At 48.4% G+C, this 484,432-nt stretch overlaps 171 protein-coding genes and 4 non-coding genes across 175 annotated transcripts; 92 read left to right on the top strand and 83 right to left on the bottom strand.

Moving 5' to 3' along the window:
* Window positions 1-11: 11 nt before the first annotated feature.
* On the top strand, window positions 12-3,811 carry BDW43DRAFT_280148 (DDHD domain-containing protein). Its single transcript, XM_032042394.1, has 4 exons — window positions 12-1,097; window positions 1,190-1,943; window positions 2,093-3,304; window positions 3,377-3,811. The coding sequence occupies exons 1-4, from the start codon at window positions 461-463 to the stop codon at window positions 3,492-3,494; spliced, it is 2,721 nt and encodes a 906-aa protein (XP_031899195.1). The 5' UTR covers window positions 12-460; the 3' UTR covers window positions 3,495-3,811.
* Window positions 3,812-4,027: 216 nt separating this feature from the next.
* On the top strand, window positions 4,028-4,925 carry BDW43DRAFT_280146 (PaaI family thioesterase). The gene has a single exon (XM_032042393.1). It carries the CDS (start codon window positions 4,104-4,106, stop codon window positions 4,539-4,541), a length of 438 nt encoding a protein of 145 aa, XP_031899194.1. The 5' UTR covers window positions 4,028-4,103; the 3' UTR covers window positions 4,542-4,925.
* A 100-nt stretch (window positions 4,926-5,025) lies between these two features.
* Window positions 5,026-8,391, top strand: BDW43DRAFT_280144 (PX domain protein). Its single transcript, XM_032042392.1, has 2 exons — window positions 5,026-5,800; window positions 5,848-8,391. Exons 1-2 carry the CDS (start codon window positions 5,235-5,237, stop codon window positions 8,351-8,353), a joined length of 3,072 nt encoding a protein of 1,023 aa, XP_031899193.1. The 5' UTR covers window positions 5,026-5,234; the 3' UTR covers window positions 8,354-8,391.
* Window positions 8,392-8,497: 106 nt separating this feature from the next.
* BDW43DRAFT_280142 (transcriptional coactivator p15/PC4 family protein) lies at window positions 8,498-9,290 on the top strand. The gene is made up of 2 exons (XM_032042391.1): window positions 8,498-8,894; window positions 8,955-9,290. Exons 1-2 carry the CDS (start codon window positions 8,607-8,609, stop codon window positions 9,183-9,185), a joined length of 519 nt encoding a protein of 172 aa, XP_031899192.1. The 5' UTR covers window positions 8,498-8,606; the 3' UTR covers window positions 9,186-9,290.
* Window positions 9,291-14,402: 5,112 nt separating this feature from the next.
* Window positions 14,403-18,158, top strand: BDW43DRAFT_301190 (uncharacterized protein; the record flags this gene model as incomplete). Its single annotated transcript, XM_032045004.1, has 3 exons — window positions 14,403-15,314; window positions 15,371-17,906; window positions 17,971-18,158. The coding sequence occupies 3 exons, from the start codon at window positions 14,403-14,405 to the stop codon at window positions 18,156-18,158; spliced, it is 3,636 nt and encodes a 1,211-aa protein (XP_031899191.1).
* BDW43DRAFT_113759 (putative C6 finger domain protein) lies at window positions 17,968-20,876 on the bottom strand. The gene is made up of 3 exons (XM_032037968.1): window positions 20,736-20,876; window positions 20,452-20,679; window positions 17,968-20,312 (listed from the first exon to the last, which is right to left on the bottom strand). The coding sequence occupies exons 2-3, from the start codon at window positions 20,590-20,592 to the stop codon at window positions 18,543-18,545; spliced, it is 1,911 nt and encodes a 636-aa protein (XP_031899190.1). The 5' UTR covers window positions 20,593-20,679; window positions 20,736-20,876; the 3' UTR covers window positions 17,968-18,542.
* A 69-nt stretch (window positions 20,877-20,945) lies between these two features.
* Window positions 20,946-23,203, top strand: BDW43DRAFT_113736 (uncharacterized protein). Its single transcript, XM_032037967.1, has 2 exons — window positions 20,946-22,990; window position 23,203. The coding sequence occupies exon 1, from the start codon at window positions 21,200-21,202 to the stop codon at window positions 22,670-22,672; it is 1,473 nt and encodes a 490-aa protein (XP_031899189.1). The 5' UTR covers window positions 20,946-21,199; the 3' UTR covers window positions 22,673-22,990; window position 23,203.
* BDW43DRAFT_113707 (aminopeptidase P family protein) lies at window positions 22,818-24,730 on the top strand. The gene is made up of 3 exons (XM_032037965.1): window positions 22,818-23,132; window positions 23,203-24,235; window positions 24,307-24,730. Exons 1-3 carry the CDS (start codon window positions 22,963-22,965, stop codon window positions 24,505-24,507), a joined length of 1,404 nt encoding a protein of 467 aa, XP_031899188.1. The 5' UTR covers window positions 22,818-22,962; the 3' UTR covers window positions 24,508-24,730.
* On the bottom strand, window positions 24,538-25,894 carry BDW43DRAFT_113717 (uncharacterized protein). Its single transcript, XM_032037966.1, has 3 exons — window positions 25,599-25,894; window positions 25,383-25,518; window positions 24,538-25,328 (listed from the first exon to the last, which is right to left on the bottom strand). The coding sequence occupies exons 1-3, from the start codon at window positions 25,826-25,828 to the stop codon at window positions 24,804-24,806; spliced, it is 891 nt and encodes a 296-aa protein (XP_031899187.1). The 5' UTR covers window positions 25,829-25,894; the 3' UTR covers window positions 24,538-24,803.
* A 727-nt stretch (window positions 25,895-26,621) lies between these two features.
* Window positions 26,622-29,016, top strand: BDW43DRAFT_312343 (bifunctional aminopeptidase/epoxide hydrolase; the record flags this gene model as incomplete). Its single annotated transcript, XM_032047349.1, has 10 exons — window positions 26,622-26,945; window positions 27,007-27,091; window positions 27,168-27,390; window positions 27,447-27,564; window positions 27,617-27,736; window positions 27,798-27,923; window positions 28,003-28,016; window positions 28,069-28,297; window positions 28,351-28,838; window positions 28,893-29,016. The coding sequence occupies 10 exons, from the start codon at window positions 26,622-26,624 to the stop codon at window positions 29,014-29,016; spliced, it is 1,851 nt and encodes a 616-aa protein (XP_031899186.1).
* Window positions 29,017-29,131: 115 nt separating this feature from the next.
* On the bottom strand, window positions 29,132-30,482 carry BDW43DRAFT_113698 (uncharacterized protein). Its single transcript, XM_032037964.1, has 2 exons — window positions 29,909-30,482; window positions 29,132-29,846 (listed from the first exon to the last, which is right to left on the bottom strand). The coding sequence occupies exons 1-2, from the start codon at window positions 30,087-30,089 to the stop codon at window positions 29,329-29,331; spliced, it is 699 nt and encodes a 232-aa protein (XP_031899185.1). The 5' UTR covers window positions 30,090-30,482; the 3' UTR covers window positions 29,132-29,328.
* A 33-nt stretch (window positions 30,483-30,515) lies between these two features.
* On the bottom strand, window positions 30,516-32,088 carry BDW43DRAFT_280118 (TIP41 family protein). The gene is made up of 3 exons (XM_032042390.1): window positions 31,687-32,088; window positions 31,238-31,628; window positions 30,516-31,179 (listed from the first exon to the last, which is right to left on the bottom strand). The coding sequence occupies exons 1-3, from the start codon at window positions 32,019-32,021 to the stop codon at window positions 31,066-31,068; spliced, it is 840 nt and encodes a 279-aa protein (XP_031899184.1). The 5' UTR covers window positions 32,022-32,088; the 3' UTR covers window positions 30,516-31,065.
* A 122-nt stretch (window positions 32,089-32,210) lies between these two features.
* On the top strand, window positions 32,211-33,788 carry BDW43DRAFT_113536 (aurora family serine/threonine-protein kinase). Its single transcript, XM_032037962.1, has 3 exons — window positions 32,211-32,487; window positions 32,550-33,500; window positions 33,559-33,788. The coding sequence occupies exons 1-3, from the start codon at window positions 32,392-32,394 to the stop codon at window positions 33,691-33,693; spliced, it is 1,182 nt and encodes a 393-aa protein (XP_031899183.1). The 5' UTR covers window positions 32,211-32,391; the 3' UTR covers window positions 33,694-33,788.
* An 86-nt stretch (window positions 33,789-33,874) lies between these two features.
* Window positions 33,875-34,822, bottom strand: BDW43DRAFT_280114 (mitochondrial inner membrane protease ATP23). Its single transcript, XM_032042389.1, has 3 exons — window positions 34,600-34,822; window positions 34,271-34,530; window positions 33,875-34,218 (listed from the first exon to the last, which is right to left on the bottom strand). Exons 1-3 carry the CDS (start codon window positions 34,715-34,717, stop codon window positions 33,991-33,993), a joined length of 606 nt encoding a protein of 201 aa, XP_031899182.1. The 5' UTR covers window positions 34,718-34,822; the 3' UTR covers window positions 33,875-33,990.
* Window positions 34,823-34,999: 177 nt separating this feature from the next.
* On the top strand, window positions 35,000-36,663 carry BDW43DRAFT_113485 (glutamate 5-kinase). Its single transcript, XM_032037960.1, has 5 exons — window positions 35,000-35,167; window positions 35,235-35,422; window positions 35,480-35,590; window positions 35,646-35,741; window positions 35,803-36,663. Exons 1-5 carry the CDS (start codon window positions 35,131-35,133, stop codon window positions 36,610-36,612), a joined length of 1,242 nt encoding a protein of 413 aa, XP_031899181.1. The 5' UTR covers window positions 35,000-35,130; the 3' UTR covers window positions 36,613-36,663.
* A 110-nt stretch (window positions 36,664-36,773) lies between these two features.
* On the bottom strand, window positions 36,774-38,179 carry BDW43DRAFT_113493 (putative beta-1,6-glucan biosynthesis protein (Knh1)). The gene is made up of 4 exons (XM_032037961.1): window positions 37,783-38,179; window positions 37,619-37,719; window positions 37,170-37,551; window positions 36,774-37,100 (listed from the first exon to the last, which is right to left on the bottom strand). Exons 1-4 carry the CDS (start codon window positions 37,984-37,986, stop codon window positions 37,035-37,037), a joined length of 753 nt encoding a protein of 250 aa, XP_031899180.1. The 5' UTR covers window positions 37,987-38,179; the 3' UTR covers window positions 36,774-37,034.
* A 276-nt stretch (window positions 38,180-38,455) lies between these two features.
* Window positions 38,456-39,889, top strand: BDW43DRAFT_113478 (signal recognition particle receptor subunit beta). Its single transcript, XM_032037959.1, has 2 exons — window positions 38,456-38,852; window positions 38,945-39,889. Exons 1-2 carry the CDS (start codon window positions 38,640-38,642, stop codon window positions 39,692-39,694), a joined length of 963 nt encoding a protein of 320 aa, XP_031899179.1. The 5' UTR covers window positions 38,456-38,639; the 3' UTR covers window positions 39,695-39,889.
* BDW43DRAFT_312335 (putative short chain dehydrogenase/reductase) lies at window positions 39,882-40,957 on the bottom strand (the record flags this gene model as incomplete). The annotated part of the gene is made up of 3 exons (XM_032047348.1): window positions 39,882-40,007; window positions 40,057-40,207; window positions 40,266-40,957. 3 exons carry the CDS (start codon window positions 40,955-40,957, stop codon window positions 39,882-39,884), a joined length of 969 nt encoding a protein of 322 aa, XP_031899178.1.
* Window positions 40,958-41,392: 435 nt separating this feature from the next.
* On the bottom strand, window positions 41,393-43,717 carry BDW43DRAFT_280109 (cystathionine beta-synthase CYS4). The gene is made up of 2 exons (XM_032042388.1): window positions 42,429-43,717; window positions 41,393-42,372 (listed from the first exon to the last, which is right to left on the bottom strand). Exons 1-2 carry the CDS (start codon window positions 43,071-43,073, stop codon window positions 41,755-41,757), a joined length of 1,263 nt encoding a protein of 420 aa, XP_031899177.1. The 5' UTR covers window positions 43,074-43,717; the 3' UTR covers window positions 41,393-41,754.
* A 1,012-nt stretch (window positions 43,718-44,729) lies between these two features.
* On the top strand, window positions 44,730-46,813 carry BDW43DRAFT_280103 (hydrogen/calcium exchanger domain-containing protein). The gene is made up of 3 exons (XM_032042387.1): window positions 44,730-45,966; window positions 46,025-46,321; window positions 46,384-46,813. The coding sequence occupies exons 1-3, from the start codon at window positions 45,167-45,169 to the stop codon at window positions 46,688-46,690; spliced, it is 1,404 nt and encodes a 467-aa protein (XP_031899176.1). The 5' UTR covers window positions 44,730-45,166; the 3' UTR covers window positions 46,691-46,813.
* A 133-nt stretch (window positions 46,814-46,946) lies between these two features.
* Window positions 46,947-49,161, top strand: BDW43DRAFT_280097 (uncharacterized protein). Its single transcript, XM_032042386.1, has 4 exons — window positions 46,947-47,171; window positions 47,248-47,527; window positions 47,585-48,067; window positions 48,116-49,161. The coding sequence occupies exons 1-4, from the start codon at window positions 46,990-46,992 to the stop codon at window positions 48,731-48,733; spliced, it is 1,563 nt and encodes a 520-aa protein (XP_031899175.1). The 5' UTR covers window positions 46,947-46,989; the 3' UTR covers window positions 48,734-49,161.
* A 966-nt stretch (window positions 49,162-50,127) lies between these two features.
* On the top strand, window positions 50,128-51,527 carry BDW43DRAFT_113422 (putative RNA binding protein). The gene has a single exon (XM_032037958.1). It carries the CDS (start codon window positions 50,252-50,254, stop codon window positions 51,368-51,370), a length of 1,119 nt encoding a protein of 372 aa, XP_031899174.1. The 5' UTR covers window positions 50,128-50,251; the 3' UTR covers window positions 51,371-51,527.
* Window positions 51,528-51,671: 144 nt separating this feature from the next.
* Window positions 51,672-52,974, top strand: BDW43DRAFT_280093 (putative cyclin-dependent protein kinase complex component). The gene is made up of 2 exons (XM_032042385.1): window positions 51,672-51,706; window positions 51,775-52,974. The coding sequence occupies exon 2, from the start codon at window positions 52,084-52,086 to the stop codon at window positions 52,852-52,854; it is 771 nt and encodes a 256-aa protein (XP_031899173.1). The 5' UTR covers window positions 51,672-51,706; window positions 51,775-52,083; the 3' UTR covers window positions 52,855-52,974.
* A 183-nt stretch (window positions 52,975-53,157) lies between these two features.
* BDW43DRAFT_280092 (ankyrin repeat domain-containing DHHC palmitoyltransferase family protein) lies at window positions 53,158-56,469 on the top strand. The gene is made up of 6 exons (XM_032042384.1): window positions 53,158-53,923; window positions 54,017-54,820; window positions 54,874-54,946; window positions 55,020-55,284; window positions 55,338-55,450; window positions 55,508-56,469. The coding sequence occupies exons 1-6, from the start codon at window positions 53,627-53,629 to the stop codon at window positions 56,158-56,160; spliced, it is 2,205 nt and encodes a 734-aa protein (XP_031899172.1). The 5' UTR covers window positions 53,158-53,626; the 3' UTR covers window positions 56,161-56,469.
* Window positions 56,470-57,851: 1,382 nt separating this feature from the next.
* On the bottom strand, window positions 57,852-58,526 carry BDW43DRAFT_280090 (uncharacterized protein). Its single transcript, XM_032042383.1, has one exon. It carries the CDS (start codon window positions 58,146-58,148, stop codon window positions 57,900-57,902), a length of 249 nt encoding a protein of 82 aa, XP_031899171.1. The 5' UTR covers window positions 58,149-58,526; the 3' UTR covers window positions 57,852-57,899.
* A 598-nt stretch (window positions 58,527-59,124) lies between these two features.
* BDW43DRAFT_280089 (L-ornithine N(5)-monooxygenase) lies at window positions 59,125-61,632 on the bottom strand. The gene is made up of 2 exons (XM_032042382.1): window positions 60,265-61,632; window positions 59,125-60,206 (listed from the first exon to the last, which is right to left on the bottom strand). The coding sequence occupies exons 1-2, from the start codon at window positions 61,137-61,139 to the stop codon at window positions 59,570-59,572; spliced, it is 1,512 nt and encodes a 503-aa protein (XP_031899170.1). The 5' UTR covers window positions 61,140-61,632; the 3' UTR covers window positions 59,125-59,569.
* Window positions 61,633-62,016: 384 nt separating this feature from the next.
* On the bottom strand, window positions 62,017-64,271 carry BDW43DRAFT_320237 (glycerol kinase; the record flags this gene model as incomplete). The annotated part of the gene is made up of 4 exons (XM_032049047.1): window positions 62,017-62,646; window positions 62,701-62,867; window positions 62,932-63,926; window positions 63,997-64,271. 4 exons carry the CDS (start codon window positions 64,269-64,271, stop codon window positions 62,383-62,385), a joined length of 1,701 nt encoding a protein of 566 aa, XP_031899169.1. The 3' UTR covers window positions 62,017-62,382.
* Window positions 64,272-67,414: 3,143 nt separating this feature from the next.
* BDW43DRAFT_280078 (DUF3429 domain-containing protein) lies at window positions 67,415-69,753 on the bottom strand. The gene is made up of 5 exons (XM_032042381.1): window positions 69,398-69,753; window positions 69,092-69,322; window positions 68,974-69,030; window positions 68,648-68,872; window positions 67,415-68,586 (listed from the first exon to the last, which is right to left on the bottom strand). Exons 2-5 carry the CDS (start codon window positions 69,305-69,307, stop codon window positions 68,161-68,163), a joined length of 924 nt encoding a protein of 307 aa, XP_031899168.1. The 5' UTR covers window positions 69,308-69,322; window positions 69,398-69,753; the 3' UTR covers window positions 67,415-68,160.
* Window positions 69,754-69,774: 21 nt separating this feature from the next.
* Window positions 69,775-79,774, top strand: BDW43DRAFT_280073 (membrane morphogenesis protein VPS13). Its single transcript, XM_032042380.1, has 2 exons — window positions 69,775-77,762; window positions 77,820-79,774. Exons 1-2 carry the CDS (start codon window positions 70,335-70,337, stop codon window positions 79,461-79,463), a joined length of 9,072 nt encoding a protein of 3,023 aa, XP_031899167.1. The 5' UTR covers window positions 69,775-70,334; the 3' UTR covers window positions 79,464-79,774.
* A 622-nt stretch (window positions 79,775-80,396) lies between these two features.
* On the bottom strand, window positions 80,397-80,468 carry BDW43DRAFT_t149. Its single transcript has one exon. It is a non-coding gene; the product is annotated as a tRNA-Glu (tRNA).
* A 323-nt stretch (window positions 80,469-80,791) lies between these two features.
* Window positions 80,792-83,364, bottom strand: BDW43DRAFT_280068 (putative G-patch domain protein (TFIP11)). Its single transcript, XM_032042379.1, has one exon. The coding sequence runs from the start codon at window positions 83,239-83,241 to the stop codon at window positions 80,935-80,937; it is 2,307 nt and encodes a 768-aa protein (XP_031899166.1). The 5' UTR covers window positions 83,242-83,364; the 3' UTR covers window positions 80,792-80,934.
* A 221-nt stretch (window positions 83,365-83,585) lies between these two features.
* Window positions 83,586-86,362, top strand: BDW43DRAFT_301176 (uncharacterized protein; the record flags this gene model as incomplete). Its single annotated transcript, XM_032045003.1, has 5 exons — window positions 83,586-83,715; window positions 83,897-84,307; window positions 84,356-84,395; window positions 84,489-84,559; window positions 84,903-86,362. The coding sequence occupies 5 exons, from the start codon at window positions 83,586-83,588 to the stop codon at window positions 86,360-86,362; spliced, it is 2,112 nt and encodes a 703-aa protein (XP_031899165.1).
* A 392-nt stretch (window positions 86,363-86,754) lies between these two features.
* On the bottom strand, window positions 86,755-90,488 carry BDW43DRAFT_113146 (uncharacterized protein). The gene is made up of 5 exons (XM_032037956.1): window positions 90,239-90,488; window positions 90,065-90,148; window positions 89,941-90,012; window positions 89,552-89,841; window positions 86,755-89,487 (listed from the first exon to the last, which is right to left on the bottom strand). Exons 1-5 carry the CDS (start codon window positions 90,378-90,380, stop codon window positions 87,148-87,150), a joined length of 2,928 nt encoding a protein of 975 aa, XP_031899164.1. The 5' UTR covers window positions 90,381-90,488; the 3' UTR covers window positions 86,755-87,147.
* A 1,365-nt stretch (window positions 90,489-91,853) lies between these two features.
* On the bottom strand, window positions 91,854-93,041 carry psf3 (DNA replication protein PSF3). The gene is made up of 6 exons (XM_032042378.1): window positions 92,856-93,041; window positions 92,727-92,795; window positions 92,611-92,669; window positions 92,368-92,557; window positions 92,208-92,316; window positions 91,854-92,139 (listed from the first exon to the last, which is right to left on the bottom strand). The coding sequence occupies exons 1-6, from the start codon at window positions 92,895-92,897 to the stop codon at window positions 92,072-92,074; spliced, it is 537 nt and encodes a 178-aa protein (XP_031899163.1). The 5' UTR covers window positions 92,898-93,041; the 3' UTR covers window positions 91,854-92,071.
* A 3,684-nt stretch (window positions 93,042-96,725) lies between these two features.
* BDW43DRAFT_112919 (uncharacterized protein) lies at window positions 96,726-99,940 on the top strand. The gene has a single exon (XM_032037951.1). It carries the CDS (start codon window positions 96,813-96,815, stop codon window positions 99,474-99,476), a length of 2,664 nt encoding a protein of 887 aa, XP_031899162.1. The 5' UTR covers window positions 96,726-96,812; the 3' UTR covers window positions 99,477-99,940.
* On the top strand, window positions 99,941-104,159 carry BDW43DRAFT_112976 (uncharacterized protein). The gene has a single exon (XM_032037954.1). The coding sequence runs from the start codon at window positions 100,404-100,406 to the stop codon at window positions 103,509-103,511; it is 3,108 nt and encodes a 1,035-aa protein (XP_031899161.1). The 5' UTR covers window positions 99,941-100,403; the 3' UTR covers window positions 103,512-104,159.
* kgd1 (alpha-ketoglutarate dehydrogenase KGD1) lies at window positions 103,770-108,095 on the top strand. Its single transcript, XM_032037953.1, has 4 exons — window positions 103,770-104,665; window positions 104,757-106,801; window positions 106,858-107,231; window positions 107,295-108,095. The coding sequence occupies exons 1-4, from the start codon at window positions 104,438-104,440 to the stop codon at window positions 107,831-107,833; spliced, it is 3,186 nt and encodes a 1,061-aa protein (XP_031899160.1). The 5' UTR covers window positions 103,770-104,437; the 3' UTR covers window positions 107,834-108,095.
* Window position 108,096: 1 nt separating this feature from the next.
* On the top strand, window positions 108,097-110,677 carry BDW43DRAFT_112938 (putative PHD finger domain protein (Ing1)). Its single transcript, XM_032037952.1, has 5 exons — window positions 108,097-108,792; window positions 108,869-109,554; window positions 109,623-109,831; window positions 109,909-110,466; window positions 110,522-110,677. Exons 1-5 carry the CDS (start codon window positions 108,412-108,414, stop codon window positions 110,578-110,580), a joined length of 1,893 nt encoding a protein of 630 aa, XP_031899159.1. The 5' UTR covers window positions 108,097-108,411; the 3' UTR covers window positions 110,581-110,677.
* On the bottom strand, window positions 110,647-112,068 carry dscB. The gene is made up of 2 exons (XM_032037955.1): window positions 111,500-112,068; window positions 110,647-111,343 (listed from the first exon to the last, which is right to left on the bottom strand). The coding sequence occupies exons 1-2, from the start codon at window positions 111,764-111,766 to the stop codon at window positions 110,774-110,776; spliced, it is 837 nt and encodes a 278-aa protein (XP_031899158.1). The 5' UTR covers window positions 111,767-112,068; the 3' UTR covers window positions 110,647-110,773.
* A 189-nt stretch (window positions 112,069-112,257) lies between these two features.
* Window positions 112,258-114,240, bottom strand: BDW43DRAFT_312315 (TFIIH subunit TFB1 family protein; the record flags this gene model as incomplete). Its single annotated transcript, XM_032047347.1, has 2 exons — window positions 112,258-114,002; window positions 114,099-114,240. The coding sequence occupies 2 exons, from the start codon at window positions 114,238-114,240 to the stop codon at window positions 112,258-112,260; spliced, it is 1,887 nt and encodes a 628-aa protein (XP_031899157.1).
* Window positions 114,241-114,603: 363 nt separating this feature from the next.
* Window positions 114,604-117,743, bottom strand: BDW43DRAFT_280030 (Leucine Rich Repeat domain protein). Its single transcript, XM_032042377.1, has 4 exons — window positions 117,694-117,743; window positions 116,903-117,642; window positions 116,501-116,830; window positions 114,604-116,442 (listed from the first exon to the last, which is right to left on the bottom strand). The coding sequence occupies exons 2-4, from the start codon at window positions 117,105-117,107 to the stop codon at window positions 115,025-115,027; spliced, it is 1,953 nt and encodes a 650-aa protein (XP_031899156.1). The 5' UTR covers window positions 117,108-117,642; window positions 117,694-117,743; the 3' UTR covers window positions 114,604-115,024.
* Window positions 117,744-123,638: 5,895 nt separating this feature from the next.
* Window positions 123,639-125,527, bottom strand: BDW43DRAFT_112838 (phosphatidyl synthase). The gene has a single exon (XM_032037950.1). It carries the CDS (start codon window positions 125,215-125,217, stop codon window positions 123,757-123,759), a length of 1,461 nt encoding a protein of 486 aa, XP_031899155.1. The 5' UTR covers window positions 125,218-125,527; the 3' UTR covers window positions 123,639-123,756.
* Window positions 125,528-126,584: 1,057 nt separating this feature from the next.
* gldB (putative glycerol dehydrogenase (GldB)) lies at window positions 126,585-128,116 on the top strand. Its single transcript, XM_032042376.1, has 2 exons — window positions 126,585-127,187; window positions 127,256-128,116. The coding sequence occupies exons 1-2, from the start codon at window positions 126,780-126,782 to the stop codon at window positions 127,823-127,825; spliced, it is 978 nt and encodes a 325-aa protein (XP_031899154.1). The 5' UTR covers window positions 126,585-126,779; the 3' UTR covers window positions 127,826-128,116.
* A 2,177-nt stretch (window positions 128,117-130,293) lies between these two features.
* BDW43DRAFT_280018 (uncharacterized protein) lies at window positions 130,294-133,389 on the bottom strand. The gene is made up of 3 exons (XM_032042375.1): window positions 133,174-133,389; window positions 132,566-132,954; window positions 130,294-132,495 (listed from the first exon to the last, which is right to left on the bottom strand). Exons 1-3 carry the CDS (start codon window positions 133,224-133,226, stop codon window positions 130,859-130,861), a joined length of 2,079 nt encoding a protein of 692 aa, XP_031899153.1. The 5' UTR covers window positions 133,227-133,389; the 3' UTR covers window positions 130,294-130,858.
* A 130-nt stretch (window positions 133,390-133,519) lies between these two features.
* Window positions 133,520-134,663, bottom strand: BDW43DRAFT_280016 (uncharacterized protein). Its single transcript, XM_032042374.1, has 2 exons — window positions 134,080-134,663; window positions 133,520-133,984 (listed from the first exon to the last, which is right to left on the bottom strand). The coding sequence occupies exons 1-2, from the start codon at window positions 134,399-134,401 to the stop codon at window positions 133,932-133,934; spliced, it is 375 nt and encodes a 124-aa protein (XP_031899152.1). The 5' UTR covers window positions 134,402-134,663; the 3' UTR covers window positions 133,520-133,931.
* An 86-nt stretch (window positions 134,664-134,749) lies between these two features.
* BDW43DRAFT_112772 (uncharacterized protein) lies at window positions 134,750-136,004 on the top strand. Its single transcript, XM_032037949.1, has 3 exons — window positions 134,750-134,993; window positions 135,097-135,212; window positions 135,294-136,004. The coding sequence occupies exons 1-3, from the start codon at window positions 134,928-134,930 to the stop codon at window positions 135,922-135,924; spliced, it is 813 nt and encodes a 270-aa protein (XP_031899151.1). The 5' UTR covers window positions 134,750-134,927; the 3' UTR covers window positions 135,925-136,004.
* A 79-nt stretch (window positions 136,005-136,083) lies between these two features.
* On the bottom strand, window positions 136,084-138,624 carry BDW43DRAFT_301163 (glutathione S-transferase family protein; the record flags this gene model as incomplete). The annotated part of the gene is made up of 8 exons (XM_032045002.1): window positions 136,084-136,145; window positions 136,198-136,543; window positions 136,596-136,679; window positions 136,819-136,918; window positions 136,983-137,113; window positions 137,379-137,955; window positions 138,080-138,267; window positions 138,355-138,624. 8 exons carry the CDS (start codon window positions 138,622-138,624, stop codon window positions 136,084-136,086), a joined length of 1,758 nt encoding a protein of 585 aa, XP_031899150.1.
* Window positions 138,625-139,152: 528 nt separating this feature from the next.
* BDW43DRAFT_320234 (subtilisin-like protein) lies at window positions 139,153-143,932 on the bottom strand (the record flags this gene model as incomplete). Its single annotated transcript, XM_032049046.1, has 10 exons — window positions 139,153-139,801; window positions 139,988-140,056; window positions 140,111-140,440; window positions 140,512-140,585; window positions 140,635-140,656; window positions 140,723-140,958; window positions 142,594-142,890; window positions 142,947-143,035; window positions 143,109-143,553; window positions 143,609-143,932. The coding sequence occupies 10 exons, from the start codon at window positions 143,930-143,932 to the stop codon at window positions 139,153-139,155; spliced, it is 2,535 nt and encodes an 844-aa protein (XP_031899149.1).
* Window positions 143,933-145,763: 1,831 nt separating this feature from the next.
* BDW43DRAFT_112735 (uncharacterized protein) lies at window positions 145,764-146,964 on the bottom strand. Its single transcript, XM_032037948.1, has 3 exons — window positions 146,896-146,964; window positions 146,710-146,827; window positions 145,764-146,625 (listed from the first exon to the last, which is right to left on the bottom strand). Exons 1-3 carry the CDS (start codon window positions 146,899-146,901, stop codon window positions 146,213-146,215), a joined length of 537 nt encoding a protein of 178 aa, XP_031899148.1. The 5' UTR covers window positions 146,902-146,964; the 3' UTR covers window positions 145,764-146,212.
* Window positions 146,965-147,006: 42 nt separating this feature from the next.
* On the bottom strand, window positions 147,007-148,708 carry BDW43DRAFT_279987 (putative ATP binding protein). Its single transcript, XM_032042373.1, has 2 exons — window positions 148,535-148,708; window positions 147,007-148,459 (listed from the first exon to the last, which is right to left on the bottom strand). The coding sequence occupies exons 1-2, from the start codon at window positions 148,575-148,577 to the stop codon at window positions 147,279-147,281; spliced, it is 1,224 nt and encodes a 407-aa protein (XP_031899147.1). The 5' UTR covers window positions 148,578-148,708; the 3' UTR covers window positions 147,007-147,278.
* Window positions 148,709-148,874: 166 nt separating this feature from the next.
* On the top strand, window positions 148,875-151,657 carry BDW43DRAFT_279980 (putative cell cycle control protein (Cwf19)). The gene is made up of 3 exons (XM_032042372.1): window positions 148,875-150,211; window positions 150,269-151,238; window positions 151,303-151,657. The coding sequence occupies exons 1-2, from the start codon at window positions 148,936-148,938 to the stop codon at window positions 151,090-151,092; spliced, it is 2,100 nt and encodes a 699-aa protein (XP_031899146.1). The 5' UTR covers window positions 148,875-148,935; the 3' UTR covers window positions 151,093-151,238; window positions 151,303-151,657.
* An 86-nt stretch (window positions 151,658-151,743) lies between these two features.
* BDW43DRAFT_279977 (D-mandelate dehydrogenase-like dehydrogenase) lies at window positions 151,744-153,409 on the top strand. Its single transcript, XM_032042371.1, has 6 exons — window positions 151,744-151,907; window positions 151,987-152,052; window positions 152,143-152,357; window positions 152,424-152,833; window positions 152,927-153,166; window positions 153,227-153,409. The coding sequence occupies exons 2-6, from the start codon at window positions 152,000-152,002 to the stop codon at window positions 153,323-153,325; spliced, it is 1,017 nt and encodes a 338-aa protein (XP_031899145.1). The 5' UTR covers window positions 151,744-151,907; window positions 151,987-151,999; the 3' UTR covers window positions 153,326-153,409.
* BDW43DRAFT_279976 (putative C6 finger domain protein) lies at window positions 153,386-155,330 on the bottom strand. Its single transcript, XM_032042370.1, has 2 exons — window positions 154,763-155,330; window positions 153,386-154,707 (listed from the first exon to the last, which is right to left on the bottom strand). Exons 1-2 carry the CDS (start codon window positions 154,854-154,856, stop codon window positions 153,842-153,844), a joined length of 960 nt encoding a protein of 319 aa, XP_031899144.1. The 5' UTR covers window positions 154,857-155,330; the 3' UTR covers window positions 153,386-153,841.
* A 2,492-nt stretch (window positions 155,331-157,822) lies between these two features.
* Window positions 157,823-159,277, bottom strand: BDW43DRAFT_279969 (putative formin binding protein). Its single transcript, XM_032042369.1, has 2 exons — window positions 159,248-159,277; window positions 157,823-159,155 (listed from the first exon to the last, which is right to left on the bottom strand). The coding sequence occupies exons 1-2, from the start codon at window positions 159,269-159,271 to the stop codon at window positions 158,316-158,318; spliced, it is 864 nt and encodes a 287-aa protein (XP_031899143.1). The 5' UTR covers window positions 159,272-159,277; the 3' UTR covers window positions 157,823-158,315.
* Window positions 159,278-159,494: 217 nt separating this feature from the next.
* Window positions 159,495-161,822, bottom strand: BDW43DRAFT_112567 (putative tubulin-specific chaperone). The gene is made up of 4 exons (XM_032037945.1): window positions 161,498-161,822; window positions 160,962-161,412; window positions 160,821-160,911; window positions 159,495-160,768 (listed from the first exon to the last, which is right to left on the bottom strand). Exons 1-4 carry the CDS (start codon window positions 161,667-161,669, stop codon window positions 159,626-159,628), a joined length of 1,857 nt encoding a protein of 618 aa, XP_031899142.1. The 5' UTR covers window positions 161,670-161,822; the 3' UTR covers window positions 159,495-159,625.
* Window positions 161,763-163,255, top strand: BDW43DRAFT_112603 (spliceosome assembly protein PRP11). The gene is made up of 2 exons (XM_032037947.1): window positions 161,763-161,926; window positions 161,995-163,255. The coding sequence occupies exons 1-2, from the start codon at window positions 161,915-161,917 to the stop codon at window positions 162,697-162,699; spliced, it is 717 nt and encodes a 238-aa protein (XP_031899141.1). The 5' UTR covers window positions 161,763-161,914; the 3' UTR covers window positions 162,700-163,255.
* BDW43DRAFT_112582 (serine/threonine protein kinase CBK1) lies at window positions 162,837-165,749 on the bottom strand. Its single transcript, XM_032037946.1, has 4 exons — window positions 165,003-165,749; window positions 164,413-164,916; window positions 163,830-164,306; window positions 162,837-163,770 (listed from the first exon to the last, which is right to left on the bottom strand). Exons 1-4 carry the CDS (start codon window positions 165,614-165,616, stop codon window positions 163,458-163,460), a joined length of 1,908 nt encoding a protein of 635 aa, XP_031899140.1. The 5' UTR covers window positions 165,617-165,749; the 3' UTR covers window positions 162,837-163,457.
* Window positions 165,750-166,338: 589 nt separating this feature from the next.
* On the bottom strand, window positions 166,339-166,766 carry BDW43DRAFT_279957 (uncharacterized protein). The gene has a single exon (XM_032042368.1). The coding sequence runs from the start codon at window positions 166,648-166,650 to the stop codon at window positions 166,480-166,482; it is 171 nt and encodes a 56-aa protein (XP_031899139.1). The 5' UTR covers window positions 166,651-166,766; the 3' UTR covers window positions 166,339-166,479.
* BDW43DRAFT_112530 (Tim22-complex subunit TIM54) lies at window positions 166,743-168,741 on the top strand. Its single transcript, XM_032037944.1, has 2 exons — window positions 166,743-166,967; window positions 167,027-168,741. The coding sequence occupies exons 1-2, from the start codon at window positions 166,874-166,876 to the stop codon at window positions 168,364-168,366; spliced, it is 1,434 nt and encodes a 477-aa protein (XP_031899138.1). The 5' UTR covers window positions 166,743-166,873; the 3' UTR covers window positions 168,367-168,741.
* Window positions 168,742-168,815: 74 nt separating this feature from the next.
* BDW43DRAFT_112524 (peptide alpha-N-acetyltransferase complex A subunit NAT1) lies at window positions 168,816-171,909 on the bottom strand. The gene is made up of 3 exons (XM_032037943.1): window positions 171,630-171,909; window positions 169,597-171,555; window positions 168,816-169,537 (listed from the first exon to the last, which is right to left on the bottom strand). Exons 1-3 carry the CDS (start codon window positions 171,709-171,711, stop codon window positions 169,074-169,076), a joined length of 2,505 nt encoding a protein of 834 aa, XP_031899137.1. The 5' UTR covers window positions 171,712-171,909; the 3' UTR covers window positions 168,816-169,073.
* Window positions 171,910-172,142: 233 nt separating this feature from the next.
* On the bottom strand, window positions 172,143-173,273 carry BDW43DRAFT_279952 (MIX23 family protein). Its single transcript, XM_032042367.1, has 2 exons — window positions 172,953-173,273; window positions 172,143-172,876 (listed from the first exon to the last, which is right to left on the bottom strand). Exons 1-2 carry the CDS (start codon window positions 173,023-173,025, stop codon window positions 172,365-172,367), a joined length of 585 nt encoding a protein of 194 aa, XP_031899136.1. The 5' UTR covers window positions 173,026-173,273; the 3' UTR covers window positions 172,143-172,364.
* Window positions 173,274-173,463: 190 nt separating this feature from the next.
* On the top strand, window positions 173,464-174,832 carry BDW43DRAFT_112511 (putative formamidopyrimidine-DNA glycosylase). The gene is made up of 2 exons (XM_032037941.1): window positions 173,464-174,172; window positions 174,230-174,832. The coding sequence occupies exons 1-2, from the start codon at window positions 173,580-173,582 to the stop codon at window positions 174,756-174,758; spliced, it is 1,122 nt and encodes a 373-aa protein (XP_031899135.1). The 5' UTR covers window positions 173,464-173,579; the 3' UTR covers window positions 174,759-174,832.
* Window positions 174,598-175,957, bottom strand: BDW43DRAFT_112515 (uncharacterized protein). The gene has a single exon (XM_032037942.1). It carries the CDS (start codon window positions 175,783-175,785, stop codon window positions 174,907-174,909), a length of 879 nt encoding a protein of 292 aa, XP_031899134.1. The 5' UTR covers window positions 175,786-175,957; the 3' UTR covers window positions 174,598-174,906.
* A 164-nt stretch (window positions 175,958-176,121) lies between these two features.
* nar1 (iron-sulfur cluster assembly protein NAR1) lies at window positions 176,122-178,391 on the top strand. The gene is made up of 2 exons (XM_032037940.1): window positions 176,122-176,440; window positions 176,514-178,391. Exons 1-2 carry the CDS (start codon window positions 176,333-176,335, stop codon window positions 178,224-178,226), a joined length of 1,821 nt encoding a protein of 606 aa, XP_031899133.1. The 5' UTR covers window positions 176,122-176,332; the 3' UTR covers window positions 178,227-178,391.
* Window positions 178,392-179,414, bottom strand: BDW43DRAFT_112503 (nucleotide triphosphate diphosphatase NUDT15). Its single transcript, XM_032037939.1, has 3 exons — window positions 179,099-179,414; window positions 178,821-179,026; window positions 178,392-178,727 (listed from the first exon to the last, which is right to left on the bottom strand). Exons 1-3 carry the CDS (start codon window positions 179,193-179,195, stop codon window positions 178,557-178,559), a joined length of 474 nt encoding a protein of 157 aa, XP_031899132.1. The 5' UTR covers window positions 179,196-179,414; the 3' UTR covers window positions 178,392-178,556.
* A 14-nt stretch (window positions 179,415-179,428) lies between these two features.
* BDW43DRAFT_320232 (uncharacterized protein) lies at window positions 179,429-180,801 on the bottom strand (the record flags this gene model as incomplete). The annotated part of the gene is made up of 5 exons (XM_032049045.1): window positions 179,429-179,663; window positions 179,708-179,991; window positions 180,052-180,190; window positions 180,220-180,305; window positions 180,358-180,801. The coding sequence occupies 5 exons, from the start codon at window positions 180,799-180,801 to the stop codon at window positions 179,555-179,557; spliced, it is 1,062 nt and encodes a 353-aa protein (XP_031899131.1). The 3' UTR covers window positions 179,429-179,554.
* Window positions 180,802-181,538: 737 nt separating this feature from the next.
* BDW43DRAFT_t148 lies at window positions 181,539-181,628 on the bottom strand. The gene has a single exon. It is a non-coding gene; the product is annotated as a tRNA-Asp (tRNA).
* Window positions 181,629-182,157: 529 nt separating this feature from the next.
* On the top strand, window positions 182,158-182,247 carry BDW43DRAFT_t150. Its single transcript has one exon. It is a non-coding gene; the product is annotated as a tRNA-Asp (tRNA).
* A 2,857-nt stretch (window positions 182,248-185,104) lies between these two features.
* On the bottom strand, window positions 185,105-185,948 carry BDW43DRAFT_312289 (uncharacterized protein; the record flags this gene model as incomplete). Its single annotated transcript, XM_032047346.1, has 4 exons — window positions 185,105-185,305; window positions 185,611-185,639; window positions 185,690-185,818; window positions 185,876-185,948. 4 exons carry the CDS (start codon window positions 185,946-185,948, stop codon window positions 185,105-185,107), a joined length of 432 nt encoding a protein of 143 aa, XP_031899130.1.
* A 1,078-nt stretch (window positions 185,949-187,026) lies between these two features.
* On the bottom strand, window positions 187,027-187,116 carry BDW43DRAFT_t147. Its single transcript has one exon. It is a non-coding gene; the product is annotated as a tRNA-Asp (tRNA).
* Window positions 187,117-188,734: 1,618 nt separating this feature from the next.
* BDW43DRAFT_112494 (sialidase family protein) lies at window positions 188,735-190,131 on the top strand. Its single transcript, XM_032037938.1, has 4 exons — window positions 188,735-189,318; window positions 189,378-189,494; window positions 189,563-189,602; window positions 189,667-190,131. Exons 1-4 carry the CDS (start codon window positions 188,786-188,788, stop codon window positions 190,096-190,098), a joined length of 1,122 nt encoding a protein of 373 aa, XP_031899129.1. The 5' UTR covers window positions 188,735-188,785; the 3' UTR covers window positions 190,099-190,131.
* Window positions 190,132-194,317: 4,186 nt separating this feature from the next.
* On the top strand, window positions 194,318-195,206 carry BDW43DRAFT_312287 (uncharacterized protein; the record flags this gene model as incomplete). Its single annotated transcript, XM_032047345.1, has 2 exons — window positions 194,318-194,684; window positions 194,755-195,206. The coding sequence occupies 2 exons, from the start codon at window positions 194,318-194,320 to the stop codon at window positions 195,204-195,206; spliced, it is 819 nt and encodes a 272-aa protein (XP_031899128.1).
* Window positions 195,207-195,527: 321 nt separating this feature from the next.
* On the bottom strand, window positions 195,528-195,934 carry BDW43DRAFT_279943 (uncharacterized protein). Its single transcript, XM_032042366.1, has one exon. The coding sequence runs from the start codon at window positions 195,800-195,802 to the stop codon at window positions 195,647-195,649; it is 156 nt and encodes a 51-aa protein (XP_031899127.1). The 5' UTR covers window positions 195,803-195,934; the 3' UTR covers window positions 195,528-195,646.
* Window positions 195,935-196,343: 409 nt separating this feature from the next.
* Window positions 196,344-196,908, bottom strand: BDW43DRAFT_312286 (uncharacterized protein; the record flags this gene model as incomplete). Its single annotated transcript, XM_032047344.1, has 3 exons — window positions 196,344-196,645; window positions 196,701-196,799; window positions 196,860-196,908. 3 exons carry the CDS (start codon window positions 196,906-196,908, stop codon window positions 196,344-196,346), a joined length of 450 nt encoding a protein of 149 aa, XP_031899126.1.
* A 550-nt stretch (window positions 196,909-197,458) lies between these two features.
* On the bottom strand, window positions 197,459-198,562 carry BDW43DRAFT_312285 (putative glycosyl transferase family 8 family; the record flags this gene model as incomplete). The annotated part of the gene is made up of 1 exon (XM_032047343.1): window positions 197,459-198,562. One exon carries the CDS (start codon window positions 198,560-198,562, stop codon window positions 197,459-197,461), a length of 1,104 nt encoding a protein of 367 aa, XP_031899125.1.
* A 2,220-nt stretch (window positions 198,563-200,782) lies between these two features.
* On the top strand, window positions 200,783-201,394 carry BDW43DRAFT_312284 (uncharacterized protein; the record flags this gene model as incomplete). Its single annotated transcript, XM_032047342.1, has 2 exons — window positions 200,783-200,921; window positions 200,997-201,394. The coding sequence occupies 2 exons, from the start codon at window positions 200,783-200,785 to the stop codon at window positions 201,392-201,394; spliced, it is 537 nt and encodes a 178-aa protein (XP_031899124.1).
* Window positions 201,395-202,549: 1,155 nt separating this feature from the next.
* On the top strand, window positions 202,550-204,058 carry BDW43DRAFT_279938 (CDP-alcohol phosphatidyltransferase family protein). The gene is made up of 4 exons (XM_032042365.1): window positions 202,550-202,671; window positions 202,724-203,100; window positions 203,150-203,322; window positions 203,377-204,058. The coding sequence occupies exons 1-4, from the start codon at window positions 202,593-202,595 to the stop codon at window positions 203,552-203,554; spliced, it is 807 nt and encodes a 268-aa protein (XP_031899123.1). The 5' UTR covers window positions 202,550-202,592; the 3' UTR covers window positions 203,555-204,058.
* Window positions 203,997-204,789, top strand: BDW43DRAFT_112459 (Rpo12/RPC10 RNA polymerase subunit family protein). The gene has a single exon (XM_032037937.1). The coding sequence runs from the start codon at window positions 204,140-204,142 to the stop codon at window positions 204,659-204,661; it is 522 nt and encodes a 173-aa protein (XP_031899122.1). The 5' UTR covers window positions 203,997-204,139; the 3' UTR covers window positions 204,662-204,789.
* On the bottom strand, window positions 204,790-206,444 carry BDW43DRAFT_112443 (anthranilate phosphoribosyltransferase). The gene is made up of 2 exons (XM_032037936.1): window positions 205,952-206,444; window positions 204,790-205,887 (listed from the first exon to the last, which is right to left on the bottom strand). The coding sequence occupies exons 1-2, from the start codon at window positions 206,276-206,278 to the stop codon at window positions 204,919-204,921; spliced, it is 1,296 nt and encodes a 431-aa protein (XP_031899121.1). The 5' UTR covers window positions 206,279-206,444; the 3' UTR covers window positions 204,790-204,918.
* A 59-nt stretch (window positions 206,445-206,503) lies between these two features.
* Window positions 206,504-207,925, top strand: BDW43DRAFT_112423 (mitochondrial 54S ribosomal protein uL10m). Its single transcript, XM_032037935.1, has one exon. The coding sequence runs from the start codon at window positions 206,634-206,636 to the stop codon at window positions 207,696-207,698; it is 1,065 nt and encodes a 354-aa protein (XP_031899120.1). The 5' UTR covers window positions 206,504-206,633; the 3' UTR covers window positions 207,699-207,925.
* Window positions 207,926-208,152: 227 nt separating this feature from the next.
* BDW43DRAFT_312280 (phosphatidylinositol-specific phospholipase C) lies at window positions 208,153-209,589 on the bottom strand (the record flags this gene model as incomplete). Its single annotated transcript, XM_032047341.1, has 1 exon — window positions 208,153-209,589. One exon carries the CDS (start codon window positions 209,587-209,589, stop codon window positions 208,153-208,155), a length of 1,437 nt encoding a protein of 478 aa, XP_031899119.1.
* A 421-nt stretch (window positions 209,590-210,010) lies between these two features.
* On the top strand, window positions 210,011-212,448 carry BDW43DRAFT_279933 (putative 2-oxo acid dehydrogenases acyltransferase). The gene is made up of 4 exons (XM_032042364.1): window positions 210,011-210,917; window positions 210,990-211,093; window positions 211,145-211,216; window positions 211,287-212,448. The coding sequence occupies exons 1-4, from the start codon at window positions 210,743-210,745 to the stop codon at window positions 212,346-212,348; spliced, it is 1,413 nt and encodes a 470-aa protein (XP_031899118.1). The 5' UTR covers window positions 210,011-210,742; the 3' UTR covers window positions 212,349-212,448.
* Window positions 212,449-212,670: 222 nt separating this feature from the next.
* Window positions 212,671-214,464, bottom strand: BDW43DRAFT_279931 (lactate 2-monooxygenase). The gene has a single exon (XM_032042363.1). It carries the CDS (start codon window positions 214,145-214,147, stop codon window positions 212,933-212,935), a length of 1,215 nt encoding a protein of 404 aa, XP_031899117.1. The 5' UTR covers window positions 214,148-214,464; the 3' UTR covers window positions 212,671-212,932.
* BDW43DRAFT_279926 (FAD-binding oxidoreductase) lies at window positions 214,453-217,139 on the top strand. The gene is made up of 5 exons (XM_032042362.1): window positions 214,453-215,014; window positions 215,068-215,145; window positions 215,229-216,503; window positions 216,561-216,736; window positions 216,799-217,139. The coding sequence occupies exons 1-5, from the start codon at window positions 214,864-214,866 to the stop codon at window positions 216,889-216,891; spliced, it is 1,773 nt and encodes a 590-aa protein (XP_031899116.1). The 5' UTR covers window positions 214,453-214,863; the 3' UTR covers window positions 216,892-217,139.
* Window positions 217,140-217,711: 572 nt separating this feature from the next.
* On the bottom strand, window positions 217,712-219,388 carry BDW43DRAFT_279924 (gluconokinase). Its single transcript, XM_032042361.1, has 2 exons — window positions 218,717-219,388; window positions 217,712-218,656 (listed from the first exon to the last, which is right to left on the bottom strand). Exons 1-2 carry the CDS (start codon window positions 218,951-218,953, stop codon window positions 218,204-218,206), a joined length of 690 nt encoding a protein of 229 aa, XP_031899115.1. The 5' UTR covers window positions 218,954-219,388; the 3' UTR covers window positions 217,712-218,203.
* Window positions 219,389-220,560: 1,172 nt separating this feature from the next.
* Window positions 220,561-223,165, top strand: BDW43DRAFT_279923 (vacuolar protein sorting-associated protein 26). The gene is made up of 5 exons (XM_032042360.1): window positions 220,561-221,319; window positions 221,438-221,910; window positions 221,988-222,012; window positions 222,131-222,247; window positions 222,704-223,165. Exons 1-5 carry the CDS (start codon window positions 221,100-221,102, stop codon window positions 222,916-222,918), a joined length of 1,050 nt encoding a protein of 349 aa, XP_031899114.1. The 5' UTR covers window positions 220,561-221,099; the 3' UTR covers window positions 222,919-223,165.
* Window positions 223,166-223,188: 23 nt separating this feature from the next.
* BDW43DRAFT_279921 (putative endosomal peripheral membrane protein (Mon2)) lies at window positions 223,189-228,922 on the bottom strand. Its single transcript, XM_032042359.1, has 6 exons — window positions 228,626-228,922; window positions 228,507-228,573; window positions 228,275-228,448; window positions 228,022-228,228; window positions 227,869-227,957; window positions 223,189-227,817 (listed from the first exon to the last, which is right to left on the bottom strand). Exons 1-6 carry the CDS (start codon window positions 228,701-228,703, stop codon window positions 223,306-223,308), a joined length of 5,127 nt encoding a protein of 1,708 aa, XP_031899113.1. The 5' UTR covers window positions 228,704-228,922; the 3' UTR covers window positions 223,189-223,305.
* A 190-nt stretch (window positions 228,923-229,112) lies between these two features.
* Window positions 229,113-230,433, top strand: BDW43DRAFT_279914 (E2 ubiquitin-conjugating protein MMS2). The gene is made up of 5 exons (XM_032042358.1): window positions 229,113-229,318; window positions 229,386-229,465; window positions 229,536-229,661; window positions 229,721-229,800; window positions 229,854-230,433. The coding sequence occupies exons 1-5, from the start codon at window positions 229,246-229,248 to the stop codon at window positions 229,912-229,914; spliced, it is 420 nt and encodes a 139-aa protein (XP_031899112.1). The 5' UTR covers window positions 229,113-229,245; the 3' UTR covers window positions 229,915-230,433.
* On the top strand, window positions 230,186-231,883 carry BDW43DRAFT_112172 (uncharacterized protein). The gene is made up of 3 exons (XM_032037932.1): window positions 230,186-230,569; window positions 230,636-230,796; window positions 230,863-231,883. Exons 1-3 carry the CDS (start codon window positions 230,521-230,523, stop codon window positions 231,499-231,501), a joined length of 849 nt encoding a protein of 282 aa, XP_031899111.1. The 5' UTR covers window positions 230,186-230,520; the 3' UTR covers window positions 231,502-231,883.
* Window positions 231,884-231,990: 107 nt separating this feature from the next.
* BDW43DRAFT_312271 (RWD domain-containing protein) lies at window positions 231,991-232,758 on the bottom strand (the record flags this gene model as incomplete). Its single annotated transcript, XM_032047340.1, has 2 exons — window positions 231,991-232,625; window positions 232,692-232,758. 2 exons carry the CDS (start codon window positions 232,756-232,758, stop codon window positions 231,991-231,993), a joined length of 702 nt encoding a protein of 233 aa, XP_031899110.1.
* Window positions 232,759-233,202: 444 nt separating this feature from the next.
* BDW43DRAFT_301141 (uncharacterized protein) lies at window positions 233,203-239,213 on the top strand (the record flags this gene model as incomplete). The annotated part of the gene is made up of 12 exons (XM_032045001.1): window positions 233,203-233,620; window positions 233,824-234,433; window positions 234,707-234,763; window positions 234,819-235,066; window positions 235,171-235,481; window positions 235,538-236,092; window positions 236,155-236,334; window positions 237,137-237,295; window positions 237,488-238,377; window positions 238,446-238,651; window positions 238,714-238,838; window positions 239,121-239,213. 12 exons carry the CDS (start codon window positions 233,203-233,205, stop codon window positions 239,211-239,213), a joined length of 3,852 nt encoding a protein of 1,283 aa, XP_031899109.1.
* A 9-nt stretch (window positions 239,214-239,222) lies between these two features.
* BDW43DRAFT_112155 (uncharacterized protein) lies at window positions 239,223-239,975 on the bottom strand. Its single transcript, XM_032037931.1, has 2 exons — window positions 239,549-239,975; window positions 239,223-239,445 (listed from the first exon to the last, which is right to left on the bottom strand). The coding sequence occupies exons 1-2, from the start codon at window positions 239,867-239,869 to the stop codon at window positions 239,305-239,307; spliced, it is 462 nt and encodes a 153-aa protein (XP_031899108.1). The 5' UTR covers window positions 239,870-239,975; the 3' UTR covers window positions 239,223-239,304.
* Window positions 239,976-240,764: 789 nt separating this feature from the next.
* Window positions 240,765-242,469, bottom strand: BDW43DRAFT_301140 (B-type cyclin nimE; the record flags this gene model as incomplete). The annotated part of the gene is made up of 4 exons (XM_032045000.1): window positions 240,765-240,862; window positions 240,916-241,054; window positions 241,106-242,353; window positions 242,461-242,469. 4 exons carry the CDS (start codon window positions 242,467-242,469, stop codon window positions 240,765-240,767), a joined length of 1,494 nt encoding a protein of 497 aa, XP_031899107.1.
* Window positions 242,470-243,819: 1,350 nt separating this feature from the next.
* On the top strand, window positions 243,820-245,732 carry BDW43DRAFT_279887 (mitochondrial 54S ribosomal protein uL2m). Its single transcript, XM_032042357.1, has 2 exons — window positions 243,820-245,188; window positions 245,245-245,732. Exons 1-2 carry the CDS (start codon window positions 244,073-244,075, stop codon window positions 245,344-245,346), a joined length of 1,218 nt encoding a protein of 405 aa, XP_031899106.1. The 5' UTR covers window positions 243,820-244,072; the 3' UTR covers window positions 245,347-245,732.
* A 632-nt stretch (window positions 245,733-246,364) lies between these two features.
* Window positions 246,365-249,308, top strand: BDW43DRAFT_312264 (putative C6 transcription factor Prf; the record flags this gene model as incomplete). Its single annotated transcript, XM_032047339.1, has 6 exons — window positions 246,365-246,674; window positions 246,739-247,030; window positions 247,096-247,615; window positions 247,683-248,174; window positions 248,235-248,489; window positions 248,547-249,308. The coding sequence occupies 6 exons, from the start codon at window positions 246,365-246,367 to the stop codon at window positions 249,306-249,308; spliced, it is 2,631 nt and encodes an 876-aa protein (XP_031899105.1).
* A 146-nt stretch (window positions 249,309-249,454) lies between these two features.
* exg1 (glucan 1,3-beta-glucosidase) lies at window positions 249,455-251,202 on the bottom strand. The gene is made up of 3 exons (XM_032037930.1): window positions 250,884-251,202; window positions 250,431-250,825; window positions 249,455-250,367 (listed from the first exon to the last, which is right to left on the bottom strand). Exons 1-3 carry the CDS (start codon window positions 250,955-250,957, stop codon window positions 249,592-249,594), a joined length of 1,245 nt encoding a protein of 414 aa, XP_031899104.1. The 5' UTR covers window positions 250,958-251,202; the 3' UTR covers window positions 249,455-249,591.
* An 870-nt stretch (window positions 251,203-252,072) lies between these two features.
* BDW43DRAFT_320221 (SGNH hydrolase-type esterase domain-containing protein) lies at window positions 252,073-254,194 on the bottom strand (the record flags this gene model as incomplete). Its single annotated transcript, XM_032049044.1, has 2 exons — window positions 252,073-253,690; window positions 253,754-254,194. The coding sequence occupies 2 exons, from the start codon at window positions 254,192-254,194 to the stop codon at window positions 252,152-252,154; spliced, it is 1,980 nt and encodes a 659-aa protein (XP_031899103.1). The 3' UTR covers window positions 252,073-252,151.
* Window positions 254,195-254,798: 604 nt separating this feature from the next.
* Window positions 254,799-256,063, bottom strand: BDW43DRAFT_312261 (glycoside hydrolase family 18 protein; the record flags this gene model as incomplete). Its single annotated transcript, XM_032047338.1, has 3 exons — window positions 254,799-255,391; window positions 255,451-255,538; window positions 255,605-256,063. The coding sequence occupies 3 exons, from the start codon at window positions 256,061-256,063 to the stop codon at window positions 254,799-254,801; spliced, it is 1,140 nt and encodes a 379-aa protein (XP_031899102.1).
* A 1,043-nt stretch (window positions 256,064-257,106) lies between these two features.
* On the top strand, window positions 257,107-258,135 carry BDW43DRAFT_312260 (uncharacterized protein; the record flags this gene model as incomplete). Its single annotated transcript, XM_032047337.1, has 1 exon — window positions 257,107-258,135. The coding sequence occupies one exon, from the start codon at window positions 257,107-257,109 to the stop codon at window positions 258,133-258,135; it is 1,029 nt and encodes a 342-aa protein (XP_031899101.1).
* A 359-nt stretch (window positions 258,136-258,494) lies between these two features.
* BDW43DRAFT_312259 (uncharacterized protein) lies at window positions 258,495-260,882 on the top strand (the record flags this gene model as incomplete). The annotated part of the gene is made up of 6 exons (XM_032047336.1): window positions 258,495-259,099; window positions 259,157-259,412; window positions 259,477-259,806; window positions 259,870-260,003; window positions 260,061-260,580; window positions 260,643-260,882. The coding sequence occupies 6 exons, from the start codon at window positions 258,495-258,497 to the stop codon at window positions 260,880-260,882; spliced, it is 2,085 nt and encodes a 694-aa protein (XP_031899100.1).
* Window positions 260,883-264,867: 3,985 nt separating this feature from the next.
* Window positions 264,868-265,950, top strand: BDW43DRAFT_312258 (protoglobin family protein; the record flags this gene model as incomplete). The annotated part of the gene is made up of 3 exons (XM_032047335.1): window positions 264,868-264,985; window positions 265,106-265,376; window positions 265,482-265,950. The coding sequence occupies 3 exons, from the start codon at window positions 264,868-264,870 to the stop codon at window positions 265,948-265,950; spliced, it is 858 nt and encodes a 285-aa protein (XP_031899099.1).
* Window positions 265,951-267,652: 1,702 nt separating this feature from the next.
* BDW43DRAFT_112004 (aldehyde dehydrogenase) lies at window positions 267,653-269,645 on the top strand. The gene is made up of 4 exons (XM_032037929.1): window positions 267,653-268,442; window positions 268,522-268,915; window positions 268,969-269,411; window positions 269,465-269,645. Exons 1-4 carry the CDS (start codon window positions 267,976-267,978, stop codon window positions 269,607-269,609), a joined length of 1,449 nt encoding a protein of 482 aa, XP_031899098.1. The 5' UTR covers window positions 267,653-267,975; the 3' UTR covers window positions 269,610-269,645.
* Window positions 269,646-272,289: 2,644 nt separating this feature from the next.
* BDW43DRAFT_312256 (GPI anchored serine-threonine rich protein) lies at window positions 272,290-273,054 on the top strand (the record flags this gene model as incomplete). The annotated part of the gene is made up of 1 exon (XM_032047334.1): window positions 272,290-273,054. The coding sequence occupies one exon, from the start codon at window positions 272,290-272,292 to the stop codon at window positions 273,052-273,054; it is 765 nt and encodes a 254-aa protein (XP_031899097.1).
* A 1,706-nt stretch (window positions 273,055-274,760) lies between these two features.
* Window positions 274,761-277,457, bottom strand: BDW43DRAFT_312255 (uncharacterized protein; the record flags this gene model as incomplete). Its single annotated transcript, XM_032047333.1, has 5 exons — window positions 274,761-275,363; window positions 275,429-275,754; window positions 275,813-275,921; window positions 275,974-277,138; window positions 277,207-277,457. 5 exons carry the CDS (start codon window positions 277,455-277,457, stop codon window positions 274,761-274,763), a joined length of 2,454 nt encoding a protein of 817 aa, XP_031899096.1.
* A 2,224-nt stretch (window positions 277,458-279,681) lies between these two features.
* Window positions 279,682-281,461, top strand: BDW43DRAFT_111837 (5'/3'-nucleotidase SurE). Its single transcript, XM_032037928.1, has 4 exons — window positions 279,682-279,746; window positions 279,822-279,997; window positions 280,208-281,058; window positions 281,190-281,461. The coding sequence occupies exons 2-4, from the start codon at window positions 279,986-279,988 to the stop codon at window positions 281,257-281,259; spliced, it is 933 nt and encodes a 310-aa protein (XP_031899095.1). The 5' UTR covers window positions 279,682-279,746; window positions 279,822-279,985; the 3' UTR covers window positions 281,260-281,461.
* BDW43DRAFT_279825 (DUF5427 domain-containing protein MTC1) lies at window positions 281,098-282,637 on the bottom strand. Its single transcript, XM_032042356.1, has one exon. The coding sequence runs from the start codon at window positions 282,617-282,619 to the stop codon at window positions 281,663-281,665; it is 957 nt and encodes a 318-aa protein (XP_031899094.1). The 5' UTR covers window positions 282,620-282,637; the 3' UTR covers window positions 281,098-281,662.
* Window positions 282,638-284,650: 2,013 nt separating this feature from the next.
* BDW43DRAFT_279805 (carboxymuconolactone decarboxylase family protein) lies at window positions 284,651-285,461 on the top strand. Its single transcript, XM_032042355.1, has 2 exons — window positions 284,651-284,707; window positions 284,759-285,461. The coding sequence occupies exon 2, from the start codon at window positions 284,841-284,843 to the stop codon at window positions 285,396-285,398; it is 558 nt and encodes a 185-aa protein (XP_031899093.1). The 5' UTR covers window positions 284,651-284,707; window positions 284,759-284,840; the 3' UTR covers window positions 285,399-285,461.
* A 1,781-nt stretch (window positions 285,462-287,242) lies between these two features.
* Window positions 287,243-290,538, top strand: BDW43DRAFT_320208 (uncharacterized protein). The gene has a single exon (XM_032049043.1). It carries the CDS (start codon window positions 287,819-287,821, stop codon window positions 290,057-290,059), a length of 2,241 nt encoding a protein of 746 aa, XP_031899092.1. The 5' UTR covers window positions 287,243-287,818; the 3' UTR covers window positions 290,060-290,538.
* A 1,436-nt stretch (window positions 290,539-291,974) lies between these two features.
* Window positions 291,975-294,589, top strand: BDW43DRAFT_111450 (Zn(II)2Cys6 transcription factor). Its single transcript, XM_032037927.1, has 3 exons — window positions 291,975-293,118; window positions 293,168-293,445; window positions 293,525-294,589. Exons 1-3 carry the CDS (start codon window positions 292,064-292,066, stop codon window positions 294,451-294,453), a joined length of 2,262 nt encoding a protein of 753 aa, XP_031899091.1. The 5' UTR covers window positions 291,975-292,063; the 3' UTR covers window positions 294,454-294,589.
* Window positions 294,590-296,658: 2,069 nt separating this feature from the next.
* BDW43DRAFT_111425 (TMCO4 family protein) lies at window positions 296,659-300,907 on the top strand. The gene is made up of 2 exons (XM_032037926.1): window positions 296,659-298,995; window positions 299,060-300,907. Exons 1-2 carry the CDS (start codon window positions 296,794-296,796, stop codon window positions 300,386-300,388), a joined length of 3,531 nt encoding a protein of 1,176 aa, XP_031899090.1. The 5' UTR covers window positions 296,659-296,793; the 3' UTR covers window positions 300,389-300,907.
* Window positions 300,908-301,215: 308 nt separating this feature from the next.
* BDW43DRAFT_312248 (RTC4 family protein) lies at window positions 301,216-302,790 on the top strand (the record flags this gene model as incomplete). Its single annotated transcript, XM_032047332.1, has 2 exons — window positions 301,216-302,456; window positions 302,520-302,790. 2 exons carry the CDS (start codon window positions 301,216-301,218, stop codon window positions 302,788-302,790), a joined length of 1,512 nt encoding a protein of 503 aa, XP_031899089.1.
* A 535-nt stretch (window positions 302,791-303,325) lies between these two features.
* Window positions 303,326-306,309, top strand: BDW43DRAFT_111280 (M28 family metallopeptidase). The gene is made up of 3 exons (XM_032037923.1): window positions 303,326-304,365; window positions 304,436-305,808; window positions 305,881-306,309. Exons 1-3 carry the CDS (start codon window positions 303,459-303,461, stop codon window positions 305,935-305,937), a joined length of 2,337 nt encoding a protein of 778 aa, XP_031899088.1. The 5' UTR covers window positions 303,326-303,458; the 3' UTR covers window positions 305,938-306,309.
* Window position 306,310: 1 nt separating this feature from the next.
* On the top strand, window positions 306,311-308,867 carry BDW43DRAFT_111297 (MFS transporter). Its single transcript, XM_032037924.1, has 5 exons — window positions 306,311-306,570; window positions 306,637-306,660; window positions 306,931-307,449; window positions 307,500-307,857; window positions 307,922-308,867. The coding sequence occupies exons 3-5, from the start codon at window positions 306,937-306,939 to the stop codon at window positions 308,497-308,499; spliced, it is 1,449 nt and encodes a 482-aa protein (XP_031899087.1). The 5' UTR covers window positions 306,311-306,570; window positions 306,637-306,660; window positions 306,931-306,936; the 3' UTR covers window positions 308,500-308,867.
* Window positions 308,868-309,842: 975 nt separating this feature from the next.
* BDW43DRAFT_111345 (putative C2H2 finger domain protein) lies at window positions 309,843-311,719 on the bottom strand. The gene is made up of 3 exons (XM_032037925.1): window positions 311,395-311,719; window positions 310,970-311,334; window positions 309,843-310,892 (listed from the first exon to the last, which is right to left on the bottom strand). The coding sequence occupies exons 1-3, from the start codon at window positions 311,555-311,557 to the stop codon at window positions 310,122-310,124; spliced, it is 1,299 nt and encodes a 432-aa protein (XP_031899086.1). The 5' UTR covers window positions 311,558-311,719; the 3' UTR covers window positions 309,843-310,121.
* A 2,380-nt stretch (window positions 311,720-314,099) lies between these two features.
* On the top strand, window positions 314,100-316,240 carry BDW43DRAFT_279767 (putative mannosylphosphorylation protein (Mnn4)). The gene is made up of 8 exons (XM_032042354.1): window positions 314,100-314,611; window positions 314,665-314,674; window positions 314,741-314,764; window positions 314,818-314,962; window positions 315,017-315,328; window positions 315,382-315,509; window positions 315,579-315,620; window positions 315,675-316,240. The coding sequence occupies exons 1-8, from the start codon at window positions 314,443-314,445 to the stop codon at window positions 315,748-315,750; spliced, it is 906 nt and encodes a 301-aa protein (XP_031899085.1). The 5' UTR covers window positions 314,100-314,442; the 3' UTR covers window positions 315,751-316,240.
* Window positions 316,241-317,050: 810 nt separating this feature from the next.
* BDW43DRAFT_279765 (putative C6 transcription factor) lies at window positions 317,051-320,214 on the top strand. The gene is made up of 2 exons (XM_032042353.1): window positions 317,051-317,753; window positions 317,827-320,214. Exons 1-2 carry the CDS (start codon window positions 317,214-317,216, stop codon window positions 319,675-319,677), a joined length of 2,391 nt encoding a protein of 796 aa, XP_031899084.1. The 5' UTR covers window positions 317,051-317,213; the 3' UTR covers window positions 319,678-320,214.
* Window positions 319,950-321,158, top strand: BDW43DRAFT_111232 (putative oligosaccharyl transferase subunit Dad1). The gene is made up of 3 exons (XM_032037921.1): window positions 319,950-320,617; window positions 320,755-320,921; window positions 320,994-321,158. Exons 1-3 carry the CDS (start codon window positions 320,381-320,383, stop codon window positions 321,058-321,060), a joined length of 471 nt encoding a protein of 156 aa, XP_031899083.1. The 5' UTR covers window positions 319,950-320,380; the 3' UTR covers window positions 321,061-321,158.
* Window positions 321,159-321,653, top strand: BDW43DRAFT_111233 (uncharacterized protein). Its single transcript, XM_032037922.1, has one exon. It carries the CDS (start codon window positions 321,283-321,285, stop codon window positions 321,601-321,603), a length of 321 nt encoding a protein of 106 aa, XP_031899082.1. The 5' UTR covers window positions 321,159-321,282; the 3' UTR covers window positions 321,604-321,653.
* Window positions 321,654-324,414: 2,761 nt separating this feature from the next.
* Window positions 324,415-325,691, top strand: BDW43DRAFT_279761 (putative prefoldin subunit 2). The gene is made up of 4 exons (XM_032042352.1): window positions 324,415-324,644; window positions 324,716-324,806; window positions 324,911-325,103; window positions 325,193-325,691. The coding sequence occupies exons 1-4, from the start codon at window positions 324,605-324,607 to the stop codon at window positions 325,223-325,225; spliced, it is 357 nt and encodes a 118-aa protein (XP_031899081.1). The 5' UTR covers window positions 324,415-324,604; the 3' UTR covers window positions 325,226-325,691.
* A 1,414-nt stretch (window positions 325,692-327,105) lies between these two features.
* Window positions 327,106-327,865, top strand: BDW43DRAFT_279759 (uncharacterized protein; the record flags this gene model as incomplete). The annotated part of the gene is made up of 1 exon (XM_032042351.1): window positions 327,106-327,865. A coding segment is annotated over one exon (307 nt), but the record flags the coding sequence as incomplete, so codon positions are not given.
* On the top strand, window positions 327,848-329,683 carry BDW43DRAFT_279754 (nuclear transcription factor Y subunit beta). Its single transcript, XM_032042350.1, has 4 exons — window positions 327,848-328,361; window positions 328,737-328,847; window positions 328,917-329,044; window positions 329,138-329,683. The coding sequence occupies exons 1-4, from the start codon at window positions 328,205-328,207 to the stop codon at window positions 329,393-329,395; spliced, it is 654 nt and encodes a 217-aa protein (XP_031899079.1). The 5' UTR covers window positions 327,848-328,204; the 3' UTR covers window positions 329,396-329,683.
* BDW43DRAFT_279751 (transcription factor domain-containing protein) lies at window positions 329,675-333,107 on the bottom strand. The gene is made up of 3 exons (XM_032042349.1): window positions 332,600-333,107; window positions 331,364-332,537; window positions 329,675-331,294 (listed from the first exon to the last, which is right to left on the bottom strand). Exons 1-3 carry the CDS (start codon window positions 332,661-332,663, stop codon window positions 330,205-330,207), a joined length of 2,328 nt encoding a protein of 775 aa, XP_031899078.1. The 5' UTR covers window positions 332,664-333,107; the 3' UTR covers window positions 329,675-330,204.
* A 152-nt stretch (window positions 333,108-333,259) lies between these two features.
* BDW43DRAFT_279748 (TatD family hydrolase) lies at window positions 333,260-334,910 on the bottom strand. Its single transcript, XM_032042348.1, has one exon. The coding sequence runs from the start codon at window positions 334,890-334,892 to the stop codon at window positions 333,600-333,602; it is 1,293 nt and encodes a 430-aa protein (XP_031899077.1). The 5' UTR covers window positions 334,893-334,910; the 3' UTR covers window positions 333,260-333,599.
* A 43-nt stretch (window positions 334,911-334,953) lies between these two features.
* Window positions 334,954-336,600, top strand: BDW43DRAFT_279747 (uncharacterized protein). The gene has a single exon (XM_032042347.1). The coding sequence runs from the start codon at window positions 335,034-335,036 to the stop codon at window positions 336,330-336,332; it is 1,299 nt and encodes a 432-aa protein (XP_031899076.1). The 5' UTR covers window positions 334,954-335,033; the 3' UTR covers window positions 336,333-336,600.
* Window positions 336,601-336,679: 79 nt separating this feature from the next.
* BDW43DRAFT_279746 (putative alpha/beta hydrolase) lies at window positions 336,680-339,111 on the top strand. The gene is made up of 2 exons (XM_032042346.1): window positions 336,680-337,304; window positions 337,363-339,111. The coding sequence occupies exons 1-2, from the start codon at window positions 337,134-337,136 to the stop codon at window positions 338,857-338,859; spliced, it is 1,668 nt and encodes a 555-aa protein (XP_031899075.1). The 5' UTR covers window positions 336,680-337,133; the 3' UTR covers window positions 338,860-339,111.
* On the top strand, window positions 339,095-341,029 carry BDW43DRAFT_279744 (Spo7-like protein). Its single transcript, XM_032042345.1, has one exon. It carries the CDS (start codon window positions 339,374-339,376, stop codon window positions 340,763-340,765), a length of 1,392 nt encoding a protein of 463 aa, XP_031899074.1. The 5' UTR covers window positions 339,095-339,373; the 3' UTR covers window positions 340,766-341,029.
* A 161-nt stretch (window positions 341,030-341,190) lies between these two features.
* On the bottom strand, window positions 341,191-344,606 carry BDW43DRAFT_111088 (MCM DNA helicase complex subunit MCM3). Its single transcript, XM_032037920.1, has 8 exons — window positions 344,333-344,606; window positions 344,244-344,262; window positions 344,118-344,169; window positions 344,001-344,047; window positions 343,844-343,949; window positions 343,528-343,791; window positions 341,407-343,469; window positions 341,191-341,341 (listed from the first exon to the last, which is right to left on the bottom strand). The coding sequence occupies exons 1-8, from the start codon at window positions 344,403-344,405 to the stop codon at window positions 341,305-341,307; spliced, it is 2,661 nt and encodes an 886-aa protein (XP_031899073.1). The 5' UTR covers window positions 344,406-344,606; the 3' UTR covers window positions 341,191-341,304.
* A 136-nt stretch (window positions 344,607-344,742) lies between these two features.
* BDW43DRAFT_279741 (putative translation regulator (Cya5)) lies at window positions 344,743-348,994 on the bottom strand. The gene has a single exon (XM_032042344.1). The coding sequence runs from the start codon at window positions 348,689-348,691 to the stop codon at window positions 344,831-344,833; it is 3,861 nt and encodes a 1,286-aa protein (XP_031899072.1). The 5' UTR covers window positions 348,692-348,994; the 3' UTR covers window positions 344,743-344,830.
* A 138-nt stretch (window positions 348,995-349,132) lies between these two features.
* On the top strand, window positions 349,133-351,351 carry BDW43DRAFT_279739 (signal recognition particle subunit SRP68). The gene is made up of 3 exons (XM_032042343.1): window positions 349,133-349,348; window positions 349,426-350,565; window positions 350,618-351,351. Exons 1-3 carry the CDS (start codon window positions 349,158-349,160, stop codon window positions 351,120-351,122), a joined length of 1,836 nt encoding a protein of 611 aa, XP_031899071.1. The 5' UTR covers window positions 349,133-349,157; the 3' UTR covers window positions 351,123-351,351.
* A 1,656-nt stretch (window positions 351,352-353,007) lies between these two features.
* erg5 (C-22 sterol desaturase erg5) lies at window positions 353,008-355,367 on the top strand. Its single transcript, XM_032042342.1, has 4 exons — window positions 353,008-353,332; window positions 353,435-353,585; window positions 353,649-354,888; window positions 354,945-355,367. The coding sequence occupies exons 1-4, from the start codon at window positions 353,173-353,175 to the stop codon at window positions 354,978-354,980; spliced, it is 1,587 nt and encodes a 528-aa protein (XP_031899070.1). The 5' UTR covers window positions 353,008-353,172; the 3' UTR covers window positions 354,981-355,367.
* Window positions 355,368-355,579: 212 nt separating this feature from the next.
* BDW43DRAFT_312231 (rhodanese-like domain-containing protein) lies at window positions 355,580-356,271 on the top strand (the record flags this gene model as incomplete). The annotated part of the gene is made up of 2 exons (XM_032047331.1): window positions 355,580-355,843; window positions 355,906-356,271. The coding sequence occupies 2 exons, from the start codon at window positions 355,580-355,582 to the stop codon at window positions 356,269-356,271; spliced, it is 630 nt and encodes a 209-aa protein (XP_031899069.1).
* Window positions 356,272-356,833: 562 nt separating this feature from the next.
* On the bottom strand, window positions 356,834-360,361 carry BDW43DRAFT_111050 (putative mitochondrial translation initiation factor IF-2). Its single transcript, XM_032037919.1, has 3 exons — window positions 359,810-360,361; window positions 357,220-359,738; window positions 356,834-357,161 (listed from the first exon to the last, which is right to left on the bottom strand). Exons 1-3 carry the CDS (start codon window positions 360,263-360,265, stop codon window positions 356,918-356,920), a joined length of 3,219 nt encoding a protein of 1,072 aa, XP_031899068.1. The 5' UTR covers window positions 360,266-360,361; the 3' UTR covers window positions 356,834-356,917.
* Window positions 360,362-360,817: 456 nt separating this feature from the next.
* On the bottom strand, window positions 360,818-364,328 carry thtA. Its single transcript, XM_032042341.1, has 3 exons — window positions 362,580-364,328; window positions 362,351-362,523; window positions 360,818-362,298 (listed from the first exon to the last, which is right to left on the bottom strand). The coding sequence occupies exons 1-3, from the start codon at window positions 364,114-364,116 to the stop codon at window positions 360,853-360,855; spliced, it is 3,156 nt and encodes a 1,051-aa protein (XP_031899067.1). The 5' UTR covers window positions 364,117-364,328; the 3' UTR covers window positions 360,818-360,852.
* Window positions 364,329-365,896: 1,568 nt separating this feature from the next.
* BDW43DRAFT_111012 (TBC domain-containing protein) lies at window positions 365,897-367,667 on the top strand. The gene is made up of 3 exons (XM_032037918.1): window positions 365,897-366,438; window positions 366,486-366,608; window positions 366,661-367,667. Exons 1-3 carry the CDS (start codon window positions 366,183-366,185, stop codon window positions 367,542-367,544), a joined length of 1,263 nt encoding a protein of 420 aa, XP_031899066.1. The 5' UTR covers window positions 365,897-366,182; the 3' UTR covers window positions 367,545-367,667.
* Window positions 367,668-367,840: 173 nt separating this feature from the next.
* Window positions 367,841-369,209, top strand: BDW43DRAFT_110987 (Yip1 family protein). Its single transcript, XM_032037917.1, has 4 exons — window positions 367,841-367,928; window positions 367,985-368,036; window positions 368,111-368,816; window positions 368,881-369,209. The coding sequence occupies exons 1-4, from the start codon at window positions 367,884-367,886 to the stop codon at window positions 368,969-368,971; spliced, it is 894 nt and encodes a 297-aa protein (XP_031899065.1). The 5' UTR covers window positions 367,841-367,883; the 3' UTR covers window positions 368,972-369,209.
* A 134-nt stretch (window positions 369,210-369,343) lies between these two features.
* On the bottom strand, window positions 369,344-370,136 carry BDW43DRAFT_301110 (ubiquitin-60S ribosomal protein L40; the record flags this gene model as incomplete). The annotated part of the gene is made up of 3 exons (XM_032044999.1): window positions 369,344-369,541; window positions 369,756-369,936; window positions 370,129-370,136. 3 exons carry the CDS (start codon window positions 370,134-370,136, stop codon window positions 369,344-369,346), a joined length of 387 nt encoding a protein of 128 aa, XP_031899064.1.
* Window positions 370,137-370,362: 226 nt separating this feature from the next.
* BDW43DRAFT_279716 (uncharacterized protein) lies at window positions 370,363-371,608 on the bottom strand. The gene has a single exon (XM_032042340.1). It carries the CDS (start codon window positions 371,068-371,070, stop codon window positions 370,771-370,773), a length of 300 nt encoding a protein of 99 aa, XP_031899063.1. The 5' UTR covers window positions 371,071-371,608; the 3' UTR covers window positions 370,363-370,770.
* A 61-nt stretch (window positions 371,609-371,669) lies between these two features.
* On the top strand, window positions 371,670-372,702 carry BDW43DRAFT_279715 (SDR family oxidoreductase). Its single transcript, XM_032042339.1, has one exon. The coding sequence runs from the start codon at window positions 371,857-371,859 to the stop codon at window positions 372,613-372,615; it is 759 nt and encodes a 252-aa protein (XP_031899062.1). The 5' UTR covers window positions 371,670-371,856; the 3' UTR covers window positions 372,616-372,702.
* Window positions 372,703-373,801: 1,099 nt separating this feature from the next.
* On the bottom strand, window positions 373,802-374,176 carry BDW43DRAFT_312224 (cytochrome P450; the record flags this gene model as incomplete). The annotated part of the gene is made up of 1 exon (XM_032047330.1): window positions 373,802-374,176. The coding sequence occupies one exon, from the start codon at window positions 374,174-374,176 to the stop codon at window positions 373,802-373,804; it is 375 nt and encodes a 124-aa protein (XP_031899061.1).
* Window positions 374,177-374,490: 314 nt separating this feature from the next.
* BDW43DRAFT_312223 (uncharacterized protein) lies at window positions 374,491-375,680 on the bottom strand (the record flags this gene model as incomplete). Its single annotated transcript, XM_032047329.1, has 4 exons — window positions 374,491-374,828; window positions 375,389-375,490; window positions 375,544-375,563; window positions 375,625-375,680. The coding sequence occupies 4 exons, from the start codon at window positions 375,678-375,680 to the stop codon at window positions 374,491-374,493; spliced, it is 516 nt and encodes a 171-aa protein (XP_031899060.1).
* Window positions 375,681-378,300: 2,620 nt separating this feature from the next.
* On the bottom strand, window positions 378,301-381,330 carry BDW43DRAFT_312222 (non-ribosomal peptide synthetase; the record flags this gene model as incomplete). Its single annotated transcript, XM_032047328.1, has 1 exon — window positions 378,301-381,330. The coding sequence occupies one exon, from the start codon at window positions 381,328-381,330 to the stop codon at window positions 378,301-378,303; it is 3,030 nt and encodes a 1,009-aa protein (XP_031899059.1).
* A 1,243-nt stretch (window positions 381,331-382,573) lies between these two features.
* Window positions 382,574-384,753, bottom strand: BDW43DRAFT_110923 (3-oxoacid CoA-transferase). The gene is made up of 5 exons (XM_032037916.1): window positions 384,151-384,753; window positions 383,897-384,091; window positions 383,459-383,845; window positions 383,045-383,389; window positions 382,574-382,988 (listed from the first exon to the last, which is right to left on the bottom strand). Exons 1-5 carry the CDS (start codon window positions 384,410-384,412, stop codon window positions 382,663-382,665), a joined length of 1,515 nt encoding a protein of 504 aa, XP_031899058.1. The 5' UTR covers window positions 384,413-384,753; the 3' UTR covers window positions 382,574-382,662.
* Window positions 384,754-385,212: 459 nt separating this feature from the next.
* Window positions 385,213-386,696, bottom strand: BDW43DRAFT_312220 (class I SAM-dependent methyltransferase; the record flags this gene model as incomplete). Its single annotated transcript, XM_032047327.1, has 9 exons — window positions 385,213-385,443; window positions 385,498-385,852; window positions 385,914-385,970; window positions 386,029-386,186; window positions 386,242-386,286; window positions 386,341-386,347; window positions 386,419-386,475; window positions 386,534-386,574; window positions 386,634-386,696. The coding sequence occupies 9 exons, from the start codon at window positions 386,694-386,696 to the stop codon at window positions 385,213-385,215; spliced, it is 1,014 nt and encodes a 337-aa protein (XP_031899057.1).
* A 1,422-nt stretch (window positions 386,697-388,118) lies between these two features.
* BDW43DRAFT_110762 (FTFMHR domain-containing protein) lies at window positions 388,119-391,376 on the top strand. The gene is made up of 8 exons (XM_032037915.1): window positions 388,119-388,368; window positions 388,440-388,494; window positions 388,580-388,647; window positions 388,717-389,648; window positions 389,709-389,831; window positions 389,890-389,940; window positions 389,987-390,111; window positions 390,263-391,376. Exons 1-8 carry the CDS (start codon window positions 388,293-388,295, stop codon window positions 391,200-391,202), a joined length of 2,370 nt encoding a protein of 789 aa, XP_031899056.1. The 5' UTR covers window positions 388,119-388,292; the 3' UTR covers window positions 391,203-391,376.
* Window positions 391,377-392,281, bottom strand: BDW43DRAFT_110733 (uncharacterized protein). The gene has a single exon (XM_032037914.1). It carries the CDS (start codon window positions 392,165-392,167, stop codon window positions 391,550-391,552), a length of 618 nt encoding a protein of 205 aa, XP_031899055.1. The 5' UTR covers window positions 392,168-392,281; the 3' UTR covers window positions 391,377-391,549.
* Window positions 392,282-392,694: 413 nt separating this feature from the next.
* Window positions 392,695-396,626, bottom strand: BDW43DRAFT_301103 (putative GARP complex subunit (Sac2); the record flags this gene model as incomplete). The annotated part of the gene is made up of 6 exons (XM_032044998.1): window positions 392,695-393,687; window positions 393,773-393,898; window positions 393,964-394,065; window positions 394,529-394,564; window positions 394,618-395,402; window positions 395,453-396,626. The coding sequence occupies 6 exons, from the start codon at window positions 396,624-396,626 to the stop codon at window positions 392,695-392,697; spliced, it is 3,216 nt and encodes a 1,071-aa protein (XP_031899054.1).
* Window positions 396,627-397,004: 378 nt separating this feature from the next.
* BDW43DRAFT_279671 (Eukaryotic translation initiation factor eIF-5A) lies at window positions 397,005-398,416 on the top strand. The gene is made up of 4 exons (XM_032042338.1): window positions 397,005-397,195; window positions 397,371-397,640; window positions 397,715-397,847; window positions 397,903-398,416. Exons 1-4 carry the CDS (start codon window positions 397,187-397,189, stop codon window positions 397,971-397,973), a joined length of 483 nt encoding a protein of 160 aa, XP_031899053.1. The 5' UTR covers window positions 397,005-397,186; the 3' UTR covers window positions 397,974-398,416.
* A 92-nt stretch (window positions 398,417-398,508) lies between these two features.
* Window positions 398,509-400,943, top strand: BDW43DRAFT_279668 (TFIIB-type zinc finger domain-containing protein). The gene is made up of 8 exons (XM_032042337.1): window positions 398,509-398,697; window positions 398,771-398,861; window positions 398,918-399,027; window positions 399,088-399,332; window positions 399,390-399,495; window positions 399,547-399,685; window positions 399,740-400,126; window positions 400,182-400,943. The coding sequence occupies exons 1-8, from the start codon at window positions 398,593-398,595 to the stop codon at window positions 400,619-400,621; spliced, it is 1,623 nt and encodes a 540-aa protein (XP_031899052.1). The 5' UTR covers window positions 398,509-398,592; the 3' UTR covers window positions 400,622-400,943.
* Window positions 400,944-401,333: 390 nt separating this feature from the next.
* BDW43DRAFT_110640 (FG-GAP repeat domain-containing protein) lies at window positions 401,334-402,619 on the top strand. The gene has a single exon (XM_032037913.1). The coding sequence runs from the start codon at window positions 401,536-401,538 to the stop codon at window positions 402,460-402,462; it is 927 nt and encodes a 308-aa protein (XP_031899051.1). The 5' UTR covers window positions 401,334-401,535; the 3' UTR covers window positions 402,463-402,619.
* On the bottom strand, window positions 402,620-403,903 carry BDW43DRAFT_110639 (Zn(II)2Cys6 transcription factor domain-containing protein). The gene is made up of 4 exons (XM_032037912.1): window positions 403,732-403,903; window positions 403,658-403,671; window positions 403,533-403,595; window positions 402,620-403,477 (listed from the first exon to the last, which is right to left on the bottom strand). The coding sequence occupies exons 1-4, from the start codon at window positions 403,807-403,809 to the stop codon at window positions 402,778-402,780; spliced, it is 855 nt and encodes a 284-aa protein (XP_031899050.1). The 5' UTR covers window positions 403,810-403,903; the 3' UTR covers window positions 402,620-402,777.
* BDW43DRAFT_320187 (uncharacterized protein) lies at window positions 403,593-408,358 on the bottom strand (the record flags this gene model as incomplete). Its single annotated transcript, XM_032049042.1, has 11 exons — window positions 403,593-403,926; window positions 404,611-404,684; window positions 404,715-405,131; window positions 405,168-405,202; window positions 405,233-405,308; window positions 405,344-405,748; window positions 405,788-405,859; window positions 405,974-406,002; window positions 406,036-406,586; window positions 407,602-407,925; window positions 407,961-408,358. 11 exons carry the CDS (start codon window positions 408,356-408,358, stop codon window positions 403,839-403,841), a joined length of 2,469 nt encoding a protein of 822 aa, XP_031899049.1. The 3' UTR covers window positions 403,593-403,838.
* Window positions 408,359-409,246: 888 nt separating this feature from the next.
* Window positions 409,247-410,925, bottom strand: BDW43DRAFT_279656 (amidohydrolase family protein). The gene has a single exon (XM_032042336.1). It carries the CDS (start codon window positions 410,873-410,875, stop codon window positions 409,502-409,504), a length of 1,374 nt encoding a protein of 457 aa, XP_031899048.1. The 5' UTR covers window positions 410,876-410,925; the 3' UTR covers window positions 409,247-409,501.
* Window positions 410,926-411,341: 416 nt separating this feature from the next.
* BDW43DRAFT_320185 (putative aspartate aminotransferase) lies at window positions 411,342-413,822 on the bottom strand (the record flags this gene model as incomplete). The annotated part of the gene is made up of 6 exons (XM_032049041.1): window positions 411,342-411,466; window positions 411,521-411,610; window positions 411,658-411,710; window positions 411,997-412,448; window positions 412,516-412,787; window positions 413,711-413,822. The coding sequence occupies 6 exons, from the start codon at window positions 413,820-413,822 to the stop codon at window positions 411,342-411,344; spliced, it is 1,104 nt and encodes a 367-aa protein (XP_031899047.1).
* A 1,366-nt stretch (window positions 413,823-415,188) lies between these two features.
* On the top strand, window positions 415,189-419,076 carry BDW43DRAFT_301098 (transcription factor; the record flags this gene model as incomplete). The annotated part of the gene is made up of 4 exons (XM_032044997.1): window positions 415,189-415,438; window positions 415,504-416,327; window positions 416,843-418,461; window positions 418,533-419,076. 4 exons carry the CDS (start codon window positions 415,189-415,191, stop codon window positions 419,074-419,076), a joined length of 3,237 nt encoding a protein of 1,078 aa, XP_031899046.1.
* A 291-nt stretch (window positions 419,077-419,367) lies between these two features.
* BDW43DRAFT_312204 (pyridoxal phosphate-dependent transferase) lies at window positions 419,368-420,330 on the top strand (the record flags this gene model as incomplete). The annotated part of the gene is made up of 3 exons (XM_032047326.1): window positions 419,368-419,631; window positions 419,709-420,229; window positions 420,282-420,330. The coding sequence occupies 3 exons, from the start codon at window positions 419,368-419,370 to the stop codon at window positions 420,328-420,330; spliced, it is 834 nt and encodes a 277-aa protein (XP_031899045.1).
* A 1,172-nt stretch (window positions 420,331-421,502) lies between these two features.
* pab1 (polyadenylate-binding protein) lies at window positions 421,503-423,944 on the bottom strand (the record flags this gene model as incomplete). The annotated part of the gene is made up of 3 exons (XM_032044996.1): window positions 421,503-421,662; window positions 421,730-422,367; window positions 422,430-423,944. 3 exons carry the CDS (start codon window positions 423,942-423,944, stop codon window positions 421,503-421,505), a joined length of 2,313 nt encoding a protein of 770 aa, XP_031899044.1.
* Window positions 423,945-424,691: 747 nt separating this feature from the next.
* BDW43DRAFT_110519 (HECT-type E3 ubiquitin-protein ligase) lies at window positions 424,692-429,385 on the bottom strand. Its single transcript, XM_032037910.1, has 2 exons — window positions 426,093-429,385; window positions 424,692-426,034 (listed from the first exon to the last, which is right to left on the bottom strand). The coding sequence occupies exons 1-2, from the start codon at window positions 429,096-429,098 to the stop codon at window positions 425,363-425,365; spliced, it is 3,678 nt and encodes a 1,225-aa protein (XP_031899043.1). The 5' UTR covers window positions 429,099-429,385; the 3' UTR covers window positions 424,692-425,362.
* Window positions 429,386-429,474: 89 nt separating this feature from the next.
* On the bottom strand, window positions 429,475-430,508 carry BDW43DRAFT_279642 (mitochondrial 54S ribosomal protein mL41). The gene is made up of 2 exons (XM_032042335.1): window positions 430,271-430,508; window positions 429,475-430,207 (listed from the first exon to the last, which is right to left on the bottom strand). Exons 1-2 carry the CDS (start codon window positions 430,451-430,453, stop codon window positions 430,001-430,003), a joined length of 390 nt encoding a protein of 129 aa, XP_031899042.1. The 5' UTR covers window positions 430,454-430,508; the 3' UTR covers window positions 429,475-430,000.
* A 119-nt stretch (window positions 430,509-430,627) lies between these two features.
* On the top strand, window positions 430,628-433,982 carry BDW43DRAFT_279639 (UTP14 family protein; the record flags this gene model as incomplete). The annotated part of the gene is made up of 2 exons (XM_032042334.1): window positions 430,628-433,488; window positions 433,553-433,982. Coding segments are annotated over exons 1-2 (2,911 nt in total), but the record flags the coding sequence as incomplete, so codon positions are not given.
* Window positions 433,983-435,539: 1,557 nt separating this feature from the next.
* Window positions 435,540-438,509, top strand: BDW43DRAFT_279632 (glucan endo-1,3-beta-D-glucosidase). The gene is made up of 4 exons (XM_032042333.1): window positions 435,540-436,053; window positions 436,103-436,221; window positions 436,271-438,112; window positions 438,176-438,509. The coding sequence occupies exons 2-3, from the start codon at window positions 436,123-436,125 to the stop codon at window positions 438,026-438,028; spliced, it is 1,857 nt and encodes a 618-aa protein (XP_031899040.1). The 5' UTR covers window positions 435,540-436,053; window positions 436,103-436,122; the 3' UTR covers window positions 438,029-438,112; window positions 438,176-438,509.
* Window positions 438,510-441,036: 2,527 nt separating this feature from the next.
* Window positions 441,037-443,092, top strand: BDW43DRAFT_279606 (Sodium/calcium exchanger protein-domain-containing protein). Its single transcript, XM_032042332.1, has 2 exons — window positions 441,037-442,365; window positions 442,416-443,092. The coding sequence occupies exons 1-2, from the start codon at window positions 441,584-441,586 to the stop codon at window positions 442,486-442,488; spliced, it is 855 nt and encodes a 284-aa protein (XP_031899039.1). The 5' UTR covers window positions 441,037-441,583; the 3' UTR covers window positions 442,489-443,092.
* Window positions 443,093-443,099: 7 nt separating this feature from the next.
* On the top strand, window positions 443,100-444,802 carry BDW43DRAFT_279605 (mitochondrial 37S ribosomal protein uS7m). Its single transcript, XM_032042331.1, has 3 exons — window positions 443,100-443,507; window positions 443,584-443,922; window positions 444,017-444,802. The coding sequence occupies exons 1-3, from the start codon at window positions 443,169-443,171 to the stop codon at window positions 444,437-444,439; spliced, it is 1,101 nt and encodes a 366-aa protein (XP_031899038.1). The 5' UTR covers window positions 443,100-443,168; the 3' UTR covers window positions 444,440-444,802.
* Window positions 444,803-445,158: 356 nt separating this feature from the next.
* BDW43DRAFT_279602 (putative plasma membrane phosphate transporter Pho87) lies at window positions 445,159-449,113 on the top strand. Its single transcript, XM_032042330.1, has 5 exons — window positions 445,159-445,907; window positions 446,143-447,370; window positions 447,428-447,772; window positions 447,824-448,601; window positions 448,656-449,113. The coding sequence occupies exons 1-5, from the start codon at window positions 445,825-445,827 to the stop codon at window positions 448,799-448,801; spliced, it is 2,580 nt and encodes an 859-aa protein (XP_031899037.1). The 5' UTR covers window positions 445,159-445,824; the 3' UTR covers window positions 448,802-449,113.
* Window positions 449,114-449,554: 441 nt separating this feature from the next.
* BDW43DRAFT_312196 (uncharacterized protein) lies at window positions 449,555-450,229 on the bottom strand (the record flags this gene model as incomplete). The annotated part of the gene is made up of 1 exon (XM_032047325.1): window positions 449,555-450,229. The coding sequence occupies one exon, from the start codon at window positions 450,227-450,229 to the stop codon at window positions 449,555-449,557; it is 675 nt and encodes a 224-aa protein (XP_031899036.1).
* Window positions 450,230-451,212: 983 nt separating this feature from the next.
* Window positions 451,213-452,164, top strand: BDW43DRAFT_110338 (uncharacterized protein). Its single transcript, XM_032037909.1, has 2 exons — window positions 451,213-451,858; window positions 451,938-452,164. Exons 1-2 carry the CDS (start codon window positions 451,392-451,394, stop codon window positions 451,942-451,944), a joined length of 474 nt encoding a protein of 157 aa, XP_031899035.1. The 5' UTR covers window positions 451,213-451,391; the 3' UTR covers window positions 451,945-452,164.
* Window positions 452,165-453,078: 914 nt separating this feature from the next.
* BDW43DRAFT_279595 (DUF2470 domain-containing protein) lies at window positions 453,079-454,199 on the top strand. Its single transcript, XM_032042329.1, has one exon. It carries the CDS (start codon window positions 453,319-453,321, stop codon window positions 453,991-453,993), a length of 675 nt encoding a protein of 224 aa, XP_031899034.1. The 5' UTR covers window positions 453,079-453,318; the 3' UTR covers window positions 453,994-454,199.
* Window positions 454,200-454,881: 682 nt separating this feature from the next.
* Window positions 454,882-457,070, top strand: BDW43DRAFT_301091 (40S ribosomal eS8 domain-containing protein; the record flags this gene model as incomplete). The annotated part of the gene is made up of 3 exons (XM_032044995.1): window positions 454,882-454,955; window positions 455,037-455,561; window positions 456,083-457,070. The coding sequence occupies 3 exons, from the start codon at window positions 454,882-454,884 to the stop codon at window positions 457,068-457,070; spliced, it is 1,587 nt and encodes a 528-aa protein (XP_031899033.1).
* Window positions 457,071-457,231: 161 nt separating this feature from the next.
* On the bottom strand, window positions 457,232-464,669 carry BDW43DRAFT_110294 (guanine nucleotide exchange factor DCK1). The gene has a single exon (XM_032037908.1). The coding sequence runs from the start codon at window positions 464,309-464,311 to the stop codon at window positions 457,934-457,936; it is 6,378 nt and encodes a 2,125-aa protein (XP_031899032.1). The 5' UTR covers window positions 464,312-464,669; the 3' UTR covers window positions 457,232-457,933.
* Window positions 464,670-466,896: 2,227 nt separating this feature from the next.
* BDW43DRAFT_301089 (GTP-Rho binding exocyst subunit SEC3) lies at window positions 466,897-471,591 on the bottom strand (the record flags this gene model as incomplete). Its single annotated transcript, XM_032044994.1, has 4 exons — window positions 466,897-467,824; window positions 467,875-468,992; window positions 469,071-471,283; window positions 471,510-471,591. The coding sequence occupies 4 exons, from the start codon at window positions 471,589-471,591 to the stop codon at window positions 466,897-466,899; spliced, it is 4,341 nt and encodes a 1,446-aa protein (XP_031899031.1).
* Window positions 471,592-472,370: 779 nt separating this feature from the next.
* Window positions 472,371-474,053, top strand: BDW43DRAFT_110271 (nucleolar and coiled-body phosphoprotein 1 family protein). The gene is made up of 2 exons (XM_032037907.1): window positions 472,371-472,531; window positions 472,602-474,053. Exons 1-2 carry the CDS (start codon window positions 472,475-472,477, stop codon window positions 473,793-473,795), a joined length of 1,251 nt encoding a protein of 416 aa, XP_031899030.1. The 5' UTR covers window positions 472,371-472,474; the 3' UTR covers window positions 473,796-474,053.
* On the bottom strand, window positions 474,050-476,184 carry BDW43DRAFT_320159 (F-box protein; the record flags this gene model as incomplete). Its single annotated transcript, XM_032049040.1, has 2 exons — window positions 474,050-475,042; window positions 475,094-476,184. The coding sequence occupies 2 exons, from the start codon at window positions 476,182-476,184 to the stop codon at window positions 474,304-474,306; spliced, it is 1,830 nt and encodes a 609-aa protein (XP_031899029.1). The 3' UTR covers window positions 474,050-474,303.
* Window positions 476,185-476,671: 487 nt separating this feature from the next.
* On the top strand, window positions 476,672-478,772 carry BDW43DRAFT_279576 (cytochrome P450). The gene is made up of 3 exons (XM_032042328.1): window positions 476,672-477,366; window positions 477,431-478,524; window positions 478,577-478,772. The coding sequence occupies exons 1-3, from the start codon at window positions 477,035-477,037 to the stop codon at window positions 478,711-478,713; spliced, it is 1,563 nt and encodes a 520-aa protein (XP_031899028.1). The 5' UTR covers window positions 476,672-477,034; the 3' UTR covers window positions 478,714-478,772.
* On the bottom strand, window positions 478,773-479,774 carry BDW43DRAFT_279574 (mitochondrial 37S ribosomal protein mS37). Its single transcript, XM_032042327.1, has 3 exons — window positions 479,482-479,774; window positions 479,251-479,330; window positions 478,773-479,149 (listed from the first exon to the last, which is right to left on the bottom strand). Exons 1-3 carry the CDS (start codon window positions 479,606-479,608, stop codon window positions 479,051-479,053), a joined length of 306 nt encoding a protein of 101 aa, XP_031899027.1. The 5' UTR covers window positions 479,609-479,774; the 3' UTR covers window positions 478,773-479,050.
* Window positions 479,775-479,872: 98 nt separating this feature from the next.
* Window positions 479,873-481,593, top strand: BDW43DRAFT_279572 (DnaJ family domain-containing protein). Its single transcript, XM_032042326.1, has 2 exons — window positions 479,873-480,287; window positions 480,337-481,593. The coding sequence occupies exons 1-2, from the start codon at window positions 479,931-479,933 to the stop codon at window positions 481,516-481,518; spliced, it is 1,539 nt and encodes a 512-aa protein (XP_031899026.1). The 5' UTR covers window positions 479,873-479,930; the 3' UTR covers window positions 481,519-481,593.
* A 495-nt stretch (window positions 481,594-482,088) lies between these two features.
* BDW43DRAFT_279570 (uncharacterized protein) lies at window positions 482,089-484,303 on the top strand. Its single transcript, XM_032042325.1, has one exon. The coding sequence runs from the start codon at window positions 482,643-482,645 to the stop codon at window positions 483,927-483,929; it is 1,287 nt and encodes a 428-aa protein (XP_031899025.1). The 5' UTR covers window positions 482,089-482,642; the 3' UTR covers window positions 483,930-484,303.
* The last annotated feature ends 129 nt before the right edge of the window (window positions 484,304-484,432 follow it).

The following is a 484,432-nucleotide window of genomic DNA, read 5'->3' as shown; positions in this document are numbered from 1 at the left end:
TTTTTTTTTTTTTTGGCGGGAGTACTCTGTAGACGTTAAACTGGGTTATATTGCCTCAGCTAAAAGTCAATATGGTCAATTTTGGTTCGGTCATTTTGTACTTTCGTTACCCTATCAAATCAATGCTCCACAACCTTTTCCTTTTCTAGTCAACGATTGGTGATATGACATCCACGTATTCTCAAAAAGTTTTTTTTTTAGAAGAGAAGCAAGAGCAAACCCTCTTGGTAGGACATGGAGGATCCTGGCCTTGCCAATCTCGATACCTTTAACACCTCACCTAGCCAGTATCTCGTGTTTGTTGACATCGTTCTAGGATCATTGATCATAACTTATTTGCAACTTCCGAGTTCTCGCTCACCGGCTAACCAGCCCCTTTTGATCTCGTCCATATTTGGTATCGGTCAGTAGTCTCGTCGAATTGGCTTTCACCCCCACTTTTCGGGCTCTTCAGAGCTCTATGTCAAAGGAAAGTCAGAAAGGGACATTCCTAGGGGCAATCTCTCCCTGGAATGTCTCTAGAAGTACAACGCCTCAGCCGGCCAGTGGCTCTAATGACAGGCCAGATTTCTTACAACGCTCTCAAGGCCAAGATCATACTGTCACCCACAGACATCGTCTAAGTTCACATCGCTATCCAAAAGACTGCCCTCTCCTACGAGTGAGGTGGTTCTATGCCGTGGACTCCCCGAAATGGAAACCGGAACTTTTGCAGCAAAAAAGGGACGCATCCAAAGCTTTCCCCCCCCCAAAAAAGTTCATACCGTTTTCACCCAAGGATTCACTGGCCATAGAGACCGCATTCCAACACATATCTGATGTTGAAGATGGAAAAGGAGGGAATCAACCCAACGAAACCATTGGCGATACTCCGGAGGTCACAAAGATACCCGTCAACGAAGATTATCTTTTCGATGTAGATGTGGAGTCAAGGGAGCTTAGCCCGGCATATTGGATAGGTCCTGTATATGAAGTTCGCCGGGGGACATGGTTTGTCCAAGACGGCTCGGCGATCAAGCCATGTGAAGAGAATCTCGCGACCCAACTGGAAGAGGGCTATCTGAAAGTTAGGCCGTGGCGTTTCGAAGAAGTTCAAGGTTCGTCAACCCGACCATAAGTGTTATTCTAAACCTTGTCCAATTATCACTTCTTCACACAGCACAGAAGCAAAAGCTCACGAGGCCTATAGAGCCTAGCACTTCGCGCAGCCGTCCTGAAAATTCAGGGCAAATGGCTTATGTACCTGCCAATGGAGCTCACAGTTATCGCCTGTTCGGCGCCTACATGAATAGCTTAGTAACATACCAGGATTCCTCAACAGCATTACTGGTAAATGATGATTTCATGTCCCGCGTGAGTACTACAGTGTATCAGAAGCTGGGTGGCGTTCCAGGTACAAGATTAGTACGTGGTTTTGCTGAAATCAATCGACAAAGGGAAGCGTCAGATGTGAAAAATCCTAATCGGAAATCAACCCAAGGCCCAGTTTCTACTCTTGAAACGCACCCTCCAGGCTCCCAAAGTCACCGTGCATCAGAAAATATGGAACATAGAGTAACACATTCCCAAGATTCTCAAAGCAAGAGCACCTCTGGAGTAGACCAGAGATCAACATTCGAACGGCAGATGTCCTCTCTTACTGGCGAACCGCGGAATGCAGCTGAGATTGAAGAGCAAGCTCGTAGGCAGGAAGAAAAGGAGATGGAGGACTCTCGACAGACTGACGACGATAATAGAGAACGGGAGATTGATCACTTAGTTCTCGTTACACATGGGATTGGGCAGCGACTTGGGTTACGGTTAGAGAGTATCAACTTCATCCATGATGTGAATGTCCTGCGGAAGACCATGAAAAATGTGTACAAAGCCTCGCCTGACCTTCAAGCCCTCAACTCAGCATTTACTGATAAGCACGATAACTGCCGTGTCCAAGTACTCCCTGTGTAAGTAAACCAGGTAGATTCAATTGGCTGTGCCAATGCACTGATCCCCTAGCCCCTTCGCCAGCTCTATTCGAGCAAGCAGGGGTGCAAGAGAAGAAGAGCCGAAGAATGAATGCATAAGCAAGCCTTCGCTAATTTCTCTGTTCTAGATGCTGGAGGCATCTCCTTGATTTTCCATACCGAGGGATGAGGCATAACCGCAAGGAGCTTGATATTGCAGACGCAGACAATTTCGAAGATGACCTCTACCCCGGCTTAGCTGATATAACACTCGATAGCGTCCCTGCGGTTCGGAACTTGATATCTGATTTAGCAATGGATGTGCTTTTATACCAGAGTGCTTACTGTGAGCGCATATCGACTATAGTTAAGCAGGAATGCAACCGAATTCTCAAAACTTTCAAGAAAAGGAATCCCTCTTTCAAGGGATCAGTGAGTCTCTGTGGGCATTCCCTCGGTAGCGCCATTCTCTTCGATATTTTGTGTCGTGAGAGTTCCACAACTGATCTACAACGGCCATCGGACTCGATGGGACAGCGAGAAATGCCGCCTACCAGCCTGCAAGACGAGCAACTGGAGTTCGAGTGCAAGGAGCTATTTTGTTTGGGTTCTCCAATCGCACTCTTTCAAATGTTGAAAGGGAAAACTATTGCTGGACGATCCGTATCGGAAAGCAAGGCCCCTAGAACTATGGATGGAAAAGAGACTCTCGAAACACCGCCCACTGTCTCTTCGAGCAATGCTCCTCATATCAATGCAGGGTTTATATTTAATGATGACCGCTCTCATGTCTCCTCTCCAAAGTGCGAGCAACTTTATAATATATTCCATCCTTCCGATCCCGTCAGCTATCGCATAGAACCCCTTATATCCCCGGCAATGTCTTCGCTCCGACCACAATCATTACCGTCGGTCAAAAGAAGCCTCTGGGCAGCCTCTGGGCAAAGCCTTTCAATAATTGGAAGCCGCGTCGGCCAAAGCGTAGGGTCTCTGTGGAGCAATTTCACGTCAGGCGTTGCGAGCAGTTTACTCAATCGCAGTCTTGGCCTGAATTCCGAGGATATACCCCTTCAGAGCTCCTCGAATTCTGCCACTCAGCCACAACCCTCCTTAACCACGGATGTCGAGTCCATGCATATACTTGATAATCGGCATCCTACCTTGATAGATTCGGACTTAGAGACGCTTTATGAGGGTTTTCCAAAAGCTAAAGATGGCCGCACAAAGGATGTTTCAGTTACTGCAAGCGATGATACCGCTGAGTACCAAGAAAATGAGGCTCGCATGAAGCGATTAAGGATCGAGGATGCGAAAGTAAGGTGCTTGAATTCCAATGGGCGGGTTGACTATAGCATACAAGAGTAAAGTTCCTCTTATTTAACTTTCTGGTCTATTCATTTAAGTAAATGAGAATGCTGACCTGGTGATATTAGAGGAGCCTTCGATATATCTCTGATTGCCAGCATTGCTAGCCATCTAACATATTGGGCTGACGAGGATGTTAACCATTTCATGCTTTCACAGATGCTATCTAGGAGAACTCCATCATGAGAGACCTAGTAGAGCACCTTGCCTGGCACAATCCTCGCGCCTTAGTTTCTCGTATGTACAGTGTCCTGGCAAACATAAATGGTTTACAAACAACTACCAGACCGCACTGGATACAGTTATTTACATGAGGAAACAATAAAGCCGAAGTGTAGATGTTTGCTTGACGTAATTCTCATTTGTTTCATGGGTGAGAATTTCTGCCTTAATTGAGGGCTTGGGAGCAAATAATAAACCCGAGGTCAGACGGGCTCACTCTTCTATAGCTACCAGGAATATACAGGGGGTATGAATCTAGAAAATATATTTATTCCAGGCTATCTGCTACTTGCCTACTTAACGTATATTGACTTCCTCAGGCTGGGTTTTACGGGTAGCTACTATCTAACGCCTTATTGTCTGTATGCATTATATATATATGTACATAAATACATACACAAATACGAGGTAGCCCTAGGCACTATCCAGAACGGTGTACTCTGTATTGTCACGGCGTATTTTTGCTTTGGGCCCACATACGAAATAAATATTTGTCCTCCCCATTCTGCAATACTTCCCTTTTCCAATTCTTTCGCGAGCATAGAGGTGTCGAGCAACCAACAAAAATATATCATGGGTTCAGAGCTACGACGAGTTCAGCAAGCTTGGGAACGCATCCGTGCTAATAGCCCTATATATGCTTTTCTCCTCAATGACATCGACATCTACAATGCTGAGAGAGGGGTCTTTCTTGCCCAGATCCAAGTTGCTTCTCACCACCTTAACTCAAAAGGCACCTTACATGGTGTTTTCTCCGCCTGTGTCACTGACTGGGCAGGCGGGTTAGCAATCGCTTCCTGTGGCCTCGACTCTACGGGTGTGAGCACGGATATTCACGTTAATTATCTTTCCACAGCAGCCATTGGTGACTGGCTGGAGATCGAGGGTCGGGCCAATAAAGTGGGGAAATCGCTCGCTTTCACGACTATCACCATCTCTAAAAGGACGGAGTCTGGACAAACAGTCATTGTTGCGCAAGGAACTCATACAAAGTACATTAAAGTACGATGAATATGGCCTGTCTGTGTGGAAAATCACACAGCAGCATGCATATTGCAGCCTTAGAATCCCTCAAAAGCCAGAGCGAGCCTGGAGGGCAGCGAATGAATTAGAGGCTTCATATTGACTGAGCCACACCGCCATCTTCTTTACATCTGGCATGAAGCGCATATACTTTGAATGCCTAGATTCACTCGGATAGCGGAGAATAAATCCATTCTATTGCTTTAGATACTTTGCTCTTGAGCAGTGAAGCAAAGTAATAACGAATGGAACATTTCTTAAGGCCTTCCAAGTCTTGCGCTAGAGGCTTCCAAAGTAGGAGCAAGTCATCGTGATGTCACTGTACAGTATGTACTCTGTAAAGTTTTCATTAGTGTTAATCGCATTACTCGGTATGTCTAAAAATTAAATTTCAACTATAAAACTTCGACGGTACGTAGGAATCAAAATAAAGTTGTTGATCGCATGGGTACTTACATCTCCCGTCGGATTTAGCCTACCCAGGTAACCGGCGGTCCAGGTCAAGTGAACTCCGGAGTACTATTATTACCTTACCATTAAATTATCTAAAAACAGTGCCTGGAAACGAACACGTAACTACGCCTACACAACCTAACGACTATCGATGAATAAGTTAAGGTGATCAGTTCTTCAAGGCTTCGCTACTTGCTTACGACCATACCACGGCGAGAACCACATTTCATGGGGTCAATAGCTATGAATGCCCCCGGTGATGTCCCTTCCCAACCAAATGAAACCGAACACTCGGACCAAGCAAGTGTTGGAACTTACGCAGCAGAACAACAGAGCAGCATCGACAACCATGGAATTAATGCCACACAATCAAGGGAGCTTGTTGACCTCGCCATTAACTTCCTTTCTACATCCAGCAATGAAACTCTGTTCGGTGTTTTTGTTTTCCTGGTGGGCGCAACATATATTTTCCTAGGAAGATTCGGACTGCTCCTAATTGGAGTAGCTAGCGGCATTGTCCTACATGCATCATGGGAAGGGATGAGCACTCACCCTATCGGAAGCGAGCTAAACTGTCGATTTCCCAGTAGGAGAAGGGAGATTGCGTTGGATATAGCCCATAGGCTGCTTGATTGGCCCGAACGCAATCTCGCAAGAATCGAACTAAAGCACGATGACATTCAGAAGCTTTCCCAGGATGCTTCAGAAATAGAGCTGGATTACTCTTCTTTCCGCCCAGAGACAGCTGCCGCGCTGAGATCATTGACCGACGCGGTGATCAAGAACTACGTGAAGTAAGATTTCGCCTCCAAACATAAGATACGAGCTTACCAAAGAGAAGTTATTGGTATGAACCCATATTACCGTCTGAGACGACGTTTCCACTCTCCTGTCGGAGGATATTGACTAGCTTTATCACCTCTATCTCAACACACCTCTCTCGTAAACGGACAGCAGATACATTCCTGGAATTCCTCACGAACTCATCTTCCTTGGTAATTGTATTCTTGAATGAGTTGTCTACTGCTTTTGAGACCGCTGGGTCACCTATGGTGTCGGAACAGGCTATCCAGCGTTACCTAGACATGTTTCCGGAAAGCAGTTTGGCAAATGTCCTAGCGGGCCAGCAGCAGCGCAAGAAACTAAATTTGATAGCCGACGATATATTGTCAAGTTTCCTAGAACCGAAAGCATATGCGCTGCACCCTCTAAGGGATTTCCTCCGTGAAATTCTAGCTGGAGTTGTCCTCGAGTCCACTATCTCGAGTCTCTCACGTCCGGAGTTCATCAACGGCTGGATCATCCATCTATTTAACGAGGGCAAATCTGAAATCATGAGCGCAATTGATGCTGGTGTTGAAGGGGCTCGGAATCAAGGTGTAACCGCAGCCAAGGATTCCGAGATCTTGAACGCTTCTCTCTCGACGCCTGCCAATGGAAAGAAGTTGAGCTCGGAACACCCCTCTGGGCTTGTCCAAGGGGACTGTGTTGCTATCGATAAAGCAACTGAAGAAGCCATGGTGGAAGCCAAACGACTAAGCGCCATGATTGCAGCACAAGACCTGCAGCATCAAAATGCGGGGCAGTCAGGGGACGATAAATCATGCTCTTCTTCAAATGATGAAAATTCTACTTTGCGCTCTAGTCACGGGGACGAAAGGACTGACGATCATGCTACCATGCAACTAGGGTCAGAGACTGCAAATGCCAAGTCGGTTGAGAATATTCATCAGCCTATATCTAAAAAGGCCTTGGAACTAAAGACTGCAAAACGACCATCGTCGCCGTCCTCAGTGCTTTCTATGAGCTGCCCCTCATCGGAACAACCACCGGAGAACGACTTACATACTACCTTGACTCTCCATCGTGCATCCATATCGGTAGATGATGGCTCAGAGCCTGGAGACAAGGGACTATTACGCTCAAAACCTACAACGAGTTACTTACTCCAAATTGAGCCCGCGTCTTCGCGCTGCACTGGGTGGATGATTTTTAGAAAATATACGGATTTTGAGTCACTCCATGACACTTTGGGAACGATTTCGAGATTGAACAGGGTGCAGATGTTTACAGATGATCATCCTTTTCTGCCCGCTTGGAAAGGCCAAACAAAACAAGCATTAGCGAGGAATCTAGAGCGATACCTCCAGGATGCCCTTCAAATTGAATTACTCGCGGAGAGCGAAAGAATGAAGCGGTTCCTCGAGAAGGATGGACGTCTTGGCCCCGAATCGGCGGGTACATCTACAAAGACTGGGTTTTCCTTTCCCAGTCAGGTTTCTCTTGAAAACGTGGGGAAAGGAGTACTGGGCGTCTTAACAAATGCACCTAAGGGGGTTTCCGACGGCAGCAGGGCCGTCTTTGGTAGTGTGACTGGAGTATTTGGAGTGGCTTCTGTTAAGAAGACATCGTCAAACTTGATTTCAAATAGTCATCCTCAGAATGACAATACTAGTGTCCATCGGCAATCGAACGAGTCCTACCCTCGCAGGTCTGGGGACGCTGGATATGCGCGGCGGCATAGAGCGTCCCTGGAGCTAAATCACAGGTTAGATGATACGCAATTGCCTTCTAGGTATCAGAGGCATAGCTCACCACTGTTTGAAACTGCTTCTGGCGGGGTAGCTGAGAATGGAGCTGAGCCCTTTCAGGACGTACTTCTTGGCAGCCCGACAGGGAGCACAAGTCAAGCAAAAATGGAGCAATGTACCTCTTCTATCTTAGACTCTAGGGACTGTGACTTGTCAGAACAATCAGTCTCTTCAGAAGAACCCCGAGCGGCGGATACCCATACCAGACGAGAAGGGCAGGCGATCACTGTGGCTCGAAATAGCTCTGAAAGTCGAGGTCGTCCCATTACTCAAGAAGAAACCCGGATAGCTGTGGAACTTATTTTTGCCGTTATAAATGAACTATATACACTGTCATCCGCCTGGAACATCCGCCGAACTTTGTTAAATGCCGCCAAGTCATACATATTACGCCCTGGGAATCCAAATCTGGAAACAATTCGTGGCTTATTGCAAGAATCAATGATTGAGGCCAACACGTCCGACGAAGCGCTTGGCTTGTACATCACCAAACTCCGTGAGAATATTCTCCCGACAGAAGCGGAGTCGAGGTCTTGGCCGTCAGCACCGAACGATGCTGAAAAGGAGCGTCTAAGGGAGACTGCACGAAAAGCTCTCGTACAACGGGGGCTGCCGCAGGCCTTGACAGGTGTAATGGGAGCTGCTGCCAGTCGGGAGGCTCTCGAAAAAGTTTTCGATAGCCTTCAGGTTCCAATTATTGCGCGAGGGCTTGTGTTCTCCTTTCTTTTACAAGCATTGAGGTCTGTGATCCTCTAGCATAACCTTAATAACTGCCCTTCAGCGTGCTATATGAGTAACTAGGTTAACTTGTAGAATACGCACATCTAAATCACGTGATGGTAACAGTAAATGGGAGCTCTGTGTCCTGGCTCTATCATAGTAGCTCTGTAACAACGGTCGGCCTTGTTCACCAAAAAGAAAGAAAGACAGAAAACCAGGGCAACCTTACCCAACAGAAGCCTCTTCTTATTTCATAAATCTCAATTACTTTCGAAAATCAGCGCTGGCCATGGCTTCTAGTTCTAGGAAGCGCGCGTCAGGTGCTAATGAAAGTCCTACTGTAAACGATGAACATTCCCATTTGAAAAGAACAAAGATCACCCCAAGCAGAAGTGCCGCGTCTTCTAATTCCCACAAAGATTATACAAGTGCCATAAAAGGGATTGATACAAATGGAGATAGCTACTGGGAGATATCGAAGATGCGCCGGGTCACTATTTCCTCATTTCGAGGAAAAACATTAGTCAATATCCGGGAGTACTATGAGAAAGATGGCCAAGAGCTCCCCGGCAAAAAGGTTGGCCCACTTCGGTTGTCTTTTGATACCGTTATTGTGTCCTGCTGATGATTCTTCTAGGGCATCTCGCTGCCAATAGACCAGTTTGCCTCCCTGGTTAACTTGTTGCCTGATATTGAGCTTACACTCAAAGACCTGGGTGTGTCAGTTCCACGACCAGTCTATGCCAGCGGAAATAATATCACGGATAAAGAGAACGATGGAGTTTCAAGTGGTGGTGAGCTTGAAGGCTCACGCATGCCGAGAAAGAATATCGAGGCTACAAGTGAGGAGGATGAGAGTGAGGAGTAAATTTTCGAGCTAGAACAGGAGCCTAGACGCTTTCAAATCACTTAGTTACTGTAATCTAGGTGTGATTGTCTCATTAGAGAATGATAGGGCTTTGCTGTTAGGATGCCTTTGGGCCTTTATTCCGGTAATAGCATCATGCCTATAAACGAGGTAAAACTAAACCGTTTTCCACACTCTTGCCTCTTGTACCACAATTCGAGTCGTGACTGAACCGCTAAGCTAGCCATGGCGTGCTATTGAGCGCGGTGTCCTACTGCAACTTTGCTCCAACCACCAAACCCCAGGGTTTTGGCGACGGCAGCACTATTCGCCTTTCTAGCCATTCCCCGTTTGCCCTCTCGAGATTCATAACCCATAGGATGCCACCACTTCGCGCATACTCACCTCCTTCTAGGCAATATAATCCACATTCCAAAGGTCCTGAAACATTGTCGAGGGGTCCATAACCCAATCTCTTGACCCTATCTCTACGGTGATACTGTCCGTTGTGCCTAGGACCTGACCGTAGGTAAAGCTTCCCGGAGGATCGCAGGGTACCGTTGCTGGAAGACTTCTGCACAGGTGACACGTTTCTTGTCTCTCGTGTAGAAAGTTGGACGCCTGATGCCAGCGCCGGGGCATTAAACTTTGTCATGATCATATCAGTTATATACTGACTTATTATTATTGTTAATCAAGTTTATCGTCCATATCGAGCCATTGGCTACGACAGACACATGTGCCTAGGCAGTGGCCTAGGACACTACCTCTAGATAGTCTTTAGGGGCTCTACCGGCCCCCTTATCATTAGTGTGCTCATTCTAGTCCTTTTCCTCGCCCGAACCGCCTATCTGCGCCAGAGCCTTTGGGCTATGCCCTCCTCGGTGTTTATTACTTGTTGGGCGTCATCTAGGCGTGCCTAGATTGCCCTTTCTACTACCCTTCCCCTCTACTTTCTGCTTCTTCTACCAGCTCTAGGCCCCAAAAGTTATCCCTAGAGGCTCTATTTATCTTCCTAGCTGCTTCCCCTGGAAAGTATCCGATGTTTGTTGTTGCAAGGAAGATCATCAGGACCTTCATGGCCCTCTGATTCTTAAAGAGACGCATTCTGGGGCTGTTTCCCCCATCTGGATGGTGATACTCCTGCCTTGACTAGGGTCCTGTGGAGCCTGGCAGCTCTGACGTATAGGTAAGTCTTGGACCCCTATTTGACTCAGGTAGGTCGGTATTGCTGCGTGCCCAACCTTTATCTGATAGTGTCGACGAGCATTTTGGTGCTGCTCCTACTGCCAGATCTAGTTTCCATCCTTTCTGGGGTCGATAGCGCTGTTGAGCCCAGTAGGATCATTTCTCCAGGGCCTGTACAAGCCATAGTTGTCTCTGGGCCCGGTTTGTCTCAGTGCATGTTCTGCGTAGATACGCTAGACTGGGGTTCCTGTCTATATCTCTGGGGGCCTTTTCTGCAGCTATCTTAACAGCTTGATCCGCCTTCTCATTCCCTAGTATACCTCGATAGCCTGGGACCCATTAGATAGTGGTTTGGCATCCTTGATTCTCAAGCTTTCGGGCTGTATCTTGGGCCTGGATTGCCCAGCTTTGCCCTGGGCCAGCTCTATTGTCTTATAGCCGAGCTATAGCTGCCTGGGAGTCTAATAAAACCCTGATAGGGCCTTTATACCCCAACTGCTTTGTTATTTCAAGTGCCTTGTAAGCGCCTGCTAGCTCTGCATCAAAAACCTCTTCCCCCGCCCTAGCGGCACCCGCTTAGTCTTCCAGGTGTCTGAGGGCTCTAGCCATGCAATGCCTGCGCCGGTCCATCCATTCTCTAGGCGTAATCCATCTGACCACATTGTTAGGCCTTTATAGGGGGTCATTGCCTGCTTAAGGGCTTCTTCTCTGGCGTCTTTCTAGCAGGACTTCCGCTGGGTATAGAGCTGCTTCTTTGATAAGTGGCTCAATTGGGGTGGCTTTTAGCATCCCTGTGATTGAGCGTGCCTGTCGATTTATTATATACTGATTTCTAGTATAACGATTTGTGGAGACTCAGGGTTGATATTACATAGATTGGTAGTAAAGGCCCCAACCGATATCTAATCACAGTGAGAATATTTCCGCCTGCGAATGTGAAACGAGGCAACTCTGTGGGATTTCGACTCTAGTCGGGTTTCAATCTACCTGGTTTAAAAGAAAATCGGAGTAGAAGTCGGACACTGTAGACATGTGTGGGCAATAAGATACGAAACTACCATGGGGCCATTGGGTTGCCTAACACCTGGTATCAGTTCACCGAGACCCCAAAAGAGCGTTTATCCATACCATAGGTCTTCTATTTCGCCGAAAACTGGATCGCCCTTCTCGCTGTACATGAACATATTTAACTTTCATACGACAACCATTGTCTTGTGTATGTAGCGCTAGCATCCTGTGCTGTAGGAGGAGAGGTGTGGGGGATGGCATCTGTGGCAAGCTCACTAGATAGATAAAGTATATGGATACTCTGTGGTCGAGTCTTCTTTCACAATAGAATTCACAGTTGTTTTCCGCAATACATGTCTCATCTATCCTGCGACTGCTAGAAGCCTATGTACATTCGGCATGACACTGTCTATGCCACTTGCTCTAGGCTTGTCATTCTGGAAGGCGGATTCCCCAATACTTGCGTGTGCGTGTACTCTAGTAGGTAGTACTCCACTCTCGACCCGTCACCGGCCGCTGTGAATAGATATACCTGACATCTATCAAGGGGCCGCTAGTTTGCTCAAATTCGCAGCGCACTATTCTGTCGTCCTCTTCTTGATCTATTTCGACCCCAAACTACCCTCAGAGCCAGCCTGGAAGCCAGTTGTATATCTTCCCATGTCATGAGTTAATTACATATCGGCACACGTATGATTCTAGTCGTAGAATATCGGGTTTGATCATTACAAGAAACCCTCCCCCTCTCTCCTTGCCTTGCCATTCCAACTGAGTACTGTTTCAACAGACTCCGTTGGTATTGGTATATCCATAGTTCGAGGACTACCACAATTCATAAACCTGGAGATAATGCACCGGATATCTTCTAGGGCAGTTGGGGTTCCACTAGATGCCCCGCTTCCCCATACGGTCTCATGAAGGTGTCACCATGCTCAAGGAAGGTACAGTATATAGCATATCGGTCAGCAACCTGTCTTATACATACATACTTTGTATCATGTGGCATACTGGGGAGACCGCAGCCTTGAAACTAAATACACTCCAATTATGATGCTATTGTTGGTTCCTTTTTGAGAAACAAATTCTCCAAACTAATTTGCCCCTGCTGTGGGCAGTACTGGTGGGTCGAGAAATAGCTCCTGGAAGTAAAAGCTCCAAAAAAAAAATAACTCTCAGGTACCAACCACATGTGGGTGTTGAGCGATTCACTATGGTACAGTACTTCACATTAGAGGCGGAAAACCATGTGTGTGTCTATAACTATCTTCAACCATTAACTAGGATTTATATATATAGTATGGACTACGCAGTGATGTAGGTTGCATGAACTTGACAACCCGCCATATTGCCACCAAGGTATTGGCTATATAATATGTACGGGATATGTACAGTACAGTACTGTACTGTACAGCGCTCGCACGCACACATACACACATATATATTTGTACATAGACAAGTACTCGGAGTTGCTTTAGGTTATTTTATTGCATGTTAGAAAGAAAAGGATACAACTTGTGTATTAGACTACTATGAGGTAATATCCATTCGAGCTAGTACTTTGGCAAGGGCCATCTGTCTTCCAGATAGTGAGGATGTCTGGATTTTTGATTTTTGATGATTACACACCTATGTTGTAAGGTAGTTATCCTTGTTAACCGTTTACAGAGAGACTATTATACCGGAAGACCTACAATAGAAATATATACCAAACACACACAAACAATGTCTTGAATATTTAAATTTAATCATCGATTTATGCAATGGGAAGTGAGTATGTCTGAGACCCATACAAAATAGTACATACATACAATATGTATATGAGGCCGATCATCAAAAGCCTTCGGGAGGTTGAAGGTACAGTACATACACAGTAAGTATCTAACGCCCCCCTTTTCCCGCTGTCTCCAAAAGAAAATCTACCACGGGATCAGCCCCTTTTCTTTTTCCCTTTCAAGTGTCTCCTCCTATGCAGTCCTCAGGTATCCTCCATCTCTGCAACTCATTTCGATTGGCCATTTTTATCGCTTCTAAATTTGGTGGTTGAATCTACGGTTTTTATATACTCTCAACTGACTTTCTCCAGCATCTGCGGCGAAACGAATTCAAACCAACCCCACATTAGCTTCTCGTCCCCTGTTTAGCCACCAGTAAACATATTACCTCAGATCGGTACGTGTTGCCCTGTCCACGGACCATTCTGAACGTAAGGATGTCAATGAGATGTGTCGTTGGCGTCCTAACGCAATCACCATCTGCTTACTCGTATCCCTAGTATTTGAATTCTGACGTCCTTCCTAATTATACCTAATTATACCTTCTCCGCGCTTGTGGTACAGTCTTACTCATCTGTCTACGCCGGATAGCCACATTGACGAGAAATCGAAACGACGGCGATACTATCCTCGAGGCTTTGATAAAAGTTTAACAAATAGCCGATATTTTCTTTTCGAAGTGCTTGCATAGCGAAATTTTCAATTACAATGTATTGCGACTAATGACAATCATCTACTCTGCTCTGATCCGAGATAGTTATGCGCTTCTCCTAGGAAACCATTGTGTCAGAGTAAAACGGGTCATGCGTTGAAACAAGTGCTTGCCAATAGGGGAGCTAGAGGAGCCGGCTTACGAAATTTCATGCAAATCCTCCAGAGGCTACGGAGAAGTCCTCATACGACGAGCTCCTAGAGTGCGAAGAGGATGATCAGATCGCCAGTCACTAATATCTTCGAAGACTCATTTGCAACGCACCTCGAATCTTGTAAAGCCTGAGGTCTTAGATCTGCCTAGAACCACCTGCTTTGCTCTTGTCGTGCTTACCGACCTATTTATATTGGACTCGCTGTCATACACTGAAATCCAAGGCGACATTTACGAAGGTACACCGAAGGCACACTATCAAGCACGTCGTGTTCTTTTTTGGAGATAATTACTCGCATCATATCTCTCTCTATCCCCTCTGTCACGACGATTCTTTTCGTTGGGATCTGGTCATTTTCATTCTCGTCTTGTCAGCACGGCATTGATCATCAGGTTCTTACAAACATGATACATAACTCGACTTCGGAAGGATATGGACATCCGTCTAGGCCCATGTCACCAGAGTGTGCGTCCACGACACACTGTGCTACTTCACGTTTGTCCAGAGCCAACTCTCAGAATAAATCTAAAAAGACTGGCTCCGATACCGCAGAACTTACTTCTAGATTGGGAGCGGTAACACCGACGATGCAGGGGCCCGTCTCAGGGATGGCTACGGACTCTCCCTCAAACAGTCCAGGTGATAACAATATCCAAGAAGGACTTTGTAGTTTGAATCGTTGGTCTCAGTCAACGACATCTAGCAAGAGTTCGCCCAAGTATGTTGACTATAACCGAGGGAATTTCTCTAAAGCATCCTTCGACGATGATTGCACCTCGCCCAAAGGCCGTATAAGCCCCGAAAGGAATACCATCCTGCATGTTTCTCCTCGGGTCGCCGCGCCGATGGATGATGAAAGTCCACTGCAAAGACGTCGTTCTCCCCATTCCATTGCCACAGGTCACTACATGCGAACCCTTGAATTCGGAGACCACGGTGAATCACCGGCCTTTTCAAAAGATGCTAGAGATGCGGCTCCGTCGCATTGGGACCCCTTGCCACCCGAGTCTACGTCGATCGCTGCTAGCCTCTTTCAAAACCCGTGGTCAAGGCCAAGTGTTGATCCACAGCCAGTCAACCAGAGCTCACAACCATATTCTGGGAGGGGCCTAATTCCCGGGAAGCGGCGACGAGGCCACTCCCAAAAAGCTATGCTGTCCAAAGCTCTACAGAAAGCCAACACTGCTGTACTTCTGGACAACGCAGCAAACTTCGAAGGCGCAATGGAAGCATACAATGATGCCTGCCAACTTCTACAGCTCGTTATGCTTAGAAGCAGCGGTGGTGAGGATGAAAGGTCAAAACTTCAGGAAATTGTAAGTCTTGCTCCATACCCCCAATACTAATTAAGCCTAAGGACTAAGTTTCCTAGCGAGATACATACATGATTCGTGTAACGGAGCTGCAACGTATGGATTTCTCCTTTGCCGAGCCCAACAGCAAAGCTCTTCCAGAGCGCCCCCTCAGCCAGGAGTCCTACAGTGAGATGTTTCAATCGATCGAAGAGGATGGGAATGAAACATTGCTCAATGAGAACATGAATTCGTTGCGGCACATTTCTAGCAATCACCATCCAGTGCTAGATGAACCAACGGCATTGCCTTCCAATCAAGTCACACCAAGGCGCCAGTCGCTATTGCCTTCCGCAATAGACGATGACCTGCGTTATCTGACCCTATCACCGACTGCCACCAAACAGAACGATTATGCCCAGACCGAATCTTCTAGATCATCTGAAGATGAGCATTTACGAACAGAGCATGTCTCTGGGTCATTGAACAGAGAAGAGCATTCAGCTCACCACCATCGATATTCTGAGTGGACTGTACTGGGGGCCCATGCGAAGGATGCTTACGAGTCGACATCTTGGCTTGATACCATCGACGAGTCTGGCGCATCTTCACCGGCTTCCATGCGCTCCAAAGTATCATCTGTGTACCTACGAAATAGGACGAGTTGTCGCCTCAGCCACGGTACAGAGGCTGAATTTGATGCTGCTCTTGATGCCGCTGTCGAGGCTGCCTATGATGATGGACTTGAGCCAGTAACAGAACTATGTGGCCAGTATGATGGTGGCGTTGATATTGGTATTGAGAATGACATCGTGGCGAATGCTCGTAGAAATGTTGAGTTGGCGAAGCAGAAAGTAAGGGAAGCCGAGCGTGAGGCGCAAGTGGCGATGGCGCGAGGACGGGAGATGCGACATTTGCAACAACACACCATTCTTGATCATTCCCATGCGGTAGCCTCGGAATATCTGGATGAGGAAGCCGAGGAAGAGGAGCGTTTACTGGAAGAGATGACCAGAGGTTATGTAATGGATGACTTCAACTTTGGTCTTCAGTCCAAATCAGCTCTGCCTCGACAATCGGATTCTAGCAGCTTTTCCGGTAGGACTTGGGAGAGCTCGGCTGCATCCAATACAACAACTCCCGGAACAACATTGTCGCCACTTGCAGAAGATACCGCTCTGCCAATAGTAGATTCAATAGCGGAGCAAGGCTGTGAACCTTGCTCTGTCCATGCCAGTACTACTGCTATATTGCCTAAGCCAAGTCTTGTCTCAGTGCCAGGTCCAAGCGTACGTGCGCGAAGAATGTCGGGTCAGAATCCCACGGAATTGAAGATCGAAACGAAACCTCGCTTTCGAGCCGACTCAGATATATCTAGTCATGGTCAATCCTCTGACCCTCCGACCTTTCGACCACCACCTATTTCAAAAGATGAAAACCCTACAAACCTTTCTATGCAAATAAACAAAACCCTAGGACCTACTCCCGCCTTGCGCGCGGCGGTGCGTTCAACCAAGAGGAACACATCCATTGGGTCCTTCAGTGAAGACACTTGGATAAATGGCAGTCTGGACAAATCTGCGACTCAAGAAGAAGACAACAACTCCGGCACTTCAAAAATGCCATCACCAGCTCGGCCGATCGGGAAAGTCCCTTCGGCACCGGAAAACCTGGGAAAACTGAACTCAGGTTTGAAATCATTTCGTGCAAGGAATGTTTCAGTACCAGGGGCTGATCCCATAACCGACTCTCCAGACACTCCAGGCAGTGCATTCCCCTCTTTTGATATTCAAAAAGGAGCTGGGGCTGCCGCAGTGCCGATCATGCCCACTCCAACTGGCGCAACCTTTGCCCCTAATGGTCTCCCAAGTGGGGGCCTGTATTTGTTCGACAGCCATATCCACTCACCGACAAATCTAGGCTCACCAAATATGACAGCTACTAACGCCCCTTTACCCTTAGAGCCTTGTCCAGAGTCGTTCCTCTTACGTCCATTTTGGCTAATGCGATGTATATATCAAACAATAGCCCACCCCAGCGGTGGCTACTTGACTACCAAGCTATTTGTTCCGCGCGATGTCTGGCGTGTAAAGAATGTTAAAATTAAGGCAGTGGAGGAAAAAATCTCAAATTGTGACTTGTTGACGGCGGCGTTGCTGAAACTGGCTAAGGTTGATACTTACGATGCCGACGCCGTCTTGGAAGAAATGCAGTCTCTGGAGACTGTTCTTGACCAGGTACAATCGTCACTATCCAAAAAGCTGAGCAGTGAGGTTGGAGTTCAGGGAGCTACGGCCCTTTTCAAAGCCTCTCAAGGTTCGGACGACGCGGCAACTGTCGATGCTTTGCCTTCGAAAACTTCCAGCAGCGCCAGCAAATCGTACTTGACTTCCTGGCGCAAACTGCGATCCAAAAATTCTGGATTTGGTGTGACACCATCACAGTCTAGTTCGAAAGAGACTAGCAAAGATACTTTGATAATCAACTCTCTGCCGATGACCTCAACGCCAAGCCCCCAGTCTATTAAGCGCAATACACCGCAGTTGCAGTTCAATGGACCCAATGCGAACTATATGGGCGCGTTGGCTCGCCTTTGTGATGCGGTCCAGGTACTAGGTGGGCATTATCTATTCCTATGAACGTTGTTGTCACATTTCGTTTACTCACTTCGCGATATCAGATCAAATCGCTCAGCAAGTTGAAGACCCTGGCCTGAAGCATTCTTCACAGACTCTTGTTGGCCTGGAGTTAAGCACTCGCCATGCGGCAGAATTCTTTGGCTTCTATGTTTGTCGGTTTGCCTTGAACGATATTGCCACGATGCTCGATAAGTTCATCAAAAGGGGTAGTGAATGGGTCCTTATCTAAACGCCTGAGAGCCCAGTGCTTCGTGCTGTTTTAGAAAGACACATGTGTATGATATCTCCCTAAACATGTTCTAATCCTATAGTGCCCGGTTCTCATGTCTAGTTTTATGAGAAGTATCAGCCACGATGAAAGTTTTGCTCCGTCAGATAACGGTTGCTTTGGCTTTTTTTCTTTTGCTTCCTGATGTTATGTAGGGGATATCCCTGGACTCTTGAGCCGTACATATATATCTTATTCTCCTAAGATCTGCACTAACCATCACAATGTCCCTTTGTCACCACGCTAAACGTCTGGTACAATACCTTTCACCGCCATTTATTAGTCTAATAATATATACACATATATCTCTGTGTTGACGCCGTGGGAGTGTATATTCCACGCACATCAAGCTCGCCTTCCTGTAGACTTTAAACAGATTTGTCGTCGTCTTTCTGCGTCCCGGATGATCTCCGCTGATAGCTTTAAGCTCGGGGCAAGGTGTGAGTATGTCCCGACCTCTGCAACCACACTTGATATTATTCCGTCTACCTGGTCTGCAGGTGGGAGTAAGACGGAAAGCGCTGGAGACATAGTAGCCCCCATAATTAATAGTGTCTGTGAAACCATGGACAAAGCTCCCTGCCAAAGATATGGTAGATGACCCTCGCGATGGCTTGTTATATTTTCCAATTGGCGCATTGTTGCTTCTAGACACCGCCGGCAGCATTCCTTGACCACCGGATCTGAAGATGCGTGCTCGTTCTGAAAGACAGCCAGTATATATGGGCGGTAGATAATTGTCCGGCAAGCGAAGTATCGAAGCCGCAGTACAGTTTGAACAGAATTTGACGCTGGTGTATGGGAAAGAGGAAATTGAATAGGTTGAGGCAGACTCTCATACCACTGTGACAGTTGGAAGTCCAGCTCAGAAACGATAGGTCCAAGCGAGCCGAGAGTGAGTGGGCTGTCCTTTTGGTATACCATGTGGCTGACACGGTTCAGCAACCTTCTCAATGCAATTTCTGCCAAGAAGTACCAGAGTTCATCGTGACCAACATGTTCAGTTTCAGGGGCGATTTCACCACGTTCGTCCTCGACCTCGTCATCCTCCTCGTCGTCCTCCTCAAACCCACCAGGAAGATCAACCAACTCTTCAAAATGCACAATTCCCGAATGTGGCAGATCTAGTTCTGCTAGCAAATCGCTCTCGTAGAGTAGCGCGTTCCAGTATACTCTCACACTCAACTCCTTCCACTGAAGAGGAACACGAGATGTATTACCAAAAAGTAGCTGTAACTTTAGGCTGGCGTTCGAGAGAAGTGTCCAGGCCTCTAGAGGTCTGACTAAATAGAATAAATAGGCTGAGGTCAGTATAATGCACTGCGCAGCAAGCACAGAGTTGCGCATTATGACAAGAGGTAGAAGGCCCCAGGCTGCCGAGAAGTAGGCCAAACCTGGAGCCTCGTTGTCTGGAGGAACAGAGGAGATGCTTCCGTATTGACTTGCGCATCCAAGAGCTAAGACTAAGAGTACCAGGCAGCTCTCAGGCCCTTCACGGAAGCCTAGTGATATCGCGGTACTGTAGTACCGAGACCATGTATATGGATTGACGCACGCGTACCAAATATTGACACGTTGAAAAAAAGCCTTGATATAGGTGGTCGCATTGGATAAGTCTAATACTCCTGGAGCTCTCATCCTGAGGGGTTCACGAGCCATTTCTAGTTGCAACAGTGTGTGAGGGTCATAGGGGCCAGCCACCAAGTCTCGAATTAAGGGCCATTGTAGGAGGTGTAACGCAGGGGTAGTATGTACCTTGGGCATCGTTGAAATACTCGTGGGAGGGTTAGCCCAGGAAGCGAGTCCGACAACAGACGTTCTCACAGGCATAGCGAGCGGACTCGATGTTTTGACTAGCGCATCATCACCGCCATTATTAGTATCGTTACTGGTAGTCGGTGAAGCTGAGGACAGTGGACAAAGGGCAGCTTGATTTGCTAGGCTGGATTGGAGTAGTCCCTCGATGCGGTTAAGCCTTTCAATGATCAGCTTATCACCGGCATCGAGCTTGATGCCAGGTTCTCTATAGATACAGTCGGCATCTAGTTCTGTACAGAGCTGGCATTTTGGGCGTGCCCCGTTGCACCTCGTTTTCCGCAGGCGGCATATCTGACACTATCATGCTTACCATTGTTCTTGATCAATGAACATCCAAATAAAGGAGATGCAATCGTTGGGGAGAGTGGGTACACAGAGAAAGAATGTGGGGAGGAGGCGGAGGAAGGGCAAAGAACAATAAATAGGAGACTCATACAGCTATTGTAGCGCGCCTTCGGGGATACTCGGTCACTTCAGAGTTGGATCGCTTTTTCTTGCTCATTCGAAGGTCATTAGAAATAGTTGCAGTGCTAGCTGCATCAATGATATCTCTATCTCTTTCAGGCGAAGAAGACATGGTTTTGGTCTAAGAGATTACAACACGAATTGATCTCCTGAGAGCAGGTACACCCTACATGGTAGTCTTCATTCGCCGTCAGCTTGTCTGTTTACCCAGCGTCAGTATCTTGTTTGAATGGCTATATAATTAGGTTGCTATACCTCACGAAGAATTCATTAAAGCGTTCATCTTGCAAAAGTCATATTTACGAGAGAGAAAAAGAAGCAGTCGAAGTGATCGTGCTAATATACCTGAGAAGAATTGATTATTATGTATGTACTTAAATCAAATGCTCGGAAAAGCGGGGAAGGTACGGAGAGAAATCTACTAACTGATTTAAGTTGCTTTGGCTTTTTTTAAATTCAAAATGAATTAAACCGATGGACTAGTACTTCGTAATTACGGTATTCCCATATTCGATACTAGCCCATACAGTAGTACATGGCGCGGGACGCGTGGTTCCGCGAAAACAACGCGACCGCAATGATCAAGATACCACTCACCTCCGCATCTACTCAACATTTCATGAACGAGGGCGAGAAAAGACGCGCTACATCCCAAATTAACGAACATCTTATGGATGATACGGTGACCATTGGAAGGACGATTCGGATCTCTTCCAAGCATGCCGCGTCCACCTACGAAGCGCAACCGCCTGACATTAAAGGCTGCCCCCGCAAACTCCAAGGAGAAGGCACAGCGAGATGGTGAGGATATAAGCAAGGCGAATCCTTCCAGGTCCCCGGTACTCGATAACCAGGATGAGAGCAGCGCTTCACAGTTGGCATTCAGTGCTCAACATGCAAACACCTTACGGCAGTTAAGAAATCAAACACCCTTGGCCAAAACGCATGAACATGCGATCGAGTCTTCTCCAATGGGGGAACGAGGTGCTACGGGCAGCCGACCACCCACCAGGTCCCGAGGTTACTCATCTACCCTCTCTATGGCTGAACGAAAATTTGATATGGGCTCAAAGGTACCCGGTACACCAGCCTTTGAGAGCTCGATATTGAGTAATTTTAGACGGCGGCCTCGCCAAGCGAGTATCCTGCAAATGATGCAGGCAGAGGACGGATCATCTGAACTAGACGATGATGACTTTCTGGGTGGCTTGAGCCCGGAAGACGAGTCCACCCCCCTTAACCTCTCCAGAGGAAAATCGCTTCTAGTTAGAAAATCTGTATCCCCATCTCCATCGCAACTTTCGTTGCCTTCTAGTGATGGGTCCCGCAAGCGGAAACGGTCTGTCGAAGAGTGCCGGGTCCCCCAGTCGCCTTTAACAGTTGTGGAGAACACACCAACAGAGTCACCTAATCATAGAGACTGGGAGAACAAATCGCGTGGCTCTTCTGAACCATGCCAACCACTGAAGTCTTTAGAAATGATCAGTCAGACCATGGCACCGCCTTTGAGCAGCAGCCCACCATCCAGTCCCGTCCGCCCAGCTTCTACACCGAAGCTAGCGCAGGCATCGGATTCTACTGGAGAAGGCACGGAAACGTTTCCAGTCGTGGCTAGCAGGGCGATTACCATCCCCACGGCAACTCTACAAGATCGACTCCTTCCCCGGCGTCGCCAACGGCATCCCAAATGTCGCGATGCGGCCAGAATGGAGGTTCAAAGCGATACAAGTGAAGACGGTGCTCCTGCTGTAGATCAGGATGATGACGAATTAAGTTACTTACACCCGAGGAGGCGAACTACCAGATCGAAGCGGAAGCCCTATTCTGAAGCTCGACGGGCAATTGAACACACGGCTGGAGTAGTGGTCAACAGGAGTAGCCACCCAAAACGTTCAGTGATTGCGAAAATCACAGAACAAGTTCAAGAAAACCCTCATGTAACCACACATTTATCCCAGCCTTGTGAAGATACAAACATCGACAAGGAGAACCAACCGGTCGACACATCATCACCATTATCCTCGCCGCTTGATTCGGATGCATTTGAGTCTGTATCGCCGCCAGAGTCACCGCCATCAGTCAATTTCCTTAGCGAAGAGCTGAGGTTGCAAGCGAAGAAGTTTGCCGAGATTGATAAATGGGAAATGGAATTCGAAGAGATCCCTGGGAGACAAAGCAGTGCATTGGAGTAGACCCTAATTTCCATGTCAATTTAATTCTAATAATTCGTTGTGCTCTATATGTTGTCACCGTCAGCGGACGTTGTGGGCAACAGAATACCGAATGATTTGTTGACCTCATCTTTACCCGATGGTAAGCGGTGCCGCGTGAAGTAAGCCCCGCAACTGAAATAATCAAAAACCCCACCTGAAGTTGATAATTGTCACTCGCATTGAATGATCTCTGCAGGATAGGCTATTCCACAACTACTTGATAACCCCAAAGTCCTAGCACAGGTTCTACTGATTTGCAAAAGCATACTATGGCCACCGTTGATACTATCCTGGCTGGTAAATATCCTGCCAAATCCCATGCGCGTCGGGTTGCCGAGCTTCTCCAGGCCCATTATGGACATGATGCTCCTGGGGTGATATACTTGGAAGCCCAGAAAACTCGTCTTATAGAGGATAACGACGAACCAATGCCATTTAGGTAATGGTTCTTTTGCTCCCCTTTCTCATCCCTCCACATGTTCAAAGGACTTACTAGCTCTGCTTATCAGACAACGCCGTTTCTTCTACTATCTATCTGGGTGCTCTCTTCCAGATTCCTATGTGATTTACGACATCAGAGCCGACAAGCTTACTCTATTCATACCTCCTATTGATGCGGAAGACGTGATTTGGTCAGGTCTTCCACTCTCCGCGGATGAGGCTTTGAAACTCTACGATGTTGACAGTGTGTCGACGACAACTGAAGTCAATGCTGCTCTTGTTTCTATTGGCTCAGCGTATAGTGGCAAATGCGTAGCTTTCGCCATCGCAGATCAGGTTTCTAGCGACACGACGTTCCAAAGCTATGCGGAGACCAATCTTTCCGTCTTAAAGGGAGCTATTGAAACAGCGCGTGTTGTCAAAGACGGATATGAAATCGCTCTCCTGAAGAAGGCCAATGATATTTCCGCGAAAGCTCATATTGCGGCCATAAAAGCTGCCAAGACTGCGACAAATGAGCGTGAGATCGAAGCCGCGTTCATCGCGACATGTATTGCTAATGGTGCTCGTGAGCAATCGTACCATCCTATTGTTGCTTGCGGTGTGAATGGGGCCACTCTTCACTATGGGAAGAACGATGATGATCTGATCGACCCTGTGACGAACCAGAAGAAGCAGAATGTGCTCATTGATGCCGGGGGTGAGTATCGTGCGTATTGCTCCGATATAACACGTGTGTTTCCTGTAGGCGGGAGATTTACGACAGAGACTCGCCAGATTTATGAGATCGTCCTACAAATGCAGACAGAATGCATTGCAATGCTTAAACGAGATGTCCAATGGGAGGACGTGCATGCGCATGCGCACCGTGTTGCCATCAAAGGTTTACTTGCATTAGGAATTCTGATCGGTTCCGAAGATGAATTGTTCGAGAAGAGAGTTAGCGTAGCATTTTTCCCCCATGGTCTCGGACATTACCTAGGAATGGATACGCATGATACTGGTGGTAACCCAAACTATGGAGACAAAGATAGCATGTTCAAGTATCTCCGGGTTAGAGGCCGTTTGCCTGCAGGCTCCGTCATCACTGTTGAACCAGGTGTAAGTTCATACCGTTCTTTCCAACTATGGCAATAGATTTTCTCCGTTTACTAAACTTTGTATTGTTATAGATCTACTTCTGTCGCTTCATTATTGACCCTTATACCCGGTCTCCTGATTTGGGGAAGTACATTGACACGAATGTCCTGGAGCGGTATTGGAGCGTTGGGGGAGTTCGTATCGAAGACAATATACAAATCACCACAGATGGCTACGAGAACCTGACCACGGCGCCAAAAGCCATAGAAGAGGTGGAAAGCCTGGCCTTGTAGAAAGCGCCGTCAATACGAGGGACACGAACGCAGATATGATCGCCTTGAAAATATCGTACTCCAGAATATCTATTTGCTGGAAATATGATCCTCGCAGCTATCCAGCACCATTTCAAGCGGAGAAAGTCACTTAAAGATGTCGATTTGTTTTATTTGAATACAAGGTTAAAGTACAGCATCATAGTACAGTTATCGTTTGCCAGGAAGTAAAAGAAAGAAATAAGACACGTCAACCTTGGATAATATCAGTTACAGAGACTATTTTTGCCTTAGGTGACGTTGATTTCAGTACCCAGCTATAGACCACTCCTAAGTCTTTTCCTTCCACTTCCTTTGACAGCAGACTCAGATTCGGCTTTATCTTGGGCACGCTTTTCTTTATGGTCAAGCACCGTATTGAGGACATCAAAGCAGAATTCGGGAACCTCGAGGCACAGGTTCCTGAATGCCTCTTCAGCTTCATGCCGTAGAACATGACTTCTTAAAGCCCAGAACGATGCTACAGGCTTTCGAATCGACACGTCATCAGCTGGGGTGTGGGTGTATACATATCGAGCGTATGCAATCTCACCGTGTGAAGTGCTACTCACACGGTGGATCTTTGAGTGGGCTAATGTCTTTAGTGCTGGTATCCCCAACTTCTCAGCCAATGTGTACACCCGTGCGTGTTTCAGTAGTTGCTCGCCACTGTCGTCGATTTCACCTACAACTTCTTGTCCACTGGAAGAGTTGGCGAGAGGACTAGCATAGTTGCGGGTATATTGGAATTGAAGAAAAAACCCGAAAGCTTCTACGTTTTCGTTAGGAAGCTCAATGCGGCGCTATGAAATATTAGTATCGCGGTGAAGATATCTGGTTCCCTTAGCTCGACCTACAGGGCCCGATTTCTCAAATGCTGCCACTCGCTCGGCAAGGAAGGGCGATTCCAACAGCAAGTTCTGGTGAGCTGATAAAGTGGTTTTCTTTCCCCCTTGTCCTATAACAAGCTCCACGATAGGCGACGTCAAATACCTAAACCATATAAGCCGAAAGGCCTAGAACAGGGAAAGAGAGCAATGTTGCGGCATCAGATATAGCAACACGGGCCTTACTCAAGATATTGAAGGCCAGAGTTTCTTTTCAGGGGTATATCCTGCTCCTCTGATCTTGGTTCTGACTCCGTCGTTGCACCTAGTAGGAATATATCTTGTGTTATAGCGTCGTTCGCTGTCTCTACTTGTTGACCTGAATCCATATTTACATCGCGTGTTTCCGTATTTTGTGTGTTCTTGGCGCCATGAGAGCCATCAAGCCCGGGAATTTGCACCCGAGGGATATTCATTGATTGCCTATGTGATTCGGGGCCAAAAAGTGAATGCGTAGCAGGAAGATATCGCTGAAGGGAAACAGAGATACGTGGAGGGCAGTTGGAAGGCTGTAGAATAATTCTTTATTATTTCAATTTTTTTTTTATTTTTTTTTATTTTTTTTTTATTTCAAACACCTTAAATTTGATCAAAAGGAACACACTTGAGGTACAAAGCAACAATATGTGTGAGATATATCTTAGATCCTAAGTATTGCGTCACGCGTCGCACAGTCATTGAACTACCGTATCAAATGAATTGAAAGTTTACTTCTAAGCTATGTTCATAGCTTTAACATCGCTGATTCTACATCTCGTTGAGATCAACTGAAAAAGCATCCCTTATCTCAGTATTAATCCTGTAATGTATGAGTGAAGACAGTTACGACCTATGAACGTTTGGATTATTCTACTTAGGGTACATACTACTAGTAAGTATGTGTACTAGTAGTATGGTACTATATATATGTATGTACTTCGTACAGGAGGTATCTTTTGCCAAAGGGTTATTAGTATTTTTGTATCGGCAATACAGAATGTTCCCCACCTAAAGAAGCCTTGCCTATGACTTCCAAATTAAATTGGTGTTCGCCCAGTATTCTCAATTTATCTCACTCACAGAGGATCGGAGAGATATATGATCTGTGTTCCTTTGTCTCTCTTCTGGAAATCTAGCTTCCACCGAGTATTTGTTTCTCGTAACTATCTGTCACCACCTTCCCAAGCTGCCATACGATTTCGCTGCACCATTCAGGCTCTAAGACGAAGCATGGCGACTGTCATCCACCCACCCCGGGATCCCAACACCCTGAGCAACTATAATAATTGGGTCTCTACTCATATTACTGCGAACTTTGATATTCTCTTTGAGCACAAGAAGCTCGTAGGGAACGTTGTTCATAAACTCAAGTCTATTACCGATGCGGAGTCTACCGATATCATCTTGGACACGAACCATGTGGACATCGGTGATGTGAAAGTTGACGGCCGGGTCTCTCATTGGGAGCTCCTCCCCCGGCTGGAACCATATGGTGCTGCGTTGAAAATTAAGCTCCCTCAGGGTGTGAAGTTGAATGAGATAATTGAAGTTGATGTATGTTGTTAACCAGTCTATGGGCATCGCCATCCGTGCCAATCTAACTGAAGGCAATTAGATCTCTGTTAAGACCACCGACAACTGCACTGCTCTTCAGTGGCTGACGCCGGCCCAAACGTCTAATAAGAAACACCCATATATGTGTAAGCTAGCCCTACTCTGCATTCGGGAAGAAAGGTCGTTCGCGGAGCTCCTCTAACTCGGCTTTCTCTTACTTAGTTTCTCAGTGCCAGGCTATCCACGCACGGTCAATTTTCCCGTGTCAAGATACACCCGATGTTAAATCTACTATCGATTTTAATATCACTTCGCCTCTTCCTGTGATTGCTAGCGGATTGCCTGTTCGCGGCATCATAGAAAACCCCCAGTCTGACGGCAAAGCGTTATATCGTTTCCATCAACAGCTGCCGATTCCAAGTTATTTGTTCGCACTGGCAAGTGGGTATGGAAATCCTGTACACCTGCTGCATGGGCCATAAACTAACCGACCAACCACAGCGATATCTCGGAGGCTACAATTGGGCCCCGGAGTGTTGTTGCAACTAGCCCTGACAAACTTCGAGAATGCCAATGGGAGCTCGAAGCGGATACTGAAACTTTTATAAATGCTATTGAGGTTGGCCTAATTCTGAAACATGGAAATCTTCCAACTTTTAACTTAAGCATAGAAAATCGTCTATCCTTATGCTTGGGGAGAGTACAATGTCCTCATTCTTCCCCCGAGCTTTCCATATGGGGGCATGGAAAACCCAATCTTCACCTTTGCGACACCTAGTATTATCTCCAAGGTATCTTCCTGAAGTCAATTAAAGTGTCAGCTGTCGGTCTCCCCTTAACGTGAATGATTAGGATCGGGAAAACGTCGACGTTATTGCCCACGAACTTGCCCATAGCTGGAGTGGTAACCTCGTTACTAATGCTTCATGGGAGCACTTCTGGCTCAATGAAGGCTGGACTACTTACCTTGAGAGACGTGTTAGTTTACTGCCCCTTAAGCTCTATTGATACAAACGACCCTAGTGATGTATATATATATGTACTGACTATATGGAAGATTCTAGCTGCGGTGTGAGTCTAAATGTCGGCGTCTTACGAATTCATTTGCTAATTGAGGCCATAGACATGGTGAACCCTATCGGCATTTCTCAGCCATCATCGGTTGGAAGTCACTTGCAGATTCCGTGGAACATTTTGGACATGACCATCCGTTTACTAAACTGGTCACTGATCTTAAAGGAAAGGACCCTGACGATGCTTTTTCAAGCATTCCATACGAAAAAGGGTTCAATTTCTTGTTCCACTTAGAAAACCTAGTTGGAAAGGATAAGTTTGACCGATTTATCCCTCATGTAGGTTCTTGTTTCCGCTTAGAATCAGGGCTCACTAATGTTATATTACTTAGTATTTCACGAAGTTTAAAGGGAAGTCTCTTGACTCGTATGAGTTCAAAGCGACTATTCTCGACTTTTTCCAGTCTGACCCGGAATGCTCCAAGCTCCTGAATAATCTTGACTGGGATGTATGGTATTATGCTCCTGGTTTACCTCCAAAACCACAATTTGACACATCCCTCGTCGATGTCGTATACGAGCTCTCTAGAAAATGGAAGTCCCTTCCTGACTCCTCTTTTCAGCCTCAGCCAACCGATATTGAAGGGCTGACAGCAAACCAAATCGTGGTTTTATTGGAACAAATTCTTCTGTTCGAGCGACCACTTAGCCCTGAACTGTCGAGGGTTTTGGGCCATGTCTATGGTCTTGCCAAGAGTGAAAACATAGAGGTCGCCAATCTCTATTGTCAAGTAGGGTTAAGGGCCGGAGACGAAACCGTGTATAAACCAACGGCAGAATTGTTGAGCAGGATCGGTCGGATGAAATTTGTGCGACCTTTGTAAGTGCACCTTGTCTATCACAAGCCATCCACTAAGCTGACCCCGCCATGCAGGTACCGCAACCTACAAAAGGTTAACCGCCCACTTGCGATTGACACTTTTGAGAAAAATAAGGATTTCTATCATCCGATCTGTCGGGCGATGGTTGAGAAAGACCTCTTTGGAAAGAGGGAGTAAATTTAGATAAATACTTTAAGGAATAGCAGTTGCTTGTTCGGCTACTCTATCGTATATGAAAATCCGAGACCTGTACTTGGTCTCGTATGGGAAAAGAAGATTCCACGACTGCCCAATGCCTGTAGTTGCGTCTTCTTGTGCAACATAACTGAAGTGATAATAATGATGAAATTTCTAGCTAATGTCAGTCCTCCATATGGATAGACGTAGTATGATACAGTAGGCTATTGGGAACAACACAAATATGAATCGAAACGAGCGATGAAGCGAAGAAGGCAAGTGAATCACTACCCAAATAAATTGTTCGTACAATTACCGCTTCCCATCGACCAGTTTCTTGTCTAGATCAGCGTACCCAAAAATGCCGGGCTTGCCGCCATTTCGCTGGCTTAGGTGGAGGATGAGATCCGCCTCGTTCACCCGAGAAAGCTCTGAAGTCACTCGCCGCATATATGCAACGACTCGGGCTATTTTTGACCAGTCCAACTCCTTCCCATCCGGTCCATTTTGGCTTGCTTTCCACAGGTTTCTCCAAACGGCGGCACCTAGCACGGCATCCCCCTTCACAAGACCCTCATCATAGGCCGCAAGAACACCTCGCCACTGAATGAAAAGATCTTTAAGAAATTTGTTCCGAATAGTACGGCTCGTGAATCCATGTAGTACGTCCATTCGATGCTCAGCATTGTGCGAGAAGTGGTCGATCAGATGCCGGGAATAAGTTTGAAAACTTGAGTACGATGGCAAGGCTCGTAAGCGGACAGTTAGGAGGTACATGTGCAGAAAAGTGATTTGGGACCAGGTTGAAAAGGTAGGTATGAGGCCAAGGTCTGTTGTTATTCACAAGTATTAGTTTCACTACCACCTTTCGTTAGTTACTCAGGTAACAAACCTTCATACCACCATCCTTCCCCAACTCCAAGATCTTCACCAGCTTCAGTTTTGGGGATTTGGGCTCCCTTCTGAGATACTTGTGGTATACTATAATCTGCCTGACTAGAGCAGGCCTCGAAAAGCTTCTGTGTCATTCCGTACGCCACATATGTCTCCGCAGTAGTACCGGGACGGGGCATAATCGCTCGGGCTAATCGCGAAGCCCGGCGACCCTGTAAATAAGGTCCGGGGCATGAAACAAGTGTCCGCGGTGGACGTTGACCAAGATAATAGCTTGTGATAGGCTCGGGAGTGGAGCCCTGAGAGGAAGCATTAGGTGTTGTGTATAAAAATCGTTGCAAAGCTGCGGAGGAGACAGATGGTCTAATTGCGGTTAATGCCTAGGAATTCTTGATCAGTCTGGTACTATCCCGAGTTTGAAGGGGAAACTACATGGAGTTTTGAGCATCGAGGATTGGAATATTCCCTCAGCCTTGTAATGCATAGCTTGCTGGGAGGCATGTCTGATGGAGCAAAGCTGTGTTCAACTCAGATTTACACGGCCGTTCGCAAAATTGCGATATTGGATTTCATTGTACTGTACATACATGAGATTACCGAGTAGGTAAGTTACAGTTTGCATTGTTTGCTGCCTGATGTAATGAGAGCATTGCCCTCCCTGATTGGCTACAGGCTGCCTCCTACTTAGCCTTAAGTAGTAGGTTCGTACACTATGGAGGATAGTCGAGTATGTGGTATGGTGACGTTATTTATCGCCTTATGATAGACATAGCACAGACGTTCACCGAATCTGGAATTGCTTGAATCGCAGTGCCTTCATGAAGAAGACTGGCACCGACCAAAAGTTAACGTACTACCCAATCGCCGGAGTCCGATCACGGCTAACTTTGGGCAATCAACGATGTGTCGTGCCAGCGGGCCTGTCAGGGAGTTAAAAAAATTGCTTGCCAAGACAACTGCTTGGCAAGCACTTCCTTACAACAAGATATTGACTGCCGAGCCGGTCCGATATCCCCTCTCTTTTTCTTTTCTTATTTGGCGTGAAGGGAAACCGGACTTGTCTCTTTTGCCCCTTGTTACATCTTTTCCAGCCCATGTGACGTGTAGCAGTAAGGTCGATCACAGGTAAATACTGCTATGATATGATTGCCCTTCCTAATCTCCAAGAACGATTCTCTCTAGACGCTTTTCGTGAAGTGGAAGAATCTCCGAAAGCCTATTTGGATCTCGCATAACGGCAGGTACATCATCTCTCGTAGTTGCTAGAATCTGTAACGCAATGGTCAACCGCCTTATCACTTTAAATCCACCGGCGGTAAGTGTATACCTGTCGAACGGCCTCATATTCCAATTCTTTGGACTGGAACTCTCTGATGACCTCCAAATTCTCGAAGTCGACATAAACCCTCGTGTCACGAAGTCGGAATAGGACATTATCAAGACGCAGGAAGAATCTCGATAGCAACAGCAGTCTGGCTGGCATAACGCGAATTTTACAGGATAGCATAGTGATGCCATTATCAGCAAGTTCATCTTCGTATAATATGACCTCATCGAAAAAGAGTATAGGATCCGGGCGTTTTAGCAATTCTAAGGGAATGGGTTTTGTGGTAGGCTCAAATGACCGACTGTTGGACTGAACTGTGCCTGTATAGTCCGTGGTGTAGGACCAATCAAATGGCTTGACAACATCTTTAATACCTTCATGCGTTTTTTCTCTGTTTACCGGTGATTAGCCTTTCAGAGAGACTCTTCTAGACCAGGAGTCCTGAATACCTGCTTCTCTGCCACTCCTTCGAGTAAGCGACTTTGAGCATCGATGCGCCCGTTTTGTCCACGCGATCCAAGGCATCAAACGCATTGAAAGTGATTGTCCAATTGCTATTTTCATGTTTAACGGTGACAATATTGTCGCCGAAGATCATTTCTGGGGGCGCAATTCCTAATTTCTTTGTCATGTCTTCAATCGCGTCAGCTTTTAATATGGGCCGCTTCTGCGTAGTGATCTTGAAGCCTTTCACGGAGATAGTATTAGGGTTGTGGACCGCTGGGGACACGGCGGCTGGGTTCCCCATGGCGGATATAGGCATATGGTAGTTGGTAGGATTCATGTTGGTCGTAAGAGATTGGCAGAAGTTCTGTTGCTTATATGGACCTTATCGATATCATTGATCACCCGGAGGATTAGTTAACCCCGCGCGGTGTCGGAGAAAGAGGCGATCCGATCCGTTGCTGTGGTGATGTGCTAAAGGAGGGCAATGTCAATACTTCTTCTATTTCCATTTCAGCAGCGCCAGCAGCCAGCCTCTACCTACCATCTTCCCCTTACATTTATTCCAAATATTTCAGCTACATCGCCCAGACTGGATGATGTCCGCGTAGAAATTTCTAACCGCTGCACAATTGCCGCATTTTCTTCCCACCTCCTGTTCAATTCTTCCTGCTAGTTCACAAGGTTTCACTCTCAGTTACATCTTAGCCATGTCCACAAAGACCTTGGAAAGCCGCTTTGAGCATCTCTCAGTCAAAGATGGGAACGTATCGACAATCAACTGTAACAATCATGCAAAGAATAAGGTGAGTAGTGCCGCTTCACCGCACAGTTCCGAGACTGTTGGCTTACTCACTTTGCTCACCAGGGCTCCGTATCGACAGCCATCTCCCTCTCTGGGCTTGGGTCCGCGGCACAATTGAGCAATGGCTCCAATCGGTCGAACCTGCTCAAACTGGCTTTGCAGAACACGAATGACAACAAAGTCAATGCAATGAATGCCGGCACTTCCCCTAGTAAGGGCACACCACAGCATCGTAACGTGGATGAGAATGGAGAGCAACGCCACCAATCATCGCTCTACGACCAATCATCACCGAAGAAGCTACACCTTGGAATGTTTGAAATAGGAAAGCCCCTAGGCAAGGGCAAATTTGGCCGGGTTTATCTAGCCAAGGAGCGTTCATCCGGTTTTGTGTGCGCACTCAAGGTCCTGCATAAGTCTGAATTACAACAGGGTGGGGTACAAAAGCAAGTCCGAAGAGAGATTGAAATCCAGAGTAACTTACGCCATCCAAATGTTTTAAGACTCTATGGTCACTTTCAGGACAGCAAGCGAATTTTCCTGATTCTGGAGTTCGCCGGCCGGGGAGAGCTTTATAAGCATCTCCGAAAAGAACATCGATTCCCTGAGTGGAAAGCAGCTCAGTATATTGCCCAAATGGCTGCTGCGTTGAAATACTTGCATAAAAAACATGTCATGCACCGCGACATAAAACCGGAGAATATTCTTGTTGGTATTCATGGTGAAATCAAGATTAGTGATTTCGGCTGGAGCGTTCATGCGCCCAACAACAGGAGGCAGACGATGTGCGGAACACTCGATTATTTACCACCCGAGATGCTGAAGCCAGGCTCGCAAGACAACTATTACAATGAAAAAGTCGATCTATGGAGCTTAGGTGTTTTAACTTATGAGTTTTTAGTCGGAGAAGCTCCATTCGAGGACACACCTGTAATGACGCAAAGACGTATTGCACGGGCAGACATGACAGTTCCTTCTTTCGTGAGTCCCGAGGCGAGGGACTTGATCAAAAGAGTATGTTATAATCTCCGGAGAATGACAAATTGTTGCATCACATGCTTACTCCTCACAGTTGCTCGTGCTTGATCCCGAGAAGCGTATCTCACTTGATGAAATCCAAAGACACCCTTGGATCCTAAAACACTGTCTTAAAGATGACCGAGTTATGAAAAGGAGTTCCGGTTCGTCAAAGGAAGTTAAAGCATGAAGCGTTACCCATGCATATGAAGGAGTGTTTGGAGTTCGAACAAGTTTCGGTTACTATACAAATACCTATACAGGCATTGAGTTAAGCTCTTTGCCTTTGTTTCTTGCTTTTTGTTTTTCCTTGCGAAGGAGTTGACTAGGATGATTGGCGTTACTTGTGCTCATTTACTTTCTGAACAGAGTGAGAAACATGGGTGTCAGTTGTCATTTCTACACTGGTTCCATTAAATATAATACACGTGGAAATTTCAAGTACAGAAATAGAACAAGGAGTAGGAGTATACAAGAGACCATGGTATCATCGGTAGATTTCATCAAACGGCCGCATATCTCTGAAACAGCTGTCCCAAACTTCATTTACAACCTTCTCGGCGTGAGCTTCATCCTTGCATGTAGGCCGCGCCCGCACTGACAAGATCGCTCTTCTTCTTACACATTCTTGATGCTGCTGTGTGAATTTCCATTGACCTCGTCGGAAGAATTCCCGTGCCCATCTGCACTCTCCACTAAGCGAGCTGGCTCGAATCTATGACGGAGTCAGTAACGCCTTAGACAAGAACTCACATTTTCTCTCCTACCTCAGTACAAGCTGCATGCCTCAGGTTATCCGTCCAGTTAACTCTAAATCTCAAGTGATCATAAGCGTGGACCATTTCATGGGCCAGTGTGTCCTCAAGATGTCCCTGGTCTTTCATCTCATTTGCGCAGAGTAAAATTCCGAAATCAGGATCAAATCCTCCCGCTTTTCTATTCGTACACCGACGGCAGTAAATATTATGAGTAGAGAGATCGCCTCCAAGTTGTCGAATGTTGTCGCTCAGATAACGAATTACGGGACCTACATCGCAGACCTCTTAGTCGCTGTCGAGCTCTCCAAAGGCGGCTAGAAAAGGGGTTAGACGCTTACTCCACTGTAGTAGATAGTCTCGTTGATCCTCGCAGCGCTTGCAATCTGCGGCTTCGTTTCGAACGTCCCTCGCGATACGGAACTGTTCGATTCCTTCATTTGACATCTTCCCCATCATAATAGCAAAGATATTGCGCCATTGTGTCCAAGTATCATTCCCTGGTATAAACCCAGAGTCGCAATTATCTGCTGGAGGTTCTGAGGCACTAGACGGTTGTGATTCTGACATCTTGAAAAAAGAAATGTTGAGTCCATTATTATTCCCAGTACACCTTCCCTATCGAATTCCCCCAGTATGCGGAAGAAAGCTTCCCCGAGCCCCGACAGTCTCCGCAACTAGCGGTGACAACTGGCGGAAAATAAGTCGACACACGAATGGCTCCGACCTTCGGACCATATTTGTTGTGCACGCCTTTCGGCTTTCAAGGGAAGCAAGCGGTCGAAATAGAAAATAACTTATTCTCTTGACTATTTCGCTCAACAAGTACCCTTACACGTAGATCTTTGCCTACATTTCGGGTCCAAATCACAATGGTCTCTCAAAATCTTACAATCGTCATCAAATTAGGTGCGGGGATCACTCTAGCTTAACATGGCACCTATCTAAAGATTGCCAACTCATTAATTCTCAACAGGCACAAGTTCCATAGTAGACGAAAACACTCATGAGCCAATTCTCTCAATCCTTACCTTGATAGTTGAAACCGCAGCCCAACTTCGCCGCAATGGTCACAATGTCGTCCTTGTTTCTTCCGGCGCTGTAGGAGTGGGACTGCAGAGGATGGAGGTGGAAGAGAGACCCAACAATTTGCCTCGCATTCAGGTACGGATAGTCGTCATACTGTGCCAATTGGAAGCCATCACTTATAAAGTTTTTCAGGCGCTAGCGGCTGTTGGACAGTGCAGACTAATGAGCCTATGGGATGGTTTGTTTTCGCACCTTCGCCTACCGGTAGCCCAAGTTCTCTTAACAAGGAACGACATAGCAGATGTAAGGCCCGAGAGCCCACGAATTACATAGTAAGCAATTTCTAATTTGCACTCAGAGAACACAATATGTCAACGCCCAAAATACCTTTTCGCAGCTTTTTGAAATGGGTGTGATCCCCATTGTTAACGAAAATGATACGATAGCCGTTTCTGTAAGGTTTTGGCTCACTCTTTGTATCAGTGTGGTGGAATCTAACTTCGAGCTTTCTTTAGGAAATCAAATTTGGCGATAACGATACACTGTCGGCCATAACAGCCGCCATGGTCAAGGCCGACTATCTCTTCCTGATGACGGACGTTGACTGTCTCTATACCGCCAACCCACGCAACAGCCCTGATGCAAAACCCATCGAAGTGGTTTCGGATATATCCTTACTGGAAGCCGATGTATCTTCGGCAGGCTCATCCCTGGGGACTGGGGGTATGAGCACCAAAATTGTCGCTGCGAAATTAGGAACTAGCGCTGGAGTAACAACAATTATAACGAAAAGCTCGAAACCGGGGAACGTTCATGAGATTGTAAAATATCTCCAGCGAGTTAATCAAGGAATACAAACGCTTACAACGACTGGTGAAACCATCTCTGAAGTGCCCCCTCTTCATACGCGCTTCCTTCCTTCTGATCATCCAGTCCAATCGCGAACGTTCTGGTTACTTCACGGTCTGAAGCCACATGGAACCATATATATTGACCATGGCGCCTACAGTGCTCTGCAGAAGAAAGCCAGTCTTCTTCCGGCTGGTGTTGTGGGTGTGGATGGTCATTTTGCGCAACAGGAGGCCGTACGCCTGGTCGTAGTGCAGAGGCTCTCCCCGGATTCATTAAATGGCGACTTCCTTCATCACGGCCAGGAGCCGAAAGAGGTTGGACGTGCACTAGTCAATTACGGCAGCCTCGAAATTGAACGCATCAAGGGGCACAGAAGCACCCAAATCCAGACCTTACTAGGGTATGCAGATAGTGAATATGTCGCTCTCCGAGAAAACATCTCTTTTTTCCAGCAGGACGATCCTTCGCGGTAGTAGCCAACTATTAGTTTACTAAAAGGAGTTACTACTCTGCAGAGCTTCCGAACCATAACATGCTTACCTGCAAACTATGCAACAAAAGCGATTCTGCTGTCTTATGAATAATACGATGGTACCTCCTTTCCTTTCAAGATCATGCTTACAACAAACAGTACTGTATATAAACATGGGTCTTGAGCTTCTATGAGCGTTGTAGCTCTCATAAACATTGCAAGAACATCACATCTAACTAACCCAATCCCAGATATTGTCATACAAGCCCAAGTACCAGAAGCAGCTGCTTCCGTACTGTAGAACGCCAGAGGAAAGCCAACTAACCCCAAATCAATGCAAAAACACATGACCAATTGGACTGTTCAAAATTCACGACTTGCTCATCACAGCCTAGCCCCGTAACTCCAGGTATGATACCAAGTTCAATCCTTCCACCGTTCCAAGAATCTCTTCATCTTTTCATCATGAGGATGTGGCGCTGGAGATGCCTGTACAAAATTAGACGATGATTAGTTGCCGGTAGTATGAAATAATGAATCAAGCCTTGCTATACATACGGTATTCTCAATACTAGACACAGAGTATGTCAAAGAGGCCGAAACTGTGGTCTGGACGGTAGGTACTGGAAGATATGCTGTAGCAATATCGTATGCGCTGGTTGGGTATTGAGGAGTAGGCGACTTATCCGTTGGGATTGTCGACCCGGGCTTCTTGGCCATTGGCGCGTACCTTGTAGGCCCAGTCTGCAATTGATATGGGATTGTATAGGCTCCAGCGGCTTGCCTTTTCCGCAATTCTTCTTGCTCATAACCCATATTTAGAGAACTAATCTCATTCTCCAGATTCGACGAGAAAGCACCAGTCATGCCGGTAAGCGTGAACCGATCGGAATAGTTTTCAACGATGGTGTCGGGACCGGAAGCAACGATTTTCAGGAAGCTACAGATACAAAAGGCATCGTTAACAGGAAGAAAAGGTAATTCCCAGAAGTAGGCATTGTTCTTACTATGCGTTTGGTTCGTTGCCACCGACCTCTGGATCAATTTTGAAAGAGACCGAATTGCCACGGGCAAAGACACCGTCCTTGATGAGAACAGCTACATCTTCCTATTGCGATTTCTAGTGGTCAATAGAGGTCTTCACTTAAGATGTGATGTTGTTTACACCCACATGGGAACCCAACGTGTCCCCGCCAGCACAAAGATAAAGGTCGTATTGTACAAGTTCAGAAACCCGAGGAGACTTGCCAGAGTCTTTCCAGTGCGCTGTTATGACATCTCCGGACTCAATTACTGTGCCACGCGTTGGTGCCGTGAATTCGACATCCGCCAGCGCTGTCGAGAGTAGGGAGAGGACCAACGGTATGAGTTTCATATTGAATATAACTGTTTGACGGGGGGTGAGGGAGCTGAAAATAATGAGAAGCCACTAAAAGAACAGCCAAGGATGGACAAGGACGAATGCGTGAAATGAAGGCGGCAATTGACTCTCTTGAGACCGCGTACAACAATTAACGACAGAATCACCAACACCCCTGTGAAGCAAAGGTATGTGAGGCTGGTTTGCTTTACCTTGATTGCTTGTACAGTATTGCTGTATATGTATATACAGCAATACAATGTATTCAATATAATACAGACCAAGACTATCGTATCATGTTATCTACTGTACTGTATGCACTGTATTCTGTATACATTGATACATTTAATACATACATAATACAGAGTACCAGCTACGGTACGATGGTAGATCCTCACTTGAAAGGCGGTGGCATGATTTAATGTTTACAACGGTCAACTTTTCTCCATCAGTTAAATACAACAAGATACAGACATAGTACATACCTAACCTCCTACTAAATTTCGTCCTCTTAGCAAGTTCCTACCGCGCTTAGCTCTCTCTCTCTTTCCCCCTCAAAAATGATAGTAGCTTACGCTTCTACTTAAATCCCTCATGCTTCCTGCCTAGCTCTTGCCTGTTCGTCATTTCTTCGTATGAGATAAGCCAAATTCATCCTATCCGCTAAGATGGGGACACATACAGATTGGAGGTCAGTTGGCGGAATTGCTACCAGTCTACTCGACGGAAATCCCTTCGCTATTGCAATTACCACGTTTATTGCCTTTGGCCTGCCAGTACTACTGCATCTTATTTTCTATCGAACTGCTGCTTCCCCAGCATCTAGCAATTTCTTACTGCTTGGACCCAGCGGAGCCGGCAAAACTGCTTTCTTGTCCCTGGTAAGCTCACTCGATCTATTAGATTCTCCCAGTCTGCCACGGTTTCTTTGGTGGGAAAACAAATACTGACATAATGCTTTTCTAACTGATAGCTAGAAGCGAAATCATCGCCTCTCGCGAAGAAGCAGACCCAGCTCACGCATACCTCTCAGACGTCGACTTTGACCACAGTCAGCCTTCCCGCCTCTGTTTCGACTGCCTCGAACCGCTACCGGTCTGTCAATGACCCTTCCTTAAAGGACATCTCCAAGAACCCAGTCAAGTACCGCGTGATAGATACCCCTGGTCATGGCAAGCTACGGGGACCTCAGGGAATTTCTCAGCTGCTCTCAATGTCAGAGTCGAAAGACTCGAAATCCAAACTACGCGGGGTCATTTTTACGGTCGACACCGCAGCTCTGGCCGACGCCGAGGTGTTACGCGATACGGCCACTTATCTGTACGATGTTCTTCTTATCCTCCAAAAACGGGCCCTGAGAAAGGGCAAGTTATCCCTAAGGGCAGCTTCAGAAATCCCCGTTCTTGTAGCCGCCAACAAGCAAGATCTTTTTACGGCTTTGCCACCTGGTTCCGTGCGAGAGAGGTTAGAAACCGAGATCGATAGGATGCGCAAGTCGAAGAGTAAGGGCCTCATGGATACCAGCGTGGATGCTAGCATGGGTGATGGCGAGGATGATATCCTCGGAAGCAGTCAGGCACAGGATAAATTCGGCTTCAAACAATTGGAGGGCGAGATCGGCTTGAGAGTTGATGTTGTTGGCGGCGCTGTTAAAGGTGATGAAAGGAGCGAGCTCGGATCTGGTGTCAGGAGGTGGGAAGAATGGATCGGTCAGTGTCTTTGACCAATTCTGTGCTTTTAACTACACTCTTCCTATCACAACTTTACAATATGCTTTCAATATGAAAAGTAAGAATAAATCTTGCTTTGTAGACTGAAGAATAGACTGCGAGTACATTTTTACCAAGCTAGGACGCCACTATTAAGGGACACAAAAGAAAGAAAGGAATGACTTTGTTATTTGTATGGCTCTACCTACCCACGGTACGAGTTTTATCGTGTCCATCGCTTAAAGCCTCTGCTGATTTGGCATCTATCCAATCCTGCAGGGGGAACAGGCTGTGTAAGTAGTGATCTAGTATGGCGAAAGGAGCAGCCTATGTGGAAACAGAACGAATCAGTAAGAGCATAAGTATAAGTGCTTACGCAAAGATCACGCCCGAGTTTCATATCGCTAGCAATAGGAGTTGTGCCGTACGGCTTTGCAACAGGAATAAAGTACTGGCCACGAGCGCCGTTCTCTGCCACCTTTGGACTCGAGGCTAAATATATGGCAGCTGCAGCCCCATCCTCTAGACTGTCTATTCGTTGAGAATAGGCGTCTCAAAAGTGAACCCAGAACTTCCCCAACGTACTTGTCCCAGACACTCCACTGATCAGTGACTATGTTACCCGGGAAAGAGGCATCAACGTAAACCTTGCTACTTGCAGAATCCTCTTCCTGTAGTAACCGACGCTTAAGTTCCCTTGTAAAGAGGATAGTCCCTACTTTCGCGCGAGCATACCGCCACACACCATCAATAGATGGCGGTTTAGGGTAGGTAGGTGAGGTGAGAAGGTTGAGGTCGAGCTCACGACATAATGAGTGCAGAGACGAGCTAGCTACCGCAATCCTCCCTTTGCTAGCCTTGCCCTGGGCGATGGTACGCTTCATGAGGGGCAGTAGATGGGTTGCCAGGACTTGATGACCAACGCAATTCGAAGCATAAGACCTGCTCAACATCTTGTAGCGATCGTTTATAATCGGATTACACGCCAATGGCTTTCGCAGAATATTAACAGCGAGCCTGTCATGCATATATGGGGGACAGAGGAAGGGGCGGAAAGCGTCTGGTAGGAACAGGACAAGCCAGCAAACTAGTGAAGCGCTAGGCGTACTAGCATTACATATTAAGGTATCAAGTCTGTCAATCCGCTGCTCCAATTCATTGGCGGCATTCTTGGCAGCTTTGCTGCCTGCGAGGTCGCATTGAATGAACTGGACTCTCGTAAGACCCTCGCCTAAGGAGATGCCAGTACAGTATTGCCATTGTTCCTGCGCCCGCATTTATTTATCGTTGCTTCGAGCCAGCACAAAAGCCTTCTCAATGGCATGCAGAAGGAACTGTGCAGTGATTTCTAGATCGACCGCAGCAGCCCCAATTAACAAATGTGGCAACATAGATCTTGAATGGAAACGATAAGCTTGTTACTTGCCCTTCCCTATACCTGCTTGGCCACCCAGTGTAATGAAATTGGTTAACATCGAGTGTTGGAGATGGCCAGAATTGAATGGATACAAAGGCAATATAATATTTGTGTCCGCGTAACATGGGCTTGATACTTACTATTACAACGGCCACTTTCCCAGTCAAGGGAGCCTAGGGTAAAGTCCCGATAGGTAAAAGGCCAGACATTCTACACTTTAGACGTTATGGGGAACAATGCTTCTCTTGTCCTTTGCATGGTCTGGATTCCAGAGTTAAATATGTAGAGAGAAGTTGGAAAGGTATGACATTATTAGAAGTTTTACCAAGGTTCAACGCCTATTTATAACCTGAATACGGAGTATATCACATTTCATTTTTAACGTCATCATGCGGTGCCTATCAACTCCATGCCGCCTCTATATAGAGGTTCAAAAATGAAATGAAAAGATAAGAAAAATGTGTTGAACACTGTCTAATCGTTGGAGGGGAGTTTCTCACTTTCTGCCTTGCGCCTTAGTAGTCGCACAATCGACATAGAGCGTTATCCCTCTTCTAGCGTGAAGGGGCGTGGGCGTGGAATTTGAGAAGCATCAGGCATAATACAACATAAGCAATTCACAGTCCGGCGCTTTATAAAGACTGTTGTTGACGTATATCATGCCGAGTCGTCTTTATTATGAAGCATCCATGTTAGTAGATCGACCTTTGTCGCAACCGCCACTGGTTTCATTGCCCCGTGTTCGTCCTTCTCCGTGACAACCGCAGCACTGTTCCACTCGAAGAACCGATTCAATACGCTGAGTGGTGTGTCCATAGTGATCTCCACAAACTTCCGGTCTTTGATCCGGGACTCCGAGCTATCTGCTGCATTTGGCCTGGAACTGGCCAATCCCATATCTCTTGGATCGGTGACCACCTCGGAGATTTTACTGAAGTTAAACATAACATCCGATACAGAGCTTTTCCCTGTAGCACGTCCGTGGGTAAGCCGACTGAGAACATTTCCTAGAGTTACTAGCCCTACGAGCTTCTTGCCAGAAGGCGCAAGCACAGGCAGTTGGTCGAAGCCGCGGTCTCGCATCATCTCAATAGCAGTTTCGCATGGAATATTGGACCGGACTGTTGTGATAGGTTTTAACCGCAGTGACTTGACCATCGATCCAGCGAAGGCATCCCTTTGTTCTTGGGGTTGCAATGTTAGAGGTAAGTCCGCAGCTTCGGCCGAGGACGATACCAGGAGTCCATTGGCAGCAAGCCAATCATCGTCAGCGAACTGAGATATAGTTAGCACGCCAGCCAAGTACTCAAACAACTAGCGAATTCAGTTACCTTGGTTAGATAGCTTCTTATGCTGTCGGGCAAAATGACGACAATCACGTCATCCTTCCCGAAGTTGTAGTCCCTCGCGGCTTGCGCCAGAGCCGAGATGGCGCTTCCACTGCTTCCACCGACAAGGAGGCCCTCTTCAGCGATCAACCGCCGAGCGTATTGAAATGACTCTTTATCTCCAGTTTTGTACCAATGGTCCACGGCCTGCTGATCGAGAACTTGCGGGATGAAGTCATACCCAATTCCTTCTACTTTGTATGGTTCATTTACATGATCTTCATTCATAGTCGGGGGTAGGGCCAGGATGGAGCCATGGGGGTCTGCTGCAATAACCTTGATGTCGGGGTTATGCTTCTTCAGTCCCCGAGACAGCCCGGTGATTGTTCCACCAGTTCCCGCGCCGGCAACAATGGCCTTGATTTGGCCGTCTGTCTGCGCCCAGACTTCTTCTGCTGTTCCAAATTCGTGAGCCATCGGGTTATTTTCATTTCCATATTGGTCCAAGATGTGCGCGTTTGGGAGTTCCTTCTCAAGACGCTTAGCGACACCAATGTGGGATTCCGGTGAATCGTATGCAGCTTCATTGGGGGTACGGATGATGGTTGCATTCAATGCTTTCAGTACGGCTACTTTTTCGGCCGACATCTTTTCCGGGAGGGTAATTATTGTCTTGTAGCCTACAATAAGCAAGAAAAAAGTAGAAACAGTTAACAGTCCGGCAGAGGTAGTTTAGTAGATGATGACCTACCCTTTACGGCGCCAACGAGCGCCAACCCAATACCACTGGTTGGGTGAATTAGCAGGTCATGACATACAGAGTAAGTAAACTTGCTGGTAGACCTACGTGTTACCACTGGTAGGTTCGATTAGAGTATCACCAGGCTTTATGCGCCCCGATCGTTCGGCCTCTTCAATCATGCGCAAAGCAATTCTATCCTTCACACTTCCCCCAGCATTGAAGTATTCCAATTTCGCATATACAGTTGCTTCGATCCCGAGGCTGTGAGGAAGTTTATTCAAGCGCACAAGAGGCGTGTTACCGATGTGCTGGGTGATCGAGTCGAGAGCCACCGGAGGAATGGCTGGCGTAGGAGCAGAAGACATTTTGATGAATTCGAACAACCGAGGTTCTGGGGCGGGGGACAAATAAAAATTCTTGTTTGAGAAAAAGGGAAAGAAAGGGAAAGGTGATAAAAGAGCAAGAGGAAAAGAAAGAGGGAAAGGGGAGACAACTAAAGATGAATAAAAATCCCAAGCGAAACAAGGCGCAACAAAAGGAAAAAATCTCGTAAGATGTTACGACCCCCCGCCCGAAGGTAACCGTTGCCGCCACATTCTTATGGATATGGAATTATATATATCTAATAGTAAAGAATCATGAATTGTCCTGGTATAGAGGTGGAAATATACATTGGGTAATGACTATATATTGTATCCTACTAGTATCTTCTTATGAATGATTATTATTACTTCTTTTTTTTACTTATCACAATTTGTTACCCACTACATATATATCTATAACGCAGTATGGTTACAGTACCTATGAGTATATGTACTATTGTTTAATCACATGGAGAAGTTTAAAAATTAAGCTTCTAGTCCAGACCTTGTTCTTTTTCTTTTTTTTCCTCTCCTCCTAACTATTCTAACCCCCGATTCCCCTCCTTCCATAGATAGTATTAAAGGTAAAGAAGTTATTCAACAAATCCCCCACTCCCCTGATTTTTGCCGCATATGCAGAGAAAGATAGTGCTCCACTATGTACTATGTACATTTATTAGATTGACGATACTTCTGGAAGTTAGTATATCCAGGAGAAATAATATCCTCGGACCCCCTCTTCCCTCTTCTGATTTATTGTGTACATCGTGTCGTGGCTGTGTATCTATCGGAAGTCATGACTGCAAGTTCTCCACAATCCTGTACTAATAATGCACTGCAGATAACTCACACTCCCAATTGAATTGTCAAGGATGAGGGCAACAGATAACAACATGCTGAGAGAATCCCTTTCATATCATTGTGCATATGTTCAATTGCTCTCTTGCTCTCATATCTATCACCCAAACACAGTTCAGGATCAAAGAAGTATCTTTGGCTACATGAGAATGAACAATATCTACCTGGTATAGACAGAGTAAGGGTTTGGCCAAGTGGTTTCAGACACATCCAGCTGGATGTCCATTGGCGTGCCAAGAGTCCACATTGATCATCGATCAACGCCTGCGCCTCCTTTCCTTTAGTACTCTCTCTCTCCCCCTTCCCCCTGTAAATCTTTATATATCATACCTTAGGTTCTCTTCTCTCGTTCCTACTACTAAACAGATTACTCATATCACTGCATTAAATTAAAAAAAAGCAGCCCCATAAACTTTAAGAGGAAAGAGAGAGAGAGAAAAGGGCCCTCTGCGCCTCCGTTTCATGCTTATAGTGCATCGGCGTTTGTTTCCTTCAAGTCTGTCACTTCTTATTTTCCTTTCCTATTCCTTTCCTTTCTTTTTGTTCTTAGAACTCTGATTGAATATGTTATAGTCCAACATTTTCTAAATGCTTATTTACCTTTCCTCCCAATCTCAATAACACCCTCCCCTCCCCTCCCATCCTCTTCACTTTCTTTCTCTCTTTCTCTTCCTGCGACGCCTTTGTTAAACGCGTCTGAAAAGCTGAACGCCAACCCCACCATCGTAATACTCTCCGAGTCGGAAACGTCCAGCGTCCACCTAGTGCCTCAGGTTACAATGGATAGCCTAAAGCAATCGTCCTCTACGCGAGAAGGACAGAGCAAGGAAGGCTCCCCAATACTGAACGCCGGCCAGCCGTCGGGATCACATAATGATTCCCTACTCCCTACACATAACGAGAAAGCTCCACTCCGCCGCCATAGGCTGTTCCGCATCGATACCGCTGGCGAGAGTGGACGAAGTGGAATACACCCAGTTCACTTTTTCGGAGTGTGCTTCAAGAGCACCTGTACTCTGTCAATGCTGGTAAATGTCCTCTGGCCGTTTGTTCCGGCGGCTATCGCCATCCACTTTGCTCATCCTGATCTTCACATCTGGATCTTTGCTCTTAATTACATTGCAATGGTCCCTTCAGCGAACTTACTCGGGTTTGCAGGGGGAGAACTCGCGAAGAAGCTCCCCAAAGTCCTCGGTGTTTTGCTTGAGACAACGTTGAGTTCGGTGGTGGAGATCGTTCTCTTCATGGTCCTGATCCATAAGGACAAAAACGGCAGCCTGATTCCGGTCATTCAAGCAGCTATCCTCGGTTCCGTGTTGGCAAATCTCTTGCTTTGTTTGGGCCTATGTTTCTTCTTTGGGGGTATGGGCCGTGAGCACCAGTCGTTCCACGAGGCCGTGAGCGAGGTAGGCACTGGGCTCCTCCTGGTCGCTGGGTTTGGTCTCTTAATCCCAAGTGCATTCTTCTCGGCATTGAGTTCAAACAGCTCGAAGACAACCATCACCGAGGAAGTCCTGTCCCGCTATACTTTGGTAATTAGCAGAGCCACCGCTGTTATCCTCCTAGTCGCTTTTCTGATGTGGGTTAGCAAAAGCAAGCATTGTGTGACAAATCACCGTACTAACCCCGGTTCTCAGGTATCTATATTATAACCTACATAGCCATCACAGTATATTCGACGAAGTGCTTGAATTGGATGAACATAAAGATGAAGATCGGGAGGAAGAATTGAAACGCGCAAAGCTCACGCTGGTCGAGTGCTTCGTGGCCATCTCAGTATCCGTCGCATGCGTCTGCATGTCCGCTGTTTTCTTGGTCCAGGAGATTGAACATGTTGTCGATGAAAGAGGCGTATCCGATAATTTCATGGGCCTGATTCTCGTCCCCCTTGTAGAGAAAGCTGCGGAGCATTTAACAGCCATTGACGAAGCCTGGTAAGTACATCACCACGTTCATCCAGGGCGGGGGGAGGCCGTCATCGTCTGACTCTGCGCAGGGATAATCAAATTAACTTTGCACTCTTCCATTGCCTCGGCCCTACCATCCAGACTGCTTTGCTGAATGCACCACTTGCGGTCATTGTCGGCTGGGGCCTTGACAAGGATTTGGGTCTCAACTTCGAAATCTTCATGATTGTCTTAGTAGTTTTGTCCATTTTGGTCGTCGGGAATTTCCTGCGGGATGGTAAGTCCAACTGGCTCGAGGGGGGACTCTGTGTGCTTATCTATGTGATCATTGCGGTCACTACGTGGTATTACCCCCAAATTCAGCATGAGGGAGCGTCCACTCATCATGAGACATAAACATGCCCGGAAACTTAGGTACTGTATATAGACTTGTAGCAAATCAATTTTTAACCCAGTAGGATACGATCTATCTGGATGAAAGATAACATTAGTCTAACATTAAAACAAGGAGTGGTTAGCAATGAAAGAGGTTAATCATATAGCTTTCATTAAGCTTATAAGATATTGGGGGCCTTTAGTGAATTTATACTTGCCGATAATGTAGTAAGTTTATTTGTATTTATGAGCGGTGACGGCATTTGTCCCGAACGTCGCCAGACCCAACCAAATACTAGCAGTGAACAGACAATCCAACAATGGGCCACTCAAGCGACCCAGCAACTATCCTTCTAAACGCTTTTAAAGATCATGATATTCCAGTCAAACGCGTCGAGGTTGCATCGGCTTTTACCGATGGGAAAGAAGCAGCCGGGAACGCAAAATGGGTGATGGAGTATTTGAACCATGACACTCTCTTGTCACGAGAAGAACTCACACTGTGTGTCTACAGAGCCCTTTTCGTGTCATTCAAAGTATCCAACGATTGGAATGCTAAGTATCGACTTTATGAACAGGTATACAAAGCTTGAAAGTGCTGGCACTTTGCGGAATTTTATCCGTAAACCTGATACCAGTGAGGGTCGGCCGTTCCTCGATGAAGACATTCGGAGAGCAATCAATTCACTGAACGCCTCAACTGCCGTGTTTCAAAAACAAACAGGGATATTAGCGTCTCTGTGTGAGGATATAGACAAACAACTTCGCCGGGAAACTGAACGAGGAGCCAGACACAACAGGGATATAGAACGACTGCGTCAGAGACGTGAATTGGAAAAGCAAAACACAAATGCCGCGGTAACAACTGCCCCCGGTTTTAATACATGAGATTCCGCTAATATTTTGTGCGCATAGACCAGGGAGTTAGCCGATAAAGTCAGCGCAGGCTTGAGGATCGAATCGGAGAATGCAGCAGTCGATAGTAAAAGAATATTGTCCTCTCTCGCAGCTTGGCTAAAGGAAGACGATCGAGTATTGGCGGACCTAGGGCGACTTGTATCTGGTTTAAAACCTACTGGCGATGATGCCCTTGCTGTGAAGCGAACCTCTGAGTTGAGCATGATACTCGCACAGTGTCTTGCAGAGGAACTGCAGCACCGACTCGATCGAATGTACTTGGAGAACCTCAGGGCCGGTCCATTCAAGGCCGCCCAGGTATCTGACACGGTCGATGATGATATTTTGATCGCATTGGAAGGAGAATTAGAATCTTTGTATCCGGAGATCGACATACTGGCTGAGATGTATACGAAGCAACAATACGCTACACCCATACTACGTGAGCTTCGAAATCACCACAGCCATTTGCGCATTGCCTCCCATAGGAAGCTCGACTATGTAAGTCAGCCTTCGCTGCCATGGCTTAAGTGACTAACCCCGGTACAGATCTTAGACCTAGTCACCGAGATGAAGTTATCTACCGACCGCCTTATCAGATCCCTACAAGATCGCGAGTCATTCTGTGGAACACTTGAAGCTCTTAACACCATCTATCGAACTAAAATAGGCGATCAGTTCTCCGATCTTCCTGTACCAAGACGAGGACCTTCTGCAAGACGTTCGAACCCACCAACGTTGATGTCTACGTCTTCCGCGACACGCATTGGTTCACTTTCGGAGCCTCAGATCCTGGCCGCTGTCTTGCGCCGTACTGGTTTAACTTTTGAGTCCTTGTTCCAGCCCAAAGAAAACGGCAGAGATGTCAATGCGCTTTCCGAAAAGAGGCAACACATAATAGATTGTCTGCATGATTACGGGATAGCCGCAGATACACCTCTGGTGGCGGACATGATTTCAAGCGATCGGGCAACCCGGCTTCTTTCGTCCTCCTTGCGCGCCAATTCACACTTTACAACTTTGCTTACGAATGCAGCCCATGAGGCCCAACTCTCTGAACTTGAGTCAAACTTGGCCCGCATACAGAAAGGAATTGAGTTTCTCGACCTGGACGTACTTTTTCGACATAATGAGGACCGAGAAAAGCTCACGGAAAGGTGGGGTTGACATAAGGCAGTGGATGCTTGAGTGACTAGCTTCAAATACAAATTGTATGGCTGTAGTTACAAGGTGGGAAGGAAGCTTGTGGAGCCTGGAGCCTTGCAGCTGGCTGCCTTTTTGGCTAGTAAAGTCAACCTGTTGAAATAAGGAGCCAAGGGATGAACAAAACGAGGTTCTGCTACCTATTACTATTAGCAGTACAGTATAAGGGCAGTACAACGACTAAACTCGACCTCGGTTGTCAAAATAAATATGTGGCTGGTGCAGTAGTAATTGACCCTGCGCCACATAACGTTACTATCAGCTGCAGCCGCCATCATCTCATCATCAGCTGTACATGAATCATGTGGTCATTGTTCACAGGGTATATACTGTGTAGGGAGCCTTGGATGCCCTTAAGCTCACTAGCCAGGAACTAAGTCCTTATAGGTCCCTCTATGATATTGTTCAGGCAGTTTCGTTGCCGCAGCCCCTGCATGTGGAGGCTCTTGTATCACTAGCGAAGAATGGTTACAAAAGGGCCGTATTTTCTAAAAAAGCATCATGTGATGGCATCTGTTCTATGGACAATATCCTCTCTCCCTTATTGTCATTACTTATCGTTTATATTTCTCGTTGCTTTTTGTTTTGCTTTTCTCCGTACTACCTGCCCGGCTGACTTCGAATGTGCCCTGTGACCGTCAACCAGCCACACTTACGATGGCTACAATGTCCACCACGAAGTCCACTGCCACACCTTTCTCTCATCCTATGAAGTTGTTAGAGCTGTAGTAAGGGTCGTTGACAGAGGTACAGCCTTTCATCAGTAGAACTAATTAGGCTGCAATATAAACACACATACACACACTCTCTCTGTCTCTCTAACTATGATATGACAGTAGTATATTCTTTGTAAATGTCGAGCACTGGATGTTCTGATATAAATTGTCTGGCCCACATCATCTCATTGTTACATCCATGAGTAGTATGTGGCTTACTTTGTCTCCTTGCGATGTTTCGTGAGCAATAAGATAGAAAAAGGGTATCATTTAACGCTTTGTCTATACAAAGCTATCCGGATGCTATAACATTTTATGCTTTGTCTTTTTCTTTTCTTTTTTTTTTTCTGAGAACAGACAAACAAAATGGCCCTGTGTCCATTAATCAGGCGCCTAGAACCCATGACTCCAGTCACTGATCTCTTGTCCATGACGTTGTTGGGTTGATTGTTCACTTGTTTTGCAAGCAAAGGAAACCCATACCCATCTTGCTGATCAGCCTCTATTATGTACAGCATTTGCTTTTTGTCAGTCTTTTGTTCGAAGAGGACGCCTACTTGAAGAGGAGAATACTGCGCGCTCAAAGGGAGGTATCCCTATACATATAACATTTCCGGCTCACCTCAAGTCAGTGGGGTTTTCAGAGTCCACCAACGCTGTGCACCTCATCGCGGTGCCTCATCATACCGGTCAAACACTATAGCGTCTTTTAGCATTCTAAGGTAGCTGAAGCTCGATTTGCTGGAAGCTTCATTAGCTTCTTCCGATGGAAGTCCGAACAAAAGAATTCATTCGTACCCGCATCCTCGGCAAAGCGGCGTGCAGTCGCCCTTTAGGACGGGATCCCACGATACTCTATATTCAACATGCCCAACCAAAAAGTTCACGAAGTATGGACTCGCCTCGATATAAAATCATCGAGCCAAGGAAGCCTAAGCGACCAAGAGTACCCTCGGATAGTACCATAAGGACATCTTCGCCGATTCGAAGCCGGCCACTGAGATTTAGGTTTGCACTCCTTGGTAGAATTGGAGAATTAGAGCAAGAGCCAGAACCTGAATCAGAAGTGGAGTGGGAATCAAACTCCGATACCGATACTAGCACAGTCTCGAATGGAGAAAGCACATGCAGGCCAAGAGGTCGCGACAAATCCCGTCGTCGGTTCGTTGTCCATAAGCCTGACGATGAAATACGGATTGCGCGGAGAACTGTGCAGTCATCTTCCCCAAAGTTACAATCCACTCGATCCCGAACAAAATTCATGTTCGAATCGGACAATGGAGCAGATGCATTTGACATTTCTTCTCGCTATCCTCGATCACGGCAACTGTCTAGGGGAGCTCGCAAGCCGAGAGAGAGGACTCCAGTTTCTGATCGTGAACCCTCAAGACGGGGGCCCCGTATAGTGAAGATACATAATGACCATCGGGCTAGTCCCTGCGAAAAACGAGCACCCAGTCCAGGCCGTCATCGACGGGTTCGTTTCGCAAGCGATGTAGAATACGTGAAGAATACCAACAGGGCCAGAGACTCTAAAGTCAGCGACCGAGAACGAGAACGATACCACGTTGAATCACGTCATCACCACAGTCCCTCCATCGGTGGTCTCAATAATAACTATGGTTCTGGGAATAGCGGTGCAACCTGCCGTGTTCGAACCCCAGAAAGAACCTTCAGTGAACATGCCCGACCTCGTATCATTCAAGATGGCAAACGGCAGATGTCTGAAGCAGCCGAGCGCATCCGCAAAGAAGCCTGGAGGCAACATACACGGGAGGGTTTACTGCGTAACTTTAAGTCCTACAGCGGAAGGTGTCGATGTACCCGTCGATCTGATGAGCGAATAATTTATGGAGGGAGTAACCGGCAATATGACTGTAGTTGAAGAGGCTAGTTTAATGTATGTACTAGTGAGTATTAGGGCGTGCTGGATTCTGACATGATTCCTTTGAGCAGGCGCATAGATAGCTTCAGTTCAGTTGATCTTCGACCGTTTTTGGTTTATAAAGTATGTTGCAGGTACTAAGTAGTTTCCCTCTAATTGAGGGCATTATTATTATTTGTTTGCTGGTCGGGGTTTGATTTAATACATTTCATAAGAGACGTCCTGTAAATATTATCATGTGATTTGCCCTATTTGTATCTATTTTAGTCCAGTACATAGCAGCTCAAACTTCAACTTGCACCACAGATCCCCTCCTCCCAGCCAAACACTTGCTCCGTGAGTCTACTGCCGAAAGATTGTATGTGATCTTGAGTTGAATGCACTAACATACATTATACTGATAGATCATGGACGTATTTAATTAAATAGACCGGTCTACATAGTGATTGCACGCCTATGATACATGCCTTCGTTTATCGCACCCCACCTACGTGGCTTGAATGTACGGTCTTACCCCTCTTCACTTATTTTCTGGACGTTTGTATGCCATCACGCTTAACTTGACTCGACTCGGCGCCGGCATCGTAGCATCTTCACCCTGGGCTTAGTCCCACAATGCCATACTCATCCGACCGTTTGGTATACTCCTGTAGGCCAGGTGTACCTTCCCGCGTCGCTACATTCATTCCATCAAATTTCTGCAACTTATCGCGATGACAGGGTGGGGTTCTAAGGATGAAGGATCTCAGAGCCCGCAGACGGACACGATCTCTCGGTGGGTACAATCAGATCTGGGGTCCTTGAGGGAGGATAAGGATGGTAACCCGGAAACCGCCAGTATTTACCAAATGACGCCAGCTGCAGCATTGGGCCTACTCTGTGTTTACATCGAAGTGCTTGCTAAGCAGAATATGGATGGATTGAATGACACGCGGGTAGATGCTGCCTCCGTGGTCAAGAATAGGACTCAATGCGATGGCATCTCCAGTGGGGAAGCCACCCCAGCAAGTGGCACCGAGATACATTGCTGCCCTGCAGGGTATAATGAGACAGGACGCGATCGTATCCAACTAGGCATATTGTCCAAGAGATTCCTCTCAAAACGTGTGCCTCCGATTACAATACAAGACTACCTCCTGCGGCTTCATCGGTACTGCCCGATGTCAACAGCCGTCTATCTTGCTACAAGCATGTACCTCGCCCGAATGGTTACGGTTGAAAGAATCATATCGCTGAACCCTAGGAACATGCATCGTTTAGTCCTTGCTGGTCTTCGGGTAGCGATGAAAACCCTGGAAGACCTTAGTTATCCCCATAGTCGCGTTGCGAAGGTTGGCGGAGTGAGTGAACGCGAACTGTCGAAGCTGGAAATTAGCTTCTGCTTTCTGGCGGATTTTGAATTGCGAGTCGATGCCCACGCGCTCGCCAATCAGGCAAGTATTCTTGAGAAGAATGTTGGCTGTCACGGTCCTATCGCTGGTTAAATCCCCCTCGATAAGGGTGTTTTGATGTCTACTAGTTATAGGTCAATAGTTCTCATGGAATTTTCTCCTTTATGTCTCCAATGTTATAATGGATAATATGGATAATTCACCCTGATCACCCTATTATTGTATGTCAATGCGGCTGCCTAATTCGACCCATCCATCCATCAATCAATGAGCTAGTTATACTTTTTCGGTAGCTGAGTAATCCTTCACTTTTTAATGGGATGGTACGTTTCTGAATAAATTTAATGTACAATGAAGAAATATTCATATCTATGTATATACATATGCCTAGCACTTCTGATATGCTTCAGAGTCAAAGATATAGATTTATTTATCCAAATATTAGAAAAGGCCTCCACGCGCAGTCGTACGGAATAGGTTTGTAGAATTTAATTCCGACTCAAGGCACTTCACATCTCTCGAGTTTCCCCGACCAAGAAAAATAGTAGCCTCGTTTGTCCTACTCCCTTTTTCTCCCCTCCATTTATTCGTCGTTCACTATATTTCCTTTTTCTCCCTCTTCGAAATTCCTTTTCTTGCTTTACGAGCTATTACCTTCCTTTTATGAATTTGTCACCTGTTGGATCGTTTTTTTGACTTAGCAATGCTTGTTTAGATCGAGCTGTCACCGCCGAACGAGTTTCCACGTACACGCATCCTCACCCAACCTACTCTCAAGAATCATAACAGACGCCCTTCCTCCTGGGTACATAAAGGAAAAAGGAAGAAAGGAGAAAGAAAGAAACACCCGCAATCGTAGACAGAGATGTCCTCAGGGAGTTCCTCCACAGAAGCGCACACCAACGGCAGTTCTGCAACGAGTCCACCCTCTACCCTCAGCGGCAAAGGCCGAACCATCCCTCCGAAAGTCACCCAGGAAGATGCCAGCGTTGAACTCAAGACAATGAACTCAGAGCGTGGACCGGTCAAAGGATCAATCCCACTTGGTGAAGATATCATGCAGATTGCCCGAATAGGGGAGGTCTCTGCCATGCAAAGATTATTCGACGAGAAGAAGTTCAGCGCCAATCATAAGGATGAGGAAGGGATCACTCCATTACACGTGCGTATCAACGTCTTCGGTACCTTTCCAGCGTATATGACACCAACAGTTAGAAGGACACCTACTGACCTTGTGGCTTCGATTCCCTTTTAGTGGGCTGCGATCAACAACCAATATGCCATGTGCAAGTTCTTACTAGACTCTGGTGCCGATGTCAACGCTAAAGGAGGAGAATCGATAGCTACGCCGGCAATGTGGGCAGCTCAGCGGTGTCACTATTATATTGTTCACCTTCTGCTACAACGCGGTGCCGATCCTCTTCTTACTGATGTCCAAGGCTACAATATCCTTCACTTGGCCACTATTGACGGAAACGCCTTCTTACTGGTGCTGCTCTTACACCAAGAGATTCCAGTGGACGTCATCGACCAACAGGGACACACGGGACTGATGTGGGCCGCTTACAAGGGATATCCGGCCTGTGTGGATTTGTTTTTACGATGGGGTGCCAATGCAAACGCGGTCGATGACAGCGGGCTAACTCCCCTTCATTGGGCCCTCGTTAAGGGATCCTTGCCTTGTGTTCTAAAGATGATCGAGTATGGTGCAGATAAGTTTGCGAAGACCCGAGACGGCAAAACGCCGGCCGTCGTGGCCGGGGAGATGAATACCACGCGTGTGTGGTACCGTGCTTTGGATGAATGTGGTTATGACTTCGATGGGAATACGAAGGTTAGTTCGTTTGGGTTAACATCTTGGATACGAAACAAGAGCTTGATGTCCAAATTCTTTTTCCTTTGGCCTTTCGCCATTGTTTTTGCGGCTGTGTGGATCCTAAGCAATATGGTCGTCTACGCTGCTATTCCTGTGATGCTGGTAACCGTGTTTGGCCTACAATGGGTTGCGCAGAAGGCTGCCAGCCAAGGTCCAACCGAATACAGGGTTCTCCAGAAGACGGTATGTTTGGTCTGTTTCAAAGTGCATGGTTCCGTTGCTGATCCACAACTTAGCCGTATCTATCCGGTGTCTTTGCAGGCACTCTGTTCTGGGTGGGCTTCAGATACGTCTTTAATGTCCTACCAGGTAAGTTTTGTCTTGAGAATACGTACAACTGTTCAGTGGTTGGGGGCGAGAAACTAAACGGTAAACCCATTAGTGACGTATTCCACCTCTCCAATCTTGAACGTGCTTTTTACCATATTCTTCTCCCTCACAAGCTATTTTTATATTTACGCGATGACCGAAGACCCCGGGTTTGTTCCAAAACTTGGCAGTAGAAACCAGCAGAGGGCAGTAATTACGGAGCTCTTTGAACAGTGGAAATTTGATGAAGAAAATTTCTGCGTTTATTGCATGGTCCGAAAACCCTTGCGAAGCAAGCATTGCAAGCGTTGTGCGCGCTGCGTTGCAAAACATGATCAGTGAGTATTCACTTGGGCACATATTGTAGGCGGTCGCACTAACGCAAAAACAGCCATTGTCCCTGGATTGACAATTGTGTCGGGGCAAATAATTTGCGCCATTTCGTTCTGTATATTACTTGCTTGGAGGTTGGCATTATCTTGTTTGTGCAGCTGACGTTGAATTGTAAGCTTCGTCCATCCCTTTCCCTAAGATGAGCAGGAATCTTACCAGGTTCGCTAGATATCCACAGCTTGCCAGCGCCCGCGCAGCCCCAGTGTAATATTATCAATGAAGCCCTATGTGACTTTGTGCTTCGTGATACGTTTACCCTTGTTCTCGATCTGTGGGTATGCATTCAGCTGGTCTGGGTCACCATGCTTGTTGCCGTTCAGATGATCCAAATCTCTCGGAATCAGACGACATATGAGAACATGAGAGGTCATTCAATTGACCGAAGCTATCCAAGCTCGCGGGCTTTTGCTTCTGCCGTAACTGCTGGGACAACCTCCCTTGATGCAGCTGGCCTATCATCCTCTGGCCAAGGTCCGAATCCCGCCCTTGCGCGGATTTCTCCTCGCCATCGGAAACATGGCTGCTTGCAGCAATGGTCATCTCTTCTTGGAATCGATACGTTCTTTGCTACTGCCCGAGATGGGTTGCGAGATAGTCCGCGTGCCGCCCGACCCAAGAACCCGTTTTCGCGGGGCGTTGTCACCAATTGTCGGGATTTCTGGTGTGACCCGGCCCCCTACTTTGGGAAGCGAGAACCGGGTGCGGGTATGCTTGGTGGTGAGGTGATCAACTATAACCGCATGTATGAAAGTCCTTCACGGATGCATAGCGGTGGTGGGTATCGGAGTCTGGCAGATGAAGACCCTGAACAGGGTGTCTAAGCATGTCTCCGTTGCTTAGTGGCCAGATCCTCCTTAGCATGTGTTCCTGTGGGCCGTTATATAACCACCACGTTCTGCAAACGCAAATATAATGATGTCGGACGACGCCGAACTGATACGCCTAATTGTATCAAATGTTCATGCATGGTGTACCTCTTTATTTCTTTGCTGCTTTCCTTGTATTATGTTGTGCATAACCATATCATGCCGTACTTACTGTTAGAGTCTCTGCTGGTCATTTCCAGCTCATGTCAAATCTGTACTTGTTCAGAGTAAATACCAATGGACCTGTTGTGATTTAGTCGCAAATTACGTATCGGAAAGATCTTACTCACATTGAAGACTCTAACTACAGTATCACTCTGGGTTGAATTGATCATCACATTTGACTCTGTATTTGTTCCAAAGCTGGTATCCTTGTCCAATCCCATCACTAGGAGTAGAGCAGATGGATATCATGGTAGAGCGGAACTAACGTGCATACCGCAGAGCAAACCTGGCAGAGTGCAATTAGGTATGTAGACGAGCAAATAAATACAACTTGTCTAAGTAATCATCTTGGGCGTACTAGGTAATTCTCCGGTGTGACTTGCCCGGCAGCAGACTCGGCGTCTCCCCAACCTTGAAAGTGATGACGTTTGGCTGTTCAAGAAAATCAGGTACATTTCCAAGTCGAAAGCCGAAAAGCTCTCAAAAAGATTCAGCAGCAAAGCACGCCAAGTAGACAAGGGCTGCTATCATAATAAATCAATCGTAAAAGCAGCGTACAAACTATAGTATAATTATGGTGTACCCTGAGGAAACCTGGGTGAAACCTCGATCGTCAAACTTGATCAGAAGCTCTAGAATTGGTGTATACTAGAGATTGAGAGACCTTCTTAGCCCTTCTAACCCTTCTAACTCTAGAATATGGTCCTATAGCTAATATCAAATCGGTTTTATGCAGTACCTTCGTATATTGGTTATGAGGTTCTTGTAGGCATCATCAGCTGTATATTGAGCCATATAGTTATATAAGCTGTCTTATTCGCTTGTGAGAAAGTAAGTTCATGGATGTAATTTATGAGTATCTATGTACCTAAGGTGTGTGTAATCGAGGGCCTCTCCAAGGAATATCCCCATTATTCTCCTTCCTCAGGGCTCCAGCTCCAGATGTAGTAGTAACCGTGTATACCCACCTTAGGGAGGCAATTTACAGCTGAGGTCCACGGTACAAACAATTCTGGATAGGTTAAGTGTCATACCATACTTGTCAATACGTATACATACCATACGTACACTGGAAACATCCGATGTCGCAAGAAATCCTAAGCGCGAAATCAAATTTGCTGCGCTAGGATCTTATCTCGGATGGAGTTTGACCGGCTTTTCTCATTTTTTATTTATTTTTTTTTTTTGCCTCCCCCCTTTCGGTTTTAATTACTTAATGTAAAATAGCTACAAATCCCGTGAGGAATCTGTGAATAGTCTTGGGTCTTGTTTGATACTCGGTTAGATTGATTAGATGAGTCTTATCTGATGCTCTCTATCCGTGGTTACAATATATATCTGTGTGCACTGTGTACGACCAAATCAATCCACTGGAACCACATCACTACTAGTATCAGCCTTAACTATACGGCGTAATGGAACCCATGTCCGTACTGGCAGCGCTTTCTCTATGCGATCCTCAATGCATCCCCGTTGAAAATGTAGACGGATAAATGTACACTTAGCTACTGGTCTAAGGAGCTCCAGGACTATGTATGCATAACCGAAGGAGACCTGCAGCAAGACAAGCGCGAAAGGGGTGAAAGACATGAGGGAGGATTAAAAAAAATAAGATAAAATAAAATAAAAGAAAGACAAGCCGCCAGGCTTAGCATCGTTGCCCTTGCCCCGAAGCGAAACAATGCCGGGAATTCTCGTCTATGATGAGAACAGATCACCATTGTCGCTCTGGCCCAACTCATCCAAATTTCCCTATTACATAGAGAAAATGTGATCATCGTCGGAACATCTGAGACAGGCAATGTTCTCTGAGGTAAGTGTGGGTGGCATGTTGGAGTGGGTGTACAGCATTCCTCTCGTTTTCATAAACGATCGAATGATCGAGTGCTCTGGGCAGGAAGAAAATGGGTCTAGTTAGGGAACTGGATTTAGGGGGGGTCACCTCATTTAAATTATCAATCAATAATCATTTAGTTACTAAATGGTTGGAGTGCATCCCCGAGCAGAAGTCCTCGGAAACCGAGTGAGAAGGGTCAATTGAATAAGGGAAAGAAAGGAAGATAGCATTAGCCAGAGAATAACTGACTAGAAACCATGACAAAAATACAGGATAGCGACCTATGAGGAATTCTAAACGGGAAAGCTATGGGGGCACACACTTCTCTACAGGACCACCGCACACAGAAACAAAAAAAAAAAAAAATCATGGTCCAGCTTTCAGTCATCACTCGTCGTAATCAATCAGTGGGTCGTGCCTTTTCTAGCTTTTTCCTTGGCTCCTTGGCATCGGGGGAAGACCAAGGAACGATGAGGGAAAAAGAGCCGGAGGTGCGTCAGTCTCAGCCGTGGTTAAGGGCCTTTATTAATTTCTAGCTGGCGGAACCGATTCGTATTTGTGGGATGGCGCCATCTGATAACAAGTGAAAACTTTTATCTGATCAGATTATCAGGCGTCTTGGTCAAAATTGTCAAAATTGCCCACTCTCAGCCAATGTTTGCTTTTTCTGCCTCTCCCTAGAAACCTTTTAAAAAAAATTTCATCATCGTAATTAATCCATCAAGTAATTTGAGTCCCCCCCTTCCCTATACTATCTCTTTTTCATGGACTAGTAAAATTCATGCCATCAACGTACATACATACAAAAATGATACATACATATTTTATCCCTTCTCTCTTTTCCGAGTTCCGAGGATTTTCAGGGTGTTCTATGCTGTAATGGATATCACGAAACGACCAATAAGCCTGACGCCAGCGGGTCCGTTCCGGAGGGAGGTTGGTGGCTACTTGTTCAGGCACACGGCTAGAGTCGCAGAACAAATTTCCGTTTGGTGCCATTCATTTTTGCCATGAAACACATGGAATAAGCGGTGAAATTGTTTATTGATGCTACCATGCTCTCATTCCACTTCGGACATTCGTTGTGAAAAGATACCAATAACTACATAGCCAGACAAGATCAGATCTATGGTATAGTATATAGTCTATGCTTAATAGAACAGGTATCCAACAAATAAAATAATATATACCAGTATCAAGATTACTTTGGTTTGCTTCCCTTTTCATTTTTACCCCTCCCCTGCCGTTGGGTTTCGGCTCATCCTTTCGTCAGAGAATAATCTTTAGCGCCAAAAACGCGCGAAAGAAGCGGATCTAGAGGGTCTCCGACCCGACAATCCCTTTTTCCCTTTTTCCTTTTTTTTACAGCATAGCGCGGACGTGAGTGGTCTCTGGCACCGCCGTTCCCGCCGCCTCGCCTCCAAAGATCGAATTCACCATCTCGCCACCGCGTGATGCCAGGATCGACAGCAGACTATCACTCAATCCATGTGTTTGCTCATTGCAACCTTGTATCCAAATTCCTGCCTGGGCGCTAACTTTGCTCGGGTCCATCTCAACACGGTATTCCCTGTTGGGAGTCCAGTGTTTCTGGTCCGCCGGCCGCAGATGCTGCACGTTCTTCAGTAGTTGCTCGTGCGCATTACGGTTGTAGCCTGTGGCCACCATGAGTGCATCGACTTCCAATGTCTCCTTGCCATCCCCGACAAGGCTATCCTTTTCGTCCTTTGCAGCCCGAACATGAAGCCGCATCCGCCTGTGAGGTCCATAATGCTCCACTCGAGTGATCTTGCGGCCGGGGAGAATGCGATGTTGCCATTGCGTCTCATCGGGGTTTTGGACCCTTTGAATGTACATGTCATGGAAGATCTGCTCAATCAACTCAAGTCGAACAACACTGTAATTGGTTGCCTTATCGGCAGCGAGCGAGCGCTGGCGTTCGGCAGAGGAAAGGTTGAAAAACTTGTCGACTCGTTCGGGGTTGAACAATTCGTTGACACTGTATCTCTTATATTAATGGTTATCGTAGGAAGGGCGTGAACGGTCTTTCTACTTACAATGGTGAATCATCACTAGGCCGCATAGCTGTATCTCGCATAATGAGGGTCGTTTTCGAATTCGGGTATCGTTTTTGAAGGTCGTGGAAGATCTCAGCAGCACTTTGGCCGCTGCCCAGTACAGCGATATTGTAGGCTTCTCGGTCGTCCTTCAGCATGGCTGGTAAAGTAGTGCAGTACTTGGACGAATGCATAATCCTTGGGTCCTGGGGTAGCTCCTTGGGTAATTTCGCAGTACCACCAATAGCAACGACGACTTTGCGCGCCATTCTAGTGGAGATCTCACCAGTCTCTACGTTCCGAGACTTGACTGTAAAGAAGTCGACCACCGGGCTGCTTGGATGGGTCTTCCCAGGGGTCACTTCGATAACTTCTTCGCCGTAGCTCACCACATTCGCGAATCTCTGTGCACACCACCGCATATAGTCTTCAAATTCCAGCCGAGCCGGGAGGAACGTACTCAGGTTAGTGAAATGAATCAAACGGTCTTTCTGGTGAAGGTAGTTCAGGAAAGTAAAGCTGCTGCGGGGATCCCGCATGGTTGCTAGATCCTTAATGAAAGAAATCTGCATCTTTGAGCCAGGAACCAACATGCCTGAATGCCAGGCAAATTGCTTCTGTCGCTCCAGGAAGCAAACCTTGGGCTTCCAGTTGGGGTTGGGAGCGGACTTGTTCAGGCATGGATCTAAAGCATCGTGAAGTGCAATTGCGATAGCCAGGGAAGCCGGTCCAAAGCCCACACACAGAAGATCATGGAGTTCGTCTTTGGGTGCGGCTTTTAGGCGGGGTGGCTCTCCGGAAGAGCGCTGTTGCGTGAGGGGCATTTTAGGATAGCTATGGGAGCCAATCTCTAGCTTCCTCTCTACCGGTTCCATGGATGAAGATTAATTGAAATAATAATATGAAGACGATTGATAAAGAAGAGAAGAGGAAAGGAACAAGCCACAATGGAAGGTATAAGACTGGGAAAACTCAGGGGAAAAGAGCTTGAGGGATACTGGGACGGAAAGAGTAGCTTATATGTATAGTCCGGGGGTCAATTGATGGCATGGGACCACAGCTCTAAATAATTCTTCTTGAACTAAGGGAAAAGACCGGGAAAAAAAAATAGATAAATAAAATAAAAAATAAAAAGCAAAAAAAAGGAAAGAAGAGAAATACTAGATTAGCTTCCATGCAGCGGACCCAGAAATGTGGTTTTTTTAATTTCTTTTTTCTTTTGAGGGCAAACCAAATCGCCCAGTAGTTCTACTGACAGCGGGCCGGGAATGGCATAGGATGAGTGGTTTTGGGTTCCACCAGCTCAATTGTTGCTGGTCGAGTGGAGCAAAACATGTAAAACCGAATTTTTTTTATTGGGAAAAAAAAAAGAAAAGGATTAAATGAATAAAATTTGTATAATTGGGAAAGAGCCCATGGGGAAAAAAAAAGTATGTGGTATCAATTTATTATATATACATACGTATGCATTGCAAATGCGTAATACAAGTACAAAGTTTCACTAAGCATATATGTACATATGAACAGTATGTACCTGCCTGTGTACTCTCAGATACCTTTGCTGTACTGCAAATCACGCATGCGGATCAAGTGTTTATTAGGTAGGAATCTATTGTTGTCGTCTTCATGGTCCTCATCCTCATCTCATTTACTTAGCTAAGACATTGGTAGCCCACATATCACGTACGATTATGGACTAATCATTGATGGAGCTCCCTCCCAGCCGGAACACGCCACACCATGGATTATCCACCGACACTATATAGTAAAGAAGGTGCTATACACTTCAATTGAACGTTTTATCAGGTTATTACTAGTAGTATTAGACGAAAGTTGTAGCAATTTGGATACGACCGGTATCAATCAGCCAAAAAAGACTTACTCGATTCTATAGACAATGACAAATTTGACTTGATATATGCATTGATATTCCTGAATATATATACCAGAACTACCTGATGTGATAATCGGGTATCCAAAAAAGACACTCCACCGCCGGGTTGGCCCATACCCAGAACCCCAAGACGTGAAAAGAACAAAGACAACGCTAAACCGCAGATTTCATCCCAGAATTATGTATATAGGTGAGTCTCCTATGTCGCTTATAGAGCTATGCAATTATTCCTCCTCTGACTCCTCGTTAGGGTCCGTCCAGCCTCGAGACATCTCGACGGCTTTGGACCATTTGTTATACATCTTCTTACTCCGCGCGGCGGATATGTGAGGTTGGAATGTCGTCCGATTGGCACGGTTCATATTCTTGAGTTCGCTAAACTCCTTCCAGACATTAATGGCGAACCCTGCTGCGATTGCGGCTCCCAGGGCAGTCGTTTCGTGCATCGCCGGGCGTTCGACAGGGATCTGGATAATATCTGCTTGAGTCTAAGGGAGGACGTTAATTTCCGCTGTTTATAATAGGTAGTATGCGCGACATACCTGCATGCAAATATCGGAGTTGCTCATCCCGCCATCCACGGCGAGTTCCGACAATGCGTGTCCGCTGTCCATCTCCATGGCATCGAGAATCGCCTTAGTTTGAAAGCAGGCAGCTTCCATAGTGGCCCGTGCGATGTGTCCACGCTGCGTGTGTTGAGTGATTCCGACTAAGCCGATATTAGTACCAACGACACCATACAAATACTTCTCTCTAACATGGGGTGAACTCACAGATCGTTCCCTTGGCATCATCGATCCAATAAGGGGCGAACAGGCCACTGAAGGCCGTAACAAACACGCAGCCTCCACTGTCAGGAACCGTCGCGGCAACTTCACTCACTTTCCGCGAATCACGGAAGAAACCCATGTTGTTCATCAGGAATGAAACACCACTTCCGGCCACAGCCACACTACCTTCGAGAGCATACACGGCTTTCCGATGCTTGCCCAGCTGGAAGCCAACCGTGCTAAGCAAACCGTGTTTAGAGACAACTGGCTCCTCGCCAACATTATAAAGGAGGAAACATCCTGTGCCGTACGTATTCTTGGCCGACCCCGGGGTGAATGCGCAATGACCGACTAAGGCCGCCGACTGGTCACCAAGGCAGCTGGTAATCGGGACACCGTCAAGCGGTCCTCCTCTGACCCACCCGTATCCGTCCGGGTCTGATGATGGGAGGATCTTGGGAAGTCTGATCTTTTTCCTGTCGATACCGAAGAAATCCAACAAATTTTCATCATAATCAAGCGTTTTCAGGTTCATAAACATCGTCCTTGATGCATTTGTCACATCGGTGACCAGGTGACCCACCTCAGGTCCTCCGTTCAGGTTATACAGGAGCCATGTATCGACAGTGCCGAAAGCGAGCCTTCCTTCATCATATGCTTTCTTGACTTCCGGTAGATTCCGAAGCATCCATACTAAGGTGACGGAGGAGGGGTAAGTCGAGAGGGGGAAGCCACAAATATTCTTCAGGTCATCCGCTCCAGGTTGGGCCTTCAGCTCGCGCACCAGACCCTTTGTCCTAGTGTCGGGCCACGCGATAGCGTTATGCAATGGCTCGCCGGTCTCCCAATCCCAGACGAGTGTAGTCTCGCGTTGGCTGGTGATACCAATGGCTTCGATCTCGGACGGTGAGTGGCCAAGAGCCATGAAGGACTTCATCGCCTCCTCGATACACGTGTAGACCGAGTCTACCAAGTCGAAAGGGTCTTGTTCGTGCCATCTACAGAACCAGGGATCTCTGGTCAGCGGGGGGATTATTGTTCGACAGTGAAGTTCAAGCGATGACTTACCCCGAATGCTCATGGATCTGGCGGAATTCATTCTGATATTTGGCGACCGGGACACCGGTACAGTCAAAGATGATAAACCGGGAGCTTGTGGTGCCGGTGTCAATGGCACCGATGAAGCGATCCTTCAGATTGTCGCCCCGACGACTTTCATTCGGCTGCAGAAGAGAGCGATTGCCGTCATGCGTTTGATAGGCGTGAATATCAATGTAAGGTTGTTCCTGCTCTTGTTCATCGACCAGAGCGTCGAGGTCAGACATATCAAAAGGATTCCTCATTGTGATATAAAAGATTTGTTCCCTTTTTGATTGTGACGGCGCAGAATTCTATTCCTCGATTCGGCCTCTATAAGGAGAGAGGGGAAGGGTGGCGGAAGAGGGTTAAAAAAAAGGAATCGATTGGTGCGAAAAATAGTGGTGGTTTGAAATATAAAAGGGGGAAATTTACGTCCCTATTCCGGTACTTAAAAAAAGCGGAAGAGGGGAAAAAGGAATAGGTGGGATGGGGGAGAGATGATGGAATTGGACTACGGAAGCAAATCGTGTTGGTGGCGGGGTTGATAGTAGAAGTGATACAAGTCCAAGTTCGATGATGACGTACAAGTGACCGGAGTTCGGGTGGAGTGCGAGAGAAGGAGTAATGTTAAGTAAGAGAGAAGGATCCGATCAAAGAGAAAGAAGAACGGAAATGCGTTCTTGGTAAGTCGAAGAAGGTGGAAGTGGATTGGAAGATCGAAGGGAGTATGAGGTCACAGACTGGGCGGGAGTGGAGTGGCGAGTTGAAGAGGGAGAAAGGGAGGGGAGGGGAAAAAAAAAGAAAACAGAATAGTATCACTGGAAGAAAGGTCGAGAGGAAAACGAAGACTCTTTTATCCAGCGCGGTGGATCTTTCCCAGCCTGGAGGTTAAGGGTTACTATTAGGTGTGCATAAGCTTGGGGATAATCCCTCCATTTTTATTTTTTTTCCCTCCCCGTGATCTCTGTTAGTTCCATGTACAGGTACCTGTTGCTGTTGCTGTTGCAGGTCCCTCACTCTAGAGTCAACAGCGTACGGGAGTCACTGATTCCTTACCCGGTTGGGTATTCCCTAGTACTTTCCTTTCCATGAGACTACGACTAAGACCCCCGTTCGTCCATGGCGGAGAAGTGGGGGCGTGGGGGAGGGAGGATGCACTTTTTTTTTCCCCTTCTTTTCTGTTTCTCTTTCTCCTTCTCTCTTTTTTTTTTCTGATCAGACGACCACTCGCCCGTCGTCAGCACCGACATCCTTTCCCTTCTTGGGTCTGGTCCATGATCCTCCCTTACTGGCTTTGCATTCCCCTTCACCATCTGGACCTATTCTACCCCTGGTCCAGAATAGCTTGTTACCTTTATTTTAACCTTTCTTGGCTTTTATTGTCTTTCCTTTTCTTTTCTAGTGAGAGTTCATTTTTCTGGGATTTTCCCATGGCATTGATAACTTAAGGACTGTCAGAGGATGTACATCGTGTGCATCGGCAAGGCATCCGATCCTCTCTCTTGGCCAAGTCGCAGAAAAACCAGACTAAGAATAGTCACTAGACTTCCACATGACATCGATCATGGACCCATCGTAAGGGAAATTCCATGGAATTCTCTTGTCCACATTATCAACTAGTTCAATGCCTAGACCACTCCCGCAAACAGCCTGCCTGCTACCCGATAAGCCATTGGAGTCCAAAAGGATGGAACAATATCATTGTCTTAAAATCAATTTATCTCTTCTTCTCTCTCCTTTTAGGTCCGGGGTTTATCCTATTTCGATGGATCTATAATTTTTACTTCGAAAAGGGAAGAAGAAAGTAAAAGGGAAAAATAATAATAATAAAAAAGTACTTCGGAAATACTAATGTAGGGTCCAATGGAGACAAGAGTTAAAAGGCCTCTTGATCCCACCCCTCTTCTAGACGTAGATCTGGATCCGGAATCCCTGGAATCTCAGCCATTGTCGTTCTCCTGTACAATAGATCTCGGCCAAATCATTGAAAGAATCGATAGAAAGCACGCCGAAAGAGAGGGGCCCTGCAGCTTTTCATTCAGACTCCGCTATGTGGTTCTTCTACTAGACGCTTGCAGATCGAGCACATGACAGTGTTCATTTTTCTCCAACCTTTCCCGTTTAACGCTCTCGCCCCCCTAATATGGATCTAGACCCAGGTCCTTTTTACCCCTGGATCAATTTCTTTTTGATCATTCGGATATGTTGCCTCAGTTCTTCACTCTGCTCTACGAATTATTAATTATTATCTGTTGATTATTGTCTTTTCTTTTTTTCTTTTTTTTTATTCTTTCTATATGTTTGGCCGAATAGTGGTCTATGCAATCTTGCTTATCTCGCTACATTTTGTAAAAGTCTTCGATTTTTAAATGGTAGATCTTCGTCTAAATCATTAATACTCATAATAATCCAGAAATATTTTGCGGAAATAGAGGGCAATGTCCTGTTCTTTTTCCTTTTTCCCCTTCCCTAATTTGATTGCATTCTTCTAGCGTTATGCGAGTCCCAGAATAGGTTAAATAAATATACTATGCTCTAGTCATCTAAGGAGCCAGAACAATCGACTCCGTTCGGCCCTGTGATTTACGGAGAAATTTTGCAAACCGGATACTCGGTTCGGCTTGGCTCTGTTGCCCACGGGATCTGTTCCACCGACCAAAGAACGGGCGTGCGGCTTTCTCTCCTACTATCTGTGCGGCGCAAGGGAACACCCTCAATCATGACAAGAAGGGATTGTTCAATTCCACGATGCCGATACATTAGCTCCACGGTACTGGCTTCAATCTCGGAAGATACATATGCCATTGTTCCCCGTCCTCATAGGACCGGGAGAAAGAGATCGAGAGAAACGAGAACTGGGTTCGCCACGATCCGGTTGAGTGCGGGTGGTGACGTCGCCAACCAGACTTCTTCTTCCACCCTCAGGTTCTTCCAATCTGTTACTTTCGTCCTAGCTCTTTTTTTCTCTCTCTCTTAAAACTCGGTTCTAGCCAGCTGTTAAGCACATGGGTCTTTGTTCCATCGCCTTAGTGTCAAACCTCTCAAGGCCTCGGCATGGATTACTTTCCTTTTTTGGGCATGAACAACTGTCAGGGATCGTTGTTCCAATTGGGTGGTTGACGGATGTACATTAACATAAATCATGCAAGGCCAGTCGATCGTCAAAAACGACTCTAATGAGATAGTGTAGTACCTTGATATTAGTATATCTTGTTATTAATGCCCGTCCAATGGGTTATATCAATGCTCCTATACAATGGTGTATTAATTATAGTAAGTATTCTTTACGTTTAATATTTCTATAACCGAGGTTTCGTTGAGTATACGGAGTGTTTTCTTTCTCCTAGTACATACTAGTAGTAACCGGCGCGTAGATGGAAGCAAACAATAAACTTGATGACTTAACCTAACAGGTACACTGATCTGAGTTGGCCGCCATGGGTCAAGGATCAGATAGCAGCAAAACCTGTTTCGATTCTAACGTCATCAGCCTCCGGATCTGCACTGGATGACTTGTACACAGCACACAGTGCTAGAACAGCGGACTACTTCCTACCATCTTGTGCCCTGGTTAGAGTTTGGGGATGGCCCTGTTAGCCCTCCTCGTTTGACTTTCCCTGGATTCTATTCTTGTTACTAGCCTAACTCCATTTTCTGGATCGTACTAGCCCTTCTTCCTTTCTTCATATCCCCACACTCGAATGTGGCTGTCGGCTGGCCTTATTTATACTTTGGCAGTAACGTGGTCTCAGCCTGGCCCTATGGACGGTGGGGTATGTATATATAACCCTTTTTGCCTGTGTGAGAGCCACGCTTTTTCCTTCTTTCTTTTCTCCTTCCTTCCTCTTTGGTACTCGGGAGAAGTATATCAGATCAGATCAGATCTAAACAAAGGAGAGTACCAGCGTCTGCTGGGTTCTTGATTTCCGCCTGTAATCTACAAGAAAAATCGATCCACAAATGGTAAAAGAAAAATAAAATAAAAAGCCAAAGCATAATACATCTACTATCACAGCTCGCTGCCGCGGACAGCCCGGATCTCCTTCCGCTCTCTGATAATTGAGCCTTTTTTCTTTTCCCAAACACCCCACAAACATCTCGACTATACAAGAGTATCATACGCTCATACAACCCGGTTCTTTTGGGAATCATTTACTCGGAGTCCTCCTCACCGAGCTCGGCCTTGCGGCGGGCCTCAGCCTCCTCCTTCTCCTTCTTCTGCAGGAAGAGGAGAGCGTTGATCTTATCCTTGAAGGTGTGCTCGGTGACGGTGTTGGTGATCTGCTCACGGCCGACCAAGCTGGCCACAATGCTAGCTCCGACAATGAAGGTCAGGACGAAGCGGTACATGCCGTACCAAGCGGGGGCACGGCCGGCAGCGGCAGCACGAGCATCGTTGTAGTACAGGAAGGTGAAAGCGAGGAACTGGCTGATGAGAGCGTACTCGACGGGGAGCAGCAGAGTAGGCCAGGCGACAGCCGGGGCGATAACACCAGCAGCGTAGCGCTTGTAGCCGAACTTTCCACCGTATCCGGCCCACTCAAGACCCCAGTGGATGGCACCAAGGAAAGAGAGGATCTATATCGATTAGCAGTCAGATCTCGTCTTCAATGAGACCGGGGATTTTGGTAATACTTACCACAGCACCGTAGCCGACCTGAATGGGCTCGAGCATGTGAAGAGCAAGCTCGGCACTCTGGCCAGAGAAGATGAGGCCGTCACCGAGTGTAGCAGCGCGGTTGATCTCGTAAGAGAGGTAGACGGTCTCAAGAGAGGTAGCAACGTAGGGGACAACACCTGCCATCCCGAGGTAAAGAGCCTCCTTGGGGACACTCGAGAGGCTGAAAGTGTCCTTGATGACTTTCTACAATCACATACCCAGAGTTAGTCGATTGCGAGATAATTCCCTCGGGCGCATAGTAAGTGCCAGAGATGTACATATCAGGGAGTGAATTTGGCACATACAGCCTCGCTCTTGATACCAGCCATCATATCAACTTCCTCCTCACCTTCCTTGCCCTCCTGTACGGAATGATCAGCAATTGACTGGAGATCAGCATCTCGACGGTGGTAATCCTCTCACCTTAGCGGTCGAGGCATGGCGGACAAGAGCAGTGGTGACAGGCTTGCGAGCGGCCAGAGCAAGGCTGGGAGAGGTGGTCGGGCGAGCGGGATAACGAGCGGAAGAGGTCAGTGGAGCCTTGAACACATTGTTGGCAAGGGCCGAGCGAGCCACCGAGGCATTGGAGCTAGAAAAAGCCCTGAGAGCAGATCGGGTAGCGATGTTACGGTAGAACATTGTCAACTAAGGCAGCTGATTTTTCTCCCGAGGTTGGGTTAGCAACGATGACTGGAAGGCCCGGATCAAGGTAAACGGAGGTGAGCCTACCCAATTGAGGAGAGAAAGTAGAGGGAAGAAAGGTATAAGAGTGGAGATGAGGGTATTCACCCAGGAATTGGTCGAGATAGACTCGTGGGAGTGGAGGTGAAAGGCCGAGGAGACGAACGATCCTAAAGATAGCGAATAACTGAGGTGATATTATGCTGAGGTGTGGTAATGGATGGGGATCGGGGAGACGGTAGCTACCTGTGCCGCAGGTGTCATACTCCTCTGCCTTAGGCCAGCGGGATCGGGAAAAGTCAGGCAGGCGCAAGGTCACCACGAGGGCAGGGCTGTAACCCTAGCTTAGGTATCTGAATGAATGCGGCCAAAACGCAAGACGCAATGAGGTCCAGCCATGGAAGGACAACCGACGTCACTGCTTGGCGCGTCAATGCGGTTTTGACGCAGCGCCCCCCCTTTTACTTTATCAGCCAACACATGTTTTCCCCAGGTACCTCCATTTTCGGAATTCTTTACTAGCTGAACAACAATTGGAGGAACCACTCCTCTTGGTACCCAACCTCAAAGCTTCCCTCACAAACCTCTTTTCTCTTCATAGATACTGTCATCTCCCTCCATCTCGAATCAATATCAATACCCAAAATCATCCACATTCCTCTTTTCTTCCATCCGTTCTATATTTAGAGTCTATATACGTTCCATCTCGCTACTTACCGGCCCGTATTGGTGTCGCGTGCGCAGTGATCTAACCTCCTGGATGGCTTGGATTCATTCACTTTGCGAGTGAATCTAGAGCTCGCGCCTGTATGTCTTGCTATATCTTAATTCCCCTTATACCGCCACTGCTTCCGTGCTGACCATCTGCCCCCCCGCTTCGTCAACTAGGCTGGCGTCACGGGGATAGACAATATTCAAGGCATTTTCTCTAGAGTCCTTTAACGCCTCCTTCCCCGCACCTTAGCGACAGCCGTATCTAGCCGTCATGTTGGAAGGTGTGGTTGCTAATTTGCTCAATCGCTTCCTGGGTATTTATGTCAAAAACTTCGACGCTAAACAGCTCAACATCGGTATCTGGTCCGGTGACGTAAAGCTTCACAACCTAGAGCTACGGCGCGAAGCTCTCGACCAATTACACCTCCCCCTCAATGTCGTTGAAGGGCATCTCGGTGAGCTCACCCTATCGATTCCCTGGTCGAACTTGAGGGGGAAGCCAGTCAAGGTCGATATCGAAGATGTGTATCTCCTGGCAGCCCCGAAGGAAGATGCAGACTATGATCATGAGGAGGAGGAAAGGAGAGCACATGCTCTCAAAATGGACAAGATCGAGAGTGCAGAGCTTATTAAAGAGCGAAATGCGGAGGGAATGAGCCAAGAAGAGCAACGCCGAAACCAGAGTTTCACCCAAAGCATGATTACAGCGGTGGTTGATAATCTTCAGATCTCCATCAAGAACGTCCATTTCCGTTACGAGGACTCGATAGCTTCACCGGGCCACCCATTTGCTGTTGGATTTACATTGAAAGAACTGAGCGCGGTCAGCACCGATTCCGAATGGAATCCGACTTTCATACAGTCTACCTCGAGCACAACACACAAGCTAGCAGTTTTGGGTGCTCTTTCGGTTTATTGGAACACAGATGCAGAACTCCTGGGGACAGGTAGGGGTTCCGATGTAGGCGCAGAAGCACAAGGCATTAACCATGCTGAATTGATGGAGAGGCTGAGGTCTGGTATCGACAATCAGGAGGACAACCAATTTATGCTGCGCCCTGTTAGCGGGCGTGCTGGCTTGGAGTTGGATAAATCAGGGAAGCATGATCGACCGGCCATCAAAGCACGTTTGTTGTTCGATGAGCTGAGCTTCGTTCTAGATGATGATCAATACCGGGATGCGTTGATGCTTGTGGACCTCTTTCACTACTTCATCCGTCATCAGGAGTACAAGAAATTTCAACCGAAGTGCCGCCCGAAAGAGGACCCTCGAGCTTGGCTAAAGTTTGCTGGAAACGCAGTACTCAGCAAGATTCATGAGCGCAATAGGCGTTGGACCTGGGACTTCATCAAAGAACGTCGGGATGATCGCATAGCTTACATTGACTTATTCAAAAAACAAAAGCGTGAAGGAACCTTGTCGGGGGAAGACGCGGGTGAATTCGACCGACTACAGCGGAAACTTAGCTACGAGGATATACGATTCTGGAGATCATTAGCAAGGAACCAGTTGCGCAAGGAAAACGTGGGTGTCAAGAAACCTGCGCGACAACAGACATGGTCAGAGTGGATCTGGGGCACTAAAAAGGAGGAGTCTGAGGAGGAGACCATGACCGAAGAACAAAGGCAAGAATTGTATAACGCCATCGATTGGGATGAAAAGAAAGCTATCACGGAAAGTGTCGATGAGCCTAGGGAATGGGTGAAACTCCAAGTCAACTCCAGTCTCAAAGCCGGTAGTTTCACGCTGAAGCGCGACCCTCATGGAAAGGCAAACGAAATCATGAAGCTGGTATTCGACGATTTCCGGGCCAAAGCCTTACAGCGTCCCGACTCCTTCTTCATTGATGTGAATCTCGGAGGACTCAGAGTATACGACGGAACAACAGAGGGGACGCTTTTCCCACAGATCGTCAAAGTTAAAGATTCTCTCCCGGTGCCAAAGAACCGTCTATCCCAGATCCCTGATAGCGAACCACTAGATGAGGGCATTGGCGATGGTATAGAAGACGAAGATAGTTTATTCCATCTCCAGCTCGAGAGGAACCCTCTTGAAAGTGACGCGGATTCTGTTATTAAAGTCAAGTTGAAGAGTATCGAAGTAATTTACAATCCCAGATTTCTTGTGGAGGTTGTCAAGTTCTTCGAACCCCCGGAGCGGCATATGGAATCAATCGGCGCTCTTCTGGACACGGCAGGGGCTACAGTAAAGGGCATTCGGCAGCAAACTCGAGCGGGCTTAGAGTTCGCCCTGCAGGAGCACAAGAAGGTCGATGCACAGTTCGACATACATGCGCCCCTCATTATTGTCCCTGAGAGTATAACTCAAGAAAGTTCACTTTGCTTAATTCTTGATGCCGGCCATATCAGTGTCAATAGTGAACTGGTAGACAGGCAGACGATGATAGATCTCCAATCGAAACAGAAGCGACAGTATGAGGAGGGTGATTATAAAGAGCTTGAGCATTTGTTGTACGACAGATTTTTGCTCAAACTTGACTCTACTCAAGTCCTTATCGGCCCAGGAATCGAAATTACGAAGTCACAACTTAGCTCTGATGTCGCCTCGAATAATCTGCATATTATTGACCGCATAAATGTAGATTTTGTTCTTGAGTTGTGTATTGTACCCAAGGTCACTGAGCTTACAAGAACTCGAATCTCCGGGCATCTTCCAGAGTTACATGCGTCTATCTCTGATACCAAATATAAGGGGTTGATGAAGCTGATTGATATTGCTATCCCACACTTTGATGAAGGCAGCCCGGAATCTAATATACCTAGCAAAAAAGCAGAAGAGGCAGCCGCTTCTAAAACCAGAGCAAGATCCTCATCTTTTCAACCGTCGGTTCTGAGGGAGCTCCCCGCCGTAGATGAAGATTCTGACGAAGATTCTGAAGATGAGAAAATGAGCAAAAGTGTTGAAGTTCCAACAAATCTTCATCGCCGGGATTTCGAGTTCAAATTCACTGTTGGTCGCCTTCGTGGTTCATTGTTTCGCTCCGACCCCAACGACCAACTTCGTGACCACCTGCTAGTTGAACTAGTTGCTGAAGAATTTGCATTGGACTTCTATATGCGCCCATTTGATATGGTCGCAGAGTTGGTCTTGAGGTCCTTAAGCGTGGATGACTATATTGAGGAGAACCCGGCTCCTGAATTCAAAAGAATATTGTCCTCTAAAGGGTTCGACGCAGACGAGGATAAGGACCTATTCCATCTCAAATTTGTTCGGGTGAAACCTGAATCTCCGGAATTCCAGTCAACCTATGAAGGAATAGCAATGAATCTTGATGTATCCGTCTCGACCATTAATCTTGTTGTCACTAGGAAAACGCTCCTCACTCTTCTGGATTTTATTCTTCTCACATTCACCAACCCAGAGCAGACAAGCAACCAAGCCCTTCAGTCGGATCAGGCAATCCAAGATACAAATGCCTTTGATGAAGAACCAGAACAGGCTGGGAAAATCCGCATCAAAGCGGATTTGAAGAGTATCGCGCTCATTTTGAACAATGATGGTGTAAGGCTTGCTACGTTAAGTCTCAACACTGCTGATGTTGGCATATTCCTTGTGGGCCGATCTATGCTTATACAATCTCGCATTGGAAGCTTGACTTTGGTAGACGACGTCAATACCGGTGCTTCTGAGAGTTCTGATCTTCGAAGGCTCTTGACAATCGAGGGAGATAACTTTGCCGACTTTAAGTATGAGACTTTCGATCCCGAAAGCGCAGATTACCCTGGTTATGACTCGGAAGTCTTCCTAAGGTCCGGCTCAATGAAGATCAACTTCATAGAGGAGCCATACCGTAAAATCATCAATTTCTTAGTCAAATTTGGCAAGATGCAAGCCATCTTCAATGCTGCCCGCCAAGCTGCGGCAAACCAAGCTAACCAACTCCAAGAGAATGCATCGAGGATGAGGTTTGACGTCGTCGTCATGACCCCAATTTTGGTCTTTCCAGGAATCGTCAAGGAGGATCGTCCCCGCGATACAGTGACGGCGCACCTCGGCGAAATTTATGCTAAGAACGAATTTGTTTCTTTGGAGGATGAGAAAGAGAGTCCTGCTGTCAATTTGATATCTACTGGGATTCGTAACATTCGACTGACATCTAAGTTTCACTTTGAGGGAGGCGCAGTCGAAGAACTTGAGATGATACAGAAAGTGAATCTCGATTTCAGCATATGTTATCTAGAGCACCAGCAAGGCAACCCGCGTCCTGATATGGAAGTGGAGGGATCAATGTCTCCTATCAATCTTCGCATATCGCAAAAACAGCTCAAGTTCTTATTAGCGCTGTCTCAGACGCTCCCTGGGGCCTTTGCAACAGACACAGAACAGCAAGAACTTGAAGCCATGCAAGCACTTCCTTCGTCTGTGACAAAGCCAACAAGGGAGGCAGAATCTAAGGCAGTGCAAAACAGAAATGACCAAGAAAGTTCAACACCGGAGGTAAAGACAGATGAAACATGGGTCCGACTTGATATGGTCTTCAAAGTAGATGGTGTTGGTCTGGAGCTCATCCTCGCAAATGACGATGAGCCAGTCGGTCGTTTGGAAGATTCGAGCCTCTCAAAGTTCTCCCTCAATGACACGAAGGTGAAACTGCGCATGTTGACGGATGGCTCTCTGGAATCAGAACTCCAGATCCACTCTCTCTCGATTCGTGATAGTCGCAATAAGGACACAAACAAGTTCAGAAAGATAATGTCCTTAATCAACAATGATATCCAACAGCAATTTATGGCCAGCATTTCAATGTCGCCAGGACCGGACAAGCATTTAATAGCGATGCTGACTATCGACAGCCCGCGAATTATAGTTGCTCTGGATTACTTATCCGCTCTGCAGTCATTTACCAATTCTGCGTTCGCAACGGAAGAGCCGGTGGAAGAAGAGGAAATCGATGAGACCCCGGAAGGGTCAGAACCTAGATCTAGCACTGCAGAAGATACCGATGATTCTGTCATTACACCCTCCAATGGCGACACTCAGGCCCCTGCTAGGCAGATGACGGTATCATTCCGACTGAATCTCGTTGACGCTCAAGTAATAACGATCGCAAATCCAGCTATCACTCATACTGAGGCAATTGTGCTAGGGACGAAGCAGTTGCTTTTCTCTCATCAGAATGTTTCAACCTTGCAAATTTCCAAGGTTGGCATGTTCTTGTGCCGTATGGACAAGTTCGAAACCAGTAGGCTTCGTATATTAGATGACTTCACCCTCGAAATGTCAATGGACAGTCGGCCGCAGGAGAGAGGTTCTGCTTTGACTTCCATCAATGTCCATTTTGAGCCTCTTGTCCTCCGTCTTTCCCTCCGGGATATCTTGATGGCGATACAAATTGTCAACAAGGCATCCGAGATGAGAGCTCAAAAACCTAATGAAGGGGAGACTGGCGAGCCGAATAGGATATCCGATGGAAAAGGTACTAGTACGAAGTCCTCGAAAAGGAAATCGGTCGGCAGACCAACCTCAACTGCGCTAGCCCCAAGGCCTCATCGCCGTTCTAGCGGGGCGGTTGATACTACGGAACCAGGGCTTATTTCGCATCGTTCAGCTATCCTCAAGAAAGAAGAAATGAATGCCCAAATAGATGGTGTCCGGGTAATCCTCATAGGAGACCTACACGACCTGCCATTACTTGACTGGAGTGTCAAGAAGTTCACTGTTGATGTCCGCGACTGGTCATCTACACTGAAGGCTGATACTAGCTTCGATACATTCATTAACGTGTATAACTTCTCCAAGTCAGCTTGGGAACCCCTCATTGAGCCATGGCAGTTAGGCTTCCACATGGCAAAGGAGGTCAATCCTGATGTCCTCTCGATAGATGCTTACTCTCATAAGACCATGGAGCTCACTTTAACGTCTGCCACAATCGCACTGGCGTCCAAGTCGTTCCAGTTCCTCTCTACTGATGAAGATGTTCTCTCGAAACCACGAGGTGCCGACGCACCCTACCGCATCCGTAACCACACTGGCTTCGATCTTCATGTTTGGGCCGATGTCAGTGCAGAGGAAGAAGGACCGGCTGCTAAATTAGCTGACGGTGAGGAGTATCCTTGGAGGTTTGAAGACTCGACCGCCATGCGTGAAACGCTAGCACCAGAAGGTCATGCCGGTCTTGTCGGTGTCAAGCTTGAAGGCAGTGGCTTTGAGAGTGTGAGCCGTATTCCCGTTGTTCGGGAAGGGGAGATTCTGTACAATCTGAAGCCAAGGAAAGATAACATTATTCATAGACTTCTTGTTGAGGTCAAATTGGGTGCGGACAACGTCAAGTACATTACCATCCGCTCACCACTAGTTGTTGAGAACAATACGCAGATACCAGTGGAGCTGGGCGTGTTCGATCCTCGTGACGGACATCTTCTTAAAATTGAGAAGATCCTTCCCGGAGACTCTCGGCCTGCACCTGTAGGAGCTGCATACATGCATTCTCTACTTATTCGACCTGACCAAGGTTTTGGATATGAGTGGTCAAACGAGCAGTTACATTGGCAAGACCTTATGCGGCGACCGACTCGGACAATCAAATGCATAAGTGAGAGTGGACAGCAAGCTCCGCCTTTCTATTTCCAGATGAATGCTACGTTCAATTCACGCGACTCTGTGACAAAAGTCTATCCTTACATGCGCATCCGGATATTCGCCCCTGTCGAGATACAAAATCTCCTTCCTTATGATTTCAAATACCGGATCTATGACAAGAATACGAAGAAGGATTGGACTAATTTCCTGCGCAAGGGAGGCGTAAGCCCAGTCCATGTCGTGGAGCTATCCCACTTGCTACTTCTGAGCATCGACTTGGAAGACACTGTTTTCAGGCAAAGTGACTTTTCTATTATCAACGGCAATACGCAAGACTTCAGGAGAGAGCATGTACTATCTTTGAAGGATGAAAGAGGCATTCAACTGAGGTTGAATCTTCACTACTTTAACGTGCCTGATAGTGGAGGCGCATTCAAGGTGTCGATCTACAGTCCATATCTCATCCTGAACAAAACGGGTCTCTCGATGGAGATACAGAGCAAGGGCTTCTTGCAATCAGCTCGAACAGCAGCTGGCCAAGGGCTAAGGGCTGATCCAAGGAACGGCGGACGAACGCTTCCTTACATGTATTCTTATCCGAGCGAAGATCAGAAGAACCGGTCCATACTGAGGATAGGCGAGTCTGCGTGGAGCAAGCCGCAAAGTTTCGAAGCCATTGGGAGTACATTCGAAGTCGTTCTTCCTGATAGACACGGCCGATCTGAGTTTCATTCAGGTGTGACGGTTGCTGAGGGTGAAGGCAAATACAAAATGACCAAAGTTGTCACCATTGCGCCTCGCTTCGTTCTGAAGAACAAGATTAACGAGGACATTTCGGTCCGAGAACCAGGCTCTTCCAATGTGCTTAATATCAAGAGTGGCGACCTTGTACCTCTGCATTTCTTGCGCCAGGTTCCAGAGAAACAACTTTGCCTATGCTTCCCGGGAGTTAATAATCAGTGGTCGTCCCCGTTCAACATTGCTGATATTGGAACGGTGCATGTTAAGCTTGCAAAGGCAAACCAACGTCAAAAGCTCATCAAAGTGGACATCATCATGGAAAACGCCACACTCTTCGTGCATTTCAACCTAGAAACGCGAAACTGGCCATATTCCATGCGGAACGAGAGCGACATGGAGTTCATCTTCTACCAAGCCGTAAGTAGCCGGATGATCTCAAAATAAAGTCTATACTAACTTTACGCTTTCTAACAGAATCCAAACGTGGAAGATTATGAGGATGATAGAACGAATGGCTGGCGGCCGATCCGCTATCGTCTGCCGGCTCGGAGTATCATGCCGTACGCCTGGGATTTTCCAGCTACGAAGAACAAATCTCTCGTGGTAACGTGTAATGGCAAAGAAAGGCATATCAAGCTTGCTGAGATTGGTAACCTGATCCCAATGAGAATACCGCCGACGCAGTATGGCGAACACCAAAAGATTATCGACATCAATATTGTGGCCGACGGTCCCACTCAGACTCTAGTCTTATCGAATTTTAAGGCATCAAAGAGTTTGTACAGGCAACAAAGAGGACAGACCTCTCAGAGCAGTTTGAGCACCGGGTTTGAGGTTAAGGAGTTGGACTCAGACGTGAACTTCAAAGCCCAGCTCCGCCTTGGTGGGATTGGTATCTCCTTGGTCAACCAGAACATGAGGGAGCTATTGTACCTAACCTTCCGCGAGATCGATATTAAATATCGGGAATCCAGGGTTTACCAGACACTGAACACCACAATCAAGTGGATCCAAATTGATAACCAGCTCTATGGAGGGATCTTCCCTATTTTGTTGTATCCCAGTGTTGTTCCAAAGACCGGAAAGGAAATGGAGGCACACCCGATTTTCCACACCATGGTTACACGCGTGAAAGATGACTCCTATGGCGTACTTTACATCAAGTATGCCACCGTACTTCTACAACAGATGACACTAGAACTCGATGAGGACTTTGTGTTCGCGATGCTGGACTTTGTCAAGATTCCTGGCGCCTCGTGGTCCGAAGAACAGGAAGGGAAGCTTTGCGATGAAGATCTAAGGATCCCAGAACCACAAAATGAAGGTGCTGGAAATGATGTGTACTTTGAACTTCTTCATCTGCAACCCATGCAGCTTGACATCTCTTTCATGCGGACTGAGCGCGTGAATGCTGAGGACACTATGCAACCATCGAATCCTTTGATGTTCTTTGTCAATGTCATGACCATGTCGATGGGCAATATCAACGATGCACCTGTCCGCCTAAATGCATTAATGCTGGAAAACGCCCGTGTGTCACTTGGGGTTCTTGTTGGCAACGTCCAGAGGCACTACACTCAGGAATTCCTCCGGCAAGTGCATGTCGTCCTAGGATCTGCCGATTTCCTCGGCAATCCCGTTGGCCTATTCAATAATGTCAGCTCTGGCGTTGCCGCAATCTTCTACGAGCCTTACCAAGGACTGGTTATGACTGACAGGCCTCAAGAGCTTGGCTACGGTATTGCCAAAGGAGCTACAAGTTTCGTCAAAAAGTCCGTCTTCGGGTTTTCGGATAGCATGGCCAAACTTACGGGAAGCATGTCTAAGGGTCTTGCTGCTGCCACCTTGGACAAGGAATTCCAAGACAAGCGACGTATGTCAAAATCTCGCAACCGACCGAAGCATGCACTGTATGGTATCACGGCTGGCGGGAATGCATTCGCAACCAGTTTAGCAAGTGGTATTGGAGGGCTTGCACGCCATCCACTGCAGGGAGCCGAAAAGGAGGGTATTCAAGGGTTTTTCAAGGGGGTTGGAAAAGGTGTCTTAGGCCTTGCTACGAAACCGGCCATCGGCGCCTTTGATCTTGCGTCGAGTATGTGCATTTATGCGGGTTAAACCACTCAGTTACTGACGAATCCATAGATCTTGCCGAAGGTGTACGAAACACCACCACTGTCTTTGACGCAGAGGGCCTAGATCGTGTTCGTCTCACGCGCTTCATTGCAACAGACGGCATTGTACGGCCATATTCGCAGCGGGAAGCCCTAGGCCAGTTCTGGCTTAAAACAGCAGACGATGGCAAGTTCTTCAGCGAAGATTACATTGCACATCTCGAGCTTCCTGGCAGGGACATGTTGGTCATGTTGACGTACGACCGGATAATGCTTGTGCGCACCAAGAAGCTCCAGACGGAATGGGATATTCGATTGACCGACATTCAAACAATCTCAAAAGAGCGTACTGGCATGAGCATTACGCTCAAGGGTGGCGCCAATGGTCCATTTATCCCAGTGCAGGATGAAAGTTCAAGGAACTGGCTGTACCGCCAGATAGCCATTGGTAGGTGAAACACTACGTCTACATAAGTTTTGACTATCGCCGTTGCTAATGTTCTTTGTGCTAGCTGTGAATGCATTCAACGAGAAGTATAATAACAGGGGCTAGAGGAGCTCAGCTTACGTCTTTCATAACGATGTTACGCTAAACATGGGTTTTATCCGTGAGGATAATGGGAAACCTAAAAGTGGTTTTGTTTCATGGACAATAAGGGACAGTCAATGGTTGATGTGTCTATTGGATGCAATGAAGTGTATAATTTCAATGATGCCTGTCCTGTAGCCCCCACTTCTTTTCTTTTCTTCTAATTATATTGAGATGTTTTTAATGTATGTATGTACATAGACATGGGTGTCGTCGGGTTCTGCAAACCTTCCGAGCCAAACATATTTTTAATATTTAAGGGATGACACTGCTCCTAAGTTGCCCATAAGCGCTATTGTTTCCAGGATGAGTCAGTATGAATAAAAAGAAAGAGAAAGAAAAAAGGTATTCCGATGCGGGGAATCGAACCCCGAGCTGCTGTGTGAGAGACAGCGATGTTAGCCATTACACCACATCGGATGACTTGCGGAGGAAAGCTTAAATAAGTAATATATCAAAGAAGCACAAATGAAGTGGCTGATTTTTCCCCTAATTCACACACATACAAGAAGCATGCACATACTATACTAATCAAGTTCGTATCAGTGATCTGCACCACTTTCTCTATGCATAATTATCACTGTGTATGTCATTTATATTACTGTATCAACATCTGCAGTGCAAGATATTTCAAAATCTTGGGGTATGATACCTTTATATGATGCGTCTCTTCGCCGCTCAAGCGGACGTATACTTTAACTATTTTCAAGACAACTACTATAAATGCTCCTGGATACTCTGTCCGATTGTATGACGGGTGTTAATCCACTTCTAAAAGTGTATGGTATATCAATGTCATCACGTCAAACTGGATATCTAACAACAAGGTATCGTGAAAACCAACCCAAAACTGTAGATAATGCTAATATAACGAAAATTCGGGATATCATCTGCTCTCTGCACGCTCCACAAGCTGATCTTCCAGACCCATCGGCTCCCAAGTATCCTTTGCTTTCTTGTTCTGTACCCAGACAACATCTCCCTGGACGAATGCGACGACACCACCCTTCCCGGTAGCGCTGGCCGTGATTCTGAACAGAGGCTGGCCGTTCTGCGGGTGCGCTTCTCGAAGGGGGAGCATGATGAGTCCCTGTTCCACGCACCACGTTTCGAGGATGTCTTTGAAGGCGACCTCTTCCACGACCTTGGGCTTGCGAGGGGCTTTTGTGGATAGTGCTTCCGCTGGTGCATGGGGTTTCTCCTCGGGAGTCTGCTCCGCAGTGGTGGATGATGGGGGTGGGAGCTCTGTAGCGGCGCGATCACCCAAGCGAGATGCTAGATCCATGGTCTGCAGACCCTTCTTCCACTCGTCGTCAACGATGGTCAGCTCGTTGATTTCTTCGGGAATCTGGGTTCGCCACCAGGAGAACCACTCGCCAACCTCTTCGTAGTTCGGGTCATTTGTGAGCCAGATATAGAGAATATTGTGCCACTTGGGGAAGAATTCTCCGACGAGGAGTAGGCCGGTGACGTTAGGCTTAAACAAGTCCTTCCATTTAAAGACGTCTTCCAGGGCTGTTAGATCTTGGTCTTGGGGATTCACTTCGAAATCTTCACGGAGATGACGGCCAAGTCGGGGTAAAAGGTGATTTCGTAGGCATACATCAAACTCCGAACCCAATGCATCTCGCCAGAGCTGGATGCCATCGACCAGCCCTTTCCTAAGGTCCCATGTATCCAAGACAACGCGAAATTTCCTCTTAGCATCAGAAAGAAGACCTGTAGGCTGCCTTGGGTTCGTGTGCCGTTCATCAAGATACTGTAGCCATGTAAATAACCACCATGGGAAACGAGAACTGTTATGCGGGGAGATGTGGCGTCTGCTGCTGCTTCTGGGCTTCCATTGTTTCAGACCATCGGTGAGCTTCGGTACCACAAGCTGATCAAGGACATTAGCTAGAACAAAGGGTGGTATAATCTCCTTCCACGCAACAACTAGCGATGTGGCTGATTTTGGATCATAAACGTCCCAATCGTTGAGAAGTGCTGAGCGCACACGAGGTAGCCACAAAGTGTATATCATGCTCTCATAAGCCGACGTTGATTGTCGCTGGACAGTTTGATCATCTTTCTTTCGCGCAAAAAGAGGCTGAAGGCGACGAAGATTCGACACAAGGAATGTTGGATCTCTCAGAGGCTCCCATTCCTCCATCGCTTGGCGGAACAGAGGATGGATGGCTGCAACAGCTGTCTCGGGGAGGCGATATTCATCTATTTCATTGCGATATTTGATTTCCAAAGATTCTAGTTTGCCGGTAACTTCGTCAAAGCGCCCCCGAGTACTGTCGTCTTGGAAAATTTCCAGACTGCCGAGAGTAGCGACAAGCTCCGTCAGCTGGTCCATTCGGAGTTGTTGTGTATCCATTTGTTCCACAATCTGAGCCTCCTCCAATTCGATAAACTTCTTCCTTTCCGTTAACCCTTTCCACTCATCTGCAAAAGCCTCTAGATCATGGCGCGCCCGTTGTGCAATCTTCAGAGCTTCACCTTCACCCGGTTTCACGAATTCCGACGGGGCCATTAAGCCGGCCGTGGAGGTCAACACCCTTTGTTCCTTCCCGGTGGCATCGACTAATGATTTCAAGACGTTTGGTACCTCAAGGCCAGCCATGTCCTCCTCCATTTCCCGGGCTGTACGGAATTGGGGCTTCGCTCGTGGCATCGGAGTGCCTGTACCACTTCGACTTCCTTGTTTGCGCGCTTCCTTCTTTTTCTGTCGTCTCTTTCGTTCTTCATCCGAGCTATCCTCCACCACTTCACCCCGTAATGCCGCCGCCCGTTTTTCCTCCTCTCGAGCTTGCTTTGTCTTTTCTCGAACAACTCCCAACCCAGCACCCTGCGGCCGGGCCTGAGCCTCGATCGGGTTAACGATACCCTGACCACTTGAACCGAGACCTTGCCCTTCAACATAGCCCATCTTAGCCATCATGCGCGCGGCGAAGGAGTTTCCTCCCGGCGTCCCTTTGCCTGAATTGCGGGCGCCTCCCCGGGCCGTTGCTGCCTGTGTGTTGTTGTTCCAGGGATTCCGACGAGCACTCCCCAAGCCTCCAAAAGACGGAGGTGACTCCGAACGAGAAGATGCCCTCGCAAACCCGCGAAATCCCATCGTGGGGCGAAAGTCATCTTCGTCAGAACTCATATCGGTAATTTTACGCTTCTGGCCGGCGGAGGGGGAGGTGGGTGGTGAATCCATGATCGATCGAGATGTCAGAGGCCAAACGAGTGTAGTTGCTAACGTGATCAGTAAGGCGAACAAGGCGGCTAAACGGTCCCAAAGACGCGTTTAGAAGCCATGAAATGAAGTATGGGGATCTCGATACGAGAAAGTTGACTATCGGTGGAGCCAATTCGGGCATTTCGGCGCGGGGAAAACTCAAGTCCGAGGAGCCGAAGCAACAATGACGTTTATTGCTCCCTTCCGGTTATTTTTCCCTCCTCTTCTTCTTTTCTCTCTTCTCTCTTCTTTCTCACTCTCCTCTCTTCACTACATTTGTATCTTTACTCAATTAGGTCATCCTGTATCTAAAACAAAAAATCATGGCTACCACTTTTTTCCGTACCACTGCTCGTACCGCCCTGCGCGCCGGAGCTCCGGCTACTCCTAGAGCTGCGGGCGTTGCGGGCTTGACATTTACTCGTGGCAAGGCCACTCTGCCTGACTTGGCTTGTATGGCTCTCCCCTTCTCTTTGTGTTGACAATCCGTGTGTCTGTTGCGTAGTCGTCTGTTTGCTCTTGTCTAGCTGTTCTCTGTGCAGATACGTTAATAGTTACGTTGATGCGCTGGGCGTACTTCGGCTCATTGCCCTTTGGAATCACGTAATACAATGGTTGACTAACTGAGAACCAGATGACTATGGCGCCCTGGAGCCCAGCATCTCCGGCAAGATCATGGAGCTTCACCACAAGAACCACCACCAGACCTATGTCAACAGCTACAACGCCGCCATCGAACAGCTCGAGGAGGCCGTCGCCAAGGAGGACATTACGACCCAGATCAACCTCAAGCCCCTGATCAATTTCCACGGTGGTGGCCACATCAATCATACTCTCTTCTGGGAGAACCTTGCCCCCAAGAACCAGGGCGGTGGTGAGCCCCCATCCGGAGCTTTGGCTAAGGCCATCGAGGACAGCTTCGGCAGCTTGGATGAGTTCCAGAACAAGTTCAACACCGCCCTGGCTGGGATTCAGGGAAGCGGATGGGCTTGGCTCGTTAAGGACAAGCAGACCGGAAGCATCGGCATTAAGACCTATGCCGTAAGTTCCTCCTTATCGGCACCTGAAGATACAGGTAACTAATCCCGACTAGAACCAGGACCCTGTTGTTGGCCAGTTCCAGCCTCTTCTCGGTATTGATGCTTGGGAGCACGCCTACTAGTAAGTATTTCGCCACTGGATTTCCATCGAGCAATAACTGATGCCATCTTAGCCTCCAATACCAGAACCGCAAGGCAGAATACTTCAAGGCCATCTGGGACGTCATCAACTGGAAGGCCGTGGAGAAGCGCTTCTCGTAAGTGTGTAAAAGTATAGTGTTTTGACACAGTCTTGCTGAGCGCTTTTGTCCCATTTGTGTCCAGTATGATATTGTGTAATGTCTGAACAGGCTGTATGTATAGCCCTAATGCAATTCGATATGTCTCATGTATGTATGCCCTAAAAATATGTAAATGTTTGGGTAAGCAGCACTAGCCACAGTGGCTGCGGTTCATTCCCGTGGTCTCCCGTGATTTGATAGATTTATTTTTGTACTCTGTAATCCCGCTCCGCCTTTTCCGGAACCTCTTATTATCTAGAGGCATATCGGACTCTCACAGTTCGCCTTTCATCTTCCAATCCTCTTTTAATGTCCGCAGAAAGCCCGGGAGAGAGGCGCGGAGGCTTTCGGGCATTCTTCGCCAGCGCCCTCCGGCCCAAAAAATCCCGTCAGGTACTCCGCAAGGGCTTCAGCGCATCTACGCCGAATCTAAGAGAAGGTCTACAAACCAAAGATGGTGTTCCAGAAATGCCTTCGCTGGCCCCATTGCAAGCTCATCGAATCAAATACCAAGAAGCGAATCTCCAGAAAGACGCACAGCTTGGTGAAAACCGCGACCATACCGCAATGCTGCATGCGATCGGCGTCGGAGAGCTAGATCCTTCCGACCCCAACGCGCAACTATACGAAGTCGACCATCGACCACCGGGTGAGCCCGTGATCGCCAGCTTAACACCGGAACTCTGGGCGAGGGTCACCGAGTATCTAAACCCCGCCGAAAGAGCTAGTCTCGCCTTCTCCAGCAAGACGCTGTTCACTCGACTGGGCCCCGAGCCCTGGACAACGATAAACCTCCCAGAAAACCACGACTACAAAGCGGACTTCCTCATCTCCCAAGACAAACTAGTCCCACACCATCTCCTCTGCTTCCCCTGCGGCAAATACCACCGTCGCACCCAAGAAGGCTACGAAAAACTCCAACCCGCAGACGTGGTCAACCCACTCTTCACATGCCCCAATGCACGCAACAACGCCCGCCCCACACCACGCCACCGCATCACCCACGGCCGAGTCCTCTACTTTACCTTCTACCAACTCGTCATGCGCGCCCACCGTTTCGGCCCCCGCTACGGCATCCCCCCGGAATCCCTATCCCGCCGCTGGCGCCGGGATGGGTGGTCTCACCAATCTAGATACCACATCCACCAAGGCCGCCTGCTCATGCGGGTCGTGAGCACCTGCTTCGCAGACCCGGGCCTCAGCACCTCCCAACAACGACTCCTCCTCTATTCGCGCGATGACTATTGGCCCTACTTCTCAGTCTGCGCGCACTGGCGCGATGGCGAACTCATGAACGTCTGCAAATGCGCCCTCTCCCACATCCCCGTCCCCCGTGCTACAGCCGGCCTTCAGGGCCTCGAGCACCGCGCAAAAGACATGTACCATGGCCGGTCCCACAATCCCAATGCGCTTGCCTCGCTCTGCGGCAAGTGTCGGCCCATGCGCCGCTGCCCCGAGTGTCCCTCCGAGTACCTGGTTGAGGTGAAAATCACCGAGGACCGGAGCAGTTCGCATGCCAACATGTTCCGGCATGCGATTGTAGTCACGCGGTGGAGTGATTTGGGGAATGGGCTGTCGCCGCGGCTGTCGAAGGAGTGGGCAGCTGTTAATGGGGATGAGGCGGGCGAGGGATACGACTCGTTTGCGCTCATGGGGAAGAGGAGTATTTCGGGGACGTTTGAGTCGGCTATTACGGATGACACGTTGCCCGGGCAGAGGATTATTTCGATGAATCCTAAGGGGAAGAAGTTGGGGGAGGCTGGGAATAACTGGTATTGAGGTTCGCAGTTTCTTTTCCTTATGGGCGTTAATACATTGGTGATGGGAAGGAGGGTTTCTTTGGGTTTGGTTTTCTTTATTGAATCTCATCACAGTTGGGAGTTTGAATCGGGTTATAGCGGTTGCAAAGACTGTATGGGCTGTATGGGTTAATATAGATTGGATTGGATGGCTAACTCATGGGCATGTATTCCTTATGTGTTTGAATAGTTCATGTGGTAATGGATAAGAATAGTCAATTTGAAACTTCACACATAAATTCATTACATAAACCTAGAGTAGATGATCAAACGCCTCTAGAGAGATAGAACAAAAGATGCTAACGAATGAAAGGTCCCAGAAGATGTAAACATGATTAAACATGAGTCATAGCGATATAGATATCACGTGCATATGCAAACAGTTATAGGAAATATAACATAAGGAAAATATCGAAAATGAGGGACTTAGGTGAGATCAAAAAGGGAAAAAGAAAAGAATGAATGAATGAATGACTGAAAAGAAAAGAGAGCAAAAGGAAGGATAGATGGTATCGTGTGCCAACTAGATACCAAATGACAAAAGAAATCCAATCCAGACGATGACTCCTAACTTCTCAGACATGCAAATACTGGTACAATCCATGCCATGCGTTAGGCTATAACTCGTGGGGTATCGTGACGCATTAAAACAAAGAAACAAAGATAGAGCGTATAGTGGTAAGAAAATTGTCGGTGCTGTTTTGAGTTTTTCTTTTCTTTCTTTTTCTTTTTGTTGTTGCTTTTCGTGTACGTCACAAGATTTGATTAAACTCGACGACGACGATCGATGTACCTGGGGCGCCATGCCTCGTCTTCGGTGGTCCAAGAGATACGTTTCGTACTAGACGCGAAGTCCTCAACTGCAATGTTCATGGATGCCAAGTGAGCTTCCCTGATCTCAGGGTTCACGACGGGAATCTCATAGACCAAGCGTGAAGTTGATCGGTCCTTGACTGATCCATTGGATTGTATGGACATCGTGGAGTCAAGTTCGGATTTCTTATTGGATGACCCAAACCCACCAGCTCCTTTCATCCAGCCAAAAATTCCGAGTGAGCTCCGTCTTTTGTGCCCTTTGCCGTGTGAGGAGGGCGGTCTGCTCGCGGTACTATGTGATAGCATATTGGAGTCTGTAAACGAGTGAGGAAGTGTTTTGTGTATGTCGTCACCTTTTGAATCAGCATATGTAGGGGCAGACGGACGGCCATTATCGTGTGAATTGTACATGTTATCATTTTGGTTGATACTAGCCGGTTTAGAAGATTCCATTTGCCTGGCCTTAGGGATCACTGGAGAGGGTGCTCCATCATGTTCATCCGCGCCATCAGGGATGGGTGATGGTTGGAGACGACGGTTTGCTGTTGAACGCCCAAAAAAGCGAGGTCGAAAACTAAGTCTTCGCCGTGGCTCCGGGTCTGGCTCGGGCTGACGAACGGGTTCCAATGCGTTGAGATCGAGCGTTGGTATAGCCGGAATGTCTTGCACAGTCGAGTCAACACTGTGCCGACGCCCAAGAAATGAAGACTGGCTAGGAGCTCTAGCACTAGCAAGTCGAGACTTAACAGGGACCGGGCCAGTAGCTGGAGGGAGGGGGCGACTCTTCCCATGGTGGTTGTCGGATTTCGCTGCTTCCACCCAATCTTGCGGCGTGAGGGGTGGCGATGACGAGGGCGTATCCTCCAGGGGCTCTTCAGCATCGGCACGCCTTGATGTTGAGTAGTAGTTATCGTCTATCTTAGAGAGAACGTTTTCGAGGTCATCTTCATTGAACAAGGCCCCGCTTCCGTAGTATCCAAAGTTGGAGTTACGAACTACTCCATGGCGCTGCAAGTAGCTGGTTCTGGACGATACACAATTCAAAGGGAATATAGCAGGTGCCTCGTCACCTTCGTCAGTGCTGAGCGGCGGATGCATGACCTCGCTGATATTAGTATCTGTCCCATCAGTTTGTCTGCTATTGCCAGAACTTCGCCTGGTGGTTAGCTCGTCTGCAGAGCGAGGGCGGCGAAGTCCCCGCTTGAGGGCTACAATATGATCAAGCTGGCTCTTGTCCGCACTGCTGCCATTGGACCTATTTGTGCCGAACGCATGCGCCGTACTCATTGTGTCAGGGGTAGGAGGTAGCCTTGAGCTCCCAAAAACACTATCAACCTGCGTCTTTTGGGCCGAGCTATCAGCATAGGAAACACTTTCAAAGCTCGGCTTATCAGTGTCTCTGAAAACATCCAGTGCAGGCCGATTTTTCTTTCTCGGGGTCTCCTCTGAGGCGGTATCTGGCTGCGCCTGGTTCCATGAACTAAAACCTAGCTGATCCCTTTCCCAATCTTTTCCGGTCAGAGATGAAAGTACCGAGCTCTGCGCTGTCGACTCTCTCTTGCGCATAGGTATCTCAATTTCATCGAAGCCGTTGTATGACCCGGTGATATCGTCCATGTGTAATTCACTACATTCACTAAGTGCACTGAGTCTCGGCGAATCGGGTTCTGCGGTCCCGTTCATGGAGTGGAGGCTTTCGGAATTCGTTAGTATGCTCATTTCAGAGCGAGACTGTTCGTCAGCAGGACTGTAGACGCTTCGTAGGACCGCGGCGTTTTGATTCTCGTCATGGAGAAAAGACGGTGCTCTCTTGAGGTGACGTGTGCCCGAAGACCTTCGGCGATACTGGTCAGTAAGTATCGTGCCTCTTCTGGAGGATGTCCGTTCTGGAATGTTGACAGGCGTAGGAGTTTTGGGCGTTGCGATATCTGGGCCTGGTCCGTCCCGTGTAGAAGGCCGCGCTGTAGAAGGCCTAGAAGCGTCCCCAGTCGCTTCTAACTCCTCCACTCTAGCTTCAAGCTGGCAGATCAATTCTACCGCCTCTGTGACTGCTTGGTCTCGTTTATCAATCTCTTGCCGTAGTTGCTCGTTGGACTCCCGTAGCCTTTGGTTGTCTTCCTCGGCATCCCGTAACTCCTGTAGCTCATCCTCCAAACCTCGCATGCGCTGGAGTTCTTCTTCCATCTCCAGCATCCGTTCCAGTTTCTTTTCCAATGCCATCATTTGCTGAGCACGGTGAAAAATCTCCAGTTTCAGGTCAAAGTTTTGCTTATTGATCTTTGAAATATACTACAATATGCTATTAGGCACAGTCGGGTAGCTGTAGGAGGTAAGCCGTAAAGGTGCCACTCACCTGATCCATTTCTCTCATTCCCATCTCCCGGGGTTGCTTAAGCCCCGCCGCCAGGGCATTGTTGATTTTTCGCTGCCTTTCAGAGCCCGGCTCTTCCTGGGATTGAGTCTGAGAGTTGGAACGGGAACGGCCTGGTGTCCGAGGTGTGCGGGGCGTAGGGGGTGCATTATCATCCATGTCCTCTGACGCTGTCCCCCGCGACCCTCGAGTCGCACGTTGCTCTTTCAACAGGTCTTGTAGTAGAGAGGAGGAAGGGTTCACCAGAGATGTTGTTCCGGGTTCGGGGGTTCCTATATTAGTCCAAGACATCAGCATGTCAGCCTTTGTGTAAAATCGAAAGCCTATCCAGTGATTGGGTAATGGCGGAACGACCACAGTTGCACACATACTTGATCTCGTACTTTGCGAACTCGGCTTGGGAGATCCGGTCATGACGGACGGGTCATACGGCCAGGACATATCTGTAGACCAATTAACATCATCAGGACATCGTGCGGCAGGCACCAGTCGTACCACTACTTGTTTGCGACGGATTGTCCATCTTTAGTCTTCTTTTGACATGAGTGAGCGCGGCAGGTTTAGGGGACTGGGAGTTATCTACCAGGACCCAGCGATTAGTTAGTATAGTGTTGTGCAATGGGGCATCCCTTGAATGATTCAAGGGAGGAAAGTGGCAGGTAAACGAACTCTTCAAGTTCGGGCTGTGTCTCGGAGATGCATTACCAGCTGGGAGAGCCGTGACGGGTGACGGGTATAAGCAATGTCGCAATGACGAAGGGGTGGTCGAGTGCACCGAGACGGTGCTTCGCCTTTGGGGTGTCTTGTCCATGTTGGTTGGAGATCCCTAGTTGGCCAGTCGAATGCGCATAGTTGACAAGATGCACGACACGACTTAGAGTGCAGTAGAATGGTAGGACCGTGTCCACCTAATGCGGGCGTTCCATTAGAGCCGGAGATTTAATCGACAGGTCGAGTAAGGAAAAAGCAATGTTCCCTCTCACTATTGGGTGAGTGGCGATGCGAGGAGCTTGAAGAAGAGGTATAGGTCAAGGGTAGATTCGCAAGGAACTGCAGGGAACTGGGGTGGATTGGCAGGGATAACTTGAACATACATACAGCGGACAACGTATAAGGAAGGCAAGTACGTAACCTCGTCGACGTGAGGGGAGAGAGAGAGAGAAAAGATTAAAAAGTGATGGGCGAGACTGTGACGAGTCGATCTTCGGGGCCAAGAAAGGGGAGTGACAGAATAGTGTAAATTCCCCACAGCTTGAACTGCACGATCCATTACAAGTCTCTTTCTGGTTAGACGGATTTTTGCGAATCCCTCTCTTCTTGACATATAAAAAAAAAGTTTTTCCTGGGTCTGGAATGTCTGGTTACCATGGAACAAATTGAATGGATACAATTGGACCCTCCTACCAACTGACCCCTATATGAAGGGTTGATAGCATTCCAATTCATTCCAATCATTCATCTAGAGTACCTATAGTAGTACTTGCTGAGTACTCTCTTACTTACTAACTTCATTCAATCGACAAACATGATAGGTTCCCAGCAAAGACAAGCACTAGGACCACTAAAGGCATAGTCGTCCCGCAAGTCGGTTGATCGTCCTTTTGTGGAAGGGATTCATTCTAAGAAAACGGCCAATCGGAAAGCCACCTCCCTCGGGTGTTTCATCTCTCACCAATGAGCATTGCAGCCTTCATCTAAGAAGGGCTGGAATCTCTTTACTTACCTCCCAACCTTTCTCTTCCCTTTACTCATTTCTGTATCCCAAAGAACAAGAAACCAGGTAAGAACACTCTACTCAGATTTTTCTGCTAACATATGGGTTTCCACAATCCTAGACCTACTTATCCTCATTTCGAAATGAAAATACTACAAAGAGAATTAAGCACAATTAATACCTGCCTAACTACTAGTAGTGCCTCCGTGCTAAGTTGCAATGTAAACAAAGCCCCACAAGAGGATCAGCCCACGATGGCCGCTTGCTCACCCCAAGGTACACCGCTAAAAGCATCAATAATCTCTTCCTGTACCTCCTGAACTTTGCGTATAAGAGCTGCATCCACTCGTGTATCACCAATCAACCTGCAGCATACAAGGTTAAACTTCATGCACATACCGTTTCAGACTGCACCCTTGGCAACGGCCCATGTAGCCTGGATCGCTAGTTTTGTGGTTATTTACTCCGTACACAGTTTTGATCCAGGCTAAGCCATACTGTCTTGCGATAGCTAAATAGGCGATACATAAATATATTCTGTAAGACATACAGTACGCTTGTAAGCTAAGGTTGACTTTAATTCTTTCATCTTGAAAGCTATACTTGTAGGAGCAATAAAGACAATTTCTCTGTATGTAAATGCGAATACCTTAACTCCGCCGATATAACAAGTCCTAAACAGATTAACCTAGTCATACTTGCATTCCGGGTAGCATAATAGACATGGCCCATATGACGGCCACAGCTCAGTCCGTTCAATTTTAAATGTTGATCCCGCTTCCCTCACGTCACCTCTTCTTCGCTTCACCGGCCCATATGCGTGTCTCCCTGGCACTATCATGGGCCACGCGGAACACTACACAACGCAGATTAGAGACAACCGAGCAAAGAAGACCCAGGAATCAGGTATGTTTTCCCACTTACGCTGCCTCTCCGTCTCATCCAAGCCCCGCAGGAACTCGACACCATCCCCAAGAGCACCCTTCGGATTGTGGGCATGATCGGCGATTTCTGCAGCCCGTCTCTTATATGTCTATAGGAGTGATGAGTTAAGTTATCCCAGATGTACAGAGGGCAAACTAACATTGATTAGGACATCGACCATCTCTTCTTCTTCGAAAAGCTCTAAGACTCGCTCGCTCAGGCTATAGAAATGCGGAGCTAATGCCCGTAGATCGACGGTCCGGGGATCAGCTTTCAAAGCATTCATTACTCGTTCTGATAATGCAGAAGGGATGTCAATTGAGACTAAGCGAGAAGTGCCCAGCCGAGCTCTTTGCCGAGTCAGAGTCTTTTTCTAATAGGAGATTAGTACACAGAATCTCACCCGATTGAGAGCATTTCACCCAGCCATAGTGGGAGGTCGATCCGAGTGCCGGCTTTGATCTGATGGTGTCAACCTACGGTCGGATTTGTTAGACAAACGACAAGTCCTATGCTTACATTGTCGCCGGGATTGCCCTCTAGGATGCCGAGTCCTGGTACCTCGAGTTCAAATGTGCATGGCAATTTCTATCACCAGGAGGTCAAAAACACGTCCGGCCGGTACATGTAGATCTTTGAGCGACATACCTGGGCATCTGTTAAAATAGAGTCGATATCATAGTATGACATTTTGGTATAGTTTATTTTTGCAATTGACTATTGTATTCAAATCCTGCGGAATCGCTTCACGTCGTTGAATCGCCTTTTGCTGAGGCGCGTCCCGCATTTCGCGGTGTCACGTGCCCTGTGATTTTAAGTATCCGGCAAGGTGACCAACCATTGCCTATTAATCTAGTATAGTACTTCAGTTGCTTATATACCGTGGCTCGCGGGGCTTTCCGCATACCTTTCTTTTTCTCTATACTTCTTATATCACACCTTTTTTGCCCTCCGTTCTCACACTATCAATACTGATGACGTCATTAACAACGGGGTTATATAATTCAGATATATGTATACACAAGTGTAGAGCAGTATTCCTTGAGGGCCCTTTTGATAAAATTAACTTGAGCCTGGGGAACCTTGCAAACGAGCGTGTGGGTTGAAGGACAATCAATATCGGCTCATTTGCGAGGAAGTAGATCGCTTGCCATACATCAGAACATGGATTTTACACCCACCAACGTACATGCATCAGTAATAAATAACTCGTTAGCTTCGATTTATTCTCCGATTTTCTGGAGCCTCAAGTGCATCCACAGACTTCTATCGGATATAATGTGGGCTGCAGGCGGCGTTGAGGAAGGAGGGGATCGGATATTTTGAGTCGATCTCGATCTTATAGACACAGATTTAGTAATACGATCCATGCGGGCTCAATGTGACTATCAGCCCTAAGATGCACCTTGCTGCATATATTGTTGGCCAAGTATACTATGAGTATACTATATGTACTGGAAGTCCTTGATGTTCCTGCGCATTTCTCCACTATTGCTGACCGTCTTTTGTTCTAGAATAGAACTAACCGCTCTCCCCAGTTCTAACTCCACACGACACCTCGGCTCCACTTACAAGCTACTAGTGTGCCGATAGCTTCTATACTGGAATCATCACCTAGTAGCGTAGTCCAGGGAGAAAGTAAGTGAGAACAAAACAGATGGCTTCGGTTCTGGAGGGGGGAGTTGCCGTGCGCGTTACCTGATATGCAATCTTGGGCTCCAAGTCACTGTCCTGTGTTGCCAAGGATAGGCACGTGAAGCGCAGTCTCGAGAATTAGAGTGAAGGGCTTCGATTGTGAGTGACATTTGATAAGACTACTCCTGATTCTAACCTCTAGAAGTGGTGTGGGAGGAGTATTTTCGTCAATGGTACTCTCCAGGAGACCTGGCATGATACTAGCAACTATATGAGGCCGATAAAGATTAAGACTCTTTTCCCGTTAGGCTCTTTGGGTCTCGAAATAAGTATGTATTGGGTAATCTTGTACATTAGAGTTCAACGTGGGTGGTATCTACCAATCTCGGCGAACAAAGGCCAGACAGACGCATAACTCCGTATGGTGGATATCGGCCTAAATAGGTACGAGTAAACCCATTAGACTATACTACTTATACTATAAAGAAATATCCATAGCCTCCAGTTCACCGTCTTAGACTTTACCAAAAGGTATGTGCATTATAACGAGCCCTGTTCTCTAGATTATTGCGCCTGGCATTCGACTCAATTAATTATCTGTCAGTCGATAGAGTTACCCGTTACTTCAGATGTTATCATGCTAATGCACAGGGCTTCTCAATACAAATTTAAAAATAAGGGTGCGGTAAAGACCCACGAAAGGAAAACGATACTATGTGACGCTTTTACTAAGTATTCCATGCATTAGGTCCCTGTAACCACGGGGTAGGTGATTTATGGCGCTTGAAAGTTGCGAACAGCCCTCTAGAACCTATAATATTTATTTGACACCTGTCGCATACGTCGGTTTCTATTCTATCATAAGCTCTTAACTAAAATCAAAAACTGAGAGACTAAGACTTGTTAATGTAATACTTGTACCCAAGGAAAACTGTGTACACAAAGAAGCTTGCCCGCTTGATATTATAGCTTGACTACATTACTAGTATGGAGACTGGAGTGATAGCTGCAATTATGATGTGTCTAGCACGCCTTTAGCCCATTTACTGGATTCCTGATCTGAGAATATCCTCTTTGGTCATGGCCCTTTTGACCGCAGAGCTTGGCTCAAGTTAATCTACAACATGAACTCAGTGGATATGTAGTAGTTGAATTAGACCTATTGATTTAGGTTTTTTGGAGGAAACTTTTCTATCCTTTACAACAGCTGGCTTGATAGTACCCTTAAAGCCGAGTACATAAGAAATCCGTATACTAGGGTAGATGGACTCTGGATAAAATTCCTTACACTGATGGTTTCCTTCCTGTAGCCCCAATGCCGTAGAATAATTAATATAATGGTCATAAATTAATCCTGTTTATGGTATATTGTCTGGGAGAAAAGAGAAAAAAAAGTAATTATATATGGGGTCAGAACCCTAATGCAACCAGTTATGTATATGTGAAGTTATTCACTACGAACATGCAATGGGAAAATACCAACCATGAAAAGGGAAAAACAGCAGGAGTGACCCTTGCAGAGCATACAATGTGGCTACAGTAGGTATCAGTAAGGACTTTGTTTCCCTTAGTCTACTACATAAAGTTGCAAATAGCCATATTTTGGAAAAATTCAAGAGTATCTTGAAGGTTGTTTAAGAATTGCAAACAAGAAGTTTGGTAATACAACGAATACTAGAGGGTCTAGAACCTGGGTCAGTGAGTATTTTTACCGTCGCTAGCGCCAAGCTAGTAGTGAGCAGTTTCTTATTTATTTACTGCACTAAGGCAAACCTCCAAGTGTGCCTGAGTTTACTCCATATTATATTTGAAATGTCTTTTGATAACAGACTCTATTCGTTGGATAGATTTTACAGTGTGAAACCGGTAGATATTAGCCCAATTTGGATGTTTACTACAGGACTGAGGCGTAGTCCTGCTCATATCCATTGTCTAGCTGTACTAGGGTATTTATGACAGTAAATTTAGGCATACATATAGATTTCTGCACCTTGAACTCAAGAGCCTATTATCGATGGAAGAGTTGTGGTCAACATGTAGGTGAGTATGTAACTGCCACATATGGCACTTCCTTGTGATGCATCATTTCTCACTGTGTTTTGTTAATCTGCAGAAGTACCTGCAAAGGTGACTGCTTCGAAGTATGAATAAGATTGGCTGTGAACCTGGATTTAGGGTTCATAGATTTATTGCGGTAGTTGAGAGAATTGATTTGAACGTGTACAGATGTGATCAAATAAACTAGTTAGTTAACTATGGTTTATTAGTCAGTACTTAGTAGAACATAAATGGAATAAATCAAGGTGGCGGAGATTTTGTTTGGCTCCCTTCATGATCCAAATTTAGCTCATTTGGAAAAAAAAAAGATTTGGAAATACACCAGGAACGGACAATACGATTACTTACTTTGGTACTCTTAAGGTTCTCATCACTCATCAGAACAGCTGGTGGATACATTCCACTTCCACCCATTACGAAAATAGGTACAGTACCGTACTAACCTAACCATGTTCGATGGACAACACCTACTCTTAAGTATTCCAGTATTTAATGGTATTATTGTATGAGATGATGATTTCATGCCTTGTTTTGTTGCCCTCCTTAAGATCCTTATCCGACCTACTGTTCCAAGTTTTCCTTTTCCCACTCTTTTCTTTTATAATTTTTTAACACTCTTCTCTCTTGTCATACTTTTTTTTCCCCCGGTTGTCTCAAGAAAATTTCCCTCCCCTTCCCTTCCACCCCTAACGTCAGGTTTGATTGCGATGACCTTTATCGTCCACCTTACTGCATAAGAGAGAGAGAGAGGCTTATCTCTCTACAAGGATTCGGAAGCCCTGATTGCTGCCAATCTCCCTTTCCTCCCCCTCTTTTTCTTTTTCCTTTTCCCTTTGGGGCGGATCACGCGACAAAGTACATTTCCCTTGATGGCCCTGGATTTCACCCTGACATCCTCGACCGTATCTCATAATGGCGTACAACGCCGTTTCTCAAGCCGACCTCGAGGTGGCCTCCAACGCGACCGATTCTGATGCTTCCCTGGGTTCGTCGCCGCACAAATCGACCTTCCAACAACTGCCTTTAGATGGCGATCATATTGGAGGAGGGAATTATCTGCAACCAGCCAAGAGTGCAGAGGACTCTAGTATTGGTCGGTTAGGTTCGTTGATCCGGTCGATGACCTCCACAAGCTACGACATGGTTGAGGAAGATGACTACGATATCGCCGATCCTCCGACAGACCGGAGGTCGAATAGTCTCCGTCGCCTTGCGCCGCTAGACACTAGAGCTGTCCACGTCGGCTCCCCTGAACCTCCCCTGCGATCTCCAATCACTGATACTCCTACTCCTCTCAGCCATCCTACCCCAGACCTCCAATCGCTACAAGGTGCCTATCTGAATAATGTAGAAAGATTGGAGAGGAGTGCCGAACAACTTAGCTCAAGCTCGGCAGATATCGGCAGTGAAATTCGCAAGATGGACCGTGAACAGAAGAGGCGCTCGGTTAGTTCGGTCTCCAATTCAGTGCGCGACAGTAACCCCATGAAGGGAACGGTACCATCCAGCCAAGGGTCTATTATTTCTGCATCTCGGTTGGCTCAAGTCTCCGAACATAAGCCCGAAGAACATTACGTCCCATCCATAATGCGAGTTACCAACGATCCTGCCCCCCCCTCTACTCAGCCTCCTATTCTCCCTGAGCCCGACTTCGCCTATTATGATCAGTATAGCCATATCCCGGATGAAATTCAACGACCATCTTCGGCTGCATCGGGCGACACTTTTCAACAAGCTAGAGTTCTCTTCACCGACTTTGATGGCGTGCATTATGTTCCCCAGGACAGAGGCCAGGTGCCGGGGCGACAGGTATCCTTGACGAGGCCGCCGCTTGCGAGCGGGCCGGAGTCGTTCAAGGAGCCGCAGACGGGGGAGGATATGGTTTATTATCCCGCTCCGGTACCCATGAGGCTTAATTTACCTCCCCGGCTGTCTCAGAAGCCTAGTTCCGAACGAGAAAAGCGTCGCACGCGATTACTTGGCCCGGTCCTAGCCGAAAACCGAAAGTCGGCTCCTTGGCTGTCTGGACAGGCTCTAGGCGATGTAAGCGATCACAATCGTGAGAAGCAGCCGGCGGATATACCCCCACAGCTTCGCGCCAGTGTCTTTTTTGAGCAGCCCGCCGCGCCACTAGACGTAGAGGTGAAACAGGCTTCGGCAGTAGCCACACTTGACAGCATTCTTGACGCCTCAACAAGTGCACCAGTTACCGCCTTCACCGATCACCCGTACGCTGGCCCCGTTGGCTCAGAAGTGTATGCCAAACACAAGGCATCCTCTAAGGACTTAGCTGCGCAGAGGAATAAACACATGTCGAGGAGTACCCTCCGAGTCGATCATCCATCTTCTGAATCAGATGTTAGAGTAGGTTCTTTCGCATCACATCACTTGCACAACCAAACAGAAAGCGATGCCGCGGACTTGCCCGAAGGCACGTCGTTACGTGACAGCGCTCATGATGGGCACAATGTAGAGCACGATTCCCAGAAAGACGACAAGGAAGAAGGCAACGAACAAGAGGTTCCCTTTACTGGTCCACCATCTACTCTATTAGCTGAACTTGAGATGAGAAAGCACGAGCTGCGCCAGCGACAGCGGACTGCCGCTACTTCTATAGGAATGCATTCGACGCTTCTCCAGCTTGATGCTGTTGCCCAGAAGCAAAGTGAACATAGGCGGCATCGGCCTGTCACCCTTGCTTGGGAAGATCCTGATGTTACCAAACAAGATGATGACGGCGACGATGATGTGCCCCTTGGAATGCTCTTCCCCGAGAAGGCTACTGCTGCCGATGACAACCGGCCATTGGGTCTTATGGAGAGGCGTCAATTAGAAGAGAGTGAGCCCTTGAGTAGACGTCGCGCGAGATTACGGGGCGAACCACCCCCACCTCCGGCACGCAGCCCTGACAACCGTCCGACTACTATGTACACGCAGAATCCGCAAGAGCCCGCCACCGACGATAGTGGTGATGAGGGAGAGACTTTGGCCGAACGCCTGAAGCGATTAAAGACTAAGGACCGCCGGAACACTGCGACAGGAAGTGAATTTGCCGATGAAATTCTTGCGGAGATAGATCACATGAATGGAGACGACAAGGAGAAAGGAGACGAAGAGGTACAAGAAGAGGAGACGCTGGGCCAACGTCGAGCACGCCTTCAGAAGGAATCGGAGTCGCGGAATTCAACTTTGAAGGTTCCCAGGTACCGAAGGAGTATGGCGGATCTCCTCCATGCCCGACGACCGGTCACTGATGGACGGCCAGCTTCCAAGGAAGCCGCACTACACCGTACTTCGACTTATCAACCGCCGTACGGCCATCGAATGTCTTTCCAACCCTCGACTCATCTAGGACAACCGGTGTCATCGAGATATCCTCAGTACCAAGGGAACGCCAGGGCTAGCTCTCTCGGCTATGGAGCCGCCCACCCCAATACATTCTACAGTGATGCTATACTGGGCATGAACCATTTGAGCTATGTTGCACCGACCAGTTACCAGCAAAAGGTTGCACGAGCTGGTGCTGAGACGGGGCAACGTGAAATTATTGACCGCTGGAGGCAGAGTATAGTATAGTATAAAGGCCTTTTGGAAATTTTTTTTTTTTCATTCTTTCATTCCCAACTTCCCCCCCCTCACTATATCTCTCTTAATCACCACGTCTTGAATTTCCTTGCATTAGTTAAAGGATTGATGGGTCTCTTGAGCGTATATTATTATTTATGACGGTTGGAAGCATGAGCCATTGTGGTTTCCTTGTAGATTAGCGAACGCTTTGCATTGCATGGATGTATAGTACTCATATTATCTTACTTTTCGGTACTAGTCAAGTTGAATGACTTAGTGGATGGGACAATTTTTGCCCTTTGCTATCCTGTATTGAGGATCCTTAGGATACGGACTTTGAAGTATGGCAAGCTTTTAGTGTCTGCCAATTCAGACCAATTTGTAATGAGACCATTTCCAGTGCCACTGATAATTTTTTATTTTCCTCACCCCTTTCTCTTTTCTTTTTTTATTTCCCCTTCCCAGAGTGGCATTGTGACAATTTTGAAATGAAGGAAGCAGTTAGGGTCAATTCCACCCGCATTCGGAAAGACAGACACATTGTTCCCTGACGTACCTTTTATTTTCCCCATCTTAACCCCTTTAAACTGAACCACTTGACATCAATCTTCGAGTTTTACGCGCTTGAATCTCCAATATTTTTTATCTGATTCCTAGACCTACCTACTATATTTATAGTAGTCTCCTTCCCCCCCTTCTCACAGAATTCGATCAGTGCCCGTGTTTCCAACTGAACACTGCATTGCACCGCCCTAGTCCGTGTGAGACAGTCCAATTAATTTGCCCCACGCACTGGATGGTAATCTTCTCCGCAGACAGTGCGTGTGAAAGAATTGCAAGCGTCATGGAAGAATTTTGTGGATTCTAAACGGAGTGCGCGCTCTTCTAGAAGCACTGTTTGTGCTTACGAGCTTGGGTCGCAAACCTCATTCTATCATGCCACCCTCTACCGTTTTCTCATACTGGCGCCGCGATCATCGCCGGTCAAGCGCCTCCCCCGTCAGGTCTTCCGCGAAACCCAACAGCATTGGCACCGTCCCTCAACTCCCACTTATTTCGAATTCAGCGGCACTGCCGACTACTTTTACTTCTGATGGATCAGGCACACATGTGTCAGGCGATTATTTACCGGAGGTTGACTTGAGTAAAGATGATGTCACTGTATCTACTTCTGCAGCCAACGCTTCCTCGTCTTCCTCAGCCAATCTTGCAGTACCATCCTCCGATAGAGATGCCCGCCCTCATTCGAGCCCGGAGGAACGGGAAAGAGACTTATCCTCCACACCGAAATCGAACTCCTCACAGCCGTCCTTCGCTGGTTCGCGCCCGGACCTTACCGAAGGCGAGTCTTCTAAGCCGAACTCGCCCTTCCGGCTTTCATTCGGAAAAGGACTATTGAACCCCCATTCGCAGTCTTCGGATAGTCATTTAAAGCGCTCATCTACCCCTGACATGGCGCAATCAAGTCATTCGCGTATCAGGGCGCCCCCCGATGAATCCTCCACGGAAAAGGTAATCGCGCCGCGAAAGGATCACAAACATGAGAGTACAATTAGCCGCCGGCAAGGAGATCGGGACGTTTCTGCAGAGCCTGTTCACCACAAATCTGGAAAGACGATGCTTCATCTCTTGAATCCCATGTCACTATTGGCCAGGCGCCGCTCATCCCAAATAGCAAGCATGCGGGCGGAGGACGCGAATATCAGGGCCCGTAACGTAATCCCTGCTATACCAGACGATTATGACCCTAGAATCCGCGGGAGCATCGTTCATGATTTCTCCGCGCCTCGACCTCGTCGGAACCTGTCCGCAGCACCTGTTCTTCTACATGGTGTGTCTAACCGACATAGTTCGCACGAATCGTCTTATGCCGCAAATGGGACACAAAGTCATCCTAATGACTTAGCAGTCTTTGCCAACGATCAAAGAAAGAGACACAGCGAATACTCGCCTGTCTTTAGAGAGCATTTCGAGGATGATCAAAAAGCCTTACAGGTTGAGAATAAGGCCTATCTACAATCGTCCTTATTAACTAACCCGCCTCATCATGATAACGATACACAGTCTGTTCCTGTCTTTGCCAGAAACCTCCCCTCAAGTCTTCCAGATCATGATATAGAATCTCATTCTATCGATAACAACACACCTAAAGGAAGCCTAGAGTCTGGACCAACGCATAGCAATGCACTACTGGATTCAGACACCGTTGAGATTGTACCTCATCAACCGTTGGGCCTACCAAAGCATCTCAAGAGTAACGCGTCTCGATTTAGCTTTGATATGAATGGCGTGGAATCCTCAACGCAGGAAAAGCTCCTAGAAGAAAAGCATAAAGAGAAGGAAGCAGCGCGAAGAGCTAAAGCCCAACTAGAGGGAGAATTAAGCGACGCAGATGATGATTTTGATAACGATCTCATAGACGACATGAACGAACTTGAAGAAAAGATTCCGGGAGTGAATGTTGATGCGGATGATGATTATGAATTCGATGACTTCTCCGGCCCGGGGAACATCCTGAACAAATCGTGGCTTGCCCCTGGCTTGTCTCCGGTAATTGCCAGTCCAAGTAGCCCTAATGCCCCAAGCATGACCCCTATCTCAAACGCTCCAGGCGGCCAAGACTTCGCTCCTGCGCCCGAAAAGAGTCTGGGATCTCCTGTGCATAATCCCATGTCTGTACATTTGAGCAATGGCCCTAATACAGGAAACGCAGCTGAAGGCTCTTTGCAGGCGCATGTGGTATCTCCGTCGGCGGTTCCACAAGTGCCTAGTAATTCTCACCTCAGTACCTCACAGCTACTTGATGACGAAGACGAAGATGACTTGTACTTTGACGATGGAGAATTCGGTGATCTTAGTACTGAAATCGAAGGCGAGAAGTTTGATGAATCAATATTTGACGATGAGACAAGTCATCTATATGACCGAAAGCCGGTAGTTCAAGGAACCCCCTCTGTCCAGCAAGAAGAGCAAAAGCCTGGCATTGGGGATGTCCTGAATGAACATGATGGATTACCAGGACAGGATGGGGACCTGAAACATGCACCAAGCATGGCTAGTGACTATCAAGAAGTGGCTCCCAGGAGCTACAGACATGACGAGGAATTAATGGCCAACGCGGGGCCAGCGAAGTCGTATGGTGGTGTGTTATCTGAACACAATCTTGAGGCATTGCACAACGCTCTGGCTAAGGCAGCCAATGACTCGGTCACCGATGACAGATTTGGATGCTGCATCAGTGTTAGTGAACAGTCTCTGGATCAAGGAAGTGTCGCACAGACTGTGGGTTCCCATCCAGGGCTAGTTTCGGACGACAGCCGTTTAAGCCAGCCGGCGGATGTAGTAGGATTCGATTCAGTTTTCGAGGATTTCGATTACGATGACAACGACACCGCTCTTTATGATGATCCCATTATTGCCGCCGCCAATGCGGAGGCATTAGAGAATGATGATGAAGGGTTCTACGGCCAGGAATTTGGGTTCTATGCGCAAGCATATGGAAACTCTACCTCGGAGCTCACTCATGGCGGATATTTTGGACCGCGTGGGGTTGAAGGTATTACCCGCAGCTTCAGCAGCCGTGGTAAATTCAGAGAACCAAGTTTAACGCCCATCACCGAGCGGAGCGAATGGAGTACGCGTAATTCGGTCATCTCACTAGCCGCTCATGGGGCGGCACACTCCAATCCACTGTCGAGCCCTGGACTAGCCCAGCTTGTGGACATGGGGAGTATCGAGGACGAAATGACACTGAGCGCTTTATTGAGACTCCGGCGTGGTGCCTGGGGCGGGAGCAATGGAAGCCTCCGTAGTAGTAGCGGAAGCCCACCTCCATATCCGCACCCTTCATCGAACCGTGGAAGTTTCATTTCAGACGTGAGCCCAACAGTCTATAATGCTCCTCCAGATGCCTTTGGCGGCACAAGCGCGACTGACTCTCCGATTGACAAAGGGGGATCGTTCCATAGTCTCGCTCAGCAACACAGTACTGTTCAGGGTGAATACGGCAATCCCTGCAGAGCCCAAGGTGACGGCTGCAACTAGTAGCCATGCCATTGCGACCGGTATATATAGCCGAATTATATATTATTTTTTTTTGGTCTCTTACGGCTGGCCTAGCTTAATGTTTTGAGAAATGTGACTTCGAAAGCGAGACCCTGTACTATGTTTAATGATTAGATGATTAATTGCATCATGTGTGTCTATCTGCTGTGTCAATCCTTTGCAGAAAGCTTGTCGAATTTATCCGCTTGAAGTTATCATAATATAAATGTACTGATCCTGGTATAGGACGTAGTTTCGTTCTCCTAATGACGTATGCCTGATTGGCAAGGCCGACGCGAACGTGGTCCTCCGCAATATCCCGCACCGGGAAATGTTCATAGCCGGCCGGCCAGCTGTGGCGGTGCAATTTACTGCTTGCAGCCAGGTAACTTCGGCCCGCTACGGCACATTCGGTTGGTAGGGTGAGGGCTGAGTCAGCAAACGTGGCTCCTGTAGGAGGAAAGCAGCCAGCCACAGCCACAGGCCGTCATAGCCGTAGATCTCGGCAAACCCTCGCTCTCTCGCTCTCATCCTGCTTTCCTGTTTCTCTCCTGTCTTCCGACACGAGGTTCTTTTGCAACCTAGCTCTCCTCTCCCCCAACTCACCCTTCGTTTCTTGCTTTTCTGTTGAGAGTGCGTGCGCTCTCTGATGAGTCCCGTTTTTGCGCAGGTGCTACGGCAATTCTAGTCGACACCTGTTTTCTGTGACACATCGTGCGTCTTTCCCTTGGCCCGTTTGAAATTCTCGGCAGCTCTCGCAACGACAAGTTGTGAAAAATATGTTAACGGATCTACTAGGTCTCTAGGTTTCATTTACATTTCTATATTCTGTCCACTCTAGTGACTTCATAGTCGAAGCGCTTCAGACTCCTTTTTTGCACCGTAATTCCTGATTTCTGTTGACGCCCCCCAAAAAAAATCCCGCAATGCTTCGTACCACAGCCATCAAGGCCGCCAGCAGCGGTATGCTGCGTAGTGCTGCCTGCACAGCCACTAAGAGGTCTTTGACTCTTGCCACTACTGCCAGAATTTCCTCTTCCAGCCAGAGCTCAAAATTTGGCTTGACGACGAGACGACCTCTCGCCGTTGTTGACCGTTTGTCCAATGGCAGCAGAAGCTATGCTTCCTCCGCAGAGGAGACAAGTAAGGGCGTGGTAAGCTATATATTATCCTAGGATTGACATACTATAAATTGGAATGGTTCCGACTGACCCGTTCGGCGCATATCGCGCGTGGTTTATGTAGGATCCCAATGATTCCTTCCTCTCGGGCAACACTGCAAACTATATCGACGAGATGTATCTAGCGTGGAAGAAAGACCCGTCAAGCGTCCATATCTCATGGCAGACCTACTTCAAGAACATGGAGGACGGTAATATGCCTGTGTCTCAAGCTTTCCAGCCACCCCCAACCCTTGTGCCTACTCCAACTGGCGGTGTTCCTCAGACAATGCCTGGCGCTGGTCTGTCGATGGCTGCCGGCACCGATGTTACGAATCATTTGAAGGTTCAGCTCCTCGTCCGCGCCTATCAGGCCCGTGGTCACCATAAGGCCAAGATCGATCCTCTGGGTATCCGTGGCGAGGCTGAGGCCTTTGGCTACAGCAAGCCCAAGGAGCTGGAACTTGATCACTATGGCTTCACCGAGCGCGATCTGGATGAGGAGTTTACCCTCGGTCCCGGTATCCTGCCGCGTTTTGCTACCGACGGTCGCAAGAAGATGACTTTGCGCGATATTATCGCCACCTGTGAGAAGATTTACTGCGGTTCGTATGGCGTGGAGTACATCCATATCCCGGACCGCAAGCCATGCGACTGGATCCGCGACCGCTTCGAGATCCCTGAGCCCTACAAGTACTCGGTTGATGACAAGCGCCGCATCCTCGACCGTCTCATCTGGAGTCACAGTTTTGAGTCCTTCCTTGCCACTAAATTCCCCAATGACAAGCGTTTTGGTCTCGAGGGTTGTGAATCGCTTGTCCCTGGTATGAAGGCCTTGATTGATCGCAGTGTGGACTACGGTATCAAAGACATTGTCATCGGTATGCCTCACCGTGGTCGTCTTAATGTCCTTTCCAACGTCGTTCGTAAGCCGAATGAGTCCATCTTCAGCGAGTTCGCTGGCTCCACCGAGCCCTCTGACGAAGGCTCCGGCGATGTTAAGTACCATTTGGGTATGAACTTCGAGCGCCCTACCCCATCTGGCAAGCGTGTCCAGCTGTCTCTGGTTGCCAACCCATCTCACTTGGAAGCCGAGGATCCCGTCGTGCTCGGAAAGGCTCGCTCCATTCAGCACTACAATAATGATGAGAAGGAATTTAACACTGCTATGGGCGTTTTGCTGCACGGTGATGCGGCATTTGCTGGCCAGGGTGTCGTGTACGAGACTATGGGCTTCCACTCCCTGCCTGCTTACTCTACTGGCGGAACCATTCACATTATCGTGAACAACCAGATTGGTTTCACTACCGACCCTCGTTATTCCCGTTCCACCCCTTACTGCTCGGACATCGCCAAGTCGATTGATGCCCCTGTCTTCCACGTGAACGGTGACGACGTTGAGGCCGTCAACTATGTCTGCCAGGTTGCCGCAGACTGGCGTGCTGAGTTCAAGCGCGATGTCGTCATTGACATTGTTTGCTACCGTAAGCAGGGCCACAACGAGACCGATCAGCCTTCTTTCACTCAGCCCTTAATGTATAAGCGGATTGCCGCTCAGAAGAACCAGCTTGACAAGTATGTCGAGAAGCTGATTGCTGAGGGTACATTCACTAAAGAGGACATCGATGAGCACAAGAAGTGGGTCTGGGGAATGCTTAACGATAGCTTTGACCGTAGCAAGGACTATCAGCCTACTGGCAAGGAGTGGTTGACCTCCGCGTGGAACGGATTCAAGTCTCCCAAGGAGCTGGCCACCGAAGTTTTGCCCCACCTCCCCACTGGTGTTGAGGGTTCTCTTCTGAACCACGTCGCTGACAAGATCAGCGGTGCACCGGATGGCTTCACGCTGCACCGTAATCTCAAGCGTATCTTGTCCAACCGCAAGAAGACTGTGGATGAAGGCAAGAACATTGACTGGGCTACCGCCGAGGCTCTTGCTTTTGGCTCCCTCGTTTCGGAGGGCTACCATGTCCGTGTTTCCGGCCAGGATGTTGAGCGTGGTACCTTCTCCCAGCGCCATGCCGTTGTGCACGACCAGGAGAACGAGACCACCTATACTCCTCTGCAGCACATCTCTGATAAGCAGGGCAGCTTCGTTATCTCTAACTCCTCTCTGAGCGAGTTCGGAGCGTATGTTTATAATCCACCCTTTTCTCAATTTTGTGCAATACTAACTTATCTGCCAGCCTTGGATTTGAATACGGTTACTCCTTGACCTCGCCCAACGCCCTCGTTATGTGGGAAGCGCAGTTTGGTGACTTCGCGAACAACGCTCAGTGCATTATTGACCAGTTCATCGCCTCGGGAGAGTCTAAATGGCTGCAACGCTCCGGTCTTGTCGTTTCTTTGCCCCACGGTTATGATGGCCAAGGCCCAGAGCATTCTTCCGGCAGAATGGAGCGCTGGTTGCAGCTCTGTAACGAGGAGCCTCGTATCTTCCCCTCTGGGGACAAGCTTGACCGCCAGCACCAAGACTGCAACATGCAGATTGCCTACATGACCACCCCTGCCAACCTGTTCCACATCTTGCGTCGGCAGATCCATCGCCAGTTCCGCAAGCGTATGTACCTCCCTGTTTTCTTACCCTTTTCCTCACATGGACTGCACTAACGCCCATCCCTAGCTCTTGTGATCTTCTTCTCGAAGGCCCTCCTCCGTCATCCGATTGCCCGCTCCGACATTGAGGATTTCACTGGCGATTCTCACTTCCAGTGGATCATCCGTGACCCCGCTCATGGCTCCGCGATTGATGAGCCTGAGAAGATCGAGCGTGTCATCCTCTGCTCGGGACAAGTTTACGCTTCTCTGGTGAAGCACCGGGAGGCTAATGGCATCCGCAACACTGCCATCACTCGTATCGAGCAGCTTCATCCCTTCCCTTGGGCCCAGCTCAAGGAGAACCTCGACAGCTACCCCAACGCCCGCAACATCGTTTGGGCCCAGGAAGAGCCTCTGAATGCGGGTGCCTGGAGCTACACCCAGCCTCGTATTGAAACTCTGCTGAATGAGACTGAGCACCACAACCGCCGCCACGTTCTCTACGCTGGTCGCTCTCCTAGTGCCTCCGTGGCTACCGGTCTCAAGGGTGTGCATCTCAAGGAAGAACAGGAGTTCCTCGAGGAGGCCTTCTCCGTTCACCAACACCGGTTGAAGGGTGAGTAAACTTGTGGTAGCTTGGGCAAGGGATATAATAGCCTGTAATAGGTGCCTTGTCTTCAGAAATATGAGGCAGCGAACACTCGCTTCAGTCTCCTTTGTACGATTCCATTTGTTGACAACATCCTATATTACTGTGGCGGAACATTTAGACTTCTGGTTCCTGGCACACTTTTACATTGTCCGGCCTGTTTATACCTAGCAAGTGAGTTTTGTGTGCATGTAAATTAAAGATTTGATATACAATTTTTTTTTCTATATTTGTTCTACAGACTTGCATAACCTTTGTAATTGAACGGAATGAAATTCACTCGGTTAGGGCTCGTATGACGTCAAAAGGTTAACTCACGATTAGTCAGCAGCCATTTGGGAGCCTGAGGTTTTCTCAGCAGGCACCAATCAGCTGACGCCGGCCCAAAAGGGAAAGTGATTCTGCCGTTCTCCGCACTTGGAGGCTTCAAAGTCCCTCACCTGTCCATGTCCCTGCGATATCGCCTTACCAGTCGGTCATCATCAGGGATTGCCCACTATTTCCCGACTGATCTGGGCCCTTCTCGGAACTGTGTCTCTTCGGCGCTGTCATAATGTCTTCCGCCGTCTCATCGTCGACTGTCAACCCCCGGCAGTCGGTGCGCCAGACACGGACAAATCCATCCAGAACTTCCAAGACCCTTGGGCGCTCATCCTTTGCATACGGCCATGCCTCAATGGCCGATACGCCTTCGACCCCGCCTGTTGCCCACGGCTTTTACCCTGCCCTCACGCATTTCACAGATGCCATTACCGCCCTCCCGCGAGAGTTCCGCCGTCACAATTCCCTGTTGAAAGAGGTCGATGCTAAGGCATGGGCTCTCGAGGATCACCTCCAGCAGCTACTTAAAGCTTCTTCAGAGTTACAAGCAACTCCCTCCGCAGACCAAGCGCCAGACGACACTGCGGTAGCGCAAGAAGATCTTCTAGCTACAGTAAGCCCATATAATACTTTTCACGGGCAATAGGTGCACTGAGATCTGTATACTAAGCTTCTCGTCTAATGTACAGGGTACTTCGCAAGCACCCGGATCACAAGAACACATGAGCCGGCGATATCTGCTCAGTCGAGTGCGGCAGACCCTTCAAGACCTGATGATGACCGCAGACGAGAAGAATCACGTCATTTCCAATGCGAACGATGAACTAGATCGTCAGCTCCTACGGCTTGATACTATCTTCCCCTTCATTGCGGGAGAGATCAGTGATGAAGCACGTTTGGGTAGCCTCACGCATTGGGCATATTCGAACAGGAATGCTGTGAAAACTACCACCAACGAGCGTCCTCGCCGGGAGGCTACATCTAATAAGGAACTAGCTCACGCCCTTCACGAAGCGGAAGCTGCTTCTAGGAGCGAAGCGAGACGTGAAGCTGTTTTGGCACGCAAGCAGCGCCGGACGCACGCTGATTCCGATTTTGACGATGCGCGCGCTGGCGGTCGTAAGGGACAATCCGGCAAGGTACGAGGCGCCGCTGCAAATGATTCTCCTGCAGTTGGTAATGGTCAGGTTGGTACATCGGGCCAGACTAAGAGACGCAAAGTCGAACGACCACCAGCTGTAGATACTAGTGCCGCGATGGAACGATCTGCTAGCGGTGCTGGTGCTTCTGGTCGTGCCGGTTCAAAGGATGCGCCCGACGCGACCAAGAAGAGGTCTCGCGCACCTAACGCAAATGCAGCCGGTGCACGGAAGAGGTATGCGCCATGTTTTGTTATGTTGATGCTTCCTCAGGCTTCAGATGGGCTAACTAGAGCGCTGTCAGAAACAACACCGCTACGTCTGCCGCAAATTCTCCTGTTCTAGCACCGTCCCCTCTTGTTGGAGCCGCTGCCATCCCAAGAAGTGCAGCCAGCCCGGGGCCTAATGCGGCGGCCCGTCCACAGACTTCCCGCGCTCAACAGAACTCTGCTCAGACAGCAAATGGCCGCCCAAGACCATCATCCTCGGCGTCAAACCGTGTGGCCAATAACAGTACGTTCTCCCGTCTCGTAACATCGGCTCCCGACGTCGTCTATTTGGATATCTTTATACTAATATTTGTCATCCAGGTAAAACCGCTGAAATCAGAACAACACCTAAAGAAACACCGAAGATGGAGACAGCCGCCATGGCAAACCCTGAGACACACCGGGAAGTGGAAGCGGAGACTGTAGAAGCAGCTGCATCAAAAGTGCCAGTACCAGTCAGTACAAAACGTGAGGACACGGATGGAAAGCCAGCCGAATCAATCGAGCCTGGGGAAACCCCAGCCGCTCCTATGTCGAACCCAACCCCTAAAGGCAGATCCTCCAAGACATCGACTCCCGTGCTCGCTACGGTACCGGAACCAGCGCAACGAGCCCGACCAACACGGAGCACAGACAACGCGCCGGCTAAACGTTCCCACAAGAAGAACGGCAGTGTGCCCGTTGTGCAGCAGAGGGCTGTATCAGAAGAGGAAGAATCCTATCACGAAGGAGACGATGAAGACGAAGAGGGAGAACCGCGATACTGCTATTGTAACGAGATCAGTTTTGGCGAAATGGTGGCATGCGATAACGACGCCTGTCCCCGTGAATGGTTCCACCTATCCTGCGTGGGATTGACGAAACCACCTGGAAAGAATGGTAAGTGGTTTGCATGCTTAATGTGTTGTCTGGTGAGCGTTGCTAACCGGTGAAGTCAAATGGTATTGTAACGAGTGCAAGGATAACATGCGACGAAGTCGGAGTGGCCGGTAACCTTCTAAAAATCATGGCTACGGGGTTCGGACAACGGAGGCGATTGAAAGTTGCTTTGTACAGGCGTGTGAGTACATAAAGGGATATGTAGAATGGAATTGCAGCCAAGTTGCTAGATTCAACATTAAGGCCCGGGCATCAAGCTCCTCTAGACCTAGAACACTAGTCATGGATCATCCAACCACTGGCTCACTCAAGCTCCCCTCCCCTGCCTCAACCCAACCCCAGAACCCTGCCGAGCAGCGGAAGAACCACTCGCCTCCGCCGCAACAGCAGCGGCCTCTCCCTCCAACCTCCTCCGCAGGTCCTCATACCTCTCCTCCCCTCCAGACGAACCAACAACCCTCCTCCTCTCCTTCTCCCCAACAACCCAAGCCGGCACCCTCCACCTCGCGCCCACCCCAGGCAAAATCTCCATCCTCCACGCCAACCCCACAAACCATCCCAGCACCGCCGGCAACACCATCCCAGGAAACTGCGACAGCGCCAACTGCCCCGCGACCAGGTACGTCGTCGACTTATCCGAGAAAAGCAGCGTCAACGACTTCGCCTCATCATCGGTCGCCTTCGAACTAGACGTTGAAATCCGGTAGCGGAACGTATGCGGGATAGAAAGGTGGTACTGGGCCAGGAGAGCGAAGATGGTAGCCGTCGGTCCGGAGGGCAGATAGTTTAGTTTTGAGAGGGAGAGCAGCCGCAATAGTGTTGTTAGGAGGAGGGGTGGGAGGAGCGTTGTATAGGGGGCTGTTGTTAGGATGAAGGTCTGGATAGCAGTGTTTGTTAATATCACATCTTCTTTTCTTCCCTCCATTTATTTCAGCTCCTCCCTCAGCTAATATTCCTCAACCTAACCCCGGATCGAACGGAACGGAACATAGCTTATAGATAGATAGATGGATGGATGGATAGAGATACGTACAGCTAGCTTCCTTGTTCCCCATGCGCGTTCAACGACGCGCAGGTGGTAGACGAGAATGGCGGCGAACATCGCCTCCGTTGAGTTCGTGAAACCAGCGAATTGCCATACTAGGGCGCGCCAGAATTGGCCGTAGGGCCAAAAATGCGGGGAGACATGGATCGAGGCGAGGTGTTTAATGTCGAGGATGGAGAGTGCGATGGAGGAGGCGACGGTGTAGATTAGGAGGGCTTTTGTTAGTGAGGTATGGGTTAGGCCGGAGGTTTGCATTGCTGGTTTTCTTTTCTTCTATTTTTAAATTTTTATTCTGTCTCTTTTTGGGGTTGATGCGCGAGGTTGGATGCGGTGGTCGGGGTACGAGTTTCGTTGGGATGGGTTTTTAATCAGTTAGGGATATTTTTGGGGTTTGTAGATAGATGCTATTAAGGTGATTGTTGCATGGAGGTTTGTAGACCCCCTCTTGGTTGGCGGAAGGGGGCAGTTGGTGGTGGTGATGGAATGCGATGGCGATTTGGAGATGAGATGAACACGTTGGTCAAGTTAAACGGCCCGGCCGAGGCTGCGGGTTCTGTGGGGGTTGTTCGGCATGCCGATTTCCAACGCTAATCAATATATGCATGTATGATTTGCAGAGTTAATTCCCCTTCTTGCGCTAGGCTTACTGCTGTGATGACGGTATTGATCTATATTTCGGATTTTTCCTCTAAGTAGCTTGAATTATTTCAATTGACTTGTTTTTCATTTGTGTGACTTATTGTACATTATTGGGTGGGGTTCTCTATCTCTTCTGCCAACGCCACCTTATACTTCGCCTGCGCTGTTTCTAGTGCATGAATAGTTGGCCCCAACAGTTGTGAGACCGCTTTCTCACCGCCTGGTACGCTCGAGAGGTTAAGTCGGATTTTCTTACCTGTGGCATCCAGGACCTCTCGCGCATGACGCTTCAGTCGATCCACCTCCACTCGTCGTTCGGCCTCTGCATCCTGTGCCACAGCCTTGATCCGCTCCATGGCCCGAGTCAGCGAGTCAACCAACGATGTTAGCTCTCCTGCGCGATCCGGGTTCCCGGACAGGAATGCTTGCCAGAACTGATGCAGGAACTCGGTCGTGGTAGCATGCGTCAAGGTTAAGCGGTCGTACAAGCTGCTCGACAGACCGTATGTGCCAGTAGTGGAGGACGCGTCCGTCTGGGAGCGGCGATCGCGAATCGCGGTGAGAATCTGGGCCGAAGATTTCTGCAGAGTGATTCGAGATCCAGGCTCTTGACTGTTTTTCTCATCGTCACTGAGTTCCTCCGGTTCGACAAGCCTACCCAGTGGTGCGGTACCATCATCAGGTAGACTCTGTTCGATTTCTTTGCGTAGTTCGCCTAGTATCTTTTCTGGATCTTGCTGGGCGAAGAGTCGATTTTGCTCATCTTCCGTATCTTTGGTTTGGGCAGAGAAGAACCGGCTTTGGTCTGGAATATTGAGCAGGACGCGGTTCTGCTCCTCGTCTCCGTGCAGATCGCGGAGTTGTAGCTCGTTGAAAGTATCCTCATTCATACCGATTGGCGCATGGGGATCGCCATCAGCTGGTGTTACGTTTGCCATAATCTTCTCACTCAGACTATTCAAGGTTCGGATAATGGGCACCTTGTCTGGTGCCGACCATCTCATGTCGAGGTCTGGTCGGTTTCCCTGGCGTTGACTGTTGTTCCCTTCATTTCCCTCCAAGTCCAGGAAGTGTGGAACATGCGCTTCCCGTGGTAGATTTCCGTGCTCGTCCACCGCCAAATATTTGTCCAGAATGGCATCGGTGGCATCCGTCTCTGCGAGACGCTCACCGCGCAGTTTTTTGAACAGTCGACTCTGGAAGAACCGGGACCAAAATTGCGCCTCGCTCAACTTGGGCACGTTCTCATCGTACACACGCCTAATGAGAGGGTGCTGGTTGAAAATCAGCTGAATCTGCTCTTTGCTGATGTTCAACTTTGTCACATTATCTTCCACTCGCGGCTTCAGCGTCGACAGCACGTTGTAAGACCCTCTCGTCTGCGATCTTTCAATAGCATGAGCGCGCAGCAGATGAATACGGGTCGACCAAAATTGTGACATGAACTGCCCCGCGGTCAACGTGTCGGGCTTAGTATGCAGCGACTCCATAAACATGCGTTGCAGATTCGCATCCGATTTGAGTAATGACTGTTGCAGTTCCACATCCCCCTTCAACTGCCTATCATCATCCCAGGAGCTTTTGGACGAAACCGCACTAGCAAACGCCATGGCTGTTGACATGCCTTCGCCCGCACCAGGAGCAGGAGATGGTGTCGGCGCAATTTGGGCTGTTTTTGCTGACTGAATGGCCGCGCTAAGCGCATCTTTAATGGCGTCCGCTTCCGCGCGCGCGTTGGCGCCAGCGGTAAAGTTGAAAACGTATTGCTCGGAAGAATTCGCCGGCGCGTCTGGGGGGAGGACAAAGATTTTCAACATGACTTTGGGATTACTCGCAGGGGTCTGTTGCAAATCTATACCAGAGTTCGTCAGTGCATCCTATCTGAAGAAGCTTCCGGTCGACAAGACTGTCTCCGGTGCAAAACGTTGGGTGGTGGGATGGTACGAACTCGTAACTTGAGCCACAGGTAGCGTGATCGTTCCAGTCGCGCCGCCAGCCGCCGGAATCCAAGAGATCGACTGGCCATCCTGGGACATGGTCAGGGTGCCATCTTTCTTCTTGTATGCCGCCGACCCGCTCGGAGGTGCCATCGTCTTCGAACTCGACAGCGTCCACTGTCCTGGGCGGCGTATAGGGATCCACCCATCGGGAGGAAGAAATCCCAACGGAGAATCCGAGAGCAGAAGGTCAAGAGCCTTCGAAACAGGGGACCACTTTCGGGAGGAGTGAGAAAAAAGTGAGTAGAGTAGCGGAGAAATTGAAGCTCCGCAGCTTGTTCATTACCGCATCGGCACGTGATTGCGGTGTGCCTGTCTCTACTAACCCTAATTAATCAAATTAATTAGCTTACTTACGGAAGTTCGAATCACGTCTAGTAAGTACTGCTACTAATAGAATCCAGATGTATTGTAAACTGACCAGAGTACAGGATATCAGAGACAGCCATCCTTCGCCTCGCCAAACAAAGGAAAAAAAATGAAACACAATAACAAAATAAAAAAAGGTCATACCCAAACACAACCATGCAGAAACCATGAAGAATGGGGATATCGCAACACCAGAAGAACACACAAAAGCAAGACCACACTCGAAATCCTAACGCTCAAAATGAACAGCATCGATCCCGCTATGCAGACAATTCAAGCAAAAGCTAATCGTGAGGCATACAACAAATACACCGACTTTTTTGTCGCTCATGCTTCCCTTGTACAATCTGCCCGGATATAGCCAAACAAGCGCCCATGATAGGAGAGAAACAAATGGACCGAGCAAACCACCAACAAAAGTAATAAAAGTAGGGTATAATCATTCCTTCCATGAGAAGATTAGAAGTCAAGAAACAAAATTTGAGGCTTTCCTGTCCTCTACCCGTGTTCATTTTTTGAACATGTAGTGACCGTAGATACCGCCTACGTCCCCAACGGCAACGGGGATCTTTCTCATTCCCCACCATCTGGCACCCATTTTCCAGGGGCGAGAGCCGTCATCAGGCGCTTGGAGAGGCATAGAAGCCGGATCACGGACGTACCATCCCCGCCGACCGAGCTCACGAACGGTCCAACCAAGAGAGGCCCGTGCATTCTTCGTTCTCTCGCGCAAAGGCGCAATCAATTTCTCGTGGAATTCGATCACCTGCAGCGGATAGCTTTGTTGCGAAAGTAACAAGCACGAACTAGGATTGAAGACAGTCCCTAGCGATAGCTGAGGAGCCTTGGTGAGGTCTAGATAGCAGAGCGTTGGCGGGACCCATTCCTCCTCTTTCGCCTCAGCTGACCCATCCACATCCATGGTGGACCGTTGTGGGGGAGTAAAGAACGAGTTCAAGTCCTGGGCGGATAGTTCTGCCGAACCCAGCCCAAGCTCCTCCAGGTGTTTGGTCAAAGGAAACAGCGCCTTGGCATGGGCCGAGGTAACCTTGGCGCCTCCAATGTTGAGCGAGCGAAGAGAAGAGGGTAGCGTGGGGAGTAGCGCATGGACGTCGTCTTCTTCCAAAAGCCGGTGCCGTGTGGGGTCCGTCAGCAGATTTAAGAACACCAATGAATCGCACACGGCCGGATGGGTGGCCAAGAACTCCACGACCCTGGATCCTTGCAGACGGGTACAACGGGACAGACTCAGATGGCTGATTCTCGCGGATTTTGGAATGGAGAACAAGGCCGCCTCACTAATCTGAGTGTGAGTAACGTCCAGGTGAGTCAAATTAACCAAGCGGGGCAGGAGGGTCTCAAAAACGGAGGCCGGGAGACTACTGCATTCATGCAGCGAGACCCGTCTCAGGTTTGGCAACGCCAAGGGCAGGCCAGGGCCCGTCGTCAAGGCCTCCTGGAAAACCGCCGAGAAGGACTGGGTGGAGCAACCACAGAAGTCGACGGCAAAGAGGTTAGGCAGGCCGGTGAATAACTTCTGCACAACCTCCACACTCAGGTCGCCCTCCACGTGCTCCTGCAGCAAGCACTCCTTCAGGTTGGGCAACAGGTCCAGACACTTCAGCAACGTCTTGGAGGTCAGGTTCTGGATTTCGGCGTTCATCTGCTTGGTGCGCCCCAATCCCACCGAGGTAAAATGGGAGAAGTCGAGGCGACGAACCAGCGTGCCCAGCGCCGGATAATGAGACATGTGGTTGAGCGCCTTCGAAAAGATGATGGAGTGCGGGAATGTCATGTTCCTGTACAACACACCTAGGGTGGCCGCGTGCAACGTCCGGGAGGTAAGCAGGCACGAAATCAGGTCTACATTTCGCGGCGTATACCCGTTGGGAGGCACGTCCAACGCCAAGTATGATATGATTTGGTCTAGAGGGTCCCATTAGCAGACAGGGGCCATGGCCGTAGGGGTAACCTCCGCACTTACCGAGCACTTCAGAAGGGAGGGTCTCCATACGAGACAAGCCAGCGGTCGGTTTCGGCTGTTCCACCTGCAATGTCTTAGTAGGGGGTGGATTTTTCACGGGCGGCGGAGGCGATTCCCAGGCCCAGCCGCGGGCATGCATATTACCGAGAGCCCGCAAATCGCTGTAGCTCCTACTGAGACTCTTTCCACCAAGCCTAATTTGCTTCCACCCTAGAAAGCCACCACAGGGGCAGCAGAAGTCGGGGGTTGACTGCATGTCGACGGGCGTCGGTTTAGGCTGTTCTTGAGAAGGCTGGTCGATATGCGTATCCACGAAAGACTGAGCAATGCCTATAGAGGAGTACCATCACACAATCAGCGACGAGCTCATGGCATCCCAGCGACCGAGTGGCGGTGACATACCGTCAACGTCTTCTTTGATCGAACCAACCGACGGACGGCGGCGACTGGTCGATCTGGAACCGTCGGGCGAGGAACAGACGGAAGAGTGAGGTGAAGAACAGCGAGATAGGTCGGAAGGAGAGATATCACCAGCACGAGTAGTTGAAAGTGCAATCGAGGGGGGCTTGTTGGAGCGGATCGCAGGAGGACCTGCGGCGGAGGACATGGTGGATAGCGGAAGCCTCTATATAGCTTTGTAGGGCACAGTCCCCGATGGTACAATGGGAGGGGAAAGGGAACAGGCGTAGGGAAGAAGACAGGAAAAAAAAAAAAAAAAATTCCGAAAGTCAGGCAAGGGAAAAAAGAAAGAAAAAAAGCTTTTCCTTCCCCGGATTCCACACAGACTTTCCCGGTAAGATTAAACGTAGAGGGGGGCTATAGAAGTGGTGGGTAAAAAAAAAGTGAAGCTGTTAGTCACAGAATGCTACGGATGGAACGACTGCCGCCCCCCCCAAGCGGGCAAATTATTGATGGTGACAGGATCCGTTCGGTAAGTGGATGTTAACTGACCGGCTCACGAGGTGAGAACTTGATTTGATTTGAAGAAAGAGGGATCTCCTGAGTTTCGTGGGTCGGGGGAGTTTGTTCAAGAGACAGTGATGGTGGGATCAGTGGTTGAATGGAATCAGGAAAGAGATGAGAAGAAAGGGAAAAAACGTCAAGTTTCCATTAAGTAAGGCGTAATGGGGAAAACAATGGTCCTGCGAGAAACCTTAGCGGAGCCCAGTGACATTCAGGATTATGGGTAAAACCATGAATAATGGAAATACTATATAGTACCATCAGAAAAGAAAAAAAAAAAAAAAAAAAAAAAAAAAAAAAAAAAAAAAGGGAAAAAAAAAAAAAAAAAAAAAAAGAGGTGATGAATGCGGCGAATCCTTCTTGTGCTGTACTTTTACTACTACTTACTTGAGTCGATCTATTAAAAATAGATAGAAAGATTTCGATCAGTGACTTAAATTAATCCTGCAGTGACCTGGTCTGGCCCCAAACTGCCGTTGGTGCCGAAGATCCTTGTCAGCCCGCGGAAATATTCTTTATTTTCTTATATTATATTCTATTCGGTAGTAAGTAGTATATGGTATTTTTTTCTCTGAACCTGATGTCAATGGCTCCCCATCCTTTAGGATTGGATTTCAATAGGACTGACTAGATACTACTAGACCGACAGCTCAGCAACTACCCCCTTTTTCCTGTCGAGTCACATTCATTAAACATTATTAAGATCATAAATTAAATAAAATAGCAAGCAGGACTATTCAGTTATAACGTTTTAGTTTTATTTTCTAATTCGAGATCGCCGCCCGGGCCATTCTATGACATAATGAAAAATCGCCTCTGGCTCGGGATGGCCCCGTGACCTCGATGTAGTCCCGCGGTTCGCAAAAAGGAAATCGAAAATTAGCTTGAATGCGATCATGATGCGTCGCAACTCGAACTATTTTATTCCTCCCCAATCGTACCACTGGGAATTCTTCTTAAGTACTTTAAAAGACTACTAAAAGAGAAACCAAATCAAAGACGAAGAGAAGAGAAGAGAAGTACTATCGAAGAATAGTGCCTTACTACTTAGTCACATAGTACTCCGAATAACTTTACTATAGTAAGTACAGTGTTTTTTTTTTTTTTTAATAAAAAAAAAAAAAAAAAAAAAAAAAAATTTTTTTTTTTTTTTTAAAAAAAAAAAAAAAAAAGAAAAAAAGGCAAAAATACCCCAGACATGCAAGCCACGTTCTTACGCGAAGATTTTCCTTACCTAATAGTAACTCCTCCCTCCTCCCCGATGATTGGCCACGAAAGACTGATCTGGGATCCCGTGACCGATGCGGAGAGAGCTAATGCAGCAGTTAATAACTTGATGACCTTTGAAGCTCGAAGAGACTCGTCATCCAGATGAATGATTCCGCTCCCATTCGGCCCAATTTGGTCCACGTCGGATTGGTCAATGATCCCTATGAGGGGGAAAAATGCTTGAAGTCAAACCCCCCTGTTCCCCGGCATATCTGACAAGTTTAATCACTAGTCGTGCTTTAGTTGACAAAACCCCAATCTTTTACCCCCTTCTCCAATCCCCCAAAGCATCCGACTCGATCCATTATGAACGAAATCCACAACTGACCCCCTCCTCCCCATTCAGGTTATTAATGATAGGACGTACTTTGTGTGACTCCTAGAGTAGTTTTGGCATCGTCTGATTCCTTCGGGCTTCGCTTTGCCCCTTGCAGTCCGTGGGTTCATATTAGGACGTAACACCATCAGAAATTTGGAAGGAGAGGGAGACTCGGCAGGATGAACATACGCTGAATCAAGGACCAATATTGGGACAAGGCTGCCAAGAATCCCGATCATGTACCGCCAGCTGTTGGAATTCCTGACCTCCTCCACTTTCTATTGGGTCGATCACCGCTGTTTGCCCAGACCCCTTGATTATTCCGAGCATGTCCAGTGCGACAGTGATTCCTGTACCGTTCAGAGAAAATACAGGGGATCCTCCCTGTACGACTGGAACCGACATCATCTGTATCACACGGGAGCCTCAATGCCCTCAAGTATTTGACACGTTCCCTTGGCGGGTATCGACATGCCGGCGTTGCTTCTCTGACGATACATCTTTTTTGGGGGGGAGGAGGGTGTAACGGTCTTCCAATGCTGCCTTGCGATCCTAGTATGTATTATGGAAAGGCATCATGTGTTCGTGGGCGATGAGTATCCACCATCACACCATCTCGAGGTCCAATGGCACAACCCTGACTGGCACGGATCTAGCCGGGTCAAACAATCGCGTGTCACGATTTTGCCCATTCTTCCTTTTCCACAATGCTCTCGGATGAAAGTACTAAATCAGGCTACCTAAAGGAATCAGGCTACCTAAAGGTTTTCCCAAGTTGTGAAAGGGATTCTAGGTAAGTATCGCCAGGTCCGGGACATTCCCTGTAAACAATGCATAATATATCCTATGGTCTATTGAGGCCAACTCACTGCCGTGAAACCTACGGTGCCTTTTCAAATATCAAGTATGCTGAGTTGAACCTCTCACTGGAATTGGCTCTTCAAACGTCAACGAGAATTCGAGGCACAGTCAAGAATGATGGAACCAAAGTTCCTATAAACTCACCAAGTGGCAAGCGCTCGCGATCATGGGGTGAATACGTACTTTCTTAGAAGTAGGGGACAGGTATTCAAGCTGTCATGGTAGTGTTTCCCCCTTGTCTATATTACAATATATCTTCATGTCTTCATGTCTTCATTTATCTACCCCTAACTCCATTGCACTATGTACGGCTCCAAGGTAGTTCTATTGGTAGCCTCAAAATCCCTGGATTAGCATAAATCAACTACTTATACATCTAATTTCACCCAGTTTAATTTCAAAATCCACTATATCCAGTAGTGTGAACTATTCGTCGATAGACCGACAACTCCTAGGCCGTCTGGGGGGCACCGTTAGGTCGCAACCGAAAGGCAACCGGACATATACACGAGTCATACCCGAGATTTCATGTTTACCTTCAAACAGAAGCAATGCTAGGCATGACTAAGTCAATGCAACCAGATACTCAATACCAATCCCCCAAAGAAGCTACATAAAGGAGTAGCATGCAAGTACTTGCCTATCTATATGCCAGCAAGTTTTCAACCCAGAGACGAATGCCCGAGAATACACCCAACATCCAAGGGGGTGGAAGAGAATGTCTGCAAAAAACCTGTTTCGCGTACTTAGTTCTTGCTTGGAATCCTTGCATGGTGAATGTTTGAGTTGAGAAGGTATCAGTCATAGCAGCTCAATATGTAGGCCAGGATTCATTATGTCCAAAATAATAATGTTGTTCTTTTCGAGTATGACAATTACGATCTTAGAAATCCTGTTCTGTCGAACTATGGTTGTATAGATCCGAATAAGGTCTTATACTGTGACTATACTTGGTGCCTCCCCGATTAGGTTATTGCCAGGATTTGAGGATCCTGTGTTCATGCACGGGTACGTCAGTGCTGCACCTTGAGATGCTTACAATAGTACGTCTACGGTCAATGGGTGGTGGCATTTACAATACCTTCGCATCAGATCGAGACGTTGATGTTAAAGCCTCATGACTTCATGTACCGCTACAAGTGTACATACTTTGAAATATCAAATCCTCACCTTGCTGGTGATAATACTCCGTGAAGACTCGTATATGCATCCTAAGCTTCAATACCATTGGGGCTTCACACTCAATTGATGGGATTGTTTGAGGATTGACCCAGCCTTGTGCTTTGGAATTTTCCTACACACAGACTACAGGACTTTCATCAACCTAGGCATTCAGTATTTTATTATATGTGCGGAGCCAATCCTGGTTTAAAATCCACATGCCACAACATATACTCCTGAGAACAACAGCTCCAGATACTGGAAGTCATGTTAATATTGACGGACCTGCTCAACAAGCGACAGATTTCTAAGATCGGGGTAAATCCTTATTGCTGTTCGATCGGCGAGACTATCAAGATGCTAGTCAAAGGGGATAGTCGCCATCTAGAGCAGGGAGTCATGGATCGAAAGGAGTGAATGTGATTGCAATAAGCCATGAATATAGAAAGTGTGATCTGTCCTATTGTGTAGGTACAGTACCAAAACAGACCTAGTCTTAATGTTTGCGTCCAACCACCGTTCTATGCTACATGTAGAAAGATGAAAACAATATCTACAGACCCAGTATAGTACACTAAGTATGCCCCTTCAAAATTGAGTCCAGAAAATCTACTCGAAGCAAGTCATGCGAAAACAACGCATCTCAATCCACGCAAACTACACGCCTTGACCCCGGACAGGACCTCCACAATCCTGAACAAAACAACCACAACCCTCCAAACGATAAACCGTACGTACTCACCTTTCATACAAACCCTATCTATCTATCTCAATCCTCCAGAAATCAAGTATGTACCCCTAGTCCCGGAACTTATGTCCTTACCCACCGATGATCCGAAATCAAGATTAACCTTGTGGGGGCGTAGATTGATAAGATTTCCATCGTGATCTTATGACCTTGCTAGCCTATTTCAGACTGCGTTATCGCTATCTTGCATGGCACTAATTGCAGGATCTAAACTGAGAACAGCAAGTCTCCTAATGTCATCTAAATCGGCTTGGGAATGGTAGCTTTGACAGGCTCCATACGGGTTTCGAATGAACATGTGATAATGTTGTATGTACAGTATGTATACGGGGTTGGATTCTTGGGGGATAGGGGGGCCTCCACTTTGCGCACTACGTGTATATACCGGAATTCGTTCGTAGGAGGGGATTGTGTAATCCGTAGGTTTATGAAAGTAGACGTCTTTTGGGTTTGAAATGAGTGAGTGGATTTGTTGTATACTGGTTTGTGTGAGGTATGTATAGTGCCAGTGTGTCATTTTAGTTGGGATGTATCTGTCAGGGGAAGTGAATTAAATACCCGCCGTATAGATGTAGTGCATATATTCTGCTTGAGACGATCTTCTTTCTCGTGTATCGATGATATGCGAAGTAGAGCAGATCATCAGTATTGACAAAGAGGCATGCAAATATAGCGTTCGAAAAGTGGACTCGCTAGAAGTCAACATCCAGAAGATGACACAAGTACAACTATTAGATATAGCATGACAGGATTCCCTATTCCTATGTGGTCTCTTTTACCCAGCCAAAGAGAGCAGTCTTGTTGAGCCAATACGTCCGCATCCTCCGACATCTTGACCTCGCCAACCAACATCCATATTTTATCCAACAGTCTATGTGTTTATAAAAACTTAACAATTATTCCAATATGAATAATTGCACAACATACTCATAAGCCCAGTTTACAAGAAAGACCCGTAATTTATAACTAACCATACACCGTATGTCCATTATCTATACTAGCATCACCTAACGATAATAACCCCCACCTGGGAATACCTACAAAGAACCGGGCAATCCTGAAACGACCAGATGAAGAAACAAGGTTAGCCACGACGAAAATCCCAATGCAACGCTGCCATTTCGACGAAAAATTCAGTCCTTTTCTTTTAGTGTTTCCGGTCCGTTACTCCGACCCGAACACGGGATAGCAAATAAACCCGAGAATCCTTCGGAGTCATGCCTCGAAAAGAAGAAAGTCTCGGATGTGGCTGTGGTTAATTTTAGGCCGGGTGAACATGCCATATAGGCCGATATCTCCCGTCTGTGAAAACTTTGCGGCAGAGTTTTCTTTTCTTCTCTTTTCTTTTTCTCTTTTTTCTTTCTTGTTGGATAGAGGGTGTAGAGGAGCACTTTTTGTACGTACTATACTATAGTGTAGGATGAGATGAGATGAGATTAAAGTATTTCGATCTATGGATCTACGAGTAGGAATTAACTTCGGATGTCGTCAACGACTCGAGAAAGGAAGTTCGAACCAAGTTTTGCATGCTCGTTGGACCAACCAGCAGACGCTTCAATTGTCAAACCTAAGTCAAAGAAATCTATCCGTGTATCCAATCCAGTTGAACCTCATCATGGTATGTTTTAACAAGACTTATTCATTGATGCCCTTGCATCATCACAAAAGAAATAAACCCAGTCTAAATTGCAGAATGTAAGGAAATGAGAACAAAAATGATCAACCCGTCTTAAGGCTGCTGGTTTTCAGCCTCGATGGGGACAATGGATATCAAAAGTTCAAACCCGTAAAAAAAAAGGCCCATGAAAATTGCACACGTCTAGCATCAAAATGGGAAATATACCGTAATGTCGAAAATAAAGAGAAAGGAAATCACCAAACGCCAGTTAAGGGTAAGTTCCTTGATTCTTTTTGAGTTGTTGGCATGATCGTCGTTTACTCGACAGCGGAGCCGCTGTCGCCGCCGGTAACGGGGTTGACCTTAGGGTTCCACTTGAACTTGAACTCCTGGCCAAGCTCCTTGCGGACGGCAGCCTTGACAGCCTCCAGGACGTTGGGGAAGACACCGAAATTGGCGGGGTTGTTGGTGTCGTTGTCACCGCCCTGGAACACACCGGTGCGGACCAAGCAGGTGTTCCAGCCGTACATGTTACCACCGCAGATGTCGGAGGCCGGGTTGTCACCAACCATGTAAATGTTCTTGGGGAGGCGGTTCTCATTGTGGATCTGCTCCATCCAGGACTTAAGAACCTCGTCGGCATAGGTGTAGGTGGCGCGTTCAGGCTTGCCGTAAACGACACGCTCGAGGTCAACGCCGGTGATCGCTTTGTACTGAGCCTCAATAGAGATACGGAAGGCACCCTGGGTGAGACGGGGAGGTCCCTTGTGGTCCGTGGGGAAGACCAGATCACCCTGAGAGAAGTAGACAGGAATTCGAGAGGCGACGGGGTCCTCAGCACGGGTCAACATCTTTCCGTCCTCGGCCAGCAACAGATCCATGATCAGCTGCATGTCGGTAGCGTAGTCGCGAGAATCGGCAAAGACCAGGATCGCGTCGAACTTGATTTTGGAGAAGTCGCGGGGCTTAGCCTCGGCGCGATCTTCCTCAGAGAAGCACCTCCAGGGGGAAACTGTGGGGTCCCAGGCGAGAATATCCTTGGGGTGAACAACGTTCTTGAAACCATAGTTCTCAGCAACTTCACGGATCTTCTGACCCTCACCACCGCACACAAGCACCGTCTCGTAGTACTCAGCCAATGCCTGCATTGGGGTGTGAGACTGGATGAACTGGTCGGTCGAAATGGGAACGCCGAGAACCTCGGAAAGTTGCTCGCAACGGGCAGCCTCAGTCTTACCACCACCGTTGGTGAGCAGGATGTAAGGGATCTTGATGCCCAGCTCGTTGTCGCCGTTGAGCATCTTCAGGGCCTCCTTAGCCTCCTCAATCGGCTCGTTACCGTGAGCCAAGACACCATCGATATCGAAGGCAAAGGCCATGTTCTTCGCCGCGTCCACCTTCTCCTTGGACATATCCTGGACCTGAGATGCCAGGATGTCACGGGAAACGGAGCCACCATCCGCGGTGACCACAGAAGCCAGGCGGGAGACACGAGGGGATCTGGGGATGGGCAGAGAGGTGCCAAAGGAGTTGCGAGAGCCACGACGGTCCCTTGTCGAGGGAGACAGGCTCAGGTTGTGCATGTACTGAGCAGCATCGCTGATGGAGCTGCGAGTTGCGGGGATCTCAATGGTGGCACCCGCATCATGAGGAATGGGCAGAGAACCGGCCATGCTAGCACGAGAGTCTCTGGGAGAGCGAGCAGCCGGGGCTTGAGCAGTACCCGGGGCAGCAGGGGCGGCATCAACCGCGAAGTCAGCGTCGTCGAAGCGAGGCATGATGGTCTAATGAATTCCTAGGCGAGGGAGGAAGGGGAAGGGAAGGGTGATAAGAGGAAGTATATGTATATATAAGAAATGATTATATCAATTCTGGACGAGTCAGAAAAAAGGATCGACGGCCAACAAGCTTCCACGAGCTATAGGGCAGTGTCCTGGGATGAGTTTGAGTTGGAATAGATAGAGAAAGGAAAGGATGATAACGGATTGACGATTGGGAGGGCAGCCTTGGATACTAATATATAACAAAGGACTCGTACCAAAGGTAGTGGCGGTCAATTCCAAAGTTGAGATAATAATTTAATTTTCCTTTTTTTTTTATTATTTAACCCTGCGAGCAGCCATCATCAGGCTCCACACACGAGGGGCGTATCATCACTCTGAATTCCTGAGAATTATCGTCATCATAGAATTTGGCATTTGGATAGACCTGATTCGAAGATACGCAGGGGCGGGTACAGCGGATCCCACTAGTCCTCCATCCGGTAAGTATGGTTACGAAAATGAATGTTACCCGTGGATCAAACCTCGTATGGTATTTTCCCTTACCTACCCAGGACCCTGTGGTATTGTGTATATAGTATTTCATAACGGAGCTCAGTCCTCCATCATCAACCACTCCATCCCATCAAGGCTGCAGGATACCTGCCTAAGGCTATTCCCGAACCGGTCCTTGACGGCCATTGACCGATGCCGTTCAGCCCATTGGTCATCGGCCCTTTCTCTCCCTCGCTCACACACACAACCCTCACAGGCAGAACGAACGACCATTATTCCCCAAAAACTGATCCCTCCAAACTCAGCATGAAGCTATCCTGCACGATGACTGGATAGGAGCATGATTAGTGGGCCCCAGCGTGGCAGGTAATTGGCCGTCAAGTATTTCCACCCATGGGAGGCGTCTGAGATCGATGGAGCCGATGACGATCGAGCGGACAGCAGCGGGTCAAACGCTCGCGCCGTTTCGACACCAACATTGCAGTAGGGTTGAAATGGGAGTGATGTCATGGCGGCTTTCTCGGCTGGTGGAGCTTTTTTTCCTTTCTGCCTCAATTTCTTTTCCTATTTTTTTTTTCTTTTCAAATATTATTATTATTATTTTTGCTGCAACGGATGCCGTCATGAGTGTGGGTATACGGAAGAACTAATAAACTAGTGGCATGTATGTATGTACAGTATGTACTACTTTACTTAGGGAGTAGGATTACTTACAGTTGCGAACATCAATTCTGCCAATATTAGTATATAAAAAAAACAGAACAGTTGAAGCAACGGAAAAAAAAAAGGGTCAAGAATTAGTAGAACTGGGTAAAGGTAGAAGGAGAAACCACTCAATAATCGTATGGTAAAAGAACTAGAGAGCGGAATGTCATCATAACATACTTCATCCATTCCATTCCATCGCAACCCCTCCTTGTTTTCCTTTCCCCTCCACCCCACTTGTGCTCGGAGCTTCTCTCGATCTTTTATTACCCCTCTCATCCTCTTGAACCTTGCAAAATATAGCTATCTCTCATTCAATATACCCCTCTCCAATTTCAATTCTATCACAATCAATCAACATGTCGAACGGAATCACATTCAAGCTGAACAACGGCGTGAAGATCCCCGGTGTCGGATTCGGTACCTTCGCCAGCGAGGGCTCGGTCGGTGAGACCTACAAGGCTGTCACCTGCGCTCTGGAGACCGGATACAGGCACCTGGATTGTGCCTGGTTCTATCTCAATGAAGGTGAGGTTGGTGATGCGATCCACGACTTCCTCCAGAAGAACCCATCCGTCAAGCGTGAGGATATCTTCGTCTGCACCAAGGTCTGGAACCACCTCCACCGCCACGAGGATGTTATTTGGTCCATTGAGAACTCCCTCAAGAGACTCCGTCTCGATTACGTCGATCTATTCCTCGTCCATTGGCCCATTGCTGCCGAGAAGGAGGACCAGGAGAAGCCCAAGATAGGCCCCGATGGCAAGGTATGTACTTTAATTTCGTGATAAGCTTTAGAATCTCTCCCCCGAAACAAAAGCTAACAGAACCGCAGTACGTGATCCTCAAGGACCTCACTGAGAACCCTGAGCCCACATGGCGCGCCATGGAGAAGATCTATGAGGAGGGCAAGGCCAAGGCCATCGGTGTCTCCAACTGGACCATCGAGGGACTCGAGAAGCTGCTCAAGTTTGCCAAGGTCAAGCCTCAGGTCAACCAGATTGAAATCCACCCCTTCCTGCCCAACAACGAGTTGGTCCAGTACTGCTTCAAGCACGACATCCTGCCCGAGGCCTACTCCCCCCTGGGCTCCCAGAACCAGGTGCCCACCACCGGCGAGCGGGTCAGCGAGAACAAGACCCTCAACGAGATCGCCCAGAAGGGCGGCAACACTCTGGCCCAGGTGCTCATCGCCTGGGGTCTGCGTCGGGGCTACGTTGTGCTCCCCAAGAGCTCCAACCCGGCTCGTATCGTCTCCAACTTCAAGAGCATCGAGCTGGCCGATGAGGACTACGAGGCCGTCAACAAAGTGGCCGAGGGTCGTCACTTCCGCTTCGTCAACATGAAGGATACCTTTGGCTACGATGTTTGGCCTGAGGAGACCGCCAAGAACCTTTCTGCTTAAATAGATGGGTTCGAGGAGGGACAATAGACTTCTTTTCTTTATGCGGGACATAAACAATTGGAGAGTTGTCGGAGGTTTATACAGTGGCTACATATATTCCCCATAGTATCAACGAAGAATGTACGGGTGTTACGATGCCTACGAACATCAACTTTTGGATAGGTTATTCTGGTTTAAGTAGGATACAAAAAATTTACCAGGTACCTTACAAGAAAAGCCAAAAAATTAAATAAATAATAGAAATATCTATTTCCAAAAGCCAAGCGGCAAGTGAAAAAAAAAAAAGATTTTCTCAATGGCCTTTCTGGTTTATTATTGTTATTTTACTATTATTATTGGTGTAATTTCCAGCCGCCAAGGACCTCCTTTGACAATCCAAGAGAACCAATCCTAGGAAATTGAAGCTCTATGGAACCGTGCCTCAGTTCAGTTACCCCTGCGACCTGCATCCTACTACTGTAATTAGCACAGGTGAGAAGGTGGACACGGAGGACTGTCCTCCATGACATGCGACAGGTCGGCTAGCGCTTTAGTAACTTATGTAGTATGACGCTATGCGCCCAGGACCGGAAAAGGGCAGGGTCAATCCAAACCTCACCACCTAGTATTGGATCTTACCTTGCCTTGAACCTTTCATTCTCATTGAGTTTCGTAAGGATTCAATTGAGTTTCTGATAGTGACACAAAGTTCTAGCTGCAGAGTTCTTACTATTGAGATGGTAAAAAGAAAATATTCGAGTCCGATCTAGACGGCAAAAGCAAACAAGATAGTTACGATAGGTACGGAGCAGGTAACATACATATTGATAGATAAGGTAGAAGCTCATACCTACCTCATACCTGAGTATCCTATCAATTATCAATACCTATCCTTAAAATAGTCGTATCAAATACCACATCCATACCCAGAATACCACCCTTCAACCCAAAAAGCCTCAAAAACTCGGGAAAACCCGGACACTCACCCCCCTTCCGGTGGGCAAATCCGGAAAAGCCCTAAAACACCGAACCTCCCAAACCAGCCTAGCGCGGGGCCCCAGTGGAACCGTGACCACCCCGAAACCTAACCCTATGATTTCGTACCCTACCTTTTTGGGGGGGAGGGGGAATGACGTGGGATGGATTGCAAAGGCCATAAACTCGGGTTATCGGTGGGGACATGCCGGGGTTGCTTCTGATTGGGAGGAACTAGAATGAGGAATAAAGGGTGGATGGATCCTATATCCACTTCGGGTGATAGGTATTGTAGTACTAGGCTAGGTAGTAGTAGTATAGGTTGAGGTTAGGTAGGCTACAGTACCTTTAGACGACATTTGGCTTACATTTAATTGCAAAGCTGATGATTTGCGATGATTTGGTGGGTTGTTTGATTCCCACCCGCCCTTTTTTGTTTGAGGGATTTAAATTTGAGATTTTTTTTTTTCTTTTTTTCTTTTCTTATTTTTAAATGTTTTTAATTTTGGGATGGATGGGTAGCGTCGGCTGTTTTACTGGATATCTATCTTGGTATGTACATTGTATGTACTCTAGTGGAGGGTGGTAGGTAGTAGATGAATACAATATTCTACATAAGTGGATCAGTTCGTCTTTGGTCTTTTCTTTTGTTCTCAGTATGGATCAGGAACCGACCGCTCCATATTCCTTTTCTGTAGTTCAATGCATTGTCCTTCTTTATTTGGGGGTTTATCTCAGGTAATGGATACCCCGGTGAGTTGAGATGGAAGGATGTTTCATCTTGGACAATTGGAGGCGTGCTATAGGTCCGTAGCATTTCCCAAGGGATTGGATCTTGATAAGCCCCCGGGACCTTGTTTTTGATAAAGGGGGTAACTGGTGGCTGAAGGTAAGGAAGGTAGTAGGAATGTACATACATACATGTTGTGCAGGTCTACGTATACTCTGTATAGTTGGTGTCCTGGATAGGTTGTCTACAAGGGTTCAGGTGAATGTTAGGTAAACCTTCCTTGGTTTCACTGAAGATTTGGCAAGAAGCCTGCTAAGGAAAGCCAAGTTCTCTCGTGTGAAGATCTGAGCTCGATAGGTAGATAGTGCCCGGTAGATGGCATGTTGAATGGTGGTCAGGTTTTGGTTTCTAGTTGGAAATATCTCGGTCGAATTTGGTTCGGAAACAGGTGGGGAGAGGATGATATCACTCTGCATCGAGGACTTTGATATTTTTCTAAGTGTTTTTCGTGCTCTCATTTTCTTTTTGCTCCAGTATATTTGACTATCATTTGGGGATGTAGCCTATTGATAGGTTGGAACTGGGAAGTGAGGTATTGAAACAAACTGCAGATCGGGTATCAGTACCAGTCCAGTATCGGTATTACCACCCATTTTATACCACTGAATATCAGTTTCACACCAATCTGCAGTCACTGCCATCATCAACCTATGATTGCACAGTCATATGGAGAAAGATGGAGTTCAGAGAATAACATTGGCTCCATAATAATATGTTGACTTTGGAACGATCCCACATACTCAGCCCCTCCTACGGGAAGACTCGGTCCCGGACAGGGAACAATCAATGCTCACCTGAAAGAACAAGTCCCTTGAAGGAGGTTAAGCGAGACCTTGAGAGTTGATCTGACAATGATCGGCAATATAGGGCCCGAGGCCTTGAAGTATCAGGATTCAAAATTGAGGGGAAAAGGGTGAAGTTTACATCGGAGGTAGTCATGGAATTCACATGCAGATCAAAAGCTCTGTGCGGCGTCTTTCTCCATTATCCCCCGGATTTCTCTTCATGTCTCCCCAGAGAGTTGTCAATTGACAAGCACAGTAATTAAAACAAATAAAAAAAAGAAAAGAAAAAGAGAGAAAGATCAACGAAATCACACCCTCAAATGTCTTCAAACTAACGCCTTTCCCAAATCCCGACATCATTAATGGTCGAATCAAATATTAACAGGGGTTTGTTTGTTTTTATTTACAGCCCTGCGGTACACAATCTATTACACTTTGTACCAAGGGAGCAAGCCGAAAAATAGCCTTCAATGAAAGATACGTTAAAAGTGCTCAGACGGTCCGTCAAGGTCGCGATCGAACTCGCCTTGGCATCGGGGTTGACCCGGCATGGGCCTTGAAAAGACTGGAGCTTTTCATCGAGCTACTGTCTGATGACGCTCGAGTGTCACTCCGGGTGCTCACACTGGAAACCTTTTTGGATGCACTACTTCCCGCTAATGCTGTCCGGGGTGACTTGGGTGCCAGCTTCTTGCGCGTTTCAGGCGGACTCATTCTGGTGGACGGTGAAGCACTGGCATCCACGGCTGCAGTAGGTTTCGGTGTTCCCAGCCGCCGCACACGCCGCGCTCGAGGTGTTGCAGTAGTAGCTGCAGTAGTCGATGCAATCGGCACCGTGTCACCACCATCAGTCTTCGAGGAGCCCTGTGAACGGGTAGTGCGGCTACTGGCTGCCCTTCTTTTCTCGGATGTTTTAGATTTCCCTCCCTGGCTAGTAACCTCGTCGCTACTCCCCACTCCACGCTCACCTTCGTACTCAACGAGTCGATCGTCGTTCCATGACACCCTTTTTGCCGATGCCCGTCGTCGACCGGGATCGCCTGCAGATTTGTCGTCATCGGAAGGTGACTCGGAATCTGATGATTGATGAGCCAGAGTCTGTAGCATGTACTTCGGTAACATCGCATCTCCTTTGTTCTGTCGTGTGTTCCGACGAGTGGTGAGTGCCAGCTCCTGCGCTTCAGTCCGCTTCAGAAAGACGAACTCGGTTCCTTTGGCACGGCGAAGCGTCAAGGTGTTGCGAGCCGCTGTAGTCGTAGTAGTCGTCCGGGGAGTGGACTTGACACTACGGGTTCGGGTGCTTCGACGGGGACTAGAGGGCAGTTGGACTTCATCTGCGTCAATGTCCTTACCAGGAACCTTGGATGGCGACAACTGGGCTTTCTGCGGCGAGGGTGAATTGGCATCCAAATCCTCCAAGACCCGGCGGCCTTGCGGGGTGGGAATATCGGGGATCTCCAAGACTTCCGGATCGGCCTTCTCCTCCACATCTGGCGTCACCATAGCTGATGATGCTGCTGCTGCTGCTTTGGCCTCACGTTTGGCTTTCGCCTTAGACAAGAAGTTGTTTAGCAACGCGGCATCCTCTCCGTCCAATGAGCTCCGTAGTGCCGACCGAACCAAAGTTGACTCCTGTTCTGCAGTCAACACCTGCACGGGTGCCGTTGCTGGCGGTTCTGTGACGTCCGTCTCCTGCAGCACATCATCTGAAGATACTGTCGTAGAGGTCCGTGATTCAAATTGTCCAGACTGTAGATCATCTCTCATAGTGGCATCCAAAGTTGCATCGTATCCTTGCTCCTCTACACCCGCTGGATGACCAGCTTCCGGAGAGATGGGATAAAGCAGATTATCCTGGGGTTGATCGATGTCATCAGCGCCCTTTATATCGGGAGTGGTTCCATCCATCCCACTTGGTGAAACATGTAGCGTGCGGGGATAGGCTGCGGTAGTAGCCAATCTTGTAGGGCTGTTTGGGTTAACAATCAACGATTCGTCCCTTTCAACCGGATTCGGTAAAATTTCCTCTCTTGACGTGGCCGTATCGTGTGTGTGTTCATAAGTCATGTTGTTGCCGCTGGATCCTTCGTCTATCATAGGCTCGGAGACGTCCACGAGACCATTATACGCGGGATATTTGCCTGCCTAAAAGTCAAATCCGGGCTCATCACCACAACAACGAAATGATAGAGACACGATATGGTGACTTACGTCTTCTTCCACTAGCCTCTGACTCCCATTTCGTCTCAAGGAAAGAACGCCCCCGGGATGCCTTCACCTCTAGTTCATCCTCCGAATCATGCCCAAGGCACTGTCTCTTGACGCCGCGGATATAGTCCTCATTTCGCGACGTATTGATTTCGGTGTATAGGTTGTCGCGATCATCGAGACCACCTTGCGAAGCAATCAATTGCTGCAGCGCCTTCATACTGTTAAACGAGGAGCGGAAGCGCTTCCACACCTTGCGCGATCTGGGACGCGCCAGAAACGGGGTCGACGGTTGGCGATCCCAGATGCGAGGGGCGGGCTTCAGGACCTTGACAGGAGTAAATCGGAATCTGTCTTCTTGGAACTGCTGGAATTTAGGGTTTTGAAGGGAACTGCGGTGATTCGCGACAAATTAGCGACTGTGCAAGTGCTCTGAGTATGTGTCGTACTCGGGACAAGTCAAGTGACTGGGGGTTTGCCCACTCGGGACAGTCATCAACAAGAAAAAGGGGTTTGATGTAAATAGGCCAATGCATCGGCTTGAGACAGGTAGAATTCGTTGTCTTCCTTATACTGACGGCGCCAGGAATGTGCGAATAAATGATACTCACCATTCTTGTGGATCTGGAGCAGCCTGTATCGCAGGCTTGTCGTTGGTCAACATTGTTTCTTTCACGAACGCGAGGAATGTGAACAGCCGTGACGTCAAATGGCGAGAGTTGAAGGCACTATGTATGTCTGAATATATCGATACACGTTCTTCTATTTACCAGAAGATCTGAAACGGAATGCAAAATAATACCGATTTGTAGTAAGCGATAGAGACGCGCGTGGAGACCAGAATTAAATAAATGAACTGAAATCAATGATAAAGTGAATTGTTTTCGTTGGGTTTGTCTTGGGATGCCGTTGCTGTGCCAACGGAGATTCCCATCCCTCAGCTTGAAGACCAATGCCAATGATTGGCCTTTCTTCACTTTAGAGAACCGTTTGCTCTTCATTGAACAGTTCATGTGATTCTTGTGGGTTAGGACAGTGTCTATGATATCATGGTTCATATAAATCCAAATCTCCATTGGATATCACGTTGGACTCCCAAGTTGATCACCACCCCGACTTGTACTGCAATATCAACCCTCACTTTGCTGACTCCAGTAGACCTCCATCACGCATAAGACGTTTGGCCGCAATGACCCCATCTCATCTTAAAAACAGCTTCAAAAGAGCCCGCAAATTCGACAATCATATCTCATAAATCATTCACATCTTACATAACTCAAGAACCACACCTCTAGTTATGTCCCAAGAATACAAGCACTCGAAGAGAAAGAAACACCCTAAACACCATACTCATCCGTAGCCCATAGCTCTAGAACAATTTCTCCTCCATATCCCTTTCATCAAACGGATCCCCGAACTCATCTAACATCACGACGGTCAGCCCCGATTCCAGAACACCACCACCAACACGACCGCCACCAAGAAAGGACGTAAATGTAAAAAGAAAAAACACTTACCCAGGCTAAAATCCTGATCGACCACATAATCCATGGCCCGTTGGTACTCCTCTTCCGCCCGTTTGTTCATCCACGATGCCCCCGGTTGTTGCTGCTGCTGAGCGGACGTCGTTTCCCCAGAGCCTCCAAGTGTACTAGTATTCCCCACTCCGGTGATTCCTCCGATATCAGTGGATATGGACTGTGTCTGCGATCCGGGTGGTGAGAGCTCGGAGGTGCCTGGGAATTGGGAGGTAGAGGTCCGGGTGTTGTTTGTGGGGGTACGGGATCCGACGGGGGAGTCTTCGGAGTGCATGTGGGAGGATTCGGGGGAAGAAGCCATTTGGGAGTCTCCGTCTAGATCTGGTTGGATCTGGTTAGTGGGATATGAGCTCTCGGGGTTGGGATGCCTTGGTGAGGATCAATGCGGGGAGCGAATGGTGAATAGGGGGAGAGAGTGGTGGTAGGGGTGGTAGTGGTGGTAGTGGAACAGGAGGTAGCGAAGAATGAATAAACATACCAGTGGCCATGACGAGAGAAAATGAGGGAAGCGACGTGAAAGCGGGTATAGAAAGGTAAGTAATTCGTGGTATCGTGAACTGGATTTGATGTGGTTGCAATGAATGCAAAGGCGGAGTAAAGCTTTCCTTAACTAAGCAACATCAGATTTTCCCTCTTTCTTTTTAATTTACGGGGCCCTACTCTTTCCCCTCTCTCGTCACTCTTTTTTTGACTCCCCCAATGCTCATGATCTTGGTTTAATCTTTCTTTTTTGGTGTAGACCTTTTGTATTTAACTATTCTTGCTCATCGTCTGTTTGCATACTCCGTCTATTCCACATACTTCCCCGTGTGAAGTACCTTTCTGCCATGAGCGCAAAGTCCTCCGCTGAAACCCACGATGCGTGGGAAGAAGATTGGGAAAGACAAGCTGATGTATGCATGCCTTTTCCCTGTCCACGATTGCGTCCGGGCATATCAACCGTTTTAAGCTCACTATAATTGAAACCCACTGATCTAACTGCGAACTCATCCGCAGACCTTAGCCTCCGACCCCACCCCGCCTCCACCGGAGAAGAAAGTATCCTCCAAAGTGACCAAGGCGCAGCGCAGAGCGCAGCAGGTTGAATTTAACCGACAATTATGGGCTGAAGCGTACGTACATCTGTCTTATATAGCATCTGTCACCCGTGCTGTTTGTGAACAATTGCCGTCTGACTAATCTTCTACATATAGTGAGTCTCCACAAACGTTCCATTTCCTGGAATCACGCTCCGACGTCCCTCTCAAGCAGGAGTTTAAACCGACAGTGACCCTCTTGAGTCGCAATCCGCAAAACTCTCGGCAGTCCTCATCTATCAACACAACAGCCGCCGGTCTAGGACGACTTGCCCTGAACGGCGAAAATGATGAGGAGTCGGACGATGAAAATAAACGCTCAGAGCCCACCCCCGAGGAACGACAAGCCATTGCGTTGCGAAATCGGGAGGAGAAGCAACGCAAGTATGAAGAAGTGCGTGAGAGACTGTTCGGGAGCCCATCTGCCACTACATCAGGAGCGTCATCACCGCGCAGTGGAACTCCGCCAAAGGTTGAAGGTAGAGGGAAAGGAAGAAGCCGTGGCAGCGGAAGAGACAACAACCGGGACAAGAGAGATTCTTCGGCGGCATCCGGAAAGTCTAGACAGCTTTATGATCCCGGATCCCCTAAGCCAAGTTATGTACAGAGGAAAGAGAAACAACCGATCAATGACCGAAATGTAAATGACCAACAGCCCCCCCGACAGCCTATCCGTAGCCCTCGGGGCCCGGACAGCAGTGGCAGGGGTGGTTTCCAATTCGGCAACAGAGGCGCCAGAGCGACATAGATCATGCAAAAAGATCCGCATGGGAGCGAGTTTGGCCACGACCCATGTGGACTACTAGTCACCTGATGGGTAGCCTTCCAGCGGTCTTGCGCATACCACCCCAGCAGACTCCCAAGAATTCCCTTAGAAAAAGGACTCTTGGTCTTACTGACACAGCGATCAAGGAAGACCTCGTCCGGAATTAATCGCGTTCGCAAGCTGAGAAGTGTTGGGTCGGTTTTCTAGACAAGCGTCAGCCTTATGGCAAACAAATTCCTCACGAAGGTAACTCACGAGCATATCGCTCATAACTGTCAAGATAGAGTTCGTCATCACTCGTCGTCGCCTTGACGTGCTCATTAGCTTCAATTGCATTGACCCAGGCACCCCACCGGCTCCCTGCTTCGGGTTCCGGCCAGCCCCGATAAGGCTTTAAAACGCGGTTCAGTCGAATAATCCAGGGGGCCACCTGGACATCCACAAAGGAGATGTTTTCTCCGAGGAAGAATGGCCCTTGGGGGTCGGCGGCGTTCACCAGCGTCTTGAATGCATCTCTGAGTTCTTGCGCGTTTGAAATCTGCTTTTGCTCATCCTGTTCCTGAAGAACACGGTAGAAATTGGGCACGATGTGGCGGTTAGTCTGCGTTTGTTAGCATGTGCTTCTCGTGGGCGTTACGATCGACAAAACCCACAAAGTCCGTCCAGAGTCGGCAATGGGCCCGCAGTTTCGCATCCCCTAGTGGGAGCAAAGGTGGGCCGGTGTTCAAGTCTTCAAGCTGCATGAAGCGTCAGGATCTCTTAGTACTTGGCATGTGTCAAGTTTTGTGGGCTTCATACATATTCTAGCAGAACAGAGCTCTCATACGATCCCCAGTTCCCATGTCGTAAGGCAGGGACAAGTCCTCTTGGGTTCACTTCCAATAAGGATTGGGGCTTTTGGTAGGGGTCTACTTCCAGATACTGATATGGAATGCCCTTGGCCTCCAGGGCTATCCATACACGCTGCACGAAGGGACTGGGATGATGTTAGTATTGAGGTACCCCGTAGTGTGGATGACCTCTATTCCTCTTGCACATACCAGAAGCAGCTGCCGTACAATTTCAACTCATTCTCGCTAGAATGACTCGTCACGGTCTCAGCAGCTAAGCCGGTGGCTTTTGTATGATATGTTTTCTGCAGAGGCTGGTTTTGGGTACTCATCGTCCTGGTCTTGTGCGGGTTGAATTAGACTCTGGGAATAGACTGTTGGCAGTAAACAAAGGTGGGGTGTTCGCAAAAGGTGTCTAAGCATTGGAAATGAATAATTCCTCTCAGGAAATAAAAAGAAAAGCGGGGGTAAAACGAAGACACAAAAGGAAATGATTCCTATTGATTATAATTTAATACTGGGAGATGTGACGTAAGGCATCCCTCTTGGTGTTTCTTTTCTTTTTGGTTCCGATAGAAAATCGACGAATAGAGAATTTCCACTTACCGAAGTTGCCTTCTTTTTATCTCTGGCCCCTTTCAATACATACCGCTGAACACTATTCTTCTTCACCCGATCACTCTCTTCTAGCGTATGCCGATGCCCCCCGCTCACCCCATCATTCTTCCCATTAGCACCATTCCCATTAACCCGTTGGATCGTAAAGAACCGCTGCCCATTGGCACCAGGATGTCCCTCAGGCAACGGCGGATTAGGCGTCAGCACACCAAAAGGCTGACGATCCCGCGGCACCGGATCCCCAGACGCAGGAAACACCGCGTCTCCGCCGGACAGGGAGTCCGGGCCAAGAGGCGTCCCGCTTCCATTGGCCGTCCCTACCGGGACCATCATTGCACCGTACCCGGGGAAATACTCGGTGATTTTAATCTTGACGTCGCATAGATCCCGTTGGCGGGCTGTTCGTTTCCGCTTCTTCTTGTTTGGATCGTCGGACTTGGGCGTGCCCGGAGGACGACCTTTGAGTCTGCAGTCCCAATAATGCGATATGAACGGTTTGCGTTTGTAATGCTGCGTAGACCGATGCGAGTAGATGTTGTCCACGTGTGGGAAGTAAGTCAAGAATCTACCGCGGGGTTTTTGTTAGATCGTCGTCTTCTATCATCCGATTCTCTACAACTGCGGCCGCCCTCATCCCCCCCAACCGTAACAATGACAATGCGATACAGGAAGGGAGAGAGTCAACGTACTGCTCCTCGCTTAGCACAACCGTCTCATCCACGTTGAATAATCTCTCTCTCCACCAGTCCAGATCAGGCGGATCCAAGACCGAGGTCATATCTCGGAGATAACCGCCTTGTTTGGATGCAAAGATGGAGGTCTCGGCGTCAGAACTGCTCTGTGGCTGCATGCGCAGAGATTGGGGGTCATCGCGGGGCTTTTCCAGTCAGTTATTTTTTTTTGGTTGAGTTTTAGATTTAATACCAGTTGCGAGTTGGGTTTCACGGCCTGTTAGTATACTTACGAGGAGGTTGTTGTATGGTTCCCGAAATGATCTTTGGTCCTGTTGTGTGATTGTGTATGATTCCAATGGCCCAACAGCGGTTTGCAGAGAGTGTAATGACTGGGCATCAGTGTGATCGGCACTTTGAACGTGTTGTTGTATATCATGTTGATGCTGTTGTTGCTGTGCTTGTGCCGCTGCCAGTGTGGACGCATTCTCGGCGACAGCAGGCAGCGAGTCGAGATGGAGCGGATGAGGGAGATCCGAGGATTGCATCCCTGTGTTGTCCATTCTGTTGTCTAGTTACACCACCTGCGAGATCGATGGTTGAGATAGAAGTAGAAGTATGGGGGAGATGGAAAGGGGTGCTGCTTTTGCGAAGGAGTGGATGGGGAAATGGCGGGAGTTTGAAGCGGCGGCAGCTTTAACTGGCAGAAAATATTAAATAATATTAAATAACAAACACTGCATAAATCAATTGATCAAACAATAACGAAGATCGATTTTATTTTCAATTCCATGTCATCTATTAAGGAATACAGAAAGATGGGGAAGTCAGGAAAAAGAAAGAAATCCAGCAGCAATTGGTTTTGTGATCCCTCCAATCTTTTGTACCACATGAATTTATTGAGTATTTATAGAATCAAAACAAATACCGCCAGTTCGTTTGACAACAATCGAATAGCCGCCCACTCATTCACACACTTTCTCGTTCAAGTAATGAAAAAGCACCATACTCTATACTCCACGCCTCCAAGGTACCCAAACGTACACTGCATCTTCAATATTCTCTAACATGAAAGGCACCAGCCCTCATGCTTAATACCCATCCTCGTCAACACTATGCTCATTATACATGCGTAAGCTGTACTTTGCGAATTGGCTCCTGGCCCGGATCTTCTCCCCAAACCGTGAAAATAGCGGCGGGACAGCACAGAACATGGTCGCAATGGCTGCTAGCACGGAAATAGCCATATTGTTCCCGAGATTTGTGAACATTGGTGGTGCGATGAGCGGCAAAATAGCGGACAAAACAGCTCGGACAAGACTAAGTGCAGCCAGCCCACTGGCTGCATAGCTGAGGTAGCTATCGGTTAAGTAACCGCCCAGTACGTACTCGATCTCGTTCAGGGAATATCCTATCAGCACCAGGCAAAGGACAGACACTATCCAGTGCAAGTTAGGCACTTGGGGAGGAATAGTCCAGGCGAAAGCCCAGAGTGCCACGGTGAGGACGAACGCTCCAATCCAGAAGCCTGTTAGCTTGTGCTCAGGCAGGAGTGGTTGGCCCTTCTGGCGGTGCTTGTCGATTATATGCAGATCGATATAACGGGTCAAGAACCCGAAGGTGAGACCAACCCCAATCGCAATGAAAGGGAGACATGATTGTCTTGTGGTGAAGTTGAAAGACTGATAGATTGGAGGTAGAGCTTCTGTGAAGAGGTAGACCAAAGCAACGGCAATGGCGCTAATCACGGACACAAAGAAGACGATGAGCTCGGTAAAGAAAAGCCGCACGGGCCGGAACAGTGCAGTGCGCACGAAGGTCTGTAGATCCGGCGTACGGTCTGGGTTCAGACCCTGAAGCGTTTCAATTCCGGTGACCTTACGCAACTGTGCCACCTCTCGCGCCAGTAACAAGGAGGGACGAGACTCGCGAATGGTCAGTAGGATGAAGGTCAGAAGACCAGTCACAATGGCAGCCACATAGAATAACCACCGCCTGTAGGTGGCTGTCAGCAAGAACTTTACGGCCTGGTCAAGTAGAGGAACATACCAGTTGAGATCCGTAATGATAAATGTACTCAAGATGGGCCCGGTCACCAAACCCAGGTTAGCTACTATTGCCCAGAGGCAAAGCACCCAAACCCGATCTCGAGAATTGAACATGTCCTCAATGCTGCCAATCACAACTGTGGTCGGAATCGCTGAGAAAATCCCACTTAGAAGGCGACCTATGATAACCCCAGACATGGACGGAACAGCAGCCACGATGGCACAGGAGATACTATATAACGCCGTACTGAGTACATAGAGGTTCTTGCGTCCGAACGCTTCTGAGTATGGAGGGAAAACGATAGAACCGAGGCCCTGGCCCAATAAATATCTGTTTCCCATTCAGTCATCAGAAAAGCAACACAGGCGAGACTCGATAGGGTTGTAAGGTGTTGAACAGACATTGATACAAAGACAAATATGGACAATTCCTTTTCGATGTTGAATTCACTGAGAGCATCCTTGGCAGCGGTAGACTGTGGTATTCAGTATTTCTTTTCTTATTAAAGCGACTGGGTGACGTACGCCTGAAGCACTGATGGCAGTTCTGCATGCAAGCTTTAAGTTAGCAAGGAGTCCAAATCTTATCCAGGGCAACCAACAGTAAACATACGTGAAAAGCTCAAGGAAGATAATCAAGCTGGTGTCATAAGCTTTCCGTATAATGCTCCAATTGCGAGGATGCCGCTGATTCCCTTTGGCCCATCGGATATGGAATCCGTCAGCCGCGACCTGCAGGCCATATTGTCTCAAATGCGATTCCAAAATGCCTTTGTCTGTCTCAAACTGAGACATAGTAATCTCAGGCATTTTGGCGTTCATTTTGGAGAGACAGAAAAATCCAATAAACTAAGTCGAAGGGGGGGGAAACAAGTTGGGATGCTGAAAGCAGCAAGCATAAAATATCAAGCAAGACCCAGCATCAGGGTTTCAACTTAATAATCCGAGCTACATCTTGCTGAAGCAAACAGACATACGTACCTCCAGGCCTTTTTTTCCCCAGAATGCAAGGGGTTGGGTGTGCAGATCTCCACCAAATGTCGAGCGAGGTATGATGTTATTCCCATGGCTCCAGGTCAGTCACCTGGCGCACTTTGTCATTTTGGGCGCTCCTGAAGTCATTTCAACGGCTATTTTTCGAATTCCTCAGTCCCTCACAACGTAAACTGAGACGACATAGGGTCCTCACAACTTTGGAACCGTAACCCCTTGGTGGCCATACCTCTCGTTTGAGTCCAAGATCTACATACCTGACGGAAGACTGACTAGTTGAATGCTCGGCGTCGCCAGCAATGTTCGTCAGCGTTTCCATCCCTTTTTCTGCCCTCTTTGCCCCATAATCCACGCGTCAGGAGAAGAGGGAAAGACTCGTGCTTGAAGAGAGCACCACAAGCTCTTGTACTAAGCCCGGTATTGTTTTTTGGGCGATAGGGCTAGGAAATATCAGGTTTTGGCATATCCCGCCGAATTCTTCTGGACTTTCTCTTTTTCAACCTCCATAGCTTACGCAACACGATAGGGAATGTCCCTCGGATGACATTGGAGACGAATTATATAGAATTTTGTAAATTAGCCTTACACCTATATATAACCTCACGCCCCTCCCCCCCTTTCCAAGTTAGCGCATTAAGGCCAAGGCCACGGGGGTTTCCTGAGTCGTAAGTCAGTATTATGTACAGAACTTTGAAACAATTTCAGTATATCCTTATTTTTTTTTTTTGAAAACCCTAAGACAGCCGGCAACTGAATTGTGTTGGTGTGTATCACAATAGCATATGGTTAGACAGACCAGCTGCCAATTAGGGCAGAAAGAAACCTGCATTTGAGCGTTAAGATGCATTTTCTAATTTCTATCAAGGCTCCCACATTCCTGGATAGGTGAAAGAATCTTTTCTCTCTCTTAGGAAATCTCACCAGTGCTGTGCCCATCCATGACGTACTTGTCGAACCAATTTCTTCGTATGTGGTCTTCACAGTACAGCATTTATTAACCTATCATGCGAATACTAGCACAACAGCTATAATGATTTCATTCCGCTCCTGATGATGCCACTCCAGAGATGGTACGGTTTTAGGGGTGGGATCGAAACAAGAACCGAGAATTCCACCTTGGCCATATACTATCTATGGCAGACAAACACCAGGGATCTTAACCAGATTGGGCGATCGTGCAGACTTTAAAAAGCGCGACGGATTCTTCTATGCATTTGGCTACACCTTGCAAGCTAGACAAATCTGAGAATCAATTATTTTGGATCTCATTTCTCTATCATATCTAGACCCTGTACATGGATCCAGAGATGATCCCGGTCCTTGAGCAACAGCCTATGTATCACGCTGTATGCGTGCCATGTATATGTCCAAGCCAACTATAATCCCCTTACAGTCCCGCGACGAAAGTGGATATCTTCAAGGTAAACCTCGTGCTTAAGCATTGCCGTTGTAGGCAAGCAGGTTAGGGCTGCCCTGGGGATCCTTGACAACATTCTTGGTGGCCAACTCCTTGATGCGCTTGGCCACGGCAGCGGGGCCACTGAGGTTCTCAAGAGCAGACAGGTAGAGGGACAGACCGACAATGTGGGGAGTGGCCATGGAGGTACCGGAGATGGTGTTGGTAGCAGAAGACGAGCCAATCCAGGCAGAAAGAATATCCTGGCCGGGAGCAAAGACGTCGACGACATCGCCGTAGTTGGAGAAGGAGGCACGGGTGTTGCTCTTGTTGATAGCGGCAACAGTGAGGGCATTAGGAGAAGAAGCGGGGCTGGTGTCGCTGGCATCAGACTAAAAGCATCATGTCAGTTGCAGATTCGCCTTTGCGTGAAGGAAGGGAGACGTGCGTTCTCGTTACCGGCAGCGACAACCGAGAGAACACCCTGCTCAAATGCACTCTCGACCGCATCGTTGAAAGCCTGAGAGTAGCCACCGCCTGTAGTTTTGGAGTCAGAGACTGCATATTCTGGGGAGAGAAGTATCAGTGGGAAAGAGCAACGCAGACTTACCCAAGCTCATGTTAATCGCAGCCTTGTTGGTACGCTTCTTGCTAACAATGTCATTGGCGGCCCAGTTGAATCCATCAAGAATGACGGAGGTGCTGGCTGATTGGCCCTGGAAAACCTTGACCGACAGAATGTTGGCCTTCTTGGCAACACCGAAAGTCTTTCCAGCAATGGTGCCGGAAACGTGAGTCCCATGTCCAATGCTATCAACGTGCTGACCGCCAGCAGCATTGTAGGCAAGGCTGGCCCGGCCCTCGAACTCTTGGTGGCCAACGTTGACACCGCTGTCCACCACGTAGCCATAGGTACCCGCGCCGGCATTGGTGTCGTAGATGTAGTCAGTGCTCGCCTGACCCTTGTGGGAAATGCTCCCCAGGCCCCAAGGAGCACCCTTCTGGGTGGTCAGACCAACGAGGTAAAAGAGCTGGTCCTCCTCGACGTAGGCAACCTATACCCAAGTTAGCCATGATTCCACATGGTGAGCGAGCGGGATAGTTACATACATCCTCGTTCTTGCGGATCTCCTCAATGGTAGCATCATCGAAGGAGCCTGCATAGCCGGCGAACTTATTGATCTTGTACTTGCGCTCAATACCGGCAGGGGGATCACCAGCAGCGACATCACGGCGTTCCAGGCTACGCTGGTGAAGATTAGTAGCCCAGGTTGTATGCTCCTGAATCTTCGCCTCCTCAAGGCCGGACTTGAAGGCAACGATGTACTTTCCCGGAAGCTTGTCAACATCCCGGCGAGCCTCCTGCACAGGGGCACCGAGAACCGCGGGGAGGACAGCTCCAAGAAGGAGCAAGGCACGCTTGATGGACTGCATGATAAGATGCTCGCAAAGATGATTGAGAGGAACTCAAGTCGGAGGAGAGGAACCAGAGGCTTGATGATGAATAGGAGAACAAATGAGGTATGCAGGTGGTATTTATAGGCTTCAGGAACACCAGGTACTCCCGTTCTTGAGCAATTCCTACGGCTTCGGATCACTTGCACGGCATGACAAGGATGCGCTGTACTACTGAGCGTGGTTGAAACTCACAGGGTGACATCGCATCTTCAGAGACGACGCCGTTGCGCTCCACCGGAAAATTGCATTATCAGCGGACATGATGAGGGCAGAAATGGCGATGGCCACCAGGGAAGCTGACCCGCTTTAGTCAACCATAATGGACTGTAAGGGACACAAGGCTATGGCAAGTTGTCGAGGCTACAGGGTTCGGTAAAGAACTGCATAGCACGCTTTCCCCAAAAGGAGTAACTAACGATCGGCGTACCTTCAAAGGGAAGGTAGTATATCCCGCAGCCAATGAATTTCTACGGTAGCTCGCTATAAGGAAACAAAGAAATGATATCTTAGGCCGAGAAGGCCTAACGCTGCGGACGATACCTGTAGGAGTGAAGATCATCCTCACGATGCGACAGAGATCAATGTGACCTCTTCCAAATGCTTGGCATCCTCACGCGATATCCGCTATTACCCACGTCTTTCATCGGGGATAAAGGGCTGTGATTGGGGAAGATGCCTTTGTCGGAATCCAAACTTCTGAGAATGAGCCCCAGGGTGTACCCAAATTTGGCAACGCATGGGGTTGCATGAAAAGCAAAAAAGAAAAAAAGGAATAAGTGTATGCGCCTATAATATCGCCCCTCGGTATTGGCGATGGTGATTGTATCTAGACGGGAGGGGAGGGGTTAGGTTAGCACACAAAGAAGTGAGAGATATGCGATAAGCACTTTCTGGCCCGTCCATGGACGAAGCTAAGCAATTCCTGGTGCTACGCCAGATTTTAGTATGCGAACACACATGTGCTTCAGAAGGTCTCCTGATAGTATCAGGACCTAGGCATATTCGCTATGTTTGGGGGTACTGCTCCCGCAGAAGAACCAGGGCAAGGGCATACACCACGGCAACTACCCCTGGCGTTACACAAAACCCCTGCAAGGCGACAATACTCCGAGTCAGTTGAGTGGCCAATGGCACGAGCAGACAGCCGGTCTTCCCGTCAACACTAGAGTAGCTCATTAGACACATCCCTCAATGGCCCATCTCCCTAAGCCGAAGGTAGATGGCAAGCCCACCGCCGGGAGTCCGAGCGACCAAGGCTCTTGGCATCAAGGGACGAGAGGGGCCAAGAGGGGAAGCCAAGGTGGCAGTCGACGAGACGGCATCGGCATTAGCAAAAGGGTTCGAAGTCCAACCCGTTAATCCGGTAAGTCAAATGATCATTGGCAGTGTTTTTCAGGTGCATGGGTACTTTGCAAGTAAGATTTGTGGTTCCGCACGCACCAGTGCCCACCTGTCTTCATGCATGATCCAGCCAAGCAAGTCCTTGGCATCTCTGGCTATACCCTGTGGGCTGACAGAACTGCAGGTTAATTAAAAGGAGGATGACGATGATGTTGGTGATGGTTGCATCCGATAGGTTCATTCCCTCAGTTCAAGTCGGGGAATTGGATATTAAGCCTAAGCTGCTTTTCCTAGCCTCTTCCCGGCAGACTCGGAAGATTTCAGAGAGGGAAAAGAGGGGAAGGAAGTAAAGAACCTGCAGGAGAGAGTGAGGGAGAGCCTTGTGAGAAGGTTAGAGGTGGTGAGCCCCAAGGCGCGATTGGGCGGGACTCAACCCATGGCCTGAGGCTAGAGGGCACTAGCAGCCAGGCAGCTAAATTCTTGGCATCTCTTGTTCCATCGGGGTTCCGTTGGCAGTCATTAATCTTTAATCTCAGTTTTAATCTCTTTCCCCCATCGTGGTCCTGGGCGTTGTCTCGGATTTAGAAGAAGAGGGAAAACCTCGGAATTCGAATGACCAAGAATCAGGGCTATATCCCCTCTGGCTTCAATTCGGCCTGAGCGCCGCATCCAACCAGGCAACGTGTGTTCGACAACGTCATTGGCTATTAATTTAATTCATGCAAATGGAGTACACACTAGCAGCGATTTTTCAGCCACCCGATAAGCGCCCAGGCTTGATTATCCGTTGGTTGCTGGCTTGGACCTCCATGACTCAGGAATAGGATCCAGAGTGCTTATTCATGAAATGAGCTCATTCTGCACCCCGATCACCCATAGAATTGCCCAGGCACAACGCCCCCTCCTCGAAAGGGCTCATGACCTTTTCTTCCAAGCATGCTTCTTTGCCGCCTCTGTGTTCTTGAAAGGAAATCCAGTCGTTCTCTTGTCTGCGCCCGTCTTCCGACTAATTTTCCCATTACTACTGGCGAAGAGCACACACCAAAGCCCAATTGCAGCCACCACCGAGTATCCGATCATTCCTATAGCAAAGGCGGTTTGATCCGAGGACAGGTACCGCGTATAGGCGTAGAACGCCGAAATTCCTTGGAAAAGGGATGTTACGATCAAGGTGGGGATGGCATACGGTGCCTTGGAGTCGTTGTCCTCCGTCGTGACTGGTTCTGACACCATGGAGTTCAAGGGGATGGTTCCCGTTAGCATGGCCGTTAGGATGGCGATGGTGAGTAAGCTAAAACCAAGGCAGCGTGCGAAGTATATCTCCATTTCTACAGAGGGGTTAGGGTGAGTATTCCTAACAAGCCACTTTCGCGTTGCCTTGAGGAGCTTGACTATCTTGATATGACACTCACCAGAAGCCGATCTTGTCTCGTCCAGTAGCAGAGTCGTCATGATCTGCGGGACTGTGATCAAGGACACACTCTGTAGCGAGAGCCATCCCGCCGTGGAATAGGTATAGACATAGAATACCTATTGGGTTGCGATCGTTAGCTAACTAGGACTTTAACGCGGGGCTTACATGTATTCATGGAACTTACATCCATGGTGGAGACTGAATCAATTGCACGACTATGAATCAATGGTTATTTCAAAAAGGCGATCAAAATTTCCCGATGCGAAAGAAGTTGATCAAGAGAGAGAAAGAGCAAGGCAGCCACCGCAGCTTCTGACATCATAAATCCCCGGTTTTGTCTTGTTTGCATAAATTACACACTTTTCTAACCACAACAATCAAAGGATCTATTCCGTTGATTATTTTCTTGCACAGCACGTTTGATGCGATTATTTATCTCGTGTCTAGTTCATTTATTCATGCATAACTGAAATGTAGCATTGAGGTGTCAAGGCTGACGCCGTGTAATAGACCAAAGCCCAGAAAAATCAATCAAGAAAAAGAGTAGGTAGGTGAGAAAATTGGAGATCATTGATTGATCTGACTTGCTCGCAAGTATCTGGCAAAACTGTTATCCTGATCGGACGGTCCTTGAGCATCAGCAAGGGCATTCTGATACCGCTGGGAGAGCCCATCACTATCAGCGGCTCGAGGAACACCTGACTCGTCATCACTATCATCATCATCATCATCTTCGGGCTCTTCGTAGTCTCCTCTCCTCTTTGCCGCAGCAAGTTCCTCTTCCTCCTCCTCGGCTTCGCTAACGGTTTCTGCTTCGTTGTCGGCAGCCTTGCCCTTATTGGACCCAGAGACGTTCATATCCTTCATCAACTTACCCAGTTCCAGCTCCCGCTGGGCTGCCTGAGTCTCCTCACGCTCTTGCTTCTTGCGCTCTAGTTCAGGTTTGTAATCACGCTCAAACTCTTGGCGCTTCTCCTCGACCGCTTGGAAGAACTCCTCGATGCCCTCTCCGGTCATTGAGCTGACACCCACGATATTCAGATGGCGGTAGAACTCTTCGAGCATCAGACTCATGCTGTTCAGAAGCGAGCCCATGTATCCACTCCCCGAGCCGAAGCCCCCAGCGCCACCCTCTGTTCCAAAGGCCCCCGATTCCTCTTCCTCGCGCAAAGCCTGCTGGAAAGCGTCGAAGTCGGTCATCCACTCCTTTGCAAACTCGGCATCCTGAACATCTGTCTTGTTGAATACAAGAATCATGGGTAGTTTAGTCTTATAGAGAATACTGCAAGCGTAAAGCATGTTGCTCATGAAAGTACTCGTGGAGCTCGCACGTGGGGTATCAATCACGTATGCAATCACAGTTGGGAAAGAGGAGGCCAGAGTCTCGAGTAGAATACTGCCCGATGCACTCCATACAAAAACTTCGATCTGTCCGGGTGTGTCGACCAAGATGTGCTCGATAGGTTTGGCGGACGGGCTGCTTGGGTTCGGGGCGGTGCGTTTCTCTAGCAGTGCGATGATTTGGTCAACCTTGGTTGCGAAAAGGTTCAACGACGTCAGGATACCGCCGTTGGGGCCGAGATTGTACTGCTTCATGACCTCTTTATAATTGATGGAATCGCGGATGTCGATATTACTCTCGAATGGTACGGAATAAACGGCGGGGTCCAAGTTCATAACGTAGGGGATCTTCTTCTGCGAGTGAAGGTATGAGTTGATTCGCTGCATGAAAGTCGTCTTTCCGGAGCCTTAATAGACAAGGGAAAAAGGGCATTAGTGAATGTCAAGGTATCGTAAATCAAGAAGCTGTGTCTCTTCGTTACCTGCCATGCCCACGCAGACTACAGACACAGGAGATTGCGCCATGATGAACAGCGTCAAGTAGACTTTCTTTCAAAAAGTACCGGTTTTTGTGTGTATGTGTGTGTGTGTGTGTGTGTGTGAATTCCCTAGGGTAGTAACAATTTTGGATAAATTCCACCCGATGGGAGACAAGGGAGAAAGAAGGGTACGCGATGGTTGAGAAGGATAAAAAAAGTCGCGCGGGGAGTACTTTTCTGAATCGAATTATCGGGGTGGAGTAAGAGTCTGGAAGTCAAAAAGATCGGTCAGACGTCATTAGCGCCTTTTCCGCTTTAGTCTTTTGTCCTGCCTTTTGAAGCCTTTACCCCCCACGACATCACTCCGTACGGATTACTCCTACCACTGAAAAAAGAGAATCAGTATGACTCTGGAGGATTTTGAAAAGTCCTTGGCGGAGGATCAGGAGAAACGGCGCGACAAGAGTGACAAGGAAAGGCATCGACATCGCGATCGAGACCGCAGCCGCGATCGCTCAAGACACCGCCGCCATCATCATCGTCGCCATTCGTCCCGATCGAGAGAACGCGAATCCGAAAGCCACAGAGAGTCACGGCACAGGGACGAAGACAGACATCGCCATAAACGATCGCGCCATTCGACTGACCACGATGACGATCGAGGTCACGCCCATAAACGCCGACATCGACATGAAAGCAGAGACGAGGAAGCGCCACCCGTGAAGGAGGAAGCCCAAGAGGTGCCAACTCAGCTAAAGAGAGATGCATGGATGGAAGCCCCATCCGCGCTGGATATCGACTATGTCCATCGACGCGATACGACGCGCTTGGAAGAGGAGCCAAAGGCTAAAATGCTACAGGCAGACTTCGAGCTTAAAATCCATGGCAAGGAATTAAATCAACACCTACACGATCTGAAGGACGGAAAGACGCTGGAGGAAATCCAGGAAGAACCGGCGGAACACGAGGTTGACTACACTTTCGGTGATGCTGGCTCCCAGTGGAGGATGACTAAATTGAATGCTGTCTATAGGCAAGCTGAGGAAAGCGGAAAACCCGTGGAGGAAATTGCTATCGAGCGGTTCGGGGATCTACGCTCCTTTGATGATGCACGCGAGGAAGAGGCGGAGTTAGATCGACGTGAGAGGTACGGGGAGGGCTACGTAGGCAAAGAAAAGCCATCAGGAGAGCTTTTTCAAGAGAGAAAACTACAGCAGGGCGTCCATCGGGATACCCATGAACATATTCCAAGCCCCAGGAAGGAACTGGAAGCTCACGGCCAAGGCAAACCGATGGATGCAGAACCGCCCCAAAATACTACTCAATATCTCGACTCAACAGCTCTCAACCGACTTAAGGCGCAGATGATGAAGGCAAAGCTCAAAGGCTCTCCCGATGCTGGTGAGCTTGAGGACCGGTACAATACCGCCGCGGCAGCCATGGCAAACCGGAAGGACCCTGGTGTGGTGGTATTGGGTGTCATGCAGAACCGGATGCTTGCTGGCAAGAGAAATGAAGTCAAATCCGTGGAGACTAAGCGAGGCCGAGAAAGGGGCCAGGTGGAAGAGAACGAGGATATGAGCATCGAGGATATGGTGCGCGAGGAGCGAAGAACCCGTGATCAACGGGGAGGCGAAGGGCAGCGACTTGCGGAAAGAATAGCAAAAGATGGCAAATTCGAGGTATGGACCTTAAGCGAGATCTACAACCATATCAAAGAAACTAACGATGTGTCCTAGAATGATTTGGAGTACATGGATGATAATGCCTCCAAACTAGCACGACGGGTACATCGGTCCGAAGTTAATCTCAAGAATGCGACTATTAGCGAGTTCCAAAAGATGAACCGAATCCTAGACAACTGCCCTCTTTGCCATCACGAGGATACCAATACTCCGCCTGTTGCTCCTGTGGTATCTCTAGCGACCAGAGTTTATCTTACTCTTCCCACCGAGCCAGAACTTAATCAAGGATGTGCCACCATTGTCCCCATTCAACATCGAACGAATCTTCTGGAATGCGACGATGATGAATGGGAGGAAATTCGTAACTTCATGAAGAGCTTGACTCGCATGTATCATGACCAAGGCCGCGACGTCATCTTTTATGAGAATGCAGCCCAGCCTCACCGAAAGAAGCATGCAACAATGGAGGTAGTGCCATTACCATACAGCCTCGGGGAGACATCTCCTGCCTTTTTTAAAGAAGCCATTCTCGCCGCAGACGCCGAATGGACTCAGCATAAAAAGTTAATCGACACGCTGGCGAAATCGAAGCAAGGATTGGGCCGATCTGCCTTCCGCCGTACGCTGGTGAAGGAGATGCCTTACTTCCATGTCTGGTTCGAGCTTGACGGAGGACTGGGACATGTAATCGAGGACGAGAACCGCTGGCCCCGCGGCGACCTCTTCGCGCGGGAGATCATTGGAGGAATGTTGGACCTGGCTCCGGATGTGATCAAGCGGCAGGGCCGCTGGCACCGTGGAGGTGACCGTCGAGTTGAAGGGTTTAAGAAACGATGGAGGAAATTCGATTGGACAAGGGTACTTGTTGAGGGGTGAGATTAAGGCCGTACATACCATCTACGACCATTTGCTCGTAGTCAGGAGCATCTTACATCTATCTTATTGCGAATCCATCCACGGACACCATTATGCCATCGCCATTGTAGTACACGCCCATTCTTGGGCTTAATATCTGTGTAGATCTGTCACCGAGAGGTTGTTTACCAGAAAGCATAGAACAAAACATTCAATCTGGAGAAATCTTACCTATCCAGATATCGATTCATATACCGCCGATCTTTCCACTTTTCGCCTCCTATCAGCGTTGATCCGATCCTTGAATAAGGCCGGGGAGTGGATTATTCGCTGCTGTATAGATTGGCCCTTTTACCCGCGGCCACACAATCGGCGATTTCCTGAAAGATTCATTGCCATATCGGCTATCTCCGACAAGGGTCTCTTTCTGGATTCTTCTTCTAGTTCATTCGGCAAACTAGACGGTAAGAACGCGGAGAAGGACAGGAGATGTGGTGTCAGATCAAGTCCCGTGTAGTTGGAGAATCAAACCAAGGGGAAATTTAACGATAAGAGAAAGAATAAAAGTGGGGCACGTGGGGGGAAGTTCATCGTTTGGTGGAGGAATTCTTTAGTAAATCCTTCTCTTTCCTCTCCCCCTTCTTCTCTCTTTCTTTCCTCAATTCCTTTATACCTCTATACCCAGGTAAAGCACGCCTCAACGGTCTCATATTGACACAAATCATCCATATCCGATTGTTGCGGCAACAGCAATTGAAACGAGACGCTCCTTCGGCCAAACATTATATCAACTTCCCCGCGCCTTATCTCCTCTCGGGATAATTCAAGTAATTCAAGTGTGTAGTCCAGTACATGACTCATTTTTGTCTCTTGAACCCCATATATCTGCCAATTCCAAGGCTGATATATAAGCAGAAGTCCAAAAAAAATGGCTTCATCCAATTCCAAACCCAAGGTTCTCCTCCTGGGAAAGATCATCCAGTACGCTAAATCAACCCCCTCCCTCCCCAACTTTATACTACTAAACATCCTTGGCATGTACACATCTAACCCTATATCCTGGTAACGCAGTGCACATACAACATGGCAGTCTCTAAATGACATCGCCGAGCTTGTCTCACCAACCGCAACTAATCGCGCCGACTTCATCCAAGAATGCAAAGACGGCAAGCTTGACGGCGTAGTCGCCGCATACCGGACCTTCGACTCCGTAACCATCACCGGGCTCGTAGATGAGGAATTGGTGAATGTCCTGCCAAGCTCGCTGAAGTACCTGGCTCACTGCGGTATGGCTTCCCCTCTGCTTCCGTATGCTCCTCTTATGATACGTAGGAGCTAATGGTGTTATCCAGGTGCCGGATACGACCAGGTCGATGTCCACGCCTGCAGCGCCCGCACACCCCCCATCCGTGTCTCGAATGTCCCGACGGCCGTCGACGACGCCACGGCTGACGTTAACATGTTCCTGATCATCGGTGCCCTCCGCAACTTCAACACGGGTATGCTAGCCCTGCGCGAAGGCAAATGGCGCGGACAACCGGCCCCTATCTTGGGCCATGACCCCGAGGGCAAGGTGCTAGGGATCCTGGGAATGGGCGGTATTGGCCGGAATCTAAAGAAGAAGGCCGAGGCATTTGGCATGAGCGTCATCTACCATAATCGACGGCAGTTGACGGAGGACTTAGCCGGCGGCGCCGAGTATGTGACGTTTGATGAGTTGCTGGCGAAGAGTGACGTGATCAGTTTGAACTTGCCCCTGAATGTGAGTTTTCTGCTGCGGCATTCTACCACTGCTACAATAAAATATATCTAGGGACAAGCTGGCGATGGGCTAACGTGAAGGGGTATGTTACAGAATAACACCCGCCACATCATTGGCAAGCCTGAATTCGACAAGATGAAGGACGGCGTCGTCATCGTGAACACTGCCCGTGGCGCCATCATAGATGAAGCAGCTCTCGTTGACGCCCTAGATAGCGGCAAGGTCTACTCCGCTGGCCTTGATGTCTTCGAGGAAGAGCCCAAGATTCACCCCGGTCTTGTCCGGAATCCTAATGTGATGCTGGTACCACATATGGGCACCTGGACTGTTGAGGTATGCTGCTATCCCCTCTCGGTTCATAATTGACTGAAGCTAATTCATGGCGATAAATAGACTCAAACTGCCATGGAAGAATGGGCTATTGAAAATGTGCGCTTGGCCCTTGAAGCTGGGAAGCTGAAGAGCCCGGTTCCTGAACAGGCTGATCTATAGATTTGTTACTTTTCCCCTTCCTTGGATTTCAATTGAGTTTGTGCATGAAATTATAGAGCTCGAAAGTCCGGTCCCGTCGGTATATACAGAGGGTTTGGTTACACGATGCGGCACAATACTGCCCTGGTAAAACTTTATGAGAATATGAATTCAAAGAGTCAGAATTGAGAACTGTACAAGAGATGTGTTATCATTGTATTTCGTAAGAACTTATGCAGCCGGAACGCCATGGTGCTTGTCCGTGCCCTAACTGCGGGCAGAACTGAGAAAAGCAATCAACTCCGATGCCATGACGTCCTCCGAACCAGTAATAACCAAAAGCAAATGATGATCATAAAAAATAATATAGTCACTGAAAGTGAAGGGATATGAGAAGGCAAGAGATAAGCACTCTCAAAAAAAAATTCTAGTTAAACATCGTTAAAAAAGCAAAAACTTCGCCAGTGCGAGGCTTTTTTTCATATTACAATTTTCGCCAAAGAGCCACCGAATGCAATTCGGATAAATCCCGAGGATTCACTCGCGTGATACAATCCAGGATCGGACAACCATGCCGCAAAGGCGTTTGATCACTTGAGTGGTGCCTTTGCCGCCCGCTTCTTGTTCCAGGAACTTTTGTGCAACGTAAAGCTTAGCCCCGGAGTCCTTCTCGCTCGTTGTAATAGGTTGGGGGAAGCTGCGCGGGAAGTCCGCCCAACGCTGTCCGAGATGACGCGCAATAGCGATCGAATAAATAACATCACGGTTTTCATACGTGTCCAGCAGCGTGCGGCAACGGCCCAGGGTATCATCAATCTCTTTAGCTGAGCTGGCCTCGTTGTCATGAAGAGTAAGAAAGTGCCCGATCGCGCTCCAGAAATCCAGCGACCTTTGCATTAGCTGATCTGGCAGAGACGGAGGGTTGGAAGGCGTTTCTCGCGGAGGAAACTGAGCCAGGGGATTCGAGTCCAAATGTTCACCCGTAATCAAGGACTCGATGACATCCAGCCGTTTCGAAGCGGCCAACAAATCGTAATCTTGACCATGGCTTCCATTTGATACATTCATGACGTGCCGACACAGTGTCATAGAACTCCAGACCACGGATGCTTCAAAGCTCTCCAGACGTGCGATTACATTCGGGTCACTGAGGTTCTGATCGTTGAATGCCTCGATTAAGGCAGAATACTCGGCCATAAGCTGGGCATTGGCCAAAAGATGTGCCAAAGCCTTCTCTTGAAACCAACGTGTCTCGAAGAACTTATCAATAGCAGGAGCATATGTAGCAAAGAACACCGCCTTGATTTCTTCTAGGCGGTTTGGGGCAATAGCGGTGATGGGATGAGGAGGTGGAGGAGGAATCCCTCTCAGCGCCAGCAGATCGCTGATTTGGACTTGTTTCACTAAGAAGAAATATGTAAGTCAAAGAGCGGGCGATATACTAGGGGAAGGACGCACCTCGGAAACTGGTAGGGTCCGACGACGCTGTGGTATTCACCGGATTGACAGTTGGCTGCAAGCCTCCCTCTACGGCATTTTGAACGCTAGCCATATTTGACGAGCTGTTCCCGTCCAAGGTAGGGTCGATGGGAGCACCGTAGTCGTATCTCTCGGTGGAGGTGCTGGGCGACTCGGACGGAGCAAAAGGTTGAGAGACCGCGGGCACGTAGCCAGGAGGAGCAGTAGGGTATGAAGGAGTCGACGAGGTAGAAGGGTCTTGCGGATTGACGACCAGCGATGGGTGTGGGTTTGGAGCTGGTTGTATAGCAGAAGGTGTCGGCTGTGGTTTAAACACCGGGTCGTAGCCTAAACATTCACGTTTACTTTTGACGCAGTTTCGGCAGACGGGATGGCCTTCGTCGCACTGAGTAGTAGGGAGGGGCCCAATGTTAGCTGAATATCGAATAAAGGAATAGAAGAAAAAAAATTCTTTCTTTCCCCCCAGACAGCCAAATAACCCAAACCCAAGCGAAAGAATTATTATTATTATAATAAACAGGATTGGGCTGTCGGGCGGGGAGGAAACAGTGGGCAACACAACAAGCGACACCGCGAATGGCGGGGTTTCTGCAGGCGAGCCGAAGCAGAGCTTGTGTCGCAAGCGAAACCACAACACATTTATTTCCTTCACCCAAACGCCCTCACCACCAAACACGCTGTTCAAAACTTCAAAACCCCCTGTCCAATAAAAGGGCTCCTTAATACTATATTTCGTATCACGTACCTTGATTCTCCGTTTTCGACATGTTAAACAACCTGTCTTAGTTCTGCGCTTCACTTCCTTCTTGTGTCTACCACCGGAGAGCATCTTGTTCGGATCTCCTGGGAGTTGATAACGCATTTGCGCGTTCGAATTCATTCCCATTTGCCCAACATTGTTGGGATACCCCGTCATATATTGGCCTATGGAAGCCATTGGGGGCATAGGCGATCCGATGGGGGCCTGCGGGACATGCGACGACTGCCCCTGAACAGCATGATGGTCCATTGTCTGCATTGAGGGCGCATTCATCGGTGCAGAAACCGCTTGATGGTTATGATACATGTCGGGGCTCTGATGCTGGTATTGTTGCGACTGCGGCTGCTGTTGCATTTGGCCCTGCTGTTGTTGTGGCTGTGGTGATTGATACTGCTGTGACGGCGCATGCTGCTGCTGTTGCTGTTGATATCGCGGCTGTGATTGCGGATGCGCCGGTTGGCTCTGTGGTGGAGGTGGCTGTTGCGAGTGTGTACCATTGGATGGCAGCTGCCATGAAGAATCGGGAATCGGTGAAGGCCCCGGTTGTTCGCCAATGTTACTGCCGGGCGTCGCCGATACGTGCGTAGTAGGATTCGCCCCAATTTCCGCGCCGTCATGTTTCGTATCTGTATCTGAAAACGAGAAATGCTCGTCTGCACCTAAGTCACCGTCCGTAGCTGGCAAGGTGGTATCTAATGGAGGTAACGAAGTGTCAATTGGCGGTAGGGACGGTATCGATGGATCTAACGGTGGAAGTGATGAGTCTACACTGGCCACAGGCGTATCCATAGCCGGTAGCGATTTATCTATAGGAGGAAGTGAAGTGTCCACAGATGAGAACGTCGTGTCTGCGAGAGAGGTGCTCGTCGGTACCGCAAGCGCATCGGTTGGTTCGGGAGCCTGTTTTGGCGGCTCGCCAGGTGTATTTGCAGGATCTGCCATCTCCGCCATTTCACTTGTGGTATGATCTAGAAACCCTGTTGTTGCGCGAAGTCCAATGATTGGGACGGGTACTGGAAGAATCAATTAAATTTCTTCGGGCGCAAGCTCGTTACCGTAACGCAGGAGTTATCTCCTCGATGGTTGATAATCTTATCCGTAGACTAAAAAAAAAAAAAAATATCTTTGTGCCAACCAAACAACCGTGACGCTCTGTCTGCAGCTTTAAGGCATTGTTAGCCGACAGATTTCGAAGCAGCATGAACTGAATCGACCCGGTAATCATAGGCGTATAATTCCAGGGACATCTGACTAAGGGTGGGAAATATGTAGATCACAGCAGAAGAGAAAGAGACATGGTTCCTTCGGGGTTGCGCATAGCCGGAGAAGAATTGTGCAGTGGTACGAGTACGTCGAGGACCGTCTGCGTATGGTAGGCCCATATGCATATTTGCTATCCAATAATAACTGTATAGCGTATATAGTCACTCTTCCCAAAGATCACATTGCACCAAAGCCAGTGGCATGATGGGTGGTCGTGCATTTGAATGTCAAGCAAACGCGACTGCTCGCAACCTTCAATCGCTCGTAGCGGGGAACAACCACAACCACCGCGCATCACCCAATGCAGACTTCGTATGCGACATTGGGATAGAAAACAAAGAAACAAGGCCTCGAGTGCAGAAGGTTGAATGGCTGAAGTGCCGGGGCTGACAAGAGGGGAAGAGACGTGTCTCGGATGCAAGTGACCGGGGACAAGCGATAAAACGAAGCTTTCTCGTTTACTTACCATGTACTGGTCCAAATAAGCGAAAAGAAGCGAGCCGAAATACTATTCCACCAGAACTATCAAATCGGAACCAGACAGACTCCGCATTCGGAGTGGGTTGTGACGAGGGAGTTGCGATAAGGTCGGGTTGCGCGACAAAAGAGAGACTTAGCTTTAAGGGAAAGAAAGTCTCCTCCCCGGACTTTGTAGAAAAAAAAGAGTTGCAACGGAAAGGGAAAAAAAAAAAAAAAACCACCAACAAACACCCCAAGACAACTTGTGGCAATACAACAAAAATCAACTTTTTTACTCTCTCTATTCTTCTTTCTATACCAGGAATTTATCCTTACAACAACACAACAATATCTTTATTCTCTCCACATATTACTCACAATATACCCGGAATGGCCTTCACATAGGCTATCTCATCCGACTAACTGACTGTTCAATAATCACCGTCGGACAGCCTCATACAACCAATACGAGACTGTCAGCCCTCGGAGAATTTATTCGCGAATATCACCAAAAATTCAAAAGGTTCAAATATTTTATTTAGAATGGTTTTCTTCAGTCCTATTCTTGCTATCTAATTTTCCTTCGTATACAGTCGCCTTCAAGAAAAAAGAAGACCTCGAAGTTCTCCCGAATTTTCCGTAGATGCCAATGCATTGATTTATTCAACCGCTGAGTATCTCTAGAAGGAGCATGGCACTCTTCAGCGTATTTCACACCCCTGGACAAGCTAAAAGCTCATAACCGAGGATCCATTCATCAATGGATGGGTGGCAATGATGCTGGTGAGATTGAATGGCAGTTGACCCGGGATTCTTTCCCATCGGGTGACCATTCACAGTGCATGTAGTCAAATTGGTATATTCATCATCCTTTCTCAACGAGCTTTTAAAAGTAAGCAACAATTGAGAGAACAGCATACTTTATCCTTGGTCAAGTATGGCCGGGATACGCACTAGACTGTGAATCAACACCTCGGTATGAGCGTGACATCCATTTGATACATGAAGTGGCGCAACGTAGACATCCTGTAGCGCATACCCAGTGTTCATCTATTTCCTCATAACCTTCGGCTTGCGCTTTTTGAAAACAACGCCTGAGGTCGGCTCTTCTGGCTCACTCTTGGCTGCAGGCGTTAAGGGCACAGCAGCAGCTTCAGCCGGTTCATGTTCAGTTTTAGGCACCTGGTCAGACTCTGTAGCCACGGGATCAGCTTCATCCTTGGCTGGTACATCATCAGCCTCCTTGACACTCTCCGTCGGAGCCACCTCAGAACTCGAAGGTCTGGCTTTCTTAACCTCCTTCGAAGATTCCAGCAGCGCATCCAAGTCCTCGTCATCCTGCGCACCAGGATACTCCCGAGTCCTCGATCCCCAACCCTTGCTAACAAACCTCTCCGCCTCCCGTTTCGCCTCCTCTTCCTCCTCATCCCCCTCATGCTTCCGCTTGCGAACCCCAAGCGAAGGGCCAGTCTTCTCCCCCTCTTCCGCCCCAATTACTTTCTCGGAGAGCGTCTGCCACTCCCCAGCAAGCGCCATATCACCACGGTACTCTTCCGGAATCGCAACGCCCATGTCCGCCAATTGCGCCATCTGCTTCTTCCGCTCATCCAGCGAAGCCGGGCGCCGGGGCACTTCAGAAACCGGAGGTGCTCGTTTCCAGGGAGCTGCATCGCTACTCTTCCCGGGGGCGTTGCCGGCGACGGTTTGTCTTAGTCGTTCAACTTCATTCTTGGCTCTCTGGGTTTCACGTTGCTGGCGCTCGTTGTCGCGGTGTATGTCTCGTAGGAACCGCTTCAGGTTTCCTTGATGTTTGCCTGTGGCCTCGTGTTGGGCTTTCTCGAATGCTGTGTCTCGTATGAAAATCTTGCATTGTTTGCACCAATATCTGGGCTAGGGTGATGTTAGTTGGCTGGCTTAATGTGTTGCGTAAGGTGTAGATGGGAGATGCGAAATGAATTAAGAGGTAGTAGTGAGAAACTTACGGCTGATTTCCAGTATTCTGCCATATTTGGATTTATAGTTTCAAGAGAATGGATCTGGTATACGGAGAATAGCAAATGATATATAACACTTCGAATGCGATAAATGATGCTTCCGGGGTGCGATCGGAGCTAACCCGATGGAGTAATCACGGAGCCTCCCCAGGTTATCATTGTCGATATGTCCATACTCGCCGCTCTTGATATTATCAAGTTCTATTGGGGATTCGTTGTAGATGGTTCCTTTCCTAATACTTAGCTAGATCTTTTCTATAAGCTATTCATTCTCCGGTGATCTGCCGCTTGCTTTATTTTTGCGAAAAGTAAACACGTTCATGAATATATATATCCAGCATCACCAAGGTATTCATCGTAATTCATTCAAAAAAAAGGTCTAGTTGCATTTTCCACTCTACGAATGGTTGTGGCCTCAACTCTGACTCTCGCCTCAGCAAGGTCAGACTGGAACAGGAACCCAATATCCCTTGTACTATCCACGAGCTCAACCTCTCTTTTGACAAACGCAGAGCCATCACTTGGATGGGGTGGGTTGGCGCCATCATCTTCGCTATCCCATCTGTCCTCATCATCTATATTCTGCTTGCTGACTGGGTCCAGCTCGTCTGTCTCCCAAACCAGCCTGAATTCATATGGTGCTAGACCAAACAGGCGAGAGACAATGGCCTTTACCTGGTATGTATCAAAGGACCGAGGTATCTCCTTTACCTTGATTTCCTCCAACACATCGTCTGGATTGGTGATTGAGCTGTCGGAAACCGGCAATTTTCGGCGCAGGTAAAACGCCATCTTCAATAATCGCGCAGCAACAGAGCGTGGATTCACAGCAACACCTGACCCGATCGATGCCGAGACTCTCGTAAGAACAGGTTCGCCGTATATCTCACAAAGCTCATGATATCGAGGATGCTTGGCGAGAATATCCCGCTCTGCGCTTTCCGGGAAAGCCGAGAGTTCCTTGCCGATAAGAGAGAGATAATAGAGATCTCCGTTGCTCCGGTCCTTTGCTGTTATTGTGCTATAGTTGAGCACCTCCAAGGAGGCAATTCGGGAAAGAGTTAACATATATGCCTCGTCTACTGTCATCGTTTTCTCTGGCAACCCAGTGATAGCTGATGGCCCCACTGGTTGGTCGTAGAGGGGGTTCCCGGATATACGGAGAGATTTCAGACCTGGAAATACAACTGGGAGTTGATTGACGAAGAGCCAGCTGTCAATTTTGTTTCTCGACAGATCCACCGAACGGAGACTGTTTGAGAACTGCAAAGGGCCTGCTTCGTCTGAGCTGGATTCGCAGATTTTATCAATGCTATTTCCGCGTAGTGAGAGATGGCTCAGGTTGCTCATTGACGTGAGTTTTCTGAGAGAAGATAGGGAGGAAAGGTCATTATCCTCTAAGGTTAAAGTCGTTATTGTGTTCGTGAGTGGTGACGAAACTGAGGAAATCTGGTTAGCAGTAGCGGATAAAGTAACCAGGGACGGAAATTGATGTGTTAAAGTCGAAACCTGTTAAACGAGTTAGCCGATACAAATTATATCCCAAGTCAATATGATATACCTCATCCCAAGAGAGAAGGGTGTCGTCCAGCTGAAGCTCCGTAATCCCCGTGAATCTCAAGTTCTCCGCAACTGAGTCCATCCGGTTTCCGCTAGAAGTTGTGTCAATCCCAAACATTTTCACTTATAAATCGCCACTTACTTCAGCTTCAAGGTCTTCAAACGCTTAAGTGAGCTACATATGCTTGCAACATCACTCCAACGATTCAGTAGATTTCGACCGAGGTCAAGTTCGATGATCTTAGGGCAGGTTTCCTCAATCTCTCTGCAGGCTGGTTGAATTTGCTCTGCGTTTCCTTCATGGGACAGAACGCCTGCAAGTTGTAGGCCATCCAAGAGAACAATCCTCAGCTCTTGGAGTTCTGCAAGCTGTTTCCGGATTTTGTCAAAGCCAACTTCTTCTACAACTTTGCCGCTGATTTCAATAGGCTTGTGCAAAGCATCACCAGCGGCGTCGCCACCTAGCTTTTGCCTGGCCACTTCTTCGAACTCAGATGCATATTTCTCACGCAGAGCCTCTAAGAAGCCTCTAGGCTTGTCTGCAGCTCGAGACGGACGCACAAACGACCCAGCGGTGGGGTGCTTGCTCTTGCCTAAGATATGTGTTAGTAAGTGAAAAAATAATGAAGAGGGTTATTAAAAAGACTAATCATCGAAGATAAGGGAAAAATGCTGTACATGTAAAGTATCTCACTCCCTGATGCTCTCCGGAGTGCTTCCCCCGAGTTGGGTCGTCCCATTCCACACCGAGCCACTCGCCGGTGGTCCCTTCGACTCTTCCCGCGTAGCGGACGGTGCACAAATTACCATTGTAAGATCGCCGTTGGTTCACATAGCAAGTAGGATCCATTATCGCAGTCTATTCTAATGCGGACTGACCTAAATGTAGGCGTCCCTTGGCAATTATATAGTTGGCTTTGATACTCCATGGACTGTCGATTCGGACAAACAACTTCCCTCGTCCAATGACAGTCGACGAGATCGCTGACATAAGACTTCTATAGAATTTCCAGTTGAAGCTTAGCTTTAATCACCCGCCGCGCTTCTCTCCTTTCCTTGTATCGGATACCCCCAAGGTTTTCAAGGGAAATCAAGATGGATTTTCAGGTAAGTTGAATTGTGCCTTGGAAGGCATTTTGTCCATCTTTTTGAGTTGTATGTTAACGTCGTTGAAGAACCGTGCAGGATCTAAATTCGGTGGCGGCGGTGTCGCATCGCAATCCGCGACCAACGCAGACCGTCGCGAGCGTCTTCGCAAGCTCGCCCTCGAGACGATCGACCTCGATAAGGATCCGTACTTCTTCAAGAACCATGTAGGAAGCTTTGAGTGCCGTCTCTGTTTGACGGTCCACCAGAACGATGGCTCCTACCTCGCCCACACCCAAGGCCGCAAGCATCAGACCAACCTGGCTAGACGTGCCGCGAGGGAGCAAAGAGAAGGGAAAAACCAGGATCCATCGACGCTACCGGGTGCGATGGGTGTTCAGGTCAAGAAGCAGACGATCAAGATCGGCCGGCCGGGTTACAAGATCACGAAGATTAGGGATCCATTGACGAGGCAGCTGGGCCTGCTGTTCCAGCTGCAATATCAGGAGATCACGCCGGGTGTCCAGCCTCGAGTACGATTCATGTCAGCCTTTGAGCAGAAGGTTGAGGAGCCCCCAGACAAGAACTTCCAGTATCTTGTCGTCGCTGCAGAGCCATACCAGACTTGTGGTTTCAAGCTTCAAGCGCGAGAGATTGATCGTAGGGAGGGTCGGTACTGGACTTGGTTCGACGAAGACAGCAAGGAATTTTGGATTCAGATCATGTTCAAGACCGAGCGAGAGGAAAGATTCAGTGGTGTTCCAGGTCTGGCACCAATGGAACCCAAGGCGTGAGCTGCTATATAAGTGATGCCTACATATGGGTTTGTATGAGAAGAAAAGTTGACGAGAGTATTATTTATTCAAGGAAGGTGCACTGGGCGTTTGAGGATTTCTGTTTTATTGCAGCTTTATATGACTGATATTCATGTTACCCCTGCTATTGTAATTTGGCCGAGAGCGGCCTTCCGATAGTGTCAGATATCATCCACCTCTCTCTTTTCTCTAACTCAGTTGATTCAATGTTGAGAGTCACTGAGGTCCAAGGGAATTTCAGAAGAATCGAAGCCTATTACCAAGTTGAATGAAGAATTTAATGGGATTGCCACCAGCTATGTAATGTGCAAACTATTTTTAAGTAAAAGGTACAACGTTGTACTTTGGGTATTTCCGGGTAATGCATTGATACACCATGCTAGAGAGGACAAAGTAGCCAGCCATTCGTGATCGGCCCTTGTGGGCTCGTCACAGGTTCTATACTTTCAACCGACGGACGATGCGCTCACTTGTAATTCTTAATGCTAGACACAGTGTGCAACTAGCGGGCGTCGTCTTGCGACATGCAAACAGAGTAAGAAAGATGCACAAGTCGTTATCAGTGACATAAGATGCCAAATGCGCTAGACGCTAGATGAAATCAAATGAACAGAGATATTCCGAGATTAGATCCTAGATAAGCCGCCGGAAAGACTTCCGCGCAAGCCTGCCCGCTGACCGGCTTTCCGAGGCGCTCATCCTGCATCCATTGATAATCCCAGATATCAGTCCAATTCTCAATTATTCTGAAAGGCGTTGAATGCCTTGTATGTGTAACCGATGAACGGAAGACTCATTTCTGCCTCCTGCTCCTCGGGCATGGCACGAGCCTGAGCACGGTGGATAGCGCTGGTATCCTCCTGAGGGATCTCGTCAATGGGGAAGTACGACACATCGATGTTCGAGCTTAGCCGAGGTTCGAATGGAGCGCGGATGTTGCGAAGCTGCTCCCAAACGACACCGCGGAAGAACGGATGATTCTTTATTTGTGTTGCGCCTCCAAACTGGCCACCTTCGTTACCTACACGATGTTCTGCGTCACACAGGAAGCTGTATGCAATGGTTAGTCTTGTGACGGACCTATAGTGCTATGAATGAGGGGTACTTACCTTCGGATGAGGCCCTCAGACTCGCGAGAAAGGGTAAGCTCTTCGGGGAAGTAGAGACATTCCCTCCAGTTAACGATCTTTCGGTAGGTATCGGTGGTATCCTCGGCACAGAAGGGTGGCCACCCCACAAGACATTCAAACATGATAGCACCAACCGACCACCAGTCGCAAAGATAGGTATATCCTTGGCCGTTGAAGATTTCGGGTGCGATGTAGTCTGGTGTGCCAACCGTTGAGTAAGCCATGGCTCGACGGGACTTTCTCCACGTATTTATTTGTCCACGGTTTGATACCGTCAAGTTAATCGCATCGTTGAAGTATCCAGAGTTACGATTCTTATCCTTTGAGGTAGAGTTTTTCAGCAAGTTTTGGTAGTATGAGTTGTCATGGGTCTTCTTGCCGCCAGTCGAGAGACCGAAATCGGTAAGCTTGACATGACCACCACGATCGAGAAGAATATTGTCGGGCTTAATATCACTGTGAGTGTATCCCCGTCAGCATATGATAAATCGTAATCTTCAGATATAGGAGAAGAAAGGGGGATCAAAAAGAACAACGATGGTAAAACAAGCAACCAACTCACCGATGAAGGAAGCCCAGTTTGTGAACCGCCTCAATAGCCATCACAATTTCTGCCATGTAGAATCTGGTGATGTCTTCAGAGAAGATTTCGTACTTGATCAACATGGTCATCAGGTCACCACCAGGTAAGAATTCCATCAAAAGGTAGAGGTACGCAGAGTCCTGGAAGGAAGCGTGCAACTTTACGAGCCATGGGTTATCCTTGGAGTCAGCCAGGATATCACGCTCGGCACGAACGTGGGCCAGCTGATCCTTCTTGAACATTTCAGTCTTGATCAAAGATTTGAGCGCATAGATCTTGCCGTCAGTCTTCCTTTGCACAAGCTTAACCTCACCAAATGCACCCTTGCCAATAACCTTGATAGTTTGGAAATTCGTTGGCGATTCCTTGGTGCGAAGGAATCGGAGGAAGTTCGACTCCTTTTTCGCAATAGTTTCTCCCTCTTGACGCTTCGTCTCCTTGGGGACATTAGGATCTTGAATCATCTTGTCGAGATTGGTGGAACTGTTGAAGATAGTATTAACGTTGGTTGAACAGGCTCCATCATAGATTGTAGCTCCATCTTCGTTTCCTTTTCCAGTGTAACTTACCGCATGTTGCGATCGCGCGCACGCTCGATGTTCTCGTGGAAGAAAACATTCACTAGTTCCTTAGCAGCCTTACCACGCTTGTGGATATTCTCTGAGTATCGCTCCGGATAGCGTTGAAGCTCTTCATTCTCGGCAGGAGTTCGAGGGCTGCGCGGCATCGGGGGGGCTAAATGGCCAGGCTGCTGCTGCCCGGGGGCGGACGAGCCAGCGGTGCGAGGTCTCTGAGCAGGTGAGGCTGCGCGACCGAAGAATCCAGTCCGGTTCGAGTTCAGATCCTGGTTGGAGAACTGCTGGATGAGGCCGTTGGTTCCGTCGTTGGCACTGTACCCCATGCGGGATTGATACGTGGGCTGCGGGGACTGCAAGTTTGGTTGCCCATAGTGCTGCTGCTGCTGAGCATAGGCTGCCTGAGCAGGATATGGGTTTGCCATGAAATATCCCTGACCGTACGCCCCATTTGGAGCCTCCATGTAGTCCTGAGGGCCTTGGTTTTGGTAGATCGGTTGAGGGAAGGCGGAAGGAGTGGTGGGATATGCGCGGTTGTTGGCCGCCGCATTGAAACCACGCTCGTTGTACCCGAAATTCAGGTGGAGACGGTTATTATTGGGATCCATCTTGACACAAATTCTCTCCGGTGAATCAGCCGTACAGGATGAAAGGCCTTAAAAATGGGTAGGAGCGGGAATGGAGTTTAAAGGTAAGGCCTCAAGGGGGAAAGGAATGAGCGGTGGCTCAGGAGGTTGAGTGCGACAAGTCGTCAAGAGGGGCGGACAAAATAGTGGAGAGGTGGGAGGGAGGAACAACTCCGTACTCCACTGTCAGACAAAGGAGAGACACTTGATTTCTATTGCCTCTCTCTCATGGAAGTCGTAGATAATATTCAGGAAAATGAACGAAGATCCAAAGGAAGTGGAAGATAAATTAGATTGGGGGGGGGAGAAGGAGGGAAATGGAAATGAAACGCCCGTGGTGAGACCAAGAGAAGTAGCGTGAGCCAAGTTGCTACTCCTGTTGTCCGACTAGTCCAAGTCTGTATCTTTTTTGGTGAGTCTGGACTTTTTGGGTTCTTTAGCCATTGCTCGGTACGGCACACCACTGGGGCCACGAGTGCGGAACAGGGGGCGGATTTCATTTATTGGCCTGGGGCTGCCAGGCACATTGCCGGTCTTGGCATGAAAGTTCCAACCAACGGATCGCCCCGATTGGTCCAAGGGGCTCTTCCTCGGCTGACTCAGCAATATATACTTCTATTGTTTAAAAACTAAGCAGGTTCGTGATGAATAGGCAACATAGCTAATTGTATTATGTTCTACGAATATTAACAGAAGACCATCATCTCAACTCTATTTCCCGGATTCCCGTCAGTCAATGAGGGCTTCTTCTGGAAGACAAAGTCTATCGCCCCTTCGTAATCTGAACCCAGTACTCCATACTAATCTCCATCTCGCAGAATGTGGGCCACGGGAGCTTCCCTCATTTAGGTGTTGATGTCCCCCTTCCACTTTAAACCGTGGCTGTCGAAAAGAGTGGGCTTTGAACTGAACGAATTAATCTGAATTGAAAAGACAACATATGTCAGCACATATGCACTGTATCTCGCGAGGGTCCCGAGTAAAAGAGAGATGAAGAACCCAAAAAACTCTCCCATGTCGGATTAACAAATCTTCCGAATGACGGAACAAGCCCAAAGATCCCGAACTTTTTTTGGGGGCAAATAGACTGAAGACTATGTATGATACATGTTATGTGGAAGGGATACTTCCTGTCTTGCAAATTACCCTTTTGGCTTCCATATAATTCACATTTACTATTCTTATCATTAAATCCCTCTGTATCTGATTTAGTCACATTTCCTCCGCCTCTCTGCGACCATGGCGGAATCCCCGAATTCCGCTGCGGCCTCTGGTCAGACTCAGACTGCAGCGAAGCCTACCAAGGCACCGAACCCAGTATGGAGGATGCTTGGTAAATCTTTGAGGACGTCCCATGTGTCAACGCAAATTAGTACTAATGTTCTATTCAAGGAATGCCCAACTTCCGACTCAAACTTCCCTCTCGCAATTGGATGATCTTCTTCGCAGTAACGGGTTCTTGGACCGCTGCCATCGTCTATGACCGCAAAGAGAAGAAGCGCGCAAAACAGAAATGGTGTGATTTGGTGGCGCACCTTGCCAAAGAAACCCTTCCGGTGGAACAAACACGGCGGAAGCTTACGGTCTTTCTGTCTGCCCCGCCCGGTGACGGTCTCCGCGTTGCCCGAGAGCATTTCAAAGAATATGTCAAGCCTATACTAGTCGCCGCGGCCTTGGACTATCAGGTGATCGAAGGTCGGCGGGAAGGTGATATTCGCGCTGGACTTTCAGAGCGGATCCGCAAATTCAGAAGGAAATCCGGCGAACCAAGCACAGTGGTGGAAGAACCCGGCCTCGAAGAAGTCGTTGCGGATGCTAGGGAGAAGATCGGTGTGGTAGACGAGCCAGTCCCAAAGGGAGACTTGGTCATCGGACGTAACACCTGGAGAGAGTATATCCGAGGTCTCCATGAGGGTTGGCTTGGACCACTTGACCCTCCCCAACCACCTGTTACAATCGATACGCCATCACCTTCTGAAGGAGCAGAGACAAGTACCCCTGCCAGTGACGTCCCTGCTGCAGAGAACACAGAGACGAAGGATGAACCTAAGAAGAAGGATGAGAAGTCCTCCAAGCCTACTGGCCCAACCCCAGCATACATTACTCCCGCCGACTACTCGTCACAAAGCCTTCCGCCGTCTCTCCCTGAATCCCTGGACGGTTCCGTTCCTATCCATTTCCCACACATTCTAGGATTCTTGAACACTCCCATCAGAATCTACCGGTACTTGAACCAACGCCATGTCGCTGATAGCGTCGGACGAGAGGTTGCTGGCATCGTTCTCGCCTCGACTACCCGGCCATACCGCGATGGCTCATCTAGCACAGACTCCGAATTTACCCCGGCGGGTACTGACGCCACTCCAGTTGCAGATAATCTGATGGGTGGCAACTACGAACAGCAAGTCCTTCTCGAAGAGGAAGAGCGGGAATGGCATAAATCGGTGCACAAGAAGGACGAGTCAAACCCTGATAAGGAACGCGAGTGGCTGGACTCTGTCGTTCTGGACCCCCGTATCGCAGCCCGGATGCAGCGCTACGTTATCTCCCCCGAAGATGAAGCCCGTTCGCAGCGGATTGCCGAGGGAGCGGAATATATCCTGGGCGAGGAGCGGCCCACCCCCATCCCTTTCTGGCAGCGTATGTGGATCAAGTATGGATACGGCGAGGATGAGGAAACCCTCAAGAGGAAGCCTATCCTCGGAAACATTGATGGAGAAGACGTCCAGTGATTAACGCCCAAATTTTAAGTCGAAAATTTCGCACGGTTACGGAATGGAATCCATAGAATTGTTCTTGGTTTATTATATACACCGGCATTGGCAGGGATGGTCAACACAGGAAAAATCTCATGGACTGTAACAACAACTTGATCTATACTGTACATTAGTCTAGTCACGGCATTATATATCTGCTCATACATACTCGATCTAGATGTGTTGCTGCTCCGTGTTCAAGTAAAATAGCCTTCCCTTCTCTTTCTATCTATCCCTCAAGAGTCATGCATTCAGAAGGAATGACATCTAACCGATTCTAGTGCCCCTATCTGCACTCTATGCAATGCTGGATATATTTACGCAACCTGGTTTAACGAGAAAGAAACACGAGAAAATATAAAGGAAAAGTTTGCTTTTAATCCTTCCACAGACTACCTGGTTAGTCCCAAATTGACTGGTGAAATCTCAGCTATACTAGTACTGGTACATCATCTCCACGCGTTCAGATAGATTGATAGGTTGTATCAATAGATTCGAGCGGCTTGTTTCTTTTTCGTTGCTATAGCAGTTTAACTCCATCTCCATCTTAATTTAGGCCGTAAATATCTTGACTTCTATACTCAGATTTGGAAAACCAACTCAACTAGAGAATATTCCCTGTTGTTGGAAGGTAATGGAAGAGAGAAAGTTTGGTGGTAGCCTTGCCCCAACGATTTCATCTCTTAACTCAGCTGGAACACCGACGACTCAGGCCACTTGCTCTTGGCCTTTTCGGCGTAAGCGGTCTTTGCAGCCTGGTCACTGCCCCACCTGTCCAACAATTGCAGACCGGCAAGAGCTGTTTCAATAGTTTCAACCTGCGACTCGAGGGTTGCGGTAAGATCCTTTTCACACTGTGCCTTTGACTCGGCATTCAGTAGGTGGCGGCATGTCAGGGCGGCATGTGTGTGGGGAGCGCTGTCCTTGTGCGTCGAAAGATAAGACTCGTTCCACTCTTCAAGCTTCTGGGCCTTTGGAAGAAGAGTCTCAAATTCGGAATTCACCACCTCAGCCACTTGAGCTGGCAGTGGCTCGGAGAGGCTGTCCAGTGCCTTGCGAAAACGAAGGAGTTGAATATGAAGGGTGGGGTTGGAAGGATCAATTGCATGAGCTGCCGAGAGGCATTTGAGCGCAAGTGCATATTTACCTGTAAATCAAAGTTAGTTAAAGTGCGCTAGGATATCGCGTAGCGTTCAATGATCTTACCTCTCCTAAGATAGACCTCAAATCCAAGGTTTTGGGCTTCAATGTTATTAGAGCTGAACTCGAGGAGCGGAGTCAAAAACTTCGTGGCCTCCTTGAGCGGATCCTGAGTCTGGACGAGCTTGTTGCCAAGCGGATCAGGGTCCTCCTTCTTCACTTCACCATCACCACCCTTGGTGCTTGCTGCTTTCCGTGCTGCTATCTTATCGGCCTCAATCTTTTCCAGTCGCTCTTGTTCCTTCTTGGCCTTCTTAAGAGCCTTCTTCCGCTCAGCACTATCGACATTACCGCCAGCACCGTTGGGCAACGGACCATGAGCAAGATCTGGGTGATCATGGAGGAGCAGGTACGCCTTGATGGCGGAAAGGGCCACGCGAGTGTAGAAGGGATGCTGGCGCAGTCGATCCTCCCAGCGAACCATGTCGACATATGCTCTAATCATGCCCTTCCTCAATGAGAAGCTATGAAAGTCGAACTGGTCCTCTTGCCAGGTGTCAAAGATATTGTATACCCCGTGGAAGCGCTTGAGCGCAAGTCCAAGTTTCTGCTGGCGCAGATATGCCTCGCCGTCCTCAGTCAAATACCAGACACACTGCATCTCATGAAGATCACCCATTGCACCACCAACAGTCTCATTCCGAGTAAACTTGCTCATGTTCTCAAGTCCCTTGTCGTTATTATTGTTGCGAAGTTGATACTTGGCAGCCTTGGAATTGATGTAACGATCCTTCTCATCCAACTTTCTAGCCTTCTCCATCTCCTCCGCCGCTTTCTCGAGATTACCATAATGTTTCCATATCCTGGCCTTAGTCATCTGATATTCTACGGCTTTAGGAGCCAGCTCGATAGCCTTGTCGACATGTTCCGTGGCCTTGGTCAAGTTGCGGCTGAGGTGATAGTTGTAGTGCTGCGCAAGGAAATAGTGGGAGGAAGAAAGGAAATCCGTGTTGTCGCCGTTCGTCTCACCCTCCGCAGAGCCGTTCGACTGAGGTACAGAAACATAGCCTTCCACCAGCTCCTGAACCGTGTTACGTTTCCATGTGTTGGAGTACAGGGACTTGATGTTCGCAAAGAGCGAGGGAACACCTTTCTTGAGCATACGCTGCAAGTAAGCATCAGCAGCTTGCTTGAAATCGTCGCCCTCCAAGAAGTCCAAGGGAATTCGACGAGGGGCATCGCCTCGGGGGTTCTTCTCCACCCAAGAGTCATACACAGCCTTTAGAGCCTTGTGGTCGCTGTCGGGAATACCTTTAGCTCTGATCAGAGCATCATAATAAGTCGAGTTCTCGGGGTTGCGATCAAGAAGGGCGGTGTACGCAGCCTCCGCTTCAGCCTTCCTGTCAAGGCGCAGAAGATAGTCCGCCTTCATCTCCATAACGGCCAGCACATCCGTAATCCTGTGTCCCACGGCCTCGAGATGCTCTAAGGCCTTCTCAAGCTTGCCTGCCTCTGCCATAATCATGTTTTTGTACAATACGGCCTCCGAGTGTTCCATGTCGGAGAGGGGCGGCGTAGATTTCAGTGTCTCCTCGTACGTCGTCAACACCTTCTCCGCCTCTTCCAGGTCTCCTGCTAAGTGGTGTGCGATAGCCAAAGCGGTCCAGTTCTGTCGAAAAGCGGGTCGAGCCTGGAGCATAGTGCTTCGGCTCTGGATATACCCCTGGTAATCCCGCATTTGCATCTGAAGCAGGGCCAGGTCGCGTTGGATCGGCTGAGACTCGGGTTCAATTCTCAATGCGAATCTGTATGCCTTAATTGCCTCCTCGTAGTTCTTCTCCGCTCGATATAGCAATCCGTAAACATGCCAGCAAATGTGCGATTTCATGTCGTTCTTGAGAGCGTCCTTGGCCAGCGCAAAAGCCTCTTCTTGCTGACCCAGATTGCTCATTATCAATGCCTTCATCGCCAGGGTATCGCCATGATTGGGGTTTTTCCGAAGAATCTGCTCCGCGGTTTTGATACCTGTCGAGGGCAAGCGACTTTTAGCTGTCTGGTAGGAACATCGGGCCAAGATTCAATTCCGCACAGGAACTCACCCTTCTTGTGTTGTTTATTCTCATAGTGGCGAACCACCTGGCGGAATAAGGATGCGTCCTTAGAACTCAATGGTTGTGGCATGATGGGGTGGTGTGAGAGGTGAGAAGAGGTGAGGGTAAAGTTGGCTTGTGTGTCGAAGCTGATGTGCGCGGGGAGGGTGGATTGTTCCTTCGGGACCGACGAGCGGCGATTAGGAAATGATAAGCTATGACCAACGCTACTTCAAATCAGAAGAGAAGGTCGGACGGTGAAATTTTACGTTGCAGCCCAGAGGGAGTTGCCCACTGCAATTCTTCGTAGTTCGATAGTTCTACCCGATCGAAGGACCGGCCAATAAACGAAATAATAATTTTATCCGAGACAAACGCTTGCGTGCATAAAATCAGCCCTAAATTCGCATCTATGCCCAACAACCACTCCCAGTTCATGATCAGATGTACTGGCATAGTTATTACGGAGACGAAGTATTTACTTCTTCGCGATACATTGTGTCATTGTCCCTGTGTAGATAGCCCCTTTGCATGCTTGAATTTTATGACTTTGTTATCAATGATCGCTTTTTATATGCAACTAGTGTACATGTCGATTACTATATACATCATATCCCATATCATGATTGGATAGCCATATGGGGAGAGAGGAACATCCAGGCCAGTTGCAGCCTCTCCACTCTCGAATGCGCTCTCTGCAAATAGCTCTTATTCTTAAGATTGATAGAGCTAATCTGTCAGCGATCATCTTTGCTTCCTCTCCCGCCAGCTATTGAGTGCTTCCTCCCAGCTGGCAGACGAGCCACTGCATCTTTCGTTAACAAGACCCCATGTCCGCGCACGAATGATCTGCTCAACGCTGCGCTGATTCCGAACAAGGTTTGCCAATGATTCAGTTCGAGCCTCGCGAGGGAAGAACCGCGCGGAATATGGATCTAGACGCTCATTGACAACTCGCTCTCGGTCCTTGGCAGATTCAGTCTGTCGAAGGATAAGATCCGGATCGTCCGGATCGGGACTTGTAGCCACGCCGGCGCAGTAGTTCAGTACGTCTGACCGCGTCTGCCACGAAGGAAATAATACATTGTCCTTAAAGTTCTGACACGCAGCAGAGTCTATTGTAGTCCCTTGTCTTGAATCTGTTTGGCGTACAGCAGTCGAAGACGGATCGAAGCCCTCCCGTGCCGGAGTGAACAAAGCGTTGAGGTTCTGAGTGATTGAATCATCTATCGTTGATCTAGAAAGACGTAGGAAATCTATAGAGTGGCGGAGCTTTCGATGAGCCTACAATTTTCACCGCGGAAATCAGACACAGTTGGCGCTAAGGCATACCTCTGAGCAATTTCTCATTGAAACAAAATTGGGGACTCAGTTCAGGAGCCAGCGTTGAAGTTGCCCGAGACATCTTGGGATTCTCGGTTCTTGCGGTCTCCCGGCCTGATTTGTCCTTCTCAGTCCAAAACCACTCCAGGTTGTAACACGTTGACGGAGAGCGCTAAAGTAAAATAGATAGGTGGCGGAAGCGGGCGATCACCAGTGATAGATATCTGAAAGCCCGGCGACAGTATTGATTTCGCTTAACCGGATAATGCGATAAATTGTAAATGAGAACGAAAGAAGTTCAACAAAGGGTAGAGGTGCCTGGGCTCTTTGTCAAGGATTCAGTGTAGTTGAAGGATTGCAGACAAGGTCAGAACTGGTCGATTGATATCATAAGGTGGTTTCCTAAAACGGTTAAACTGAGCGATAGCTCAGAGTCACGGGACTTCGTGACCCGTGACGCGTTTCATGCGATGTAATACAGAAGAACTCCATCTCTTCTTTGATGTTTGTATTGTGTCTTATATCAAAAAGCGAATTTCATTAGCATTTTCCCACACAGATACCCCTTTGTGTACATTTCTTCGTGAAATTGGTATTTATTTGGTTTTATTGCGCAGTCCACATTGATCAAACATCATGCCTGAGCTAGCCGAAGTCTCACGTATCGTTCATTTCATACGCCAGCACCTTGTCGGAAAGACCCTTACCAAGGTATCTACGCAGAATGATGACATTGTCTACGGTAAAGCAGGAACCAGTGCTTCGGAATTCCAGAAAGCAATGGATGGAAAAAAGATCGTTGGTGCAGGACAGCAAGGCAAATACTTTTGGATAGCTATGTCGACGCCGCCGCATGTTGTAATGCACTTTGGCATGGCAGGCTGGCTGAAGATCCGAGATGCTGACACGTACTACTACCGGACTGACAAGCCGCAAGACAAGGAATGGCCCCCAAAGTACTGGAAGTTCTTGCTGGAAACAGACGAGGACCCAAAGACAGAGGCTGCATTCGTTGACTTCCGCAGACTATCTAGGATAAGGCTGGTGGATTGTCCTGCAGAACAGATTCGAAAGCATAGCCCTCTCAAAGAGAACGGCCCAGATCCGGTTGCGGACAAAGACACGGTGACAGAAGACTGGCTTGCCGGCAAGCTAAGGAACAAGAGGCTTCCCATAAAGGCCTTGCTTTTGGATCAGGCGAACATAAGCGGGATCGGTAACTGGATGGGGTTTGTTATCAATCAACCTATCGATCGATCTAGTGTCAGGGACTAACTATCACGCAGGGACGAGATTTTGTACCATGCGAGAATCCACCCGGAGCAGTACAGCAATACCTTGAACGACGATCAGATTAAAGAACTCCACTCGGCCATGCATTACGTCTGCTCGACCTCTGTGGATTTGCTGGCAGACTCTGATAAGTTTCCAGAAGACTGGTTGTTCAAATACCGATGGTCGAAAGGGAAGAAAAATGCCTCGCCTACTCTACCGAATGGTGAAAAGATCACCTTCCTGACTGTCGGTGGCAGGACAAGCGCCGTGGTCCCAAGTGTGCAGAAGAAGACCGGTGCTGTAGCGAAGGACATCAAAAGCGAGGAAGATGATGCCACACAAAAAGTGCCTAAACGAAAGCGAGGGACAGTGATCAATGCTGAAAGTGATGCAGAGGCAAGCGAGGAAGAACCGAAACCAAAGAAATCAGGGTCGAAAAACCAAACTCAGCCGACTAAGAAAGCTGCCGATGAGAAGAAACCCGAACTAGACAATGAAGCGTCTACGGGAAGAAGGCGCTCAACTCGGCTCAAGAAGTAAACCCTTCGAACTGCCTACCCTTTACTGTTTCTCAGACCTTTGATATTTGGAATTTGTACGTTACATCTAAACCTCACATGGGGCATTGTTTACTACACCGTGAGATATGCATAGTTGGAGGATCGTATAGCCTTGTCATTTGAGTTGGTTACACATTAAGTCCATGCAACCTTGTGTGGAAAACATCAAAGTTTCCCTTGCTTTTGGCGAGATCGATCGTGTTTTCCAGAACCGCAAACACCATGTTTTCCCACCATCCTTGAAACTCTGGTTCCTGCAAAACCTCTGCCCAACAGTTAGTGACCTCTTCCTTGGGGTTGTCGAAAGCACCACAGCCAAAAGCACCTAGGACAAGATTCCGATGCCTGTTGTATGCTGCAATACGGAGTATCACACGCATTTTGTCCTTCATCAGGGCACGATCCGCGACGTGTTTGTACCTTGGCGGTTGTGTGCTCCGATCTACTTCCGGCCTCCTCAGAGCGGCCATACTGACAACACTGACCACGGGCAGAACCTCAGGCTTTTGTAGATCCATTAATTTGTGCCCGTCTTTGAAACTGTCACGGAACACAATAACAGTCGGAGAGTAAATCGCATCACGGCTCCCTAAGGGGTAGTATCGTAGCTTAAGTGTAAAACTAAGACTACTGCGATAACAAAGCTCCTCCTCCTGAGCTAAGGCTCCTCGAAGCCAACCACCACCTGCCCTCTTCTCACTAGCCATGTTCAGGACACAGACGTTACCAGTGTTCATGCTCGTGGTGGATCCCGTGCGGTTACCGAGATTGATCGCTATATTGAAAGCGTCTCCATTCACAACTTCGACCTGGGTGCTAAGACGTGGATTATACCTCGAATCCAATATTGGCATCTTATCATGTGAGCAACGAATCCCAGTTGCAGGTGCCTGTGGAACAACAGCTAATATTTGAGGCAGCAGTGACTTTGTTTCCTTTGCAGTTGACCTCAAGATAGCTCGTCTATTCGAGCTGGTGGGGCTTTTTGGAGACTCGGGGTTTGGCATAGTGGTGAGTTAGGTTGATACAAAGACAACAGTGATTATATTAATGAGACTTGTATATGTGATTTCTAAGAAGAGTGACGTTAATGATAACTTCCAAGAGGATAAGATATTCTCTTTTACGCTCCTGTATGTATGTACCTTGAGTCACTGTCAACACGAAATAAGCGGCAGAATATGAGGCATGATTAGGCGGAAGCAGCTGGGCGGTAAGCTTATCAGCACCGATCGCGGGGTGCTAATCTAATCCGCAGCCTGGGATTCGCCACAACCGATGACAAAGCACAGCTATCTCCCAAGTTTATTCATTAGTAACGATTTATTCTCCTCTCACTTGTTCTTCAATCTATAGATCTACTTTTTTTTCCCACCCTTTCCTTTCACTGACTCACAATACAACCAATATTATTTATTTCTAACGAGGCCAAACCTACGCGCATGGGATTCGAGTTCTAGGAGTGTATCAAAGGAAACCCATCCAAGCACTCCGAAGTGGCGTAATCTCTTTCCTTGATATTCGTCTTGCGGGGCTTCTGCGATATCCGCCACAATGAGTGCAATCCTATCGGCAGATGACCTGAACGATTTCATATCCCCAGGTGTTGCCTGTATCAAACCAGTAGAGACGCTTCCAAACAATGAATTCTCCGATTCTCAGGTATCTTCGACTATCTCATTACCTGCCCCCTCATATTAAAGCTTTAATAGATACTGACTCCTCCCCTCTATAGAACGCATACGAAGTGACAACGGAAGACAAAGTCCAACCAGAAAACCTCCCTCCAGCACAGATATCATTAACCGATTGTCTCGCCTGCTCCGGCTGCGTCACATCCGCCGAAGCGGTCCTGATCTCTCTGCAATCGCATGCGGAGGTCCTCAACACACTTGACGCTTATCCCGAGATATCCTTGATTCCAGACCAGATTAGATCATCTCTTGATGGTAACAACGCGCAGGATGGAGAAAGTAGGGTGTTCGTTGCGAGTGTTAGCCCTCAAGTGAGGGCAAGCCTAGCTGCCACTTATGGCATTTCCGAAAAAGAAGCGACATACATGATCGACCAATTTTTAAGCGGCCCCCAGGGCTTAAGGGCCGGAGGAAAACATGGTAGTGGTTTCGCTTGGGTTGTCGATACGAACATTATGCGTGAAGCAGTCCTCGTTCTAACGGCAGATGAAGTTAACGAGACCTTGAAAGAAGCATCTGCCAGGAAATCTTCGAAAGATCCTTTCCCAAAGCGGCCAGTCTTGTCCTCAGCTTGCCCGGGCTGGATTTGCTATGCTGAGAAGACACACCCTTTCATTCTCCCGCACCTGTCGCGACTGAAGTCCCCGCAGGCACTGACTGGCACTTTTTTAAAGACTGTGTTGAGCAAAGCATTGGGCGTGTCACCCTCCCGTATATGGCATCTCGCTATCATGCCATGTTTTGATAAAAAGCTCGAGGCTAGTCGTGAGGAACTAACCGATGTCTCGTGGTCTTCGCTTGACAGTGGGGCGGCTTCTACTGAGACCCATAAACCTGTCCGCGATGTAGATTGTGTCATTACCACACGTGAACTCCTTTCATTGGCTTCCTCTCGTGGGATATCTCTCCCTGCATTACCGTTGAGACCTTTAACCTTGGCATATACACCTCAATTCCCAGACGAGACTCTTAACATGTTCCTGTTCCGCAAACACAGTGGATTAGAACAGTCGTTAGAAACCGGTACATCGGGGGGTTACCTTCATCATGTCCTCAAGGCTTTCCAAGCGAAGAATCCCGGAAGTGAGATTGTTGCACAGCGAGGGAGAAACGCTGACGTGGTGGAGTATTTACTTATGTCCCCCGGAGGGGAACCCCTTATGAAAGCGGCTCGCTATTATGGTTTCAGAAACATCCAGAATCTCGTCAGGAAGCTCAAGCCCGCACGCATGTCAAGACTTCCAGGGGCTAGAGCTCCCACAGCTTCAGCAGGCGGCAATCGGCGCCAGCCAATCTCGAGAAACAGCGCTTCTACTGGATCTGGGGCAGATTATGCATATGTGGAAGTTATGGCGTGCCCTGGAGGCTGTACCAATGGAGGGGGCCAGATACGGATTGAAGATGTCAGGGAAGCCAGTTCAAACGCACAGTTGGTAACCTCATCGGAAAATCCAAAGCCATCCCCGCACGAGCAGCGGGCCTGGCTCGCTCGTGTCGACGAAACATATTTCTCCGCCGAGTCTGATACTGAAGGCGAAATGGACCGTCAGACGCAGCCTCTCTCTATCCCCGAGAGAGAGGCTAGAGTCCACGAAGCTTTACAACATTGGTCTGACCTGATGAAGATCCCTCTCGCTAAACTTGTCTATACTACTTATCGGGAGGTCGAGAGCGATGTTGGCAAAAGCAAAGACACCCCTATCGATACCACCCGCGTTGTTGAGTTGGCTGGGAAGATTGGCGGTGGCTGGTAGCTGCTCGCTCAATTTTAATGACTTGAATACCCCGTGATGCTTACTGATTTATGACTTTTATAGATTTCTTTGTATGGACAAAAAGCATGTCCTGCATTTTGGTTGCATTTACAAGGATAGAGAGATACCAGTTCTTGTACTATTCCAGCATTTATCTAGAGACGGGATTGTATATAGCATGCAGAATCAAATGTCTTCTGGGATAGAGTATCATTTCGATACCTAATTCATTCTTATAAGCCAGCAACTCAGGCTTCATACCGATGTCATTCATACATAGATCTCATCGTTTCCATAGCACGGCTCCCAACATCCAGCCGAGGGAATCGCCTAGGACAAAGAAGGACGAAAACCAGGCCGCTGCTCCACCAAATTGACCAACGGGGAAAACAGCTTTTTACTATCGCCGCTCTCCTTCCCGTCAATCTCTTCTTGAGCTAACGCGACAATTTCTTCCCAAGGCACCCACTCCCAGGCCTCACACTTCTCCGGCTCCATCAACTGTCAAGAAGTCAGCCATACATCGTCACATATACCTATCTTGATAAAATAGTCCCCCGGGGGGGGGGGGTTAAAGGAAGAAGAAAACCCTACCTTCGGCTCAACAATGTCACCATAAATACTCCCGCCAACAAAAACAGTCACATAATGCTTATTCTCGGAGAGCATAACATTATTGGTGGCCGTTAAGAACTGAACATTGCGGATGGTAAGACCCGTTTCTTCGAGAGTCTCCCGCTCAGCGCAGTTCTCAAAGGTCTCATTGAACTCGAGATGGCCGCCGGGTAAGGCCCATGTACCTGAGTTACCGTGTTAGCTCGATTTGAGTGAGACTCGGCCGGGGTTGAAGGTCTATATCGCTTAAGGCTTACCTGCGCCGTGGCTGCCCTTTCTCTTCCCTAGGAGAACTTTGCCCTCATTGTTGAGGATGAAGGCGCCGATGCCTACTCTTGGTACTTGGGTTGACATGGTAGTGATCGTTGACTTTTCCTTTGACGTATTTTTGGCAATTCGAGTTGTTTCAAGGATAGACGGGAGTTTTCTGGTCTCTCGTAAGAGTAGAAGTAGGGCAGAAATATTAGGCGGGAAGGTTGACTGCCCAAGAGTGGCAGTGTTGTTGATAAAGGATTGTTGAGTCAGAATACTTGGTACTAGTAATAAATCATTAAGATGTTGTTGCGGAGTGGACCTGATTAGTCGCCCGGATATACGGACCGTTAACCACTACCTACACGTAATTATATTCGAGGATTCTATTATAATTAAGAACCTTATGGATACAAAGTACCAGGGAGCAAACAAAAAATGAAATGAGAATAATTCCACCCTCAACTCGGCCCCCCGAATATCTCTTTAGCAGCCGTCACAATGTTCACCTTTGCATTCCCGCTCGCGATATAACTAACCAGTGCCCACAGACTTTCGAGAGCTTGTACCCTCTGACCAACGTCTACCATGTTAAATTGGATTGACCGATTGACCTCCGGACCCATAGACAGATTTTGCCGGCGTCTGCCTCACTATACCGAGCTGTCTCGGTATATCTGACATATTCTCGCGAGACATACGCTGTACTAATATAGAGGAATGGCCCATCAATGCTGATAACAAAGGTTTCCTGGTCCCCATGTCTGAGGATAAGCTTATATAGCTGGGTAATCACACCACCTATCATCTCAGCAACCTCCTGGGCAAAGATCGGAGGGGCGAAGGCTATGGGCTTTTCAGAGTTCCCGTTGATGCCGCCGATACTCCGAGATGTGCACTGAAGTTCTCTCAGGGTAAGGGCCACGGTCTATAAATGGAGACACGTTATACGGTTTACCTCTAAGCTGACCACAGGCGCTCTAAAGCTTTTACGCGAGCCAGAAATGTTGTGACAAAAGTAGACTCCAATAGATCCGTGGTCCACTTCAGTCGATTCATCGTGGTGAAGCTGCCACGGGAGTTCGACTGAAACGAGACTACTAATTGATGGGGTGGGTCTGCTAACCAGTCCAGAACGGCCTCCCTCCTTGCGGCCAAGCTCGGAAGCTCCCCCATATTCATTAAAGCAGCGTTGAGGAAATCCCTAAGAGCCTCAGAGTTGAGTGTCACTTATAAGGTTACTATCAGCATTGTCCTTGTCAACATCATCTTCACTATCGGAGGTGGAATGCTCGGTACCGATTAAATCAGCATCGGAATTTCTCCATAAAGCATCCATGATCGATTCGACGGAGGCTCCGGTTGCTGCCATCTGTGAAAGAACGTTGAAAAAGGACTGGAACGGATTGCCCAAGTACTGATTACTGTCAAACTGTCTGATACTATGTGGGTTTGCTGCCAGGAGGGACTTTTGAAGGAATATGAATTCCGGATTACCATCCCTTGGGAAGTATCTCTCAGGTATGATGCGCTTAGGATCAAGGTCAATCAGAGGGATTGCTCGCACGGCGTTGACTTCTTGGACATCCCGCCCCCGGTCTCGTTGAAGATTGGCGGTTGCTAGATATCTCGCGCTTTTCAGATACTGCTGTGCTAGAGAGTGCTTTCGTTCTGCCTCTTTTGGAATTAAAGGAACGAGAGTTTCCATCTTGGATTGAGGATGAGATTTCTTGGTCTCGAGGCTCTTTGTTTGGATTCTTTTTAACGGTCATATATGCAAGGGTTAACTGGACAGTCTCCAGCCTGACGTAGGCTGCTCCACGTTTATGCCGCAGTTGCATATTCATGGCTTGGCAGCGATTCGTGTGAAAGATATCTGCTATATGAATATAAGTGTGAGGTGATTTGGAAGATATGGTGACTAGAGACAGGAACCACAGTCTTCATTCACTGAGACTTTCCACGGTGACTTCTCTCATTATAACAATCACTCCCGGTGAAACACTGGCTATAGGAAATAGTTTTACATTTAAGACTTTTATACGTTCAACCTTAAGAAATCTGTCTCAAAGTACACAGTACGAACTCACAGGCGTAAGAGCTAGCCTAATAGCCATTACTTAAGTACACATACATGATCTCCTCTTCAGCATAATCTATTACCTATCACGTAACCGTGGCAGGAGTAATCATCTTGGAGTACTTAGTCCACTGAACCGTAGTGAGGGTTTCCTATCCTGAATTGACGAAATCTTTAGTTAACCCAATATGGGGTCCCTTCACTGGATTGTGCCCTGTGGTGCGTTTTTAGCCACGTTCCTTGAGTGCTATGGTCCCAAGTCTGTTTGACAACTAAAAAAGATCAAGCGCGAGCCCTTGTAACGCCATCCACGATATTGGAAAGGGTGACAAAAAGGAGCTTTTTCAATAAGACAAAAAAAGAATCTCCCCGACTGGGAGTCGAACCCAGGTCTCCCGCGCTTGTTCCTATGAAGGGATGACAAGCGGAAATCATGACCGTTAGACCATCGAGGATTTTGTATATATGAGCTGCTCATATTTAGTATAATAAGGCAAATTGATCTGCTTTATCTAGGTTTCACATTACCCCAGACACTTCAAGTAGAGCAGATGAGAAACGATCAACTGTCAATTTTCCTTCTATCAATAGGGTGATAGGGTATCTTCATAACTGTACGAAATAAGGAAGCCATCAAAGGGAGAATACAAGTATTAGACACTGAAAGCAGTCTTCCTTAAGCCAACCCACTGCCTATATCAGGGCGAGTCTAGGCCAAGTCTTCTCTCCCTCATCCGTACAACACTACTACGTATACGAGAGTTTCTTAGTCTAGGCCAGTATTGCATGTATGATACATATAGTCTTCCACACAATTTATAGGGTGTACTCTATAAGGCCATTCTCCGGAACTTTTTCACAATTAACCTGTCAAACCCAGATAATCAGCCTCGACCTTATAAGAGAGTACAGGGCTACTCCTTCCTTGGTCAATTTGAATACTGCATCATGATGTCAAATAGAACAAGTAACCTTCATCCTTAATCCTCGATGGTCTAACGGTCATGATTTCCGCTTGTCATCCCTTCACAGGAACAAGCGCGGGAGACCTGGGTTCGACTCCCAGTCGGGGAGATTCTTTTTTTGTCTTATTGAAAAAGCTCCTTTTTCTCTCTCCCTCTCGCTCTTTTTGCCCTTCAGAGTCTTCTTGGAACTATCTCAATGGTATCGTAGGAAACGCAACTTAATAGTCGGGCAAATGTATCTTTGGCACTCTGGTTAGGGTTACCTTTTCTGTAGTGGTTCCCAATACTCGATATAGATGTACTTTATATATTCCACAATAAAATGGTACATATTGTTAAATTACCCTCAAGACCATATAAAATGCACCACAAATTCAACTGAAAAACAGAAAAATAGACCGCAGCGTCTGCCCCTGAGTCCAATCCCAAACCCCTGCAGGCCTCCTAAGCGAATCCTCCGTCTTCTGAAGTATGAAACTCGCATCCCTACACTGACGAATATACCCCAGGTAGCATTCCTCATCATAAACGGTGGCTGGCTCAATCGTATCATCCGCCGTACAAAAAAAGTGCTAGAAAACCCGTTAGAATGAATTCTTCCACCCCACAGAGCCAACAAACACAAACCAGTACCAAATAAACCAAACAATGCGCAGTATGTTCCTTATCCATCTGCCTGCCCCCATGCGAATGCCCACCCATATCACCAGACCTATGCTTCCCCTCACTTGACTCGCCAATGTGTCCCTAATCCTCTTCAGACAATGCAGACCGTGAAAATGGACACGCCCCAGGCCTCGGTCTCGGCATTCTGGACCCAGAGGAACCTGCTCTTTCCGTGTGGGAAAAAGGCCTCCCAGGCTTGGTCGCCTCGTGTGGACCAGTCTTCTAGGTTTGAGATCTCGTTGAACCTGTAAGCCAGGCTTGAAGTGGGTGGGGGAATTGTCATGCTATTGTGGGCTGCTGCGAGGAGCTGGGAGGTTACGGCTGCTAGGCGATCGTTGAAGGTGGCTGTATGATGAGGGAGGGGGCTACTAGGGAGATGATTATGATGAGGCGGGCTTTGGAGCAGATTTTTAGTCGGGGGGCGTGGTCTGTGTAGTCCATGTTGTTTCTAGGGGTGTAATGTAGATGGAGGTAATGGGACAAGAGGATGAGTTGGGCTATGGGTGGGATCCGTGAAATGGGCAACTGTATGTATAAGTAAGGCCTCCACGAGATATTCTATCAAGTCTAGATAGAGGATAGGGCGTTGGGTGTAACTGTAGATAGATGGTACTTAGCCCTAATTCTGGCGACCATAGATCTCCGAAGATGCGGCTTGGGTCATCAGTCAATAGCGCCTACGGTTGCATATGGCTCTAGTTTTAGTGTTGACAATGCAAAAATTGGATCATGCAAGCCTTAAAATTTGAATTGAGATCTAATGGACTGAATCTGAGAGGTTTGCGGTCTAAATACTTATCTTGTAGATCCACAATGCTTATGCTTGCATCCTAGCTACGGCTAGGCATTTGATACCTTAGGATTACCTGGTGATGAAGAGGATATTAAAAAGAAATCCAGGATTGTCTAACACTATCACCAGTTGCATGTTTAGTGAATGCCGAAAGGGTGTTATCGACATCTAATCCAATGTGAGGTAGTACTATGAAATGCTAGTAAGCATGAAAAATCATAGGTAAACAAGATACGTAGAACAGTGAGTATCTAATTCAACACTAAAAGATATTGGCAATATCATTGGATACTGTATTGGCGGACGACCTAACCCCACAGCTTTGACCAATCTCGGCACTGGTGTGTAATATTCCATCCGTTGACTGTAGGGACGCCCGGACCAAGTCCATTCGGGTCTGTAGCCATGAGTGTAGTATCACCGGCGCACATAATGCCCTGTCGGATGTAGCCAAAGCAATGCTCGCTATGTTTGTTATGGACATGTGCTTTGTCTTGGTGAATATCAGATGTTTCGTAGAACTTTGTTCGGATCATGGCCTAGTATATGAGATAAAGCTCCTAGTTAGACCTGATATCGCGAGACCCATACCAAAATAAAAAATAAAAATAAAAATAAAAAAAAGAGGCAAAGGAGAGAACCTAGAAGGAAAGCAATCTCCACAAGCCAAGCAGTATATTTGGTGAAAGGCCGAGACCGAGTATCGCTCAACGCCAGGAGACTCTGGTAGCCCAAGCCTCAAACAAATCGTGATTCTCTGACTGTTTGACTGCGATAAACCCGCCCCCGACTAGGGTCACTCGATTATATTTTACCTGGTGAAGGCTTAGGAAAGTCAAGCTTACTGGGCGATAGACTGTTCCACGCCGCATCGTTCACCTCCGATAGCAGCTCAGCAAATCTTTCATCGATAGTAAACATAAAAATTGTCGCAGGCACTGTTGTCTCTTAACATTCTTAGTAGGCTTTCTATTCAGCATCGTAACATACAGTCTGGCACCAGGCCGCTTCCTTCTGACGACCTTGGAGAGCGATAGCCAATAAATGGTCGACCGAAGACAATGATGACGGTCTCCAAGGTGCAGACACATTGCCAACAGAAAGAGACAGACGGGATTAACCCATGTCAACTTTGAGGGTGTTAGCTTCTAGGCGGCCGCCAAAGCGCCATCATCCGACTCTGCGTCAGGTAGATCTTGGTATGGGTGGTTATAGAGAGACATAATGAGTGCGACAATATAGGAATGGAGTTGCTTCAGAGGTTGAGGTCGTCTCAAGTTTAATATTTGCTTAGGGAACCAGGGAAACCATCACGAGATAAAATTGGAGGATGGTGCAATATTAGAGGGATAAACTAAAGACACAAAGGAAAATGCCTAGGGTAAGAAATCTATGAATTCATTTAACAAGAAGCTCCTTCGAGCCTTAACATTACTCGACTATTTCCAGAGATAAGCCACAAATAAATATTACGGCAGTGTGAGGAAGATCTTCTATCCTGGAACGATTAGCCACTCGTCAGCATCTGGTAGCTTCTGCGCAATGTGTTTCCCTTGATCCAGCCCTTAATATCTTCGAAATTCCGGCATTGATGCCAGGTATTGAAGTTGGGGTATGGTCGTGGAGAACGTTCTACCCACTCGTGCAAAATGGTGCCCACGTCTGCATTGCACATAAGGGTTGTGGCGCAACATCTCAACAAAGTGATCTAGAGTTCATCAGCAACGGGATTTATATTGTTTGAAAATCGCCAAAAAAAAGGCTTACCTCAATGGTGACGGATTGTAGTTGGCTTAACAGTGAACTCGACAGCCTTGTCCTTATAATATACATATTGACTCTACTTACGCAGGAAATCCTAATAATCGTCAGCAGTGGCGCTTTCACTACAGGAAACAGCAGTCATACTAGACAATGCAACTAGTGTGCTACCTCGACTGAAGTGATGTAGCCACCGTCTCCAAACTCTGGTGGGAAACGGACTGAATCGACGCTTTGTCAAGATTTAAGTACCTGGTCCCTGGTGACGCTCATGAGTCCCACTAGATCGTCGTCAGTTGTTATCGTCTATTCATCAAGGTGAGCGACTCACATCCAGCTAATTCATCCCAAGCGGCATCCACCTCTGGACTGGGTGGGCCGCGATATGAGGAGGCAAAATCAAGAGATCCGTTGAACTGAACAGGGTGATACTCAATTTTCATTTCATCCAATGCAGGAGCTATGTGTTTATGTCAATGAGAGATGTATATGTGTGGGGAAGTTCGAGAAGTCTCACAATAACATGAATGCCTGCTGAGGAACATCTGTTCAGCGTTCAATTGCCATCTGAGCATCTGAGCACGACGCATTGATAAGCATAAGATCGAGGATTATTTATTATTTATCTGTTTATTAGTTGCTTTCTTCACGAGATCACCAATTCTATCCCTAGATCTAGATGGTCATGACTAGGATGAAATTCAGCCTGATCGATTCATGTCGTCAAATTCAACCCTAATCGGCAAGATGCTAAAAAAGTAATCCACACTTGATTTAATAAAGGATATTGTTCCGCCGGCGGAACGCAGAAGTTTGTCGGCAGGACGACCTATCCCAGCCAATGTTTAAGGCCTATATTTAGTCTAAGATTAGATCCTACACTAGTAGTGTTGCATTGACCCCGAAAGGATCGAGATCTAAGGGTGTGGTCGTTGTCTAAACCAATCCTCGTTCATGTTTAGACAGGTGAAGCATTCTAATCAGCCCTTGGCTCAACGGCTTAGCCTTTCCTTGAATCATTGATGAATGCTTGAAGATGCGAGGTATCGCTTCTTATCTACTGATGCCGTTATCTGAGTCTCGGTTGTATCTCGAGTATCTTCTTAGTTTTCCCCGTGGAAGTTTTTTTCCTTGGAACGGGGGTGCAATAACGAGCTCAGATGAAGGCCCTTGGGTCTCGAGTATTATTATCTATTTTTCAAGCAAGGTGGGTCTTATTTGTTTATGTAGGGCCTTGTCCTATTTGGTCGGCTATGATTGTTTCTCATCCTGGTAATATCTATCTATCGCTTTTGTGTGGCAGGGGGGTAAACAGAGTCTATAAATTGAATCTGCTCGTCCGTTTCCTTCTCTATATGTATCTACCGTTCTTTGTTATACTCGAACTATATAGCAGGGATCGAGGCTTCAGCTGATCGAACCTAGTCTAACATTTTCCCGTGAGTTGCTTATATACTTATTGCAGCCCTAAACTTGAAGACAGTACATTTCACCCTAGAACTATAAAAAAAGAAGACAACTTAGGGCATGTTCTCACGATGTGAACAATCACTTACTATTATTGCTGCAGCCCGCAGGACTGACAAACAGTCTGTCTCAGTATATAAAAAGGAAGGATAAAAAAGATAGAGGAAGGTTGGCAATGGAAGGAAGAGACAAAAAAAGAACCTCCCCGACTGGGAGTCGAACCCAGGTCTCCCGCGCTTGTTCCTGTGAAGGGATGACAAGCGGAAATCATGACCGTTAGACCATCGAGGATTGCTAGTGACAAAATTAGGTAATTTTGCATATATGAGCACAAACTAAAGTCTGGCTTGTTAGTTTCGATGGTTTTGCGATGGACCAAGTTTATACAAACCTATCTAGGGTTGTAGGATTTCCCGGTAGATCATCCTCCTTGGAATATAGCCGTCAAGATTTACAAAACCTTTGTCTTATATTCACCTTTCAGCACATAACAGTCACTCCCGTTTTAAGCCAAGATTACAAAACCCCTTGGCTATATAATCTCAGAATGATGTTATGTACACACCACTTTTCCCTTGGTAGCGGCACCTCAGCCTTCACCAGACCTCAACATTGGCCTAAGCGAGATGTTAGCATTCTTGATCTAGAACACAGCTTGACACTTTCAGCCTATTGGTTACCAAATCCTACTCAAAAATCGATATGCCTTCCCTAGACTACCTGGTCGCTGTCGATACTGGTGTACGCCTGGTTATGGCCAAATACCCAGCTGCACAGCTCTACGAGGTCACAGCCACGGCCTCGGATTCGCGATACGTTAGCCATCCATCCGAGCTGGATCACCTGAGATTTGTGTTCCGCGCTGGCCTTGGCACTGCATTTCTAGCATCAACCACCCAGGAGATATATGGCCCTATCCAATACGATCCTGAACCGTGGCTGGACGATGTGGTCATCCGATGGCCGGTCGGTATGGATGCTTCTGAGGCGGATGGGCTTTTGAAAAGTCAAGGCTTTACTGCACCATACAACAGCATGCTCCTGCGCCATCCCGTCTACCCTGGCCTAGATGAACCATACTATATCTTTCACCTGCAGAAGGAGCGGTTTGTCTTTGTTGGCGTCAACTCGAAGAAAGTTTATACCCTGGGTATATCTTTGATAGAATTGGGCGACGTGGATTAGTTGTAATCATGTATGTGGTCTTTGCGCGCGAGAAGGAGAGGATGGAGATAATCCTTTAGAGAGACCATCTCTCATGACCTTGCTACCTAGACCCCTAACTGGCACACAAAATGATGAGAGGTATTGTATGGAAGTAGATCATAATGGGACTTGCGTTTACTGGGGAACTTAGGAATCAGTAGTAAATCATGAGGAACCTTCCATATATCCTAGGCAAGTAAAATGATATTGTCGCACTCTGATTTCTGTGCCGTAAGATTACTACGGATAGAGTATTGAATATTTTCAGAATATGACTCCTGGTCGGGTGCCGACTAGAGCCATGCTTCCATTTCTTCAGTTTTCTCCGGAAGAAAACAGGAGAAACGATGGAAAAGTTGTATGATTCCATCGTTCGTCATGTAATTGGATTGAGTGCGTCCTCCGATCGCTAGTGAACATACTACGACCCCTTCTAACTACATTCAGCTCTTAAGATGCATCTCTAAGATGGCCATGACTCTTCATCAGCCGTGCGATTGGTGGGGTTTTCGTGAAGCTATACAAGCCCACAAGACTTGTCGCGGCCATATTTGGAGTATTTCCGGTGGGATGAGTTCATGGCATTTCCCCACACAAACACATCTGGGGTCTGGGGGAAGACTCTAGTCTAACGGTCACTATAGTCACAATAGTCGTCGTGCCCTTATAAAAAGGCAGCTGAAAAACCCCCTGTCTCTGCTATGGAAGAAGTACGTCTGCAGCTAGAATTGCGTAGGATTGTCAATCTTAACTAATGCATTTCCTACGGTTCCTTGTAGCCGCGCCGTTGGCTCTCGCGACGAGCATCCCTAGGACCGTGGCCCCAACTACTTTCTCCGAAGCCACTGTCTTCAGTCCGCCATCCGACTATGTCGTTCCCCGTACCCTCTATGCTCGCAACCTCCAATTGCCCAATGGCGATCTATTAGCCACCTGGGAAAACTACTCTCCCGAGCCACCAGCAGTCTTTTTCCCAATCTATCGATCGACCGATGCCGGTAAGACCTGGAGCGAGTTGTCTCGCGTAGAAGACACGGCCAATGGGCTAGGTCTGCGCTATCAGCCATTCCTATACTACCTGGAAGAGTCAATTGGGTCATTTGAGGCGGGGACTATCCTACTGGCTGGGAGCAGCATCCCCACAGACCTCGCGACTACTCAGATCGATCTCTATGCTTCTCGCGACTCCGGCGCCACATGGGAGTTTGTGAGCCACATTGCTGCCGGTGGTGAAGCGCTTCCCAATAACGGACTGACTCCAGTCTGGGAGCCCTTCCTCCTTGCCCAGTAAGTGTAGCACTATATCCCCCATCATTCCCGAGCAGCATCTAACGATCGTCCAACAGCAACGGAAAGTTGATCTGCTTCTACTCGGACCAGAGGGCCAACGAGACCCACGGCCAGAAACTCGTTCACCAGACAACCACTGACCTGAAGAACTGGGGTGACGTGATCGACGATGTGTAAGTTGGCAGGCTCTTTTCGACCGGCACCAAGGTATCTATGACTGACAGGACCCGTTCCTTACCAGTGTGTACCCAACCTACACTGATCGCCCAGGCATGCCAGTAGTTACCAAGGTACTCTACCCCCCCTCCCTTACCCACCTACACCACTAACCCCCCTCCCCAACAGCTACCAACCGGTGAATTCATCATGACCTACGAATACGGCTCGTTCTTCAACACCTCAACCTACTCCTTCCCCGTCTACTACCGCATCTCTGTAGACCCAGAAAGATTCCTCGAAGCCCCGCACCAGAAGCTCGTAGTATCCAGCGGGACCCAGCCAACCGGTTCCCCTTACAACGTGTGGACTCCCTTCGGCGGTGACAAGGGCACTCTTGTCGTCAGCTGCGGCAACTTGGGGTCTGTCTTTGTCAACCAGAATTTAGGTGAGGGCGAGTGGACGGAGATCTCTACCCCGGAGAGCGCGAGCTATACACGGTCCCTGCGTATCTTGCAGGAGAAGGATAACTACCTCTTGATTAACGGCGGTGGTGTGCTTCAGGGGAAGTCCAATAAGGTTACTGTTACTGTGATGGATTTGGAGAGTGCTTTGGCATAGAAGCTCGATTTTACTTAGATATGACGGTTTTTGTCTTCTTGTGATGATGATGTAAGGCATGTAGAGGGTCCTTGGGTGTTAGAATCCATGATGTGATGTTATTACAGTCTACTGTGTGCTCAGTATATTCATTTGGTTATTCTAGCTGTTACACTTTCTTTCACGTTCTGGCTTTTAATCCGAAGAAATCTATCGTTTAACGTTACAATACAATACAAACAAGTATGGGTGATGGTACTGGATATAGCTTGTCCGAACTTTACAGAAAGCTGATACACATAAGAGCACCAAGTGCCCGGGAAAGGTAGTGACACAGAGGGCTGGAGGTGGGAATATGGGAATACCAAAGACCTATTCCACTGGGTGTTTGTTCCGCCAAATTACGTCGAAGCTTGGAACACGACAGAAGCGTTCAGGGGATTGTATCCGAGCTGGTAAGATTCAATGCTTCTCATGGTCGATCAGCCTTGACCGGAAGCAGGAAAGGTGCTATTTTGGAGACTTTCCAATTAGGACGTCTAGAGTTTCAACCATGCTACACAGAAGACGAGGATTTTATATCTATTACTGTGCCAAAGCAACCTTGTTAAGGGTATGAAGGCGAAGCTTTGGGGTTTATCAGGTATGCGAAGCTGTCAGGGGAAGTTATGTTGGTCAATGCTTGTGCTCAGCTTCAACCCGATGCCCTCCAGCTTGGGGAGTCCTCGAAGCAAAACAAGGACGACCCCGCGGGTTCTTACGGAGAAGGACTTAAACTTGCAGCTATGGTCATTTCAAGGAACGGCTATAAATATCAGTATTGCATCAAAGCAGCTGTTCTTGGAGTTTTTTCGCTTAGGGGGTCATTGAACTCCCGATTTTACTGTCTCTTAACGCCCCCCAAAATTGGGCAGCCCATTGGACCAAACCGACCATGTCCAAGATATGGCTCGCTTCACGCCTCGTATCTGGAGAGACGTATCCGTTTCGATTGGACCAGGGCGTATAAGTCCGGCCCGGCGGGTTTCGATTGAAGAATTTAAGGAATGGCGGGATATATCATTAGACATCCGCGCCTTATCCTTCTTCCCTTATTAAAACGGATTATGGCGATCTAATAATTGATTTAAAACATCAAGGAAAAATCTATTTGAAAGGGTTATCTCTTCCCTTATCTGTTTCGGATGCGAGACTATACAAGCTAGGCTATAACTTCTTTAACAGGAAGGTTAACCGTGATAGAGAGCGGTTAGCCAAATAGGCTCAAAGAAGCAAACATTGTGTGACGTATCTGGGAATTTGTCATTCTAAAAGAGGAGACTACTCTATATATATATCAACCTGCTGCACAATTTCCCATATGCTCCCGATATCGAGCTGGCGGACTAGCTACTAGACAGTCAGTCACACAGGGCGTTTGATCTGGAAGCGTCTCCTGGAAGAAGTAAATAGCAAGCAGTTCTATCACAAGGAGAAGTCAGGTATACATGAAATGGATCGGTTAGTGGATTGTACGGTGAGCTAATTTTTACCTAGAGTGCCGAAATCATCAAACCTAGCCTCAAGAAGCAGCCCACTTACTTACTGAATATCCTATAGCAGTTGCTGAGAGCACATTCGCTAATAAGGACAATGTAGGAAGAGCGGTTAGCGTTATTTATAGAGGCAGAAGTAAATGAGCTTCTAGAAACGCCGTTTGTAAAGGCTATATAACAGGAACTGAAAGCCCTGTCCGGCACTGTAGATGAGGACTAAGGGAACGGAAGTCGCTTTTATAAACAGTGTAGAAACCGACGTCGATATTATTTCCGATTCCGAGAAGAACATGCCGAAGGTCCCCCGCAAATGGCTAGAAATTACATCAACGCACAGGATGAATTAGCACAAGGCTGTGCGGAACTGCATGATGGGTAATGCTTTTCTCTGTGGCCATGCCATCAAGGAGCTGATTAGGACGATAATCCGCGTATTGTTCAGACTCAATGTCCGCGATCAGGATTGGCTCGTACATGGAATAAGCCAGAGGCTTCAGTCGATGCCACGTGATATAACTGTTAAAGCTTTCCAACGGGGAAGCTTGCAAGTGAGTTGGCGGGATAGTGAAACAGAGACGTTATCATAACTATATAGCTATATGATAGTCTATCATGCCGTTCTCCATAAGGAGATATACCCGGATGTGATGACACAGGTCCTACATGGGAAACCAGGTTAGTTTAGTCAGACCAAAGCCATTGTTCACATTCTAGGAAGTCACAAAAATTGACATGGACTCACTTATCTAGTTAATTCTCGGCTTAAACACGCTTCATGTGGCTGCCAACAGAAGTTTATGGCGCAAAACTGCAAGCTGCTCCCTTTCTCCAGTTGGATTGTACTCGCAGGTATTTTCCAATAGTTACCCGGAATCTTGAACATACTTTTCTACAGGGTCCCTCCGCGGCGCACCGCCAACTGGCAGCCACCAAGGCTCGCGGTCACTTCGGGCCATCGGACTCAAGGTTTTGATCCCCCACAGATTAATGGCATTCAGCAAGCAATCAAGCCTTTGTCCTCGGACTAAAAATACCAATAACAGTATACCTAGAACCGAGACGGACAGCGCACGGTGGCAATCCTCATTTTCCATCCCCTACTTACTTTTTATCTGGACATGCAATGACCAATTGCTGGTGAGATCTGCAGCTGTACAAGCTTCTCACGTGCACATCAACTACAAATATAACACGGCCTTTCTATAGTACTGCTTAATGCAGACTTTCTTGCATCCCGCAACGGGTATAAGCGATTCCTATGCACATTCAATACGTCACTTCATGTGCGGTTACAAGTGTTTATATCACTTTGCAGATTTTAGAGAGCCATATACTAAGGAGTCACTCTTAAACATAGCATCTACCGATAGATGTAGCCCCCTTTGAATGAGAAATTACATGAAATACTTCTTTTGATGAGGGCCATATTTTACATCCCATGGTAAGATGGAAGCACTTTTTTACTGGAAAGCAGTACCGCGTCATGGATATCTTATCCTCTCTAGTAACTAGTTCCAATGTCTACTGTATTAGAAGCACACATACGCAGGGGGGATATAAAAGAGGGCAGCACCAAATAAAGACGAAAGCAAAGCAAAGCATGAGGAATGGATAAAAAGACATTATGGAGTGAGGAAGTGGTAAAGCTCTGGATAAAGCCCAATGTTCCATTTTTTACCAGATATTTTATTGATTATTTTCAACAAAGCTTGCGCGATCTGATTCTGTTACACACTCAATCGATAGGACTCTCAAGTGCTGTACAGACTGTGAAGCTGAAACTTGGGCTGGCTTGCCCTTGAATAGGAAGAAGCTATTGGCCTCCGGGTTAATGGAAGTTGAGATATATAATCCAACTTCAGGAATATGGGTGAGTAATAGATGAGATATCCTGGCAAGGAACTAGATATAACCCGTTTTAGATTCTGTAATAGTTTAAGTGACTCTCAACGCACTACTTGGTCCGTATTATGTCTGTTCATTATCTATTCTATTACTTCTATACACGTTTAAACTATGTAGTGTCTTAGATAGGGGACGCTTAGACGCCGCAGCCCTCTGCCCGGCCCTGCACAGATTAGAAGTGTCTCAAATTTTCACCCTTTCAATATCTAATCTATGACACATATTATAAAGCATTGGAAGATGAGCATTCTATAGGACCATTTTACAATAGCCTACGAATCTATCGTATAAAAATTGGCGCACATGAGATTAGACGTGTGCCTGACCGCAGTGTATATTCACGGACCTGAAGGATAGCCCCGGAGCTTTGCGAGGATATGAATTAGGAGAACAGATCTCGCAAATTACACGGTAACTTGAAATACTGGTGGGCAATCCAAGGCGTAGAGTTTGAAAATTCAGGGTGAAGTACTAAGACATAATCACAATCCATGTATGAACCGCCCCGATAGTCTACGAATTATAGCCTCTGGGTGTTTGCTGCTGGGGTGATAATCACCTTGTCGCAAGAGGGAAAAGTGGGCGTGACATGAAAGCCATTGAGCCGAAGGTACTGGCCGCCGGTAGGTGAAGCCAGTATTAATTATGAACCACTCTCCCTGGCCACACCCTATCCTCTCCAGTGGGGGCTTTCCCTGTTGACAACCCGCCCTCGAATCCTACAGATCTACATCTCTATTTACCCTGAGCGTTTATCGCCCTGTGCCACGCTTCATCTGACTTTTATCATGGTTGGAAATATGTCCGATGATTGGGGAAGCCCCTACGGGTTGTCATTTCGCAGGAACAGTTCGTGCCTGAGCACTGACTCAGACTGTGGTCAAACATGGGCGCCATTCCACGCCTGTTGCCCAAATGGCACCCACTATCCCACGCAGAACAACGTTAAATGTTGTCCCAGCGACGCAGACTGTAGCGATCTCTTCAAGGAGAGTCCACACTGTGCAAACAGCACGGGCAACCTTCTCAAAGCAAATGGCTACTTCTGTTGCCCTGCTGGGACAGTAGGCGTCTCGAGAAAGGACACTGAGTTCGTCGGCTGTGCAAAGTCCGTAGACGATGTGGGAGACGCATATAATCTATTAGCTACAATTTCCACCGGGCCACGTACGTATCCAAATCGATCACTGAATCTTTGCAGACATTGTTGAGGTGCGATCCTAATGACATCGAGCAGCAAGCCCAACCCTAGTTTTCAGCTTCTCGTCTTCGACATCGTCCTTTGCGACTTCCACATCATCGCCATCCCCGAGTCCATCGCGAACCGACTCACTAACAGAGACATCAGCCCCTACTGCAACATCTACGGCAAACCCATCAGGTTCATCTGCACAGATCAACACTGGTGCGGTCGCAGGCGGTGTGGTTGGTGGCGTTGCGGGTTTCGCACGCATCACCTTTCTGATCTGGTTTTATCTCCGCCGTCGAAAGGCGTCATTACGCGAGGGTGCACGGGTATCTAGCTATTCCTACTACTCAGGAGCTCCGAAGGGTGCTGTCGCGGGACGCAACTCGGTTCTGCAGGAGCCTGACAACTCCGCTGGATCACCGCCACAACCGCCGATTTACGAGCTAGCGACGGCGAATACGCCCACAGCATGGGAGATGCGGGTGAGCCGCCAGCCATGAAGCGGTGCTGCTGCTGCTGCTATGTGGCGTTGGGGGGCTTTTTGGGCCTGGTGTTACTCAGTAGGAGCAGTATGTCTTCAACGGCGTTTCTCTAGCCTATCTCATGATATCGAAACGATCTACTTGTCATGTTTGCAACGTGGATAATAGCACCAAACGCTTAAGGTACTCTGGTTTGTCATGCTGACTAGTGTAGATATTAATGAATTTTATGGAGGTACGGCTTACCGTGCATTGAGGGTTATGATCCTTGTTTATACTAAAACTGGCAAGGAAATGAGACATCTACGGTTAAGTAAGTTATGCTAGCTAGAGTCGGTCTCTGAGGCTGTTCTAAGGCGAGATTTGAAATATACTCTACTATGTAGGCTATCGGTTGCCTCATCATGGACGTCTGCTAGGACGAAAAGCTCTTGCGAATGTCAGTGAAAATATCTGTGCTAGTGGTTAGATGGATGTACGCGGGGACGACTATCTTTTGAGGAAGAGAAGAAAACCTGGCTTTCTGGTCGGGTAAACCCTTGTAAGAACATAAGAAACAAGCCGAGTAGACCGTGAACAATCATAATCAAGGAGCACCGCGTTAAACCTGACATTAGTAGTCGATCCGGGTAGGTTATCTTATCATACAACACGTAACTAACCCTAACAAGGCATTAATGGTCGGTGTCATTACTTTCCACTTCAGCACATAAGCAAGATCTCATGCAGTACAGGCTGCGGACGGCGTGGTACAGACTAATACAGGACAAAATTGCAAAGCACCAGCTCTAGTCTAGCTATCTACCATCAAGGGAAGAAACTTCACTGACTAAAGTGATCCACTTAGGGTCTTGGCCGTACCGGAAGTGGATTCCGTAGTTGCAGCGCTTTTGCGCCAATCACCCTGGATGCAGATCTCAACTTCCGGACCCCGGTCCCCATTGCGTTGGTAGCTGACTACTGATATCCAATTGTTCAAAGCTAGCGCGCTTTAGAGCCAGGAGCAGACATCGATCGGCCATTCAAAGGGCGTCCGTCATATGCTCTTGACTTTGGGTCCTATCCTAATCTCCTGCTCCTGCGGCGGTTCCCCTTTTCAAATGGCACCCTATATTAGTACACACATATAGTAGGGTAATATCCTGTTTAATAGCCTCAGTGGGCAGCTAGGGTATAGCGTATTGGCGGCAATTTGCGTGTGCGCAGGCTTAATTTGCTGTGTCTTGACTGCGGCAGCCAGGGATCGATCATCTGAGTCAGGCCGGCACGGGCCGGGTTTGATGGGCCAAGACCATCCTGCCTGTATCGGTTTAGAGTTGTTGCTCTGGGGCGCTTGTGGGTAAGGAACTGGTGTGGGTCTTTGGGCGTCGACCGTTGCAGGAACCAGAGCTTTTTCTCGAGTGTTTGAGCCATGAGGAAATGGAGCTTTCCCGTCGTCTTCCTGCTGGGGGTGGGGTCTTAAAGATTAGTTAGCCTGGATCAAGTTTCGGTAATAAACACCCAGACACTCACCCGTCTTGAGCCCAGGATCAATTCGGGACTCATCAGGATTGTTACGTGAGTAGAAGAGTGAGTCTGGGAGGACGGACGACGCCAGCAAGTATACCAGGCCTTCTCATCTTAGCGCTGGCTCTCGCCCTGCTATATATGAAAGGTGGTACTAGTTTCCACCCTGCTCTCCACCGTTGTGATCAGCTTCCCGTACCCACTGCCCTAACATATCTCGGGGATTTGCAAGCCCTACGCAATTATATAATAAAGCCACGAGTCCACGACGTGTTGCGTGGATCTCGATAGGTGGTACCCCGACATTGCCAAAATTGTGCTATTACATGGCAATGATTCAGAGTACCTGATGTCTAGGCTATAAAGATGTTTGCGAAAGCATTTGTTCATGGCGAGGAGCAAAGGGAATGCTAGTTCAAAAAAAAGTACTCTCTATCAATCGTCCGTCTTAGGTCAATAGCTCGTTGTTCACCACCCCACTCTATCTCTTTCATTCCACTTTTTTCTCACTCCCTAAGTCACTCGGTTGGCGCACTTCTCTATCTCTTTACACTTTAAATGCTTTTCCCTTTTTATTTTTTTTCCGGGTTCATCCCGGGCTGCCTTTGTTAGGGAGCATTCTTCGTGTGCTCAATGCCGACATAGACGCCATACTAATAATATCATCGTTTCGTGAACCAAGGATTCATTATACGTTCATACAATAGTAGCCAACAATCTATATACATTAAACCCGCCAAATTCAAGGCTCCCATAGTAATATATCAAATCGCAAGATTGCCTCTGTCATGGAAAAAGGTTTCCATCTCCTGGATCACATTGCGGAAATATGATTCGACCCCCTTGTCGGAGATCGGGCGCCACCACTTCTGGTGCAGAGATTTGAAGTTTTTGAGATCATCCATGGTGGCAAACAGTGGTTTCTGGTTCCACCCAGGCCCCAGCTCCCTCCACGGTATCCTGCCATCGACTCGATGGGCACAGTTAAGAAGATTCTGCTCAGGATAGGTGGCATCGAATCGGTCTGCCGTGTCAAGAAGGTGTACGTAATAGTTGAACAGCGTTTCGGAGGGCGAAAGGACGAAGAAACCCGCATTTATATAATTATCTGCCGCGTAGAAATCGTTTTCTGGCACGGGTGGAAGAGCCTGTTCCACCCAGCGATCGTGGATACCAGAGAGCAGGTACGCTTCAGGCAGCGGAAAGTCATTGTCCACGCTGTTGCCCAGACCCTCTCGAGGGGGTATGGATTGTTGGAGAGCAGTAGTATTGTCTGTGAAAATGTCGTCCAGAGGTTGGAGAACGATGGTATCGGCGTCCATAAACGTGATCTTTTCGTATTCCGTCTGCCTCCACAAGTTCAGCTTGGCGAGGACGTCGATCCAGCGACTCCATTTGGGATGGATCCACTCTCGTGCAAGGCTTTCTGCCGGAATCACTGTGGCACCATCTTTCACAAGTCGATCTCGTTGCTCCTGGGGAACGTCCTTCGTAACCAAGACGAGGAAGGGAATATTACCGGCGCGTGATTTGGTCTGGGGGCCGTAGAGAAGCTGGTAAGTAAGTAGCCGCGTTGCCGTGAAATAGGCGTCCTTGACGTCGGACTCGACGTCGCCTTCGCCGGTAATGATTGTTGCGAAAGCATATTTCGGCTTGGGTTTGGCTGCCGGCGGCTCTGTGGTAGCTGGTGACGGGGGTGTTGGGCTTGGTGAGCTGGTCGCCGTGTCATGGTGAGAGACGATCGGCTTGGATATTGATGGGATCCTCTCTCTCAGAGTGCCCAAGGTAATTATCATGGATATGCCGGCAAGGACGACTAAGATTTTCCCGGATCGCGACAACGGCCTCCACCCCAAAGAAACAGGCATGTTGAGGATTGGCCAACTAAACAAGGATTTCAATTAGATCGGCCACGGTCTAGGAGACAGGACCAGGATAGCTGACGAGGAAGATGCATTAGGCACAGGCGTGATATGCGTGTAAATCGCCTACTTTAGCCCCCACCAACTCTCCCCTGACCGCTCTAAGGCTTGCTAAGTGTACAAAATAATATCCATTCGCCAAGCTCGACGGCTTAGTACGATGTGGGCACTCGTTGAGCACTGCCTCACAGGCTAACTAGGACTAGGGAGGTTTCCGTTAAGCGTTGCTTCGCTCGATCGATGTGTTGCAGGACACTACGTATCTTTTCTTCCGTTAACTCGGATTGTAGCCTCAAGTCAACTTCGAACAGGAAACCGTTCATAGTACTAGCTTTGCTTTAACAGTTGTACGTGATATAGATAGATAAGTACTACGGGGTACCTAAGTATGAGATGCCTCTTTGCTTGACAAACTTATACCTACTTGAATCGGCCCAGCCGATATTCGTCATTTCAAAACTACCATTTACAAGCCGGTGGCAGCCTCTCCATATATGGATCATCTCCAAGCAATGAATAGAAATTTGCGTTTGTTTGCTTCCAACACCTGCCATAGGAACTTCTAACTATTCCACTGATTCAACAACTCCTTCATCCCGTGCCAAAGTCATTCGGACCCACAACAACTTATATTAGTATTAAGGTCTTCATTAATTTGGGAAATTAAAAAAAAGGGGATAAGCAGATCGAACAAGAAACGCATTCTTGTGTTATGGGCAACATGGCACGGCTGCAATAATAAAGGTACCCCAGTCATTTGACGTGAAAGGTCACTGTATGTACATAGTGGGCAGGCCCGCCTAAAACGGGCGTTGCTTTTCCTCACTCCCATGGACATTCTGAGTATTGTCGGGTAGCGATAAACCATTCCCTTAGTGTTGTCTTCTCCGAAATACCTTCGTCGTCATGCTGAGGGTAACGGCTAGAAGGACGCACACTATGACGCTATACATAGTTGTGTGACGGTCGAGGCAAAGCCGTCGATTGGTTAAGGATGAAACTCTTCCTCCCGATGCTATAGAGCTCCGTGAGCTGGATGACTGCACAAGGTAACCATGCGATGTGGTCTGCTTCTCATGATCTTGCAGCAATCGATTGCAGCTTTTTCTACGCTCGTCGGAGCTCCTGAGCTCTTCCGTGCCGGGTCCGTAAAGTGGCCGATCCCCCGGCCTGAAGTTCTCATCCTGTCCACGAAGCCATCGTTCGTAGTCGGTTTTCGGTCTATCTGACCCTTTCTTCTGAACTAGAGGAATTTTCATTTTGTGAGAAACTGAGCAAACCGTAGTGGCTGGTCAGTGCATCGGATTACGCTCAGCAGATAGGGGTACTCACCTTGGGAATCGAACGATCCAGATATGTGCCGCGAGCCTCACCGTTTATTTTTTGATAACGATATGGAGCTTGCCCGCCCCTGTCTCACATTCATGCGGTTCTTGTACTTAATAGTGTTCGCAGTCTAATATCATCGTCCTGCGGGCTTTATGGATCAAGCATACACGGCAGCCCTTAGCACCCGGGGAGCCCCTCAGCCCTTGGGTAGAGGATCGATCCAACAGTCCTGGTAGCACTAGTAAACCACTCACCCAAAAACAAAGCTGACCAGATCCCTGCCAGGTACAAGGCTTACGAAACTGCTCAGCCTAAAACGATAGTAGCAATAGAACTCAAATATGGCATCTGTCCTCCTATCCGCAGTCAGACCTATGGAGCGCCGGTGTCAGCGGCTAATGCAGCTAATGGCCTGAGCACCACCTGAGTAAACTACGATGCGAGAACCCTTGCAGAGCCCATCGGAAATTCCCAATTTATTCATAATTCGCCTTTTCCCCTCCCGGCCGGGGCCTAGAGACACTAGAATAACGCATGTATCCTTGCCCCATGCTCGGACGCGGGCTGGTGGCTTTTCCGCCTCCTCCGCAAAACCCGTTTAATGCATTACGACTTCCTCTTCGCTCACCTTCTATAATTAATTGTGCCGGATATTATGTCTCAGGGGTACGCACTTACGGCGGGAGAAGCTCTGTAAGGATTTTGAAACGAACTGCGGCGATACTTAGGGGGGGTGTTGTTTCCTGTTGCCCAGAAAACTCGTACTGCTATACCCAGGGCACGACCTCCCGTTCCTGAAAATTGCGCGAAGAGTACGTGGTTTCTTCCACGCGAATGATGTCTTCCGTTGTGACCAAAGGGGAAATTGCCTTCAAAACGGTAAACACAGACCCCGATGGGGTGTTGGGCTGCGTGTCGCCCGATTATGAACTAAAAGATTGGCAAAGCACCCTCACGGTGATGAAATCCGGGACAGGTATGTATATCGTGCGAAGCATGCTGTGACCTATTACGGTATTGCGACTATCTTGTTTCTTTTGTCCCTGACAAGGCCTATTCGTCGTCTCATCATCCTCATCCACTCCCGCACCCTCATCGACAACCACTCCGTCAACAGTCTCAACTACACAGACCACAGAACCCACAACTTCACGGCCGTTATCATCACTGTCCAAATCTAGTACAAATACCGGCGCTATTATCGGCGGTGTTGTCAGCGGTGTTGTCGGAGGGGTTGCTGGTGTAGCTATCCTTGCTGCCCTGGTTTGGTCTTTTGCATGTTACAAGGCTAGACGACGAAGAAAAGCCGACCCCGCGATACCACCGCCATTGGCCACTTACGGCGTCCAGGATACACAGATAATCCAGCAAAAGCCCAAAAGCCGTGCGCCGATTCAGGAATTTGACACTGGCTTGGACTTCCCATCAGTCCATCATCCTGTCGAGTAACTACCCACCACTCCCACGGACCAATAATCAAGATCCCAGGGTACATTTTCTAGACTTGGAGTGTCCATACATTGTTGACAAAGACGCATGGCCTCAAAGGCGTAGATTCGACCAGGGGAGTAAGGTGACACTCCATTGAAAACCGGGTTTATGGAGAACCTATATATCTACGGTCATTGATGCGGGCAGGGCAGATGAATGCTGGGTCGAATGAAGTATATTAGCACATACCTGGCAGCCAGTGCACTCATGGCATAGACATGCTTCATGGGTGCTTTGCCTTCCCTCACTTGACACATGAAACTCGGCTCGTGGAACATGGTATGCGCCATGTTGTGAATACGATGGAAATACAATACAACCAATTCCAGTAGAACTTTACGCGCTTTCAGTGCTTCCTGGAAATCTGGTTCTGATAGTGGTACTCGAGCAAAATTGCGATCCGTGCGGCCATCCGGTGACGATTGGGTTGTCACTCTGGCTGATCTGGTACCATGTCTCAGACCAAGGCTGCATGGCACTGACAGCAAACTACAAAGTTGACAACCGTGTCCTTCAATTGCTGGAATGCAACGTCTTTTACGAGCTGAAATTGATACTCATTTAGTACCATTCTTACATGTAGCATCATAGTGCATACTCACCGGCAAGTTGAGCAGGCACCAGCCCTTGGCCTTTTTGAGTGTTGGGTCACCATGAGCCCTATCAAGCCTTGCAGGTAGTTTGCACAGACCAATGAGTTTTTATTGGAGTAGAAGACTCTTTTTTAAGCTTGTTGTTGATAACCATTGTTGTATTGTCGATATTAGACGTTGGATAGATATAGGTGTTGGCTGCGGGCTTTAACCGTTCGCACTACGCCTGTCACGGGACCCCCGTAAATAGGGCTTGGGGTAAACGGCGATCGACATTTGATAGCATTTCGATGTCCCACGTTTTCAGTTTGAGTAGATTGACACGCAGGAACGGTGCAGCAATTTGGGATCCGAGAGGGGGAGTCGGTGATAAGCAATGGTAATATTAAATGCAAGTAGGTAGTGGGACAGCCTACAGCCTATCGGATTAGTGGATGTTCGGGCGGCCCGACGCGTTGAATGGTGTCAGTGACTCGTAGCCGCTCAACAACCTATAAACAAATACTACGTACAACTGTACGGAGTACCACCTTCTTAATTCATGCAGCAGACACTCCATCTTCATGGCTACGCCTTCGGTACAGAATAATGCTGCACGGTACGGGGAAGAGAATGTCTTTCTCTTCGTCCCAAATCTCATTGGTATGCCCTTTTAAAAGTAAAAAAGGATAAAAGTAATTGTAACATTTTCCAGGGTACACCCGCGTGATATTTGCGGTCGCATCCCTCTACTACATGCCCTTGCACCCTCGAACATGCTCGCTCCTATATAGTTTCTCTTGTCTCCTCGATGCGCTAGATGGAGCCGCTGCCCGGCGTCTAGGGCAATCCACTCGATTTGGGGCGGTTTTAGACATGATCACAGATCGCTGTACAACGACTTGTCTACTAGTCTTTCTGGCGAGTGCATTCCCCAGATGGAGTATCGTATTCCAAGGGTTGATTAGCTTGGACTATTCGAGTCATTACGTCCATATGTATGCAACCTTGGCAATGGGTGGGAACCGCCAGAGCCATAAGCAGATCGATGAGAGTCGGCCATGGGTCCTGCGAACCTACTACTCCAACACAGTACGTTGACCCGCTTATAATCTTATTTTCAGGGTTAACAATACCTCAGAAAGTCCTTTTCACGGTCTGTCTGCTGAACGAGCTCTTCTTCATCGCACTGTATCTACTCTCATTTTCGTCTCCACCACCGCTAGCGAACAGCCCCAATTTTGAGGCACCTCAATCAACTCCTTCACAGTCATGGAGCTCTCCCTGGAGTGCGGGAGCAATGGAACTAGCCCGGTCAGTTTACAAGTGGCAAACGTTCATAAATATCTATACTTACATTGGTTCTAGCGCAAATAAGATAGACGATTCATTCCCACAGTTCCTACTTGGTGTCTCATCAGTTTTCATGATTTTCAAGCAGTACGTGAACGTGGTTCAGTTAATAGAAGCTAGTAAGTGGCTTGTACGACGAGGTGACCTTGAAACGAGAAGGAATGCACGGCTCGGGAAGAAAAGAGATCAGTGACAACATTACGGCCAGCAAAATTGATGGATTATATGCAGTACATATTGTTTCAGCCGTAAAAATACTGCAAGGACATGAACATAACAGCGATTCGAGGCTATACATAATCATACCTAGAATGACTCTGGATATCTTCTGTTCATATCCTTCTGCGGATAAACATAGCATGGAATATCGGTGTTACATCGGTAAGATAGCTTCGCCGTGCGCAACAAGACTCTTGAAGTGAATCAGGATTGGTTGGCAGCTATACATGAGAAGTAATAAGCTAGAGCCATACCATTTGTCCACTTTTCTAACATTACCATATATATGGCGTGGGCCAGAGCGAACATCCTGGGCAGCTCATGTATTCCTATCACCTCAACCTTCAGCCCTACCTAAGTACCACCTAACTAAAAATCCTAAGATACCTCGTGAAAGGCAAGACAAGAATTCAAATCTATATGACAAGGTAATAAAAACAAAAATTAAAAAAGCCACAGGTATTCTAGAATCCGACCAAACCGCCCATATTTTCACACTAACCAAAATAAGCTAGCGGCAAATGATCCAGCCTGACTCAGCAAAATTAGGTTTGCGCAAATGAATATCCAGAACAATCCAAAGCTCGTCCCGGCCCCAAAAAACACCGCAATCAATCTCCCTCCAGCTCGCATACTCCCGTCATTCAAATCGCGTGACGTTCTCAGTCGCTCGTTTCCATTCAGTTCACTATCTCTAAAGACAAAAGTCGACTCATACCCACCAAACATGTCTCGCGAAGCTTATCAGGTTCCTTCCTCTCTGGGCGGACAGAATACCTTTGGCGACGCCGGTGCTAGCTCTCTGGACGGCCCTATGGTTGCCTATCTCTGCGGCGAGTGCAACGCTCGTGTGTCTCTGAAGAGGGGTGACCAGATCCGCTGCAAGGAGTGTGGCCATCGTGTGTTGTACAAGGAGCGGACGAAGAGGTGGGGTTTTCTTACTTTTTCTTCCTGTTTGCAGAGTTTTTCGTGGACATGTTTACTTACTGGGTTTGGTTGTACAGGATGGTTCAGTTCGAAGCTCGGTGAGGTGGAAACAAACCGGTTGCGCGACGCTGGCTTTTACCTTTTACGATCGTGATATGCATTTTCAAAGGGCGCTCTGGAGTTTTGATGGGACGAAAAGATCGAATATGGCGAGGATTTTAACGGGTCGAACGGCTAGCTTTGACCTGTGAATCGGCGGAAGGGCCTTGCGTTGAAAGTTTCTAAGAGTAAAGTGTACTTTTTCATTATTCAATACATATGTCTCTTATTTATTGCCTCTATCTTGACCAATTTGTGTTGAAAACATAACCAACAAGAGAAATTCATACCCGAACTTGAAAAAGAAATGTTTTACTGAAGTTTGTTCGTCACTTCGATAAATCCCTCTAAGCACTTTAGGGCGGCGCCACTTTCGATAGCCCATCTAGCTCGTCTGACACCTTCCTTCCAGCGCCCACCACCTGGTCCACGCTCAGTAATCACCTGGCCATCATCGCCGGGGCCCATGTTACTAGTGTCGGAATCACAAACGCCCGAAATCACCAGTAGTGCAGCCACATTCATGAGAACGAAGGACAGGATTGGATCGTCGCGAGGCAGTTCGTTCCGCAGAATGCTCATGATCTTGGCTGCATTGTCTTTGGGCATCTTTCTGCCGTACACTGCAGTTAATGGATGGGTTGGCAGACCAAAGTCGGATGGTTGCAGCTGGAAGGTTTCAAATTTGACCAGGGTGCGGGGGACTAGGTGCTCGTCCTCGTCACTTGAGGTTTCACCATCTGCCGAGCCCTTGTAGGCAGGATTAGGGTATTCGGTAAGTTTCCAGCAGTTCGTCTTTCCAGCGCAGCTGATCTCATCCAGGTCCTCCTCACCGCAAATGACCATTGCCTTTTTGCATCCATTCTGTCGGAGGGCCTCGGCAAAGACAGGTCCAAGGCTCTGGTAGGCTACACCAACCACTCTAGCCTCGATGGCCCAGTCGACAGGATTGGCGAGTGGGCCCATCAAATTGAAGATTGTCCGTAGTCCCAACGCACGACGTACTGGGTTCGCATACATCATGCCAGGGTGGAAATTCGGGGCAAACAAGAACGCATAACTAGTCTCCTCGTACACCTGCGCAAGGTTCTCGGCATTGACAGCGGAAATCTTCGGGGGGACAGGCGAGATCGCATTGAGGACATCTGCAGATCCAGAGAAAGAGGTCTGCGCACGATTTCCATGTTTGGCCATCGTGATAATCGGAGAGGCGATGATAGAGGATGTGGTGGAAATGTTGAACGTGGAATGTGAATCTCCACCAGTACCAACAATATCGCACTATAGGTGCACAAATATTAGGTTACCCTAGCTTTACAAGCTATGAAGCAATGCCAATGCTTACCAGGCCTCCTTTGTAAGAACCCTCCTTCTTGCCGCGGGCCTTGATGGCCCTTTTCAAGGTGGGCCTGTCGACTTGACTAGCCGCTTCTCGCATGCGATGAGAACATTTAGCAATGACCTCTGCATCTCGATCCCGTCCGGTAGAATGTAGAAGCGTCAAAAGAGCAGCGGTCTGTATAGCGGAGAGACGATCCTCGAAGATCAATGCGAACGCTGAAGCAATATCTGCAGCATCCACACGAAGGTGCTCGGTGGGGTACGCGAGCTTCTGTAGGAGGGGGGAGATGGAGACCTGACCCGGCTGTAGGTCAAAAGGAGCAGCGGACATGTTGGCGAAGTTGTTTCCGTAGAGGTATACACCAAGTTCTCCGAAGAATTGGATGTGAATTTATAGGCGCAATCGCAATTGGAAGGATCTCTGAGTCAAATTATCATACCCCTCTTAATCAATCCGTCATCGGTATAGGCAAAATTACACCGCCCGCAGATCCGACTATACCTTTTCCGGCACCCAAGAATTCTTGCCATATTTTCGTCCCGAGTGGTATATTGCGGAAATCACTGTCGTCGGCATCCCCAATTTTACCGGCTTCAGGGCCCCCTTTCTATCCCAGGTGCCGTGCCTTCGATATCCTGAATACTGGATACACTTTTAGGTCCTTCTTCCTTCTCTTCTCTTCACAATGCCTCCACGAATTCGCCTTTCAAGTGGCCACATCGCTCAGCCGCTCCGCCGGCAAAGGCTCCTCTGTCAATATGAGTTGCCCATTCTCACAAGATACACAAGTACTGCCGCGACAGCTACAACTCCTGCCGCATCGCATGAACAGATGACACGCTCCGCTGCCCCAATTGCCCAATTTCCTTCGTCCCAACCTCCCTCACATCGCAACCCTGAGTACCGTCGGTCCCAGCTTCTCCGGCAATATACCTCTCTCATTCGCACAACACCTCTCATGGTCTTCTTCCAGCATGACAACCTCCAGTCCGTGGAATGGGCGGCAATCCGACGAGAACTGAGCAAGGCTCTGCAAAAGGTCGACGAGCAGATTGCCTCCGAAGGACGCTCTGTTCCTCCGCTTGCTCCTCATGTTAAGGTACAGATTGTTCAAACCAGTATCTTCGAGGTCGCTCTCCGTATTGTCGAATATTTCCGTCCCAGCGCTTCCACAATTGCAGCCGGAAACCCCCCAAGCGCGGTCAACCCCATCACGCAAACGTCTGCCGAAATCCCTCTTTCTGGATCGAAGGATGATTCCACTCTCTCACACGATCTCTCCCGTGCAGCTCACGATGCCGTGTTGCATATGAAGGGCAGGCATGAACTTTCGCCCGTTTTGGTTGGACCAATTGCGGCTCTAAGCATTCCCCAGATGTCTCCGGAGCATCTGAAGGCTGCGCTGACGGTTCTTGCTCCCAAGGCAGCTGGCTTCCCTGCTCCCACTCGCAAGGGAAATCCAGGATGGCACGAGTTACCCGTTCAGAACGGTCTGAATAAGTTGGCTCTTCTTGCCGCGCGTGTGGACGGCAAGGTGTTCGACGTCGACCAGACCAAGTGGGTTAGCAGCATCGAAGGTGGCATGGATGGTTTGCGGTCACAGCTCGTTATGGCCTTGCAGAGCATGGGATCCAGCGTTGCCAACACCCTGGAGGGCGCTGGTAAGAGCTTGTACTTCACCCTCGAGAGCAGGAGGAGCGTCCTGGAGGATGAGGAGAAGGGCCCGAGTGACGACAAGACTGAAGCTTAGGTGTAACGTGACCAGCTTGGTTTCTATGTATAATACTACCTACATTTTGTACTTTTTTCCTTGTTCAATTATCTAAGACCATGGGTTGTTTTTAGCACATGAAAGTTGACTTAAACATGAACCAAAATAGAAAATGCGACATTCTTTTCTATAAATGTGCACTAGCTTTGTGCTTATAGTCTTGGTCTCGACGTATTCAATTGGTTAGCTTTCGAGGTGCTGAATTAGACCTTGCACGAAGTTTTAAAGGTGCTGCAGTGTTCAAGTGGCCAGAAGTCTGAAAGAAAGCAGTGGCAGGTATATATGTATAGTTTATTCGTTGAATCTCAAAAATTACAGCGGTGGATATCATTTGAAGTCTTCATGAGGGCAAGCAACTTGCCTAGATACAAAGGACATTGCTATGCCCTAGTACATCTAGAAATCTCTAAGGCTAATTAGTACCCCAGAGTATCTAGCTGTCACTTTCGTGCCTCTCTTGCCTCATCTTCAACCGAGCATTCATGCCCACAATGCATCGCACAAGATCCCAGTCGCCATCCAAGCCAACCCAGTCCGTGACCAGGACACCAGTAGACCAGTCACAACCATCCTTTTCACCGTGCTTCCGACAGAGATAGTCAACCGCGGCCGGGTTCAGCTTAGCTGCAATCTTCTCTGGCCATGTACCAAGCTTCCAGAAATTGCTCGCGCTCAAGAAGTTGATATAGAAAGGATGCGCCCTGGTTGCCCCGGGATCCGGAAGTATACCGAACGGATAACAGGTCTCAGCAGCGCGGAAGCAATGCTCCGTGACATACTGGATCTTCTGTCCGATATTCTCTGTTTCCATGACCTCGTAGAAATCCTGGATGCACAATTGTCCGCTGGGACAAGTCGCGTTGGCGCAGTTATCGGCCCAACCGGAGGCGCAGATGCCCCAGCCTTCGCCTCCGTGGATGTCCTTGAGATGATCTAGGGGTTCGAACCTACGGAGAAGGACGACTTTCCCGCGCACCTCGCCGAGAGTGGGTATTTTGGGATTAGTGTACCACCGACTGTCTGGGCGGGCGTAGTGGTCGCTTAGGATCCGGCTGAGTTGTTGGTCGGTGTGTTCGCCGGGTCCCTCGCGTTTAAGGGAGATTATCAGTGTTTCTGACGGGTTTTGATCGAGGAATTCGTTGACGTCCCGCATCAGGTCACGGAAATATTTGTTTCCTGTTAGGGAGATGGGGAAGACGCTGTGCACTAGGATGAGCTCATCCTTGTCGGCATCTTCTGGGTACTGCGGCTGTACACGGATGTCGAAGAATCGAACACCATTTTGAAGTTGCTCTCGTGGGCTGACTGCCTGGCAACGAACAGATGGTGGCGCAACATGGCAGGTGGGAGAATTGTGGGTGCCCGGGATCGAAAGCGAGGAGAGTAAAGTGTCGTCCTTTAACTCGCCCATCCACGCATTCAAATTGGCCGCAGAGTAGATTGAGAGGTGTGACTCGGGCGTGACATAGACGCCAGTAAGTTTAAAACGAGGTTCGTCGCATAGTGCCTTCATAGTGGCGGACTCGGACGTAGGCACCGGAGTCTGGATTCGATGTCTCTCCCCTTCCACTTCGAAGAACCAGCGCAAGCGTTCTTTGTCCGACTCGATACACGTGCGAATCTCGGTGTGAATTGTCTGAAACGGTTCGATATGGATATCAACATCCTCATGAACAAAGGGCTCGTCGCCATCGTTGATGATGGCCACTGGTGCATTGGTGCGGGTCACATTGGTCAAGACTCGGGTGAAGTTTTTTGCAAAACTCTGGAACTCATTGCGAGGATTGTGATGTGGCAGAAAGCGCTCAATGCGCTTCAGAGTAATTGGCGTAGAAGTGAGATTACGAATGGTCAAGTGTTCGGCCCCCATTGTTGTCCGTGATCGTCTAGGATAGCAACCCATGAGATTCTCCGAGGGATTGAAGTACCGGGAAGAGTCTCAGGAGGTAGATAAGGCCGGAGAGTTCGCTGAGTACCAGGCTGCAAGGTTAAATTGGTGCCCATTATTGGCCTGGGTGGTTCAGGATGTATGGTTGTGCTGGAGAAGTGCGACGGCACTAAATTAGCCACGATGCGATACACACCAATCGTGATCGGCATGGCGTTCTTGGAATCTTTCCGCACAGATGGTACGCTGGGGCCAGAGAACTTACACGAATTTAATTCGAGCACACCCAGTGTACCTTAATCCAATGTTCCACACCTCAGGCAATCATGTTTCTGTTTTCTATTATTGACGCATGAAACTAGCAAGTCTTTGGCGCTTCTGTTCCATGTACACTCAGTCTGTCTTTTTTTTTTCCTCTTTTTTTTCCTTTTCTTTTTCCTTTTCTTTTTCTTTTCTTTTTTTTTTTTTTTTTTTTTTTTTTCTTTTTCCCCCCCCCCTGGGTAAGGCTGAGCACTGACTGGCTTTGTCTGTCACTGCCATTGCTCGAACCCCTGATGATATGGATTTATTTATCTCTTGGTTTATTTTTCTTAGTTTATCTTTTATTTTTTTTATACTCTCATTCTTGGGGGAAAAAAAAGAAAACTTTATCTATTCTTATGCTTTTGTTTCTTATCTACTCCATATTCCCCTCCCTTTTAGACTCATCAGGGTTAATGTACATAACTTGAATGTTCGTTCCTAGTATAATACGAGCGATAAAAACCGGCCTCAAGTTTCTCGCCTACCAATTAGGATGCGAATGCCTGCAGCGGAATAGGATTTTACATTGGTTTCAATTGAGCCTCCTCGGCCATCTTTTCTCTTTACTTCATATTCCAATCAGGTTCCCCTTTATTTCTCCGCAATACATCCGCGGAAGCAAAGATGGACCGAAATGGAAAATGCGGAGAGATATGATCACGTGGCATGACGCCGGGGTCGGTTATCGTCGGCGCTCGGAGACCAGAATGCGGAGGAAGGAGGGAAATAATAATAGTCAACTACCATCATTCCGCAATGAAATACGACGTCCTCACCTCGAAAAAAGACACTCTCTACTCCTTCATCACCCTGGTTTGATTCCGGCTCAACAATGAGCATCTTACGCTGCAATAGCGGCCTCTCCTGGGCTCTCCGCTCCTGCCAATCTCGCCGAGTCCTGCCGATAACTCGTTCCCCGCCAACTATATCTATTCCCCGTCGGACGTTCCATGCTGCTCCGTCTCTGTGGGGGGTCAAGTCCCAAGTCCTCAAGGATGTGGGCGAAGGTATGTCAAATACCCCGACAACCTATTTTGTCCGCCTCTATCGTATGGCTACTTACCCTACTGTTTCCGCAGGGATCACGGAAGTCCAGATCATCCAGTGGTATGTCGAGGAAGGCGCCCATATTGAGGAGTGGAAACCTCTGTGTCAATATCAATCGGATAAAGCAGTGGATGATGTGAGTCACATTCAAGCCAATGGCTAGCACATGGAGATCTAACGGCATCAGATTACCTCGAGATATGAAGGCATTGTTAAGAAGCTTCACTTCGAAGCGGATGACACGGTTCCCACAGGAAAGGTACGCATTGGCTGCACTAGTCCGACGACGGCCTTACGAGTATGTTTTGCTAAAATAATCTCGACCACAGGCACTCTGTGATATAGAGGTGGAGGATGGGAAATATCCAGATGATAACCCACCGACCCCAGCACCCACACAGCCCAGCCCTGCTCCCATACAAGCTGAAGCAATGCAACCTATACAGGGTACGCCTGTCGCTCCTCAAACGCAAGCTCCATCAGGGAATAGTTCACGATACGCCACGCTTGCCACCCCGGCCGTCCGTGGCATGTTGAAAGCTCATAATGTAAACATTCAAGATATTCCGGGAACAGGGAAAGACGGACGCGTCCTTAAAGAGGATGTTCTTCGGTTTGTAGCCGCACGAGAACATGCAACTACAGCCCAGCCTATGGCCCCTACAACAACTGGGCCACCACAAACAGAAACCGCTGTCGGCTTGACGCCGATCCAGTCGCAAATGTTCAAGACGATGACACGGTCGCTCAACATTCCGCACTTTCTATATGCAGATGAGCTTAACATCAACAACATCACTGCTATGAGAAAGAAATTGGCCAATGATCCGAAGGATCCCAGGAGAATTACCTTCCTCTCCTTCGTCATCAAAGCCGTTTCGCTGGCCCTAAATGAGTATCCAATCTTGAATGCTAAGGTTGACACAAGCAACCCTGACAAGCCACAATTAATCATGCGGCCCAAGCACAACATTGGTGTTGCAATGGATACTCCGCAAGGCTTGATCGTGCCGAATATTAAAGACGTTGCCAACCGTTCTATTGCAGATGTTGCAGCAGAAATCTCCCGCCTGAGTGCTTTGGGTAAAGAAGGGAGGCTCACCCCTGCTGACCTCAGTGGTGGGACCATCACGGTCTCAAACATAGGGAATATCGGTGGTACATACGTTGCACCGGTGATTGTGTCCAACGAAGTAGCCATCCTGGGAGTCGGGAAATCAAAGACCGTGCCTGTCTTCGATGACGCGGGCCAGGTTACCAAGGGTGAATTGGTGAATTTCAGCTGGAGTGCGGACCACCGAGTCGTGGATGGCGCGACTATGGCCCGAATGGCCAATAAGGTCCGGGACTGTATCGAATCCCCGGAGTTGATGCTCTTGAATCTACGATAGTTTGTATATAGATAGAAATTCAGGTTCAGACCTTCATACCAACCAAGCAGTGAACCCTACGCCCGCGTAATCGCTCTTTTGGAGCTCCATGATGGTCTCTATGAAATCCGACTCTTTGGTCTACAAATGTTGTGGACGTAGCCCTTCATGATTTTGTCGTCAAGAAGGTAGCTCGGGCATGACAGGTATGCCCTAGACATCATGTATTCTCCATCTTAGCCAACACAGGTTAATGTGAAGAGATCATGATATTTAGAGAGAATCAACAAAAAGTGCCTAATCCAGTAAGAATAAGTTATATGCCTAGAATGCCACCTCACCATACTAAGCCAACTATTTTTACTTCGACTACACCTAGGCATGCGGACCCAAAAGGAAAGAGAAACCTGGGGGATATTATATGCTTCCACAGTGAAGCCATTAATAGAAACCCGAGTAGATGGGGTAAGGCCTACCTCAGAATTTCGTTCATGGGAGCATGGGCGAATGGTATAGCTTTCTTTGAGAATCATAGTACAGGGGCTCATCCTGTCAACAGTATGCATTTATGCAAAGTCTAGATACAATTTCACCTCAGCATGCTTTCAATTCGTCCGTCTTAGTACAGATCTGCTCAGGTGCTCTGGCTGCACGGATCGGATCCCCGACAAATGAAGTGTAAGCTGTAGGTCACCCAGGATACTCCGCAGTACATGACGGACACCTTCTCTGCCAGCGATGGCAAGTCCATACACATAGGGCCGGCCGATAAGGACCATCTTGGCCCCCAGCGCCAGAGCCTTAGCGACATCAGCACCACAACGCACGCCAGAATCGAAGATGACTTCCAGGTCCTTTCCCACCGCGTCCACAATGTCCGGAAGCATGTCCAAAGAACCCACCCCGCCATCCTGTTGGCGTCCACCATGGTTAGATACCACTATCCCCTGCATACCGTGCTGCACCGCCAGCTTTGCATCCTCCACCGTCTGTATGCCCTTTAGGACGATCGGGCCGTCCCAATGTTGACGGAGGAACTGGATATCTTCCCACCCATGGCTCAACCCGGGGAAGATAGTATGTGCCCATTCAGCCGCTGCAGTCTCCATGTCCTCCTCGATGCTTTTGCCCTGCTTTTCTGCAAACTTCTTTCGAAACACGGGATCAGAGAAGCCAATCTCCACTCCGATGTTGTCTTTCCGAAGGAATGGATTATAGCCATTCTCCAAGTCCGAGGGCCTCCATCCAAGGATATAGGTGTCCAAAGTGACCACCAAGACCTTGTAATTGGCAGCCTTAGCGCGTTTTAACAAGCTGGCGGTGATGTCGTTGTGGTCATTCGACGGCCAGTACAACTGGAACCAGCGAGATCCATTCCCATTGGCTTCTGCCACATTCTCGATACTCGTCGAAGATGCCGAGCTCAAGATGTACGTGATCCCTTCATTCTGCGCAGTAGAAGCAACAGCAACCTCTCCATCGCGGTGGAAGATTCGCTGCACTCCCACTGGCGCAATGGCGATTGGATACTCGTATTCCTCGCCGAACAGCGTAGTTTTTAAAGATGGAAAGTCCGATTTCACCAGACGGGACGGGACAATGCCCCACTTCTTGAATGCCTTTCGGTTGTTCTCATCCGTTTCTCTCGTTCCGGCGGAGCCCCAGACGTATCCGAAGCTGTCTGCTGAGAGGCGCTCCTTGGCCAGTCCCTCCCATTTGAACGGATCAAAAGTGATAGCGGGCCTTTTATCACTGAGTCCTTCGGTATAGACTTGTGTCTCATAGGCGTATGGCAATGGAGTGTGTTGTGCGGTAGACATATTGATGAAGCGAGACTGGTGCGTTCCTGTTCTTCTCTTTGGTTTGATGTATGAGGTTCACTGGCATTGGAATTAAATTTATAGCAAGCAATTCGGTAAGAGACCGGCTTCTTCCATGTTAACAGACCCGGTCAACCGGCAATATTATCTCCAGTAGAAGTTGTCCATGAACCAAGGCAATTAAATTGATGTCATACTTTCCAGACCCGCTCAGGGTCCAGTGAGCTCTTTTCGGCCGATAGAGACATTCTAAAGCATCCTCTACAAAAGCTTGTCTCCTAGCATTCATTACCCACTGTTAAATCGGGAAATTGCCCTGATTATCGTACGATCTCGGACAGATTTCCAATTGGATAAAATCTCTACTTTCTCTTTAAATGTCCTTCTGTCGCATGACGTCAACTAGCACAGTCCTCGGGGAGAACTGGTCCAACCCCGAGACTCTTGTTCATGAGATTAACACCTCTGGTTTCGGTTGACGCTTAGGAGAACGCTACCTCTGTACAGTATTAGACAAAAGATCCATTCGACCGGCCAGAACATCTATATCAAGGCCATCCGCTATAGCCGAGAAAGTGGAACCCTAGGCTCTCCAACGTCTTCAACCCTGGGAGACACAGTCGTTGTACGCTCGGTACGAAGCTAGGGATTTTTTTTTGCCTCTACTCGCTTCCATAGCTATTAGCACTAAACTAGAAAAATACCGCGCTCAAAATATGCTGAGGGTCGGCGCACGGGTAAGTCGCCCACCAACGTGGGCCATCACTTCCAGACCTACTAGGTCGACCTATCATTCGCAGAGGATAAACAGGCTTTTGGTTTCGAGGCATTTCGTGACAGTGGGCGCCCAATGCAGGCAGGAAGCTGGTAAGGATCAAGTTCCGACTTTCAAGGGTGCATCAATGCTAAGGGGGTGAAAGAAGATCCGGGTCAGGGGTCATCTAGCCCTCAGCAAAAGCAATGGACTACAGGAGCTCGCTTTGCCATTGCTTCCTCCAGTATGTGCAGTATTACTAATTCTCAGTATTAGCGTATTACAATGGGAGAGACCGTCTTGCTAACCGAGGCATGTCCTTTGAAGCACTCCTTCTCTCAGGTCTCGCCGGCTATTATATAGGCATCGGAAGAGAACTAGAACCAGGATCGACATCTACCACGTCGCTAGAAGAGTTCCCACTACCACATCATGATACCTCGCCATCCAACATTCAAGCCGCTATTGAAGAGTTCGTGAACGTTCTAGGTAAGGACAAGGTCACCAGTGATAAGGAAGCTTTGGCACCCTATGCGACCTCCGAATGGTCGTCTTATTCTCCCAAGGAAACCGAAGTCTCATCAGTAGTCGTATGCCCTTCGACCACAGAAGACGTCTCCCGTGTGATGGAGGTCTGTCATAGACGCAGACTGCCAGTGACGGCATATGCAGGAGGGACGAGTCTAGAGGGGCATTTCGCACCGACGAGAGGAGGCGTCTGCATTGATTTCCAAAGCATGGATCAGATCATATCCGTTCACAAAGATGACTTGGACGTCGTGGTCCAGCCTGCTGTGCCGTGGGAAACGTTAAACGAAGAACTTGCCAAAGACGGGCTCTTCTTTCCTCCAGACCCTGGCCCTGGCGCTATGATCGGCGGCATGGTGGGTACCGGTTGTTCAGGAACAAATGCCTATCACTATGGAACAATGCGTGACTGGGTATTGTCTTTGACTGTAGTTCTAGCCGATGGAACAGTTGTCAAGACCAGGCAGCGGCCACGGAAATCCAGTGCAGGCTACGACCTGACTAGGATGTTTATTGGGAATGAGGGTACGCTGGGCCTGGTTACGGAGGCGACTTTGAAGCTGGCCGTCAAGCCGATCAACGAGGCAGCAGCAGTCGCATCTTTTGCGTCAATTCATGATGCAGCCAGTTGTGTGTCTGAAGTGGTTAAAAGGGGGATCAATATTGCCGCCGTGGAGCTCCTTGATGATGTGCAGATGAAGTGCATCAACGCGAGCCAATCCACCAGTCGTTCATGGGACGAGGCCCCGACTTTGTTTTTCAAGTTCTCTGGCGCGCCAGATGAAGTGAAGGAGAAGATATCGATTGTCCAGAAACTGGCTGAGAGTGCTAACAATAAGACCTTCACCTTTGCCCGCAGCGCGGATGAGGTTGACGAGCTGTGGAGCGCAAGAAAGGTGGCGCTCTGGAGTATTATGCAGATGAAGCAGCAGCCTACTGACCGTGTCTGGACCACGGATGTTGCCGTACCAATGAGTAGATTACCAGATATCATTGAACAGACTAGGGAGGAGATTTCTAGCAGCGGTTTACTTGGAGGCATCGTCGGGCATGTAGGAGATGGGAATTTCCATGGTAAGTACTCGCTTTTAATGTCGGACGATTCCGAAAACTAACCGCACCTCATAATAGCCATGCTTCTCTTCAATGACGATCAACGTGAAATTGCAGAGAGGGTTGTCCATAACATGGTCAAGCGTGCTGTTGAAATGGAAGGGACCGTCACTGGGGAACATGGAGTGGGCATGGTCAAGAGGGACTACCTAGAACACGAACTCGGCACGACAGCGGTTGACGCTATGCGCAGAGTATGTTAATTGTCCCCGTTCTTCTTCTCTCATCTGGACTATTCAACGTTGACTTCCTCCAGTTAAAACAAGCCTTTGATCCTCTTTGTTTGCTTAATTGTGATAAGGTTGTGCGAGTTCAAGTCCCAAAGCAGGGAGAAGTCCCCAAGTGGTAGAGAGTGAAGGTTGCTGCACTCGTAAGACCTCATTACATGGAACTAATGGTACGGCACCAAGTATTGCACTGGCGTTGATTACTGGCTATGTCTATACTTGATGCTTTAGTGCCTATACCTACCTATTATCTAACGTAAAATCCAGTAAAACGGTTCAGAGAGCTAAGACCAAGGTTACTATACTTCTACTACACTTATTAGTCCTGGTACTTCTAGTTCTACAAGTACTTTTACTATATATTGTTTACCTATTGTTTCTAATATCCCTTTGTTCTTATTCTTTTCATTTTTATGTTATTATATTATTATTATTAGTCCCGGGTAAGCCTGAGGGTCCAGATGGCGTGTGATAGCTACTATTAGCCTAGGGAATAAACTCCGGTCAGAGTTGATTACAGCAAGACTTGTTACCTAGGTGAAAGGACTTGTCAACCCTAGGGCAGAAAAAGGCGTTGTTAAGAGTATCCAAGACCATATTGGTGTTGAGGGTACCCGTCTTAGGGGACTTATGAGGTTCATTGTGTGAGGACACCCTCACCATCGTGGCTTTTGACTTTTACTACATCTTCCACTGTGATAATGCCCCCGTTATCCAAGGAAATGCAAGCACGACTAGTTTCCAGTTTGTTACAGCTTGTACAAATCCCGCGCCTGTTCGTCGTCCAGTACAGATGATTTCCGGAAACGAGCCAATTGCCCTCAAAGACAAGGATGACCGAGCGGAGCTTGAGCAATGGTTCAAGTTCTTTTGCGACAAAGAGAATTGTGAGACGGAATGGGATCCACTTACGGAGAATTACCCACTGTAAGACTGCTACTACCAACGGAAGCTTCCAACACAGATGATTTTCGGTGATAGGTACTTAGGCGGGCAATCCGCTCTCATACGAAGGTAGTAGTAATATCACTCTAAGTTTCTAGTCTTTCTAGTCTATGCTTCCGCTGTCCTTATGGTCTGATATTGGTCCTAAGAGACATAAAAGAAACCAGGTAAAGTGGGTAGCATTGCCCAAAAAACAAAGCAGTTGTAAGTCTAACATACACAGTAGGTATAGTATTTAGGAACCACAATAGATCCAAACAAAGAACTCCATCCATAGATCCAAACAGAACATTTTCCAATAATAAGGAAACTCCGCAGACACCAGACCGGAGACGGTCATCCATGCATTCCCAGAGCTTCTCAAAGCAACCATCAAACTGAGAGGGAAAAACAAAACCAGCCATATTGCAGTGGCAACGCTCACAAAACAATCAGGGAATCAGGGAATCAAAAATGGAAGAACGGCATGAAGTAAAAGAAGCAAGGCTACTACGGATACTCAGCCAGCTTATCCCTCACGGCCTCCAGAACGTCGCGCATCACCTGCTCCGGCGGCGTATGGGCGTTGATAGTCATCGCATCCCATTCACCTTGAGGCTCCTCGAGATCCTGCAACTGCGACTGGACCATGGTGCTCTTCATGTAATGGGCCTGGCGCGCCATGACCCGCTGCAGGAGCACCTTCTCGTCCAACTTGAGGTAGACGAAGTGGATCTGCACGGATGGGGTGCCGTAAGCAGCCACACGCATGACATCCCGGTACTTCTGCTTCAAGGCGGAGCAGGCGACCACCACTCCCGACGGGGGGTGGAAACCGTTAGCCTCTGAGGGGGACAGCGCCTTGATGGCGGCGTTGCGGAGAGAGATGAGCCAGTCCCAGCGGTCCGCATCTGTAAGGGGGATTCCGCTGCCCATCTTTTCCCTGTTCTTTTGCGTGTGGAACTGGGACGGAAGGGTTAGTCTGTGTAAGATTGTGAGAGGGAAGAATTGTCTGCGGCTTACATCATCTCCTTCAAGGAAAGGGACGCCCAGTGCGGCCTGCAGGCCTCGTCCTACCGTGCTCTTTCCACACCCCGCAGGACCCGTTACGACCCAGATGTGTTGGATTTGTTCCGCCTTGGGTTGGACGGTCCACATTGGGGTGGTTGGGTGACTCAGGGACGATTTGTTGACGGGGTTTCGGGTGGCAGTGACATTCTTGTTCATCGCCGGTTGGGGTCGTTCTCCGGCGGACAGCATGGTGAAGTGTACGGCTGGAGGGTTTTTGGGTGGGAGTTGTATGACGTTTAGCGATGAGCGCAATTCGTGGGATGGGAATTGATGGCTCCGCCAATGATTTGCGCCTGTGAATATATCCGGATGTAAAGGGTGCGGGCGTTTCAAAAATGGGCGAGAGGGAGAAGGCAGTTATTTGCAGGAGAGACACAGAGAGGAGAAAGGAGAAGAAAAATAAGGAACAGGACATAAATCTCCTTCCACCTTTTAAGTATCAAAATTGGGTCGGTGGGTCAAAGGCCGGGGACGGTATTTTCTCAATTTATATTAGAACCTGTTGGTATTTGGAGTCATGTATAACACGGGCTATTATGGATAAATAACACTTAGGCAGGAATCCATCAGTAATAATTTTAATTTTAATTTTTGTTTTTATTTTTTTTGGAAAAGAGGGAGTGGGGGGAAAAGAAAAACATTCAGTTCAGTTTCACGCCGTTTGGAAACCCCCGTGATTTGAAACTGAGAGAGTCCGGCGGTCTGGTCATTAGCGGGAGATCCGTTTCTAGTTCCAGTCTTTATCCACCCCGATCTGTACAGCACCCTTACCGAATCATATCCCTCCCCACTCATTGGAGAAGGATTAAATAAAATAAGGGGAGTTTTGCCTTTTTCTTTGTCTTTTTGAATTTGGATTTTCCCAACAAAGAAAAGGAAAAACGTACTAAAAGAATTCAATAAAATACAAGACGGGGGAATGGCGGCAAGGAACTGGAGGGTCAATTGCCGATGATGTCATGTCAGCCCCCGGGGCTTCGGAAACGATACAAGGATGTGCAGCGTTACAATACCGGGCTAAGTTCTCCCCCACACTATTCCCCTTCCGGTATAGAATCATCCTTCCGTGATTCTTCCATGAAGTTTCCAGGGATTGTTTTGGGGTATGACTCTGTACTGTACATTCAAAGGACTTAGGTACAACGGACAAGCCCAAAAAGGAACAAGCTTTTGGAAACTGATAGCTTTATTGACTTTGGGAAGATACCCTCAAGCCCCTGTCTATCTGTGGTCTTTTAAATTTTAATTTATTTTTTTTTTAGACTTCCCGCCCGAAAACCCCGTGTTCCAGAGTCGCGGGTAAAAATTGCCTAGGTACTTTTGTACCAAGACGACAGGTCCATTGGACACGGGAAGAAAGGACAAAACATCCCGGAAATTTCTCCGCCTTTTACTACTGTCGTGTGACATAAACGGCCTTAGACCGCCAGTTTTGCTAGGACCTGAGTCGACTTGTTAAAGCACCCAACGGATATCTTCCCCAGAACGTGACAGTGATGCTGCGGGCGGATTCTGGGGAAGCCTGTGGGCATGCAATGCATGTATGTAGCCCGTATTCTGACAGCGCAACCTTATTTGGTGTTCACGGAGTCGGAAATCTGTTTCCACTGCGTTTCTTCCGGCCAATGACAACCAGAATGTTTCCAACGTGTATGTGCCCAACCTTGCAGCTTCATAGGGTCAAAGCAAGGGCGTGAGAAGACATCGACCGGCCACACCCAATGCGCCTGACCCCTCTTCCCAAAAATATATAGAGTTATAGGACGTAGTACAGATTATGTACCGACAATTGTCGTGGCTCCTGTCAATGAGACGGTCGTTGGCCGGATTATATTCGTGTTTCCTTGGAGGTGACGGTCAGATGACACTGGATGTCAATGCATATCTTCATGATGGCTCCGTGAGATTTTCCATCCAGTGATTTATCAATCTTATCATAATGCCCACCTTATATGGGCTAGGGCAGGATCGATCATTGGTACAATACAAGTTGCATGGATACTAGTGTGACCACCGCCATGGCATTGGGCAGCAGAACTGCAGTTCGAGCAGAGCTTTGACCACGGAGAATGGTTCATAGTCGTATTTGGATTGACGATGTGTTAACGATTCATCCTCGACTTGTTGACTGTTGACTGTTCATACTTCGTTGAGGGGGGAAGGCGGTGAATTACGTAAGCCATAATCTGCAACCACTAGTCATCCGTGGGAAATGGTCATACTTCGCGATTTATCCAATCTAACTGGTGTCTTGGAACGAGTGCACGAATTACCAATCTAGCTTAGGCATCTGGTCGATTTGCTACTGGTCATTTCTTAATCTATCTGATCCACGATGACGTCCCTCTTCTTCTCCACCCCTGTTGACATCGATGTTGTCCTCGAAGATAGCGATGAACGTCAGACGGTGGATGTCAAGCTCGACAAGGGCCGTCGCGAACGGGTCCCCCTATACATGGATGGAGAGTCCGTTAAGGGTGCTGTAACGGTGAGGCCCAAGGATGGAAAGCGGTTAGAGCATACGGGCATTAAGGTCCAATTCATTGGCACAATTGGTATGGACGATCGGTTTTGGCATCAGCGTTCTGCGCATCCTCCCGCACCGTGACTGGATACGCCATCAGCAATGCTACCTTGGAGATATGCTAACGTGAAAATAAACCACTTCTCCAGAGATGTTCTATGATCGCGGTAACCATTACGAGTTCCTTTCCTTAGTCCAAGAGCTCGCAGCGCCTGGAGAACTGCAACATCCACAAACCTTCCCGTTCAACTTCAAGAACGTCGAAAAGCAATACGAATCCTACAATGGCATTAATGTGAAGCTGCGGTACTTCGTCCGGGTGACCGTGTCGAGGCGCATGGCCGACGTCATCCGGGAGAAAGACCTATGGGTGTACTCTTATCGCATGCCCCCGGAGACCAACAGCCCCATCAAGATGGACGTCGGGATCGAGGATTGTTTGCACATAGAGTTCGAATATTCCAAGTCCAAATATCATCTGAAGGATGTCATTGTGGGTCGCATCTACTTCCTGCTAGTGCGATTGAAGATCAAACACATGGAGCTATCCATCATTCGACGTGAAACGACCGGATCTCCCCCGAATCAGTATAATGAGAGTGAGACTTTGGTGCGGTTCGAGGTAAGCTTGCGACCTGTTCTATGACCATTGGACCATTGGAATATACGATAGGACATGTGCTGATTGGTACGCGACAGATCATGGATGGTTCGCCTTCAAGAGGTGAGTTCTTAGCGCCAAGCACTTTTCCCTAGCTTAGGCTGTCCTTTGTCGCCTTCGTCTAGGGGCATGCAAGCTGTGGAGGATGGCGCGGCAGAGCAGTTTTACTGACTAGGTCTAGGCGAAACTATTCCTATTCGTTTGTTCCTTGGAGGCTTTGACCTGACCCCTACCTTCCGAGACGTGAACAAGAAATATTCGACTCGTTATTATCTGAGCCTGGTGCTCATTGATGAAGGTACGTTCACACGTGTATGCATGGTTTCAATTTTACCTGCATTTCGCGTCTTTTACCTTTCAATACATGCCATGGTTTTTTTTATCTCTCATGTCGATCAAATGTTACCTACAATGTCGTGGGTCTGTGGATACATGGGGGCCTGAAAGCCTCAGGCTGCAACTCTCCTACCCAACATCCCACGGCATCCCACTTTCTGGGTCAATAACCGACCCGGCTATTGACCAGTCGTCCGACCATTCAAGAGCGGCTAATCGGGCCGGGGACCTTGCAACGAGGTCGACTGAGCTGAAGAGGTTCTCTTCCGACTTTCCCCCCGGTTGGCCGCCCCCACGCTAATCCGTCTCTGGCAATATCCTCGCGTGGTGGCCCCGCCCCCAGTTTCCACCTGTTTTGCAGAAAGATACGCCGCATTACCGAAATTTTTCCCGTGTACTGACTTGAATATCTACCTAGATGCCCGTCGCTACTTCAAGCAGTCCGAGATTGTTCTCTATCGTCAAGCTCCCGAAATTGCTACAACCCCGCAGATCGCCCAGCAGCAATTGATTCAACAACAACAACTTCAGAACCAGCACCAGCAGCAACTGCCTCCGGGCTCGGCCACCGCGGGCCCTGGACGTGAGCGCGAGCCACTTCCGAACCCGGCTGTCACCGCTCCTGTGGCGTAGCATCGTCTTCTTCCGATCTACTTATAAGGTGTCTCCGTGAGAACGACAGCACTTTGTTCATGACTGCTGATATGCCTTGTGTTCTACATATACCCAGTCTAATGCTTTATACTCTGGCCCTGTTCGTCTATCTATCTATTCTGTATTCTTGTTCCAATCCTAATCTCGGTGGGAAAATACTCGCCCAGATGTCGTCCCTCTCTACTTTAACTGAGCCAGTTTTTGAGTGAATAGCTGAGCATCCATGTAACGGTTGTATGATCTTTCTGAGGACAATGCCTTCACTGTAGGAACGAAAGTAGACATTGAATGTTACCATCCTGAAATTCAGACTCTAGAATTTGCAATAACTACCGTGATTCTGCGCCAGGGTCTATATATTAGTCATTAAAAGCCTCCGACCTCATGTAACACCTTCCCAAGAGCTTGGAGTAATTCTCCATCATCTTTTTCTCTCCCTGCTACTTGCACAGCCCGTACAACGAGAGGATAAATCCACTCGAGATGCTTTTTATGGTTCTGCTCACTAGACGCGGATTGTTCTGTCGGCAAGACTGACCCACTCATAGCCATCGGTGGGGGAGGAACGGCGGATGGTTCGCTCTGTAGATGCACCATGCCCGTGAGGAGATGCAAGAGCACCTTTCGCGCAAGGGTGGGTTGAGGCATGAGTCCGCGGAGGGGTTGGTCGGCAATATAGCCTTTCAAGGACACGGCACACCGGAGGATAAGATATGGGGAGATGGAACGAGCGAGTGCGATGCGCGATGAAGCCTGTTTTGAATCCTCAGCTGAAGGCGACGACGCCAATTCGAACAAGGTGTCGGTTACAGCGTATGCCATTCTGATTCGTGATGTCGGTGGCGTGTCAAATGTTTTCCCGGGGCGGATGTTATATAGCCCTTCAAGAGGATTATCTTTCAGGGATTTAACAGGAAGATCAAATCGTTGAGGCATGTATACGAAGGAGGAGCCCAATAGTGCACGCGCGAAATCCTGTCGGATGATGTCTGAGATGGCAGATGCCCCGAGAGCCGGGATGATGAGGGTTTTCAGTCGGCTGAAGGAGGCAATATCGAAAGACTCGTCTGCATATATCGTCTCTCTAGGGATAGGAACGGTTCGATAACCACGAGCTGAGACCAAGCCATTTGCGATGTCCACAACGCACTTCCAGAAACGGGAGATCTCTGCCTGGGTTGACTTTTCGCACTCATTCAAAACATAAGGAAGGGCTACTTGAAGAATGTTTAGCGACGTAGTTGCTGATATTTGCCATAGGTTGGGCTCGCGGTCCTTTCCAGGCCATTCATATCTCTGCACGATAGGGTTGGCCAGGTGCTCGAGAACAGCTGCCAGAGAGCCGTTGCCAAATATCTCTCTTTTGATACCAAAATCAGTGATATACCAGCTCAAGAGGTCTACTGTGCCTTTTGAAAAGGCAACGTAGGTTGGTTTTCTCGGATCGCTCCCTGGTGACCATTTCGTCAATGCAGAATCAGCAAAATCCGCAATACATGCAAGAATTTCTGTTTGAGAATCTTCCTTGTCGGCACATATCGTTCTCATACAATCTATAACCATTGATTGCAGTTTAGATGGGCGGTCAATGTCTGTAGAATATCGCGGTGAAATAGAATGCCACACAAGTAATCGCATACTGTAGAGGATCTTTTCAACATCACGGCTTCTCAGATCATCTTTATATAAGCGATACACTTGCTGGAAGGCTTTTAGATATGCTATTGCAGCGTCTTGATTCGAGCGGTCCAAGTCCAGCAAGTCTTCCCTATCGGCTGGGTGGCCGTCTAGCCATAGTGCCCATGTAGACTGTAGGGACGATTTGCTGAACTTATCTGGACCCTGCACACGGACGAGGACATTAGACAAACTCAAGTACACTGCTTCACTGAGTTCTAGTATCCGCAAGGTGGTTAACTTCTGGAAGTAGGCCAAGAGTCGTTCCCAAGACTGGTCAAACTCCGCGTCCCGAATGATAGGTTCAAAAAAGTTCGTGATCAGGTCTGACAACCCTTTGATGGTAACAACAGATGTTTCCACCCAAGACTTGAATTCATCGGAGACTGTTTTGGTGACCGGACCGCACACTTCTACCAACTTCAGTTCGATCTCCTCCATCATCCGAAACAACACGCAATTGAGACATAAACGCCATGCCTTAGGAGACAGTTGTTGGCCATAAGCATCGAAAATCCTTAGGAGTGTGTGAACTGCACAGTTTCGAATTTCGGCCCTGTTGTCTGTTGTAAGGTCTACGATCCGCAACAAAAGTAGCAGCCACAAGGCATTCCGGGATATGGAAGAGTCATCGCCATTAGCTAGTGCCACGAGAGTTTCTTCGCTCACCGAGACATCAACGTGGGACTCGATAGAAAAGTTTTCGATTTGTCCCTGAAGAAAGTCTGATACGTTCCAAAACGATGACGTCGTGGTCAACGAGATATTGAAATCCTGTTGCTGTAGAGCAAACTTGGAAAACGAATCCACAAGGCTCAAACGACAGGACTGTGGGAGTAGCGCGATGAAATCAGATGCAATAAGCTGTAGGGACTTATAGGCAATTCGAATAAGGCGATGCGAATCTGCTACCAAAGCCGTCTTGTGGCTATTAGTAGCGGTCTTAATTCCTCTCTTTTCTTCAGCTGGACAGTGTCCAAACACGCTAGAAATAAGGTCAAAAACAACAGCCCATCCACCTGTGAAGCCTTCTGCATATTGCTCTAAGATATTTTTCACGGTTTCCAGGCTTTGCTCATGGATCTCAGTAACAGGCGCAGATGGTGACCCCGCTGAGCAAGCACTTGAATCGTAAAGCAATTGAATCTGCATCCTCAGAGTTCCTAGATTCCTCATTTGCCGAGAATTCCGCGCTTGGTCATCGTCAGTTCCCATCTGCTTCATAGTTTGAAATACAAGCGTGTTCAGTACTTCGTTAGCTCGTAACCGGAGGTTTTGGCTAATTGATGCGTCTGCCGCAGTTGACATAAGCCTTTGCGTCAGTAGCTGCCAAGCTTCATGGTCGCTCTCAACTAATGATGACAACCGTTCCAAATTCGCTCTTGATAGCTCGCTCGCTTTGTCCAAGACAAATTTTAGCTCTTCATCTTGTGTCTTGAACTTGCCCACGACGAGCGAGACACGGCGAGTACTCCTGCGCACAAAGCCAGGTCGGGCCTGTGCTGAATGTATGTGGCCTGCTGTTTTTTCAGATGACTCTACTGATGGGGGCATCTCAGTTGCTTCGGAAAGATCTAAGAGTGCGGCTAGAAACTCCCGGAATGAATCACTCGGATAGTCACTTGTGCTCTCAAACATCTTAGCAGAGGCTGTTTGGACAGCAATGATCTCACCCCCAAGGCTAACCCTAGAGCCATCAAGCGCTGATGGAGCTTCGGCTCCAGTTGAGTACGTGTTTATTAACAAGCCTGTATCCTGCAGCGTACCTAGAATAATAGACCAGGCCGGCTGGTCTAGAGTAGGACCAAGGGCAATCCCCAGGTTTAGGAGCGCACGCAAACATAAGAGATTTCTTGTGTTGATAGAGACGGAGGGAACATCTGAAGGTGTCTCGGATACCGGAGCACCGAGAGCCACCTCTCTGCTTTTTCTTCTCTCCTCTGCGGTATGGCCATGGTGGGAAGCAGACGCGACCGCCGGATGAGCCATGGATTTGACACCACCTCCATCAACTGGCATGGCCGCCTTTCCGAGCGTTGTCAAGAGGGCATCCCTAGGGGTAGATAGCCTAAGAAGACCAGCAACGTGGGTCAGTTTCTGAAATGATCGAACGAGGTTGTGGTAGAAATCGTCATCTAGTGATGCGTATAGGAAGGTGGAGCATGCCGCAAGGACAGCAGGCCAGCAATTCTCGATGATTCCAGCACAAGTCTTGATTGCCCCAAACTGGGAATGAGATTCCAAATCCAGGGGATTAAGCGGTACGGGTGATCTCTTAGCATCTTGCTTCTGAGTACTTCTTGAGTCCGTCCTCTGAAGATCATGGGAAGGTCTAGCAGAGTCCACACCTTGGTCTGGGTGTGCAATCCGACTTCTCCGTTTTTGTTTTAGATCGGGCACCGTTAACGGAAGGATGAATTTGGCAAGGCCTTCAGCGAAAGACGAAATACAATTAAGCACAAGGCTATATATATAAGTCTCTGGAGGCGGTGGGGGATCGGTCTTGTCAAGTAGCTCCATGTAGAGTGTGCGGACAGTACTCCACTGGTTGCTGATGCCCGGAACACTAGTATCCGGGGATGAGACAGAGGTTCCAATTACACCCGCGACACCACCTGCTTCGAGAGTAATCTGTTCCTCAGTAATGGATCTCGAGTGCTCAGCCTTCGAAGGCACTGTTGAACGACTGCTAAGGCCAATCAACGAAGGTTTCTCAGACGATAGACGAACGAGAGCAGCCATATGCTCTTTGAGAATATTTTTCCTCCTCTCATCGCCATCGTAGAGCGAGTAGATAAGCCGTACTTGCCCCGGCTCGGTATACAGTCCTCGAAACACCTCCATGCAAAGGACTCGCTTCCATGGCAAGTTTCCATCGGGTTCAAGGAGATGTGTTAGTAAACCAAGAGCCATCTCGCATTCTGCAGGAAGGAGAGACATGTGACGCTTTAGGAGGACGAGGAGAATCCGAGCGACGCGCACAGTTTGAGCGAAGGAGTGCCTTTCAGACAGATATCTCACAGTCATCGGCATAAGCCGGGTTCTCAGTACGTGCGTGAGCTCCGCATGGCCAACAAAGAGGCGGCCAGTGTTGATCAGAACGCTTTCAATAAGCTCTAGAGTGAATGTTGGAGATAGCGACTTGATTCGTAGAAACTGTAACTGCTCGCCATCTGCAAGACGACAAAGATCGTCTAAGACCTTGGATGTATATTAGTAGACTGTAAGTACAGTATTAGGTCAAGTGCTCACTCGTAAAGCATCGTACGCAAAATATCCGATATCTACGGAGCTACCATCAACTTTGACGGTTACCTTTGGCCCAGACTCCTGAGGATTTTCTAAGAATAAAACCGCATCAGTCAATAAATCTAGGGGGACTATAGCTCGCATGTGGGATCTTACTGTCTTCAATCGAAACTCGCTCAAAGGTCGATACTACTAGCTGTTGTAACGTAGCCGCTGCCGTACTAGAAAGCGCAAGAGTCTTGCTTGCTTGTAGCGTGGCACATATCTCTAATGTGGTTACAAGAAGCTCTCCGCCTAGGTCATTCGAGTAATGCTGTAACAGAGAAGGTAGAGATTGGAGAATTTTGAGCTGGATTTCCAGACCTAAAGATCATTAGTATTGTACGAACGCTCGGAAACGAAGACCTACTTAGATTCGTTGTTTCCTTTAGCCCACCGAGAACATCTTTCAATCTCCCGGACGGCAGCGCCCGGGATGCCACCAGCCTTTGTAGACAAACAACCCCAATTCCTGCGAGTTTCGTATGGCGAGTATGGCAGGCTAAGATGAATGGATCGACAAACTTAGGTTTGCGCACCAGATCTCTTAGGCCTTTAGTAAATCCGATGTCTGGTTAGGATAGGAAGCATTTTCGACTCACCCGCAGCAATTTGAGCCTCTGAAGTCGAGGGCAATGCTTTGAGTTCATTGAGAGACTCTTCAGCCGCCTACCGTTTCTGAATTAGCTAGGATATCCCTTCTGACCGGCAGTGAGCTTACATGTCGCAAATCAGAATTCTTTCTCTTGGACTCTTGAATGAGGTTCAAGAGCTCTGCCTGTAGAAGCTGGGAGGACATTTCCAACTAGTTGTTGGGTCAGATCATGGCAAACGTCGCTCGAGGTTGCCTTGAGATCAACAATTAAGTAGAAACCAGATATGGTTTCATCCAGGGTTTGACTGATTGTTTGTTGGAAACCACGAGATATACATAAATGGTTCAGGATTTTATGACCAACGATGCCATATACGTTCATAGGAATGGCGTGCGAACCATCCGTGCCTTTTAATTATCCCCAAATTGCAAAGTGTATGCCTTGCCAACCAGAAGCAACCCATAGCATCACAAGTGGCATCTCCGCGGGAAAGCCAAGGCGCTAGTCGATAATAGGCTTCACACGTGACGCACCCAATCCGTTATCATCACGTGTGGGTGACTCTTCAGCCCGATAGTACCATACTAGTATTGTTGCTTTGCAGGCAGATTGAGAGAACCCCTCATTCTTCCTCGATCAAAGAATTTCCTTTCCACCAATATCCTTCATTTTCGTTTAAATCTTTCGTTTTTGTGGAATCCTTTTATATAACAGTTTTTTTTCTCTCTTTTCTTTTATTGTCGCAATGTCAGCCAAAGTTCCTAGGAATTTTAGGCTTCTCGAAGAGCTCGAGAAGGGCGAGAAGGGCCTAGGAGCAGGTAAGTGCGACCCCCATCAACGGCTATATGCACCATCCCGCTGATATACATTGTGTTCACAAATCAGAGGCATGCTCCTACGGTCTTGCAGACGGAGAAGATATGATGATGAGCAACTGGAACGGAACTATTCTCGGCCCTCCTCATGTTCGTCTTCCGCCGAGCCCCGCCAATATCGTACTATATATGGCAGCGTCGCTAATCCGATAACATCCAGAGCGTCCATGAAAACAGAATATACAGTGTCAACATTCACTGTGGTCCCGACTATCCAGACAATCCCCCCGAAATTCAATTCATCTCGCGGGTCAATATCCCTTGTGTGGACCAACGAACCGGCAAGGTGCGGCTTCATTTATGATCTCTTTATGTTGAAAGGCAGCGGTATTGATATGCATTTAGGTCGATCCCACGAAGCTGCCGTGTTTGGCTCAATGGAAGCGCGAATATACTATGGAAACTATCTTGCTCGAAATGAGAAGGTATGTAATATTCCGTTCTCCCTGGTAGATCGAACAAACGCTAATTATCTCAGATACATGGCCCTTCCGCAACACAAGAAGCTTCCCCAGCCCCCGGAAGGCTCGAATTTCTAAGCCGATGATCTTGCAAGATAATCATGATCGGTGGTTAGTTTTTCGCCAAGTCTCACCATCTCATCCTTTCTCTCCTTTATTATTAGAGCGTGTACAGTCTATGCATAACGGTAGGCATGGCGTGGTATCTTTCTTAAGTCTCCTTTCTGTTCATCAAAAATTTTTTCTCTTTAGAAAATATCTCGAAATTCCCTAATGCCTCTAAACGGTGGGTTTACTACCTAGACGGCCAAGTCCTCGACTTTTGGGAAGCAACCAAGCGCATGAGTACCCAAAGCACCAATCTGGCAATATATCGGACTAGAAATGATAGGAGTGCTAGACTAACTAGCCAAATTTCTCTTGTGCATGAACGGACTAGACTTGGAAGAATCTCCAGTTCAAGAGAGTTACACAAGATTTGATGAGTATCCAGTACACCAAGTGAGCAAACAAAATACTTAAGCCTATATACAAGTGAAATTTATTATCGCAATCTGCGAATATGAACGGTCGTGTGCATGATCTTCATTCATTTGTGCAGCACGTGACATCACTTGGTGGCTTTATTCGTCACATGCTCCCGTAGTGATCCTCTTAGCAAGGTTGTTCGATCTCGAATAACTAATGTATAAGTCTGTCGTCCCCAAGTTGTCTGGGGTGCATCGGTTCGCCTGTGAGTTCAAAAATTAAGAAACCAAGTCTGTATTGAAACCCCATTTACAAGATACTCGTTCAACAGGTTTAGCACTTTATCGGGCGCTTCTCCGACAATGCGCAAACTTGCCGAACACCGCGCCGGTGCTTAGCACTTGCAAGCTGCTCGTCCAACAAAAGTTCCATAAGTACAAGAAACTCCAGAGTCCGTCTCAAATAGTCAATTCCTTAAAAGCAGGATATGAGGTATATAAAGGCTACGCGATTTCTTCGGCGAACCAAGTCCATGACTAATTCTTCCCCTATCTAAAGGCCCTCGATCTCCTCCATTCAGCCTCTCAAGGAAGTCAACGTGATATACGACGCATTACAAAGCTCCTCTCGGACGTCCAGTTGGTTAAGCAGAGGGAGTCTGCGCTGCAGAGGGAACGCTGTAAAAAAGAACCGAAGCCGTTATCTCGGAAGCAGCAAAAAACAAGCGATTCTCGGCGTTTTCAAGAAGAAACCGCCCGACGACATCCGGAGGCGACTCCTATCCTTTCTCGTCCTCGACCCGTCGTGAGCGGCAGGCGACGGGTTCCTGTTCTTGTAAACGCGCGGGGAGTACCTTTCCTGCGTATCAAGAAGCCCCAGCCCAAGAATCTAAGTGGCGTGATACGGACGAAACTTGAGAAACGTTGGAAACGAATTGAACGCCGTGACAGGCTGGATCTTGAATTAATGTTTACCAGAGACGAGGACGTATGGGATACTTTGACGACTGGTTCCGAAGAGGAGACATGGTCTGGGGAGGTCAAAGGTGCAATAGAGGCTCTTAACCGGCAAATCCGGGACACCGACAAGAAGAACATGCAACTCGCAGAGGCCATGTGGAACGTTGTCCTTGCTGAACGCAAGTTGGCGGCTGAAGAGCAAAAACAGATGCTTTCTGAGAAGTCAGCTGACACTTGATTTCCTGCCTATAGCCTGATCCCTTATGACACCTTCGAAATGCCCAATTCACGGTCTTCTGCTCGGAAATAAATTTCAAAACTAGGATCGTTAGAAAGAACCGATCCACCTGTCATTGGGCAACTGCATGATAGCAACAGCAGTCGTATCGTGAATATGCTGGAAAGCATAGACCACTTTCGATGCGTGCGGGTGTAATTCTGCATCACCAACTTCCCTTAGGGGGTAAATAATTTCGAAAACGAAGCATTCTCTTATGAAGCACCGTGTATTGCAACGGAGATGGAATTTTTTACTACTCAGCTGCCTAGTTGGCATCCTCTATATAAAGAGGCTATGAAGTCTTGGAAAATTTAAGAGGTTATGTGCCTACACATTTTTATAATTTTGAAAAATATCGGTACTTACAGAATTTCATCTATTTTCATAGCGCTAGATTATAAGATTGAACGACTCATAACAGAGGAAAGTCATAAAGATAGCGATGCGCTATGCAGCAACCTTCAGCTTTTCAACAGCAGGCAAAGCATCTTCGCCTTCCTCATCAAGGTCTGCCTTTCCAGCCAAGCCACGTTCCCATAATTGTTTCCCAGTCAGCTTCTTCTCTTCCTTGACCGGAGTCTTTTTATTAGCCTTCTTATCGTCTGCCTCTTTCTCTTCTCGTTGCCTCCTCTCCTCTTCCTCCATCTCCGCCTTGAATTTCTCCAGCCACTCTGTGAACCTCTCTTTAGTCACTGCTGTGCCCTGGAACTTTCGATTCTCCTCTTCTTCAGCCTTAGCGGCTTCCATCTCCTTCAGTGCATGAACGGCATTCACCCGCTCAGACATCAGAAGCTCGGCATTCTCCTTGAGAGCGCTCACAAGAGTGAAAACCATGGCCATCCCCAGGTTCTCCTCAATTGTAGGTTGTAGGGATTCAAGAAGCCGATCCCGGTCCTCCTGGATATCTAGCCGGGGGTGTTTGGGGGCATTTGGGGGAGCGGATATTTCGAGCCCCGGAGCAACATTGGGATAATCTGCAGGATATGAGACCTGCAGGATCAACACTGGCTGTTCAGCTTCCTCGACGTCATTTTCCGGCGCGTCAAGGACGATAGATATCCGGTATGAAGTATCAGAAAGATCTGAAAATTAAAAAGTTAGCCTCGAAGCATTACCCAGTGCGCTTACGTTTCGCGAGAAACCCCCACCTGTGATTTCCTCTGGAAAAATGGAATCGAGCACCTCGCGCTCTTCAATCTGATCTTCGCGGCCCATACTGCTTCAATTCTGCCGCCGACGGGGTTGGAGGGGTACTAGTTCGTAGATGTTCAACGGTGAGAACAACCGGATTTTCGCTCCTGCAAAAGGAAGGATATTTCACGTATACAGCACGGCAGATCTCAGATGCGATAGGACGACCGAGAAATCCTTCACTGCTTGAATTAAAGCTGGACGGCGTGGGATTTGGTCATGGAATACCCCATGTATAATATTGCAGTCCCACCTTTATGCAAACCAGACAAACAGATGAAGTGCCCCAAATTATTTGATCCGAAAAGGGAATTTCAATGCTCCGCTTTCTCGACTTCTCAAAGCTCGCGGTTTTATATATACTTCCTTACAGAATTTTACTCTTATCGAATTTCCCCTCCATTATTTTCCTTTCCATTGCCTAAAGTATTCGAGTACGTTGAAACATTCTCTTATATAATCTCAATCATGGGCAAACCCAGACCTCAGAAAAAGAAGTCATCTAAATCCAAATCTAAGTCCGTTCTCAGCGCTGGCAGCTCGATCTCGAAACAAAAGATGAACGAAGATCCTTCTAAGCTCCTCGAGCAAGCAACAACACTTCTCCAGTCAGCACAGCCTGACTTAGCACTTCCGGTAGCCCAACAGGCGCTCCAACTTGCACCGACCAATTCGCCAACACAGCTTTCGGCCCTAATCCTAGTCGCGGAGATCTACGTCGAGCTGGGAGAGATCGATATTGCGAGACAACATTTTCTGAGCGCGGTTGAGTTGGATCCGAATGGAACAACACCCGAAAGCCAGGGTGGTGGTGCCGAAAAGTTCTTATGGCTTGCTCAATTGAGCGAACTTGGAGGCAAGGATAGCGTTCAGTGGTTCGAGAAGGGTGTCTCCTCTCTCAGACATACTATTCAGCAACTCGAACAGAACCCCGGTCCTGCAGAGGCTATCGATTTAGAAGAGAAGAAACGGAAGATGGCCAACGCTCTATGTGCCGTAGCTGAGATTTACATGACCGATCTTTCGTAAGTTTTTACTATTCTGGTCTTGATTCGCTTAGTAGATTCCTTTTTGGTCTTGATCTAACAGTGACTAGGTGGGAGGAAGATGCCGAAACGCGTTGCGAAACTCTGATCGCAGAGGCTCTTTTGGTCAACCCACATGCGCCGGAGGTGCTACAGACTCTCGCATCGATTAGAATTTCACAACTGCGGACTGACGAGGCTCGGGCGGCGCTCACCAAGAGTCTCGAGTTATGGAAGGACCTACCGCCGGAGGACCCAACAGTCCCGGACTTTGCTACAAGGATCAGTTTGGCTCGTCTATTGATGGAGGTTGGCATGGAGCTTGAGGCTCTTGAGGTCCTGGAGCGCTTGATCTTGGAAGACGACCAGAGTGTGGAGGCATGGTATCTAGGAGGCTGGTGTCTCCAACTTCTCGCGGAAAAGAAGCAAGCGCCAAAGGATGAGGAAGCTGACAGTGAGACTCCCGAAGCCAGACGCCATGCATCACTCGTTGCTAGCCGTGAATGGCTGAAGCAGAGCTTGACACTCTACGAAGCACTTCAATACGAGGATGTAAGGCTCAAGGAGCACGCGGAAGAGCTAGTACAGGAGATGAACAAGGAATTGGGAGAAGAAATGGAGGATGACGGGGAGGAAGGTGAGGAGGGAGGCGAGGGTTGGGAGGACGAGATTGAGTCGGACGGTGATCACGAGATGGCCGATTCATGAAACAAAAAAAATTAGTATTGCATGATCTTATGAGAATCCTGTCATGATACCAGCCTATAGAAAAAGTCATTGCCGTTTTGAGAAGTGAGAGCCGGTCCTTGTTTTCGTCCGAGGTCCGCCGTAAGGCCACATTCTCGTAAATCCCCATCCAACAGTGATTGTTTCTTTGTCACTTGATAAATACTTATCATCCCAAGAGTCGGTGTCGGATAAACCCGCTCCGACCACTCTCCCCGGAGATTCGCAGAGCCAAATTTATCCCGGCCAATCGAACATCGCGTGGCGAAAAGTTCAATGTGAATGAAGGCGTTGTCATAGAGGTAGCTGGAAGTGTCCTATATCCCCATACAGGATGGACCTTGTACCAGCGCCCGGCGGGGAGAGCTCTCCGTTGAAGAATCCGGTGGTCGAAGTGGAAGCCGTCGATATGACCTCCGCGGAGGTGGAAGTTGCGACGGAAAATCCAGTCTCTGCGCACGGCGATGTGTCTCTGTCCGAGGAGGAATCGGATAGCGGCGACTCTGGAGACGAATGGGAGACGCAATCCCTCTACGAAGACGCTATCCAAATCCTTCGTGATGAGCAACTTCGGGAAGGGGGTAAGCATTTCATACTTCGCCATGCGCTTAGGCCTTCATTCATGTACAATTTTCACCTGTTGGTTCGTTGGCTGACAACCTTTTATTTTTCACTTCTTCAGTAGTACCTGATGCTTGCACATTGGACGAGGCCATTGCGTTTCGAAAGCGCCTGCATGAAGTTGGCAAGGCCGCATTCGTTGAGGAAACCATTGGCCAGGATAAAGTGACGGCAAAGAAACTCTGCACTGCATTTGGGATCATGCCCCCGGCTTTCCTTGACGGCGCACCGGACGAGGCTTACCATGCCTTGCTTGCCATTGCGATTTCGCAAGAGTTCTCTCGCCGTCAGAAGCTTCCACAGTACAACACGGTCGACGATGCGGTTAGGTTACTTCAAGAGTCGAAGAATATCATTGTCCTAACGGGCGCTGGTGTGAGTACCTTATTTGACTTCTCTGTGACGTATATATGCACTAACGGCATTGTCAGATCTCCACGAGTCTCGGTATCCCCGACTTCCGGTCCAAGGACACCGGGCTCTATTCGCAATTGGCGCATTTGGGATTAAGCGATCCGCAGGAAGTCTTCGATATCCAAGTTTTTCGCGAAGACCCCAGCATCTTCTACTCCATCGCAAAGGACATCCTGCCTACCGAAAAGAAATATTCGCCAACTCATGGGTTTATTCGACTCCTGCAAGATAAAGGAAAGTTGTTGACGAATTATACCCAAAACATTGATAATATCGAGGCGAATGCAGGCGTTCTTCCCGAGAAGATTGTGCAGTGCCATGGTTCATTCGCGACGGCTACATGTGTCAAATGTCAGTACAAGGTGTCGGGCGATGTGCTCTTCGGGGATATCAAGAAGGGGAATGTGCCTGAATGCACCACGTGCCAGAAGAGGATAGAAGAAGATACTTTGAGACCGCAGGGGCAGAAGCGCAAACGTAGTGCTAGTGGGACACAAAAGAGCCGGAAAACCGATGGCGAGGAGAGCTCCGACGAGGACGATTATGAGCTCCCTACCCCTGGAGTAATGAAGGTCTGTGCAGTTTATACCTATCTGCCGTTTCTCTCTTCTTCCGCCTGCTAATCTCTCTTTAGCCTGACATTACATTCTTTGGTGAAGATCTTCCCCATGAATTCGGACAGCGCCTGATCCACCATGACCGTGACAAAGTAGACCTCGTCATTGTCATTGGTACTTCGTTGAAGGTTGCTCCTGTGGCAGAGGTTCCGGGCGTGTTACCCCGTCATGTGCCTCAGATCTATATCTCTCGGACTGTAAGTCATGCATAGCTTGTATTTGGTTGCTATTCTTCTCCAACTCTCGATGCTGACGAAATGCCTTAGCCTGTGTCACATACTGGCTTTGATATTGATCTATTGGGCGATTGCGACGTGGTGGTGTCTGAGCTCTGTCGACGAGCTGGATGGGACTTCCAACATGAGATGATCCCTCCAGATGAAAAGGTCGAAATCACCTCTGAGGAAGGATATGAATCACGACATGTGTTTAAAGTTGTCGGCGCATAGCGACGGTGTTCGGTCATAGGATCTTTGGCTCCTGTCTGTTCAAGGACGGCGTACTTTTGCGGTTCTTCTCATGGTGAAGTTGTTGCTGTGGGTTATTATTCGAGGGGTTCCTGTGTAGGGATGGGCATTTCTTTCTCCCTTTCGTTGTTTCTTTAGACGTGTTGCTGTGCTTTTTTGTTGTCTGATAATTCTCTATAGATTGAGTACCTATGGATTATGGATGTGGGTTTGATTTGAACATTAACCCGCGTAGCACGAGAGAATATACTCGACAGTTCATATTGGTTGTCATAAATGGCCATCTCACTGTATCGTGTAGTTGTGGTAATATGAATCTAGCACCCTGCGAAGCGTAGTCTACATAAAATCAGGGAGATAACTCTGAGCGGCCAAAAAATTAAAAGGGAAAAAGGGAAGAAAAAAATAGAAAAGGGACAAAACCATCTCAACTCGTACCACAGCCATTGACACCCCCAGTCCACCGAGTAAATACCACAAAAGAGTATTCCAATTTGAACTAATTATCTGATTAGAAAATAGAACTTCTCAGCAAACCCTCACTGAAGACCTCACAGTCCGGTGGCCTTTAGTCGCCATGGAATATGTGATCCGCTTTGCGCAAGTCCACGAGACTTTTCGACAGCCGGAAATCCAGGCTCTGGCCACCTTGGCCGGGATTGATCTGGAGATTTTGCATTATGATGAGTTTGTATGTTTCTTTAATTAATTATTCTTGTTTTATGTCCATCTCCCAGACATCTCTTGCCGCATATTGCCTCTTCTACGGGCATTGAGGGGCAATAAATTGTTCCGCACATTTTCTCCCCGCCTTGTTTCATCCATATACTACGACTACCAAGCCAATATAAGGAATATACAAGTAAACTAACGCCTACATTAGTCACCATACTGTGTAGTAAAGCTACCAAATGAAAATGCAGCTCGCGCTCTGATCACACGCAGTATCCTGGCAAAAGATATCTTCGAACTCTGGGGCCAAGGCACCAGCTATGAAGAAGTGCACGCTGATGTCCACAAGCGGACACAGCATCGCTGGCTGGCGTTCAAAGATGTCTCATTCCGCTTCACCATTGACTCCTTCTGCGGGAAGCGCAGCATGGAAGCCAAGCGGGCAATCATCCAATCCTTCTCGTACCTGGGGTTCGACGGTCCGATCCGGATGAAGAACCCAGACGAGGACTTTTGGGTTCTCGAAGACTTCGTCTCAAATCTTGAAATCGCAACGAGGGCCCCCGGGACAACACACGCTCCCGGTGAAGCCCAGGAGCCCAGAATGGTCTACCTCGGCCGTTGGATTGCCGACAGTAGTCGGGATATTATCGGCAAATACGATCTGAAGAAACGTCGGTATATTAGTACGACGTCCATGGATGCCGAGCTGAGTTTGGTCACGGCGAATATGGCCCTGGCTGCGCCCGGGAAACTGTTCTATGATCCTTTTGTGGGGACGGGAAGTTTCTGTGTTGCGGCGGCACATTTTGGGGCCTTGACTTGCGGGTCGGATATTGATCCTCGGAGTTACAAAGGGAAGGAGAAGAAAGAGAAGGAGCCGATTGCGTTGCTTACGAATTTTCAGCAATATGGCATTGAGTGCAAGTTTATGGATGCGTTCTCGTCGGATGTGACCAATACGCCGTTGTTGAACCGGCAGTTTCTGGATGGCATTGTCTGTGATCCTCCCTATGGTGTTCGCGAAGGACTTCGGGTACTGGGAACTCGAGATGGCAGTGGTCGAGAGGAAGTTATTATTGATGGTGTTCCGGCCCATTAGTACGTGTGCTGCTTTTCTTTTCATATCTTTATATCTTGCCAAAATCTAACTGACATGTCCAACTTAGCCGACCTGGTTACATTCCACCCAAGAAGCCTTACGGTTTCGAAGCGTTGCAGAACGATGTCCTCGCTTTTGGGTCTAGAACTCTTGTCACCGATGGCCGTCTATGCATGTGGATGCCCACCTCAAGTGACGAGGACGTGGAACTACGGATTCCCATGCATCCACAGTTGGAAGTGGTCAGCGTTTCCGTACAGCCATTCAATAATTGTCAGTAGAGAGCTATAATCCGCCCCTATATCCCTTGTGTATCTCTTATTAATAGTTTCTAGGGTCCCGCCGATTAATCACCTACCGAAGGCTCCCCGAAGGACAAGTCTCAGACATCTCAATGGCCCGAAAGAAGGATGATTCCGCCGGTATCAGCGCCGATGACCTGAACGCATTCAGAAGAAAGGTAAAACTCTCCACAAGATATACGGCGTCATACGCACGACAGCTAACAAGAGGTCTAGTACTTCACAAAAAACGCAAGTCTAAAATCCGAGAAAGCAAGCCCAGCACCACAATCAAGCTGATATGCGAAAACGGAAGAAGAAAACTATGTACTTAGATCTATAAACAAATCAAAAAAGGCGTCAACCTAAAGTTTCCCTCTCCTCACCCCAACGTCACCATCTTCTAACTCCAAATCATCCCCAATCCTCACCACCTCCCTCGCCAACTCCTCCCGTAACAGACCCGCCAACCTCTCCCCCTCCTCATCATCCAACTCCTCCCTCTGCCCCCGCCCGAACATCACAAAGCTCATCCTGGACGCACCAGGCACTGAATCCGTAGAGGGCCTAGGAATAATATGAAAATGTGCATGAGGGACCTGCTGAGCGGCCCTGATTCCTATACTACAGTCAACACAATTTCTACTATCTCAGCAATAACCACTTGGGGGAGAGAGTAGAGATACCATTATTCTGCACGACGTTCCAATCCCAATCCGAGCTGTTGTCTTCACCGAGTACGATCCGCATAACGACGCGGGAGATGATAGGAAGCCATTGGCCAAGCTGCGTGTTTGTTAGAATTTGGGATGTAGAGGATCAGATATACAAAAGACAGCCATGAAATTCATTCAGGATATCGAATACGGATCATTATGCATATACGTACCTCACGGCTAACCCTAACGTCTACGTCGCCGAGCTTTTCGTAATGCGTTCTCGGGATCACTAGAACGTGTCCTCGGGTCAAGGGCATGATGTCCAAGAAAGCTAGGACGTGCTTGGTTGATAGAATTAGATGCGTGGCTGGGTCGGAGGGGCCCGGTGATGCGATCAACGAGGGATTTGTTGTAGATGGTGATTCTGTTGGTGGGTTGGTCTGTTCGGTTTGGTTGTGAGTGATGAAGGCTGTCGGAGAGATGGGCGGGTATGCCTTTGCGATGCCACAAAAGGGACATGTGGATGATGATGGCGATGATGGAGAAGACATTATGGTGCAGATTGGGGCCGCAGTAGATGATGTGACTTGGCTGAGGCTTCCGGGGTTCTAAACAATGTGTAGACAGAGGTAGAAGATGTAGTAGGCGTTAGGGTGGGAAATGAGGGCATAAATGATATCTCGGAACCTCGGTTCATACAAGTTGATCATAATTCTCGGCTCTGTTCTTCAAGTCAACAAGCAATACTTACAGACTAGAAAATAGGCACAGATATTGTGAAAGCTGAAGAAGCCAGCAGCTCCACGATGAATTAAATTCCCTAAAACACTCATTACGAAGACCCTCCCCTCCCTTCTATCCGATTGATCGCCACTAATCCGCTAGACAAACTAAAGATAACTCCAAAACCGTTTGCTTCCCTTCCTTTTAATTTTCCCTCCATCAGAGACGTCATTTACCCCGTAACCTGTGGCCTTGGAAATGCAATGGCACTTACATCGCTACCTGCGCTCGCCGATCCAGACGATGCAGAAAACGTGCCGACAAAAGAAGACAAGTGGAACCAAAAAGAATTGCAAGTACATTTCCGACCCTGAGCATCCGGCGCCTGTAGTACAAACAGGGGGGAGGAGGGGAATGTAAAGGTATCAGAGGAAGTGAAGTGTGAAACCCCAGACACACTGCCAAATCGAACAAGGAAGAGAAGATGAGGAGAAAAAGAAAAGAGCTTGAGAAGAGCGCCAGACGCCCCGAGAAGAAGTGAATAATGCAAACATCCGCAACTGAAACAGAAAAATGCCGTCGTAAACATATGCAAGAGGTGTCCTATACCATCGCAACCGAAGAAATGCCATATATGGAATCAACCAACTCCTCCCCTTACACCCATCCCGCCACATGGCGCGATCGTAGCGTAGCGCGGGTACCGCAACATTTGCACCTTATTTATTCGTTATCTTTGATATAATTGTACGGTTCTGACAGGGAGCTATCGATGTACTGGTGGTGATATTTCTTTGCCCATTGGCGGGTCAAGATGGACGCTATGAACCATGTCAGATGCAGCAAACGTGGATTGAAAGGGAAGGATACGTACCCTTGAGGAACTTCTTGCTGGCATATTTCTTGAAGAACGCTTCGTGGCAGACTGGACGGTGGAGGTAGTCAATCATGAGACGGAAGACAGGGTCGATTTCCTTCTCATCATACCCAGCATAATAAGCAAGGGTGGCATCCTATGTCCAATTAGCGCTTATTAGTGGCCTGAGCAAGGAATAGCAACATACCCAAGGTCCACGCTCCAAGATTAGTCGGGCCAGATACATGGCGGCAGCCCCCACGTGACTTTGACGGTAGGCCATGAATCTGTGGTCCAGTAGGCTGATCTCCATGAGGTACTTTCCAAGGGTACGGGTTTGAATATCGTAGTTGTCCGCTTTCGAGATACGACGCAAGAAGTTCATGGGGTTGGGATAGCTCATGTTGTACTCAAGAGTCGCCAGAATATGGCGCTCGGCGTCCAAGATCTCCTTGTCAGAGAAAGTCTCGTCGGCGACGTGACTGAAGTTAGCCACATGTGGCGAGAGGACTTCCTCATACTTGGACGCAATAAACATGGCGGCAACTCCAACAAGCTGAAGCCGATCCAAAGCTACCACCTCAGCCGAGAGGAAACGATCGATAATGTTGACAGCGAGGAAGAGGGTTTCGGGCAGAAGGCGGAAACGAGTGTGAACCTCGATGAGCCAGTCAACAAGGATACCGCGCATCTTCCATTCCAGATCAGGTTGATGGTCGATATAATGCGGGTTGGGCAGTGTCTCTAATTCAAGGTCCTTCATGTATTCGAAAATCTCCACCACATATTCGGCCACCATCAAGGGGTCATCTAAGTCTTCAGTATCTAAATCTTCCACAAGGTCTTCAGAGGGCTTCTGAAGGGTCTTTGACGCGGTAGGAGCTGCAGCATTTTCTTTGCTAACAGAAGCCTTTTCAACGGCAGACTTCTTTTCGGTAGTCTTCTTTTCCACCTCGACCTTCTTGCGGGGAGGCTCCTCAATCAACACGTTGTCCTGTATCGGCTTTTGGCGTTTCTGCGCACTGTCCTTGATAGACCCCGATCCTGAACGTTTATCCTTGTCCTCACTGGGCTTCTTCGGGTTGGTAGTCTTGGGTGCTAGGGCACCACCAGTGGTACGCGACGAGTTGGTCCGGGTAAGCTTCGCCACACCGCCAGCCTGCATTGTAGCTTTCGATGTCAAACCGACCTTTGCTGCGGCTGGCTTCTTTCCCTCCTTCGCCCCACCGTTTTCGCCCTTGTTAACATTGCTCACGTCGCCCAATGCTGCGCGTCTCCTTGTAGTACCAGTCGTCGCTGTGGAGGTAGCAGCCTTCTTGGACTCAAGGGGCTTCTTCGCCGCGGCGGTGGAGTCTCCAGCGGATAAAGCAGCAGCCTTAGCCCGGGTGAGACGCGTCGAGGGTCTGTTCTCATCGTTCTCGTTCATAGTGCCCCGTGTACGGAGGCTGCGAGCCTGCTGCACTGCGTGTTAGAAGGCCTGACAATCGACAGAAGAAAGCAATGCTCGATTGACGTGACGGTCTGGTAAGAGTCAACGCGTCATAGGAGTTGTGGATTGCTTACCGTAGGCATTGTGAAAGAGAAAAAGTGAAAGGGATGTTCAAAGGGGAAGTAAATATAAAAGCTTGGATTATGGTTACTGTGGTTCCTGTCTTCGCTGTCTAGTCAGCATTCCAGAGACGAAATTACCTTGGTGGAGCTCAAATACCAGGAGAGCTGAGGGAGCCACACAGTACGTACAACGCGTGGATATTTGAACAACCTTAGCAACGGGATATTATGCGAGGTACCTGGAGTCGGATTGCCAGGTATTTGAAAAGAATTTGACGTGGGGAGGTGTTAAAATTGGGACATATATGACTTTTGTTGACGCTGTTGACCAGAGATCGGGATCACGTAAGTTGCCACGGCGCGCCCGTCCAAGTTAAGATTTGTACAATAGAAGGATATAGAGGATGAAAAGGTAATGATTAAGGTAGATGACACGAGAAAAGACAAGTGGAGGGGGGTAAATTTTCCTCCGTTGGGCCTTAGGTTCCCCGTCGAGGAGGTTGATTGATGAGGTGGTTGGCAGAGAAAGAGGTGGTAAACTTGACAGGGCAAAGACGATATTTGGCCCTACTCTTAGCGTGAGAATCGGAGAGAGATTTGCCCCACACAGCACCACCAAGCCTGTCGAGTCAAGTCGCGTGGAATGGTGGATTATCACTCTGTACGAAGTACAGCGTAACGTAATAAATTATTCAATCGATCGGCGATATATGCAGATTGCCAATTTGCTGTCCTCAAAAAATTTATGATGGAAAATTATGTACGTGGCGGAGATATTAGAGAGAAGAAAACAGAAGCTGTTGGGGTTTGGAAAGGGGGAGCAGGAAGAAAGAGAGAAGGAAGAGAGAGAGAGAGGGAAAGATGGAAAGATGCAGAAAGGGGGATGCGAGTGTATAATAAAACAGACTACTGAGGTCATGCAAGTTCTGGTTCCAGGACTCCGTCTTATGTATGCGTATGTATGCTGGCGATGACATGGACGACTGCTGCTCTATCAACACCCTTGAATAGGGTGGTAACGGTACTGTCACCGTCGGAAAGAATAATTGGCTGTGGTGGAACAGATCGTCGTCCGTCGATGCCTGAAGTTGTCCAGGCAAGAAAACGCCATCGCGAGAAAAACGTGAGGCAGCGCGGGCCACGATTTCCCCCCAAACAATGCCCCCGTTGCCCAGCAACCGTACCGTCTTTCTTCGCCTTTGGGTCCTCTCGTCCGACGTGTTGCCGTGTCGCGCCTTCCCGTGACCAAAACCAGTCAGCCACAACTTTGAAAACCGTGGCGGTGTCGTTGTATCACGTGATATGTTAAACACGCCACAACAGCCAACCAAGTCCGAAAAGACAATTTTGCTCCGAGAAACAAGAGTCGGAGGAAGACGACGCATCACCAGCCATTGACAGCGCTTCCGATTGGACTCTTGGTGGTGTCGGTGTCTTTTAGTCACCTGGTCCAAATTCCTATACTCTTGTTCAAACAGGCATGTGTAAGCAGTAGTCCGTTCGCACGTTAGCATACACTATTCGTGAAAGCTTGCGGTCCTGCTTGGAACAGTCTCCGCCCAATCCCTGGAGTTGCCGTTCGATTCCCTACCTCAATAAATTTTTTTTTCCTTTCGTGTTCACCATGCTGCAACCTCGGTTGGCCTTGACTGGCCTCCGTCTTCCGTTTAGATGTCTGTCTTCGGTGTCGTCTAGGTGCTACTCAACAGTCGTACATGCAAAAGAGACTCCTCCGCCGGAGGAATCATCGACATCAGCTTTCGACCCGAGCATTGCCTTTGCTCCACCTCCTACTCGAGATGATGCGGGCGTTCTCATTCGATCCTATAAGCCCCGGACCCCCGGTATCCGGCATTTGCGGAGGCCAATTAACGACCACCTTTGGAAAGGACGACCAATACAAAAGTTGACATTTCCCAAGCGGGGGCAAAGTAAGGGTGGCCGGAACAACACAGGCAGGGTAACGATCCGGCACCGTGGTGGTGGTCACAAACGCCGTATTCGAATGGTCGATTTTGCGCGCGATGCCCCCGGTCCGCACTTGGTGGAACGGATTGAACATGATCCTGGACGAAGTGCTCACATTGCTTTAGTCCGCAGCCAAGAAACCCAGCGCCTGAGCTACATTCTGGCCGCGGAAGGAATGAGAGCTGGGGATGTTGTGCAAAGCTACATGTCTGGTATTCCGGAAGATCTGTGGAAAAGTATGGGAGGTGTCGTGGATCCTGGTGTGCTCGCAGCGAGGACCGCTTGGAGAGGCAACTGCTTGCCATTGCACATGATCCCCGTCGGTACACTGATATTCAATGTCGGCTTGCGGCCGGGTAAGGGAGGCCAACTCTGCCGGAGCGCCGGTACATTCGCAACCGTGATTGCAAAGGGCAGCAATACGCAGGCTGCACAGAACGAGGCTTTTGCTCGAGAACAAGATGGAGCTGAGGAGAAGAAGCCCTTGTCACAGCGCGAGCAGCAAAAGCAGGAACGCATTGCGCAGCATATTACCATTCGTCTACAAAGTGGTGAAGTCCGGTTGATTCATAAGGATTGCTGCGCCACCGTTGGTGTTGCCAGCAACCCGAACTATCAGTACACCCAGCTCGGAAAGGCCGGCCGATCGCGCTGGTTGAACATCCGTCCCACCGTTCGTGGTCTTGCTATGAACGCCATGGACCATCCTCATGGTGGTGGACGAGGCAAGTCCAAGGGTAACGTTCATCCCAAGAGTCCTTGGGGTCTTCCGGTACGTGTTCATTATAGGCGGTTACTTGACATTAGGACTAACCTTTTTTTTTCTAGGCGAAATCTGGCTATAAGACTCGCCCCAAGTGGAAGGTCAATAAGGCTGTGGTTGTCCCCCGAATCCGTAACCAGGGCAAGCGTCGCAGAGGATACAGCTAAACATAGCGCTGTTCGTTTTTCATCTCTTTCTCACCCTTGCTTGCAAGTGTAACTATGGTACCTTTTGTGGATGGTCTCCAAAACAGCGCCAATGCTGTTCAAACCACTATTGCTTTCATGATGTTTTGCGAGGATTCTTTTTTCTAGTTGTACCTGCTTTTTCTTGGGATGGGCATGGAGATGACCGGTTCGTTCAATCTTGTACTATACATCAACTCTACATGGGCCCGTAGGGTGTATGATCTGGGATGCTCTACATGTCTCTCTTGTGACCACGTTTCTCCGACGCTGCTTGTTTGATCTATACCGCGGCGTTGTGTTTGTAATATATGCATTCAGTGTCTAGAAGTCATAGGGGACTCAGGAAAGAGATTCTTTAAGTATAATTTCGCGTGCATTGACGAGTGAAGTTGATTGAAAGTTAGTTCTGATGCATATACTAGTCGTAAGGACCAATTGGTCCGAGAGGTAAAAGTTGCTCCGTGGGCTTTGGTTGGTGCGGCGGTGACTACGTAAGCCGGAGATGGATGGATACTTCCAGAAAGAGTAACGACGTCTTTCCTCCTGGAGACTCGAAAGTCCAACTCCGAAGACTAAGTATGCGAATGACGTCCTACATCTACTACTACTTATGAGTGTCCATTTCGCTCCTCGCCGAAGAAGGGATGCGTATACAATTCGTTTCACTCAATCTTCGGCTTTTGTGGCGCTGAACCCGAAACCTTCTCCAAATCAATCCGATCCCAAATCCAGCTACTTTACTATCTAAACCCACCGAGACACCCCCTAGATCATGGGTCTGGACCTCCTTCATACTAATGTTTATGGTCCTTGATCTTTTGTCTCATGATCTAATGCTCATTTGGCTAACCCTCTTTAATCTTTTTTGTTACTGAGGTCTGGCACCTCATATCTCTGGACGGTTTTCTGACCTCTACTTGATCGCAGTGGGTGTCATTTAATCATTATCCGATCTCCTCACTCCCCGTCGTCCCATCGTTTCCCGCCACACCAGGCCATGGCGGACTCACATAACGGACATTTTCTTCACTCGACCACCCCGACCTCCTCGACCCAGCCACAACATGCTCCCATGGGTCACGAGACTGTACCGGTCCATGCAGGCCACAGCGATCCGGACAGTTCTTACGTTCCCCGCCCGAAGCGCATTGCGTGTGTTGTCTGCCGGCGGAGAAAACTGAGATGCGACGGGAGGAAACCGAGCTGTGGTACTTGCTCCAGGTTAGGCCACGAATGTGCGTATGATGAAGTGCGCAAGAAAAGTGGCCCAAAGCGGGGTTATGTGAAGCAGCTGGAAGCACGGTTAGGTATGCGAACCAGACAGCCATGCTCCCCCATCGTCATCGGTACTAAAGTTGTACTCCCTCACAGCCCAAGTCGAAACCTTACTGAAGACGCAGGATGGAACCCCCGTCCACAGTCAAGGGAATGGCTTCAACGTCGCAGCATCGAATCCGAATGAGTTCGTCGCCATACCGGAAGTGGCCCCATTCGCGAACAGCATGGATGCGCCTATGTCGTCTCCCGACGAAGATATCAACAACGTTCAGTCCAATCAGACATTTTTGACGCCGGGATTGGATCGCACGGGAAATTTCGGCTGGGACATGATTAGTTTGGGGCTGGAGGAACCTCTTCCTAGCCGGGAGGTTGTTGACGAATTGTATGTATTTGATTCGGGTTCAGTTTTCAAACGTCGCAAACTCTCCGCTGATTGGATAATTACAGAAACCAGGTTTATTTTGAGAAAATTCATCCTTACATGCCCATTTTGCACCGGCCCAGACATCTGGCAGCTATGGATCTTGCTCCAAGCGTGCGACCCCCCGTATGTTTACAATACATCACTTGGTGCCAAGCTGCGTCTGTCAGCGAGAAATTTTCGAATTTGCATGCACTCTTCTATCAGAGAGCCCGCAAATACGCGGAATTGGATGAAACGAAGGGACTTGGGGAGGGCATCTTGTCTTTGCCATACTGTCAGACATGGTTGCTCATCGGCACATATGAATTCAGAATGATGTTCTTCCCTCGAGCATGGCTCAGTGTCGGAAAAGCGGCAAGGTTGGCACTCATGCTGGGCCTGAATCGGCTGGATGGCCCGGGCCTTGAGGTGAAACAGTCGTTGCCGCCAGCAAGAGATTGGACCGAGAAAGAAGAGCGACGAAGGGTCTTCTGGATGGCATTCTGTGTCGATCGATTTGCAAGCGTGGGGACAGGGTGGCCCGTCTTAATTGATGAGAGAGATGTGAGTGCTGTCTCTTTAGCGTCCTTTCCCTTTTGGAAGGTTTAATCTACTAACTGTGGTTGAACAGCTCAAGACAAACCTACCCGCTACTGAAGAAGCATTTATCAAGAGCAAACCACACAGAACATTACGCGTCGAGGACATCTTGGCGGGCGACGGACTGTCCACGTTATCGTCGTTCGGGAGTGTTTCTTTCATGGCGTACATGTTTGGACGAAACCTCTCGCATCTACATCGTCCTGACCCGCAAGACAACGACCATGACCTGAATGGGCTATACTGGCAACGGCACAGATCGCATGATAACGTTCTACTACATTTTGCTCTAACGATGCCCAATCATCTCCGGCTACCGGCTGGGATGTCTGATCCCAACGTCATCTTCTGCAATATGGCGATTCATACGTCCACGATATGCCTTCATCAAGCTGCTATCTTCAAGGCTGAGAAAAACAAGATGCCTGAGCAGATCATCATCGAAAGCAAACGAAGGTGTATTGTCGCTGCCGATCAAATATCCAACATTATGAAGATGATCAGTCACATGGATCTAACTAGTGTAAGTCTTGAGGAGACCGTCGCTATACTACCTCCGTTATCATGGACTAACCAATCTTAGATGAACCCGTTCATGTCATACTCCGTGTATGTCGCCGCTCGCGTCTTCGTCCAGTACCTCAAATCCCGCCCCGATGACTCGGCTGCCCGTTCCTCTCTCAGATTTGTCTTTTCTGCTCTTGATGCCATGAAGAGCAAGAACCCCTTGACCGAGTCTTTTCTGGTTCAGTTGGATGTTGATATTGAAGGCACTCCATTCCGAGACATTCGGCAAGCCAAAAAGCCCCGTATGACGAATGATGTGCAGCAAGACAGGGTAAGCCCATGCAAAGAAAGACATGTCCATATCACGATTACTAACTGCCAGCATCAGAGTCTCGGTGAGGAAGATATTAGAAGCTGTACTCCACTTTTGGCAATAGCTCAACAGCAAAAGCAACAACCTGCAAATGAAGGAGGATCGGCCAGGCTATCGACTGGCACCCAAAAACAAACCTACTACACGCCGACATCTCTATCCAAGCGAGAGAAACAGACTCCGCCGCAACGGACTAACATGAACAATCCTTGTACAGATCCTTTTGCCAAATCTCCTTTCAATTTCACCTCAGGAACCGACTCTGGACCAACAACTGACATGGAACATTCCCCCGAATTCACCGACAAGAGCTCCAACAATAGCCCGTTGTCAAATGACGCATCAATCTTAAACCAAGCCTCCGCACACGACCCATCTTCTTCCACCTACCTATCTTTGAATCAGTCCTCGTCTCCAAAACAACCGCAACAGCCACCATCAACGTCAGGTTCCAATCATACTAATCATCTACAAGCACATACCGCCCTCGAAAACAATGGCCCCGTAAATATGACCTTGGGAAATGCTCCAATCGGCGCGTTCGATATCGCCTTTTCCTCTCAGTTGTTTCAGACGGGCATCATGACTCCCCTCGAATCCACCGGCTCTGAAGGATCTCTTCCAATCCCTACAACGTGGGACTTTGGTCCGCCTCAGAATTCAAACAATGAGAATGTCGACATGACTACGACCGGGATGGATACCTTCAATGAGGCACAGTGGGCACAATTATTAGGTTCAGGGACAGGTTGGGACTCATGGCGAAATCAAGTATAGGCTCGACTACGAAATTTCTGGTTATCTTTTTTTCCGTCCTGTTTTAATACCCCATTCTGGAGCGGCGCTTTTTATACGAAAGTCATGTGAAACTATATAAGATATCTCATTATCCGATACACTAAACTACGCGAGACCAATATCAAATAATCCAAAGGAAGTCAAATTAGATACTCTACTGCTCGTAACGATGTCAAGAAAGGATAAAAAAGCGATAAAGAGTGAGTCAAGGGAAAAAAAAATAACAATATAAAAATAGAGTAAAGGTAATGAGTGTCTAGGCCTAGCATGGGTTAGGGAACTGTCTGTCATCAGGAGACGCCGGGAAAACACCAGCATCAAGCAAATCACCCAAATCCCATCCAGGAGCGCCCTCGGTCTTCCAAGTCCAGAACACCCAGCCGGACTTAAGCTCAAAGGCGCTCAGCTGGGCTTCAATGAAGCGGCGCATATCTGCCCGCTCTCCCTCAGGGAGATCGGCTACAGAGCCGGTAGCCTTGTTGGCGCAATCGCCAATCTTATCAGAAGGGAATGTACCATCATAACGAACGCCTTTACCTTTACCGTTGAGGTATTTAGCACAGTCTGTCAATGCACCGGTCCACTCACCCACGATAACGGGCTTGTCGGATGCTTCCAGGTGCTGGTGACCGAATTGGCAGACGGCATTGATATGGCTGTCAATATCCATGGCGAGTAGTCCGGTGTCGAACATATGGTAATGGTGCGTGTCCATCACAACCTTGCTGCCCTCTGTCTTGTAGCCGTTCCAGCTTTCCACGGGCAGGAAGCCATCTCCATATACGATAGATGTGCCAGGGCTGTATTTATTGACGATTCCATAAGTGGTACCGTAGTACTCCTTCAGCTTGCCCTGGTCCAAACCACCGGGGACATTGGGCTCATTGATGGCTTCGATGGCAGCCACGGTGTCGGAGTCAACATACCGTTCGGCCAAGCGGTCGAAAGCATCAAGTGTGTGCTCGATTGTGTCCCCCTGTTGCCACTGGATGGACCCTCTGCGACCGCTGTTGTCGAATCCATTCTGGGATCCCGGAGCTAGGCACATATTTAGCTATGTTTCGACTCTCTTGGCAAGTCGTTGAACCCAGGGGTGCATACCACCATGTAAGTCAACCAAGACCTTAATACCAGCCTCTTTGGCCCAGTCTATCGCTCTGTCAAGGTACTCCAGCTGACCATCAACATAAGGGTCTCCCTCGAGGGGCCCAAGTGCCCAATAACCGATGGGAATCCGAACGTGGTTCAGTCCAGCTGCAGCCATTTGATTGAAATCGTCTTGAGAAATAAAGGAGTCCCAGTGAGCGGACAAACGAGCTTTGGCTTCATCCTTACCCAGGATCTGGGTCAGTGTCCATTCGTCCACAGCTCCGTCACCGGCCTCATCAAAAATTGAAGGGGTAATCCAAGGCTCAAGCACAAGCCATCCACCAAGGTTGACACCGCGAACTTTTTCACCTCCATAATTGAAGGAGCTTCCACGAGGATCTAAGCGACTACTTGGCGGTAAGCAATCTATGCCGGAAGGACGGGTAATATCCCAATTATACTGACATCGTTGCAGCTTGCGTGCCGGCTGCAAGCAGACCAAGCGCCAGAAGCACCTTATTCGAAAAACTAGCGAACATCTTTGAAGAATACTCTATTCTTTGACACAGATCTTCTAGAGATGAAACAGAAGGCTGGAGTTGAGATGGTGAATTGTTTGCTGTGGCAAGATGCAGCCTCAGTTGGAATGGAAATCACTTGGTTTAAGTAAGGAGTCCTCACAGGCTGGTTTAACCACCGGACGCAGCCAACAGCAGGCCTCAGCCAAGCACCAAGTTTGAGACAAAGCCCACACTCGCCACTGCTTTCAGTAGTGTCGATCTCAGATCTGATCGAGCATCTAGGGATGGATCTACGCAGGTGGGGTTATGACAGCTCCGAAAGCAGGATATAAGAATAGGATAATGATAAGGGGAAAGATATTAGGAGCGCAACAAAGGCTTTCTTCCCCCTTTCCTTGTCCAGGAACGTCGAGGGCACGATCACGAATGTCACAGAACGACGCCTCTTTTCGATGGATCCATATGAATGGAGCTGCAGGATCCAGAGAGGACCCATGGAAGTTCTGCGTTATTGGGTCACAGTGACGAGCGCGGAGTTGCTGAGAACTATTGTGGCGCTATAGAAGACGGCGAACCCCATATTTGCGTGGATTGATAGTTCCATGGGTCCATGGGTTCTTTGGCATCGGATCCGGGGAAGAGCGACCCTGATTAGGACCCATCGATTTGTCGGGTACCTGATCGGGAAGTATATAGAGGCCGAACGATAGCAGTGTTGTCTTCCGCCGAAGCGAATATAGATGAAGGAATAACACATTTAAGTAGGGTTGAGTACTGGCATACGTCTAGATATTTTTTTCTCTCTCTTTTCTTTTCACCAAAAGGGTGAGTCGTCATCTTGGAACGATGAGCGTCCTTTGTGGCAATGGATGTTGGTATACGAAATGTCAACAGCAAGGTTTACTGAGCCTTGAAAAAAGCCGCGTTCGGAAGGAAAGGAATTCCAGAGGATGAGATGAATATGCGAAAGGAATGAGGTCGAGGGTTACGAATCACTGACGGATTCGGAAGGGCATATATTGGTCACGTGGGAGGACACACGTGCATCGATTGATCTTCCTCTGACCTTCCGGTACCCTAATTTGATATGATCGACTTGGTACTTGGAACGGAAGATTTGAGACATGAGATCTATTCCCTTTGTTACTTATCATGACTTCCACAGCTAATTAACATTAATGCCATCTGTTACATCCCCCAACCATTCAAAGATTAGTATGGAAAGTCATTGCCTCTACACCCAATATCTGGTGCCCCAATCTCCCTGAAGACCTTGTTGTTCATGAAACATCTCCACAGTACCCAAATGGGCGTCGAGAACTTTGCCTCCCATTCATAACCGTCCGAATCGGCTTTGTGGAAGTAATTGAACTCCCAGAATGTGAGACCTCCTCCGACACAGCTTTTCGCCGCATCACGGAGTGCTCTACCATGGTCAGTGGTGCCCCAACTTTTACCCTTGATATAATATCTTGCGTAAGCATAATAATACCATCCGAAGCATGAGCCAGTAGGTTTCGGAACAGGCCAAGGGCGCTTAGTACGGCCCATCTCCAGATCGTATGTGTAATCCCCTTTTCTCCATGTCCCCCCGTGCTTGAGGGACAGCGGGTTGTCGTCGCGATAGATGTCGCACCCATGAACAATTCTCAAGAAGCTATTAATGCATTCTTGCTTGCTAAAATGCTTAGCACCATTCTTGAGCTTTATGGAGTACTTGTGCTCTTCCGGTGTGCCCTCGTAGAAAACGCGCTCGTCGTGCCAGTTAGCCACATTTTCGGGCGGCTTGACTTCGTCGCAGTATGTCTTGTAGGTTCCATCCACCAAGCCTACTTGTGCATAATGTCTGAGGGATTTGCGTCCAGTCACCCTACAACGAAAGTAGTCCAACTCCCCTTCATTGCAGATCGGATTGTCCACAGCCAGAAGTGATGCCCGCGCGGAGACGATCTCATTGAGCACGAACGACGCGATCGTTACGTGGCCCTTCTCATTGGGGTGAAAAAACTTTCCCCACCGATCTGGAAGCCCAAATCCCCAGTCTCGCTTGTTGTCGTGATCTGCCATGCAACGATCGTACGGGTCCCTACCCCCGAGCGTGTGCAGGACCTCGGCCGCAGGATCCGCATTGTAGAGGCTTTCATTGACGCTGTAGTGCGTCTCTTCTATGACGGGCTCCGGCTGACCCTTGTCTACCGTGATCTCCCTCTTCTTCACCTCATCGTGTTTTGCGCGCTTTTTGGTATCCGGTTTGAAGAACTGCAGATTGGGCTGCTTGTCGTCAGGGTACTCTCCAGTAGACCCTGGCCAGCAGAACTGCCCAGCCACCCGGGAATCGGAGGCCCAGTCGTCCCAATCTGCGAAACGCAGCCTGTACTTCACACCTTGCTCTCTCATCCGGTCAATTGTTCTATCGATGCCTGCATTCGCAAGCTGGACCAACTTATTGAGTACTTGTCTTTTTCCCAAGTCCAGCGGAATCCCCTCCCAAGGGCCTCCAACTGGTGGGAATCCCCAGCGATGATGTTTTGCACATTCATCAACTTCCGTTGGCTGATCATGGAAGAACTGAGCGTAGCTAGCAACGACCACAATACCGCTGCTGGGTTTCATCTTTTTTTCAAGCTCCCGAAGGATCTCTGTGAGCCTTGGCTCTAGGAGTTCCTTGGTATTTTTCTCAGCGATCGCAATAGCATCTTTGCATTTATCTGCGCTCCAAGCCATAAAAATACAAGACTTGAGAACGTCAACCTAGCGAGCTTTATGTTAGCAAAAGAGGTAAAAGATATACAAAGAGACTAGGGCTCTCCCTACCAAGCATAGGTCGTTCCCTCCCGCTGTCATCACCACCAAATCCATGGCGTTGTCGAGTTTTTTGACTTGCTCAAGGATATCTCTTGTCTTGGCCCCAGAACAAGCCAGCCATTGGAACTTTTTTGGGGAAGGACCAATGACCCGTTGGAGGAGTGGGACATACGACTTGTCATACCGAGAACATGTTTTGTCATCATCATTTTGATTGTATAATTGACCAGCTCCGATCCCTGCAGTGAAGCTATCACCGATAGCGGCCCATTTTGTGATCCAGCCCATATGATTAGGATCAAGATCGGGAGGGGGAATGGGGTCTGGACCCGGAGCCAAAGGCATGAAGGTGCTATTAAGGCTAAGGCTAACATTATCATGGGCGGGTTGACCGACGATGGGCCCCAGCAATAGTGCCAGTGCCAACCATAGTATAGTTAGAGCTACCATTGTGATGATGTTCTAGAAAAAAGGGTAGCTTTCTTAAAATAGAACAATCTCGGGATGTATTCAGGCTCCATGAAAGATTGATGGAGGGCAAAAGTACTCTCTTAGCAACCTGACAAAGATATATACTGCACTCCGTAGAACATGGCTGATTGGCAGAGTGAATTCGTACTGACCTATGTCGGAAAACTCCTTAGCATGAGAGGCCCACCTTGGTTATACTGTGAATTGAAGGATCAGAGATCAGTGATAGTGAATTGTAACTATAATTATCTCTCCCCGCTTGACTACACGGCACAGCTTTGAATGAACGGGGCTGTGGCTTATCAGTTGTCACATTAGCTACTTCTTTGTTAGCCATTGTAATATAGTGGGCAGGTACATACAAACTCATACCTTGTAGTAGTTATGCTTCTGGACAGTGTGTATCTCGAGTAGATCCAGGACAAATACTGAAATGATGAAATGATAGACGCTACTGATGCGCATAAACTAGGACCTGTACCTCTTTCGAAACAATTGATTGATCGACGTCACACTACAAATAACAAAACACCCAAAGCCCTCATTCTAGCTTCTAGTAGGCACCAATCGAAGGCCAAAATATCTATCCCTTCTTGTGAGATCCACGCCAAGTCCTATTCCGCCCCTTCGGCCAAGGTGAACCAAAGCAAGGCATTTGAACACGCCCACCTTTACGAATCTTTCCTGCCTTCTTATCCATTGCCGTCCCCAAAGCCTTAATGAGAGTGCCATCATCCAGGTCAATTGCCCAAACCATCGTTCCTCCCAGGCACCGCTTGTTTGCGTAGTCAATCTTGACCTTTAGGGTTTCCACATCGTCCCAGCTAACCCACTGGTTGGTATTCCACGTAGCAATTTTCACAGCAGCCTCTTTATCAAAGGAAACTGAAGCGCCATTTCTGACAATCTTGTGGATCTCTGTCGCAGAAAGAACTCCGGGGACATTCGTACATTCTCCAGCGGGCGCCTCTCCCTTTTTAAAGGGACATCCGGGGGTCATGCACTTGGGGTCCTCCATAGTAAAGCTACGTCCGTAGAAGCCCAGTCCCATAACAACCCGGTTCGGATTAATATTGCTGCGCCAGAGAAGCTCAAGGCCCATGTTAATCTCTGTCAGATTGGTGTGCGCATATGCATGTGCCCCAATCTCCTTGCCCTCTGCATCCCAGAGACCATCTAAGAAGGAATAACAAGGTTAGTGTCTGATTCCGGACTGGACGCGCGAGTATACTCACGAATATCATACGTCATGACATTAAACCAGTCTATATGTGGCTCCAAGTTCGCAATATCGAATCCTCTCAGATACCAGTAACTGGCAGGCTATAGTGAATAGGAGTTTAGCATTTCAGAGCTTAGGAGTCTGGAAATGAGCGAAGCACATCTTACCAGGGTTAGGGTGATACCAAATGACTTTGCTGCCCCGTTCAGTCTCTCTCTCAGTCGTTTCACCAGAGTAACATAGTTGGCAAAGTCCTCTGGCCTGCCACCTCGATCCTCTGCAGCAGGATATTCCCAATCAAGGTCAACTCCATCGAAGCCATTATGAAGCATAAAACTAATCAATGATTCAAAAAAGGCATCCTGTGCGGGCTGTGAGGCAGCGAGATCCGAGAAGGTAGTTCTCGTGAGGCCAGGTTCATTAAAGTCCCACCCTCCAAGTGCAATATACACTTCAAGTCCGGGCTGGCGTCCCTTTAGCGTTGTGAGGGTCCGATAGCGCTTTGCGGTTTCTTCAGTCATAGGAGCAATCCGGAATGTTTTGGGGTCAATCGAGGCAAAGGCAAAATTAATGTGGGAGTATATCCCCAGAGGGATATCTTTTGGTTCCACCTCTAGAGTAATCATATTGTCAGTTCAGTAAGAGACGTAGAGTTAAGAAAACCTACTATCACAGAGTCGTCGCTCAGGGTTCCATGCTTCGTAGTAGCCGATGGTTCTTTCTCGTGAACTGTTCCCATTGCATTGGGGAGATACTACCTTTTTATCGCCGCAAAAGAGTGCCGTGGTTCCTGTTTATGGGTTTACTTAGCTACAATCCATAATCCGATGAGAACGAAGGGTTACGAGTCCTCACCGCAGAACCCATGCTTACTACAGCATACTTTCAATGGACAAGTTGACTTGTTAGACCATTCCTTTCCCCAGCCCGCATCGCATTCACTCTTTCTATCACAATTAGAGGTACACTTTGGTCCACAGAATTCGGGTCCATAGCCACAGGAGCCTGCACCGGTTATATCTCTGGAGATCTTGATTAGGGTTTGCTGTATGTAGATGTGGAATAGGGTTCTTACATTGGCCCACAGCACCCTAGGCGGCAAGGTTTAGTCTTAGAGCATGTAGTATCATCGTTCGCGGAAGACAAGAGTTCCATGCTTGTAAACTGCAAAGCCAAAGCTTTGCCTGCAATTTGACAGAGGAGAAAGCATAAAATGCCTATAATCGATCTGTTTAGGGCCATGATAGCAGAGGGGGAGGGAGAGAAAGAGATAGCAAAGATAAGGGGTTCTATTGGAAACAAGTGAGTAGCAAAAAGGCTGAGAATTTGTCCCACAGGCTAATATTACCCCTTAAATACTGGGGTGATCTTGATCATGTTCATCCTGGTTGACTCTAGTATGCTTCTATTCACTGTCTTACAATACAGCATTCACTTCATCAGAACGCCACATGTATAGGTCGAGTTGATAAAGGTGACAAATATCTCATGATCACCATTATTTAAGCCAGTACTGTTATATGCCCCATCTTGCCTCTTAGAACCCTTTCTTACACAAGACCTCTCATTCCTTTGTCTAAGAGTATGAACATTCACATTGAGTAAGCTCGGGATCTATCCCTTCTCCCCCAACTCTCAGCATGCATTAACATTTGTGTGGCAGCTCCTTATGGACACGATAACTCTCTATACTATCTTGGAGGTCATGTTTGCCCTTTTACTGCTCTTTGCGTCTCTTGTCAGCGCCGGCCACCCAGCCTGGGAGGCAGACGCTACAACCATCGCGCCCGATTGGATAACTATCGCTCCCACTGCCGAGTTTCAAACTTGGCCAAATACGATGATTAGGTTTTGCTTCGAAGACGAAGAATCGGCCAAGAGGTTGGAAGAGTATATACGAGCGGCAATGCAGCTCTGGTACGCCGCTGGCTTACCAGAAGGGTTCAAATTCAAAGAGGTTTCGAAGAGTGCGTGCGATAGAGACCCAGAGAACCATCTGTTAGTGTCGGGATCCGACAATGATGGTGCATTTTGGACCAGTATTGGACACAACTTCGAAGGGGATGATGGAAGGCCCGTTATGGTCTTGAATTTTCAGGACAACTATATGGAAAAGTACAAGCCCGCCATGATTGCTCACGAAATCGGACATGCTTGGGGTATGGAACATCAACATCAAGACCCCATGCTGTGGCGATGGCCTCGTAGAGGCCAGCCAGATCTCTCATTGGTTATATTCAATTGCCAGAATGTGGAAGGCTACAATGAGCTAGTGAAGGAGTACGAGTCACCCATGATGCTCTATGCTCACGACGGCCCCTGTCGCAGTTCAACGGCTGCGCATGACAAAGATTTCCTTGCAGCCGAAATTCTTCCACTTGAAACAGAGAATTATTACACGCCACATAGGATGTGGCCTTGGGACTCGGACGTTGATTGGAAGTCTATCATGATTTACGAATCCCACTCTTTCGGGGCTAAAGATGAGCATGGCTACGCTAAGTCTACGCTACTTCGAAGGATGGGACGTCAAGTGATCGAAGAGCCTATGGTCGTGACGCAAGACGATGTGGAAGGGTTAATGACTCTCTACAACCCGAAATGGGGCTCTTTGCGTGTAGATTTACACAATGAGAATAATAGTCCGTGGTTCGAGATATTCAAGGAGAAGCTCAAGAGCTGCTTAAGGAAGCATTGAGGCAAGAGCTCAGATTCACTGTTTGTAAGGGACAATGACACGCAATGTTCTTCAAGTGGAGTTATTTTACTTGGTCGTCATATAATGTCAGTGAATATTACAATTCTTTGCTAATTTTAGAATCATGGCCTTTCTGAAGGAGCAGAAGTGAATAAGGTCTTTCCAAATATTTTAATCCTCCTCCACTAAGAGGGTTAGGGGAAGGTGAATTGCCCTGCTCATTCACTGGGAGATTTATATACTGTAGATCATTCTTTCTCTTTGCTGAATATAAACTCTCATATAAAACCCTAGTCCTTTCTCCTATACTGACTGCTTGCTCACGCTTTTCTTCATCTTTTGTCATAAGGATGATAGCCATGACACCCGTCCAACTAACTCTTGCTCTGCTCCTCGTAGCGATAGCTGCTTTGGTTAATGCTGCAAGCACCACCTGGGAGACAAATCCCTCCCAAGCAACCTTGCCAGGAACCGCTTCCAATTGTAACAAATGGCATACTGCGAAGAAGGACGAGGATTGCTCCACCGTGCAGCGTGCGTTTGGTATCTCGGCCGATGACTTTTCTCGTTGGAATCTGTCGGTCTCCAAGGACTGCAAGAAGAACTTTTGGGCGGATACTTCATACTGTGTTGGAGTAGGGCCAGCCATCCCCAGTGGAACCCCAACCCCAACCTCGACTCACAGCTCTTCAACAACCACGACTCCTGTAAAGACTCCCCCAAGCGATAGTGTGACCTCAACGGCAGCTAGTTCTAGCCCCCCCATGGCTAGTGCTACTTACACAATCAATCATCCTATTACCACCCAGAGTATGACTGAGCCTACTCTCGAGACAGCGTGGCCTCCCACCAAGACCCAGGCAGGTCAACCCACATCTTGTGTCGGGTGGCATGAGGTCAGGATCGCTGACACCTGCGATACAATCGCAGGCCGCTACAGCGCGTTCGCCACAATTGAAGAGCTGTGAGTGAAAATCCTACCGTCATGGAACCAATCTAGGTAAACTGATATGACGCGCAGTCTGGAATGGAATCCGGGCCTCAAGGAGGATTGCGACCACCCCCTCCTGGGCTATTTTGTGTGCGTCATGGTCAAGCCAAATGGCCTCACATTATCCTATCCAACTGCTACAACCCCGGTGACGATTCCTACCCCTACGCCGTACACGCCCCCTCCTCCAGTTTGCCCTAATAGCACTGACGCCACGGTGTTTACGCCGTCACCGACACAGCCTGGAATGGCCACAGGTTGTCGGGTTTATCACCATGCTACAACGGTAATGAATTGAAACAGTCTATTACACTCTATGTACTCTGGGTCACTAACGTTTCGCCATACAGGGAGATTCATGCTCCAAGATTGTATCGAAATATAAATACATAAACGAGAAACAACTTCAAGAGTGGAATCCAGCTCTTGGTTCAGTTTGCAAGGGTCTAGTTCCCAACTTCTACTACTGTCTCTATCCCAGCACATTCGTACCTATGCCGCCCACTGTCACCACAGCCCCAGCTCCCACTCAGTCCGGCATCGCCAGCAACTGCAAGGCTTGGTATCAAGTGAAGGACGCGGAGATCTGTTCCGAAATTGCGCTCATATTTGGCACGTTCTCGGAGGGTGACTTCAAGGCCTGGAACCCTTCGGTTGGCAAGGGCTGTACTAAAATCCTCGTAAGGATATCCTTCCCACGGGAGAGCGTGAGTTAGCAGTGCTAACCAACCCCTAATTTATAGAAGGATAACTGGTACTGCGTGGCAGTGCCTAGTACTCCTTCCACTCGCACTGCGCCTGTTCCGACTTTCCCAACAAGCGTTCCACGCCAGCCAAACGTGATTAAGAACTGCACTACGTGGTGGCATGTGTCTGAGTAGGTTGATGGATCCTCTTCCTGGAGTTCCAGCATGAGATTTTGACAATAACCTAGGAACGAGGATTGCTACGACGTCTCCCGGAAGAACTCTATTAAGGTCGAGGAGTTCCTTAGATGGAACCCCGACGTACGCTCTTCCCAGAATGACTGCAAATTCCTACCCGTAGACCACGAAGTGTGCGTGGGCATACGACCCAAACCGCCTATCCCCGGGTGTCTGGCAATTCCGGGAAATACAACCACCTCGTCCTATGTGGCCCGGGCATTGCCTACCAAGACTGGCTGGACTAAGACTCTGACCACTACAGCCATCGTGACGCAATGCGAGGGTCCATCCTCGTCCACCTGTGCCACTGCCATGGTGACCACGACGGCAATTGTGACCCTGTTCCCGTTGCCAACGGCCGAGGCCACCCATACCAAGTTTGTGACTTCTACAGTGACCATCACTCACGATGGGAGCTCGTCCTCTAGGAAGCCACCGGAGACCTCCACACCAATGGTGACTCCACCTCTGCCTCATCAGACCAGTAAACAAGGTTCGACTCTCATCACCCCGTCAACTAAAGGTCCAGTTTATAGCGGCAGTAGTTCTACGCCAATCATCCGGTCAACTACGGGTCCTCATACCAGTAGTTCTGTGCCAACCCTGACTGGGCCTCTACCACCGCAGAATCCTTCAACCATAACGGTGACTACAAGGATTACGACGAAGTGCTCGACTTCGTCTACGCTGAAGACAAGCGAGCCGGAGTATACCACGATTGTGACTACTACGAAGACAACTCCTTGCTCGACTTCGTCTACCTCGGCTCTACATACGAGCGTGCTGGACTATACTACGACAATAGCAACTCGATGCTCCTCTTCGTCTAACTTGGGTAGGCGCTCAAGGAGTCGAACAGCAAGTGTGGAACTGCCGATGGCGATTATATTCTAAAGATTGTGTGTAGGTAGCTTTCTGTCAGAAGGAGGACAGTAGTGAAGGTTTGTAGTAGACTGTTTGGGAACATCTTGAATGGAGTCTGTCTGGTTGAGTGGGGACGAATTACTGTCTGTGAAGCGATTCAAAGGAATGCTTAGATGTATGTAAGGTACCACGTGCACGAAGCAGATAATTAACTCGAATTCAACCTTCAGATCAACCCTGAAGAAACCTAGCAAGGATTGTATTCAAAGTCCAGGAATAAACTCACCGGCAGATCAAGCCAAGTCTCACCAGATGATCAACAGCCTATGTATACGCCCCGAAAGAGAAGGCACATAATTCCTTTCCTAATACACTTCCCACTCTAAAGCCACCCAATATCAAACAAAAACCACCACGACCACCAAACCTATCCTCATCCTCCAGCATCACCACACACCACGTCCCCAAAAATCCACAGATAACAGCACCATCCAGCCCTCCAGACTAATTAAGGGTCACTTACCCAAGTTAACCAGCAATAACACACCTACATATACCCTAATAGAGTAAAAGGAAAGAAAAGAAACTGCCTTAAAAACCCCAGCCAAGCGTCCCAGCCACTAAGCCTCTCCCATCTCCGTCCCAACCCCCCCAAAAAAAAAAAAAAAAAGACAGTAAAGTACACCCACTAGCCCGCAGCTTGGATCATGGGTTCTGCAGATATGGTAGCATAGATGCAGATGCAGCAGTCCTAGTCCCCACTAATCCCCCCCAAAAGGCGGCCCATAGATTAAAAAGGACGCACGCACGCGCACACAAACATCTGACAATCATCTCGGATCTGGCGTGGAGCCACCGACGGGAACGGACGCTGGGCAATAAGATCACAATCTCGGCTTGGGCTTTGGGGCTGTTATCCACTTTGAAGTTTGCAGCTATTACTGAGCTAATGCTGCTAGCGGTGGAGTTGCAGTCTATTTTTTTTCCCCTCTTGAAGGGGGGCTAGGACCAGCCACTGACTGGATTTCTGGATTCTCGCATCGATTGCCCGTGTTGGGGAAGTGGTCTGGTCTTTAGGCTTTAGGATTAGGGAAGAATTGGGACTCGGGATTTGGGAGGTTGTATGGAGCTGATGGGTCGGAGTCAAGGAATAAGAGTTTGGCTGGAGTCTGGAGGTCTTGGGATGGGCTATCTAGATAGAACTGGTAGGGGACGTGAGTATTGGCATCCTGGGGTTTGTGGTCAGCTTTTGGAGGATCTGGGGCTTGAATGGGAGACTTTGGATGGAAGGACCAGGTTGCTATTCTGGTTGAGATCTATATGAGATGCATCGGGTTCTATATCGGAGATCTTTAAGGATGTTTCCCACGGATGAGAGATATCAGATGCATTGTAGATCTACCAAGGCCCGCGGTATATCGCGCACGGAAGTCCATCTCCGGTGGAAACAAAGGCGACCGCGACTTACATCTTACGGAGAAACCCATGCCTCTCCCAAGAGCGAGGACCAAAAATTAAGCGCTTTTCGGGATGCTATACACATACACAGTGGAGTGTCTTCAAGGCACGGGGCAGTCTAGACACTGGACAGTGTACTGTACCTCGGTGAGCAGGAGCAATTAACACAAACGCCGATAAATACGATTACGCCGTCAGTGGACCTGTCAGACCGTTAAGTGGAGAGAGAAAAATGGGGAAGTCAATCTCCGAGATTCGTTGGATGTCCGTTCCGGACGAGCTCGGCTATGGGGGGACATGAAGCCGAAGCTGTCGTGTTAATCTCACGCTACAATTACATATATCAGGAGAGGTTTATTAACCAGGATGTCCATGAGTCAGTTTCTATCTGGCATGTGCTCTAACTTCTAATATGAACTTTCCCCCCCTTATGGTACCCGGCATTTGAGTAAGGCAAGTCAAGATCAGAAACGTAAAGACGAGGGGGGGTAAAAAGGCCATTCCACGTTTTCCGTGTTAACAATTACCATGTTGCCGATCATACCGAGAGGACCGGCGAATCACGACCTTTGGATTTGACTAACATGAAGTTTTTGATATCTTCTCTCCATACGAACAACCAACGGCAGAGGGATTTCAGTTCAGCCTCGCATCCTTCGCAACCCTAACCGAAAAGCAAGTCTACACCAAATTGATTATACTCCCTCAACCGAGGTCAGAGGTCGCTTAATTGTGAAAAGATCAATAGTTTACCGTACAAGGTAAGTAAGTAGACTATCCAAGGATAAAATCTATTATCGTGTTGTTAGTCACAGGTCGGGAAGAGCCCCAGAATCAGGCCACAGCGGCATTAAGTTTTCTTTCTAAAAGTCACCCCATTTGGGTCACCTTATCCACTCTTTTTTTTTTTTTTTACACCTAAGCGCTAGAGTAAGGTAGTAAGTAGACTATTCACCGTTTTCCTCATCACACGACATTTCCTCTCAACCTCGCTCTCTTTTCCTTTCTCATCCGTAGTTAGGATGGACCCTTTCCGGATCGGGGTGGCAATAGTGTTCCTTTTCTTCCCTTCCAATCCTTCGATACGATCTTTTCCCTATCTTGTCTTAATCAATATGAGATCCATGCTAATACGGAATATTCCGACCGACACGCGTAGCTACTGACTGCTAATTTTATATCGATCTCCCGTGATAAAAACCTGAAACAGTACTGGCCATGATGTCAGCCTGGAAGGGAGCACCGTTTAGGGTTAACCCAACTAAACTACTCTATATGTACAGACTAATATAATACATAAAAATCTTTCTAGACTCGGTCGGGAATCGGACCCGAATCTGCTCGGGTCCGCCAGTCGCGCCTTATCCAGGGGTTTCCGTTTTTCTGTTTCTGTCACGGAGCTAGCACTATGGGGGTTGTCCCGTACTCCGTAGTCTGTAGGAAGCTATGGGGAAGGTAGTGTTGATCGAAGGAGCAGAGTACGTATGCTTGCACAATGTATACATGGCCTCAATTAAAGAGATATGTATCCCCAATGGACAAAAAAAAAGGGTCCAATTGCCCCGGGATTCGATGACCTCATATATTGAGATAGTATTTACGATCTCTCTAGTGAGAGCTATAATTCTCTAAACTCATCCTGCCGAGAAGTCAAAGAGAAATCATACAAACGAGAACTGCACGTCATTCCCCATCCCCGATAAATCCCATCTCTGAATGACCAAGTGCTATAAACGTCAAAAAGGCCAAATCCAATCAAGTCAAAGAGAAAATTAATAGACGCATCCTCTTGCCCCACCAGCACCACGTGTCTCATGAAGATAATAGGCTGTGAAATACACAGAGGCCAGGAAGATCCTTACCATGGAATCACAAGAGCGAGAAGGGGAAAAAAAAAGCAAAGACAACATCCTTCCTATCCCCGGTTACGGCCCTGCATCAGACCACTAGGAAAGAAAAAAAACACCCCTACTATCCCTCGGCAGGGAATCTCGCCAGCTTTCGGGATCATTTTCTTTCCTCTGGCCTGACGGGGCGGAGGAATTGCTCAGTAATTTTCCTCTTTTTTTCCTTAGCCTGAAACGATCTGCTCATGAGTTTTTTTTGCCCTGATCTCAGGCGTGGTTTTCCGTGGTCTTCCTGATCCGATGCTTTTTACTATTATCCTTAATTTTTATTTTATTAGTTCTGAATTTGATTTTTTTTTTTTTTTTTTAGTTTGATATTTTATTTTTATGCACTGGGGACCAAAGTCTCCCGTAGATCTATATAATCATGCAATACCTCGACCTCTCCCTCCATATCTTGAGTCATTGATTCTAAGATTCTTCCATTATATTTCCATCTCTCCCCATCTATAATACCTTACCTCAAGCCAACCCCAGGCGTTCGTGCCCTTGAGATCTATAGTTTCAAATCCTTCCAAAAGAAGACCCCCATTTTACATCATCCCTCACATCCCCAAACCCCAAGCCAATGGAAAAAGGGAACAACATGGACGGATTATTCTTCGATCACAGTCGTCCCATTAAACATGTCGACCGAAAAGCCATCTACACCCGGCTAGAAGCGCGCATCAACTACCTCCAAGACTTTCTGGACTTCAATTCGGGTATGCTCATTCTTCCCTAGACAAAAGCTATCTTGTGGAATATGCTATTGTCGTGAGGGCGGAACCCTACATGAACGATCTGGTTAAATGCATGAATGAAAGGCTAACGTTGGACATCAGCTGACATCGAAGCCCTGACCACCGGCTCCAAGTACATCAAAGCTCTCATCCCCGCCGTCGTCAACATCGTGTACAAGAAACTCCTGGAACAGGATATCACGGCCCGGGCCTTCCACACGCGGGACACTGCCGACGAGAGACCTATCGAGGAGTTCTACAATGAGGAGAGTCCACAGATCTTGCGCCGGAAGATGTTCCTCCGCTGGTATCTGACCAAGCTCTGCTCCGATCCCACGCAGACTGAGTTCTGGCGGTATTTGAATAAAGTTGGGTATGCTAGGACATGTCTTTCTTTCTTTTTTTTTTTTTTTTTTTTTTTTTTTTTTTGCACAATGGATGGTCGGGACATAAAAGGCTAACAGATGATTTATGGTAGAATGATGCACACCGCACAAGAACGCATGCACCCTCTCAACATCGAGTACATCCATATGGGCGCCTGTCTCGGTTTCATCCAAGACATCTTCACCGAAGCGCTGATGTCGCACCCGCGTCTCCCGCTGCAGCGCAAGACAGCGCTCGTCCGCGCCATCGGCAAGATCATCTGGATCCAGAACGACCTCATCGCCAAGTGGCGGATCCGCGACGGCGAGGAATACGCCGAGGAGATGTCGCAAATGACGCTAGACGAGCGCGAGGGATTCATCGGCGACAAGAAGATCCTCGGCGACAGCAGCACGTCGGCCAGTTCCAGTGATGACGATCGGTCCAGCGTGGCCAGTAACCCCAGTATAATAGCGCCTAGTGTAGCGCCGTCCACGGTCTCGGCGTGTCCCTTTGCCGATATGGTGGTGAATTCGTCGGCAGCGTCAACGTCGGAGACGAAGATCTGGGCTGGGAAATAATTGACCGATATTATTCCATAATATCGGTCGGTCGTCGTTTTTGTTCATTCCTCTTCTCGGAGGGGGGGAACACCTTATCTGGAAAGATATTTTGATGCGCCACGGCAAGAGAAGCATTTAGGGATTAAAAGGCATGGCTGGCGTAAGGGACTAGATTTTAATTTTTCTTTTTTCCTTTTCTTATTGTTTCGCCCTTTTTTGGATTTGAGAAGTCTGTTGATGAGGGTTTGTTTTTTTCTCTCACCCTTTTCGTTTAGAAGCATGCATGGCGGGTGTTTTGGGCTTTTCTGATCGATTACTATATATAATCCAACGATATCCACTTCCCTAGTCTGTAAAGGACTCTAGCTGAACCAAATAGTTGATTAGGTAGTTTATCACGAAGAGACTAAGCTGAAAAGAAGAGAAGAAATCATGAAGCTATCGCGTACGCGATCTTATGTGTTGCCCTTCTTGACAAAGCGTCACATGACTGACCAGACTCACTTCTGATTGGTCTAAACCTCTATCCCCTCTCTATACTTAGCATAGAAGATAAGCTCATATATTTCGGGGTTTTTTTTCATTTTATTGTTATTATTATTATATATATATATATTTTTTTCCAAAAATGGTTCTTCTCTACGGACATGCAACCTGTCTAGATCTTCTGGCATGGTCATACAGAGTTGTTTGCCCCAAAATTGCAGGCGAATTAAGTCGTGTGCAACCGTCATCCTCAAAGAAAGTCAAAGTTGGAAATTTTCGACAGAATCAATGAAAGGATGGATTGAATGCATGCTGGATCCACCCGGCCAGCAAGGGAAGGTTGTCAAAATTCGATCATTCCTCCGATTAAGCTTCCATTGCCCTCAATTATTGACAATACATGGGACGAGTTATTTCTTTTCTAGAAACATAGAACAGGGTTAGAACTCTTCTTCAATGAGCAAACTGATCGTCTAGAACAATAAATAGGGAGCTATCTAGATCTCAACGGGTTATGTATTTTTGTCGGTAGGTGCATATATTAAGTGGTCCTGCACAGTCGATCACCCCAACTAACCTCTTTCTAGACATCACTCAATCCAGGGGCGTCAAATTTCAATAGAATCAACTTGACAACGTTATTGGCCTAGGGACCCACTTCTCGGGTTTACGGATTAAGCCATGTCAAATTCTCGTATGGACGATCATCCCTCCCCCCCAAAACCGCCCGGAGTTAGGGATTCGGCCTACAGCAGGGTCGGGGGTACCATACAGAAAGACAGGAACGGAGAAGGATAGCGGCAAATAAAGAACAATCCAAGATGCAGGAGGAGAGTTGTGATTGGATCCCATTCTGTCCCCACCTTCCAAAGCGATCTCCATGATGCATGGGATGGGTCAATGTCATCATGGCTGGGGCCCACAATGCATACCACTTTGAGAGCGTTTATGGACCCCTAGGATATTAGAGAAAATCAAAGAGAAAAAAAAAAGCGGAAAAGGTCAAAAAAGGGACTCGAATCGTATCCGAGATTGATTGATAGTCGAATCAGTCTTTCAACCTCCTGTCAATCTTATCTGCTGTGGAGAAGAACAAAGAGTTACCACCATCACAATCCCCGACTGTGCCGCAGTTGGGTTTCGAACGAATACGCTCAGACGGGGTGAATGACAAGGTTCAAGCACTGACAAGGAGCCATACAGTAGCCTCGAGATCGCCGTCTCCTTGCCGTCTCGTTGGCCGGGAGTTGCACAAAGTTGGCTCCACTGCCGGAAAAGTTCCCGAATTTCCCTCCCCTCACTTGACAAGCTGCATAAGTGTCTCCAACGGACAGCTTATTGCGGGTTAACAGTCCTTTATGTCCGCGCCGTCGGTTCTAATCAACCTTCTCTCCCCTTTTTTTTTTTTTTTTTGCCCTTTTTCTCCCCCTATAAAATATGACACACCCCTCCTCTCGGAACCTTACCTTGGCCTCATTGTTTCGCTTGACGTTTTAAAACAAGCCCGATTCCCATCCATCAGGTGGTACTGATCAAGAAAGAGAAAAAGGGGGGAAAATGTCTGCAACCGATACGGATTGTAGCCATGGGATAATTCCGCTCATTGTCAACAACGAATCGGTCGTGACGGAGACCATCTTCGATGTGCATAACCCTGCAACGGGTCAAGTGGTTGACCGCTGCGCCAGTGCGTCTGTTGACGATGCCAACCGTGCGGTGGCCGCTGCCAAGGCGGCTTTTCCCGCGTGGAGCAAAACAAAGCCATACGACCGTAGAGATATATTGATGAGGGCGGCTGACATTATGCTTTCGCGACGAGAGGAGCTAATAAAGTATCAAATGGAGGAGACTGGGGCGGGCAGGCTGTTTGTGGAGAGGACGTTCGAGTTGGGCGCTAGATTCATCAAGGATTTCGCAGCACGGATTCCGTCCATCGAGGGCTCAGTACCATCTGTATCTGAAGACGGAGAATGCGCCATGATTATCAAAGAGCCTTATGGGGTGGTCTTGGGAATTGCACCTTGGTATGGACTTCCGCTCGTAGATACAAAGGATCGATCAGCGCAGAAATGAACTTTGTCATGACTAACCACCTGCATAAAGGAACGCTCCCTACATTCTCGGCACACGCTCAATCGCTCTTCCTCTTGCCGCAGGGAATACGGCGGTTTTGAAGGGATCCGAGCTATCCCCCAAGTGTTTCTGGGCGATTGGCGATATATTCCGAGAAGCTGGTCTTCCGGCGGGGTGTCTGAATGTAGTCTACCACCGACCTGCTGACGCCGCAGCTGTCACTACTGCTCTCATTGCCCATCCGGCCGTTCGCAAAATCAGCTTTACCGGTAGCACCCAGGTCGGGTCTATCATCGCTTCAACGGCCGGAAAGTATGTAAAACCTGTCGTTCTCGAACTGGGCGGCAAGGCATCCGCTATTGTTTTAGATGATGCAAACCTGGAGAGAGCGGCCATTTGCTGTAGCCTCGGAGCATTCATGCATGTAAGTGCACTCTTCGATGGTAAGTCTCCAGCGTTGACTGACACGATCCTCAGTCCGGTCAAATCTGCATGTCCACAGAGCGCATCATAGTGCAGCGCTCCGTTGCGGACAGGTTCCGCAACATGCTAGCCGATGCATCAGATAAAGTTTTTGGTCAGCATGCACCAGCACCCGTACTTGTGACATCTGCCGCGGTCAAGAAAAACCGGGACCTGGTGTCCGATGCACTTTCGAAGGGTGCTGACATTGTTTTTGGAGATGTCAACGCTTCTGAGACGTCCAGCAATGGCCTGCGACCAGTGATCGTGGGTAATGTGACCAAGGAAATGGATCTTTACTGCACAGAATCATTCGGCCCTACCGCTTCTCTCATTGTAGTCGACTCTGAAGAAGACGCGGTGACACTGGCCAACGATACTGAATACGGTCTCACATCTGCAGTTTTCACGGGTAATCTCTTCCGAGGACTACGGGTAGCCAAGCAGATTGAGTCTGGGTGAGTACTTCTCCCCGCATGGGTTTACTCATGGCACTTGCTGATGGCTCCAGGGCGGTCCACATCAACTCCCTCACCGTCCACGATGAACCAGTCCTGCCACACGGCGGATGGAAAAGTAGCGGATATGGTCGGTTTGGAGGACCCGCCGCGTATGATGAGTGGTTGCAAACCAAGACAGTTACCTGGGTACAATAGATACCCGTACTTCTGAGACATTCCCCGAAAGGTACCGTCTTCCCGCAGGAGCCCGTCGACCCTGGTATATAATTAGGTATCCATACGGAGCCGTTCCTTTACTATAAGATATCCCATCCCCTTCATGAACCAAGTTTTCAATAGTTCCGGTCCTGTCTCCGAAGTAGCACCGCATGTAGGCCATCTCAGAGGGAGGAACCGCCAATCAGCGCGGTATTTGCAGAAGGGGGAGCTGGGAGACAATAACTGTAACGTTGCATCGTCCTTCCGGAAAGCACACATCCCATATTTGGCAACTCAGTGCCTTTGGATGTGTCCTGGGGCGAGGTTTGACCGCTATTTCAAATTGGAAAAAGCTCAAGTGCCTGTTTTGTGTTAGATCGTACACTAGGGCATAATAGTTAGCCGACCAAAATTTACACTCATCTTTTCCCATTTAAGCTAAAGATAGCTGGTGAGGGCTTTGCAAGTCTGACTTTGGATGAGTCCAACTAAAGTAACCTCCTTCTTGGCTGTCGGACAACCAACCTGTTCATGTTAATTTTGGTCCCAGCGAACTACGGTGATCTCCACCCTAGCTAAACCATGGATTAGACAGGACTAGGCAACACGCGCTCAGCAATCAGAATCCGAGACACCTGCGCTAGTCTCCGACGCCACTGCAGGCTATGGGCACATGGCCTGTGATACTGTCGTACTCTGCGGCCATAACGGACACCTTCCAGCCATCCGGATTGGATTATATCTGAGTCACAAGAACCTGTGCCTGGCTTGGCCCGGAGTCTGGGTTGCGGGCGATTTCACATCGGAGATTTCTCTTCCCAGTGAGTTGGCTTTGTCTCTGTTGGCTCATTATGGTTGGCCCTTGAGGTATTGGGTAATTTCCTTTTAGCGCCCCGTAATTAAACCTGGTATCAAAATGCTTCCTGGTTGGGCTGCTTTGAGTGGTCATTGATCTCTCGGCCGGCTCCACCGACGAAGTCAGGAACAAGAAATGAGCGACAGAGCCAACGAACATCATCCCTCAGTCGAGACACGGGATGACTTCATCCAAAGTTGCGATCTTCTCTTTGCGGGGATCTGTTATGATTATCTCTATCGGCTTATCGCAAGGATCAGAGTCAGGGGTCCTTCAGGTCTCAAACAAAGGTTTGTGAGACAAGTTGATCAAATCGATCCGCGACCATTTAGTAAATAAAGCATTCGTATTATGTGCACGCACTGCAGTGGGGGGAGACACCACAATCATACAGTAATCCACTGTATTTTGAAAGTGGACACGAGATACTTAGTTTCATTACTTCAACGAGAATAAAATTAAAAATCGCTCTTTCTCTGGAGTCTAAAGTAAGTCCGTCAGCCTTGTGGCGCAATTATCATCTCGTCTGATAAAATAATTGTGGGAAAAGAAATACCCCCCACGAGAACGTTAACCGAAAATAAAAGTCCGAAAAGGTGTAAACAGACGAGAAGTGACGGATACTGAGATCAGGGTTCAGGCATCATTGTGTTGGTTGACAGGGGATTTCGGATATTTTCCGGAAGTTGAGTTAGAAGTTTTACGGAGTGTACAAAGTCAAATGTACGGATACATGAACAGATCACGCCCCCACGGTGTGCCTGGGGCCAGATATCAACCACAGCCCCCGCGTTGTTTTTTTTATTTTTTATTTTTTTTTCTTTTTGCTTTTCTAAACTGCCGATCAAAATTATTCCACCATCATTCATTCCTCAATAAGACAAAACTCCACATCTTCTTGCTTCTTGACATGCCACATTCCGTGACCTGCAAGAAAACAATGCCGAAAAAAGAAAGGAAGGAGAAAGGAAAATTCCGCGAGATAATGCACCTCGGTTTCCATGCATTTCAGTTATGTGCTTTCCACAACGCCCAGGGTGCACAACAGGCTAATATACTTCATAAGCTCGGCGCCGTTGGTCCTTAGTTCCTGATACTAATGAACTGAACCAATTTCTTCCCAAAAACGAAAAGGCTCCACGAGAGAGGAGGGGCGACAATTTCGGCCCCTCTTCCATGATAGTTCTATAATTCCCCTATTGTTAGTGCTTCCTAATTGCTGGACACTCAACCAAAGATCCGCCAATCATGGAGGACGATTGAATGACCCGAGTTCAGGCCCTTCACAAAGTTCTTGTTAGCTCTACAAGATCTTGCTGGAACTAATACTAACTAAAACTGCAACAAGCCAGTCAGATGGCGTCAGAAACCAGCGAGGTAGCATCCCTCCATCCCTGCCAGGAGCCTGGACGTCCAGCATTCCACAATTTCGGATGTCTCAACGAATCCCCAGGCACGCTCCCTTCAGGATTGGCCCTCCATATTGAATTTCATTTCTGAATGCCCCACTACCAGTGAAATGAGCCGCAGAGAGAGACAAGACTCCCCTTCTCAAGGGGGTCGTACAAGTCCGCCCTAAGGCTTAGCTGCTGTGACAGGAATCCTTTTAGGTTCCCCTTCTTCCCTCCTCTCCTTCTTTTCTCTCTTTCTTCTTCTCTCAGTGTTGTCGTTCTTTTTCGCACACCAGTCATTCTTTTGTCTCAGACACTCCATCCCACTCCAGTCATTCCTTGATTCACTGCTTCCCAGCTCACTCACACCACCTTGAGGTTATTCCTATTTTCGTGTCGATATCGAACAGATTGAAATAAAAGAGCAAAAATGCGTTTTATCCTCGCTGCTATCTCTGCCCTTGCGGCTGTGGCTACCGCCTACACCAAGCCTGATTACAACCAGGCTCCCACTGGCAACCCAATCATGACTCCCGGCCTGAACGAGCAGGTCCCGGCTGGAAAGCCCTACGCCATCACCTGGAACCCTACCACCGAGGGTACCGTTTCTCTGGTCCTTCTCCGTGGCCCCAGCACCAACGTTCAGCCCCTCTACCCCATTGCTGAGCAGATCCCCAACAGCGGAAAGTTCGAATGGACTCCCAGCACCAGCCTTGAGGCCGACGTGACCCACTACGGTCTCCTCCTCGTGGTCGATGCAACTGGTCAGTACCAGTACTCCACCCAGTTCGGTGTCGAGAACTCCAACGTCGTTTCCTCTTCTGCTGCTCCTTCTGTGGCTCCCACCTCCACCGCGGTCGCCGAGCCTAGCGCTTCGTCTACCTCTCTTGTGACTTATGAGATCACCACGACCATCTGCCCTGAGACTGAGACCGCCCCCGCCGCTATCCCTACCGCTGCCACCAGCTCTCCCGTCATTCCACCTCACTCTTGGGGTACTGGCCGTGTTAGCGTCCCTGTTGTCTCTCCCACCAACACCCCTTACCTCCCTACCACCCTGCGCAGCTCCTCCGCTCCCTCCGGCACTGCCTCCAGCACCACCCCCGGTGTCCCTCTGTTCACCAACGGAGCTGACCGCAACGCCATCAGCTTTGGTGCTGCCGCTGCCGGTGTTCTTGCTGTCCTTGCTTTCTAAGTGCACGACGATCCGGGTATACCGGCCAAATTTCAATGTACACAAGAAACCCTTTATGTTCTCTGAAAGCCTGCCTTCTAGCAGATAGTAATATCAGCTCTTCCTTTAACCTCGCCTGGGTGTGTTGATCCAAACCATAAACACGCCGTGGACCTTCTACTACTCGAGTCGTCCGCTCGGCTCATTTCGACTCCTTTTCTTCATGTAATGAACTTCTCATGTATTCTTTCAATGGACATGACTTAGCATTCTTATTTTCTAATGGCATATGTGAAATTTTTCCCCAATCGCCTCATTTACCCTGCAGTGTAACTTAATAAGTTCCTACCACTGACCCCGGGCAAATGGATTATCCTACGGAGTATAATTCTCTTCTTAGTAATGTACATTCCAGTTAGGATAAATGTAGAACCCCGTTTTACCAAGACGCACTACTATAATAGACCAACAATCCATTCACTAGCCGAAAGACCAAGACAAACAAATAGTTATCAAATCCATATTAGTCATATATAGGGATGTAGTAACCCATCATCACGTGACCGATAAAGAACCACCCGATAAGGATTTTCTTTTCCTCCAAAAAGAAAACCCACGCCAGGCAAAATAAACCACCACTTTCACTTCTCCCCTGGTGCTGCAGGCAGTACGCTACACACACGTACGCTCGTCAATCCAACACCAGCAACCACATAAACCATGGTTCAAGGATCGCTAAAAAAAAAGGCCACTGCAGCCCCAAAACGGTACGCCAAATATGCCCTGGTCTCTGCCAAAGGCTAGCTGTGACAAGCTGGATTTGAAGATAGCTGTATCGTTGCCGTGCAGAGGCTAATTATCTTGTTGGAGGTATAGGCCCACTGCTCTTGGACCTAAGCCGGGTCCGAGACAAATTGCTCCTAAGAAGCAATCATTGATTAAGCAGAAGAAGATGACTCAGGTTTGTTTCTTTCTCTTCTTCTATCTCTCGGGCGTTTCTTTTTCTTTTCCTTTTTCTTGTTTTATTTTGTTTACTGCTTGATGAGCTCCTGCTGTGTTGGGTGCAGATTTGCTGATGATGGTTTTACCTCTATAGAAACTTACGGCCGGGTTGGTGGTGAAGACGGAGAGGAATCTTGCGCAGAGAGCTGGACATTTGGAGTTGCTTGCTGGAGGGAAGAAGGATAGGAAGAAGACTGACAAGGGGAATGCCACCAATAACAAAGACAACAATACCAATAAGGGTGGGAAATACTAGGAGAGGGGGACTTCCTTTTGCCTATCTTGGGTTATACTTCGCTTGGAATTGATGAGATAGATCTTGTGAGGTTGAGGCGAAGGGCTGCCGGTCGATTTGAAATTTCTTTGATAGTATAGCGATACGAGTAATGATATTATAGATACCCTGTGGACTTATCTAGGGAAGGGAACCTGTGTTTAACCGTCTGCTATGTACTATCTGTAGGCACATACACGAAATCTATCGGCAATCCCAAATCGTAACCAAAGATATACACAAACACCAAATCATCGTAAATCATGAAGACCAAGACGACGACGGGAAATTGGAGAAAGGAAATCCAAACAAAAGAAAAAAAAACCAAATTCTAGGTAAAAAAGTTCACCGTGTAGGAAAGACGCTGTAAAGGGTATCTCAAATCTTGTTTCCGTTCCAATCCACCACCATTTTTGCCGTTTATTTTTCTGGACTTTTGCCTCGTCACAATCTAATGTGCGATCTTGGAGGTGCCATTCGGGGCACCTGCTTGTTCGACCAATTCCTTTCCCCTGTCGATCCATCTCTGGAACCCTTCATCAGTAGGGTCCACTGGGAAGTCATCCCAGACTGCATTCTCAGTGTCGGCGTATGTAGACCACACACCCTTGGGAACATCAGCAGCGCACCACGAAGGAAGTTTAGCCAGCACACATGTGTAATAAACGTAAAGGATCCTGCAGAGCAAATCCACTCGGTCAACGTAGTGCTGCTTGCTCGGGTCGGGCTCTTGACCACCGTCTCCAAGACGCTTCCACCAGGAAACCCGCCAACGGAGTGTGAGAAGAATATTTCCTAGCTCGCCTAGGAAACGTAAATGCGTATCCTGGGATATCTGCTTCCATTTGATGTTGTAGAAGTCTCGTTCCAACTTTCGGAATCCTTCCACTTCCAGCATCCGACACACAATGCGAGACAACTGTGCCGCGAGGAGAATCTCACGTCGATCGTCGGTATTATGGATATCCATAGGCCTTTCTTGCGCTCCTGGATGAAGAGGAACAAAGCTATAGCTCGCCCGACTAGGCATGTTGTTCCATCGTGAGAGTAGAGTCTGTGGTCCCAAAAACGTCAATGGTCTTGCTCGGATGGTAATAATGGGCTGTAGTGAAAGCTTACGTAGAAATTATTCATGGGGTCACAGTCCTTGACGCAGGTTAGCCAGTTCTTTGACTTATCCTTCGACTCGACTATCCGTCGGTCAATGAACTCGAGGAAATTCGACCGGGAGTTGCCGTTGTAATCACTCAAGCTTCTCAGGAATTTGTAAGCTTCTCCCAGATCCAGAACATATAGAGAACCCCAAGCTTGGCTGGCGCGGATGTTGAATCGGCCTTGCCGTTCGCCGAGGAATGAAAGGAGGTCACTCAAATCAAATTCCACCGGAATATCCATCCGAACTCGGCCTGTCCGATCCAAAGTAGGATGGTTGATAGCTCGTTGAGCTGGGGTGCACGTCAGTAAATGAACAAAAAGAGGCAAAAGAAAAATAATTATACGTACAGACGTAATTGCAAGTGCCATACTCCACGATATTAGCAAAGCAGGCGCGTGCACATGGTTGTTCGTGGAGCGTAGGGCGGCAAGCGTCACACGGAGCGTTTCCATCACACTTCCCTCAATTCATTAGCACGCGCTACCAATCAAAGTGAGAAGAAACAAACCTTTCGCTTATTCAGGCGACACTGTACGCAAGTGTCCTTGTTCTTCCTTCGCATACCCGCGTTTGCCCGACCAACCATGGTCAGAGGTCCTTTGCGTCGCGCCCCGCGCGGCGGTGATACAAAATCTGCCGAAGCAATGGATCCGCCTTGACCATCCTCTTGTACAATCTGCAGTGGCTTCGGCTGACCGAGGTCCAAGGAATGATTCGAGCCGCGCTGTTTACGTTTCCGGACTGTCGCGACAGACTGCAGCGCGAGCGCCTGGGGCCGAGAAGAGTTCCGCTGCACTGCGGACGACGCCCTAGACTTTGAAGGGGCCGAAGCAAAGAACGACTCTGCCGGCGTCTCGCTCACCATAAAGGCGGTCGCGTTCCGGAGAGGCTGCGACATCTCAGTTTCATCCTCCTGTACGCTCTTCCAAGGACCTTCTTCGCCCAGCTGTCTCTCAGCGAATGCGGGGGCATCATCACTCGTCGCAGAATAGGAGCATTCATATACACCGGCCGAGAAATCACCAGACACCGATGAGCTCTCCGACTTGTACTGGAATACATCCTGCCCCGGCTTTTCCTCTTTAAAAAATGCCGGACCTTGCGGTACTGTCGACAGTGAGGTCGGCGAAGTCATGTTTGAGGGAAGTTGGGACTCGAGGCTGTCAAGCCACCGCGACTCGAGTGACCGCAAAGGAGCCGAGAAATCGCGGACTGGGTTTATTTCTTTGTTTGGCAGTTCTGGTCTCAGCGAAAGCGAAGCCGTAGGTGCCTGGCTCGCCACATTATCCACGGCGGGATTTGTAGAGGGCTCCGTCCAATTCTCCGCGACGGTAAAGGGGAACGGCTGGGGCATATTCTGGAACGACAAAAAGTGGTCCGAGGGGATATCCGGCAGCCCATGCTCCTGCGGAAGCTCCCCGACATCATCGACAATGACCGTGTTTGTCGACGCGGCGGGTTCTTTGCTATAGGGGTAGAGGAGTGGAGTCGTATCCATGGGTATTCCGGCCGTGAGGACGTTGAACAGTTGATACTGTGGCCATGACTCATCCAGTTGGAAGTTATCGTCGGCCGAGGATGGTAAGGTTCTCGGACTGACGGTGCCGCTCACAGTGCCTTCGATCGGTCCATCGGAGATACTGAATTTCTCCGGTGATGTGGTGCCTTGCTTACTGTTGGGGCTCACCCATCAGCTTGATGATACTTGAAAAGGTCGAGGGGCGGGGAGGGAGGTCCGCACCTATTCTCACCACTGTGGAGACCACAGGATTGATCCAGATAGGGCGCATGGGAGTGAGTTTTCGATAGAGACCCGTGAAGGGTATTCAACTCGACGATATCAGCATCCTCTTGAGTCGAGTCTTGGCTGGTGTCCCACTCCAGTGGTTGCTCGTATGGCGGATGCTCCCACGAGAAAGCAGCGTCGGTTTGCCAATTATCAAGAATTTTGGGGTCAATGCCCGCAGCCGTACCAGTACCCCCGCAGTCCATACAGGGGAATCGAGAGAAGGGGGAGGGTGGAGATATATGGTTGACCTCGAGAAGCTGACAAGGCCTTAGCGCGTCTGTTGTTGGGTTGTGTCGTGTTTCGACTCTCGCACGACCAAGAGCACCGACAACGACACGGGAGTCTTAAATAGTGGTGCGATTCTTTCTTTCTTCTTTTTTCGGGAACGGCAAGAAGGTGTGAGATGATGGAAAGACGATGGTGTGACTTTGAAAAGAGGAAAGGCAAGAAATTCGAAATGCGCTGACTTGTTCCCCACCAAAGATTTTGCGGCGATCGGCCTTCCGGTGCTAAAACTGATAAGTCCAACCCGCACAGACCAATATGTTTGTGTGCCTCACCACGTTTCACTTCCTTTCCTTTTCACACGGGGGGAGGAATGATGTGCAGGTTATATTCCTGATTCGATTGTCATACCAAGTCTTGACAAGGAGGGGGGGAAGGATCAACCACAAGACGGCCGAAGATCAATGCGTGGGATTAATTGGAGCGATTATTGTGGTGGTCGTTGAAATACTCTGCGAGTTGACTCCCGTACTCCGTGCTACACAGTACTAATCAGTCCAGTCTGACTAGAGGCGGTTATCTGTACTCCATCCATAAAATTCCCATACTTGATCTGAAAAATAAAAAGTAAGGAATAAAATTAAATTAAATTATTTTCTGTACGACCGCTGCATCCGACTGATCCGCACACTATTCTGGTTGGTGGCTGAGATCAAAGCCAAAAGATGATAATCCACTAGGATGATATAGAGTAGGGCCTAATGATGTGACAAGACCAGGATTACGCGACAGAATCATCTCATAAGAAAAGGATGCAGTGGAACGGGGCGTTCGGTCTCCGTCGCGCATTGCCCCATGTTGCCTCGTTGAGCATTCTGACTCGTGTATCTTGTTGACCCGCTATCTTGCATCGTAGGTGGATTTTAAAACAAGGGAAAAAAAAATAGAATAGAAGAATAGAATAGGAAAAAAGATAATGTGGTTGAGAGAAGCTGCAATCAGTCAAATCATGAACAAGGATCATGTTATTCTAGAAAAGCATTGTTGGTTGGGATCGATTGGTTCCACACCAACAACCAAGGTATCATGTACGGTACGATCAGATCATCTTTCCCATAGGGTCCGAAGTCGCCTCATGCGTTAAACAAAGAAAGCCAAAGTCTGATAAACAAAAGAAAGATATAAATAAACATGAAAGAGCCAAATAAAATTGTTGTGCGCCCTCAAGGACACATAGCACTCATTCATGGCGTTCACGCTAGATCGTCAATATACCGGCCAAGATAATATGTGTAGAAAGAACATCCCTGCCACTCATCAAACGGGCCATACTCACTATATTCAGAACAAAGGTGTGCTCAATCATCAATTGAGGAAGATAAAAACTCTGACTTCGATCTTGTTCAGTATCTCATGATCATCTCCTGAAGGAGGTCTAGTGCCCTTTACATGGAACCTCTCTTGTGTGGATATAAGACATTGCTTCCAAGCTCTTGGAGGCCGCTATGCCTTTCCAGGAAAACACCACACGAGCCCAAGTGATTGATTGATCTATGTCTGCTTAGCAGTTATATATTGGGAGTTTCAATCAGACCGTTCATCTGTTGATCCAAACACCATGTCTGGTCCTTGATGAACCTAAATCAGGAGATTTGTACTATATCACAGTTGACCATACTTAGGGATATTGGAATCCGACTCAGTTGGACGCGTGGTGTGAGACAAGATCTGGAGCACGCACAAACCCTAGAAGTACACAAGTGTGACCCTTCCGGTTCAAGTCCATATCCATCCAGCACTGTGCATATATAACTTATACACTGTGGATTGTCTTGATAATCCCCTTCGTGCACAATGGGCGATATTCCGGAATATATAACATCACCCAACCCAACAAGGTCTCCCACGTCACCTGATGGCCACATGAGAGAAAGTGTTCCGATAGAGACCATCTGACCATTCGAGATTTCCATTGCCGCGGCTTTGATTTGTTTTCCAAGCCCTCGCTAACCCGTTATTTGCGGACGGTGACATTGTCGTTCTCCACGAGTGCGATGGTCCTTCACCGCAGCCTCTTTTTGGGGCTCTCATCGTCTGGTCATGTTTGACCCCATACGGTAATCTTTCCAAGGTTACCAAGCAGCGCGACCCTTACCTGGATGTACGGTATCCGTCCTAACTGATACACAATACCAGCAGTTCCGATATGGGACCCCCCCGCAGCTCCAACATCTTCACCGTGACCACTTTGGAGGCTACTTTCCCCGGTATGTCTTCGGTAGTAGTCGGGGTATGCAGTAATGGAAAATGGCCCTCCAAGCTCAATCATTTACCCATCAAAGCCCACCCTATAAATACGATGCGGGCCTCTAACTCGGAATCGGAAGAAGAGATTCGCAATTACGGACAGCGAAGAAACTGCCGGCGGAAACCCGATTCCATCACCACTTGACTTCACACGCCGCCAAGCCCTATAGATCGACGTCCCGGACTCTCTGTATACAACATGCATATCTTGGTATGGATTTCTGACCTTGTCGCCTTTCCCTCAATGGTTCACTTCTAGCCCCATCCGTCACAAGACCAATCCCCATTTCGGACAATCCGGGAAATGCAACCAGCCCAAACCGGAGATCATACATAGAAAAAAAGAAAGAAGTCCGATTAGATGAAAAAGAAAAGAGAAAGGAAGAAAGACTAACCAGAAACTCCGGATTCTCCTGAATAGGTAGTTAACGACGATGGACCGCCCTCGAAGCGTCTGTCCCCATACATCCACCCATTCGTCAGTGCCCTCCAAGATGCGGGTCACCTCGTCTCCGTAGCCATCCCCGCCGCATCGCGATCCTGGATCGGCAAAGCACACCTGATAGAAGCGTCCCTGAAGGCAACCTACGTACCCCCCGACGCCTTCCGAAACGACGGAACGTGGGATGAGCATCACAACTCCTCCGAGACTAAACAACCACAATCCGAATGGGTCGTCATCAGGAACGGTACCCCTGCTAGCTGTGTCCAATTGGGCCTGTTCAATCTCTTCAACGACCGTCCCCCGGTCGATCTGGTTATCTCGGGACCCAACCATGGTCGGAATGCCTCAACCGTGTACAATCTGTCGTCTGGAACGGTCGGCGGCGCCCTCGAAGCAGCGACCTGCAGTAAGCGCGCTATCGCCATATCCTTCGGAAGTAAGGATCCGCAGCCGGATGAGATCATCCGCGCCGCGGCTAGACATGCCGTGAAGGTTGTCAATTATCTCTACGAGCACTGGCATGATAGTGTTGAGCTGTATAATCTCAATGTGCCGATGCGGAAGGACGTGGAGAGCAGACCCGTCCGGTGGACCGAGGCGCTGCCGTACTACTGGCCCCGAGGCTGTATGTATGCCGAAGCGGCGGGGGAACAGAAGATGGTTAATGGACACACGGAGACCAACGGCGAGGCTGTCAATGGGACTAGCGGGTCGCATCTCAAGGAGATCGATTTCACCTGGGCGGCTGAGTTGTCGGAGATGAAGAAGACTCTGCAGTCGAGTCCGGAGGGAACCGATGCACATACGGTGTTGAATGGGGATACAAGGTACGGTTATATCACTCTACTACTACTTCTTCTTCTTCTTCTTCTTCTTCTTCTTCTTCTTCTCATCATTTCCCTGGCTTCTACTCTGTGAAATGCATTTTCGAGCAAGAGCTGACTTAGCTTTTCTACAGTGTCACGGCTCTTCGTGCGAATTTCTGGCATGTCCCTAATCTAGAGGGGCCCATAGATCTTGATGGTTGATATGAGGATTACGCACATTACATGATGAGATAAATAGATACCCGTGGAGGCTCTCGTTTTGCTTATTTTGCCGGAGACTTCCCTGTTGGTTTTAATCATTGCCTTAGTAAGGAAAATGATGCGGGGCATCGCATCAATTCTCCTGTTGCATTACTTGTTATCTATCGATATATATATAAAATCTGTCCACAGGACTTGGAGATATTATGTACGCCTTATTCGGCCAAATGTATTTGCAATTAGTTCTGTTAATGGCATGATTGTTAATGAAGCGCACATAAAACAACACGGAAGAGAACAGAAGGGAAACGGCATTAGAGTGTCATCTGATCGTAGTCTTTAATAACAATAATATCAATCGCAAGTAGAACATGAACAAACGACAGTTATCGGGGAAAAAATACTAAAGCGCCCGCGCTGCCTCTCCTGCACCGCTGTCTACGACTGACGTCTGCTCAGCACGCATCTTGCCCTTTCCTACTCCTGCCTCACCAACCCCCATCCTCCGGGCGACGTAACGTTGCGCGATGATGCCAACGGCCAAGGTGAGCGATTCTTCGATCCACTCCGCTGCCCATTCACGGGGATCAACGCCACCACTTTCAATAATCTCAGCAATATCATCCGGAACGGGGGCTCGATGCCACATGCTATTGGCGTCTGTACCTTCAGTAGCTGGGACAGCAGCATCAAGCCAGTCGATCCACTTCTGAGGAACCGCCTGGGATATGGTGTGGAAGGCGATGCCGTGGATGGGATCATGGAGATAGAGAGCGAAGGCTACCTCCTCTGTAGCGTTGGGAACATCAACCACACCCGGAGGGGTGGTGTTGTCAGTGGTAGGACCAGCCTGGAAAAGTTCAGTGGAAGAAGATTGGCTGATAGCCTGAATGGCGAGGAAAATATCACTGCTCCGGACAGGGTTAGATTCACTTAGAATCTGACTAGCTTGTTTCGCGGCTTCTTCGACCCCGCCCTTTGCGGAGAAATATTCGGTCGCATAGGACTCTGCACTTGCGCGGGCGAGCTTGCTGGCCTCTACAGAGCCACGGACGGATGAGATACTGCGTGGGGTTCCAGGCATAACTGTGCGCCACCACGGGCCATCCCGCCAGCCAGGAGTAGAATGGCTACCGGTTATATCTAGCCCACGCCTCGGTGCGGATTCTTGGCCTCGTTGAATCACAAGAAGATCTCCACCTTCTACCTGAGACATTACGCGTGAGAACACAGCGTAAACAAGAGGGTCAATGGCGGGGTAACCCGAGATATCATGGGTGACATGGATTTGAAGGCGCTCATGGGATGAAATTGGGGGCGCAAGGGTGTGAATGAGATTGGTAAATGTAGGAATGGCCATATTTCGAAGCTCGCCACCTTGATAAACATTCGTTAGCTATGTAGTAATTGGTAAATCGTACGTAGACAACAAATACCGAAGTCCTTCAGGGCGCCGACATTTCCTTTCACTTGCTGAGCCCATTTCTGGGCCTCTTCATTTTGTTGGATTTCTTTCACAGCCGCTCCCGCCTGCTTCATTGCAGCACTGGCGGTCGCACTAGCCGTCGCGAAAATGCCTCCCCACCATCCACCACCGCCAGAAGCCGACTCTTGAGCTGCTGGCTTTTCGGTCTTGGCTGGCTGCACATCCGCATCTCTGTTGCCTGCGAATGAAACCCGACCACTCTCCGTGGACTTACGGGGCGCGGGTTTCTCTTCACTAGAACGACCAGTTGAGGGTGTAGCTGCCGCAGCTGCAGCAGGTTTAGGGGATTTGATAGACGGCCGGGGCTCGTTTGTCGACAGGCGTGGGGTACCAGGCCCACTACTTGGACGCTGGGAAGCTAAATTATCGAGTTCGGCAAGGATGTCGTCTTCGGACTGCGCCGTGGTAGCTGTGGTTGTTGACTTGGGTGGTGGCTGGTCTGCGCTAGAGTCGACCCCTAGGTCGTCGAATTGAGCAAGAAGCTCATCACTGGTAGGTTTTGTGGATTTGGGGGGCATTGTGTCACCACTATTTGTTTAGCACGGGTGATGATTTGTTGTCAATCGAGAGCCAAAGAGCGGAGATTATATGTATGGAGTTGTCTGGTTTATGCTCAGGGAATTCGGTGTTTTGGGGTGGTGGAGACCTGATGACCTGTGCCAAGAAGCGTTAGCGTCCACTGTAAATAAGTTTAGTAGACTCATGCATATCATAGTATTGGAATACTAGTAGTATCCCGATGATTATTTTGCGACTATCTCAGAAGGCTTGGAATTAATGAACTCATGATGATAATTACACTACATGATGGCATCGTGACTGAGTACTACTACTAGGTAGCCAATACGGGTTGTGACAAGTTATAGAATCGCTCTCACACGACCTGAATACTGTAAATGTGCATGGCATACCAGGGAGAAAGCTGTGATATTAACCATATTATTGGCTGTTAGTTATAGGCTTCTACTAGTACTAGTGCTACCGCTTATGAGCCATCCCTCCGGGGTGGTTATGTGAATATAGTAAAGCACTCATGATCAGGGTATTTGTTGCAGCAATCCCGTCGAGTTTTAAGGGCCATGAGGAAGAAAATATAATGGTTTATCACATATACAATGGCAAATTCGTAGACTCTTCTAAAATAATGAAGACCTCAAGACTACGTATAGTACTGGAACGCCCTTGATTGTAGATATAGTATGCCACTGTATGACGAATAGAGCCTCAAAAGCCAATAGACGTAACAGTAACCAAGATAGATAAAGGGAAAGAAACAGCAGAAACATGGTAAGCCACGGGCGCCTGAGATATTATATATCTGATCCGTGGATATCTCGATCACTGACGGTAGACAGTTTATTAGTCTATATCAACTCGACACCGTTTAAAACCATAACCCCCAGAGAGACTCTAATATTTCGCTGAACAGCACCAACCTATGAAAATTAAGATAGAATTCTTAGCTAGATATGCTTGAATATCTGGGTTGGTAGATCAAGTAACTGGATTTGCTTGTAGAAACCAAGTACTGATTGTGTTTCCAGTAATTGGCTTCCTTGGAGAGCTTTTGATACAATTCCCCTAAATTCCAAATAGCCATATGGGGGCTTCAGGACACAAAGGAATCTTCAGCCCCAAAAGTCTTGTTTTCCTGTATCTAGAAAAACTTCTATACCGGTTGTTGGGTGCCATAACGGGTGTTACCATGTTTTCTACATATGGACTGATCCCGATGACCGAGGGAATTTGCCTGCGGGGAGACATTCAATTTATAGCTCTACCCGCGGCTTCGGCCTTCACCCGGTGCGCATATTTCCGCGACCCGAGGGGTTGGACATGACGATAGAGTGACTTGGCGTAAATAGCGGCAAATTCCCACTGCGGATTATATGAATCAAATCCTCCCTTGAACAAGCTTTAGGATTTGTTCTGACTAATAACAACACTTATTCGAGTAAAAGAGTTAGTATACCCCTTCCCAGGCTAATTGACCCATGACTTACTTCTCAATAGCTAAACAAGACAATCGCTGTCTACCCTTTTCTCCCGATCTCTAGCAATATAAACATTAAAGCTCCTAGCGAAGCTGATCAATATGCGCCTCCCATATGTCCCCAACCCGCCCCCCACCAGTACCCCCGAGGAGGCAGATATCCTCACTCGGGTGCAAACCCGACGCGGCGAAAAGGGATTAATACCGCTCGATCTCGCGCTTCTGCATTCATTCCCAGTTGCTGATGGATGGAATTCGTTCATTGGGGCTATCCGAACCCGTACAAGCCTCTCGCAAGTTATCCGTGAACTGATCATCTGCCGTATTGCTGTGCTTAACGGAGCCTGGTTTGAATGGGATTCACATTCGCCTCTGCTAAAGGAAGGTGGATGTAGCGCGGAGACGATGGATGTTGTTCGCGATGCCGAAGTTGATCTCCCTCAAAAAGTGCAGGACAAAGTGATTAGCCCCAAGGAGGCAGCCGTGCTAAAGTACACCGATGCCATGACAAGGACAGTTAGGGTACCCGAGGAAGTATTTCAAGAAATAAAGGGGCTTTTCAATGATCGAGAGGCTGTGGAAATAACTGCCACTGCAGCAGCTTACAATTGTGTTAGTAGGTTTCTGGTTGCATTGGATGTTGGGGAAAAGAACGAATAATAAGAAGTGTAAGGTGGCTTGTGTGTATATAAACATGATAACAATGGAACTATACTATGTATGGTACGTACATATTCCGGTGGTTTAATTCCCGTTTCTTGTCCATTATTGTTTTACATTGATCTAATTTTCAATTTCTTATTTTCTAGTAAGAGACACAACTTAATGTAGGTATCTGCTAAAAACTGACTGGACACTCCCCTTATTGTCGTTGAGTCGAGTTGGGTTTAAGAACTTTTGTATCAAGGAGTATTAAGGTAGCTGGCTCCCCCTCCTTACTAGTAGTACATATGTACCTAAGTAGCTGGCAGTACCGTCCACGGTACCTTTGTGATTACTGAATGCAGACATGATGTCAGGATTAGTATCATAAATTACGGAACAGGATAAAATTACATCCTCCCGTCCATCCATTGGGAAAATTGCAGGGCAGATAATTGGCGGCGTCTTTGAAACATCCATTGGTAGAGAGCTATTGATAGCCTCCAATAATATGATTCTTTATTCTTTGTTTAGACTGATAGAACCAAGTGGAAGATATCAAAGCAAATAAAAATCATTATGTGGTTGGTATTCACTCAAGATAGTACTACATTAAGTACGGGTCCTTTTCAGAGATTGGAAATGGGATGGGCAAGATCAACTGTCCACTTACATACATACAGTCAGGTAATAAGAACAACTACCGTGGCTCAGATTGGTCGAAGGGTACTATGTACTGCGGCTAGACGGAAGATCTGTTCGGAGGCGACTTTTTTCCGGGAGGTCCATCAGAATCGATTTGCTCGTCTAGTGGGTCCGGGCAGGTAAAATAAGGTAAAAAATATGGCACTACCGTACTGGAGTAAAATGAAGCCCTCCAGACTTAACCACACCCGTCGATATTTCGACCAGGTAAGGTTAGGCAGGTAATTAATCCGCGTACCACGAATACCGTACTGTACCAATAGTAAATTCACGACCTTACCTCCTAATTGTATACAGTTTGTTGCTGCCGGGCTGTTACTTAGTAGAGAGAGAGAGAGTCCTGTCATTTTTTTTTCATCTGCCATCGTTCACTACAACACAACACAACATTTCCTCCTCTTCTCCTCTTCGAATCCTGTATTCTATTCCCATTGTTGTTCTCTGTGTTTCTTCTAGATCCCCTTCTTGTCAGATTCTCCCTGTCTTTTCCCATCTTCCTTCTTCCCTTCTCCTACGAACCTTCGTCAGACTTTCATACTTCTTTCTACTACACTACATGACAACAACTACTCCATCTTGATCTGCCCAACTTCCTTCTACAACGGAATCTCTACTACAGACCTCCCTATCCACTGTTTACTACGTCAATCTCTTCATCACAGACCGATGACCCTTTCTGCTCTACTGTGCCCATCTCTCTTTTCCTCCCAAGAACGTTGATTGGAAGCAAAACTTGCTTACCCGTTCAGGATTTTACCGTCTTTACGACTTGATGCTAAACGTTCCAAGCGGAGTAGGATTTTTCTAAAGATCCCCAATCTCTCTTCTATCAGATCTGTTATTGTGTTCTGTCCTGCCGGCAGAGCATCTAGTTGTTTCGGTTTCACCCGTGGTTCAAGAGCATACGTCTTTTTTTTTCTCCCTCTTTTTCTTTTTCTGCATACCCGCCCGAATTCCTTACCGCGACAAAGTTCTACATTGCGAACATCTAAAATTACTACACTACGCCGATCTTCTTTTCCCCCATTAACATCACTACTTCATTTATTTTCTTTGGTTCTGTCTTGATCTTGGTTGGGACATAGTTTCTCTGCTTACCGGCTCGGCGTTCGACTTTTCCCTTTCAAGAGCGCAAACTACGACTTCAATTGACTACTATCCCTGGCAGCCGTTCGCGACTAACCCACGGTTTGCCAGCATTTGTAGACCCAAACAACTTTTTCGTCAACTTGTCATCCCACGCAATCTCGACAAATCTTACCGCCACGAGTTTTATTTCGACGGACTGGTTCTTCACTTCTTCGACTTAATAGGTATGCTACATCTCGCCTGCCTGGCCGGCACCACTCTTCTGCGTAGTGCCACCAGGATTATCCGCTTCAACCTTTCCCAAGAATCTCTTTTTCTTCTTTCTTTTACCATTGTTATATACAGTGACTAGAACACTTTTCTAGCGTCTCATCTGTGTTTTTGCCCTACTACTCGTTGCGTCCTCTCCCTTTTCCACTATCGCACCTGTCGTTCAAGATTGCGTTACGGAGTACACTTACTACTAATGTCTTGGCACCGGAAGCGAACTTTTCAACCCCAAGTCTAACACGGTATCTAGGTGCCATCCTTGGGTCTCAGAGCGTGCGGAATCTACATTTATCTCTTATCGCTATTACTGAGTTACTTCTCCTTTTCCCAGTTTTTGCTTTTGAAACAAGTTTTAACTCCACCTACTTCCTGCCATGGCTCCTGTCGCTCACAGCGACATTGACATGGACAGCCATACTTCGGATATGGCCAGCCACGACTCGCAGCTGCGCCGACAATTCTCCGAGCCAATCCATGCTCGTTCTACATCTACTCATTCGCCATCCCCTTCACCCATGACTACTCCTAGAGCCAAGTGCGCATGGTGTGGGAAATCTTTCGAGTCTACTAATGACGATCTAATTTCTCAAAATGAGGCACTTGAAGAACACATTGCTACTATGCATCCGCACATTGCCAAGTTTTCTATGTATGACGGCGCTGCCGATGAAGAGAAAGAACAGTCATATGGTCTCGATGAACAGTTAGAAGATGACACCGCACTTACAGCTCCAGCGACAGAAGCAGATGATGCTCTTGAGGCTGAGGAAGATAGCCTAATGGAAATCCCTGACGATGGCGTGTTGGAAGGCGCGGAAGCTATAGAAACTTACGACGATAACGAAAATGATCAAAACGACGTCGATGGACCTGAAGTTGAAGCTGATGGAGAGGGTAACGAAGGAGAGTCCGACCTTGCTCTTTTCAATCAACTCCACGAATTTTCCCGACAAGAAGACTCGGTGTCCTTAGAAAAACGTATTCACAACCTCTGGAATCTTAATGATATTGACAAATTCTCCGGAGGCTTTGAGGAGATATCGGACAACCTCAACGCAACATGGACGAAAGTCTTCAATGACCCAAAGCGTAGCAAGAAGCGCGATGCATTTGAATCGTTCGTACGACCAGAACCATACAAAACAGCTAAGGTCTCCAGAGGCGAATTTCTCGAAATATCGCCTCTTGAGGATTTCTTGGTCCAACTTCGTGACCCTGAACTGCGCTCCAGTGATGAACTTTACGCTATAACCGAAAACGTGGCCAATGTTCTGAAGGTATGGCAGGATGAGCACTTAGCCATCGAAAAGCTCTGCAAACATGCAACCAGGCAGAACGTAAAGCCAACTAGCGACCCGCGAAAGCTCGAAAGACCTGAAGTGTTTGAAGATAAGAAGGAGGCGATGCTCTACGGCTACAAACATGAAACAAAAGAAGACAAAGTTCGCAACCAGAACCCCTTCGTTCAGGGGGGTTTCAAGCCTACGCCCGCTCAGTTCAGAAAAATGACCGCCAAAGCGGGCCCGAACAATCCTAACCCTGACGGCTGGCCAATTATCATGAAGTTTGGCGTGGAGCATGTTCCAAGGTTTCAGAACCCTCCACGTGAGGAGTTCGTCGGCAAGGCAACCCGCAAGCGCAAGGCCGCAGAGTTAGAAGCTGCCAACAAGGCCAACGAGACCGACGAACCGCTCGCTGGGACGCCGACGCCCGGGGAGGAAGAGGCGCCAGTCAAGCGACGCACTCGCCCCCGTCGTGCTGGGGAGACGGACACACAATACACGGGGTCTCCAGCCCCAACACGAGCCTCCACTCGTGGCCGTGGCCGAGGTCGTGGGCGGGGAGCTGCACGCGGAATGTCTCGTGCGGCGTCTGAGGCTCCGCAGCCCGTAGCGCCAGTGGCCGTGGCTCGGCCAACTGGTCGAGGCCATGGCCGCGAGACCGCAGCGCCAGCTGGGCCGTTGCAGTCGCGTCCTGCAACGACTCAGCTGGCGCCAATTGAACCGGCGCCCAGTGGGGGCCCAGCAACTGCGACTCCCGCCAGCACTTCAGCGGGAGTTGCCCGGGATGAGTTGTTGGACCCAGCTGAGAAGGCCCGCCGGGAAAAGATCGCCAACTCCAAGAATCCAAAGCGGACGGAGGCCATGCTCAATCACTGGGCTCGGTTCAATCGGGAGGGCCGGACCCGTAACCCGAAACGGTCCAAAGCCCAAATCGAGGCCGATCGGGCGGCCGAGGCTGCTCGAAAGGCAGTTGAGCCCCCAAAGACCGTCGGCAAGAAGAAAAGATCGGACAGCCCGGTCTTTGGGGGCTCCGCGAGGACCGATGCAGGCATTGCTCCAGCACCAGCACTGCCTGCGCCAGCCTCGCTGGCGCCCGGTCCTCCGGGACCACACCCCCAACTTGCACCCATGCCCGCAGTCCGGGGGTCAATAGGTGCATACGGCCCCATTGACCCCCGGGCTGTAGCGCCCTTCCCTCCGGGGCCCCCTGGGACCCATGGGCTCCAGCAGCCGTCGCCCCAGCCCTACCACACCCCATACCCCGAAATTTATTTCCCCTATGGGGCGGCGGCTGCCGGACTGCCTCCACCAGGCCACACGCGGCCTGCGTGAAGCTGATGTCTTTATATTGTGATTTGTTTCCTTTCTCCTTCTGTACATGTTTGGATGTCTTTTCTTTCATCTGGGTGGAGAGAATCGGGCAATGTATACTTTGCATTTATGTCAATATGTATTACCACCCTACGATTTTAAGATCTCACTTTGTGAGCAACCGTGCGTTAATTCTTACTTTTGTCTCGCGGTTTGCATTGTCTTTGTGGTTAGCGTGTTATGCCAGCAATCGGCGCTGAGGTTTTTTGGGTTCCATTTTTGTATAATTTTTTTTGGCATTTCGTGGCTCGTTGTCCGCTGTAGACAGCACTAGCCGAATGATGGGTGATAGGTACCTGTACGTTTAGGTGTTTGGAGGGAAAGCCTTGGGATCCAATGGATCAATAGCTAACAGATGTTTCATGTCAGTGTGGAGACTTCGCTATTTGGAAATATCAAAAAGTTGTCATGCTATCTCCTCCCTGTGACTAAGAGGTTCTCTTGAGAGTAGTAAGGACTAACGGCCAGCCCTAAGATAAGCACAGGAGATTAGATTGAACCGTTGGGCTACCGAATGCGTGGGATCCATGTGGGACTAGATTGGCCAGCAAGCACCCATAAGTACAGGCAGTCCACGTGTCCATACCGTAAAGGCATAGTAGTACTAGTAGAAAAACAAACGACGTACTAGCGAGCACTGCGAGACGGACCGTGTTACCCGACGAAATCTGCCTGCCCAGTATACGAGACTACTAATAAACTAAACTAAGAGAGGGCAATCATAGGAGGTAGGGACCTTCCCAATCTGGATAAGGTAGGAGGAATAGATGGTCTCTTTAGTAGCTCTTTACTAGTAGAAGAGTCGTTTTGCAGGTCTTATTTTTATCAATGTCACTTCAACGGGGATTTACCCCCAACCATCCCGTACGACGGGGCTGATCTTCATTACTGACCTGCGGTACGGCCCCAATCAGTGTCGCGACAAGCTCTGGGATTCATCGTGGTCAGCAGCCGCCAAAGTGGAGGATCTTAAAAATTACCTAAAGCGGCAAACAATATACAAGGCTGTCAGTGGTACGAGCGGCGCATACTATTGGGAGGAGAGATTAGCGTTGCGGGGATGGCGACCCCCTTATTGGCTAGGTTTTGGTTCTCGATCACGGATCAGTGATCAGCACCTCTTGAGAATTTTTAGGTATCGGATTTTCCACTTTCTTGGACCTTCCCGAGTTTAAGGGACTACCGTACTAGTAACTAATCTCTTCCCCCCCCTCATTATTCCGTGCTCTTATTAATTTAATGACCTTTGTGGAGTCGGCCTATCGTCAAGCAGAGGAACCGTCCAGTCCGACGGTTTCCATGACAAAAAAAGAAGCAATTGCTGTGTATCAGTTCTTTGTACATTATTCCCCCTTGGAAATAACCGTTATTTTTTCTTTTTTCTCTCTGGTGCCGTGACCCGGCGAAACTTTAACAAATGATTGTGATCCCACCTTGTGGCTAGAGCATCACATGATTGGGGCTTGTTCGAGTCCCACCCTCTTCGCGTGCAAATCCATGTCAACACTGATCCTTCTCCATTATGGGTTACGACTTCTTCTGCAGCAGTGTGACTAGCCCTCCAGTGCACCAGCGGAAACCCCCAATTGGAAGTCTTCCGGGTTGCATGTATGCACACCAAGCGGGCGGGAATAAAACGTGTTGAATTAAGTGATTCTGCAGCTTACTCGGATTCCCCCTTTTGTGGTTCGGAAATACAGCTCCTACTCCGTTATATGGAGCTACTGCTCCATCGCGTGGCCTTGACTGTGACGGACAGAACGCCGGTATCACCGTTTCTCCAATAACCCTGATTTACTTCTCCAACGTCATGCATTGTCGCCCGGCATACTGAAGAAATGGGGTTTTATAACGTTTGCAGCTTGAGCGGTTTCTGTCAGTTATCGTCGCCGACCTTTTCAGTTCTTTCGCTGCGCTTCCGTGAATAACATTTAAGGGTTCCTTTTTTACGCTAGCCGGCAAACCATGTCGGCTCCTCCCTCAACTCCTGGTGAGTCGGGGATACTCCAACATTCGGCCCCCACCCAGCAATTAAACCGGTCGTGTGAATCTTGTCGAGGTCTGAAGGTTCGCTGCCTTCCTGACCCCAATCTTCCCAATCAATGCCAGCGATGTGCAAAGGCTAAGAGACCTTGCGTGTTCGTGGCCCCCCAGCGAAGACGACCACGCAAGCGAACGGATTCGCGGGTCGCTCAGTTAGAGAGGGAGATGCGACAGATGCGCTCTCTGCTCAAGGACCGTTTCCGCATCGACGAAGAAAGTAGCCTGGATAGCTCTGGAAGTGAATTTGATGATTCTGGAGAACTTGAATTTGGAGCTGAACCCCAAGAAAATTTATCCACCGTGCCCGATGCCCCGAGCAGTACGTCGGGGTCGATCAGACACATGGACCTCTCTCCCAGCGCTGCGGCGTGTTCTTCATACCCAAATACCCTGAACAGCGGCTCTGGCGCATTCGTGTCTGCCACGCCGATCCCGCCGGGCTACTCTCTGGAACCACCCTCGGGCGGCGGCGACATCATCGACCGGGGGTTGATCTCGCTGGAGTTTGCCAATGAGTTAGTGGCGTTTTATATCACAGAATTAACCGCTTTTGCCCCGATGGTCCTGCTCCCTCCGGATACCACGGCCTCACAACTGCGTCGCTCGAAGCCCACACTTTTTCTTTCCGTGATTGCCGCTGCTGCTATAGCTATAGACGATGGCTTGGCCGTCATCCTGAACCGCGAATTAGTTCGACTCTACGCCGAACGGTTCTTCATCAATGGTGATAAGTCGTTCGAATTGGTTCAGACGCTGCTCCTGATGATCGTCTTCTACTATCCACCAGAGTCACCCTTGAAACTGCAGAATTATCAGTACACCCATATTGCGGCCACAATGGCCTTGGAAATTGGATTGGCCACCAAACGTAAGGTACCGAATAGCGCAAGCCGCAAAGCGAACAAACGTAGTTCGTACGATGAAGACATGGCGGAACAAGCTAGAGCGATTTTGGGCTGTTATCATTTAGCTTCCAAGTAAGAACGATGTGCACGTGCATATAGGGTAGTCGCTGACATGACACAGTGTCGCCATGAAAACGCGCCGTCCCAACTTGCTTCTCTTCAATGACTGGATGAACGAGTGTGTGAAGCATTTGGGGCGCTCACCAAATATGATAGACAGACATATGGCCACTTGGTTCGAATTACAGAAGATCGTTGACCAAGCTATGGTTTCCTTCGGTCTTGATGACACCAGTTCAACTACCCCGTTGACAGAGTCGCGGGTCCAAGTTGTGTTAAGGTGGTTTGACACCCAAATGCAGGCCTGGAAGAAGAAAGTTCCCGCGGATATGCTCACTGGTAAGAGTACCCGGTATATATAGAGATCGTACGTATAACGGAAAAATGCTGATTTTTTCCCTCTCTTCTCTTTTGTTAGTACCCATGACCCTCGAGTACCATTTTACCAACCTCGCGATATACGAACTCGGTATCGGTGAAGGTTATCGAGATCCTGACGCAATTCAGCAACAATATTATACACTCCCAGCACCGGAGAATGACAAGCAGTCATGTTCCCCTTTGAGCGCTGTTCGCGTAGACCTCACGATCAAATGGATGAATGCAGCTCAAGAGATGCTCGACTTCTTCCTTAGTTGCGACACAGATCTGATGCGAAAAATGCCCAACCTGATTTACATGCGAGTCGGCGTAGCAGTCATGTCGCTCCTGAAGATCTACTTCTCGGTCCAGTCCGGGGCGTTGGGAGAATTCGTGAACCCTCAGACCATCAATGTTGACATGTACCTGGAGGCAATGACGAAGAGGCTCACAGAGGCAAGCGGAAATATGAAGTATAAGGTTCCAAGCCGGTGGCTGTATGTTGTCGGTGTGAAGGCTCGAAACTGGTACGACCGGTTCCAACAACGGCAGATGCAGACTGAAGCAGGCCGCGTTCCACCAACGAATACAAGCCCACAGCCATCCCCCGATCAGGTTCCCATCCAGAACACACAATACAGTTCGGCCGATTCATCGCAGCCCACAGGAGCGCTTGCAATGGGTACTGATGTACCACAGATCACAGCTTTACACCCTATAGGTGGAAGTTATGGGGTATCAGCGGCCACGAATACGATCTGGCAGTCAGATCAGTCGAACCAACAAGCTTATCTCCACATGAATCAATATGCCGGCTACCGCCCGCCTATGCTACCTTCTCAGTATTCATATGAAATTTCGCACAGTGTTCCTCTGGAAACCATGCAGCCAAACCAGCTTCCCGTTCCCCCTAGGACAGGAATGGAGCTTGATGGCTGGCTTCCCGATGGGAGCATCTGCGGGGTACCCCCATTGCCTGGAATGTAATGTGGTTCAATATGCGATGAGATGTTTTGATGGAGTTGTTTTGGTGTACATTGCTTTCGGAAGGCGCCGTTGGTCGCAATCTTGTTCATAGTCGCCTCTACCAGTATAAAGTCGACTTAGTCATTCAGAATAATATGACAAGCGCAGTTGAGAGCTGGCTATATCATAATTAGACAGAACTCTCAAAGGACATAAGGATGCGTGGAGGGGGGAAGTTGAAAATGAAGTTGGAAGCTGTGGGAGAAACCTCGGAGGAACGCCCCCCGACGATTTAGTAGCGGCGCGTATTTGCGGCGTATTTGGACATTCCCTTCTCGGAGTCTCGGTCGACACGGAAGTTCCGACGATCGTGGAGATTTATCCACTTTGGGAATGTTTCCAGAAGGTCAATATAGCCTAAATGGATAAATACTACATGAAGTGCTGTAGATCTTGGTTGTCGTAGAACTATACTGAATGTCTTACGTACACTGATCTTACAGTTGTGGTCAAGGCAAGGCAGTCGTCTTAAATTGTAACCCTAACTCATGACTACAGTGTACAAACTTCAAATATCACAACATAGGCTTATCTCAGGAACAAAAATAAATAAAAAATACTCATAAATACGATTATATTGTCCATTATATCAAGACATATCGAGTTTCCAATAACGGGAGACCTATGACGTATAATGTCGTAAAGCCGAACCCTAACACTTGACGGCCATATAGAAATCCCCATGATTTGCATAGGTAGAAGCGATAGAAGTAATGAAAGAGCCACAAGTCTTCTACAATTAAACACCCATCCATTATGTCTGATTTCACAGACCTCTCCCGCAAAGAGCCCTCGACCAGTAAGTCCTCGAATCACAACCCAAATAGGACTCTTGAGCAAGAACTGACCTGGTGGATCCTGGTGAACAGAAACTCTACTATAACAGGCCAAATCGAGAGTGAACAACGCTAGAGAAGACCTTTCGGATCCACATTCAGAGCCGGCGTGCAGGCCGACCAGAGTCGGAACCCTCGACAGGATCTAGATAAAAATGGCACGGTGAAGTCGTCGGCGGAGGGAGGCCATTCGTCTAGCATGTGAGTGATTCTCTCCGGGGTTCTAGGGCTATGTTAATTACTATAATGAGAGGATGGCTGCTGATATATGATTGTTTTTGTTTAGGGCTGAGGAAATGACGGGACCTTCTGGCATTCACTAGATGAGATGGGGTACAGTGTGTGATTGATTGGAGTTGTGATATTGCTGGAATGAGGCTACGTTGTTATATTTCTCTTATATATTATTGTTTTATTCCTTTCCTCTGGGGGTATTGAGAGCTATACTTCGCGCCTCTTGTTGGAAAACTTTTCAGAATATTGTTTTGGAATATGGTGTAAATGTGGTTGTAGTGGGGTCGGGATTTTGGTCATCGGCCTCTAATCCGAACACTTCTACAAGAGTACGTAAAGTATCGCTGCAAGTACAGAGCGTTGTAGGAGTATAGTTGCCTAGGGGTTGCATGAAGTTCGAATATGCTCCATATGAAAAAGTATCTAAAACCTGTCTCACAAGACCCTGGATTATATAATCACAGTGTATCAAAAAGTGTATCAGGCTGTATTGCTATGCCCACGAGACTTAAGGACTTGTTGATATCGTCGGATGTAACCTAATTCAGAATTATAAATATTTATTATAGATCGTAGATCAAAGTATATTTAATTTCCTTACTCTGTGATTCATTCTCGTATGCTTCTATACTGGACAATTTGTTGAGGATAACTACTAATTCTATGCCATTTGTGGGAAACTACACTAAAGTAAGCTACTAAGGTAGACTGACGTGACAAGAGACTCATGTCTTCCGCAACCACCATTCATTGCCGCTTTCGGTACTCCCGAATTGCACGATCCCGGTCGCAGAGAGGCTTGCTACCCAGCCAAGTCCCAAAATCGTGCATATCGACAATAAACAAGAACGAAAGATCCTCCATACCTCCCACAAAACCCCATTGATTTCTTCCTCTCCACCAAAAATCCCGCCACCACTTTCCTGTTGCCTGTCGGTCCGAGAGAAACATTTCCCCTGAATCCCATGCCAGGGTATATAGCCACTTTGCCCTCCTCTAGCTGATTGTCAGGACGGTCTACAGTACGACTGAGCTCTCCTTACGGCCTGAGCTCGCTACGATCCGTGCTCGGAGAGTGCGAGTACACTACAATCCCGGACACTGGTGGCTTTGCTTTCGCGCGGATGGGCGATCATATGTGCGGTCTATGCGGGAACTTTCACGGAGGTTAAAGGGCGAATTGAAGGAACTGGGCTATTGATCTATTCTAGTCTAGGAATACCGATGAAGTATGACCTCGAGTGCGACTGCTAACCACTCTCCCGACCCCGCTGTCAACCGTCCCCAACCTGTTTCACACAATTCGGACCGTTCCCGCAGCGCGACCACGGAGTCCAGCACGGTATCTCCGGATCATAAATCACAGGGGGAAAATGTGAATCCCCTCGAGGGCGATTCGGGGAGTGAACCGATTGCAGCACACCCTGAGCGGGATACGGGCCCAACGCTGGAGGAGGTAGATGAGTTTGGGCTCCCGATTCGAGTACGTGCTAGGCCTGTACGCTCGATGAGCGAATCCTCGGGTGGTGAAGAGTTTCATGATGTTGAGGAGGTTGTCTCAGACCCGGATCGTGGTGGTCGAGCGAATGATCAAGAGAGAAAGCCCGTAAATGAGGTATTGGAGTCGAGGGTACACCAGGAGGAAGGTACAACATCGGTTGCGAAGGCTAAAGACGAAGAGATGGGGACACAATCGTCAGCGGCAGCTTTGGGGCCTTGCCCTGTTGAGCATCCGCAGGAGAAGGGCGCGAGCGTACCTGAGGGCAAGGACAAGCATCCCACCGCTAATGGCGCACTTCCAGGTCATGGGGATGAAGCTCCACCTCCTTACACAGAGAAGCCGGCTGTAGAGAACCCCACTGCTGCTGAGCACTCGGATGCCCTGCAAAAGAAACGGTCGAGCATGAAAGCTTCGGCATGGTCACATCAGCGGCTCTATGAGTCCAAGGACTCCGAGGATGAGAGTGAAAAAGAAAGCGATGGTGGGTGGCAAGATATGCCCGCTATCGACGAATTTGATGTCTACGATGACCACGGGCGGTTAGTTGCTCGCGGTGCTAAACCGGAGGATAATGACGCCGTGTACAAGGGTTTGGGAGGTGCCGGAAAGGGATATACCAGAGTGCAACATGATGAGGATGCTCAGTCGGCGACCAGTCTAGATGAAGATACAAGCTATCTTTTTAAGGAAGCCGCTCACAACTCCGCTGGTGTAGAAGGAGAAGAGTTGCGCGATGCAGTCAGTCAATTGCAGGCCACAAAAGATCTACTGACTGAAAGTCAAAGGATAGCATACGTTGGGGTCGCCAGATTAGCCATATTCCAGATGACTAGAGATCTGGACAGGATTCCCTCAACCAAAGGTGCACGCAAGGCGAAGCAAAAAAGTGTTGACTCAATGCGTAAATGGGGCCAAACAATGATGGCTCGGATCTATGCTCATATGGATATCGATACTGCTGAGCAGATCATGATTGAGCAATTGGCTGAGCATGGTGTCCAACCTGCGGATCTCGTCCGACCTCTTATGCAGAATGCTCGAGTGAAAAATCCTCTGGCTGAGGAGGTCGATACGCCAAAGAAATCCGTGTCGCCCCCCACCTCCCCAAGACCGAAGGAGGAATATCGAAGCAGCCCATCCTCCGAAGTTGATAGGTCCCCGTCACCTCCACCTTATGAGACACATGAGGGTGAAGACCTCCCCGAAGTCCGTACTCCCTCCCAGCTACCTACTTCGTCGAAAATTGATATTGATCTCCGGTGGACGGTGCTTTGTGATCTCTTCCTTGTCCTCATTGCAGATTCGGCCTATGATGCGCGTTCACGGTCCTTGTTGGAAAAGATAGGTGAATCTATGGAAGTGCCCTGGTTACAGATCGCCCGTTTCGAGAAGCGCGTGGTTGATGCTCTAGAAATGCAGGAGGAAGCAGACAAAGAAACCTGGGATGAATCGGATCACATGGAAAAAAGGCGAAAGATGGCTTTGAAACGAAAATACATGGTTATGGGCTTAGCTACAGTTGGTGGAGGCCTAGTCATTGGTCTCTCTGCAGGATTGTTGGCCCCGGTTATTGGTGCCGGTCTTGCCGCTGGGCTTACCACTGTAGGAATCTCGGGGACAAGTGCTTTCCTGGGAGGAGTAGGCGGCACAGCACTTATTGCTTCTGGAGGCACCTTAACCGGAACTACAATTGGGTTGAGGGCTTCCAACAGACGTACAGGAGCTGTCCAGACTTTTGAGTATCGCCCTTTGCACAACAACAAAAGGGTCAACCTGATCGTCACCGTGTCCGGTTGGATGACTGGTAAGGTGGATGACGTCCGATTACCCTTTAGTACAATCGACCCTATCATGGGAGATCTGTACTCGGTTTTGTGGGAGCCTGAAATGCTTCGGAGCATGGGAGATACCATCAATATTCTCGCTACGGAGGTAGGTATCAGGGTGTCTCAAGTATAGACAGCTGGTTTTGTGCAATTGCTAATTATACTCATAGGCCTTGACTCAGGGACTGCAACAAATCCTCGGAAGCACCGTACTAACGGCTCTAATGGCGTCTCTGCAATTGCCACTTATCCTCACCAAGCTTTCATACTTGATTGATAATCCATGGATCGTTTCGCTGGCTCGCGCTAACGCAGCTGGGCTTATTCTGGCGGATTCCTTAATGGAACGCAACCTCGGGAAACGGCCTGTCACGCTCCTGGGCTTCTCTCTCGGGTCACGGCTTATCTTCTCTTGCTTAAGGGAACTTGCCGATCGGGGTGCCCATGGGCTCGTGCAGAATGTCTATATGTTTGGATCACCTATTGTGGCCAATAAAGATGAATATTTGAAGGCCCGTAGCGTCGTATCTGGCCGCTTTGTCAATGGGTATTCCTCAAATGACTGGATTTTGGGCTATCTCTTCCGTGCAACAAGCGGTGGGATCATGCGTGTGGCTGGTCTCGCGCAAGTGGAAGGAATTCCTGGCCTTGAGAACTTCAATGTGACCAAACTTGTGAATGGCCATATGGATTACCGAGCAGCCATGCCCCGACTCTTGAAAGAAGTGGGATGGGAGGTCCTCAGTGAAGAGTTTGCAGAGCTCGAGGATCCAGATCCAGACGACCATGCAGAGCGACAGAGAGAACTTATCCGCGAGATCGACGAGGCTCGACGAGAAGCCGAGGCCAAACCAGAAAAGAAAAGATTCGGTTTGTTCAAACGAGGAAAACTGGCTCAAAAGAAAGGCTGGGAAACATACGACGTGGAGCGTAATAATGCCATCCCTCGGGATTCGAGTGACAGTAACGGAACAGGAAATGTGTTATTCGATATCGATGCGATCAGAGCTGAACTTGCATCCGAGAGCATTGAAGTTAAACAACTCGAGTCGACTCTTCCTCCTATGAAGTTAGACTTAAACTCCCCATCCAGCTCAACCACAGCTTCGCCGACACCATCAGATAGTAAAGATGCTGCGAAGGCCCCCACGCTTGATAAACCCGTGCCTCAATCGCCGCTTGAATCTCAGTCTCGGCCCAAGGCTTCTATTGATCAGCATTCTTCTACACAAAAAGAAGAAGAGATAGAAATGACTTTTGACACATCCTACCATGAACCTCTTCAGCGTTCGCATTCGTCCTATGAACCCACAGTTGCTGCTTCGTACAATGCTCAACCTACACGGCCAGGGCTGCGATCTTCGTTGACGACGCCGGCTGGTGTTGGTATTGGCATTGGTGCCAGTGCGCTCGGTGCTTTGGCTCTCGAGCCTAACGCCTGGGCTGATCATGATGTAGGGTATGGGGACGAGGGAGAGATTCAGATGAGCTTTGAGTGATGAACTTTCACGACTATAAAACTAGAACGAAGATGCATTTGTCAAGCTTGGTTATGTGAATTTTGATGTCGAATGTTCGCTGGAGTACAAATAACTTCTGTTGGCTTGCCTTTTTTCTTTTCTTTCCCTTTTTCTTCATCTTTTCCCCTTTCCTTATTTATTACTTTTCTCTTCTTCTACCTTAGCCACTACCCCCTTTCTCTTCTTCCATATTCATAGAAGGTGCGACCTTATTGATCTTACTCTGTGTTGATGGAGATCCAAGATTCATATTGTTACTTGAGATCCGACCTCTAGTGCATACTTATTTTTGCTCTTGCACATCATTCTATCGGGGCACAATACAGCATTATAATCGGTTCATAAGCCATTGTCTTTCTTCTATTTTGGTTGAGCGCTTCGTCAGTTCATGTCCGGATTGCGGGCCGTTATTCTTAACACCCATGAGCTACTGTATTAACCCGTACAAATTACCGTTTCTGTCAAGTACCAATTAATGATTTGCTTAAAAAGTACCTACATAATAGTAGAAATAAATGATGGCACGGAGTACAGTCAGCTCGTTCAATGAGTGGGCAGCCAAGGATTTGATTACCTGGAAAAACGAGGCTTTGAATGGACTTATTCTTAGCGATTGATGGAAATGCGGAGTTGCAGCCGATAGCGTGTCACCACACGCGTTTCTCTTCTTCCTGCCACCCTCAATTCCCGTTTCACATTATTCTCACCCATTTCTCATTCTCTATACGATAACTTCTTACCTAACAAATGCGCAATTCCTCCGTACCTCGCTGCACATCCAAAGTTGTTTTCCGGCCCTACCCACTATGGTCAGCACCCTCCGGCCGAAGCCCGATTCGAGCTTCGCATCCAACCGCCTAACAACGAACAATTTCCACGGAAAACATCTCCTTTCTACTTTCAGAGAACAAGAAAAAAGTTCCGAGCTAGTCATTAAACCCGAACCCGCGACAGACGATGAGCCTGTTAGCTCCAGCGACGAAGAAGAGATTAAGAGCAACGCCAGCCTAAATGAGGCTCTCGACAACGAGAGCACGCCTCGTCGATCAGGGCCGACCCTCGAAGAAAAACTAGCGGGGAGCTCCCAGGGAAGTGGAAGATTGTCACAAACTCCGCGAACGAAGAAGGGGATAGAAAGCCCAAGGCCCCAACGCTCGAGCCGTAAAAGGATAATGAACGATGCGGCTCCTATAAAGGGTGGAAGTGACAACGGCGACCCCTTTTCGGAGTGTGGATGGTCCTCCCAACCTCAGAAGAGACACAAGGCCGCTGATTATGGATCCAAGAAAAAGCGCAATTCAGATATCTATATGAGGACGCCGAGTTCCAGTATGACACCTTTACGCACGGATTCCCCTGACCGTAAGCCGAAGTCGGCAGGCAATTCACCGCATACTGCGAAGAAAACGAAGGATGATGGATTTAAGGTCCCGAAAGATTACCACGTTGCCAGCCCGTCGTGTAAACCACGCTCGTCCCCCGAGTTCAAGGCTCCTCCTTTGCCGAACGATACATTCTCTAGTTCCTCCTTTGCTCCTTCCTCCGCTCGAGAGCCTGCAGTCTTCGACATCGATGATGGGGATGCCTCTCCTCTCAGTTCTCCGCCTAGCTCGCTATCTTCTACTGGTTTAGAGGACATGTTTGACGATGTGGGCGACTTGCCGAAGCCGAAGCCGAAGCAGTCTCTGTGCCCTTGGTGTAAAGAAACTGTAGATCCGGAACTCCTGTTACGGTTCCAGTCCCAGCCGAAACAGCGCCTTCGGGAGCAGCAGCGGTTCTGCGATTCTCATAAGCAGGCCACAGCCCAGAAAGAGTGGCAGGACAAGGGCTACCCGACTATCGATTGGGATACGTTCGATGATCGGATCCGTGGATATTTCGACGACCTTGAGACTCTTCTGGTTCCAGATAGCCAGTCATACTACCGAAACATGCTGGATTCCACATTGAAGTCGGGCAAGGCCAAGAACTTCCGCCTGACGCTAGAGGGAGATGGTCTGGAGACAATCTCTTGTGGTTATTACGGTACTCGAGGTGCTGGTAAAATGTAAGGTACCTTCAGTTACTTGGCAAGGCTCAGATCTCCGAGATTAATGTGAAATTTTCACAGGTTGCAAGCTTTAACCGTGCGCTTCTCTCGTAAATTGCGCCGCCTGGCAGTCAGCGACCACATTGTCAAGTTGGCTGGGGTTGTCGGTTATGCACAAGCAGTGCTCGTGCCTGAATTGGCAGTCCGACTCGTCAAGGATGATATGGAGGTGAACGATGATACTGCCCGGCAGATCTTGCGCGACAGTATTGATATTGGCGAGAGGTTGAATTTCGAGTTGAACGACAAGGTTCCGATGCCTAAAGAACCCGAACTTTCGACTTATGTCTAGTTTGTTTATCTTCCCCTTCTCCCAACACCCCCCTTCTCTCTCTCTCTCCCTCTCTCTTCTTCTGCATTTACCTATTTCAGTTTCCTTTTCGGACTATTCGGATATTGCATGTCTTGATTGTATATAACAGAAGCGTGACACGTGATACCTATTGTGTTTGTGTTTTGACGGATGATGGAAGATTGCCTCATACGCGCCGCGGATGGCGTGCGATGGATTGAAATGACAGGAGTATTTGAGAGTATATTGTTATTGACGGAAATATGTTAATAACGGGTGATGGTAGGTCATCACCCAGGTTTTATGGTACGATATGCTATGTATGTACAGTATAATATAGTACCACCATTCTGTCGGAACGTAACTCCGAACCAGAGCAACGGAAGAAGAAATTTAGTAAGCTGTCAAATAGCCAACCGATAAGCTTTTCCGTCTCCGCTTTGGGACGGAACTCCGCACGGGACTTCCGATAAAGCCCAATGACTGAGCATTACGTAGGAGGGAGAGCTCTCGATTAGATAAAGAGTTCCTTTGCCGCCAATGCCCCCCATACTTCCCCGAACCAATTCCTACTCTTTGCTGACGTGACAAGAAGTCAATGCTGACCTTCATCTGTCCCATGCCCTACCCTCTTACCCTCTCATCCCCTCAATTCACCTAGTTAAACCATGTCACCTAAGATGAGAGAGAAGTCCACCATGGCTTCTGAATCCACCCCTCTCCTCCAGGTCGTCAGTGTCGCTCCCCAGCGACACCGGTATCCCCATCACAGGCTACGTCAGCTCTGTACCTATAGTCTCGGAATGCTGCTCGTAGTTTCAGTGTTCTTATTCCTTCTGCCCTCGGCTGTCTTGCCACGAGAACATGGCTCCATTTGGTCGTATTTCCCTGGAGCTAACCCCTTCCCTCATAATGCCTGGCCTCACGGTTACGGTCTCAGCTATGAAGAGCTGCAGGCCATTCTCCAAATTACCCCTTCGGCTGAAAAGGCCCGGGAATGGAGCAGCTACTACACGGCAGGCCCTCATCTCGCTGGCAAGAACCTGAGCCAGGCGATTTGGACTCAGGAGCGCTGGCAAGAGTTTGGCATTGAGGATGCCAACATTGTGGCCTACGATGTCTACATCAACTACCCCTTGGATCATCGTCTGGCTCTGTTGAAGAAGACGAAGGATAAGACTGAAGTGACGTACGAGGCATCCTTAGAAGAAGACGTCTTGGAGGAGGACCATACAAGTGGTCTTCCTGATCGTGTACCTACTTTCCACGGCTACTCCGCTAGCGGAAATGTCACCGCCCAATTCGTTTACGTCAACTTCGGCACGTATGCCGATTACGAGGACTTGGTTAACGCCAATGTCAGACTTGCCGGCAAAATTGCGATCGCTAAGTATGGTCGCAACTTCCGTGGGCTGAAAATCAAGCGGGCACAGGAGCTGGGCATGGTGGGTGTGATCTTGTATGATGATCCACAGGAAGATGGTGAAATCACCGAAGAAAACGGATACAAGGCGTATCCGGAGGGTCCCGCGCGGAACCCGAGTGCCGTGCAACGGGGTAGCGCCCAATTCCTGAGTAAGTTCCTTCGGCTTTCATCCGTGTGGTATGATTTAATTAAAGTTGACTGACGATGTGTGTGAATTAGGCATTGCGCCGGGCGATCCTACGACTCCTGGTTGGCCGTCCAAGCCTGGGTGTGACCGTAAAGACCCTAGCGGTTCAATTCCGTCTATTCCCTCAATTCCAATTTCATACAAGGAGGCCATACCCTTGCTGATGGCTCTGAACGGACATGGCCCCAAAGCGTCGGACTTCAATGAACGGTGGCAAGGTGGAAAGCTCGGTAACAAGGGCGTCGAATACAACATTGGCCCTTCGCCCGATGATGTGGTCATTAACTTGCATAATCAACAGGAGTACGTTACTACCCCCCTATGGAATGTCATTGGTGTCATCAAGGGCGCCATTCCAGATGAGGTGGTAATTTTGGGCAACCACCGGGATGCTTGGATTGCTGGCGGTGCGGCAGACCCGAATAGCGGCTCCGCTGCCCTCAACGAAGTTGTTCGCAGCTTTGGCGAAGCCCTCAAGGCAGGATGGAAGCCATTACGTACGATCGTCTTTGCCAGCTGGGATGGAGAGGAATATGGGCTGCTAGGATCGACGGAGTGGGTGGAGGACCAGCTTCCCTGGCTTTCAAAAGCCAACGTTGCCTACCTCAACGTGGACGTGGCTGCCTCCGGGACTAAACTGGGCCCCGCGGCGAGCCCGTTGCTGAACAATGTGATATATGATATCACTGGCCTTGTGCAGTCCCCCAATCAGACCGTTCCAGGCCAAACGGTCCGTGATGTTTGGGATGGTCATATTAACACCATGGGAAGCGGCAGTGACTTTACTGCCTTCCAGGACTTTGCGGGCGTGGCCAGCTTCGACTTGGGCTTCAATCGCGGCCCCGAGGATCCCGTATACCACTACCACTCCAACTATGACAGCTTTGACTGGATGGAACGATTTGGTGATCATGGGTGGCTTTACCACGAAGCCTGCACGAAACTTTGGGCTCTGGCTGCGGCCAAATTGGTCGAGACCCCTGTTCTGTCCCTGAGTGCGGCTGACTACAGTGTTGGTCTGGGTCAATATCTAGAAAATATCAAGCCCGATGCAAAGCATTTGCCGGGCGGCGAGTTTGACTTTGGGTCTCTGGACAGAGCAATTGCCGAGTTCCAGGCTGTGGCTAAGCAATTCGACGCCTATAGCGCCGACCTGACCTCCCAATTGGCGGAGGACCTTCCCTGGTACTTGTGGTGGAAGAAGGTGTGGCTCTATTTCCAGATCCGTATCGTTAACGACAAGTACAAGGCCCTTGAGCGGGCCTTCCTGTATGAACCCGGACTCGATGGGCGTAGCTGGTTCAAGCATGTAGTGTTTGCGCCCGGCATCTGGACCGGATATTCGGGTGCGACGTATCCTGGACTGGTGGAGAGCTTTGACGCCGGCGATGTGGGTAATGCTCAGGTGAGGAATTATACTGCGATGCTAAGCTTTTAGAGCGGCCACGCGCTAACGTAAAGTTTTTTTTCTCCCCAGAAATGGCGCTCTATTATCGTTGAGCGTTTGGAGGCCGCCACGAAACTGCTTAAATGATTGGATGATCTAAGGGTATTGGAAAAGATGTAAGGGGGAGAATCTCTGGTGCTTAAGGTCTACAACCAAACAACAAGGATAGGGGAGATATGACGGTGTGGGGTTGGTTGCTAGGGATATAAATCATATAATATACATGGCAGCTGACCCTACACTTACTATATAATAGTTGTTGACCTTAGTTCTGAACCAATCAATATAGACAGACATACTCGAGACAAAGATCGTGAAGGATTCCGGAATTAATACGAGAGGGTTGACTCAAAGAAACGGAAAAGAATCCGCGGCGATATTTATCGAGTTAGATTAAGCCTGAAGCCAGTCACGGGTCTCTCTCTCTTCATGATAGTTCTAGTCTTTCGACCCACTCGCGCCGTCTCCACTGATTTTTCTCCTCTCTTTATTACTTTTCTTTTACTTTACTTCTGATCGATGATCAATTAAGCTCCATCTCACCTTCTAAACACATCTCCTTTCTTTCTCTTTTTCTTTCTCTTTGTCCGTGCTTCTTCTAGGGCTCGCTACTGGGATCGACGACCTGTTCAGCGCTCATATATACAGGATCTCGTGCAGCATCCTTCTTCATGCTGGAGAAACAGCCAAGGCTGCCGGTCCGGCAGCTAGTTATTCTCTGTAAGTCTCCATGAAATGCTTCACAGTCGGTACTACGCTAATCCCTGCTTTCTACAAAACATCTAGCGATATGTCGCTTTGCTGAACCTGGTATGTTTATGAAAACTCAATATATCCATTCTGCAAAGTTTTCCGATTCTAGCGACTAGATCGGCGGATGATGGCGCGATCAAGTGCTAAAATGATCTATCCCTACCGCAGTTGTTATAACTTCTGTTTTGCCGTATCTCGTATGCATCATATTTTAATTTATTTATTTCCCACTTCTTGTTATCCATATTGTTGTCCCCCTTGGTTCTTACCTCATCCCACACTGTACATTTGGTATGTCTGTCTCACAGGTATCTAACTGCTGTATAGCCGGAGATGATCGAATATGTCGGCGTTCCCAAAGATGAGGTTGCAAAATGGGTCGGAATTTCCTCTGCCGTCACGTCCATAAGCCAGGCGGTCATGGCAGTCACTTGGGGTACTGCTTCGGACCATATGGGTCGTAAGCCCATCATTCTGTTGGGGCTTACCTGCACCATGATTTTCTCTTTGCTATTTGGCGTCTCGCAAACCCTAAGCATGATAGTGATCACCCGCGCGTTTCTCGGGCTTATGAACGGTAACGTTGGCATCATTCGTACGATGGTGGCCGAAATGGTCCCAGAGAAGGAGCTGCAGCCTCGCGCCTTTAGTGTTATGCCTCTAGTATGGACTATTGGGACCATTTTTGGCCCTGCTTTTGGCGGTGCTCTAGCACGCCCAGCGGAGAAGCATCCGGAAATTTTTGGTGACTCGGAGTTCTTCAAGAGGAACCCTTTCATCCTGCCTAATCTAGCGTCTGCGTTCCTCTTTATCATTGGAATCGCGACAGGCTTCTTGTTCCTCCACGTAAGATGACCACATGAACGACGAAGGGACATCATCTAATTGGAGTACAGGAAACGCTGGCAACAAGGAAGGACCGCCGCGACTACGGCTTAGTATTAGGTAGCATGCTAGCAAGTTCTTGCACTTCACGGGAAAGGAAAGAACGATATATTGTGCAGGACACCGAGACTACCCCTTTGCTGGGTGAAACCCCATCTCAGCAGAAGAAAGCTCCAGCCAAAAGACCCAGTTGGAAGGAGGTTTTCTCGCCGCAATCCAGACTGGTACTCATAGCATATGCCTTGCTGTCGCTGCATACGATGGCCTTCGACTCACTACTGCCGGTGTTCTTGCACACTCCTGCCCAACAGATACATGACAACCCAGATGTACACCTGCCATTCAAATTCATAGGAGGATTTGGTGTCGGTAAGCTTATGTGGGATCAAGCTTGATTTGTTACCTACCATCTAACCATGTTTCTTTCTACCAGACTCCCAGACCATCGGCATGTATTATACCCTGATTGGAATCATTGGGATGGTTTTACAATTTATTGTCTTCCCAATGGCCGCCAAACGATTCGGTGTGCTCAACTGCTTGAAGGGCGTGGTGCTTGTCTTTCCTATGATTTACTTTGTGACACCGTTCACCTCTCTTGTCCCGGAGTCTTTGCGCCACTTAACCGTCTTTTTCCTCATGCTCTCAAAGCTCTCTGCTTCCATCTTTGGATTCCCTTGCATCACGATCCTACTTACCAACTCTGCGACTAGCTTAACTGTGCTTGGGACTCTGAATGGTGTTGCTACGAGTGTCAGTGCTGTTGGACGAGCCGCCGGGCCAGCCATCTGCGGAGCCGCGTTCTCGTTCGGAGTGAAGAAAGGCTACATCATCTTCCCATGGTGGACGCTCACGATATTCGGTATCTTGAGCGCTATCCCCATATACTGGACCGTGGAGACGGATGGGTTCCAGGGCAACGGCGTGGTTGAAGAGGACGAAGAACCTCAAGAGACCGAGTACGGGGCAGCAGATCAACGTCGGTCTCCTGAGAGCAGGGCTTGCCACTAATCAACTTTATACCGTATCAAAAGTTGTACAAAAGTCCACGACAATTGTCTCCGTCGCCTCCATGCATACCAAACAAGAATGACCCGCCTGACAATGCTGTAACCTAAGCTTAATAATCACCGCTCGTTGCGGAGACAGGATCCCACGAACGCTGATAAAGAAGTGATGATCATGAACAAAAGTTATGCCAGCGATAGCCATTTAAATGAATGATAGTCAAATATGCTCAGTCGGTGAAATTGCAAACCCACCTAGTTGTCTCATCAATATAATATACAAGTGGAGTACTCCAGCTGTCTCCATGAAATACCGAGCGCCGAGCTCCCCATTGACCAATCATGACGACGACAAACGGAGCCTGTTCCCTTAACTCCGATACCATACCACATACATAGCATCACCTCATCCCCCCATCTCTCACTCTTCTCGACTTGAAACATCTCTTCACCCAAATCCCAACTATCCAAATCCAAATCCATTTAAACAAAATGGTCCGTCCGCCCATTTCCTATCCTCACAACCTCCACCATCCCAGACCCCCACTCACTCCCTCAAACCGCATATACTAACCTTTCCCGCAACCCACAGACATTGGAAACCAACTCCGCCCTCTCTCTCTCCCTCCTCACCTCCCTGGGTGGAATCATCGGCTACGCGCGCACCGGCTCTGTCCCCTCCATCGCAGCCGGTCTCTCCGTCGGCGCCCTCTACCTCTACAGTTTCCAGCGTCTCCGCATGGGCCAGACCTACGGTGATGAGCTGGGTCTCCTGGCATCCGTCGTGCTAGGCGGAAGCTCGATTCCCCGGGCGTTCAAGACGTGGAAGCCGGTTCCTATGGGGTTGAGTCTGGTGGCGATTTACGGACTTTTCGTTTTTGGGAGGGCGGTTTTGGCGAAGAATTAATCGGGTTTCTTTGCATGATGGCATGGCATGGGTTTAGGTGGTAGTTGTAGTGGGTGTTGTGGATGTTTGTATGTATTATACCTATTAAGCTTATTTTTTTTTTTACTTTGAGTCTCGAGTGATTGGTTCGTGGTGGTTGTGGCGTGGATTATTATCTTATTCCAAGTTGTTTCTTTGTTCTAAACGAGAAGATACACTGAACTAATCCGAGATTGGTTGATTTCCAAATGGATGATAGCCTACCTTCACCAGGACTTACGGGTAAGTAGACCGGTTTCGCGCCGATGACAGTAACAGAACGCATTCGCGAAGATCAGCTCCTTCAGTAAAATTCGACGACCAACTCACCAACTCTTATCGTTGCTCATTCGCGCAGCCGTGTCTCGAACACCATGGCAGGGGAAAAAGGCGCACGGGAAAGCCACGGCGACACTCATGCGAAACTGGAGCGATGCCTGCTGCAAGGCCCGCTCTTTTCTTTTTTCTTTTTGCAAAGGCCGCCAACTACTGACAGAAGATCAGGGTAGGAAGCAGTAAAGCATGACCAGAAGATAGATCATCAAAACGTGTATCTAGAATTTGACATGCAATCGAACTTAGCTGGATTTTGTGGTCCATTCCTGTCCGCTGACCTCGCAGGTCTTGCGCGTATCGGGCCGAGCATCGAGAAGGTCGGCTGAGTTGTCCCCCATCGCCAACCGTTCTGGTTTCTTCGGTAACTAATCCGTTGCGTCGAATATGGTGTCCGGGCCCCGTTCGGCCCCAGCGACGGCCGCAGGAACTTGTTCTTCAAGCGCCGTTTCCCCTAAACGGTTGGGAACGAATGCGTACCTTGACAACTTCGCCATCTTTTCCTCCGGACTGGTCTCATTGTCAGAATACACCAATCTTGATTGCTTGGACTTGTCCTTTTTGGTGGGCTTTTCTTCTGTGGGAGGGGCAGCGGTTGCAGCTGCTTGGTCGGCTTCTTTTGCGGCGCCGGATATGAGATCGTCAATAGACGACGAGATCGGCGTGGCTTCGGCTCCTGGTGGTTTCTCGCCGTTGGCGACTCCGGTCGGTGCACCGGCGGTCGGCACCGGATGACCCATATGCATCTGTTGTAGCTGATAGGCATTGACCTGGGGAGCGCCCACGGCGGGTCGTTGCGGAAGACCGGGGGCAGCCGGCAAGCTCCCAGATCGCTGGGGAAATGCGGCGACCTGTGGGGGCGTATTGGTCTGAGGAGTTGGTTGTTGTTGCTGTTGTGGCGGGAATGGTGGGGGTGTTCCATAAGCTGGACCAGTCTGTCCGGGGGTACCCTGAAACGATTGCGGGGAGTATCCCGATGGAGTATACTGCGCACTAGGAGGAAATTGCGATTGTCCGCCTGGTGAGAAATTCTGGTAGACTGGACTTGCCGTTTGTTGATAAGGGGAGCCCGCACCTCCGTACGGCTGAGGGTATGTGTACTGTGAGGGGTTTGGGGCGGTTGTCGAGGGTGACTGGCTCTGTATCACACACGGTTAGTTGTCGGAGAACCCTTCAACAGCTGAATATACTAAGGAAAACCTACAAAGGTACCCACATTCTGTGTTTGTCCAGCACCAACAGGCGTCGCATCGCCACTGCTTTCTCCCGTACGTGCCTCGGCCTTTTTAGCTTTGTGTTCTGCCAGCCGCTTCTTCAGATCCGATACGTTTTCGAGCTTCGGTCTTTTTGCTGGCTGTCCACCGACGCCCGCGCCCGGGGGAGGGTTTCCAGTCTGGGCCTGACGCTCGGCCTCGGCTTGGTGGAACTGTGTTACGACTCGCTGGTTATGAGTCTGAATGATGTCTTCAGGGACACCTTCCATGCCAAAGATCTCAACATCAAGACTCGATCGGTTCGGAAGCGCATTATCAACAGCCGATAACTGCTCCTTATGTACTTGACTCATATGAACCGACAATCCTGTTCGCGGGTCGTTAGAAGGTCAATCGGCCTAGAACCGAGAAATGCGTCGCGACTCACCTCCGGCAGTATTAAGCCTTCTCCCGCATCTTTCACATTTGAAATGTTTAGCTTTCTGATGTGATATGAGGATCTTGAGGTCATCGAAATCGCGCTCGCAGTAGTAACACCATGGACGAGCTAAAACCTCTTCCAAGGTTGGTCCGCGTCTCTTCTTTCCCATGGTTGCTGAGGCCTCTGGTAATGATCTACGCTAATAATAGAGGATATCCGACGTCTGATTGACGATGGTTGTGGATGCAGCCAAGGTCTGTCGACGCGTTTGCGACTCGTCGCCGGTAATGGAAGCAAGTGCTTTGAGGTGAGGCTATAACGTCACGTGCAGATCAGATTTATCTTGGTGTTTCTCTGGTGTGACGTATCCGATACTAGTTCCATACATCCCATGCATGATCACGTGGTGTCATCCTTCCCTTCCATCGTTTTATACAAGTTGCATGAAGAGCATGCTATAATATCGTCTCGGTTGCCCAATTGGTGAGCACATATGACTGTTAAGGATTTATCCTCTCCTGGGGCGAGGAGCTTTATTTTGCACCCTTTTCTACCAGATGATCTCTGCCATTTCTTTCTTTTTCATCAAGGAAAGCAGGGTCTCAGGATTACACAGTTATCATCAAATTCCTTGTTTCTGGGAATGCTGTGCATGCAAGACTTTTGGCATTTCTTGAGTGCGAACTATTCGGTACATATATATCCCCGTTATAATATAAAATGAAAAAAGGCTATTCTAGGTCAATCGCGATGCAATATCCACTGTGTCTAGTCTCCTTATACTATACTCACCCTCGCAGGCCCTAATAATGCACTCAATCTATGACGCCGGGTGATCTTTTATTGACCATTTTCTAGCAATTGTTTACCAAATATCTATTCATACTACTACAGTGCTCTCGTGGCATTTCACAGAGCTTGGAACCGACCGAGATGCCACCCAACACACTCAAGGCAGTAGTTTGGGCAGCGACCTGCGCATTGTTGCGGGAGACATGGTGGAATGGCATACAACAAATTTCGGCGGCCAGGATTGCTCGGAGAAGACAGGCGTCCTCGGCCAAAAGTGGCGTAGTATGGTATGGAAGGATGCAAGGAGCTAAGGCATGTGAGAATGCAGTCGAGAGTTAACGAGCCCCAGCATCGACTCCCTCTCAAATAACGGAACTGATACTTTTGGATTGCAACGGCGGTGCGTCATGAAACTGCCTTGGGATAAAGCTGCTCACAAGACAGTGGATACAACCAGAAGACCGACATTTGATAGATATCTTGCCAAATACCCCAGCACATTTATCCAAGACAGTGTTCCTTGACGAGCAGGGTTGAGGATGCTTTGATCCTAGTGTTCTTATACTATATGTATCTGAAATATGTTTCTTGCGGAAAGCTCGAAGCGATAGTGAGTTGTTTTCTGGATGGGCATTACCCTTGAGCCCACCTCTGTAGGGATTGTCACGAGCCTTACATTTATGAATGGCATGGCATGTTAATATACATGTATACAAGTTAAGTCGCATTCCACGTAGGATTTGCTACTAATGCCCATGTGCACAGAAGTAAAGGAGGCATAGACCAAGCAGATTCATCTTCCTATGGTTTTGATCTAGAAAGGGTTGTACATAGCGAGTCAGATAAGGCGCCTTTCCGTAGACAGGTGCCGAATCATGGGGTAAAGAAGTGGACAAATGTCCACTCCTTCGTTTGACATCATGTCTGAGGCGTTAGTGATAGTAGTATAGTGTTGGCATCTTGGCGGTGGTGCTTTAGAGAGGAACTGAAGTTGCTGCCTACTGAATACGTATATTGGCACGTCTTTCAATTGTGGGGCGATAGGAACTAATCTTGAACCATCACTTTATACACAATACGATTATTGTGATAGAGTCTGGCGCTGTTTACCTCTTTCCTTTTTGCTTACTTTTTCTCTTTTTCTTCTCTTTTTCTTGGGACTTCTAGTCGCTGTGTTAGGGTTCTGTTTGCCTAGTGGGGACAGCGGTCTCCACCCTTTCGTACGGTGTAGTAACAGGTACTACATGAGTACTATAGATAGTACAAGAGGTACGTTAACGCGGTACAGGGATGTGCCCTGACAATTCTATGCACAGATATAAAGGGAATAGGGGGATGAAGATGAAGTTATGTTGCAATTCATCCAAAAAACTTAGACACTACAATTACGATAGTCAGTTCCAGAGGGATATATGAATCAAGCTCTATTGGAAAAAGCGGGATTTGTACGCGAGCATGACGCGGCCTCATCCCCATCACTTCCTATTCTTTCCACCAATGCCACCACAAGTCTCAAGATTCTTCTCAGTAGCCGCGCGCCCACGATGCCTTGGAACTGGTGGAACTATTGTGGCAAGGATGGGCTGTACTAGCCTAAGTATGTCGTCGACCGTGTTTCTTGTCGGATGCCTCTAAAAAGAAATCCAGAAGAAAAGAAAAACAGTAATTATGACAGGATTTATGTACGGAAAGTATGGGAGTATCAAAAGAATCTTTAAAGCAAAGCCCCTCATAGGGGTGGAGTTTGCGGACTTCTAATAATATTAACGCAATATGAATGGTTCGATCTAGATCCACAAGGCTTTTCCCATAAACCTGTGCGTATCTGCCATGAAAATGACTTGCCACCAATTTCGGCAAGTTAACTAGTAGTTGAGCACGCGACTGACTTAATTAGATAATTTAAAAAAAAAAAAAGTCCTAAACCCACCCGCCGATCTTTCATTCCTGCTGCAAATCCAATATATATGATTGACGATCCTTGTTCCTGAAGGATATCTTTCCATTCGCCCACAGTTTACCTCAATTCCTTCTCCCCTAGTCGCATACCGGCCCTGTCGCATATCGGACTTTCCGCTCTTTCCGTGCCCCCCCCCCCCGGTCGACTTTCTTCAGCCCTGAGCCACTTATACTTTACTATTGGGGCATGCAGACTAATTCGTTCCTGAACTGAACACGAAAGGGGGGGAAACAACCAAACAAATAATAATTAAAAGTATCAGAATTTGGAGGATATCTCGAGGGACAATCCTTCCACACGCTATGTGGATTTCCACATCCCGATGGCTTCCTTATCTTTACGGGCTAGCCTTCGCCGTCGGTGGCTTAGCCGCCTCTGATGCCGATACCGATTTTGCCAGCGTGAGGTCGAAGTTTGTCAAGGACTATAGTGGTACAGGTCCCAGTGAACCAGCAGAAGAGAAATACTTTCGTAAGTGCTTGCCTATTCAAGGGATTTTGAACGTATTTCTGACCAGTCATTAGAGGAGTCTAGGTAAGGATCGCGACGTCATCGGTTTGGCTGTCCTGGATTATCTAAACTAATATGGTGGGACACCAGTTTCCATTATCACTACGATGGAAGGTATGCTTAGAGCGATCTGCCCATGGTTGCGTCCGTACTGACTTCATTTCTAGGTTCGCCGAGGAACCTCTTCCAGAGGAGGAGACGCTTCCACATCTATCGCAACTCATCCGAACGTACCTATCAACCATGGCTGACGTAGGTGCGGAGACATGGATAATGCATGGGACCCTTCTGGCGTGGTGGTGGAACCAAAAGGTAGCGTGACGACCATGGGGATAACAACACATGACGTTTCCTAACGGTGGCTAGATCTTTCCTTGGGACAATGATATCGACGTTCAGATTTCGGAACCAACCATCCATTTTCTGGATGAATACTACAACATGACGGAGCACCACTTCGACATTCCCGGCATTGAAGGTGGACGCACCTATCTCCTCGAGATCAACCCGAACTATGTTTTCCGATCGACGGAAGACAAAAAGAACGTGATCGACGCACGGTGGATCGATACCTCTTCTGGACTATTCATCGATATTACTGCAGTGCGTCCGGATGATGGGATGAGGAAGAAGGGCGATACCGGAGCGCTGATGTGCAAAGACGGACATAGATTCGATGTATGTGGCTCGCGCCCAGGGTTGCACGACAGTAGGGCTGACTCTTGTTCCAGGAAAATGATATATTCCCGCTCCGGAATAGTCACTTTGAAGATTTCCCGGTTAAGATCCCCTTCGAGTACGTTAAGCTGCTCCAAGAGGAATATGGCTCCAAGTCTTTAACCGTCACGGATTTCCAAGAGTACGTTTACACCGTTTCGGATGGCTTTTTTTTTTTTTTTTTTGCACGCCAACTAACATCCATTCCCAGCCACCATTTTAATGAAGAGACTCTGGTCTGGGACCCTCTTTCGTAAGTAATCGTTGGTCAAGTGGCTGGACTTTATGCTTATGCTGTGCTCTTCAGGAAACGAAAGAGATCTTTGCGACGGGAAGGGGGTGATATCCCCGTTCGAACGACGCCCCTCCTCTACAAGTTGTAATGATCACGCAACTGCCTTCTACAACATATATATATTCACCTGATGGGCCATATACATATATTTGATTTACTTTGTAATCACGACGCCGTGAGCCAGCACTGGGTTCGGCCCCAAAACAAGCCCCTTCTTCCATATATCAGGCGTTTCTGCTATTTCAGGTTGCGCATTCTTCTGGCATGGGTTGCACATGGCGTTCGGTTCTTATAACACATATTTTGGCCGCATTCGCTTTCTTATCGAAGAAACTCCCGCGAATGCGCTTCATAGACATAGGCTTACGAGCTTTATCTTTTGGGGTTGTATCGATATGGTTGGTTAATGGATGTACATGATGTGTATACATACTATATACTGGGTTTTGGATACCTGAATAGATCTATCTGAGCTTGTGGTCGGACAGGAGTGACCACCTTTCCATACTACCCTTGACCATCAGCCACGTTTCACGACGTGATAACCCTATTCCGGCTCAAGACGCTGCTAGTATCTAACGTGAGCTGTCTCAACTTATCAGGGCAAAGAATACGAATGGACGAATCGGATCGCTGTTCCGGACGTCAGCCTCAGCCCTGACCCAGTGATGGAATCTTACTTTCTACTTAGTACTAGAGTAGTCGCACAGTCCACCGGCTGGGGAACTAATTACGGAATTTCCCGGTACGATGGCTTGTTTGACTCATGCAGAGACTTTAGATTACGATCAGATAAGAGACCTGGTGACCTGAACCATCGTCACCTAAGGCTGCAATATTAGCTTCGGTTGACTCGAAATGGTTTCTTTCCGGTAAAGTGTCTTAGTAGCCTTAGGCATGACGTCAGTTTGTATTATAATCTATACAATACCTATGGTTTCAGACCACTACCTTAGGCTCAAGAAGTATATCCCTCTTTCACATAGTGCAATGTAGTGTCATGGTTGGACGTACGTGCAAATAAGGCAGATGGTGCCTTTTGATAGAATTGTTATCCGAGTACAAATTGTTCATTGGAACAGGAGTTGAATCACTTTGTTCGTCAACCATGGGGAGGGAAAAAAGGGAAAAAAAGAAAAGAAAAGAAAACCCTCACTTGGCTGATACATGTCGGTACCGATAACGTACCGAACGATACCCAAAATATGGTCCCAATTTTAGTACCAGTGAGAACTTCAGGTAACGGACACATTAGTAATCTTACCACACCTCTCAGCCAATCAACCGTGCCAAAACCCCATCGTTCGGCCTGGACTATGGGTGGAGCCAATAAAAAGAACGCTTGCCCTCACGCAAGCTCCACTATGAGTCGAAGACTGAAGATCCCGTCTCACTTACTTTTTGATAATCAAGAGGTAGCATTGGCGCTCGTATCCTTTTTTATAAATCCATGGGTGCTTGCAATTTCTCTACTTTATATCCCCAGGTTTTCCCCCTGTCAGGAATGTTACAGATGGTGGGAGGTTTTCCTGTGATCTCCACTTCTCCACCATGTCGTTCCCGCCTGCAGAATCTACACACTCTGTGAACCACCAATATGGCTCCGATCCCCTGCTAAGAACAAGCCCCCCCGCGATCTCTCATACTTCACAGGACAGTGGCTCGCGCAGCTGTATAACCTGTCGAAGGAGGAAGGTCCGCTGCAACAAAAAATGCCCGTGTACCAATTGCGTCAAGGCAGGCGTCGAGTGTATTTTCCCCCCACCTGGGCGAGCGCCGCGCAAGTCGAAGCGACCCCATGATGCGGAGCTTCTGTCCCGTTTGAAACGCCTAGAGGGTGTCATCGAGCACCTCAGTGAGAAGAATGCGGCTTTGTCCACGGTGCCCTCTCCCCAGCAACAGCGCAGTGACTCCGCAACCACCTTGGAATCCCCAGGAAGCGCCGAACCCCAAATTCCCGAGCCCGAAGGGTGTCCGTTTGACCCGAAGCGAAAGCCGCGGAGCTTGGATCATGAGTTTGGGAGATTGGTGATTGAAGAGGGTCGGAGCCGATATGTCAGCAATCGGCTGTGGGCAAGCTTGGGGGATGAGGTGAGCTTGTACCCATGGTTTAGCCGTATCTGTTTTCGCCTCATTGTAGTTTGTACTGACTTGGGAGCGTTAGATTGAAGAGCTTCAGGACCTCTTAGACCCATCCTCTTCCGAGGATGAAGATCATCCGTCCCCAGCGTCTACTTCAACTCATTCAACCAATCACGATGGGTTCATGTTTGGGTTCTACTCGCTTGCGCACTCGCTTCGTAGCTTCCATCCCCCTCCATCGAAAGTTCCCTTACTATGGGAAGTCTATCTGGAAAATGTGGCACCTTTAATACCCATCGTTCATAACCCCACGGCCAAGCAGCTATTCACGAGCGCCACCGAGCATCCAGACTCGCTGGACAAAAACTCCGAAGCGTTGTTACTCTCAATGTATTTCGTATCGATAATTAGCCTGACGCAGGAACAATGCCTTTCTCTGCTGGGAGAAGAGCGCGACTCTGCTGTGACTCGCTACCGGTTTGCTGTCGAACAAGCACTGTCAAAAGCGAATCTTTTAAATACCCAAAGTCTGATGCTTTTGCAAGCCGCTGTGATTTTTCTGATCGCGGTACGCCGGGAGGATGATACAAAGTTTGTTTGGTCTATGACCTCTCTAATCATTCGTCTGGCCCAAGGGCTTGGACTACATCGAGATGGAACGAATTTTGGCCTGAAGCCCTTTGAAACGGAAATGCGACGGCGATTGTGGTGGCACATTGGACTGCTGGATATACGGTCATCCGAGGATCATGGCACTGAAACCCAAATCAATGAAAGAATGTACGATACTCGGCTTCCACTGAATATCAATGACGACGACATCACCCCTGAGATGCAGGAGCCGCCCCAAGAGAGGAGTACTTTTACGGAGATGACTTTCAGCTTAATGCGTTTTGAAATCACTGTTGCTCTCCGCCGGGTGAGCCATGCGTGTCCGAATACTAATATTCCTGGGCCTCAACAGCCGTTCCCAGAAAAATGTGGCAATTTGATCCAGATCATCAACAAACGCATCGAGGAACGATATATCCAACATTGTGATATGAACGTCCCCATACAATGGGTTACTGCGACAGTCGCTCGTCTCATTCTGTCAAAGTTGTGGCTGGTGGTCCATCATCCGATGACACGGCCGTATCAGGGCATAAACTTGACAAATTCTTCTCGCGAAAGCCTCTTCCTTACCTCAGTTGAGGTCGCTGAGTTCGCGTGCCTATTGTCGGCCGATAAGAACACACAGAAATGGACCTGGATGTTTGCAATCAACATGCAATGGCATGCAATCGCCTTCGTCCTAGCCGAACTTTGCGTGCGTCCCATAGATCCTCTGACAGAGCGGGCTTGGGCTGCTGCGAGTGCACTATATGGGGGATGGGTGCAGACAGCGAAACATAGAAAAGGCATGCTTTGGCGGCCACTCGCCCGGCTGATGAAGCGAGCAGCCGATCACCGAGCTAAGCAGCAGCAACAGATGCAATCTAACCCCAGCACAGTCACCTCGAGTGCTACATCTCGCAGTATTCCCGAAGGGCCGAAGATCATGGATCCCCCGGTTTTGCCGCGAATCCCGGGCTTTCAGGCTTCGTCGAGAACCACACCGAATGCTACATGGAATAATCCATCATTGGGTGACATCGATCTCAGAAAAGGACCCATGGAGGTAATGAGTGAGCTGTTCCCTGATGTGGACTGGCTCGCTATTTCGACGCCCGGACCTGTTGGTCAACAGCCGGCTACCCATCCAGGGCCAGCTATTCCTATCCCCGAAGGGCCTACTCTACCGGCTGAGTTCCCACAAGATTCGTCCAACTTGCAGCTCAACTGGGAAGAGTGGGACCAAGTAATGCGTGACTTCCAAATGGACATGCAAGACGTGCAGCCCGCCAACCCTATGGCCAACATTTCAAACAATGTTTCTGGTTGGTTTGCCTGATCATCTCAGCGTTTTATGACGTCTGTTTCCTGCCGCTCGGTGTTTGTCCTCTTGCCGACTTATCTGTGACCCTGGAGGTCGCTTTCTTTACTTTTCCTTTCAAGCGCGAATTGGCAAACAAGTCAATAGCTTCTGCATTATAATCCCCGGTTGCGATCATTATCCTCTCAACTCACTTCTGTAATGTGAATGCCTCTCACCTCTTGTTTTTCTCTCACGTCATGACAAAAACTCTCCATTCTTAATGATATACGATCTACGATGTATGGCTGCCTGGTGCCTTCTCACCGGTTGGACTGGGGTTTCATGGAGTTTTACAGCTCTATAAAACGGTGGCTTGCAGTCTTATTATTCCCATGTATTATAATGCAATGTATTAGTATACCTCTTCGACACATACGGAGCATGAAAATCGATATTTATACTTTCCGAAGACAAATCTCTTCCGGGCCTCGAAAATGTTGTATTCGAAATACTAAAACGAAAGAAACAACATCCATCATCCCGAGATGTATACCGTGTAATACGACGCGTCTCCCTCGGACTATGGGTCACGTGATGTATCCGGAACAAATGCCGTGTACAGTACTGTACACAGTAGCTTCATCAGCTCAACCTCCAGCGACCAACCGTGTTCATCGACTCCCTCCCTCGCGCGAGTCTCCCTAAAAAAAAGAACAAAAACTACTAACCCCCAACCGCAATGCCTGCGAAACGCACCACCGCCGCCCCCACGGCTCCTCCCCCAAGCACCAAATCCCTCTCCTCTGGCCCGAAGACCCTCACAACCAACGCCTCCGTCGTCGACATCGCCAACCATGTCTGGCAACAGTACCTGGCGACCACGCCGCAACGAACGCTCCTCCTGGACGCCTTCATGGCCTTCCTGGTTCTCGTCGGCGGAATCCAGTTCGTGTACTGTGTCGTTGCGGGGAACTATGTACGTGGATTCTATTCAATTCATTCTTACTGTTATGGTTTACTTTACAACGATGCTTTGTTTTGGAGTGCATTGAGAATGGCAATGCTATGAGTCATACTGGGGAAGAATGAAAGCTAATTGGGGATTTTGGCTAGCCCTTTAATGCCTTCTTGAGCGGGTTTTGTGCTGCTGTTGGGCAGTTTGTTCTTACGGCTAGTTTGCGCATGCAGACGAGTGATGTGAAGGAGGGGGGTAAGGCGAGCGCGAGTGGGAAGGGGAAGGATGGGAAGGGGGTTGGTAAGGAAGGGGTTTCGCATGAGAGGTGAGATTTTTTTTATTTCTTTTTTCTTTCTTTGTTGGATGGCGTTGTATGCTGACTTGACTGGTTTGGTAGGGCGTTTGCGGATTATATCTTCGGGAGCCTGATTTTGCATTTCTTCTGTATTAATTTTATTAACTAAGGGGTCTTTCTTGTTCGTTTGGCTCTTGTTGTTGTTGATGGGTGGGTGACTGGATGGGGTTCCCTGGTGGATTCTTGTCTTGTGTTTCTTTTGTAGTTAGGGTTTAGATGGATGGAAGGGAGAAGCTATTCATGGAGTTCCTGATAACGCCTGTTTGTATTTATTCCCGTACCCAATCCATGCAATGCCTAATCAGGGTATATAATAGTCTATGCGTATACTATGTACATGTGTTTAAACCATCAAAATGCTCGTCCGGGTCGTCTCTTGATCTGTGGCTTCTTGACCACGCTTCCACCACCAGAAGATCCATTTCGTGATGTGGATGAGGCCGTGGCACCCCCAACCTTTCTACCGGTGATGGCTGGACGTCGCACAGCAGACCCTGCTTCGACTTCTTGCTTCCGTCTCGATGGGTCGTTCCGCTCGATTTCTCTTTGCTTTTCTGCTGCAGCCCGTTCACGGTCCGCGGCCATCTGGGTTTCAATCTCCATGCGTCGGTTGAATTCTAGTTCTGTCACGCGGCGTTCCCGCTGGGAATAACCCTTTTCTTTGACGGAGTAGAAAACGCCTCCGAGTTCGGCGAGCCACTGGTATAGAGTTAGTTACAGCTTATCGACACTATGAGGGGTATATAAGTAACTTACATGAGGATCCACGGCAGTGACAGTGGACATGTACTCCTTGCTAGTTAAGATCAATTCGTGGTAAACCACATGCTCGGGCACATATCCCAGACCGTACAGCGCGCTAGTTGGATGCAGTTGCATAGTCACACTAGTCCGCAGATTAATGAACTCGCCTATTCCCTTCACCTTCGCTGCTTGATGATAGAATCCAGAGCAGATGCATTTACGGATCACATCCCAGTCTGTTCCACAGCTGACGAGTGACATTTTCTGCATGGCCATGATGTCGTGAAGTTGGTCGCGGACTTCCTTGGCCCGTCGCAGGGCCTTCGAGTGAAGGAAATGCTTGACACACCAGCCATCTGAATAGCCGTTGGTTTTCCATTGCGTGTAGACATGAAGTAAGGTTAGGTGGTCCGATTCGGGAACGAAGAACTTCTCACGGGCTGCATCCGACTCTTCCTGGCGCTCTTTGGGGCGGTAGAATACACTCGGCACAGACAGCATAGATACGATGGTGAGCATCTCCTCGCTACAACCGTAATCCTCGGAGGCCGTTATAAGAAGCTTGGCGAGTGGCGGATCCATGGGGAATGGAGTCATACGACGTCCCAACGGGGTGAGATCACCAAGGTTATCCAGCGCACCTAATGACCAGAGCTCGAACAATGACGTTGTGATGGTTTCCTGTGGCGGCGGATCCATGAAGTCGAAGTCCAAGAGATCCTTGACCCCAAGAGACTTGAGAAGGAGAACAGTGTTGGACAAACTAGTACGCTGGATTTCCGGTATGGTTTGCAGGTACAGCTCATTTTTGTACGCCACCTCAGTGTAAAGACGATATGCCTTGCCAGGTCCTGTCCGCCCTGCTCGCCCGGAGCGCTGATTGGCATTGGCTTGCGAAATAGGCGTGATCTGCAGCGTGTCCATACCCATTCGGGGGTTGTAGACCTTCAACTTCGAGTACCCAGCGTCAACAACATACATGATACCATCGACCGTCAAACTGGTTTCCGCAATGTTTGTGGCAACGATTACCTTCCGTACACCAGGGGCTGCTTTTTCAAAGATCTTCGCCTGTTGTTCTGCCGGCATTTGACTGTAGATAGGTAATATGCTAAGTTTTGGCGGGTCGTTCAACATCTTTAATCGCTCATCAACTAGTTCGCAAGTCGCTTCAATATCCTCTTGACCTGTCATGAAAACAAGAATATCACCAGGACCCTGCGAAACGTGGATAGCCAAGACCTGCTTGACCGCACTATCGACGTAATCCTCGCAAGGCGTACGTGAGAAGTGGACATCCACGGGGAATGTCCTTCCAGGGATGATGAATTCCGGAGCACCACCGAAGAATCTTGAAAATCGCTCTGCGTTCATTGTGGCTGAGGTGACAATCAACTTCAAGTCCCGTCTTCGAGCGAGGACCTTTTTCAGAAGTCCCATCAACACGTCAGTGTTTAAGGCTCTCTCGTGCGCCTCGTCCATGATGATACATGAATACTTATCAAGGTCAGGTTGAACTAGCGACTCTCGTAGTAGAACACCATCAGTCATATACTTGATAGTCGTCTTATCGCTCGTGCAGTCTTCGAATCGAATCGCATAACCAACGAGATCACCCAGGTCGACTTCCATTTCCTCACTCACACGCTTTGCGACACTCATGGCAGCCACTCGACGAGGCTGTGTACAGCCGATCATACCAAACTTCGAATAGCCGTCTTCGTGCAGAAACTGCGTCAATTGGGTTGTTTTTCCCGAACCTGTCTCACCAACCACCACAATCACCTGGTTATCTCGTATGACTCGTAACAGATCTTCCCTCACAGCGAAAGCCGGCAAGTATTCTCTCTGTTCGCGAAGCGTCTTGCTCTTGCTAAACGAGCTCTGGCCACCCTCGTCCTTCTTCAGGTGCTGTGCGAACTTATTCCCGCTTTTATACGCATCCTCCACTGGCATAGCAACAGCGCTGTCACCTTCGTCTTCCTTGACCCCCATCAAGTTTCCAAGTGCCGTTCCCGCCATGGTCGTCGCCTCCTGCGCTTGTTTTTGCCGCTCTCGCTGTTGACGTCGTTCCCGGACAACCTTGCTCCCTTTCCGGCTGAACACAGCCATATCACTTTGCGGATCACGTACGGCGGAAATGGGCTCCAACTGCTTGGTAAAGATGGTGCGGCCATCGAGGAAAGGCGGGCGGAGGTCATGAACGAGCAAATGGACACGAGTACCCTCCTCATCTTCGGGCATGAAATCGGCATCAAAATCCCGCCTTTGAGCGACACCGGAGGTAAGCATTCGGTTCGTTTCCCAATTGTCGATATCCTTGCGCTTCGCGTCGCGAAGTGGCGCCGGTAGGTGGGAGCTTTTCAGCCTCTTGGCCGGGGGCAACTCGTTGCCTGCCATTGTGAAGATGTGAGTCGATTTTGAGTTCTAATAATACTTGTCGGATTGAGGGACCCAAGAGGTATCGAAAATTGCACGAAAGGGCCACCCGTTGCTTGTCCGAAGCCGTGTAGATAAGTGGCAGCGGAAGAGATGGTTTGATAGGAAACTAAGCTATCGATTATCAATGGACAAACCATGCAAACCGTGAACGGTGTCACGTGCTATAAGCACCGCACTGAGGGATCAAGCTTGGGGGGAAGAACAGTTGGACTTGCACACGCTATATTCACTGTAAAAGGAAGCTAATAGATTCTCCATATCAGTAGTGTACAAATTTATGTATCTCCGTGCTGACCATCCATCTGGTCTTGTTTGATAGTGCCCATGCCCCATAGGGTATATAGATAGTGGGATCTTGGCTTGGCTGCGGACAAGAATACTGCACGAAACATCAACTCCGATAATAAAACGCCCCGCCCCGCAACTCCAGCTTTGCAACAGCGCGCTATTACGACCCGCAGACGAAAATGGCCAGCCAACAGCAAGTGAACCCCAAGAGGCAGCAGGGTATGCTTATCAACTTTTCAATCGAACCCTAACTACGGAGATATGTGAGAATCGAAGCTAATGCGGCGCAGAGCTCCAGCTCCAATACTCAAATTATAAAAACACACTGCAACAGATGGCACAGAAGATTGGGGATATTGAGCAAGAGGCAGAGGAACATAAGTGAGTTGATTTGGCTTCGGTTCTTTCCATGGGTCGGCGGATTATGGATAATCTAGAATTTTTCCGTCAGCTACCTCGGAGAATATGGGCATTGACGCTGCTAGACTGGTCATCGAGACACTCGATCCCCTCCCCGAAGAGAGAACGTGTTTTCGCATGGTTAATGGTGTTTTGGTCGAGCGGACAATCAAAGACGTTCTACCTACATTGAAGACCAACTCGGATGGCCTGAAACAAGTGTTGGAAGAACTCCTGAAGCAGTACAAGGCTAAGCAGACGGAATTGGACAACTGGAAGGTTAGTTCGTCTTTGCTACCTGTCCGAAATTGGACAAGGGAGACCAACTAAACGAGATGATATATGGGCTAACTGGCCTCGCTCTGCAGAAAAAGAACAATATCCAAGTCGTACAACCTTGAACGCCTATCTGATTTGTATTAGCGATTCGTTATCTCTTTCTACGCCCCATTTCTAATGCGATGTATTGGTTCATCTAGGGATAGAGGGAGAACAAAATGGCGTTCCTAGGAGTCTGAAACCGGATTCGATTGTCTTGTTGGACCTTCGTAGCCCTTTGGAGCCGCGAAACTGGAGACATAGTCCAGCAATGTATGCAGAACCTACCTGTGAAACTAGGCGGGTGTATAAGAGAAGATTGTATCGGAATATTCGCTCGCTCCGATGTCTGTGCCCCATGCGAGGAACAGACACAGTGAGGGAGAGGTATGAAATGGTATTGAAGACATTTCTCGGGTTCCCAGATTCCCTTACTGTGGTAGATTGAGTCAAGATGAATGACACGAAAGACCAAACCTAGAGACTATGAAACACAACAACTGGTGATATATGAGGTAAGGCCTCAACTCTTAGCCAGCATCGTTAATGCTCTTATAATCTATATCTAAGCAAGAGAGCAATACATTCGGTCTCATACGCAAAGAGATCGATATTGCCTTCTTTTCATGTCTTACCTTAGTTTTTTCGCCATGTCTCGTCCAATGATCAGCGTCGTTCCTTGTTTTGGACCTAATAATTCACCATGGATATTCTATTGGCATGACTTCCCTTCTTGTATACCTGTCTTTCCTTGATTCACTACCTCTGGTGAGAAGTACATCAATCCTGCAAATGAACATGGTTGTTGTACGCGTGTGTTGTTGTATCTCACACAGGATAGGGGATTCCGGACAGTATCATTACAAGGAGATTGTTATTGTCCGATGTAGTAGGGGAATGCTGAGTTAGCATGTTGACTAGAAAGTAGTCATCATTTATCCATCCATCCATCTATACTGCCAGCTGTTTCTGGTGTTTGGGGTTGGAGCCAATCACGGGGCAAGATGGCGGATTTGGTGCTAAGAAAAGGCTGTTTCAGAATTAGTACTTACTCGGGGTAAGAACTCGCCTGACTGGTTGCTTCATGTTGGCCTCGGCCAATTGCCGATGAACCGGCATAACTGACTACTATAAGGTCAACCTGGGCCAACAGTCTCACATGTCGTTGTTCCTACAGCATGTCATAGTCGTAATGTCCAGTTTCCGGGAACCTCGAGAGAGATAGGGCATACATGACCGATTCTTGGGTAGGAAAAAAAAGTGATTGATCCACCATCTTCAGCAGTACCTATAGATGATGGATGCCTTGCGCCATGGCTGGTCTTGGGCTGCGAGTGGGCTGGGGGATGCTGCAGGTTTGCCTGATATAAGAGATATTAGGGCTTACAAGGCCAACTGTTCCCTGGTCTTTGTTTATATTATGGTTGATCCATGTGTTTTTGGGTGCCTGATCCGGCGCTCTTTTTCCTTGTATCCCAGGTGGAGTCTTCCTAGATAGCAAGGGATACGTTCTTTTCTTTTCTTTTCTGTTTTTCTCTCTTTCCCTTTTCTGTATCTCCTGCATTGGGATGTATACTAGTATGTGATGAGGCGGGGGTGGTATTCATCGACTGAACCCAAATCGTAGACTAAGCTAGTCATCCAAGAGGTTGATCTGGTGACGGGAAGATAACTCCGTTTAATGATTACGGTATCCTAATATCTCAGCGGAGTGCTCTCTGATTAATGATGGAAGTATCCCTCCCGACCACGGTGCTTTGACCTAGATCAGTACTAGCTCACCAGAATTATCGTACACGAGGCAATAATATTTTGAGGAGGATATTGTTGACGTTAGGTTTACTACAGTAATCCATAGTCATCGCACCTCACGTGCCATACGGCCCAATACACAAATACACCCCACCCGTAGGGATCCGCGCAGAAGCCTTTCCCAAATGGCGGGTAATACCAGAGGCCCGTGTATGAAGACGGTAAAATTTTGGAGTCCTGAGGCCATACACTTGTCTTCCGTCACTTGTCTTTCTCTCTCTCTTTCCCTTTCCCTTTCTCTTTCTTACTCTTTCTGCATCCCGTTCACTCTTCCCTTCAGTCAATCTATCCGATCAAGCGATTCAATCAATCGATCATCAAACCCTCTTTGCTCTCGTCGATATCCATCCATTTTCCGTCTTATCACGGTTCTGCGTTGGAGGGAGGATCAAATTCATAACTCCATTGAATCTCATTGGTCTTGTACTTTCTCCTCAACAGCCAGTGATCGTGCTTGACTGTCAGGGACTTCTGGTTCGCCAATTGATTGCCTGCGCGCATCGTGGCCTTCCCCAGTCATATCTCTGCTATCTACTGGTCCAGAGCGTCGTGTGGCCCCCCTCGAACAAAAAATAACCCGATCGCCTTTTCCTCATTGTTTGGTTCCTTGACATTTCCACCACCCCATCTGAGCAACGTGTGACCCACTGGGTTACCTTTCGTGTTGCATCACCCGCGTCACCTCCCGCTTTCCCAGATCTCTCCCGTATTGGAGTCCTGCAGTTTGTAAGTCTAACTCTTTCTTGACACGGCCCCAACTACGCCCTGGAGGTTCCAGAAGATCGGTGCGCCATCCACGTCGCTGGGCATCAAATCAGATTTAGTCCAACCCCCCAAAATAAATCCCAAATACCCAAAAAAAGACAATTTAACATTACTCCCCAATCATCACCAAAAAAAAAAAAAAAAAACAAGCTTACCGGGCGCGCCTTTTCATATGATCATCGTCGAATAACCATCCCGGTGGACCTTAAACTCCAGCAGAGCTGTCGCAGAAGCATTGCCAATCCCCCACACGCGCGCTGACTCTGTGTCTTCATCCTCCCCATTTAGGCTGCTGTGAAGCGAATCCAATCGCTGCCCAGCCAGGTACTCTCTTTCCCTTGGCGCAAAGCTATCCTCGCGTTCAGGGCCGAAAGCCATCGTGCGCCGCCCGCATCGGTGACGTGGTTTGCCAACAGAGCAATTAGAATCAGTCGTTCCCTTCTAAATCTAGGACCCGCTGCGCACTCCGAAAACAGCTAAAAATCATGTCGTCGGCCTCTCCCTCGAAGGAACCTGAGGTGGAACCTGAAGTTCAATCGGGTGAAGAACAGGACCAAATGGACAAGGAACAACAGGACCAGGCACAAAATCAGGGGGAGTTTGAGGTGAAGGAGCAGGATAGGTGGTTACCCATTGCAAATGGTTAGTTGCGTTTCCCTGCAGCTTCTGATTTGCGCGTACCTTACGTTTGGCCTGCTGGTCAACAGCGGTCTTCCCAACTATATTTGCCCATCCATACACTTCCCTTTCCCGTTTCCCTTTTATCATTTATCTATTTATTTTTTCTTTTCTTTCCAAAAAAAAAAATGGACGAAAGAAAGCAAAACCATCTGTTCTCCTTGCTTGCTGCTTCTCTCTGAATTTTCTTGTTACGAACTACCATCCTGTGCCCCTCTTTGATTTGGTTTCGCTACCATGAAAGCGCACTAGAGCCATTATTCGACGCGCACCTATGATTACCTTGCGCGCTATCGAGGTTGAAATTTTGAAGCAGAAGTGCTAACGTCTAGTCTAAAGTTGCCCGCATCATGAAACTGGCTCTGCCCGACAACGCCAAGATTGCCAAAGAAGCCAAGGAGTGTATGCAAGAATGCGTGAGCGAATTTATTTCGTTCATCACCAGTGAAGGTTCGTATGGTCGCATAATCAGTTTGTGAGAGATTTTTTTTTGCTGATGCAATGTTACTTGAATCACAGCGTCCGAGAAGTGTCAACAGGAAAAGCGCAAAACTGTCAATGGGGAGGACATCCTGTTTGCCATGACCTCACTGGGGTTTGAAAACTATGCGGAAGCCCTCAAAATTTATTTGTCCAAATATCGTGAGGTGAGACTTGTGCAACGCTCTGAGTGCCCTGCCCTCCCATTAGCCGTCGGCAGTGTCCTCGATCGGGATGTACAGTGCTGATTACTTTCTTAGACCCAATCTGCAAGGGGTGAGCACCAGAACAGGCCAGCAAGCAGTGGGTATGCTTCTGGCGGGCCTGTCGGTGGTGTAAGCTCCGCTCCGGCGGGACGTCCGGGAGCAGCCTCCGCGGGAGCATTCCCTGACGCTGCTGATAGTGCCAATAGCATCATGAATCCGAGCTTAGACCCCACTGAACAAGATGCCTCTGCTTATGGGTACCCACCCATGGTAGGCCAGGCGCACAACGGAACGGCTGGCGATTCCTACTAATGTCTGTGCACGTGAGATCTGAGGAACTAACCACCTTTCTCCGTCAAAGATCGACCGATGTTGCCTTCGACGCAGCTTGAGGACTTGAAGCCAACTTTGTGTCATTGCCAGGCCTAGAGCTCTTGGACCGGATGAAAGGTCTTTTTCTCAATCTCACAGCGTCCTTCTGTACAGCATCTTAACGACGTGGTACGATGCAATGGGTTCTTTTATGGGTTATTCTACGGATTGGTTACGAGTACAGAGGTATAAAGAGAGGTGTGGAAGGTCGGCGCGTTTTTCTTTTTTCTTTTTCCTTTTTTTTTTTTTTTTTAATTCTGTTTGGTGTTGGTGCCTATTCGATGTCTTCTTGGACTCAGAACAAGACTTGTACAATTGCATGTAAAGTGGGCCACTCCAGATCTTTACGATTCTTTTCTACCTATACAGTCATACTTCTCATGTTGCGCGTTTGATTAGGCAAGAGTCCAGCTCACATCGACTCGATTTTTGGAACCCCTGTCTGTATTTAGTGATCCCACTTGATTTTTTTTTTCACCCCACGTACGAAATAAGTGTAAGAGCAGCCGATAGAGAAAGAATGGAATAGGACCTCGCGGTTCTCGATGAATAAATTTTCCCAGGCTCAAAGTTCAAAATTGCTCTTCATCATTATGTATGTACGATAGGTCGTGTCATGTATTATTCAGTATCGCCATATTATCATCAAACAAAACCAAAACAGGTATCATGATCGTCGCCATTCTAATCAAATTCAAAAGCTAAAATGAGAAACGAGAAAATATATCCACGAGAATAAGTATGTATTATTACCCGTGCATCCATCCTCCGTCCTGGAGAAGATCAGACATGGGGGTCTCCTGCCAGTAGATTTGACGCCATTCATCTTCCAACTCCGGCAGTCCTTCCATGGGCACAGGAAGCACGGACTGATCCGGATCGGTGAAGGAAAAGAGCTGTCGCCAATCTAAAAACTCTCTTGGTTGATCCATGGGCTCCACGGAAGCGAGATGGCTAGACGGGATCCAACTGTCAAACGGCTGGTTCTGCTGGGGACTCACGGTTGTCGAAGGTACGCGCGGAGATTCAGGAGTAGGGACTTCATATGGAAGCCGTGGCTCGGTCTGAGGGGTATGCATAGTATTTGAATTGGGATTGGGGGTAGGGGGAGGATGAAGGTTAGGAAGGTTATTCGTATTCTTATTCTGATCTTGTGTGCTGCTGAAACGCCTTGGCCTTTCGCTAGTAGCCAGCCGTAAGTCTTCCTGGAGTCGCTTGGAGTCTTCGAAGAGCCTCAATATAGTGTTGGCATGGGACCAATACTCCGCGAGCTCACGGAGAGAATACGAGGCCGAGTCGAAGCGGCGCAAGGCGTTGATCGCGAGAACAGGATTTGAGAATCGAAGTTCGACCCGAACTTGGATCATTGCGGTGAACAGCGTGTGAACCCCAGAGTACCATAAGAACTTCAGTCGGTCATTCAGGCGGAGTTCCTCGAAGATGGAAGCGATAACTCCAGCAGCTGCACTGCAGATTTCCGCGTCATGTGGACCGTAGTCGTCTGAGTACGCCGATGCTCTTGGGTGCGGCCGATGAAGAAGAATTAAGAAGTTGTTGTAGGTTAGATGAAGCATGGCGGACCACGAATCCATATCAGACGCCCGTAGACGTAAACTGTCTGGCAGCCTGAGTGACCAATTTGCCAGAGCTTCGTCGGCTTCTTGCAAGGCAGCTTTGCGACGCTCAGCGCTGACTCTTAGCCCAAACCGTTCCCGTACAATATACGAGATCATGGTGCACAGTTCTGAAAAATGAATCGCATACTCAGTTTGGACTCGAGGGCCACACCCTTCAAAGTCCGAGGGAGTCAACGGCGAAACATCAGAGTCCTCGAGGTTGCTGAAGTGATCTATTGGTTAGAGCACAAAATCTCTCGATTTGGTTAACAAGCGAGTCGGTACAACTTACATAGCCTGCGGCCGGCCATATGATAATGATACCAGGACATCAAATTGGACCAGAATATACCACAACCTTCGCCACATCCGGCGGTCTCGGGGTACAAATCTGCTAGAGACCGGATTACGGTGCATACCGAGACCCGTAGCAATCCTAGCAGCTACCCCCACCCAGTAGTGAGCATTCGCCGCTACGTCGTCATCGGCACTATCCGAATGCCACGTCATGAGTAATGCAGCTTGAACCATGATATCTCGATTGCGTTCAATGCGACTGTCAAATAACCATTTAGCCCGGCGGAAGAAGATTTCCTTCAGTGCATCGCGCTCCGCCTTTAGGCGTGTGACATGGGTCCCTACCAGCAGAATAGCCTGCAGAAGCAAGATTGGAGGAGGATCAGCGGGATCGCGGTTACGATACTGAGTCATAAATAGATCCTCCTCGATGATAGGATATCCTGGGTTTACGTGCGTAAAATATGCATGAACCAGTTCATCCGCAAGAGCTGGCTCTGGTAGTGTGAGAGCATCCATCAGGAGCTGGTCATGGCCAGTTCTCAACTGTCGTCGCGGTATCTCATTGCCCGCGAAATGATACACATCGTCATCCTTATCTCGTTGTTGGCGGATCAGAAATGACATATTCGACAGTTCGTGGCCAACGTATATTGCCCTCACACCTCTTTGTATTTCTCGACTGCCCGACTCCTCTTCATCAATCAGCTTCACGAGTCGTTTTTCTAAATCCGCGTTGGTATCCGGTTCTATGGATCGGTCGGGACCCGGCTGGCGATTGAACGCTGGGGTTTCTGTAATTAACTGGGTGCCATGGGTGTTCGGAATGTGAGTACCATTCGTGTAGCTCGAGTGTGGGGATTGAATTATTTGAGCACCAGCTGCGACAGGGCTCGTCACTTCGGGCTGGACGCCCCGAAAGGCAGTTGTGAAAGCAGTAGGCTGGATCGGCGTGGTGGGCAACGGCTTGGGAGTAGAATCGGCGTCGGGGGTAGGGCGACAGAGAATGGGAACTGGATCGAGGATCGAGCGGACCGCTAGACGCTTTTTCTTCTCATGGATGCGGCAATCGGACTTTCCCGCGGAGCGACAATTCGAGCACGGTAAACCGACGACGCGAGCATCACATCGGACTTTCCGGCGATGGCAATGGATACAGGCTGCGGAGCCTAGATTGCAGCATGAATCAGCGGAGATTGCTGAAGGATGAAGACGGGTAGGGACCGCGTACCTGACTTGCGTTTAGTCACACCATTGCCGGTGGAAGCTTGGCTAGTATGCGCGGTGGAGGACATAGCAAAAGCATGGACGCGAATTCAGGGTCCGAGGACTAGAAGCTTCATTATTCATAAACGGAGCAACCCTAGCATTAAAAGGGATTGTCTAGGGATTCAAGACATGACGAAGAAAGAAGCAATTGTAAAACGTAAGAAAGTGGGAAAGAAAGAGGAGAAACACGATTAGAGTCGGAGAAGAGACAAGGTGGGGTACCTTTTCCCTAGAAAACAAGTCGAAGTCCGGGGCAGGTCACGTGTGGCTGATGCGGAGAAGTTCCAATTGGGAAAATATCACGAGGATCCTTGCAGTACAGGTGTGTAGTACTGACTAATATATAGTAGTACTTTTGACTAAGGTAGTATCAGCAAGGTTTAGGGAAGGTAGAAGTAGTAATGCTGGTTTCCACTGTTTCTTCTTGTTTATGATTGATTTATGGATATCACTTTCTGGTGGAGACTCCAAGCCAAGATCAAAAGATAAAAAGATAAACAGATAATCTTTATCTATCCACCAATCACACACCCAATCCTAATTGACTTTTGTTATCACACAGATTGCTTACTAGTAGTACATTTTTCTAAGGGACTTACAATACATACTTGTACCAGTATATATATACCATACCCTCAGGCAAAAACTTCAGATACCCTTCATTGACGGTAGCTTGGAGTGCTTGGAGTCGTTCTATATGTTCTTACCGTTTATTTACCCTTCATTGTAAGTATAGTTGTAGCTTTCTACATCAAAAGCAGGTGTATCTAGTCGTACAATTAAAAATGTATCACAACAGCCCCCTCTAATCATATGTAAGACAACTTTACCTTTTATATAGTATCATGTGAGCTGTCATCTAGGTTGTAGTGGAGACTCTATTTGCTCCATCATCCTCAATAACCTAGATCTGTCCAGTACAGTGCATCCAGAAGGCAGATCGGGAAGATGTATCGCGATGATTAACCGAACACAAATCTTTTCCAATTGTCCGCAAGCTGTTGGACCCCTTGGTGCAAATCCCATCCACGCAACTCACAAATTTGCCGAGCGACTTCCTCCAACAAATCATCCATCTGTTTCCCAGCGGTGTGTAAGTCGCTTTCGATGAGAATTCGGTCATCTGGTAGGGTTTTGATGACTTCAACGACCTTTTGGGGCGTCGGTCCGTGGAAATTGATCACGGCCGAAAAGGAGAAATAGACATCTGAAGGGTTCGACGGATTCAAGAATTGCTTCAAGGGGTCCACGGGGCCTGAATATGAATGCATACATATCCTGGGTGGGAAAGGAAGCGGCGGTGCCTCGGCCACAGCCGGTTTTTGTTGTTGCTCTTTTTCTTCTTCCGCATCGCTCTCCGCGTGAGCATTTGCAGCACTGTAACGTCGCGCCCTCTCTCGTCGTGACGGCTTCTTACGCTCATAACCAGACCACAGCTTCCTAAAAAGATCAAATACTGCGCCATGGGCTTGAACGCTATGTACGGAGACGGGTCGCCGAAGCTCTCCTGCCAGGCGCAACTGTGCTTCTAACACTGCCTTTTGGTGTTCTAGCTGTACCTTATAGGGTGAGAGGGTCCGGCCTTCGCGTGACCCGGGAGTCATCTGCGAATCCCGATTTTCCTTGTCTTGTGGCGTCCAGGCCTGGGGGAGCCTGAAAGCACGGTCCAGGCCTATCTCTCCGACGAGAGCGGCGGGGTGAATTAGAAGCCGCTCACGGGTTTCTGAGATTAGCTGTGAAAGCGATTTGGGGTCTGGCAAAGTCGATATAAATTTGTCATCCGGCCGGGGAGTAAGGGCTTTGCTATAATGCGCTTGTTTCTTATCGGATGCTAATGTGACTTCTGTTTCCGTCTTGCCCGTATCGTCTAGGATTTGGTGGGAGAACCAAGGGTGCCAGCCAAAGCAAGGCAATACATGTCCGATGCTTTGTTCCGGAAGTGATGGTAACTGTTCGCCTGTGAGCGTCGCAGCTGTTTGATGCACCAGGTCTTGGTCCTCTCCTCGAGTCGCCATGACTGTGAGCGTTGTTGCCCTCATTCTAGGAATCTCGGCTATGGATGACATAGTGTCAGTGGGATGACAATGGGCGTCGAACACCCCAATATCCCATGGGAAATCATCTTCGCTCTTCGTCTGCACCATATTTATGTGGATTGCGTTGATCTGGGAATGTTTGAAGCAAATAGGGATTGGATTTGTCACTGATGTAATTGGTTTTCCGTGCCAGATTGCTGCCTGGGGCAGCGGAATCATCACATGCTGCTTCTCCGCATATTGTTCACCAAAACGAGCCGATGCAACAAGAAAGTACCAAGAAGGATTTCCTTTCTTTTTCTTCTTTTTTTTACTTCTTCTATGATTCAATTAGCAAACATGCCTTCCTCTTAACGGCTTATGCCTCGAATATTGAGATTCTATATTACGGCCCACTCACTCTTAACTATCCATCCATATCTATCTATACATCTTTCTACTAGTCTACCAATATCCCATCTACAAATCTTCATGTCGACTACCACATTCTTTACTTTACCCTTTCTCGCCCTCGTCTCTATACCTCTCGTCATATCGGCTTATATAACGATCTGCTTCTCTGTACTAGCCCTATTCTTACGGCTTTCTGTCATCTACATCGAACTATGTTATGCGATTATTGCGAATTACTTCGTCATCCCAACGTCCAACACCTCGTCCCTCTTAAACTTCGCTCCGTCTGAGCCGACAACACCACTAGCCTCTACGACCCCAAAGCGCCGATCTTTAGACCATGGTAGGACCGTTTATTTCTCAGGTTCTAGTTTCCATCAGTCCACCCCAGCTTCCCGTAGCCAGAGCCGTCCAGGTTGCGGCCAACGGCGCAACAGTTCATATTCCGAAGAACAACAGAACAATATAGACAGCGCATTTTATGACCGTGACGGCCGACACTTTCGGAGAGGGGGACACCAGAGGGAAGCTTCCTATCCGTCGCTACGGGGCTTTCTCGGCCTGATCAGTGGTGACGAGAGAAGGGACTTCGAGGGCGTAGGTGGATGGCGCTGTTGGGCGTCATCATCGAAGTTTTATGGACATCATTCAAGATCAGTGTCTTCATCCTCAAGCAATAGCGTAAATGAGGAGGCAGACGAGAGGGCTTGGCTGTCTATCAATAATCGGTTGGAATTACCATCGCAACCTCTCTGCATACGGAACAACGAGCTCGTGGAGCCTTCACTACCTTGGAGACATAGGCAGACATTTACTAGCCCTGATGGTAGCCATAGTCTTCACCATCGACGTTCGGCTACCACATCTATGCTATCAAGTTTCAATATCCGCACTCCGAACTCATTATCGCTATCTTCTTCTATTCGTCCGGATAACCATGCGATGGAAACGCGGTCCAGAGCAGCATCACCGCTCTCACAATCCCGACAGCCGGCCGGAGACGCCCCTTCTGCTATACTGAGCTCCTCGAACTCCAACAACTACGTCTTTAGCCCACCAGAAGGCCCTGGCGGTTACTTTACTTTAAGAACCAGCAGTGGCCCGAGCAGCAGAACCACAACGCCGGGTAGCACGACGCCGAATGAAGAGAATAAGTCTTCGGAAGCCATAGGTAGAACTATGGCCCACTATGCTGCTGGTGTGAGATACCGGAGGAGAAGTATATCAGGTCCAAATTCCAGCGCTCGAATAGTGAGGCCGCCTTAGGGTTGGAGGAAGCGGCTCACCGAGACAATGGTGAAGAAGAAGTACGTATGTATAGTTGAGATTTGAGACAGTTCTATCCGAATGAATACTAGTTCTTCTATTTTTATACCCCCTTTCTTTCTTTGTTTCTCGTCCTTCGTAAAATAGCAGCAGAGAACCAAGTCATCCAGATAAGGTGGTTATGTACATACATACATACATACATACAGTATGTACTGTACCAGATAGAGTGGGGTTATGATACCATACGGTACGGGATCCGCCTGAGGTTCCTTTTCGGTACAGTTGAGCGTCATCATCCTTGTTGGGAAATTCCTACTGCCACCCAATCGTTCTTTTTCAATTATCCTGTCCTTTTGCTTGCTGTGTTTTGAAGTATACGACTACGATTACCTCGAACGCTCTCCTCGCCACTTCTCCCTAACTATCTTGACTACGCGCTGATCCCCAATTCTTGCACATTCCTTTGTCCTCAATTTTGTGGTCGTCCCCCGTTGCCTACCTCGGGGTTAGCTCGATTGGATCGGAATTAAGACGGTCTTTGGCGGTAATTGCCTCCCGGCCTCTGCAGCCCTCGATTACTATTTATATAAATATCGCGGCTGTCCTTACTTTTCTTCTGGCCTTTCTCTACGGGTGACAGAGAACCTTACTCTGTCGCTCTCTGCGCTGTACGACAAAGTGTCTACCGCGCGACTTCATTCGCTTACCTTGCAGGTCTCGCGACCCTGGGTCTCATTCGAACCTCTACGTCTCTTAGCGTCCTCCAGCTCCCCTTTCCTTGGTCGTTACGCCTCATCCATGGCCTCGGAACCTTTGGAATCATCCAAGGACGATCTACGTCATCGCAGAGAGCCAAGTCCGTATGCCCCCAGGCAGGACAGCACCCCTCATGCAGCTCAAGGTGCCAGCGCAACACCTGCGCCCTTAGCATGGTTTCCACTAGGCTACAGGGAGGGCTTCAGTCAATGGGTATGTTGTCAAACCCGGGAATAAGCTCAAGTGTCAGTCACTGAGATGGATTTTCCAGTGGTCATGCTTGCCAGCCGCCGCCGCCGAACATAAGGTGCTCTCATACTTGCCCTATCTTCAGCATGAACCCCCGACGCATTTACAAACTGGTAAAACCAGCAATCCCCCAAGTGGCGAACTGGGGAGTTTACAATCAGCCGACCACAGCCAGGAGGGCGAGGTGTCGGCTAATTCACTCAATGATCCGTATGGTCCTCGAAGGTGGCGCTCTAGCATGGTAGAGCTAAGCGGCAAGAATCGAGCGCTCAATGAATTTTCAGTGGAGCGAATCGGGGAGGAAGCAAACCAGCATTTGGTTATGGTTCATGGTTACGGCGCTGGGTTGGGCTTTTTCTACAAGAATTTCGAGCCTCTGAGCCGACTGAAAGGATGGCAACTTCACGCGCTGGACTTACTGGGTATGGGCCGTAGTACTCGCCCGCCATTCCGCATCAAAGCAAAAGACCGCGAAGATGCCATCAGAGAGGCCGAAGATTGGTTTGTGGATGCCCTGGAAGAATGGCGCGTCAAACGCAAAATCGATCGCTTTACGCTACTCGGCCACAGCTTGGGAGGTTACATGGCGGTTGCCTATGCTCTTAAATACCCCGGCCGCCTGAACAAGCTGATCTTGGCTTCTCCGGTTGGAATTCCAGAAGACCCGTATGCTGTGGCAGCAGAGATGCCGTCCGAGTCTACTATGACCAATGAATTCTCCCAGGACCAGCGCAACATCGCCGAGTCAGCCTCCTCAGTGCCACCCGCGACAGTGCAGAAAGGCGACAACAATATCCTCCTCAAAGGTCCATCGACAGGTGCTACTACTCCTGATCGGCCACCCCGTCGGGTGATCCCCAAATGGTTTGCCTATCTGTGGGAGGCCAACATATCTCCTTTCAGCTTGATTCGATGGGCGGGTCCCTTAGGCCCGCGACTTGTATCCGGCTGGACATCTCGGCGCTTTTCGCATTTGCCTGCGGACGAGGCCAAGGCCCTCCATGACTACTCATACTCGATCTTCAGTCTACGGGGTAGCGGAGAATATGCCCTTGCATACATTCTTGCCCCTGGTGCATTTGCACGCAGTCCTCTCATCCGGCGCATTCAGGGAGTGGGACGACAGGTGCTTCAATCGCCCCAACCGTCTATTCAGGAGTCTGCAGCCGCCGTGGACTCATCTAGCCAGAGGCTGCCCCAGCCCGGCACCACCGTCGAATCAAGCTCCTCTTCACCAACGTCCGTCAAGCGCGAGAGCGGTCTCCCCATTCTCTTCATGTACGGTGATCATGATTGGATGGATGTAAAGGGTGGGATAGCTGCCAAGGCTAAGCTCGACGAAGAGAAGCGCCGTGTGCTTCAGAATGCCACAATAGAAGAGCGAGAGGCGGACAATGGGTCGGCCAAGGTTGTGGTCATCAAGAATTCGGGACACCATGTTTATTTAGATGGGTGGGAAGAATTCAACCGCCTGGTCTTGTCCGAGATGGAAGAGGTGGATCGGAAGGCTGGCAAATAAAAAGGGTGTTCATGGACATGCTGGTTTATATGATTTGATTGTTGATAAAGAGCGATTTTCCTATTATTACTATTACTATTGTTTTTTTGGTCGGTGTCACATGTGGATACGCAATAATGTATTAAAGAAATAAAGTACAGTACAATACAATACACTGCAATGGTTGGATTGAAAGACAACCACCGTAGGCCATGTGACAGGCTCCTTGTCCCGAGTACAATACCTGGAAACCTGACCATACGGTAACTTATCAACATTTCATCGTCACTGACCAGCTGTAAGCTTCCAACCGATTCAACTGCTACTTTTTCTTTCTCTTTCTTGGATCAACCTCCTACCCTTCAAGTTCTTTCATACCTCCTCTCCTTCCATGCTATGAAGTAGCGCCTGGCCGTGAAGGCCGGACTTTTTCTATCCTCCCCTGTACTTTTTCTCCTTCTCTTTTCCATTGACTCTTAAGAAGTATTTCTTATCTACATTTGGTTTCTCGCCCTTTCGCTTCCCCGTCGCGGACATGGCTCCCGCAAGCCTGGATCACCTGGTCAAAGGGTCGCCAGCTCCTGCAAACAATCTCTCTTCGGTATCGACCCCATCTGACACATTGGATTCTGCTCCACGATCGTATCCTCAGAATTCCTCGGATCCATCTTCCCCGCCACGCCCGTCAACACCGGACCCGCTGTCCACGTTGCCATCCTCTCCACCTCAAATCTACTTGAATCTCCTCATCCTAGAAAGCTCCCTTCGGGCTCAATATCTGGCGCTGCGAGAACGCCGACGACAGAATACATTCTTCCTACTCTTGCTCGCCGCCTGGATCGCCTACTTTGCCTACGCGCTGTTCCTCCGTCCCCGCGAGGATGGCCGCGGGGTAGGAGGTTCTGTTTACTGGGTGGTAGAAATGTGGGAGAAGGTTGCGCTGCTTGGGGGAGTAATCACAGCACTGTTAGTCTGGGGCACGGGGCAATGGGAGCGTGGAGTGCGTTGGCCGCGGCGCTGGCTCGCCGTCGCCAACCGTGGCCTTCGCACAATGAATACCAAGATTGTTGTGATCCGCGGTCCCTGGTGGCAGGAGCTGTTATCCTATCTTTCCTTCCTCTTTCCCTTTTCCATTCCTTTCTTCCCTTCGCCGGTTGGGGACTTCCACTACATTGAACGACCTGCGTCGGAGAAACGCGCTGGTGGTCGGCAGCACCACCAACCGTACTACAACCTGGATACTGAATCGGGTATGGTGGAAGAAGACCTCAGTCCGGGAGGCGATTATATCCGACTCCTTCTCCTCCCTAAATCGTTCTCGCCAGAATTTCGAGGGAATTGGGACGAATATCGCACCGAGTTCTGGGACAAGGAGAATGAGCGGCGTGCTCAGCTCCGCCAAAGGCTGCGCCAGAAGGAGCGCCAACTAGCCCAACAGAACGGAGGCTGGTTTTGGTGGATTGGTATTGGATGGAAGGCATCGCAGCGCCGTCGGCTGGCTGCAGCGACGCTCACCAAGTCTGCCGACGACAAGGGCCACCATCGCCCTCACCATCACCACCACTCCAGTATCTCTCGTCTCAGCCATGAGCCTAAATCGCCCGCTCGCCGCAGCACGCGCTCGGACTCTCATTCTCGGACTCCGTCCCGAAGCACCACCCCCGTGGGTACCGATAACCGGCCCCCGTCAAGGTCGTCTGCAAGTGGTCGGCCCCGTCGGGGAAGCCTAACTCCTAACTCCACAGCATCAGGCTCCGAGCAAGGGCAGCAGCACCGCAGGAAGAAGTCGAAGACATTATCTCGGGGGATGTCACCCCTGACCCAGGCCCAAGTCAGGGAGGGTGTGCGCACGTCGTCATTCTCTTCCGATGACTCCGGGATATTGGGCGAGCCGGACAAAGTTAGAGATGAACCTCTAGAACATTGAGGACCTAGCATATCAGTTTTTAATCCAAGCTTTGAATCTATACCCCAGTTTGTAATGTTGGATGCATCATTGCATTGTTTGTCCATTTTCAAATGCGACCATGTTCCATATCTTATATTCTTCTACACTCTTCTCATGCTACATCTTTTATTTCGGTATATTACTTTCTGTCCATACCATGTTTTGATAATAAAGCGAGGGCCAAGGAAAATAAGTTGGTATAGTGTAAACAGGTATACATACAATGACGAAGACATTTCCCCCGATCGTCTTACAAAGTTTCAAACTCACAAGGAACAAAGGATAAGACATGCTTATTTCTTATTTATGCAAGGAACCAAACTTTGTTGCGCAACATGTCAGGGGACGAGAAAACCCTTAACAACTGCACTGATAGGCTGAGACAAAACCCCCGAAACGCCAAACGACCCGATGGGAGTGAAAGTGACATTACAAGTTAACAAGACGTGTCTGACATAAATTCGCTTTCCTGCTCGCAATCATCATACATCTGTAACCTCAATAGGCACTCTATACCATTAAATTCTGTAAACAGTCTCGTCATCCTCAAGGAACCTGTTAGAAAACCAAGTTAGTCATCTCATGTTTTGAGACCATGTGTTTTGGTGAGGGGTGCTTACATCAATTCGTTTCTCTCATTCATGGCCCTCAGGGCCTGGATTGCTTCTGCGCGTTGGAATACTTGACCTTCTCCGAGGGATCGGTTACTGCGCACTGCCGTGTTCACAGCTCCGATGAGCTCCTCTACGTCGGCCGTGTCACCGCTGGTGAACAGCCGTGTACCCATTAGCGGGCCCAGAGCCTGGCGGAAGACCGTCAGGCGGGCGGGCTGTAACGGTTCCGATGTGCTGGCGGAGGCCGCCTGGGATTGGGAAGTGTCTGGCTGGGACTCGAGGAGTTGTGAGGCCGGTTGGGATGATGCCACAGACATCTGAGACTGGCTTTGCGTTTGGGTACGGTTAGTCTGGCTCGACCGCAACCGTTGGCCACGAGGGCTGGCGCTGTATAGACCGTCACCATCTTCTGAGACGTCATCTCCATCGGCGTCCATTTCGTCAATGGTGGAACGGTTGGCAGCCGCACGCGTGCGGAGTGTTCCATTTCTCCGGCTTGACCGTGGTGTGGCACTGGCGGTTTGCGCAGGAGTGTCATCTTCATCAGAACCCTCTTCTGACTCGCTCTCGCTATCCTCATCGAACGAAGTAACCTTTCTCCTCTTGCGGCGCTCGTCTTCGAGAACTTCCTTGAACATAGCGAAACGCAGAAGAGACTCTGCAACCTTTGCATCCTTTTCTTCAACTCTGTTGGACAGACGCGACTTGGCGTGTGCAGTTGACAGACGAATCAATGTCTCCAGGGTACGAGCGGTGATAGGCGATGTTCTGCGCTGGTTGCCAGACAATTCATCGTTTCTCAGTGCTGAGTAGGTGGAAACAATGTGGTCGGCAGCTCCTTTGGTCAACACTGGCTTGATTCTAGACTTAGCGTATTGAACGTATTTCTTGATGAAGGGAATGCTAAGAATCTCGACGTCCTTCTTCTTGTTCCGGCCTGTGTTAACCATACCGGCATGAAGCATGGCATTGAACTTCTCATACACATCGGTCGGTTGATTCGAGTCCCGAGTATCCTCGAGTCCAACACCCAAGGTCTGGTTGAGCTGTTCCCTAACCGGAGCGCCCTCTTCGGTGCCGGGCTGTCGATACCGGTGCATGCGAAGGACGTGTTCGGACACCATCCTGTCCTTGGCATCCTCAATGTCATCCGTCACCACGAAGAGCAAATCGAAACGGGACAAGAGAGAATCCGGCAAGGCAATGTTTTTGTGGGGGTCTTTATGTGGATCATATTGTCCATATATGGGATTTGCGGCAGCCAACACGCTGCAACGGGCGTTCAAACTCGTGTGAATACCGGCCTTAGCGATGGTAACTGTTTGCTGTTCCATAACTTCGTGAATAGCCACACGGTCAACATCACTCATCTTATCAAATTCATCAATACAAACCACACCGCGATCTCCCAGAACCATTGCACCAGCTTCCAGCCTGCGCTCTCCGGTTTCTTTATCAGACGTGACAGCAGCCGTGAGACCAACACCGGATGAACCTCGTCCAGTTGTTGCGATTGCTAACGGGGCAGTGTTCAGGACGAAACGGAGAAGTTGGGATTTAGCGGTGGAAGGATCACCAACCATCATGATGTTAATATCACCACGCAAATGTGTTCCGTTATCGAGGTTTTTCTCCATGCCACCGAGAAGCATGAGCAAGATCGCCTTCTTAATATAATCATGGCCGTAAATACTCGGGGCGAGAGAATGAGACATTAACTCGAAAATATTCTTTTTCTTGGCAACTTTGTTGATGTTGCGAATGTCAGTGTCGGTAATGGTGGCTTGCGCGATTCCCCCGCCAGACTTCGACGATAACTGAATGATGTTGTTTGCCAAAACAAGTGTGCGGAATGTCGACGAGCCCGCGTTTGCGTTTCTATTTCCCAGAGACCGGTATATTCCTACCAACTGGATTCTGTCGCCAGGCTTGGCCCGGTCCACAAGGTCGTCGTCTAAGATAACGTCGACACTTCGAGGAAGTTGACCGGCCGGTGCTCTTTCAGGCATTTCTTGAATGGAGATGGTTTGATGATCCATATATGTCGAATAGCCGTATTCGGTAGTGAGCTGCACGAAGAAACCACCATTAGCCAGGTTCAGGATCATTTAAAAGTTTTGAACATACAGGATTCTTTTCATCATCTTCCTGAGGATAGACGTTTAAGCTCGTTGCGCCGCTAGCCGTCATTGTTTGATCCCTATATTTCCTCGAGAGGAACCGGTCTTTTCTTTCACTATAATGCACACTTTGTATGATCTTTGGTCGCACCAAAGAGCATTTTGTCACAATGCCCTCAAGGGATATCATTCGGTTCAGGTGCGACGATCCCAAGGTACGTGGGTTACAAGAGAACTCTCCAAAAGCTCCCACATAGGCGCAATAGTAGTTCTAGAGGTTGTTAAGAGCCATCCATGTATGCGTGCACATCATCAGAACATACCACTTCGTCCGCTTTTTCAGTGGCAGTCCGACTCGGTAATACTTTGATAACCTCTTTCAAAGCGGTGTCGAAGGCTTGGGAATAGTCGAATGGGGATGTAAGAAGACTTCATTCAATTAGTACATAACACGTTTTGTTCGAGATGGTTGTTGCATACCCATCGGCCAATTCACGGTTGTGTGCTCTAATCTCATCGATGCTGACCTAGGTGAGAAGAGAATTTTAGCTCCTTGTCTCCCGAGCACCATGATGGAGCAGGCAAGAAAAGACGTACTATTAGCCGCCGAAGCCCCCGATTTAGCATCAACACAATATCAGCACGGTAGCTATTTTGCAGGTCAGAAACCACGTTCAGAAGCGATGTTTTTTGACCAGTAACGATATATTCAATATGACGGACCTTCTTGCTCTAGCATCGGCTAAAAGGAAGAGAAGAACCGATCAGTTTTCAGGCACCAACACCAGTCTATACTGCCCATGGCAACTTACTGGGATCAAGAAACTCAACAGCGGCTCGCACTCGATCTTGAGCGGCCTCATCCCGGAGCTGCACCCCGTCCATAGTGGCTATGTGTGTCGCAAACAATTATATAAAGGAGGTAAATTCGGCAGGGACTCAATCGATTTAGTTAGGTTGCAGAGCAAGGAATGAAAGAATGGTGATCCTAACTTGTAGAGGGCCACGCTAACACTGAGGGGTGGAACAGAGATGTCTTTGCGCCCTTGAGCCCGAACGGGAGGATCTTTGAGCTGTGGATACACGCCGTCCCGATCGGGCATGATTGGAACGCGTGGTTTCTCGCGTTCGACGCGGTATGGATGACTAAGCGTTGCGATGGGTTACCTGCCCTAAGTTGAAGTAGTTTGTTCTGAGTTGAATCATATCCAGTAAATATTCATACACTCTAAATATCTCTTATACATACGTAGTACTATACACTTGGCGCTTTGATATATACAATGCAAGACAAATCTCTTACTCCGTAACTAATTACCCTCTTTCGACTGTTCGAAAGTCGTTCGCTCTTCGTCTTGAAAGTCCCCGGAGAATTTATCAGGCTCAGTATCTGTAGTCTCCTCGTCTATGGGGAGTATATCCTCCGTCAAAGTAGAAACATCACCTGCATGGTTACTGCCAATGCTCTCGCGATGTTCGTTGTCCGACAATTCATCATTGGCTTGCTGTGAATGGCGTCTGCTCTCTAAGAGCGATTCGACCTCAATGTCATACTCATCCGGATAGTCGATGGTTTTTTCTGGAGGCGCGAAGAAACCCTCGGAAGGTCGCACTCCATCAGATTCAGGTTCATCAGTCACACCTTCCAAAACCTCTTTTAATTGGACGTCCGGCTGCGATGGTTGTTCAGCTACTTCGTTATTGTTGGTTGGCTCGCCTGTCGTTTCATCGATCTCTAAGACAGGCCTGCGTTGGCCGCCAACTCCAAGTATGCCGCCAGTCCAAACAAAATGCTCGCGACCATCCAAATCGTCCCTGCTGTCCCCTTGTTCCTGGCGACGCCGAAGCAGAACACCCTGGAACTTCTCGCGCAGATAAGGCATGTCGGCGATTGCCTCAATAGTCCTAGGGGCCGCTTGATGAAGAGAACTGAGCTCAGCTCCTCCATCAAAAATACTTCTTTCTCGAAAACCGAGTAAGGCTGAGGCCAGGTATACCATGGAAACGTATGTAGGCTGCATGAACTCCGGCTGAATCTTGCTCCAATACTTGCGGCCTTCTTTACCGAGCAGGTTGGGATGTTTTCCGCGTGTCTTGTTTTCGATAATGTCAATGCTTGAAGGCACACCAGCAGGTTTCAGGCCATATCCTCGGCGAAGGTGTTTCCATCCAGGGAAGTTGGGCATGAACCTTTGCTCAAAGACAGTGAAGGCCTCGACCTGGTCGGAACTCTTCTCCGAAGACGCAAGCATCTGGACGAAAGTGGACCAATTATAGGTGGTCAACGTAAAGCCTGCCTCCTCGACGTCCCTCACAGTTTGAGGTATCCTGGAGGTTTCGTTCCGATAGGCGAGGGAACGCATGTACAAAGACAGTGGTCGGGACAGCAGGTACTGATATGCCGACAAGATTAATGACTTCTTCGAGGAGTCGGGAAGGGAATCTTCTGTATCCAGCAAAATATCCTTGTGATTGCTGGCTGAATTAGGCAAAGATGGCCGAGGCGGCTCAAGGATGTCCGTGGAAGGTAGCTGGCTAGAGAGCCATTCATCAACTGTAGGACGGCGGGCCAGCTTTTTCGCACGAGAAAATGCCATCTTCCAGCATTCTTCCACCTTTTTGTGTTGATCTGCCTTCAGGTAGGCGAGCATCAATGCGGAAAGTAAACGAAGAGGTGCCATGTCGTAAACGTTCTCAGACGAAGTTGACGCTTCTCGGCTCTTGATAAACTGATCAAATAGCTCTCGTGCCTTCGCAAAAGCCCCCCTCGTGCCATATGCCGTGATGATGTATTCATAGTACATAGCGGGGAAAGCATCGTTCATGGTTTGTTTCCCTACACCAGGCATTGGTAGTTTCGTAGCCAGCTTGGTGGTGTCAAACTCCGCGATAGTCTCGGCAAGGAATTTTTCAGCATTATCGAGCCGAACAGCCGCGCTATCCACCTGCCCATTCCCGCTTTTGACTGACTGCAAATCGCGTTGGAGCTGGCTCTTCAAGACAAGCAGGCTTGAGCTGAAACCAGGTCGGTTGAAACGTTCTTTGATCTCACGAAAGATGATGTGAACCATATCCCGGTTCCGATCTTTTACATAACCATATAATATAATGGCATAATGGAACTCGGTAGCATACATCCGGTGACTTCTGTGGAGTGTCCTCAGGATGCGACGCGCGGAATCCGTTTGCCCAATGAGCACCAAACTGAGCATAAGGGCAGCATATGTCATGCCATCAGGCTGTAGGCCAGCAGCTTCCATACGTGAACGGACGCGGGTGATTGAATCCAGGTCCATTCGGAAGGCATAGTTCCAAAGAAGCACGTTCCACATTCTCACGCGGGAACCTTTCACTTCCAACCCAAGACATGTCTCTGCCACACTCTCAGCCACGTCTAATTTCTGATTGTTACAGTACGCCTCCACGATGGTGTCAAGGAATGGAGCCGTGATCTGCACCTTGCGCTGCTTTGCCAAAGCGAGAAGCTGGCGGACAGTGTCAATATCACCCCTGTTAGCGCAAAGTCCCATGAGTGTGCCGAAAGAGTGGGAGTCTGGTTCCACCCCGTCTTGGACCATCTTTTTGAATGTGGTAAAGCTTCCAGACAGATCACCAGCATTGGTATATGCTGTCAGAAGGATATTCCAGCATACCACATTCGGTTCCAACCCAAACTCTCCTGATATCCTTTCGAACTGGCGGAGAGTCTCTTGTACATTACCATATCTCGCATGTACATATAGAAGTGGAGTCAGAAGCCTCCGACTTAATGGCTTCCCATGATCCGAAAGAAAATTTTCAAACACGTCATTCACGTTCACGATGTCACCAGCTCTCGAGAAAGCAATAAGTGCATGTTTATAAGCATCAATTGAGGGCTTGCCGTGAAACAGACTAAGCTCACCTAAGAGATACCGAATACCTGTGGTAATCTCGAATGTACATAAGCGTTGAATGAGTTGACTTAGAAGCTTCGCGGGCGGCACTTCACCATCCATCTGCCAGCGAAAATTACGATATACCACAATAGACCGAACAAAGACGGATCGGATCTCAGACGATTGAAGAGTTTTCATAAGCCTGAAGTAATGCCGAGGGGTAACAATAGATAAAGCGTTATAGTCCTTCAAAAGAAGAAGAAGAGCTTCTGTCGCTGTATTTTCAATAATTTCCAGCGTGGAGAAGGCGTGGTCAAGTAGAAAGCGGGCGAGATCGCGCGCCGAATCATTGGCCACTTGATCTTGTAACAATGATGCTAGAGCAATCAAAGCATTTGGCAAAGCGGCAAGTGTCAAAGACGATGCAACATGACCCCATAAATCGCGCTCATCAGATGTCGGTTTGGATGCCCAAGCGTGTTGCGCAGAGTCCCACTGCATGGTATTCACAAAGTGCGCCAAACTGTAAGCCCAGCACGGAATTCCCAGGCTCTTATCCAGCGCTTCTCGACATACCCGGTTCGTCTCCAGTGGCCTTTCGGCCGCCAAGTATGATTTCGCCATATGCAAGTAATCCTCCGCAGACCGAGAGTCAGAGGGGATACCTTCAAACAATCGCTTAGCCCGTCTGTGATCGACATCTTGCTCTGAGTGGCTTAGGATCGCTAAGAGGGCTGGATTTGCATCAAGAGGATGACCTGCCGTTACATAAAGCGACCATGCTTTGTCGTACTCCTCGAGCTTGCAATCTGCTAACAAGAACGAAAGGTTATGCATTGCCTGCATCCGTTCATCATCTCTTTCTCTGGGATCAGAGAAATCAGAACCTGATCTATCTGCCCCAGCAGGCTGATAGAGACTGGCGGCCCCCGTTGTGTATGTTCTAGCAAGACCTGCAATGATCCTCTTCCTCCGGCGCGCGGCGAATCTTCTCGGAGATCGTATCAGACATGAGGCTGCGAATTCCTGGGTGCGCGGAGGGTACAAGAAGTCCAGAAAGGGAGTCCGTGCTTCGTGTGTAACTCTGCCTGCCCTTGCAGTTCCACTTAGAGGATTCGAAACTCGCCGGGCCGACGTTGACGAGATAGGAAGCCAATAAAGGGAGTCTGAATTTGTGCCGCTTGCTTGCCCAAAGTTCGGATACAGCGGCCTTGGACTTCGAATCGCGCCATTAGAGTCCCGGAAGAAACGCCGTCCTGCGCTCTCAAGGCATCCGGCAGCCCGTTCCAGCATTACCTCCGAAGATTGCGGCGTCAAACCCTGAAATCACCGAAATCCAACAAGAATGTGTAGCATATCGGTTCCCAATTCGTTTCTGGTCCAAAACAGAAGTCAGGCCGTTGTTCTTCCAAGGTTCGTTGGGTGTCAAAAGAGGAGAGGCGAACCGAGCAGTGTGACCTTGTCCACGAACGTCACAAAATACCGCCAAACAGTCGCTCCGAATATACAGCGTAAAGTTTGGGGCGGTATTGATCACTCAATTAAGATAACTAGCAGCAAAGGGCCGCGTTAGCAGTGTAAAGGTCGTGGTGTTGACACGGAATGAAATTTTGAGGAGGTAACAGAGAGCTTCGGCCGATGCTGGAAAAGCGAAATCAGCCGGTCATTCGTTTGGCCGAGATCTGACCACGCCAGCAACCCGCACTCTCTAATGTGACGCCCTACCCACTCTAGTCCATATCAACCAGCTGCTACCACAATGGACATTACAGATTACATTTTTAGCCAGAGGGAGGAAGTCCTTCTGACTGGCGACTACAATGCCTACCGTATCCATACCACCCGTAAATTGCACAAGCTCCGCAAGAAGGTCGGACAGACCACGCCCAAAGGCCGGAAATATACTGCCAAACCCCCTGTCAGCGCAGAGAATGTCAATGACAATATAGCGTACGTCCTTTCGTGTTGCATCTATTATGGCGCTCTCCTCCCCCTCACTGCTTGTGCTGACTCGCGCTTCTCATCAGATATGTTCACATCCTGCTCATGAGCTCGGAACGAGCATGGGCACAAGCGATGCAAATGAAGTCCGCGCACTCTGCAGATCCGTCAGCGAAGGGAATCACAGGTGCTGCCCGGCGTCACATCATCTCGCGACTAAATAAATCGGTCGTCTATGCAAACGAATTGGTTCTCTTGTTGCAAGACCAAGCTTCTAGCGCCACTAATACTGATCTTCTTGAGGCGCGTGCATACCATGCGTCGCTTTCCGGAGCCTTGTCATTAGAGAAGCGGAAATGGGAGGAGTGCATGCAGAACTTCTCCGTGTCCAGAATCATATATGCAGCACTGGGTCACAACAACAAGAAAGATGCTTTTCGGGATCTCCTCACCGGTACCATCGACCCGAGCTTGAGGTACGCAGCATATCAGATGAAGCTTCCACGATCGAAGCCTCTCCCCTCCCTGGCGATCAGTTTTTTTCCATCCGACACAAATCTCAGATCGGAGGTTGAAAAGGTAGATCCTAGCTGTCTCAAAGAGGACGCGGCGGGGACAAGAAGAACTGCCGACGGTGACGTGCAGCAGCTTCCTGAGTCTATTACCTGGCGGTCACGGACTGTCGCTTTGGAAGACGCCGCCATCTCTCAGGCTCTCGCAGCAGCCGCCGCGGCGGAATCTCGCCTCGCCTCGTGGCTTGTGGATGCCTCGGGCAAGGCTGCCTCATCGAAAGACAAGGCAGCTGCCTATGATAACGTCATCATTGCTAGCCAAGATGCAGTAGATGCTACAAAGACGGCCATCGATGACCTTGCCGGCGAAGGTGTGGATCCGGGAGATAAAAGGATGCAGAGCCTGCAGATCACCCGCACCGCCGTCAATTTTGCTTTGGTGGGATGGAGAGTCGGGCGTAACCGCGTCCTGTGTGGCGAGCATGACGGCGGTTACGATGAGACTGACGCAGCCAAGGGATCTAAGGGTGGCAGGGCTTCTGTCAAACGCGAGGAAACCAAGGGCAAGAAGTTAGCTCGGCTGCGTGAGAGGGTCGTGCTCTATGACTCTACATTGCAAAGCATTGAGTTCATCCTCGAGCTACCTGGTGTCGCGGCCGATTCTACATTTGTTCAGGAGCTTGGAGGTAAACGGTCCTACTTCCGAGCTTTAAGGTATGAAGTCCTAGTCCCCTTCAGAAGCGCGATCCTCTAACACGGGGTTTAGATGTCTCACCATTGGGCAGTCTCATGGTATTCTCGGTAACAATAAAAACGCTCTTGCGTTGTTCTCGCAAGCGTTGGCGCTCACTCTAGAATCCGCGGGCTCAGTCCAGTCCTCTGCCGATTCGGAAGAGCCCCCCAAGTTAGACATCACACGCAATCAAATCCAAACTCTTGAGTCAACCTTGCGCGCTCTGGTTTCACAATACCGCGGGCTCGTTACGCTAGAGGAGATATCAGAACAGAAGTCGAAATCTGCGAACGAGCGCCCGATGGTTGAGCGGCTGCACGAGTATCCCGGTGATGGTTTGGATTTGAAGAATCTCGTCCCATACCCACCTCAGATGCAGCCAGTCCCTGTGAAGCCATTGTTCCTTGATGTCGCATGGAACTACATTGACTACCCCCGTGAGAGCGCGGGTGCCCAGGTCACCAGTGAGACGCCGCCTGAGGCAGCCACGGAGGAAAAGAAGGGTGGCCGACGAGGCTGGTTTGGCTTTGGACGTTGAGATATGGGTCTAGCAGATACATCTAGATATGAGTTGGAATGATGGCCTATTTATTCAATGTACATAGAGCATGGACATCAGAGTCATGTCTCCATTGATGGACCAAGTTCATTGAACAGCCTCGGTCTTCCAGGATTTCTAAGTAAATATGAACAACTACGACACAACGCCATAATGCAATGGGCTGACTAGCCCAGTGCCCTTCATAGCATATGCAAACTACCCGTCCAAACACTGCCGATGGATGTCTCTGCTTGTAGTCCTTTCGCCGGCTATGTATACCGGTGTATGTCCCCGGAACTTCTCACTGCTTCTGTGCTTGAGAAACTTGCTGGTCTTGAGATCGCAGACAGCTCCTCTCTCTGACTTGCCCATGGACTAGTTGGATATGGCCTTTTTATCCAATGGTTTCGTCTCCACTATATGCACACCATAGGTTGTTTCTATTGCTCTAAGCCTCACGTGGCCATGTAAACTATAAGAATGTATTACACCGGCTCGCAGCTTCTTAATAGGGTGCCACTTGAGGAAGAGGGAAAGTGTTTGACATTTTTGAGAATATACAGCTCTATTAAATATGTCACCAGTGGTAGTACTGTATTTACCATCAGAGCTTAAGTTTAAGTCAATACAACAATAACTCATTTAATAACAAGTAACACAAGAGAAAAAAGGTCAGGGCTACTCTAAGATCTAGTGTACACCTAAGTAAGTTCAAGTAAATAAGTACATCGGCTTTATTAGTACCACGGCGGATTCTTGAACACATCCATAGCTGTTTCCACCGCTGGATACGAATACGCGGATCAGTCACCCATCAGCGCTAATACCACGGACCAAGGCCCCATTTATACTTAGGAAGAGCTTAGGAGCTTAGCTTCAGCAATGGACAACTTATGATTCAAGGTCCAGGACCCGAAAAGTGACTACTCGTGATACGTATCCAAATGGATACATTATTTCCCGTCCTGGAATGGAAGAGCACCAACAATCAGGCAATTGGATTGCTCTAGAGGTGGGTTGGATTGAAGTTGTTTGCCTTGGGATGCCTTGAGAGGACCAATCGGGACATGGCCAACCGAATCACGCAAGACAATATTGGTTGCACTCGTACTAAAAGATCAGAATTTACCCCATAATTGCCTAGAAATCTATCCGCTACTTGTATGGTGGTATTGTACTTTTTAGGTAGACAATTTATTCAATTCATGTGATTTGTTGATTTGACAGGTTCGCAACCGATGATGAACACATCGCAACTATTCAATGTGTAAACGTGACTATAGTACCCTAGTGGCTCATAGTTTTGGAAGGGCTGATAGTATTAGACCTTAATAGCCTCGACCTGAAGAAAATGAGAAACAAAGAGAGCAAAAACGCCACCTGATCTGATGCTGGGATTATTTGTACAGGGTAGATTTCATCATGGAAAACTACTGGTCAATGGGCTGTCAGGGTGGCTGTCAGGGGGGTTGGAGTTGCAGAACAGTAGTAGTAAGAACTTAGTATTGGTGCAGGGTATGTGCAGAAAAATTTCAGGGAATCTGATAGGTGACTGATGAAGCTATTGGGTGGAAGCGAATTGTCAATACCGCCAAACGGTAAGGGAACACTGGGCCAGCATTCCGTCCCTGACTAGCGAAGGTCATTCTTTTCCTCCGTTAATTTTGATAGAAACTCCCCTTGACTAAGTGGGGTTTCCTCCCTTTCCTCTTCTTCTTTTCTCCCACTGAGATTGCGTTGTGTCTCTTGGGTTCTCCGGTTTTTCCGTAGCGGTAATTTTTCTTTTCTCTTCCATTTTCATTTTTTCCAATCCGTTACCCGCCCCGCCGATCTATCACCATTATTATTATTATTATTATTATTATTCCCTTTTTTTTTTTTTTTTTTCCCTCTTTCTCTCTCGGGGGTTCTAACTATTCTCGCCAATTTCCGAAAAGTTGTGGTGTGCTCTTCTCCGGGTAACCACTACGCTTTCTCTTTTCCTTCTCCTTGACCTCACCATTGGAGAGAGAGAAAGAGAGAGAGTTCCTCGCACCATCACTCCAACATGGCCAACGTCAACGGGAGCTTTGTCTCCCCTTCAGCTGATGCTACTATCTCCCCTCGGCTCTTTGCCCCGTCCGGTTTGCTGGCCTCTGTCCTGTCCGATTTCAATATCTGGAAGGGTCTGTTGACCTTGTTTATCGCTGCGGTTATCTACGATCAGTGTAAGTCTATCTGGCCTTCGGAATACCACCACCACCACCACCACCACTAGTATCAATTTGCATTGCTTGTGAACAATGGTTAATGGAGTGGCATGAATTTAGTCCGGTACTTCTGGCAGAAAGGCTCCATTATCGGACCAAGATGGAAGTTGCCATTTATGGGTCCCTTCCTCCAATCGGTCAATCCCAAGTTCCATGAGTACAAGGCGAAATGGGACAGTGGAGAGCTCAGTTGTGTCTCGGTCTTCCACAAGTGAGTAGTCCTTCATCTCTTTCTGCGCGTGTTGCGACAATGGCTGATCGCAAATCTCGATAGATTCGTCGTCATTGCATCCACCCGTGACATGTCTAGAAAGATCTTCAACTCCCCTGCCTACGTGAAGCCCTGTGTCGTCGATGCGGCGCACAAGCTGCTGGGCGAGGACAATTGGGTATTCTTAGACGGCAAGGAGCATGTTGAGTTCCGCAAGGGCTTGAATGGCCTCTTCACCCGCCATGCCCTCTCTCACTACCTTCCCCGCCAGGAGGAAACCTTTAACCAGTATTTCAAGCGTTTCCTCGAGAAGTCCAAGGCCAATGACTACAAGCCCACCCCCTGGATGCCGGAGTTCCGTGAATTGATGACCGCGGTCTCCTGCCGTACCTTCGTGGGCCACTACATGACCGATGAGATTATCCAGAAGATCAACGATGACTACTACTTGATCACCGCTGCCTTGGAACTGGTTAACTTCCCTATCATCCTCCCTTACACCAAGACCTGGTACGGAAAGAAGGCCGCGGATATGGTGATGGAAGAGTTTGCCAAGTGTGCCGCTAAGAGCAAGGCTCGCATGGCTGCCGGTGGAGAAATCGCATGTATCATGGATGCCTGGATTAAGGCTCAGCAGGACTCGGCTAAGTACAAGGAGAACGTCGCCAAGGGCATCCCCGCGGAGAAGCCTCCCCAGCTACTCCGGGACTTTACCGACTATGAAATTGCTCAGACTATCTTCACCCTCTTGTTCGCGTCGCAGGATGCCACCAGTGCCGCCTGTACTTGGTTGTTTCAGCTCATGGCTGACCGTCCCGAAGTCTTGGATAAGGTCCGCGAGGAAAACGTGCGCCTGCGCAATGGCGACCTCAATGCGCCTTTGACCATGGAGCTGCTCGATCAGATGGAATATACTCGTGCTGTGGTGAAGGAGACTCTGCGGTATCGCCCTCCCGTCATTATGGTTCCTTACTTGGTCAAGAAGGACTTCCCCATTACCGAGAAGATCACTGTGTTGAAGGGCTCGATGATCATCCCGTCCGTATGGCCGGCCACCCACGACGAGGAGGCGTACCCTAACGCCGACTCCTTCGACCCGGATCGCTGGATCACTGGCACCGCTGAGCAGCACCCCAAGAACTGGTTGGTTTTCGGCACCGGACCTCATTACTGCCTCGGCCAAACCTATGCGCAACTGAACTTGATGGCAATGATCGGCAAGGCCAGTATGGAGATGGATTGGAAGCACACCACCACGGCTCAGTCAGAAGACATCAAGGTGTTTGCGACCATCTTTCCTCAGGTATGTTCCTTTGCATCCTACTACGGATCCCGTTCCAGGGTGCTAACGCAGAGTAGGATGATTGCTTGCTTACATTCCGCCCTCGGGCCTAAATTTTTATGTAATCGCTTTCTTTGTGGGTTCTCCAGTGTTATAATTTCTATCCTGGAGATAGAATGACCGCATCTTTCTTCTCTTCCTTCTATACTTGTACCTACTTTTGTACCATTGTCCACCATGGGGTTTTCGGCGGTGGCTTTTTTTTTTAACTGTTTTCATTTCCCTCTTTCTCGTTTAACGGATGAAAATCAGGGCCATGCTTGTGCCGATTCCGGGCGACTGGATATCCAGCGCTTACGATGTATCAAGCCGAGTACGTCCGGGCGTACATGATATTGAACGATTCATGCAGGGTCGTCAACTTCCTCAATAGTGAAGCGGTGAAGTGACGTACTAACTTAGATTATGCAACTTAGAATAATAATAATCGTGAGTCTTGTGATGCTGTTTCGGTCAAGCAGTGAGTATAGAAAACATGTAGTTCTGAAGCTCATCCACATGAAGTCTACTTAAGAACTTGGATACAGTACATACCTACTAGGAAGGCGGTAAGACCCGGGAGATACTGACATCACCTCGGCCCAGAACTCCCATTTATCAATCATCATCTCCAACCTCCAACCATTAAAAAGCACAATCAACAATCACTATGATGGCCTCCATACAATCCATCCGCCGCCCTCTCACGACTCTCTTATCCCGAACCGCAAAGCCAATCTCCAACCCCGCAGCAATCCGAACAGCAGAAGTGTCCCGAACCTTCACAACAACCCCATCTCCATGTCCCGCTAAATCAATCCGCGGCATCCCCCCAATCCGCCAGCTACAACCAAACCCCAAACCCCAACTCCACCGCCAATCTTGCCGCTGGAAAAGCGACAACAGCTTACCCCTGAAACAATGGGAATTCAATGATGTACGTTCATTCCCACACCCCTGGAGAGAAAAAGGAAACTACAAAAACTAACCCGACAAAAGATCAATGCCGCGCTCCCCGGAACAAAACCCGAACGGAACCTAATTCTCGTCGACGTCCGTGAACCCGCCGAGCTGAAGGCTACGGGGATCATCCCGTCTGCGGTCTCGGTCCCGCTAGCGTCGCAGCCGGATGCGTTCTTCTTGACGGCGGAGGAGTTTGAGAATCGGTTTGGGTATCCAAAGCCCGGGGCTGAGGGGGAGGGGGATGTGGTGTTTTATTGTAAGGCTGGGGTGCGGGCGAGGGCGGCGGCGCAGTTGGCGGTGCAGGCTGGGTATGAGGCTGAGAGAGTGGGGGTTTATGAGGGAAGTTGGTTGGATTGGGTGGATAGAGGGGGGAAGGTTGAAAGTTGGGAGGGGGAGGATTGATTTTTCTTTTCTTATTTGACTTGGGGCCTGGGAAGAGGTGGTTGTATAAATATTGTATATGGTTGGTAGGATAGATGGAGGTTCTGGGTTATTACTAGGTATGGACCAGGAGGGCTGTTTGGTTGCTGGATCTAATGTTCGTTGAGAACAGTAGAGAAAATTAAGAAACAAGTCAATTAATTGAAATTAAATCGCAAATATCATTAACAAGAAAGACTATAGGTATCAACCACGGCCTCTTGTAATCCAGTTCATGTACAAACATCTTGCTTTTGGACAATCCAGTCGTGATCATGCAGGTCTTTCGACTTTTTATCTTTTACCCCGTTTCATTCCCGATCCCAACAAAAGTAAAGGGATTCAATTGTTTTGGAAACCCCGTGTTATCCCTGTTTTATTTCATCATGCCATGCACTACTTCAACGCAGTACATCAAATCATCACAGCACATGAAAGAAATCACATCGCTATATGGTAAACATATACACAGATGGGTACGAGCCTGGTAGCCCGATATTCGATGGTAGAGTCAGCCCGGAACTTTGCCAAACGACCAAGGGTCGAATGCCTCATGTTCACCATCAAGAATCCTGTCGAAATCCTTCGCAGGTCCCTGGGCTTCGGAGAGTTGTAAACTTGTAGAAAATCAAGGGATGTCGAACACGGGCTTGAGCTTCTTGACAAGACCCCACTCCTCCATCGACACGTCCGCACGGTAGAACTCCTTGAGAGTGTCGATGCTGGCACGGGAAATCTTAGAGTACAGGGCGTCCTTCTCTTCCAGTTGCCGGCCGTACATGGGCTGATTAGGTCCTTCGATCTTGACGGCCACAGACGGCTGACCTCTCTTAACCACGCTGACTGGCTTATGATCACGTTCAATGGACACACTATAATGGGATGTTAGCAAGACAGAATGAAAAGAAGTATTGGAGAAAGGAGACTCACACTCTGCCAATTTCGATAATTTCCTTGGCTCCGGTGGTTGGGTTGCTCTTAACGGCAGCGAGTGGTGTATGCATCCGCAGGCTACCTTCAACGACATCGACACCAATGACGATAGGATCCTTCTTGTTGAAGACAGCGACGGGACGAAGCACACAAGGGAAGACAGCAAGCAGCTTGCTCTCCTCCTTTTTCTTCTCCGTCAGCTCAGCGATATGCTTGGTGAAGTCATCGAACAGGTGGTAGATGATGTCTGCGGTGAAGATCTTAACACCGACTTCCTCAGCATAAGCAGCCGCTTCCTTATCAACCTTGACATCGAAGCACAGCATGACGGCGTATTCTTTGGCCTTTTCCAACATAGTACCAGCCATCATTACATCACGTTTGTAAACAGGACCGATGGAAATGTTCGCAACGGGAATCTTAGAGACACGAAGGAACTCAAGAAGAGCCTCCAGGGAACCAAGCGTCGAGGCCTGGACACTGACACCACGCTGATCCTTAGAAACCTTGCTCAACAGGTTCTCCAAGTCGGACATGACTTCTTCCTCGATGTCCTCCTCATCGTCGTCAGGTCCAACGACCATCAACCGGGAACCAGCAATGGCATGCTCGAGGTCGTTGGCCGCGATCTTAACACCAAGGGCGGCCTTGACCTCCTTGTTATGAACGTATTGCGACTTCAGACGTAGTTCCTTCAAAGGTGCCGGCGTCAGCAACGCTCGAATATTGGTAGCTATAGGACCGTTGAGACCGCATAGTACAACTCGATCACCCTCCCGAAGGATACCGTTGGAAAGGACGACATCAATAGTGGTACCGAGACCCTCGATCACCTTAACCTCTAGAACAGTACATTCAACCTCCGACAAGTACATGAGGGAGTTAGTCATACGCTCTTGAGTCAAAGTGGTCAGCAGCTTCAGCATGTCAGGAATACCCTCGCCAGTGTGGGCTGAAGTGGGCACGAGAGAGACATTTCGAGCCATGGACTTATTCTCGCAGTACAGCTCAGCGTTGAAGCCCTGTTCAGCGAACAACAGCTTGGTCCGCTCGAGACGTGAGCGGAACTCGTTCTGAACTCCCTTGTTCTGCATCGCCAAACTCTCTTGGAAGCCATTGTTGTCAATCTTCTTCCAACCGTACAGACGATCGATCTTGTTCAACGCGACAATGAAAGGAGTACGACGATCACGGAGCAACCGCATGGACTCGAGGGTCTGGGGCTCGAGACCGTGCATGATATCGACGACCAAGATGGCGATGTTGCAAAGCGAGGAACCTCTGGAACGCAGATTCGAGAAGGACTCGTGACCGGGGGTATCGATGACCAACAGACCAGGAATCTTAAAGTCGAAGGTACCATCCTTATTCACTGGAGCAGTCTTCTGACGCAGAGCATCCACAGGGAAGTAAGTGGCACCGATCTGCTGTGTAATACCACCAGCTTCGCCTTCTTGGACGTTTGTCTGTCTGATCTTATCCAGCAACTTGGTCTTACCAGTATCGACGTGTCCCAAAATACAACAGATGGGGGAACGTAGGTTGTCCTTTGAGCGAGCTGCCATAGCCTCCTCATGTTGCTTCTTTCTGCGCTCAGCAGCTTCCGCTTTTCTTTGAGCAATGGCCCTCTGTGCAGCGGACTGTTCCTCGTCAGACGACTCGTCTTCCGAAGACTCCTCCTCGGAAGATTCCTCCTCGTCCTTGGTAGCGGCCTTCTTTTCAGCAGGCCTCTCAGGGAGCTCGACCTTGGCGGCGCCATTTGTAGCTGGCTTCTTTGCCTCTTCCTCATCATCGGTGGGAGCGTCCCAGGAGTCCTTCACGTCTTCTTCTTCGTCAGCTGCCTTCTCCCAGTCATCAAGTTCACTTTCCTCTCCAGCAGCAGCAGCCTTAGCAGCGGCAGCTTCAGCTTCAGCTTTCGCTTTCTCTTCAGCCTCCTTCCTTCGGCGTTCTTCTTCAGCTTCACGTTGAGCCTTGGCACGCGCGGCGGCTGCCTCCAAATCTTCCTCCTGTTTCGATGGGCCCTTCTTCTTCTTCTTGTTATCGTAAACGGGTCTCTTCTTCTCAGTACCCTGGTCTTCCAAGCCAGCAACCTTGCCTGCACCAGCGGCAAGCATCTGTTTCAGGCGCAACTCATTGCGCTCCTTTGCTTCTTTCTGGGCCTTAGTGAGAAGCTTTCCTTCTCTCTTGAGTTGCTCCTTCTTCTCCTTCTCCTTCTCCTTCTTACGCTGGCGAGCTTCTTCCCTCTTCTTCTCTTCCTCTTCTTCTACACGTCTCTTCTCCTCTTCTAAGGCCTTTTCTTCGGCGAGAAGTCGCTCTTCTTCTTCACGCTGCTTCCTGAGAGCCTCCTGTTGCTTCTGGATAGCGGCAAGGTGGGCGGGGACCTTCTTCTTCTTGCCACCACTAGGCTCTGGGGCAGCGGGGGCGGGGGCAGCAGCAGCAGCCGGTGTGGGTTCTTGCTTCTTCTCAGGCTCGGCCTTAGCAGGCTGTTGAGGCTTATCGGTTTTCTTCTTAGCGGCCTAGATAGCGAATTGGATAATTAGCGCAAATGCTATAGGGACAAAGGCTGGAACAAGAGGCCTATGAGTACCTGTTCCTTCTTCCGCTGCTTCTCTCTCTCCTTCTTTTCCCTTTCTTTCTCCTTCTTGGTCTTCACACGGAACTCACCATCCCCCTCGGCCTCCTTAGGCGCGGCCGCCGCCTTGGCAATTGCCTCAGCAGCCTTCTGATTCTTCTTGGAGAAGACGTCATCCTCATCATCAAAACCTCCTTCTTCAGGCTGTTTGCTGGCGAATTCATCACCTCCGTTCGCCTCAGCCGCGTCCTCGCCCTCGACGAAGTCGTTCTGCTGCTTTCCCTTCTTGGCCTTCTTGTTCTTGTTCTTCCTCAAAGCGGCGAGTAGACCACCAGCACCTGCTCCCTCTTCTTCGGCGGGAGCTGCGGCTTCCTGGGGACTGGTCTCGCCACCGGCTACGGGAGCAGCCTCGCCGAGGTCAGCTTCCCAGTCTTCCTCCTGTCTCTTATTTCCCTTCTTCTTGGGCGCCATGTTGGAGAATTCGAGTTATTGATTGGGGTTCAATTGACGCAAGTAGTCTTTCTACACAGAAAACCGTAGAAATATCCTTGTGTGTATTCCTAAGAGAAAGTATGGTAAGGACAAGAAGAAAGAAGAGGAAAAACGTCACCGGTGCAGGGAAATATGTGAGAATGGAGAGTGGGCAGGTGTACGAACAAGAATATCACACTCCGGCAGCGACCTGCGGCCGTCGAAGAGGAACAGAGTGGCAAATAAGCCTAATTTCCTTCACAAGAAAATTGGAAGGAAAGACAAGGTAAAAGAAGATAACGAGCACCTTTTCCCCCTGTGGTTGATAAGGTCCAAGGCTGGAGACTCGAGGAGTGCCTTTGAGTGGGTAATAAGAATTTTGGATGGTTTTGGTGGGGACAAGTTAATCCTTTAACTGGATATCCGAGAAGGCGGTTTGCCAGTTGGCCTGAGGCTCCCGGTACCTTAGCCTAAATTCCCGATACTTTCCTGGAAATATTACACACATCCTTGCCCTTTCAATGAGAGAAGAAAGTATAGTATGATCTTCTTAATTTATTCAATATACATGATAAACTCAATTCTATCTAAAACCCCACATGCAAGGTTCGTTTGAGCCACTTCATTACGCCTTCAACAGGGTTCTCGGTTTCCCCAAGAAGATCCTTCGACAATTCCAAAAATCGTTCATAAATGGCTTGCGGCGAGCCAGATTCGGGAGTAGAGGGGTTGTAAAACTCTTCCGTTACGAGCATATACATAAGGTAACCCGAGCCCCGGATCAGTAAGCGACTGAGGATGTCTCCGTCGATGTGCATCTGCGAGGGCTGGAACTCACGGGACTCGTTTCCTGAGGGATTCCGCTGCCGTTTTCTCTTTGGTGTAAAAGGGCATATGATCGCGTCGCGGATGCACAGGTTCTGCAGAAATCGCAGCAAACGCCATTCCTTATCCTCCACTGTTAAAAAGCGGTACACTGTGCCATTCATGGCTGTGCCATAGATGACCTGGGAATCAGTGGGTACGGAGGAGTGCCGGGTACCCGGGCTGAGTTTCGTTACAGAAGAGGAAAGATGTGCCTCGCACAGTGCTACGGGCATCATCTTATCGTTCTCAGTGACTCCTCTCTCAGTTAATAGGCTGACCCGACCACCTCGGCTGGAGGCAAGTGTGAGCTGCATCTCCCCTCCAATATGGACATGGGAGAGTCCGTCGTGCTTCTGTCGATCGTAAGCATGGAGCACTAGATTTTCATCAGATGCATTGAGGATCATAAGAGACTCCCTTGAAGTCGAGATGTATAGGTAGGGCTCATGGGAGCTCATCGAAACTGCGGGAGAAAGTACGGGGTACCTTGCTGCCCGAAGCCATCTTGTCTGGGAAAATTTGGGCTCCAAGGGTACTATTTCATGCCCAGTCGAAACCATTAGGGTAAAATTGCCATATGGGGCGATAGAATAAACAGGACCCTCAAACTTGTGAACGTATTTCACGCTGCATTCAATTTGCGAAGGATCTGATGATGACCTTGACGTTTGTAGAAAGATAACTCGGCCGCGTTCCTGCTGATTTCTACGGGCTGTGCCTATAACAATGAAGTGATATTCTTCATCGCCTTTCTTGGGCGTCCACTCCAAAATGCAACTGATTTTCTCACCAGCGGCCCCATGCGGCCTCCAGGGGTTGGACTCATCTCCAGGGGTATCGAGAGGACTGCAGATTGCTTGCTGCGAATCCGGGTCAACGAATTCAATGTATGACCGAGTAAAGCGCTTGATAGGATCCGCCTCAGTGTCAAATCCCGTTCGGCTGTATGCTACAACCAAGCTCTTTAGGTAATGAGAATAAGCGAGCTTAGTAGCGCTACCTGGCAAACCTATTCTCCTTGGGACCGTTTTCTCTTCTCGCTGCAAAGTGCACACCATGAGTTGTCCGTCTGCGATGCAGAAAAGGGTCTGGGGGAGACCTTCCAAGTCTGAATTAACAAATTTGGCGAGGGAAAAGCTGTAAATAGTTCTTGGGTGGTAGGCAGGCTAAGGACATCAGTGGCTGCAATCGAGAAGGTGTGGAGACATTGGAGCCTACATTATTCTGGTCCGTAATCCAAATCCTCTGAAGAGTACAGTCCGGCATCACACCGCCATAAGCGCACAATAACTGCCAAAACCCTTGTCCGCATGTCAACAATGTAAGGTTTCCTTGGCTCTGCACTTTAAGAGAAGTCTGTCCTAATCTTTGTGGGATCGCCTGTTTCATCACTAGGTCGCAAGACAAGTCAGTAAAGGCTCATTACTTAAACATGAGGCAAGCATACTAATAGAAGCTACTGTATTTACAGTATTTAATGTCACGCCAAAAGGCACCAGGATACCACTTCGTAGGCCGCAGAGTAAAACGAATCTCTTCAGCGACCCCTCCTCTGCCTTGTGCACAATCGCAACGCTGTCAATCGCCTTTGAGATGTCCTCACTATATGCAATGTCCAGAGGTCTTTCGGACACGAACGTTATGGATTCTCCATCTATGTTGTAGAGGAAAATTTTCCCATTGTCGGAACCCACGAATATGAGAGAGCCTAAGTCAAAGGTTTCGACAGAGATACAAACGGGCTCAAAATTAATACTTAGTGGATCACTCACATCAGATAAATTGAGTTGACCACCAGATGGGGTTAGCCTTTTAACATGAAGGCGTAGCCCATATTGGTCGCGTACCGCGGCGACAATGAGAGATGCAGGGCTGTCTATGGCAGCGACTATGATATTCTGGTCATGGCCATACTCAAAACGAGAACTCAGTATCGATTCCGTGGTTGCTCCCAGATGAATGGCCTTGTCCGTCACTTGAACAATAACACCCGAGTCAGTGCATCCTGCTGCTAATGTTTGAGAGCCGCAGTCCAAGCCGGAATCCGCCTCGTCGATAGCACATATCTCGTCATCAAAATCAGCGGGCAAGTCGAGAAGCAATGAAGACACAGGGTCGGAAGTTAGCACGATAACACCGTCGTTTGTGCCAGTCGACATTGTCCATATGTCTCGTGTGCTCGACAGTTCTTCCAAAGAAACAACCAAGCCTATCTGTGCCTCAATCCCATGTCGTAGCTCAACGATTGCGCCTTGTGCGAAGGAGGAAGCAGTGCAAACAAACAGTCGATCGCTCGCGACGTCTTCAGACAATGGGGATGACTGATTAAGCGACTTCACAATTACAGAGTCTGTGACAGGAGTCCAGCTCATGAATTTCTGGACACATCTAGGATGATCCCGAGCTTTTTGAATGAATAGACCACCATCCCCAGTGTTGCCTGCGGCGAGAATCAGGTCACCGCCTTCATGATCAAAGTCTAAAATATCGAATGCAGCATCGACGTCACAACAAAGTCGTCCTAGATGCGCCTGGTTTTCGACTTCGCCTTCATGACCAATTCCCAAGTAAGAAATTCGTCCGTCCTCACGACAAAGGTAGATGTCGTCGTGCTTTTGGTTGTATAGCCAATTGCGCAACGGCCTTGCCCATCGAGTCCACAGTGGAGACCTTCGTGACTCTTGATCGGGAACACAAAGAGGATACCTGCTGGGTTGCCGCCGAGGGTCTAGCCTGTTCTTGTATACTGCCATTGTAGTAGTTGTAACAAGCATGAAAGAGGACGTTTTGGTCAGCGGGATTAGCATTGTAGGCAGCCTGTCCTCAAATGGTAATAGTCTCTTGGTTACTATGGGAGAAGCTTGGCGAAGATATTCATTCGCTTCCCATTCATAACATATCGCATGGGTAATTTGATCCTGAGCAACTAAGAGAAGGAGAAGAATCTTGCCGTTATCCTCAGGTCTTGGGTATAGAAACTCCATAAATATAATGTCGCCATCAACACGAAAGAAGCGTTCCTATAGATGTTATACTCCAGCCTCGTATATACTGCAAGGAACAGCAACTGTGCACATACCTCTGCTATGGGATCTAGCTGATTATATGCCATCTGTGACTGCAGTATTGATGGCTGCTTTAAGGTAAAGACACCAAAAAAGTCAGAAGCCGCACTAACTGCTACTGCACGAGATCTATTATACAAGTTAGTCATGTTCTAGAAAGTCAAAGATATAACTACCTTGGTTCCACTGCAATATTTCGACCAAACCGCTCGAATGTACTAACATCGTTCGGCAAAGGTCGATGGTGGTGGATAAATCGATCGTTTGAGGTTGAATAGTAAAGGAACACAAGCTCTCTTGAGGCAAGACTTAGCAGCAATATCTGGGGAGGTAGATCGATCTGCGGCTCTGAGTCGACAGCTGTACTAGTTGTCCCCATTTTCATCTGCGCCTCCCAAGGTAACTCTGTGCCCACATTGATGACTTTCGCTGCCATGATATTGGAATCAAAGTCTGATTTTGAGGTGACGTCCTCCAAGTGAATACCGGACACAGCTTCCTTTATTTGCAGACTTCGTTCACCGACGAAGACAACATCATTTTGATGCCCACTTCGCAGGCGTGCAGGCAATATCCACTGGATGATTGGACTTGGCATTAGCGTGTGAGATAAAATTCCTTTTTTTGGCTGGGACTCTGAAGAGAATAAGTAATCATCTGTGTCCATCTGATCCACACCGTGACGCTTTACGAAGGCATTCATGAGGGAGGGATCAGTGGCCTGGTAATTCCTTGGCAAATCCATGGCGACCCTGTGAAGAGCTTGCGGCGTCCTAAGCGCAAATTATCGCGGTGAATAAATGCTTTATTGGAAGAAATACGACCAATGCAAAAGATGAGAGCCAAGCTTTTTGATGGGAATTCGTCTCGTTTAATTAAAGCAGCCTCAAACCTGTTCCTGCGCAGTATAACACAATACCGATGTAGCGGTCCAAATTGGTCAGGTAGGAGGAAGGGCAGGCTTGGTAACAAAGGGGGAAACGCTAGGGTCCGAGAGGAAGTTCTTCATTTAACATGCTTGGAGCAGTATAAGGACAATATCCCATTTTGTCAGGTCCGAGTGAAAGTACCCAGGATGTATTTGACCACTGATTGCTTCTCGTTCCCAGTATCTGAGGAAGCAAGTAACGGGTAAAAAATGAAATTCCAGCAGAGAAGAAATGTATCTGTTTGCATGGCTTAGAATATCCTCCTCGGGAAACGAGTGGACCTCAAAGACTTACTACAGCATACGGACTACCATACAGATGAGTTCCGTATCGATGACATGCGTTCAATTGGCCCGTTCCGCTTCCCCCTAAGCCATGCGGCACTCAAGCTTGAGGCAACAAACAAAGCAGCTAGGTGGGAATATGGAAAACAACTGCCAAGAAACGTATGGGTCCGTAACTCAAGCTGCCGGCAAGTTCAAATGGCTCTTGCGTCACCTTTAGGCACCAAATCCACAGTATTAGCCTTTCAGTGCAGGACCTGTGATATCAAATCGTGGCAACATTGTTGGATTGTGACTGGGGCTCTCTCTCAAGGCTGACAACCATTTGCATATCCTGGAGGGGCTGAAGGGTCGATGCCTTTGTTCGCTGTTTAGGGCGGTCGGCGGAAAAGCCAATGAACAACAAATCACGGGACACTGTAGGTGCTAGCCTGAGGCCTGCAGCGATGTGTCCGCTTTGGACTCAGCATGCATTTACTCCATAGTGCTCCTTAAGTCCATCTGGTATGCAAATCGTTCACGCTAAAATGCCAATCTTCTCCTAATGCCCGCTGTCAACGATCAACATAGTTCCACATCACTCTGACCTGGCATATGGCTCGTGGGGCTCTTGCTAGCTGGTAGACATAATAATAGCAAAACCAGCAGTCGAAAAACTAATACATGAATACTAATTCGAAATTCGACTGTCCTCTTGCCTTCTACTTGGAATTGGTTTCATTAACACTATCAATCACTAAACGGGGTTGTTTTCTTCCTCATTCTAGCTAAAATGGACCATCAATATGAATGCAAAGACAAACCCGACAGCGACAGCTCCCAGACATGCTTTGAAACCGCACAGGATTTTGCATCTGATAATGCGTCTCAGGACCTAGAAAGGACTCAGAATGACGAGACCGCAGCTCGCATAGCAGAGAAGGAAGATGCCATTCGCCGAGCGTGTGAGATGCGCGATTTGGATGCGTTGGTCTCTTATGCCACTTCAGAAGGGGGTTTCATTCGCGATGACATCAGACAACTAGCTTGTAAGTCCCAATAAAGTGTTTATCACGTATCAATTGCTAAGGAATAGGGCCTATTCTTCTTCAAAGTGACAGAGATCCTGAAGTTGGCGCCTGGGAAGACTTGTCGCCGCATGCAGATGAAGACCAAGTTCAACTTGATGTGAACAGGTCATTTGTTTATTATCCTAATTGTGGGTAATTTTGCATCCCAGATATTTACATAGACTAATCCCTATCTTATAGGCACTGATGGCGAGCTATCCTTAAAGAAGAACGAGCTGTCATATTTAATCAAGCAAGTACTACGGCATTACCCAATGCTTTGCTATTTTCAAGGATATCACGATATCGTGCAAGTTTTGCTCTTGGTACTCGGGGGGCAAAAGGCAGCCCCAGCAGTCACGCGACTGTCGCTCTTTCGGATAAGAGATTATATGCTGCCATCCCTTGCACCAACGGTGAAGCACTTGCAGCTCATTCCAGCCATCATGGAGAAGGCTGATCCCGTCCTACGACGCCACCTTGCGGATATCAAACCGTTCTTTGCACTGGCGGCGACTCTTACATTATATGCTCACGATATACAAGAGTATAGTGACATTGCCCGGCTATTTGACTTTCTACTGGCTCGAGAGCCCGTCGTCTCTATTTACCTTTTCGTTGCTATCGTTCTTTCCCGTAAGAAGGAGTTGCTGGAAATCCCTGAAGACGAACCTGAAATGCTACATTTCACACTCTCCAAGCTTCCGTGCCCTCTAGATCTCGAGGGCTTGATATCGAGTACCGTACAACTTTTCAATGACTACCCGCCGGAATCACTACCGTTTGGGGCTTGGAGGAAGCTGCCTTTGGCCAGTGTACTGAAGAGTACTCGAGATATATTTGGGAAGCAAAATACACAAGAAGCGATAGATCTTTTTGATAGACAAGTACGGCAACTGCGCTATGAGGAGCGGAAGGAGAAAGTGGTTGGCTTCTTGTGGCAGCACAAGAGGACAATCGGAACCGTGGCCGTCACAATTTTGGTTGGTGCTATATCAGTATGGATGAGGAAGAAGGGATTTGACACGACCATATGGTCGTATATCAATAGATTCAAGCTGGCATTCCAATCCCACGGCTTCTAGCCTTCCACTGGATTTTTTTGGGTGGAGAAGAGGGGTTCCGGCTAAAATGGCGCGCGCGCGCGCGTGTGTGTGTAAATAACCACCTTACTATACTATTATGTGTAAGACTATCTGGGTGACCAATTCTGAGCTATTGAATTTTGGTTTGTGGTTGTGAAGAAAAGTGTAAAGAGTAGTAGATTTTATGCATATTCCGTCGACATACCCACGGGTCCCACAAGGTAGTGGCTAGTGTGTGGCTGATTACTACGATGCCGCCAGCCGCTGATGTGTACTCTTCCGCAACTCTCTATTCGGATACCACCAACAGCTCTCTGAAGATATCACAAACAGCCCAACATGGCGAACCGGGGCTATGACGTGATAGTAGATGCCGACACTGAGGTGCGCGCTCATTGTTCTCGCCCACTTGACTCCAGATGAACTAATTTCGGTGACAGGGCGACCTCGGTCATACTGACCTTCAGGAGGACCTTGAGTTCCACCCGTCAAGTACGTTTGTTTGCTTATATGACGGCTTCCATTTGTTTCGTCATAGGGACTAGCTAACTCACATTCTCTGCAAGATTTTGAAAATGATCAACGCAATGCCAAAGCGCAACAGGATTCGGCACCTTTTCTCGGCGGAGGTTCTTCCCGCGGTCGTGACAGGTCACCTGGCGGCACCCCTTCCAAAGTCACCTGGTGGTCGATCCACTATTACTCGCGATTCTTTGATGTCGACACGAATGAGGTCCTGAGACGCTGCGTTGCGGCAGTGTACCCGCGCAGTAACTTCCTCGATGTCCTTGAAGGCAACGCTGACCTGTACGGCCCATTCTGGATCGCCACGACCGTGGTTGTGATCCTTTTCCTAACTGGTACTATCTCGCAATGGCTCTCGAACAACGATGAGGAGCATTTCGCGTACGATTTCACGCTCCTCTCCGGGGCCGCGGGTCTGGTCTACGGGTATACATTCGTTCTACCAATCGCCCTGTGGGGTGCACTGCGTTGGTTTGGTAGCTCCACGGCGGACTTGATTGAGTGCTGGGCATTGTATGGATACTCAAATTTGGTTTGGATTGCGGTTGCTCTGGTGAGCTGGAGCCCTCTGACAGCCCTTAACTGGGCACTTGTTGGAGTTGGCTTTGGCTGGACCGTCTTCTTCCTGCTACGTAATCTGTATCCTGTCTTGAGTGCTACGGAAGCCAAGGCTAGCAAGGCTCTGCTGATTCTGGTCGTTTTGCTCCATGCGGGTTTTGCTATCGCGATTAAGATCCTGTTCTTTGCGTAAGACCCCGTTCAATCCTACCTTTGACGTGCCGCACCTTTGCTGATAAAATTACGTCCTTAGGCATGGAAGCCCAGTTTCCAAGAAAAACAAGGATGACCATGAGAAGGACCATGACGACAAGCATGATGATGACGGCAAACGACGCGTGTAGAGGGCTCGGCCGATGCTCTCAATTTCAAACCCTCTAGGACCCGCTAGATGACTTTCATGACTCTGCTCAGGCAGTAGAGCCAGTTCCAGACTATGTTTGACATTGTTTTCATTTCTACGCTCGGTGGCTGTTCACGTATTTCAAAACTGTACCTATCACAACAAGGGATCATGAGCGAAAATTGAATTTTACAATTGTTTTGATTGCAACTTGATCCGAGAGGAGTCAACTATTAGCATTTGACTTCGGCTATAATGTTCATCATTCTAACGCCGTACAAAACCTCCCAGGCTGCAATCGACTCATAACCCCCAGCATGTCTCCACCCCAGCAACGTAGAAAAACCGTAACAAGATTGATGAAAGTAATCGTCTATTTGAGCTTCTTCTTAGGGCGGAGCTGGTTGGTGTGGCCACACTTCTTCTTGCGGCAGTTGGTGGCACGAGGGGGGAGACGGGCGTAGCACTTGCGGCAGATGTTCTTCTCACAGTTGTACTTGGAGGCGAGGGCCTTCAGGGAGGGCTCGATGATACCACCACGGAGACGGAGGACGAGGTGGAGAGTGGACTCCTATAAGATTGATGTCCATCAGCCGACCATTCGTTGTATTCCACAATATTTGTTTAACTCCCAAGCCTCAAATTCGTTCCTATCACATGATACCCGTGCGGTCGGACCTGGTACCTCTCCATCGTTTGTGTGGGAAACCGAATCGCACGTATTTCATATCGGATCACGAAAGGCTATCCAAATCAAAACACCTCGGTAATGGGATCCTTCATACCTTCTGGATGTTGTAGTCGCTCAGGGTGCGGCCATCCTCAAGCTGCTTACCAGCGAAGATAAGACGCTGCTGATCCGGGGGGATACCCTCCTTGTCCTGGATCTTGGCCTTGACGTTGTCGATGGTGTCGCTCGACTCAACGTCGAGGGTAATGGTCTTACCCGTGAGGGTCTTGACGAAACTATAATCGCATTCTTGTCAGCATCGCACACCCCATATTTTCGTTCGTGTCATGGTTTTCGCAGCCGGTTTGGTTCGCATCGGCGGGTTCAAATGTAAAATTGGGTGCGGAGAACGAGGGAAACCTACATCTGCACTGTAGATGCACGAAAAGAAGGAACACATTAGCTCATAATTCCCAGATCAAAGTAACCACTCCATCTAAACGCCGGAGTAACATACTGGTTGCGATTTTTCGTTGTTGCTGGCTGACGATCGCTAAGAGGTCCGGTCAGTCGGAAGGAACGATGTCACTCAATTTCACCATTTCTCGCTTAGCAAACAAGTGGACCACGTGATGTCTTGTGTTTTCACATAATGTACCCTAAGCCCTAGCTGACGGGTATGTATCAATGGTCCCTTCAATCAATCATCCATTCTGCCGCGGCTTCCCGACCTTGCCTGTTTTGGGGGTTTTGCTCCACACGTTCCAGTTCCACTCATGGAGACTTGATGGCATACCCTAAACTCTTCTAGGTTGTCTATAGGAACTTTGTACTCACTACATACTGCGTGTACAACTGGTAGAAACTGTTACAGACCTACTGGTAGCACAGTATGTAGAGCTTGGGTTCCATTAGTACGAGAAGTTGGTTCAGCTAAACTCCAGGCTTTGTGGTGGGCTTCAGAGGGTGTGCTCCTATTGTGCCCCGTCATTCTGGGAAGCCCTACGGAGTATGATGTACAGACCATCTCATCTCTGTATGGAACAGCCTGGGAAGGGCAAGTACCTGCTTTGTTGGAGGCTTATCGTGTGCCATTTACGTTTTCTGATGCGGCCACTATGAGCTGGTGCTTAGATAAACGGAGGACAAAGGTATATACATATGAGCTTGGCTAATGGTGAAATCAATGCTCCTTTGTTGATAACGAGCAACTTGGAAACAGATGGACCTCCAGCATTACGGTGTTCCAACGGCCCCCATTCGTAGTACTGCACCTCAACGACGAAGAGGAAGTCACATCCGACAAAGATCCAAGGTATCATAAAAAACTCCCAGCACGCTGAAAGCCTGTCAAAGTACTCACTGTTTGCAAAACCACTCGCCGAGGGGTCCTCCAAGGGTATACAGGCTAGCAACAAGATTAGAAGCATAAACGAGCTATATCCTGTCGTACAAGCCGTGAGAGCAAGCAGTGCTTCATCGAGTGACGTTCTTATAGAGTCCTTTTTATCTGGCAGAGAGTAATTCACCGTCGGAATCCTAGGGACTGCCAGGGACTGCCAAGGATGCGTGGGCTGTGGGTGTCGATGAGATAGTATGGGAGGGAGCAAAGAGGAAAAACGATGTATGGGACGAGAAGATCTTTGGTTCGGATGGGAGGATCGAATTCACCACTGACAGATACAACGACTGGGATGGCATAGCGGATGAGGCTAGAGCCGATAGAGCGGATCCTCAGGCTGAAATAGCGAGCCAGGCCGCGACGAGCTCTTTGTCCCGATCGATAGCGAGTAAAAGTTGATGCCTCAGGCAGAAAGCCACTAGGGTTCGCTAAGGTGGGGTGACCTGCAGATCTCCATGAGGAATTCTTGTACGAATCGAGGCGTTATTATATATATCAGATTCATGTATAAAAGTTGTGTAGATCAACCTGATGTATGGCTATGGGGCAAGAAGGGAAAAGGGAAAGAAGACAGATCGTTTGACCGAGTGAAGTGATGAGAAGCCCTGAGTGATAAGAAAGCAAACAAAGACCTTAGGCCGGAATGACCCAATTATAATAAACCTCCATTGCCTGCTTATATCTACTTCCCCATCTCTTTTCACCTTCTCTCTTAGTACACCCTGAAACTAGTACTAACCATTGACTTGTAAATTAACAGACAATTCTATTATTACTTCTACTGTACTATTGGCCTTTACCAACTGCAGTAGCTATGATATCCAGCAACACAGTCTACGTTGTCACCGGAGGAAACAGAGGCCTCGGCCTCAGTCTGGTAAAGTCGCTCCTGGCACGTCCTTCTACCACGGTCATCGCGTCTGTCCGCAACGAGGAGGCAGCCGTCAGCCTAAAGGCCGAGATCCAGTCCGTAAACGCAGGTGACAAGAGCAGCCTCCACATCCTCCAGCTTGACTTCTCGTCAGCTATTGCCCCCGAAAAAGTTATCGAGACGTTCAATACTGCCATTAACGTTGATCACATCGACGTCCTCATCTGCAACGCCGGATACGCGACATCCATGGTGCCGGCGGCATTGACTTCAGCCGAGGACTTGCGGGCATCCTTCGAAACCAACACAATTGCTCCGCTTCTTGTCTTCCAGGGCCTGTGGCCCCTACTACAAAAGTCCACTGCCGCACCCAAATTTATCAACATGAGCTCTTCCGTGGGCTCCATCGGCGGCCAAGAACCCGTTCCCGGCGGCGCCTATGGGCCCAGCCGTGCGGCGGGTAACTGGATCACGCGGGCCCTCCATGTTCAGCACGAGAACTTAGTCGCAGTGGCCCTGCATCCGGGCTGGGTGCAGACTCGCGCTGGAGACTTCGTTGCCCAGCAGTGGGGATACGCGCCTGGCCCGCCTGAGACTGTCGAAAACAGCGTCAAGGGAATGTTGCAAGTGATCGATGGGGCGACTCGCGAGGGTACTTCGGGCAAGTTCATTACCTACCAGGGACAGGAATTGCTATGGTAATGGATCTGCTTTAACGGAGATTCGAGTAGCAAAAGTTGCTTCAGTAGTTTTTCAAAGCAGTCCACTTAAATTAACGCTTCAATATTCGAATGGATTATCCTATTCACACAGTTACCTATAGTGGTAGCAGACTAGATCGATCATATATATTGGGTGTCTCGTATCATCCAAGAACTCAATCGGAAAGCACCACCAAAGCATCCAGCTGAAGCTTCTACTCACAAGTCTTAATTGTTTAGATGGGAGCTTCTATTGTGGATTCTACTACCCTACTATTTATAGTTAGATCTAGTGTTATCATCCCTGTCGTATATTTATGATTTTTTTTTGTTCCTAGGATTGGGGGCGAAATGTGGGTTACACTATTGTCCTAATGCTTTCAACCCTAGTTTCACTGTCGAGCTAATTTCTTCTATACGAATGGTGCTCTTTGTAGTAGAATTATAGCGTCAATCGACTCGGGTGATGAGCACATCGTGCAGATTGCTGACAGTGACCACCATATCGGAATATGAGCTCAGCATTGATCTTCTCATCATCTACTGTCCACCTTGATACCAGCTATTGTCTAGCATCATTTCTTTCTTTCTTTTCTTTTCTTTTTTTTTTTTTTTGGAATGGTTTAGCATTTTTTGTGTGAGATCCTCTTGGGCTTTGCAATATGGTAAATGTATTCCTTGTCGTAGTGCTATTATCATTGGATCTCAACACTGTAGCATATCACAACCTCCGACAATAAACACAAAATTAGAGATTATAACTGAGAGGAGAAAGAGGGAAAGAAAAAAGAAAGTACCATTTGACCAAGATCTACTCCATATCCGGCAAATGTGCGGTAACAACCGGTGCGCCCGCATAACGTGGCGCAGTAGAAGTAATAATCCCCATTTGGATTGCGTATAACACGGCGTCCTTTTTGCTTTTCTTTTCGTTGAATTAAGGATAGAGATTACCTTAAGGTGGTACAACTCGCGTGGCTGGCTACCAGAGGCTTTCTGTGATGTATGTCGAGGTCGCATAATCTGAAGTGAGATCGCCGTAACATAAATGGGAGCAGCCTGTGTCATTATTGACCACTATCTCTGTATCATAGGTCCTCGAAAATGGGTTCAATGAATCTCTTGGATGATCTGAAGCAGCATTGCTAGGTATAAGGTGTATGAGGGACTCCTCGGCTGCACTGAGTTTATTGCTGCTGCCGTAAAGTAAAACGCAAAGAAAGGCCTGTTTTTGCTCCAGTGACATGATCTCTCAGTGAAAACTCCTTTTTCTTTGACCCATCCACGTGCTGAGAGTCAAACGGAAGCAAGGCATGAGCTAATGTTAATGTCAGTTCATGATATGCGAACCCCTTGCCTACACAACTGCGAGGACCACTCGAAAACGGGGTGAACGCGCTCCGCTCCCGAGCTACTGACTTTTTCGTTGAGCCGTTCTCACCGATGATCCACCGTTCGGGTCGGTACTCGAATGGTTCCGGGTGGTATTCATTATGATGAAGGCTACAGATGCCTGTTCCAGCATCAATGCTTGCCAGCAGCTCGAGCGAGCCGATGGTCATACCGCCAGGACCAATCTCTCGCCAGAGGGCTCCGCCGACGGGGTGGAGACAGCCGCAGGGCTTCGTTGATGCATGCACAGAAATACACGCACGAGCTCAAGTATGCCATAGTGACCTGGTCGCGTGTTGCAAACTTCCCGCGGATTTCTTCACATACATGCTGGTAAGCTCTAGGGTTGCCACTGAGATAGAATAAGTTGCCGGCCAGGGTCATGGATGAGGCATCCCTTCCTATGTGAATTCAGCTCCCTTGTACTATATACAAATCTTGGATGACGAAAGATACCCGCGACGACAAGAGTAGCGTACTCTGCTCAGATTTCTGACTTGCTCAGCATCTTTTCCTTGACTGGGTCCTTAGTCGTCTCTAAAAATGTGAACATGTTGCCATTGTCTGAGAACGACGCCTTGGAGCAGCATCGCAATAATGAGCTGATAAATCCGAGAAATTGGTTCCTTCCCCGGATCGAACTTGGAAAAGGATTCTTGTCTAGCCGTCCCGTGGTCAGCATGGGGGCCTGTGCTAGAGCATTGATGCGGACGTTGGAGGCTTCCAGCGCGTGGGCAACAAACCGGTAGGTTGGCTCTCTCAGAGCATTATACCGCATGCCGAAGATAATTTCGGCTATTGCGTCGAACGTAAAGTAGTCGCCTACAGGGTAGTTAATAGGGCAGTGGCACTCGGTGTCGGGTGCGGCTTTGCAACGACATATCCAACGTTTTCTTCCCTTGATTTCGGGCATTCGCTTCAAGTTCCTACACAGGACGTTAATATGCCGCGTGAGAATGCTCCGGTATGAGAGTATGCGTGCGTCTGAAAATGCCAGACCTAGGATACGTCGGCACCAGGAGTGGCTCTCTTTGTCGTGGATAATCAGGGTATCGGGTGCGCCGTGAATTAGGGCTTGGTAAACGTGGGACTTGGTATTATTTGCGCTGTGAGATTAGATATCTATTGGGCCTTAAATATTCGTTCGGCGTCTTCTTAAGCTTTGTGCCACTATGCTGAGCACAATCGCCGATGTAGGCACTTCAATATTAGGCAGTTCAGCCGCGGCCCGGTCAGGAACAGGGAGTGGACTAGAAGAAGAGGATGGCACCTCGACTTTGAATGGAGGAGGATCCGAGAGAGTTTGGCTGTCTGGCTGTCTCTGTACAGTTTCGTCTACATTGTCCTTCGGATCGACTGGTAGCATATCTCCCTCAGCTCACCTTGCGGGCCTAGGAAGTTCTGGCGGAGACCGCGCGCTTCGTCACTAGACGCATAAGATTGATTACATGTGCGATCCATCATGTTCGTGGGGGCATTAGATCCTGTGTGGGTCAGTCATAAAATCAATATTTGTGTAGCTGAACGGGATGCTGACCGTTGTATGGGATATGCAAACTGGTGTCTGCAAATCTAAATTCAGTAGATTGCATTCAAACGAAACCCACGATTCTCTTACGCAAATAACTCAATAAGAAGAGTATATGCGAGGCCTTTTTCTGTGTCCGGATGCATCCTGAAAAGCTCGTTCGCTGCTGACACTCATGACAGTTGAAGCCCTTCCGACAAACTACTAGCAAATGCACGGTATAGAGTAAGATCAAGCAACCGTGTTCACCATCCCTCATTCCTCGATTCCCTACAGATCGCATCACATAATCCCTGATTAGTACAGTGAATTGAGTCGATTATGTTACGGCGATCGGCTTCATCTAAATCTTACGAGATGACACTGAGCTGACGATCCGCGTATCAAACCATGCCGTGTATATCTCAGTGTTCAAGCACGTACAGCTGAGAATTGTGGTTCCCATATTTAGTAGTTAGCCCACCCGGCCCAAGACAGTACAACATTATTGTCCGATATGGGCCGAGCCACATCAGTGTTGGTAGCTGTTCGAGGTCAAATCCAGAGTATAGTAGTTGCTAAGGCGTTTACGCTGTTGCTTTTGGGTTTAAATACTCTGTCTGGGCGTGCATTTTATAGGCCTAGGTTAGCGCTCACGGTAATTTCTCTGCGCCACGCGATTCTGCGCTTTTCGGCGCTCATTGATGTCTGAGATGTTTTTCCAATCTCTGCTAGAGGGTGATATTATATTTGGGATGAATAGAGTCTGACCCCTGCACTGGTATGTGCTGTCTAGATTGCGTCGTATATAGCTCGCCACCGCTGACTAGGGCTAACACAGTCAGGTAAGCTACATACTAATCATATCACTATTCCTCGAGGCTTGATTAGTGAAACGTGATGAAGAAATCAACCATCAGAGGATTATGCATACAGATGGTTGGCCAAGTCCATGATATACGGCCATTGTAAAATGGAGACTGACGAGGTACATCTACCAGCTCCTTTTACCGAGGAGCATAAGTGTTGGTTCGGCGCTCTTTGGATTTGGTTTTCATATTACCCTTTTATTTGCGTACTTCAGCTTATCGAGTCCCCAGTCTTATCATTTCAATATACCAGGAGCTCAGCTCCCCTACGGAAATTCGCCCGGTTGGGCTGAGATCCTGAATGGGGATCCTTGCTTATTCCAATCATTCACATTCGATTTGAATGGATGTGACTGAGATCCTTAACGGGGGATGTGATCTACGGTTCATGTCTCGTAAGTCCACCAATTATACCGCAGTCTGGATTGCATTCCTAAGGTTCGTTTCGGGCCTGAAGACAATCTACCAGATCATGCATGTACTATCTATCTCATAGCCCCACAATACACCACATCACACGCCTTGTTCTCATGATTAGCATGTGCAGGGACGTGAACCTCTCCTGCTTGGTCCAACCGTGCCTAGATGGCATGGGTTTAGGTTGCTATGGTATTCAGACAGCCTTGACCTATTGAGGATGATCTAGGCCTGATAGGTGTGACTTTTGGGCATGAAACGACGTTCCACCGCTCGGTATATCGTGTATGGGACATGCGAGGAGAAGATTTCCCAGAGGCGGACGTGCTTAGCCCTCAAACTCTCCATTTCAACTGATCGCTACTTTGCGAATCTCACTTCTCACCCAACTTCGTAGTTGGCTTCCATCATAGATTGCTAAACCTCATCACGAGTGCAGTCAGCGCCTCCCTCATTTAATGCTTCGAATACATCTATACTAAGCACAGCATTCACCACTCCGACAGCTTCCGCGGTTTTGCTTTTTGTGATCAATAATTGCAAATACCCTTCGGCCTCAACTAACTTGAAAGGAGTTGGGTAACTGTGACTCGCTCGAGGGCTGTGTCCCATGGCTAGTCCCCTCCAGCTTGAGTTCTTTAGGGAGTACGAGTTTTCATACGCTATCTAACAAAGGTATGATGCTGGTTGTGATGTCTGACCCGTGGCGGTAGACAACCATGTCAGATTTCTAGACCGGTTACCATGGGTTTGCGAAGTACAGTGACATAAGCGTAATCATGTCTCAGCATGACGAGAATCGCTGGCTAACCTGTATATCTTTCGAGATGTGTAGATATACCTGGATATGCTATAGTGATAAGCAAATACTTCCCTTCGTAAGTCTGTACATTAGAAAGTTTCGTGCTTACCGAGCCTGTAATCTGTGCACAATGTGCTTCTAACCAGGCAGTTCATATCTGCCGGTCAGACTCTAGACGGATTCTTCAATAACTTGATTTCTCAATGGTCTATCGAAGTTCTAGCGTATCCAAATCTGGCAGTGAAGTCGAGCAACTTACGTGAATGATAAACCGCATCTTGATAATCCTTCTTTCTTGTTTATACGCATGATCTAAAGGAAAAATGTATGATCCACAAAATATGGCGATTCTTAATTACGGCACGAGAGAATCCTTGGTGATGTACATAAGGACGACGAGGAAGTTAACTAAAGATCATATCTTTGTACTTGAGTCTGGCTTTTTATTAATTTATTGTCAAATGAAGATTAGATAATTTGTGATAGGGTAATAAATTTATCCATCAGCCGAGGCTTCTACATACAAGTCCTTGGTCAATATATGTGTATAAACGCCTTCGTTGCACTCAGGTGAACACTCAAGCACAATCATATTCAAAGCAAAAACAGTCTGCATGCTATCTGACAGCATTATTGTTCGGTACAATCTTGTAGATAAGCGTAAAAACAAGGAGTCCCGTGCAGTGGTAGCATTAGTTACTAAATCTGTAGCGCCTGGTAGAATCCCTTCCGGTCCCAGAATTCAAGGAACCTGCTTAGCATTTGGGAATCGAAAGGCACATACTGAATGTCTGGTGCATCCTTCAACGCAGCAGCCGTATTCGAACTGTCATAGTGGGGCGTGTTCCTGCTGGTCTCGAACCTGGAGAGTCCGTTCAACACAGGCTCCTGCAATAGTGGCATAACCGGCAACAACGGGTTGTTCGTATCACTCGTCCTCTGCAACATGCGAACCCAATCCCAATAGGGAACACGCTTCAATGAATATCCAGCATTCCGGAAGACCTCAACAGTCTTTTCGAGGTCCACCGAGTCCTTAGGGTCAGGGGCAACTAGGCTGTATGATTTGCCGAGATTTTCGGTGCGAGAGGCGATGTGTAAGGTAGCGTTAACTACGTAGTCGATAGTAACGTACTCCATTCTCTGATTTGGAAGGATAGGGAATGCGCCCAGTTGAATACTCCCCACCATCAAACGGGCAAAGAAGTCATCTGGATTGCCAGCCCCGTTTCGGGAATCCCCGATGGTGAATCCAGGCCGATAGATGGCGGTGGGAAGCCCGCGATCACGAGCTCGACGCACCATCACCTCAGAAATCCATTTGCTTTGTGCGTACCCAACATCGAACGGTAGTGCTCGTACGTGGCGCTCAAGTGGCTCGTCCTCGAGGCATTTGCGGGTTCCAAGTACAAGGCCTGTCGGGCCCCAGACATCAATGCTGGACATGAAGTGAAATGCTTTTCGCCGTCCACTAGAAGCCAAGTCTATCATATTTTTAGTCCCAAGGGTGTTGGAGTCAAAGTGGGCTTGGTATGGATCGCAGAAGTTAACCTTGGCGGCGAGATGGAAAACAACACTCGCCCAGTTCGCCAACCAGTCAAATTGATCTGGTGGGAGCCCAAGCAAGTCAGAAGAAATATCGCCCGTTAAGACCCTTAGTTTGTGCGTATGGGGCTCTGATCTATCCCAGAGGTCATATTGCTCCAAGGTTGCCTGCACTCTATCTTGGGGTTCCATGCCATTTTTAGGCCGCGCGATGCACACAATTTCTTTCACTGTGGGCATCTGCAGGAATCGGCTGAGGAAGTTCACGCCAACAAATCCAGTGACACCTGATACGAAGACTCTCCCTTCGTTATCTGCCTGCCAGTCGGGTACGGTATACAGGTCGTCGGCGATCTTGGAATCCTCGATCCATTTATCTGTCTCGTCCGGTGCATTCCCGCCTTCGGTGAACTCGCCAAGGTAACTGACCAGATCGCGGAACCTGGAATTTTCATGCACAGCTTGCATAGGTACAACCTTTCCAAAAATTTCCTTCAGCTTTCCTATTAGAGCAGCGGATTGAAGAGATGTCCCCCCGAGTGCAAGGAAGTCATCATCATCGCTGATTTCTTTCTTGTTCAGTAAGGAGGACCAAATATGCTTCACAACACTCTCTGTGTCACTGCCATGGCTATTTGTCACATCCCCATTAGCGGCCTTTTGCTGGTCTCGTTTCTCTCTGTACTGCTGCTCTAACGCTTTCCGATCGACCTTAGCATGCTCTGTCAAGGGATACTCTGAAGAAAAGACAAAATCCTTCGGAACCATATAGGATGGCAACCTCTGTTCCAGATATTCAGAAAGGTTACGAGCACGGACTGTGTCAGCAACGGTGGGTATCACAAATGCCACAAGAAATGATTCTTCGCCATCATTTTGGGGTGTAATCTGTCGTACGATGGCACCGGACAACCAACCGCTTGCCAGGAGGGTCTGCTCAATTTCTCCTAATTCCACACGGAATCCACCCTGTTTGACTTGGTGATCTGCTCGACCAACGAACTCGAGCACATCTGGTGTAGTTGGGCGATACTTTGCCAGATCACCAGTTCGGTAATATCTGTTTCTACCGAGGGTTACAAAGCTTTTTTCATTCTCTTTCGGACGATTGATATATCCTATAGTCAAGCCAGGCCCTCCGAGCAGGATTTCGCCCGTCTCATCCGGCTTTGTAATGATCTTTAGGTTCTCATCCACAAGGCACAACTTGGTGTCCCCAGTTGGTTTGCCGATACCTATAGAATTATGTTGGAACTCCTCGGCTTGGATCTCGTGCATAGTAGAGTAGGTTGTTGCCTCCGTCGGGCCGTATGTGTTCCACAAATGCTTTGGGGGTGCGGAGGACTCCATGATCGCCTGTACAGCAGCAGAATTAGGCACATCACCGGCACTCAAGACATGCCTGACACCGCGGAAAGCGTTAGGGCAGGTGCGACCGATAATAGAAAGCAATGCCGCTGTCATAAAGGTTACAGAGATACTTTTCTCTTCGACGAATTCTCGAAATGCGAAGGGGTCCGTCACAACCATGCGAGGTACTGGGACCATAGTGGCACCAGCGACCAATGGAGCGAACACCTCAAACAGCGAAATATCAAAGCCCGGATTATTTATGAGCGTGACGCGATCAGAGGGCTCCAGCGGTGCCAGAGCTGATTTTGTCACTAGATGAATAATAGCTGTTTCCGGTATCTGGACAGCTTTTGGTTTTCCGCTTGATCCTGACGTAAAGATGATATGGCTGCGGTACTGATGGCCTGGATCATGGGTCGAACCGTCCACTTGGTTGTCTCTCGGCTCACAGGATATGTCGCCAGAACCCTGGCCCGATATGGGGATCACCGTATAGTCGGTGTCCTGGGCGGCGTCCTTCTCGTCAGAAAGAATATATTTGGCTCCGATATCAGCGAGCATATCAGCCCGACGAAGCCTGGGGGTAGATGGCTCCATCGGAACACATGTCAGTCTTGCTCTTATCAGAGCAAGCTGAGCAATGACGAGTTTGGAGCTGACTCCCTCTAAGATGCAGACCGGTTCCTCGGGGCTCAAGTGATAGCCCTTCAGTACGGAAACTAGCCTATCGACTTCTCGCTTGAGGTCCATGTATGTCATGCTCTGGTTATCATCTTGGATGGCGGTAGAGCCCGGCTTTTGGCTAGCGTGAATGGAGAGATAGTGATCCATTGTGGCGGGTACAATCAACGAGGAATGCGTTGAACAAGGGTTATAAACGAGCAAGGTCTTGACTCAAAGAAGTTTGGTGTTGCAGGCTTAGTCTTCGTGATGCTTTTGATAGAGGCTGTCCCTTGAACATTCTGTACCTGGTCTCGAAGTATTTCACGGCCTTATATACTTTGCGAACTGCGCTACAGCGCCTCCTACATGAATAGATGATAGCGATACGCGTCATTTAACTTACAATGACTAGTCATCTATGATAGAATGTGGCACTGTTCATGGCCAAAAGATGTTGCTTTACGTGTGCTGTGAAATAGCTGTAGCAAACCCAACTCGAAATTCGCGGAATTGGAACCCACCCATCATCGATTTCGGTCTAGTTTTCTGTCCAATGACACAACCTTCCAAACTAGGTCCCCGAGTATGCAATGACTAAATAAATCTTCAGTCAAGTTTTGGCAACATCAAGATTTAAAGGGCATGGAGGCCTATGAAGCTGTCAGGTGTCAAAAAGAAGGTTTGGGAGTTTCAAAGACGGGGGAGAAAGTATTGAGAACCACATTGGACAAACCGCCACTTGAACTTACGACACACTCCTAATATCCTGATTTTCAGCATCGAAGAAACAGGGACTTTGTGTGGTGGGGGGATGAATGATATAGATCCCATGGCCTTTCTCAAGACCGTGCCCGACTGCCGTGGCGAGGACCGGCATTCTGGAATCCACAGAATATGGGAACAAGCTTATGCCGGTAGAGTGGAAGCTAAAAAGCAACCGTGCATCAAGAAGTCGAGGAAGCATGGTTGGATCATCCTTGCGAGTAACGAAATCGATCGATCCTGCAATATGACACATACGTTCACTAGTAGCCTCTTGATTGGTGCAATGGGCATCTTTCAGCAGAGAGGAACCTTCGCAAAATGAGGCGCAGACTAGGCGAATCAGAAAGCCTTCTGCTACGGGTTTGGGCTTTTTCACATCACATGGACCAGAGGTTTTGGCATTAGTTTAGGGCATAGCCTTTGTAGATTTCTTAACTATTCGTACTGACTCTACTGACTCTAGGCCATAGTGGATAGCCACGTACCTTCCATATGATGTGTACCTCCAAGAGTCGTAACCTTGAGTTGGTATCGGTGGAAAATAATTAATTTGTGGCATTTTGGGTTTAATCAGGAACAATGTGCCGCGTTTGTTGCATTCACACTTCACCACAATATTGTGAGATAGGGTACAGTGCTCGATCAAGTGCGTTGCATGGCACGCTTGCAACAGAGGAATCTTCATAACAAAAACATAATTCAATTTACCGCTCTATATGTGCATGGATATCTAATTTACAGCATAGGCTTCAAGTCATCTGCAACCTTGAAAGGAGCAGCGGTCTTGCTGCGGATCTCATCAACTGAGACGCCTTCCGCGAATTCAGCCAGCGTCAGGCCCTCGATCGGGCTAACTTCAAACACGGCCAGGTCAGTGATGATCTTCCACACGCAGCGAGGGCCGGTGAGGGGGAAAGAGCACTCAGGCAAGATCTTGGGATTGCCCTTCTTGTCGACGTGCTCCATAGTCACAACGACCTTAGTCTTCTCGGGGTTGGCCACCAAGTCCATGGCCCCACCGACACCCTTCACCTTACCGGGAAGCATAAAGTTCGCAAGGTCTACATGTAGTTGTTAGAGTGTCAAGAGTAGGTTAGAACTCAGTCAGAAAACATACCTCCATACTGGCTCACTTGAAGAGCACCAAGCATAGTAAGATCAATACGTCCAGAGCGAATCATACCGAAGCTCTCGTGGGACCCAAACACAGAAGCACCACCGGCCAGAGTGACAGTCTCTTTACCAGGGTTGATGAGGTCAGGATCTTCCTCGCCAGGCTTAGGATAACCACCCAGGCCCAGAATACCGTTCTCAGCCTGGAGCACAACCTCAACGCCCTTAGGGAGATATGAAGGAGCGATCAGAGGCATTCCAATACCCAAGTTAACGTACATTCCGTCCCGAAATTCCTTGGCAGCACGCTTGACGATGCGCTCACGACGGGCGGTGGCTTCGCCAGAGCCTAGATATTGTGAGAAATGGCATTGAAACAGAAATAACGTAAATTAAATAATAAAAAAAAAATACTTACCAGCCTTAAGCATCTCGCTGGGGTCTTTAGCGAATGTGAGCTTTTCAATCTGCTTTTCACCTTGGCTCTGGATAACTTTGTTGACGTAGATGCCTTGCAAGTGGATATCCTCCGGGGCGATTTCCCCGACCTCAACGATGTGGTCCGCTTCAACGATGGTATACTTGGCGTTCTTAGCCATAGCCTCGTTGAAGTTGTTCATCGCCTTGCGGAACTGGCAGTTACCAAGCTTATCGGCCTTGTGAACCTTGACTAGTGCGTAGTCACCGAAAATCGCTTCCTCCAGAAGATAGTTCTTGCCATTAAACATACGAGTTTCCTTAGGCTTGGACGTTTCCGCCACAGTGCCATTTTTGTTATAACGTACGGGGAGTTCACCGGTTTGCACTGTCCAGCGTCAGCTCGCCTAGCTGGCCAAAAGAGTTGGAGATTACCAACCAATAGTTCCATAAGCCGCGGGGGTATAGAAAGCAGGGACACCAGCAGCACCGGCCGCACACTTTTCAGCAATGCTACCTTGGGGCGTGAGTTCCAATGCGAGATCACCGTTCAGGTACATTTTCTCAAAGACTTTGTTTTCACCGATAAACGAAGCGATCATTTTACTGATCTGTCTAGATTCCAGTAATTGTCCTGTTTCGCATTAGGATTCCACCTAACGATAACCCAGTCAATCTCATCTAACGACGTACCGAGACCAGCACCAGGCATTCCGGCATTGTTGGAGACAACCGTCAAATCGGTGATGTCCGGACGATCACGCACAGCATTGATCAAAGTATTTGGCACACCCGAGAAACCAAATCCTCCGACCAACAGCGTGGAGGAACCCTTCATATCCTTGACGGCTTCCTCAGCCGATTCACATAGCTTATCAATTGCTCTTCTTGAGGTTGAGACGGAGAAATTCCGCCGCCCTATTGGGCGGAACATTGAGAGGAAAGGTCGCGACATGGTGTCGACCAACCTTTGGACAATTGACTCAAAACGGTTGTAGGTATAAAACTGAAGAGAAGCAAGAGAGAGAAAAAGGAGAGAGAAGAACTAAAGGAATTAAAATATCTATCGCGGCAGCGCCGCCAATAGCGATAGCACGTCCCCCCAACATCACTCTCTATATCAAGAACAGCTCTATCTTCGGTTAGATGCAAAAGCCGACAAAGTGATTATCCGCCCCGTTCTTCGTAGACCGCTTTGCCGCCTCCCGAAGCCGATGGGTATTGAGTGTTACGGTACTGTGGAGGGAAGAACACTCATCCTGCGGAGGATGGAGACAACTTGTCCCTTGAATGAAAAGGCTTTTCAGAGATTAATATATCATACTTAAGGTACAACTCTTCCTCTAATCATATAATGACCATGGCCGATAACCCCTCAGAGCCCTGTCGATCTCCCTAATCGTGACAACCAGATCGCGATTGATTAGATAAGACCGTGAGGGATAGTTAGTTAGTTAATCGTCGGAAATGTCACGAATCCATCGTAAATTACCATTCCGACAACGGGATTCGCATCGGCAATGACCTTCATCGTTCCCCCTTGGATTTCCCCTCTTTCCTACCCGTTATCAAAGTTGTTCAATGCTGCTCACAATTCTGCGATTCTACTCACTTCATTTCCGCATTAACGTTGGCCACAACACCGCCAGCTGTTCGACAATATCAGTATATTTCCTCAACTCAACTAACTGAACAACGCTCTATGAACATGAACACACATCTATCAACTTTTTCTTGCGTTCGTTCCTATTTTCCTTAGGGCTTTCGACCATAAACAACATGGCAAGGAAGGTAAAGATGCAATGTTCGATTAGAGACTTCCTGCTTCACCTTTTGCATCATCGCCTGCATCTCCTCCTCACTCCAACCAAGAACCCGTGTGTAAAGCGCAGGGGTGTAAGCCTCAATGGCTTGCATTTCCCCGACAAACTGGAATTTCCCGATTTCTTTCATTTTCGCGTCTTTGGGCCAAGTTCCGATGGGGACCTATATCTCAGACCGAGTCAGGACACAGCACTCATGTACGGTTCGCTTACCCACCTTTAATATCGTTTCTGTAACTTCGACAAAACCAACATCTTCCAATTTCTGCTTCCACTGATTAACTTCATCCAAGGGCTTGCCGAACTTTCTGCCGGCATCGCGGATGTTTCTCATCCAGTCTTGGGCAGTCCCAGCCTGGTCAGCAGTATCATCATCCGATAAGAAATGGGCGCTGACAGCTTGGAGTTCAAAGTAGCCCCCCGAACTGGTATGGTTAAATGCTTGCTGGAAAAGTTTGTCGATGTTGCCTATGCATCCCGACAGTTCACGAGCATGGATGTAATCGAATGGTGTTTTATACACCCAGTCTGACTCAAAGTTGTCTATCTCGAACTGGCAATTCGGCGGCACCCTATAGAATGGCTGTGCGTAAGATCATACTTGGGACCACGGCACCAAAGGTAAAAACATACCATTTAGGTTGGATGGGGCTCAAGTCATTCCCAATCACACGGGCCGATCCATATTCACTATCCAGATCAGACATGTCAATCTCTGGCTAGATGAGGAATACTTATACACACTTACTCGGCAAAGTCGATGGCCCAGAGGCCAGTTCCAGTGCCTAGATCGAGAACATGCCGTGGGCTCTTGCCCAGAGGTGCGAGATGGAGCTTCCCTTCTAGTAGGAGAGAGTATATGTGATGCACTAGGCCCATGCGGTCTTGTTCCGCTTCGTCATTCGGCTACAAGGCCATTAGTAATAGGTATATTGAAGGCATCTAAGGATTGGATATATACCCCTATATATGTCCCCTCATGATAAGCATGATAACGGCGTCCGTTCTATTAAGCTTTCGTTAGGCCGAACCCGCTACTTGGTGCTTTCCATGCCCTTACCTCGTATCTAATATCCACAGAAGCGTTGTTTCAGCCAGACGAATATCTAGATGAAGGGTGCCTAATAGAATTCATTACCTGTAGTCGGTAATACTAGCGCTCAGAGAAGTCAAGCCGCTTGCTGAGGTCAGACGCCTACAGGGGGCAATTAGTTACACTATCCGACGTTCCCTGGGAAAAGTAGGAAACGAACGAGCAGTCATCATCATCGTTTTCATCGCCGGAGGAGTTATCCTACGCTATGTCAGTGGATGACACGAAGGTCTGGGGTGGGTTTTGGTGCTTGCATCGACTAGTATGGGATCAGCTCCGAGGACGGAAGAATAGTGTGCCTTTTGGGCGGTTTCTTCGGACATTGTGTTCAGGGAACAAGAAAATCGGTCGAAATCTTAGTATATACTGATATTAATTGAACTGACTGACCCCGGTCGGGCGGACATTGCCGCATTTATAAGAGCTGCTTTTACCAGTGCTTGACCCTTGACATACCCCTGTCAGTGGATTGCAGAATCGATCCAATAGTATGACGGTTCAATGGCCTGTTTCACTGGCATCGTGTCCACTCTTTCTTCCCTTGGCCCGCTCCTGTGCAGGCGTGATTTACTAAGGGCCACTAGCAGCCATGTTGAGTGGAACATGGCCTAAGGTGAGAGGTGCTATCTGGATTCGAGGGGTCGAGCGTAGCATGGCGAGCACTTGACCCAGCCAAATCATTAATATAAGTTGAGAAGCTGGTTGGTCAAAAGAGCGTTGGGTGACCCACTACGAGTTGATGTGAAAGAGTACTTTTGTTGACGCGCTAATTTCGATAAATACGATATCATCCCCCCCACCGAGCAAGGGTGATAGGAGACACCTTTACTCATGTGAGCAAGACGGTCCTTTCTCAACGATCCTCGGCATTTCGACTCCGGGATAAAAAGACGGGGTTTGGCTTTGTTGCTTTGTCAACCTCTGTTGTGCTGCGAAATGGACCTGCTTGTTATCGGCTTAGGGCATTTGATGTCAGTCAGCCACGCTAAAAGATGATGATTGAGTGAATTTGCGGAGTAACGACAATCCCCCCCGTCAGTACAACTCTTGGACTATGCCAGGTGAAACATGTAGCCACAACATAGGAGACGACAGTAGTTGAAACTTATCATGTTCAAATTAAAATAGATATTGATTTTAAGCCCATCGGAGCCCCACATGCAACGTGCGGCGCAACATTCTATGACATGATGAAGCGGAGATCGATCAATGTAACGAGCTTAAATTCATACTTTCTGAACAACCATACTTAAAAAGGTGTTGGATTTTGATCGGCAATTAAGATGCTTCGCAACTGCCGTCATATCCCCCGCTTTGCGAGTCAAAACGTGACTAGCTACGGTATTGCTACCACCGTATACTTGACTAATGTAACTGTGTTCATAGTTAAATCGCTACATAGGATTACTAATTTCTGTAATGATAACTGGGTAGGAGTGTTCTGCCTTAACTGGAGTACAAAATAATTAATAGCTTCCCCACGGGGTAGATGGGGCTACCACCACATTCGTCAGACCAAAATACGTGCATGTTATAGATCTAGCAATAAGCACTTCTTTTTTCTTTCCTCGGGGTTTCTTGCAGAGAAGGAGAGAAATCAGGCAAGTTTCCAGTCTTTCAACAATAGTCAATGACCGATGTTATTATTGGCTGCAGCCATCAAAAACGTGTATTCATCATACGGTACAGTACCTAGTAAAACCAGAACCTTTCCACTTTCCGCATGCCCGCGCATTATTATTCTTCTCTTTCTTAGCGTGCAGTCTCTTGACTTGACTTTTAGTACCTCTTCTTCCTTTCTCCTTACTATTACAAACTACTAGACTGAATTTGTTCACTCTCTTCTCCCTATCAAAGGCCATGCCCTCAAGCAAGTTTTCCATTGATCTCTCTGCCCTTGTAGCCCTGTAACCGCCGTCATGGTTATAAAAAAGTGCAACATCTGTGACCGTCGGTTTAAAAAGACTGAGCATTTCAAGCGCCATGAACGATCACGTTAGTCCACTCTAGTCAGATATGAGCACATCTTCCTTTTCTCCCAAAATCCGCTCTTAACATTCTAGTAGACACCAAAGAAAAGCCTTACGAATGCAATGTCTGCCATAAACGTTTTTCTCGAAGGTACGTAGCGTTGAAGACGGTGGATTTTCCTAATCGAGAGCCTGCACGCGTTCGACCGACGAGCGATTGTGACTTACAACTTCAGCGATGTTTTGAGCCGTCATGCGAAGGGCCATAATGACCCCGCTGCGCACACGACAAATAGGGTAACCAGTAAGCAACAGCCCTCTGTGCCATCTGGTCAAGGGTCCCATTTTCAACCGTCCAGTATCCTTGAGAAAGGCAAACAATTATTCCCCGGCATCCATCATTCGATGCAGACCCATTTAATAGAGCCTCACGACATACATGCCTCCGCAACAGCAGGCCATCCTTCCTCGTTGGACTTTCTGGCGGACGCCTCTACTCACCATGCTCGAGCCGAGCCTGATGTCAATCCAATGCTGGCTGTTGAACCTCAGACCTACTTTGAGGCGCCACCGACATACCAGCCATCCTACGGGGGTGCCATGATTGACCCCATGTTGAATGAATCACTCCAGCTGTGGCTGAATCCCTCCGATGCGGCTTCTTATCCCGAGTCCATGGAATTTGGACAGGACTCGAATCTCGTTATGGCTGAGCAGAATGCGGGCGTCTCCACAACTCAACGCTCCCAGCAACATGACGCTGGGTCCTCCACTGATAGAATAAGTGCAAACACCGGTGTAACCATCCCCAGTGAGAGATTTGCCAAGGTTCAGCACCATTGGCTGGGTCCATCGCATACCGGACGCCTCATTAGTAGTCTCTGGCGCGATGTGGCGTACAGCAACATAGACAATATTTTCGCGATGCAGTCTGGGCTGTCGCAAACTAGTTCGTCGAGCCTGCTACAAAGTTCGAGATATGGCCTAGATGAGGATTGCCGAAGACAGCTTCATGCAACGTTCGGGTACATGCGATACTATAACCAGCAAAGCCGTGGCCCAATCAACACTCCTCCGCCAAATGACTCTGCACTCATTGCTCTCCCAAACTTCCCTCCTGCCGAAATTCTAGACATGGCACTTGACGTATACTTTCGCAACTTTCATCCACTCCTACCATTTGTCCACCTCCCGACATTCTCCGCCAAAAACATGAATATTTCGGTGCTTCACGTCATGTGCTTGATTGGGATGGCCTTACTAGGAACTCAGGGTACCGCTTCTTTTGTCTCTAAGAACTTTACTGTAAGTCATGGTTTTTGAGACTCCTTACCGCAGTCATACTCTAATCCTCCTTTCTGATAGTTTGTTCTTGAGAAACTCTCTGCCGAAATGGCAAGATGCTCCGTCGGAACCGAGAGCTTAGGGAGCACTATGTCTGCCTTTGCAGCAGCGATTCTGTTTCTAAATCTAGCCGCCCTGACTGGGGTATGGATATAACCCTACGGTTCACCTGAAGCGCGACTGACCACTAATGCGCTTATAGGAGAAAGGTCATATTGAGAACAGTCAGATGCTCTATGTCAACCTTGTGTCGGTAGGTACGGAAATCTACTCGTCCTTTTGCTACTAACACATGATAGATCGCACAAAGACACGGGTTATTTTCAGCTACCGAAGGTCAATTGCTCGACAAGAGTCTGTTCGAAAGTATCTCAGATAACGATCTCAAATGGAAAGCTTGGAGCAAAGTGGAATCTGTCAAACGGTCCGTCTCCTGACACAATTGGGAATATAGGCACACACTGACCAGTCAGGTTGATTGCTGGACTACTCATGCTGGACGCCTGGTGTTCATCCTTCCTATCTACGAGTCCTATAATTGTGCCCGATTCAATTCAACTGATTCTACCCTGCAGCGAAGCACTATACGAAGCCAACAATTCAATGCAGTGGATGCAATTAGTTCGCGGGGGGCAGTGCATGCTGATGCCCACCGTAGTATCTCCATCAGAAAATGTCGAAATCGCTGCACTGGACAGCCATATTGATAGATTTGGTATGAACGGGGTATTATCAATAGTGCAGCTTCGGCTTTCCGAGTCATACCATCGCCTCCTCTCCAAGCGGGCTAGTTATCCTTTCGCTCCATGCCATACCTATGCCATGGATGGCCGTGCAAGGTGTCTCTCGGCCCTTCAATTACAGATAGCTAGCAAGTATGGTCGGAATCTAGACCGCCTCGATCCGAACGCGATTATCTTGTGGGATAATATGTGTATGAACCTCACGGCTGACATTCAAATATTCGAGCTGGCTGCTGGACGTGCAGGTCCAGACCCGGCGCGAAAGGCTCTCGACAACATTGCTGCTTGGTCGCAAACACCAGCGGCTCGGAGGGCTTGTATGCATGCAGCCCACGTATACAAAGTTATGATCAATCGCAAAGCATCGGACCCCATTACATTTCATTCAGTCGTGTCTCTATTCTCCGCAGCGCTTGTCCTAGGCTTGTACATATACACGGTGCCTAGGAGTGCTGAGCCACAATCTGGCAGCACCCCAATCGAACTTCTGGATGATATAGATTGGAATAATCTGGGCACAGAGGGGTTTACCAGTTTTATGGAACCCAACGGATCTCACTCGTCTGTGGCAACTCACAATCCAGTGGTGGACTTCATTCGAAACGGAGGCACTGTTTATCTTCGCGGGGCCCCTTTTCAGGGTGGATATCAATCGGCGCGACGAATTCTACTAGACTATGCGGGCCTTTTGAAGGATACTGGAAAATGGAGCGTTCGAAAATTTTCACACGTGCTCTACATAATGAGTGACGTACTGATGGATACGGACTGAACCTGCTGTTTGGCCATTGGCAAGAAATCATCGCCGGGGAGTCTTAGAATATACTAAGCAGTATATGGAGGATGTCCACTCTCTATCTGAAGAGTAGCAAATTATTTGTTCTCAATAAGCTATACTCACAGGTGTCGATCGAGAGTCCATCGATGCCACGTCACCAACTAGAGCTGATTCGTATAACTCTCGTTCAGTGATACAGGTGAAAAATTCTGTGTGGATCGTGCACATTGATGGCATAGCATATATCTTCATTTTGATCTAATAAAGACTACGCTGGAAAACAAGACAGAAAGGATCGTATCTCGTCACACCTTGTCAATAACACCATTGCAGCAACATCCCTATGCCATCCAGCTCCTATTCTTAACTCTCTGCCACAATTTCTCCATTTCATCGTTGGAAGCGAGCACAGAGAGCGTATAATTCCCATTGTCGCTCAACTGTGACTCCCCTTGGGGTTCTCCAGCGAGCACAACCCTTGATAGACCACAAAAGCCTTCCGCATACCATTCCGGCTCCGACCCGTCGTCACTCCGCGCCTCGAAATGTTCACCTTCACCACCAATCCCGGATAACGGGTGTGCTTCGCGGTACTTGGGTAGGCTCAGTCCATTGCACCGCGCATTCGGCATGTGCAGCACGTTATCAAGGACCAAGGTGTTGGTCTGATTATCGCCTGAGCGTCGTCGAACGCGCAACTCCACACTCCCTACGCCCAGGACGCGTGAGCCGGCGACCTTGCCCGGTGCTCGTCGATAGCTCCGGAATGTCGAGCGGTTTTTGGCGTAGTGGCAGTTACCATCTGTAACGATCCAGTCCCAGCATCTGTTGTATGTGTTGGATTGTTTAGATTTTGACTGAGATTTGGACTTGGACCTTTTCGAGGGCTGAGGTTGAGAGTATGGGTTGTGACGGTGGGGGTGCTTCGAGTCGCTACGATCTGATGTTTGACCTCGCATTGTCGTTTATTTTTATTCTTCCTTCTTTTCTTTTCTTTTTTTGATTATCGAAGTCAGTACTCTCAGGTAAAATGTAAATACACGACGAGTAAGAATGAGGCCGAGTGAATGAAATACAACAATGGAAATGAATGTATGTACAAGTCAATTGAACCGTGGCGAACAACGTCCCCCTGGAGAATATAAACGAGTAAAACAATGCGATCCAACAACCATGGGGGTTCCAAATCACTCGTACAATGGAAAGTGTTGACGTAGGTTAAGACTGGATGGCGAATTGACTCTGTTTGGTTACCAATAAAGCATGCGAACAAGCTTAATAAGGTGGAGCGATGAGTAACTGCTTCATAATCCCCCAGAAGGGTTCACACTTGTTACATTGACAGTACAGATCGACCAACATATCGAGGATATGGTATCTTTCTTTCTTGCTTGTTTTAGAAAAGTTGTCTATGCTATGCGTCTATGTATGTACATCGGGTATATGTATGTATATGGTGAGCTAGATACGTACTAGACCATGATTACTATCTCCCATACAGTAGCCCTTCGACCATCTCTCCTATGGCCAACGAACTCGTCAGTCCCGGACTCTCAATCCCCAAAAGGTTAACAAACCCAGGAAACCCTTCCTCTTCCTGAATGATGAAGTCCTGGAACCCTTTGCCCACGTTCACGGCCCCACCACGCCCCAACTTGGGTCGGATCCCACAATAGTCCAGACTGATGGCACCAGGGTCCACGTTAGGTAGATACGCCTTGATCTCCGGGAGCGCCTGCTCCAGCCGGGCGGGACTGGGTTTGAGATCGTTCGGGTCATCCACCCATTCCACGTCGGGGCCGAATCGTATACGGCCGCCGAGGTCCAGAGTTAGATGGGTGCCTAGGCCGCCATGACCGGGCAAAGTAGCCGGGTACACCAGGACGGAGGTTTTCGGGAACGACGCCGAGTAAGAGAAATAAGTGCCCTTTGCGTAGTACGGGGTACGGTGTCGGCCAGCCGGGAGAACCATATTATTGATAGAGCAAGCGTAGTTCCCGGCGCTGTTGATCAGCGTCTCGGCCGTGATGGACGTCTCTGTGCCATCGCTCGTCTCAGCCGTGATCCGGTACCCATCCTTCCCGCCATTCAGCGCCTCGATACCCGTTACATCCGTCAGAAACGCACAGTCGCCGCCCCGGTCTTCGAAGTCCCCTTGCAAATAGGTCATCAAGGAGTGACTGTCCACAATCCCGGTGGTGGGACTCTCGACGATCCCCGCTAGGGCCTGCACCTCCGGTTCTAGAGCCTGTGCTTCAGCGCGCCCGATCAGCCGAGTCGGGACGCCTATGTTTTGCGCGTGGTCATGCGTGGCTAGAGCGGCGGCCCATTGCTCTTGAGTCTGCGCCACGATCCATTTCTTAGTGTTGCGGTGGGGGATTCCGTTGCGGGCGCATAGATCGTACAGCAACTCTTTGCCTCGGATGCAGAGCTTCGTCTTTAGGGTATCGGCTCCGTAGTACAGCCCGGCGTGGATGACCTGCGCATAAATTAACCCAATTGGTGTCAGTGTTATAGTCTAGAGTCATGATTCCTAATTCGAAGGGGGGGGTGGAGACACGAACCTCAGAATTACGACTGCTGGTCTCCGTGCCTGGTGCATCGTGCCTCTCTAGGAGAATGGTTGATGTGCCCTCTCTAGAGGCCAATTGCCGGGCAACCGCTAGACCAACCACGCCGGCACCGATTACCTTGTTGCCTTTATGAGTTTTTGTCTTCATGATTGCGATCGTGGGGGTCAAGTAGGGGTATTTACCGCATGAGTGACATCGGCACTAGATGCTCGCCCGCTGGAGAAGCTGCGGCGCGGGGCGAGGAGCTTCTTGGAGATGGAGAGACTTGCACGCGTAGTCATTGCCTCTGAGATACGGTGTTTATTCAATTCAGGGGGCTCATTGACCACGGAGTAGTAGGAGGGGAATTGATGTCAATGGCGGAATTGTTGAGCTGGTGCAATGCCGATCGGCGATAAGCGTGCGGCGATAAGAATGTTGGTTCTAGGCTCGATTGAGTAAAAGCTCAGATGACAATCGCTGTATCTACTTATGGCTTAGTAGTTACTGTGCAGATGCATAAATTAGTCCAATCAGTTCGGATCGTGCTAATCATTTACTAGAGGGATGGATGCACATTGATTCATATATTACTGAGATATAGATATCGGAGTGAGTATAGTCGAGGCTACTATCCATTATGTCCTGAGCGCTTAATATATACTGGAAGCATCTAACCACGCTTTCCAACGTTCTTGAGCATTTCGTCCAAATGCTAAACACCATTAGCCCACAGCCTGTGTATAGGGACAAGAGTGTACAACTTACCCGCTTTTGTTCGATTGCTAATTTGCCATGGGTATCCTGTCGGACGTCAATAAGAGTCCTGTCCTTCCGGGTGATGGTAGTCAACATACGCTAATGATAGTCAAAATCAAAGAATAGTTATTGAATAGAAACCTCTCCCGTCTCTTCGCATCTCCGCCAATCCTACTAAGCTTTGCGAGAAGGTTATCAAATTCGGTGGCTAATCGTGATAAGCTATTGGAAACCGGCTCGTCGTCTCCGGCTTCGCTACTCAGCACTAGAATGCCATGCAGCAGCTGGCCAAACCTCTGCGTAAGAAAATGAGGCGCTGACGATTTGTTCAAGTCATCGCCTCCCGCTAGAGATAAGGCGGTTACAGCACTTCGGCCTGTGTGCGAGGCTACCCGCTTCAAGGACTCGCAGTGGAGGTCCATAATAACTTGGAGCCGAGGCCAGAGCTGCATATTCACGCCGTTGATGTACGTGTCCGCAACGGGCACTTTCCGACGTTGGAGCTCAAAAGCGGCCTGTTGATTCAATCGGACGCAGATAAGAACTCCTAGAGAGTCGGTCGTATGTTCGATTAGCTGTTTGGTCAATCCTTGCCCAAGAGCAAAGACGGGGTCAAATATTTCGACCGCTTTGCGGGATATCTGGTGGAAAGACAAGGTGGAGAACATCTCGGTCATAAAGGAGTATTCTGCAGAGATATTGTCCATCAGAGCAAGGTTGAAATTCCTGAAAGGGACCTCGATTCCGTGGAAAGAAGTGTCCTCCTCCGCCACGTACGATGATATGGCCATGTGATTGCCAGTCCGCAGAATTTCAATTCTTCTTCCAAGAGAGAATGGGTCGTGCGCCGCGGCACCAGTCCGCCCACCAGGGACGAAATTGCCTAAAGAGGGGTCAGACCCTATGGAAGAAGGGGGTAGATGAGGAGCTTACCTGACTTTGGAGCTGAAGGATCCCCCCCCAGAACCTCATTCCGATCGCTGGGGTATACCTTGATTTTCTCAAGCGCGTGGAGATAGCGAGTAAAATGAGATAAATAGTACCACCGCATCGTGTTAACATAAGCCTGAGTAATCTCTCCGGAAAGAGTTGGATGTGCTCGGGATACGTAACTGTACAAGTCCTTGAACTTCACGAGGCGCTGTTGTTGGATAATCTGGGCATTGATGTTCGGGGAACGCAAGGCTCGAATCTGTGAGACCAAGTAGTCTCGGATTCTCTCAACTGCTTTCTTCTTAATATCGCCCAGGAGGGGGCGCACATCCTCGACTGACTGGACACTGCTAGGGCTCTCAATCTTGATTTCTATGCTGGCTGCTCGGCTCTCAATCTCGTTCAGCGCCTTGACCCAATTCTCGTCAATTGGCCCTTCTACAATTAGTCGAACGGCTTTTGGAGAAATACAAATTTCTTCCACAGCGGGTCCCAAAAGCTGTTCTACATTCCGACGATTCGCCAACATCGCGTTTAGCTGTACGGAGCGAGTTTGCAGCGTCTCAATCTCAACCGAGACTGCTCCGAGTTCTGTCTGAAAGTCATTCAGGTATTTCTCTACCGATTTAGCAACATCGTCACAGCCCGTGATGGCTGAATGTAGGTCCTGAAATTTATCTCTCTCCTTCTCGAATTGTTGAATGGTTTGCGCCCCAACATCGCTAGTCGAAACTCTCCTCGGCTCATCGGATCTCGTAACGAATTCTTCAAGGCTCAGATTTCCAAAGTCAACATCCACCTCCAAATGGGAAGGCTTTGTTTCCAAGATAGGAGATGCGATAGAGGATCCCGCTTCTACCGGACTTCCTTTCTGCTTCCTAATAATATCATTTAGTACATCGAGTGGATCGGCCACGTTAGATGGGCGGAGCTTCGTCGTAGTTTGTTTCAATAATAGATCATCGCCACGCTGCGTCGCGGATAAAGAAGTGGCCGAGTCACTAGGGGTGAGGAGATTGGATAATGACGATCCAGGTCGACTCGGTTGAGGGCGGCTGTTCTGCGTATAAGGGAAGAGCCGAGAGGCCGACCGGCGTGGAAGAGGAGAATTGCTGCGACTATCGATTGGAGGGCCGGAGGGAGTCGAATGGCCAGATATGCGGTCAAGCCACATTGTGGAAAGCCAGCCCGGAGAGGCGTGCGGATATGGAGCAGTCGTCCACCGGCCTCATTGAGAAAGGCCGGTCTGGGAGTAAACCTGCCGAGCACGCCGTGGGACTGACAACACTTTTTGAGGGAAAAAAGACAGAAAGTGGAGCTTCGCAGGAGGTACAATGAAACCAGAGGGTTTTAGAAAATACGAAAGAAAACGAAAGAAAACGAAAGAAATGAGGTCAGTATAAAGCAAGTAGGACATTTAGGAGAGTTCTCTCCAGAGGTAGATAGAGAGCAGTACACTAACCAATGGTCGAGACGCTACGGCGACTTGTTCAGACCAGAGACGTCGCACATCCGAGGCTAGGCTCGTTGCAGTCTAGCGACAGCGAAACCCCGCCACAACAAAATACTTTTTTTTCATTCGGCAGTTTGTCCATTTCTCTCTCCGTCGCTTCATTTTCTAATTTTTCTCTCTTTTCCCCCTCTCTTCTCTTCATACTCAATTTTTTTCCCTCCTTTTACCTCTCTATCTCATCTTCCCCCGACGTTGTCATTCACTACAACAAAAACGACACCATGGCTGACGTATGTGTACCCCGTCTCTAACCATGCTATCTTATTGTCGTATATTCGCTGTTTTCAGCCCCGCATTTCGATCCCCTCCGTGGTCTAATCTTGCACGCAAATGGAGATGCGAATCCCTCTGGTTATCACAAACATTTTCCGTGCATTTTGATCTGACAGCATTTTCTCCATCTAGACATTCGACGATGATCACCAGGGCGTTGATTCCGGTGCCTCCACCACCTTCCCCATGCAGTGCTCCGCTCTGAGAAAGAACGGTCACGTTGTCATCAAGGGCCGCCCTTGCAAGATTGTCGACATGTCCACCTCCAAGACTGGAAAGCACGGTCACGCCAAGGTCCACCTTGTCGCTCTCGATATCTTCACCGGCAAGAAGCTTGAAGATCTGTCCCCCTCCACCCACAACATGGACGTCCCCTTCGTCAAGCGTACCGAATACCAGCTCGTAAGTAAACCACGGAAGCAAAAGAAACCGGAAGTCTGTCCGGGCGCGGCTGTGTTTGTACTGATCTCGTCTAGATTGATGTCACCGACGATGGCTTCCTTTCCCTCATGGATGACAACGGCGGCACCAAGGACGACGTCAAGGTTCCCGATGGAGAGCTCGGTGACAAGATTAGACGCATGTTCACCGAGGAGGGCAAGGACTGCAGTAAGTAATCGATGTCTGATTTCACTGCTCGGCCCGGTTTCTAATAGTCTCATAGATGTCGTTATCCTCACTGCCATGGGTGAGGAGTGCGCCATGGAGTGCAAGGAAGCCCCCAAGGGCAACTGAATCACTGTAACCATGGACTCTTTTCCTGCTCCGCTCGCCTTTGTGTGTTCCAAGGCATTCTTGAAGTTAGCCTCTTCGATAGTGCAAGATGCGCCGTTTTGGGCGAGGTGCAACCTGGCTCTTGTATCGGTAGATTAGCCTTGGATTGTGTAGCAAAAGAAGGTTGCGCTTATTTGGCAGCGTACAGCGAACCAGTCTTAGTCTTGAGTCCAGCTTTCACGATATTTTGACGAATACCAAAAACTTCAGTGGCTCTATCTATTTATTGATTAATTCATCTCTATGCGCTTCCACCTTGTAGTAGTTAGGAAGAATAAAAGTAAAGTACTAATTTATAAGGAAGAAAAGAGAAAGAGAAAAAGAAAAAGAAACTGTCACATGTATGTATTCAAACAGTGCATTGTTCTTTATATATAAAATAAATAGATAGCAATAAAGGGTAACAAAGGTGTTCTGTCATAAATGTTTCTGTATTGGTTTTACGGCCCTGTGATCCAAGTTATGTATCAGAGAAGGGGGAAAAAAAGTCTGCCCGCATTCAATCAACCCAACGTGTACCAACACAACCAGAAGGTCGATGGCCTTTATCCTCAGTATCCCAATGAAATAAGAAACCCCCATGGACTACACTACCCGAGGGGTCTGTGGACAGGAAGGGTGCCGTGAGACACGGTATTATCTCGACAATGGCCTCTGGTTTTGCCGGCGGGGTCATCAGCAGGAGGTATGGATTCCCCCGTAACCTAAGTCAGCTAAGTCCATTTTCACCATGTAAAAAACTAATAAGTTACCTCTAGGGTCGACAAGTCGAGGAAGAGCCCGACGACTTTGGGACGCAAGGCAAGACGTATCGGGTGAAGAAGGTTGTGGCCGAAAAGGGTCCAAAGAGTATGACTCCGCCAATCGGGCTGAACGTCCGTCAAGTGCTAATGAATTCGCGTCAGCGTATCGTGGCCGACAGGCATACAGCCTCTTTCTGCAAGTGTATCAGTTGATCCTCTGGAAGCAGTGCCATGCCTTGGTGCAGGACCGAGGCTTTCCGGCTCAGTTCGAGGTGCTTACTCCCTATTAGCATGATGTTATTCCACGTCGTCAGCTGACAATCAGTGCGCAGCATGTCGTCCGTGACCTGTGGGCTCTTCGCCTTGAAACCTACTCGGACAAGATAAACAATCCTTCTGAAGGCGAGGAAGAGCCGGAGTTCTTCAGCTCACAGCCATCGGTGGGCCAGGAGGAGCCTAGCATTATCAAGTTTGGAGGAAAGAATCTTCAATGGCCCCGGCTAGTTGACTCTGTCGGCCTCTGTTATCTGGGGGCCTTATTAATGCGACTTCCCGTCGGTATTGGGGACTTTCACCGGTAAATCTTGAGATGGCTATCGCATGGTAATCGAACGATCTGACTTCCGCGCTCTAGGATGATCATGTGCGGAGAGATCCCTTACATTCGGGTAACACGGTCAATTCCTCGTGAAATGAGAGACAAATTGCCCCAGCAGTTCCTCTCGATCATCGAGACCACGGTCAGTATCGTCAACCTCGTCACTAGATTTATTTTGCTAATCCCCTAGCAGAGATTGCTCAAAGCCGAACATCTCCAGAAGGCTGTGCTGCAGCTGTCTCTCCTATATCGCCGCAAATTTGGGATGCAGTTCCCAGCTTTGAACCTGCCACCGATATTATATCGGCATATTAGGAGACTTGCTCTTCCAAGTATGGAGCAATGGCCACTCAGATATTCAACCCATGAACTAACGTATTGCTTAGTTGACGTATACTCTGCCGTGAAGAGATTGCAGGATCTTCTAGGCTTCTCTTTGGAATTCCCAAACAGTTTTGCCGGTAGGACTAGGCTTCTTGACCTCCCTGAGATCCAAGTGATCACCCTTATTGTCATATCTACTAAGCTACTTTTTCCCTTCGACGAGATCAAAAGATATCCGGCCTCAGCAAAAGAGCCCACCACTCAAGTGATTGACTGGAAGCTCTGGGCCCAAGAACAGCGACATTATGATAGCCGAGAAACTGCTGGGGGTAGAATTGGGAAAGGCAATGAAGTCTTAGTGAATGAGCGTGATGTGTTCGACATGACGCCCAGCCAGTTGGATGAGTATATGGATTGGTACGAAAACAGCTGGCTAGACAATAGCAGAGGTACGATTAATTTTGGGTAAATCGCTTCTTTCTCATCACTAACGCGAATTTACAGTAGCAAATCCATTGAGCGACTTGTTCCCCACTGGCCCAGCCAGTGTGGACCCCCAAACAGCAGCTCCTCTGGAGGAGAACAACGAGGAAGCCATAAGCTCGATGCTAAAAAGGGTTACACAACAACTCCAGCCTCGGAAAGTGATTCTAGAGGACAACACGGATACCCCTCGACCGGGGTCATCGTACGTGCGCTATAAAATGGAGTCTGATTTACCAGAGACCGCCCGATCTTTTTACGAGACGGCAGCAAAAGTGGCCGGGATATCTCTATCTACCCTCGTCAGGGCCGTCTCTCAAGCCGAATACAAGATCACGCGATGGTTAGAAGATCAGAGACGCATTGAGCTTTATGGGGATGCTGCAGGCATGGAGTTCGCGAAATTCGATAGCTCTGATGACATGGGAGAAGACATGACCGATTCTGAGGACAGTTCTTGACACGTTGTTACCTTTCTATCTGGCATATATTCGTCAAGATTCTCGATTTTAACTACTCGGTCCTTTGTCTCTACGGTGGCTCACACTGTGCTCAGTTGATACCTCCATGGCCTGACATGCATAGGAGCCCTGCGCAACGAGTTATAGAATATGCGGGGTGAATTGTATCCACGTCGAAATCAATGTTAAATAGTATCATAGGTGGATACTGTACACTTTGTAATGGGACAGTAATACCAATCACAACACAGTGATGAATCTTATCTCGCAATATTTAGGGCAAAACAAACGATGAGAAGGGAAAGGGAAGGGAAAAGGAAACGCAACGCCATAATAGATTGTTTCCAGCGACTCCTGCGTATCATTTGTAGATGAAAGAGGCGATATTAACCATGGGCATAAGCAGTAACGCAAACAACTCATGATCATATGACAACTATGTTGTACTTCAACAGGTCAAGATCCTTGTAGTACATCAATAGTCCATAGGGGCGTCTGCAATACGACGTTGGGGTAAGCCTTTTAGCCTGAAGTGTTTAGACTGGCAATATGAAGCGATTCGCTTCCTATTCTTTGAACATGGGGCAGAATACTACCATCGCTCAGCGAGCATTTAATTGTATCCAATCGCATGGCGGAAGACATTATGCTTATTGTCATGCTTACTTTGTTCTTCCGAAGCTAACAATGAACCGGTTCATGTACAGTGAAGAGACATGCAGATACGAGCTGCAGAAGGAAATCTAGACGTCCTGTGGCGTTTCTGCAAGGAGGATTTCTTCGGACTCGGGGAAATATGGTCCATCGAACGGCAGTCATACGACTGTGACAAAGCACCGTGGGTGGCATATAAATAGGTGGGTGTGGCTTTCAATTGACAACTACAATTCGCAGCATTTGCAGAGAAATTGGAAATGGCGACCTTCAAACAGACCAACCTTTTTTCTTTCCTTCATCTTCTTTTCTCTCTTGCTATTCTGGCAACTCCAGTCCTCACAGCCCCTTATCAGACTCGAATTCTTGAGACCGGCACTACCTTCAGCGCTCCGGATCCATATGGCCCCTGGCAGATGGTTCCTAGCAGTCCCACTGAAGACTTGGCCTATATCAAAACTACCAACACCGAGACTGGCAGAGTAGAAGTCCATATCGCGTCCGGCTCCTCCGGGTTCAGGACCCGCACTCTGGAAGTCGGAACGACATTTATCTCCGAAGACAATGGGACTTGGCAGTTGATCGATGCAGACGGGGACGGCAGGCCTGACTTGGTCTATATCAAAACCAGAAATACCGGAACCGGTAGGGTGGAGGTGCATATTGCGTCCGCATCGTCGAACTATCAAACACGTATCTTGGAAACTGGAACGACCTTCTACCCGGAAGATAACGGAGTCTGGCAAATGGCAGACTTTGATCATGATGGAAAGCTTGATCTGATTTACATCAAGACCCGCAACACAGGAACCGGGAAAGTCGAGGTGCACGTGGCCTCAGGGGCATCCAAGTTTCAAACCCGGATCCAGGAGGTTGGAACGACATTCTATCCAGAAAATAACGGCGCCTGGCAGATGGTCGACTTCGACCGCGATGGGAAACTAGACCTGGCTTACATCAAAACCCAAAATACGGGAACAGGAAAGGTCGAGGTGCACGTCGCGTCTGGCTCGTCGACTTATAACGCTCGCGTTCAAGAAGTCGGTACAACCTTCAACACCGAGAATAATGGGTTCTGGGGGTTGAGTGACTTCAACCACGATGGTGTCCTTGATTTAGTGTATATCAAGACCCAGAACACCGGAACTGGAAGCGTCGAGGTTCATGTGGCTTCAGGAAGGTCATAGTCTGTAGCTGTCGACGAAATTTATTGAACTTAGCATGGGTGTTTCACAATACCCCACAGAGTTTATAACCGGCTGAGGGTGCCAGCCAATGTGGTAGCTATCGTTATTGGAATTGTGCTCACTCTCATCGTCTCGCTGATAGAGAGATAGTCAAATAACCAACCTGAATGTACGGCCCATAGATCTAATTATTATGCATGTGAATGGACCATTTGTATCAAGTCTAATAGATGACGGATTCGATCAGCTATAGTGTAGACTTGACGAACGTTCTTACTCAGTTTTGGTGCAGAAATCGTACGCCCAGTTTCTCCGTTACCAGAGAAACTGTTGCTGGAAGTTGATAGGAGGCGCCCCACTCCAGAAATTGGGTTCCTGAGGTATGCTACTGGGTCCCTCTGGGGTATCTGGTTGAACCTGCGTCGTATAGCCTGTCACTCCAGGTTCGGTAACACTTTGGATTGACCGAACTGTCCTTTCTAATGGTTGTTCTCTGACTCTTATTCTGACGTTGCGAGTCAATGGACTTGTAGACTTCGGAGATAATGATACACTATTCCCTCGCCGGTTTGTATGCATGCCAGTGAGAGATATGTCCGAAGGTAAGTACTTGGGCGTCTCGTGTTGATCATGAGATCCAAGCATCGTTCCCGCGGTAAGCTCCGTTCCTGGTGATTGGGGACTGACGTTATCAGAAATGCTAGGCGTTGATGGGCCGAGACTCTGATTGAGTGGGTCAGATCCCCTGTAACTTAAGCAATCATATTGCCATTCCCGGATATCATGAGCGTTATTGAGAGGGAATTTTTTCCAGTACTCTGTGCCTTGTTTCCCCAATCGGGGGAATGGGGAGTACAATAAGTCCCCAGTCCTGCTTCTGGATCTATGTTGTTTATTTTGAGCTATACTGGCGGACAGATGGGTGTCTGAAATCCGGGACAGCACTTGAAGCAACACATTTTCTGTCTCATGTAGACGATGCTCTAAGGATTCTATGTAGCCCTTTGCGGGACCACTAAAGCAACATGAGACATTTGCGCCATGACACAAAGGTTGAGCTTCAGACGAACCGTTTAAGTTGTTCGGGCCAGTCGCATATCCGATTGTGCTGGAGGCATTGTGTACACACTGGTCTTAACCATTGGTTAGCTAAAGTGCAATCCCATGTTAGTTGTGGTTAAGAATTGTGTCTCACTTTTTGCCGCTACACTGTAAGATACGTTAACTCTGGGATGTCGTAGAAAGGCGTGAATGAGGTTTCTGTACTACCTTTTGCTTCCGGGAACGACAGGCGTTGCAAGCGATAGTAATGCGCGACGCTTTTGCGACTTTGGTCGAGGGCGCCATTTCACCTTGATCTTTTTCTGTCTATTTAATTACGGGTTGATAATACAGAGTGAGTGAGAGAAGGAGAGGGTGGACTTGACAGTCTTGACTCGAGAAGGGAGATCATTCTGCCGGATACTTCCGAAAAAGGGAGCGGTGGTATCCACGGTTGAAGGTTCAGCCGATGTAAATCATCACGGCTATCAAGTCGTATTGGATTGACTACTATACCAACTTCTTATATTCTCATGTAAGATCTAACTTCATTCTATTACATGAATTATCAGTCAGACCTAGCTTCTAGTTCTAGCACTGTTCGGCTACCCAAGGCGCCGGCTGGCAGAATCTTCTGTTGAGTCTTCTGCGGACGAGTCATGGCCGGAAGACTCGGTGAAGTTGCCTACTTCCTCTTCCCATTGCAGGAGTGCATCCCTCGCTTGCACTGTATCAGGGTGCTTGAGACCCAGATGTTTTTTTACGAAGATGGATGCACTTCCCCATCAAGTCGATGGAATCAGTATGTCTGCCTGTACCTCTCCAAATATACGCAAGATTCACCACGCTGGTTATGGTGTTGATATGTTCCGGGCCTAATTTCTTCTGGAATTCCAGCACCTCCACCCTCAGCTCTTCCGCCTGCCTCCATTTTGCTTGACTAGAGTATGTCAATGCCAGGTTATGTATACTGGTCAAGTAGAGGGATGCTCTGATCCTAGTGTTTTCTTTCTGACCTCGATTATGTGTTTCCCGAGCTTTTCCGCTTGTTGCAATTTTGCTTGCTGCCAGTATGTCAATGCTAGGTTGCTCATACTGGTCAGAGACCTAGGGTGCTCTGGACCCAGCGTTTGCTTCCGTATCTCGATTGTCTGTTTTTCCAACTCTTCTGCTTTCTTCAACTGTTTTGCCCCCCCATATTTCTTGAAAACTGAGGACAGGTTGCTCATACTAGACAAAGTGGAGGGATGTTCAGCACCCAGTATCTTCTCCTTTTCCTCTATGACCTGGACATAGAGTTTTTCAGCTTGCCTTAATCGCCCTTGACTTTGATAAACCGATGCGAGGTTGTCTATACAACTCACAGTCAAGGGATGTTCGGGGCCCATCACTCTTTTCTGGCTCTCTAGGACTTGCACGTAGAGCTCTTCTGCTTGGTTTAACCTTCCTTGACTATGATAGATGTGACCAAGATAAGCCATACTAGCCAGAGTATCACGGTGCTCAGGACCCAGTACTATCTTCATAGCTCCCAATACCTGCACCATGAGCGTTTCGGCTTGTTTGTAGTGCCCTTGCTCATAATTTATCATTGCTAGGTCAGCCATGGTGGTGAGAGTATCGTGATGCTCAGGGCCTAGAGTCTGTCTACTGGATTCTAATACCTGTGTTTCGAGGGTTTCCGCTTGCTTGAATCGCCCTTGCCGGATGTAAACTGAGGCTAGTTTACCCATGATGGTTAGAGTGGAAGGATGCGTTTTCCCTTGTCTTCTTTGCTGTATCTCCTTGGCGTCACAGAATACTGGCTCTGCTTCATTATATCTTCCATCACTAATCAAACAGCTCCCATGTTCTCAATCAGATCCACATAGCAATCATGTTGGTATTTGAACTCCTTTTCCTCCGACAAAGATAGTGCATGGGGTAGATATGCCCGCCACACTTTCCGATTGCTATGGTCATTATCTGGGAAAGCTTCATTCAATCTCTCTGCGGTTTTGCCAATAAAATCGGCGAACCGTTGATTCTGCCTCATCCAATTGCGAGTCGCAAGATGTACAAGCCGATGAAGATTCAATGGGTTTCCCTTCGCCGGATCTGATATGAAAGAATAGGCGCTAAGGAGCACCAGAGCCTTTATAAGTTTGATCTTGGATTTTACTGGTGGTAGAATGGACTGTGGAATGTTTCGTGGGTTCACACAAGCCATGAATGACAGATATTCAGCAGCTAATGGATCATGCCGCTAGATCGGTTAGAATGAGATTAGCCAGGTAGTCGCTACCGGGTTTGGGATATCCTTATAGCGTCCTTCTATCTCAAACTCTTCTCTGAGAAGCTCCACCACCTCCGGCTCCTGACCCCGTAGGAGTGTTAATAATCACAGAGGCTGACATTATTCTCCTTTGATAAATGCTGCCGCTTGCATAATTGCTAAGGGGAGGAAAGCCAGCTGGGTCAGAAGATCGACAGCTGTATCGCGTTCTTCCGACAAACCTTCTAGAGACAATGACTTTTCTAGCATTTTCATACCAGTCTCCTCATCCACCTCGGAGACCAATATCTGACAGGGGGCCAGCTTCACAGCTAGCTTTTTATTGCAAGTGGTGAAAATGATTCGGCCTTGCTCAGTCCGAGGCAAAAAATCTTTAAGTGCTGGGGCGCCATTGCCCCCGTCGATCCACATATCCATATCATCTGCATTATCAAAGATAAGAAGCCACTTTAGATCACTCTTATGGCCAAGGTATGTCTTGACTTGTTCTTTTGCTTCCGCTGGTTCGACATCTTGCATCCCAAGCACTTGGGTGATGCTCAGATAGGACTGCTCAATGTTCTCAGGGCTGGTGCAAGGGATCCAGAAAATTGAGTACCCAGAGTCCCCTTTCCGAACACGATAAATCAGCTCCAATGCTATATGTGTCTTTCCAACTCCTCCCAATCCGCTAATAGCAATCTTTCTTGGGCCCTCCGTTTCAAAGACCGATTTTTCCAATTCCGCGATTTCATCTTGACGCCCAACAAATTGTGGATTTCTGTCAAAAGGAACCATCCTGTGAGAGTCCTTAGGCTTTAAATCTATACTTCGGTTATAATTAGCATACCCTAGAAGCCTGGACTGAGAATCATCCACTGACCTTCTCCGGGGTTAGAACTCCAATACCACAAGAAAGCTTTCGCGCCTGACGCGCCAGCTGCTGCGGCTTGCCATTCGAGATCCATATAGATTGGACGTCTGATACTAGAACGGCAATCATAATTTTACAGGCAATCAGGTAGTGATATAACAGAGAAGGCGTCCGTTTCGTATTCACTGGAATATGTGGTCTCTTATGTGAGGGGGCACTGTCCTTATATGTTCATGTGAATCATGTCCAACCCACACATGCATGCACCCGTCACTTGAGATGCTATTCTAGGAATGCTGTCTTCTCTAGCCATAGTTGGTTGTCAAAGTACTGTACGTCCTACTCTATCTACTAGTGAGGTACCTTTTCAGGTTGAAGCCAAGCATTTGACACCAATGTGTCCAATGTTGGGACCATTACGGTGATACGGTTGTCTAGAAAGCTAAGGTGGACTTCTATCATGGGCGACATAGTATCCTTACACAAGCCTAGTACCAATTTTGGGCATTGTGTGGCCCTGTCGTACCCCGGGTTCCTTTCCCCTGTCATCATTCTCAGTAGTCAAGACCAAGTTGACTCCTTTGGAGGATAGGGTATCTAGAACACGGTCAATTAGTCAGTTAGCTAATCGTACTTTTTGTGTTTAGTATGGGTAGACTGGTCGGGTAGCTTTTCCCTCAAAAGCAATGCTGACAGTCGCCTATGTTTCTTACCCGATAATTCTACATCCCTATGTGAGCTTGATCTATTTTACCCGCGTGTTTCGTATAGAAGCTGTTGAATATGCATGTTTATTTCGGCAGCTGATTGTGTCTTGCATCAAACGTGATAACCAAGAAAATATACGTGTATATGGACTACAATCAAGGTGGGACCCTTAAACACCCGAATTTCAACCTAAGCAAACTAGATCAACACAATTTAAATCATCTTTTCCATCCATCCCTAGCTGGCCTTCTCAAGACGATACCACCCGGCGCTTTTTGCGGCAGATGTAGCAGATGTGGCGGCATATTGCTGCCCCTTCTCATGCTTGTGGCCGTCTGCATAGTTACCTAGGCCTTTCCACAGAAATGCATGGCAGTATCTCCCACACACCCCTGTTGACCCTAATTCGAAACCAATGATACCTTGCTCTGCTAGCCTATAGCGATGCTCTCCAGACAGCAACTCACTATTGATAGATGCAAAGGTTCCGAAGTGAACCGAGGCTTCAGGTGTACTTGTGTTAGGCTGGCGACGAATAATGTGCTCCACCTCACATCCTAGGATGTCACGATACATCGTTAACGTCCTGTTGCAGACAAAGCAGGGCCCTTTTCAACACACAAACACTCGGCAGGGATAGTTCTCTGATGATAGCTAATGGGGTAAAAAGGCTCAAAGAGTACATCATGCGTACTGCCTCGATGGGTCCATCGCTCGTCAGACTTCTGCACGTCCTTGAGATATCCAGCATGGCCACGGAGTTCCTGCCGGGTTTCCTTCAAGCTTTTAAGGAAGGGTGGGATATCCAACTTTGGCTTTTCTAATACATCCTTAGCATGACCCAGACACTTCCAGTCCATGTTGGGGTCGAGTAAAGATTCGCCGCTAATGACGTCGCCTAGAAAGATCTTGGTGTCCTTCGACTGAGGGGACGGGGCTCCTCTGCTGTGTCCGACCACCAACACAGGGCAGCTTCGGCGAAGCTCAGGTTCAGAAGGCAAGCTGTAGTGGCTGCACATGCTGTTCCACCGTTTGTACAGCACAGGGCAACGTTTCAAGAACCGATCCTTCCCAATGTATAGATGTTCGAACCACCAGCTCTTCCATAGAAGTCATTATTAAGTTTCACCAAACAACGCCAACATAGCATTAGCTCAATCGATGGAGCAAAGGATGGCAATGTTAAACTTGTCACTCTTCGGTTGCAATGTGATATGGGTTGATGTTTATAGGATTCGCTGGACAAGGGGCAAACAGTTGGTTTCTACTGACAGTTTGCGATAAAGGGATAGGGTGTCGCTATGGGTAGTACTGAGCTCTTCACATCAAAAGCTGTAGGTGATCGGGAATCCTGTATTTTATTGGAAGCTAATGGTGAGAACGGTCGAAGAGGCTTACATATTTATGTACCTTTCAACCAGCTCTTTGTGGAAGCGCTTTTGTTCCATGCTTCGCGGAGTTCTGCGAGTGATACCTAATATCACTCACTGCCACAAATTATCCTTCGTGGATGTTCGTTGTTCCCACAAACTTATACCGGTTCTTCATGTCCTCGTCGGAGTTCATTCCTTATTACGCAAACGTGAATGTAGGCCGAGCAATGCGTCAACTTGCTTTCTCCTGGAACCTCCCTTCGCTAACAGGGTAGGTGCAGCTATCTTGATATCCCATGACAGCGCTACTCCAATCACTTCCGGGCGATTCCTTAGTTGAGCCCAGCCCTTTTATCTACATTCCCGAGGAAGGCAACACCATCCTAGTAATACCGAATACTATCTGAGGAGGAGGATGCGATAATAAGACTAGCGACGGTTTGAAGGTCAGATCTTGAGTAGTCAGGGTTTGCCTCTTCTCCCGAAGTTCTGAGCAGTGAGCCCTAGCCATGATATATAACTAGGAGGTTACAACATAAATACACACCAGGTTTGAGATGATTGTCAACTCCTGGTAAGCTAAGTAATGGCCAGGCTTTAAGCTGGGGGCTTATTTGAAAGAAAGAAAGGCTGATGGAAGGAAACCCAGAAAACTAGTGTTTCGGAGGATGAAGCCTAATAGAAGAGCAATCTCCTGGCTTTCTTTGTAGCTCATACAATATAGTTTGCTGCAAGCAGCCCGTAAATGAAGTAGCTATAGTCAAAATTAGGGTACCGACTTTATGTTCATCAGATGGACTTGATCCTATGGGCATCATAAAGAGGATCCACAGGCAATTCCCCCAACTTGCTAGCAACAACCCGCCCGTCTTTGATAATGGCTACTAAAGTCTTTTCAACATGATCCAAGACCGTAATATCTTCGAGAGGATTAGCGTTGAGAATCAAGCAATCCGCAATCGCCCCCTCCTGAATACAGCCCAGCCTCCCTTTCATACCAAGTAACTTGGCAGCATTGACGGTCGCAGACTGAAGAATCTCTAGCGGGCTAAGAACGGCGGATCGAAGGCTAAACTCGCGGTTCTGTAACGGATGAAGGCCCGCCAGAAGGTCAGATCCATAACACATCGTTACACCAGCATCACGTAGGATTTCCAAAGCTTTTAGGCCACTAGCCAGAACCTCGCGATTCTTCGCTTGACTAAACTCGTCAAGGAAGCTATCAAACGGGGCCTCTGTCATTCCTTGATAAGTGATTAATGTAGGCGTTAAGACCACTCCCTTTTCCTTACAGTACCTGGCAGTCTCAGGGTCAATGAAATTGCCATGTTCAATACCCCGGACCCCATTGGCAACCGCATGGCGGATGGCCTGCGTAGTATAGGCATGGGCGGTGACATAGGTCTTGGAGTATTCGGCGGTGGTAGTGATCGCTCGAATCTCTTCCGCAGTGAATTGGAGCATATCCAGGGCATCAGATGGTGTTGCAACTCCTCCTCCACACATGATCTTGATGAAATTGGCTCCTTGGCGGAGCTCATCGCGAACAGCCTCTAAACATGCGGGGACACCGTTACAGACGCGAGCCAGCGAAGGTGAGTGTCCGCCACAACATTTATGCTCCTCACCCTGATACGTGGCTCGAAAGTCTCCATGACCCCCTGTTTGTGAGAGGGCCTTGCCCGCGATGAAGAGGCGCGGTCCTGATAACAGACCTTCGGCGATAGCGTCTCTCAATGCTGCATCTGCGCCACCCGTATCCCGTACCGTTGTGAAGCCTCGAAGAAGCATCTCCCGGGCGACGTAAGCGGTGCGATATGCAATAGTATTAGGACTGGCAGCGAATATGTCCTTGAGTGAGGTGCCACCGGGGGTGGCAGTTAGATGGACGTGACAGTCAATCAATCCAGGGCACAGATATTGGTTTCGCATATTAATAAACTTGGCCTTCGTCCTAGGTGCGGTGGAGAACGGTGCCTCAGAGCTTCTGGATAATGAAGAAGCCGGCATAATGCGCGTAATAATCCCGTTTTGTATGCAAACACTACAATTTGGGATCACACGGCCGGCCATTGCATCGACAACATTGATGTTGACGAGGGTAATGTCAGGGCTTTGATCGCGCGGTACCCATGGCTTGGGGATGAGCTTCGGACTAGTCATGATAAAATGATAATGATGGAGTGCGAGCACGCCGGATCGGTAGGCATGAAAGAATAGGTATCGCTAATAACATAAGGGGTTTTATCCAGCAGCCAAAGAGGGGAAGCGTGATTAGGATTCATGTGACCTTCAGGCACATTCAGCCCTACTCCGATAGGAGTTTGGATGTGAGCCGGACTTTTAATACGAGGTACCTTCATCCGATCACACAAAATGGAAGTTAGCAGCAAATACACCATTATCTTGGGAGTAACTTCACACAGTACCACTCCAGGTGCCAGGGTGGTTGAGAAAGAGTGTCTATTGGGTATCTGTGTCTCCCGATGCTCGTCCTTCTAAGTGACTCCTAGATATTTCACTACAAGATTATTTCTGAGTGAACTTATGCTTTTCATGCTCAAGGAATGTTTCTTATTTGAAATGATCATTTATTATGTGAGCCTGGCCTGCCGGTCGCACTTCGCACCTAAAACGGACACTGTGATTCATTCAAACATTCAGCGATGGAGCGAGCCACATATTCAACATTCGATGGGTTGAGCCCAGCGATGGGAATCCGAGAATTGCCCGCCATGTAAATATGATACTCATCTATGGATGAATGGTTAGGGTCATGGCATGAAGAAGTATCCCAGCTCGACCTACCCTTAAGCTTTTGGACGACGGTGGGAGAGGGTCCTAGGAATCCAAACATTCCAGATTGGCGAATCAAATGGTCCCAAGTGCCAGGAGCACCTGCACACTGACTTAGAATAGGTCTTAGTGACGCCTATGGAACTCACCAAGTTGAACCAGGCCGTCATACAACGCTCGTCTCATAGACCGTATACGGCCACTCATGGTTATCAGATCCGCATACTACATCTTTTTCAAAGAGTCATCGCCCAAAATAGTGCTTGCTATTTTCGCTCCATAAGCCGGAGGGTTTGACACTTCGGAGCGTTGTAGCATTTCCAGTATCGATTAAGTGTTAAATGCAGCATTTTCAGTGCCAGTTGCGAAGGGGAGACAGCCCACACGCTCACCTACATGCACGATGTTAGCAACCATAAAGCCCGGACGTCCCTAGCGAATGCCAGGTTCTCTTACCATAGGGTCCCATGTTCTTTGCAAATGAAAACTAGACTCCAGCTTCCATTTCTAGTTCATCTACGAAATAGCGCATGGCAAACGCATCATTGTCAACACTCCCCGAGTTGAAACCCAGATAGGCTGCTGCATCGAAGAGTGGGAATAATTTCCTTTCTTTCATTATCGAACCAATGTGTTTCCATTGCTCTTTGCTTGGGTCACAACTAGTCGGGTTATGAGCACAAGCGTGAAGAATGACAACAGAACTTGGCTCTGCTATTCTCAGCTTAGAGTAGTACGATTCTATATCGAGCTCTCTTTTCTCTTCATCATAATACTTGAAGGACTCGCATTGAAAACCGAGTGACGAGAAGATTTGACCATGATTCGACCAGGTCGGAGAAGGAATGTACACTTTAGGCAGCAGCCTGCAACAGCTTCTGAGAAGTAGTCCTGCTAGGTGTAGGGCACCAGTTCCCGAGAGACTCTGGCAGATGGCAAGCTATTTGGTAGTCAGTATGTGGCACTATGATGGCTCAGCGAACTCTACAGTGGCGCATCACACACACCTTAGACTCCTGCTTAGTGTATATCTCTGAACCTAGGGCCAGTTTTGTCGCTTCATTGCGGAAGTCTCGGAGGCCAAGGATTGGCAGGTATTCGTGGTATAATCCTTGGGAAAGGAGACTCTCGCGCGCCTTTTGTACAGAAGGCAAGACCCATGGCTGTCCATTCTCAACACGATAAGTTCCCTGACCAAGATTTACTTTTTGAGAAAAGGCATCGGCGTTGTACTGAGCAGTAAGAGCAAAAGTGGCATCTGGTGGGACATATGGCGCGACTTCAAAAAAATGACGCGACAGAAACAGATGTTTCTTTTGTGAGGGTCTGGGCGTTCATTTTCTCTTTCTTGCTCTTCTTAAACAGACAATCACCAGGAAAGAAAGACTAAATTTCTATCGTTCAAGCCTTTATAACCGCTGGTAAACGATCAACTCGGCGTTGGCGCCCAAGTTGTCGACTCCGCAGCCGAAGGGGGAAATTGATATTACATCGGAGAAAGACCCGCGTTTTAGGTCTCGGCCAATTACTTGTTTTATTCTATTCATCAGAACTGACCGCGATCATTATTATTCTAAATTTGAGACGTCCGAGAGGACTTTCGTCGTCGCAAGCAAGCCTTGCCGACACAAGATTATGACTGAGCTAAGCAATACATTTACCAGTAGGATACAGCCCTGTATTCGAAAGGCTTGGGGTTTAGTTCAACAGGGATCACCGATGAGATCTACTTAGGACTGCAAACCACATTGAGGGCTCTCTTTTTCTGAGAATCAAGCAGCTATTATTCACTCCTAACGACCCTCGAAGTTACGGAAACACGACTCAAATCCCGCACATCTTGATTCAATCTTGCAGCTCAGCACGTCACTAGTCCTTTTTGTTCTTCTTCTTGTCCTCGTCCTGGCCGTCATCTTGGCCCTGGTCCTGGTCCCGGTCCTAAGATGCTGTCAGTTCCCGTCATTCACAGGCAGGTTATCATACAGGACCACGTACACAGGCATCAGATTGCCCTTCCGGAGCTCGCTGGCAAACCGTGCAAGGTTCAGAGTATTCAATCACACCATCTCTTTCGCAGTAAAAGAAGGCTTTCTCAACGTTGTTATCACCATCTGCAATGTCAAGCAATTCACGTTGGCTCCATCCTAGATGATATCAGTTAGGTTTACGAGCAGCACGCCAGGACAGATTTTGTGAGCATACCCTGCGAGATCAAGGTAGATCCACAATAGTTGAGACCCTCTCTGCATCTCCCAGCGGCCAGGGCAGCCGGGAGGCCTGCGAGTACGGCAAGGAAGGGGAGAATCACTCTCATGGTGGCGGTTGGGCTTCTCGGTCAGTAACTTTGGATTTTAAGACTAAAGATGTTGGGAATTTCTTGCTCAGAGACTGTCCTAGGGGGTTCTTGTGGGCCATATTTATATTGCCTGGATGTGGGTGTTTGTTAAGAGGCCAGACTCGTCAAATTGATCGCTCAAAATATTCTTGAGTTGCAGATTCTGAGGCTTTGCTCCTGAATCATGCTCAAAGGACGTTTGTGCAGGCCTGTATCCATGTTACCATGCGCTTCGGGTTGCTCCTGCTGCCTGTCTTTGTGCTGGGTTCCCGGACTAAAAGTACTATTGTACACTTTATGCTTCGCCGTTCTCCAATAAAAAAAAGCGCATCATTACTTTGAGCCTCCCATTGTTGTACCTCGCGTAAAAATCACTGTTTCCTATTGACCCGTCTAGTGCATATCCACAAGCCCCCTGGGCACTGTCCTAAGAGCGAATGGAAACAGCAAAGTACAGGAACACTGGAGATTTCAGCTACATCGAGTAGCTGTAGCGACACCAAGCTCCCCGACCCAAACAGAGGCTTATGCCTAAGCCTTGAAAGTTGCACGATTTGACAAACAGTGACTTTTGATACTGAAATCCAGCAGTATGTCAAACACATAATCTGTACCACTGAAGGTAGCTTACAGGCTTTCAAAGACAAACATGGCTTATAGCCCCCTCCAATCCCGGGCAATATGGTATGCAACTGTTACAGAGTGTACAGTTTCAATAGGAGCAGATGGAGTTTCTAATTCCAGATTCAGATCGTACATACCACCTATGGACAGAAGGGAATATTGTCTGCGGCGAAGTTCCGTGAGTAACACAGGCATGGAACAAAGCTTAGTATCATCCACTCAATATACGAAGTAGTACTAAAAGAATACAATTGGCTCGACACTCATGGCTAAAGTCTAGTAAACTATTACTTGCTCATCAGAACGCATGTTTGGTATGCACACCGCAAGACGTCTCTTCGTATGTAGTGGAGCAATGCACAGAAGTGTACAATGTAACCACTCTGCATATTAGGGTATTCATAGGCAGCAGGACGGACCACGTCAAAACAGAAACCGCTCATCTTGCGCTACTTAATGCTCTACGTAAAAAAAAAAAAAAAGTGAAGATCGTACGACACGATTGCAACTTATTTTCAGTATCCAGTCAGATTTTAGTGTTGGGGCTCGTCTACCATTCTTTTGTCGGTTGAATGTTCAGCCAGAATATAGCCGGAAGAAGTATATTTGGTTTGCCTTCACGTCATTGACTCAAAGAATACTACATCATTATTTATAGTAGTTGCAGGGCCTTTGATTTGGCAATTCAGACCTAATCTCTCCAAACCGTACATCATTCGAAATGGTCTCTCAAAAGCCCAGCTACCGCATCGCGTCCATCCCGGGCGACGGAATAGGGATCGAAGTCGTTCAAGCCACCATACAGGTGGTAGAAAAGCTCGCCAAGACCCTTGGAACATTTGACATCGAATTCGCCCACATTCCCTGGGGAACTGCATACTACAAGGAACACGGCCGATATGTGTCAGAAGATTGCTTGGACACGCTACGCAAATTCGATGCAGGACTGTTCGGTGCCGTCGGTGCCCCAGGTGAGTTGCTAAAACAAGCCAATATGTTACTCTCGGGCCTACATTTATACTGATACGTGAGACAGATGTTCCGGACCACATTTCTCTCTGGGGTCTCTTGCTAGCGATTCGTGGACCGCTACAGTTATATGCCAATGTCCGTCCTGTGCGCACATTCCCCGGCACCCAATGCCCTCTCAAAACCGCCACCGAGGGAATCGATTGGATGCTTGTGCGCGAAAACTCCGAAGGGGAGTATTCCGGTCAGGGCGGACGCAGTCATGTCGGCCAGCCGTGGGAGGCTGCGACGGAGGTGGCTATGTTCACCCGGGTGGGTATCGAAAGAATTATGCGCTTCGCGTTTGAAATCGCTCGATCCAGGCCCCGTAAGCAACTGACGGTAGTGACGAAGAGTAACTCCATGCGGAATGGTATGGTGCTTTGGGACCAGGTTGCGGCAGAAGTCGCAAAGGATTTCCCCGATGTTACCTGGGACAAGATGCTGGTTGACGCAATGACCGTCCGCATGGTGGCGAAGCCTCAGTCTATTGACACAATCGTGGGAACTAATCTGCACATGGATATCCTGTCCGATCTGGCGGCTGCGCTGGCTGGGTCCATTGGTGTGGCTCCCTCCAGTAACCTGGATCCAACCCGGAAGAGTCCCTCCATCTTTGAACCGGTGCATGGCAGTGCGTTTGACATCACTGGAAAGGGGGTGGCCAACCCTGTGGCTACTTTCTGGTCCGCCGCGGAGATGCTGTCCTGGTTAGGTGAAAAGGAGGCGTCGAAGAAGCTCATGGATTGTGTGGAGAAAGTATGCGCCGCAGGGATTTTGACTCCGGATCTTGGAGGAACCGCGAAGACCCAGGGGGTTGTAGATGCTGTGAATAAGGAGATTGAACGCTTGGTATAGTGGTGTCTATTAGGTCTTGTTTCTATTCTATTCCAGAGAAGTAGCTTGAAGAGATTGTCAAAAGACGTTTACTTAAAAGCTATCTCTCATTTTTCTGGGCTCAAAATCATAAAAGAAAAAAAGAGCAATGTAACCAAGGTCAGAGTAACACATTATTAGAACCTGCCATATTATTGTTGTAAAGCCCGTCTGAGCAACTCATATCATTCAGGAGTCTTCGACACAGATATATGAGTTCTTCACTACCCACGTCAAGCCTTCTGCTTTCGATAATAGTTCTAATCATAATACATGACTCTGTATGGCCTGGCTACTATTGAAGAATGGGCTATATTTATCCGCATTGTTGGTATGGTATATAATTGTGCACTACAATACGCATGCTTACTAATATAAAAGTTATGTTCATAAAAACTATCGAGTCATGAATACGATTCCCACCATTTCTGGACATATTCTCACATCGTATCTCAGGACGGCTCCGTAGTTCTGGTCCCCATCGTTCAGAGCCCAGCAAGCATCATGTCCATGCCAGGATGGAGTCCTCGGATCACACGTCTGGTCCGTCAGAAATTGGTTCCCTGACGGCGCAATCTAATGAAGAGAGCCAATTTGTCGGAAGTTCGAGCGGCGTTTACTTTATAAATACTGTCCGACAGGCCTTCTCACAGAATCTGAACCCTTTGGGTGCAGCCTCAGGACAGGAGTTTCCGCAGCCAGAGGACACCCTCGTGGGCAGTGATGGCTCGCATCATGATAAGCGCTCTGCCCCGTCCTCCGCCAAAGCATCGCCGATGCCGGCAGGTGAGCAACCGTTTTGCCAATGGGAATATGATCCAGCAATGGCAGCTATACTAGGTCAAGCACCGCCATTGGACATTGCGAGAGAGCTCATGATGGTATACTTCAGAGTTTGGCATCCTTTGTTTCCCTTTCTGCATGGGCCAACCTTCCTGCAAGCAATGGAACTACTCTATTCGGGTCACCGCAAGAGTCAGTCCATTCAATTGTCGCCAGATCACCGAAATACATGCTGGACGGTGATCTTCCAGTGTGTGTTTAATCTAGCCAGCCATTTGAGGCCCGACTTATGTCTTCCGCCAGAGTCCCAAATTGAGTCATCTAGCAAAATGCATTCATTACTCAGTTCTCTTTCATTCAGAAACGATCTCTCTTCTCTGCAAGCGCTGCTAGCTTCTCAGTTGTATTTGGTGACCAAAATGTCGCTTCGAACGGCCTCGACTGTGGGCGGTTGCATGCTACGATCAATGATGCATGCCGGCCTTCATCGCTGTCCGTTTCGGTATAGAGAGCTTTCCTCACATGACCGGCAGTTGCGCAAGAGGGTTTTTTGGTGTGCATATGCCATTGACCGATACTTGAGCCAGGCTCTTGGTCTACCTCTCGGCATTCAGGATTCTGATATCGATGTCTGTCCTCCGGGGGGCGACGAGATCCATTTCCCTGGATCATTTAGTGCCCAAGGGCTCAGAATGGGCCTGTGTTCTTTCAACTTTCCCAGCGAGAGGGCATTATCTGCACCAGAAAGCAGCGCTGATGCCATACAACTGCCCATTGAGCAACCAGCTGAAGCTGACTCTCATGGCAATACGTCGAGCGACTCCGAGCCGCTCCAGAACAAACGAGAGATCGCTTTTGCAAGCTACGTTGAATCCGGCAAACTCACCGGCCGCGCACTAGAACTCTTTCATAAATCCATCCTCGTACGCTCCATCCGTCGCAGCTCCGTCCTCTTCCTCATCACCGATGTCCACAAATGGTGGAACGGTCTCTCAATCGATCTCCAAACCCTAAATCTCACCATCGACCAAGGCGCCCCGACAGATAAACCTTTCAACTTCGGGCCATTTTTCACCGTCCTTTACCAACACCTTATCCTCCTTATCAACCGACCTTCCCTATCCCTAAGTCCCTCAACGCCCGAATTCTGCTCGGGCCTCCAAACCTGCATCGGGGCCGCCCGAGAAATCCTAACCGCACTCAAGGCACAGGTAAATTCCAAGCAAGCATTATTCTGGCCCGGATTTCTTTCCGCTTCCTGGATGTCCGGCCTCGTCATTGCCTTTGCCTGTCAACTTCGACAATATGTCTTACCAAAGGGATTGCAGTACGTCCTTCCCTTTCGATCTTCCTCGCCCACAATAGCCCACAATAGCAAACTAACAAATACCGAAACAGAGAAATTACTGAATGCCTCGAGTTCCTCCATATCATGTCCACGCAATGGGAAACAGCCAAAAATTGCCACCGAGCACTAGCACTCTTATCCCGAAACATCCAGCACGCAAGCACAGCACATCGACCTTCCGAACCAATCTCCGGAAGAATCAGACCAGAAGACGATCCCGACACCAGAAAGAAACGGCGGTTAAACTCCCATCCCACCATGAGGAATTCTCGACTCGGATCCCCAGGTCTCGAAACCACGGATAACGATAGTGATGACAATGATGGTACTCGGAATTTGAATGCAACGAATGTATCGTATGCGTACGATATACAAGCTTTGAATAACCCGTCCGAAATGTTACAAAGTAATACTTCTGGGAATCGGTTGTTGTTGTCTCCTGATACTGTGGAAAGTGCGGAAGATCGACTTTTTTTTCCCGACGGAGGTGCGCATAATGCGATGGATTTTGAATTGAATATGGTCGATTTACTTCAGGGAGCGAACTTCGATAATTTGTTTGATATGTTCGGGCAACAGTACCCGAGTTTTTGAAAGTTTGTATATATGAATAAAGATACCAACTTTACCAGGACCCCCAATAAGGCTGAATGTTGAGGCAATCCTACGGGTTCTTTATCTATTGGTCTAATTGTGTTGTCAAGGACCAAGCCACGAATCCTTTGACCTATACAAAAGTCCCCCGCCTATTGCGCGATGGTCGCTTATAAATTCCCTCTCGCCTTACAAGCATATCTCATCTTTACCCCATCCCATCCTACCATAGTCACTCATGATCAAGACTCCTAAGGCCAGCAGTATATCTAGAGTTCATCAAGCTTAGCAATGACTACCGGCTCGAAGCCTCAACCCGCAGCTTCCAACAGCCGCGAAGCTAAAACCATCCAACACCAACACAGGATCCCAGATGCTCAACGAGCAGCAATCTCTTCTCCCGATCTAGCATGGTCACATAGCAATGATCTATCCAACGATTTCCGCTCAGATAGTTACACAAAGCCTACACTGCCAATGTTAGAGGACTATATGGCCAGCTTGGTAGGCCGCGAAGCCTCTCTTCTTGTGGCCTCGGGCACCTTGGAAAATCCGGTGGCTCTCTCCAAGCAACTCTCGGCACCCCACCTTACTCGATCCTTACCGACTTACGCGGTCACTTCCATAGATAGGAATGGGGCAGCGCGTCGTATCTTACCGGCATTACCACCAGACAGGCCATTCCCTCTAATGGCTACCATATTACATTGGACGACGTCAAGCGGGAGAGTACACTGGGGGAGTCGATATATGAGGTCCCTATCAGAATCATCAGCCTGGAAAACACCCTCAACGGGACCATACCTCTCTCGGACATTCGCGCCATTGCTCCATGGGCGCGCGGCCGATCCCCATCAATCCATGCGCACTTGGATGGCGCTCCTCTCTGGGAAGCAGTCGCCAGGGGAGCTATCACGCTGCATGCGATTGGGGACTGTTTTGACAGCATCCAACTATGCTTCACCAAAGGGGTCGGAGCACCTCTTGGCGGCATTGTAACCGGGAGCTCCGTCTATATCGAGCGGGCCGAGTGGGGTCGCAAATCTCTCGGGGGTGGAATTCGAGCAACTAAGATCATCGCTGCATCCGCAAGAGTAGCCGTGGACGATGTTTTCTTTGTTGGAAACTTGCAAGCAGGCCAGGAGAAGGCTAAGTACGCCTCAGACCTCTGGGAATAGCTTGGGGGAAAGCTTACAATACCACAGAGGCGAATATTGTCTGGCTTATCCTCGAGGCGTCCGGCCTAAAGCATGAGTTTTATCCAGATGCTCTCAGATTCAACCCCAAACTTCGAGATCTGCAGCTAGGACGTCTCGTTTTGAACTATCAATTTCAGACAGTGCGTTAGCGACACTCTGCAACTTGTTCAGGGCAGTCCTGGGCTAAGCGTAAATACATGACAGTGCCTACGGTGTTAGTGGATAGATAGACAATTAGATACGCTATTGCGGGTGGCAGACTGCGTCGATGCAAGTTCATAGAAGTTGCGCTGATCACTTCAAGCCCTTATAATTAATCTTTGGTAATTTAAACAATACTCCGTTTTCCTTGAATCTTTGTTTTCTAGTGGTTTGACTACTCTACCCTTCAGTATATCTTGTTTCGCGGGCTGGGACCTCATGAGTTGAAAACTTTCCAGAGAAGATGGCTAAGAAATATCAACATCAATACGTCCACTCCCCTTCAGATGTCAATATCAGTCCAAATAAAATTTTTGGTTAGACAGAGACAAAGTGAAACACCACAGCTGTAGCGGGTTGGGGGTTGTGTATATATAATGTACGACTGTGCTATGGCTTTTACACCGAGCAGAATGAGCAATTCCTAAGGTTACGAAAAAAGAAATAAAGGGCATATCCCGTGAGGAAGTTATAAGTCTATATTACACTCGTGGCAGAAAGCAGGACGAGGTAGGTAAGGTTGGGGGTCAGGAAGAGCAAAGACATCACAACTTCCTCCCTCTCGTGACATGAAAAATTGTAAAGTCATGGCATCCGAACAACTTTTTCTCCGATCCCAACATGTGTTGTGTTCTCCTTGGCTTCTCTCATGTCGTTATGCGAGGATCCGGCTGTATAGCGTCACCACAACACAACTATCGACACACGCACACAGGGAAGTGAGCATAAGCATCGGGATCCGACAACCTGTGTCGCTCACTGGATACGGCAGGTGACACTGCTAAACAAAGAACTTTTGGAAACCGAGGGATATCAGGACCAGTGGGGGGAATAGGAAATAATGAAAATGGTAAGAGGAAATAAGAGAAGAGTATCGTAAATTCGGAGAAGGGGGGGGAAGGGTAGGTCATCAAAAAAAAAAAAAAATAAGATAAAAAGTGAATCAAAACTTCCGTGCCGGGAGACCCAGTTCATCAAAAACTCCGTCCGAATCCACCGAGGATATCACGCATTGAGACACATAATTTAAGACTTGTTCTCTTCGGTAGAGGTCTCCTTGGCAGCCTCCTTGGGCTTAGCAGCCTCTGGGGTAACCTCGCTCTCGCCTCCCTTGTTCTTCATGTACTCATCATAGACGCTCAGGGCCTCGTCAACCTTGGCGCGCAGGGCCTCCTCATCCTCAAGCCTAAAGTCCCAAGTATTAGTGAATCGTTTCAAATTATCAAGACTTTCTATTCCAATGAGGCACTTACAAGCTTAGCAGCTCTGTGTTCTCCATCTCCAGAAGCATACCAGTGATCTTGCCTGCCAATTCAGGCTGCTGGGCCTGGATCTTGGGGTAGAGGGCTTCGCCTAGCATCTGCTTCTGCTGAGGAGGAGGAACGGCAGAGAGAGCCTGAGCGGTGAGACCGCCACCAACAGCCTCCTCAGGACGTCCAGCAGGGGGCTGAGCGGCGTTCTGTCCACGGCCACCCTGACCGGGACGAATTTGACCTTGCTGAACGGGCACACCACCGCGGCCTTGTCCGTAACCAGGACCGCGCATACCCTGGCCCATGTTGGGAATTCCGGGAACCTGGCCACGGCCACCACCACCGCGTCCGAACTGCACCTGACCCATACCCTGGGGGTAACCCATGCCATTAGGAATGCCACCAGGGCCTTGCATGGCGCCCATAGGGATGCCTTGGAAGTTGGGAGGAAGCTGCTGGTTGGGGCCCATGCCACGTCCACCTTGTTGACCAGGGAAAGGACCGGGGTACTGACCGGGGCGTCCACCTGGGATACCGGCCATCACCATACCGGGCTGAGGAGGGAAGGCAATGCCGCCACGCTGGCCGGGGATGAAGCCCTGCTGACCAGGTCCATAGAAAACAGCGGGCTGCATGTACTTGCGAACGGATTAGAATGACAACGTAAAAAGTAATAGATATAGGGTAAGGGGTAACCTACAGGCTGGGGCATACCAGCGGCAGCGGCGGCCTGCTGCTGTCTGATGGTGTTGCGAGCCTGGATGCTGGCCTCCAGCTGGCTTCTGCGGACATCCTTACGCTGAGCAAGGGCAACATAGAGGGGCTTGCCGTTGACCATTCTCTGGTTCATCTCGGTCACAGCCTTGGAGGCTTCGTCGGGGCTGCTGAAGCAGACGAAGCCAAAGCCCTTGCTCTTTCCGAAAGGCTTCTTGTCACCCTTGGACTCCTTGTCCTCCTCCTCCTCCCCCTCGTCCTTCTTCTCATCACCGGACTCAGCGGGCTTCTCTTCGACCTTCTCGCCCTCCGAGGTCTCCTTCACATTCTCCTTGTCGGCTTCCTTATTGTCCTTCTCCTTGTCGGACTCTGGGGTGTCAGTACGCTCAACGTTGGCAGTGTCGCGCATGACCTTGGCGGAGGTGATAGTGCCATATGGACCGAAGAGTTCCCGCAGCTTTTCATCATCAACATCATCGGTGAGGTTCTTTACGTAGAGGTTGACACCCTGGTACTTGGAGGCCTTCTCCAAACGGGCAGCCTCGTACTGTTTGCGCAGCTCCTCCTCACGCTCGTGTTTCTTCTGAGCACGGCCGACATAAAGCTTCTGGCCACGAATTTCCTTGTCATTCATCTCCTCGACGGCGGCCTGCGCGCTGTCGTGGGTAGCGAAGTTGACGAAACCGAAACCGCGGCTCTTGCCCTCCTGGTCACGGCTGAGAGTGGCTGAGGTAATATCACCGAACTTTTCGAAGAGCTGACGGAACTCCTCCTCAGTGACTTCCGACTCAACGTTCTTGATGTAGACGTTGGTGAAGTTAGCCTTCATCTCCTCGAACTTGCTCTGACGGTCCTTCTTAGAGATGTGGTGGCCAACAAAGACCTTTTTGTCATTCAGCAGCATGCCGTTGACGTGCTTGATGGCGTTGTTAGCAGCCTCGGCAGTCTCGTAGTGAACGAAGCCGTATCCCTTGGAGTTGCCGAACTCATCCTGAGCGACCTTGCAGCTGAGAATGTTGCCGAAGGCAGCAAAGGTATCGTGAAGAGCCTTGTTGTCAATGGCGCTATCCAGGTTCTTGATGAACACATTGCCCTGGCCAGTCTTGCGCAGAGCGGGGTCCCGCTGGGACCACATGATACGGCAGGGCTTGCCCTTGATCAGGGTGTAGTTCAGGTCCTCAAGAGCGCGCTCACCATCGGCGGTGTTATTGTAGTTGACGTAGGCATATCCCAGAGAACGTCTGGTAACAGCGTCACGGCAAACACGGATCGAGGCAACCTGGCCGATGGAGGAGAAAAGCTCATAGAGCATAGCCTCAGTCACGGAGGGGTCGAGTTCACCAACATAAAGAGAGGCAGAGTGGGGTTGGGAGGCGTTGGGAGCAGTGGCGTTCTCAACAGCAGTGACCTCGGGAGCAGGAGCAGCAGGAGTGTTGCTGGTCTCGGGGGTGCCGTTGACATTGCTGTCGACAGTGGGGGTGGTGGACACTTCGGCAGACATTTTGATGGTTTTTTCTTTTCTATTGATCGTAAACTGCAGGAGCAAGGGTGAAGTCAGTATTTATTTGAGACAACCCTTATCGAAAGTGGGATGGATGACGAGTGGGAAGGTAGGAGCCAAGTGTGCCCCTCCTCACATCTATGATTGAAGGTATCCTAGTCACAATGACCAGTCCAATCGTAAACGTAGATCTTGGGAGGAAGAAGCCACAGACGGTGAGCGTTGCAAGAAAGAGAGATAGGATACTCCTGTCCTGGGTGATGATCACACTATAGGCAGAACTAGCTGGGGGAAGGCAAAGAAATCCAAGGGAGGTTTAGAACCGGCGCGATAGACGTACGACCTAAGTCAACAATCCACACAGGATTCGTAGGAGTAGGTTGAAGATGAAGAGGAATAGCGATGCGAAAAACGCGATCACGAGGGATGAGGAAAAGGCGGCAAAAGGAAAAAGTTCCACACACCGCACAGTCCGGAAGAAGTGGGAAAATAGTCGCCTCAAGTATGGAAACTAGGCGATGTCTTTTTTCTGGATTTTTCAGATTTTTTTGAAAATTTTTTCTTCGACAATTTTCGAAAGAAAAGGGGGAAGGATGTAGAAAAGGGATAAGAAGAAAAAAAGGATTGCTGGTTGAGGCAGCAGAAAGGGTTTTTTTTTGGGAGGAAGAGAAGAAAAGAAAGAAAGAGAAAAAGGCGGATTGGAGTGAAAAGAAAGCGATGACCGCCTTTGGTGGTTCTCTTTTTTTTTTCTCTTTCATTTTCTCTTTGGCCCAATAAGTCACTAGTCCATATCAGGGCTAGCGTCATTTGCCCGCTTTAAGGGCTAACACTTTTACTGTTTACACTCTTTACTCTTCCCTAAGGATTTGTGCTCTCTTACCGGTAAATTACGGGTTGGTGCATAGGGCTTATCTTCGAGTCTGTTCTCATCATGTCACCCCCATCCAATCACATCACGCATTTCACTCCAACACACATCACCTTCACATTGTCAATCCCTACTACGAGCACTTAGTTGTAACTACTACATACAAGAAAGATGAAAGATTTACTCCTAGATTCTACCCTAACGCACTCAATACATGTTCCACTCATTTATAATTTCATAGACATTCCAGACGGTAAATGTATATATATATTTATATTTCTTTTTTTTTTTTTTTAAAAAAAAAAAAAAAAAAAAAAAAAGAGGGCGCAAAGGGCCGTTCGGGAGACAAGAAATTAAAATTCTTAGAATAACTGACAGAGAGAAAGAAAAGAAAAGAAAAGATAATCACAGTAATTGCACCAAGACGCCATGGCTATGCAACATGGGAACCTAAAAACTATTCACTTCATGTGCAAATGGGAAATCTGTACGTCTATGTATGTGCCATCCACGGTCATCCTAATTCTCTACCAGAATAACACAGTTTGGCTTAACTAAGATCAAATCCTGCCCCAGAGTTAATAGCATAAAGAAGCTTCTCACGCAGGGTGTTAGCATTGGTATACCGCGGCAATTTCAAAAGGTTCACGCAGGTACTGGTACTGGGAAGTCGTTCCTGATCCTCACTTGAATCGCGAATGCTGAATCGTGGGTTGAGATGGCTAAATCCCAGTAATGGAGCTCGCGGAGTGGACGTGACGAAGCGTAGCACATTTTGTCGTTCCTCGTTGGTCATCTTATGCATAGCCTCCCAGAATAGTTTGATGGTCGGGTGCTCTTCTCCATCGTCGCCAATGGTATACACCCCTCCATATTGAGTATTGCGCCTCAAATCCGACACGTCAATATCCCCGGACTCGCCGCTAACCAAGGTCTGCATTTCCGACTGGTTGAACATCGATAGCCACGAAGGTTGTATAATTTGACCCAGACCTTGAAGAAAGGCGTTTGTCTGCAGAGCGGGCTGCACCTGTAGACGATAGCGAGCAATATATGAGATATACACGAGTCGATTCTGATTGGTGACCGGTATATCCGACCCATGGGGTTTGAGGTCCCGAGTGATCATGCGACTACGTCCGTTCGACAGAGGTATAGTATCAGTCACAGTAAAGTTCAGAGAAAAGTCCTCCACATCTCCAGGGTAGTTCTTCAGTTGCAGCTACGAGGGAAGCGTCAGCGCTCAATTCCAACGATATCCACCTCTGAAAATCACTTACCAATCCTTGGTAGAGCCCCTGATCGAGATCTTTAAGGTCATTGAGATTGGCACGGTACGCCGTTTCCCTCTGTGCTGAGCCTGTACCACCAGTCAAAGCCCATTTCAGTAGGAAAAATGGCGCGAAATTGACATCGACTAGGATCCCCTCGTAAAGGCACTTCCCTATAACTCGCCCCAAAAACTCATACCGCCTGAGCAAGTCCCGGATATCTTCACTCCAGTCTGGACTGTTCTCGGCAAACCCAACCTGCCGCAAAAGCTCCTTACGATGCTCGACCGCGGCTGGGTTTGGGTAGAGTAGGTGTTGTTCGTTCTCTTCAAAAAATTCCAGGTCACTTGTAGACTTGAAAGCCTCGTTCGTGACACTAGTAAGGAATTCCTTCGTCACACCGCCACCATCAATCCCCGCTTCCGGTGTGTTGAACCTATCAATAAAAGTGATTTGTATTGGTTCTTTGAGACCTTCGCCGAGTTCGTAGAACTGATCAAACGCATCTTTGAACACTCTCTCGCGCCTAATATTCGCATGATGTCGACCAAGAATATCCTGGACCGCAGGCCGCCCATCGATCATACGTCCCATCGAGGCTTGAGCTACAGACATACGCCAAGCGTCCGGATCAATGAACCCCTGACGTCTGCGCATCTGATCACGATAGATGAATTCTCGAAATATTTGCACCCGGGTAGGGAAAGGGATGAAAAAAGGCATGTTTCTCAAGATCTCCAGTCTAGGCGCCACCGCCTCCAATTGTTTCCTGCGAGCTGCTTGCTGCTGGCGCCGTCTAAGGGCCTCAATTCGACGTGTTTGTTGAGCACGGCCAGTGCCGATTAGTCCTAGTGATGGTTCATAGTAAGCATCACCCATCAAGTCATCTTGCTCCTCCTCCTCGTCATCGTCCTGGAGTTGATGTCTATTCTCTTCTTCCGCTACAACGGCAGGTATGAAACCTTCCATGTCAAAGCGGTTCGTCATCAACCAGTGTCCATCAGGGAGGAACTTGCGCCTCGAATCACGCTCATGAATCATCCTTAGCAAGCCCGTCACAAGTCCCTTGAAATAATCTAGCGGGATCCCAATCACTCCAGAGAGCCCTTTTTCTTTATTTTTCATCTCAAGGTCCCTAACACTTGTGACTGGGTCCGAGGGGGCAGCAGAGGAGCTGAAGTAACTCCGTATACTTCCAGTGTCATGAACAGTTTCATCTTCATTCAAGTCTGCCGAGTTCCAATACAGAGTAAAAGCCAGGTTTTTCAAAAATATCGTCATGTCCTTAACATCTTCCAAATGAAGAGCGCTCTCTTTGGTCCACGAGACTCTCGTGTTTGACGACGCAGTAAAAGAAGATCCACTAGAGAAGAACTCCTCGTCATCCATAACTTTCAAAACAAAAGTATACAGCTCAAGAAAGAGGAGGATAATCATCCATTCTTCGTCGCGCTCTTTGTGTGGTATGTTCGGTAGTCTGGCTTCACTTGTATCGGTGGCGGGCTTTAGTAAAGACAGCACCTTCGTTGAATCCTGGCTTATCGTATTGAATACGTTGCTGGACTTGGATGCTTGCCAAAAATATTTGATAGCCGGAATTCTCGACTCGGATCGGCCGGCCAGCTGGTCGCTTGAGATAGCGGAGCCCAGGTACAGCCACATCCGAATATCATCGCCTCGCCGAGGAAATACTCTCAAGAGAGTGAGGGCATATGTTGCAAGAAGCTTTGCCTCCCGCGATGCATCAGATTGGGAATCCGCCAGGTCACGTTGAGACAGGTGACTAGATTGCAACTCAGATAGCAATCCCGTTATACTACCCTGATTGACAAGACTAAGCAGTTGTTCCTTGATAAATGGGTGTAATGGTGCTCTTTCGGTAGAATCATCATATTCGGTAACTTCCCCCGTGTCCAGGCGTCGTGATATGTGTACCGCAGTTGAGTTGAGCAAGTCCGATACGACCTTCACAAAACCAGACTCTGGCGCTTTGTATCCGGCCTGGCTTCCCAGGGCATACCTATGGAAGAATATAAAATATGAAAGTAACCAGAGGCGAGAATTCACATCGTCAGAGTTTTGAGGGGTGGCTTTGAACTGAGACTGCATAGGCCCCAACGCGGACGCCAACAGTTTGTAGTTAATATTATTTGCCAGCCCATCCAAAGTCCCCAGGCACGTTGAGAGGTCTGGGATAGTCAAATAATTCCTGGCAAACCACTCATAGGCCGTCAGCGTCTCGGCTGTTATCGGTCGGAGCAAGGCTAAGACACCTTGAACGACATTGTCTCCCGATAAACGACACTTTGCAGAGATCGTATCCAATTTTTTTGTGAGAATAGCCATTACAGAATAATATTCGTGAGCCAGGCGAGCCATTTGCTTCGGTATTAGGTCAGTCAAGAACATTAACACCTCGAGCAGAGGCCACAAGGCAATCGCCGGTACCGTCGGGGCGGTAGGTGAGTGCAGCACACGTAGAGTCAACCTCGCCAGGCGATTCAGAGGCGTTGTCCATTCTCCTTCAGTTGCGATCGTGGGTACCTCGCGTAGAGTTTCCTGGAATGCTTTTGAGAAGTACGCAAGTCGGAGGATATCACCGCTGTTCCACGGCTCCAGGAACTGGACCAACAGCCGCAGTTGCGACAAGCACTCGGCTGCTGTTTCATACGGGACAGAGGATTGCACGATATCTTCAGATAACTCATCGAATGACGGATGAATTTCCGACCTCTGCTGTTCAGTGACATCCCACTCTGCTCGCCACGTACCGCGCGTTATCTTCCTGTTCCGATAACCCCGCCATGTCCGCTGCACAATCCGGCTTGCGCCCAACCGTTCTCTCTCATGTTGTCTTAACATGCGCTCTTGCTGTGCAACAGCCAGGGTATTCTGGGGCCCTGCCCCATGAGGGTGCTGTCTTCCGGAAGGAAATGCGGCGAAAGGGTTTGTATTGCGGGCTCCGAGATTAACCTGCCGCGGACGGCGAGAGTTACCCGTGAACGACTGGAACATACTCCGTACTTTGTTGTTTTGCTCAAATTTTATAATTGCTTAGGAGACCAGATCTCCCGAGTTGGGAAAATACTGTAAATTATGAGAAGCAGGAATCAAAGGCCCCCATATCGCAGGCGAGCAAAGTTGGCTTGGTTCTTCAAGATACTGTGGAGGTCCGATGGGATGAGTTGTTGCGCTATGACAGACATGCGCTTCTGCAAGCTTCCCGAATATTGCCACGCATTTTGTGGCACTGTGTTCATAATTCCACGCACTCGAACGCCACCGAACCTTCCATTAGGGATTTATAATGAATGGAAGGAGTGAGAAGACCTACTTTGTTCAGGGAGACATTGTTCTGATTTATATGGTATTCTTTGTCTTTCATCTTTTTCGAAAATGAGCTCGATGGTCCATTCCCTCAAATCACTGTCAATCCTTGTTCTGGCTCTATAGCAGATCATCTAATTCATTTAGTATTTAGAAACAGTATTTCTATATGACATGGTTTGAAGAAAGTCAAAGGAAGAGGCTGAGATGCAAGACCCATAAATACGCCAACAAACGAAGATAAGATCTTTCAAGAGACGTAATGACAGTATCCAGGAGGCATAAGGTGCTCTGTCTCCCTGCCACTTTGGTATCTTGTGCGAAAATACGATGGTGGACCCACTCAAACAGGCACGAACCTATTCACCATACACCGTATATAAAGTACAATATAATAATACAGAAGAGTTCAAATCAAGCGGGAGTAGGTAAAGCGTAGCGGTGATACCTCATAAAAGCCGAGTGGTCTGCACAAACGATAGCCTACACCTATGCAAGCCGGACCGAGGTTGAAGGTTTCATCAAGGAGACCTATATCATGGTCCTGCCCTAGCTCCCATGGATATGCCTTGGCCCTTGAATGAGATAGACTATTGACGCGGTGTGGGAGTTGACGCTGATTGTTGTTCGAGTCGCTCCTGTTCAAGCACTTCTTGTCCGTTGTCTGACGCCCACAGGTCGAGGTAGTCCTTCCCACTAAATCCCCGTTCACGTTCGATTATCCGACTATTCTGGATTACGTCTTGGGTGTATTTGCTCTTGGTCGGAGCCATAAGTTTCGTGACGAACGGGGTAAGCTGCGACCAAATGTCAGCCATTCAGTTTGCTCAGTAATCCCGTGAAATAATTTCTGAGAATACCTTGAAGTCATCCAGATTCTCGGGGACAGCATAAGTTCGAACTTTTTTCCAGTCGATCACATAAGAGCCGTTCTTCGCGAAGTAACCCATCGAGCCGGTCCGGTTTCCTTTATAGTAGCCACCATTGACTTGCTTCGTCGTCAGGCGCAGCCGCGCCATCATCGGTTGTGAAGGCTTGAACATTGTGCAAAGGGTTGTAGGCAGTTGACCAGCAAGATATACAGGATATATTTGCGCAGACGGGTAACAATAGTAGGAGGAAGGATCTGAAGTCGGCGGCGCTAAGGCCAACTTAGGTCCGTGATCCGCCAAGAAGTTGAACCTTTTTTTTATCCGCAGATTTAAAAAATATTCCAACACCAACACCCCCCCATACTTACACCTGCTGAGCAGTGTACAGGAAGCTCTTAGGGGTAAAGTTAACACTGTGGATATATTTATTATATTACGTCTTCTAATATTTTTACTTAAGGGTATCCGCAACAATGCCCCGCAAGCAAACCCAGTTGCGCGGTCCTCGAGATCAGACATACAAAAAACAGCCCCAAAAGAAGAAACCCAGCAAGGCTTTGAATGCTCTCGCTATCGCAGAGGCTCAATTTCCCATTAAACCGAAGATTCGACGAAACCGACTAGGCGATGACGACCAGTTCAAGCGCAAGCGACATCCTGGTCGCGACGTGGATGATTCAGATGGGCCTGATAACAAGCGTCGTCGGACCGGTGACGAGTCATCTGATATGAGTGAAAACGGTGGCGGTGATGACGAAGGCCGTCGGTGGAGACTCGGGGAGGTCGGCAGTGATAACGATAGCGAGCTGGACAGTGACGAGGCCTTGGGTTCTAGCGATGAGGAAAGATTCGAGGGCTTCAGTTTTCGTGGCAGCTCTACGCTTAAATCTAAGCGGAAGGGCACCGAATCTAAGAAACGTGGTCGTCAGATTAACTTGTCTGAAGATGTCGAAGAATCAGAAGAGAGCGAGGTGGACGAGGACGACGACGATCTTGGTGAAGATGCAGTGGATTTGACTACCGCTTGGGACATGAACATGGCCGAAGAAGAGGAAGGAGAAAAGCGAAAGTCGTCGAAGGCGGAGAAGGAAGCAGAAGATGATGATGAACATGATCACTCAGAGGGAAGCGGCTCCGAAAGCGACTTCGATGACGACGACGATAGCAGCTTCGATGATGAGAGCGAGCTGTCGCTGTCCGACGATGAACTCGACGCTGGTAACGAGAATGGTCTTTCGAAGCTACAGGATTTTGTCAACTCTATGGAAACGGAGTCTGCTAAGAAGACAACACGGAAAACAAGCGGCGGACAAGAACATGGCAACCCAACAGAATTTGGATTGGTGTCTACACAGAAATTGACTGTGGCCGACCTTTTACCATCTATCACAGACTCTCGCTTGAAGAACTCATTAAAACACGTTGATTCAAATATATCTACGCACAAGTCGTCTGGCGTACCTGGAAAGTTAGATGCTCCTCTTGCGAAGCGCCAGCAGGGCCGGCTGGACCGAGCTGCAGCATATGAGAAGAGCAAAGAAACGCTGGATCGCTGGTTAGAGACTGTTAAGGCAAACCGTCGGGCGGAGCATCTTGTATTCCCTCTTCCCGATCCCGAAGCAAATCAGACACACCGAATGAGTGCCGCGCAACCGCGAACGGATCTTGAAAGCACTATCCAGAATATCCTAGTTGAGAGTGGTTTGGCGGAAGCCAATGGAAAGTCGGCCGAAGATCAGGTACAAGAATTCGAGGAATTACAAGCGCGAAAACTACCTATCGAAGAAATTCGGGCGCGCAGAGCAGAGTTGCGGAAACGGCGCGACCTGCTTTTCCGAGAAGAAGTGCGATCCAAGCGGATCAAGAAAATTAAGAGCAAGTCATACCGCCGTGTGCACCGAAAAGAACGGGAGAAGTTAGAGCAACAAGAAAGACAAGCTCTTCTTGAAGCTGGAGTAGACATTGAGGAACAAGAACGAGAGCAAAATGAGCGGCGCAGGGCGGAAGCCAGAATGGGTTCGAAACATAAGGACAGCAAATGGGCCAAGAGTCTCAGACAAACAGGACGCACTGCGTGGGACGAGGAAGCTCGACTCAGTACGGCTGATCTGGCCCTGAAGGAGGAAGAGTTACGGAGAAGAATTGAAGGAAAGCGAGTATCGCATGGAGACCAAGACTATCTTGGGTCGTCAAGTTCAGAATCTGAGGATGATGATCCCTGGAACGAAGAGAATAGCTCGGATGTTGAGAAGCGCAAACTTCGCAAGAAATTAGACAAGCTTGAAGAGGGCAGCGATGTTGAATCAGAAATCAAGGGTCCTCACGCCAAGCTGTTTTCGATGAAGTTCATGCAAAATGCGGAGGCTGCGCGCAAAGCGCAAAATGATTCCGAAATTCGACGCCTCAATCGCGAACTCCATGGTGAAGAGTCCCAATCAGAGGCCGAGTCTGAGGTAGGCCGGCGTAAATTCGGTCATTCCGAGCCTGCGAAGTCAGCTACGGAGGGCAAACCAAAACCTCTACCTCGAAATGAGTTTGAAGAGGCCCCGGGGTCAGATGATGAAGACCCCCAAGCACCCGAAGCTGGTCAAGAAGTTGATGTTGCCGTCAATGGTCTTGACAAGAAAAAACCGTCACGGTCTGATACCAAGTCTCGCGCACGTGGTACGCTTAGGTCTTCTGAACAGAAGGAAGATGCTATTGAGGAAGAAAACCCGTGGTTAATTCAGACGAATAGAAATAACCGTCGAACAACAACAGATGATTCACAGCAGGGACTTGATATCACTGTGAATTATGCGAAGCCTGATGGCACAAACACTAAATCCAAGTCCCTTTCCAATAACAAACAGGAGAAACCATCCATACGTTCCAAAAGCCAACATGTTGATGAGGGTGATGATAGCGATGATGAGGGTAGCGTGCCAGTGCTTCTGAAGAACCATGACCTTGTTAAGAGAGCCTTCGCTGGGGATGAAGTTGTGCAGGACTTTGAACAAGAGAAGCATGACACTATCAAGGAGGAAGGTGACCAAGTGATCGATAACACCCTGCCAGGCTGGGGCAGTTGGGCAGGTGATGGTATCAGTAAAAAGCAGCAGAAGCGACAGAAACGATTCCTTACTAAAGTCGAGGGTGTGAAGCCTGAGAACAGAAAGGACGCCAAACTCTCTCGTGTCATCATTAACGAGAAACGACTTAAAAAGGTAAGACGCATCGATTCGCCATTGTCGCCTGACCACCGGTGCTAACATATCTCTTCTCATTTAGAACAACAAATACCTCGCTACTCAGCTTCCCCACCCCTTCGAGTCGAGACAACAGTACGAGAGGTCTCTTCGTCTCCCTATTGGCCCCGAGTGGTCGACGAAGGAAACTCTACAGAACGCAACCAAGCCTCGCGTGATGGTCAAACAGGGCATCATCAAGCCGATGGAAAAGCCTATGATTTGATTGCGATGCATTGGGTCCAGGACGGTTGTTGGCGGGAGCAGGGATCGCCGATACTGTTGGTCATTATTCTACTTGATATTCTTTTTCTTTTGATGTGTTCATAGATTGCGGCTTGCATCACGATGCACTGTCATCGATTAGATGACGAAAAAGAGTTACGATCCCCGATTTGTTGCGACTATCTTTGAGTTTTTTATTATCTACCCCCTTAACTGCCGTCCGTGTAGAATTCTGGTATATACATTGTCTTATTGAAGTGCGCTTTGTACTTATGTAGTACCTATAGAAGCATCCAGGTTGGACAAATGATCGGGTCGGCTGAGCGCTTGCCTACCTTGCGGCGACTAGCCCAGTCAGCCGCCATGGATTAGTTACTTATCAGTAGTAGAAGGTCTCCCTCACTTCCTTTCCCTGACTACTTCAGATGTTACCCCAACACCTACTCTATTTTAGCCTTGCATGGGAATGGGTGGAGATCGCGACCACATGGATGATCAACTGCAAGATATCGGGAATGTCCCCGTGTATCACGCAAATTGTTGGAATCTTAGTGACAATCACGTCGCATTCAATGACTTGTTCGTCAGAGAAACCTCCGATCTGACAATCAACCCTGCAGACACATCCGCCGAAAAAAAAGAAAAAAGAAAAAGAAAAAGAAAAAAAGAGATCAGATATCTTCCTGATAAAAACTCACGTGTGTTGATAACCTCCCTAGAGTCTGGAGTATTTTAGTCGCCTAGTTTGCTCCACATCCTCTCCCCTCCCTTCAGCTCATGCGAGATCAATCAATGCATCCCACCATCAAGTCAACGATCCACAAAATCTGCTACTTTATTGATGCCAATCAGGCGATTCACTCTATCACCTAGGTAAGTCATCTACACATACCAGTACCAACCCGAATGTGGGGAAGATGCGTGGCAGAACACGAATCTTGCTGCAGCATAACGCGGATCGGTGCATTCCATTGTTGAGTCCTACATTGTTTTTCCCCTTTGAACATCCGCCAACGTGAATTGTTTTGCCTGCATCTTATACTAACATCCATGTAGATCGACATTCTCGTCACACATCGAGGGCAACACACTGCAGAATCCTGTGTCATCTGGTATCCCTTCACGCGGTAACGGAGTTGTCTGTTCGGACTTGCCCACATTCTTGCTGGTTGCCAGTGGCATCTAGCTATATTCCTGGAGTAAGCCACATCTTGTCTGTAAGTGCTCTTATTTTCTCCAGGCATTGTCGTCTCGACTTGGATCCCTTCTTCGTCCCCTTTTCAAAAATTTTTTATTTCTATTTTCTTGTTGCTGCGTATCAAAAAGCCCTGGGTTATCATATACTTCGGGTGACTACTTGTGCCCACACGGGGCTCAACACCAAGCTTCATTGTCTTGTGTTTGGGCTGCTGTTGTTCCCTGTGATCGCTTTCTGTGCTTAGGACTTTCTCGGGCCTTCAATATTCGTGGAAGCCTCAGTTCATTCAGGGTTCCTAAATCTGTAGCAAAGAACCTATGTCCCGGGGATCTATTCTTATTGCAATAGCAGTCAGCTTTCATTGTTGTTTCCTTTCCTCGTTTCTTACCTGTCCCTGTGTGTTTTGGATTTGGTCATTCTAGTATATGGTTGTTGGTTTTTGCCGATTACGGCGCATACAAGATGCAGTCGAGATCTAGCTGGCGCTCTGCAATCATACTAACAGGGCTACTTGTGGCAGAAACGGTACACTCAGCTCCCACAGCAACAGCAGCAACGACGACCTCATTCAAGACACAATATCCGCCATCTGCTCAAAACGCCAGACTGCTGGTGCCAGAGACGCAAGGCGTAAGTTCATGCCGACCCCATTAGCCCTATATCTACTTACAAGGAATAGTTCTACCCAATCAATCTTGAACGGGAAGGTCACCAATTACAAAAGCCCACTCCAAACCCTAGTGAGCTTCCTTTCGGATTATCTGATCTATTTAACAACTTAAATGATCCTGCCTCGCTCCTAGACCTACTACTTCCTGGCTTAATATCGGGTAAGCCAGACAAACCTACTACCACTCCGGCAGCGACGTTGGTGCCGTCTGTCCTCGTACCTGCTGCGACAGATACAATTCCAGCACCAATATCACCTAGTGCAACTATAAGCGCGCCTCCAGAGCCAACTTTGCTGCCTAGCACTGCCGCTCCAACGTCTACCTCAGCTCCGGTATCGACAGGTTCGACTAGCACAGATAACAAGACAAGCCATTCAGCTAAGGCTAGTGATTCTTCAACCTCTACCGAATCAGTCCCCTCCGTTCCTACACAGTCAACCGAGTCGCAAGGTCAGCTCTATTATTAGCATTATGCGGTTGACATTCTGACAGAGAACAGAATCAAGTCCCATTCCCACAATGGATGAAGGCCAGGATGTGTTTGTGCCAGTATCTACCGGCCCCATTCCCCAAACAGTTAAATCACGAAACGATCATCCTGTTTCTAGGCGGTCGATTGTAAGAGTTCCCCCTTGCTAATTGGTAGTATGCAGCTTAACCTTCGCAGATAAACGACACAATACCGATTGAAACAAACAAATTCTACGCCGGATTGTTTCTAGGGACTCAAACCAACGCAACCTTTACTCACCCATATAGTATTGCGTGGGCAAAAGGAAATGGGAACGCCCAAAGCCATGGGATGGGCGTCTCGCACATTGAGTCGAGCATGCTTGCTTTGGGACCGAAGAATGACAAAATACCCGGTAGTCCAATTCAATATTATGTCAACCCAATCGGTATTCAGTCAATCATATTATCGGCAACGGAGCTAAAAGAGTCTACTGTGCTTATGATAGAGAATCCACTACCATTCTCTGCGAATGCCGTCTTGCAGCCGCAAAATGGAGCATCTGAAAGAATCACCTTCCCCGTGGTACAAGGCATGGCATTTGTCACGGGGATATACTCTAAGCTTCAGCCCGTCATCCAGAGCAGTGTTTCCTTTAGCAAAGTAGTCTCCGCTGGCTCACCAAGACCTGGTATCTTTAAATACACGGCCAGCCTTGCAGATGGGACAACTTGGCTTCTTTACTTGACCCCAGATGATGGGAAAGACCCAAATCTCCAACTGGAGTCTACTACCAACCTCCGTGGGCCTACCGGCTGGTCTGGAATAGTCCAAGTTGCCAAGAACCCAGCAGGTACTTTGGGAGAAAAGCTGTTTGACAATTCATCTGGAGTCTTTGCGAAGCAAGGTTGGGTGAAAGGTGCGGTATCTGGGCGCGCGGGCACATACAGCTTCGAGTGGGAAAAAGATGGCAAGGATAAGGGAAGCACTCCTTTGATGATGTACGCTTTGCCACATCACGTCGAATCGTTCGATCAAGCTACCAAAGTCCGAGCGACGAACATCACATTACGAACCCCTACCAAAGGCAATGCGACTGCGGTCATTGGAGAAACTTGGTCCATGGTCGAACAAGATCTTCCGGTTGATATGGGCCTCGCCCCCTGGTCAGTCTCCGCTGGCAGCGTCGATAAACTTTCTTCAGCGGCCCAAAAAGTCATCATAGATGTGGCACCAACAGAGCTTCGGCAAGATGTCAATAATCAGTCCAATTTGAATAGCATGTATTTCAGCGGCAAGGCTCTCAGCAAATTCGCTACACTTGTATACACTGTGGACAAGTTGGGTGGTAACCCCGACCTGGCAGCCGCAGCTCTGAAGGACCTCAAAACAGCATTCGCTCGGTTTGCAAATAACGGCCAGCAATTTCCCTTAGTGTATGACAATGTTTGGAAGGGGGTAGTGTCTTCCGCTAGTTATGACGGTGGTGATTCTGGGGCCGATTTTGGGAACACATATTACAACGACCATCACTTTCACTATGGATACTTCATCCATGCCGCTGCAATACTTGGGTCCCTGGATCCATCTTGGATCCAAGGCAACAAAGATTGGGTCAATATGCTCGTCCGTGATGCAGGAAACGGCGCTATAAATGACCCGCTTTTCCCTTTTTCTCGTGGATTTGACTGGTTCCATGGTCATTCATGGGCGAAGGGGCTCTTTGAATCCTTCGATGGGAAAGATGAAGAGTCTACATCGGAAGACGGTATGTTTGCTTATGCTCTCAAGATGTGGGGGAAGACTGTCGGGGATGCGAGTATGGAAGCAAGAGGAAATCTGATGCTGGGAATTCTACGACGAAGCCTGCGCAATTACTTCCTCATGGAAAGCGACAACCAGAACCAACCCCCGGCGTTTGTTCCGAATAAAGTGACAGGCATAGTAAGCTATACGACATGTGAGCCTCATTAGCTCCATACTGACACCGATTTAGTTGTTCGAAAATAAGGTGGACCACACCACTTACTTTGGAGCTAACCTTGAATATATCCACGGGTATGAACATCTTAACCAAAGTCTTCCGTTTCTGCGTTGTCCAAAAGACTAATTCCCGGTTAGAATTCACATGCTTCCTCTCTTGCCAGCCTCGTCATATCTGCGCAACCAGAAGTTCGTAAGGGAGGAGTGGAACGCCCTTTTTGCGACCAATGCTGCCACGCCAGCAGAGAAGGTGCAAGCAGGATGGAAAGGGATCTTGTACGCAAATCTTGCCCTGATCGACCCTGTTGCGGCCTGGAACTTCTTTGCGCAACCGAATTTCGACTACACTTGGATCGACGGGGGTGCAACGCGGACGTGGTACCTTGCGCTTGCCGCAGGTGAGTTTTGCAAACGATCTTCAGGCTATGTAGCGGCGGCTAACAGGATATAGGACTCGGCGGCGCATAAAGTTTATGCTGGATCTTCTTTTTTCTTTTTTTTTTCCCCCACAACCGGCGAGGACAGTGACCTCATTTAGACTATTCAATTTCTTGAACAGGATGGTATATACGGTGTAGTTAGTATATTAATCCTGTTTGATATATTTATCATCGCAGTTCGACAACCCTATTAGGTAGAGTTCATGCATATTTCAGATGAGCTTGTGTATCTAGATTTGTGTATATTTAGTTAATCGTCTCGGGGCACCGCTGTAGGGGCAGATATCAATACTACATGTCTTGGAAGTTCAGGCGAGATGTTTGTCACAGTAGTAAACGCACGCATTCGAGGCGAAGCGACCCCAGGTGATCTTCAAAAAGTGGCTGGTTATCCACCCATGTGATCATCGAGTATACCATCATCAGGACCTAAAAGTTAACACCCAGATCAATGAATCCAGCTGTGCTGCTTTTTGACTGATCTCTTCACGTCTCCCAGCGGGTAATTAGTACATGTTTGTGTACGTCCAAATACTGTGGGTATTTTGTAAGGGAGGGGGGCGGCTGCAGGCGTGGTCCGCCTATCACCATGTAACTCTGCAATGTGACAACCATCAAATGCATGAGATATACATACATACTACATATACTTAGCCAGCCGCCGAGTCAGAATATTATTCTCTCAGGTGCGCCACATCCAGTGCCATACTGGTTGAGATTCGTTCACAACACTGCAAGGTCGGTATATAGTCTCCTTTAGAATAATTTAAAGTGTGATCATATCGAGTTATCTATCAATGTAATATCTCTTAAGCGTTATAATCGATGGTAGAGCCTGTACCATTCGGTAATATAAGTGCAATGGATATATGTAAGTAGCATGTATGTATGGAATGTATGTACAAGGAGCAGGGAGATAAATTATGGAGACAAGTGGAGACCAGATTGTGGCAGTGTAGACTTGGCAAAAACACTCTTCTAGGGTAGGCGTGGGTGGAACAGGTTCAGAGGAGCTAAAGAAGGCGTGGATGTGTGTGTGGCACACTGCAGAGTCCCGCGAGTCCAGTGATTTTAATCCAGCAAGTATTAGTGCCCTAAGCTCCTTGGAACTAGACCCAAAGGAGGAACGAAGCTTTTCATGCATTAAATGTGCCCACCGGAACAACCACCAGTTGGTTCGTCGTGATTGTGAAAAGTTTCCTGCTTGCCGGAGGGACTTTTATATTGCTGGAACTCCAATCAGATGTTACAGCCTAACGTCTACTAAATAAGTACAACCGTACTCCATTCTTTATCCTTTTTTGGGCACCCGTGTGGACTCAATTGATTGAGTCGCATCGACTGTTGCCCTCAACGTCATCATTCTCCCGGATTCAAAAGCCTCTACTGCTGCTCAGTCTGAACGCTCGACGTAATCCGAATTCCTGTTACTAAATCTCGTCTGGCATAGTTAACTAACTAATGACCACTACTTACTCATCAGCTAACCAGATTTCAAAGTAGTGGTCAACCTTAGCGGGTTACCATTATCCCTGGCCGTTGAATGATCGAGGCTGTGCACTCTCGGCGGAACAGGAAGCTTCGGTCCTTTCACCAATTACCCCATCGTCCTAGCTTTGTCCGATCACTTCCAGCCACCGCTTGTACTGCCATTGGGAAAAAGAGCAAACTCTTTCTGGAATTTAAAACTCCGCACGGTCCCTTCATCATCTCCTGCTCCACTGGTACGGTACGTGGTTGTGGCTGTTGTCCCATATTTGACCCTTCCGAGCTCATCCACCTACTTGACTTGGCCTCGCTCTCTCTTGGTCAAGGTTGGAGAAGGGAGAGTCTAATCAGGAGAGAAGGTCAAGGGAAAAAAAAAATTAATTCACGTTGTGGTACAGGACACTGAAATTGTCACTCCAACAAGCCACACCCACTAACGTCACCTCCGTCTTGGTACGAAGATAGTGCTGCTGCTCCATTCAAGTTCGCCAGATTTCGATCCGTTCTTCACACCTAATCCCATGCCAAGGTCCTAGAAATTGTTCCATGTCTTTAAGAGCCTCAGTCTTTCTGTGATAATTCTCATCAGCTTCCGATGTGTAGGTAGAAAATCATTCCTTCATCTTCACCCTTTTCTTCTGCCACCAAATCTGCAAACAGATTCCTCCTTTCTTCTTTCAAACACACCACTCGAGATTCCTTCATTTCAGCTACTTTCGTCATCCCTACGTTTGCTCAGGTACCCATCCTCTTTCCCTCCTAGTTGTGTTGTTCTCTCCTTTCACGTGGTGATTGTTTTACGATCCCATATTGATTCCTTGTCCTTCCCTCCTTTTTATCCTCCTTCCCTTCCCATGAGGTGGTTTCTTTCATCGCGCTCTAGCACCCTGTTTCTTTAAATCCCTCTCTTTGTTTCACTAGAGTTTGAAACCAGTATGTTTGTATCTCCCAATGTGACTCTCGTTCGCCGTCAATGCCCCTCGAATCCGATACGTTATGTCCAAGATTGAGCACTCAAGGCGATGTCAAGACGAGATTGGGCTAATTAGAGTTTACGAAATTGATGTACAGCGTCGAGAAATTTCCGTACAAGTTTCCGAAGTCACACCTGGGGTCCGAGGAGAACAATGTCTGGCGCACAGAATGGCTCCAGAGAGCCCAACGAAAGGGATGCCCTAATCAACGACACTAGTCGAATCAATTCAAGCCTGATTCCACGCCATAAACGTAGGCCCTGGGCTCACTGGCCTGTGAGAGTTGTTCACTTGACATGGGCTACTCTTGTACGAGATTACGTTAATTTACTACTAATCTTCGTTCCACTCGGTATTATTGCTGGCGCGTTGCATTGGGATAGTACGGCCGTTTTCACGCTGAACTTCCTAGCAATCGTGCCGTTGGCATCTCTCTTAAGCTTTGCGACCGAGGAGCTAGCAGCTGCAATGGGTCAGGCCCTAGGCGGACTGATGAATGCTACCTTTGGCAATGCGGTTGAATTGATCGTAAGTTCCATTCGACCTTTGACTGTTTCCCGAGATTTTGATCTGATAACTTGGGGCACTGGTAGGTCAGCATTATCGCTCTGAAAGATGGGCAGATCCGTGTGGTTCAAGCCAGTATGCTCGGTAGCATCCTATCCAATATCCTCCTAGTGTTGGGATGCTGTTTCCTTGTCGGAGGACTACGTTACTCCGAGCAATCCTTCAACACTACAGTGGCATCGACCATGTCATCCCTAATGACCGTTGCATCCGCTTCGTTGATCATCCCTGCAACACTATACGCTTCTCTGTCTTCAGCCAAGGCTAACAGAGATAAAAACATCCTCATTCTATCGCACGGCACTGCTATCATTCTATTGATCCTCTATGTGATGTATCTTTACTTCCAGCTCAGGTCGCACGCATCCTTCTTCGAGGAGACATCTCCAGACGCGGAAAATCAAGGCGGCGCTGAGACAGAGGATGAGGAAGAACACATTCTTTCCCCGTGGGCCGCCAGCGTTGCCTTGGTTGTGGTGACGATTCTCGTCGCCGTATGTGCTGACTATCTTGTCGGCAGCATTGATAGCATCGTGGAGAAGACGGGAATGAGCCGAACCTTCATTGGTCTGATCCTGATTCCCATCGTAGGGAATGCTGCAGAACATGTGACAGCGGTTGTCGTCGCTTGGAAGGGAAAGATGGACCTTGCCATCGGGGTCGCCATCGGCAGTAGTTTACAGATCGCCCTATTTGTCACTCCCTTCCTCGTTATTCTGGGGTGGATTCTGGATGTGGATATGACTCTCCATTTCCATATCTTCGAAACCGTTGCCTTTTTTATCTCTGGTTTAGTTGTAACGTTCCTTATCCAGGATGGGAAGTCGAATTATCTTGAAGGTGGAATGTGCCTGGGAATGTATGTTGCGATCATTCCTACTATTTATTTCTGACTGACATGCTTCTTAGGTACATTATATTGGCACTGGCATTCTATGTATACCCGGATGAGGCCACCGACGACGCCTTGTTCCATGCATAAACGGGCCTGATGAGATAAAATATATCTTCCATTTTAACCTTTTAACAGATACCATTGAACGCACGACGTGCCGTCCCCCACTCTCTTTTTTACTTTTCTCTTTTCACTCTTAGTCTTTCAAAGATGGAGGGGGATACGATGAGATACGCTATCCTCTTCAGAACATCCGTCCCAATTCTCCTGTCTCTCCTTGTGATTTTCATTTCTGTTCTAACTGTACTCGAAACGCTCGCGGACTCAGTACCATTTACGTTTCTTATACGGTAGCCAAAGGACTCGCACTGCCGGTCAGTCACTTTAGTCTATGCTATATGTATGACTCGTTAAAAATCGACACTCGATGGTCGGGCTGGGCTGCTTTGTCTAATTTTGTATTCTCTTGGTCATGGGATGGTTGGACATAGTAAATTGATCTGGTTCTCAGGTTCATGTAGTTCTAAGATCTAATCGGAACCGACATAGACAGAACTATGTAATTCATTCCCTCTTTTCCAATAAATGTATGACTTCATAATATCTCAAAAGCCTGACAATTCTTGGCGGTGATGACTAAGCGACTGTGGAGAGGAAAATCGTTCGCCGGTTTCCAGGCGCAGCGGCCGGACGAGGATCGTCAATTCAAGCATAATTTGTCCTCCTTTGACTGACTTCAGCTCAGCATTGAAAGATTGCGATTCGGAATGCCACCTCGTCTCAACCTTTTCAACGTGAGGACCGCTGCCCCGGTTTTTCGCCAAACCACTGTCAACGTTTCCCGACCCAGTATCGCGACTACCATCGGTATCAACACACCCACCAGTCATGGCTTAAAGACTAGCTTGTCGTCCTCGACACGAATGCACAGGAGATGGAATTCCTCTAATTCCGGAGGAGGCGGTCCTGAGAGGCCGAAGGGTCCCACGGAGGACCCGTTACCTCACGTTAGCGAAGAGGCCGCGGAGATAGCAAAGATCATGGACAAGAAATGCGATGGAACTCCCGCCAGTCCAGAGCTAGAGCAAGGAACGCCTATTTCGGAGGTACGCTACTTCTGATGATGCGCCTATCGCTCCCTCTTAGGGGAGGTCGGGCAATCCTATTGACCTTTCCTTGTAGATCCTCCAGCGGGACAAAGAAGCCCAGAAGCATATGCCCAAGGTCATGCAAGACCAGATAAAATCGACGACTGGTACTCGCTCATTTTCGACGTCCACCCGTCGCAGCCAGGCAGGATTACATGGCCAAGGGAAGAGCTTCGATGAGCAGACTGCCGCTGTGATGGCCAACATGATCTCTCAGGTCAACCAACAGGCCGAGGAGCTTCATGAGGGGATCAAGTTTGAACCCGTTGAAGCCCTTCCCAAAACAGAGAACTTCCGTACAAGATATGATTCACTGCTTGAACAATTCACCAAGCTTCTTATGAGGGACGGCAAGTTAAGCAAGGCTCAGAAGGTATGTTCAACTTTCAAGAGAGTGGATAACTGCTCCAATTTTTTTTTAATGCATGAGGCATTGGTGAAGATACTAAAGCTCTATTGTTGTATAGGATATGGCGTTTATTCTAGATCATCTTCGGACTGCTTCTCCGCCTCAACCCAACCCCAAGCGACCTCTACTTCCTGGACCCCCCGCTCCACAACTTCCCTTGAACCCTGTCCTGTATCTCACCTCGATTGTCGACTCCGTTGCCCCTCTAATCAAGATCCGCCAGCAGAAAGGTATCGCCGGTGGTGGTGTCTCGGTGCAGATTCCTGTTCCGCTTGCCCTGAGACAACGCCGCAGGACCGCGATTAAATGGATCATTGATGGATCTGATAAACGACGAGACACTAAGTTCGCCCAGCGAGTCGCCAACGAGCTGGTTGCGGTTGCAGAGGGCCGCAGTGGTGTGTGGGACAAGAGAGAACAGCAACACAAACTCGGCATTGCAGGCCGGTCAAATCTTGCGATGGTTGGTGGTCGTCGGTAGTAGATTTGCATGCACCTTAGGCTGCTGTTAAAAATGGGCAATTGTGGTGATGCATCCGTTGAGATTTATCTTACTTCTTACGGGAAATAGATGGATCTTTTCCTGTTCTGTATTTTATTTTGGGCCCCTTTGAGCACCTCATGCATTTGTATAGGTAGTTTTCATTATTTTACCATAGTTAAGTGATTCTTACGCTGTGTCTTTTGTCTTTATTATTATGGTGTCGGATGTATATATATATCTTTTCGAGCGGTCTCGGCTCTCCGAGTGTAAAAACTCAATGCAAGGGAATTTGTAGGCTACTCCTTCTACCACTTTGTCAAGTGACTCTTCGTGAATGTGTGAAACTTAGGTAAGGTGTTCTTTCAGGTAACCAACTAACTATCTATGGAACAATTAGAAGCTGTGATGATTTGTCTGTCACCTTTTGGTGGTGCCACGTCAAAGGAAGACACCTCTTCCCTTCTCCCTCACAAAGAAATGAGTGATTGAAGATATCAGTTTGTTGTCCAAGGATCCCTCTCGCATGGAAGAACTTTTGAATTCCTCTCCTGTCGAAAGGGAAACGCTTTTCCTTTTCGAGGTCATTGATTCGTCGACGATCAAAACGGATGACGAGGAGTCTATCCCCGATCAGGCAACCCCCTTGTCAGCTGCAGGAACGTGATTTCCATCTCGATAATAATAGTTTCCTTTCCTTGTCTTCCTACACCGTGAATTGTTCATGCGTTTTTGACAGGGCAAATAAGAACGCCTGGGATTATGCTATTCTATTAATCAATGATCTGCAACCCCCTTCCTCCCCTCGCTCCCCCGACTTCCCTTGGTACTGTACATATTCTCCGACGTGCAACGTGTGATGGGATTTAGTTGACATACTACTACTACACTACTATCGATTAGTGTGCCACCGAACACTTCAACCGGCCTGACACACCACCAACACCTTCGCACGACATTGGACAGCGAATCCAATCCCCTCCCCTTGCTCGTTTCTTCTTCTTTCCCTGTCCACCGTGTCGTCGCATGCTGGTGGACCGAAAGTGGCACGCATCGCTTCTGCGACCAGTGCCTCAGCCGAAGATCTCGACGTGACCACTCGTCCCCGCTTATCTGCCCAGGATATCGAGCTCGTGGACTACCCTGTCCCACCCTCCACTTCCACAAGGGCCCGTCAGTCGCACATCGGATCTCAGGGATTTCGTTCTCAACCGATTGACAATCCCCAATTACTCGATCGTACGTCTCAATCTGGAACGCCCGAGCGTCCGGATCGAAGGCCCCGCCAAGCTCGTCAGCACATCCAGTGGGACAAGCCAATTCGGCTCAAGTATTGGGTAGAAGCGCTTCATCGTCGTTCACGATTTTTGGAAACCCAGTCCAAAATGAAGTTCTCGCATAGTATCCAATTCAATGCGGTTCCGGAATGGAGCTCGTATTATATCGCGTACAGCAACCTCAAGAAGTTGTAAGTCTCCATGCGATTTTTTTTCTCTCTCTCTTTTCCTCTACCTCCTATGCTACGCCTATCTCCCCTATGGTTTGCATCTTTTGAGGAGTCAAAGAATTGAGTTACTTTCTCGTGGGTATCACTTTGCATGCAAGGGGACGCAAATGCCACATTACACCCGGGAAATGTTACGCTTCGTTGATCTGAAAGAAATGGCCCGTGTGGATTGCTCACTGTGTTACCTATATTCTAGGATATACTCTCTGGAACAGCAAGTCCGCAAAGCGAGTGGACAGGCTCAGGCTGATATTGAGTCGGCTCCTTTGCTAGATAGTACCCCGAACACAGATGCGATTTTTCGAAAAGCCCTAGATGCAGAGCTGGAGAAGATATGCTCCTTCTACAAGGACAAAGAGTTAGAGATCCTCAAGGAAGCCGAAGAGGTTGTCAGAGATGCAGAGGAGTATGCTTCGGAGGCCGATAGGGTCAATGTGGACCCAATGAGCGAGCACATGACCAAGGCCAGGACAATGAGTTCCGGTTCTCGGTGGCGTTCTGGCATCGGGTATCATGATTTCCCACTGGCCCGGGATCGGCGCCGTAGCAGTGTTAGCGAGTCCATCGCGGAGGATGACGATGATGCCGATAGTGACGACGAACATCTGTCGGCCCAGAACGGAAGGCGCCCATCGCACGGCGCCGACTCTGCTAACGCTGATGATGGCCGCACGGACTACATGGGAGACTCCGGGTATTTGGGGGATTCCAGGCTTTGGAGATCTAACAGGGCTCAGGTTGAGCATTTTGGAGATCCGAAAGTCTTGGACTTGTACAATTCCGGCCTTTCTCTTAAGAAACGCGCAGTCGACGCATACGTCTCACTTTGTGGGCTGAAGTCGTATATCCAGCTGAATAAGACCGGTTTTTCAAAGGCTCTGAAGAAGTACGATAAGACCCTAGACCGGAGCTTACGACGGGAGTACATGAACTCGACCGTCGCTTTGGCATCCCCTTTCACAGACTCTACCATGGCCAAGGTGGAAGCCGATATCCGTAAGATCGAAAGTGTTTATGCGGATGTCGTCACGGCCGGCGATTTATCCCTAGCAGGGCGTGAGCTTCGGCTACACTTGAGGGAACATGTCGTCTGGGAGAGGAACACTGTCTGGAGGGAAATGATCGGTATTGAAAGGAAAGCGCAAGCCGCAAACGTCGGTATACGCAGAACAATCCTGGGCGGGGATGAGGATCCCGCAGCTGCGCGACGACAGGGCGATGAGCAAGAGATTTCGCCCACCGAATTTAGAACTCCGCTGGGCGTTTTTCACCCTCCCCAGTGGCTATGTAGCTTGAGCTTTGGGACCCTCGTCTTCATCGTAGCTATCTTTGTGACATTACTCTCAGTTCCAATAATGGAAAAGCCGGAACAACAAAACTGTTTGGCTATGCTTATTTTCGTCAGCTTGCTATGGGCCACGGAGGTAAGGACAGCGTTCTACTACACCATAATATCTTACTAACAAAATACACATCTATAGGTCATCCCTCTCTTTGTAACATCTCTCCTGATCCCGTTCCTTGTTGTTCTCCTCCGCATCATGAAATCGGAAGACAAGCCTTACAAGCGCCTGGGACCTAAAGAAGCCACCAGTGCTGCATTCAGCGCTATGTGGACTCCGGTGATAATGCTCTTGCTTGGTGGGTTTACTATCGCTGCAGCCTTGTCCAAATACGACATTGCTCGTCGGATGGCAATGTTCGTTCTGAGCAAAGCTGGGTCCAGCCCCCACGTGGTCCTTCTCACGAACATGTTCGTGAGTATGTTTCTAAGCATGTGGATCAGCAATGTGGCTTCACCCGTTCTCTGTTATTCGATCATTCAGGTAATTCTGCCTACTCTTAATCTTTGATAATAGCTAATCACACGCTTCTAGCCGTTGCTTCGAAATCTCTCCCCGGATTCAAACTTCGCCAAAGCTCTCGTGTTGGGTATTGCTCTGGCTGCGAATGTCGGAGGTGCGGCTTCTCCAATCGCGTCGCCGCAAAATATAATTGCACTTCAAAACATGTATCCAAGTATCAGCTGGGGTACATGGTTCTTTGTTTCACTTCCAGTCTGTATTATCTCCATACTGTTAATATGGGCTCTTTTAGTCTTCACTTTTCACCCCGGCCGTGGCACCGCGCTCGTCCCCATCCGGCCCGTCAAAGACAAGTTCTCCGGGGTTCAATGGTTCATCAGCATTGTGACTCTGTCCACTATTGCCTTGTGGTGTGGTAGCCATCAGCTTGAGCACATATTCGGTGATATGGGTGTAATAGCCATCATTCCGATGGTCCTTTTCTTTGGAACTGGCATTCTCAACAAGGAAGATTTCAACAACTTCCTCTGGACCATCATCATCCTGGCAGCCGGTGGCCTCTGTCTGGGGAAAGCCGTTACATCGTCCGGTTTGTTACACACTCTTGCGAATAGCATCACCGCCCGCGTGGAACACCTCAGTCTCTACGGTGTACTTATTGTGTTTTCCGTCTTGATACTGATTATGGCCACATTCATCTCCCACACCGTTGCGGCACTTATCATTCTCCCTCTTGTCCGACAGATCGGAGTTGGCATGGAAGATCCCCACCCCAACCTTCTAGTGATGGCTAGCGCCCTGATGTGCTCTGTAGCCATGGCTTTGCCGACAAGTGGCTTCCCTAATATGAGTATGTGTTCCACTCTCGACTTCGCCTTGTAGAGTTTGCTAATCCCTATTCTAGCCGCCATCATGACCGAAGTCCCTCAAACCGGCCAAAGATACCTCCAAGTTCGCCACTTTTTCTCCAGGGGTATTCCTGCCAGTTTGATGGCATGGGCTGTCATCGTCACCCTCGGTTATGCTCTCATGTATATAGCTGGGCTATGATCTGAGCTCTGGTTCATCTCTGAATTTCTTTTGGTCCATTTATGAGCGACTAAGAAATGATGCATATTGTACTCATTGGTGGAAATTATCTAGTATATTTGTTTTACGATTTATGTTATAGTTAGGGCTCGCTGTCATCGGGTGAGTAGATGGGATACAAATAGAACGTTAGAAGGGGGATAATTTTTTGAGTATATATTGATATATAGCTGGATTTGCTGTTCACGCTGGTTTCTCGATTTCTTGTCTGTCTTTTTTCCCTTTTACCCAAGATGATGCATAAGAGATTGAGGATACCGAAAACATTACGCAGACTGGTTTGGCGTATCTGAAATTCATTAATCATTCTTCATGCACTCAACGATTAAATAAATCATGATCATAGTCAAGTCTGGAGTTACTTTACAGGCTTGCAAGTATCATACCGATAAAAGAAGAAAGCTGCTCGTGCCATCATGTAACTGACGCTAATAATTATATAGCTGGGGAAGGGGAAACAAGGAAAAGGAACATCTAATCCGTGCCTTGCAGTTATTATAAGCAAGACGTGCGATCATCATCCAGGAAGAGGCAACATAATGCGCAGACGAGGGTGGAAAATGACATGGTATCGAAAAATTCATAGGCGTCGACGAAGTGAGATAAATGCTTTTTCTATTAGGCATTCCAGCCAGCATTTTACATTCGTTTTAGTTGCTGCGATGGACCGGTTAGGTTGGCGCCCCTTAGGACAAAAAAGGGGACTGTGGAAACTTACAGCAAGCCAAGTGTTAGATCGCCGTGGATCTTTGCCTTGAGCTGCACTTCGATGTCCAGGTTCAGATCCAGTCGCAACCGCAACTGTTCGTCCTTGCCGCCACCATCATCCTGACTCTCCCCCTTGTTACCACCGAGGATGCCCCCCACAGCTTTACCGGCAGTGTTGGTCACTCCGTTGACAGCGTTGCCCGCTGTATTTTGTACGAGGTCTCCGGCTTGGTCTATACCACCCAGGCCGCCAAGGGGACCGCCGTCTTGTTGCTGGCGCCGTGAGCGACGCTGACGACGAGGCTTCTCAACAGCAGTATTGTCCATGTCGGCGCGATTGATGGTCTCGGTGTCCGAGTCTTGCTGATACTTCTGTGGATGGGACTTTTTTGGACGCCGTTGAGGTGTTTCTTTTTGAGGCTGGGGTTGAGGTTCAGGCTCAGCTTCTGATTGGGGTTCTTTCTTTGGCTCAGGGTCGGGCTTGGGGTCTCGTTTAGACTCAGCGTCCGACCCGGGTTCTTGTTTAGGCTCGGCGTCTGAGTTGGACTCTTGGTGTGGCTCAACGTCCTTCTCCTCCTTGGGTTGAGGGGACCCCGGGTTGTTATTCTCTTCCTGGGAGGATTGGGGATTGTTGTTCTCTTGCTGAGGGGATTGAGGGTTGTTATCCTCTTTGTCTGACATGACGAGAAGGGAGGCAAGGGATTATATTTTGTGTTAGCGGTCTCCGTGCTAGTAATATAGTGTTTAAGCATGGTCACACCCGTCCAATATCATTTATATGGTACGAGCGTCTTACATGGTTGGAAACCGGTCGCCGCAGTCGACGTCAGCCATGACCATCTCTGATCGCTGGGATTGGACCAAGAGCCGAAAAGAAATCCAACGGCGTCATCGGTGCGACAAGAGTGAGGAGGGTGGGAGCCAAGGATGATTGAATCGTTGGATATTGAAGTCCGTTCAGAATGACGTCGACTCACGCAAGGGTGTCTCAACCTTTTTGTCTTCATCTTGGAAGTTGCGCAACTTTGAAAGATCGTCGGCACTTGCAATGGTTTAATTTGATTAGCGCCAGATGTGTTGCCAGATAGGCCAATGAAACGGGGACGGGGAATTTTGCGACAGGCCGTGCGTCTCCATCTTTTGCTGGTCCACTTGACGAGATGACGCCACGCACATCAGATCGTCATACAAATTCCGTGGCATTATGGGAGGGATCGTAGAAGTATTCGATGTTATTATTGTGATTGCCAATAGTTTCGGATATGTATGGCCGTTCGGTGATCGATTTCGAAGTAAACAGAGCCGAGCCGTGGTTTCGCACCCGAACAAATTCCGTCGGTGGCTGCGATAATTTTGGAACAAGCAATATCCTTGGAACGGCGACAGGGGACCCGCCTCCCGACGACATGTCACTGTCCATGGGCTACGTTATCGACCCCAGAGTTTTTCCCCGTCGTCTGACCCCCCGGCACCCAGGTGCGTAAATAGTAGCGCCACGCTGATTAGCTGCACGACCGGAGATCTTGCAGGTAGAGGGACACCAACAACGTCATGGCCATGGCGAGGGGGGCAATTCGTAGGTGGCTTTTCTTCCATGGCCCCGACATACAGAAGAACGTCTTCATCGTCTGTCCACACCCGGCAGTTATCCTTCCAGTCTCTATCGCTCAACGGCTTTCTCCCCTACATACCTTTAGCCGTGATAATTTTCCGGTAGTATTGTGAATTATAATCCTATCCCATCATTTTGTTCCAGTGTCGTGAGTCAAGCGTATCGTTGGTTATCTCGTCTTCCTCGCCTGCAATTTGACCTTCTCTTGACCTTTCATCGATACCTCCCACAATGGCAACTGCAGAGAAGCAGAAACAAGAACAACCTGCTATTCCACCGGACGAATACTCGGATGGCGATTACGACACCGATGACTATTCACTTTCCGAAGATGAGCAAGATCAGGCACCTCAGCGGCCGAATCAGCAACAATCTCAACGACGCCAACAACAGCAGCGTAGACGTCAGGTGGACGAAAATGGTGATGAGAGCGACTTATTTTCCGACGAATATGATTCAGAGTATGATGAGGATGATGACTTCGACAATGCGGGTCAAGGAAACGCCATGCAGCCATATCAGCGCGGCACCCAGTCATTGACGAACAACATCATCTCGAATGGAGCTATGACGGACGCTCCAGGACAAGGGAAAGGCGACGAGGAACAGGAAGGCCTCAAGCTGAAACTGGAACTGAATCTTGACATCGAAGTAGAACTCAAAGCCCACATTCACGGTGATTTGACATTGTCTTTACTGTAAGTACTCCCGCGATTTGGTTCTCCAGAACAGATCCAAGCACAATCGGTCAATTTTACCCGACTCAACAGAGAATAGGACCTAACGACTGCAGTGCATGATTGGGGGAAATGTTGCTTTCGCCTCATACAAAAACCTTCGATTGTTTCGTTCAGAACGATGGACATGTCTAACGTGACGTTTATGAAAATTTTCCTAGCTGGAAGACCAATCGTTTCTGCATGTTTCCTGTCTTGTCTGATAGAGTTCCACGCTCAGTTTAATGTCTTTTGGTGCATACGTACTATACTCCACCTGCTGGTATGATTATTCGCATTGGTCCGACGTTCTTGTTTGCTGTTTAAATTTGAAAACTTTTTAACTTCTAGCCATGTTCATGTCCATTATTTTCAGCCATACATGCCCGGTTCTGTCTTTCCCTGTTTGCATCGCAAGCTTCAGGTATGTAATATATTAATTTGCTAAATAAAGCAAACGATCTAGAGATCGGCAGCACTATTCTGACTGATGTTAGCTTAGTTCGATCATGTTAGGTCATACCGGACGTAGTCAGTATCGGTATAGTATAGAAAGCCGCCAAATCCGTTCTGTTGGTATTTGGTAGCGGCATTGACCTGAAGTAACCATATTCTGCGCCTTATAGCTGAAGTTATGCATGGGTGATAATTTCTTTTCAATATTAAGTTCACCTTCTCAGTCAGGGTTAGAAACACCCATCCACCTCTTGTCATCTTAGGTCTCAGATGGCCTGCGTAGGTTGACAGAAGCTCACATCCATGTCTAGGAGAGCAGAGCCCGAAATTGCTAGACTGTACAGCAAAGCCAAGCTGAGAGAGGCATAGGGATCAAGGGGAAGTGAACTTTTAGACGATTTTTATTAACAGCCTACGCAGCAACCATATGACGGGGTTGCCTCCGATATATAGAACACGGAGATCTCTCTTGGTGAAGCGATATGGTTTCACCAACAGTTTTGAGTCATCGTTGAACAAGGCAATGTTGTATTGAATATATAGATATATATGTATACCCAAGGAAAATGAGGGAAGTCGATGTTTTGCAAAGAAAGGATTAATGGATCGTAATCATACAAAACGCTCGAAAGAGGAAGGAGAGCGATTCCTTATCAGGGAACCGATGTCACGTGCGCTTACATCTGAAGACCAGGTCCATTATAATCACAGTTGGCATCCCCTAGATCCTCTCCATTACGTGAAACTGAAGATTGACAGGTACGGACCTAACTGCTTTAAAAAAAATAGGAAAAAAAAAAAAGGGAAGCACATGAACATAGACCGTTAGTTGGCCTCCAAGCCGAGGTAGAAGCTTGGCACTACCAACTGGGGCCAAAAAGTACCTTAACTCCTGAAGCGGAGTGAATACAAACTAACCTCAATTCTTCCTGTGTCTTGACCCGAAAATACCAGAAGTCAGATTGAGAATTCATTCAACCGCAACAATGGCAGCGATCAACGACAAGTCCGCCTCGAGCAAATCCTTCATCATCAACCACATGAACGCGGACCACCAGAAGTCACTGGCCATGTACCTCCGCGTCTATTGCGACGTCGCCGCGGGAGACGCCAAATCCGCACGGTTGGAGGACATCACTCTATCTGATCTTCTTATTAGCGCCAAAGGCACACGCTACAGCGTTCCCTTGGATCCACCTATGAAGACATTCTCCGATACCCGGCCGCGCGTGGTGGCAATGCACAAGGAGTGTCTCCAACGGTTAGGGCTGTCGGACATTGTGATCAAAGAATATCGAGCACCACGAGGCCTCGAAGCGGTAAACTTTGGCATGGTCGTAGCTACGTTGCTTGTGTTTTCTCGCGGCAGTAATTTCTTGCCCGGTTCATTCTTCTACGAGTCAGTTGGCCTTGGCCGATTCCCAGCATTCGCTCAGTTTTGCTACAGCGTGCAGGCCATTCCGCTTGTACTTCTGCTGGGAATACATGCCATGGAAGCGGTTCTGCTGTCGGTGAACCGCTTGAAACGTCACGGGGTGCCATTTTTGTCTGGGGTGTGGTTTGCATGGATAGCTAGCATAATCATTGAAGGGGTCTTTACGTTCAAGCGGTTTGATCGGATGGTGAAGGAAGAGGAAGAGAAGAGGGAGCATAAGAAATAGTGATATTTTTTTTTAAGAAAAAAAGAGTATGAAACTACTAGTGGCAAAGTGGAGTGTATGAACCTAACGAATTTTTTTTCATCATTCTGTTTGTGCACAAAAGATTTTATGAGCTGGGAAAACTTGGATTGGGGACTGAGGTTATGAGATTTACTTATTGTATGTACTTCTTGGCCGCCTTAATACAGTGAGTTGATTACCGTGTACTGGAACTGGAGTTGGTAAAAAAGGCCCTTAACCGTTTTAGAAATTCAAGATTTTGTTCAAAAACAGTCTAGACGAACAGGTCACGGGGTATATGCACTAGTCTATGTTGGGTCTAGTGCGCACTTTGGACTAGGGCAACTTCCTCAAGCGAAGGCACACTGCGAAATTCACGATAGTCCGACGACAGCACTCAACTCCACGACCACCCAACGACCCTTGCCCGCTGCGTTCCTGGTGAAGGGCTGCAGGATTAGAGGTGAGTTAACTATCGTCGCTCCAAGTGTTTTCGATCTCCTCTTTGTGTTTTCACCGTTGCGTCGAGTGTCGAGCGTCCGTCAGTTATCGTGCCGCTTAGCGATTCAAAGTCGATCGGATTAGTTCAAAAGGGAGACGTCAAAGAAGTGAACGGGGAAGCCGAAGGGATCATCTGCGAGGAGAAGAAAAAAGAACGGCGAAAAATTTTCCACATCGTCTTCTCCGATACGAAAGAAAATGTTACCTGCTTTGAGGCTTGCGACTTGTTACCTGTGCATTCGATTTCACCGCTCGTTTATCTCACGCTCACGCTGCAACGGGAAACCTGAAGGGGAAATCTGAACACAACGGGATCACTGTGTCTACGGGTTTTTGATAGCTAATTGTCTCTGTCGTTGCCTACAGTCCCCTCAGACAACAGCAAACATGGGTATTTCTCGCGACTCCCGCCACAAGCGCTCGGCTACCGGTGCGAAGAGGGCCACCTACCGCAAGAAGAGGTATGACTGAAATTTGAGTTCTGAGGAATCCCCGTTCCTCGCAAAGGGATGTAGCCTAGATTCTTACACATTTTCCAACAGGGCGTTCGAGAAGGGTCGCCAGCCCTCCAACACCCGTATCGGCGCTAAGAGAATCCACCTGGTCCGCACCCGTGGTGGTAACCGCAAGTTCCGTGCCCTTCGTCTCGACTCGGGCAACTTCTCCTGGGGTTCCGAGGGAATCTCCCGCAAGACCCGTGTCATCGTTGTGGCCTACCATCCCTCTAACAACGAGTTGGTCCGTACCAACACCCTGACCAAGTCGGCCGTCGTCCAGATTGATGCTGCTCCTTTTCGTCAATGGTACGAGGCCCACTACGGCCAGCCCCTCGGCCGTAGACGCCAGCAGAAGACCGAGGCTACCGAGGAGAAGAAGAGCAACAGCGTTGTGAAGAAGCAGGCTGAGCGCTTCGCCGACCACGGCAAGGTCGAGTCTGCCATCGAGAGACAGTTCGAGGCCGGTCGTCTCTACGCCGTCATCGCTTCCCGCCCTGGCCAGAGCGGTCGTGTTGATGGTTACATCCTGGAGGGTGAGGAGCTCGCTTTCTACCAGCGTGCTATCAGGAAGTAAAAAGGGAAAATCGTGTTGTAAAAGGGTGGTATCGGAGTTTCAGCAATTTTTTCCAGAATACATTTATGATCTCTGGGGCACTACGGGTGCATTGTGTGTAGAGCTCTGAGCTGTCAACAATGGAATGATTCTCGTTATGTTCTTTCGAATTTGAATAATTTTTTCTTTTTTTTAATCTTCTTTCAGAAGAGTTAAGTGTACACTCCGCAAACGGATATACCCCGTAAGAAAAAGCCCCTGTTAGAAGAACCCGCCCATTCATTACTTTTCCTCGTTCCTATTTATCAAATCCAACTTATTGTTGTAAATATATGACGCCATGTCCGCCCCTCAACCATTTATTTACTCAACTTGACCATCAACCTTCTATCTCACAACAACTACAACAACTACAACAACCAACAACCCATAACTTCCTTTCCCCCACACCCAGTCCACCCAACCCCTCCTAATCCTCCTCAGAACAAAGACTAGAAAAAAAAAATAAAGAAAGAAGAGAACAAAGAGAAGAAAAGAGAATGGCCAACCCAACCACCAAAACCCGCATCTGCCTCATCTCCGACACCCACACCATAACCCCCAACCCACCCCCAAACACCACAAATCCCTACCGCCACCCCCTCCCCAGCGCCCACATCCTCCTCCACGCTGGCGATATAACCAAAGTAGGACTAAAAGCCGAGCACGAAGTGATCCTCGCCATGCTCAAGGACGCCCCCGCCGCACTCAAGATCGTTGTAGCCGGGAACCACGACATCACGCTGGATGAGGAGTACTACACGAGGATCGGGCACTACCGACACCGGTACCGAACCGACCACACCGCGGTGTCCGCGACAGCCGAGGAGAAAACGGCAGGGGGCAAGGAGGGGCCGGTAGAGTCAGTGCGGGCGATCAAGGCGCTGTGGACGAGCGAGGAGGCCATGGCGGCCGGGATCCGGTACGTGGAAGAAGGGGTGCAGACGTTTACGCTGAGCAATGGGGCGCGGTTCACGGTGTATGCGTCGCCGTATACGCCGGAATTCTGTCAGTGGGCGTTTGCGTATGATCGGGATACGGACCGGTTCAACCCCCCGCGAGAGGGGGCGCAGTTTGTGCCGGGTCGGCCGGTGCCGGATTATCCCGGGGTTGATATTATGTTGACGCATGGGCCGCCGTATGGGATTTTGGATCAGGTGGTAGGGTCGCATGCTAGTGTGGGATGTGAGCACTTGTTTCGGGCGGCGGAGAGGGCGAGGCCGCGGTTGCATGTTTTTGGGCATATACACGAAGGGTATGGGGCGACGAGGTTGGAGTGGAGTACGCGGAATCAGTCCATGATTCAGTGTGATAAGGAGACGATGCTTGAAGACCGGTGTGCGTATGTTGATATCAGTGGGGAGTCGAAGAGTCCGCTGAGGATAGGCGACGAGACGCTGTTTGTCAATGCGAGTGTGGTCACCGTTCAGTATCAAGCTTTGAACGCACCATGGCTGGTGGATCTGGAGCTTCCTTTGGAGCAATAATCAGTTGATGACCTATCATGATCAGTAACGTTGCGTGGCTTTTTGACCCTGTATGTATAAAAATCTCTGTAGCGGACATATTTTAGCTAGCAGTCGATATATATCTATGTTTCACGCACCTCAAGTCACAGTGGGAAATTATGTCCTCGAATTTTCACAAATGGGAATCAAACTTGAATAAATTAAGGCAGTTGGACATAGTAACATGTTTCGATTATATATAAATTCCATGGATCAATCTCATACAAAATCCAACTCCCGGGACCTCCGCCAGCCATCCTGCACCTACGGGTATATAGGGGTCCTCACGTTAAAAGGGGCAAAAAGATAACTGAACAAGGAGTGACCATATGAAGGGTAGAAGTAAGCTTTGATTTACAATGTGCCTTAGGAAAATCAGAACAACAAAAGAGACGTCGCGACGAGCAACAGACGAGAAGAGAGAAGGGGGTAAGGATAGGTATCTAGGAGGGAAAGTCTTACATGTCGTGTCCTGAATGTGAGGTATGAAGAGGGGAAATGAAGAGAAGAGTAAGAAGAACGGTAAAAGGTTAACAAGAAAGATGAAGAAAATGATGAACGAGAGCCTAAAGAAAGACCACAGGCATTGTCACCAATATCTGGTACATACTGTAGTAGGGGGAAAAAGAGAGAAGAGTTAAAAAAAAAAGAATTGATGAAGAGGAAAGCCTGCAAGAAGGAGTAGCAAAGTAAAGTTACGCTGTGATGCAAATAAAATGCTTCAATCAACAATGAGAACGAGGATAAATGAGGAGCGATGATAGAAAGTCCAGACATTAAAACAAAATAAAATGCGACAAAAAAGGAGGAAAAGAAGAAATAGGCCGAGGCAAGTGATGCTGCTACTCTTCGCGGACTGTCATGCCATGTGTGTCAGTCCTAAAATCAAGGCGGCTGTTCTTTCGCCCGACACCCTTCAGTAGGCTGAATCTTTTCTTTACCGAGTCGCGAACGCCCCCGGGATGAAAGTGGTTCTGCTGAGGAAAAGTCGGGCTACACAGGTCGGGGCTTTTGAGTGAGGTCCTGCTGCTCTGTGTTACTGGCCGAGGATAGTCGCTAATAGAAGGAATCGTGGACCATCCAGATTTGGGACTGACGGCTGATGGCCGGTCGTTCTCAGCAAATCCTTTGTTTTGAGAACTTGCTCGACTAAGGCTCTCATGCGACTTCTGTGATTTTGCGGCGGCGTCTTGAGAAGCGCTTTTTGATCGTTGGTCGATCTGCGCTTGTGTGCCTTCCGGTACAGGGCCTCCCGTGATTGATAATGATGAGGTATGCTTGTGTAGCTTCTCTCCAAAGAAGCTCCTTCGTTTATGTTGAGTATCCCGTGAATGACTGGTGGTCCGGCTGTTGATCGTTGCTGCATCCTCACGGTCTATTTCTTCGACTCGGCCATTTTCAAGTATCCCATTATCCTTGCCATCCAGCTGCGACCTCGTTTCTCCATTGCCGGCGGTCATCGAGCCGCTCGCCGCATGATTGGCACGCCTGAAGGGGTTCATTATACTGATTCGGTGACTGACTGAGGGCTTCTGGGAATGCTTGCGAGTGTGACTTTGTCGGGAAGAGCGGATCAATTCATGTTCCGGACTACTGGACCGCGGAAGTGACTGCTGTTTACGATCTTGTAAAGAGCGAGGAGACTGACGAGGAGCTGACTGGGGTGTCTCGTGTACACCAGGACTAAGAGAGGCGAGTTCCGGGGCAAATGCCTCTTCGAAGCGGCGTACCAATTCAGCTTGCGTAGCTTGGTGAGCTGGACGGTAGAAGAGGGCGAGAGCTTGCTTGATTGCCAAGGCGTGATCAATTAGAGCGACAGCTAGAGCTTGGTTCATAGGATCAACCGGAGTTGGTGTGTCCCCATGTTCACTATCACTTTGTGGATCTGACAAGAACTGTCGGTAGAGGGCCACACAACCCGCTGAAGACGTGTTAAGCTCTAACAACTGCTCTAACGCCTCAGTCAGATTCGACAAGCTCATATCTTCACCAGATGCCGCCCGTCTTTGAAGTAATGTTAGTTCTTGGGTCTTGCGCCAAGTCCGTTCAAGAGCAGTTTGCATGGGGGTAAGGACTAGCTCCTCGACTGCAACTACTTCACTTCTCCGAAGGATATTAGGGAATGGCTCCGCAGTTGTATATAGCGTCTTCTCTACCCATTGCTCCCGTACATCCGCACCTTGGATGTGCCGTTTCAATGTCGAACTGAAGCGGCAAGGCTCGGAAACCAAGAGGTGATCCCTTACGGACGACGGGACTTTGGATCGTTGATAGACAGGATGGGCCATATCACGGTGAACACTGACAGGACTAATGTGTAAGAACTGGCCCTCATAGTCGTGAGGTTCCCCCGACGACACAATCTGCGCAGCTGGATGCTCTCTTTGCATACGGTCAACAAATGAGGCCTTACGCTCGGTTGGTGAGCATTCAAAGACGAATTCTTTATCCCGTAGGGTTGATGGGAAACCAAGTCCCTTGTAAAGGACCCGGAAGTAACGCGGAAATTGCTTCTCCTCTTTTGCAATGATCTCGTAGATTTTGGCCATGGAGCTCTGTGCGCGCGAGAGCTTGGCGAAATCCATGATTGTATCTTCATATTGCTGAGCCAGCTCTTTGTAGCAGACAAGTGCATGCGCCCAGGATTTGGCATCTTCAAAATATTGGATGATTGAGAAGTACAGGGACTCCTTTCTCTCAAATGATGTCTGTTCTGGGAAGGGAGGGTTGAGGATCTCGGGAAGGGGTCGCCTTGGGTCCCATTCGTAAAGATCGGCATGAAACTGAAGCGCAAGCCCAGCTTCAGTAAAGTTACCTGCTGCGGCTTGGAGCTGAGCCAGCTCGTGAACATAGCGAATGAAAATATCTTCCCGGCCCATGTCTTTCATATACTCCATCAGCCTGAGAGAATGCAAGCTCTCAGCCATAGAGCTACTCTGCGATGCCACGAATAGATCAAGAAGCTCATCTACAGTTGCTATAAGTGCTTTGACCGCATTTGAGAGATTTTCATCAAAAGAGGAACAACTCTCGAAATGCTCTGTCAGCTCAGCAATGAAGAGCTTTTGGACGACGCCTTCGTTCATATTCTTCGTTTTGAAGAGATTATCCAAGCTAGAAATGATCTCTGTCTCGATGATGGTCAGATCCTGGTTCAGGCTCCATTCGCTGAGAATCATCGTCCGCAGAATTTCGACCGCAACATGCCGCAAACCTTCGTGTACACTGAGGCATAGTTCAATAATTGGGGCCACGAGACCAGGGACATACTGAACTTGATACCCTCCAAGCTTTTTCAACCCATACTGCTCTCTCTCTTCGTCTGTGGTATCCCAGCCTATAGATTCCCAGCTGGAATGTAATAACTCTGCGCCTTGCTCACGGACATCGCCAGCGATCTTCCAAATGGCGCGTCGTTTCTGTTCCGGGAAGGTCTCGAGGGCTAGGACATCACTTGAAACAACCTTCAGTAGAGTCATGAAATAATTTTCCCATAGTCTTGTATCAAAGGACTCTGCATCTTCCGGCGTCGGTAGAAATTTGGCGGTCAGAATCGAAGCAAGATACTCGAGGCTTTTCACCGTTGCACGGTGGTTGTACACATGGACGCTGAGCCAGCTTTCAGGGTACGCCTCGCAATTTAAGATTGAGGTATGGACTTCGAAAGCCTGAGAGAGGAAGGTAGCAAGCTCTAGGCCCTTCAGCCGTGGTCGCTTAGGGTTAGGTATTGCCGCTGTAGCAGCCATTACCGCAGACAGCTCCACCAAAGCCTCATCAAACTTTTGAGTCTGCTTGGACGGTTTCACCTGGAATGGGAAGGATTTGCTGAAGAGCAGAGATAGATAACTGGTATTTTCCACGCCGTCTGGTATGATGGCGTAATATGAAGAGACGATCTTGGGCATGAAGTCGTACACGTATGGGTCAGGCTCCCTCGCTAGCTCCGCGACTATTGCACAACTCAACCGAACTTGGTCACGGTACAAATCGGAAACAGGCCCTATTGCACCCCAGTACGGTGCCAGCCAGCCATTACAACTGGACACCAAGCTTTTCCTTTCAGGCCCGGAACTGAATATCTCCAAGCGTGTATAGTGTTGTATCAGCACTAGCTTATAAAGGATTAGCATACCCTTAACATCCTTGCACGAGTCCATAAAGCTGAGAGCTATCATGATTATTTCGTCCCTTGGAAGCACTTTTGTTAATTCCGGCAGCCATGTGTGGAAATGCTGGACAACAAGGGTCTTGCTTCCGACCATGGTGGGCGAAGGGTTCTTCATAAGAGCCTCTAAGGATTTGAACATCATGTGCAGGTCACGGTTGAACGTTGACTGAACACGGGTGATCCCAATGCCCTCCTCTTTCACCTTCTGCTGCTGTCGAGCATTGATTATGAACTTGAGGACGTGTCGTCCCACTTTGAATGTGGCACGAAGGCTACGAGACTGCTGACCATCAGAGCCACCTTGCAGCAGACGTTGATAGCTTCGAATGAGGCATGGAGTGGCAAACGGGAAGTTAAACTGGTTTTCGGCATAATGATCTACCAATGGACCAAGGTTGAATCGTCGGTCATGGACAATACCGAGAACCGTGACCAGGTCATTAAAGATCAGGTCTTCATATTCCTCGTTTCCAGCGTTTTCCACCAAGATCCCGAACAACGCGTCGAAGACACTACTGAGTTGCTTGACGATCTCAATTTCTGGCACGAAAATGACCCTCTTCAGCGTGTCCAATACTTCGCCTACTGGGCGTTCACGCCAGTTCAGCAGGCTTAGAATCACTTGGTCTTGGGAGTACTCCGTGCTACATAGGTGGGTCTCCAAGCGTAAGGTAGCTAAAGGACCGGTGATTGCTTCATCCTTGGCAGACTCATTCTTGCCTAGCGAGCTCCATGGGAGTGAGAGATAGGCCCCCTTTCCATTTTCGATGCTGGAAGTTGACTTGTCGTAGGCATGTAATAACAAAGAGTGGGGACCGTCTCGCATGAAAGCCTGATTATCCCACAGGGGCATCCAAGCGAGAGCAAATGGAAACTCAGGCGCATTTGCAATACTCATAATCAAATGGGACCCTGGGATCTGGTCCGTAGGGATGTTAAGACGAATGGTTTGATTCCAAGGGACACCTCGCGCGGCTATCGTGGTTCGCCAAGCTGTATGCGCTGTATTGTTAGACGAGGGGAAAACACATCGGTCTATCCGCGCTCCCGACGATGCGCGTACTTCGAGGGTCAATTGAAGATTATGGAGTCCTGAATCTGCCGGTACAGGAACCTGGCCTGCTTGAGGATGGGAAAGAAGTGCCTCAGGGGGGAACGTAGCATGGGAGATGGTTACATAGATATCGGATCTAGGTTTCGTCGGAGCCTGGGAGAATCCAATTCTCCTTGTCTGAACGACGTTATGCATGATAGTGGGGTTCTTCCGCACTAAAACGTCCGAGTCGGCGCTCACAAAGGGATACAGGTGTAGGTGAAGCCGAGCGGCCTGTGGGGATCTCACATACTTCCCACTGGGACTGGGAATCAATGTGCGGATTAGTTCATCAAATCCATCGGCATGCTCATCTCCATCTTCGTTCTCTTCTGACGAAGACCAGATGTTTATGACTTGTTCAGCATCCTTGTCTTGGCGAATTATTTGCGAGACCTCTAGGATACCTACGCCTATGGTGCGGATATGAGTAGTTTCCTTCGTCGGCTGGCTATTAGCTCGTTCTTTGCTGTTGCTGGACGAGCTCTCCGCAGTTCGGGGCGGACCTTTCGAATTTTCTTTGCCCTGCTCGGCACTTGGAATGCCACGTGGTTTCGACGTCCACATCATGCTGCGACGGGTCTTCAAGCCACTTTTGCTAGGTTGATTACCCCCTGTTGATGTTTTAGAAGCAGAGGAGCCTTCTCGAGAAACTGACGACCTTGGTTGTGATGCGACGCTTGTCGAGGTAGTCTCTGGCGCTCGGACTGCAACAACCAGGTATAATTTGGGGCCGTTCGCTGAGCCATCGCCAATATCCGTGGCGCACAATTCGGTGAAAAGAGTCTTGAGCTTGCTGCTCTGCCCCATACTCGCAAACTTCTCGGGGGATGGGATATCCAAAATGTATGTTTCTGACAAAGGGTTGAGTCCACCGGTCTCCGATTCAGAGCATAAGGTGATGGCAATCGTTACAGGACCGGGAGAATTGCCCGAAACAGCGTTGACTTCAAGGAGTAGGTGGTGAATCGCTGCGGCGTCGGATGGATTTGTAGGACTGCTTTCTAGCATGCTCATCTCGGATTGAAGCTTTGTTAACTGAATAGCGGAATCATCGCCGGTCAATAAACGACCCCGTTGTTCAGGATCCCTGACGATAATGTCTCCGCTTAACATTTTATTTGCACGGACTAGTTTCCAAACCACCTCTTGTCGCAGCCCCTCCTTCTCCTGCGCGGTGAGTACATTATAAAGAAGCTGTCTCCTGGCAAAATCGAGCTCTTGGACAATGGCCGACATCTCCTCCACGACGTCATACTGCCGGCTAAGCAAAAGTTGGTGAAGGTTCGTCGAATGCCATTCGCGCAAGCACGAGGCAATCTCATCCACTAAAGGTTCTGACAGCGATGTTGGCGTTTCATCTCCGATCTTAAGCATAGGTACAGGAGCCGCAGGCTTGGGGCCGTGGGGGTCTCTGGGAGTCATGGCGATGGGTGTGTGTGGCATGGACGGTGACTTCAATGTGTTACTATATGGTGTGCGTGGACTCTGTTGATCATCTTCCAGCTTGTGAATGAAAATTTGAGAGGGTTTCCCTTTTTTCGCAATCACCACGTCCGATACCTCCCCAGTCATGAACTCATCATCATGCAGGGAGGACAAACTATTTCTGACATCGCCCTCGAGGCCATCCCCTTGCCCGACACTCCTCCTATCTCCATTTGTCAGAGTTCGCTGCCCGTCTGCATCGCCAAGAACCTCTCGAATCTCGACACAATTGCGAGGGAAAATGCCTGAAAAGACCCTCGCTTCTAGAGTCTGTCCTTTTGTGCTTGTTAAGCCTGCTAACAATGACGGCGGAGCCACGAGGTAACCCCGACACCACTCCCCATTGGCTCCTCCTTGTTCTATTATGTATAACTCATCACCGAGCTCCAACGGTAAATCGGCCGGGGTCGAGGGTTGAAATGGGTATATGGCAACGGCAAAAGCGATTCGAGATAAGGGCCGCCAGGGCATGTCTGCTATCGAGGCGGTCGTTCAGAGCACACCCCGCAGCGGTCGTCACAGCTGCCGTCAGAGGAATGGGAGTACCGATGAAGCGGGGACGAGGGGGATATGGAATTCTCTGCTGATCGGGGGTAGGGACGCTACATACAGCGGTCCTATCGGTTGCGAAAAGGGAGGAATGTGGGAGTTTCCCAAAGTGGGAGGATTGCGAACAAGTCACTGAAGTGGAATCCCTAAAGGGGGGAGGAGGGCCACTAAAAGTCTATCACAACCCACTCCGTTAGAAGCTGTAATTTCCAGCAGAAACCGCGCCTGAGACTGAGGCGACTCAACGATTTAAGGAATTTAGATGCAATTGAGAAAGGTACTTCACATAGGGGGCGGAAATACAATCGTTTTAGCAAAACCAGTCACTACAGTGACAATACCGATTAATTGATCTTTTTTCCCAATTTCATTTTCCCCCTAGCAGTGGATGCCAGATGGTTTGGACTGTGGAGCCCAACCATGTATTCATCTTGGCAGGAACTGTGGAGAACCGGATAAATGAAGGGGGAGGGGGGAAGAAGGAGAGCTTACCACGCGACAAACAATCGAAAGAATTACCCCCAAAGCAAAGATGAGAATGACGGGTAGATCGCAAGAGATTGGGGGGGAATGGATTAGGGAGCGTAATCCCAAAACATCGGGGGAGAATGATCGAGACGGAGGAACCACGATCGTACTAAGAGACTACTTTAAGTGACCGGCAACGCACTAAGCAGACTGGAAATGGTAAGAGGCGGAGCGGGAGGCGGAGAACTGAGGGTTTAGTGAGTGGGTGGTGCCTGAGGCTAGACTCTCCTGGACGGGCCTTAAGCACAGGGCTTGCCTTTTCCCAGATCATTAGATTCTATCTATGACTTTTTTTCCTTTCTCCAACAGTGGGTTGAAGCTAAGTGGGGTTTAGGTGTTTTCTCTTTCCTAATCTGTTGTACTCCATACTGGATGGTGGCTTACAGATATTCGATACTTCTTCATAGAAATAGGGAGGAATGGTCAAAGATAAATAAATAAATAGATCCAAAAAAAAAGGTTCACTACGAACAAATAAGGCAGCCTGATTTTTCATTCATTTTCTCTTGTTCCTTTTTAGGTTCTTCTCGCGGTATTTAAAATGGGTCCAAGGTTTCCTTAGTAATGAATACTATAGACTTAATTAGAAGTATAAGTTATTTATATAAACTTCGGGCAAAGGTATGGGGAATTCACTCCACAACTTAGTGAACATCTCCTGTTTCAAAGAGTCGATCTATAAACCCCCGTTTCATGTACTTACTATGCTTGAATCGAACACGATCTAGCCTGCTAGAGTCAAATACAAGTTGGAATTCCGAGTATAACTCCCCACCCCCTCGAACTAGCTTATGTGCCTTTGAAGAAGGCATGTAATAGTGAATAACTGAAGGGAACCTCTACAACTGTGTCCGCTTCAAAGACAAAAACTACGCTTGCTTGGTTAATGGTTCCGCGGTGATAGAGGCAATGCGAATATGATAAACTCTGCTGGTATATCCGCTACTTTAATATACATTCAACTGAACTCGGACTCAACAGCTCTCTGTATAGACACGTACATTGTACCGTTCTGCTAAGGATAGATGAGCAGAAACAGGCACGAGATGATGAGTGGAGGGTTGGACATTCAAGAATCTGATATATCATGTAGCGTAAATATAAGGTAGTGGAGCAATCGAAACTACTGCAGAGTAACCACTATTTGCCGCCCTAGCATTTGCTTTCTTTATTCTAGATAATTGGTATCCCTGCAAGTTGCAAACAAGACCGGCGAGATATTTTCTAGTCTTCGGCATTCGGAAACATGTAGGCACCAATTTTGCTTCCTCACCTCTTTCGTTCAGTTCTTGTTATCATTCTCTCTCTCCTTCGTTTTCTTTTTGTTTTTTCCAACTTCTTTTGCTAACCCTTTCTTTTAAGGTACATCCTCATGCCATAAGTCTTGCTTCTCATCATGTACTAACCCATCCATTCTTTTCCTTGGTAACGTAAAGGAAGAGTTGGTCGTAATACTCGTGCTTACGCCCGATGTAGAAACCTCATGATATACGCGCGTTATACCAAGTGGATCGCCACTGTCTCGCTGAGTTCCTTGGTTCGTCAAGCTGCCCTTCCACTGGGAAGGATATCTTTTGGTCACCAGTTAACTTTCCAGACCCTCCAGCTTGAAACAGCTGGATGCAAAATAGCCAATGGTTGAGGACAAAAAGCCACATAATATCATGATAACAAGGTCATAGTGCATTCATCCATATCGCCATACTCCACAGGACACTTATATACTAATAGTCGTGGTCACACAGATGGAATGATAAGTTTGCCAGGCAAAAGGACGTAAACAAAAAGAGCAATATAATGCAGTATTATTCGATCCAGACGCCTTTATGATTCACGAACTTGGAAAAATGCTCCCCTTGCTCCCACCCAGCAACCCATTGTAAATAGAAGAAAATATTAGGAAGGGTACTCTTGGAACAGAAGCAGAAGGAAAAGAAGCGGAAGGCGAACATGCAAAAGTGTTGTACCAAGTGCATCCATTACTTCTTGAACATGGCAATGGCGTCCTCCTTGCGCCATTCGAGGTCCAACTGGCCCTCGTACACCGTATTGAGGACGCGTCGGGTGCGGTCATACGCTCCCTCATACCGACTTTCACATTCTCGAAGCACCTTCAACACTAGGCTTCGGCTGAGTCCAGGGTCGTCGGCATCTCCAAAGTGCTTCTCTACCCGCTTCTTAAGTGACTCAATTCCACGTCGCATTTCTTTCGCATCGTATGTGGCCAGCACTTTCTTTGCGACAGACCGTGAGTGACTAGGACGGCTTGAGATATCGGTTGGGTTGCTAGTAGCCGCCAGTAGACTTTCCGCTGATTCAACAAACTCGAGTAACTTTCCCAGTGGCCGGTGGATGACAGAGTCTAGATAGAGCTTCATATGCTCGTGATAATCTTGATATGCCCGTTCGCGCCATTTTTCTAGAACGGGCAGGCCTCGAACGTCCACCTCCTCGATATAATGGTTCATGTTCTCGATCAGGAGAATGTGATAATTTAGCGCTTCCTTATCTTCCGGGTCGCCTGACGTTGCCGCTGCGCCATTCGGTTGGCCAGGAGCCTCTTTGGCGATAAACTTAAGTGACTCCCACATAGCGCGGTTGATGCGGTTGTACGCTTCATTCACACTGATTCGAATATCGCAGAACTCTTGTGACGGTTGTGACAGCATGTTTTCAACAGCCGTGGAAAAATGGGGGAAGACTCGCATGAAGGAAATAACCCCCCTTCGCTTGTTCACCTTGACCTTGGTATCTTCGATTCCACGGATCTGTTCGTCCACAAACCGATTGAACAGGCCGATCAACCGAGAATGGAGCTTCTGGAGCGAGTGGATAATAAAGTCTTGATTGGTGTCTTCCAAATCCAAAACAGCCTTCTCCAAAGCGTACAGGATACCAATTCCTTGCCTGGAACATGTGAGCATGGTGCGAAAGGTTATACATGGTGATATACTTACAGAGGATCAGATTTGATGGACCAATCCACGAGGTTCTGCATCTCAATCGGCCAGAATGAAAATAACTCGTCCATAATCTGTTCCACTTTCCTTGCCATCCCTCGATCCGGGTCGTGCAACTGCTTAGCGCTAAAATCGGGTAACTGACGCTCATCCGGGTCGGCAGAAGCGATGAGATCAGGGAAATCGATGTGTGAGAGTGAGCTTAGGTGAAAGAAATGAACTAGAAAGTTTTGCTCCTCGGATATCATGCCTAAGGCCTCATGAAGTGCGCCCGCAAACACTTCGTAAGGCTCTAGCTTTCCGTGCTGCTTGTCACTGGAAGGGATCCTGAGACCTGCTGCAGCTCTCATAGTCTTGCCTCGTTTCACCGTTAGTTTCCGGGCGGCCAAAGTGATGCCCTCGCTTTCTTTTTCTTTCTCCTGGTGTGTAAATAGAAGCTCCTGCTCCTCTCCAGAAGGCTTCCTTGACGCCTTTTTCCAAGCAAAGCCGTTGTCACGGAACTCATTCTGATAAGGCTGTTTAGCCTGTTGTTCGTACAGATTGATAAGCCCATGCCACTCTGCTCCGCTAACTTCTCTTGCAAAGAGCATTAGAGCGTTATACATCCATAGCTCTCGGCGGAAGTATTCTCGTGCTTCGCTGTCGAGCTTCATGGGATCTTTTGGGGTATGAGCAGCAGCGTCAACCCTTTTCTGTTCAGCAACCTTATAAGCAATAACCATAAACTGCTTGAGTCGCTGCAGAAACAACCGAGACTCCGAGCGAAACTCTTCCTTCTTCTCTTTGATTGCACGCATCTGGCCAATTTCTGTATCAGCATACACGCCCACGCTGCCATGATCCCCTGCTGCATCGACCAATCGCTTCTTATTTTGCCATATATCAGAGTCGATCATCAGCATAGCTTTGTACAATGTTGATAATGCAGACTCAGTATCCCTCAGCCCATCAGGGTTACTCAGCGACGCTTCTTTCAGAGACCGTAAGTCAACAGATGAGATAGAAAGTGTTTTCAGAAGATTTTGGAGCTCGTTATGGAGTAGTTTCTGGTTGGCAGTCTGCACTTGCAGACCTTGAGATTGTGTTTCTATATATGCTACATCATCATGAAGCGTCTATTGTCCAAGTCAGCAGATCTGCAATATTGAACGGGAGCAGCGGGATGGCGTCTGTTTCTGGGCTTAGTGACTTACATTGAGCTCATGCGAATACAGAGTTAGAAGATTATCCAACTCTTCACACTCCTCGATAGTTTTATCGATCAACTTGGCAAGCTGATCAATTTTGCCCTCCTGCTGTTCAAGATTACCTAGCCAGCTAGTAGCCTCGACACGACCGATCTCACGACGGACATCCGCCTCAAGATCCTCAATTTTTTTCTCGTCATTCAAGCGCCCATTCCATCCAAGGTCGGTCAATATGTCGTCGAAATCCACACCACGCCCATCAACACTGCTGGGATCAATCCCAAGTGCCTGGCAGTATTTGATCGTGTTGTCTTCGTGACGTCTGCGACGCCGATCATGAGGAGACGGAGATACGGACCTCGCTCTTTCGTCTGCAACGACTTTCACAATGGCTCTTGAGGTGTCTCTCGGATTCTCTGGAGTCTGAACGGGGGTGACAGCAGTCTCCTCGGAGGCGGCTTGTGTTACTTCTACAGTAGGTGGCTCTAGTATAGGAGATTTAGCTGGAGATGGTACCTCCTTCACTGGAGATGCAAAAGACGGTATCTCTTTATCCGGTGTTTCGGGAGAGGCCACGAGGTCAATGGCTGTACGGAGAGAGGGCGCGGGCACAACCCCAGTAATTCCATCGGGTTCTTGAGATTCCTCGGCTTTTTGTTTCTTTGCGGCGGCTAATAGCCTCTCACCAGCACCTCCGGGTCTCGGCTTGAAAGCCCCATAGGCAGTAGCGGCCTTACGAAGTGCGCCTGTAACCTCCATATTTTGCTTTTTCTTGATCATAGGCCCAAGACCTGGGCGGTGTGCGTCCATATCATCTTCAACGGGCGATGTGGGGGTCTCATGGGGACTGGCTGATGGAGACATTGGCCCACTCTCCTGGACCGGTTCGTTGAGCTGTGATTCTTTGGTGGATACTGATAATGCCATTACCTCAACCTCGGCCGGTGCTGGACTGTTATCAGCACCTGACGAGGGCAGCTTCAACGCAGGTGGTACTTCGACAGGCTGTATATCGGGGGCGCGGTCGGATATATTGTTATCATGGGACTCTGTGGGAACCTCGGGACTGAAAGCCTCAGTACTGTTCTCATTGAAGGCTGGTTTCGGTCCCAGGTTGCTGACCGGACTTGGGTTAGCATTTCGACTTTCAGCCTGGGCCGACTGAGCAGTTGTAGGCCGGGAGCCGTCTTTGTTGTGCCTAGGTAAATTGAACGCTAAGTCCTGAGTATGAAGCTCTGACTCTGGCATGCCCTTCCCATCGCGTGATGGTGGTGGCCGGGCCTCTGGGCGTGTGGCTAGGCTACGATCAGTCTCTCCACCTGGTCTATCTCGCTGACTCGAAGCCGAAGCGGCCAGTAAGCTGGTGGGGATATCTAGACCCCTCGATTCGGGAGATACTGGTGACTTGTGTATCCTATTTTCGGATGCAAGACGCTCAACTGACCGAGGAGGTGGCTGGTCTCGCTGGTCAGGGGGTACGGGTGGGGGATGTTGAGGAGGAACAAGTGGTGGGGGTGGGGGAATACTTCTCCCAGAGTGACCAGACTGGGCTGTGGATGGTCTCCCCATTTGATCCCGACTTCGTTGAGCTCTTAGGGACTGCTCCTCAGAGGGTAGCCGTCGGGGCCCATCGCGACTGGGGGCACGACTCGAATAAGGGGACTGAGGCCGGCTACCATGGGATGAATGTGGTGGACCTGGAGGAGGAAGTGCCACTTCAGGTCGCGGGGGTCCTTGGCCAGGAGGTTTGGCACCCGAGGGGGCCATCCCAGCTAGCAACTGTCGCTCACGATCATCGAAGCCTATCAGCTCCGGTACCTTTCCGCCGGTATATTTTCGGTAGATCTTCACCAGACTACCTATGAAGAAATCCTTCTCTTTAGATGTCCTAGCATGCCAGTAGTAGGGTTTCCCAACAGTCACCATAAAGCCAACATTCGAAGCCCACTGCTTTTGCTGTTGTTCCATTGGAGATGATGGTACCCAAGCAGTGTACGACTGTATTGCAGACAAGTCGTCTAGCATCCATGTCTTGCCAATGGAAAATGAACCATCGTTATTCTCTCTTGCTTTGTGCACGCGTACCCTACCTGACCTTCTCACAGAAACAATTATCGCTCGAGGCTTTTTATTTTCGGGCGGCGAATTTGGAGGAGCCGGTGATGATGGGTACGCGGCATCTTCTGTGATGCGAACATGTGTGATATAGGATTCAACCACTGAGAACAGCCAAAAAAAAATAGTCAGCAAGCAAATTTCGCAAAACAACCACCACTTTCGGTTAACCGTATAGTTTGCCGTGTAAATATCCTCGTCAGGGTTCTAGTAGGCACAGCAGAAGAGAAGGCGCCACCTTTATACAGGCCTCCCGATATAACATGGTACCAGACCTCATTTCAAGGCACGGAAATAAAGTCGACAATGCGCAATAAGAGTAATACGTACAAGAGCCATCTCCATCTTTCTTTGCGAAGCAGCTTTGAATGATCCGTCTCTTCTCGTCTTCGAATTTCTCAGCCCTCGACATTGTGGCCTCGCCATGTCCGGCAAAACCACCACCATTGCGACCATCGCCGACTCGACGCGGATCTCTTTGAGGTGGCATATCGCCGGGCTGCGGACCCCGTGGGCGATCACGGCCATTCATGGTTGCTTTTCAATTGCCGAATGCCTGCTTCACTCAGGAGGTACCAGTGGCCAGGTGAACATGATCGGGGGTATCGGGAAATCGGGAACGGACTACACGGGGCGCGCCGTGTTCGGGGGACGGCCAGTCAAAAATTAGTATATCGGTCGAAGAATAAAAAGGAAGTTGGATAATGGCGGCATAAATTGCTAGCGCTGAATAGTAAGCCTACGGAGAGGAGCAAGTCGGTGGAATTACAGTACTAGTAGCTTATGAGCCATTGGGGGATGGACGGCGGGCGCTAGTCCCAGTGGGCGGAGAGCTCATGGTTACTAACTACCGTGACATCTTATGCAGTATGTATCCATATGTACTTGTGTTACTGAGTACATCTATGCAGTCCATGCATTCGATAGACTCAATATGTATATAAGCGCCTCATCATCTTTGAACTCTGATTGGTGAAGGACATGTCAGGATTTCTAAACTATCCCATGACTGATTTCAACATTGCCTGTGGGGTATAAGTTGTTGGTGTTGTTTGCATAGATTGGCCGAAACTCGTCACGTCACGAGGGTCCACGTGAAGGTATTGATTGTAATGCTTCGGCTGGCCAATCATAGCATGCGCTAAAGCTGACCGCCTTCATAGTGTGTTTTTTTTGCTTTTTTTTTTTTTTTTCCTCTCTTCGAAGACCATCAACGAGATTCAGTACTTCAAGTACTTCATACAGTGATAACACTGTCACTGTCTCTAGAAAGAACTGAATACCAAGCAGGCATCATGGCTGGACAAAAAGGAAAGAAATCGCCACCTGCAAAATTGGCCCGGGATAAAAAGGTAGTAGAGAATTCTGATCATACTCAATATATCTCAAACGGGATGCCCTGACCCATTTTTGCTTTGACAGGCCAAAAGCACACAGTCACTTCCTCCTCAGCTGCTCGCTTCGGTTGAGACTTTTCTAATTGAGTCCGGTTTCACGAGTACTTATGAAGCTTTCGCCAAGGAACAAACCAGCAAATCCGTTAGCAAGTCGAAGTCCGACTCTAAGAATGCACCGTCTTTGCTCGAAATCTTTCAGAACTGGGCGAGTAAGGCAGACAACGTCGAGTCTTCCAGCTCTAGCTCTTCCGAGAGCTCGAGCAACTCGAGCAGCAGCTCAGAAAGCGATAGCAGCTCCGATTTGTCCAGCGACTCTGACGTTGACATGAACGATGCGCCGAAAGCGCAGTCGAAGAAACAATCTAGAAGTTCTTCTCCCTCTTCGTCTTCTTTGTCCTCGTCCTCTTCTTCCTCTTCGGACTCCGATAGCGATGCCGATGACGAGAGCGAGAAGGAGGCGGCTCCTGCTGCCAAACCTCAGGGTACTAAGCGCAAGGCCGAGTCTGATTCCTCTTCTGAGTCCGAATCCGAGTCGGACAAGGCTCCCCAGAGCAAGAAGACAAAGATCTCTGCTAAGGAAAAGAGCTCGTCATCTGACTCTTCCGATTCTTCCTCTGATTCGTCCTCCAGCGACAGCGATTCTTCATCTGATTCAAGCTCTAGCTCTAGCTCCGACTCAGACTCCTCTTCCGAATCTGAAGAAGACACCGTCAAAAAGTCTGCCAAGAAGACCTTGAAGGTTGCGAAAAAGACCCCATTGCCTCCATCTGACTCTAGCTCTAGCGACGACTCCAGTGACTCTTCCTCGTCTGAGTCCGACTCAGATGAGAAGAATGAAAAGTCCGGCACATCCTCGTCTCAGAGCTCTTCTAGCAGCGAAACTGTTCAAGACTCCGACTCGGTTGCTCAGAAGCCTACTAGTGTTTCGACTCCGGTAACTGGTTCTTCCAGTGCCAGCCCAGCACCTGGAAATGGCTATGCCAAGAAGAAACACACTGGCGCCCGCCCTACCCCCCTGGCCCTCCTCAGCGAACAGCCTACCGACCACTTGCTCTCCAACGAATATGTGCCCTATGCCTATGCTGAGAAGGCCTGGAAAGATCTCTCGGTCACCCGTGGCAAGGGCTTCACGAAAGAGAAGAACAAGAAGAAGCGTGGCTCTTACCGTGGCGGTCCTATTGACATTTCTGGAGGGAAGTCGTTCAAGTTTGATGATTAAATTCGAGGCCCATCACCGAAATTGGGCTGCGAGGACTCCCACCGTGTTAATTTTGCTATCCTTTTACCAACTTGCTCTACAAAAGTTTAGACGAGTAGATCTAGATTCACACTTTTAGATCTTATTACCCATTTTTTTATTCGCAACTACAAGCAAGGCGCTAATGGAGCTGGAACTGATGTTTAATTTATTCATGCAACCTACTAAAAAGAAAGTATCTGTCAACTGCTTTCACTTCCCTATGAGAATCTTCAAAGATACATAAATACCATCCCCCCTAGCTGACTCTGACACAGCCCCATAAAAGCTAAACCCACGATTCAACCGGAATGTCTCATTTCGTCCAGTACATATTACAAACCTCCATACTCCGTAGTACTTACCGGAGAACACCCAATCTAGCATCAGACCAGCGGCGCCACAAAACCAATGTTCTTGCTCCCTCACCATACTCAAACCAAGCAAACAACCCGTAGCGATCACAGGAACAATCAAACCAACCATCCAATCAATCCTGACGTCTCCAAGCAGCAGATCTCTCAAGTGGTTTCCACCTCCGGTCCCAACCAGTCAACAATTCATTCCGGACATCTTCGGGCCCAACGCATGCGTATCGCTGCTGCGACCTCAACTTAGACGTAGTAGTCGTATCACCAGGCTCCGGCCGCTCATACCCAGACAACTCCAGAACCCTCTCGTGATCAGAAGTGGTTTCTCCCTGGAGGGTTTCCATGCTCAGGTCCAGAGGGTCTCGGTACCAATGCATGCCCGGGCCGGTCAGGTCATCAGTTGACGCAAAGTCCAGTCGAACGATACCATCAGTGACTCCGGCGTATACGGTTGGAGACAGGGGCGATGGCGAGGACAGAGAGTAGATGGCACCGCGGTAGGGACTGGAAGCACGGAAGCGCCTCCGCATGGGGTTTATGTACAATGGCGGCGAGTAGAACAGGAATATGTTGAGGTCTTTGCGGGGATAGCTGATGCTGTTTGTTAGGGGGGACTGTCTTTCTGCTACTCGTGGACGTGGACGGGGTTCGTTATGCTGGTAGACAGAAGAGACTCTGGCGTCGGTGTAACTGTAGGTTTTGGGCATGCGCAGGTCGAAGATCTTCACCACGGCATCTCCGCCAGCTCCTGCGAGGAACCTGTCATGGCCGAAGGGGAGGAGACAGTATATCTGGTTTTGATCACACGGGTCTTCGTAGGTATATTCGTATCCCCGATTTGAGCGAACATCATGAAGTCTGTGCAACTGTCAGCGCTATCAAGCGATGGGAGGAAGACAGAGACGATACCTAATTCGAAGATCGCCCCATGCGGCAAGAAACACATTACCGGCGGACTCTCTGGAGATCTGCCCACATAGCGGAGCTATTGCACTAATGGTAGTTCTAGAAGTAAGGCCAACCCGATCGTCGAGATTCAAAGAACGCACGTTGAATTCACGTTCCAGCGCTAAGCGTTCTGAAGATATGGAGGAGATAGCGAGAGCGTTCTCATTATGCCCTGTGCCGAGGGCAAACAGGTTCGGAGACAGAAACTTGGAGCACTTGTTACGCGCTGCGAGCCTTGATTCAATTGTAATACGGCCGAATTGTTGAACCTCAGCTTCTTCTTTTGTAGTGTTGTAAAATGAGATTGTTCCATCTTGGTTATGTGCAGCCAGAATTGGATCTGAACCTTCACTCAGATCAATATGATCGAGGCCAGAGCTAGAAGTCTTGAATCGCTGCACGTAGTCATGTCTGTCCTCGCGAGGGTTGATTGCAAGATGGAGAAGCTCGCCGCGCATGCGGCCAAAAATCAAATGTTCGTTCTCCTCTCCTTTGAGGTAGTGCCCGGGCTTCAGAAGATGGAGGCCACAAATGTCATCATGGCTGTTGACGGTATCCAAGTCATTAAACATGATCCAGTTCAGATCTTGGCCTTCTCCATACTGCCTGATACGCATGACAATCTCATGTCCGGCGCCCCAGGCAAGCACCTCCTTACGGTCGGCCCACGTATTGCCATTCCAGAACTCGTATGAGTCGATCGCAGGGCGATAGCCAAGGGTGGGATTGTCAGTCCGAGTTATGAGGTCCGTTTCTTCATCGCGTCTCAGGGGCCTTACGACAAACCGACTGATTATGGAATGTCTGTCCAAGGCCCGGGAGCGAGAAGTCAGAGCCTGGGCGGCATCTTTCCAAAATGGAATATCCCGCGACGAAGGCGGCACAAAGCCAGGGAACTGATTTTGGATGAAAATTCGGAAGATACGCCAATTCTCGGCAGATAGGACTTCATGCAACCGCCTACAGGTCTGAGACACATGCACCAAGTCGTTGGCACAGTGTATATAGGTTGCAATAGAATAGACGATCTCAGGAGGCAAGCGGGATAGCATCCTGTAGAGATGGAATATCTTCAAAATGCGAAGAATGCTAAAGAGGTACGGCGTTGAAGTTCCTGAATGACCATGAATATCTCCTTTAAGTGTTGGTGTTTGTGGACGTGTACGACTCACATATATACTCTAGTCTAACACACTAACGACATCATTATATAGCCTGTCTGTGAATACACTATATCTTTTTAGAGCTGTTTCCACGGCGATTTAGAACATGTTGCTGTCAACAATAACGCAAGACTATGTTTGGCTCATATCAACCAGTGAAAGTAACAAGGCCATGGTGTGAGTCATGCAAGAACTCTTCGGGATAATTTTGTACCCACACACCTTCTTTAGGGTACAAGACGACTATCGTGACTTTTATGGTGTTGAATTTGGTCCATTATGTCATGTAGTTATGTTCAGATCCTGCTTATTTAATCACGTAACTGATAAATTTAATCCGTCGGAATTTAATCTTTATCGGACTTCGAATAGATGTGGGGAGCGTCGCAGCAACTATCCTCCATAGAGACGACACTCATTACTAAAGAGATCGCCTTCTTGACTCATTTGGAAGTACTCATACTGGAGCTAGTATCGTGTTTCCCCCCTTAAAGAATTACCGATTTGACTCCTCGTCAAAAATTTCTATATGCGGGGAAGGCTTCCCCTAAAGGTAGGTCCACCCTGTACAACCGATACGACCGTCCTGATAGTGAGTGTAGATTTCCTTCAAATCATATAAAAGGCTTCACCAACTGTGTATTCTTCTCCCTTGCCGCACACAAGCATCTTGAAGCCTTAAAATCTAGTCACATCCATTGTTTTGCCTTCGTATCAAGTGAAGTGAGCTGTCGCAAACATGGCAGTGTCGCCTATAGTTGCCATATCAGCAATTGCCTTGGCAATCGCTCTATGTTATAAATGTATTATATATCCTACCTTCCTCTCTCCATTGTCGAAGATCCCAAATGCACACTGGTCAGTCCCCATATCTCCCGTCTGGATGCTCTGGAAGCGTTTCCGGAGTCAAAACAACCGAACAATCCACGCCGCTCATGCAAGACTTGGACCGATCGTACGGCTATCTCCATCGGAGATATCAATCAATTGTGTTGAAGGTGGTATCAAGTCTGTCTACACTGGCGGATACGAAAAGCACGAATGGTACCCGCGGGTGTTTGGTTCTCTCGGGTAAGGCTGTACCTGATCAAGCTATGACAAGAGAGCTGATAGAATGCATTCCCAACCGATAAAGGACCGTAAGCATGTTCACAATGATTGACAGCAAAACCCATTCCGTTCGTAAAAGGATGTTATCCAACATCTATAGCAAGTCATTCTTGCAGTCCTCCCCTCATATGCGCCTAATCTCCCAGACTATCGTCTTCGATCGCTTCTTGCCGATTATCCAAGAAGCAGTCGCTTCTAACACCCCGGTTGAAGTCCATGATCTAAACCAAGGACTCACCATAGACTTTGTATCAGCGTATCTTTTTGGCTTGGCGAACGGAACCAACTGGCTTCAAGACCCATCCCTCAGGCAGAGAATGCTTCATTTTTACCAGGGTAGAAAACCATATGAGTTCTACCACCAGGAAGTCCCTAATCTTGTGTCCTGGCTTAAGTCTATCGGCATCCGCCTGATTCCCAGATGGTGTGATGAGGCCAATGAGGTCCTTGACACTTGGGGGCTAGGACTCTGCGATAGAGCAGAGCAATGCCTTCAATCAACGGATGCCAGCATTGAGCCTATGGCATACAAGCAGCTAAAGCAAGCAATGTCGAAGCAGGCTTCAAAGACAGAAACCGAGGAGAGTCTTAAGCAACAGCGGCTCGATATTGCATGCGAAATGTACGACCAGCTCACAGCTGGGTTTGAAACCAGCGCTGTCGCTCTCACCTACCTGCTCTGGGAGCTTTCCCAGCAGCCGGACCTGCAGAAAGAGCTACGGGAGGAGCTCTTGACTCTAGAGCCACAGATCTTGTTTCCTAGTGCCTCGAAAGACCTACCGCAAGCCAAAGCGGTTGATACGTTGTCTCTGCTTGAGGCAATAGTCATGGAGACGTTACGCCTCCATGCTCCAATCCCGGGAATTCAGCCTCGTGTTACACCTTATCCATCCTGTACCTTGGCTGGTTACAGCGATATCCCTGCAAACATAAGGGTCAATGCGCAGGCATACTCGCTCCACCGCAACCCAGACGTATTTCCGGATCCTGAGACATGGCAGCCCAGGCGCTGGCTGAAGGACTTGAACTCGAATTCCGATCTTGAAGAAAGAAGACGATGGTTCTGGGCCTTTGGAAGTGGTGGAAGAATGTGTGTTGGAAGCAACCTAGCCTTGCAAGGTAAAGAGACACTCATGCCCCATACGCATCTCATCAGTCTAACATGGCTTAGAGATAAAACTGGTAACCGCAGCCATCTACACCAACTTCAGAACTTCTATCGTCAACGATGACAACATGGAGGCAATCGACGCCTATACGATCAAGCCTCGTGGGGACAAACTAGTTTTGAAATTTGAGACTGCGTAGATCGTATCTCTTCTGTAATCTTCACGAATTATATGAGCATTAGCGTACCTGGTTCAGTAATGAGATTTAAACTTGTCCTTTTCTTTATAGCATAGCACATATAATGTACAGATGGGGATGTCCATAATACAAGCTCACATCCACCGATTCAAACGAAAAGCCTATAACTCCAGATACATAAAGATTTCTTTCCGAACACATCAAGGCCCAATCCACACCCTCTCCACTTATCACCAATCTCAAGTAGCCGATATAGAACCCTGTCTTCTACCATCGTACAGCGGGTATGATGCGCGACGCTTCGGGATATCAACAAACATTGTATTCAAACGATCTTTTAACCAAGAGTGCCATTCTTCTTCTTGGGACCAACGACCTTGGGATACATTCTCATGAGGTGGTAGTTGATGGTGTTCTTCTTGTTGCTCTTTGGTTTCTGTATTGCAAAGAAAATAGATATAGTTAGCACAGCTGGACCGAACAAAATTGGAGAATTGACTAAAAAGCAAAGGAGGATAATTGAATCATGGTACGTACGGGTGCATCCATGCATTGTCTCAATTGCTGTTCAAGAGCCATGCAACCCTCCGCAGTGTATCCAGCCGATGCCCAACAGCCTATCAAGGATGCGAGGTTAGCCATCCGATCCATTGGAAAAATTATTGACATTCCCAGAAGTGTGATGGGAGAATGGGAGCTAGACGGGCACAGTCCTCGAACGCCCGTCTGCAAAATCCTATAGAAAAAGTTTATAGTAGGGAAACGTACTCAGCATCGAAGACATAACTGACACACAGGGGTTCTGCTCATGCTGATTTGGGCGACGGACTCGAAGGTGAGGGATGGTCTGCAGACGGACCGGGTTGAGACGAGTCGCGGCACCTTTCGGAGGCATATCGATGGTATTCCCGTTACTATTTTGTCTCCTACCAACCAAAGGGCCCAAATGAAATGTATAGGGTGAAGCGAAAACCCCCTATGGCGTCGGTGCAAGTCTAATGTATATAGCCTTGGGCTCTCAATCCAAAAGTTGTCGGAAAGCCTTCGGAGGTGCCAAGACATTTTCGGCAATTTTGCCCGCGGAAGAGGCTGACATAATACCCTATAACTAACTTAGACCAGTGAGGTATTTATAGTCACCGTGAAAGATACTATTATCTCTACGCTCATCCAGGTTATTTGGTTCTGTCTTTCTTCATTAGTTTCTTTTGACGGATATGAGCAAATTTAATGTGGGAAACTTTAATTTGAATAGTATTTTCTCACTATATATTTCGAAGAGCCTGAGACCGAGATATTTCTCCGCCATAAGCCGGCGGCGAAATGCTGATTCAAAGGCGAATGAACCCAACGAGGCCACGCAAGCTCAAGATGAGTCCAAAGAAGAAGGCGCTATGGCGCGAAGACTATCAGAGATGACAGAACAAGCTATGCTGGAAGGAGGTCGCTCGGCGCGCAAAAGTTTAGAACACGCTGGGTTCTCGGACGATCTGAAGAAGCAGCTCGAAGAGCGAATAGCAGCAACTGCTTTCAAAAGTGAGCATGCAACTGCTCATGCGATTGTTGACATGCCTGTATGTTTTGATCAAATGATGCTGGAGGCCCTAAACTAACATCTAAAAGGCGAGCGCAGGTCAAGGAACTCAAGATATCGCCTCAGCTAAGCCTTGGTCGGGAGCAGAGAACCTTCATGATGTCACACTACGCATGCTCGATAGCTCGAAGAAACCCATGCGCGTTCCCTATAAAATCCCACAACCTAACCCAGTTGATATGCGAATCACCCCGAAGCCCCAGAAATCGCCTGGTCTCCGTCTCGCCGAGGCCAAAGAACGCACCTCTACATACACATTGAGCCAAACCCCAGGGATATCGGATGAAGAGCGTGAGGCAATGCGGAGAGAGATGCGCGAGAGGTTTACTCCTGGTGGTCGACCAATGCCGGCAACGATTCAAGGATTAGCGTCGCTGGCAAACGAACGGATAGAAGATGCGATGTCGCGCGGTCAATTTGACCGAATCAAAAGAGGCAAAGGGATAAATACTCAAACCGATCACAATGCAAGTAGTGCATTCATAGACACCACAGAATATTTCATGAACAAAATGATACAAAAACAAGAACTAGTTCCGCCATGGATTGAGAAACAGCAAGAGCTGGTGCGGGAGCTTGACCGGTTTCGCCAACGCTTAAGAACCGAATGGAGGCGGCATGCAGCAAGATTGATTGCGAGTGAAGGAGGCTCCTTGGAAGCTCAAATGAGGCGCGCTCAGGCTTATGCCGCTGCGGAAGCTCGTTTGGCAGAGAAAGCTAAAATAGCACGATCATTTCAAGAACTCTGCAATGCCGAGCCTTCCGCAATTAAATCGAAGAACGATGAAACCCCAGTATCTACGCCCCCTGAATCCCAACCCCAAGAAAACACGCCTCTGTCATACGTATCGCCATTGCGTGACCCCCAGTATCTTTCAACGGAGCGCTCTTTTCATGAGCTAGCAGTCAAGAGTCTCAATACTCTCACTCGATCCTACAACCTGCAAGCTCCACCAGTTGCTCAAAAGCCGTACCTTAATTTGGATCGCGAGCTCTCTATGTGCTACGCTGATGTAGCTCCTAGTTTAGCCGAGGAGATTAAACGGCGTGCGACGGAGAGGTCCAGTCAGCCTAACTCTGTAGGCCCTAAAGCGTCCGGCATCATCGAATCCTTAAGCACGTCAACTGCCACGCGTATTTATGAGGAGGATAAGGCTAAAGGGTACGGATTTAAGGAATTCTGGCGGGACCTGTTTTCTAAGAAGGAATAGTAGTGGCTGGATAGACATGTATAGATATGTGCCAGATGTATATAATATTGTATGATATTATCATGTGTGATGGATAGGCTTTGCGGATCTTTGATCAATGCCATAAAACCAGGCGCGGCGTTAAAAGGAATCGACGCTGCAAGATATTGGGCATTCTAACCAATAGTGGTCGTTGTCCTATGCACCAGAAAAGTGAATCCTTAGTTTCACTTGGTAGGTAGTCACGTATTATGATATGATATGATGTGATGTGATGAGAAAGAAATCCGACAGTAAACGTGACGGATCTAAGTAAAAGCTTACTCAGGATGTAGTTATAGACAATCGAGCCAATAGAAGTTCAAGTTTATCGTAGACGGATTAGTAGTATTGTATTGAGGCCCAAGCTAGGTCAGAGTATAAGTACTATACACTATAGCCGAAGCGTTCCCCGAAGTGGTGTATGCAATTTATCAATCAAGGCCTAGTCAAGGGTCTCAATAAGTAAGGAATGGCATCCTTGTAGTAGTTTCAAGACAAGCATTTAAGGCCTTGGTTTCTCTATTCTCGATTTTTTGGTATATACAGCCTCGGACCTGCTCTATACCACTATTCCTTTCATATAATTATTTCAAAGTCCTCAATTCAAGATTCAATCCTATCATACCCCTTCTACAAAAAGCTTGCCCTAAGTTTGACAGTACTAGGAAGTGATAGCTGAATTGGATTGTAGTAGGTAGGATAGAGTACACCAATCAATCCACTCATCCGGGAAAGCATTCCTAGTCCTCTTAAAACTTAAGATTGCAAAAAGTCCGATTAGGAACCCATGTTTGACATGCCAATGGCCCAAGGGAGTCCAAGTGTGATGGGGGTTGCAGATGGGCGCGTAACTTGCACCAATTGAGGAGCAGGACGGGAGGTACTCCATCCCACTCCAACCTTCTCCATGGCTGGCGCTTCATATCATCACGCCCAATCACTCGGTACAAGTCTTTCAATATGTCACTCATACCCCCTCTTATTTCAGGACGTGTGTTACTCTGTCTCTTTCTGTAAGGGATTTGCAGCCTCTTTTGTGATCCTGCACTATGTTTAATAAAGATAATCACTAGGTTGTGATCTGGCCCCCCCATCAACCCGCAATGTTGCCGGTGCAGATATTCCTTGTTAGCCTTTTATCTCCTGCGGTTGCTGCTGGATCAGTAGCCCAGGAGCCGTCAAATCTCCTGATTCATATTCTGAATCTGAGCCGCCGAGCTGACAGCCACCCCACTACTTATACATTTGACCAGTCTCTCCTCGCCATCCAAATCGGCGGAATTGTGGGAGCATACGTGATCTTTGTCGCCATTCTTCTGACCTTGCTCCTCTTTGTAGGACGTCGTCTGAGAAGGACAGTACAATCGTCTAACTACACACTACAAGTAGAGATGATGAAGCCTGTCAAGCCTCCACCCAGTATGGATCCAAGTCCAGTCACCCCCATCTCCACCAATCTCCCCAGTCCAGGCATACGAAACGGGTTCAACCGATCGTGGAGCAGCCTGGGCAAGGGGCCACGATCTCACATAGCCGGGAATAGCAGCGTATCTACCATTGACGAATCGGTGGTTGCAACTGACAGGCGCCGAGCTCAAGAGGAAATGGAAATGCTATACGCTGCCGTCATGGAGCACGATGAGAGGAGAGCAGCTGAAAATGACACTACCAGAGAAGAGAACGAGATCCCTTCTCCGGACAGCGCCCAGACGAACCCGTTCACAGACCGTTCTTCACGAGTATCGGAAGCGCCGCCGCCATTCCCTCAGGCGAGACTTCCAATGAGCCCCAAGTCTAATTCTCGTCTGTCGCGGATCTCGTCCCTCTCCCTTTTCAACAATAACCCTCGCCCCGACGCAAACTCTGGCAAACAGCGTACCCCTCGTACTGCCCTTCGAAGGCTGCCAATTTCCTCCCCTGTGGGCTCCCCAGATGTGACAGCGTCCAGGTCGTATGGAGAGGACCAGCCCCCACTCACACCACGACTTTACAATCCGCCTCCTCCGCCAACACCGCCAGTGGTGACAGTTCAAAGTCCCGGTGAGAATAAAGCTCCAAGGGGTTCACGGGCGCCAGCCCCGGCTCCCTTGAGCATGTCGGTGGCTGGCCATGGCTCATCCTCATTGCCATTTCGTGATGCATATCCTCAACAAAGTGCCCCTGCTACCAAGACCACTGTCCTGGAGCGTCCCTTGAAATCTATGAATGGTCCCCGAACCGGGATGCCGACGCCATATAGCCCGTATATGCCGTTTACACCCGTCACTCCGTTGACGCCTAGTCGGATGGTCACCAAGCGGCAGAGGAAACGAGAAGCCAAGGAAAGCGGTTTGCGGGTCCTTAACGAGGATGATATAGTCCGGGATGAGGAAGATATGTGGGGATATTAGCGAATCACGTCAGTCAATTGGTTCTTACCTTTTATTTTCTATCTTTTATCTTGTTTTGTTTTCTCAGACTCATTCTCTGATTCCACAGTGGTAGTGGATACGAGGTATTGGGTTTAGGTCTAGATGCATTGTGGCGATAGGGCCATTCCTGTATACTCCATAAGATAACCAATAATTAGATCTGGCTTCGAGGACCCAAGAGCACAAGACCCATGCGTACTATCATGTTTCAGCATATGGAAGGGATTGTTATATTAGTTATATTATATTATGATACGTTAGGTAATGATCGGAATGGGTCTTCCGCTCCGCCACATCATTCGCCCGACCAGAGTCTTGACCGTCGTCATCACGCTCCTTAGCGCCGACTCTCCGACTCTCCGACCTTCTTCGCGCATCTTCATTCGATACTCAGAAGGTCTGTATGAATCTGCTAATTGTTACTACTTCCTTTGTAGAATAATCTTCTTTTTTGTTTTACGTTTATCACCCCTATTAACCCC

The sequence above is a fragment of the Aspergillus alliaceus genome (assembly GCF_009176365.1).
Source record: "Aspergillus alliaceus strain CBS 536.65 unplaced genomic scaffold BDW43scaffold_29, whole genome shotgun sequence".
Taxonomy (NCBI): domain Eukaryota; kingdom Fungi; phylum Ascomycota; class Eurotiomycetes; order Eurotiales; family Aspergillaceae; genus Aspergillus; species Aspergillus alliaceus.
Note: the sequence above shows the minus strand (reverse complement) of the source record. Positions and strands in the feature narration are given on the sequence as shown.

Excerpts from the sequence above, each read along its gene's own strand:
- BDW43DRAFT_113493 (XM_032037961.1), bottom strand. The coding sequence starts at position 37,986 with ATGAAACTCATACCGTTGGTCCTCTCCCTACTCTCGACAGCGCTGGCG. Across the intron at positions 37,720-37,782 it reads GGGACACGTTGGGTTCCCAT|GAAGATGTAGCTGTTCTCAT; the intron begins GTGGGTGTAAAC and ends AAATCGCAATAG. Across the intron at positions 37,101-37,169 it reads TGTCTAGTATTGAGAATACC|GCATCTCCAGCGCCACATCC; the intron begins GTATGTATAGCA and ends AATTTTGTACAG.
- BDW43DRAFT_112938 (XM_032037952.1), top strand. The coding sequence starts at position 108,412 with ATGTCTTCCGCCGTCTCATCGTCGACTGTCAACCCCCGGCAGTCGGTG. Across the intron at positions 109,832-109,908 it reads AAACCGTGTGGCCAATAACA|GTAAAACCGCTGAAATCAGA; the intron begins GTACGTTCTCCC and ends TTTGTCATCCAG. Across the intron at positions 110,467-110,521 it reads GAAACCACCTGGAAAGAATG|TCAAATGGTATTGTAACGAG; the intron begins GTAAGTGGTTTG and ends TAACCGGTGAAG.
- BDW43DRAFT_280073 (XM_032042380.1), top strand. The coding sequence starts at position 70,335 with ATGTTGGAAGGTGTGGTTGCTAATTTGCTCAATCGCTTCCTGGGTATT. Across the intron at positions 77,763-77,819 it reads AGTTCATCTTCTACCAAGCC|AATCCAAACGTGGAAGATTA; the intron begins GTAAGTAGCCGG and ends GCTTTCTAACAG.
- BDW43DRAFT_279921 (XM_032042359.1), bottom strand. The coding sequence starts at position 228,703 with ATGTCCTCCCAGCTTCTACAGGCAGAGCTCTTGAACCTCATTCAAGAG. Across the intron at positions 228,574-228,625 it reads AGAATTCTGATTTGCGACAT|GCGGCTGAAGAGTCTCTCAA; the intron begins GTAAGCTCACTG and ends CAGAAACGGTAG. Across the intron at positions 228,449-228,506 it reads AGAGGCTCAAATTGCTGCGG|ATCTGGTGCGCAAACCTAAG; the intron begins GTGAGTCGAAAA and ends AAGGCCTAAGAG.
- BDW43DRAFT_279595 (XM_032042329.1), top strand. The coding sequence starts at position 453,319 with ATGGCAGCGATCAACGACAAGTCCGCCTCGAGCAAATCCTTCATCATC.
- BDW43DRAFT_279632 (XM_032042333.1), top strand. The coding sequence starts at position 436,123 with ATGGATGAAGGCCAGGATGTGTTTGTGCCAGTATCTACCGGCCCCATT. Across the intron at positions 436,222-436,270 it reads CTGTTTCTAGGCGGTCGATT|ATAAACGACACAATACCGAT; the intron begins GTAAGAGTTCCC and ends TAACCTTCGCAG.
- BDW43DRAFT_112919 (XM_032037951.1), top strand. The coding sequence starts at position 96,813 with ATGGCGTACAACGCCGTTTCTCAAGCCGACCTCGAGGTGGCCTCCAAC.
- BDW43DRAFT_279606 (XM_032042332.1), top strand. The coding sequence starts at position 441,584 with ATGCTCGGTAGCATCCTATCCAATATCCTCCTAGTGTTGGGATGCTGT. Across the intron at positions 442,366-442,415 it reads GGTGGAATGTGCCTGGGAAT|GTACATTATATTGGCACTGG; the intron begins GTATGTTGCGAT and ends CATGCTTCTTAG.
- BDW43DRAFT_279642 (XM_032042335.1), bottom strand. The coding sequence starts at position 430,453 with ATGTTCAAGCCTTCACAACCGATGATGGCGCGGCTGCGCCTGACGACG. Across the intron at positions 430,208-430,270 it reads AGAATCTGGATGACTTCAAG|CTTACCCCGTTCGTCACGAA; the intron begins GTATTCTCAGAA and ends ATTTGGTCGCAG.
- BDW43DRAFT_112567 (XM_032037945.1), bottom strand. The coding sequence starts at position 161,669 with ATGGATCCTACTTGCTATGTGAACCAACGGCGATCTTACAATGGTAAT. Across the intron at positions 160,912-160,961 it reads TTGAAGACCTTGAAGCTGAA|CGGAAACCGGATGGACTCAG; the intron begins GTAAGTGGCGAT and ends CACAACTTCTAG. Across the intron at positions 160,769-160,820 it reads CCCTTCTCTCTTGGGATGAG|GTTTCGACTTTAACACATCA; the intron begins GTATATCATATT and ends CTCGTTTAACAG.
- BDW43DRAFT_279926 (XM_032042362.1), top strand. The coding sequence starts at position 214,864 with ATGCTGAGGGTCGGCGCACGGGTAAGTCGCCCACCAACGTGGGCCATC. Across the intron at positions 215,146-215,228 it reads CTTTGCCATTGCTTCCTCCA|CACTCCTTCTCTCAGGTCTC; the intron begins GTATGTGCAGTA and ends TGTCCTTTGAAG. Across the intron at positions 216,504-216,560 it reads AGGAGATGGGAATTTCCATG|CCATGCTTCTCTTCAATGAC; the intron begins GTAAGTACTCGC and ends ACCTCATAATAG.
- BDW43DRAFT_279747 (XM_032042347.1), top strand. The coding sequence starts at position 335,034 with ATGCCTCGAATATTGAGATTCTATATTACGGCCCACTCACTCTTAACT.
- BDW43DRAFT_112511 (XM_032037941.1), top strand. The coding sequence starts at position 173,580 with ATGCCTGAGCTAGCCGAAGTCTCACGTATCGTTCATTTCATACGCCAG. Across the intron at positions 174,173-174,229 it reads GGGATCGGTAACTGGATGGG|GGACGAGATTTTGTACCATG; the intron begins GTTTGTTATCAA and ends ACTATCACGCAG.
- BDW43DRAFT_279746 (XM_032042346.1), top strand. The coding sequence starts at position 337,134 with ATGGCCTCGGAACCTTTGGAATCATCCAAGGACGATCTACGTCATCGC. Across the intron at positions 337,305-337,362 it reads GGGAGGGCTTCAGTCAATGG|TGGTCATGCTTGCCAGCCGC; the intron begins GTATGTTGTCAA and ends TGGATTTTCCAG.
- nar1 (XM_032037940.1), top strand. The coding sequence starts at position 176,333 with ATGAGTGCAATCCTATCGGCAGATGACCTGAACGATTTCATATCCCCA. Across the intron at positions 176,441-176,513 it reads ATGAATTCTCCGATTCTCAG|AACGCATACGAAGTGACAAC; the intron begins GTATCTTCGACT and ends TCCCCTCTATAG.
- BDW43DRAFT_280114 (XM_032042389.1), bottom strand. The coding sequence starts at position 34,717 with ATGATGGGGAAGATGTCAAATGAAGGAATCGAACAGTTCCGTATCGCG. Across the intron at positions 34,531-34,599 it reads AGACTATCTACTACAGTGGA|GTCCCGTAATTCGTTATCTG; the intron begins GTAAGCGTCTAA and ends TCTGCGATGTAG. Across the intron at positions 34,219-34,270 it reads GGCATGCAGCTTGTACTGAG|ATTCGAGCCAGCTCGCTTAG; the intron begins GTAGGAGAGAAA and ends ACTCCGTCATAG.
- BDW43DRAFT_279805 (XM_032042355.1), top strand. The coding sequence starts at position 284,841 with ATGCGCCTCCCATATGTCCCCAACCCGCCCCCCACCAGTACCCCCGAG.
- BDW43DRAFT_279987 (XM_032042373.1), bottom strand. The coding sequence starts at position 148,577 with ATGGCGCAATCTCCTGTGTCTGTAGTCTGCGTGGGCATGGCAG. Across the intron at positions 148,460-148,534 it reads AGTCTGCGTGGGCATGGCAG|GCTCCGGAAAGACGACTTTC; the intron begins GTAACGAAGAGA and ends TTGTCTATTAAG.
- BDW43DRAFT_112459 (XM_032037937.1), top strand. The coding sequence starts at position 204,140 with ATGAATATCCAGAACAATCCAAAGCTCGTCCCGGCCCCAAAAAACACC.
- BDW43DRAFT_112423 (XM_032037935.1), top strand. The coding sequence starts at position 206,634 with ATGCCTCCACGAATTCGCCTTTCAAGTGGCCACATCGCTCAGCCGCTC.
- BDW43DRAFT_279754 (XM_032042350.1), top strand. The coding sequence starts at position 328,205 with ATGTCGTCGGCCTCTCCCTCGAAGGAACCTGAGGTGGAACCTGAAGTT. Across the intron at positions 328,362-328,736 it reads GTGGTTACCCATTGCAAATG|TTGCCCGCATCATGAAACTG; the intron begins GTTAGTTGCGTT and ends TCTAGTCTAAAG. Across the intron at positions 328,848-328,916 it reads TTCGTTCATCACCAGTGAAG|CGTCCGAGAAGTGTCAACAG; the intron begins GTTCGTATGGTC and ends CTTGAATCACAG.
- BDW43DRAFT_280097 (XM_032042386.1), top strand. The coding sequence starts at position 46,990 with ATGGGCCACTCAAGCGACCCAGCAACTATCCTTCTAAACGCTTTTAAA. Across the intron at positions 47,528-47,584 it reads AGCAAAACACAAATGCCGCG|ACCAGGGAGTTAGCCGATAA; the intron begins GTAACAACTGCC and ends TTGTGCGCATAG. Across the intron at positions 48,068-48,115 it reads CCCATAGGAAGCTCGACTAT|ATCTTAGACCTAGTCACCGA; the intron begins GTAAGTCAGCCT and ends ACCCCGGTACAG.
- psf3 (XM_032042378.1), bottom strand. The coding sequence starts at position 92,897 with ATGTCATACTATGATATCGACTCTATTTTAACAGATGCCCAG. Across the intron at positions 92,558-92,610 it reads GGTGAAATGCTCTCAATCGG|AGCTCGGCTGGGCACTTCTC; the intron begins GTGAGATTCTGT and ends GACTCGGCAAAG. Across the intron at positions 92,140-92,207 it reads GGATGAGACGGAGAGGCAGC|TGTTCCGCGTGGCCCATGAT; the intron begins GTAAGTGGGAAA and ends TGCGTTGTGTAG.
- BDW43DRAFT_279748 (XM_032042348.1), bottom strand. The coding sequence starts at position 334,892 with ATGATTCCGCTGCCCCAGGCAGCAATCTGGCACGGAAAACCAATTACA.
- BDW43DRAFT_280089 (XM_032042382.1), bottom strand. The coding sequence starts at position 61,139 with ATGGAACCGGTAGAGAGGAAGCTAGAGATTGGCTCCCATAGCTATCCT. Across the intron at positions 60,207-60,264 it reads CCTAGTGATGATTCACCATT|TGTCAACGAATTGTTCAACC; the intron begins GTAAGTAGAAAG and ends TAAGAGATACAG.
- kgd1 (XM_032037953.1), top strand. The coding sequence starts at position 104,438 with ATGCTTCGTACCACAGCCATCAAGGCCGCCAGCAGCGGTATGCTGCGT. Across the intron at positions 106,802-106,857 it reads TCTCTGAGCGAGTTCGGAGC|CCTTGGATTTGAATACGGTT; the intron begins GTATGTTTATAA and ends CTTATCTGCCAG. Across the intron at positions 107,232-107,294 it reads CCATCGCCAGTTCCGCAAGC|CTCTTGTGATCTTCTTCTCG; the intron begins GTATGTACCTCC and ends GCCCATCCCTAG.
- BDW43DRAFT_279924 (XM_032042361.1), bottom strand. The coding sequence starts at position 218,953 with ATGCTGTCCGCCGGAGAACGACCCCAACCGGCGATGAACAAGAATGTC. Across the intron at positions 218,657-218,716 it reads CTTTCCTTGAAGGAGATGAT|TTCCACACGCAAAAGAACAG; the intron begins GTAAGCCGCAGA and ends CTTCCGTCCCAG.
- BDW43DRAFT_280016 (XM_032042374.1), bottom strand. The coding sequence starts at position 134,401 with ATGGCTTCTTCCCCCGAATCCTCCCACATGCACTCCGAAGACTCCCCC. Across the intron at positions 133,985-134,079 it reads CGATCAGGATTTTAGCCTGG|ATGAGTTCGGGGATCCGTTT; the intron begins GTAAGTGTTTTT and ends TCGTGATGTTAG.
- BDW43DRAFT_110271 (XM_032037907.1), top strand. The coding sequence starts at position 472,475 with ATGGCTGGACAAAAAGGAAAGAAATCGCCACCTGCAAAATTGGCCCGG. Across the intron at positions 472,532-472,601 it reads AATTGGCCCGGGATAAAAAG|GCCAAAAGCACACAGTCACT; the intron begins GTAGTAGAGAAT and ends TTGCTTTGACAG.
- BDW43DRAFT_113146 (XM_032037956.1), bottom strand. The coding sequence starts at position 90,380 with ATGGACAAGACACCCCAAAGGCGAAGCACCGTCTCGGTGCACTCGACC. Across the intron at positions 90,149-90,238 it reads ACACAGCCCGAACTTGAAGA|ATAACTCCCAGTCCCCTAAA; the intron begins GTTCGTTTACCT and ends GGGTCCTGGTAG. Across the intron at positions 89,488-89,551 it reads GAATGAGAGAAATGGATCAG|TATATTTCAAAGATCAATAA; the intron begins GTGAGTGGCACC and ends AGCATATTGTAG.
- BDW43DRAFT_113536 (XM_032037962.1), top strand. The coding sequence starts at position 32,392 with ATGTCCACAAAGACCTTGGAAAGCCGCTTTGAGCATCTCTCAGTCAAA. Across the intron at positions 32,488-32,549 it reads ACAATCATGCAAAGAATAAG|GGCTCCGTATCGACAGCCAT; the intron begins GTGAGTAGTGCC and ends TTTGCTCACCAG. Across the intron at positions 33,501-33,558 it reads CGAGGGACTTGATCAAAAGA|TTGCTCGTGCTTGATCCCGA; the intron begins GTATGTTATAAT and ends TACTCCTCACAG.
- BDW43DRAFT_279744 (XM_032042345.1), top strand. The coding sequence starts at position 339,374 with ATGGCTCCCGCAAGCCTGGATCACCTGGTCAAAGGGTCGCCAGCTCCT.
- BDW43DRAFT_279980 (XM_032042372.1), top strand. The coding sequence starts at position 148,936 with ATGACTCTGGAGGATTTTGAAAAGTCCTTGGCGGAGGATCAGGAGAAA. Across the intron at positions 150,212-150,268 it reads AGCAAAAGATGGCAAATTCG|AGAATGATTTGGAGTACATG; the intron begins AGGTATGGACCT and ends ACGATGTGTCCT.
- BDW43DRAFT_110519 (XM_032037910.1), bottom strand. The coding sequence starts at position 429,098 with ATGTTCCAGTCGTTCACGGGTAACTCTCGCCGTCCGCGGCAGGTTAAT. Across the intron at positions 426,035-426,092 it reads AGGGGCTCTACCAAGGATTG|CTGCAACTGAAGAACTACCC; the intron begins GTAAGTGATTTT and ends CTTCCCTCGTAG.
- BDW43DRAFT_279716 (XM_032042340.1), bottom strand. The coding sequence starts at position 371,070 with ATGCTTCTAATCTTGTTGCTAGCCTGTATACCCTTGGAGGACCCCTCG.
- BDW43DRAFT_280109 (XM_032042388.1), bottom strand. The coding sequence starts at position 43,073 with ATGTCGGCCGAAAAAGTAGCCGTACTGAAAGCATTGAATGCAACCATC. Across the intron at positions 42,373-42,428 it reads TAAGAAGCTATCTAACCAAG|TTCGCTGACGATGATTGGCT; the intron begins GTAACTGAATTC and ends ACTATATCTCAG.
- BDW43DRAFT_112494 (XM_032037938.1), top strand. The coding sequence starts at position 188,786 with ATGCATTTCCTACGGTTCCTTGTAGCCGCGCCGTTGGCTCTCGCGACG. Across the intron at positions 189,319-189,377 it reads GAGCCCTTCCTCCTTGCCCA|CAACGGAAAGTTGATCTGCT; the intron begins GTAAGTGTAGCA and ends ATCGTCCAACAG. Across the intron at positions 189,603-189,666 it reads ATCGCCCAGGCATGCCAGTA|CTACCAACCGGTGAATTCAT; the intron begins GTTACCAAGGTA and ends CCTCCCCAACAG.
- BDW43DRAFT_111012 (XM_032037918.1), top strand. The coding sequence starts at position 366,183 with ATGGACCATCAATATGAATGCAAAGACAAACCCGACAGCGACAGCTCC. Across the intron at positions 366,439-366,485 it reads TGACATCAGACAACTAGCTT|GGCCTATTCTTCTTCAAAGT; the intron begins GTAAGTCCCAAT and ends GCTAAGGAATAG. Across the intron at positions 366,609-366,660 it reads ATTTGTTTATTATCCTAATT|GCACTGATGGCGAGCTATCC; the intron begins GTGGGTAATTTT and ends CCTATCTTATAG.
- thtA (XM_032042341.1), bottom strand. The coding sequence starts at position 364,116 with ATGGAGTTTCTATACCCAAGACCTGAGGATAACGGCAAGATTCTTCTC. Across the intron at positions 362,524-362,579 it reads AAATACAGTAGCTTCTATTA|TGATGAAACAGGCGATCCCA; the intron begins GTATGCTTGCCT and ends CTTGCGACCTAG. Across the intron at positions 362,299-362,350 it reads GGATTACGGACCAGAATAAT|CCTGCCTACCACCCAAGAAC; the intron begins GTAGGCTCCAAT and ends TGATGTCCTTAG.
- BDW43DRAFT_280144 (XM_032042392.1), top strand. The coding sequence starts at position 5,235 with ATGGGGTCAATAGCTATGAATGCCCCCGGTGATGTCCCTTCCCAACCA. Across the intron at positions 5,801-5,847 it reads GTGATCAAGAACTACGTGAA|TTATTGGTATGAACCCATAT; the intron begins GTAAGATTTCGC and ends ACCAAAGAGAAG.
- BDW43DRAFT_111297 (XM_032037924.1), top strand. The coding sequence starts at position 306,937 with ATGATCGAATATGTCGGCGTTCCCAAAGATGAGGTTGCAAAATGGGTC. Across the intron at positions 307,450-307,499 it reads CAGGCTTCTTGTTCCTCCAC|GAAACGCTGGCAACAAGGAA; the intron begins GTAAGATGACCA and ends ATTGGAGTACAG. Across the intron at positions 307,858-307,921 it reads CATAGGAGGATTTGGTGTCG|ACTCCCAGACCATCGGCATG; the intron begins GTAAGCTTATGT and ends TCTTTCTACCAG.
- BDW43DRAFT_111450 (XM_032037927.1), top strand. The coding sequence starts at position 292,064 with ATGTCGGCTCCTCCCTCAACTCCTGGTGAGTCGGGGATACTCCAACAT. Across the intron at positions 293,119-293,167 it reads TGTTATCATTTAGCTTCCAA|TGTCGCCATGAAAACGCGCC; the intron begins GTAAGAACGATG and ends GACATGACACAG. Across the intron at positions 293,446-293,524 it reads TCCCGCGGATATGCTCACTG|TACCCATGACCCTCGAGTAC; the intron begins GTAAGAGTACCC and ends CTCTTTTGTTAG.
- BDW43DRAFT_113717 (XM_032037966.1), bottom strand. The coding sequence starts at position 25,828 with ATGAATATCCCTCGGGTGCAAATTCCCGGGCTTGATGGCTCTCATGGC. Across the intron at positions 25,519-25,598 it reads TCTGGCCTTCAATATCTTGA|GTATTTGACGTCGCCTATCG; the intron begins GTAAGGCCCGTG and ends TATATGGTTTAG. Across the intron at positions 25,329-25,382 it reads CATTTGAGAAATCGGGCCCT|CGCCGCATTGAGCTTCCTAA; the intron begins GTAGGTCGAGCT and ends AATATTTCATAG.
- BDW43DRAFT_110762 (XM_032037915.1), top strand. The coding sequence starts at position 388,293 with ATGGTTATAAAAAAGTGCAACATCTGTGACCGTCGGTTTAAAAAGACT. Across the intron at positions 389,649-389,708 it reads TTGTCTCTAAGAACTTTACT|TTTGTTCTTGAGAAACTCTC; the intron begins GTAAGTCATGGT and ends CCTTTCTGATAG. Across the intron at positions 389,941-389,986 it reads TCTATGTCAACCTTGTGTCG|ATCGCACAAAGACACGGGTT; the intron begins GTAGGTACGGAA and ends AACACATGATAG.
- BDW43DRAFT_279715 (XM_032042339.1), top strand. The coding sequence starts at position 371,857 with ATGATATCCAGCAACACAGTCTACGTTGTCACCGGAGGAAACAGAGGC.
- BDW43DRAFT_113422 (XM_032037958.1), top strand. The coding sequence starts at position 50,252 with ATGGAAGTCCGAACAAAAGAATTCATTCGTACCCGCATCCTCGGCAAA.
- BDW43DRAFT_279923 (XM_032042360.1), top strand. The coding sequence starts at position 221,100 with ATGACGTCCCTCTTCTTCTCCACCCCTGTTGACATCGATGTTGTCCTC. Across the intron at positions 221,911-221,987 it reads AGACTTTGGTGCGGTTCGAG|ATCATGGATGGTTCGCCTTC; the intron begins GTAAGCTTGCGA and ends GGTACGCGACAG. Across the intron at positions 222,248-222,703 it reads CCTGGTGCTCATTGATGAAG|ATGCCCGTCGCTACTTCAAG; the intron begins GTACGTTCACAC and ends ATATCTACCTAG.
- BDW43DRAFT_279957 (XM_032042368.1), bottom strand. The coding sequence starts at position 166,650 with ATGGGAGAGTTTTTTGGGTTCTTCATCTCTCTTTTACTCGGGACCCTC.
- BDW43DRAFT_279570 (XM_032042325.1), top strand. The coding sequence starts at position 482,643 with ATGTTGCCGGTGCAGATATTCCTTGTTAGCCTTTTATCTCCTGCGGTT.
- BDW43DRAFT_112530 (XM_032037944.1), top strand. The coding sequence starts at position 166,874 with ATGGCGGAATCCCCGAATTCCGCTGCGGCCTCTGGTCAGACTCAGACT. Across the intron at positions 166,968-167,026 it reads CCCAGTATGGAGGATGCTTG|GAATGCCCAACTTCCGACTC; the intron begins GTAAATCTTTGA and ends GTTCTATTCAAG.
- BDW43DRAFT_112155 (XM_032037931.1), bottom strand. The coding sequence starts at position 239,869 with ATGTCTTCTCCATCATCGCCATCATCATCCACATGTCCCTTTTGTGGC. Across the intron at positions 239,446-239,548 it reads ACGTTAGGGTTAGCCGTGAG|CTTGGCCAATGGCTTCCTAT; the intron begins GTACGTATATGC and ends ACAAACACGCAG.
- BDW43DRAFT_110338 (XM_032037909.1), top strand. The coding sequence starts at position 451,392 with ATGGCAACTGCAGAGAAGCAGAAACAAGAACAACCTGCTATTCCACCG.
- BDW43DRAFT_279933 (XM_032042364.1), top strand. The coding sequence starts at position 210,743 with ATGAGCATCTTACGCTGCAATAGCGGCCTCTCCTGGGCTCTCCGCTCC. Across the intron at positions 211,094-211,144 it reads CGGATAAAGCAGTGGATGAT|ATTACCTCGAGATATGAAGG; the intron begins GTGAGTCACATT and ends TAACGGCATCAG. Across the intron at positions 211,217-211,286 it reads ACACGGTTCCCACAGGAAAG|GCACTCTGTGATATAGAGGT; the intron begins GTACGCATTGGC and ends TCTCGACCACAG.
- BDW43DRAFT_110294 (XM_032037908.1), bottom strand. The coding sequence starts at position 464,311 with ATGCCCTGGCGGCCCTTATCTCGAATCGCTTTTGCCGTTGCCATATAC.
- BDW43DRAFT_113698 (XM_032037964.1), bottom strand. The coding sequence starts at position 30,089 with ATGCCCCGTCCCGGTACTACTGCGGAGACATATGTGGCGTACGGAATG. Across the intron at positions 29,847-29,908 it reads GGAAGGATGGTGGTATGAAG|ACCTTGGCCTCATACCTACC; the intron begins GTTTGTTACCTG and ends GAATAACAACAG.
- BDW43DRAFT_280030 (XM_032042377.1), bottom strand. The coding sequence starts at position 117,107 with ATGTCCTCCGCCGCAGGTCCTCCTGCGATCCGCTCCAACAAGCCCCCC. Across the intron at positions 116,831-116,902 it reads GATCAAAGAAGACGTTGACG|GCATTGCTCAGTCTTTCGTG; the intron begins GTATGTCACCGC and ends ACTCCTCTATAG. Across the intron at positions 116,443-116,500 it reads CCTCCCTTCTGAAGTGCTCG|ACCAAATCATATCATACTTG; the intron begins GTAAGTGCGGAG and ends GGGACCCTCTAG.
- BDW43DRAFT_113485 (XM_032037960.1), top strand. The coding sequence starts at position 35,131 with ATGGTCTCTCAAAATCTTACAATCGTCATCAAATTAG. Across the intron at positions 35,168-35,234 it reads TACAATCGTCATCAAATTAG|GCACAAGTTCCATAGTAGAC; the intron begins GTGCGGGGATCA and ends AATTCTCAACAG. Across the intron at positions 35,423-35,479 it reads ACAATTTGCCTCGCATTCAG|GCGCTAGCGGCTGTTGGACA; the intron begins GTACGGATAGTC and ends AAAGTTTTTCAG.
- BDW43DRAFT_113759 (XM_032037968.1), bottom strand. The coding sequence starts at position 20,592 with ATGTCTTCTTCGCCTGAAAGAGATAGAGATATCATTGATGCAGCTAGC. Across the intron at positions 20,313-20,451 it reads GAAGGCGCGCTACAATAGCT|TGTCAGATATGCCGCCTGCG; the intron begins GTATGAGTCTCC and ends TAAGCATGATAG.
- BDW43DRAFT_113736 (XM_032037967.1), top strand. The coding sequence starts at position 21,200 with ATGCCGCGTCCACCTACGAAGCGCAACCGCCTGACATTAAAGGCTGCC.
- BDW43DRAFT_279741 (XM_032042344.1), bottom strand. The coding sequence starts at position 348,691 with ATGCTGGAACGGGCTGCCGGATGCCTTGAGAGCGCAGGACGGCGTTTC.
- BDW43DRAFT_279576 (XM_032042328.1), top strand. The coding sequence starts at position 477,035 with ATGGCAGTGTCGCCTATAGTTGCCATATCAGCAATTGCCTTGGCAATC. Across the intron at positions 477,367-477,430 it reads CGGGTGTTTGGTTCTCTCGG|GACCGTAAGCATGTTCACAA; the intron begins GTAAGGCTGTAC and ends CAACCGATAAAG. Across the intron at positions 478,525-478,576 it reads AAGCAACCTAGCCTTGCAAG|AGATAAAACTGGTAACCGCA; the intron begins GTAAAGAGACAC and ends AACATGGCTTAG.
- BDW43DRAFT_279825 (XM_032042356.1), bottom strand. The coding sequence starts at position 282,619 with ATGGCCATTCCTACATTTACCAATCTCATTCACACCCTTGCGCCCCCA.
- BDW43DRAFT_279602 (XM_032042330.1), top strand. The coding sequence starts at position 445,825 with ATGAAGTTCTCGCATAGTATCCAATTCAATGCGGTTCCGGAATGGAGC. Across the intron at positions 445,908-446,142 it reads TACAGCAACCTCAAGAAGTT|GATATACTCTCTGGAACAGC; the intron begins GTAAGTCTCCAT and ends CCTATATTCTAG. Across the intron at positions 447,773-447,823 it reads TCTGTTATTCGATCATTCAG|CCGTTGCTTCGAAATCTCTC; the intron begins GTAATTCTGCCT and ends ACACGCTTCTAG.
- erg5 (XM_032042342.1), top strand. The coding sequence starts at position 353,173 with ATGGCCAACGTCAACGGGAGCTTTGTCTCCCCTTCAGCTGATGCTACT. Across the intron at positions 353,586-353,648 it reads TGTGTCTCGGTCTTCCACAA|ATTCGTCGTCATTGCATCCA; the intron begins GTGAGTAGTCCT and ends AAATCTCGATAG. Across the intron at positions 354,889-354,944 it reads TTGCGACCATCTTTCCTCAG|GATGATTGCTTGCTTACATT; the intron begins GTATGTTCCTTT and ends AACGCAGAGTAG.
- BDW43DRAFT_112503 (XM_032037939.1), bottom strand. The coding sequence starts at position 179,195 with ATGTCAACCCAAGTACCAAGAGTAGGCATCGGCGCCTTCATCCTCAAC. Across the intron at positions 179,027-179,098 it reads AAAGGGCAGCCACGGCGCAG|GTACATGGGCCTTACCCGGC; the intron begins GTAAGCCTTAAG and ends ACGGTAACTCAG. Across the intron at positions 178,728-178,820 it reads GTGACATTGTTGAGCCGAAG|TTGATGGAGCCGGAGAAGTG; the intron begins GTAGGGTTTTCT and ends ACTTCTTGACAG.
- BDW43DRAFT_110987 (XM_032037917.1), top strand. The coding sequence starts at position 367,884 with ATGGCGAACCGGGGCTATGACGTGATAGTAGATGCCGACACTGAG. Across the intron at positions 368,037-368,110 it reads CCTTGAGTTCCACCCGTCAA|ATTTTGAAAATGATCAACGC; the intron begins GTACGTTTGTTT and ends ATTCTCTGCAAG. Across the intron at positions 368,817-368,880 it reads ATTAAGATCCTGTTCTTTGC|GCATGGAAGCCCAGTTTCCA; the intron begins GTAAGACCCCGT and ends TTACGTCCTTAG.
- BDW43DRAFT_110640 (XM_032037913.1), top strand. The coding sequence starts at position 401,536 with ATGGCGACCTTCAAACAGACCAACCTTTTTTCTTTCCTTCATCTTCTT.
- BDW43DRAFT_279605 (XM_032042331.1), top strand. The coding sequence starts at position 443,169 with ATGCCACCTCGTCTCAACCTTTTCAACGTGAGGACCGCTGCCCCGGTT. Across the intron at positions 443,508-443,583 it reads AAGGAACGCCTATTTCGGAG|ATCCTCCAGCGGGACAAAGA; the intron begins GTACGCTACTTC and ends CTTTCCTTGTAG. Across the intron at positions 443,923-444,016 it reads AGTTAAGCAAGGCTCAGAAG|GATATGGCGTTTATTCTAGA; the intron begins GTATGTTCAACT and ends ATTGTTGTATAG.
- BDW43DRAFT_279931 (XM_032042363.1), bottom strand. The coding sequence starts at position 214,147 with ATGTCTACCGCACAACACACTCCATTGCCATACGCCTATGAGACACAA.
- BDW43DRAFT_279761 (XM_032042352.1), top strand. The coding sequence starts at position 324,605 with ATGGCCAGCCAACAGCAAGTGAACCCCAAGAGGCAGCAGG. Across the intron at positions 324,645-324,715 it reads GAACCCCAAGAGGCAGCAGG|AGCTCCAGCTCCAATACTCA; the intron begins GTATGCTTATCA and ends AATGCGGCGCAG. Across the intron at positions 325,104-325,192 it reads CGGAATTGGACAACTGGAAG|AAAAAGAACAATATCCAAGT; the intron begins GTTAGTTCGTCT and ends CTCGCTCTGCAG.
- BDW43DRAFT_279952 (XM_032042367.1), bottom strand. The coding sequence starts at position 173,025 with ATGTCTCGGGCAACTTCAACGCTGGCTCCTGAACTGAGTCCCCAATTT. Across the intron at positions 172,877-172,952 it reads CAATGAGAAATTGCTCAGAG|ATTTCCTACGTCTTTCTAGA; the intron begins GTATGCCTTAGC and ends GCCACTCTATAG.
- dscB (XM_032037955.1), bottom strand. The coding sequence starts at position 111,766 with ATGCAAACCTCCGGCCTAACCCATACCTCACTAACAAAAGCCCTCCTA. Across the intron at positions 111,344-111,499 it reads GGGGAACAAGGAAGCTAGCT|ACCTTCATCCTAACAACAGC; the intron begins GTACGTATCTCT and ends ACTGCTATCCAG.
- BDW43DRAFT_113478 (XM_032037959.1), top strand. The coding sequence starts at position 38,640 with ATGGGGACACATACAGATTGGAGGTCAGTTGGCGGAATTGCTACCAGT. Across the intron at positions 38,853-38,944 it reads AAACTGCTTTCTTGTCCCTG|CTAGAAGCGAAATCATCGCC; the intron begins GTAAGCTCACTC and ends TCTAACTGATAG.
- BDW43DRAFT_112524 (XM_032037943.1), bottom strand. The coding sequence starts at position 171,711 with ATGCCACAACCATTGAGTTCTAAGGACGCATCCTTATTCCGCCAGGTG. Across the intron at positions 171,556-171,629 it reads GAATAAACAACACAAGAAGG|GTATCAAAACCGCGGAGCAG; the intron begins GTGAGTTCCTGT and ends TGCCCTCGACAG. Across the intron at positions 169,538-169,596 it reads TGAGGTCTATCTTAGGAGAG|GTAAATATGCACTTGCGCTC; the intron begins GTAAGATCATTG and ends TTTGATTTACAG.
- BDW43DRAFT_280103 (XM_032042387.1), top strand. The coding sequence starts at position 45,167 with ATGGATAGCCTAAAGCAATCGTCCTCTACGCGAGAAGGACAGAGCAAG. Across the intron at positions 45,967-46,024 it reads CTCCTAGTCGCTTTTCTGAT|GTATCTATATTATAACCTAC; the intron begins GTGGGTTAGCAA and ends CCCGGTTCTCAG. Across the intron at positions 46,322-46,383 it reads ACAGCCATTGACGAAGCCTG|GGATAATCAAATTAACTTTG; the intron begins GTAAGTACATCA and ends GACTCTGCGCAG.
- BDW43DRAFT_279976 (XM_032042370.1), bottom strand. The coding sequence starts at position 154,856 with ATGGCTAGCGTTCAAAATGCCGTAGAGGGAGGCTTGCAGCCAACTGTC. Across the intron at positions 154,708-154,762 it reads GGACCCTACCAGTTTCCGAG|TGAAACAAGTCCAAATCAGC; the intron begins GTGCGTCCTTCC and ends ATTTCTTCTTAG.
- BDW43DRAFT_112443 (XM_032037936.1), bottom strand. The coding sequence starts at position 206,278 with ATGTCCGCTGCTCCTTTTGACCTACAGCCGGGTCAGGTCTCCATCTCC. Across the intron at positions 205,888-205,951 it reads GTTCTTACAAAGGAGGCCTG|TGCGATATTGTTGGTACTGG; the intron begins GTAAGCATTGGC and ends GTGCACCTATAG.
- BDW43DRAFT_279671 (XM_032042338.1), top strand. Across the intron at positions 397,641-397,714 it reads AGCGTACCGAATACCAGCTC|ATTGATGTCACCGACGATGG; the intron begins GTAAGTAAACCA and ends GATCTCGTCTAG. Across the intron at positions 397,848-397,902 it reads CGAGGAGGGCAAGGACTGCA|ATGTCGTTATCCTCACTGCC; the intron begins GTAAGTAATCGA and ends ATAGTCTCATAG.
- BDW43DRAFT_112772 (XM_032037949.1), top strand. The coding sequence starts at position 134,928 with ATGAGCGCAAAGTCCTCCGCTGAAACCCACGATGCGTGGGAAGAAGAT. Across the intron at positions 134,994-135,096 it reads ATTGGGAAAGACAAGCTGAT|ACCTTAGCCTCCGACCCCAC; the intron begins GTATGCATGCCT and ends ACTCATCCGCAG. Across the intron at positions 135,213-135,293 it reads CGACAATTATGGGCTGAAGC|TGAGTCTCCACAAACGTTCC; the intron begins GTACGTACATCT and ends TTCTACATATAG.
- BDW43DRAFT_279977 (XM_032042371.1), top strand. The coding sequence starts at position 152,000 with ATGGCTTCATCCAATTCCAAACCCAAGGTTCTCCTCCTGGGAAAGATC. Across the intron at positions 152,834-152,926 it reads GTTTGAACTTGCCCCTGAAT|AATAACACCCGCCACATCAT; the intron begins GTGAGTTTTCTG and ends GGTATGTTACAG. Across the intron at positions 153,167-153,226 it reads TGGGCACCTGGACTGTTGAG|ACTCAAACTGCCATGGAAGA; the intron begins GTATGCTGCTAT and ends GGCGATAAATAG.
- BDW43DRAFT_320208 (XM_032049043.1), top strand. The coding sequence starts at position 287,819 with ATGGCTCCTGTCGCTCACAGCGACATTGACATGGACAGCCATACTTCG.
- BDW43DRAFT_280142 (XM_032042391.1), top strand. The coding sequence starts at position 8,607 with ATGGCTTCTAGTTCTAGGAAGCGCGCGTCAGGTGCTAATGAAAGTCCT. Across the intron at positions 8,895-8,954 it reads AAGAGCTCCCCGGCAAAAAG|GGCATCTCGCTGCCAATAGA; the intron begins GTTGGCCCACTT and ends TGATTCTTCTAG.
- BDW43DRAFT_111425 (XM_032037926.1), top strand. The coding sequence starts at position 296,794 with ATGACCTCGAGTGCGACTGCTAACCACTCTCCCGACCCCGCTGTCAAC. Across the intron at positions 298,996-299,059 it reads TCAATATTCTCGCTACGGAG|GCCTTGACTCAGGGACTGCA; the intron begins GTAGGTATCAGG and ends TTATACTCATAG.
- BDW43DRAFT_111050 (XM_032037919.1), bottom strand. The coding sequence starts at position 360,265 with ATGGCGCCCAAGAAGAAGGGAAATAAGAGACAGGAGGAAGACTGGGAA. Across the intron at positions 359,739-359,809 it reads AGCAGCGGAAGAAGGAACAG|GCCGCTAAGAAGAAAACCGA; the intron begins GTACTCATAGGC and ends TTCGCTATCTAG. Across the intron at positions 357,162-357,219 it reads ATTATCGAAATTGGCAGAGT|TGTGTCCATTGAACGTGATC; the intron begins GTGAGTCTCCTT and ends ATCCCATTATAG.
- BDW43DRAFT_280093 (XM_032042385.1), top strand. The coding sequence starts at position 52,084 with ATGACAGGGTGGGGTTCTAAGGATGAAGGATCTCAGAGCCCGCAGACG.
- gldB (XM_032042376.1), top strand. The coding sequence starts at position 126,780 with ATGTCGAACGGAATCACATTCAAGCTGAACAACGGCGTGAAGATCCCC. Across the intron at positions 127,188-127,255 it reads AGATAGGCCCCGATGGCAAG|TACGTGATCCTCAAGGACCT; the intron begins GTATGTACTTTA and ends ACAGAACCGCAG.
- BDW43DRAFT_279969 (XM_032042369.1), bottom strand. The coding sequence starts at position 159,271 with ATGGCAGAATACTGGAAATCAGCC. Across the intron at positions 159,156-159,247 it reads CAGAATACTGGAAATCAGCC|CCCAGATATTGGTGCAAACA; the intron begins GTAAGTTTCTCA and ends ACATCACCCTAG.
- BDW43DRAFT_280018 (XM_032042375.1), bottom strand. The coding sequence starts at position 133,226 with ATGTTGACCAACGACAAGCCTGCGATACAGGCTGCTCCAGATCCACAA. Across the intron at positions 132,955-133,173 it reads GCTCCAGATCCACAAGAATG|TTCCCTTCAAAACCCTAAAT; the intron begins GTGAGTATCATT and ends GAATCACCGCAG. Across the intron at positions 132,496-132,565 it reads AGAGGCTAGTGGAAGAAGAC|GCAAATATCCCGCGTATAAT; the intron begins GTAAGTCACCAT and ends ACTTTTAGGCAG.
- BDW43DRAFT_111280 (XM_032037923.1), top strand. The coding sequence starts at position 303,459 with ATGTCACCTAAGATGAGAGAGAAGTCCACCATGGCTTCTGAATCCACC. Across the intron at positions 304,366-304,435 it reads GGGTAGCGCCCAATTCCTGA|GCATTGCGCCGGGCGATCCT; the intron begins GTAAGTTCCTTC and ends TGTGTGAATTAG. Across the intron at positions 305,809-305,880 it reads GCGATGTGGGTAATGCTCAG|AAATGGCGCTCTATTATCGT; the intron begins GTGAGGAATTAT and ends TTTTCTCCCCAG.
- BDW43DRAFT_111088 (XM_032037920.1), bottom strand. The coding sequence starts at position 344,405 with ATGGACGGGGTGCAGCTCCGGGATGAGGCCGCTCAAGATCGAGTGCGA. Across the intron at positions 344,048-344,117 it reads GGGGGCTTCGGCGGCTAATA|GTCAGCATCGATGAGATTAG; the intron begins GTACGTCTTTTC and ends CTTCTCACCTAG. Across the intron at positions 343,792-343,843 it reads CTGAAAAAGCGGACGAAGTG|AACTACTATTGCGCCTATGT; the intron begins GTATGTTCTGAT and ends AACAACCTCTAG.
- BDW43DRAFT_280090 (XM_032042383.1), bottom strand. The coding sequence starts at position 58,148 with ATGATCACATTTTCTCTATGTAATAGGGAAATTTGGATGAGTTGGGCC.
- BDW43DRAFT_279938 (XM_032042365.1), top strand. The coding sequence starts at position 202,593 with ATGGCTACGCCTTCGGTACAGAATAATGCTGCACGGTACGGGGAAGAG. Across the intron at positions 202,672-202,723 it reads CTTCGTCCCAAATCTCATTG|GGTACACCCGCGTGATATTT; the intron begins GTATGCCCTTTT and ends AACATTTTCCAG. Across the intron at positions 203,101-203,149 it reads GAACCTACTACTCCAACACA|AAAGTCCTTTTCACGGTCTG; the intron begins GTACGTTGACCC and ends ACAATACCTCAG.
- BDW43DRAFT_110639 (XM_032037912.1), bottom strand. The coding sequence starts at position 403,809 with ATGGCGCCCTCGACCAAAGTCGCAAAAGCGTCGCGCATTACTATCGCT. Across the intron at positions 403,478-403,532 it reads TGGCCCGAACAACTTAAACG|TGGTCCCGCAAAGGGCTACA; the intron begins GTTCGTCTGAAG and ends ATGTTGCTTTAG.
- BDW43DRAFT_279656 (XM_032042336.1), bottom strand. The coding sequence starts at position 410,875 with ATGACTAGTCCGAAGCTCATCCCCAAGCCATGGGTACCGCGCGATCAA.
- BDW43DRAFT_110733 (XM_032037914.1), bottom strand. The coding sequence starts at position 392,167 with ATGCGAGGTCAAACATCAGATCGTAGCGACTCGAAGCACCCCCACCGT.
- exg1 (XM_032037930.1), bottom strand. The coding sequence starts at position 250,957 with ATGTTCGCTAGTTTTTCGAATAAGGTGCTTCTGGCGCTTGGTCTGCTT. Across the intron at positions 250,826-250,883 it reads GGCACGCAAGCTGCAACGAT|TCGCTTAGATCCTCGTGGAA; the intron begins GTCAGTATAATT and ends ACCGCCAAGTAG. Across the intron at positions 250,368-250,430 it reads CTTGGTTGACTTACATGGTG|CTCCGGGATCCCAGAATGGA; the intron begins GTATGCACCCCT and ends ATATGTGCCTAG.
- BDW43DRAFT_279739 (XM_032042343.1), top strand. The coding sequence starts at position 349,158 with ATGGACATTACAGATTACATTTTTAGCCAGAGGGAGGAAGTCCTTCTG. Across the intron at positions 349,349-349,425 it reads AATGTCAATGACAATATAGC|ATATGTTCACATCCTGCTCA; the intron begins GTACGTCCTTTC and ends GCTTCTCATCAG. Across the intron at positions 350,566-350,617 it reads TCCTACTTCCGAGCTTTAAG|ATGTCTCACCATTGGGCAGT; the intron begins GTATGAAGTCCT and ends CACGGGGTTTAG.
- BDW43DRAFT_112172 (XM_032037932.1), top strand. The coding sequence starts at position 230,521 with ATGTATAAGTCTGTCGTCCCCAAGTTGTCTGGGGTGCATCGGTTCGCC. Across the intron at positions 230,570-230,635 it reads TGGGGTGCATCGGTTCGCCT|GTTTAGCACTTTATCGGGCG; the intron begins GTGAGTTCAAAA and ends CTCGTTCAACAG. Across the intron at positions 230,797-230,862 it reads CCTTAAAAGCAGGATATGAG|GCCCTCGATCTCCTCCATTC; the intron begins GTATATAAAGGC and ends CCCTATCTAAAG.
- BDW43DRAFT_111233 (XM_032037922.1), top strand. The coding sequence starts at position 321,283 with ATGTACATGTGTTTAAACCATCAAAATGCTCGTCCGGGTCGTCTCTTG.
- BDW43DRAFT_279574 (XM_032042327.1), bottom strand. The coding sequence starts at position 479,608 with ATGCCTCCGAAAGGTGCCGCGACTCGTCTCAACCCGGTCCGTCTGCAG. Across the intron at positions 479,331-479,481 it reads AGTTATGTCTTCGATGCTGA|GCTGTTGGGCATCGGCTGGA; the intron begins GTACGTTTCCCT and ends CATCCTTGATAG. Across the intron at positions 479,150-479,250 it reads GACAATGCATGGATGCACCC|AAACCAAAGAGCAACAAGAA; the intron begins GTACGTACCATG and ends TTTGCAATACAG.
- BDW43DRAFT_112515 (XM_032037942.1), bottom strand. The coding sequence starts at position 175,785 with ATGCCAAACCCCGAGTCTCCAAAAAGCCCCACCAGCTCGAATAGACGA.
- BDW43DRAFT_110923 (XM_032037916.1), bottom strand. The coding sequence starts at position 384,412 with ATGTCGCGACCTTTCCTCTCAATGTTCCGCCCAATAGGGCGGCGGAAT. Across the intron at positions 384,092-384,150 it reads AATGCCTGGTGCTGGTCTCG|GACAATTACTGGAATCTAGA; the intron begins GTACGTCGTTAG and ends AATGCGAAACAG. Across the intron at positions 383,390-383,458 it reads CAGCGAGATGCTTAAGGCTG|GCTCTGGCGAAGCCACCGCC; the intron begins GTAAGTATTTTT and ends CACAATATCTAG.
- BDW43DRAFT_279914 (XM_032042358.1), top strand. The coding sequence starts at position 229,246 with ATGTCAGCCAAAGTTCCTAGGAATTTTAGGCTTCTCGAAGAGCTCGAG. Across the intron at positions 229,319-229,385 it reads CGAGAAGGGCCTAGGAGCAG|AGGCATGCTCCTACGGTCTT; the intron begins GTAAGTGCGACC and ends TTCACAAATCAG. Across the intron at positions 229,466-229,535 it reads CTATTCTCGGCCCTCCTCAT|AGCGTCCATGAAAACAGAAT; the intron begins GTTCGTCTTCCG and ends GATAACATCCAG.
- BDW43DRAFT_280146 (XM_032042393.1), top strand. The coding sequence starts at position 4,104 with ATGGGTTCAGAGCTACGACGAGTTCAGCAAGCTTGGGAACGCATCCGT.
- BDW43DRAFT_111232 (XM_032037921.1), top strand. The coding sequence starts at position 320,381 with ATGCCTGCGAAACGCACCACCGCCGCCCCCACGGCTCCTCCCCCAAGC. Across the intron at positions 320,618-320,754 it reads GTGTCGTTGCGGGGAACTAT|CCCTTTAATGCCTTCTTGAG; the intron begins GTACGTGGATTC and ends GATTTTGGCTAG. Across the intron at positions 320,922-320,993 it reads GAAGGGGTTTCGCATGAGAG|GGCGTTTGCGGATTATATCT; the intron begins GTGAGATTTTTT and ends CTGGTTTGGTAG.
- BDW43DRAFT_112004 (XM_032037929.1), top strand. The coding sequence starts at position 267,976 with ATGTCTGCAACCGATACGGATTGTAGCCATGGGATAATTCCGCTCATT. Across the intron at positions 268,443-268,521 it reads GTCTTGGGAATTGCACCTTG|GAACGCTCCCTACATTCTCG; the intron begins GTATGGACTTCC and ends ACCTGCATAAAG. Across the intron at positions 268,916-268,968 it reads GCCTCGGAGCATTCATGCAT|TCCGGTCAAATCTGCATGTC; the intron begins GTAAGTGCACTC and ends CACGATCCTCAG.
- BDW43DRAFT_111345 (XM_032037925.1), bottom strand. The coding sequence starts at position 311,557 with ATGGGAAAGAAGAGACGCGGACCAACCTTGGAAGAGGTTTTAGCTCGT. Across the intron at positions 311,335-311,394 it reads AAGGCTTAATACTGCCGGAG|GATTGTCGGTTCATATGAGT; the intron begins GTGAGTCGCGAC and ends ACCCGCGAACAG. Across the intron at positions 310,893-310,969 it reads GTGCTGGACAAACACAGAAT|AGCCAGTCACCCTCGACAAC; the intron begins GTGGGTACCTTT and ends TGTGTGATACAG.
- BDW43DRAFT_111837 (XM_032037928.1), top strand. Across the intron at positions 281,059-281,189 it reads GTGTTGAATGGGGATACAAG|TGTCACGGCTCTTCGTGCGA; the intron begins GTACGGTTATAT and ends GCTTTTCTACAG.
- BDW43DRAFT_279572 (XM_032042326.1), top strand. The coding sequence starts at position 479,931 with ATGAGCAAATTTAATGTGGGAAACTTTAATTTGAATAGTATTTTCTCA. Across the intron at positions 480,288-480,336 it reads ATGCGATTGTTGACATGCCT|GCGAGCGCAGGTCAAGGAAC; the intron begins GTATGTTTTGAT and ends AACATCTAAAAG.
- BDW43DRAFT_280118 (XM_032042390.1), bottom strand. The coding sequence starts at position 32,021 with ATGAATCCTACCAACTACCATATGCCTATATCCGCCATGGGGAACCCA. Across the intron at positions 31,629-31,686 it reads AAGGAGTGGCAGAGAAGCAG|AGAAAAAACGCATGAAGGTA; the intron begins GTATTCAGGACT and ends ACCGGTAAACAG. Across the intron at positions 31,180-31,237 it reads AATATGAGGCCGTTCGACAG|ATTCTAGCAACTACGAGAGA; the intron begins GTATACACTTAC and ends ATTGCGTTACAG.
- BDW43DRAFT_112976 (XM_032037954.1), top strand. The coding sequence starts at position 100,404 with ATGCCACCCTCTACCGTTTTCTCATACTGGCGCCGCGATCATCGCCGG.
- BDW43DRAFT_280078 (XM_032042381.1), bottom strand. The coding sequence starts at position 69,307 with ATGTTCTACCGTAACATCGCTACCCGATCTGCTCTCAGGGCTTTTTCT. Across the intron at positions 69,031-69,091 it reads GCCATGCCTCGACCGCTAAG|GAGGGCAAGGAAGGTGAGGA; the intron begins GTGAGAGGATTA and ends CATTCCGTACAG. Across the intron at positions 68,873-68,973 it reads CTGGTATCAAGAGCGAGGCT|AAAGTCATCAAGGACACTTT; the intron begins GTATGTGCCAAA and ends ATGTGATTGTAG.
- BDW43DRAFT_112838 (XM_032037950.1), bottom strand. The coding sequence starts at position 125,217 with ATGCCTCGCTTCGACGACGCTGACTTCGCGGTTGATGCCGCCCCTGCT.
- BDW43DRAFT_279765 (XM_032042353.1), top strand. The coding sequence starts at position 317,214 with ATGTCGTTCCCGCCTGCAGAATCTACACACTCTGTGAACCACCAATAT. Across the intron at positions 317,754-317,826 it reads GGGCAAGCTTGGGGGATGAG|ATTGAAGAGCTTCAGGACCT; the intron begins GTGAGCTTGTAC and ends TGGGAGCGTTAG.
- BDW43DRAFT_279751 (XM_032042349.1), bottom strand. The coding sequence starts at position 332,663 with ATGTCCTCCACCGCGCATACTAGCCAAGCTTCCACCGGCAATGGTGTG. Across the intron at positions 332,538-332,599 it reads TGTGACTAAACGCAAGTCAG|GCTCCGCAGCCTGTATCCAT; the intron begins GTACGCGGTCCC and ends GCTGCAATCTAG. Across the intron at positions 331,295-331,363 it reads TATGGCCGGCCGCAGGCTAT|CAACCTCGAGGACTCTGATG; the intron begins GTAAGTTGTACC and ends AGATCACTTCAG.
- BDW43DRAFT_112582 (XM_032037946.1), bottom strand. The coding sequence starts at position 165,616 with ATGGATCCCAATAATAACCGTCTCCACCTGAATTTCGGGTACAACGAG. Across the intron at positions 164,917-165,002 it reads GCGCGCGATCGCAACATGCG|TTCCACCAATCTCGACAAGA; the intron begins GTAAGTTACACT and ends TATCTTCAACAG. Across the intron at positions 164,307-164,412 it reads AAACTGGGCTTCCTTCATCG|TGATATTAAGCCCGACAATA; the intron begins GTGAGTTGGTTG and ends ATACACTCACAG.
- BDW43DRAFT_112735 (XM_032037948.1), bottom strand. Across the intron at positions 146,626-146,709 it reads CGAGACAAGATCGGCTTCTG|AAATGGAGATATACTTCGCA; the intron begins GTGAGTGTCATA and ends ACCCCTCTGTAG.
- BDW43DRAFT_113707 (XM_032037965.1), top strand. The coding sequence starts at position 22,963 with ATGGCCACCGTTGATACTATCCTGGCTGGTAAATATCCTGCCAAATCC. Across the intron at positions 23,133-23,202 it reads GACGAACCAATGCCATTTAG|ACAACGCCGTTTCTTCTACT; the intron begins GTAATGGTTCTT and ends TCTGCTTATCAG. Across the intron at positions 24,236-24,306 it reads TCATCACTGTTGAACCAGGT|ATCTACTTCTGTCGCTTCAT; the intron begins GTAAGTTCATAC and ends GTATTGTTATAG.
- BDW43DRAFT_279767 (XM_032042354.1), top strand. The coding sequence starts at position 314,443 with ATGTGGATTTCCACATCCCGATGGCTTCCTTATCTTTACGGGCTAGCC. Across the intron at positions 314,963-315,016 it reads CGTGGTGGTGGAACCAAAAG|ATCTTTCCTTGGGACAATGA; the intron begins GTAGCGTGACGA and ends AACGGTGGCTAG. Across the intron at positions 315,621-315,674 it reads CTGGTCTGGGACCCTCTTTC|GAAACGAAAGAGATCTTTGC; the intron begins GTAAGTAATCGT and ends TGTGCTCTTCAG.
- BDW43DRAFT_280068 (XM_032042379.1), bottom strand. The coding sequence starts at position 83,241 with ATGGATTCACCACCCACCTCCCCCTCCGCCGGCCAGAAGCGTAAAATT.
- BDW43DRAFT_280148 (XM_032042394.1), top strand. The coding sequence starts at position 461 with ATGTCAAAGGAAAGTCAGAAAGGGACATTCCTAGGGGCAATCTCTCCC. Across the intron at positions 1,944-2,092 it reads CGTGTCCAAGTACTCCCTGT|ATGCTGGAGGCATCTCCTTG; the intron begins GTAAGTAAACCA and ends TCTCTGTTCTAG. Across the intron at positions 3,305-3,376 it reads GTTGACTATAGCATACAAGA|AGGAGCCTTCGATATATCTC; the intron begins GTAAAGTTCCTC and ends TGGTGATATTAG.
- BDW43DRAFT_280092 (XM_032042384.1), top strand. The coding sequence starts at position 53,627 with ATGTCCTCAGGGAGTTCCTCCACAGAAGCGCACACCAACGGCAGTTCT. Across the intron at positions 54,821-54,873 it reads ACAGGGTTCTCCAGAAGACG|CCGTATCTATCCGGTGTCTT; the intron begins GTATGTTTGGTC and ends TCCACAACTTAG. Across the intron at positions 55,285-55,337 it reads TGCGTTGCAAAACATGATCA|CCATTGTCCCTGGATTGACA; the intron begins GTGAGTATTCAC and ends ACGCAAAAACAG.
- BDW43DRAFT_279943 (XM_032042366.1), bottom strand. The coding sequence starts at position 195,802 with ATGTCAGGTTTAACGCGGTGCTCCTTGATTATGATTGTTCACGGTCTA.
- BDW43DRAFT_279668 (XM_032042337.1), top strand. The coding sequence starts at position 398,593 with ATGGACTACACTACCCGAGGGGTCTGTGGACAGGAAGGGTGCCGTGAG. Across the intron at positions 398,862-398,917 it reads GGCCGAAAAGGGTCCAAAGA|CGTATCGTGGCCGACAGGCA; the intron begins GTATGACTCCGC and ends AATTCGCGTCAG. Across the intron at positions 399,028-399,087 it reads GCTTTCCGGCTCAGTTCGAG|CATGTCGTCCGTGACCTGTG; the intron begins GTGCTTACTCCC and ends ATCAGTGCGCAG.
- BDW43DRAFT_279887 (XM_032042357.1), top strand. The coding sequence starts at position 244,073 with ATGCTGCAACCTCGGTTGGCCTTGACTGGCCTCCGTCTTCCGTTTAGA. Across the intron at positions 245,189-245,244 it reads AGAGTCCTTGGGGTCTTCCG|GCGAAATCTGGCTATAAGAC; the intron begins GTACGTGTTCAT and ends TTTTTTTTCTAG.